General features: G+C 40.8%; 1 protein-coding gene, 1 long non-coding RNA gene and 1 other non-coding gene across 3 annotated transcripts; 1 reads left to right on the top strand and 2 right to left on the bottom strand.

Moving 5' to 3' along the window:
• Positions 1-112,153: 112,153 nt before the first annotated feature.
• Positions 112,154-113,678, bottom strand: LOC133806904 (uncharacterized). Its single transcript, XM_062245000.1, has 4 exons — positions 113,487-113,678; positions 113,224-113,366; positions 112,922-113,120; positions 112,154-112,834 (listed from the first exon to the last, which is right to left on the bottom strand). Exons 1-4 carry the CDS (start codon positions 113,676-113,678, stop codon positions 112,154-112,156), a joined length of 1,215 nt encoding a protein of 404 aa, XP_062100984.1.
• Positions 113,679-330,153: 216,475 nt separating this feature from the next.
• LOC133805128 (uncharacterized) lies at positions 330,154-333,435 on the bottom strand. The gene is made up of 3 exons (XR_009878854.1): positions 333,286-333,435; positions 333,125-333,203; positions 330,154-330,461 (listed from the first exon to the last, which is right to left on the bottom strand). It is a non-coding gene; the product is annotated as an uncharacterized LOC133805128 (long non-coding RNA).
• A 152,663-nt stretch (positions 333,436-486,098) lies between these two features.
• Positions 486,099-486,205, top strand: LOC133807849 (small nucleolar RNA R71). The gene has a single exon (XR_009879737.1). It is a non-coding gene; the product is annotated as a small nucleolar RNA R71 (small nucleolar RNA).
• The last annotated feature ends 90,511 nt before the right edge of the window (positions 486,206-576,716 follow it).

The raw sequence follows: 576,716 nt of genomic DNA on the forward strand, positions 1-576,716 counted from the left end.
AACCATTAATTAAAAGTCCCTAACTAAATTTATAATATTCTCGAAATACCCCTAGGCTCCTCCCGAGCCGGGTAGTAAATCCCATTTTGACTTTAAGCGGAATAGCTCTTTAGGACCGTCTCAGAATGTGCATCACAAATATATCACCATTATATAAAAAATATCACATATATTACATTTATGCCCTCAACGGGCTAAAATTACAAATTTTCCCCTAACTACCAAATGGGGCCCACATGTATATTTATTTCACCTAACCATGCATTTCTAATCGCATAATCATATAATGCACATATATTATCATAATAGACATTGATTGCCCTCCAGGCACGCTAATCAAGACCCAAAGTCTTATTAGCAAATTTGGGTCGCTACAACTATCCCCTCCTTATAGAGATTTCGTCCTCGAAATTACCTGAACAACTCGGGATACCGCTCCCGCGTGTCTGATTCAAGTTCCCATGTCGCCTCCTCAACCTTGCTGTTTCTCCACAGTACTTTCACCAAGGCAATGGTCTTGCTCCGCAAAAATTTATCTTTCCAGTCAAGAATCTGAACCAGCTTCTCCTCATAGGACAAATCCTGGTCCAGCTCCAAACTCTCATAACTCAGTACGTGTGTCGAATCTGATACATACTTTCGGAGCATGGACACATGAAAAACATTATGAACCCCTGATAAGGCTGTAGGCATCGCCAACCTATAGGCTACCTCCCCAATCCGCTCCAGAACCTCGAAAGGGCCTACAAACCTAGGGCTCAACTTGCCTCGAATGCCAAACCGTTTCACTCCTCTCAGTGGTGAAACCCTAAGGAACACATGATCACCTACCTGAAATTCTACACTCCTGCGTTTCAGGTCTGAATAACTCTTCTGGCGACTCTGGGAGGCGAGCATTCGCGCTCTAATCTTCTCAATCACCTTATTGGTCCTCTGAACCATCTCAGGACCCAAATAACTTCTCTCACCCGTCTCGTCCCAATGGATATGTGATCTACACTTCCTCCCATATAGCATCTCATACAAAGCCACTCCGATAGTCGCTTGATAGATGTTATTATACGAGAACTCAATCAAAGGAAGATCTTACTCCAAGATCCCCCAAAGTCTATTACACAGGCTCGCAACATGTCTTCCAATATCTAAATCGTTCTCTTAGATTGTCCATCGGTCTGAGGATGATAAGTGGTACTAAACTGTAACTGCGTGCCCATAGCCTTCTGCAGGCTCTCCCAAAACTTGGAGGTGAAGGTGGGGTCTCTGTCAGACACTATCGACCTCAGAGCTCCATGAAGTCGAACAATTTCCTTCACATATAATTCAGCATACTGCTCCACAGTATAAGTCGTCCTGACAGGCAAAAAGTGGGCTGACATGGTATACCTATCCACAATCACCCACACCAAGTCGTTCTATCCCACAGTTCTTGGCAAACCAACCACAAAGTCCATGGTAATGTCCTCCCACTTCTACTCTGGAATCCCTAGAGGCTGCAACAACCTCGCTGGCCTCTGATATTCAGCCTTGACCTGCTAACACATTAAACACCTGGCCACATAATCCACCACATCCCTTTTCATGCCCGACCACCAATATAAAGCTCTCAGGTCCTGGTACATCTTCGTCGTACCCGGATGTAAAGAGTAGGGAGTGGTATGCAACTCATCTAAAATTTCTCGTCAGATAACAGAATCCATCGGAACACAAATCTGACCCTTGTACTTCAGTAACCCCATCTTCGAAAGGGAAAAGTCCTTAGCCACTCCGACTAAGACGTTCTCTCTGTGACCTCTCAGCTGGGAATCTTTCCCCTGTGCCTCCTTGATCCTCTCAAGGAGTGTAGACTGAAGAGTGATGTTGGCTAATCGGCCAACCACCAACTCTATTCCTGCTCTAGTCATCTCCTCAGCCAACTTATTGGATATCTGTCTTGAACTGAACAACTGTCCTGGGCCTTTCTGACTCAATGCATTAGCCACTACATTAGCCTTCCCAGGATGATATAGGATATCACAATCATAATCCTTAACCAACTTTAGCCACCACCTCTAGCACATATTTAGATCCTTCTGAGTAAAGAAATACTTCAAACTTTTATGGTCGGTGTATATCTCGCACTTCTCACCATATAAATAATGTCTCCAAATCTTAAGTGCGAATACCACCGCTGCCAATTCTAGATCATGCGTGGGATATCTCTCCTCATACTCCTTTAACTGTCTCTATGCGTAGGCTATCACTTTACTAGCTTGCATCAGCACACATCCCAAACCCTGTTTGGAAGCATCACAGTAAACCAAAAACTTCTCATTATCTGTTGGCAGACTCAACACTGGCGCGGTGATCAGTCGTCACTTCAACTCTTTAAAACTGTTCTCACATCTGTCCATCCAGACATACCTTGTCTTCTTCTTTGTCAGTTTTGTCAAAGGCATAGCTATTCTAGAGAATCCCTCAACAAACCGTCGATAGTATCCTGCTAAACCTAGAAAACTCCTCACTTCAAGAACATTACTAGGTGTAGGCCAGTCTCTAACTGCCTCTATCTTACATGGATAAACCAGAATCCCCTCCTTACTGACGATGTGACCCAGAAACGTGACTTGCGGTAGCCAAAACTCACACTTGCTAAACTTAGCATATAACTTATGCTCCCTTAACCGCTGTAAAACCAACCGCAGATGCTGCTCGTGCTCTGTCTCTGACTGAGAGTACACCAAGATATCATCGATGAATACAATCACGAACTTATCCAAATAATCCTTAAAAATCCTATTCATCATATCCATAAAGGTTGCTGGAGCATTGGTTAATCCGAAGGACATAACCAAGAATTCATAATGTCCATACCTCGTTCAGAAAGCGGTCTTTGGTATGTCCTCCTCTTTAATCCTTAACTGATGGTAACCTGACCGGAGATCAATCTTTGAAAACACCGTACTCCCCTGTAACTGATCAAATAAATCATCGATCCTAGGCAATGGATACCTATTCTTAATAGTTAGCTTGTTCAGCTCCCTGTACTCAATGCACATCCTAAGAGATCCATCCTTCTTCTTAACAAACAACACTGGAGCACCCCATGGTGAGAAACTCGGTCTGATGAACCCCAAATCAAGTAATTCTTGCAACTGAATCTTAAGCTCCTTTAACTTTGCTGGAGCCATTCTGTAAGGTGTCCTAGATACTGGCTCCACCCCTGGCGCTAACTCAATAACAAAGTCAATCTCCCGCTGCAGCGGTAAGCCTGGCAGATTCGCTGGAAATAAGTCTGGAAATACACACACCAACCTAGTCTCACCTGGTCCAACCGACTCAACCCTAGAGATGTCCACAACATTTGCTAGGAATCCTATGCAACCTTCCTGCATCAGGTCTCTAGCCCTCAATCCTGAAATAATTGGTATTCGCGGTCCACTAGACATCCCCACAAATAGAAAGGGCACCTCCCCTTCTGGTTCAAAAGTCACCATCCTGCGCTTGCAGTCAATTGTTGCCCCATATTTTGCTAACCAATCCATTCCTAAGATCATATCAAAGTCATCCATCGCAAGCTCAATCAGATCAACAGACGATTCCCTACCATCTACCTCTACTGGTAAAGCCCTAATCCATCTATCCTAGAGACTACCAGTTCCCCAGTTGGCAACAACGTTTGAAAACCCCTAGCATACACAACACTAGGTCTACATAGCTGATCTATCACCCTAGCAGACACAAACGAGTGGGTACCTCCTGAATCAAACAATGCAGTATACAAAGACCGAGCACTAGAAATCTGACCTGTCACAACTGAGGGGATAGCCTCCGCCTCAGTCTAAGTCAAGGTAAACACTCTGGCAGGAGCGAGATTGTCTCCGTGCTTCGGCTCCTTCTTCCTGACTTGTGGCCAGTCCTTCTTCAAATGATTGGCACTCCCACAAACAAAGCAGGCCCTGATCTTGCACTCACCCTGATGTCGCCATCTGCACCGAGGACACACTAGGAAACTCCTCCAGTTGTCACTTCCGCCTTGACGGCCATTAAAGGCACCTTGTGCCCTCTTATCAGAACTGGGAGGAACGAAGGAATCTAGGGCCTTCCTCTTCTACTCACTGGGGCCACTACCTCGACTAGCTCCAACAAAAGGAGGCACTGTCCTCCTAGCATCGCGCCTAACAGCTCTCTCTCTCCAGATCTGGCCCTCAGCCCCCTCAGCTGTAAGGGCCTTGTCCACAACCTGAGCATAGGTAGTAGTCCCTGGATCCAAGGTGATCTTCACATCACGGGTGATCATAACATTCAGCCCCCACACAAATCTGTCTCTCCTTCTCGCATCTGTCGGCACCAAATCTGGCACAAACTTCGACAATTGTTCAAATTTCAGTGCATACTCTGTCACAGTCAACCGGTTCTGAGTCAGGTTGATGAACTCGTCAACCTTTGCAGCTCGAACTGCTACATTGTATTATTTCTCGTTGAAGATATTCTTGAATTCTTCCTAGGTCATGACTACCACATTCCTTCTCTAAACCACAACATCCCACCAGATGCGGGCATCCTCTCTAAACATATAACAGGCATAGGAAACTCTCTCGTTTCCCTCAACCCTCATGAAATCCAGGATAGAGGAAACCATATTCATCCACTGCTCTACCCGCAGTGGGTTTGGTCCACCCTCAAAGGTGGGAGGATGCTGCTTCCTGAACCTCTCATACAGAGGTTCCCACCTGTTCTATACCACAGGCTGAATCGGCACTGGTGCCGCACCCTGCTGAATTGGCAGCCCAATGACCTGTGGAGGGGCCTGCTGCCTCAACTGATGAAGTTCTTCCTCTTTTCTCTGTAACCTTGCTTCCATTTCAGCAAACATCTCTTGCCAATTCTGTGGGGTAGGTGGAAGGTCCTGACCCTGATTGTCATCCTCGGCCCGACTGCCGCGGAGTCTGGATGATTGTCGAGGCATCATAACTATATGCCTACAACCAACCACGTCGCTCATCAGGCATGATAACAAAATCCAATACCACCTCCCAATCACAACAGCCAACCAAGAACAACAATCCAGATAACATATAGATAGCATATAACACACAACGGGCCATGCCCTGGCATCATGCATATGTTAACTCATTCATCATTGTAACGCCCTACTACCTTAGAGCCGTTACTAAGTGAGTTTAAAATGCGCAATTAACTCGCTAAATGAGGTTTTTAGAACAAAAGTGTGACTAAGCAAAAGTCAAGGCTGTAATATTTGAAAATACTCTATTTCATTGAGGATCCCAAAACACAGTTTATAAAATATTTACATGTTAAAGAGAGTTTACAGATAATTAACCAACAAAATTATAGTTTAATACAGCCATTTCTCAAAATGCCCCCAACCAAAGTAGACGGGCAGGCCAAACATGTACGCGCCGCTTCATGCTCTCCGTACTCATGGCTGGTTGACTTTCTTTTTGCCCTTACCTGCAACACAGAGCACTCGTGAGCTGAAGCCCAGCAAGAAAACTCATACAACACATAACATATGCATATTATATAATCAACATATCAGATAATCCACAGATAAACAGATAGTCCATCAGACTAAACAAATACGGCCATGCCGTCCCAGAAGCGTTACCAAAGCCTGGGGTCTCGGTTCTCACCGTAAGGATATCCCATGTATCCATTGGGGTCTCACCCTAACAATAAGCACTCCATCTGCTAAGTGTTATTCCCGGCCCCACTGCCGTTCTCGGCCCTTCGCCGTTCTGGGCTTCTTCCCGTTCCCGACTCCTTTGCCGTTCATTCTACTATAATCACATATAGCATAACTCAAACAACATACAAGCATATAATAATTCAAGCAAGGGCTACGCCCTAACAGGTAATACAATCTAGGGACGTGCCCTGAAACAACACTATGGGCCCATGCCTTGCTCTACGGGTACTACAGGTTTCTTACCTGTGTCCCGAGCCTCTCAATGCACCAAAGTCACGAGCACGGTCCTCTATCCTGAGCCTCTCCGAAAACCTAGTCACAACACATATAAAACACTCTTTAATACTAACCAATCCAAAACCACTTCCCGGGACCAATCCCATACTCTCGGGACCTCAAATTTCCCAAAACAATACAACAGAAACATTCCCCGAGCCCTCAGGGAAAATGCCCAAAATTGCAAAATTTCATTGCCCAGAAAATAGCCTAGCGCCGCGCCGCGACACTACCCTTTAAGGGCCACGGCGCCCAGAAAGTCCCCCAGCTCCTGATGCAGCCTTGCGCCGCGGCGCCCCTTCGCAAACCCAGAATTTTAGGTTTTCCCCTGCATTTTCCCTGAGCCAAAACACCTCCAATCCAACCCAAACACAAACTTAAACCGCAAAATCAATTTAAAACTCCAAATGAACCATTTAAAAACCTATAAACACTAACAACAAGGTCAAACACACAATCACACCCATAATCCACACTTTGGTTTCAGATTTCAGAAACTTAAACCATAGCTTTTAAAACTTAAACCAAGGCTTGAAAAATGTAAACCACGCTTCCAAATTATTAAACCACACCAGAAGCGAAAATTCAAAGATGCTTAGGACCCTTACCTCAGACAATGATTCAGCTTAAACTTCCTCCAATCCCAGCTTTAAACCAATTCCTCTTGACCACCAAGATGAATTCCATACAAAGCCAGCCATAACTATCTTTAAATTTCCATACTCACTTTCTAGAAATCAAGCTTAAAAATTAAGCAAAACAGGGGATAAACTCTTACCTCTGAACAATCTTGGTTATGATCAACTTTAATTGCCTCAAACCACTTGATTCTCCTCCTAGGTCTCCCAATTTCAGCTATCTTCTCCTTTTCCTTTCCTTCTTGTTTTTCTTCCAATTTTCAGCATAAACAAGATATGCCCAAGTTTTAACACGTAAATCCTCTTTCCCCTCAGCTGGAGGTTTCTATATCCTTGCCAAAAGACTATTTCACCCCTCCATGCAATTCCTTTCCTAACTAAACCTCAAGGGTATTTTTGCCACTTCACCTTTCTTACAAATCTACCATTTTCTCATCTAAAGTTGTTACTCTCAATAGTTACCAAAGGTCACTCAAGTTACTAAATTACCATTAACCATTAACCCACAAACTCAAATCATAAAATTCCCAAAATACCCCTAGGCTCCTCCCGAGTCGAGTATTTAATCGCATTGTGACTTTAAACTAATTAGCTCCCCAGCACCGTCTCGGCACGTTCATCACAATAATATCACCACTCACATGTGGTATTAATCGCATTACACAATTATTACATCTATGCCCTCAACGGGCTAAAATTACCAATTTACCCCTAACAAACAAACGGGGCCCACATGCATACTTATTCCACCTAAACATGCATTCTAATCACATATTCATTTAAACTCATATATTAACATGTTAATTCATTTATTGCCCTCCAGGCACGCTAATCAAGGTCCTAAACCTTATTAATAAATTGGGGTGTTACAGTCATGCTCTATATGAAATAAGCAAGCAAACAGGGCATTCAGGCACATATTCAAGCATATTAATCAACCAAACCAACCAACCCTGAGTCGAGCTTGTCACTGACAGTGAGCGTACATGTTGGGTCAATCTCCAGAACCAATAAACCTTGGCTCGCTCTGATACCATGTTGTAACGCCCTACTTCCTTAGAGCCGTTACTAAGTGAGTTTAAAATGTGCTTTTAACTCACTAATCGAGGTGTTAAGGTAAACGTGTAATTAAATCATAAACAGAGACATAAACTTAGAAATTAATTCCATTTACTAAAAATCATAAAACATTTAACATTTGGGATCCCAAAATACTATTTATAAATATTTATAACTCAAAATATATACTTTAAGTCGACTAAACGACAAAATAGGGTTCTTTACAAGCAACTTCCCAAAAAACCCCTAGCCGTGGCAGCCAGGCAGAACAGACATGTACGCGTCGTGTCACGCTCTCCATACTCATAGTCGGTTGATTTTCTCCTTGCCCTTACCTGCACCACAAAGCACCCGTGAGCCGAAGCCCAGCAAGAAAACTCCACATAAACAGATAACATATGCATATGAACCATTTAGCATACAACCGATTTGTCAACAAGCTAAACACATACGGCCATGCCGTCTCAGGCGCTTTACCAGGCCCTGAGTTGCAGTCTACACCGTAAGGATATCCCAAGTATCCTTTAGGGTCTTACCCAAGGAACTCGCACTCCACGAGCTAAACGTTGCTCCCGGCCCCTTGCCGTCCTCGGCCTTCGCCATTCCTGGCCTTCGCCGTTCCTGGCCTTTGCCGTTCCCCACCCTAGTAATCACTCACATATATGCATACACAACATAATTAAAACATAACTTAAACATATACTAACACAATCAATGAGCTACATCCAACACATAATCATATAGGGCCTCGCCCTGCTCTATGTGTACAACAGCTTTCTTACCTGTGTCCCGAGCTTCTTGAGCACTGAACCCTCGAGCACGATCCTCTAATCTGAGCCTCACCGAGAACCTATTCACAACACATAGATAACACTCCCATTACTAATCAATTAAAAAAAAATCCTCCGGAACCAATCCCAAGCTCTCGAGACCTCCCGGACCCCCACCCAAGGTGGCGGAAGCGTCCCCCGAACCCCTTGGGCAAAAGCCTAAAAACTGAAATTTTCCCCTGCCCAGAAATGGCCTAGCGTCGCGGCGCCCAGAAGGGCCCCCGTCCACTAATGTAGCCTAGCGCTGCGGCACAGAAGAACAAGGCCGCGACGCCCCTACGCGAACCCAGAATTCTGGGTTTTCCCCTGCATTTTCCCCGAGCCAAAACACTCCCATATCATTACCAAGACTTACATAAGTCCCAAATTCAATTCAAAACCCCTAATAAGCCATCTAACAACCTATAAACATCAAAAACAGACCTAGATACACAATCAAACTCAAGAATCACTTAGTGGTTCAAAATTCTCAAAACTTAAACCAGCCCTTTCAAAGTTTAAACCGACCTTTAGAGTTCTTAAACTAAACTAGAAATAACTTTCAAATATTCATGGAATTCATACCTCAAGATGGAAATCGACCTTGGGCTTCTTCCTACTCCAACTCCAAGCGAAATCTCTTTAATTCCCAGCTGAATTCTCACAAACAACAAGCTGCAAATTCAGCTTTCAACCTTTATTCTCAAACCCTCAAAACAAGCTTAAACTTTAAAGAAAACCCATGGATGAATTTCTTACCTCTGTGATTAACACACCCTTGAGCTAAAGCTTGAATTCAATTGCTTTAATCTCAGCCCTAAACCCCTTTCTTGATTCCAAGAGATTTGCCCTTCCTTCCTTTCCTTCTTACTTCTTAGCTTTTCCTTCACTTTCAGCAAGAGCTGAATTTGTCCAAGTATAGAAAACGTGAATATCTTTCCCACTCAGCCATAGTTATCTAAATCCCAGCCAAAAGACCCATTTACCCTTCCATCTAACCTATATTCTAACTAATCCTCAAGAGCAACTTAGACCTTTCCTAACCTCTTACAAGCATACCATTTTCTCACTTAGAGTAACAATCCTCAATGGTTACCTATGGTTACCCAAACTACTAAAATACCATTAACCATTAATTAAAAGTCCCTAACTAAATTTATAATATTCTCGAAATACCCCTAGGCTCCTCCCGAGCCGGGTATTAAATCCCGTTGTGACTTTAAGCGGAATAGCTCTTTAGGACCGTCTCGGAACATGCATCACAAATATATCACCATTATATCGAAAATATCATATATATTACATTTATGCCCTCAACGGGCTAAAATTACAAATTTTCCCCTAACTACCAAATGGGGCCCACATGTATATTTATTTCACCTAACCATGCATTTCTAATCACATAATCATATAATGCACATATATTATCATAATATACCATTTATTTCCCTCCAGGCATGCTAATCAAGACCCAAAGTCTTATTAGCAAATTTGGGTCGCTACAGATCCCTACCATCAACCATCACTTGCAGTGCTCTAATCCACCTTCTAAAAACTACCAGTTCCCCTGTAGGCAATATAGTCACAAACCCCGCAGTACAGTACTCACTAGGTCTACACAATCTATTAATCACATTACTAGAAACAAACGAATGTGTAGCACCAGAGTCAATCAATACAGTAAAAGGAGAGCTAGCGCTAGAAAGCTGACCTGTCACAACTGAGGGACTAGCCTCGGCCTCTGCCTGCGTCAAGGTGAACACTCGAGTTGGAGTCAAGCTTTCCACATTCCCTACTTCCCCTTTCTTCACTGTTGGGCAGTCCTTCTTGAGTTGTCCCACCACGCCGGACACATAACAGGCCTTGGCCCGACATTTTCCCGGATGGCATCTTCTGCACCTTGTTCACTCTAGGTAGCTCCTCCATGTGTCACCACCTCCCTAATAGCCACCCTAAACACCCCAACCCCTCCTATCAGGACCAACAACGGTCGAAGTGTCAGGGGTCTTCCTTTTCAGATCACTGGGGCCTCCACCCCTACCAGATTCTGAATATGGAGGCACCACTCTATGAACCTCCCGTCTCGCAGCATTCTCCCTCCAGATCTTGTTCTCCACTTCCTCAGCAGTAAGAGCCTTCTCAACATCCTGGGCTTAAGTCATCCCCCCAGGTAGTGTTGTAATCCTCACATCTCAGGCTATCATAGCATTAAGCCCTCTGATAAATATGTCCTGCCTAGCTGCATCAGTAGGCATAAGATCTGGTGCGAACTTTGAAAGTCTATCAAACTTCAGGGCATACTCTTTAACTTTCATGTTGCCCTTAACTAACTCCACAAATTCATTTACCTTCGCTGCCCTAACGGAAACATTGTAGTACTTTTGACTAAACAAATCCTTGAATCCATCCCAACCCAAAGTAGTAACATCTCTAGTCTGTGATGCCACTTCCCACCAAATGCCGGCATCTTCTCTCAGCATGTATGTGGCACAGGCCACCCTATCATGACCCTCTACCCTCATGAAGTCCAGGATAGAGGTAATCATACTCATCCACTATTCGGCTTTTAGTGGATGTGGTCCTCCCTCGAAGGTTGGAGGACGTTGTCTCCTGAACCGTTCATACAACGACTCCCACCTATTCCTAACTTCCAATGGCTGAACAACTGGTACCACCGCAGGTGGCACAATAGATGTAGCACTCCCTGATGGAGCCTGTTGTCTCCGACGATGGATCTGCTCTTCCTGGCTTTGAAGTTGGGCTTGTATGTCTGCCATAATCTATTGCCAGTTCTCAGGAACTGGCAGAGGGTTCTAGCCCTAGTCATCATCCCTAGCCTCAAACCTAGTGCCGGCTAGTCGTATAGATTGCCTTGGACGTATAGCTATCCAAGTTAATCTGCAATCAATGACTCTATAGTCAGACTATGATGACAGGGAAACAATCTTTCCATGATCCACCATTGGAACACAACCAATCACAAACAATCCAGAGATAACAGTTTATCCAAATATTCATCCACATGCAACAACAATGCTAATAAGCATGCCTCAATATCATCACGCAGCAGTCAAGAGCCATGCCTTATCAGTATCTCATGCTCCCTATTAATCAAACATATAGCAACATTCATATTCCTTTCCAAACACTTAAGCATATAAACACAAATGTACAGTTACCAAACCTTGAGTCGAGCTTGTCTTTAGCTGCGAATGTACATGTCCAGTCAGTTTTCAGGAACCCTTAAACCTAGACTGCTCTGATACCAACTTGTAACGCCCTGGAAAACCAAGACCATTACACTATGTATTTATAAAGGTGCAAGACTTGCTAATCAAGTCATTTAATTTAAAAATGTGATATTTAACCATAATCGAACTAGGGTTAAAATATTTTGGTCATAAAAGATAAATTTCATTTAAATAAACGTTTGATACACATGATCCAAAAAAGAAGGTCAAAGAACAGTTTACAAAATTTCAAAGGTTATGTACAACCACAAGCCACTCCAATGGCAAATTAGGCATTTTATGTTCTCCTGTCTCTGTACCATCCCTCGGCCATGGCGGCCGAGCAACCGACTATGTACATTCCGCCCCTAGAGCTCTCCAATTTAGGGTTGGTCCAGCTTACCCTTGCCCTTACCTACACCACGTAGCACCCGTGAGCCAAGTCCCACCAAGAAAACTATAATACAAAGCATAACCAATAACAGTACTCAAATAATTAACAAAACATTAACCAAATATTCAGTAGACCATAACGTTCACATAATCAGTGATATAAATCAACAAATCAATAATCTATCATACAGGTAATCAACATGCCATCATCATCAAATTAACAATAGTAAACACATCATATAATACCCAGGGTCGGCATCCTTTGGTCGCACCCTCTGTTTATCCCACTGACTCTGGCTCACTTAGGCCGAGCTCAGTGATTATTTATTTATCCTCAGCTACCAATGGCCGAGTTGCGTCCTGTTCAAAAATATCAATTCTGGCACTCTTAGGTTGTTTATTTCATGCTCACATGGCATATCACAATCATACAACATTGTATACAAGTATAGGGAACCCTTAGTTCCAACATAGCCACACAAATAGGTGCAGTTTTCTTACCTTTGATTCCGAGCAGAGAAAGTGAACTGGTTCTGTTATCCAGATTTCCGGATAGCGTTTAGATTGATGTCCTCGGGGAAGCAGAATTATCGATGTCTTTCACGGTAGGTGACCAGAGCTCGCGGATGGACAAAAAGGCTTCGCCTCTCCTGTTTAGTGTCCGGATTACTCTTCCAAGCAAACACGACACGGAAACTCGTCAACCCTCTCGGACTCCCGCAGGAGTATCCTTCAGGGAAGCTCCTTCCAGGAGAAGCTCTTCGAATGTTCTTCGCGGAAACGGTTCCGTGCCTCGCACGGAACAATACCAAGCGGTCGAGTCATGGAGGAGGCATATTTGGAATGATATCCACCTGACACAGGATCCCGCCTGACACGCCCGGCAGGTCAAAGCCGCACACATCCCAGCACGCCTAAGGGTACCTTTTCGCCTACTGTTCCGTTGACAACTTGGAAAAGACGGCTGACTTTGTGTGTTCCCCATACTTTCATGTAAATATACCCACATAGAGTTTTGTAGCCAGGCTACTACAGTAATTGTATTCCCTATTTATGGCTGGAGTAATTAAGACTCATGTACGTAGAGAAAAACCCTAATCGAAAACCCTAGCTATAAAGACCCCTTCATTTTACAAGAAGGGGGACGGCCAACAGATCACATAGCAAAAACTCTACAAAAATCTCTCTAGCTTCATCTTCTTCAAGAGAACCCGAGAGAAACACTGTGAGTGTGTGAAGTTCTTGTACACCAGCCATCTTACTGTAGTCCTTTCCAAGTATAATAACATCGACTCGTGGACTAGGGCTTGTTAACGCCTGAACCACGTAAAAACACTGTTTGTTTAGTTATATTTCAGCACTTCTACAGTCCTTATCTTTTTATTATTCTGTTTGTATTCGTTTCCGAAAAACTCGGTAAACATTTTGGTGCTTTCATTGAGAGCTGTAGGAAGTTATTAGTCAGCTCTTTTTCTGTGTGCATTTTTTGTATTCGCTCCGTGCTAAAAAGATGGTGACTACGAGAAAATCCGCTGTTGACAAAAATGCTACGGTCAACCCCGATACCGTGATGGAAGATGCGGTACAAAACGAACCCTTGGACTACCAAGGTGAAGACCCGACGTCCCGCCAGGATCGGGTCAGTACTGAAGATACGACATACTTAGAAGACGAAGAGGAGTATGTCCAAGACGGTTACTACAAAGACGGCTGCTACTATGAGAAGGACCCAGAACTGGTCCAAGTAGCCGAAGAACTGGTGGCCACTAAGGCCAAGCTTGCTGAGCAGGAGCGCGTCTCCGAAAAAATGCAACGCATGATGGAGCGCCTCCAAAGTAAGTTCGGAGATCTAGGCGACTCGGACGAGGATGCCTCCGTTCTAGGTGGTGCTGATGCCCCCATGCCGGATCCAGCCGCTGCTGGACCATCCAAAGCCGCCCCTAACAAGGGCAAAGAAAAAGTTGGAGAGCCTGTGCGCGCTGACGCCCCTGCACCTCCTAAAGGCGTGAATCACCAGGCCGACTGCCCCCCCCCCCCCCCCGCGCGCAGAAGGTCTCTGGCACTCCTAAGCCCAGACGTCCTTCAGCCCCAAGGGGGCACTCTGTGCCTAAAGGGCCCGGTGCTAAGGCACCCAGGCCTAGGGGAAGGAACAACCGCCCCAGTGATTCCATCAACCAGGACGGTCGGGCTGCGAACTCGCACTCCGAAGATAGCTGGTCCACGGTGGATCTAAGAAGAAAGTTGGAGGCCAAGTATGAAAGGGCCAAAGGAGAAAAGGCCCGGCCTCGCGGAACTGACCTCCGAAATCATATTAATGACAAGCTCCGGGGACGTGACCTCCCGGAGAGTGATACAAAGAGGCTCGAGGAACAGATTGCTGCCTTGACCAAGCTGGTCCGGAAGCAAAGTGGGGCCCTGTCAGACTCTGAGGAGGAAGACCCGGAACCATGTATCCGGAGGATCGCGGAAACGTCCCTCCCGGATAACTTCAAAATGCCTCACATAGAATTATATGATGGGAGGACAGACCCGCGTACCCACCTAGCTAAATACAACAAAATGATGCAAGTGGCGCGTGTCAGTGAGGACGCCAAATGCATGTGCTTCTCACTCACCCTTACCAAGTCTGCGGAGGACTGGTGGAAAAGATTAGCTCCCGGATCAATCCACAGTTGGAAGGAGCTACAGTCCGCGTTTAGGAGGCAGTTCATTGCTGCCCGCGACCACGACATGGAGGTTGGTTCCTTAACCAACATCAAGCAGCAGCCCAATGAGAACCTCAAAGCTATCATTCAGAGAATGATGGAAGCTGCTGCAAAGACCAAGGTCAGCGATGACATGAAGCTGATCGCCCTTCAATCGGGCCTTACTGTCGGCTCCCTACTATGGGGGGAAATGCAAAGGAGACGGGCAGAAACGCTGTCCGAATTCATGTCAAAAGCTCAGGGAATCATCAACCTTGAGGATGCCTACCAGCAGGCCTTTGGAGTTCCCCCGGCTCCAACACCTTCCGTGACTGCGCCGAGTTTTGCTTCGCAAGCTCCCGCACCAGCCCTCACGCTTCCAAGAGCCCAATTCACTCCAAGTGTGTATGGGCCTTCTGCGTCTGCTCAGACGCCGAGTCAAACCCATTTCTCTGGGTACGGAGCTGTACAAACCGGATGTAGTATCGCTCCTGGCATGCCGCAGCCACAAGCGGAAGGCCTAGAACGAAATTTGAGCCAATCGCAGAGCAAACGAAGCGGAAGAAACTCCAACCGGGGAGACCATTCAAAGAAACCCCGGAAGGACTATGAGCCCAAGTTCACGGAATATACCAGTTTGATAGACTCGCGAGAGAATGTCTATCGGGCGACCTGTAATATGGTCAACTACAGGAAGCCCCCGAAAGTGTCTCACGGAGGAAGGCGTCCGCGAGACTCCAATAAGAGGTGTGAGTTCCACGGAGACGTGGGGCACACCACGAATGAGTGCCTTCAGCTGAAGGATGAGATCGAGTCCCTGGCGAGAGCGGGACACCTCGGTCAGTGGGTGAGGATACCCATTATCTATCCCGGACAGGGGGTAGTTCACGGAGCTGCATATTCCCCGGGACAGAGGGGGACTGCTAGCGCTCCTGGAGCCGGTCACCCCCAAGCTCCCGGGTCTCAGTTCCCAGCGCTTCTTGCTCCACCCGCTCCGGCACCAATTGCCTTGTTGGCTCCAGGATCGGGCAACCCATATCCGCCCGGCCTTGCTCCGCCACCCGTTGACGGACACGTAGCCACCATTTCCGGAGGACCGCACCTTGCCGGAAGCACCCGCAACTCCCAGAAGAGGTACTTAAGGGAGTTAGAACACACCGGGGAGATGTGCGCCTTGGTTCAATCACCTGCTCAACGTCCCCGAATGATGGACCTTCCCATCACCTTCACGGAGGACGATGCTCGACATGTGCACTTCCCCCACAACGATCCCCTCGTGGTGGAAGCCAAAATTGCCAATAAGAAGGTCTCACGGATCTTGGTCGACAACGGAAGCTCCGTAAACATCCTCTTCAAAGCGGCCTTCCATGCGATTGGATTAACCGAGACAGACCTGACCCCATGCCCCATCCAGCTTCAAGGGTTCAATGGGGATGCACTCATGCCATTAGGCAAAATTCAACTTCCAGTCACCCTCAGGGGAGAAAGCGATGCTTGTGCCTTCAAGCACAGCACATTCGTGGTGGTCGACTGCCCCACAGCGTATAATGCCATCCTAGGCCGACCGGTCCTAATAGATTGTGGGGCCATAACCACGATACGCCACTTATGCTTGAAGTTTCCATGCGACGATGGGCGTATCGGCACTCTCCGAGGCGACCAGCGAAGTGCACGAAACTGTTATAACGTCTCCGTCCGATCCGTCTACACGGTCCAGGAGACGGTCGCTGCCATTCCTTTGGCGGAAGAATTACCAGAAACTGGGGGTGCTCAAGAGGCATACTTTGACGAACTCGACCCAAGAGTGGGAATCGAGAAAGCAATAGAGCCGATGGAGGAAGTCGAAGAGGTGATCCTCAACCCGGGAGATCCCACCAAAGTCATTCAGGTGGGGAAAAACCTGCCGTCGGCCATTCGAGATAAGATCGTGGCCACTGTGAAGAATAATCAGGATATCCTGGCATGGTGCCACGCTGATATGACGGGGATTAATCCTAATGTTGCGTGCCACGCACTCAACATAGACCCATCTGCAACTCCAATTCGCCAAAAGAGGAGGCCGTTAGACCCAGTGAGGGCCGAAGCCGTCAAAGCTGAAGTGGACAAGTTGATGTCCATAGGCTTTCTCCAGGAGTCACACTATCCCGTGTGGTTGGCCAACCCGGTTCTGGTCTCGAAACCCGATGGGTCCTGGAGAATGTGCATTGACTTCACAGACCTAAACAAAGCCTGCCCGAAAGATTGTTTCCCTCTTCCGCGAATCGATCAGATGGTAGACGCTACTTCCGGGTACGAACTCTTATCCTTCATGGATGCGTACTCCGGATACAACCAGATCAAGATGCATGTCGCGGACCAGGAACACACCAGCTTCCTCACGGACAAAGGTGTCTACTGTTACGTGGTCATGCCTTTCGGTTTGAAGAATGCTGGGGCGACGTACCAGCGTCTAGTAAACAGGATGTTCAAGGACCAACTGGGGAGGAACATGGAGGTGTACGTGGACGACATGTTGGTAAAGTCCAAGACCTCCGGGGACCACAGTGATGACCTTGAGGAAGCTTTCGCCGTGATCCGAAAGTACGGAATGAAACTGAATCCAAAGAAATGTACTTTCGGGGTCTCGTCTGGGAAGTTCCTCGGTTTCATTGTCAGCTCCCGCGGAGTGGAAGCCAACCCTGAGAAAATTAAGGCGTTCATAGATATGCCTTCCCCCCGGAAGCATAAGGATGTCCAGAGTGTTACCGGAAGGATAGCTGCTCTCAGCCGCTTCGTATCCAAGGCCACTGACAAGTGTATCCCCTTCTTCAACGTGTTGCGAGGAAACAAAAAGTTCGAGTGGACCCCCGAATGCGAAGCAGCCTTCCAACACCTCAAGGAACATTTAACCCGAGCTCCCATTCTGTCCAAACCTGTCGAAGGAGAGGCGTTGTTCTTATACTTAGCCGTGACTGAGCACGCAGTGAGTGCCGCTCTCGTCCGGGAAGATGGCCGTATCCAGCTCCCTGTGTATTACGTAAGCAAGAGGTTATTGGACGCCGAGTCCAGATATTCAATGATCGAAAAACTCTCCCTCTGCTTGCTAATTGCTTCACGGAAGCTGAGGCCATATGTCCAGGCGCACACCATCAAAGTACTCACCAACCACCCTCTCCGACAAGTCTTGCAGAAGCCCGAGTCTTCTGGCAGATTGCTTAAGTGGGCCATGGAACTGAGCCAGTTCGACGTCCACTACCAACCACGTGTTTCCATAAAAGGTCAAGCTCTCGCGGACTTTATTGTGGAATGCTCGGGAATGAATGACCTCCCAGAAGATCCTGTCCCGGAACTTCCCACCTAGAAGGTCTATGTAGACGGAGCCTCAAATGAAAAAGGAGCTGGAGCAGGGGTCATCCTAATATCTCCCCAAGGGCATCAGCTCCAGAGCGCCATCCGTTTCGCGTTCCCAGCATCCAACAATGAGGCAGAACACGAAGCCATGTTAGCTGGATTACGACTGGCCAGAGAAGTCGGAGCCCAAAAAATCGAAGTATACAGCGACTCCCTACTTGTGGTAAACCAAATATCCGGGGAATACCAGACGAAAGGCGAAAGAATGGCTGCCTACGTGTCTCTCTCCCGCGACCTACTACAGCATTTCAAAGGCTACCAAATCCGCCAGGTCCCCCGGGACCAGAAATCACTCGCGGACACGCTGGCCAAGCTTGCAACGGACCCGGAGATTGAACAGTATGGCCTAGTCCCCATCGGGCACTTAGAAGCCCCCAGTACTGAGACACGAAGGATAAACGCCATCATCGACCATTCCCACTCCTGGATAGAACCCATCCTCAGATTTCTCACCACCGGAGAGCTCCCCACTGATAAAGCTGACGCAAGGAAGCTCCAATATCAAGCTCCCCGATACGTGGTTATGGATGGAAAGCTTTACCGCAGGGGGTTGTCCATACCCTTCCTTAGGTGTGTTGCCGGAACCGAAGTCAGCACCATCATCCATGAGGTTCACGGAGGCTTCTGTGGCGATCATACCTCCGGGCTGAGCCTCTCCAAAAAGATCCTTCGACAAGGATACTTCTGGCCCACCATGAAGAAGGATTGTGTGGATTATGTCAGGAAATGTGAGCAGTGCCAGAGGTACGCCAAGGTTCCGCGAGCGCCGCCTACAGAAATTACCCTAATGACCAGCCCCTGGCCGTTCGCCGTTTGGGGCATTGACCTGGTAGGTTCCCTCCCAACTGGAAAGGGTGGAGTGAAGTATGCCATAGTCGCGGTAGACTACTTCACCAAATGGGCTGAAGCTGAACCTATGAACACGGTCACATCTAAAAAAGCACTGGACTTTGTCATCAGGAATATAGTGTGTCGTTTTGGGCTTCCACGAAAAATTGTGTCCGACAACGGAAAGCAATTTGACAGTGAACACATGGAATTATCAAAAGCTTTTCCGCAGTCGCCAGACCCCAGGCTAATGGGCAAGTGGAGGCTGTAAACAAAATATTAAAGACCACGTTGAAGAAAAAACTCCAAGCCTGCAAGGCTCACTGGCCGGAAGAACTTCCGCGAGTACTTTGGGCCTATCGCACAACAGAGAGAACTTCGACGGGGCACACGCCTTATTCCATGACCTTCGGTTGCGAGGCCGTCATCCCAGTAGAAACTATGATCCCCTCTCATAGGCAAGATACCTACGACCCTACCCGGAACCATGCCCTTCTACAGGAGTCCTTGGACATGATCGAAGAGCTCCGGGAGCAGTCGCAGGTCCAACTAAAAATGTACCAAGGCAAGATAGCCCGACACTTTAACACGAGAGTCAAGAGCCGTACATTCGAAGTTGGGGATCTTGTCCTGCGGAGAATGTTTCCTGCTACGCAGGATCCGGGAGTGGGAGTCCTCGAACCCAACTGGGAAGGCCCCTACGAAGTCCAAGAAAAAGTGGGCCATGAGACGTATCACTTAAAGAGACTCGACGGATCTAAAGTCCCGTGCGCCTGGAACGCGGAGCACCTCCGCCGTTTCTACCAGTAGGCCCCGGACCATCTAGTCGGAAGTCCTTGGTGAAATTAGCAAAAGTGAAAAATGTGGAAATAATCCTTCCTGTTGTAAAACTCACACCTAGCAGGCTAATTTAATGAAACACGGAGAGATTCACTCCGCTTTTACTGCACTTTTTATCCCTGTGTTCAAAGCTGCGTTTTAACAAGTGACCACGCGGTCCGGAGACGTCCGGACCCCACGCTCACTTGGGGGGGTATACATGGCTAAGGCATAGCCATACGCCCCTTGAACAAAACGTACACAGAACACCACTATTGTGCTAGCATTGTGTTTGAAATTTTTAAATTGGTTGAAATGTTTAAATTGTTAAGCTTAGGTTTATTTGTTGCCATGAACATGCTTGCATTACGTGTCATATGTGCATTATGTGCTTATGTGAAAATTGCCATGGAAATGCCTGCCATTATGTATCATGAAAATTATCTCCTGTGTAGCCCAGCGATGGACAGGACTGGGGGTTGAGGCACGTTCATAGAGCTACGCCGAAACACCCCCAACTCCCTGACAAGTCCTTTGCAGAATACTCCGCGATCGCCGTAGAGCTTTGCTTCGCAAGCTCCAGCTCCGGATCCCGCAAGGCGAAAGATGGCAAGATCCGTGATCGCTGTAGAGCTCTGCTTCGCAAGCTCCAGCTCCGGGTCCCGCAAGGCGAAAGATGGCAAGATCCGCGATCGCTGTAGAGCTTTGCTTCGCAAGCTCCAGCTCCGGGTCCAGCAAGGCGAAAGATGGCAAGATCCGTGATCGCTGTAGAGCTCTGCTTCGCAAGCTCCAGCTCCGGGTCCTGCAAGGCAAAAGATGGCAAGATCCGTGATCGCTGTAGAGCTCTGCTTCGCAAGCTCCAGCTCCAAGTCCCGCAAGGCGAAAGATGGCAAGATCTGCGACCGTTGTAAGCCTTGCTTCGCAGGCTCCAGCTCCGGATCTCACAAAATAATGCATGGCGAGCTCCTCGACCATTGCAAGTTTCAGCTCCAGGAGCAGACATGGTCGATCCACCACTCACAGCAGGCCTTGCTTCGCAAAGCCCCTGCTCCGGGATCACACCTGGTGGGCGTGGCGATTTCCCCGACAGCAACGAGCCTTGCCTCGAAGGGCTCCATGCCAGGTCCCTGAAGTCAGCCACCATGAGGTTCGCAACAACGGTTAGTTTTGCTTCGCAAAGATCTAACCTTAAGTCTAACGACGCTCACCAAAAGAACTCCCGTTCCAAACCATGGAACGACTCACCATAGCAATCCCAGCGAACAGTATAACTACAAGTCCCGGGATTGGCTATCTGCCTTAGGAAAGCTAAAATACGGTGAAAGGAGCCTGGACGTTGGAACCAGGAAACCTTCGTAACCTAGAAACTACGTGGGAAAAAACATCAGCCGTTAGAGCTTCAAGTGGGAAGTGCATAGGTTTTGGCCGTTGGAACCAAAACCTCATGCGCCCCTACAACAGTTTCTACCGTATAAAAGTCTACCCTAAGCGCAAAGATAAATAAAGAACTCGGCAGAAAAGAAAGGAGAATGCTATAATTATGGCAAATATGTCCGCAATGAAAAACTCAAAATGAAAAATAATTAAAGATAAAACCCCTTCAAGCATTGGGGGTAGCTGCAGCTTCCACGACCGCGGCTTCAGGGGCATCGGCTTCAACTGAGGCTGGCGGAGTCGGCTCATTGGAAGGCGGAACTTTGTCACGGGAAGGTTCAGAGGTCCCTGCCTCTCCGGGATCTCCCGCCTCAGGGGCTTCAGCACGTTCGTCAATGTTGTAAGTTTGGACGTACGCCTCTGGGCCTTGATCCCACACGAGTAGCTTCTCCCTCATGGCTTCGGCATCATCTCCCAGATAGCCTAATACCTCCGGGTTCACTTTCCAGAGTTGATGCATGAGGACCACATGTGATATATTAATCGTCCTGTTCAGTATCACCTCAGCATCCTCCTTCTCCTTCAAGCGCTCCGCCTCGGAGGTTGCCAGCTGTGCCTCCGCGATAGTTAGTTGAGCCCTCAATTTTTCCATTTCGGCCTTGGAGGCATCCCGCTCCCCCTTAAGAGAATCAATCTCCTTGCGCTGCTCCCTATTTTGGTTCAGCACGGATTGCTTCTCGGTCACATGCCCCCTGGCAGTGAATTGCAAGGCCCCGATCTCTTTATCCTTCTCGGCGAGCCCCAACTGCAGCATAGAAACGAGATCCCTGCTCCTCTTATGGAGTTGCTCCTCCTCGTGCAGCTTACTCTGAAGAGTGGAATATTCCTCTTGCTGCTTAAGGAGGAGATCATTTTTTGATTGCAAGCGAGCTTCCAAGGTGTCCTTCTCCACCCTGGCTTGGGACAGCTCTTCCCGGAGCTTGGAGTTTTCGGCCTTCATCCCATCCGACCGCTGTCTAAACTCATTCTCTGCCTTGGCCCGGTACTCTTGATATTTGGCAAGATATTTCTTGTCCGCCTCTTCCTCAGCCGTGCGCCGGGCCTGATCAATCTTCTCCGAAGCCCCCAAGGCCTGTTGGGCCAGTTTCTGCTTCTCCGCCTCCAAGGCCTGGCGAGCCAGCTGGCTCTCCTCCAGCTGAACCAGAACTGCACCAACCTCCCGGAACGAGCGTTCCGCGATCATAGAGGCCTACAAGGAAAGACAACAGAATGAGTTAAGCCGGACCAAAAGACAGATGATCCCAAAACACAACAACTGACGGCTTACCCCGGACAGTTGCTGCTTCACAGCGTGTGTCAGCAACAGCGGATCCTTACTGCTACTGATGGCCCATTTCTCAGAATTGAGCTCGCACAAGCTCAGGGCCATGTCCTCCATCATCTCAGCTCCGAACGGCGCCAATGCACGTCCGAGCCTAGGCACCAGCCTCTTCTCCAAGGCTGGGCCATCCAAAACCGCTCCGGCCGGGTGAAGGGATCTCACCCCCTCGGCCAGCTTAGCTCTCTTCACGGCAGACAAGTTATCTACCCTTCCCTGAGTAACAGCCTTCTCCGCCTCTAACTTCCTCTTCAAAAAACTATCGGCCCGTCTTACACCCTCCAGGAGGGCAGCGGGGAAACTAGTTGGCTTCCGAGGGAAGTGGAATTTCAGGCCAGGCAGAGGAAGGTTTGTTGGCTGAGAAGAAGGAGACCCCGAAAGGGTGGACTCCCTTTGGGCTGGAGGAGGAGGCAGATGTGGTATTAAGGCCCCGGTCTGTTGCTTTTGCTGCTGCGGCAGCGGAAGTAATTGCCCTTGTTGCTGCTGCTGGTTTGGATGTTGTGGTTGCTGCAGCTGTGATGTTGGTGATTGTCTCTGTTGTTCTTGTTGCTGCTGTTGTTGTAGTTGTAGTTGCTGTCGTTGCTGTTGTTGTTGCCTTCGACCAGGAGAAGAGTGTCTAAGGCGTTTCTTCTTAGCACCCTCAGCATCTTCTCCGGGACGCTTGCTCACCCCAGTTGTCTTCACGGGGAACACAAGCCCTTCCCCGTCGCTGCTGCTACTCGAGACCATCATAGTCTCGGAAGGCCCGTCGGCAGGAGACTTCTCTACCCTCGGAGACGCTTGCGCCTCGCCACTTGTCTTCTTGGGGGAGGCAGCTTTACCTCCCCTACCAGCCTTGGTCTTCCGTCCTTTCCCCGTGGACGGGTCTTGGCTAGTGGCAGCCTTCTTAATGAGCAAAGTAACCCTCCCCAACATCTTGGCTTCTGGATACTCTGCAAGAAACGTACAAAGCAAGGTTAACGAACCAACAAGCAATGAGAAAGAAGATAAGCGGAAGACAAGACAATCAACAACATAAAAGCACAAGCAAGCCCGCCAGCAGGGAACAAGAAACAAGAAAAAGAAAAGTTTGAAAGTGAAGACCATGCACGAGAAACGTGGATGGCCTTCCCCGAGCAAAACAAAACACCGCTTCCTGCTCCAAGAAGCTCCTGTACTCCTTGAAGTCCGGGAATGACATGCTGAGGGAAGAAGGGTCAACCATGATGACACCTTCTGGCAGACTACCGTCACTCAGACACCCGAGAAGCTCATCTACCCTATCGCAATATCTGTCAAAAGGTATCCTACGCGGATCTAGCCTAAGGAAGTGGGGATCGAACCCCATCTGAGAGGTCCGGGAAACCTCAGACAGGCTGGGGGTGTGGATCAATCGAAAACTAGTCTTACCTCTCCCGGAGGTACTAGCCCCCGGAGCCCCTTCGTTAGGGTAAGCCGCGGCGTGGTGGGCCTCGATCTCCTCTTCCTCCGGCTGGGGGTCGGGGAACCTCTCCGCCCAACTAGGAGATAAAGTATTCTCGTCCCGGGCTGCTTGGTTGATCACCTTGGACAGCTCCAAGGCAATCTGCTCCCGGATGTCGGCAGACACCTGACTTTGCCCCCTGTCACTCACTGGCTCGATGTTTTGGAAAGAGGCGAGTAGCCCATACTCCCTCAAAGATTCGGAGGTCACAAGTCGCTCCACTTTCAACTCTTCCTCAGAAAGCCCTTCGTAGAACTTGGACCTCCTTATCATCTCCGCACAGCGAGGTGTCCGCGGAATGACTTCTGCAAAATTCAAATACAAGCATTAGAGATCCTCCCAAAAGGCAAATCAAACGCAAAGAAACAAAGTTGAAAAGGAGAGAAAGGAGCACTTACCAGGGATTTTGAAGTCCAAAGATAGGGCTGGCACCCTCTTCAGCGGAAAGCCAGTCGTCAGGAACCAGTACTCCCGGAGGTCTGGAACCCTCGGGGTATGACAGGTGGGGCACATCACGTCCGGGTGCCTTTCCAGCCTGTAAAACCCCACCTTGTCTGAATGACCCCTCATAGGCTGAGACTTCAGCCCGTAGAAGTACAGCACCTCCTCCGGGGTAGGAGCTTCCAGTTTCCGGGATTTGCAAAAGATGAACCACCCCGCTAGGAGCTTGTAGCTGGGAGGAATCAACTGGAAGGGGGCAATCCCCGCCTTCACACAGAAATTGGCAAAGTAACTCCTTAGGGGCAAGTGCGACCCACACACTATGTGTGCCCAGCTCCAGGCACCAAAGCCCTCGTGACTCTGGCTAGCCGACTCGCCCAGCACCGACAGACGGTGCCACATCAGACCTGGGATGTTCTTCAGGCCTGCCTCGGAGGAATACAGCTCCAGCATGCCATAATTCCTGAAAAGGTTCGGCTTTTGGTCCATCTCCCAGATTGAACTATTGGAAGTCGGTGGGCTAGCCGCGACCACTTTCACCTTTCCTTTCCCCTTTGCACCAGCGACAGGGGAACCCTTCTCCTGGGCAGAATCAGCCTCCCCCACAGCAAAGAGTTGTTCCTTTGAGATGTTCGTCACTGGACAAAAGAAAGAAAGAAGAAAACACTCTAAGCAGTCAGCACCCTTGTCATACCCTAGTGGTATCAAAGGCGTCGGGGAGACCCTCCCCGAAAACTGCTTGGAGAGGCTCCCACCGAGCTTACCGAGGGATTGGCACCATGCCACCCGAAGGGCAGCAAGGAACCAGACTCAGACTACGAGCCTAAGCCCACCAAAAGAAGTGTTCTTCCAGAGAAAGACACCCTAAAGGCGTTCATGCTTATGCCCTAAAACAGCAAAACAAGGAACGACTTTCCAAACGCAAATCGTCAAAGCATGCAAAAAAGGCTACTTATCGACTCACATCAATCACATGCCTACCAAAGCCCTATTCACGCATGCACATAAGCGATAATGGCAGAAACCTCTACTCTAACAACTACCAACAACCTAAGGTTTGGGAGGAAAGAGCAAAGTAGAAATACTTACTGATATTCGGGTAGTTGGAGGTTGAAGGAGTAACTGGATCACTGCACAGCACGATCGCGAGAAGTAAAAGCTGCAAAGACGAACGGCGATTCAAACCAGGAACTTCGGCGAATAAACCCACTGCCAAATCAAAAGAAAAGTTTCCAGATCCTTACCAAAAGAAGTGGCAAGTTCAGAGGAACGGAAGCCGGGAAGCCTGAGAGTTCGAAGGTTTGGAAATCTGAAAATCCGAAAGATAGAGAATTTGAAAGCGTAAAGAGGAAGAAAGGTCCTTTCCCTCGTTTTTATAGCAGGGAAGAAGTCGTTTCGAATTCCTCAAATGGACGGTCCCGATCTTCCCATTCCGTGTGCATCAGATCCAACGGCTGGAGATGAAGCGACGATCCTATTTATGACTCCTCGGATGGGAATAAAGTATTTATTTCCCATCATTACACCACCTCGGGCCCGGAGTACCATTAAAAACCGTCAAATCATTACTTAGATGACTGACGCACGCATACTCAACCAGTCGCCTCACGCACACGTCTTGGTCGCAGAACCATTCCCAGCATGACACGTGGTCCTTGCCGCACTTGAGTACTTGAGTTCAAACAGAAGAAATTCCCTTTCTTTTTCATACTAACACTCAGGCGGGAAAAAGGAACCCTTCCGGGAACACAGAACGTGGCCCCTCGCCTAATCTAAGAGACCGAAATACCCGGAGGACTGTACAAGCTCCCGGATCTCTCAAAGCTTCGTGACTTTGGGGGGTAAATGTTATCCAGATTTCCGGATAGCGTTTAGATTGATGTCCTCGGGGAAGCAGAATTATCGATGTCTTTCACGGTAGGTGACCAGAGCTCGCGGATGGACAGAAAGGCTTCGCCTCTCCTGTTTAGTGTCCGGATTACTCTTCCAAGCAAACACGACACGGAAACTCGTCAACCCTCTCGGACTCCCGCAGGAGTATCCTTCGGGGAAGCTCCTTCCAGGAGAAGCTCTTCGAGTGTTCTTCGCGGAAACGGTTCCGTGCCTCGCACGGAACAATACCAAGCGGTCGAGTCATGGAGGAGGCATATTTGGAATGATATCCACCTGACACAGGATCCCGCCTGACACGCCCGGCAGGTCAAAGCCGCACACATCCCAGCACGCCTAAGGGTACCTTTTCGCCTACTGTTCCGTTGACAACTTGGAAAAGACGGCTGACTTTGTGTGTTCCCCATACTTTCATGTAAATATACCCACATAGAGTTTTGTAGCCAGGCTACTACAGTAATTGTATTCCCTATTTATGGCTGGAGTAATTAAGACTCATGTACGTAGAGAAAAACCCTAATCGAAAACCCTAGCTATAAAGACCCCTTCATTTTACAAGAAGGGGGACGGCCAACAGATCACATAGCAAAAACTCTACAAAAATCTCTCTAGCTTCATCTTCTTCAAGAGAACCCGAGAGAAACACTGTGAGTGTGTGAAGTTCTTGTACACCAGCCATCTTACTGTAGTCCTTTCCAAGTATAATAACATCGACTCGTGGACTAGGGCTTGTTAACGCCTGAACCACGTAAAAACACTGTTTGTTTAGTTATATTTCAGCACTTCTACAGTCCTTATCTTTTTATTATTCTGTTTGTATTCGTTTCCGAAAAACTCGGTAAACAGGTTCCGAGCACGATCCTTAGCCTCGAGCCTCGGCGATAAACCTAGTCATAAATTGATATCTATTAACTTCCAATCAGAAATAAAATATATAGGGATCAAAACTAACCTCCGAAACCTCAATTTCTACTAAACAGGGTAGTAGAAATTGTCCCGAGAACCTATGTTCGAACCCTCGAGCCCTAAGAATTCTTAAACACTTCCAAGGCCAAACTTCCCAGGCGGGTCGCAACTTAGCTCAGCAAGTTGCGACTTACCCCATGTCAGAGAGAAAGCTCCCATGCCAAAGGGGAGGCGGGTCGTGACTTGGCCAAGCAAGTCGCGATGCGCCCCCAAGTCAAAGAACCTCCTAGGCCAGAAGGGCCACACGTGCCATGGCGCCCCCAGGCTAGGTCGTGGTGTGCCCTGCGAAGCCAGAGAAAACTTGGCTTTTCTCCTCCTTCTCCCAACCAAAAACACCCAAGTTCTACCCAGAATTTTCCCTCAAAACCTCCACAAATTCAACACCACTCAGCAACAAACTCAGAACTCAATTATACATTTTAATCTCCCAATAGCATAGCTACAAAACAGAATATATATCTCCTAATTCACTAGCCATAATTACTTCATAAACTCAGTCCAACACAATATAATTTCTCATACTCAAGAACCTAAAGTTCACCTAAAACAATCCATTAAAATTCAGAGATAAAGGTCCAAATTCTTACCACACTTTGAGAGCTCAATCAGCAGCTGGATCTTCACATTAACCCAGCTCCAAAACCCTGGCTTTACCTCTAATTTCTAACCTCAGTTCAAGCTTAGCTTCCCTTCAATTTCTTCTATTTTCTTTCACCTCAACCCCAAGAGAGAGAGAATGGAGAAATCGTTAGAGAGAGAGAGAGTGATTTATGTTCTTACTTCAATATTCCACTGCCTTCTATGATATTCTAAACAAAATCTGATTATATCCTCTTAATAACAAGAAGACCATTTTACCCTCCCAAAATAAGACTAGCCTTTAACTTAATTTAGGGGTATAACAGTCTTTTTTTCCTAATTCCCAGTAATTCCTCAAGTGTTCCTATTATTTACCACTTTAATCCCACATCCAATTAATCACCAATTATTTACCCAATGTCTAATAATCTCCAATATATTTCCTAAATTCCCAAAAATACCCACAGGCTCCTCCGAGCCGGGTATAAATCCTCGCCGTGACTATTTCGCCAAACTGCTCACTAGGATCGTTTTGAGCCATATGTTCTAAATATATCCACCATAATAATGTGGTCTCTACAATTTACCACAAATAATCACATTTATGCCCTCAACGAGCCAAAATTACAAATATGCCCTTAAAAGCTAAACATGGCCCACATGCATATTAATAATCGTAAACATGCATTTCACATATCCATATAATCATATATTCATGCATATCACATAATCATGCATTTAATCATTTAAATCACACATAGACCAATTTTGCCCTCCCGACACACTAATCAAGGCCCTTAAGCTTTATTAGTGATTTTGGGTCGTTATAGTGAGCGTACTCTCAGGAGTTCTTGGAAATGGTGAAAAGGATTCTACCTCGCTCCACTTTATATTTGTTCAGTGAGGAAGATTTCTTGAAAAGGTATCGTCCAATGGCGAGAGTATAATAGACGACTCAGCAACACTCTGAAGATGATCCTCATATTGCTAGGCACATCACTCAGGGCTCCTCGACTGACTCTTCTCAGATTTCTTCTCTGCACAGTACGCCCTGCGGCTCCCAAGGCACATCTCAGTGGAGTCATTCTTCTCAGCGGGATAGGTCAGGTTAGCGAGACCCATTGCAACACCCTTTGCACCGAGATACTAGTCGGGTTCCCCATCAATCTTCTTCTCAGTAAGAACATACCGAGGGTTCTCATCGCTATGCTACTCACTCTCAGGAGCGTTCTATTCACAAGTTCTGGCCTAAGGTGGTTTTCCCTCCTTCCAAGAATAAGACGGTCTTGCCACCTGTGTAGCAGAGGAAGGGAAGACAAAAGGAATTCAATTCATCAGATTCTGGGGCCACCTTCTCAAGTGAAATCATATGGAAACTGGTTCAGAAGTCTCACCCTACTAATTATGAGGTTGTTTGGTTCAAGGGGGCGGCCTCTGACATGACTGAAGAAAAGGTTATGAACATAAGGAAAACCTTTGACCTATCCTTGGTCTAGATGACAGAGTTGAGGACCCCCCTCTGGGCATGTGTGCATGGACACGCTCTGCCATTAAGTCTGGCACCCTACTTCCTCTTCATCCATACTTCTGCAATGTTGCAGACTATTTTGGTATTAGTTCTTTTGAACTGGCTCCTAATGCGATCTTGGTCTTATCTGCATTGTACATTATCTATCACCGTAGAAAATGGGATGCTCTAGTGCCTCACAAGATCCACTACTTGTTTGACCTGAAGACAAACCCTTCTCAGCGCAACTCGGGGTATTTCCACTTCCACCATTATATGAGCGAGGGTACCAACACCTTCTTGGAAGAGATCTCTGTAAATAGCAAGGCATTTTGATACGTCGACAACTATTTCTTTACTAAGGATGCAGAGGCCAACTACTCCAAGTTTAAGCATGTTGGGCCTTTTTATAGACCGCTCCCGACCAAGGCTATGACAGTTAGGGCCAAGGCACTGATTTCCAAGACCCTCGTTACTTCAGAGAACCTTAGGAAGTTGGGGCTGTTTCCTCCTACTATAGCCGATGTTCCGGATGACGATGGTCCCGAGCCCGTGATCGCCATAGACTCCCTGAGACCCATTCATGTTGAGGAGGTACCCTCTTCGCCGGTGCCAGCCGAACATGTGGGTGATGAGGTGGGTGCATCTGTTGCGTACTCATTTCTTGCTTCTGAAGACTTTGATGAGACTACGTTCGAACTCGAATCTGATTCACAAGGTTTGACACTTTATCACCTTCATTTCATGATTCATATGTGCTTAATATAGGCTTAGACATGTTTGGTTTTGTTCATACCCAGCAGAGGTCGACTCCCACCGAATCTAGTCCTTCTATTCGAGTGCCAAAAAGGGCTAGGGTTGAGGCTGAATCGGCCATGGAGGTTCCTCCTGAGGTGTCCCCTCTGACTCCAATAGCATCTAGTCCAATTCTTTTGGCATCTAGTCCTGTCACAGAGGTAGAGCCATCTTTTTCTACACCATGTAACGACCCAGAATTTGCTAATAAGGCTTAAGGGCATTGATTAGTCTGCCGAGAGGGCATAATAGGTATTTATGTGAATAAATGATTAAATGCATGATTACGTGGCATGCATGATTATATGATTATATGGATAGAATGAATGCAAGTTTATGAGTATTAAATGTGCATGTGGGCCTTGTTTAGCTTACAAGGGCATATTTGTAATTTTGGTCATTGAGGGCATAAATATGATTATATGTGATGAGTTGTTGTGACCACTTTATTATGTGGATATATTCACAGTATATGGCTCGAGACGGTCCTAGTGAGCGGATTGATGAAATAGTCACGATGGGGATTTATACCCGACTCGGAGGAGCCTAGGGGCATTTTCGGGAAGTTAGAGAATATATTGGGAATTATCTGGTGTTGGTTAAATAATTCATAGTTAATTGTATGAAGGGGTTTAATTTGTAAATATTAGGAACACTCGAGGAATTAGCGGGAATTGGGAGCAAAATAACCCATTTACCCCTAGGGGCTATTTGATGATTAGAAAACCTTGGAAGGGTAAAATAGTCTTTGCCTAAGTCTTAAGCTCTTTCTCCTTCATGTTCTTCTCTCTCTCATTCTCTCTCAATTGGTTCAAAGGCTAGGAAAGGAAAACAAGGGCAAAATCTTTGGCATTTGACTGGGATTTTGGAGCTAAATTGAAGGGAAGGCTTGGGGAGTTGAGGCTTATTAACCAGGAAACTTCAGCTGGGAAATTGAGCTGTAAATTGAGGTAATATTTTAGAACATCATCTTTAAAGTTTCTGGCTGAATTTGGATGGAATTATAAGTGTTGGTTGGTTATGTTTTGATTGAGGAGTTGAGTAGAAATTTAAGGGAATATAGATGTGATTCTTGTGTCTGTATTGGAGTGTTAGTTCCTGTTTAATTGTTGGGGATTATAGGATGAAAATATGTGATTATGGGTCCAAATTTGTAGTTGGTTTAGCGTTGATTTAGGGAGGTTGTTTAAGGAAATTATGGGCTTATCTTTGGTGTTCTTGGCTTGCAGAAGGAGGAGGAAAACCTAGAATTTTTTGGGTCGAAGGGGGTGCGCCGCGACTTAGCCAGGGGGCGTCGCGGCGCATGTGGCCCTTCTGGCCTAGGATGCTCTCTGACTTGGGGTTAAGTCACTACATGCCTGGGAATTTTAGCCTTGGAATTGTTTCAAGAATTGTTAGGGCTCGGGGGTTTGAACCTAGGCGCTCGGGACAATTTCTACTACCGATTTAGTAGAAAATGACGTCCTGGAGGCTAGTTTCTGTCTCCTAGGTATTTATTTTGGTTGGGAGATAATGGTCACTAATTGGCCCCTGTGATTAGGTTTATCGCCAAGGCTTAGGACTGAGGATCGTGCTCGGGACCGCTGTATCACCTCCGCTCAGAATTCAAAGTAAGAAAACTGCACCCATTTATGTTGCTATGTTGGGACTAGGGTTCCCTATATCTGAGTACAATGTTGTATGATTATGATATGCCATGTGAGCATTAAATAAATGGCCTAAAAGTGCCGAGATTGATATTTTCACATAGGACGCGGCTCGACCACTAAGAGCTAAGGATAGCTATATAATCACTGAGCTCGGCCTAAGCGAGACGGAGTCAGTGGGTTAAATAGAGGGTGCAGCCTAAGGGCGTTGACCCGGAGTATTGTATGTATAATATGTTTATTTATTGAGTATTGATGTGTTTATTGTTGCTAATATGATGCTTAGGGCTTGATAATTGCTGAGATGAATGGCTTGTGATGCATTGTTTGTCACCACTAAGTGGGTGACCGGTATGACATGTTGAATGCATGGTTAACTGTTTTATGTAGTATGTGATTATTATTGTTGGATTATCGTTATAGATTTTGCTATGATGTTATGGTTTTCTTGCTGGGCCTCAGCTCATGGGTGATATGCGGTGCAGGTAAAGGCAAGGGTAAGATGGTTCAACCATGAGTTGGAGAGCTCTGGGGGTGGGGTGTACATTGTCAGCTACTCGTTTTCCACAATCGAGGGATTGTACAGGGACAGAAACCTAAAATGTGTTTTTCCCATTAGAGTGGCATTGATTGTATATAATTTTTGAAAATTTTGTAAATTTGTCCTTTAAACCCTGTTGTTGGGATCCTATGTATTAAAATTTTTTTTTATTGGAAGTTATTCGTTTATGACCAAAATCTTTTAAACCTAACCTATTTATGACTTTAGGATCACATTTTCATTTAAATGACTTGATTAGCAACTCCTGCACTATTTTAAACACACAGTGTAACGATCTTGGTTATCCAGGGCGTTATAACTTGGTATGAGAGCTGTCTAGGTTTAAGGGTTCCTGAAGATTGACTGGACATGTACACTTGCCGCTAAAGACAAGCTCAACTCAGGGTTTGTAATTGAATACATGAGATTATATGCTTAAATGCTTGAATGAGATATGAATGCATTAATTTTTATGATTAATAGGGTGAATGAGATACTGATAGGGCCTGTCCCTTGACTGTTGCATGATAATATTGAGGCGTGTTTATTAGCATTGCTATCGCATGTGGATGAATAATTGGATAATGGTTTGTATATTGATTTCATGTGATTAATTGTTTAAGTGGAACATATATGCTTTATTTGCTTTTTGGTACATGGAAAGCATGGTACACAAGAGTGTATTTGGTAGCAATGACATTTGATAGTTAGTGCATAGTAATGTAGATTGGTGTTTGTTATGATTTACGTGTGAATGATTATTGTGGTTGTTGGACCTGCCTGTGGGATGGTTCTGGATATGAACATTAGGCTGAGGGGTTTAGTTGGTGATGGCAGATTAATTCAGATTGTATGTGCTCATAATGGTTCATTGAACCTGGTATTGTTCTAGCGAGGGTTACAGATGATAGCTAGGGTTGGAATCCTCCACCTGCCCCTGAAATTCACAGCAAACATTCGCTGGTATGTGAGTAAAGCTGTGAGGTCTGATAAAGAAGATTAGATGGGTGAAACAGTGGGTTCTGCTGGGGAAAGAGCTTCTTTGTATATTTTGACAGTAGGGGTACCAGTGTTGGTTTAACTTGAAGGTATAAACAGATAAGAATTACTATATGGAAGGCTTTAGAGGCATTATCCTCTTGTTTTGAGGAGGGTTTGGATTTGTTCAAGAATTGAATAGTGGATGGGTATAGCTGATTCCATCCTTGATATTATGAAGATGATAGGTCGCGATAGAGTAGTTATGCCAAGCATTTATGGTAGAAGGATGGCCGGAAGTAGTGGGTAGTGGTACCCTAGACCCGAAATGTTGACATGATGGGTTAGGAGGAACTAAGAAAGTGATTTGATAAAAGAGATTAATATGAAGTAGTTGGAGCTGCAAAGATTAATGAGTTTATTAACTTGGTTTAAAATGGTAAGACAACGATAGAATATGTCAATAAGTTGGTGGGTTGGTCAATCCACATTGGAAGTTGATCCAAGCGGATGTGGTCAAAAATTCATTTAAGGATTAAACTCTGGGATGGCCCAGAGCATCAGGGCCGCTCCAGTGTGTGAGATTTTCATCTGTGCTTGGGCAGTAGGGAGGGCCATGTTATTAACGATATAAGGAATGAGGTATGCAGTGCGAATGCCATAGGGAAAGAAATGTAGATGATGCTATTCTCATTTGTGGAATTTAGTAAGGGAAGATGCTCAGTAATCAGAACAGAAGGACCCTTGTCAATTCTATGGCTCCTGGTTTTGATAGGAAGGGGTATAGTTTATAGGTTAGCTGTCAGGACAGTGATGAGGCCTAGTGAAGTTATTTAGTATGCATCAAAAGTGGGAGATGCCATCTGGAAAGATGCCAGGTAAGGACACGTTATTCACATGGAATGGTTCAATATGTTAGGATGGATTAGGCAATGCCCAGGATTAGAGAATGGAATACTTGAACGCCTTGTTACATTCGAAGCCTAAGGCTAGTTCCTCGGAGGTGACCAGTTGATTTAATAGTCCTCGTTCTTGGTTATATAAGGAGCTGAAAGAGTTCGGTGTTGTGTATCTTCTAGGAGAGATTCAGATATGAAGTTTATGTCTCAAGGCTATTGTACAAGGGGCTTGAGATAGTAGTTCTTGTTGGGGATGAATCAGAAACTTGTAAAAGAAGAATTGGAAGGCAAGTAATAACCATGGGGGGGGGGGGTGGTTCGTAGTGAAGGTGATTGAGCTCATCATATGAGAGCCTTGATATGAACCTGAGTGGGAGTTTATTTTTTAGATAAGGGACAACCATGGATTGTAGGGGACATCACTTGAAGTATTTTAGTTGGACTGAATGGAAATTGAGTTGGTCAGTAGGGATTCAGATGGGTATGTAAGGAGTTGTTGGGTACGCTTCAGGATTTGGCTATGGACAGATTCGGTTTCAGAGACAATATGAAGAATGGTATTAGTTTTGCAGAAAGTATTACTGGTTCAGTTGAAGAAGTATTTGTCCTAGGATTGGATTAGACGGAGCATCGTAGCATGGAATATGTTGACATCGCCTGTTAAGGATGAAGAGTTTAAATAGCAGGTTACAAGACAGGACAATGTCTTCAGGAATTGATCTTCGATCTGGCTATTACCAGCTGAGGATCAAGGAAAAGAGACATTTAAGGAATTATTACTTGTACCAAGTGGGGTGTGAAGGATTATCAGTAAAGGGTCATAACTTACTTATGTTTCAACAACACAGGTAAGTTCGACAAGCAGAGAGTACAGGAAAAATATGGATAAGGCACATCCAGGTTCGTTAGGGATGTGTTGATCTACTCCCCAGTTAGAAGCACAATGCTAACGACTACTACATTGATGATACTAAGACTGAAGAAGCAGGGTTATAGGTAAGGCTCAAGAAGGTATCAGCTCGATTTCTCCAAGGGTATTCAAGGTCATGCTATAGGAAGAGAAGGGATCAAGTATGAAGAAATTCAATCAGAAGCCACAAAGAAATTACTGAAGAACGCCTGAGGGATAAGAAGCACAATAAGACCGGTGGACCTGTCATCTACTACCTGAAGTATCTTCGAAGGCAGCTATACCAGAGATTGGAATGACAGAAGAACCTAAGGTTGAACCGAATGGATAATTTTGTATTAGATTTTTAGAAGACAGAATAAGGATTGATTAACACCCTGTGGTATAGGAATATGTGTGTAATGAATGGATACAGAAGGGTAATGTGAAGGACCTTGTCTTTGTTTTTAACATGAAACTGTAAGCGGTGCATCAAAGGCTGAGACGTGCCTAGATATAGACTGAGGGGATGATGGTTTATGTCTCGCGGTTGGTGAAAGAATGGGAGCATTGTTTGTGCATGGAACATTAAGTTAACGGTGAATGCATAGTGTAAGGGATTTGAGCGCTTGGTCATTTGTAGAGGAATAGCCATAAGACCAAGATCCAGCAAGAATTAATGGATGGTTCATGTTAGAAATCCTTGACTGCACAAGGGGAAAATTTATTTGGAAGCTGACCCCCTAACTTGGGAAGATTTGTACCGGGTGGATAGGACGCCATGGGTTACAGTAAGGTAAGACAAGGTAACGATTGAGAGTGATATAGTACCTGCGATGGGTTGTGGACGAATATATCCCTATGGACCATGAAATTAAGAATGAGGATCTTGTGGAAGTGGTGAAGAACCCTACCATCATAGTCTGAGTCAAGATATGAAGATCGGATGAGTGATCCGATGGAATCTGGTGTTAAGATGGAAATCCTAAATGAACATCGTACTACCTCCTAATGCATATTGTAACCAAGGAGTTTCAATGGATATTAAGATCTGATGTTCTTACATTGGGAGGTAAAATGGTATAGGGGTGGAACGTATGAGTGGACCACAAGTAAGATGATTGGACATGGTAGGTTGCAACTCAGCAAATTGAGTTAACACACTTTGGTTCGTGTAAACGGGTGATGTGGCATGGTAATTGTTAGTGTCGGGTTGAGACCTTTTAATTTTTCCAAGCTCTAGAAAGGAAATGGAGAACGAAGGGAATAAGGTTGGAACCTCAAAGTATTGGCTGTCTACAGATAGAATGGCATTAAGAAGAATTAATGGTTATTTTAAAGAATTATGCATTGAATGTGCAAGTGTTTAGGATATCAAGAAAAATATAGTCCCTTGATGAAATAGTCACAGTGATGAATGTCAGATTACGGCTAGGGTGACCTAGCACAAGATATGGTAAGATAAAAAGCAAGAGGTACTGAATCTATGTAAAGAAATGAAAGACAGTGAGTATCATCATTCAATATTGGCTCGGGGGAAAACAATGAGTTATTAGAATTATTAGGGCAGGAGTATCTGCCTATCTGAAAGGAAATAAGAGTTCGTAAGATTCAAGTATCGGAACACGAAGTTCCAAGACGGGAGATTTGTATTTCTCCAAACATTGCAAACAAGAAAGAATAAGATATTCTGGGGAAGAAAGGGGAGTTTCGACTCCCGATTTAATAAGAGTTCTGAGATCGTACCAAGGTTTAGGATGAGGACCTAAAAGTTAGCCTTACCCTAGGGTGGGTGGTGGCTTATAAGTATTACTGGTACCAATGACAAGACAGAAAAATGACCGCTGATGTGATAAGCAAACCCTGGGGTTTCAGCAGAGTCCTTGTGAAAGGAAAGGTTAATGAAAATTATAGTTATAAGATAATATCTTTTGGAACAAGATTGACACTATAGTAAGAGTTTTATTGAAGGATAAAATGTAAAGAATTGGGCTCTAGAGTTATGGTCAAAGGTATGAGATTTATTACCTGATGTGATCGACTAAATTTCGAGGACGAAATTATTATTAGGAAGGGATAGTTGTAACGACCCAAAATTTGCTAATAAGGCTTAAGGGCCTTGATTAGTATGCTGGGAGGGCATAATTGGTATTTATGTGAATAAATGATTAAATGCATGATTATGTGGCATGCATGATTATATGATTATATGGATATGAATAAATGCATGTTTATGAGTATTAAATGTGCATGTGGTCCTTGTTTAGCTTACAAGGTCATATTTGTAATTTTGGTCGTTGAGGACATAAATATGATTATATGTGATAAATTGTTGTGACCACATTATCATGTGGATATATTCGCAGTTTATGGCTCGAGACGGTCCTAGTGAGCGGATTGGTGAAATAGTCACGGTGGGGATTTATACCCGGATCGGGGGAGCCTAGGGGTATTTTCGGGAATTTAGAGAATATATTGGGAATTATTAGGTGTTGGTTAAATAATTCGTAGTTAATTGGATTACGGGATTTAATTGGAAAATATTAGGAACACTCGAAGAATTAGTGGGAATTGGGAGCAAAATGACCCTTTTACCCCTACGTGCCATTTGATGATTAGAAAACCTTGGAACGGTAAAATAGTCTTTTCCTAAGTTTAAGGATATACTTAGAAAGGTATCTAGAACTAAGCAGAAAAAAAAAAAGAAGTCTTCAGCTCTTTCTCCCTCACGTTCTTCTCTCTCTCATTCTCTCTCAATTGGTTCAAAAGCTAGGAAGAGAAAAGATGGGCAAAAGCTTGGGCATTTGACTAGGATTTTGGGAGGTAAATTGAAGGGAAGGCTTGGGGAGTTGAGGCTTATTAACCAGGAAACTTCAGCTGGGAAATTGAGCTGTAAATTAAGGCAAGATTTTAGAACATCATCTTTAAAGTTTCTGGCTGAATTTGGATGGAATTATAGGTGTTGGTTGGTTCTGTTTTGATTGAGGATTTGAGTAGAAATTTCAGGGGATTTAGTTGTGATATTAATGTTTGTATTGGAGTGTTAGTTCTTATTTAATTGTTGGGGATTATAGGATGAAAATATGTGATTATGGGTCCAAATTCGTAGTTGGTTTAGTGTTGATTTAGGTAGGTTGGTTAACAAAATTCTGGGCTTATCTTAGGTGTTCTTGGCTAGGAGAAGGAAGAAGAATACCCAAAATTTTCTGGGTCGAAGAGGGTGCACCGCGACCTAGCCAGGGGGTGCTGCGGCGCATGTGGCCCTTCTGGCCTAGGATGCTCTCTGACATGGGGGCAAGTCGCGACTCACTAAGTCAAGTCACGACCCGCCTGGGAATTTTAGCCTTGCAATTGTTTCAAGAATTGTTAGGGCTCTGGGGTTTGAACCTAGGCACTGGGGACAATTTCTACTACTTGGTTAGTAGAAATTGAGGTCTTGGAGGCTAGTTTCTATCTCCTAGGTATTTATTTTGGTTGGAAGTTGATGGTTACTCATTGGCCCCTGTGACTAGGTTTATCGCCAAGGCTTAGGACTGAGGATCCTGCTCGGGACTGCTGTATCACCTTCGCTCGGAATTCAAGGTAAGAAAACTGCACCCGTTTATGTTGCTATGTTGGGACTAGGGTTCCCTATATTTGAATACAATGTTGTATGATTATGATATGCCATGTGAGCATGAAATAAACGACCTAAGAGTGCCGAGATTGATATTTGCGCACAGGACGTGGCTCGGCCACTGAGAGCTGAGGATAGCTATGTAATCACTGAGCTCGACCTAAGCGAGCTGGAGTCAGTGGGTTAAATAGAGGGTGCGACCTAAGGGCATCGACCATGAGTATTGTATGTGGATTATGTTTAACTGTTGAGTATTGATGTGTTTATTATTGCTAATATGATGATTAGCGCTTGATAAATGTTGAGATGAATTTCTTGTGATGCATTGTTTGTCACCACTGAGTAGGTGACCGATATGACATGTTGAATGCGTTGTTAACTATTTCATGTAGTATTTGATTGTTATTGTTGGATTATCATTATGGATTTTGCTATGATGTTATGGTTTTTTTGTTGGGCCTCGGCTCACGGGTGTTACGTGGTGCAGGTAAAGGCAAGGGTAAGATGGTTCAACCATGAGTTGGAGAGCTCTGGGGGTGAGGTGTACATTGGCAGCCGTTGGTCCACCACGGTCGAGGGATTGTACATGGACGGAAACCTAAAATGTGTTTTTGCCATTAGAGTGGCCTTGATTGTATGAAATTTTTGGAAATTTTGTAAATCTGTCCTTTAAACCCTGTTATTGGGATCCCATGTATTAAACATTTTTTTTAATGACAGTTGCTCGTTTATGAACAAAATCATTTAAACCTAACCCGTTTATGACTTTAGGATCACATTTTCATTTAAATGACTTGATTCGCAAGTCCTGCACTATTTTAAACACACAGTGTAATGGTCTTGGTTATCCAGGGCGTTACACACCAGTTCCTCCCATTTTCACTGACGTGGGTGCTTCCTGTTCTGTGCCTGCTCCCTTATCTGTGCCACATCAGTCTGCTATACGAAACTTTGGTGCCCTCATGGACCGAGCGACTCTTCTGGAGCAGACGACAACAAATTTTAATGGGATTAAGAATGAGGACTTGAACACCATTCTAACGAAGTCACTCCTAGACATTTAGAGTGTGAGTCCTTTACAGTTCTCTTCTTGCCTTGTTAGCTTGTGCTCTGACGTTTATCTAACACTTGTATGTTTTTTGCAGGCACTAATGCTAGTCTCTCATGTCCATGATAGGTCTGTGGAGTATACCTCTACACTCTCCAACCTTCGTTATGAGCTTGAAGCTGTCCGCCAAGAGGTGCTGGACCTTAGGTGTGTTCTTGGCTCTGGGGATGCTAACATTGCTTCAAAGGATGAAGAGATCAACACTCTCTGTAGTACCGTGGAGCTCAAACAGCAGGAAGTAATCGAGTTGACTCTCAAGATAACCCAGATGGAGGGGAAACTCGCCGATCAGCTCCAACAGCCTGAAGCCGAGAAATAGAAGCTAATTACTGACATGGACCAATTACGGAAGGATGCTTGTCGAGAAGGAGCAAGAGGTCAAAGCTACCCGAGACAAGGCTCAAGAGGAGTATTCAGAGACAACTTTCTCTTGTTTTTACTTGATTTGGAAGTCCAACAAAAATCTGAACTTGGATTTCCTTCCTGAGAAAACGCGACCGAAGGATCTTAGGTTTGGCTCGTGAGGCTGCCGAGGCTCAGGGTGGTCTTTCAGATGATACTCCTCACCCTAGTTAGTCTTCTTGGTCCTTTATTCTATCTTTCCTTTCATGCCATTGGTGGGGCACCTTGTACTTGACAGTTTTTACATATGACATTTTATGCCTTTAGGCTTTTTTGTTATGAGTACTCTGTGTATTGATTGAAATTTTTTATTTTCAATGCTTACTAAGTATATCAACTCACAACCCTCATTGGTTCAGGTTTCAGTATACTCTGAACACATGTATTTTACGTGCCATACTAACCTTACTCTTTTATGTTTTTCATGCTAACAACCATGGTAATGTGAGTAGTATGATACCTCACCAAGTACCATGAACAAAACAGGTCAGGTCGACCACCCCATGGGTGATAGGTCGACCACCCCATAAGGGACATGGCTAGGAATCTCCCTACCAATGCCTTTTTTGTTTTTGGTTTTTCCACTTTCGGAACATATGTTGAACAAATGTCCTTTAAAAACTTGAGCTTGCTTAGTACTTAAGGTCACGCCCTCATTGCTCGTGTATACCCCAATCGGTATGTACTATATGCCACCCAAGTGATCATGGGTTTAAAAGCCTTGGTCACTTGCTACTTGACCATGCCTTGCTTTGAGCATTTAGACACATAGTACTATCCTTTTCACCCAATGATGCAAGCCACAAATACTTGTCCCTCATTGGTAGTCGGGTGATAGTTTCATACTCAGTAGTAATGATACTTATACACAGATGCAGATTGTGTAGCTAGTGTCGATAACAATCTACGTAATCTCTCGTGTACTTGTTATAATGATTATAGACAGAAGTGTCTAAGTGGGACCAACCAGGTCTAGATGGGTTAATCGAGCCTGTAATGAGTCTTAGATCAAATTATCGATCGGTCCCTCAATGACCAGATTTGATTATGATCCAATGATGGCGACTGGTCTACAGACCAGTCTCTTGTTTTTTGATCGTATGGATCGATAGGTTCCCCAAGAACCAGGATCGAACGTGATCAAATAATGGCGACTAGGTCCTTGGATCAGTCTCTCGTTTGGATCATATGGGTCGATAGACTCCTCAAGAACCAAGATCGAACATGATCCATAATTTGACAACAAGGTCCTAGGACCTGTCTCTCTTGTTGATCGTGTGGGTCGATAGGTTCCTCAAGAACTAGGATTGAACATGATCAAATAGTTTAGCGACAAGGTCCTCATACTAATCTCTTGTTTGGATCATATGGGTCGATAGGTCCCTCAAGGACTAGAATCGAACATGATCTAATAGTTTGGCAACAAGGTCCTCGGATCAGTCTCTTGTTTGGATCTTATGGGTCGATAGGCTCCTCAAGAACCAAGATCAAACATGATCCATTAATTTTGCGACAAGGTCCTTGGACCAATCTCTCATTTGGATCTTATGGTTCAATGGGCTCCTCAAGAACCAAGATCGAACATGATCCATTAATTTGGCGACAAGGTCCTCAGACTAGTCTCTTGTTTCGATCTTATGGGTCGATAGGTCCCTCAAGGACTAGAGTCGAACATGATCTGATAACTTGATGACAAGGTACTAGGACTTGTATCTCTTTTGGATCGTATGGGTCAATAGGTCCCTCAAGGCACATAATCGAACATGATCCGATGGGGCTAACAGGTCTAAAGGACAAGTCCTTCGTTGAAAGAAATTTAAAGAACTAAGAGAAACTTAGGAAATTAAATTCATTCATTGAAGCACAATGGCTGTTACATAGATAATTCAAAAATAATACATTTGCAAATTAAAACTCGTGTTGCTGCTGAACAACTTCATTGATAGTACTGGTGGAGGTGTTTGACATTCCAGTAGTTTTTTATTAGTTTTCCATTCAGTCGAGCTATCTTGTACGTCCCTGGTGGGATCACTTCCTCCACAAGGTATGGCCCTTCCCAGTTAGGTCCTAGTACCCTTGCTGTAGTGTCTTAAGTGTTTAGGAACACCCTCCTGAGTACAAAGTCCCCAACTTGGAGTTTTTGATCTTTAACTCTGGACTTGAAGTATTTGGCCACTTTTTGTTGATGTGCTGCTACTCTGAGACTTTCCTTTTCTCGTCTTTCTTCGATTAAATCGAGCGACTCTTTTATTAGTCGATGGTTCCTCCCTTGATCGTATATCTTCCATCTATGCGATGGGGGAGTGAGTTCAAATGGCAACCTAGCTTCATACCCAAATGCCAAAGAGAATGGTGTATGCCCTGTCATCATTCGTTTCGTCGTTCGATGTGTCTTTGATAGTCTTGTTCACTGCTTGTACTTGGCCATTTGCTTGGGGGTGTGATTCCATGCCTTGTACAAAATTTGGTGAACATATCACTGTCGAATTGAGTCCCATTGTCCGAGACTATCTTCCTTGGTAGGGCAAATCGACATATGATATTCATCAACACAAAGTCCAAGACTTTCTTCGAGGTTATGGTGGCGAGCGGTTCTACTTCAGTGCATTTGGTGAAGTAGTCCATGGCTCCAATAGAAAATTGGACTCCTCCCCTTCCCATAGGTAGCTTTCCGATTAGGTCGATCCCCTATATAGCAAAGGACCAAAGGCTTTGCATCAGTGTTAATTCGTTAGGTGCCGCCCGGGGTATCTTGGAGAATGTCTAGCACTTATGACATCTATGACATACTCCATCGAGTCTTCATTCATCTTCAGCTAGAAGTATCCTTGTCTTAGGATTTTCTTTGATAGGCTCTCCCCCCCAACGTGATCTCTACAAAACCCCTCGTGTACCTCGATCATTAACAACTTTAACGTATTTACATTTTTCTCTCCAAAAATTTTCTGGAATTTGGGGGAGAAAAATCTTTTTGACGATTGAACTCATCAATTTGTACATGAAATTATCGATCTGTAGAGTCCCAGAATGTTTACTTAGCTAGCTAGATAGTAGTAGTAATAGTAGTAGTTAGTATTAGTTTATAGTAAGATAGTTACCGTGGATTTTGGTTCAAGTCGGGACTTAGTTGGAAACTTGTAGGAACATATATAGATTTTATAAGTTTAACCTATAGTTTAAGAATACTAATTATAACATAAGGTTTGATTAATATAACTGATTATAACGATGTCATTTAGTATACTATAAGGTTTAGATAGAACTAATAAGATCATGTCACTTGTCGTGTGCATGTTTATTAAGGATTTATGTATTTTGATGAATAGTTTAATTAAAAAGAAGGATCTAGAAGCTCTAGAACCTTCCAACAGCTTTAAGATTGTATTATGACTTAGTCAAAGCTGTTTGTCCAATTCAAATTAAGCTGATAAAGTGCAATTACATGTCTAATATTTCAACGTATGCTGATATATCGCAACTATAGGGGCAATATATCGCCACATGGGACACTACTACAAAAATGGATTTTTAGGACTAGCATTGCGAGTCCTAAAAAAGATTTTTAGGACTCGCAACAATCTGGTTGAGTGCCTGTAATTAAGTTTTAAGGACTCGCAACGTGAGTCCTAAAAAATCTGGTCGAGTGCTTTTAATTAAGTGCAAGTCCTAAAAAATTTGGTTGAGTACCTTTAAGTAATTTTTTAGGACTCGCTTTGCATGCCCTTAAAAGTAATTTTTTTTTTTTAAAAATGCAGCTATAATTTTCATTTTGATTTAGAAAAAAATATATCCCGTTGAGTGTCCAAAATGTATTATATATGTTAGATTTCTAAAATTTCAAAAGAAAATACAACAAAATAATTTTTTATTAATTACTCAAAAATATAATTTCAGTATTTAGTCTACTCGGCTTACAAAATCATATTGCATGATAGTTTATACTACAATAAAATTTTATCATCACCAAATATTAAACAAGAAATGTATCCAATGTTAGTAAGCATCAACTGTCAATGTTGTCCAGTATTGCGCCAAAGAAATACATCTCAATATAGACCTGCACATTATAAAAAAATTCTTTAATTATAAATATATTATAATTCAAACTTATAAATAAGTAGACACACACAACAATTATAAATATATATATAATAAATGCGAGAATTAAAATTTCATTATCATTATAGGTATTCATATAGTCAAGGAGCAAACAATTTCTTGTTAGATAGTACTATTTCATAAAATGTTATTCATCCAGTACATGGAGGTATTTCAAAATAGTAGCAAACTATACCAAGATCAGCAATAAAATAGACCATAAATTTACCATATTAATCCATTTAACTTAGTTAACAAAATACACCAAAAAACTAGTTGCACAATACAGAAAATATACCATTAAAACAATAGCAAAATATACCATTAAAACTCTGGATCACAAGATCATGCTCCAATCTTTGACATACCTCAGTTAGTCTGCATTGCACAATACCAAACTAAATTTGTAACAAAATTTTAATAATTATACTATTTAATTGTGTTATAACTTTGTAATATAATTCGGCACTTACTATGTTTGGGGGCTCAACTTCCCCTAATTTTTTCTTTGTATTTTAAATTTGTAAACAAAATAGATATTAACATAAAATTTTATGAAAATTTGTTAAAAAAAAGTCTTATTTTTTAAATGCAATTAGTCCCTTAAGAAAAACTTTTAGTTCCATCAATTATTATTAATTAGCATGTATATCTTCTGAAAAAAGAATTGAAAAATAATTTGTTAATTTGCCAAAACTTCGTGATAGCATTGATTTTATTATTATTATTATTATTATTATTAAGAAATGATAGAGTTTTATTATAATGTATTTATCTTTTTTCTCATATATTTGATTCATTTCAAAGCCACAAATCTCATCTATCTTTCTTTATTTTGACAATATGATAATACAATTTTTTACTTTCTATTAATCCAACTTTATGGATGTCAATAATACACCTAGCTGAAAATAAAAATAAAATAAAATAAAATAATAACTAAAAAAAAACAATGCACACATCATCATCATCATTTGGCTTTGAACAATCAAATCAAAGTGAAAATGCATAATTAAGCTACGCAAATTGCATTCAAATCAAATAGTTTTGACTAAATTAAGCATCTAATTAAGCATCTTTTAAAAGACCCTTTTAATCATAATCCACCTCTTAATCTCTAATTTTGTTAAAACTTTAATCCCGACTTATTATTTATTAGGATGTTATGGTTCAAGTGGGAAGGAGCTTAAGTGATAAGACATTAGTACTACTTAATTACTTGATTAATTAAGAATGAAACATCACTAATTTGAATCCTACAGTGGGTTTCAACTAAACATAATTTTTTAGCCTATTCTAGTAATTAAAAATTTATCTCAGATCTAAGTATATATTTAAAATTCTATAATCAACTTAATTATTAATTAGACCGTAAAATGTTAAATATCCGGATCACAAATTTATCATTATGGCAGTCATCTTTTTCATATTTCCACACAAAACTAAGTACAAAAAAATCTATAGAAAATCGGACAGCATATCCCCTAATTTACTAGCCTAGTCATCTACCACAATCAACACCAACATGTCAAACAAATCAAACAACACACAGGTTTTCATCCATATATCACCGCAGCACACAAAATTCTCAGAACCTACTTCACTAAGACATGCAAGTTCTCAATCTTCCGTTATCACCGCAGCACACAAAATTCCCAGAACCTACTTCACTACGGATGAATATCTAAGATATTCAAACTCCACTAAAGTGCAATACTAAAGCAATTAGAGAATAAACACATACACATTCCTTCATTTGATCAAAGGGAAACATAATTACCAAATCAATTACTAGTTTTATTGTTAAGTGACAAACTCAGAATAAGACATTATCCACTCTAAGTTTAAAAATATATATCAAGAGCTACGTTAGATTTAAATAAATATTTTGATATAATGCCATGTAACTCATAAATCATGGATGATGAACTAGACTAGGGGTCAATTTTTATTGAAATGGTTTCGAAAATCCTTAATGGAAAAAATTGTCTAATAGAAAGCAACACCTCATTTATTTGAAAAATATTTCCCTGAACAATAAAATAAATGACTGATTTATTTCATGGTGGAAACTTGGCAATTATCTGTTTTAGTTCAATAAAATAAGAGACCTATCAAGAATGAGCTAGGGAATTTACAGATGAACAATAAAATAAGAGAGCTATCAAGAAAATCCAAGACCATAACATCACCAAACTAAAGTTCAACACAACAGAAAGAAATACCTGCTGCCGCCGTGAAGTTGAGAACCCCACCAGCCAGCCCCGCACCCAGCCACCGTTCCTGCGGAGCCCCTCCCTGCCCGAGCCCCTCCATGCACCGTCAACCCAGACCCAGCCCAGCCCAAACCAAACCCCTCCCTGCGCCGTCGACCACAAGCCAGCCCAGCCCAGTCGTCGTCCCTGCCGAGCCCCTCCCTGCACCGTCAACCAGAGCCCCGTCAACCCAGACCCAGCCCAGCCCAACCCGAACCCCTCTCTGCACTGTCGACCACTAGCCAGCCTAGTCCAACTGTCGTCCCTACCGAGCCCCTCCATGCACAGTCGACCCGAGCCCCGTCGACCCAGAACCAGCCCAGCCCATCCCGAACCCCTCCCTACGCCTTCGACCACCAGCCAGCCCAGCCCAGCCGCTGTCCCTGCCGAGCCCCTCCCTGCACCGTCGACCCGAGCCCCCTAGCCACCCTCGTCGCCACCCACCCAACCCCCGAGCCTTCTCTTCTTCTTTTTTTTTAGGTTAGATCTGAAAAAAATAAAGCATAAACTCCACTTATTTCTAACTATTAATTAAGTGTGCATATGATAAAAATATTTGTATAGTCATTTATTTATCAATGAAATATGTTGGTGCAATGGTAAACCCTAACTTATAGAGTGGGGGTTCGAAACTTGGCAACACCATATATATATATTTAAAAAAAAAATCAAAATTGTAAGGATGAGATTAAAAAAACAAAATAAAACTTTTAGGACACGCATCTGTTTTTAGGACTCGCTCTGTGAGTCCTAAAAAGTCCAAAAGGTGTTTATTAAAAAAAATAAATAAATCTTTTAGGACACGCATCAATTTTTAGAAATCGCTCTGCGAGTCCTAAAAGAATGTTTTTAGGACTTCCAACGCGAGTCCTAAAAAGTCCAAGATGTGTATATTATAAAAAAACAAATCAAAATTTTAGGACATGCATGAGTTTTTAGGTCTCGCGGAGAAATTCTTTTAGGACTCGCTAAAAAGTCCAGGAGCTTTTTTTAGGACTCGCATCTAGGTGAGTGCCCTAAAAAAGTGTCCGAAAAGGGTGTTTTTGTAGTAGTGGGAGATACGAAAAACACGTCGATTTCACACGATCGAACCTACGATCACTCAGGACATAGGGCCAGGCGATATATCGGCCCTATGACCATAATTTCAAATGTCGTAGAATCCAAGCTTGATTCATCCCTTAACCTCTTGACTTGCCTCTGAACGTTTTAGATCGAGTCTTAAGCACCTGTTGAACTAATATTCAAATATTTCTCATTTAATATTCATTATTTTTATTCAAGGTAAAAGGAGATATTTTCACTCCTTGAACTCTATAAATAGGACCTATACCCAGCCATTTTTCTCATTCTTCAAGCTGTCTTCATAGCCTTCAAGCTGCTAGAGTTACAATAGAGTGATACACTTGTGTTTGGGATAAAAGCTTTATCATCTTAAGCTTTATAAACACTTGGGAAGTGAGATATAGTGTGTTTTCAATATCTAGGTGTAGATCGATTCTAGTACATCCAAAGGTATTCCTATTCTTAAGTTCATTTCTATATGGTTCTTTAGTTTTCTTTACTCAAATCCTAACTTGTTGTTTTCGATTCTTGGTTAGGTATTTAAGTTCTTTGAACTTAAGGTTTCTTTTTGGTAAGCTTCTTCTTGGTGGTTTAGTTCTCTTCTTTATCATCTCTTTTCTTTAGAAATACTCACCATTCTTATTGTTTGTTTTAGGAGTGTTCCAAATCCCGTCCTTATTCTCAAATATCCCAGTGTTGGTAAGGAAAATAGGATAGATCTTATGTATTTTTTGTTTTGATATGCTTATGCTATGATGTATGTATGATATGTTTTTAGACCTTGAGCATATAATTTTTTTAGATAACAAGTATATAATTTGTTTAGATAACAAGCATATAACTTGTTTAGATAACAAGCCTCAATAATATATTCCTTGGGCATATGATTTGTTTAGATAACGAGCCCAATAAATTTTCATGACTTGTTTAGATAACAAACCCCGTAAATTTATGGGCATATGGTTGCCTAGCTAGCAAGCCCCAAGAAGTATGATGGCCATTGTAAAAGATGTTTGTATAGTCATATGTTTTATAGTATATGTTTATGATATAGTTTTATGCTTATATGTGTTAGTAGATTTTCCTTGTTGGGCATTAGGCTCACTCCTTTATTTTTTTTTATGTGATGCATGAAAATAGATATGGCGGCGGAAGGATTCTTGGTAGCTCGGCTTGTGTATTAAGGATGAAGGGATTCATTGGACTGCGTGACGATTCGAGGACGACGTCATTTTAGTCTCTTAAAATTATGTCTTTATGTATTTTCCGCATTTAGCTTTGTAAACAACTTCATTAAATTTGAAGTTATGTTTTATTTTAAAACAATGGGATCCCATGTTGCTCATTTATGTATTTCAATAATTACATTGAAATTTTTAATAAAGTTATGAATATTCCTTATGTATGTTTTCTAAAAAATAGTGACTATGTCTAGTAGTTTTAATGGTCCAAGGTCTTTGAAATTGTTGGGTCATTACAGCTGGTATCAGAGCAACGGTCCATTTGCATGAAGTTTTCCTTGATACACACGCTCAAGCTCTGAATCTAACCGCCAATGTAAGTGTTTATGTTTTAGTTATTATGTTTATGTGATTAGTTAACATTTTTAGCCTTATGAAAATAAATGGAGCCTTGACCTATGGGGATATCCGAGCCATTAAGGCCTTGAAAAGAATTAGAGAGCCAAGAAATACCGTATGAGTTCTAGAAAGAATCACTCAGAGACTACTCTTATTCCATAGGGAGATAGGTCACCTCCAAACAACTAAGCAAATCATGATGAAAGCAATGGAGCAATATGTTTTAGTGATTAGACTTTTTAAAGATTATCCTACTATAATTGCAGCTTTAGAAGATATATGGGAGAGTATAGATGATGAAGATAAATTACCGGTAGCTATGAGATATTATTTTCTCATAGGTTCACTTCTGAAATGGAATTCCAATTTACAAATGAGCAATGTTTACCGAGTTTTTCGGAAACGAATACAAACAGAATAATAAAAAGATAAGAACTGTAGAAGTGCTGAAATGTAACTAAACAAACAGTGTTTTTACGTGGTTCAGGCGTTAACAAGCCCTAGTCCACGAGTCGATGTTATTATACTTGGAAAAGGTTACAGTAAGATGGCTGGTGTACAAGAACTTCCCACACTCACAGTGTTTCTCTCGGGTTCTCTTGAAGAAGATGAAGCTAGAGAGATTTTTGTAGAGTTTTTGCTATGTGATCTGTTGGCCCTCCTTATTCTTGTAAAATGAAGGGGTCTTTATAGCTAGGGTTTCGGATTAGGGTTTTTCTCTACGTACATGAGTCTTAATTACACCAGCCATAAATAGGGAATACAATTACTGTAGTAGCATGGCTACAAGACTCTATATGGGTATATTTTCGTGAAAGTCTGGGGAACACACAAAGTCAGCCGTCTTTTCCAAGTTGTCAGCGGAACAGTAGGCGAAAAGGTACCCTTAGGCGTGCTGGGATGTGTGCGGCTTTGACCTGACGGGCGTGTCAGGCGGGATCCTGTGTCAGGCGGATATCATTCCAAATATGCCTCCTCCAGGACTCGACCGTTTGGTTTTGTTCCGTGCGAGGCACGGAACTGTTTCTGCAGAGACCACTCGAAGAGCTTCTCCTAGAAGGGGCTTCCCCGAAGGATACCCCTTCGGGAGTCCGGGAGAGTTGACGAGTTTCCGTGTTGTGTTTGCTTGGAAGAGTAATCCGGACACTAAACGGGAGAGGCGAAGCCTTTCTGTCCATCCGCGAGCTCTGGTCACCTACCGTGAAAGACATCGATAATTCTGCTTCCCCGAGGACATCGATCTAAACGCTATCCGGAAATCTGGATAACATTTACCCCCCAAGGTCACGGAGCTTTGAGAGATCCGGGAGCTTGTACAGTCCTCCGGGTATTTCGGTCTCTTAGATTAGGCGAGGGGCCACCTTCTGTGTTCCCGGAAGGGTTCCTTTTTCCCGCCTGAGTGTTAGTATGAAAAAGAAAGGGAATTTCTTCTGTTTGAACTCAAGTACTCAAGTGCGGCAAGGACCACGTGTCATTCTGGGAATGGTTCTGCGACCAAGACGTGTGCGTGAGGCGACTGGTTGAGTATGCGTGCGTCAGTCATCTGAGTAATGATTTGACGGTTTTTAATGGTACTCCGGGCCCGAGGTGGTGTAATGATGGGAAATAAATACTTTATTCCCATCCGAGGAGTCATAAATAGGATCGTCGCTTCATCTCCAGCCGTTGGATCTGATGCACACGGAATGGGAAGATCGGGACCGTCCATTTGAGGAATTCGAAACGACTTCTTCCCTGCTATAAAAACGAGGGAAAGGACCTTTCTTTCTCTTTACGCTTTCAAATTCTCTATCTTTCGGATTTTCAGATTTCCAAACCTTCGAACTCTCAGGCTTCCCAGCTTCCGTTCCTCCGAACTTGCCACTTCTTTTGGTAAGGATCTGGAAACTTTTCTTTTGATTTGGCAGTGGGTTTATTCGCCGAAGTTCCTGGTTTGAATCGCCGTTCGTCTTTGCAGCTTTTACTTCTCGCGATCGTGCTGTGCAGTGATCCTGTTACTCCTTCAACCTCCAACTACCCGAATATCAGTAAGTATTTCTACTTTGCTCTTTCCTCCCAAACCTTAGGTTGTTGGTAGTTGTTAGAGTAGAGGTTTCTGCCATTATCGCTTATGTGCATGCATGAATAGGGCTTTGGTAGGCATGTGATTGATGTGAGTCGATAAGTAGCCTTTTTTGCATGCTTTGACGATTTGCGTTTGGAAAGTCGTTCCTTGTTTTGCTGTTTTAGGGCATAAGCATGAACGCCTTTAGGGTGTCTTTCTCTGGAAGAACACTTCTTTTGGTGGGCTTAGGCTCGGAGTCTGAGTCTGGTTCCTTGCTGCCCTTCGGGTGGCATGGTGCCAATCCCTCGGTAAGCTCGGTGGGAGCCTCTCCAAGCAGTTTTCGGGGAGGGTCTCCCCGACGCCTTTGATACCACTAGGGTATGACAAGGGTGCTGACTGCTTAGAGTGTTTTCTTCTTTCTTTCTTTTGTCCAGTGATGAACATCTCAAAGGAACAACTCCTTGCTGTGGGGGAGGCTGATTCTGCCCAAGAGAAGGGTTCCCCTGTCGCTGGTGCAAAGGGGAAAGGAAAGGCGAAAGTGGTCGCGGCTAGCCCACCGACTTCCAATAGTTCCATCTGGGAGATGGACCAAAAGCCGAACCTTTTCAGGAATTATGGCATGCTGGAGCTGTATTCCTCCGAGGCAGGCCTGAAGAACATCCCAGGTCTGATGTGGCACCGTCTGTCGGTGCTGGGCGAGTCGGCTAGCCAGAGTCACGAGGGCTTTGGTGCCTGGAGCTGGGCACACATAGTGTGTGGGGCGCACTTGCCCCTAAGGAGTTATTTTGCCAATTTCTGTGTGAAGGCGGGGATTGCCTCCTTCCAGTTGATTCCTCCCAGCTACAAGCTCCTAGCGGGGTGGTTCATCTTTTGCACGTCCCGGAAACTGGAAGCTCCTACCCCGGAGGAGGTGCTGTACTTCTACGGGTTGAAGTCTCAGCCTATGAGGGGTCATTCAGACAAGGTGGGGTTTTACAGGCTGGAAAGGCACCCGGACGTGATGTGCCCCACCTGTCATACCGCGAAGGTTCCAGACCTCCGGGAGTACTGGTTCCTGACGACTGGTTTTCCGCTGAAGAGGGTGCCAGCCCTATCTTTGGACTTCAAAATCCCTGGTAAGTGCTCCTTCTTCTCATTTTCAACTTTGTTTCTTTGCGTTTGATTTGCCTTTTGGTAGGATCTCTAACGCTCGTATTTGAATTTTGCAGAAGTCGTTCCGCGGACACCTCGCTGCGCGGAGATGATAAGGAGGCCCAAGTTCTACGAAGGGCTTTCTGAGGAAGAGTTGAAAGTGGAGGGACTTGTGACCTCCGAATCGTTGAGGGAGTATGGGCTACTCGCCTCTTTCCAAAACATCGAGCCGGTGAGTGGCAGGGGGCAAAGTCAGGTGTCTGCCGACATCCGGGAGCAGATTGCCTTGGAGCTGTCCAAGGTGATCAACCAAGCAGCCCGGGACGAGAATACTTTATCTCCTAGTTGGGCGGAGAGGTTCCCCGACCCCCAGCCGGAGGAAGAGGAGATCGAGGCCCGCCACGCCGCGGCTTACCCTAACGAAGGGGCTCCGGGGGCTAGCACCTGCGGGAGAGGTAAGACTAGTTTTTGATTGATCCACACCCCCAACCTGTCTGAGGTTACCCGGACCTCTCAGATGGGGTTCGATCCTCGCTTCCTTAGGCTAGATCCGCGTAGGATACCTTTCGACAGATATTGCAATAGGGTAGATGAGCTTCTCGGGTGTCTGAGTGACGGTAGTCTGCCAGAAGGTGTCATCATGGTTGACCCTTCTTCCCTCAGCATGTCATTCCCGGACTTCAAGGAGTACGGGAGCTTCCTGGAGCAGGAAGCGGTGTTTTGTTTTGCTCGGGGAAGGCCATCCACGTTTCTCGTGCATGGTCGTCCCTTTCAAATTTTTCTTTTTCTTGTTTCTTGTTCCCTGCTGGCGGGCTTGCTTGTGCTGTTATGTTGTTGATTGTCTTGTCTTCTGCTTATCTTCTTTCTCATTGCTTGTTGGTTCGTTAACCTTGCTTTGTACGTTTCTTGCAGAGTATCCAGAAGCCAAGATGTTGGGGAGGGTTACTTTGCTCATTAAGAAGGCTGCCACTAGCCAAGACCCGTCCACTGGGAAAGGACGGAAGACCAAGGCTGGTAGGGGAGGTAAAACTGCCTCCCCCAAGAAGACAAGTGGCGAGGCGCAAGTGTCTCCGAGGGTAGAGAAGTCTCCTGCCGACGGGCCTTCCGAGACTATGATGGTCTCAAGTAGCAGCAGCGATGGGGAAGGGCTTGTGTTCCCCGTGAAGACAACTGGGGTGAGCAAGCGTCCCGGAGAAGATGTTGAGGGCGCTAAGAAGAAACACCTTAGACACTCTTCTCCTGGTCGAAGGCAACAACAACAGCAACGACAACAAGCACAACTACAACAACAGCAGCAACAAGAACAACAGAGACAATCACCAACGTCACAGCTGCAGCAACCACAACATCCAAACCAGCAAAAGCAACAGACCAGGGCTTTAATACCCCGTCTGCCTCCTCCTCCAGCCCAAAGGGAGTCCACCCTTTCGGGGTCTCCTTATTCTCAGCCAACAATCCTTCCTCTGCCTGGCCTAAAATTCCACTTCCCTCGGAAGCCAACCAGTTTCCCCGCTGCCCTCCTGGAGGGTGTAAGACGGGCCGATAGTTTTTTGAAGAGGCGGTTAGAGGCGGAGAAGGCTGTTACTCAGGGAAGGGCAGATAACTTGTCTGCCGTGAAGAGAGCTGAGCTGGCCGAGGGGGTGAGATCCCTTCACCCGGCCGGAGCGGTTTTGGATGGCCCAGCCTTGGAGAAGAGGCTGGTGCCTAGGCTCAGACGTGCATTGGCGCCGTTCGGAGCTGAGATGATGGAGGACATGGCCCTGAGCTTGTGCGAGCTCAATTCTGAGAAATGGGCCATCAGTAGCAGTAAGGATCCGCTGTTGCTGACACACGCTGTGAAGCAGCAACTGTCCGGGGTAAGCCGTCAGTTGTTGTGTTTTGGGATCATCTGTCTTTTGGTCCGGCTTAACTCATTCTGTTGTCTTTCCTTGCAGGCCTCTATGATCGCGGAACGCTCGTTCCGGGAGGTTGGTGCAGTTCTGGTTCAGCTGGAGGAGAGCCAGCTGGCTTGCCAGGCCTTGGAGGCGGAGAAGAAGAAACTGGCCCAACAGGCCTTGGGGGCCTCGGAGAAGATTGATCAGGCCCGACGCACGGCTGAGGAAGAGGCGGACAAGAAATATCTTGCCAAATATCAAGAGTACCGGGTCAAGGCAGAGAATGAGTTTAGACAGCGGTCGGATGGGATGAAGGCCGAAAACTCCAAGCTCCGGGAAGAGCTGTCCCAAACCAGGGTGGAGAAGGACACCTTGGAAGCTCGCTTGCAATCAAAAAATGATCTCCTCCTTAAGCAGCAAGAGGAATATTCCACTCTTTCGAGTAAGCTGCACGAGGAGGAGCAACTCCATAAGAGGAGCAGGGATCTCGTGTCTATGCTGCAGTTGGGGCTCGCCGAGAAGGATAAAGAGATCGGGGCCTTGCAATTCACTGCCAGGGGGCATGTGACCGAGAAACAATCCGTGCTGAACCAAAATAGGGAGCAGCGCAAGGAGATTGATTCTCTTAAGGGGGAGCGGGATGCCTCCAAGGCCGAAATGGAAAAATTGAGGGCTCAACTAACTGTCGCGGAGGCACAGCTGGCAACCTCCGAGGCGGAGCGCTTGAAGGAGAAGGAGGATGCTGAGGTGATACTGAACAGGACGATTAATATATCGCATGTGGTCCTCATGCATCAACTCTGGAAAGTGAACCCGGAGGTATTAGGCTATCTGGGAGATGATGCCGAAGCCATGAGGGAGAAGCTACTCGTGTGGGATCAAGGCCCAGAGGTGTACGTCCAAACTTTCAACATTGACGAACGTGCTGGAGCCCCTGAGGCGGGAGATCCCGGACAGGCGGGGACCTCTGAACCTTCCCGTGACAAAGTTCCGCCTTCCAATGAGTCGACTCCGCCAGCCTCAGTTGAAGCCGATGCCCCCGAAGCCGCGGTCGTGGAAGCTGCAGCTACCCCCAATGCTTGAAGGGGTTTTATCTTTAATTATTTTTCATTTTGAGTTTTTCATTGCGGACATATTTGCAATAATTATAGCATTCTCTTTTCTTTTCTGCCGAGTTCTTTATTTATCTTTGCGCTTAGGGTAGACTTTTATACGGTAGAAACTGTTGTAGGGGCGGATGAGGTTTTGGTTCCAACGGCCAAAACCTATGCACTTCCCACTTGAAGCTCTAACGGACGATGTCTTTTCCCACGTAGTTTCTAGGTTACGAAGGTTTCCTGGTTCCAACGGCCAGGCTCCTTTCACCGTATTCTAGCTTTCCTAAGGCAAATAGCCAATCCCGGGCGTCGCTAGACTTAAGGTTAGATCTTTGCGAAGCAAAACTAACTGTTGTTGCGAACCTCATGGTGGCTGACTTCAGGGACCTGGCATGGAGCCCTGCGAGGCAAGGCTCGTTGCTGTCGGGGAAATCGCCACGCCCACCAGGTGTGATCCCGGAGCAGGGGCTTTGCGAAGCAAGGCCTGCTGTGAGTGGGGGATCGACCATGTCTGCTGCTGGAGCTGAAACTTGCAATGGCCGAGGAGCTCGCCATGCATTATTTTGTGAGATCCGGAGCTGGAGCCTGCGAAGCAAGGCTTACAACGGTCGCGGATCTTGCCATCTTTCGCCTTGCGGGACCCGGAGCTGGAGCTTGCGAAGCAAAGCTCTACAGCGATCTCGGATCTTGCCATCTTTCGCCTTGCAGGACCCGGAGCTGGAGCTTGCGAAGCAAAGCTCTACAACGATCGCGGAGTATTCTGCAAAGGACTTGCAAGGGAGTTGGGGGTGTTTTGGCGTACCTCTATGAACGTGCCTCAACCCCCAGTCCTGTCCATCGCTGGGCTACACAGGAGATAATTTTCATGATACATAATGGCAGGCATTTCCATGGCAATTTTCAGATAAGCACATAATGCACATATGACACGTAATGCAAGCATGTTCATGGCAACAAATAAACCTAAGCTTAACAATTTAAACATTTCAAACAATTTAAAAATTTCAAACACAATGCTAGCACATAAGTGGTGTTCTGTGTACGTTTTGTTCAAGGGGCGTATGGCTATGCCTTAGCCATGTATACCCCCCCAAGTGAGCGTGGGGTCCGGATGTCTCCGGACCGCGTGGTCACTTGTTAAGACGCAGCTTTGAACACAGGGATAACAAGTGCAGTAAAAGCGGAGTGAATCTCTCCGTGTTTCATTAAATTAGCCTGCTAGGCGTGAGTTTTACAACAGGGAGGATTATTTCCACATTTTTCACTTTTGCTAATTTCACCAAGGACTTCCGACTAGATGGTCCGGGGCCTACTGGTAGTAACGGCAGAGGTGCTCCGCGTTCCAGGCGCGCGGGACTTTAGATCCGTCGAGTCTCTTTAAGTGATACGTCCCATGGCCCACTTTTTCTTGGACTTCGTAGGGGCCTTCCCAGTTGGGTCCGAGGACTCCCTCTCCCGGATCCTGCGTAGCAGGAAATACTCTCCGTAGGACAAGATCCCCAACTTCGAATGTACGGCTCTTGACTCTCGTGTTAAAGTGTCGGGCTATCTTGCCTTGGTACATTTTTAGTTGGACCTGCGACTGCTCCCGGAGCTCTTCGATCATGTCCAAGGACTCCTGGAGAAGGGCATGGTTCCGGGTAGGGTCGTAGGTATCTTGCCTGTGAGAGGGGATCATAGTTTCTACTGGGATGACGGCCTCGCAACCGAAGGTCATGGAATAAGGCGTGTGCCCCGTCGAAGTTCTCTCTGTTGTGCGATAGGCCCAAAGTACTCGCGGAAGTTCTTCCGGCCAGTGAGCCTTGCAGGCTTGGAGTTTTTTCTTCAACGTGGTCTTTAATATTTTGTTTACAGCCTCCACTTGCCCATTAGCCTGGGGTCTGGCGACTGCGGAAAAGCTTTTGATAATTCCATGCGAAGCACAGAAGTTCGTGAAGTGTTCACTGTCAAATTGCTTTCCGTTGTCGGACACAATTTTTCGTGGAAGCCCAAAACGACACACTATATTCTTGATGACAAAGTCCAGTGCTTTTTTAGATGTGACCGTGTTCATAGGTTCAGCTTCAGCCCATTTGGTGAAGTAGTCTACCGCGACTATGGCATACTTCACTCCACCCTTTCCAGTTGGGAGGGAACCTACTAGGTCAATGCCCCAAACGGCGAACGGCCAGGGGCTGGTCATTAGGGTAATTTCTGTAGGCGGCGCTCGCGGAACCTTGGCGTACCTCTGGCACTGCTCACATTTCCTGACATAATCCACACAATCCTTCTTCATGGTGGGCCAGAAGTATCCTTGTCGAAGGATCTTTTTGGAGAGGCTCAGCCTGGAGGTATGATCGCCACAGAAGCCTCCGTGAACCTCATGGATGATGGTGCTGACTTCGGTTCCGGCAACACACCTAAGGAAGGGTATGGACAACCCCCTGCGGTAAAGCTTTCCATCCATAACCACGTATCGGGGAGCTTGATATTGGAGCTTCCTTGCGTCAGCTTTATCAGTGGGGAGCTCTCCGGTGGTGAGAAATCTGAGGATGGGTCCTATCCAGGAGTGGGAATGGTCGATGATGGCGTTTATCCTTCGTGTCTCAGTACTGGGGGCTTCTAAGTGCCCGATGGGGACTAAGCCATACTGTTCAATCTCCGGGTCCGTTGCAAGCTTGGCCAGCGTGTCCGCGAGTGAGTTCTGGTCCCGGGGGACCTGGCGGATTTGGTGGCCTTTGAAATGCTGCAGTAGGTCGCGGGAGAGAGACACGTAGGCAGCCATTCTTTCGCCTTTCGTCTGGTATTCCCCGGATATTTGGTTTACCACAAGTAGGGAGTCCCTGTATACTTCGATTTTTTGGGCTCCGACTTCTCTGGCCAGTCGTAATCCAGCTAACATGGCTTCGTGTTCTGCCTCATTGTTGGATCCTGGGAACACGAAACGGATGGCGCTCTGGAGCTGATGCCCTTGGGGAGATATTAGGATGACCCCTGCTCCAGCTCCTTTTTCATTTGAGGCTCCGTCTACATAGACCTTCCATGTGGGAAGTTCCGGGACAGGATCTTCCGGGAGGTCATTCATTCCCGAGCATTCCACAATAAAGTCCGCGAGAGCTTGACCTTTTATGGAAACACGTGGTTGGTAGTGGACGTCAAACTGGCTCAGTTCCATGGCCCACTTAAGCAATCTGCCAGAAGACTCGGGCTTCTGCAAGACTTGTCGGAGAGGGTGGTTGGTGAGTACTTTGATGGTGTGCGCCTGGAAATATGGCCTCAGCTTCCGTGAAGCAATTAGCAAGCAGAGGGAGAGTTTCTCGATCATTGAATATCTGGACTCGGCGTCCAATAACCTCTTGCTTACGTAATACACAGGGAGCTGGATACGGCCATCTTCCCGGACGAGAGCGACACTCACTGCGTGCTCAGTCACAGCTAAGTATAAGAACAACGCCTCTCCTTCGACAGGTTTGGATAGAATGGGAGCTCGGGTTAAATGTTCTTTGAGGTGTTGGAAGGCTGCTTTGCATTCGGGGGTCCACTCGAACTTCTTGTTTCCTCGCAACACATTGAAGAAGGGGATACACTTGTCAGTGGCCTTGGATACGAAGCGGCTGAGAGCAGCTATCCTTCCGGTAACGCTCTGGACATCCTTATGTTTCCGGGGGGAAGGCATATCTATGAACGCCTTTATTTTCTCAGGGTTGGCTTCCACTCCGCGGGAGCTGACAATGAAACCGAGGAACTTCCCAGACGAGACCCCGAAAGTACATTTCTTTGGATTCAGTTTCATCCCGTACTTTCAGATCACGGCGAAAGCCTCCTCAAGGTCGTCACTGTGGTCCCCGGAGGTCTTGGACTTTACCAACATGTCTTCCACGTACACCTCCATGTTCCTCCCCAGTTGGTCTTTGAACATTCTGTTTACTAGACGCTGGTACGTCGCCCCAGCATTCTTCAAACCGAAAGGCATGACCACGTAACAGTAGAAACCCTTGTCCGTGAGGAAGCTGGTGTGTTCCTGGTCCGCGACATGCATCTTGATCTGGTTGTATCCGGAGTACGCATCCATGAAGGATAAGAGTTCGTACCCGGAAGTAGCGTCTACCATCTGATCGATTCGCGGAAGAGGGAAACAATCTTTCGGGCAGGCCTTGTTTAGGTCCGTGAAGTCAATGCACATTCTCCAGGACCCATCGGATTTTGGGACCAGAACTGGGTTGGCCAACCACACGGGATAGTGCGACTCCTGGAGAAAGCCTATGGACATCAACTTGTCCACTTAAGCTTTGACGGCTTCGGCCCTCACTGGGTCTAACGGCCTCCTCTTTTGGCGAATTGGAGTTGCAGATGGGTCTATGTTGAGTGTGTGGCATGCAACATTAGGATTAATCCCCGTCATATCAGCGTGGCACCATGCCAGGATATCCTGATTATCCTTCACGGTGGCCACGATCTTATCTCGAATGGCCGACGGCAGGTTTTTCCCCACCTGAATGACTTTGGTGGGTTCTCCCGGGTTGAGGATCACCTCTTCGACTTCCTCCATCGGCTCTATTGCTTTCTCGATTCCCACTCTTGGGTCGAGTTCGTCAAAGTATGCCTCCTGAGCACCCCCAGTTTCTGGTAATTCTTCCGCCAAAGGAATGGCAGCAAACGTCTCCTGGACCGTGCAGACGGATCGGACGGAGACGTTATAACAGCTCCGTGCACTTCGTTGGTCTCCTCGGAGGGTGCCAATACGCACATCGTTGCATGGAAACTTCAAGCATAAGTGGCGTATCGAGGTTATGGCCCCACAATCGATTAGGACCGGTCGGCCTAAGATGGCATTATACGCCGTGGGGCAGTCAACCACCACGAATGTGCTGTGCTTGAAGGCACAAGCGTCGCTTTCTCCTCTGAGGGTGACTGGAAGTTGAATTTTGCCTAATGGCATGAGTGCATCCCCATTGAACCCTTGAAGCTGGATGGGGCATGGGGCCAGGTCTGTCTCGGTTAATCCGATCGCGTGGAAGGCCGCTTTGAAGAGGATGTTTACGGAGCTTCCGTTATCGACCAAGATTCGTGAGACCTTCTTATTGGCAATCTGGGCTTCCACCACGAGGGGATCGTTGTGGGGGAAGTGCACATGTCGAGCGTCGTCCTCCGTGAAGGTGATGGGAAGGTCCATCATTCGGGGACGTTGAGCAGGTGATTGAACCAAGGCGCACATCTCCCCGGTGTGTTCTAACTCCCTCAAGTACCTCTTCTGGGAGTTGCGGGTGCTTCCGGCAAGGTGCGGTCCTCTGGAAATGGTGGCTACGTGTCCGTCAACGGGTGGCGGAGCAAGGCCGGGTGGATATGGGTTGCCAGGCCCTGGAGCCAACAAGGCAATGGGTGCCGGAGCGGCTGGAGCAGGAAGCGCTGGGAACTGAGACCCGGGAGCTTGGGGGTGGCCGGCTCCAGGAACGCTAGCGGTCCCCCTCTGTCCCGGGGAATATGCAGCTCCGTGAACTACCCCCTGTCCGGGATAGATAATGGGTATCCTCACCCACTGACCGAGGTGTCCCGCTCTTGCCAGGGACTCGATCTCATCCTTCAGCTGAAGGCACTCGTTCGTGGTGTGCCCTACGTCTCCGTGGAACTCACACCTTTTATTGGAGTCTCGCGGACGCCTTCCTCTGTGAGACACTTTCGGGGGCTTCCTGTAGTTGACCATATTACAGGTCGCCCGATAGACATTCTCTCGCGAGTCTATCAAACTGGTATATTCCGTGAACTTGGGCTCATAGTCCTTCCGGGGCTTCTTTGAATGGTCTCCCCGGTTGGAGTTTCTTCCACTTCGTTTGCTCCGCGATTGGCTCAAAATTCGTTCTGGGGCTTCCGCTTGCGGCTGCGGCATGCCAGGAGCGATACTACATCCGGTTTGTACAGCTCCGTACCCAGAGAAATGGGTTTGACTTGGCGTCTAAGCAGACGCGGAAGGCCCATACACACTTGGAGTGAATTGGGCTCCTGGAAGCGTGAGGGCTGGTGCGGGAGCTTGCGAAGCAAAGCTCGGTGCAGTCACGGAAGGCGTTGGAGCTGGGGGAACTCCAAAGGCCTGCTGGTAGGCATCCTCAAGGTTGATGATTCCCTGAGCCTTTGACATGAATTCGGACAGCGTTTCTGCCCGTCTCCTCTGCATTTCCCCCCATAGCAGGGAGCCGACAGTAAGGCCCGATTGGAGGGCGATCAGCTTCATGTCATCGCTGACCTTGGTCTTTGCAGCAGCTTCCATCATTCTCTGAATGATAGCTTTGAGGTTCTCAGTGGGTTGCTGCTTGATGTTGGTTAAGGAACCAACCTCCATGTTGTGGTCGCGGGCAGCAATAAACTGCCTCCTGAATGCGGACTGTACCTCCTTCCAACTGTGGATTGATCCGGGAGCTAATCTTTTCCACCAGTCCTCCGCGGACTTAGTAAGGGTGAGTGAGAAGCACATGCATTTGGCGTCCTCACTGACACGCGCCACTTGCATCATTTTGTTGTATTTAGCTAGGTGGGTACGCGGGTCTGTCCTCCCATCATATAATTCTATGTGGGGCATTTTGAAGTTATCCGGGAGGGACGTTTCCGCGATCCTCCGAATACATGGTTCCGGGTCTTCCTCCTCAGAGTCTGACAGGGCCCCACTTTGCTTCCGGACCAGCTTGGTCAAGGCAGCAATCTGTTCCTCGAGCCTCTTCGTATCACTCTCCGGGAGGTCACGTCCCTGGAGCTTGTCGTTGATATGATTTCGGAGGTCAGCTCCGCGAGGCCGGGCCTTTTCTCCTTTGGCCTTTTCATACTTGGCCTCCAACTTTCTTCTTAGGTCCACCGTGGACCAGCTATCTTCGGAGTGCGAGTTCGCAGCCCGACCATCCTGGTTGACGGAATCACTGGGGCGGTTGTTCCTTCCCCTAGGCCTGGGTGCCTTAGCACTGGGCCCTTTAGGCACAGAGTGCCCCCTTGGGGCTGAAGGACGTCTGGGCTTAGGAGCGCCAGAGACCTTCTGCGCGCGGGGGGGGCAGTCGGCCTGGTGTTTCACGCCTTTAGGAGGTGCAGGGGCGTCAGCGCGTACAGGCTCTCCAACTTTTTCTTTGCCCTTGTTAGGGGCGGCTCTGGATGGTCCAGCAGCGGCTGGATCCGGCATAGCGGCATCAGCACCACCTAAAACAGAGGCGTCCTCGTCCGAGTCGCCTAGGTCTCCGAACTTGCTTTGGAGGCGCTCCATCATGCGCTGCATTTTTTCGGAGAGGCGCTCCTGCTCAGCAAGCTTGGCTTTGGTGACCTCCAGTTCTTCGGCTACCTGGACCAGTTCTGGGTCCTTCTCATAGTAGCAGCCGTCCTTGTAATAACCGTCTTGGACATACTCTTCTTCGTCTTCTAAGTATGTCGTATCTTCGGTACTGACCCGATCCTGGCGGGATGTCGGGTCTTCTCCTTGGTAGTCCAAGGGTTCGCTTTGCACCACATCTTCCATCACAGTATCGGGGTTGACTTTAGCATTTTTGTCAACCGCGGATTTTCTCGTAGTCACCATCCCTTTAGCACGAAGTGAATACAAAAAACGTACACAGAAAAAGAGCTGACTAACAACTTCCTACAGCTCTCAATGAAAGCACCAAAATGTTTACCGAGTTTTTCGGAAACGAATACAAACAGAATAATAAAAAGATAAGAACTGTAGAAGTGCTGAAATGTAACTAAACAAACAGTGTTTTTACGTGGTTCAGGCGTTAACAAGCCCTAGTCCACGAGTCGATGTTATTATACTTGGAAAAGGTTACAGTAAGATGGCTGGTGTACAAGAACTTCCCACACTCACAGTGTTTCTCTCGGGTTCTCTTGAAGAAGATGAAGCTAGAGAGATTTTTGTAGAGTTTTTGCTATGTGATCTGTTGGCCCTCCTTCTTCTTGTAAAATGAAGGGGTCTTTATAGCTAGGGTTTCGGATTAGGGTTTTTCTCTACGTACATGAGTCTTAATTACACCAGCCATAAATAGGGGATACAATTACTGTAGTAGCATGGCTACAAGACTCTATGTGGGTATATTTACGTGAAAGTATGGGGAACACACAAAGTCAGCCGTCTTTTCCAAGTTGTCAGCGGAACAGTAGGCGAAAAGGTACCCTTAGGCGTGCTGGGATGTGTGCGGCTTTGACCTGACGGGCGTGTCAGGCGGGATCCTGTGTCAGGCGGATATCATTCCAAATATGCCTCCTCCAGGACTCGACCGTTTGGTTTTGTTCCGTGCGAGGCACGAAACTGTTTCCGCGGAGACCACTCGAAGAGCTTCTCCTGGAAGGGGCTTCCCCGAAGGATACCCCTTCGGGAGTCCGGGAGAGTTGACGAGTTTCCATGTTGTGTTTGCTTGGAAGAGTAATCCGGACACTAAACGGGAGAGGCGAAGCCTTTCTGTCCATCCGCGAGCTCTGGTCACCTACCGTGAAAGACATCGATAATTCTGCTTCCCCGAGGACATCGATCTAAACGCTATCCGGAAATCTGGATAACAAGCAAAAACATAGAATCATTACGAATCTTCCTCAAGGGAATTTTGAGGCTCAAGATAATGATGACTGTGAGGAGATAGATGATTATATGTTAGATGAAGGATCAGATGTAGAAGATCCTGATTTTTAGAATATATTAGTTTCTTTATTTATTTTATTTATTTTTTTCATTTATGATTGTATTTAGTGAAAACTTTTATCCAAATAAATATCATTTTTATTTTGATGAAATTTATGAGTTTGATTTTCTTTTGCAACCATATTAAATAATGACCTAGTTCGGTGAGGGTGGATACAAGTCAATGGACCGGGTTCTATATTGAGAGTTAGGGGGCCATAGTAGTGGCCACGATTTTACTGATCCCAGCCCTACCTCAATATGGTTAACTTTGGAACAACAACGAGTTTTGAGCCTGAGAATTAAGTCATATAGGATGATTAGAAACACACTTAGAAAATAATAAAGATGGCTTATTTTTCTAAGTATAGAAACACACCCTAATGATAAAGAAGGCTTATATAATTTTTCATAAGAAATCATAATTAATAGGTCCGAGTTAGGTTTGCTTAGATTAAGTTTTTGCCTTAGAGCCTATTAGGGTAAGTTCTTACATATTTTTCTTGACTGTTAGAACTTTGCTGAAAATGTCGCTCAGAAGGTCTGCTTGCACCAATGCCAATGCCTCCAACGCCGCTCCTGAGAGTAATGAAGCCCCTCCAATTAGCAGAAGGGGAGCGCGTGCTACCAATGCTACTACTAACCAAAGTGCGCTGCCGCCGCCGGTTGACAACACCATAGAAATTTCTAGACTTCGACAACAAGTCGATGAATTACTACAGCAACAACGACAACAAGCTCAGCCTCCGCCTCTGCCGCAACCACTGCCTTAGAAAATGGTTCCAACACCCCAACAAGTTGGTCCATATGGGGGATGGCCAATGGCGAACTATGCGCCATACCTAGCTCAGCACATGGAGCCAACCTACGAGCGGTTTCGTAAGAAACACACTCCGAACTTTGTAGGGACAACAAACCCCTTCGAGGCAGAAGAATGGCTCAGAAATGTGGAGCCAATCCTAGCGCACATGAATCTCGGCAATGCAAACCGCATATCCTGCATGTCGTCTTTGCTTAAGAAAGATGCTAGGATATGGTGGGACTTAGTTCATTAGACTCACGATGTAGCCACAATGACTTGGACTAGATTTGTGGAGCTGTTCCACAAAAAGTACTACAACTCGGCAGTCATCACCACAAGGGTCGAGGAGTTCGCTAGTCTGAAGAAAAGGAACTTACCAATAGCAGATTATGCTTGACAGTTCGACCGATTAGCTAAGTTTGCACCAGAAATGGTTCCAACTGACTTTTTGAGGGTGACCAAGTTCGTTAGAAGACTTTAACCAAAGATTGAGCTAGGGGTTAAGCTAGCAAACCCGGGAAATACTACTTATGTAGATGTTCTAGAAACGGCAATAAAAGTAGAAAGGCTTTAGGTGAATGTTAGTAAAGAGAAGGCAAGTAAGCCTGAGCCTAAACAACAAGGTCAACCTCAGAATGGTCGAAACAATAACCACAACAACCATCAGTCCAGCAACAATAGTAATGGTCAGAAGAGACGACATCTTGACAACAAGCAGTCTGATAACGATAAAAGAGCATGGACAGCCAATGGAGGCAATAAGTCGGGTTATGTAGAATACCTGCAATGCTCTAAGTGCCAAAAGAAACATCCTGGAGAGTGTCGTGCTAACACCAAGGGATGCTTAAACTATGGTCAGGAAGGACACCAAAGGAGCAATGTCCCTAGCTCAAGCCAGAGGAGAAAAGGGACAACAAGATGGTTCCTGCTAGAGTCTTTGCCTTAACCCAGGGAGAAGCTGAAGCTAGCAATAAAGTGGTCACAGGTCAGATTCCTATTCTCAATAATGTATGTTCAGTTTCATTTGATTTGGGAGCCACTCACTCGTATATCTCGTTAGGAATGATAAAGAAATTAGACAAACCTTGTGAAAGATATAGAACTAGGTTTGTAACAGAATTTCCTTCGGGTAAAGTAGTCCTATCATCACGGATAGTACGAGGCGTACCGATCAAAATTGAGGATGTAGAACTAGAAGGTGACCTGATAGAACTAGAGATCAAAGACTTCGACGTGATACTGTGCATGGATTGGCTAGCAAGGCATGGCGTAACCATCGACTGCAAACACAAGAATGTGATGTTCGAGACTTCTGACGGTCAAAGACTATGCTATATGGGAAAAGTTTCAGGACTACGCACACTGCTTATTTCATTTGTCAAAGCTTAGAGGATGATAGAAAAAGGATGTCAAGCATTCTTAGCCAGCATCACGGATGTGGTAAAGGATAAACCACTAAAAGTTGGAGACGTCCGCATTGTAAAAGAATTCCCAGAAGTATTTCCTGACGACTTACCAGGGTTGCCGCCGACTTAGGAAATTGACTTCACAATCGAACTAGTATCGGGCACCGAGCCTATCTCCAAGGAACCATATCAAATGGCACCTACCGAACTCAAGGAGTTAAAGATGTAGTTGCAAGAACTCTTAGACTTGGGTTTCATTATACTGAGTCATTCGCCATAGGGAGCACCGGTTCTATTTGTGAAGAAAAAAGATGGAAGCATGCAGATGTGCATAGATTATTGCGAGCTGAATAAGGTGATGATTAAGAATAAGTATCCGCTACCTCGGATTGACGACATGTTTGACCAACTCCGAGGCGCGACCGTGTTTTCAAAGATTGATTTACGGTACGGGTATCATCAGCTCAAGGTGCGGGAAGAGGATATTCCCAAGACAACTTTTAGAACTCGTTATGGGCATTATGAGTTTCTAGTTATGTCTTTCGGTCTTACCAATGCTCCAACTGTGTTTATGGATTTAATGAATATGGTCTTCAATGACTACTTGGAATAATTCATTATAGTATTCATCGTCGATATTTTGGTGTACTCGAAGAGCGAAATCAAACACGAGGAACATTTAAGGATGACCTTGTTACGATTGAAAGAGCATCAAATTTACGCCAAGTTCAAGAAGTGTGAATTCTGGCTTTCACAAGTAGCATTTCTCGGTCATATTGTATACAAGGATGGACTTGCAGTAGACCCATCTAAGGTAGAGGCTGTGAAGGATTGGCCAAGACTAAAGAATGCATCATAGGTAAGAAGCTTTCTGGGATTTGCAGGTTATTATCAGTGTTTTGTAGATGGCTTTTCTAAGATAGCCACTTCGCTTACCAACCTGACCCGGAAACAACAATGGTTCAACTGGACTGATAAGTGTAAAGAGAGCTTCCAGTTGCTTGAAGATAAGCTGTGCTCAGCACCAATACTTTGTGTACCGACAACCAACGACAAGTTTGTAGTCTACTGTGACGCGTCTAAGCAAGGGTTGGGTTATGTGCTGATGCAGAATGACAAGGTGATAGCCTATGCCTCAAGGTAGCTGAAGGAGTACGAACAGCGGTATCCAACACACGATATGGAGTTGGCAGCGGTGGTCTTTGCGTTGAAAATCTGGCGCCATTATCTTTATGGAGAATAGTGTGAGATTTATACAAGCCACAAAAGCTTAAAGTATTTCTTCACTCAGAAGGAGCTCAACATTAGGCAGCGCAGGTGGTTGGAACTAGTGAAGGATTACGATTGCGAAATCCTATACCACTCGGGAAAGGCAAACGTAGTTGTTGATGCACTAAGTAGGAAGAGTTATGGAAGTCTAGTAGCATTAGATGGAATAGAAAAGCCGCTATGGCAGGAGCTGATCAGTGCCGGAATAGAAATAGTCATTGGTAAACTGGCTAACTTGTCCATCCAGTCAAGTCTGTTAGAAGATATACGGATTGGGCAAGGGCATGATGACACATTAGTAGCACATATGGATGCAGTTAAAGAAGGCAAGGCCACAGATTTCTCGATATCAGGACAGGGGTTCTTGAGATATAAGGATCGGGTATGCATGTCGAATGATCGAGGGATTAAGATGAAGATTTAAGAAGAAGAGCACAATACCCCCTACTCAGTAAACCCAGGGTCGACCAAGATGACTCACAAAATTAAGGCAATATATTGGTGGCCAGGAATGAAGAAAGATATAGCGGAATTTGTGTCTAAACGTTTAGTGTGCCAAAAAGTGAAAGCAGAACACCAGCGGCCTACAGGCTTTTTGCAACCACTTAGCATTCCAGAATGGAAATGGGATGATATAGCCATGGATTTCGTGACTGGTTTGCCACGAACAAATAAGCAGCATGATTCGGCTTGGGTAGTAATAGATATACTAACCAAGTCAGGTCATTTCCTCCCTGTCAAGACTTCATATACAGCAGATCAATACGCAGACATTTATGTTCAAGAAATAGTATGACTGCATGGAATCCCTAAGACAATAGTATCCGATAGAGGATCGGTGTTTACATCGAGATTTTGGGGAAGCTTGCAGCAAGCCATGGGTACCAAGTTAAGTCTTAGCACGACATTTCATCCTCAGACAGATGGTCAGTTCGAGCATAACATACATATTTTAGAGGATATGTTGAGCGCTAGTGGACTTGATTTTGGAGGATCATGAAATAAGTACTTGCCACTGATAGAATTCTCCTACAACAATAGGTACCAGTCAACGATTGGGATGGCGCCTTTTGAGTTACTTTATGGAAGAAGGTGTCGATCATCGTTACATTGGGATGAGGTAGGAGAAAGGTAACTTCTTGGTCCTGAAGCTGTTAGAAAAGCTCAGGAAGCAGTAGCGCTGATTAGAAAATGTATGCTCGCTGCTCAAAGTTGTCAGAAAAGTTATGCGGATGCCAAGCGACGTGATGTGAAATTCAAAGTTGGAGATCAAGTCTTCCTAAAGATATCTCCTATGAAAGGTGTGAAGCGGTTTGGGGAGAATGCCAAGCTTAGTCCCCAGTTTATAGGTCCATTTGAGATATTGGACAAAGTGGGAGCAGTTGCATATAGATTAGCCCTACCGCCAGCTCTAGTAGATAGCCACAATGTGTTCCACATCTCGATGTTGCGTAGATATGTGTCAGACCCATCTCACGCCCTCAAGTACAATATGATAGCACACTAGAAATACTTGAGTTACGTGGAACGACCAGTTAGCATCCTAGATAGAGGGATGAAGGAGTTACGATCCAAGAGTATTCTGATAGTCAAGGTCCTATGGAGTAATAGTTCTGAATGGGAGGCAACATGGGAGTTGGAGGAAGACATGTTAGCCCGGTATCCAGAATTGTTTGGTAAGTAAATTTCGGGGATGAAATTCTTTTTAGTAGGGGAGAATTGTAGAGTCCCAAAATGTTTACTTAGCTAGCTAGATAGTAGTAGTAATAGTAGTAGTTAGTATTAGTTTATAGTATGATACTTACCGTGGATTTTGGTTCAATTTGGGACTTAGTTGGAAACTCGTAGCAACACCTATAGATTTTATAAGTTTAACCTATAGTTTAAGAATATTAATTATAACATAAGGTTTGATTAATATAACTGATTATAAGGATGTCCTTTATTATACAATAAGGTTTAGATAGAATTAATAAGATCATGACACTTGTCGTGTGCATGTTTATTAAGGATTTAAGTATTTTGATAAGTAGTTTAATTAAAAAGAAAGATGTAGAAGATCTAGAACCTTCCAGCAGCTTTAAGATCGTATTATGACTCAGTCAAAGCTGTTTATCCAATTCGAATTAAGCTAATGAAGTGCAATTACGTGTCTAATATTTCAACTTATGCCGATATATCACAGCTATAGGGCTGATATATCGCCACACGGGAGATACAAAAAACACGTTGATTTCGCACGATCGAAACCATGATCACTCGGGACATAGGGCCAGGTGATTTATCGCCTAGGGTGGGCGATATATCAGCCCTAGGACCATAATTTCAAACGTCGTAGAATTCGAGCTTGATTCATCCTTTAACCTCTTGACTTGCCTCTGAACGTTTTTGACCGAGTCTTAAGCACCTGTTGAACGAATATTCAAATATTTTTCATTTAATATTCATTATTTTTATTCAAGGTAAAAGGAGATATTTTCACTCCTTGAACTCTATAAATAGGACCTATACCCAGCCATTTTTCTCATTCTTCAAGCTGTCTTCATAGCCTTCAAGCTGCTAGAGTTGCTATAGAGTGATCCACTTGTGTTTGGGATAAAAGCTTTATCATCTTAAGCTTTATAAACACTTGGGAAGTGAGACATAGTGTGTTTTCAATATCGAGGTATAGATCGATTCTAGTACATGCAAAGGTATTCCTATTCTTAAGTTCATTTCTATATGGTTCTTTAGTTTTCTTTACTCAAATCCTAACTTGTTGTTTTCGATTCTTGGTTAGGTATTTAAGTTCTTTGAACTTAAGGTTTCTTTTCTGTAAGCTTCTTCTTGGTGGTTTAGTTCTTTTCTTTAGAAATACTCACCATTCTTATTGTTGATTTCAGGAGTGTTCCAAATCTCGTCCTTGTTCTCAAATATCCCGGTGTTGGTAAGGAAAATAGGATAGATCTTATGTGTTTTATGTTTTGATATGTTTATGCTATGATATATGTATGATATGTTCTTAGACCTTGAGCATATAATTTGTTTAGATAACAAGCATATAATTTGTTTAGATAACAAGCATATAACTTGTTTAGATATCAAGCCCCAATAATATATTCCTTGGGCATATGATTTGTTTAGATAATGAGCCCCATAAATTTATATGACTTGTTTAGATAACAAACCCCGTAAATTTATGGGCATATGATTGCCTATCTAGCAAGCCCCAAGAAGTATGATGGCCATTGTAAAAGATGTTTGTATAGTCATATGTTTTATAGTATATGTTTATGATATAGTTTTATGCTTATATGTGTTGGTAGATTTTCCTTGCTGGGCATTAGGCTCACTCCTTTATTTTTTTTTTACGTGATGAAGGAAAATAGATTTGGTGGAGGAAGGATTCTTGGCAGCTTGGCTTGTGTATTAAGGATGAAGGGATTCAATGGACTGCGTGACGATTCGAGGACGACGTTATTTTAGTCTCTTAAAATTATGTCTTTATGTATTTTCCGCATTTATCTTTGTAAACAACTTCATTAAATTTAAAGTTATGTTTTATTTTAAAACAATGAGATCTCATATCGCTCATTTATGTATTTCAATAATTACTTTGGAGTTTTTAATAAAGTTATGAATATTCCTTATTTATATTTTCTCAAAAATAGTGGCTATGTCTAGTAGTTTTAACGGTCCAATGTCTTAGAAATAGTTGGGTCATTACACGATCGGGTAATTCAATACTAAAGACTAAGTGGATTAGGTTATTACTGATCATCAGAATAGGGCTGAACCACTATAAAATTTCTGTGTGTTTATTTAAGATTGTACGCCCTAATTTTCCACGGGCTATTAGCGAGCTGAGATATGGCATAATTATATCAGCCACGTGGATACCACATGGCCGGAGCTGCTGTTGTCAGGTCCTACCTCTTTAGCTCGAGGTAGCCAAGGGTTTATCAATATTATTTAAGGGCCGAGTCAGAAATATGAAGACCGCGGGTCAAGAAGGCATCTAGCTCGAGGCACGAGCTAGAGTTGGAAGATGTGACCCTTTATAAAGTCAACCACGCAATGTAAACGTGCATATATCAGACATCACGTGTCTGATATATCCCTCAATTCTCGGACATGCAGCATGAACGTGCGTGTTCAGGCTCCCACGACCGGGTTGGGCCGTGCGGCCGATTATCCCCCTTACCTATTGATTAGACCACACTTCATTTGTCAGGTTTTAGGAATTAATCATGAATGTCACAGAAGTGACATGATGGGTAAGAAGGTCACGGGATGACCCCCCTTACCAACTCCCAGGTGCCCTCTCCTATAAATATGGAGACCCTGGGAGTTGCAAAGGGTTGGATTCTATTGAGTAACGAAATACCCTGTAAAGAATACCAGAAATATAGCAATAATATTGGCTGGTGGAGTAGAAGGATTTTAACCTTTGAACCACCTAAAAACGTAGTCGTATCATCAGTTCATTTTAAGATCATTCATCTGTTTCGGTTCATCACTTAGCACTAATCCCTTTCTCTTATTTTCTTAATTACCTGTTGGCGAAGAACCGCGTCAATAGTTTGGTGCTTTCATTGAGAACTTGTTAGATTGGTGCTATCGCAAATATCCAACTATGGTGATCACTCGATCAAGACACGGTAACGAGGCAGACCAACATGATGGGCAGGAGGCCCATCATGCCGCCATCTCCGGTGACCAAAACCTCGAAGTTCAGAAGCGGTTGGGCAAGCAGCCAATAGGCCAGGATGACACCAGAAGTTCGGCACCCCGGCCACCTAATCCAAACTGGGACTTTTATACGGCGGTAGAGATGGAGAATGCTCAGCTGGCGAAAGCTAATCAGCATATTAAGGAGGTGTTGGCCCGACTACCCCCTCTTACAACCGACACTAACGTCGGAAAGAGGCAAGGCGAGACTCACAAGTCCTGCCGGGGTAATCGGTCCAGGCCTAGCCGCTCGGCCAGACCTCCAACATCCAACTCTACTCTCTCATCGCACCACCGAGAGGCAATCTTCGAAGAACTACCCAGGGTCGAGCAACAGTATAGCCGCTCGGTTCAAACTTCAATTCCCAGCTCACAGCCAGCCTCGAGCACGCCCAGGAGGGCTCGAGGGAATTCTAGAAGGAGATCCGGGGAGGGCTCACAGCGACAGCTCGTCCCGGCCAGCCGTCCTGCGCCCCGCTTAGATCGCCAGGCACAAGGCCAACAAGTTGGCAGGGCCGAAAGGCCCCTACCTAACCTTATCCGCCCTGACGGAACCAGGATTGCATCCCCGGTCATGCATCCTCCCTCACCAATAAGATATCCGTCTCCTCCTCGACCCGTCCGAGATATTCCAGCTTATGGGAGTAGCAGGAGAAACCGGCCTTCCGCAGGACCTTCCCATCGTGTCAGGACGCCCAGAGAAGTCTCGGATCCTCAGCCCCAAAGGCGGGCTCCGAGCGTTTCTAATAGGAGCTACTGGACCGAAAGTTGCCGAAGTTACCTTTTTGGTGGAGACCTGCGCCAATGCCTAAGCTCGGTCCAAAGTCCTCAGGCCACCCCGAGGGGTGACCTACGAGATCGCCTTAACTCTCATTGGGGGGACCCGGCAGGAAGTGGCAGCCATGCTCGCTCAAGGGGAGACCTGTCCGAGGTACATAACGGCGGGAATGTCCCAAATAACCTATCTCAAGATAGGAGGGGCAATAACCCACCAAACGTATACAATGGATCCGGAGTTGTTGAACAGCCCCGGAATAACCAAGGAGATTAGGACAAAACCCTTGAGCGCCTGGCTCAGATGGAGGAGCTAATGAGGAAGCTCCTGTCGGAGAAAGAAAAAGACGAATATGATTCGGGGTACGAGCTTGAGCTCTTCGCCCCTAGCATAGCAGCAACGGCATACCCGCCCGGTTTCCGTATGCTGCACCTGTCCAAATTCAACGGAGACGGAGATCCGTCAGATCATCTGGGTATGTTCAATACCCTCATGATGGCCCACAACATTGGCCCCGAGCTGAGGTGTTTAATATTTCCCTCCACAATGATTGGGCCGACCAGGCAATGGTTCAAACAAAGCAAGAAACAGACAATCAACTCCTGGAAGACTTTCTCTGCTGACTTCAAAAGAGCATTCCGAGCCTCCCAGGCTGCCCGCGTCAAGGCCGACTCCCTGGCTAACGTGAGGCAACAACCCGAAGAGCCTCTGAAGGCTTACCTGAGCAGGTTCGCGAACGTCGCTGCTCGGGCCAGAGACGCAGATGACAGCTCCAAACTCATGGCTTTGAGGACTGGAATCCTCGTCGGAGGGGGACTCTGGAATGAGATACAAAGGAAGGGAGTCAGCTCAGTAAATGAATTCCTAAATAGGGCCCAGGGGTGGATCAACATGGAGGAGGCCCAAGCCTCAGCTGCAGGAACCAGCCAGGTCCCTGAGCAACCCGCTGGAGTGGGAACGGAGGTCGTGACAGCGACCCAGAACGTTACGCAGAATAACCAGTTTGGTGGAGGCAAGAGAAAGGGGAACGGCGAGGGCAACCAGCATGGCCCCAAGAAGAAGAAGTCCGTGGAAAAATTTAAGCCGGTCTACTCGACTTATACTGAGCTCACCCACTCTAGGGAGAACATCTTCCTAGCAAACTGTAACGCCCTACTTCCTTAGAGCCATTACTAAGTGAGTTTTTAAACTTGCATTTAACTCGCTAATCGAGGTTTTTAAGTCAAAAGTGTAATTAAATCATAAACAGCGAAACAAACTTTGAAAATAATTCCATTTACTATAAATCATTGAGTAATTGACACTTGGGAACCCAAGAAACTGTTTAGAAATATTTACAACATATAATTTACAAATTTAAGTCGACTAGATGACAAAATCTAAGTTTTAGTACAACCATCTCCCAAAACCACAGGCCGTGGCAGCCAGGCAGGCCAAACATGTACACGCCGCCTCACGCTCTCTGTACTCATGGTTGGTTGACTTTCCCCTTGCCCTTACCTGCACCACAGAGCACCCGTGAGCCGAAGCCCAGCAAGAAAACCCTCACAAGCAGATAACATATACATAACAAACACTTAGCATATAATCAGGTCACCAATAGGCTACACACATACGGCCACGCCGTCCCAGGCGCTTTACCATGCCCTGGGTTCGCGGTCCACGCCGTGAGGATATCCCAGGTATCCTATAGGGTCTCACCCTGGCAACTCGCACTCCACGTGCTCAACGCTGCTCCCAGCCCCTTACCGTACTCGGCCTAGCACTCAACGTGCCCAACGCCGTTCCCGGCCCCTGCCGACCTCGGCCTGCGCCGTTCCCGGCTCTCGTCGAACATTCATCTAATCGCATTCATAGCATAACAAACATATATTGAATACTAACAAATTCAATCAAAGGGCTACGCCCTACAATTCAGACATATTGGGCTCAACCCTGCATACAAACTCTATGGGAATAGTGGTTTTCTTACCTGTATCCTGAGCTTTCCGATGCACCAAGGTCGTGAGCATGGTCCTCTAACCCGAGCCTCTCCGGAGACCTAGTCACAACACATATAAAACATCCTTTAATACTAACCAATCCAAAACCACTTCCCGGGACCAATCCCACACCCTCGGAATCGCCAAATTCCTAAAACAATTCATCGGAAACATCCCCTGAACCCCCGGAGCAAAAGCTCAAAATTAAAAAATTCTATGTTCTGAAAAATAACCTAGCACCGCGGCACTGCCCTAGAGGGCCACGGCGCCCGGCAAGTCAGAAAGCCTTCCCCTATCCTGAAGCAGCCTCGCACTGCAGCGCCCAAGAACAGGGTCGTGGTGCTCCTTTGCGAACCCAGAAATCTGGGGTTTCCTCATCATTTTCCCTGAGCCAAAACACTCCCAATTCAACCCCAATGCATACCCAAACCTCAAAATCAATCCAAAACCCCCAATAAACCATCTAACAACCTATAAACACCACCAACAAGCTCAGACACACAATCACACCTAAAATTCACACTTGAGTTTCAGATTTAAATCACTTAAACCGAAACTTAAAAGAAGTGTAAACCAAAACCCTAGACTCTTAAACCATAACAGTTATAAGAATTCAAACATGTTTAGTACTCTTACCTCAATCAAGAATTCAACTTGAGCTTCCTCCAATCCCAGCTTTAGACCAACTCCTCTTGACTATCAAGCTGAATTCTCACAAAACAAGCCATAACTATCCTTAAATTTCCATTCTTACTTTCTAAAATCAAGCTTAAAACTCAGTAAAACAGGAGCGATTCTTACCTCATAACAAATCATGATTATTGTTTGGCTTCAATTACTTCAAATCACCTTACCTCCTCTCCTAAATCTAAGAATTCCCAACTCCCTTCCTTTCTACCTTTTCTTCTTTTTTCCTCTAGGTTTCTTCCAATTTCAGCATAAACAAACCATATGACTAAGTGTAATACGTATCCCCTTTTTCCTTCAGCTGAAGTAATCTATATCCCTGTCAAATTACTATCCTATCCTCCCATGGTTATCCTCTCCTAACTAAACCTCAAGGGCACTCTTGTCCTCTCACTTATATTACAATTCTACCATTTTCCATCTAAACTTGTTACCCTCAGTAGTTACTAATGGTTACTCAGGTTACCTAATCACTAATAACCATTAACCACAAATTCTCAACTTAACTCACAAAATTCCCCAAAGTACCCCTAGGCTCCTCCTGAGCCGGGTGTGAAATCCTATTGTGAGTTTTGAGTTATCTAGCTCTCTAGGACCGTCTCGGCACGTGCATCACATTATTATCACCACACTCACGTGGTACAAATCACATAATGCAATTATCATATTTATGCCCTCAACGGGATAAAATTACCAATTTACCCCTATCATGCAAACGAGGCCCACATGCATATTTATACCACCTAAACATGCACTCTAATCACATATTCATTTAAATTCATATATTAGCATATTAATTCACTTATTGCCCTCCAGGCACGCTAATCAAGGTCCTAAACCTTATTAGCAGCTTGGGGTGTTACAATTATCCCCTCCTTACAAGAATTTCGTCCTCGAAATTACCTGAACAACTCGAGATGCCGCTCCCGCATATCGGACTCAAACTCCCACGTCGCCTTTTCAACCTTGCTGTTCCTCCACAGCACTTTAACCAAGGCGATGGTCTTGCTCCGCAAGACAGTACACCCCGTACCTCTGACTATAATTTTTAAAGTCCACCACTTTTACTCTACTCCTCGACCACACTCTTACAAGAGTAACAATCTTGTTCCACAAGATCTTATCTAATAGCCATATTTTCGTAAGCCCCCTGCTTACACCACAACCCTGCTGAGACTTCAGGGTCCACTTAGCCCACAATGATCACCTCATTGTCTTATTCCTGATTCCAAAAATAACCATAAGTCATCACCCTTACTAGGGTGAGATCAATTTATAGGCCCCTGGCCTAACCCTTGGTACAATTCCAGAATTTATGTTGCTTCAGGGGTCAGAACTCCCCTTTCTTTCTCTAAACACCATTCTTCTCTTTGTCTGTGCTTACTTAGAGAGACACCAATCTCTTATCCCAGAACTTTATTTTCCAAAATTTAGCAATTTACAAGCCCTTTTATTCCTCTAGATAGGTAGACACTCTTGCCTTTAAAAATTCCAACAACCTCTTTGGCTTTCTCTCTGTACCAATACTAAACCGTAGTATTCACTATCTTTCACCTCTTACCATGTCTTATGTCATATTACCTTAGCTAGATGCCAGTATTTGTCACCATGACTAACTTATCAAGGATTACACCTTCCTTAACATCTCAAGTAGTCGTATACCCAGCGCTAAATTCCTTAAGATATCTGTTAAGCCTTCAGACTGTTATTCCATTTGCATTCAACCAATAATTCTAGGTTCCCACTCTATTCTCTTTGTTCTTTAGTTCCTTTCCAAAACTTAGAATATCATAGGGTCTCAATTCAGTACCATCAACGTTCTACCCTGTTACCAGTTCACCTGAACCAACTACCTTAACTCATTCAGCTGAGTTAAAACTTTTCATGTCCAAACATCTTGCTTATAGTCCAATGTGGTCTACTCCTGTGATACTCCACCACATCACTTTACCCTCATGTGTCCAAAGGAAGACACTAAATTCTGTCACCCGCTCAGCCCTCCCGGTGCAACATACCCTAGGAGGTGGAATGATATCCATTCAGAATTCTCATTTCTACGCCAAGTTCTCATTGGATCTTTCATCCGATCCTGGTATCCCAACTTGTACTACCTCGACAGGGTTCTTCCCTATTTCAACCAAAGCCAACACCAATCTCAGTCGCTGCCTTGTCCACTCCATTACAATCTGTGGCGTTATTCTTTGACTGACACACTTCTCCCAGTTAGGGGTTCCGCCTCCAATTAAATTTCCCCTCAGTCGAGGATTCCAAACACCAATTTCCCATCTGTTGCTTTTCACTAAATCTGGGTCTCAGCGTTATCTATCTTACGAATGACCAAATATTCGTTACCTTTTACTATGCATACTCTGCCTACCCATTAAATCAAGTAAATTTACCATGTTCTCACTTCACCTTCCACGAGGCTTAATCCATCCTCTCATCAGTCTAAGCCTGGGCGTGCCCCAACCAGTGATGCACCCCTCACAGTTTCCTATCTTCATCAAAAGTTAGATTCTTTACGCTGCAACCATTTACCCAATCATAACACGCTTATTCCTGTATTACCAAATCCTAATCAATTCTTACTTTGTTCTTTGAACTCCTGATCTAACACCATCCATTCAGTCTATCTTCAAGTTCTTCTGTTTCCCCCCCAATCTTCGGAGTAGGCTTCTGCGAAGACACTTGTGTAGTGGATGACGCGTTTGCCATTCTTGTTGTGCTCTCTATCCCTCAGACGTACTTTAGTAGCTTCTCTGTGGCTTCAGACCAAACCTCTACATACTTGTCCTCTCTTCTTCTTGTAGCATTACTCTGAATACCCCTGACAAGACCAAATTGACACTTCATGGAGCTTTACCTATGACCCTGCTTCTTTAGTGCTAATGTCTTCAGCGCAGTCGTTCGCTTTCTACTTCTGACTTGGAGCAGTCCCTCATACCATCCCTAAACCTTGAAGGAGATTTGTCCATACGGTTCCTATACCTTCTATCTGTAGAGCTCACCTGAGTCGCTAACGCTTAAATCAATTAAAAAACCTTTGTTACCAATCCATCACACCCTACCCGGTATAAGTTGTGATTCCTGAAATGTCTCTCTCCTTGACCCCTAGCTTGTGATAACCAGACCGTAGATCAACTCTCGAAGACATTGTCTTGTCTAGTAGATGGGCATCTAATCTCTTTATCCATATCAAATGCTACTAACAATTTCCACAATGCGATGCTCTAACTGATTCACCCCAAGGTCAAACTTCTTCAACTGCTTCAGTAGTCTTTCTTTTTCCTTGTCAAACCATTATCATCTTTCATAATGCCCCTGATACTGAACCTATCTGTAGCCGAGTTATGGAGTGTGCCCAGTCCTCCTTTGTAGACCTATCTGAATCGCTACTAGTCAGCTTAGTTTCTATTCCGTCCAACTAAGGTATTCCAATCGATTTTCTCCACTATCCATAGTTGTTTCTTAACAAATTTATTCCCATTCTGACTCATGCCAAGACTTCCATATGACGAGCTCTATCGCTCTCCCCACGAGCTCCTTTATTACCTGTGCCCCAATTCCTCTTCCAGAAACTCCTAATTCTTCTTAATATTCCTCAGCCCCTCGCAAAGTATCTTGAAACATATTCTCTATGTCCAACTCTATCTTGACACACTCTCAGTACCGAACTCTTTCAGCCTGTTATATATCCAGAAACGTGAACTTCCAGTTAACCAGTCAACTCTGAAAAACTAGCCTCAGCTTCAAATGTAACAAGGCATTCCAGTCTTCCATCCCCTAGCCATGGAAAATCCATCTTAACATACCAAATCATTCTATGTAGGAGCCATGCTCTCACCCAACATCCTCCCAGGTGGCATCTCCTGCCTCTGGTGCATAGTAAACAAATTCACTGGTTTCCATCACTATCCTGACAACTACCTTGTCAGTTAGATTTTCCCCCTTTCTGACAAAACTAGAAGCCATAAAGCTATTCGGGGTTCCTCTGCTTTGATTACCGAGAATCTATCCTTACTAACTTCATCAAAGGAAGCACTACCATTTGCAGCTCTGGCACTCATGCTCTATACATCATTCCTCAGTTCTTCGAACAACATGGCCCTCTTCGCCACCCACATACAGACGATGAGTTCTTACATTAGAGCGGCCCAAATGCTTTGGACTATTCCAAAGTTCAATCCTTAAATGGGTCGTCATCATTTCCAGCTACATTCGTCAGTATCAATTTCCCAAAATGAATTACCTAATTCACAAAACCCATTGATTTACACTGTTGTTACCCTATCATTCCAAACCAAGCTTATAAGCCCACCAGCCTCCACAGTTCAATCCATGTCTTTACAACCTCTTCTATCAATTCACCATCTGAGCTCTTTCCAACCCATCATGCCAATATCTCAGCCCGAGTACCATTCTAGGCATCCCTCTGCCATAACATTTATCACAACCCTTTAATCATGATCTCTCATCCTCTTAACCAAGGGTGGAATTAACTCTGCCCATCCACTGACCGATTCTTTATCAACCCAAACTTCCCTCAAAATCAGAGGATAACACCCCTTTAGGCCTTTCACATAATACCCTTGTCTATCCATATCCTCCCAATAAACCAACACTGGTAACCTTACAACTAAAGCATACAAGGCAGCTCTTTTCCCAGAGAAGTCCGCTGTTCCTCTGTCCCGTCTCAACTATTAAACTCCACAGCTTGCTCACACACTAGCGATCATCTGCTGCGGCTTTCAGGGGTAGATGGAGGTCTCTAACTCCAACTATTATCGAAAATCCCCCTACAAAACAACACCAAGTCCACTTAACCATCCTAGGCACAAACAACTTGGGTTCATCTGCCACTACTGACCAAACTCCTCAACCCCGAGGTTCACACTCTGAATCAATCCACAACTAAATCCAAATAATCATAGTTATCATGCACACACAAAACATATTAGGCCAAATCCACAATGCCATGTATTTAGCTACCGAATTTTGTCACAACTAAATGTATCCAGATTCATCATGCTTCTTACAAGCCAAAAAAACAGATATAACATATGAATTCAATTTAGGCAATTAACCACATACACTCAACATACAAACCATTATCCCAATATTCATCCACATGCAATAACAATGCTATTCAACACGCTTTAATCTCATCATGCAATAGTCAAGGGCCAGGCCCTATCAGTATCTCATGCATATGTCAACTCATTCATCATGCTCCATATCAACAAGCAGGCAAGCAGGGCATTTAAACACATATTCAAGCATATCAATCATTCATACCAGCCAACCCTGAGTCGAGCTTGTCAATGACAGCGAGCGTACATGTTCAGTCAATTTCCAGAACCAATAAACTCGCTCTGATACCAAGTTGTAACGCCCTACTTCCTTAGAGCCGTTACTAAGTGAGTTTTTAAACGTGCATTTAACTCGCTAATCGAGGTTTTTAAGTCAAAAGTGTAATTAAATCATAAACAGCGAAACAAACTTTGAAAATAATTCCATTTATTATAAATCAATGAGTAGTTGACACTTGGGATCCCAAGAAACTGTTTAGAAATATTTACAACATATAATTTACAAATTTAAGTCGACTAGACGACAAAATCTAAGTTTTAGTACAACCATCTCCCAAAACCACTGGCCGTGGCAGCCAGGCAGGCCAAACATGTACAAGCCGCCTCACGCTCTCCGTACTCATGGTTGGTTGACTTTCCCCTTGCCTTTACCTGCACCACAGAGCACCCGTGAGTTGAAGCCCAGCAAGAAAACCCTCACAAGCAGATAACATATACATAACAAACACTTAAAATATAATCAGGCCACCAATAGGCTACACACATACGGCCACACCGTCCCAGGCGCTTTACCAGGCCCTGGGTTCGCGGTCCACACTGTGAGGATATCCCAGGTATCCTATAGGGTCTCACCCTGGCAACTCGCACTCCACGTGCTCAACGCTGCTCCCGGCCCCTTGCTGTACTCGGCCTAGCACTTAACGTGCCCAATGCCGTTCCTGGCCTCTGCCGACCTCGGCCTGCGCCGTTCCCGGCTCTCGCCGAACATTCATCTAATCACATTCATAGCGTAGCAAAAATATATTGAAGACTAAAAAATTCAATCAAAGGGCTACGCCCTACAATTCAGACATATTGGGCTCAGCCCTGCATACAAACTCTATGGGAATAGTGGTTTTCTTACCTGTATCCCGAGCTTTCCGATGCTCCAAGGCCGCGAGGACAGTCCTCTAACCCGAGCCTCTCCGGAGACCTAGTCACAACACATATAAAACATCCTTTAATACTAACCAATCCAAAACCACTTCCCGGGACCAATCCCCAAATTCCTAAAACAATTCATTGGAAACATCCCCCGAACCCCCGGAGCAAAAGCTCAAAATTACAAAATTCCATGTTTTGAAAAAATAGCCTAGCGCCGTGGTACTGACCTAGAGGGCCGCGACGCCTAGCACGTCAGAAAGCCTTCCCCTATCCTGAAGCAGCCTCGCGCCGCGGCGCCCAAGAACAGGGTCACGGCGCTCCTTCACGAACCCAGAAATCTGGGTTTTCCTCATCATTTTCCTCAAGCCAAAACACTCCCAATTCAATCCCAGTGCATACCCAAACCTCAAAATCAATCCAAAACGCCAAATAAACCATCTAACAACCTATAAACACCACCAACAAGCTCAGACACAAAATCACACCTAAAATTCACACTTGAGTTTCAGATTTCGAACACTTAAACCAAAACTTGAAAGAAGTGTAAACCAGACCCCTAGACTCTTAAACCATAACAGTTATAAGAATTCAAACATGTTTAGTACTCTTACCTCAATCAAGAATTCAACTTGAGCTTCCTCCAATCCCAGCTTTAGACCAACTCCTCTTGACTATCAAGCTGAATTCTCACAAAACCAGCCATATCTATCCTTAAATTTCCATTCTTACTTTCTAAAATCAAGCTTAAAACTCAGTAAAACAAGAGCGATTCTTACCTCAGAACAAATCTTGATTCCTGTTTGGCTTCAAAACACCTTAACTCCTCTCCTAAATCTCAGAATTCCCAACTCCATTCCTTTCTACCTTTTCTTCTCTTTTCCTCTAGGTTTCTTCCAATTTCAGCATAAACAAACCATATGACTAAGTGTAATACGTATCCCCTTTTTCCTTCAGCTGAATTAATCTATATCCCTGTCAAATTACTATCCTATCCTCCCATGGTTATCCTCTCCTAACTAAACCTCAAGGGCACTCTTGTCCTCTCACTTATATTACAATTCTACCATTTTCCATCTAAACTTGTTACCCTCAGCAGTTACTAATGGTTACTCGGGTTACCTAATCACCAATAACCATTAACCACAAATTCTCAACTCAACTCACGAAATTCCCCAAAGTACTCCTAGGCTCTTCCCGAGCCGTATGTGAAATCCCGTTGTGAGTTTTGAGTTATCTAGCTCTCTAGGACCGTCTCGGCACGTGCATCACATTATTATCACCACACTCACGTGGTACAAATCACATAATGTAATTATCACATTTATGCCCTCAACGGGCTAAAATTACCAATTTACCCCTATCATGAAAACGGGGCCCACATGCATATTTATACCACCTAAACATGCACTCTAATCACATATTCATTTAAATTCATATATTAGCATATTTATTCTCTTATTGCCCTCCAGGCACACTAATCAAGGTCCTAAACCTTATTAGCAACTTGGGGTGTTACACAAACTCTGCTCGCCTCCCCTGGAAGAAGCCGGAGCTGTTAAAGCACTAGAAGGGGAAGCGAGACACCTCCAAGTTTTGACGTTTTCACAATGACGTTGGCCACAATGCCGATGAGTGTAGACACCTGAAAGATGAGATCGAGACTCTCATCAGAGCCGGCCCCTTGGCTCTGTATGCGCGGAACAGGGTTCCAGCAAGCTGACCTGCTCCGGAAGCCCCGGTCAGTCAGCCCGGGTCCCGGGTATATCAAGACGTTCCTCCTCTAGTGATAGGAGGAGAGATCTCCACAATCTCTGGGGGTCCTCATTTGGCTGGCACGAGCAGAGGTGCCCAAAAGAGGTACGTCAATGAACTCAAGGCTCATAATGGAGTAGAGTTCGTCCCCGAGCAGCATCTGCCAAAGCAGCAGCAATTGGAGAGGCAACCAATCATTTTTACTGAAGAAGATGCCAGCCACGTTCAGTGCCCCCATAATGACCCTCTGGTCGTAGCAGTGCAGCTCGCTAATCAGAGGGTTAGGAGAGTGCTGATCAATAATGGGAGCTCGGTAAACCTTCTATTCCGGTCCATACTGGAGAAGATGGGTTTAGCTGTCGTTGAGCTGAAGGCGACCTCCATGATGCTTTATGGTTTCTTGGGAGAAGGATCAGCGGCTATAGGGACGATCGAGCTGGTGATCACCTTAGGAGAGGGACCTTGAACAGTATCAAAACTCCTTGAGTTTGTGGTCATCGACTGCCCCACTGCATACAATGCCATTTTGGGTCGACCTACACTTATAGCGTTTGAAGCCAACACCTCCGTCTGCCACCTCGCGCTAAAATTCCCTTCTTCCACAGGGATATGCACGGTCTGTGGCGATCAACTTGCTGCCAGGGAATGCTATAGCATTTCCATGAAGGGAAAATTGAAACCCGGGCAGTTAACAATGGCCATCCAAGGTGGGGAAGAGGAATCTCAGGAACCTTTGCCTAATCCTGAGATTGAAAAACCTCAGAGCGCCGAAGGGGAATGTATCGTCCTAATTGGGGATATTGGCCCCCGAATAGGCGAGGATAAGTCCGAGCTCCAAGCTATTGAAGAGCTCGAGGAAGTAAATATCGATCCACAAAATCCCTTACGGGTGGTAAAGCTCGGGAAAAACCTCTGTGGCAAGAGGAAGGCGGAGCTGATCAAATTTTTACAGGAGAACCTGGATGTGTTCGCATGGTCACACGAAGACATGGTGGGAATCAGTCCAAATGTCATCATGCACACCCTTCATTTGGATAAGAGCGTTCCTGCAAAGTCCCAGAAACAGAGGCATCTGGGAACAACTCAGGCTGAGGCCCTAGAAGAAGAAGTATCCCGGCTCAAGAAATGCGGCTTTATCCGTGAAGACAAGTTTCTGGTTTGGGTCGCCAATCCTATGCTGGTCCCGAAGCCCAATGGGAAATGGCGAACCTGCATCGACTTCTCCGATCTGAATAAAGCTTACCCCAAAGATTGTTTTCCCTTGCCAAGGATCGACCAATTGGTGGACGCCACGGCGGGGCATGAGCTCATGTCCTTTATGGACGCGTACTCAGGCTATATTCAGATCGCCATGAATCCGGTGGACCAGGAGCACACCAGCTTCATGACCCCAACTAACGTCTATTGTTACAAGGTCATGTCATTCGGACTGAAGAACGTCGGCGCTACATACCAGAGATTGGTGAATAGAATGTTTGCCAGCCAGATCGGGAAGAACATGGAAGTGTACGTTGATGACATGCTGGTCAAGTCAAAGACTGCCGATAACCATGTTTCCGACCTAGAGGAATGCTTCAAGATACTAAGAGAATACGACATGAGGCTTAACCCACCGAAGTGCACTTTTTGGGTCGCATCTGGAAAATTCCTGGGTTTCATTGTCAACACTAGAGGAATCGAGGCGAACCCCGACAAGATTAGGTCATTACTCGAGCTTCCCTCACCCAGGTCACGTCAGGACGTTCAAGGCATGACAGGAAGGGTGGCAGCCCTTAATCGGTTTATTTCAAAATCCACCGACAAGTGCCTGCTGTTCTACAACCAGCTCCGAGGAAATAAGAAGTTCGAATGGACAGAGGAGTGCGAGAGTGCTTTCCTCGACCTGAAGGCACATCTAAACCAAAGGCAGGAGAGTCACTTTTCCTTTACCTAGCTGTCACAGAAGATGCAGCTAGTGCCATATTGGTCCGTGAAGAAGACCGGGTTCAGAAACCAGTCTACTACATCAGCAAGAGACTTCTCGGAGCCGAATCCCGATACCTGTTGATGGAAAAATTGGCGTTCTTTCTTATCACGACCTCCTGAAAGCTCAGGCCGTATTTCTAGTCCCACTCAATACACATCATGACCGATCAACCTTTAAGGCAGGTTTTGCAAAAACCTGAAGCATCGGGACACCTGTTGAAATGGGCTATCGAGATCAGTGAGTTCAAGATTTTGTACACCCTCCGAACTGCTATAAAGAGTCAGGCCCTGGCTGATTTTTTGGCAGAGTGCACAGGATTCAGGGAGGATCCTGTGGAAGGGTTACCCCAGGTCACCTCGACCCAGGCGTCATGGAAGATCTTCGTAGATGGCTCATCTAATGAGAATGGCTCCGGGACTGGAATCATTTTGATATCCCCAGAAGGGCATAGATTCCACTCGGCGCTGAGATTCGGATTCAAGGCCTCCAACAACAAAGCCAAATACGAAGCTTTGCTGGCCGGGCTAAGGGTAGCCCAGGAGCTGAAGGCCAGAACCGTTCAGTGCTTCATCAATTCCCAACTCCTGGTGAACTAGGTGCTAGGTGAATATCAAGCACGGGGAGCCAAGATGGCTGCTTACCTGGCCAAGGTAAAAGTCGAACTGTCCGCATTTGAATGAGGCTCAATCGAGCAGATACCTCGAGAGCAGAACGCTAACACAGACGCCCTCGCAAAGCTCGCTACCTCCGGGGAGACGGAGGCTTTGGGGTTAGTACCGGTAGAGTTCGTGGAGAAACCAAGCATAGAAGAGGTCGGGGCGGAGGTTGAGATGATCGACACTAGACCGACCTGGATGACCCCCCTCCTCAAGTATCTCACCGAAGGAAAGTTACCCGAGGGGCGTAATGATGCACGGCGGGTACTGTACCAGGCTCCAAGGTATACGATAGTAGATGGGGTGATGTACCGACGTGGGAATTCCCTACCCCTCTTACGATGTGTTCTGCCAAGCGAGGCAAAGGCCATCTTGCAGGAAGTGCACGAGGGTTTTTGCGGGGATCACGCTGGGGGGAAAAGCTTGGCTCTAAAAGTCTTAAGGCAAGGGTATTACTGCCCACTCTATCAAAGGAATCAATCTCGTACATCAAGAAATGTGACAAGTGCCAGCAATTCGCCACAGTTGCCCGAGCTCCCCCAGTCGAGCTGAAGATGATCTCGTCCCTGTGGCCCTTTGCGGTCTGGGGAATCGACCTGGTTGGCGCCCTCCCTAATGGAAAGGGCGGGTTTCGCTACACCGTGGTGGCTATCGACTACTTCACAAAATGGGCTGAGGCAGAACCTTTGGCAACAATCACTTCCAAGAAAGTCCTCGACTTCGTGGTCAAGAGCATTATCTGTCGGTTCGGGCTGCCGAAGAAAATAGTATTCGACAATGGGACTCAGTTCGACAGTGACCTCTTCACCGAATTTTGTGAAAGGTATGGCATTGTGAAAAGCTTCTCTTCCGTGGCCTATCCCCAGGCAAATGGCCAGGTCGAGGCTGTCAATAAGATGCTAAAGGCGAGCCTTAAGAAGAGGCTAGACGAAGCCAAAGGGGTTTGGCTAGAACAGCTCCCCTAGGTACTGTGGGCATATTGGACCTCGGATCAGACTCCTATGGGTCATACTCCTTTCTCCCTGACTTTTGGGAGTGAGGCAGTCCTCCTTGTCGAGATTAAGGTATCGTCACATAGAGTCCAGGCGTATGACCAGGACCGCAACCACGAACTACTTTGCACATCCCTCGACCTGATTGATGAAAGACGAGAAGATTTGCAGCTTCAGCTCGCGCATTACCAGCAAAAATCACTCGTTATTTCAACTCAAAGGTCAAAAAACGCGCCTTTAGTATTGGCGACCTGGTCCTCAGGAGAGTCTTCTTAGCTGGTAAGGATCCCAAAGATGGAGTATTGGGACCGAACTGGGAAGGGCCATATCAAATCACCGAGGTCATAAAAGAAGGAACTTACAAATTAGCTCAGCTCAATGGAGAAGCAGTCCCACGAACTTGGAACGCCATGCATTTGAAGAAATATTATCAGTAACACCCTTGTGAGGCTTGAAGGCAACTTTTTTTTGTTAAGCAATTAGAATTAAATCTTTGGTTATTATTGTGTATATTTGCGGATGTAATCTCAAGTAACCACGAAAGACCCTTTCCTAGTTACTTGGGGGGCATATGGCGCCTGGATATAACCAGGTCGCCTTAAAGGCTTAGAAGTTGATTCAAATCGATTGATCGATGTTTTTCTTAAAAAAACACGAGATATTGATAAAGGATTAACGCGAACTAAGTCCTATCCTGGATGTAACCAGGTCGGCTCAAAACTTAGAAGTTGATTGAAATTGATTAATCGGTGTTTTTCTTAAAAAGAACAAGATATTAGTCAAGAATTAACATGAACTAAGTTTTCAAATTAACGCCCTGGATGAAACCAGGTCTCAAAACTTAGAAGTTGATTCAAATTGATTAATCGGTGTTTTTCTTAAAAATCACAAGATATTAGTCAAGAATTAACACGAACTAAGTTTTCAAATTAACGCCCTGGATGAAACCAGGTCCTAAAACTTAGAAGTTGATTCAAATTGATTAATTGGTGTTTTTCTTAAAAAGCACGAGATATTAATAAGATTAACGCGAACTAAGTTTTCAAGACAATGTTCGGGGAGCAACCAGGACTTATCTTTGAAGTAGGGTCAAGATTGATTAATATGTTTTTCCTAGAAAAATATAAAAGTATCAATCATAACACCAACAAAAAGAAAAACAAACTAAGAATATTACCGAAGTGCATAGAGGCAAAAGGATATAAACCAATTAAAAGCAAAGATTGATAAAGCCAATTGTCTCGAGGTGAAAAAACCTCATACAAAAGTTACAAAAAAAAATATATGTGTTCAAAAAAAAAAAAAGAAGGCCCTAGGCTCCACTGGGCTACTGCGTTGAGGTCATCGTCTCGCCCTCCTGCTCGGTCGCTGTGGAGGTCTCCCCGGTCTCAGAGGGTGCCTCCTGCTGAAGGCGAGCTTTAAACCCCTCCCGGAAGGACTCCCAGGCATCCGCTCCTAGAAAAGAGAAGTTGCCATCCGGGTTGAAGACCCAACAGTGGTATAGCATATCCTCCATGGCGGAGCTGGAAGCTGCCTTCTCCATTACCAAGGCGGCCTCGGCTTTCGCAGAGTCTAGCACGACCCGGGCAGCCCTGGCCTCCTCGAGTTCGGCCGTTATAGCGGCTAGGGCGGCCTTGCTAGCCTCGGCCTCTTGCAACTTGGGGCGGGACGCGTCCAGCTCAGCCCACGCGCCCGCCAAGGCATCCTTAGCCTCCTGTTCCTGCTTTTGGGCAGTCTTCAGGGTGGCCAAGGTAGTCTATTGGGCAGCCAAAATAGCCTGATGCTCGCCCCTCATGTCCTCGAGCCAAGCCTTGGCCCTGGATATGCTCCGGTGAAGAGCCAAGGCACCCTAAAAAACAAAGAGGCAACTGCCTTAGAAAAAAAAAGAGGAGAGAACGTGCGATGCATGGTAACCAAAGAATACAAAATGCAAAGCCAGCTTACCGTTAGAGCCATTCCCAGTGAAGACTCCATCACGCTCTTCGTGCTCCATGTTTCGATTACCCGCAGGTCCCTTTCAGTGGCGTTGTAGTAGTGGTCGACGGTGTGGGTCGCCGTCTCATACACCGTCCCTCGAAAGACGTCAGGAATTTTCTCCAAGGCCTGGGGGTCCACCGGAACGCGCACCTCGGGGACTACGGTTCCCAAAGTCCCGGGCTCCGTCTCCATATCCCGCACAAAGGCAGGAGCTCGTGGAGGGGGCGGGGGCATCTTCTCCACTGCTGCAGGAGGTGGAGGTACCTTGGCCTGGGCAGTTGGGGTCTGGTCTTTCCCCTTTGCAGGGGACTTGAATGTTGTCCCAATGACTTTCTTCGCCGCCTGGAGCTTCTTCACCATGGACCCAGAAGCCCCAGTAGAAGAGTTCCCTCCGGTGAACATAGCTCGCAGGTCTTTGTTACCGGGCTGAGACATATCCTCTGGCAAAACAAAGAAAGCGTTAGTATACAAGTTAGCATTTATGCAAGAACAACGAAAATAAGAGGAAAAAGCGGAACTTAAGTATATATCGAAAGGGATCCTACCCCCCGAGCTAGAAGAGGAATCTATGGTCACCACCATTGGCCTCGGAGCTCCTGTGGGGGCATCTAAGACAATGACCTCGCAAGCTGGAACAGGTTCTGGGTCTGAATCTGGCTCGGGGCTAGACTCTTATACATATTGCCTAAGGCCCGGAGCTACAGTACCCTCCCGAAGAGAGGGCCACGACCGGAGATTAGTCCCGTACTCCTCAAAGAAGGCCGACCTAAAGGCTAAGGTGTTGTCTACGACTACAGTACCCCTAGGGCGGCTACTCTCGTAATCCAGCATGAGCCGGTCGACACACTGGAGTAGGGTTATGTCGAGGTCTGGGTTGTTTCCATGGCGTTGGATGGGCTGGTTGGGATTAAACCTATCTAACCGAGGATCGGCGGTGGCCATATCTAAGCCCCTGAACATGTAAGGATTACCTTGCCCAGAGGGACCTGTGGCTGCTCCAGACCGGATCCTCTCCTCGTCCGTTTCTTGGGCAACCACCAGCACCCGCTTCCCCCTCGTCCTTACGAGGGGCACCTCGTCCTCCTCATCCTCGTCCTCTCCTTCCCCTGCGGCCTCTTCCTCGGGGATGGACCTCATCTCGCGAGCTGGGGGAGGCCCCTGGGGTCTCCTCACGGCCAAAGTCTGGCCTGGAGAGATCAGTTTTGATGCCAGCATCATCTCGTCTGTCACGAGCTGGCGATAGTCCTTTTCACTGGGGGGCAGACCCGCCAGTGTCTCGTACTGACTCCCGAGGATCACAGACTTGTCTGTCCTCGCGAAAATGGCTGCAGAATTGTTCTAAGTTAGAAACTGATTAAGGGGAGCTAATCAATACTTAACTTACGAGCTAAGAGTAAAAGGTACTTACGAGGACGGTTGAAGTAATGAAGTTCGCAGTTGCGAAACCCCTTGGACATGAAGAATTGGTCTTTGAAGTCGTTGGGGTGGCTGGGTAGCTCGATGACCGCAGCGGTGTTTGGAAAACGGGTCAGGTAGTAATACCCCTCACCTCGCCCCCACTGCTCCGAGCTGGCCTTGAGGCAGAAAAAATATAAGATATCTGCCGGGGTGGGGATCTCCCATTCCTGCTTCAGGAGCAGATATCTCAGCCCCGCTAACAAACGGTACGAGTTAGGGGGGAGCTGGAAAGGAGCCAACTTCACGTAGTTGAGGAAGTCAGCAAAGTATTGGTCCAGCGGGAGGAAGGCCCCAGCCTTGAAGTGCTCGTCACTCCAAGCCGCGTATTCCTCGTCAAGCGGCGTGCAGCTCCGCTCACCTTCTAGGAGAGGTTGGACGATCAGGGCGCCCCTCCCCAGCTCGATATTGTGGGAAAGGAATATTTTATTCACTTTCCCCTGGTTAGTGATCTTCGAGATGATCTTCTTAGCCTCGAAGAAAGCGTCGGCCGCCACCTCGAGCTACCGCTCCACGGCCGGCTCAAAAACGGGGATTGGGGAGTCTATCACCACCTCCTTTCCTTTGGATTGTTGGGAGGACGAGCTGCCTGCGGTCTTTTTAGGGGCATTCTTCTTGGGTCCCATCTGGTTGGCTAGCGAACAAAAGAAGAAATTTTAGAAGGGGCGACCTAAGCATAAGAAAGAATCTGAAGAGAAGTGTTTCCTTTGCACGAGCTGAGGTAATCTCAGCCCGTGGAGAGTGAGACCACGCGGTTCTATGAACACGCGCCTATGCTCCCAATGGATCCCCGATTACTCAGAATTCGTGTGTCAGGAGGGTCAGGATAAAAGTTTTCCTTGGAAGGAAAGTTTCAGTAGGCAAGAAGTACAAAATCGCCTGTGAAGCGTGTCCCCCAAGCTACTTAGTTTTGCACCCAAAAGGCTGAATATTTTAAACAAATGTACCAAAAAATCCTACCCAGAAGGTTTCCCCAGAAATAGTCCCTGTGAGCCATGCTCCTAAATGGTTTTCTTCTATAATCGATGCCCTAAAATAAAATCCTACACCCTTCATACCAACAAAAAACCAACAGTATGTTGCATGCAGCTACAGGAACTATTTACCTAGGCTACAGTGAAGAAGAAATTCAAAGCGTGCACAGTCAGAAAACTTACGGAGTGTTTTGCTGTGGAGGGGATGAAGGGGTCGTCTGGGTTGAGGACTCGTCGGAGTAACTGGTACCAAAGCCTCAAAGGAGCCCTTGCACCTGAACTTCTGGAGTGCTGGGAACGGTGACCGGGAGAAAAATAGGGTTTTTTGAGGATGAGAAGAGAGAAGAAGATGGGAAATTTAGAAAATTTTCAAATAAACGGGTGGCCCATGCGTATGGTGGCCACCCCTTTTATATATGTGAAAGGCCATGTGAGGAGGACTGTTGGATTGCCCTGATGTGGGATCCGAGGCTCTCCACTCGAAAGGAGAAACGACGGCCAAGTATAGGCTAGGCCATTTAATGCGGTTCTCGAAAGACGTACCGTCACCAACCACGATGCTCCACGTATTCGGCGCTTGCGTAATGGGTGGAGTATGGAGAGTCCATGGAGAAACCTAAAAGCCCCCACTGTGGCCCCAGATGACGTCATGTGCCACGAGCAGACGCTTGGGGGGAAAATGTACGCCCTAATTTTCCACGGGCTATTAGCGAGCTGAGATATGGCATAATTATATCAGCCACGTGGATACCACGTGGCCAGAGCTGCTATTGACAGGTCCTACCTCTTTAGCTCAAGGTAGCCAAGGGTTTATCAAGATTATTTAAGGGCCGAGTCAGAAATATGAAGACCGCAGGTCAAGAAGGCATCCAGCTCGAGGCACGAGCTGGAGTTGGAAGCTGTGACCCTTTATAAAGTCAACCACACAATGTAAACGTGCATATATCAAACATCACGTGTCTGATATATCCCTGAATTCTCGGACACGCAGCATGAACATGCGTGTTCAGGCACCCACGACTGGGTTGGGCCGTGCGGTCCATTATCCCCCTTACCTATTGATTAGACCACACTTCATTTGTCAGGTTTTAGGAATTAATCATGAATGTCACAGAAGTGACATGATGGGTAAGAAGGTCACGGGATGACCCCCCTTACCAACTCCCAGGTGCCCTCTCCTATAAATATGGAGACCCTGGGAGTTGCAAAGGGTTGGATTCTATTGAGTAACGAAATACCCTGTAAAGAATACCAGAAATATAGAAATAATATTGGCTGGTGGAGTAGAAGGATTTTAACCTTTGAACCACCTGAAAACATAGCCGTATCATCAATTCATTTTAAGATCATTCATCTATTTCGGTTCATCACTTAGCACTAATCCCTTTCTCTTATTTTCTTAACTACCTGTTGGCGAAGAACCGCGTCAACAAAGATAATTGTACTCTGTTGTTTATTCTATTTAATTCATTCAAAAGGTGTCGTGTACTATACATACGACCGTTGGCCAATTTCACAGGTTAACAATAAGAGATGACATGTGGACCATGGATCCATGAACAAGCTCTAATAAGTTACCATGAGTTTATATATAACAGATAAAGTCACAACCTTATTAATTCCTCTTGACTCCACTATAGACTCAGAATTGGACTATTGAATTCATAGAACTCTTTACACCAAATGTAAATACTTTATTCATTGTTATAAACATAACCATCATTAAATCCACTATAGATGATCTCCTAATGAGACTGGTGAAAATTACCATTTTACCCCTCATTGGTATTTTATCCTTAACTCCCAAAAAGTTCCTTGTAAATGATATTTCCGTACAAATTTAATTACAGAAATGAGTACTCTATCATTTAACACTTGGACCAAGCTATAAGGAAGTCATCATCTCACTTCTTAAAAAGAAGTTATCGATTTCATATCTATGATAAATACTTCCACTCAATTATACTACCAAATCTCCAATATGTAAGTATGAGCTAATCCATAGGGTAAGCTAGTAATGAACAAATAAAAAACTTGAATAATACAATTAGTAATCACTCAGATTTATGATTGAATGACATATGGTCAACGTTGTGATATGAATAGATTGGATAATAACGATACTTACTTATCTTGTCAATAATCAATATCGGTCCAGTCCAATGTAACAAAATACATCTGATCTTATCTACTTGGTCAATGTCTTTGATATGACATCACACCAGATGTGTAAGTAGATTTTATCGTAGATTACCCAATTAGTAAAAATCCAGTGTACTGATTTAATCTTAGGACAAAATGTTTTTGAACATATAATTACAATTATAACCCACTGTGACCGAGTCACTATAATTGTAACTATACATATGTTCAGGAATTCGTAAACATTTATATTAACAATAATTAATCATGCAATAAAACATGTAAACAATGCAATTTGATTGAACAAAATGATTTCTACAACTTTATTCATAATGAATGAATTACTGGTTTTTTTTCAAACTAACCAATAGTTTTTCATTTTTTCCCCAATTGTGATAGGAAGAATTATTAATTTACATACAAGATTGTTTTTGTGTACGTGACTTTTTCAACAGCGTGATCTCTCATTATGGTCAATGTTGTGATAAGATGTGACTTTTCAGTTACAATGTGTAACCGCCACTCAGCTAAGAAAATTTGAACTGCCACTCATATAAGATTATTTGAACCGCCACAAGCTGCATCTCCCTTTATATAGTAGTTAAGGTAAGACATCATATTTTGTTTTTATGTTCTAAACGCTTCCCTTGTATTTTAGTATCCAACTTTCTTAATTGCCTCATAGGGAAATCATGAGTAAATGCCAAATTTTGGATGTCATTGGCTTGGATGAAGAGTCAAAGTACAAATATTTAAGAAATAGGCAATGATTAAGGATTTTTTTCTTTCGCTTGCGCAGATGACTGACGTTACTATCCATGATCCCACATATCTATAGAGATGTCTGGCTTGTAAATTTGGTCACAAAGAGAATAGAAACTACACATGCATTGACTCCCTAATTATCCATGCTAAAACCATTACAAATAATCGACTGTAGAGACATCATAAATTTTACTGTTGCACAGTGAACTTGGCGGCAGTGGGACATTTGTTGAATTAAAAGGTGTCAATGAATCACTTCCCACGCGATAGAAAGGTGTTCTAGAATCTCAAGCGATGAATATTGCATGGTCGTCTATGGTCATTGTTCAAAACATCAAACTACAAATCAGTAACGATAGAAAGGTGAATATGAATTATTTTTGTTTGTAATTAATTTTTTCTTAAATTTCGCTAATTTCTACGATAATTATTTTTAAAATGTTTATAGTAGTATAATGGAATTGATAAGGAGTTGATGACCATTTTTGAGACTTATAGCCCCATTTATGGTTGGCATTGTTTTGGGACTAAAGGGCATCATAGAATAAGTGCCTTGATCTTCCACCCTACTTCCGAATGATATTTGAATGCCCATGCTCTTGATAAGATTTTTAGAGGACGACTGTAAGGGTCAATGTGATTGGAATTCTAATGGAGAACGATTTGATGAAAGTGGGAATATCACTGTCAAATATAGTGGATTCACTGGCTGTAAATAGTATATAATTCGATAAAAATTTCCTAACACCATATCCATTCATAGAAATATATAAGTAGAAATTTTGTCAAGTTTCTGATGAAACCCCTTGCCAAAATGGTGCTTGATGCATGTTGTAAGTTGTACCAAATTTGATAATAATTACTCCATATTACTCACCAAATTATTAATAAAGTAGTAGTACGGGTTAATCCCACGATGACTATTAATTCAATTTATTAATCAAATAAAAAAAATCTAATAAAATGGGGTTTTGAGAGTTTAAGAATAAAACCAAGAAATAAAATAAATAAAAAGAATTCATGGATTAAAGAAAGTCAAGAGTTCAATCTTCACCACTAAACATGTAGGATCTCATTTATATAAGTCTATATGCACGCCCCCTATAAATATATCTTCAAAACAATATACATAGTAGAAAGCATAAACTCATACATGCATGTGAATATTACAGAGATGCGTAAACACAATAACAAAACTGTTGTACCCTAAAATAAGCACGAGTTTGATTATTCAACTCGGGTACAGCTGGCAGGTGAATGTGTGGAAAAATAGCCAAGTAGAATATCTGGCTAACAATGATGTGAGCAACTCGAGTTTAGGGGCTTGACAACACGATACACAGGTTATTATCAGACTGCCTCTCAAGATAATAATTGAGTTCAAGACTTATAGTCATCAAATCAAACTTTGGGCACTCTGAGTTTACTGCGAGCTAGGGTTCAGATAGACTTTGAACACGAGCTTGGGAAAGATATTCAGCTCATGGGAACTTGGATAGAATGCATAATAAAGGATTCCAAGAGATTCATAGGCTCCTTATACGCTCATTAATTGACATGCTATAGTACATATCTATCATTTATTATCTGAGAAAGCACGAGTATTATTATATTCTGTTATCAAATCATATCCCAGTGTAAATGGGAATAATCTGTATTAAATATATACCATATTTAGTTACGCTGTTATCCAAACCTGTCCATGAAATTCCCCTATAAATACTAGGGGTACTGGACACGGAGAGAAACAACCATTTTTGTATTACTGAAACTCTGCAGAAATTAAGAGAGAAAGGTAATAATATTGACTTGTGGACTAGGCGGATTTTAACCGCTAAACCACGTAAAAGTTGTGTATGTTCAAAAGAGTGTTTAGTATTTCATTACGGTTTATAATTTTGTACTAATTTACCTGTTTGATTTCTTAATATACTGTTGGTGAAAAACTGCGTCAACAGTTTGGTGCTTTCATTGAGAGGAAATTAGTGCTTCACAAGTTTCGTCGACATCCATCATGGTGCTCACTCGATCGATGCATGATAATGAACAACCTGGTGGGCATGAGGCCGATCATACCGTTGTTCCCACTGAAAAGGGTCCAGATGTTCAACAACGTCATGGGAAACAACTGGTGGGTCAGTACAACACTGGGAGTTCAGCGTCACGCCCACCAAATCCTAATCCACGATACTTGCATGTTGTCAAGATGGAAAACGCCCAGTTAAGGAGCCATCTTGCTAGGGAAAATAGGCAGATTGAGGAGGTCATGGCTCGATTACCCCCTCTTGCAACCGACGTTAATGTCGGAAAAAGGCAAAGTGGGTCTCATAAGTCCCAAAGAAATAACTGGTCTAAACCTAGTTTTATCTGAACCGCCACTCCAAGTGTTTTGCCTTCAGAGCGAAACCACAAGAGTGCTCAACCCATTGCTCATCACAGGGGTCATCATCAGCATGTCAGTCGGTCGGTCAGGACTGCGACCCCCAGCTTTGTGCCTTCTTTACAGATTCCCAAAAATGGCCAGAACAACCCACGGGGAGGGGTTGGGACAAGCTCATGAAGAAAAAGTGCTCCAGCGAATCCTTTTGTGCCACGATCAAAACCCCAGGCACAGAAAACTAGGGACATTGGAGTGGAGACGAGTCGGACTAATTTAATTCTTCCTAATGGAACGAGGATAGTCTCACCAATAAGGCATCCTCCATCACTGGTATGACATCCAACACCACCTCTCCCACAAGGAGATGCTCCAGCTCGTGGGAACAGTAGGAGAAATCCTCCCCTGCCTATAAATACTTACGCCCCATGGACGCATGCTAAGACTCCAGATCCTCGATCTAAACTGCAAGCCGTAAGTTTTTCAAATGGAAGTTACTGGACGGAGGGCCAACGTGAAGGTAGGTCTAGGAGCGACCTGAGAAATAACTTGAGCTCAACACAAAGTCCTCGATATGATCCATAGCTTGACCTGCAAAATCATTTGAACTCACAAAGAAGGTGTCCAACTCGGAATGAAGATGTTAGTTATACTCAACATGAGGAAGGTCCATCCATTGTACGCGACAATGGGAATGTCCCGCCAAACCAAGCTCGAACTTGGAGGGACAACAACCCATCAAACGTATATAATAGGATGGGAGTTGTTGAACAGCCCCCAGCTAACCTAGGGATCAAGGATCAAATCCTTGAGAGACTGGCTTTGATGGAAGAACAAATGAAAAGACTCTTATCTGGAAAGGGAAAGGATGATTGCGAATTAGATGAGGAGCTTGGACCTTTTGCTCCAAACATTGCACTGACTACATATCCTATTGGCTTTAGGATGCCAAACATGACGACATTTGATGGAAACACATATCCATCCGATCACCTCGGGATGTTCAACACGATGATGATGGCCCACAACGTCGGGCTCGATCTAAGATGTATCCTGTTCCATGCAACTCTGGTTGGACCTGCTAAACAGTGTTTTAAACAATACAAGAAGCATTTGATAAGCTCATGGAAGAAATTTTCTTCCAATTTTAAAAGAGCATTCTGAGCTTCATAGGGAGCTCGTGTTGAAACCAATTCATTGGCCAATGTAAAACAACAGCCTGGTGAAACACTGAAAGCATACCTAAGCAGATTCACCAATGTTACAGCGTGGGCTAGGGATGCTGTTGATAGTTCGAAGCTCATGGCGATGAGAAAAGGAGCAGTGACAGATGTTGCAACTACGACTCAACCCATTACCCAGAATAACCAAGCGGGAAATAATAAGAGGAAGGGGAATGGTGAGGGTGACAAGAACAGGATGAAGAAGAACAAGTCTGTGGAGAAATTCAAGCCCATTTATGCCACCAACACAGACATAATAGACACCCGAGAGCATATCTTCCTGGCTAATTCTAATTGCCTCACGTGAAAGAAGCCAGAACCTTAAGGCATCAGAGGGCAAAGAGAGATCCTTCAAAGTTTTGCCAATTCTACAATGACATCGGTCATAACACTGATGATTGCCAAAAGCTGAAGGATGAAATTGAGACACTCATTTGAGCTAGACCATTAGCCAGTACTCTTGAAATCGAGTAGTTCCCAATCACCCTACTAGGAAGTATCCTCATCTAATTCCACAAGCTCCGACAGATCAACCTGGAGCTCAGACAAATCAGGTTGACCCTCCCTCGATAGTAGGAGGAGATATAACCACTATTGCCAGAGGACCTCATTTGGCAGGCACAAGAAACGGGGCCCAAAAAAGGTATATTAATGAGTTGAAAACTCATAACAGTTTGGAGTTTGTCCCAGAGCAGCAGTTCTCAAAGCAACAGCGGTTGGAAAAACAAAAAATCATTTTCATGAAAGAGGATGATAGCCACGTTCAATTCCCACACAATGATCCACTGGTGGTAACCGTGGAGCTCGCTAACCAAAGGGTATGGAGAATATTGGTGGATAATGGAAGTTCCATGAATTTACTTTTCAGGTCCACCCTAGAAACGATGGGATTGTCTGTAACTGATTTGAAGGCGGCCTCGATGACTCTGTACAGGTTTTCGGGTGAAGGAGCGGCGACTATAGGGACAATCGGACTAGTGGTGACATTGAGGGAAGGGTCACGAACTATCTCTAAAATACTGGAGTTCGTGGTAATCGAATGCCCGACAGCATATAACGCGATTTTGGGCCGACATTCATTGATGGCATTTGAAGCCAACACTTCAATTTGACACCGGGCAATGAATGTCATATGCACAGTAAGAGGAGACCAGCTTGTCACCAGAGAATGTTATAGCATTTCTATGAAGGGAAAATCATAACCCGCGCAACAGGCGATGGTCATAAATGAGGGAGGTGAGGAGTCCCAAGTAATGGAAGTCACCCGTGGGATGGAGGAAACTCGAGAAGAAGATGGTGAGGTCACCCAACAGGATGACATTAATCCACGAGTAGGCAAAGACAGGTCTAAGGTTAAAGCAATAGAAGAGCTCGAGGAAACAAACATCGACCCGAAAGAACCTTCAAGAGTTGTAAAAATTGGGAAAAATCTTGATGTCAAATGGAAGGAGCTGGTCAAGGTTCTACGAAAGAACCTAGATGTTTTCGCCTGGTCGCATGTGGACATGGTGGGAATCAGTCCGAGTATAATAATGCATACTTTAAACTTGGACAAGAGTATGCCTGTAAAGTCCCAAAAATGGAGGCTTTTAGGGACAGTACGATCTAAAGCATTAGAAGAAGAAGTAGATCGCCTACTAAAATGGGGGTTTATCAGGGAAGAAAAATACCCGATCTGGGTTGCTAACCCCGTACTAGTCCCGAAGCCAAACGGGAAGTGGAGAACTTGTATCGATTTCTTCGACCTCAACAAGGCTTGTCTGAAGGATTGTTTCCCACTACCAAGAATTGATCAGTTGGTAGACGCCACGACCAGTCACGAGCTCATGTATTTCAATTATGCGTATTCTTGATATAACCAGATTGCGATGAACCTTGCAGACCAAGAGCATACCAATTTCATGATCGAGCATAACGTATATTGCTACAGAGTTATGCCATTCAGGATGAAAAATGCAGGGGCTACATACCAACGGTTGGTTAACGAAATGTTCGTCAACCAGATCGGGAGAAACATGGAGGTGTATGTCGATGATATGCTTGTCAAATCAAAGACTGACAATAACCATGTAACCGACCTGGAAGAATGTTTTGGCATATTGAGAAAGAACGATATGAAGCTGAATCCACAGAAGTGCACTTTCAGAGTTGAGTCATGAAAGTTTCTGGGGTTCATAGTCAACACAAGGGGCATAGAGGTGAATTTGGAAAAACAGGTCGTTGCTAGAAATGCCTTTGCCCAGGTCGCGTAAAGAAGTACAAAGCCTAACTGGAAAGGTGGTGGCTCTAAACCATTTTTTTTCAAAATCCTCTGACAAGTGTCTACCATTCTACAACTTGCTCAGGGGAAACAAAAAATTTGAGGGTATCGAAAAATGCAAACAAGCATTTCATGATCTAAAAACGCATCTAGCTAAACCCCCTGTACTATCAAAATTGACGTCTTGAGAGTGTCTATTTCTTTACCTAGCTATGACAGAAAATGCAGTTAGTGTCGTATTAGTTTGAGAAGAAAACTGAGCGCAGAAACCCGTATATTACGTAAGCAAGAGGCTTCTCGGAGTTGAATCATGGTACCCACTGATAGAGAAGCTTGCATTCTGTCTCATTTTGGCTTCAAGGAAGTTCAGGCCATACTTCCAATCCCATTCTATTCACGTCTTAACCGACCAACCTCTAAGGCAAGTGTTGCACAAGCCTGAAACATCAGGATGTCTATTAAAATGGGCCATCAAACTTAGCTAGTTCGAGATATTATATGTTTACCCAAAAATGATTTTTGATGACGTGGCAAAGATTATTTACACATGGATTGACACGTGGCGGAATTAAAGGGCAAAGGTGTTGTTTGGCCATCGACCAGGAGCACGCCTCATTGCCAACATTGAATTTTTGATACGACCAGGCTGATCGTGAAGCCTGATTTATTTCCTTCTTAAGTTGTAATCTAATATTAACTGCATTTGAATATTTCTTCATGATTATCCTTGATATGCGATTATTAAGGAAAGATAGAACACGTTAGCATGTGTAACCCTCATTGAGCCTATAAATATGCATGAAATAGCTCAAGGAAGGGACTTTTGATTGATTAGCTTTTTTGCTTAAGATTGAGAGAAAAAGAGCTAAAGTAAGTTATTACCATCTTATTGTATTACGTCTAAGGTTTGTGAAACTCAAGAACCCTAGTTCTTTGATCACAATTTTAAGATTCAATAATAATAATATCACTAAGTGGACGTAGGTCATTACCAATCACTGGGGCTGAACCACGATAATTCCTTGGTGTTTTTTCCCTTTCCATTAGATTATCTTTTCAAGCGTCGTTCTATATCCTGTCGTATTCTTGACTCTGTGTCGTTGGCTAATTTGAGGGTCAATATTATACATGCCACGAACAACAATCAAGAGCCAAGCCCTTGCTGACTTTGTGGCTAAGTGCACTGGTTTTTAGGACGAGTTGATAAGGGAGCCATTGCAGGACTTATGGAAAATCTTCGTTGATCAATCGTCAAACAAAAACAGATTGAGAGCTAGGATAATATTAATCTCACCTGAAGGACATCGGTTCCATACACCTCTCAGGTTCACGTTTGAAGTATCCAACAGTTAAGTAGAGTATGAGGCCTTATTGGCAGGGCTAAGGGTGGCGGAAGAGCTGAAGGCAAAAACCATCCAATGTTATAGTGATTCCGAGCTCATGGTAAATAAGATATTGGGGGAATACCAAACTCGAGGCATCAAGATGGCGGCCTACTTGGCTAAGGTAAAGGGTGAGTTGTCTGAGTTCAAGTTTAGCTCTGTTGAGCAGGTATCCCGCGAGCAGAATTCCAAGACTGATACTCTGGCTCGACTCGCTACCACCAAAGCGACCAATATATTGAATGTAGTTCCGGTGGAGTTCTTGGAAAGCCCGAGTATAATGGGAGAAACGGTAAATGTCGAAATGATTGACATAAAACCGACCTGGATGACTCCTATAAGGGAGCACCACACCATCGGAAAGCTACCTGATGACAGTAAAGATGCGATGTAGCGCACCAAATTTTTTTTTAGTTATTAAATTTTGTGCTTTATTTTATTTAATTGTTATGTGTTGTGTATTATTTTATTTATTTGTTTAAATTAATTGTTTGATAGAATTTTGTGAATTCAATTGTTATTTATTTATTTTTCATATGTGAATAATTGAGTTTTGGTTGAATGCACCAAGGTGTATGGTAGGTAGTGATACACCCTAGTTATTGAGTGTGTGCATGTGCATGGTTGCATGGTGCACTTGTGTAGAATTTTCTACACACTTTATAGCTTTCTTATATTAGATTTATTTAATTGACAATAAAATAAATGAAAGGGAAAGGGAGAGTGTGAACGTGTGAGCATAGTGGGAAGGTGAGTGATTTTATTCCTATTTTATTTGGCAACTAAAATGAAGACAATAGGTATAAAGGGAATGGAGATTGTCATCTATTTTTTTTTCTACCAATTAAGATAAAATCAAATAAAATTAAAATAAAAGAAAATAGAAATAATTAGGAAACTTATTACCATTTTTTCCCTGAGGCTATTTTGGCTAGGTTAGAATAAAGAGGGAAGGAAAAAGGGAAGAGAGCATTATGCTCATTTGGGACCGACGGCTAGAGAGAGAAAGGGAGAGAGAGGCTGCCATTTTCTAGAGAGAAGGAGGAAAAAAAATGTGAAGGAGAGAGAGAGAGTGGGCGAGCTAGTGACAGAAAGAGAAGAAGAAGGAGAAGAAGGAGAAAAAGGAGAAGAAGAAGGGTTCAATCCTAGGGCTTGAACAAGGGATGATATAGTTTGAGTATTGGTCACTTTGGGTGTTCTTGATTTTACAATCAAGAGAGGTAATGAACCCTTAGCCCTTTTTGGTTTTTTTTTTTTGTATTTTTGGTTTACATGAGATGATGGTATAATGATTTGTTTCTTGTTGATTTTGGGTGAGAAGGTTTGTTATAAGAACCATGGTAATACTTGATGTTGTGACACCTATGTTTTCTTCTTATAATATGATGCTATGGTTTGTTTGATTTTAAAGTTTTGTGTAAAAGCATTCAAGGTTTTTAGTATGTGATCTACTAAATATGATGATGGGTGTTTTCATTTTTTATGAAGGGATGTGATTATTTTGGGCTATGAGGGTTTCGGCCTAGGGGTGGTGTTCAAATCATGGTTGTTTGTAAGATTTTAAATGGGTATATGTTAGTTTTGTTCTCCCTTGGAATACTTGCATGATAGAAATATGTTAGTTTTGTTCTCCCTTCAAGATGATTTTTTTTTACGATTTGTGAGTATGTTTTAAGGTGGTTTGATGAATTATTGTATGATAATGGTAACATTAAAATAATTAAAAGAGGTGTAGAAACATGGTAGAGTTTGTGTTTGAATTCTGCTGATTAAACATGCATGATTAATGTGTGAATTTTGTGAGGCATGATGAAAAAGGATGAATTTCATGATTTTAAATGCTTGATGATTTTTGTGTATAAATGATGTGAAATATGATGAGAATAATGTTTTTGCATGCTTAAATAATTTTGCAAGTGCTATGATGTTTTTAAGAAATTAAATGGAATTTTAATATACATTAAAATGCTATCTTTTACTCAAATAAACACCTACAGTTGGTGATTTTTTAGAGAAAATATGAGTTTTTAAAGTCATGTTGGTGATTTTTTAAAATATATATTGTTGCTGGATTGTTTTTGGTAAAATGAGAAGTTGTCTTTTAAATAAAAGAAATTTTGTGTGTATGTTGAAATAAATTAATACCTTAAACTATGTAAATAGTAAAAGTGGTATTTTTAATGTTACCATGAGTGTTCATTTTAATAGATATGATTTTCTTCATTTTAATTAAGAAAAATGTTGAGGTAAATTCACTTGTGATTTTTAAATAAATTAAATAGTGGCTGAAAGTTTAGTTTGATAAATTAAAATGAATTATTTGATTATCACTTATGAATTTATTCTACTTAAAATTTAGTCTTAAAAGAATATAAATAAAATATATATTTCTTTTATCAAGAGGAAAATGAACTTCATTGAACAAAGCAACCAATACAACTGAACGGGCAATTCACCCACAAACAATCCAACCTATACTGTACGAACAAATAAAGGAACCAACTATTCACCCAAACTAATTACATTTAAGTTTTCCAATAAAATTCTGTTCCTGTAGAGATAACTTCCTATTTTTAACAATGAAAAATCTGTACTGCACTATATCGTGATATCCCTTGCTATACAATCAGTTGTCAAAGTAAACCCATCAAATAGACACCTGTTTCAGTTCCTCCAAATGTAGTATATAACAGTAGCCAAAATTATATTGATAATAGAGGAGATGATTCCAGGTCTACTACTAGCAATCCAAACTATTCAGCCAGTAAACTCACCAGGCCAGGCTCTAAACCCCATCCAAGCAAAGATTAAATCAATTATCTTCTTAGAAAGACAACAATCAAAGAAAAGATGAGTGTGACTCTAATTATGAGCACCACAAACTGGACATAACAGACAATCAATATTAATATTAAACCTGAGCATGTTATTCCTTGTGAGAAGTTGAGAGTTAACCACTTGCCAAAGTAAGAACTTGTTATCCAAAAAATTAGCATTGATGACGTGGCAAGTGATCCCTGGACACGTGGCTGACACCTGGAGATGTTCTGTTAGAGTATCGACCAGAAGACACATTAGAAGCAGTGCGGCCCAGTCTTACCTGCGACCAGTCTGGTCGATAGTTCCGCATACAAAGCAACATTTATGGGAAGATCTTTGTAAATCCTGAATTTATCTCGCACAATTTCCTGGATATCTGATTATTCAGGAGAGAATATCTGTAACAATCTTTTGTAATCCCCCTTGAGCCTATAAATAGCAAAAGATAGCTCAAGGAAGGGACTTTTGGCTTTTGAATTATTTGAGACTATAGTAATTCTCCTAGTGATATTGTATTGTTCTTCAGAGGTTAGTGAAACTCATTGAACCCTTATTCTTTGATCACCCCTTTGATTTCTATATCAATAATAGTCTAAGTGGACGTAGGTTATTACCAAACCTTGGGACCGAACCACTATAAAAATATCGTGTTGTTATTAATTTTTGTCATTACGTTCTTCTCATCATATTCATTCATATCAAGCATATTCTGACTCCGTGTCAGTTGGCTAAATCTTGGGTCAACATTCTGGTGCTTTCATTGAGAGCTTGATTTATCGTTGTTGAGAAAACTAATGGCGAAAGCTGGAAACAAAACTGGACAGGCAGCCGCTGCTGCACCGTCGAACCCGCCACCTCCTTCTCCTCCTGCAAGCATGGCAGAGGATGAGCCACAACTAGACTTTGAGGAGGAGGAAATGGATGAGGCAACGTTGAAAAGTACCCTGGGCGCGTTGCAGGAAGAGCTGGCTAGTCTGAGAGCCAGTCAGGAGACTGCCGCTGAAGTTATGGCGCAGCAGCAGCAAGAGATTGAACGGCAGCGCGCGGAATTGAGCGAAAGGCAGGCGGAGGTGCACCACCACCAGAGCGAAGCCATGGCAGCCCTTGAGGCAGCCTTGCAACTGGCTAGAAATCAGGCTGCACCTGCTTCACAGCCTGACCAACCTGCTAATGGGCCACCTCAGAGGGGTCCCAATCCTAGCCCACCGATCCAGCCTTCAAGTCCGCAGAGGCCCGAGTAGCCTCAAATGCCTCGTGACGATGTCCCACTGGATCCTGAGGCATAGCCACCATCCCAAGCTGCTCGGGGTAACCCCCCGCAAAAGAGGCAGAATAGGGTCGAGCATCAGCCTCGCAGTCCTAGACGCCGTAGGGATGATGGGCCAAACCTACCGAACAGAGGTCAGCACCCTCCTGGTAACAGGAGGGACTCAGAGTTAGGCTATGCGGTTCGGGGTCCCCCACGGCATGATAGTGCGCGGGGACACCACGACCAGCGCAGGCCGCCCTCTAACGCTCGGGATGTTTCAGCCAGAGACGGGAATAGAGGGAACAGTCGATCCCACCATAGCTAGTCGAGGTTCAAAGATGGCCACGGATATAATAAGGCCGACTCAGGCAAGGGAAATGCCGGTGAGAGAGGCGAAGAAAGACGTAAAGGCAGGAGCCAGGTACCTCAAGACGAACAACCCAACAAATGGGACGCTGGGGGGCAGCCCAGACAAAATAATGTCTTCAACCGGCTCAGGGGTAGCGAGCAGCGGAGAAGAGACGAGGACCTAAGATATGTACTCAACGATCGCCGTGAGCGGCATGGCGAGAACATCCCCCTAGCGACAGAGGCCACAGCGATTCCTGCCGCTTTACAGGCCCAGATAGACGCCCTCAACCAGGCAGTGCAGCAGCTGGTCGGGGGAAGAACTTCTTACATCGACCACGATAGGAGGAAAGGCACTCCTTTCGTACAAAGGATAGCTAATGCCGAAACTCCCAGCAAGTTCAAAATGCCTACACTCCCAAACTTTGACGGATATGGGGACCCAGTGTCCCATGTCAACAAGTTTGAAATTCAGATGGACATTCAGAAAGTGTCCGAAGACGCTCGGTGCAGGATCTTCCCTGCAACACTTTCTGAAGCAGCGCAGGAATGGTTTTTTTAAGTTCCCTCCTGCAAGCATAGTTTCCTGGGAAATGTTCGTAAGGGAGTTCTACGGACAGTTCTACGCAGGTCGTGTGCATCCGACCAAGGCAAACCAGTAGGTTGAAATTCGCCAACAGGATGGGGAGTCAGTTGAGGACTACATCCAGCGTTTTATGCGAGCAGCAGCTGGAGCGAAAACGGTCGGGGACGAAGGAAAAATGATGGCCATAACTGCAGGAGTTAAACGTCATTCTCCCCTCTGGAAAAGTCTTCGAAAGGAAGGAGTGAGAACTACCCAAGAATTTTTGGACCGGGCTGATCGCTACATCAAGCTCGAATAAGCCATTGCCGACGATGGAAAGCCCTTAGGCAAGGATAAGAAGGCTTCCGAACCTGCCAAAGCCGCCAATGGGTCCAAACCTAATGGCAACGGCAAAGGCAACGGGAACGGTAACGGCAATGGCAAGAATGGTGGAAAACAGCCGTATAATGAGCCTTCCACCTCCGACAACAAACGAGCCAAGGGTAATCGTTATGAACCTCAGTTCACCAACTACACTGCCCTCGTTGAGTCTCGGGGAGAGGTTTATCAGGCCACAAGTTCGAGTGTGCCTTACAAAAAACCTGGCCCCATTCGAAAGGATATTTCAAAAAGAGACACCACCAAGTTCTGTCGTTACCATAACAACTACGGACATGACACTAATGAATGCAACCAGTTGAAAGATGAAATCGAGTTCCTTATTAGACAAGGACACTTGAGAAGGTACGTACGGGCCTCGGGAAATTCCCAACGAGAAGCTCCGGGAGGCAACGAGCAAGCGCCCACGCGCCAGCGCTCGCCACCCTTACAGCTTGCCCCCGTGACTGGAACACTCTTAACCATCTGTGGAGGACCGCACCTCGCAGGAAATAGCGGAAAGGCCAGAGAACGATATGCTCGGACTCTGCGCCACGACCAGGACATCAAGATGATGACTGTGGAGGACCGTGCACCAAAAAAGGCTCGGTCAGAAAAAGGAGAGATAACCTTCTCTGATGGCGACGCCCAGCATGTCAGGTTCCCACATTCCGATCCGCTGGTCGTGGACATCCAGATGGCGAACATGATGGTGAAGAGGGTACTGGTCGATACAGGAAGTTCAGTGAATATCCTGTATAAATCAACACTGGAACGCATGAAATTGTCCGTTAAGGACTTGGAGCCCTGCAATCAAATGATATACGGCTTCTCTGGAGAAGGACTCGCCCCAGCCGGATTGATCAAACTCCCAGTAACGACGGGTACAGTGCCTGCAACAAGGACATTACTCGCCACTTTTGTAGTGGTCGATTGTCCTTCGGCGTACAACGCCGTTATTGGAAGGCCCATACTGGTTGATCTACGGGCCGTCATCTCTATGTGGCACCTAGCCATGAAGTTCCCAACAGACGCGGGGGTAGGACGCGTGTTGGGGAACCAAAGGGAAGCCAGGGAGTGCTACAACGCCTCAATCACCAAGGCAAAGAGTGGAACGTCAAAGAGCACTACCCCAAATAGGTTGCAGATGGCAGTTGATACGCAAGCCCAATCCGGTGATGAAGTCACCAAATAGGGTGTTGCCCAAAGTGAGGATAGAGATTTAGATCCTCGCTTTGGGGATTTTGAAGAAATTGTTGGACCTGTCGAGGACCTAGAGGAGGTCCAACTCGACAAAGAAGACCCGACCAGAGTCATAAAGGTTGGGAAAAACTTAGAGCCTACCATGAAGCACGCACTGGTAGAATTCTTGCGAAAAAACCAGGAGGTTTTCGCCTGGTCGCATAAAGACATGGTTGGGATAGATCCTGCGCTAATCAGCCATGTCCTGAATATAGACAAGACCTTTCCACCCGTGCAACAAAAGAGAAGGCTGCTCAATAAGGATAGGTCGAGAGCCTTAAAAGAAGAAGTCGAGAGGCTAAAGGAGAATGGGTTCATCCGGGTGGCATTTTATCCATCGTGGGTCTCCAATTCGGTACTAGTTCTCAGGCCTAACGACAAGTGGCGGACCTGTGTGGATTTTACAGACCTCAATAAAGCCTGCCCAAAAGATTGCTTCCCACTCCCGAGGATCGACCAGCTGGTCGATGCAACTGCAGGACATGAGATCCTCTCATTCATGGATGCATATTCAGGCTACAACCAGATTAGCATGCATCCCCCTGATGAGGATCACACCAGCTTTCGGACTGATATGGGCCTATACTGTTACAAAGTAATGCCCTTCGGACTGAAAAACGCAGGTGCGACTTACCAACGGCTAGTCAACCACATGTTTAAAGAGAAAATCAGTGTAAACATGGAGGTATATGTGGATGACAAGCTGGTAAAGTCTAAAAAGGCAGAAGGACATGTGAGGGATTTACGAGAGTGCTTTGATGTGTTAAACAAGTACCAGATGAAGTTAAATCCCCTCAAGCGTTCCTTTGGAGTCGGATCAGGGAAGTTTTTGGGGTTTATCATAAATTCAAGAGGAATCGAGGCCAACCCCGACAAGATAAAAGCCCTGATCGACATGAAGTCGCCAGAAAGGATCAAAGAAGTACAAAGTTTAACCGGGAGGATCGCAGCCCTAAGTAGATTCATTTCGAAATCAACAGACAAGTGTGTTCCTTTTTTAAATCTACTTAGAGGAAACAAGAAGTTTGAATGGACAGGAGACTGCGAGCAAGCATTCCAAGCCTTGAAGGCTCATATGGCACAGCCTCCCATCTTATCAAAGCCGATCGAAGGAGAAACTTTGTTTATTTATCTGGCGATTACTGAAGTTGCTGCCAGCGCGATGCTAGTGCGAGAGGATGAAGTTGCTGCCAAAAAATTAGCATTGATGATGTGGCAAGTGATCCCTGGACACGTGGCTGACACCTGGAGACGTTCTGTTAGAGTATCGACCAGAAGACACATTAGAAGCAGTGCGGCCCAGTCTTACCTGCGACCAGTCTGGTCGATAGTTCTGCATGCAAAGCAATATTTATGGGAAGATCTTTATAAATCCCGAATTTATCTCGCACAATCTCCTGGATATCCGATTATTCAGGAGAGAATATCTGTAACAATATTTTGTAATCCCCCTTGAGCCTATAAATAGCAAAAGATAGCTCAAGGAAGGGACTTTTGGCTTTTGAATTATTTGAGACTATAGTAATTCTCCTAGTGATATTGTATTGTTCTTCAGAGGTTAGTGAAACTCATTGAACCCTTATTCTTTGATCACCCCTTTGATTTCTATATCAATAATAGTCTAAGTGGACGTAGGTTATTACCAAAGCTTGGGGCCGAACCACTATAAAAATATCGTGTTGTTATTAATTTTTGTCATTACGTTCTTCTCATCATATTCATTCATATCCAGCATATTCTGACTCCGTGTCAGTTGGCCAAATCTTGGGTCAACAGAACCGATGCTTAGTGAAAGAAAGTTTACACCAAACTGCTTGATGATATCCCACCAGCTGTTGACTTAAGGAACTGTTATAGAGCTTGGAAGCCTTAAACCTCCCTGTTGTACTAGAAGCATTCACCTCAGCTAAGCTAAATTTTCCCCTCATATGACACAGCTTCCTCCAATACTAGTTGCAATCTGGCTTCAATTTGTAGTTCCAAAAATTAGAGCCTTTCAAGTATATTGAGTTAACCCATTTGACCCAAAGTAAATCATGCTTCTCAGAAATGGCCCAAATGTATTTAGCTAAAATAGCTCGATTCTAACTAGAACCATCTCTGAACCCGAGACCACCACAAGCCTTAGGGAGGCACACCTTCTGCCAAGAAGTAATATGGATCTTGCTTCTATTTCCAGTTATTCCCCAGAGGAACCCACGGCATAGTTTTTCCACTTCATTAACTACACTTTGAGGAAGCACAAAGATACTCATCCAGTAATTATGAAGCCCAAATAAAACTAAATGAATAAGTTGCATTCGGCCAGCAAAATATAGGTGCCTACTAGCCCAAGAATGAAGCCGCAATCTGATATTTTGAATAATAAAGTCACAATCTTCATGTTTCCACTTAGTTGGTCGCATAGGAACCCCTGGATACTTAAGCGGAAAAGTCCCTTCAAAAAGCTGAATCTCATGAGCTATAATCCTTCTATCTGCTGCATTAACTCCTCCAAAAAATATTTGAGATTTACTAGCATTAACAGAAAGCACTGTAGCAGCACTAAAATCCTCAAGAGCCTCTTTGAAAACTCTAACAGCAGAAAGAGTTCCCTTACAGAATAAAATCAAATCATCAGCAAAGCAAAGATTAAGAAGTTTAAGGCTTTTACACATGGGGTGAAATCTGAAAGTGGAATCATGAGGTGCTAGTTGAAGACTCCAAGTGAGATATTCCATGATTAGCACAAACAAAAGCGGAGACATAGGATCACCTTGACGCAACCCTTTCTCACCCTTAAAACTACCTTGAACCCTACCATTCATAAGCAAAGAGTAAGTTGTGTTTTTTAAGCAAGCCATAATCCATCCTATAAACTTCATAGGAAAGAAAAAAGCCTTTAAAATAATTTCAAGAAACTGCCAATCACAGTATCATAAGCTTTGCTTAAGTCTATCTTAATAGCACATCTAGGAGAGGTAGATGTCCTCCCATAATTCTTGATGAGATCTTGGAAAATCAAAATGTTATGAGAAATGGATCTACTCTGAATAAAAGCTCCTTGGTTCGGCTGAATGAGATCAGGAAGAATCAAGGCCATACGAGCACATAATAGTTTAGAGATGCACTTGTATAAGGTAGAACAACAAGCTATAGGTCTGTAGTCTACATCCCAAGAAGGATTAGCAACTTTAGGGACCAACGACAGTGTTGTATCATGGAGCTCAGAAGGAAATATCCCTGTCTCAAAACAATGGCCAACTGCTGTGCAAACTTCACCCCCAATATCCTGCCATAACACCTTGAAAAACCCTGATCCAATGCCATCAGGACCTGGAGATTTGGTGATGGGAATACTGAAAAAGAGCATCTCGAATTTCCTTATGAGAGAATGGTTTCAAAAGAGAAAGCTGCTGGTCAACAGAAAGCTTGGTACCCATCTCAATATAGTGAAGATTGATCTTACCAATAGCTGAGATAGGACTTCCCAAATAACTTCTAAAGTGATCCAGAAAGTGAGAAACTACATCAGGAAAATTATCTATCAAGCTACCTTGTTCAGTGATGTAGGTTGCAATTCTATTCTCTGCTTTGCGCTTTCTCAAGCAACCATGAAAATAAGAAGTGTTCATATCTCCCTTCCTTAACCCAGTAATTTTGCTTCTTTGAGCCAAAAAACTATGGTACATGTGCTCCTGAATAGTAAAAGCTTCAGCAGCAGCCTTCACTATCTCTTGTTACCCATAGTCTCGAGGATGGGATTGAGCTTGAAGTTTACCATCCTGATAAACATCCTTAGCCTTTTGATAATTCAAACCAATATCTCCATTATTGTCCCTGTTAAACCTCTTCAATCTGTGCTTCAGCCTCTTAGTCTTCAAGATAAACACAACCCTGAAACCAGTCCCTTTGATTGGTTTCCTCCAACTATTCAGAACCACCTCTTTGAAATCTTGATGATCAGTCCAAAAATTAAAGAACTGAAACAATTTGATACCCACATTCTCCATGGTCGTGGTAGAAATAACACATGAACAATGGTCAGAAACAACTTCCCCCCGAAACACAACTGTAGAGCTAGGGAAAACATCAAGCCATTCCTCATTAGTAAACACATGGTCTATCTTAGAGTACATTCGAGCTGGACCATCTTGATTGTTCATCCAAGTAAAATAAGATCTAGTACTCTTAAGTGACTCCACTTGATTCCCAGCAAGCCACTGAGAAGAATCAGCCAACTCCATTTTGGAGACAGGTTTTCCACCAGTCCTATCCTTACCAGTAAAAATAGCATGAAAATCCCCTAATATAATCCAAGATTTAACAGGGAGCATGAGCCTAGGTAACCCTTGCCATAAACTCTTCCTTCCCTCCATTGTATTGAGCCCATAGACAAAAGTAGTGCAGAAAGCTTGCCACTGACCAACCATTTTAACAACACAATGAACATACTGATTAGTCTCCTCTATAATAGTAACCCTCACAAAAGTCTTCCATCAAATGACCAAAACTCTGCCTTCAGTAACAGAGCTAGAATAGAAATCCCAGTTAGGAAGTTTAAGTCCCATGAATTCCATGACTTTATTCCCCTTCATTTTAGTTTCTAAAAAAGCACCAACCCCTATTTTATTCCTACTACATATATCTATAACTACTGTATGCTTATTAGGAGCATTCAATCCTCTCAAATTCCAGCTCAATATGCTGTAATTATCCATAAGAAGTGTTAGAAATAGATATACCCCCTTTCTCACCGTCCACCTGCTCCTGAAGCACCACAAATGCATTTTTCTGATTCTATCCTTGCCCAGTTGGAATTTTAGAAGATAAGGAACTAACAACTTCAGTCGGTCCTTGTTTAGAAAGAGTAGCTACTTTCTTTGGAGTTTGCCAACTAGCTTCACTGTTATTTGGTCCCTTAGCGTTAGTAGAAATGTTAGCCAACTCCTTCTGCATATCAGGTACAGCAACCCGAAGTTGGTTGCCCTTATCCCTCCCCTCCTCTAACTCATCTTTAGGCTGAGCACCCTTCTTGACTCAATGAGTTTTCATTTCCTTACGAAAATCCACCATGGAATGACCATATCTAGAGCAAACTTTGCATTTAATAGGCAGCCATTCATAATCCACCCCTTGCTCCACAATCTGTCCGTACTCATTAAGGAATTGTATACTCCTAGGAGGATTATTCGTTATATCCATATCCATAAGAACTCTAGAAAATTGAACTCTGGAACGCTCTTGAGTAAATTTGTCATCCATGATCGGTTTACCTAGTGTACTCACAAGCGCACTAAGGCATTTACTTCCCCAATACTAAAGCCCTAAGTCATGTAATCGAATCCACAGCAGAACTGAACGGATTAGTCGAACTGCACTGAGATCAGCAGTTCATGGTCGGATGATAATAGGTTTCCTATCAAACTGAAGGATACCATTTTTACGTACATGATCTCGAGTAGCATCATCATTAAATTTTACCATAGTCAGCCCCATTGTCATTCTAGCAATCTGAGCAATCCCGAGATGGCCCCAAACTCTTTTGATGAATCCTTCAAACACAGCCATTGGGGGATTAGCCATAAGAACCATACAAATTACTGCCGAGCTCCAATTAGCATATTGATATTTGACCTCTTCAATATCAACCCTAGCAATTTTCCTACCATCTTTGATCAAAGGTTCAGCAAACTCAAGTTTTTTGTCATAAAAGAGAGTTTACTTGTCGTAAACCGCTGCCATTGATTGTGAGCTGAAGCCTGATAGTCCCCTTCCTCCACCTTGTCCGCCTAGCTAGAAGGGTTCGACATCGGAATGGCCATCCCAAAGCCCCGAAGATCAGCTTCCTGGTTTCCCCTAAGTTCTGGCACTCATTCATGTTCAGCATCTAGATTCAAACCCTTAGATCGAGCTTCATCTTCAACGATCGTAGCATCAGCCGCAGAACCTTCAACGATCGCAACATCAGCAACAGTGCCTTCCTGGTCCTTCTCATCCTGAATCAACAGAGAGTCTTAATCAACCACACGAGTCACGAGCTTCCGAGTCAATTTCTTCTTCTTCGCCATGGAAGAGAGCCAACCGAGTCACACTATTAATAAAATAAAATATATTTTTCCCACACTTAAAATTTATATTTTTCTCACATGGGTTTGTAATTTTATTAATTTAAATAAAACTGTTATTTTCTAAGGAAACATGATAATTATAAGTATTTTAATTAATTTCAAGTCTTTATTATTTCTAAGTAATTTAAAAATAATAAATGGATTTATTATATCTTTAAATGGCTAAATAAATTATTTTTATGAAATAAAAATAATGTTTTAAAGAGGTTTAATCAACTTAGTGATTTTAAAGGAAATAAATAATGGTAAGAAAGTATGTTGCTAAATCATTATTTTTGAAGACGGTAGAAATAAGCGCGTAGGAATTATTGTTTTCAACGTCACTTTTTAACAACGTTCTCACGTATGCATGTCGCATGCAAATGCACTTTTACGTTAAAAAATGAGTCTATTATTCAACCATATGATTTTTATTTAAAAACCATGCATGTAACATAGGTATAATTTGCATTATTGTTTTGGTGATTTTATGTGTAATTATGCCTATTTGGATATTATGAGTAGTTTTCACCATGTGTGCATGGCCATGAACACATAGAGTATATGAGTTGGGCACAAGAAAGTATTATGTGATGCTAAAAAAGTGCTATTTGATTATGGTTATAGGCTCATTGTAAAGTTTGTCAGTTTTTACTTTGCTTGGACCTGAGGTAAGGAAGTTAGACAGGATTTTGTTTATTTATGCTGTGAACTGTAAGATTTTTTGTATGAATAGAATGTTATGTACGATGATACGTTTTGCGACATGAAGTGTGAAATGATATTTTGTGATGATGTGATGATGATGAGAAGTCATGAAATTTTGTTTGTGTTGATATGACTGGATTGTATGTGATTTGAATGTTGTATGATATGTAATGGTTGTTTGTAATAACCCAACTATTTCTAAGACCTTGGACCATTAAAATTACTAGACATAGCCACTATTTTTTAGAAAACATACATAAGGAATATTCATAACTTTATTAAAAATCCAAAGTAATTATTGAAATACATAAATGAGAGATATGAGATCCCATTGTTTTAAAATAAAACACAACTTTAAATTTAATGAAGTTCTTTACAAAGCTAAATGCGGAAAATACATAAAGACATAATTTTAAGAGACTAAAATAACGTTGTCCTCGAATCGTCACGCAGTCCATTAAATCCCTTCATCCATAATACACAAGTCGAGCTACCAAGAATCCTTGCGCCGCCATATCTATTTTCCTGCATCACATAAAAAAATAAAGGAGTGAGCCTAATGCCCAACAAGGAAAATCTACTAACACATATACGCATAAAACTATATCATAAACATATACTATAAAACATATGACTATACAAACATCTTTTACAATGGCCATCATACTTCTTGGGGCATGCTAGCTAGGCAACCATATGCCCATAAATTTACGAGGTTTGTTATGTAAACAAGTCATATAAATTTATGGGGCTTGTTAGCTAGGCAACCATATGCCCATAAATTTACGAGGTTTGTTATCTAAATATGTCATATAAATTTATGGGGCTCATTATCTAAACAAATCATATGCCCAAGGAATATATTATTGGGGCTTGTTATCTAAACATGTTATATGCTTGTTATCTAAACAAATTATATGCTCAAGGTCTAAAAACATATCATACATACATCACAACATAAACATATCAAAACATAAAACACATAAGATATATCCTATTTTCCTTACCAACATCGAGATTTTTGAGAACAAGGTCGGGATTTGGAACACTCCTAAAACCAACAATAAGAATGGTGAGTTTCTCTAAAGAAAAGAGATGATAAAGAAGAGAACTAAACCACCAAGAAGAAGCTTACTGAAAAGAAACTTAAGTTCAAAGAACTTAAATACCTAACCAAGAATCGAAAACAACAAGTTAGGATTTGAGTAAAGAAAACTAAAGAGCCATATAGAAATGAACTTAAGAATAGGAATACCTTTGGATGTACTAGAATCGATCTACACCTCGATATTGAAAACACACTATATCTCACATCCCAAGTGTTTATAAAGCTTAAGATGATAAAGATTTTATCCCAAACCCAAGTGTATCACTCTATAGTAACTGTAGCAGGTTGAAGGCTCTGAACACAGCTTGAAGAATGAGAAAAATGACTGGGTATAGGTCCTATTTATAAAGTTCAAGGAGTGCAAATATCTCTTTTTAGCTTGAATAAAAATAATGAATATTAAATGAAAAATATTTGAATATTCGTTCAACAGGTGCTTAAGACTCAGTCAAAAACGTTCAGAGGCAAGTCAAGAGGTTAAGGGATGAATCAAGCTCAGATTCTATGACGTTTGAAATTATGGTCCTAGGGCTGATATTTTACCCACCCTAGGCGATATATCGCCTGGCACTATGTCCCGAGTGATTGTGGTTTTGATCGTGTGAAATCGACGTGTTTTTCGTATCTCCCGTGTGGCGATATATCGCCCCTATAGCTGCGATATATCGGCATACGTTGAAATATTAGCCATGTAATTGCACTTTATCAACTTAATTTGAATTGGATAAACAGCTTTGACTGAGTCATAATACGATCTTAAAGCTGCTGGAAGGTTCTAAAGCTTCTAGATCTTTCTTTTTAATTAAACTATTCATCAAAATACTTAAATCCTTAATAAACATGCACACGATAAGTGTCATGATCTTATTAGTTCTATCTAAATGTAGTGCACGAAATTTTTTTTTTTAGTTATTAAAATTTTTGGTGTTCTATTTTATTTAAGTGTTAAGTGTGGTGAATTATTTTATTTAAATATTGTTTATTTTATTTAGTTGTTGTTTGTTTTATTTAATGGTTTGTTATTTTATTTAATTGTTAGAATTTTTTGTAGAATATTTTTGTGATATTATTTGTTAAATGATATTTATTTATTTATTTTTTATTTTAAAAATGTGATTATGTGAGATTTGGTTGAATGCACTAAGGTGCATGGTAGAAAGTGATGTACCCTAGTGATTTAGTGTGTGCTAGTGCATGGTAGCATGATTCACATGTGTAGAATTTCCTACACATTATATAGTTTCCATATATTAGATTTAATTGATTTATTTACAAAAAAAAATATAAATAAAAGGGAATGGGAAACCATGTTGGACGTGTGGGTGTAGTGGGAAAGGAAGTCAAATTTTCCATTTATTTTCTAAGGCAAATAAAGTCAAAATTTGAAGAAGATATCCATTTCGGGAAAGGAGTATGATCACCCTTTTATCTCCAATCAATTGTGATAAAAGAAAATAATAAGAAATTAAGAAAAAATAAAAAGAGAAAGGAACTTACCATTTTATTTGATTAGGCTTTATTGAGAGAATTAAGATAAAGGGGGAAGGAAAATTTGGGAAGGGACATTCTTGCTCTTGGCCGTGTGTTGAAGACAGGAAGAGAGAGAGAGGGTGGCGAGCTAGAGAGAGAAAGGGGAAGGCGCTGCCATTTTTCTAGAGAGAAGGTGGAGGAGAAAGGAAGAAGAAGAAGGAGGTCCTACGTATGGTTTTCTTATGGTTCATTGTTATTTTTTTTTAGATTAAGGTTTATCTTCCCCATCATCTTAAGACTTTTCTTCTATGTTCTTCTTCTTCATGGGTTTCAAAAGCCCTAGGGTATTCAAAGGTGATTATCACTTGGGTGTTGATCAAGTTGTGTTCTTGATTTTACAATCAAGAGAGGTATTGAATTTTTCCCCCTCTATCTTTTGGTTATTGGTATTTGATGATTGATGTTTTGGAGAGATTATGGCTGAAAGTGGTTTTGTTTGTAATAGGATAATATGTTGTGTTGATGGAATGCTTTTCTTATATTTTGATGCATGGGAAAATAGACCTAGGCGTGGGCATGGGTTTATGTTGTTTGGGTTTGATTTTTATGGTTGTGTATTTAAAAATATGTGTAGCGAGATGATTATTGAAATATGGTGATTATGATATGTTGTTCAAAGCTTTTCTATGGTTAAATGATAGGCATGTTTTGGCTTAAGGAATTTATGTGAAATTTTACAAAGGTTTAAATTTGTGATTTATGAAAAGTGATGATGGATATTTAAAATACATGAAAAGAATGGGTTATATTTTTGATTAAATGTGTTTCGGCCTAGGGTAATGCTCAAGTATGATTGTTATTTTTTGTGTGTTTAATGTCAATTTAATCTTAGAAATCATGATAGGTTGTGATCTTGTACGAGGTTATGATGGTTGTGATCTTGTACGAGGTTATGATATTGAGAGTATATTTAACACAAGATCAAGGGTGGTTATTTGTTCATGACTTGTGAATAAGTTCTAAGGTGATCGATGTATTATTGTATACTCATGGTGTGATTAAAATGGTTAAAGAGGTTACAAGCATGCTAGGGTTTGTGTTGAAATATTGTGCATAAATAAGCATGAATTTTGTGAATATAATGAAAAGAATGAATTTTATGATTTAATGTGCTTACTGATTTTTGTGTAGAAATAATGTTGTTTATGACGGGAATAATGTTTTGAGTGCTTAAATAAAGTTTGCAAATGTTTTGATGTTTAAAAAATTTAATGGGAAATTTAATTATGCTTTGAGATGATATTTTGAGTAAATAAATACCTACAGATTTTTTTTTATATATTTTGATGAAAATATGAGCTTTTAATAAATGGAAATGGTGATTTTAATGATAAATTTGATTGCTGGAATTTTTGTAAAAAAAAAATGTGAAGTGTGTTTCAATAAGAGGAATTTCATTAGTATTTGAAATAAATTAAAAATCCTAAACTATGGTAATATTACAAATGATATTTTTAATATGGTATGAGTGTTTATTTTAATAGTTATGATTTTCTTTATTTTGATTAAAAAAAATATTGAATTTAATTTATTTGTGACTTTTAAAGAAATTAAATGGTGGCTGATAGATTAGTTTAAAATGTTTAAAAGAATTATTTAATTGTCACTTATGAATTTATGTTTAAAATTAAGCCTTAAAATAATTCAAGTAAAAATATATTTTTTCACACTCAAAATTATTATTTTTCTCACATCAAATATGAAATTTCATTAACTTAAATTAAATTGTTATTTTCTAAGGAGACATGATAATCATAAGTATTTTCTTTTTAAAATAATTTCCAATGCCTTTGCTTTTCTCTGTAATTTAAAAATAATAAATGGGTCTTTTATATATTTTTAATGGCTAGATAATTTTTTTTTTTATGAAATAAAAAGAACGTCTTGGGAGATTTAATCAACCTAGTAATTTTAAGAAGATAAACAATGGAAAACAAAACATGCTACATGTCTATTATTTTTAAAACGATAAAAGTAAGACGCATGGAATTAACGTTTTAAACGCCACATTTACGCAACGTTCTCACGTATGCATGTTACATGCAAATTCTCTTTTACCTCCAAAATCATGTCTATTATGCAACCATGTAGTTTTTATAGAAAGATCATGCATGCAATATAGGTAGAATGAGCATTATTCTTTTTATGACCTTATGTGTAATTAAGCATATGTGTATGTTGTGTGTAACTCCTACCATGTGTGCATGGCCCATGCACACATGAGTTATATGAGAGGGCAAAATAGTAATTATATGAAGCTAAGAAATGTCGTTTGATTATGGTATAGGCTCGTTGAGAAGTTGTGGTTTTACTTAGCTTGGACCTGAGGTAAGGAAGTTAGATAGAATTTATGATTATTATATTATGAATGGTAAGACTATTGTGTGAATGAAATATTATGAATTATGAATGCCATAATGTGATGATATGATGGCTTGTATGAATGTTGTATGATATAAATGGATGTTAGCGTGATGAACGCGACACATCAAAATGGGTTGCTAAGGATAAGAAGATGTAACCCGAGTTACTAAGGATATGAAGACGTAACCTGAGTTACTAAGGATATGAAGACGTAACTTCATGGGCGAACGCGCCGAGGTTATTCAAGGAACAGAGACTCTTGTTTACCTCAAAGGGTGGCATGGACAAGTTAGCGAGCCATGTTCACAAGGAATTGTTTATGAATGTGTTATGATGTTTGGTGATGTTTATGATTTTGTTATGATGTTTATGATATGACGGTGGCATTATGTTTATGTTTATGATATTGATGCTAATTTTATGATGATGCTATGATGTATAAGATGAATGATAGTGTTTGTAAATTGTTGTATCTTACTTGTTTGTTGTTTGTACTTCCTTACTGTGCTTTTAGCTCACCCCCTTACTTTCCCTTCCAGGTAGCAAATAGGTTTTCTCTGTAGCACATGTGGTGATGTGGGGAGTTCTATCGTCCTAGTGTGTATGGCGTGGGGGCATCCTATAGACGAAAAATGATCAATTAAAAACGCCATTTTCCTAATGTTATGTTTTATGAGACTTTTTTAAACTTGTCAGTGGAACTTGAATTATTGGTTGTTTTAGAACTTTGCATAAAAACTGATATTTTCTTTTAAAACTATTGTACCCAACTTGCATGTTTTTAAGCAAGACCCCACTGAAACCTTTATAATAAATTGCTTTCTTTTATAGACCAATGAAAATGTGAATGTTTTATTAAGTACTAGTTAAGGGCGTTTTACACTAAACCTTATAATATAATAAATGACATCTTTATAATCAGTTATATTAATCAAACCTTATGTTATAATTAATATTCTTAAACTATAGGTTAAACTTATAATAACGTGTTGAACACGACACAACAAAGGGGTTACTAAGGATATGAAGATTGTTGACGCGGTTTTTCGCCAATAGTGTATTAAGAAATAATAAGGTAGATTAGTGCTTAATAAACCGTAATGAAAAATAAATGAATTCACTCAAGAACACATAATTTTTACGTGGTTCAGTGGTTAAAATCCACCTAGTCCACGAGTCTATATTATTGTTGTTTCTCTCTCTCTCTATTTTGGAAAAGTTTCAGTATTACAAAATAATGGTCCCTTTTCCTGTCCAATATTCCCAGTATTTATAAGGGAATTTCATGGACAAGTTTGGGCAACCGTGTGAGTCAATCACGCATTTACATAATTATTACATTTAATGCAAATAATTTTCATTTATATTGGGATATGATTTGATCACAAGGAATGTACTCCTAATATCTGGGATATTAAATATGTCAACCTGATCATAAATATACATATAAAGGGATCTCGAATCTCTGGGGATCCGCTGGTATACAATATACTAGAACTACCACGAGCCGGATATCTCCTCCAAGCTCGTGCTTCGATAGCTATTTTAATATTCTGAGCTCGCACTTCACAACCTTCATATCCCTACCTCGGGTTAAACCCAGGACGCCTAACACCACGCATGACCACATGAAACTCGAGTTGTCCATGTGGATAATAAGCAGTATCATTCCCTTGGTTAGTTCTCCGTATATTTATGTGCCAGCTGTACCCGAGCTGAGTGAATGACTTCGGGCTAAAATTAGGGTACAACATTTGCCCCCCAAGCTCCTACTCGTGTATGACGTTGTCACTTTCTAACCTACACAGTAGGGGCTTTTAGACTTCTATTACATAAAACCACGCTTGCCTACTACTTGAGTATTGGACATGCGGTGTACAGCAATTGACATCTTTTTGGGTTTCGAGTACTGCAATAATTGTCTTGTTACCTTTTTGTCATCGTTTGGTCTATTTAATCTTAGCCCTTAGATCTTGAACTAACCCTATTGAATGGCCCAGATTAATTTACACAATTTACGTATAAGTAGGATGGCCAAACTTCAAACTACACCACCTTTCATTTAAAAAATTTCCTATTTTGCACTTCCAAGCCTCTCTTCTTTCCTAGAAATCCCAAAAACCGTTCATCATGCCCAGATATTCAAAAGCTTTCTAGGAGCTTCCCGTTGCCGAGTCTATTCCTTCCAGTCTACAAATTGTACTTTCCTGTAAGTATCTCATCCTTTGGTTTTAAAAGTTTTTTTTCCTTTTATCCAATGGAATTTCTATTCTTCACCATGTTCATCTGTAACATTCATTGTAGTTACTATTAGGATATTTCTAAATGTTCTTAGGGATTAGGTTTTGACTTCGGTTCAACGGGTGAGTCCAAAAATGTCTTAGAAATAAGATGTTCATAAAACTGGGAAATTTCTAGGTAAATCTAGGTAACTCTAATGGTGAATAAATTTAAAGAATACCCATTCGGGGTAAAGGAAATGAAGGGTTTTTAGGTTTAGAACCAGATAGCTTAGAGGTTACGCTTTCTTGGGTGGTTTTGTACTAAACCGCCTCCCAAGGAAAGTAGTGGTCTGACATTCTGACACACGGATCCTTAAATATCAGGGGTCTGTTAGGAAACCGAGGCGCGTAGCTTAGGATATGGCGTGGCGTCACGCGATGGGGCTGGGGCTAACCTTAGCTTGTATAACAAAAGAAAACTGTTTCCTTCGTACTCTCATGTCATAGTATTAGATCCTCTTAGGTCGTCTGCTAACTAGGCTATTTTGTTGTTAGGCAATCTGATGGCTCCTCAAAAGAAGAACGCCCCAAAGAGGAATGCCTCGAGCTCGTCCACTCAATAGAAGAACATAGGGAAGAAAATCGCCCCAGAATCTCTCAACCCACACTTCGGTCCAATGGTGAAGGAGACCGTGGTCGATCCTAACGCATACTTCGAGGCTGAGCATATCATTTCAAATATCACGACTCAGGGGAGAGTAAACAAGATCATGTTGAGCCACAATATAGAGGTCGGAACTAGAACTCTCTTCGTCCAACCTGCGTTCGAAGGGGAACGGAGCTGCTCCCCTCTCCAAGATGACTTTGCGGCTTGGAGTGACGAGCATCTGAAGGATGGGGCCTTCCTCCCTCTAGACCAGTACTTCTTGGATTTTTAAATTACGTGAAGCTAGCTCCATTTCAGCTCCCCCCCAAATTCGTATAGACTTTTGGCAGGACTGAACTATTTGTTCTTCAAACATGAGTAGGAGGTCCCCACCCCGATATTTATTATGTATTTCTTCTGCCTCAAGGCGAGCCCTGACTAGAGGGGACGCGCTGGCGCATTCTACTACCTCATGCGATTCCCTAACTCGGCCTCCATCATCGAGCTTCCCAATCATCCAAATGACTATAAAGACTTGTTCTTTATGTCAAATGGATTCCAGAACTACGAACATCGATACTTCAATTGACCTCGTAAGTTTTCAATCCTTATGAATTCAGCTCGTGAATTTTTATTCCTTAAGATATATATATTTTACATGTCTTAACTGATTTTTTTTCTCGTGCAACCATATTTGAAAGGATGGCAAGGTCCGTGATACTTGGGGGTCAGTATGAGAAGTTATCTGGGCTTCCCCCCAGTGAGAAGGACTACCACTAGGCCGTGAATGACAGCACGATACTGGCTTGCCAGTTGATTGGCAAAGGTCAAACATTGGCCTTGAGGACCTGGGCTACCCATCCGGCGATCCTCGAGCTCCCATCCTCTCAAGAGGCCTTTCTAGCCATTGAGGATGAGGAGGATGAAGAGGACGAGGTACCTCTAGTGGGAAAAAGGTGGGCTCCCGAGGTTGATCGGGAACCCGACCTAGAAAGAGTTGCGTCACGGGCAGCAGCCGACCCCTCCAGCCAAGGTAACCCATACTCTTTTAGGGAATTAGATAGAGCTATTGTCGATTTTAGGTTAGTTCGTTTTAATCCAAATCAGCTCGTCCACTGTCATCCTTATAACCCAGAATGAAATATAACCCTGCTCCAGTGCATAGACCACCTAGTGCTACGCCATGACAATAGTTATCCTAAGGGCATAGTCGTAGTTGATAACACCTTAAACTTTAGATATGCCATTTTTTAGGAATATGGGACCAACCGTAGGACCTGGCCTTCTCTGCTCCAAGGTGAATTTGCCCTTGGATTTATACAGTATGTAGAGGAATCCAGCCCCATCGAAGGACTTGAACCTGAACCCCTTAGGATCCCAGAAATATTAACTGTAGACTCCCATTCTCCTCCATTAGTTGCAAGGTCGGAGGTCGTGCCTATCCCGGTCAAAACACCTGAGCTGGTGATAATAGACTCCTCCCCCATCCCGGAGGGTAAGATCTTTATTTTCTTTCTTTATATATGTTTTTGACAGCTTTATTTTGAGAACTAACTCCCTTTTTGCTTTTCAAGTGAAGAGATGGAACAACCCAGAGCTCCCAAGCTAAGAAAGCTGGCTCGGGCTCTGTTGTGAAGAGGCCCACCCCTGCAACGGGGAACACCTCAAAATCACCCGCCAAAATTAAGGAGACAAGCTCGACTCAGGAGCCAGCTCCAGTGGCTATGGTCACTACTGAGTAACTTGCTCCTCCCCTGCCTCACCTCATGGCCCCTCAAGTTATACAAATCGAGGCCCCAACCCCCACCGTCTGAATACCAGTAGACCCTTAGGACCTGGAGAAGATCCCTAAAGCCTTTCGATGTATCATTTACGAGACTGCGACTCACATGGTGGGGCACGCCTACAAGGCCAGCATGAGGGACTTGAGGACCATCGAGGAGCGCAGCCTGAAGAACGTTATGGAATCAGCTATAGGGATGAACCTCACTGTAAGTTCTCTTTCCTTGCTTAGTGAAAATTTTCTTTTTATTGTGACTGGGTGTATATTTTTGACTTGTTATGTTATTTTACAGTCTGCCCTAGCCCAATATTGTAGCATAGCTCATGCTAGGGCAAGAAATGATGAGCTCCGGCTGAATTGAACGCTGCCCAAACCACCAAGACTGTAGCTCAAGAAGGCGAGCGGGCCGCCAAAGCTGCCTTGGTGGTTGCTTAGAAGAATGAGCTTGATGCAAAGGATGCTCTCACCTCATCCAAAGAAAATGAACAGGCTACAAAGACCGCATTGTCTACCTCCCAGACTCAAACTGTACAACTTCAGGTTGAGGTTGATGAGGCAAAAGCAAAACTGCTCGAGGCCAAGGCTGCAGCCAAAGAAGAAAAGGTGGCCTCATCGTCGGCCATGGAAGAGATGTTGTTCCACTGTTGGGCCTTCAATTCGGATGGGAACTACTCTTTCATAGGACCCGGGCAGTGGGATCCGTACCTTGCAAAATTTAAGGCTCGGCTCTTGAAAGAACCGTCGGAGACCGGCGATGCATCTGGAATGGCAGAGGGAGATGGTGAGGAAGTCACATCGTCTGGGCGAGCTGATGGAACCTACTGATCTTCTTTGTGTTTGTTTTTCTTTGTAATTATTTAACAGTTTTTTTATATATTAAAAAATTGCCTTCGGGCTCAGTTCGAGGTTTTTTCTCCTCGTGTAATTTATTGTCTTTATTTCGATATATGTCCATCTTTTGATCCACTTATCTTTCCTTTATTATTTCTCATGCTTGTGAATCATTAGACTTGTACATTCGAGATTTTAGGAATCGATTTTTAGATCGAGATAGATTTTATCGAGCTTGGTTATATCCAAGTTTTTGTTTGATTATTTGCATCATACCTGTTAAGAATCAGGCCTCAAACCTGGTTAGATCTAGGATTTTTTTAGTGATTTAAACTTAGTTTTGTTTAGGTTTATTGAAAACTCGAGCTTTAAAGAACCCTTGAATAGTCAATTTCCCAAATTTCTAAGTTTTTTACCTAGTTAAGGCTAGGTTTATTGAATACTCAAGCTTTAAGAATCTGTTGAATAATCAATTTTTCCAAACTTCTAAGTTTCAGACCTGGTTACGTCTAGGATTTTAAATGATTTTAAATTTAGTTCGCGCTAGGTTTACTGAAAAATCAAGCTCTTAAAAAGCCATTGAATAATCAATTTTTCCAAGCTCTAAGTTTGTTAATCTTATTGAGCAGGCTTAATTTTGCCAACCTCGGGTTATGTGCCTCCTAAGTAACCAGAATGTAGAAACTTTCTTGGTTACTTTTACAAACATTTGAACACAAACTAATACAATCTAAAAAGGAAATTATTTAATAATACATCTATTATTTAATCAAATGGCTTTTTTAAATAAGCCTTACATTGATGGTGGTACTACTGATAATATTTTTTCAAAAGTAGGGCATTCCATGTCTGTCGGAATACTTCCCCATTCAGCCGAGCTATCTTGAAAGTTCCTTCATGCAAAACCTCAACGACCTGATATGGTCCCTCCCAATTCGGGCCTAAAACACCATCCTTGGGATCCTTATTTTCTAGAAACACCCTTCGGAGAACCAGATCACCAAATCCAAATCTATGCATCTTAACTTTAGAATTAAAATAGCGAGTGATTTTTTGTTGATAATGGGCGAGCTGTAACTGCGACTCTTCTCATTTTTCTTCAATCATATCGAGAGATGCATTAATTAGTCCATCATTATGCTCTTGGTTGAAGTTCCTTTCCCTGTGAGTGGTTACCATGGCTTTGACTGGAAGCACGGCCTCACTTTCAAAAGTTATGGAAAAAGGAGTATGCCCTATGGAGGTTCTGTGAGATGTTTGGTAGGCCCACAATACTTGCGGGAGCTGTTCAGGCCATAGTCCTTTGGCTTTATCTAACCTCTTCTTCAGGCTTTCCTTTAAGGTTTTGTTCACAAACTTGACCTGCCCGTTGGCCTGCAAATATGCTACTGAGGAGAAACTCTTCATAATGCCATACTTTTCATAGAAATCAGTAAAGAGATCGCTGTCGAATTGTGTCCCATTTTCTAACACGATCTTTTTAGGAAGCCCAAATCGACATATAATACTCTTCACCACAAAGTCTAGGAATCTTTTTGAAGTGATGGTTGCCAGAGGTTCAGCATCTACCCACTTCATGAAATAGTCGATCACCACCACTGCGTAATGAACTCCTCCCTTTCCCATAGGTAGGGACCCTATTAGTTCGATGCCCCATACTGTGAATGGCCATGGGGATGAGATCATTGTTAACTCAACTAGAGCAGCTCAGGAAACTATGGCGAAACGCTGGCATTTGTCGCACTTCTGAACGTACAAGATTGAGTCTTTTCTTATAGTGGGCCACAAATAGCCCTGCCTCATAATTTTCAGTGCTAGGTTTTGCCCCCAGCATGATCTCCACAAAAGCCTTCGTGCACTTCTTGAAAAATGGTATTAGCTTCCTTGGGCAGAACACATCATAGGAGAGGCAATGAATGACCACGTCAGCACAAGGTCCCATCCACTATCACATACTGCGGAGCTTGCTAAAGTATTTTTCTGCCATCCTTTCTATCATCAGGTAGCCTTCCTATTGCAAGGTATTCCATTATGGGAGTCATCCAGGTCGGTCTTGTGTCGATCATTTCGACTTCTATCATTTCTGTTACACCCGGATTCCCCAAGAACATCACTGGCACCGCATTCAATGTCTCAGCTTCTTTTGTGGTGGCAATTCATGCCAAGGTGTTAGCATTTGAATTTTTCTCGCGAGGTATCTGTTCAACAGAACTGTACTCAAATTCAGACAGTTCTCCCTTCACCTTAGCTAGGTAGGCTACCATCTTGGTACCCTGAGCTTGATATTATCCCAATACCTGATTAATCATGAGCTAAGAATCACTATTGCATTGGACGACTTTTGGCTTGAGCTCCCTTGCCACTCTTAGCCCAGCTAGTAAAGCCTCAAATTTGGCTTCGTTGTTGGATGCCTCAAATCCGATTCTCAAAGTTGTATGAAATCGATGCCCTTCTGGGGATATTAAGATGATTCTAGCTCCCTATCCATTCTCATTTGATGATCCATCCACATAGATTTTCCATAACTCCTGCCCAGCTTCTTCGAAAGCTCCTCTTGAAATTCGGTGCATTCAGCCATAAAATTAGCAAGGGCCTGACTTTTGATTGAGGTCTGTGGTACATACAATATCTCAAACTGGCTAAGTTCGATAGCCCATTTTAACAGACGTCTCGATGTTTCAGGTTTTTTCAAAACCTACTTTAAAGGTTGGTCGGTCGTGACGTTGATTGAATGGGACTGGAAATATGGTCAGAGATTCCTGGAAGCCAATATCAGATAGAATCCCAGTTTCTCTATAAATGGGTATCGTGATTCAACTCTGAGAAGTCTCTTGCTTATATAACATACTAGTTTCTTAGAACAGTCTTCTTCTCAAAGTAATACGGCACTAACTGCATTTTCTATCACGGCCAAATAAAGGAACAGTGGTTCTCCAGACATAGGCTTAGATAACTTTGGGGGCTCGACTAGCTGCACTTTTAGGTCGAGTAATGCCTGTTCACACTCCTCAGTCCACTCAAACTTTTAGTTTCCCTTGAGCAAGTTGTAGAATGGTAGGCACTTGTCAGTGGATTTTGAAATAAAACAATTCAAAGCTCCCACCTTTCCAGTCAGGCTTTGAAATTCTTTATGCGACCTGGGTGAGGGCATTTCTAACAACGATATGATTTTCTCAGGATTTGCCTCTATTCCCCTTGTGTTGACTATGAAACCCATAAATTTTCCAGATGCCACTCTGAACGTGCACTTCTGAGGATTCAGCTTCATGTCATACCTTCTTAAGATTCCAAAACATTCTTCTAGATCAGATACATGATTATCGACAGTCTTTGATTTGACAAGCATATCATCGACATACATTTCCATACTTCTACCGATCTGATTAGCGAACATTTTATTGACTAAGCATTGATATGTAGCTCCAACATTCTTCAGCCCGAAGGGCATGACTTTATAACAATATACGTTATTTGGGGTCATGAAGCTAGTATGTTCCTGGCTCATAGGATTCATTGCGATCTGGTTATATCCAGAATACGCATCCATGAAGGACATGAGCTCGTGACCTGCCGTGGCATCTACCAACTGATCAACCCTTGGTAGTGGAAAGCAATCCTTGGGACAAGCTTTGTTTAGGTCGGTGAATTCGATGTAGGTTCTCCATTTCCCATTTGTCTTTGGGACCAGCACGGGATTGGTGACCCAAATTGGGTATTTTGCTTCACGGATAAACCCGCACTTTAGTAGTCGAGCTACTTCTTCCCCAAGAGCCTCAGCTCGGACTATTCCCAAGCGTCTCCGATTTTGGGATTTTGGAGGCACGTTCCTGTCCAAGTTTAAAGTTTGCATGATTACACTCAGGCTTATTCTCACCATATCTTCATGTGACCAGGCGAAAACATCCAGATTCTCTTGTAAGAAATTGACGAGCTCCTTCTTTCTTTTATCATTAAGATTCTTCCCAAGCTTTACGACTCTTGAAGCTTCATTGGGGTCAATGTTTACCTCCTCGAGATCCTCTATAGCTGACATGTCTTCGCCTATCCGTGGGTCAATGTCATCGCGTTGGGCGTCATTACTGTCCTCTTTTTGCTGAGGTTCTTCCATCCCGCAAGTAATTTCTACTTCCCGGAACTCCTCACCTCCGTCATTTATGACCATAGCTTGCTGCCTGGGTTATGATTTTCCCTTCATAGAAATGTTATAGCATTCTCTGGCAGCGAGTTGATCACCTCTGATGGTACATATACCCGCAGCTAAGGGGAATTTTATTGCTAGGTGCAGGATAAAGGTTATGGCTTCAAAAGCCATCAGCGCAGGTTGACCCAAAATCGCATTGTATGCAGTTGGGCAGTCAATTACCACGAACTCAAGTAACTTGGAAATAGTTCGTGAGCCTTCTCCCAATGTTACCACTAATTCGATCATCCTGATGGCTGTTGACCCTTCATCAGAAAACCCGTAAAGAGTCATTGAGGTCGCCTTCAAGTCTGTTACAGACAACCCCATTTTTTCCAAGGTGGACTTGAGAAGTAGATTCATAGAACTTCTGTTATCTACTAGTGTCCTCCGGACCCTCCGGTTGGCGAGCTGAACAGTTATGACCAAGGGATCCTTATGTGGGAATTGGACGCGACTAGCATCCTCTTCTATAAAAATGATTGGTTGTTTTTCCAATCGTTATTGTCTCGATAATCGTTGTTCCGGGACAAACTCCACTCCGTTATGGGATTTCAGTTTGTTAATGTACCTCTTATGGGCCCTGCTGCTTGTGCCTACTAGATGAGGTCCTCCCAAAATGGTGGCCATATCTCCCTTACTATTGGAGGAGGGTCGTCCTGATTCACTTGAGCTCCGGTTTGACTTACTGGAGCTTCGGGAACTGACAGAGGGTTTTGTCCACCGGGTTCATTAGGGACCACCCGATTTTGGGCGTACTGGGGCCAAAGGTCCCGCTCTAATGAGAGTTTCAATCTCATCCTTCAGTTGTTGATAGTCATCAGTGTTATGACCGATATCATTATGGAATTGCCAGAATTTCAAAGAATCTCTTTTCGCCCTCTGGTTCTTCAATGGTTCTGGCTTCTTCCACAGAAGGCGAGCAGAATTTTCCAAGAAGATGTGCTCCCTAGTTTTTGTTAGGTCGGTATAAGTGGCATAAACAGGTTTAAATTTCTCCATGGACTTATTTTTATTCATCCCGCTTTGGTCGCCCTCGCCATTTCTCTTCCTTTTTTTATTTCCCCCTTGGTTATTCTGGATAACGGTTTGAGCCGTAGCTGCAACGTCCGTTACTCCAACGGGCTGGACAGTGGTCTGGCTGATTCCTGTGAAGGAAGTTCGCGCCTCTTCTAGATTAATCCACTCTTGAGCTCAGGCCAAGAATTCTTCCACACTCTTAACTCCTTTCCTTTAGAGTTCTTGCCGAAGGTCAACCCCAACGAGGATTCTTGTCCTCAATGCAATGAGCTTGGAGCTGTCATCAGCATCCCTAGCTTATGCAACAACATTGGCAAACCGACTTAGATATGCCTTCAATGTCTCACCAGATTGCTGCTTTACATTGGCCAATGAATCGGTATCAACCCGAGCTGCCTGTGAAGCTGGAAAAGCTTTTTTGAAATTGGAGGAAAACTTCTTCCACAAGCTTATGGAATGTTTCTTGTATTGCTTAAACCACTGCCTGGATGGCCCGACAAGAGTTGTAGGGTATAAAATACACCTTAGATCGAGTCCGACTTTGTGGGCCATCATCATTGTGTTAAACATTCCGAGGTGGTCTGACGGATCTCCATCTCCATCAAATTTTGACAAGTGTGGCATTCTGAAGCCTACCGGATATGTGGCCGCCGCAATATTTGGAGCGAAAGGCTTGAGCTCATCCTTTGAGACGCAAACATCTTTGTCTTTTCTAGATAAAAGTCTCTTCATTTTCTCTACCATCAGAACTAGCCTCTTGAGGGTTTGGTCTCTGGTTCCTAGGTTATCTGGGGGTTGTTTGACAGCTCCCATCCTATCGTATGCGTTTGATGGGTTATTGTCCCTCCAAGCTCAAGCCTGGTTTGGTGGGGCATTCCCATTCTCATGTACTATGGATGGACCTCCCTCTTGTCGAGTATAACTAACATCTTCATTCCAAGCTGGATTCCTTCTTTGCGAATTCAGGCGATCACACAAATCGGGTTGTGACTCGTACCGAGGGCTTTGTACTGAACTCAACTGATTTCTTAGGTCACCCTCGGACCTACCACTATGATAACTTTCGGTCTAGTAACTCCCATTTTCGAAGCTTACAGCTCGCGGTTGGGGCTGAGGATCTACATTTTCAACACGTGTCTGTAGGATGTAAGTATTGGCAGATGCGGGAGGATTTCTCCTACTGTCTCCATAAGCTAGAATGTCCTGTGTAAGGCGAGGTGGCATCAAATGTCTTATAGGTGACGAAGGATGCCTTATTAGTGATGCAATCCTTGTTCCATTAGGGCGGGCTAATGTTCTACTCCATTGTCTCTAGTTCTCTGCGCCTGATGGTTCGTTCGTGACGTAGGAGGGTTTGTTGGAATATTTTGTCTTTGTGAACCTATCCCAGTCCCTTCTCATTGATTGGCAGGGGCATTTCTAGGGACCTATGAAGGGGGCACCGAACTTGGGGTTGTGGTTCTAACCGACCATCTGACATGCTGATGACCCCTATGAGGGCCACTGGGTTGAGTATTCTGGCCATCATGCCTTGTAGGTATAGAACTTGGGGTAGCCGTCCTGACTGATCGACTTGGTTTGGATCGATTATTCCTGTGGGACTTGTGAGACCTACTTTGCCTCTTTCCGACATTAACGTCGGTTGTAAGAGGGGGTAGCCAAGCCAAAACTTCCTCAATCTTCCTATTTGCATTAGCAAGATGGCTTCTCAATTGCATGTTTTCCAATTCGACGGCATTTGGGTAGTCTAGATTTGGATTCAGTGGCAATGACACCAAACTCCCAGTGTCGCCATGACTCGTCGGTTCTTTTCTCGGACGCTGCTAGATCTTAGGGCCATGTTTGCTCGAAACAATGGTATGATTGGTCTTCTGCCCACAAGGTTGTTCTATCTCATTATCGTGCATTAAGCGAGTGAGCACCATGATGAGAATTGACTAGGATCTTGATGAAGCACTAATTTCCCTCTCAATGAAAGTACCAAACTGTTGATGCGGTTTTTCACCAACAGTGTATTAAGAAATAATAAGGTAGATTAGTGCTTAATAAACCGTAATGAAAAATAAATGAATTCACTCGAGAACACAGAATTTTTACGTAGTTCAGTGGTTAAAAGCCACCTAGTCCACGAGTCTATATTATTGTTATTTCTCTCTCTCTATTTTGGCAGAGTTTTGGTATTGCAAAATAATGGTCCCCTTTCCTGTCCAATATTCACAGTATTTATAAGGGAATTTCATGGACAGGATTGGGTAACCGCGTGAGTCAATCATGCATTTACATAATTATTACATTTACTACAAATAATTCCCATTTATACTGGGATATGATTTGATCACAAGGTAATTGTACTCCTAATATCTAGGATATTAAATATGATAGCTTGGTCATAAATATAAGTATAATGGGATCCCGAGTCTTTGGGGATCCGCGGGTATGCAATATACTAGAACTACCACGAGATGGATATCTCCTCCAAGCTCGTGCTTTAACAGCCTTCGTATCCCTAGTTCGGGTTAAACCCAGGACGCCTAACACCACGTGTGACCACATGAAACTTGATTTGTCCATGTGGATAATAAGCAAATATCATTCCCTTGGTTATTTCTCCGTATATTTATTCGCCAGCTGTACCCGAGCTGAGTGAATGAAATCGTGCTAAAATTAGGGTACAACAAAGACGTAACCCGAGTTACTAATGACACAAAGAAGTAACTCATAGGGTAGACGCCTTGAGGTTATTCAAGGACCAGAGATCCTGTTTACCTCAAGATGTGACATGGACAAGTTAGCGGGTGATGTTCACAAAGACATGATGATGATGTTTATGATGATAATGTTTATGATGATGATGTCTATGATGATTATGTTTATGATGATGGTGCCTATGATGAATATGTTTATGATGATGATGTTTATGATGATAATGTTTATGATAATTATGTTTATGATGATGGCGTATGATGATGAAGTTATGTATGATATATAACGATGTATGAACGTGAAAATGTTTGTTGTGTTTACTTGTGTGTTATTTGTACTTCCTTACTGGGTTGTTAGCTAACCCCCTTACTTTCCCTTCCAGGTAATAAATAGGATTTCTCTGTGGCACGCGTGGTGATGTGGGGAGTTCGTCAGGGTGTGTATGGTGTGGGGGCATCCTATGGACGAGAAAACGATTAAAGAATAATGTCATGTTTATTTTTTTTAACTTTTTAGAACTTATCAGTGGGACTTGAACATTATTTATTTTTAAAACATTGCATGAAAACTATTATTTTCTTTTTAAACTATTGCGCCCAACTTGCATGTTTTAGCAAGGCCTCACTGAGATTTTTGATATAATAAATGGCCTTCTTTTATAAGTTTATGAGCATGTAAATTTTTTACAAGTACTAGATTAGGGTGTTTCGCATGCGAGAAAGGTGCTTTATCAAGCTTTGCGGTATGTAATTGTTGAGGGAATCTTATATCAGTGAGGGCATTCATTGCCCCTCCTTCGATGTGTTCTGCCTGAGGAAGCAAGAACTATTTTACAAGAAATACACGAAAGCATCTGCAAAGATCATGCTGGGGGCAAAACCTAGCTCTAAAGGTAATTAGATAGGGCTATTTTTGGCCCACTATAACAAAGGACTCGAACTCGTATGTGAAAAAGTACGACAAATTTCAGCATTTCACCATAGTTGCTCGAGCTGCTCCAGTCGAGCTAACCATGATTTCATCCCCTTGGCCAATTACAACCTGGAGAATTGACTTGATAGGTTCCCTGCAAATGGGAAAAGGAGGGGTTCATTATGCAGTAGTGGCAATCAATCATTTCACGAAGTGGGTAGAGGCTGAACTTTTGGCAACCATCACCTGGAATAGAGTCCTGGATTTTGTCGTGAAGAATATCTTATGTCAATTTAGACTCCTTAAAAAGATCATGTCAGAAAACAGAACACAGTTCGATAGTGATCTCTTCACAGACTTTTGTGAAAAATATGGCATACCCAAGAGTTTCTCGTCGGTGGCATACCCACAAACCAATGGGCAGGTCTAGGCTGTAAATAAGACAATGAAGGCAAGCTTGAAGAAAAGATGAGATGAAGCCAAGGGATTATGGCCTGAGCAGCTCCCACAAGTACTTTGGGCCTACCGAACTTCGCATAGAACCTCCATGGGAGATACCCCATTTTCCCTAACCTTTGGAAGCGAGGCTATGCTTCCAATTGAGGCAATGGTAATGACTCACAGACAAAGGACATTTAATCAAGATCATAATGACGAGCTACTTAATGCATCCCTCGATTGGATCGAAGAAAAATGAGAGGCATCACAATTACAGCTCCCCCATTATCAACAAAAGATCACTCATTATTTCAATTCAAAGGTTAAGAAACGTAGACTTAGATTAGGCGATCTGGTTCTCCGAAGGGTCTTTTTGGCAAACAAAAATCCCAAGGATGGTGTGTTAGGCCTAAACTGGGAAGGACCATATCGGACCGTAGAGGTCCTACGCAAAGGAACTTTCAAGCTCGCCTGGCTAAGTGGGGAAATAGTCCCATGGACCTGGAATGCCCTACATTTAAAAATGTATTATCAATAGTATTACCATTTATGTAAGGCTTATTTATAAAAGTCATTTCAATTCAATAACAATTGGATTATTAAATAACCATTCCCCTTTTTATTATTATTATGAGCTCACGTAGTAAAAGCAACCAAGAACGTTTATACGTTATGGTTCCTTGAGGGGTACATAACTGAGGAGAGTTTTTGAGAAAGTTCAGCTTACTCAGATAAGGATTAAAAACTTAGAGTCAGGAGAAATTGATTATTCAGCAGTTTTTTTTTTTAAAAAAAAGCTCGAATTTTTTATAAACCTAACGCGAACTAAGTTTGAGAAATCTCTAAAACCCATGGATATAACCAGGTCCAAGTCCTAATTCCTAACAGGTATAAAGCTATTAAGCCTACTAAAACCCTTGGATATAACGAGGTCCGAGGCCTGATTCCTAATAGGTGTAAATCTATTAGGCCTATTTAAAACCCTAGACATAACCAGATCCGAGGCTTGATTCTAAACAAGTATGAGGCAAATAAGGAAGCAAAATCTTGGATACAATTAAGATATCGATAAAATCTATCTCGATCTAAAAGTCAACCCGTAAGATTTTGAATGTACAAGAATCTAAGGATTCATAAACATGAGAAAATAATAGACTAAGGGAAACACAAATAGATCACAAGTTAGATGTATATTCAAAAGTATATTGTCATCTGGAGAAGAAAAAACCTCAACTTAAGCCCGAAGATAATTGTTTTGGTCCCAAGGGACCATTACACAAGTTTAAATAATAATAATTATAATAATAATAAGGGAGAATAATAAAATCACTGAGCTCTTCCAGCTTGCTCCAGAAAAGTCACCTCCTCGCCATCCCCCCTCGGCAGCTCCAGAGGCTTCGCCAGTTTCCGATGGTTCCTGTAAGAACCGAATCTTGAACCGAGCAAGATACGGATCCCACAGCTCAGGCTGCATGAAAGAGAAGTTCCCATCATGGTTGAAGGCCCAACAACAGTAAAGCATCTCCTCTACTTGAGTCGACGACTCTACAGCTTCCTCATTGGCCCTAGCCCCGGCCTCGATCAGCTTCTTCTTGAGTTCTTCATTCTCGACCTGAAGCTGATCCACGCGATGGCTCGCCTCCATGACCTAATCTTGGGAGGTGGATAGGGCACCTTTAGCATACCGCTCGCCCTCCTAAGAAGAAACTAGGGTGGCTTTCACGACCTTTTCGCTCAGGGTAGCTCGGAGTTCTTCATCCCTGGCCTTAATGCGAGCTATGCCTCAAAATTGGGCTAGGACAAACTCCAGAAGAATGAAACAAGTCAAGAATAGTTAAAAGAAACATAAAGAAAAAGAAAAGGTTTGGAGAGTGAAAAGGACTCAAAGTAAGGTTTATGCCCATGGCAGATTCGAGGACGTCCTCAGGACTGCACTCCTCTATAGCCCTTAAATCTTTGGCATTGGCTCTATAGGCATGGACGACCATGTGGCTTGCTGTCTCGTACACAATACCCCGAAAGGCCTCAGGGATCTTGTCCAGGTCATGTGGCTTGACTAGGATCTGGACAGTGGGACCCTCATCTTGGATCACTTGAGGATTTGAGGGAGGTATGTGTCGAGGAATAGGATAAGGAGCTTGTTGAACAGTAACCATTTTTACCGGAGTTGGGGGAAGTTCTTTTTGTGGCTGCTCCTGGGAGATGCTGACACCCTTGTCCTTAGCCAAAGATTTGGTGGTACTCCTATCTTCAGAGCTTCTCTCTTTGTCACCCTAGCCCTCTTCACCATGGGACCAGCTCCGGTCCCGCCGACCTTAAAAGCACCCCTCAAATCCGAGGCTCCTGGTAGTTCCATCTCTTCACTTGAAAAAGAGCGAGCAGAAGATTTAGTTTACAGAAGTAAGTATTCAAAAGTATTATAAACACAAGAAGAAGAGCAAGAACCCCACCCTCTGGGCTAGGAGAGGAATCTATTACGATCAGCTCGGGGGTATTGACCAGGCTAGGCACAACCCTTAACTTTTGGATTAACTGAGGTAGGGGAGAATCTAAAGTTATGACCTCCTGGATCCTAGGGAGTTCAGGTCCTTCCTGGGGAGAATCTAAAGTTATGACCTTCTAGATCCCACTGGGTTTAGGTCCTCCTCAGAGCTGGTCTCATCTACATACTGCCTAAAACCACGAGCATACGCGCCCTGACGCAGGGAAGGCCAAGAACTACGGTTTTTTCCATACTCCTCAATAATGGTGGATCTAAAATGAAGAGTGTTGTCAACTACGACGGTACCTTTAGGGTAGCTGTGATCATAGCGTACCACCAAATGGTCCACGCATTGGAAGAGGGTTGTGTTTAGGTCCAGGTCATTGGGGTGACGACTAACGAGCTGGTTAGGGTTGAATTGAATTAGCCTATAACTGGCAGTAGCCCAATCTAACTCTCTGTAAGGGCATGGGTTACTGTGGATGCCAAAAAATTGACCAAGAAAAAAAACCCCTTTGGTCCCTGGTTAGGCTACGTGGTTAAAGGTTGGGTATTCATGCTATTGGGCTCGGACCTATGGGTCTTGTGAATATGGAATAATTTCTCTTAAAGCTTTCCTCGATGGAAGTATGGAAATTATAGATGAGCATTTCCCTAGGCCAATGGCCTCGTGCCATCAAGGTGTTTCATGCCTCGGATGGGTCTCATGCCTAAAGGGGTGTCCCGCACTATCCCACACCTAGCCTCGCGTAGCGAGGCCCTCCGTGCCTCGGCCAAGCGTCACCTAGCCTCGCGTAGCGAGGCCTTCCACACCTCGGCCAGCCCCGTCCAGCCTCGCACAATGAGGTGCTCTAGGCCTCGCCCTGCCGCGCCTAGTCTCGCACAGCGAGGCGCACCAAGCCTCGCCCAGCCTCGCGTGGCGAGGCACTCCAGGTCACGCGCAGCGAGACACTCCATGCCTCGCCAAACTTTGCCCACTTACCACGCACCTGGCACCTTGCGGGACGCCACACCCTCACGCACCCAAGTGCCTCGTGAGACATCACGCCCCCGCGCACCAAAGGGTCTCACAAGATGTCATGCCTCTGCGCACCCAGGTGCCTCGCACCACCAGTCTCACACACCTGGGCATCAAGGCCTCACGCACCCATCTACAAGGGCCTCGCGCACTCATTGTCCCGCGGCCCTCTAAAGCGTCTTGCACCCCTAGGGGCCTCGCGAGACATGGCCTCCACTAAACACCCCTTGGCCACGCACCAAGGGCCTCATGCACCCATGTGCAAGGGCCTCACACCACCATGGTCCCGCAGTCCCCCAAGGTGCCACACACCAACATATTCATCAAATACAAAGTACCCGTACGGGTACGGGTGCAGGACGTATGGCCATGAGGAGGACAAAAGCGTGACCCTAACATCTATATCACGCACGTGGAGGAGGTACAGATTGGTACAGCGAGTGGAAGCACTATGTGCACACCTCTGACCACATACCAGGCCAACACCATGACTTTCTGCTCCACCACGACCTGTGCCACTACCCAGACAATGTACCTATGTACAGTCTTGTCCCCTGGGACCACAATGTATGAGGAGCCATTAGAGCTCTAGTATAAATAGATCATTGCCCCTCCAGAAAAGGGGTTGGAAAAACTCATTGTACACTCAGGCTATTGAGCAATATACAAAGGCTTACTCCATTATTGATATGTGTTTTACCTTTCCTTAAGCTTATTCTAAGTTTTTATCTAAATCTAAATATCTTCATACTTATCTTTGAGTTTTTCGATCTGATTTCGTTGACGAGATTTCACCGTCAACAGTTACCTTGGCCGGAGGGGCCGGCTACTACCCCGAACGTGGTTCGCTCGGGTTTAGTCCCCTTATTATCTTCAGGAGCTTGCCTTTTACGCATTAGCATTGCCATGTTTTCTTCCTCCTCGACGTCCTCATTGGCTGGCAAGGCCTCTTGAGAAGGGAGGAGCTTGAGGATGACAGAAAGAGGAGCTCGGGTCCTCGGAGCTAATGTTTGGCCCTTGTTGATCAGATTGCAAGCCACCATGGTGGCGTCATTCACCCTGTGAGGAAGACTAGACAAGGTCCCATACTGACCCCAAGGGTCACAAACCATTCTGTCCTCGCGAATATGGTTACACAAAGAGCGAACTCAGTCAGAATCCTTAAACAAAAAAAATATATAGTGCATAAGTGATAAAAAGTCCTCTTGCTAAATTCGCAACGATAAAGGACTTACGAGGACGGTTGAAGTATGGATGGTCACAGTTCTTGAACCCATTTGACATAAAGAACAAATCTTTATAGTCATTAGGGTGGCTAAGGAGGTCGATGACAGAGGCAAAGTTTGGGAAATGAGTGAGGTACTAAAAACCATCACCTCACCCCTTCTGGTCAGAACTGGCCTTGAGGTAGAAGAAGTACAAGATGTCTGCCGCAGTGGGGACCTCCCACTCGTGCCTCAGAGAAAAATATTTTAAATTCGCCAAAAGCCTGTATGAGTTTGGGGGGATCTCATTTGATGTAGTTCAAAAAGTCTAGGAAATAGTGGTCCAATGAGAGGAAGGCACCGACCTTCAAGTGCTCATCACTCCAAGCCTCGTAGTCATCTTGGAAAGGGGCACAACTCCACTCTCCTTCCAGTACAGGTCGGGGAATAAGCCCATCAGCTCCCATCTCTATCCTATGACTCAGTAGGATTTTGTTAACTTTCCCCTGAGTCATTATTCGAGAGACTATGTGTTTGGCCTCGAAGAATGGGTCGGGGTCGACCATGATTTCTCTCTCCACTACAAGAGCAAAAAGAGGGATGGGAGACACAGAGGAGACCTGCTTTCCTTTACCTATGATCTGAGTAGAGGAGATCGAGACATTCTTCTTTGTGGGTGTCATGATTCAGATCGCCCAACGACACAGCGGCCTATTAGTAAGCGACCTAAGATGATTTCTAGCTATGGTGGTGGATGTATGGAAGTCCAAAGGTTTAAGTGGTTTACTTTTAGGATTTGAAAAATTATACGAGCTAAGTTGTGTCCTAGCCTCAACGCGTGGTCTCACGCGTGGTCCTAGGCCACACACTTCGATATCTTAAAATTCCCTGATAGTTCAGGATTTGTGTGTCAGATCCGTCAGACCCACTACTTTCTTTTTTAAAGCAGTTTAATGCAAAATTGCCTAAGGAATCGTATCCTTTACTACTTAGGATTAAATCTAAAACCCCTTCGCTTCTACACCCGAAATAGGTATTCAAATCGATTTACCATTAGGATTTTCTTTGAAAAACCTAGATAGTTTGCCCAGTTTTATGAAAACCTTGTTCTTGAATAAGCCTAATATCATTCATCTAGCTTAAATTGAATCCTATCACCTATTTACAAACAGACGTATCCTAAAACCACATTGGGCAAAGGATGTTTTTCACGTTAAAAAAAACTCACTAGAAAATAAGGAGTCAAAAAATTAAAAGGAAATACTTACATTTGCTATGATCAGCTCGGAGAAGTGTTGACCTGTCTTGAAATCCTCTAAGATTCCAAAGGGCGACAGAGGGTTTTTACAAGAAGTTGGAGAAGAAAAAGGTAAACTTTGTTTTTTGAAAAGGAATTTTTCTTAATGCAAAAGTGGTGAGGTTACAGGTCTGATTAACCTATTTATATGTATACTACGGGAATTAATTCAAGCCATCTAATTGGGTTAGCTCGAGATCCAAAGGCCAAGATTAAATGAACCATACGGCGACAAAATGTTGACAGGATGGTTGTCACAGTCCTCAAAACTCGAATGGACGCCAATTGCAGACAACACGTGTCCAGTACTTGAGTAGTGGGCAAGCACGATTATACATGGAAGAAGCCTAAAAGCCCCTACTGTGCATGTTAGAAAGTGATGACATCAAGCACGAGCAAGAGCTTGGGGGGCAAATGTTGTACCCTAAAATTAGCACAAGTTCGATTATTCAGCTCGGGTTCAGCTGACAAATGAATATGTGGAAAAATAGCCAAGTAGAATATCTGGCTAACATTGATGTGAACAACTCAAGTGTAGGGGCTTGACAACACGATACACAAGTTATTATCAAACCGCCTCTTAGGATAACAATTGAGTTCCAGACTTATAGTGACCAGATCTAACTTTGGGCGCTCTGAGTTTACTGCGAGATAAGGTTCAGATAGACTCTAAACACGAGCTCGGGAGAGATATTCAGCTCGTAGGAACCTGGACAGAACGCATACTGAAGGATCCCAAGAGATTCAAAGGCTTTTTATATGCTCATTAATGCCCAGGTTGTAGCGCATATCTATCATTTATTATCCGAGATAGTAGGAGTATATTCTATTCTGTTATCAAAATCATATCCCGATGTAAAAGAGAATAATAAGTATTAAATATATACCTTCTTTATTTACGTGGTTACCCAAACCTGCCCATGAAATTCCCCTATAAATACAAGGGATAATGGACAAGGTGAGGGATGACCATTTTTTGTATTACTGAAACTCTGTAGAAATTAAGAGAGAAAATTAATAATATTGACTCGTGGACTAGGTGGATTTTAACCACTGAACAACGTAAAAGTTGTGTGTGTTCGAAAGAGTGTTTATTATTTCACTACGGTTTATAATTTTGCAATAATTTACCTGTTTGATTTCTTAATATACTGTTGGCGAAAAACCACGTCAACAAAAACCATTAGAGCGCTTACGACATGCGTATCGGAACATTGACTACACCCTTTGGATTCCCTAACCTCTTTTTCTATGTTGAATACTAGGCATTGCAAAGAATCCAATCTGCTTTGGAACAAGACCACAATCTTCCAAGTTTTTCCCTAAAACAACCTAGTGTTTGTGTGGTCAAGTCTCAACACATGAAAAGAGAATTCCTAGAGAGAAAACTAAGAGAGAGTGAGCGGCTAGGTATAGAATATTAGTAGTGAATTTTTACCTTGTCAAATTCATCTTTCGTAATGCATTCTATAACACTAGTATATATAGGCAATTAGCAATGGCATAAAATAGGCTTTAGTTTCCATTTTAATTGAATTATTTAATAATTATAATTAATTAAGTACATGTCAAAATTAACCAATTATAATTTTATCCTTTATTTAATTCATTTTATTAATATTTGTTATCCCCAAAATTTTGTTCAATGACGTGACAATCGGATAGACAAGTGGCAATGCATGGTCAGTAAATGACACATTAATAGTCAATAAATGTGTTATTTAAAGAAGTAAAAAGGTTGAGAGTTGACATGGGGAGTTGTGATATTACTGGTCAGGAAATAAATTCAGCTGGTCAGGAGTGATTTGCCCGACTAGTGATGTGACATGCCCGACCTGTGATGTGCCATGCCCGATCAGTGGTGTGCTTTCGCCGACCAGTGATGTGCCATGCCTGACAAGTGGTGTGCTTTGGCCAACTGTGCCATGCCCGACCAGTAATGTGCCATGCCCGACCAGTGGTGTGCTTTGACCGACCAGTGATGTGCCCTACCCGACCAGTGGTGTGCTTTGGCCGACAAGTGAGGTGACTTGGCCGACCAGTCACTTCGAGGAATGCATTGGGTCGATTGATGAATTATAATCTCAGGAGTTAACCGTCCAGTGACTCTTCAGTAAAGCCTTAGTAATAGCTTCAACCCGAATCATTCGTAACTGCCGCTGAAATCTCTCAAATATCCCAAAGTAATAGCTATATTGTTGTAATTTAAAATTGTTTATTATTTATTAATTAAGGTTTGTTGGAACAACCAAGGACCCCGTCAAACGGGATATTTCTCATGTACGATCATGAGCCTATAAATAAAGAACTCATGGTATTATTTTAGGGGATCTGATCTTTTTGAGACTTGGAGACTCTCTAATTTTGAGACTTTGGGACTGTTACTTGGAGCATTCTTGGGGCATTTTCTGAGAGAGCTTAGAGAGAGAAAATCGGCACTCTCTAGAGAGAGAAACTCAGTATTTTTCTAGTTACACTTAAGAAGCTCAATTGGCTCAGGTTCATCTGTTCTTAAGTATAGGATACATATATCACAACTCCAAGTGGATTAGGCTATTACGAACAAATTGGGGCTGAACCACTATAAGATTACTTATGTTATTTATTTTCTATTCAAGGTTTATTGTCATTTTTACGTGTACTCGTAGTTGGCCAAAATTGTGGTCAACATTTTTGGTGCTTTCATTGAGAGCCTGAATAGAAGAAACACACTACTATCCTACCAATATGGTGCCCAGGAAGCCCGATACGTCAACTGCAAAAGAAACTATTAGACCAGAAGGTCCTGCACTTGAGAACCCTGACACTAAGCCAAGGGTCTTTCTCGAGGAGACAACTCCAGAGGTCGTACAACTCCAGGAGGCCATGAGGGCTTTCCAGGAAGAGATGATGCAATTCAATGCTCATCAGGAGTCCTTTGCTGAGGAAATGGCTAGGCAGAAAGCTGCATTCGAGCAGCGGAAACGGGAAATGGATGCTAGAAGTGAAGAGATCAGGCGACGGCAAGAGGAGGCCGAATCGTGAGGCAGCACTTGCTCTAGAAGCAGCTACTCAATTAGCCTAGGCCAATGCCCAAATCGCAGCACGAGCAACCGCCGAGGGAGCAAGGAATAATAATGTTGGTCAGAGGACCGCTGGCAAAGCCGATTCTCGGGGTCCAGACAAAATTAGAATTCTAGAAGCCACTAGTCGGGCAAATGATGGAGTCCGCTCTGGGACCCCATCAGCACAAAGGGAGAATTCTAGAACCCCTTCAAGAATCCACCAGTCAAAAACTTCTAGATCGGGAAGTCACTGGTCGGGTAGTAAGAAGACTCTGCCCAAGCATAACCAGACCAGAACTCCTCGAGACAAGAAAACTTCATAGTATAAAGATGGGCATGGTTTGGATGAGACTGATAGTCATCAAACCGACTGGTCAAAAGAAAAAGAATGCAACGACCAACAAGAAGGTGAAAAGGACCGCCCGGGCCGTACCGAGAAGCCGCCACTGCATTCTGGTGAGCAGCGTAGTGGGAAAGAGCAGGTCCCGCGTAGTAAGCCCTTTGAAAAATCAAAGAGTACGGTGCTCAATCGGCTAGGAGGACATTCTTCTCGGAAGGATCTAAGGGACATATCACCAACAAGAGGAAGACTGTCCCGATCGAAGGGCAAGATTTGACCCGCCTTACCGATCAAGTAGAAATACTTGACGACATTGCACCAGATGGAAATGCCCGACCGGGAGATCAAAATTTTGGAGCTTCGTCATTTGCACCAGCCATCCAAGCTCAGCTTGATGCACTAACAGCTGCAATGCAAGGTTTACCAAAACGACCTTCCGGGATGGATGCAATAGACCACAGGAGTGGCAGTCCATTTTGTGCCCGAATCAGAGCAGCCTAGCCACCTGAAAAATATAAAGCACCGGTATTGTCGGAATATACAAGAAAGGCGGATCCCATCATATATGTTGTGAAATTTGAGGACAAAATGGAACTGCTCGGGTTAAGTGACGATTATCGGTGTAGAGTTTTCCCGACTACATTGTCTGATACTGTGAAGGAGTGGTATTGGAAGTTTACACCAAATTCAATTACCTCTTGGGAAACATTTAGGAAGGAGTTTTGTAGACAATTCAGCGCTGCTCAAACTCCACCAGTTTATGCCAACCACTTAGCAGATATCAAACAAGAAAAGGATGAGTCTCTAAAGAATTATATATAGAGATTCATGAAAGAAGCCAATAATAGAGCAACTGTTGTAGGAGACGAGGGGAAGATGGTTGCCATATCCTATAGAATCACTTACCGGAGCCCTTTGTGGGATAGTATACATAGAAATCCAATTTCAACACTTCAACAATTTCTTGACCAAGCGAACAAGTATATGAAATTGGATGATGCAATCAAGAAAGAGGAGAATGATGCAATCTGGGTGGATTGGCTGACCCTCCTAAGAATGGTGGAAACAGTTAGAATGGTGGAATGAAACGTGGGAATAACGGGTTTGACCGCCATGAAGTAAAGAAGGCTAAGTCGAGTTCAAATGAAAAGTCAACTAAGTATGAGCCTCAGTTCACTAATTACACCAATCTCTCGGCCAGTTGGGCAGAAATATATCTTGCTAGTCATGAAGAGGTTCCCTACAAGAAACCTCCACCCATAAAAAAAGAGGTGAGTAAGAGAGACATGAATAAACTTTTTCGTTTCCATGGAGATTATGGTCATGACATGAATTAATGCAATCACCTCAAGGACGAGATAGAATTTCTTCTCCGGTCGGGCAAGTTGAAAAAGTACCTGGCAGAGACACCCCAAGGAGAAGGACGCGGCAACAATCCTGGGTTCAAACGACAGAGATCTCCACCCTTGCAACCCAGGCCTGTGGACTTTACCTTAGACGCTATATGTTGAGATCCACACTTAGCTGGGGATAGTAACAAAGCAAGGGAGAGGTATGCCCAGACACTTTGACATGAGCTGGAGTGCTAGGATCAGATTGGGTGAACATACCTTGATTAGGAACTACTAGAATGGCAAGCGTCTATTGATATATTATCAATAAATACTACTTTCAGAATGGTAGCTTAATTTCAAGTTGTTTAACTTGTTATTTAAGTTTGGTTTATGAGCTGGTTATTTTCTAACCAATAATTTATTTTTGAACAATTTTTGTTGTTTAAGACTCGTTATTAGACACATTTTGTCCTTTTTTTAATTTACGGGTAATAAAAGAGACTACGCGCAGTGTGGTTGATTCTTGCTACAAATATGCATGTGTGTTAATTTTTTTAACAGTGTTCAACTAGTCGATAAAATCGGATAGTGTTCAACTGGTCGGTACGTTCAAGCAGTGTTCAACTGCTCGAATATTTTCCATATCTTCTATGTGTGTCACGAGTAATTAACTGCTTGAACAGATTCGATCAAGTAGCAAGTGACCAAGGATCTTTCAACCCTCGATCACTTGGGGGGCACATGGGGTATACTGGTTTATAATTTAACACAGGCAACAAGAGCACGAGTTAAGTTATATGTTTTTAGGCTGACTTGTAAATTTTTGAAGTAAAAAAAAAGGCCATTAAGCTAACTTGTTTGACAAAGCTTAAGTAACTTAGAATTTTTAAAAAATTTCAAGTTAGAAGCAAATATTTGTGTGACAATAAACATTATGCTCATAAAATGTTAGAGCAAAAAGAATGTGAGAAAGTATACTTAGTAGGGACTTATGAAATGTCTAGAATTTCTAAGTTAGAAAACTAAGTACTCATGCGAAAATATAAGGCATACATCAGAGTGACTTTACTATTCAAAAAAATCTTATAATGTTTTAAGTCTAAAAAGACTTAGAATGTTTCAAGTTAGCAAAGAAAATTAAAGTATAATGCCAACAACTCGGCCGTACGAGAAAAATGTCAAAGCTACTAAGCAGCAATTGTCTTCACAGCAGTATAAGAAAAAAGAGTAAACTTCTGGCCAGGTACAAAGTTTAGTTGGTCAGGTGCAAAGTTTTCCTGGTCGGCTGAGCATGTATCACTGGTCGAGTAGGAAACTATGTTGTTGGATAGGAAGCTCTCAGGTCGGCTAAGAGTGTCTACTAGTCGGGTAAACTAGTCCCTGTCTAGTCAACACCATCGTCAACATCCAGGGCCTCCTCTGGTCGGAATGATAGAGTAGGAGAGGCATGCATAGTGTCAGCTGGAAGAGCTGCCTCCTCAACGGCCTTGGCTTCGCATTTGGTGAGTTCTTCGGCCTTGGCTTTTTTTGAGAGAAATTCAAGGTTAAGAGGCTTGTTTAACTTCCCAATCTGATGCAGATTTCTTCATAACGAGCCAGATCAGTTTCCTTCTCCTGTTTCAGCTCTTCATTCTCGTGAGTCTTCTTCTTCAGCTAGTCCGTCAATGTCTTATTAGCCTGGACTTGCTTGTTGTTCTCATCAACAAACTCCTTCAACGATCTATCTTAGTCAGCAATAGTTTTCTCAGCCTGCTCAGTCTTTTCTTGGAGATCTTTCTCAGACTTTGTCAGACTTTCAATCTTTGCTTGGGCTTCCACCAATTGATCATTCAAGATCTTGACCAGCTCCTTATAGTTGACTGCTCGGCATTGAGCATGACTAACAGTGATGAGCTCCTGGAGTAAACCAAACAGAAAATAAGTGCAAAGCAAAAATATTCACTACACAGTGAAAAAATTTCTTTGAGAAGAGAAATCAACTTACCCCAGATAAAGACATTTTTTTGGGAAATAATAATAATTTTGAGAGATTCAAGCAGATTGTTTTGAATCTCGAGTAGTGTTCGAAGGAATAAGGTCTAAGGTGGCATCTAAGTAAATTAGTGCATGTCTGACCAGCTGGTGCGTGACTGAATGGTTTGGTGGTGTCCGAGCAGTTGGGGTGATGGCTGACCAGCTGGTGTGCGTCCGAGCGGTTTGGTGGTCTCTGAGCGGCCAGGGTTGATGGCTGAAAAGTTGGTCCATGTTCGAGCGAATGGGCATGTCCATGGAGCTAGCGTGTCTGAGAAATGGGTGTGTCCGAGGATCAAGGAGGCGTGTCCGAAGAGCTGGGAGACGTGTTCGAGCAGCTGGGAGGCGCACCCGAGGGCCAAGTAGGCGTCTGAGTGGCTAAGAGATTATTTGGGTTCCGAAGAGCCACGGCGAATTGCCAAGACCGAGTGGCTACAGGGGATCCGAGGGGCTAAGGTTCACCCGACCGACTAGGTGTGGGTTCTAACCACGCACGGTGAATTTCCAGATCTAAGCAGCTAAGGTGTTCAAAGGAGTTACGTGAAGACCTGGGCGACTTGGATTGTTCTGCGGGAATAAGGACTACCCAATCAAATAGGCGTGGGTTTCGACCACGAGAGGCGAGCCCAAACTATATTCGAACAAATTCTGAGCACAAACCAAGTCTAATCTGCTCAAACTCATGGAATATTTTGCCTATATTTGGCAACAACCCTAGCGCTGACAATGTAAAAAAAAAGAAAAAAATAAATTCAGAAACACAATTTCCAAATCTTGGCATAAAAATAAGATCAAGAAGGGAACTTCAAGGGTTTCAACAAGTTTCAAGAAAACATTAAGGTTTATACAAACCCATGAACCCGAAAGAGCAATGGAGGATGGGAAACTGATAACTACCGTTTTCATGGACAAAAAAGTTCAATCGTGGGTTTACTTCAAAAGGTGGGAGAATATAGAAAGTCATTTTTTGGAATTGTGGGATGCAGAGAATATTAAAGTTGCTGATGAGTCACCACGAGGAGGCAACTGCTAGGATATTCTCTGAATTTATGATTGACTATTCAATTTATAGAGATTTAACTGGCCGGGCTTTTATTAATAGTGCAAGTTACTGACCGGGTGAAAGCTTTTGGACGACGTGAATAACTATCAGCTAGAGAAAAAGTTTATCATATGAGAAAATCATATAATAAACTTGGGGGGAAAATGTTATCCCCAAAAATTTTTTCAATGACGTGGCAATCGGATAGACAAGTGGCAATGCATGGTCAGTAAATGACACATTAATAATCAACAAATGTGTTATTTAAAGAAGTAAAAAGGTTGACTTTTGACATGGGGAGTTGTGATATTACTGGTCAGGAAATAAATTTAGCTGGTCAGGAGTGATTTGCCAGACCAATGATGTGCCATGCCCGACCAGTGATGTGCCATGCCCGATCAGTGGTGTGCTTTGGCCGACTAGTGATGTGCCATGCCCGACCAGTGGTGTGCTTTGGGCGATTGTGCCATGCCCGACCAGTGGTGTGCCATGCCTAAGCAATGATGTGCAATGCCCGACCAGTGGTGTGGTTTGGCTGACTAGTGATGTGCCATGCCCGACCAGTGGTGTGCCATGCTTGACCAGTGGTGTGCTTTGGCCGACCAGTGAGGTGTCTTGGCCAACCAGTCACTTCGGGGAATGGATTTGGTCGATCAACAAAACAGAATCTCAGGAGTTAACGGTCCAGTGACTCTTTAGTAAAGCCTTAGTAATAGCTTCAACCCGAATCATTCGTAACTGCCGCAGAAATCTCTCAAATATCCCGAAGTAATAGCTATATTGTTGTAATTTAAATTTGTTTATTATTTATAAATTAAGGTTGGTTGGAACAACCAAGGACCCCGTCAAACGAGATATTTCTCATGTACGACCATGAGCCTATAAATAAAGAACTCATGGTATTATGTTAGGGGATCTGATCTTCTTGAGACTTGGAGACTCTCTAATTTTGAGACTTTGGGATTGTTACTTGGAGCATTCTTGGGGCATTTTCTGAGACAGCATAGAGAGAGAAGGTCGGTATTCTCTAGAGAGAGAAACTCTGTATTTTTTTACTTACACTTAAGAAACTCTGTTGGCTTTGGTTCATCTGATCTTAAGTGTAGGATATATATATCACAACTCCAAGTGGATTAGGCTATTACCAACAAATTGGGCTAAACCACTATAAGATTACTTGTGTTATTTATTTTCTATTCAAGATTTATTGTCGTTTTTGCATCTACTCGCAGTTGGCCAAAATCGTGGCCAACAATATTAATATCAATCTATCAATATTAACAAAATTATCCCAATTGGCTATAATACTCTCTTTTTGAGACTTTTCAATAAAATCCTAAAAAAATTCTTCTATTTCTTTTCTCACAAAATATCAATAAATAATTTAACATTATTTATTTTCATTGAACCAGTCAATATGATAATTTTATAATTAATAATTCAATTAATTACTCAAGACTACTAGGTTCATTTTGATAAGAGATGGCATGGGGACCATGGATCCATGAACTCAAGCTCTAATAAGTTATTGTGAGTTTATTTATATCAAATATACTCACTACCTTAATCATTCCAGGTGATTCCACTATAGACTCGGAATTGCACTCTTGAATTCATAGAACGCTTTACACCAAATGTAAATACGTTATCCATTGTTATAACCATAACTGTCATTCAATCCTCTATAGATGATCTACTAATGAGACGAGTGCAAATTACCATTTTACCACTCATTGGTATTTTATCCTTAACTCTGACTAATTGCCTTGTAAATGATATTTTCGTAAACATAATTACATAAATGAGTATTCTATCATTTAATACTTTAACTAAGCTATAAGAAAATCATCACTTCACCTCTTAAATAGAAGTTATAGATTTCATGTCTATGATAAATACTCCCACTCAATTATACTACCATATCTCCAATATGCAAGTATGAGCTAGTCCATAGGGTAAGCTTGTAACGAACAAATTAAAAAACTTGAATGATACAATTAGCAGAATATTAATCACTCAGAATTAAGATTGAATTGACCCATGGTCAACATTGTGATATGATTAGATTAGATAATAACGATACTTACTTATCTTATCCATAATCAATATCGGTTCAGTTCAATGTAACAAAATACAGACAATCTTATCTACTTGGTCATTGTCTTGGATAAAACATTACACCCTGAATGTGTAAGTAGATCATATCGTAGATTACCAGATCAGTGAAAATCCAATGCACTGACTTAATCTTACGACTCATTCTTTTGAACATATAATTACCATTTTAATCCATTGTGATCTAATCACTATAATTGTAATTATTGATATGTTCGGGATTTTATAAATTTTTGTATTTTTCCAGTAATCATATAATAAAACAAGCAAGCAACACGATTGTAAAACTAAATGATTTCCACTTCTTTTATTGACAATATAAATGTAACGACCCAAATTCACTAATAAGGCTTAAGGGCCTTGATTAGTGTGCCGGGAGGGCATAATTGGGATTAGAGTGAGTATTATTGACTTAAATGTGTGAATATGTGATTAATGTTGATTATATGGTAATTAATGATATTATGTGTTAATATGCATATCTATGTGATATATGTGAGAACCACATTATTATGTGGCCAGGTTCATAGAGCGCAACTAGAGACGATCCTAGGGTCAGATAGCGGGAAAAGGTCACAACGGGATTTAAGATATGACTTTAGATAAGTCAGGGGTATTTAAGGTATCGTGTAGCGATTTGGACTATCAGGTCATGAAAATAAATATATGGAAATATATTTGAGGTTAGGATGTCTAGGCGGGAATATTGGGGGATTTTACCGTTTTGGCCTCGGGGACGGTTTCGGCACCCCGAGCCTCAGGATTAACTTAACGAGTAAGATAGATATAAGGAAGCCTTTAGAAAATATAAACCGACCTAAATTCTACTCAGCTGGTTACTCTCACTCTCACTCTTAAGAAAAACAAAGGAAACTAACTAGAAGCACTCAAGGGAATTGGGGATTTGAGCTGAAGAATTTCTGGAAGTTTAGAGGGATTCAAGAGTAATCTTAAGGCCTAGCTCAGTTATTTAACCAGGGTTGAGTCAAGATCAAGGTAAGGGTTAATCCATTTGTTTTTCCTGAAATTTAACCTTATGCTTCAGCTGGATTATTGAGGGTATTACTCCATTGATGATTAGGGTGGAATTGAGCTGGGGAAATCCTTGGAATCAGCTGGGTTTTTCCTAAGGAAATAGTTCAATCAAGAAGGTAAGTCTAGCTTTATGAATTGATGATTTGAGTTTGAGTTTAGACTGGTTATAATAGGGTGTTTGTGTTCATAGAGTCTCAAGGATTGGAGGTGAATCTTCTATGGTTTATTGAGCTGAATTTCTGTTGGAATTGTGTAGCATGAGTTGGGGATATGTTGGGTGTTGAAGTAGGAAGCTTAGGGGTGGTTTTGGTTGAGGTTTTGGGCTTTAAAATGATGGGTTTTCTGGGCACGAAGGGGAGGGCTGCAGCTCTGTTCTAGAGCGCTACAGCCCTAGCATGAAAAAGGGCCAAGGAGGCTCGACCATGGGAGGGTGCTGCGGCGCCCAAGGCAAGGGCCGCGGCGCGTGTCTTGTTCAGGATATGCATGGTTCTGTTTTGAGGCTAGGGCCGCGGCTAAGCTCCAAGGGCCGTAGCCCTTGGTTGCAGACATGAGTTTTTGAGGGTTTTCGGCACGGGAAAGTGGTCTAGTATGCTCGGGATTGGTTTCACCACCGTGCTTGGTGGAATTTGGATTCCTGGGAGTTAGTCTTGTAACTGGAAACCTATATTCGAGTATTAATGAAACCCTATACTTTGATTATGACTAGGTGATAAAGGCTTAGGCTCGGGAACGAATCGTGCTTGAGGGGCGTTGCTCGTAATTCAGTAACTATACAGACTAAAGGTAAGAAAACTGCACCTGGTTGAATATATGTGATGGGACTAAGGGCTCCCTATTGTAAATGCTTGAAAAGATGGTATTATGCCATGCAAGCCATTTAGTGAACCAACGACCTAAGGGTGCCAAGGGTTTCACTAGCGCACAGGGCGCGGTTCGGCCACTGGTAGCCGAGGACAGCTTATTATGCACTGAGCTCGGTTATGCGGGCCAGAGTCAGTGGTTTAAACAGAGGGTGGCCTAAGTTGTCGGCCCTGAATATTATGTGTTATGAGTGTTATATGTGATAGATTGTATCTTGAATCTGATGGTATGTGCTGAATATCTGTTGTGGATTATCTGATGGGAATACATGCATAATGAATTAAATTGTCTGTTATCATTGATTGAGTTGTATAAGATGTTTTCTTGCTGGGCCTTCGCTCACGGTTGCTACGTGGTGCAAGTAAAGGCAAGGGCAAATTAGACCAGCCTTGACTGGAGAGCTCAGCGAGCGGGATGTACATAGCCAGGTGCTCGGCCGCCATGGTTGAGGGCTAGGCAAGGACATGAAACCTGGAGACTGTCTGTTTTGCCTTAGTATGGCTAGTGAATACTCATGTACTTTTGGGAGTGTGTAAACTTATTCTAACTCTGTTTTCTTATGGGATCCCGTGTTTATAATAGTTAAAATATATGAAATGAGTCTTTTGAGACCAAAACCTTTTTAACCCTTGCTCTTACATGTTTAGTGACACGTTTTTAAAATAATGACTTGGTTAGCAAGTCTTCCACCTTTATAAGTACACAGTGTAGTGGTCCTGGCTATCCAGGGCGTGACAACTTGGTATCAGAGAATCCTAGGTTTAAGGGTTCTTGAAGACAGCCTGGACATGTACATTCACTGCTGGAGACAAGCTCAAATCAGGGTTTGGTAATGTGCATATGTGTGTTTATTTGCTTTTGTGCCTAAGATGAGCTATGAATGTTGTTATTTACTGAATTACTAGGAAGCATGAGATGCTGATAGGGCCTAGCCCTTGACTGCTGTGTGAAAATATCGAGGCATGTTTATTAACATTGTCGTGCATCTAAATGAGTATATGGATGATTAAATGTATATAGTGCATGGATGAAAGTTTGTTTTATAGCTATTGTGTAATGAGATTGAGGGCGTGCTTATTAGCATCCAGTGTTTGCGAAAGGATGTTTATATGTTGGTTATTTGTGGTTGATTATGCTCTATTGATGAGTTTTGGAGAAGTTTTTTACCCTGTCATCATGGTCTAACCGCCGAGTCGTTATTTGCAGATTGACTTGGATAACTATGCGTCCAAGAAAATCCGCACGACTAGCTGGCACTAGGTCTGGGACCGGTAGTTATGATCAGGGCCAGACTCCCCCGCCAGTCCCTGAGAACTGGCAGCAGTTAATGGCAGAAATGCAGGTTCGATTACTGAGTCAAGATGAGCAGATCCGTATTCTGCGTCAGCAGGCTCCATCAGGGAGTGCTGCCCCTATAGCACCACCTACTGTGGTACCAGCTGTACATCCTGGAGAGGTTGTTAACAAATGGGAGCCGTTATATGAGCGATTCAGGAAGCAGCAACCCCCAATTTTTGAAGGTGGATCGGATCCATTGAAAGCCGAGCAGTGGCTAACCATGATTACAATAATTTTGGATTTTATGAGAATTGAGGGACAGGATAGAGTGGCATATGCCACTTATATGTTGAGGGAGGATGCCCGCATTTGGTGGGAAGTGGCATCGCAGACTAGGGATGTTACCACTTTGACTTGGGAAGGTTTCAAGGATTTGTTTAGCCAGAAGTATTACAATGTTGCTGTCAGAGTAGCAAAGGTTAATGAGTTTGTGAGTTTGGTGCAGGGCAATATGACTGTTACTGAGTATGCCCTGACATTTGATAGACTTGTGAAGTTTGCACCAGATCTTATGCCTGCTGATGCTGCTAGGCAAGATTGTTTTATCAGAGGGCTTAATATTATGATAGCCTGGGATGTCAGGATCACAACGGTACCTGGAGGAACAACTTATGCCCAGGCCATTGAGAGGGCTCTTACCGCTGAGGAGACAGAAAAAAAGATATGGAGGGAGAGCGCGGTGAGGCGTGAGGGTCGCAGGGCGGTGCCTCCTTACTCAGGGGCAGGTAGGGGCGGAGGCCCGAGTGACCTCAAGAGGAAGGTTCCTGACACTTCGGCTGTTCCTGGTCCTAATAGGAGGGGTCGGGGTGGTCAGGGTGGTCGTCAGGGTGGCGGTGAGGCATGGCGGACCTATCCGAAGTGCCTGAGGTGTAGAAGACGCCATCTGGGCGAGTGTCGGGCCAAGGTATGTTTCATGTGTGGGGAAGTGGGGCATCTCAGGAAAGACTGCCCAACGGTGAAGAAAGGTGAAGCGGGAAAGGTGGATAGCTTGACTCCAGCTCGAGTTTTCACCTTGACTCAGGCGGAGGCTGAGGCTAGTCCCTGAGTAGTGACAGGTCAGCTTTCTAGTGCTGGCTTTCCTTTTACAGTATTGATTGATTCTGGTGCTACACATTCTTTTGTTTCCAGTAGATTGGTTGATAGACTGTGTAGACCTAGTGAGTATCGGACCGTAGGGTTTGGGACTTTGTTGCCTACAGGGGAGCTAGTGGTCTCTAGGAGATGGATTAGGGCACTGCCAGTGGTGGTTGATAGTAGGGAACTCTCGATGGATTTGATTGAGTTAGATTTGGAGGACTTTGATATGATTCTAGGGATGGATTGACTGGCTAGGTATGGGGCTACGATTGATTGCAGGAAGAAGATGGTTACTTTTGAGCCTGAGGGCGAGGACCCTTTTGTCTTTGTGGGTGCGGTGTCTGGACCCCGAATACCTATGATCTCAGCATTGAGAGCTAGAGACTTGTTGCAGGGGAGATGCATAGGTTTTCTAGCTAGTGTAGTGGATACCGCTAGAGTTATGCCGGCAGGGCCGGGAGAGACCAGATTGGTGTGTGAGTTTTTGGATGTCTTCCCTGAGGATCTACCAGGGTTGCTGCCGTGTAGGGAGATATAGTTTGAGATTGAGTTGGCACCGGGGACAGAACCAGTGTCTAGGACGCCATACAGGATGGCACCAGCAGAACTGAAGGAGTTTAAATTACAGTTACAAGAACTTCTGGATCTGGGGGTTTATCAGGCCTAGCTACTCTCCATGGGGCGCTCCAGTGTTGTTTGTTAAGAAGAAGGACAGGACTTTGAGGATGTGCATTGATTACAGAGAATTGAACAAGTTAACTATTAAGAATAAGTACCCTCTACCAAGGATTGATGACTTGTTCGATCAGCTACAAGGTAAGACAGTGTTCTCAAAGATTGATCTTCGATCTGGTTATCACCAGCTGAGGATATACCGAAGACGGCTTTCCGGACGCATTATGGGAATTATGAGTTCTTGCTCATGTCTTTTGGTTTGACCAATGCCCCAGCAGCTTTATGGATCTGATGAACAGGGTGTTCAAGGACTTTTTGGACCAGTTCGTCATTGTCTTCATCGACGACATTTTGGTGTACTCCAGTTCAGATGCAGAGCATGAGCAGCATCTCCGACAGGTTCTATAGAGGTTAAGGGAGCATCAGTTGTACGCCAAGTTTAAGAAGTGTGAGTTCTGGCTACCAAAGGTGACCTTCCTTGGACATATAGTTAGAGCAGAAGGGATTAAGGTGGATCCGTCCAAGGTAGAAGCAGTTAGGGATTGGCTGAGGCCGAGGAATGCCTCGGAGCTGCGGAGTATCCTTGGATTGGTTGGTTACTACAGACGGTTTGTAGAGGGGTTCTCGAAGATTTCTTCACCGATGACAGAGTTAACAAGAAAGAATCAGAGGTTCATCTGGTCAGAGAAGTGTGAGAATAGCTTTCAGGAGTTGAAGCGACGGCTTATTTCTGCGCCTGTGTTGAGTCTCCCTTTGGAGGAAGGGAAGTTTGTGGTCTACTGTGATGCATCGAGGTTGGGTTTAGGCTGTGTGCTGATGTAGAATGAGAAAGTTATAGCCTATGCATCTCGACAGCTGAAAGAGTATGAGCAGAAATATCTGACACATGATTTGGAGTTAGCAGCAGTGGTGTTTGCACTGAAGGTATGGCGACACTATCTATATGGAGAGAAGTGCGAGATATACACCGACCATAAGAGTCTAAAGTATTTCTTTACTCAGAAGGATCTGAATATGAGGTAGAGACGTTGGTTAGAGTTGGTTAAGGATTATGATTGTGATATCCTTTACCACCCTGGGAAAGCCAACGTGGTGGCAGATGCATTGAGCCGGAGGGGCCTAGGACAATTGTATAGTTCTACTCAAATCTTGAGAGAATTGGCTGATGAGATGGCCAGGGCAAAGATAGAATTAGTGGTGGGCCAGTTGGCCAATATCACTTTGCAGTCGACCCTATTAGAGCGGGTCAAGGAGGGTCAGTTGACAGATGTGAAGTTGCAGGACAGTAGGCAGCATGCCTTAGCGGGGACAGCTAAGGATTACTGAGTTTCAGAGACAGGTTTGTTCTGATATCAGGGACGGATATGTGTTCCGGCAGATGAGGAAATTAGACGGGAGATATTGGATGAGTCTCACACTACGCCATACTCACTTCATCCGGGTACCATGAAGATGTATCAGGATCTACGGACATTATATTGGTGGCCCAGGATGAAGAAGGATGTGGTTGAGTATGTGTCTAGATGTTTGGCGTGTCAGCAGGTTAAGGCTGAGCATCAGCGACCAGCGAGATTGCTTCAGCCTTTGGGTATCCCAGAGTGGAAGTGGGAGGATATTACGATGGATTTCGTGGAAGGATTACCCAGGACAGTTGGACTTCATGACTCTGTGTGGGTGATAGTGGACAGATACACCAAGTCAGCTCATTTTCTACCAGTGAGGTTGACTTATACCGTGGAACAGTATGCAGAGCTGTATGTGAGGGAGATAGTTTGTCTTCATGGGGTTCCAAAGTCTATTGTGTCTGATCGAGACCCTATCTTTACCTCTAAGTTCTGGGGAGCTCTGCAGAGAGCCATGGGGACTCAGTTGAAGTTTAGCACAGCTTTTCATCCCCAGACTGATGGACAGTCTGAGAGGACGATTCAGGTATTGGAGGACATGCTTAGGGCATGTGTGATTGACTTCGAGGGTTCGTGGAGTAAGTATCTCCCATAGATTAAGTTTTCATATAACAACAGTTATCAGTCTACGATTGGAGTGGCTCCTTATGAGATGTTATATGGAAGGAAATGTAGATCGCCCATTCACTGGGATGAGATGGGTGAGAGAAGATATTTGGGGCCAGATATGGTTCAAAAGACTAATGAGGCCATTGAAAAGATTCGAGCTAGGATGCTTGCCTCGCAGAGTAGACAGAAAAGCTACGCTGATCCTAAGCATAGGAACGTGAAGTTCCAGGTTGGGGACCACGTGTTTCTGCGAGTTTCACCACTGAGGGGTGTGAGGAGGTTTGGAGTGAAGGGCAAGCTGAGCCCTCGGTTTGTTGGACCCTTTGAGATCCTAGAGAGGGTTGGACAAGTGGCTTATAGGCTGGCCTTGCCACCGTCGCTATCAGGAGTTCATAACGTGTTCCATGTCTCTATGTTGCGGAAGTATGTTTCAGATACAACACATGTGCTGAGGTATGAGGACTTGGAACTATAGGCAGACTTGTCCTATGAGGAGAGACCAGTTCAGATTTTGGATCGGAAGGACAAGGTTCTGCAAAATAAGACGAGTCCATTAGTGAAAGTATTATGGAGAAATAGCAAGGTCGAGGAAGCGACCTGGGAGATAGAGACAGCGATGCGGGACCAGTATCCCGAGTTATTCAGGTAAATTTCGGGGACGAAATTCTCGTTAGGAGGGGATAGTTGTAACGACCCAAATTCACTAATATGGCTTAAGGGCCTTGATTAGTGTGCCGGGAGGGCATAATTGACTTAAATGTGTGAATATGTGATTAATGTTGATTATATGGTAATTAATAATATTATGTGATAATATGAATATCTATGTGATATATGTGAGAACCACATTATTATGTGGCCAGGTTCATAGAGCGCAACTCGAGACGATCCTAGGGTCAGATAGCGGGAAAAGGTCACAACAGGATTTAAGATATGACTTTGGATAAGTCAGGGGTATTTTAGGTATCGGGTAGCGATTTGGACTATCGGTTCATGAAAATAAATATATGGAGATATATTAGAGGTTAGGATGTCTAGGTGGGAATATTGGGGGATTTTACCGTTTTCGCCTCGACGACGGTTCCGGCACCCCGAGCCTTGGGATTAACTTAATGAGTAAGATAGATATAAGGAAGCCTTTAGAAAATATAAACCGACCTAAATTCCACTCAGTTGGTTACTCTCATTCTCACTCTTAAGAAAAACAAAGGAAACTAACTAGAAGCACTCAAGGGAATTGGGGATTTGAGCTGAAGAATTTCTGGAAGTTTAGAGGAATTCAAGAGTAATCTTGAGGCTTAGCTCAGTGATTCAACCAGGGTTGAATCAAGATCAAGGTAAGGGTTTAATCCATTTGTTTTTCCTGAAATTTAACCTTAAGCTTCAGCTGGATTATTGAGCGTATTACTCCATTGATGATTAGGGTGGAATTGAGTTGGGGAAATCCTTGGAATCAGCTGGGTTTTTGCTAAGGAAAGATTTCAATCAAGAAGGTAAGCCTTACTTTATGAATTGATGATCTAAGTTTGAGTTTAGACTGGTTATAACAGGGTGTTTGTGTTCTTAGAGTCTCAAGGATTAGAGGTGAATCTTCTATGGTTTATTGAGCTGAATTTCTGTTGGAATTGTGTAGCATGAGTTGGGGATATGTTGGGTGTTGAAGTAGGAAGCTTAGGGGTGGTTTTGGTTGAGGTTTTGGGCTTTAAAATGATGGGTTTTCTGGGCATGAAAGGGAGGGTCGCGGCTCTGTTCTAGAGTGCTGCGGCCCTAGGATGAAAAAGGGCCAAGGAGGCTCGGCCATGGGAGGGCGCCGCGCTGCCCAAGGCAAGGGCCGCGGCGCATGTCTTGTTCAGGATAGGCTTGGTTTTGTTTTGAGGCTTGGGCCGCGGCTAAGCTCCAAGGGCCGTAGCCCTTGGTTGCAGACATGAGTTTTTGAGGGTTTTAGGCACGGGAAAGTGGTCTAGTATGCTCAGGATTGGTTTCACCACCGGCTTGGTGGAATTCGGATTCCCGGGAGTTAGTCTTGTAACCTGAAACCTAGATTCAAGTATTAATGAAACCCTATACTTTGATTATGACTAGGTGATAAAGGCTTAGGCTCGGGAACAGATCGTGCTTGAGGGGCGTTGCTCTGAATTCAGTAACTATACAGACTAAAGGTAAGAAAACTGCACCTGGTTGAATATATGTGATGGGACTAAGGGCTCCCTATTGTAAACGCTTGAAAAGATGGTATTTTACCATGCAAGCCATTTAGTGAACCAATGACCTAAGGGTGCCAAGGGTTTCACTAGCGCACAGGGCATGGCTCGGCCACTGGTAGCCGAGGACAGCTTATTATGCACTGAGCTCGGTTTAAGTGGGCCGGAGTTAGTGGGTTAAACAAAGGGTGCGACCTAAGTCTTCGGCCCTGAATATTATGTGATATGAGTGTTATATGTGATAGATTGTATCTTGAATTTGATGGTATGTGCTGAATATCTGTTGTGGATTATCTGATGGGAATACATGCATAATGAATTAAATTGTCTGTTATCATTTATTGAGTTGTATAAGATGTTTTCTTGTTGGGCCTTGGCTCACGGGTGCTACATGGTGCAGGTAAAGGCAAGGGCAAATTAGACCAGCCTTGACTAGAGAGCTCAGCGAGCGGAATGTACATAGCCAGGTGCTCAGCCGCCACGGTTGAGGTCTAGGCAAGGACATGAAACCTGGAGACTGTCTGTTTTGCCTTAGTATGGCTAGTGAATACTCATATACTTTTGGGAGTTTGTAAACTTATTCTAACTCTGTTTTCTTATGGGATCCCGTGTTTATAATAGTTAAAATATATGAAATGAGTCTTTTGAGACCAAAACCTTTTTAACCCTAGCTCTTACATGTTTAATGACACGTTTTTAAAATAATGACTTGGTTAGCAAGTCTTGCACCTTTATAAGTAGACAGTGTAGCGGTCCTGGCTATCCAGGGCGTCACAATAAAATTGCGTTACATGTCCGACATGGTTTTATAAGGGCATAAATCCCAACAAACTCTCGCTTGCCCTTTTAAAACAAATGGGACATGTTTCTCAAAACCATTCATTCTACATGCTTCACAATTATGCTATTTGCTTATATATTCCTAAAGGGATATGAAAAATTTCCAGACAATGCTATCTTCATCACCTTCATATCACGCCTTCGCCACACATCTCTGATAATGTGGTACTTTCTCTCTTTATGCTTTTCTCTTTTGTGGCTTCAAGGTTCTTTTGAATTGACTATTGCCTCATTATTTTCACTAGAAAAAATGAGTGGTTTATCCATTTTTAGAATAACACCGAGATTCATATAGAACTTCCTCAGCCTGACTATTTCCTTAGCCACCAAAAACGTAGCTATGTACTCAGCCTCCAAGGTGGAATCTGAAATGGCAGATAGCCTAACACTTCTCCAAATCATAGCTACTAAGATGGTAGACAACCTATCGCTTCTCCAAATGATAGCTCCACCCCAAGAGTAAACACCTTTTTCAAAAGTAGACTTCTTGTCATCAAAATTAGTCTAAAATCCGAATTTGTGTAGCCTAAAAGGTTCAAAGATCCACCCCGAATAGACTAACATATAGTCTCTAGTCCATCCAAGATAATCACCGCTATCTATTTTTCATTTTCAAGGTTACACTGGCACTTGCTCACCACTCCCACTGCATAGTAGATCTCTAGTCACAACACACAACATAGCATGCATTAGACTTTTAATAAAAAATGCATAAGGAATTTGTTTCATCTGTTCTTTCTCTTGAGGAGTCTGTGGAGACTATTGCTTAGAAAAATAAATTCCATGTTAAGACGCCAAGCATCCTTTCTCGGAATTTGTTACAGAGTAACGCCCAAGCACCTCACCTAAGTAGGTCACTTGAGTTAGAGCCAGAATTCAGTTCTTTCTATCCCTAATGATCTGGATACCAAGAACACGACTTGCTACAATGAAATCTAGAATTTCGTTTCCTGCCAGTTCTTTATGTATGATGATTTCTTGACACTGTTTCGAATGAGTGATATCATCTACATAAATGATTAAGAACACCATAATGTCTTTTTATCAATTTTGGTTAAAGACAAGGCTCGAATACATTTTTTTCAAGACCACAGGTCTTAGTGTTTCCATTAAACCTTAAGTTCCAGGAACGCGAAGCCTGTTTAAGTCCATAGATTGACCTACTCAACTTGCCGACTATCCTGTCTAGCTACTTTAAATCTTTCTAATTGATCCATGTTAATGGTCTCATCAAGAGAGCCATTAAAAATTCTTCTTTGATGTCCATTTTCCTTATCTCTTAATCAAGTGTTATGGCTATGAATAAGAGTATACTAAATGAATTTTAACATGGCTACTGGAGAAAAAGTTTTCTCTAAGTCAACTTTCTCTCAATGTCTCGACATTTCCATCAGTTCCTCACTTCTTCTTATAGATCCACTTGGACCCCATGGGCCTAAAGTCCAATGACGCATCTACAAGATCTCAGACAAATTTAGAGTACTTAAACTCCATTTCCTAGTACTTGGATCCGAGCCAAAAATCCCTTTCAGACCTGCCCAATGCCTATTTAAAGGCCAACTGATCATTGTTACTTATATCCCCAACCAGCTTGTGGGTTTCTCTATCCGTCGCATAGGTACCAGCTTCCAAGAAACCCTCCCACTATGACGAGACACCGTAACTTTATGACTTGGATTAGTGGTTTCAAAATCTACCTTGTTTTCATTGACTTGCGTCGATGATGATGGAACAATATTTTATCGTTTTTCACCTAATACTATTTTGCTACGAGGCTTGAAATTCATAATGTAGTCGTTATCCAGAAAAGCAAAGTTTGGAGAGCCAAACACTTTCTTGTCTACTGGACTTTAAAAACAGACCACCCTGAGTACCTTTAGGATATCCAACAAACAAGCAAACCTTAGTTCGTTGTTCAAGCTTTCCTACCTTTTTCCTTGGGACATGAGCACGACACCCAAATTCCATAATGAAGTAAACCAAGTTCACGACCATTCCATAAATCTAGTGGTGTTTTGGAGACAGCTTTGAGACGGCACAACATTTGAAAAATGTCACATGTGGTCTAGGTAGTATGTCTCTAGAAAATATCTGGGTAAGAAGTTGGTAGAGTTGAATAGCTTATCATAGAACACACATTTTCATGAATGCACGATTCACGCCACTCAGCAACACCATATTGTTACAAAGTCCCTGGGGCAATTGCTATAGACAATTCTCCAAGTTCAATTAAATGATCTTGGTTTTGATTATCAAAATATCCTCCAGCCCTATCAGATCGCAAGATCGTTAACGCTTTACCTAATTTGGTTTTAAACCCATAGCAATGAATTCTTTGAACTTCTTAACAAATTCTCATAATTCATATGCTTTAGGTACTTACATGAGTCTCTAGAGCAATCGTCAATGAAGGTGATAAAATACTCATAGCCACCCCTCGCTTGAACATTCATTTGTCCCCAGACATTTGAATATACTAGCACTAGTGGTACTTTGGCCCTTTCTCCTATCACAGAGAATGGACGCTTTGCCATTTTGCATTCGAGACTAGATATACAAACCAGTAGGTCACCCTAGGAGAGTTCCCTCAAAGACTCAGCCTTTTTTAGTCTTAGAATTCTATCATAGCAAATATGACCAGAGTGAAGATGCCAAAGGTACGTCATTTCTAACGTTATTTACCTTTTATCACTTAACTGTCCTAGGTTTATCTATTTAAACAACTCATTATTTAGTACATATGGTTCGTTTGTTTGCAATAGGTATAGCCCATTTTCCATACATCCGCCCCACAATTCACATCCATTTAAAGAAATAGGATTTTATTACTTGTAAAAGTAACTACAAATTGTTGTTGATGTAATAAGGAAAAATGAAATAAAAATTTCCACTGAAAATTGGAATAAAATAAATATTGTCTTAAAACAATAGATTTATTTCCAAAATTCATTCAAGCTTATCATTTTTCCTTGTCTAATATGAAAAACCCTTTTCAGATTCAAAGCTTTAGATTTCATCCTTCACGACATTCCTAATGCTAATAAGTTGTAAAAAGTATATGCATGTTTAGTAGATCCTGATCCAATGATCTAAAACAGAATAATCATCCTCTAAAATCAAATGCATCAAAGACAAATATTTCATTATTTTGGGTTCCATATGCCTTGAGTACTGGGCAATCTTGCCTCAATTCCCAGTCTCCTTGTAGTTGGAAACACTCCCCTGTAGTGTACTTATAATCAGGCCATGGTCCAAGATGCTTTGCAGCATTTGGTGCCTTGCCAGTGGACTTCTTGTTCTTTTTGTTTGAATTTCTTCCTCATTTGCTCTTCGAAGAAGAAGCTTAAGGCAGCTTCTCCTTGAGCATGTTTGGTAGTATTAGCCTTCTTTCCTTTGCTCGGTCAACCATCAACAATCCTCCTTGAAGGATTTGGTGATCATTGCATCAGAAAGATAGGAATATCTTTAATTATAACGAACTCGATGTTGTCCATAATCAACAACATGTTGATGTTGGACAAACATTTCATGAGGTTCTAATCATAGAGTAACTTTTTAGAGATTAGAGAGATTATGTGGTGTGAAGCCTAGAGCCACGATTATCAACTAAGTAAAAATTAACACATTGCTTGACAAACATTTATTCATAAAGATTTTAGAAATAGCATAACATACAAAATATTTTGAGATAAGTAAAATACTAAAACACTTATCTTCTACTTCTTAGGTACTTTAACTAGTCATGAACCCATGTGTCCCGATAGGCGAGAGTCACAAATATTAACTTAGATAAATAGAGAAATATCTCAATTAACATATCATCCCATACTTTTATTAACTACCTATCCATCTTATTAAAGTAACAAAAACCCATGTGTCCCGGTAGGCGAGAGTCACAAATATTTCTTACTTTATGAGTTTGACCGACGATTTTGACTATTATAGACTTAATTCCTATAGTCACCGTAGGGATGAGTCTATAGAAGGTTCTTCTATAACCATCTATCCTAAGAAATTTAATCATGTTAAGAAGTCCAATGAATACCATCTGTAGGGAGACGAAATTAAAGCACCATGAGGCCCCACTGAACTGTAACCTTGTTAAATCAATGGTGGAGATCGAATTAAAATTTTAAAACTCATTATTAAATATTTTAGTATTTTATTCTTTTTAAAATTACCAACTTTGTTTTCAAAATTATTAAAATAATCAATAAACCATAGTTTATAATTTTCCTATTAATTCTAAAATTACCATTGAAAATTAATCCAAAATTTAGAATTAATTTGACTCTAATCAATTCTTAGGTCCAAATAAAAGATTAACCTAGTACAATTAAGTCCAATTTAGGTAAATGGACCTTAACAATTCAAGCATGCATAGATGAGAGCTAGGTTTAATATATCGTACCCACTACTAAGGCTCCCTAATGTAGCGCACCAATTTTTTTTATTTATTATTTTATTTTATAATTTTGTGCTTTGTTTTATTTAATTGTTAAGTGTTATGAATTATTTTATTTAATTGTCTGAATTATTTGTTAGAAATTTTGTCTATTTAATTATTAATTTTTTTATTTATCTATTAATTTATTTTGTGAATAAAATGAGCTTTGATTGAATGTACCAAGGTACATGGTAAGTAGAAATGCACCTTAGTAATTAAGTGTGCATGTGTATGGTTGCATGATGCACATGCAGTAGATTTTTCTACACACATTTATTTCCTTTTATTATAATTATTTTATTTACTTAAAAGAATAAAAAAAATAAAAATAAAGAAAGGGAAAGGAGTGGGCGTGTAAGGCAAGTGGGAAAGGAGTGTCTTTCTTTTCCTAAATGGTTTTGGTTTATTATTATTGAATTAAAGGAATTCAAAAGAAAATAAATAAAAAAAGGGAAATAAGGGGATATGGCCGTGTATAGAAGAGAGGGGAGAGTGTGTGTGTGTGTGTGAATGGAATGAAAGGAAGAGTGATTTAGTTTTTTTTTTCCTTGTTGATTGATTGGATTTCATGCAAGGATTGAGGGAAATATTGGAGGCAATTTTGGGTAATTTTCCTTTAGAGTCTAGCCTAGGTTAAGATGGAAACAAATGAGCCTTGGAGTCTCATTTGTGGTGGCTGCCGAATTCTAGAGAGAGAAGGAGAAGGAAGAGCATGAAGGAGGAGAGAAGGAGAGAAAGAAAGAAGAAGAAAGAAGGAGAGAGGAAGGGGATTCAAAATCCCTAGGTGTAGGTACTCAATTTCTTTATTCTCTTCTTCTTGAATCTAAAGTAATGATGTTCTTTTTTTTTTACCTTTTATTTGTTCTTGTTGGGGTTTGAAAATCATAGGTTCCGAGAATCAACCTTGTGGTATTGATTTCATTCAAGGAGGTAGTGAATCTAGCCTTTTTTTTGTCGTTGTGATGAATCTTGATTTATGATTTTTGTGTTGGTTGTAGTTTTGAGGGATTATTTTGATGGGGGCTTTTGGCCTAGTCTTAATCTAGGGTTCGTGATGTATTTGTTTATGTTGATAAGCATGCTTATGAGGTTGAGTGTTTGGTTATGATGTATTATTGGTAGGCATGCTAGAGTCTCTTCTGTGTTGTGCTTATGCTTTTGGTAACTAGGGATCTTTTCTTTTTTTCTTGATGGATATTTGGTTGTGTGTCATGATGGAAAATGTGGTCTTAGAAATATGCTAGGATTTTCTTGAGTTTTGGAAACAATAAGTAATGAAAGTATACTATACGTTTCAGCCTAGGGTTTTCTTGTAGCATGCTTTGTGTATGTTTTATCTTGAGGTATGCCTATGATTTAAATTTCTAGATGGTGTTAGAGTTTTCTTTCACTACAAGAAAAAACATTATTCTTAACACTTAAAAACTGCTAACCTGGAGTATTGATAACACTTATGAAAAAGCTAACATAGCCCTTGTTATTAAAAGTCTTGTCTTTTTTATAAAAGTATTCGAATGTTATGTTCGATGTTATCTTAAACTATTCAATAACACATTTTTATTAGTTGCTATAATATTCAACTAATAACATTTAGTTAGAGTATTTGATTATAAATTTGAAGTTTAATCTTATACTTTTTGCATAACACTTTTCAACTGTTACATTTGATTATTTTGATAGCGTTTTTAGTTTGTTATATTATATAAATCATAATAATTTGTTTCGCTTATGATATGTTTCTAAATCATAACATATTAAAAGTCCAGTAATAAAATTTTGTTACTTTAGTCTGGATAATATATTTTACATTTTATTATGATAAGGATACTTATAAGGTTTTTTTTAATTAAAAGATTTTCATTATTGTCTTTTTATAAAAAAAATCATAATTAATCATAAAATGTAATTCTCAATAGATTGATAAACCATAAGTATTGCATGAAACAATAACTAATTCAAATCATGAATGTGTCTACTTCATCAGATCTTAGTTCTAACTTAAGTTTGAAAGCATAACATAATAAAGTTTTATAATCTTGAACATTTTTTACTTCAAAAATGAAAAACAGAAACATTACAAGATACACAAAAGTAAACCATGCATGAAACTTGCTCCATCCTTCAATTCATCATCATTTGTGCACTTGTCTTTGTTGTGAGTTCATTTGCTTAGCTACAACAAAATTTAAATAATTAATGCTTCAACTGAAAGTTAATAGTAAACTAAAAGAGTACATAAAAAAAGTTAATTACCTAATTATGACTTTATCAGCTGGCCATGCAATTTTTCTACCTATAGCTTCTTCTATAGTAGACATAACTGTTGAAGGCCTCCACAGAAATGCATCATTCTTTCTCACAAGATCTATCCCCACTTTCATAGCACTAGGCCCAAGAGGAACATGGTGAACCTCATCCTTTGGGTCACTTGAAATAAAATAGTCTTCTGCAATAATTTCTCTAGATCTAATCCAATCTAATATTTTGCATTTGGAGCCAAATATGTGGTTCTTGACACTCTAACAATATATCAATAAAACAAATTCAGTAGCAGTAAATGATTTTACATTAAATATTATATGTTTTAAATTTTATCATTTTCATATAATTAGTATCATAATTACCTGAGTGGAATGAACATGAGAATTTGATTGAACATTGGCATTTGATTGCTCCTCACTCTGAGCAGATGTATTCTATTTATAAGTAAGATAGAAAGACATGAATTCAACATCAAAATTAAAAAGAAATACAAAAGTAAAGACTAACCTAAAAATTAAACATGAATCTTAGTTATTATTGCAATTTAGCCACATGAAAATATCACAAAAAAATTAAAGAATGAACATAACCTTACCACTAATTTGGCAACATGAAAATTTAAAAAAAAAATTAATTCATTCTACACTAACTCAGCCACAATATTTTTAATCACTATCTCTTATTTTGGAGTACCAACAAATAAATAATCTAAGCAAATAATTATCAATGACACTTCAATATAGTTTCAACATCAAACTACTTGATTTTTCATTAAAGAAACAATGAGTTGCTCCATGTGTTGCATTTTATCTTTCTAATCTTTGCATTGACCTTCTATCATCATCAGATGGTCATCTCTTTCTGACACAATTTGCAACTTTGACCGAGTAACTCCTCTTCCAAATGCTCTCATGTATGTATTTTTTTTTTTAGGACCAAGGACTTATGTGAGGATGTCTTCATTAACACATGTAGTTGAAGAGATATCAGGATCTTTCTTATATTCTTCAACCAAATCCTTCAAAAATAAATAGTATCAATAAATGTATTCAAACAAATGAGTAAGTTAAAATCAAAGTCACATGATTTTGAAAGGGAAATGTGTATAGAAAAGCTTCTGCCACTTCTGAATTTACTGGTTCACCATTTTTCTTCTTATGTGCTTTAGTCCAAACATCACCATTTTTCTTATATTCTTCAACCAAATCCTTCAAAAATAAATAGTATCAATAAATGTATTCAAACAAATGAGTAAGTTAAAACAAAAGTCACATGATTTTGAAAGGGAAATGTGTATACAAAAGCTTCAGCCACTTCTGAATTTATTGGTTCACCATTTTCCTTCTTATGTGCTTTAGTCCAAACATCAACTCTAGAAGGTGGTGTTTTGGTTTCACTATGGTTCATCTATCAAAATAAGAAAATAAGTTAAAAAAATATCTAAACCAAATTCTATAATAAAACAACTGTAAATATATTTGGCTTTACCAATTCATCGATCAATCTTGCATAACCTTTACGACTACAAGTGTGGGGTAGTTGCTTTGTCCATATTTTTCTGTATTTCTCACTTGTAGCCTAAGAATATAAAGTTAATAGAGACATTAAACTATAAATTTCAATCATAAATATATTTGGTTATAAGATGTTAAGAATAAAATATCTTAAACTCAGCACTATTTTTTTCCTTAACAAAACTTTTCCACTCATTCATTGACTTAATATTATCAGGTTTTAGTTTTAATCTTGCTTCTTCATTTGGTGCCTTTGTTATTTTAGTAACTACTCTTGATTTTGAAGCTCTCCAAAGATCTGCCATACTTTTGAATATATAGCTCTTTTGCCAATCTTTGTCAACCTTATATCTTGCCTAGTAAAAATAATGATAGGTTAGTATTAATGTAAATGAATTTCAACAAATTTCATTTTCATAAATTGAAATAATATATTTATAATGATTAAAATATATACCTGAAAAGATTTCCATAAGACCTCTTTCATTCCTAGAGGAATCTCTTCCTCCAATCTTTTATCGTTACTGGTACAATTTCTCTAACAAGTGCACGCAAAAATGAAGACAAAGATATTGATGTTGCACCTATTGGTTGTCCCTTTGAGTTAAACTTAACTTCCAAATGACCATCACCGTCTATTGCAATAGACTTCATTTTACTAGGGCCTCTAGTTCTCTATTGGGTAATAGGTGCAACAACTTCTTCAGGTAGTTCTTGTTCGTGTGGAAAGTTTTTAGCAATTGTTTCATTTGGGTTTTCAGGGATTTGTAGGCTCTGTGATTTTCTTGTGGCTGTTGGTGAGATGGCATGGTCATTTGTATGAGTTTCAAGTATTTGTTTGGTATTTATCTTTTTCTTTGAAGGACTAATTTCTACTTCAACCACTCTTTTAAGAGATCCCCTAGTGTTGGCTGTCGATGAAGCTAAGAATGATGAAATTAGGTCATTAGTAGGTGGTCTCACTATTTTTTCAGGAGAATCTATTGGTTGTTCAACCTCAAATAGATTTTTAAGAGATCTCCTTGTCACAGGGGAGATGGGTACTTCTTCTTCATTAAAAGAGTCATTTCTTACAATCATTCTACGTCGTGTCTTTTCCTTTGGAGATACATCCTTAGTATATCTCTCTTCAACAACCTTATCCATTTCCAAATTTAGTCTAAAGCTCTTCCTCTTTTCATTGAGGAGTTTAACTAATTTTCCTGTAGGTATGTGCTTTGGTCTCTTTCCTTTTGTAGATGAAGGTCACATATCTTGTACTTGGCAAATTCTTTGACTAGTTTCTGATCAACCGTTTCTATAATTAGTATGGATTTTTATGAGTCACAAAAGATCATCATAAATAACAACAACATACTATCAATTATCACAAATAAACTTATAATAAAAGTCAGAAAAAAAAGAAATAAACAGTCATTCTTGGCAGCAAAGAAATAAAAATTCTAAGTGTATGAACACTATCATTCTTGGCAACAAAAAAATAACTCGGAAACAACCAATTAATGAGCTGAAGAATAAATTGACATTTCCAAACCCACTACAGAGTCCTTGGAAACTAGAGCTCACAAAAGAAAAAGAACGACAAAATTCTTAAATACAACGACAAGAGGCAGCAAAAGCAGCAGATTAACTAACAGCAAAGGCCAACAATAATGCAACAGTTTGAAATAAAACCAACAATAAAAAGAAAAGCAGACACAACACACATAGAAAGAACAAAAAACCAAAAACAATTTGTATTCCAATTTAAAAGGAAGAAAACAATCAGATTTATTATCAATACAAATAAGGGAAATGATAAATCCATGAAAGTTTGTTGAGCATATTCTCTACAATAATGAATACCTTGAAAGTGAAAAAATAGTCAAATGAACCAAACCTACCTGAGATGAAAATATGAGATCCCTTTATAAATGCCCCAGTTCCCTAAAGTTGCTTGTCTTCTTTTCTAAATTTCTGCAAGAGTCCTAAAGAAATTTAAAAACTTGTGTAGAGAACCCAATAAATCAAAAAGTCATGTCACAATTATCTCATATTGAAAGAACAACATGCTTATAAGATCAAAATACAAATTACATGAACAGAGACATAGAATGAGTTTCATGGATTAACATGTGTGTTTTACTTGCAATTTTTATCAAACATGTGGTATACCATATAGTTATTATCATGCTCAAACTGATTTATTTATTTATTTATACAATCTAGCCATGAATTATTTAAATTATATAGAGAAAGAGTATAGAGAAAACACAACCAACTGGCTCAAATGATCAACAAGAAATTAATGTTACAATTATGTGAGAAGAGGATCATAATTATCTGATAAGAAAACTTATTAATGTTTTTTTTCCTACAAACATAATACCTGAAAACCAATTATGAAATAAAAAATACTAAGTGCATTATAATAAATTAAAATATTCAGTTTGAGATTTCTAATTTCTCAAGAGATGACTGTACATGCCTTATCAACTCAGTAATATACTCCTTGAATATCGCCTCAGACTGATCGACTAAGAAAATGAAAATGAGAGAAAATGCAAGAAAAGGAACTCATTATGCTAACTTTGGAATTAATAATTCTTACACAAGTTTCTGATGCACAAGCTATGGCATTCAACTTACCACACCAAGCAACTGCACTGAAACAAGCAAGTGTAACATTCATGAGAAAAACATCTCAATTTAAAGATGTGCCTTTCTCTACTGATTTATTATGTAGAGATTGCCAAGTCTTCATGTAATTTTTGTTAATGTTGTTTTATGTTTGTATTAATCTTTTCAGTAATAATACATATATATATGGTAAATCGAGAAAACATAACTTAAATGCTATGAAGTTTTAGCAAGGAAAATCGAGAAAATTAAAATGAGGAGAAGAAAACATGCAACTGTGCGAATTCAAAGAAAACTAAAAGTAGTTACATTTTCTTACTTACGATGTTGAAGAAAAGAGAAGGGTTCTTGCTCAGCTCTTGGTGTTGACCGCGTTTTTGGTCAACGACGTGAGAGCGTCAAAAACGATAAACCTTCAAGAGAAATAAAACGACACAGACAGTTTTTGAACAGAAAGTAAATAACACAGCAATTTTTATAGTGGTTCAGCCCCAATATATTGGTAATAGCCTTACCCACTTAGAGTTGTGATTTATAGATCTATACGCAAGATCAGATGAACTGTGCCAACTGAGTTTCTTCAGTACATATTGCAAAAATACAAGAATTCTTTATGATACCAGCACTTTCTCTCTCTAGAAAACTCAGACCCAAAATTTCCCAAAAAGTCTCAAAAGAAGGAGAAGCCCCTTTCTGATCTCATAAGCCATGTATTTATAGGCTTAGGATCATACATCTGATATCCCCTAGAATCGGGATATTTTATTATATTTATTACATTTAAATTACAAAAAACATTCAAAATGTAACAAAACCCCTAATTTGTGGGAAGAATGAGAGATTCCCGCGTGTGCCAAGACCGGTTCTTGTTGAAGCCGTTTCTAGGAATCTTGACTTAGTCCTCCTCTATCTGGTCGACCCATATCTCCTACTGACCACTCATGCAAGTGCCGGTCGGACATGTGCATGCTGGTAGGACATGCACTCCTCTCCTCTAACATGGCACTCTCCTCTTAGCATGCCATATCTCTCCTCTAACATGGCACTCTCCTCTAGCATGCCATGTCTCTCGTCTAACATGGCACTCTCCTCTAGCATGCCATTTCTCTCTTTGGACAACCATGCACTTGCTAGACATATGCATAAGGATCAGACCTTTTGGACTCTCCTCGGACCAAATTCCTGGCCACTCCTCGGACCACACCCTTGGGGTCTCCTCAGACCAAATTCTTGGGGTCTATTGCCACGTCATCAATCTCCATTTTTGGGGATAACACTTGGATCTTTAACAATGCATGTAAAAACCAGTTAATAACACATAAAAATTCTTAGAAAGCGTCCTAGAGACTTGTTCAACAAAGAAAAAGATTTGAATTCATATAACTTCTCATACCTTTTGACGGCATGAACCAAGTAGTGCTTGGCTGAGTATTGACCCTTAGACATCTCCTGAATATGGAATCTCCATTTCTGCATATCAGCAAAATATAGTCTACTTTTATAAATACATATACATATGCATATCAGCAAAAAATAATGTGTTTTTAGTTTCAACTCCTAACATCTAGTGATACCACACACACGATAATGACCATACTTAGCCTAATTTCTCACTACATGTGTGAAAATGCATCATTATCCCCTAGAATAGATAACCACCCTAGAAGGTGTACCTTTAATAAAGAAATAAAAGTTTGATGGTAAAGAATTGAAGTTGTTAGTTAATTCACATATAAGATGAGCTTGGAGTTAGTTAGGTTGTTAGAGATAAAAATGGACATGTGATATTGGTTTCAAGTGATATTTTGGCTTAGAAAACCATTATGCTTAAGGCTATTAACAAGGGTTGGACATTCAGACAATTCTCTAAAAAAAAAAAAAAAAGTTATTCATTAATAAATGTTATCAAAATTTGTGTTTTAATATTATATTTTAACATTAAGCGCAAAAACCAATATGATTAGCCACTAAAAAGAGATCAAATTAGATTATGCATGACTTATTTAATGGTTTTGGAGTATGGAACTACTGAACCCATTTCTGGTCTCTGCCTTAGCTTCACTTCCATCAAAAAAACATACTCAAGCTCATTCAGTGACAACAACAACTTTTTCGCAGTTAACCTCCACCCCACCCCACCCAACGATGACTCCCCCAATTTTACGCCTCTAACCCCACGTATCAAGATTCAGAATTATAGGTTTTCCCCTAAATTTTCTCTCTTCTATACTCTTGTCCTGTGATTTGTAAAAACAACAAATTAATTTTTGGACACATTTTTGCAAAGTGGTACTAAAACAGAGTCATTACCGTTAAAAACCGAGTATAGCTACTAATGTCCAGCTTCCGAATAGTGTCACTGTCGACGCCAATCCTGTCACTTGCAAGACAGAATGAGAAAGAGAGAAACAAAATGAAAGAGAGTGAATGAGTGAGTAAATGCAGGGAGGGACATCACAAAACCATCAAACACATTATAAATACATATACACATAAATATATATATATTTATATATTGATTATATGAAATCTGTATAAAAAAAATTCACCTCACAGAGATGTTCTTGCTTCCAGCTGGGGAGAATCGTTATGTGAGGCAGAGATAGACGAGGCAAAACCAAAAAATTCACCACCATTGTGTCCTCCGGAAGCTTGCACTGACGTCATGTGCTCTAGCGACTCGCGTGAGGCAGAGATAGACAAGATGAAACCAGAAATTAGTGTAGAAATGTAGTTGTGTAGACGACTGTGAGTGGAGGAGAATAACGTGGTTGTGTAGAAGTTGAATGTAAGAAAGAGAAGCAGAGAGACAAAACCAGAAATTAGGTTTAGGGATTCAATGGAGGCTGAGAGAAATTAGAGAAATTTCGTCTCTCTGTTATTTTCATTTGGCGCCTAGTTATATTTCTTATGGCGCCAAAAAAATTTCATCCGTGTCTATATAAAAATATGGTGGGATCCGTGTTTTTTTTTAATTATCTATTAATAACACTTTTAAAAATGTGTCATTTTTTACTGTAATATATACTAAAAATTATTGTAGTGTTTCCTAGGGTGAAAATATGTTAATAGGTGCATGCTAGGGTTTGTATTTGAATTTGTGTTGATTAAGCATGTAGGTTATTGTATGAGTTTTGTGAAGCATGATGTAAAGATGAATTTCGTGATTAAATATGCTTGCTGATTTTGTGTATAATTGGTGGATAAAATTCGTGAAATAATGATTTGCATGCATAAGTGATGTTCCAAATGATATGTTGATTTTATGTAAATAAAATGGTATTTTAATTCACATTTAAAATGAAATTTTTACTCAATTAATACAAACAGTTTTTTTTATATATTTTATGAAGAGAATATAAATTTTAATCCAAGTTTATGATTTTTGAGTGATTAATTTGTTGCTGGAAGTTTTGGGTAAAAATTAGAAATGTCTTTTAAATGAAAGAAATAATGTGTGTATATTGGAATAAATTAATACCCTAAATTATGTATATATTAAAATGATATTTTTAAAATGTAACAATGAATTTTCACATTATTAATAAGTGCCGTTTTCTTTATTTTTAATATGAATATATTTGGGTTTAAATTCACTTTAGACTTTTTAACAAAATAAATAGTTGTTGAAAGTTTAGGTTATTGTATGAGTTTTGTGAAGCATGACGTAAAGATGAATTTCATGATTAAATATGCTTGCTGATTTTTGTGTATAATTGGTGAGAAATTTGGTGAAATAATGAATTGCATGCATAAGTGATGTTCCAAATGCTATGTTGATTTTATGGAATTAAAAGGGTATTTTAATTCACATTAAAATGATATTTTTATTCAAATAAATGCCTACAGTTTTTTTTTTTTATATTTGATAAAGAAAATATAAGTTTTAATTTCAAGTTTATGATTTTTGAGTGTTTATTATGTTGCTGAAAGTTTTGAGTAAAAATGAGAAGTTCTCTTTTAAATGAAATGAATTTTGTGTGTATGTTGAAATAAATTAATACCCTAAACTATATACAAATTAAAATGATATTTTAAATGTAACCTTGAATGTTCACATTTTAATAAGTATGGTTTTCTTTATTTTAATTAAAAAAAATTGTTGAATTTAGACTCACTTGTGATTTTTAAGCAAAATAAATGGTGGCTGAAAGTTTAGTTTAATAAATTAAAAATAATTATTTTGGTTATCACATATGAGTTTACACTAAATAAATTAAGCCTTAAATAATATAAGCAAAAATATATTTTTCTCACACTTAAAATTATATTTTATATTTTTCTCACATCAAATCTTGTAATTTTATTAATTTAAATAAAGTGTTATTTTCTAAAGGAAACGTGATATTTACAAGTACGTTTAGATAATTTCAAGCTTTTGTTGTTTTTTTTATGCAATTAAAAATAATAAATGGAATTACTTTTTTTTTTAAATGGCTAAATAAACTATTTTTATTAAATAAGAATAATGTCTTAAGAGGTTTAATCGACTTATGAATTTAAAGGAAATAAATAATGACGAGGAAATTATGTTACTAAATCTTTATTTTGAAAAGGTTAGAAATAAGCGTATAGAAATTATCGTTTTTAACATCACTTTTTAACAACGCTCCCATGTATACAAGCCACATGCAAATGCACTTTTACATTAAAAAATATGTCTATTATTCAACCATATCATTTTTACTTAAAAATCATGCATGGATAATATGTAGAATTGGCATTATTCTTTTGTGATTCCATGTGAAAAATGTGCATGTGTTGGAAATTATGTGTAAATTGCACCATGTGTCCATGGCCCATGCACACATGGGGTATGTGAGTTGGGCACAAGAAAAAAATCTTATGTGATGCTAAAGAATGCTATTTGATTATGATTATAGGCTCGTTGTGAAGTTTGTTCAATTTTTGCTTTGCTCGGACCTGAGGTAAGGAAGTTAGATATAATTTTATTTATTTGTGCTATCAACAGTAAGATGGGTTTGTTTGAGGTTAAATGTTATGTATGATGATGTACCATGTGATATGAAGTATAAAATGATATTTTTTAGATGATATGATGAATTTGATGAATCATGTATTTCCTTTGTGTTGATATGAATGGATTGCATGTATTTTGTATGTTGTATGAAAAGCAAATGGTTGTTAGCGTGTTGAACGCGACACAACAAAGAGGTTACTAAGGATATAAAGACGTAACCCGAGTTACTAAGGCACGAAGTAACTCATAGGGCGGACGCGCCGATGTTATTCAAGGACCAGAGCCTCCTGTTTACCTCAAGATGTGACATGGACAAGAGAGGGGGTCATGTTCACAAGGATGTGATGATGATGTTTGAATATGTTAATGATATATGATGTATGATAATGATGTATGATGTATGATGTATGATGATAACGTTGTTGTGTTTTTCTTTGTTTGTTGTTTGTACTTCCTTACTATGCTTTTAGCTCACCCCCTTACTTTTCCCCTTTCAGGTAATAAATAGGGTTTCTCTTTGGCACGCGTGGTGATGTGGGCAGTTCTGACGTCAGAGTGTGTATGGCGTGGGGGTATCTTATGGGCGAGAAAACGATCAGCTTAAACGCCAATTTTAAAGAATGATGTCATGTTTTATTTTGGTTTCAATACTTATCGGTAGGACTTGAACTATATTTATTTTTAAAAATGTTACATGGGAACTTTCATTTTATTTTAAACTATTAGGTCTAAATTTCATGATTTAGCAAGGCCCCAGTGGAATTTTCATATAATAAGAGATTTTATTCTATAAGTTAATGAGCATGGAGATGTTTTACAAAGTATTAGTCTTGGGCGTTTTACACCTAACTTCCACACAAAGCCCAAAAAGACAGGAATTTGAACCTTCATTTTATTAATTGTTATTCATTTTATTAGGCCCAATCTAGTAATGCAAAGCAAATGGGCCTTCACAAGTGAACCACTCACAAGAGAGGAATTTCAACTTTACATGTTCAATTTGGCCCAAATCAAACCTACCAAGATTATGACGCGTTTTATTTGATCTTTTTCCCATTATCTAATATAATGGGGGTAAAACGCCCTACTCTAGTGCTTTGTAAAACATTCACATGTTCATAAGTTTATGAGAGAAAAGTCACTTAATATAAAATCCCAATGGGGTCTTGCTAAAAACATGCAAGTTGGCCCCAATAATTTTAAAAGAAAATATCAGTTTTCATGCAAAATTCTAAAAGTTCAAGTCCCACTAATAAGTTTTAAAAGTCTTATTAAACATAATATTATTAAAAGATAAATGACATTTTAATTGATCATTTCTCGTCCATAGGATGCCCCCACGCCATACACACCACGACGATAGAACTCCCCACATCACCACGCGTGCCATAAAGAAACCTATTTGCTACCTGGAAGGGAAAGTAAGGGGGTCAGCTAAAAGCTCAGTAAGGAAGTACAAACAACAAGCAAGCAAAACACAACAAAACACAAACATATTCATCCATCTTTATACATCATAGCATCATTGTCGTAATGGCGTAAATATCATAAACATAAACATATTCACGTCAACATAACATCATCATCATATCATAAAAATCATAACATCATCATAACAACACATCATAACATCATCATAACAACACATCATAGCATCATCATAAACATTTCCTTGTGGACATGGCCCGCTAACTTGTCCATGTCACCCTTTGAGGTAAACCGGATCTCTAGTCCTTTAATAACCTTGGCGTGTCCGCCCTTTGAGCTACGTCTTCATATCCTTAGTAATGCGGGTTACGTCTTCATATCCTTAGCAACCCCTTTTTGATGTGTCACGTTCATCACGCTAACATCCATTCATAGCATACAACATACAATCCAAACATATCATCATATCAAAGCATTTCATAATTCATAGCGCAAGGCATAAGCTACCAACTTCCCATCTTGCATCAACACGCATCCCAAGCCGTTCTTTGATGCATTACAATACACCACAAATTTCCCGCCCTCAGTGGGAACACAAAGGATAGCTGCAGAAATCAACTTATCCTTCATGATCTATAAGCTCTCTTCACATTTTTCAATCCATGCAAACTTCTGATGTTTGCGGGTTAAGTTGGTCAACGGGGTGGCGATCTTCGAGAAACCCTCGACAAACTTCCTGTAATAACCCGCTAACCCAAAGAAACTCCGAACTTCTAAGGCATTCTTTGGCCGGGGCCAGTCTTTAATGGCTTCAATCTTCAATGGATCTACTGCTATCCCACTCTTAGACACTATGTGCCCTAAGAAAGTTACCTGTTCCATCCAAAACTCGCATTTAGAGAACTTGGCGTACAATTGATGTTCTCGCAACCTGTTCAGAGTCAGCCTCAAATGTTCCTCGTGCTCCTCCTTGGTCTTCGGGTAAATGAGGATATCATCTATGAATACTACCACAAACTTGTCCAGGAAATCCTTAAATACTCTGTTCATCATGTCCATAAATATTGCTAGTGCGTTGGTGAGTCCAAATGACATCACTAAGAATTTATAGTGCCCTTAGCGAGTTCTGAAAGCCGCCTTTGGAATGTCTCCCTCTTTCACTTTCAACTGATGGTACCCGGATCGCAGATCAATCTTCGAGAACAATGCTGCCCCTTGCAGTTGGTCAAAATGGTCATCTATCCTAGGCAAAGGATATTTATTCTTAATGGTGACCTTATTGAGTTCTCGGTAATCAATGCACATTCTCATACTCCCGTCCTTCTTCTTCACAAAAAGGACTGGTGCTCCCCATGGTGAATGGCTAGGTCTTATGAACCCCTTATCTAACAACTCCTGTAGCTGGTTCTTAAGTTCCTTCAACTCCGCAAGCGCCATTCTATAGGGTGCTTTAGAGATCGTTGTTGTTTCTGGTGCAAGCTTGATTACAAACTCGATTTATCTGTCTGGGGGTAACCCTGGTAATTCTTCGGGAAACACCTTTGGGAACTCACAAACAATATGTACATTTTTTGGCCTTAGTTCTGACTCCTTGGACTTATCCACCACACTGGCCAGGAATGCCGAACATCCATGTTGCATCATATTTCGTGCTTCTAGTGCAGATATCATGGGTGTTCGAAAACCCGCTACTTCACCTCTAAAGGAAATGACCTCTCCTTCCTTTGGCTTGAACTCTACAATCTTCCTTCGACAATCTATCGTAGCCCCATGTTTGGATAACCAATCCATGTTGAGTGTGACATCATTATTTGGTATACTCAGTTCTATGAGATCTGCTGGGCACTCTCTGTCTTCAACCGTTACAGGTATTGACGGTAACCACTTATTTGACAACATCATATCTCCCGATGGCAACAATGTACTAAAGTTATGTTCAAACATCTTATAAGGCATATTCAGTCTATCAATCACATTCATGGAAACATAACAATGAGTCGCTCCATAATCAATTAAGACTCTACACATCTACTGTGTTGCTGTTGGCCACTTCATTATGGGTTAAGGCGAAAACTCTTGTTGGCACTAGATTATTATTGTTATTATGTCCCGCCTTCCATTGTGGGCAATTCTTTCTCAAGTGTCCTGCCTGGCCGCACTTGAAACATTTGTTGGTACCAGCCTGGCACTCTCCTGGGTGTCTTTTCGAGCATTTAGGACAGATAGGATGCTCTACTCGGTTGCCTTGTTTGTTCCCACGGTTCCGATCATTGAAACGATTATTGTGGTTGTTGTGGTTCTGAGGTTTGTCATTGTTGCTATTCGTGGATGGAAGTCTGGGTTTCTTATCACCGCCACTATTCTGCCCTTCATTAGCCTTTCTCTTGTTGCCCTCGTGGAAGCTCTTGTTTCAGTTGTTCTCTCTTCTAGCGGCATTATCCTTCCATATCCATTCTTCCAAATATTTAGCTTCAAGAGATATATCCAATACTTCTGCATAACTGACCACTTCAGCACTGATCATCCTAATGTCCCTCACGATCATCGGTTTGAGTCCCCTTACAAACCTCTGGACTCGCAATGCATTAGTTGGCACCACTTCAGGAGCAAATTTAGCCAATCGATCGAACTTCTGTGCATAATCAGTGACCGATAGATACCCCTATACCAAAGTTATAAACTCGTCAACCTTAGTTTCTAGCACAGTTGGACTGTAATACTTCTTACTGAAAGCGTGGACGAACTCCGGCCAAGTCATGGTATTCAGATCACGGGTCTGTTTAATCACATCCCACCAAATCCATGCATCCATCTTAAGTAAATAAACTGCGCAGGAAACCCTTTGGCGATCATCTAACTCCATATGATCGAAAATAGCCTCAACCGATATTAACCAATCCTCTACCACCATTGGATCTGCTTTCCCCTCAAAAGTTGGTGGGGCTTATTCCCTGAAGTGTTCATACACTGGTTCGAACCCATAGGTTACTGGTAGTGGTGCATTTGGTGGTACTGGCAGCTGAGGTTGTGCCACTGGTACTTGAGGTATTTATGGCGTTTGGGATGTTTGCGGTGCTTGTCTAGCATGTGTTAATTCCTCATCTCTAAGCCTCAACTGTTCTCTTAACCTTGCTACCGCTGCTGCCAGGTCCACAGATGGTGCTGCTGGAGCTGCAGGTTGAACATATGGCATTTCAACGTCAGGGGTGGCCGTAGTTTCAGACCTTGTGGAGGCACCCTTTCCTCTGCCTCTTCCTCTTCCCTTTCCTCCTCTTCCTCTAGTCGACATGATGAGGTTCTAAGGCAATCAAAGGAAAATCATAAGGAAGGAACATTGCATATTGGTTTGATAGATATTTGCAAAATCATACATTCAAACCACATCATTTAGAGTTTGCAACAAAATATCCATAGCATTCAAAATGTTTAAATTAATTCGAAATTAAACAATCCCAAAAAGTGTTTAATTAACCAGACCATAAATCCCTTAAGGTCTTAGAAAATTATTATTATTCCAACTTATTTATTAGCACCCCATGCGACGATTACGTGATGGACTCTAGTCCTCAACGGTGGACTCGTCCCCTGAACTATAATAAAAAACGTTCTCCGAGATGTGGAAATAGCCGGGAGCGCTCGCCATTATTTCCATTCTAGCTGTTAGACGTGGTATAGCTCACAATACTTCCTCAACTGCTAATTCTCCTTCCATGTCATGCACTGTCCCCAAACGCTCTTCTATTCTGCCATCATCTGTCTTTACTAACACCAGCTCCAGACGACTAAAATTGTAATTTACCAGAAAATCGTGAATTACAAACTCCATGGTGCTAAACTCCAGGTCTTCTGGCACAACGTCATTCCATGATCAATTCAACTGATGAAGAGCCCTCGAGTACATTGACAATGCTTCTCTCATCACCCAAAATTACTCTATGGGCCATAGCAAGACTCCCCTTTTCTTCATGATTCCCTGAATGGGATCACAGACCTCCTTTGCTGTTTTTAGAACCGCTATCTGCCAATCATAGGGATCCTCTTCAAGCTGGACTTTGGGTATGGTGCGAATCTCCTTGAGCAATTGTTTCTTAGTCGTTTTCAATACACGAGGCATCTTACTACTGCAGTTACGAAACTAATACAAAATTAAGTAAAACAGAAACAAGTATTAGCAAATAAAAAAAATACTTACGATGCGGTGAGGTGAGATTTTCCCGTCTTTAGCGTGTATGGGGAGGGTCCTTGGAAACATGGACGACCGTCTCTGATACCATTTGTAAAATGTCCTACTCTAGTGTTTTGTAAAACATTCACATGTTCATAAGTTTATGAGAGAAATGCCACTTAATATAAAATCCCAGTGGGGTCTTGCTAAAAACATGCAAGTTGGGCCCAATAGTTTTAAAAGAAAATATAAGTTTTCATGCAAAGTTCTAAAACAACCAAAAGTTCAAGTCCCACTGATAAGTTTCAAAAGTCTCATTAAACATAACATTATTAAAAGATAAATGGTGTTTTAATTGATCGTTTCTCGTCCATAGGATGCCCCCACACCATACACAACACAACGATAGAACTCCCCACATCACCACGCGTGCCATAGAGAAACCTATTTGCTACCTGGAAGGGAAAGTAAGGGGTGAGCTAAAAGCCCAGTAAGGAAATACAAACAACAAGCAAGCAAAACACAACAAAACACAAACATATTCATCCATCTTTATACATCATAGCATCATTGTCATAATGGCGTAAATATCATAAACATAAACATATTCATGTCAACATAACATCATCATCATATCATAAACATCATAACATCATCATAACAACACATCATATCATCATCATAAACATTTCCTTGTGAACATGGCCCACTAACTTGTCCATGTCACCCTTTGAGGTAGACAAGATCTCTGGTCCTTGAATAACCTCGGTACGTTCGCCCTTTGAGCTACGTCTTCGTATCCTGAGCAACCCCTTTTTGATGTGTCGCGTTCATCACGTTAACATCCATTCATAGCATACAACATTCAATCCAAACATATCATCATATCAAAGCATTTCATAATTCATAGCGCAAGGCATCATAACAATTTTGTAGCGTCCCAAATTTGCTAATAAGTCTTAGGGCCTTGGTTAGTGTGTCTGGAGGGCAATAATTGATATATTTTATTAATATGTGAATTTGATGAATATGTGATTAGAAATGCATGGTTAGGTGAATTAAATATGCATGTGGACCCCCATTTGGTTGTTAGGGGCATATCTGTAATTTTAGCCTGTTGAGGGCATAAATGTTATATTTATGTGTATTGTGATTGATACCACGTGTGAGTGGTGATATAATTGTGGTGCACGATCCGAGACGGTCCTAGGGAGCTGTTTAGCTAGAAAGTCATAACGGAGTCAAATACCTGGCTCGGGAGGAGCTTAGGGGTATTTGGGGAACATTATAATCTGTTTGAGCATTATTGAGTAGCGATTAGTAATTCAGTAATGGTTTAGACGTGTCAGGATTACGCGGGGAATTTTAGGTATACTTGGGGACTAAGCGGGATGTGTTAAAAGACTAAATCGCCCTTCGAGATATATGAGGACTTAGGTTAACTTAAGGGGTAATTGAGTCATTTTGGGAAAATGGATATGCTCAACTTGGGAGCTGGGACTCTAGAAACACTTAACCAAAACAGAAGAAGGAAAAAGGGAACCAATTTTCTCTCTCTCTCTCTCTCTCTCTCCCACTCGATGCTCTCCCTCTCCCTCTCCCTCTCTAAAGTGACTGATTTTGAAGGATTTTAGGGCAGAATTCAAGGGATTCAAGCTAGGAATTGGGAGATTGACCTAGGTTCAAAGGTAAGTTCTAATTCAGTTTCTTGATTGAATTCTGCTGGGAAATGTTAAGGTTGGGAGCTGATATGTGTTTTTTCTTGGTGGATTCTTGGGATGAATTTTGGCTAGGTTTAGCTTGGGATTGGTGGATTTGAACTTGGAAGTGGTTTTGAAAGAAGCTCAGGGACGAATTTCTACTTGAGGTAAGGGTTCTTGCTTCTCTGAAGGTATTTTCTGGTTTGTGGTTTAAGTTTTGTAAAGTCTTAAACCACTTTGTGATTCTGAGTTTGGGGAGTGTTTGGGAGTGTTTCTGGTGCTCATAAGTTGTTATACTGTTTATATGAAGTTCTAGCTCGAATTGGGGACTTGGGTGTACTTGGGTATTGATTTGGAAGAGTTTTGTCCCTGTTCTTTCGTGTCGCGGCGCTAGGTTGAATCAGGAGGAGGGCAGCACTCTGAGCGTCGCGACCCCTATAGGGTTGTGCCGCGTCGCTAGGCCAATCTCTAGGAATTATTTTTCAAAGTATCTGACTCTGTTTATGGTTTAATAGCACTTTGGTCTTAAAACCTTGATTAGTAAGTTAATTGCACGTTTTAAACTCACTTAGTAACGGCTCTAAGGAAGTAGGGCGTTACAACTTGGTATGAGAGCGAGCCAAGGTTTATGGTTTCTAGAGATTGACCGAACATGTACGCTCGCTGTCAGTGACAAGCTCGACTCAGGGTTGGTTGGTAATAATTGACTTATATTCTTGAAGATGTGCTTACATGCCCTGTTTGCCTGCTTAATTCATATAGAGCATGATGAAAGAGTTAACTTATGCATGATGCCAGGGCATCGCCCGTTGAGTGTTATATGCTATTTGTGTATTATGTAAATTGTTGTTATGGTTGGCTAATGTGAATTGGGACGTGGTTTTGGATGTTGTTATCATGCCTGATGAGCGGTGTCGTTGATTGCAGGCATATTGCTGAGATGCCTCGACAATCATCTAGACTCCGCGGCAGTCGGCCCGAGGATGACAACCAGGGTCAGGACCCTCCACTTGCCCCACAGAATTGGCAACAGATGTTTGCCAAAATGGAAGCAAGATTACAACGAACTAAGGAAGAACTTCGACATTTGAGGCAGTAGGCCCCTCCTCAAGCCATGGGGTTGTCAGTTCAGTAGGCTATGGCGCCGGTGCCGGTTCAGCCTGTTATGGAAAACAGGTGGGAACCTTTATATGAAAGGTTCAGGAAGCAACATCCTCCCACCTTTGAGGGTGGACCAGACCCACTGCGGGCAGAGCAGTGGATGAATATGACTTCCTCCGTCCTGGATTTTATGATGGTGGAAGGGAACGAGATGGTAGCTTGTGCCAGCTACATGTTCCGAGAAGATGCCCGCATCTGGTGGGATGTAGTGACTCAGAGGAGGAATGTGACAGTTATGACTTGGAAAGAGTTCAAGAACATCTTTAATGAGAAATATTATAGTGTTGCAGTCCGAGCTACGAAGGTTGACGAGTTCATCAACCTAACTCAGAACCGGTTGATCGTTACTGAGTATGCAATGAAATTTGACCGGTTGGCAAAGTTCGCACCGGATTTGATGTCAACTGATGTAGTAAGAAGGTATAGGTTTGTACGGGGATTGAATGTTATGATCGCCCGTGATGTTAAGATTACCTTAGATCCAAAGACTACTACTTATGCTTAGGTAGTAGACAAGGCCCTTACAGCTGAGGGGGCCGAGGATCAGATTTGGAGAGAGAGCATTGTTAGGCGCGATGCCAGGAGGATGGTGCCTCCCTTTACTGGATCTAGTCGGGGTAGTGGCCCCAGTGAGCAGAAGAGAAAGGCCTCTAATTCTTTTGTTCCTCCTAGCTCGAATAGGAGGGCACGGGGTACTTTTGGTGGCCGTCAGGGCGGGGGTGACAACTGGAGGAGTTTTCCAGTATGTCCTCGGTGCAGACAATGACACTAGGGTAAGTGTAGGATTAGGGCCTGCTTTATCTGTGGGAGTGCCAATCATCTAAAGAAGGACTGTCCACAGGCCAGGAAAGAGGAGCCAAAGCAGGGTGACAGCCTTACTCCTGCCAGAGTATTCACCTTGAGTCAGACTAAGGCAGAGGTTAGCCCTTCAGTCGTGACAGGTCAGATTTCTAGTGCTGGGTTTTCTTATACTGCATTGATTGATTCGAGAGCTACTCATTTATTTGTATCTGTTAGAGTGATATATTAGCTGTGTAGACCTAGTGATTTGTATGCTAGGGGTTTTCAGACTTTGTTGCCTACTGGGGAACTGGTAGTCTCTAGGAGATGGATTAGAGCTTTGCCAGTAGAGGTAGATGGTAGGGAGTTGTCTGTTGATCTAATTGAGCTTACAATGGATGACTTCAATATGATCCTGGGGATGGATTGGTTATCGAGGTATGGGGCGACGATTGACTGCAAGTGCAAAATGGTGACTTTTGAACCAGAAGGGGAGGTACCCTTTGTATTTGTGGGGACAATTAGTCGACCACGGGTACCTATGATTTCATCATTGAAGGCTAGAGACCTGATGCAGGAGGTTGTATAGGATTCCTAGCAAACATTGTGGATACCTCTAGGGTTGTGTCGATTGGACCGGGGGAGACCAGATTAGTATGTGAGTTTCCAGATTTGTTTCCAGCAGATCTGCCAGGGTTGCCACCACAGCGGGAGATTGAGTTTGTCATTGAGTTGGTAGCAGGGGCGGAGCCAGTATCTAGGACACCTTATAGAATTGCTCCGGCGGAGTTGAAGATTCAGTTGTAGGAGTTACTGGATTTAGGGTTCATCAGACCGAGTTTCTCGCCATGGGGTGGTCCAGTGTTATTTGTAAAGAAGAAGGATGGATCTCTTAGGATGTGTATTGACTACAGGGAGCTGAACAAGTTAACCATTAATAATAAGGATCCACTACCTAGGATTGATGACATGTTTGATCAGCTACAGGGGAAGATAGAGTTCTCTAAGATCGATCTCTGGTGAGGTTACCATCAGTTAAGGATTAAAGAGGAGGACATACCAAAGACCACTTTCTGCACAAGATATGGACACTACGAATTCCTGGTTATGTCCTTTGGATTAACCAATGCCCCAACAGCTTTTATGGATATGATGAATAGGGTTTTCAAGGACTACCTGGACAAGTTTGTGATTGAATTTATCGACGACATTTTGATGTACTCTCAGTCAGAGACGAAGCATGAGCAGCATCTATGTTTAGTGTTACAGCGGTTGAGGGAGCATAAGCTATATGCTAAGATCAGCAAGTGCAAGTTTTGGCTACCGCAAGTCATGTTTCTGGGCCATATTGTCAGTAAGGAGGGGATACTGGTTGACCCAAGTAAGATTGAGGTAGTGAGAGATTGGCCCAGACCGAGCAGTGTTTCTGAAGTTAGGAGTTTTCTGGGATTGGCAGGGTATTATCGGTGGTTTGTTGAGGGTTCTCCAGGATAGCTACGCCATTTACAGAATTGACAAAGAATAAGACAAAGTATGTTTGGACAGACAGATGTGAGAAAAGTGTTAAGGAATTAAAGCGGCGACTGATCACCGTGCCAGTGTTGAGTCTGCCGACAGACAACGAAAAGTTTGTGGTTTATTGTGATGCTTTCAGACAGGGTTTAGGGTGTGTCCTGATGCAAGCTGGAAAGGTAATAGCCTATGCGTCGAGATAGTTAAAGGAGTATGAGCAAAGATATCCCACACATGATCTGGAGTTGGCAGCGGTGGTATTTGCACTTAAGGTTTGGAGACATTATCTGTATGGTGAGATGTGCGAAATATACAACGACCATAAGAGTTTAAAGTACTTCTTTACTCAGAAAGATTTGAATATGCGCCAAAGATGGTGGTTGGAGTTGGTAAATTATTATGATTGTGATATTTTATACCATCCTAGGAAAGCTAATGTAGTGACTGATGAATTAAGTTGGAAGGGCCCAGGACAGTTGTTCAGTTCGAGGCAGATGTCTGATAAGTTAGCTGAGGAAATGACTATAGCGGGTATAGATTTGGTGGTTGGTCGGTTAGCCAACATCACTCTTCAGTCCTCATTCCTTGAGAGTATCAAGGAGGCACAGGGGAAGGATTCCCAGTTGAGAGGGCACAGAGAGAATGTTTTAGCCGGAGCAGCTAAGGACATTTCTATCTCGGAGATGGGGTTACTGAAGTACATGGGTCTGATCTGTGTTCCGATGGATGCTGATATCCGGCGAGAGATCTTGGATGAATCGCATTCCACTCCCTATTCCTTACATCTAGGTATGACGAAGATGTACCAAGACTTGAGAGCTTTGTATTGGTGGTCGGGCATGAAGAGGGACGTGGTGGATTATGTGGCCAAGTGCTTAACTAGTCAGTAGGTCAAGGCTGAACATCAGAGGCCAGCAGGGTTATTGCAGCCTCTAGGAATTCCAGAGTGGAAGTGGGAAGATATCACCATGGACTTCGTGGTTGGTTTGCCGAAGACCGTGGGACAACAGGACTTGGTGTGGGTGATTGTGGATAGATATACTAAGTCCACTCAATTTTTACCTGTCAGGATGACTTATACTGTGGAGTAGTATGCCGAGTTATATGTGAAGGAAATTGTTCGACTTCATGGGGCTCCGAGGTCGATAGTATCTAACAGGGACCCCACCTTTACTTCCAAGTTTTGGGAGAGTCTACAGAAGGCTATGGGCACGCAGTTATTGTTTAGTACTGCTTATCATCCTCAGAAAAATGGACAGTCTGAGAGGACGATTCAGATACTAGAGGACATGCTACGAGCATGTGTGCTAGATTTTGGGGGATCTTGGAGCAAGTATCTCCCTTTGATTGAGTTCTCATACAACAGTTATCAGGCGACCATTGGAGTGGCTCCGTACGAGATGCTATGTGGGAGGAAGTGTAGATCACCTATTCATTCGGATGAGACAGGTGAGAGAAGGTACTTAGGTCCTGAGATGGTCCAGAGGACTAATGAGGCGATTGAAAAGATTAGAGCTCGAATGCTCGCCTCCCAGAGTCACCATAAGAGTTATTCGGACCTAAAATGCAGGAGCATATAATTTCAGGTCGGTGACCAAGTGTTCCTTAGGGTTTCACCATTGAGGGGAGTGAAACGGTTTGGTGTTCGAGGCAAGCTGAGCCCTAGATTTTTTGGTCCCTTCGATATTCTAGAACGGGTTGGAGAGGTAGCTTACAGATTTGCGATGCCTCCAACTCTATCGGGGGTTCATGATGTGTTTCACGTGTCCATGCTCTGGAAGTATTTATCAGATTCCACACACATGTTGAGTTATGAGAACTTGGAGCTAGATCAGGATTTGTCATATGAGGAGAAGCCGATTTAGATTCTCGACCGGAAGGACAATGTCTTGCAGAGCAAGACCATCGCCTTGGTGAAAGTGTTGTGGAGGAGCAGCAAGGTAGAGGAGGCGACGTGGGAACTTTAATCAGATATGCGGGAGCAGTATCCCGAGTTGTTCAGGTAATTTCGAGGACGAAATTTCTATAAGGAGGAGATATTTGTAGCGTCCCAAATTTGCTAATAAGGCTTAAGGACTTGGTTAGTGTGTCTGGAGGGAAATAATTGATATATTGTATTAATATGTGAATTTGATGAATATTTGATTAGAAATGCATGTTTAGGTGAATTAAATATGCATGTTGACTCAATTTGATTGTTAGGGGCATATCTGTAATTTTAGTCTGTTGAGGGCATAATCGTTATATTTATGTGTATTGTGATTGATACCACGTGAGAGTGGTGATATAATTGTGGTGCACGATCCGAGACGGTCCTAGGGAGCTGTTTAGCTAGAAAGTCACAACGGGGTCAAATACCCGGTTCGAGAGGAGCTTAGGGGTATTTTGGGAATATTATAATGTGTTCGAGAATTATTGAGTAGCGGTTACTAATTCAGTAATGGTTTAGACGTGTCGGGATTAAACGAGGATTTTTAGGCGGGACTAAGCATGATGTGTTAATAGACTAAATCGCCCTTCGAGATATATGAGGACTTAGGTTAACTTAAGGGGTAATTGAGCCATTTTGGGGACGGATATGCTCAACTTGGGAGCTGGGACTCTAGAAACACTTAACCAAAACAGAAGAAGGAAAAAGGGAACAAATTTTCTCTCTCTCTCTCCCACTTGATGCTCTCCTTCTCCCTCTCTAAAGTGACTGATTTTGAAGGATTTTAGGGCAGAATTCAAGGGATTCAAGGCTAGGAATTGGGAGATTGACCTAGGTTCAAAGGTAAGTTCTAATTCAGTTTCTTTATTGAATTCTGCTGGGAAATGTTAAGGTTGGGAGCTGATATGTGTTTTTGCTTGGTGGATTCTTGGGATGAAGTTTAGCTAGGTTCAGCTTGGGATTGGTGGATTTGAACTTGGAAGTTGATTTGAAAGAAGCTCAAGGACGAATTTCTACTTGAGGTAAGGGTTCTTGCATCTCTGAAGTTATTTTCTGGTTTGTGGTTTAAGTTTTGTAAAGTCTTAAACCACTTTGTGATTCTATGTTTGGAGGAGTGTTTGGGTGTGTTTCTGGTGCTCATAAGTTGTTATACTGTTTATATGAAGTTCTAGGTCGAATTGGGGACTTGGGTGTACTTGGGTATTGATTTGGAAGAGTTTTGGCTTGGGAAAAATGTTAGGAAAAACCCAGTTTTCTGGGTTCGCGTATGAGCACCGCGGCCCTGTTCTTCCGTGCTGCGATGCTAGGTTAAATCAGAAGGAGGGCACCACTCTGGTCGTTGCGGCCCCTATAGGGTTGTGCCGCGGTGCTAGGCCAATTTCCGGGATGGGGAAATTGTGTTTTTAGGGTTTTGGCTCAAGCGGCTCGTGGGACGCTTTCGCTACCTTGTGTGGGGAAACGGGAGGCCCCGAGAGCACGGGATTGGTTTCGGGAGATGATTATGAATTGGGTAGTAATGAGAGTGCTATGTATGTGTTGTGACTAGGTTCTCGGAGATGCTTGGGTTAGAAGACTGTGCTCAGGATTTCGGTGCTTAAGAAGCTCGGGACACAGGTAAGAAAACCGTTGTACCCGTAGAGCAGGGCGAGGCCCCATAGTTGTGTTGCAGGGCACGAACCTATGTGATTGTGTGCAGGGCGTATCCCCATTAATTATGTTAATACATGTTTAAGTATTTGTTTAATTATGATTTGTATGCATATATGTGAACGGCAAGAGCTGGGAATGGTGAAGGCCGAGAATGGCAAGGGCCGGGAACGGTGAAGGCTAAGAATGGCAAGGGGCTGGGAGTAGCGTTTAGCACATGGAGTACGAGTTGCCAGGGTGAGACCCTAAAGGATACCTGGGTTATCCTCATGGTGTAGACCGCATACCCAGGGCCTGGTAAAGCGCCTGGGACGACATGGCCGTATGTGTTTAGCCTGTTGGTGGTTTGATTAGGTGTTAAGTGAAAGATATGCATACATTTTCTGTTTATGTGAGTTTCTTGCTGGGCTTCAGCTCACGGGTGCTCTTTGGTGCAGGTAAGGGCAAGGGAATAGTCGACCATCCATGAGTACGGAGAGTGTGAAGTGGCGTGTACATGTTTGTCCTGCCTGGCTGCCACGGCCAGGGGTATTTTTGGGAGATGTCTTGTACTAAACCTTATTTTGTCGTGTAGTCGTCTTTAACCATATTTTGAGTTGTAAATATTTATAAACAGTATTTTGGGATCTCGAATGTTAAACACTTTATAATTTTCAATGAATGAAATTATTTTTCAAAGTATGTGACTCTATTTATGGTTTAATTACACTTTGGTCTTAAAACCTCGATTAGCGAGTTAATTGCACATTTTAAACTCACTTAGTAACAACTCTAAGGAAGTAGGGCGTTACAACTTTTATTCATACAAACAATCTTACCATTCATATCATAACAAGCAAAATTCTATCTAACTTCCTTACCTCAGGTCCAAGCTAAGTAAAACGACAACTTCTCAACGAGCCTATACCATAATCAAAATATCATTCCTTAGCTTCACATAAACACTATTTTTCCCACTCATATAACTCATGTGTGCATGGGCCATGCACACATGGTGAGAGTTACTCACAACATACAAATATGCATAGTTACACATAAGGTCATAAAAGAATAATTTACATTCTACTTATTTTGCTTGCATGATCCTTCTATAAAATCTACATGGTTTCATAATAGACATAATTTTGGACGTAAAAGTGAATTTGCATGTAACATGCATATGTGGGAACATTGCGTAAATGTGGCGTTTAAAATGATAATACTACACGTCTTACTTCTATCATTTTAAAAATAATAGACTTGTAACATGCTTTGTTTACTAATAATTATCTTCTTAAAATTACTAGGTTGATTAAATCTCTCAAGACATTATTTTTATTTCATAAAATAATTTTATTTAGCCATTTAAAAAAAATATGTGATATTATTTTCAAATTACAAAGAAGTAACAAAGGTTAGAAATTTATTTAAAATACCTATGATTATCATGTTTCCTTAGAAAATATCAATTTAATTTTAATTAATAGAATTACATAATTGATGTGAGAAAAATATAAATTTTAAGTGTGGGAAAAATATATTTTGCTTAAATTATTTTAAGACTTAATTTTATGTAACATAAACTTATATGTGATAATCAAATAATTATTTTAAACTTATTAAACTAAGCTTTCAGCCACCATTTTATTTAAAAATCACAAGTGAATTAAATTCAACATTTTTCTTAATCAAAATGAAGAAAAATCATAACTAATAAAATAAACACTCATATTATGTTAAAAATACCACTTAATATTACCATAGTTCAGGGTATTAATTTATTTCAAATACTAATCAAATTCCTCTTATTAAAACACTATTCACATTTTTTTACAAAAATTCCAACAATCATATTTATCATTAAAATCACTATTTTTTTTTTAAACTCATATTTCATCAAAATATAAAAAAAAAACTGTAGGTAATTATTTGTGCAAAAATGTCATTTAAGTGTGAATTAAAATACCATTTTATCCTCACAAATACAACATATCATTAGAGACATTTCTTATGCATGCATATCATTATTTCATCAATCTTTTCACCAATTGATCACAAAATCAGCAAGCGTGAATCATCATGAATTTTATCTTTTATCCCATGCCTCATAAAATTCATACAAAGTCATACATGTTTAATTAACACAATTAATCACAAATCCTAACATGCTCTTATTATACAAATAATTCAAGAAAATAACCAACACATATTCAATTACAACCTTACAAAACCATATTCTATTTCCAATGAGTTCATACATGAAACCAAACAAAATAATAATAACAACATGCATGAATAACATAAACACCAATATTCATATGTGCTTTTATATTAAACCTAACATGTTCCTATCATTTTTCATGCATACCATAATTTATTGATACATAATCTCATATACACCCTATCATGTTTCTAGAATCACAATTGATTTTAAAACATACAAGGAAAACAATCATGCTTGAACATCACCCCTAGGCCCAAACACCTAGGATACCCAACAAGAATTGACACAAAATCCTCATCTATATACACACGAAACCTAGCATGTTACTAACATGTATGAAACACAAGAAAATAAAACAATTCAATATGCCCAAACTCCATAGGTCGAAACCCTCAAAACAACCTTCCCTTTATTGATTCAAAATAATCAATATTCCCATTCATATAAACTATCAATACATAAAACCAAAAAAGGCAAGGGTTCATTACCTTTATTGATTGATAGAATCAAGAACACAAGGTGACCAATACTAATTTTTTTTATCACCCCTTGTTGAAACCTAGGGATTTTTCAAAATCTACCATGAGAAGAAGAAGATTCAACAACACACAAAACTGAAAACAAAGTCAATATCACTAGAATCAAAAGAAGGGAAATAGACAAACAATATCACAAAGAAAACATACTCTAGACTTGGTTTCTCTTCTCCTTCTTCTTCCTTTCTTCCTTCTCCTCTTTCTCTCTCTAGCTCACGCCTCTCTCTCTCTCTCTCTCTCTCTCTCTCTCTCTCTAGCCGTGGGGTTGAATGAGAATAATGCTCTTCCCCTCTTCCATTCCCTCTTTATCAAAATTCTCCCATAATGACCCAATTAAAAGAAAAAGGTAAGTTTCCTATTTCTATTTATTTTCTGTTAATTTTCATTATTTGTTCTTATCACAATTGATAGGAGATAAAAGATGATCACTTCGTTTCCCAAAATAAAATTTATCACCTTATTTTTTAAAATTTATTTGAATAATAAAATATATATAGAAATAAAGATCTTCCTTTCCCACTCTAAACCACACGTCCACCATCTTATTTCCCTTTCTTTTTTTTTTTCCTCAATTAATTCAATAAAATCTAATATAAGGAAAGCATCAAGTGTGTGGAAAATTCTACACATGTGCACCATGCTACCATGCACTTGCACACACTAAATCACTATGGTGTACTACTACCTACCATGCACCTTAGTGCATACAAACAAAACTCACATAATCACATTTTAAAATAAAAAATAATAATTATCATTTAACAACTAATTTCACAAAAATTCTACCAACAATTCTATCAATTAAATAAAATAACAAACAATTAAATAAAGCAAACAAACAATTAAATAAAATAAACAACATTTAAAAATAAAAAAATAAAAAAAAATTCACCACACTTAACACTTAAATAAAATAAAACACAAAATTTTAATAACAAAAAAAGAAATTGGTGCACTAGAATGAGCCATCACTATAAGCTCATCATCTAAGCACAAATTTGTAAAAATAACAATTATAATGATTTATGACATGTTAATTAATTGAATGGATCTAACATACAATCTATATGGCATGTTACTAATTTATACATGTACATGAATAGCTAAAAAATATTAATTAATCAATTTCATGAAATTAATTGATTAATTAATCACAATTAATTTTAATTCAATCAATCTTAAAATATTAATTAAATAAAAACTTAGTTCAATTGTTCCCATTTTAAAAAATATATATTTTTCATTTTAGAAAAAAAAATTACCAAAAAAATATTTACTTGCACAAAAATATACTATTTATTAAGAAATTAAAGATACAATTCCAAAACAAATGAATTTGTTTTACAGCCCCCACATATAAAAATATGTCACCAAATATATTAATTAACCTCCATATAGATTATATGTTAATTCATATAAATATATATATACATACTTTCCCAAAAAAATTGCCAAAAAAACATAGCAACCACTTTTGTTTTTTTAATTGATCTCATTATGCTATATATATATAATGTTTAGTGTAAAAATTTTCCAAAAAAAAATGCAGCAGCAACTGCCTTTTATTTACGTTATATATATAAATATGGAAAAGTTCTGAATGGGTATTACCCATACATGGGTATCTAGATAAATGTGCAAATATATTGACATGACATGTAGACTTTGTATATCAAATTACCAACAAGTAAATATTCTTTTTTTTTTTGCATAGATTATTTTTTTCTTTTGCATTAATTTTAAAATTTCTTATTTATTTTTTGGTCATTAGGAGTGGTGATTCCAACCAATAAGAGATAAGCTATTTTTTCAAGTTTTGAATTAATTTAAAATTTAAAAATTAGAGTTTCATAATAAATGCACACTCATTTCTTAAATTCTCTATTATTATTATTATTATTATTCATTCAAAGTGAAAAAATAAACATAAAAAATCATAATTGCACCCATGATTTCGTGAGCATGTGAAGGAGAGAAAGAAGTGTAAAAGAAAATCGTGTGGGAAAAAAAATAGAGGGGGAGAGAGAAAACACATGGGAGTAGAGGGGAAGTAGATGAAGAACAAAAAAAGTTGATTTAAGGATTTAGGAGGAAGGGTTGGAAAGAATAGACAATTTTTTTATGAGAACTCATTGTCTCCTAATCGAATCAGGTCCAAATTGTTTTTAGATTGCGCTTGTCGGTATAGATCTCCTATGAAAAGTTTGGAGTCATCCTCTTCAATGTTCGAAAGTAGAACTCAACGTTATCTTCATAGTGAGTCTTATTGTTCTTTTTGTAAGGTAATATTTTCATATCTATATATGTGTCTATGATTGAGATCTCATTTTTTGTTTCTCACAACAAGGAAAATAGGCTTTACTTTGGTTTTTAAGCTTGATTTACTTCGGTTTTCGCTAAAATTTGCAACCGCAGTAGTTCGGAGCGAAGTAAAAACTAGTTAAACACCGAAGTAGAATCCCCACTTTCTACTTTAGTTTTTATATAATAACCAAAGTAGAAAGTGAATGTACACGTCCATCCTGGGCACTTTCTACTTCGATTTTTAGGTAAAAACCGAAGTAAAAGGGCCACCTTCCACTTCAGTTTTTACCTAAGAACCGAAGTAGAAAGGGGACAATCTACTTCGGTTCTTAGGTAAAACCGAAGTGGAAAGTGACTCTTTTACTTTGGTTTTTACCTAAAAACCGAAGTAGAAAGTGCCCCGCCTTTTTTTTTAATATATATTTCTGATTATTTTTAAATGGCCGATTTCTATTTATATATATATATATATTTTGGCCTAATTTTATTTAAATGGTCTAATTAATATATATATATATATTTTGGCCTAATTCTTTTTCAACGGTCTAATTATATGAATTTACAGTTATATATATTTTTACAATTGAAATTGATTAAGAATTTTTTTTGAATGAAAATATGATAACTTTCATTAATTAAAAATGTCATACATAAGCATATAAAACACAAGTACTTAAGTAAGATAACTAGCCTTAACATTAATACATTTACAAAAAACCAAACTTACAACTATACGAACTTATAAACAAAATAGGCTTACTGATAAATGTATGTCATCAATTGACCTAACCATTCGTGTTGGATTGGCAAGAGGTCTGCAATCTCACAATATTGATTCTTCCCATCAAACCGTAAAATTAATAAATTAATTTTATAGATTATCGATACCAAAATAAGTTATAAAAAATGAACTTACTTTTTCTTTTAAGGTTTCTATTGCATTTGATGCCCGAACAAGATCTCTAATGTACTTCAACACATAAAAACCACATTCATGACTTTGTGGTTGTCTTGGACATGAAACATTGAATATCTTTGTAGGATTGCCGAGTAATTCATTGGAAGAAGCCTTATAATATGCACTATTTAAAAAGAAAATTAACAAAAGTTATTAAAATGTAGTAACATGTAATAGTTGTTGCATATTAAGAAATATTTTCAAAAATTTAAAACTTACCTCATTATCATTGAATCAATTTCTTTAGGACGTTTGTGTGCTTTCAGTGGATCCAAGAACACGATTTTCCTTTTGGCATAGCAATCACCAACATCCAATGTTCCATAAAATAAGTATCGTGTTAAGTAAAATAATTAAATTTTTAATATATGAATAATCAAATAAGAAAAGTTTACACTATTTCTTACCGTATGTTCCATGGTATAAAATATAGTTGACCAACTCTATTCATGGGCATCAACCAATTTGCCAAGTCAATGGTTGATCGTTCTGCATCGTTAACATTATTAATGCTAAGACGTTCAATGCAAAAAAAACTTGTAAAAGACACGCTGATTTGGAAATAGGGACTCCCAGATGCATCTGCAAAATTTTCTTAAGTGTTAAATATTTTTGAAAAATTTCGGTAGAGTTTCCCCTATAAATAGGACTACCCAAACCTGTAAACATTCAATTTACTATGAAAATTTGCAACAGATCACGGAGCATTACTCATAATTGATTCTAAATTCATATCATTCCAAAGAATTAGTTGAAGGGATACCTTAATCCGAATATCATTGCTGAGCCTCCAATCATATGCAAAGTAGCAACTTGTTCCACATCCTCTGAAGTTATAAAGATTGACTCGCGATTCATGAATGATGGGTCCACTGGAATTGAGACGACTGTGTTCATTCCCTTAACTCTGCAAAATTCTCTCACCATAAACTGAAGGCTAACATGGATGCGATTCATGATGTGATCGGCAAAGGGTTGGCCTTCAGTCAGAGTGTTTGCTGGATTGACGTGAGACCCAGCTGATGACAGATGTGGGCTAGTCAAAGAATTACAGTTTGTCTTATCCTTGGATGGGCTTTTTGACATAGGAGGTTTCTTTTTTAGAGGACCCTACACAACATCAAGTAAAAATAATATTAAAATAATGGACCAACAAATATTTTAATAGGTAACAAATTAAAGAATTCATTTATACCTGATCAGTCATAACTAATTCTTTTGGCCATGGAATGAATATGTCATAAGTATCTCGAACATAGCGTATCTCCCCAACAGAACATGGGATTTCAGCATCCTCTTGTAACATTTTGGTGACTCGCACCCTCGCGTATTCATCTGTCAGTTGAACACCATTAATAGTCAGTGGACCCACCCCATCATTGATAACACCCTCTGCCACCACATTATGAATATTATCTGAACAAAGTAACACATCCTGGATGTACGGTGTGTCATCCTGCATGTACGGTGTGTGATATTCTTCGTCATTCTGCTCGTCATCGTTGTCATATTCATCCATATCATCTATCCCACCTGCTTGTTTAGCTTTTTCCTCCTCTAAAGCTTTAAGTTCTGCTCTAAGCCTCGCAATTTCTGCATCTTTCTTACTAACAACATCAGCCATTTCTTTTGCTATTTTTGGTTTTCTTCCAAAGACGGATGAAATCTTCGCAAACGACCTACAATAATCAACCAAATTTATTTAAAAACTAAAATATTATAGAATGAAGTTAAATGCAACAAATAAAAAATAATATCATACCCAAGTGCTCTAACACGCCCTGGGTGCTCAGGTGTCCCTAAAGCTTGCGTTAATATGTCATTCCGACCCTTTGCAATGATTTCTCCACTACTAACTTTTTCTTTCAGCTCATTCTGTGGAACAAACTAGTGGTCATTTATATTAGTGACTTATAAGAACTTTATCATTCCTACATTACTTTAAAATACTTGCTTGAAACCACTTACAATTCTTGCTTCAATTTGTTTGTCCAAATCTGTGACAAGAACCTTCTTCTTTTCTCGTGCTCTTATCCAAACTTGGTACCGTTCTACATCTGCCACACCTAGTTCATTTTTCTGGTACCGTTCTACATTTGCCACACCTAGTTCATTTTTCTACAACATACAATAATTAATTAAAGTTGGTGAGTGCAATATTCTTCATAACAGGTTGACAGTTGTAAAATATTGATGTGAATTACTTACCAAGTCCTCTCTAACATTGGCAAGCCCTCTACGAGATGTGTGATGCCTCGAAGTATATTTGAGAGCTCTTTCACGTTGTGCTTCTCGCAAAGCCTACATAAAATAAGTAACAATAAGTTTTTATGCAATTATTAGTATTTCAAAACTAATAAATCATATACATAATAGTACCATAAACTCAGGAGATAAACGGTGGCTAACAAAACTCAGGATTATTGTCTTCTGCACTAGCGAAATGCATTGCTTCTGCAACAATACTTACTCCACTATTTTGAACCATTCGAGCATCATCTCTTGACTTTGTGTGAAATCTTTTTCCTCCAACAATGTAAGCATGGTGCTTTATTACATGAACACTTGCTCCAAATGATATGCGTTTTAACTCTATCGACACTCCATGGTTTTCTTCTCCCAACCTTGCTAGAATAGTATTTTTCAACCATCGACTAAATGTTTTATTATGCTCGTCTATAATCCATTTCTGTTTATTTTTAACCTTGTTGGGAATCATTGATTGTAATAACTCCATGTGCTCACTGCAAATACAAAGTACAACATTAAAATTTCAATTATACATAAAAATGAGCATAATGTTTATTAAATTTATAACTTACTTTATATATGGTTGAACCTCAGGATTGTTTTCCAACACAACTAAATGAGCTTGATCTAATTATGCACGAGATATGGTCACTACTGTTCCTTTCCCTCGTAATCCTCTATCAACTCCATTCGAGTTATTCCGTGGTTTGCTAATTCAGATTGTGTCGATTCCAACCATGTACTCTGAACAAAATTCCACAGCTTCTTCTGCTAAATAACACTCAACCATACAAGCTTCAGGGAGATGGTGATTACGTACATATCCTTTCAACACCTTCATATTCCTTTCAAATGGATACATCCATCTCGCCCAAACTGGCCCACACAACTTTGCTTCTCTTACAAAATGGACCATCAAATGTATCATGATGTCAAAAAAAGACGGTGGAAAATATTTTTCAAGCTTGCATAAAGTTTCAACTATTTTATCATGCAATGCATTCAACTTCTTCATTTCCAATTCTTTTCCGCATAGTTGATTAAAGAAGATGCACACACTTGTCACACTAGCTCGAACTCTTTTTGGTAAAACTGACTGAATGGCAATTGGAAGTAATTGTTGCATTAATATATGACAATCATGTGATTTCATTCCAATTAACTTCAAATCTTCCATAGACACCAAGTTTCGAACATTCGATGAATAACCATCAGGCACTTTCATCCCTGCCAATGATTGACATACGACTTGCTTATCTTCTTTAGACAATGTAAAACAAGCAGGAGGCAAATATGTGCTCGCCCCTTTTTCTTCAGGTGCCAAGCGGTGTCTTATACCCATCTCAACAAGATCTAAACGACTAGACAAACCATCTTTGGTTTTACCTAGGATATCAAGTAATGTACCGATTATACTTTCACATACATTTTTTTCTATGTGCATGACATCCAAGCAATGTCTAACCAGTAAAACATCCATTGACTTTTTTTTTTATTCTTCTTCCCATACCTAAAGTCAACTTTTTCTACTTCCTTAAGAATTTGCTCACTTGACAATGGCAAAGGAGCAAGGTCTCGTTCCACAGTAGCGTCAAATGCTTTTTCTTTATTTCTGTCAGGATGACTTAAATGCAAATATCGTCTATGACCCATATAACACATTTTGCATCCATTTGACAAGCGACGAGCCCTTGTGTTAGTGCAACAAATTGGACAAGCTTGGTAACCTTTTGTGCTTAAACCTGATAGGTTACCATATGCTGGAAAATCATTAACAGTCCATAACAACACCGCTTTCAAATTAAAAACTTCTTTTTTACAACTATCATATGCCTCAACACCATTTTCATACAACTCTTTCAAATCATCAATTAATGGTGCCAAATAAACATCGATATCATGTCCTAGTTGTTTTGGGCCTGAAATCATTAATGAAAGCATCATAAACTTCCTTTTCATGACCAACCAAGGAGGAAGATTGTACATAACCAGGAAGACAGGCCATGAACTATGCCAACTACTAAGAGATCTATGCGGGTTTACTCCATCAGCAGCTAAACCGAGACGAAGATGTCTTGGTTCATTTTTGAATTCTGAATTGATATAATCTACCTTCTTCCAGGCCTGTGAATCTGCAGGATGCCGGAGTTTACCATCTTTCACTCATCCAGTCTCGTGCCATATTAAGTTCTTAGAGTGTTATGCACTTCGATATAATCACTTCAGACGCGAAATCAAAGGTAAGTACCATAGCCCTTTCTAAGGAATAAGTTTCCTAATCTGCTTACTTTTGTTAGGTTTGTACCATGATAAACCACATTCTGGGCAAGCGTCTATGTTTGCATACTCCTTACGATATAAAATACAATCATTCGGACATGCATGAATCTTCTCATACTTCAACCCTATCAAACTTAATGTTTTCTTTACTTCATATGTAGACTCCGGAAAACAATTTTCTAGCGGCAAAATCTCCTTGAAAGCAGCTAAAAATTGACTGAAACACTTATCACTAACTCCATTTTCTGCTTTTATGTTATAAAATTTAACCATTGTGGGCAATCTTAGTTTATTGCAACCATTGAACAATTGTCTGTCTACATCTCTAACCATACTATCAAATTTTTCTGGATTATAAAAAAACTCTTCTTGTGCTTCATCAAGCAATTCTATAGGATGATCATCAAAATCATTACTCTCAAAATCATCTACACCTCGCCTACCTAATGGATATGGGTCATCATTTAATAATTCTTCATGCCAATACCATTTACTATAACTCATATCAAATCCCCGACAAAATACATGATCCTTTATCATGGTAATATTCCCCTTTACTCCATTACCACAATCGATACAAGGACAACGAATTTTTTGTGGATCACTACAATTCTTTAGGCAAAACTCTAAAAATTTGTTGAATCCATATTGAAATTGTGATGTTTCTCTCCTCTCAAGCATCCGTGATTTATCCATACTAATAACAATATTAAATTCCTAATAAGTTAGAAAAAAACTTATATTAGGTTCTAGTCTTATAATTTTTTTTAAAAATTCGACACAGTATCCTCTGTTTCTATAGCATACCGTAATTTCATAATTACCTATAAAACCAATACAAACAAACACAATAATCAAGCATAGATGAATCCATCATTATTAGGTTCTAGTCTTATAAATTTTTTAAAAAATTCGGTAGAGTATCCTTTGTTTCTATAGCATACCGTAATTTCATAATTACCTATAAAACCAATTAAAACAAACACAATAATCAAGTATAGATGAATCCATCATTATTAGGTTCTAGTCTTATAAAATTTTTAAAAAATTCGGCAGAGTATCCTCTGTTTCTATAGCATACCGCAATTTCAAAATTTCCTATAATAACAACACAAACAAACACAATAATCAAGCATAAATGAATCCATCCTTATATCACCACAGCACACAAATTTCCCAGAGCCTACTTCACTAATTTTCAAACATAACTTTCACTAAATCTAATATGCATGATTACATTAGCCTTATCTTTATACATAAATCTTGTAGTAATATAAATAAAAGAAAAATAACTAACCTTCAATATTACTCTTCAATGCACCCGAAATGAACAACAAAGTTCACCACTCAATTAGCGACCCTACTAAAACATTACATAATTAGTAAACTACATAATTAATTATCAAACCAATAAATAAAAAAAATCAAACTAGTTGAAGAAACTAAAGAACAACACTTTGATCATCTTCAAGCTATTTATTTTTTTTCAAATATTTAAAAAACAAATTTATCTATTGTCACAATTTCTAAAATTCACTAATATACATATATATTTATAATAAACCTAATTTTTATCACATTATTTAACCTAACAAAATAAACAAATAATAAAAAAAGTTAACAAAATATTAATAATATTAATTATAAAATTTGGAATAATAAAAAAAAATAAAAAAACATAGAAAAATAAAAAATTATTATCAAAACCATATTTTAGTAATCTATACCTGTTTCGAAGCTCTAAATCACTTTGCAATGACAAAACTCCGGTCAAAATCTGGCAAGAAACACCAAGAAACCATGGAGAAAATACCCATGGCCAAATGCTTTTTTTTTTCTCTATAAAACAAAAAAAAAAAGATTTTTGGACTATATTTCGGTTTATAATGAAGAAATGTAGCAAGAAATAAAGAAAAAAAAAGGGTTTGGCGAATGAAAATGGGTGTTGGCTCACGGTTGTTAATGGAGGTTTTTGGGGGTTTTTTGCACATAGGAGAGAGAAGGGTTTGAGGGAGATGACTGTTCGAGTTGGGGAAGTGGGTTATATAACCCTTTTACTTCGGTTTTTAGGTAAAAACCGAAGTAGAAAGTGCATTTTCTACTTCGGTTTTTACGCAAAAACCGAAGTAAAATGGGCTTTGGACATAAGGGGTGTGCACCTTTAACTTCGGTTTAAGTGGAAAGTGCATTTTCTACTTCGGTTTTTACGTAAAAACCGAAGTAAAATGGGCTTTGGACATAAGGGGTGTGCACCTTTAACTGAAGTGGAAAGTGCACTTTCTACTTCGGTTTTTACCTAAAAACTGAAGTTAAAGGTGCACAAGGGCCGCGTTTGGCTTGGCCATTTTTTCACATTTTTATTATCTCTAAACATAAGTGACGGGCTTGTGCGACCAAACACAGCCCTCTTCACTTTGAATTTTTCACTTCGTTTTTTTAAAAAATCGAAGTAGTATGTAATTTTTTTTCAGAGCGCCAATTTCAAAACGAAGTAAAAAAGTTTGAAAAGGTTTTTACTTCAGTTTTTTTGTATGCTCACTATAAAAACCGAAGTAAAATCTTATATTTCTAGTAGTGTATGTTAGAACACTTGGATTATTATTTTTCTAAAATCTTTTTTCTTTTTCTATTTAAAAAATAGGAATATGAAAACCATGTATGTGTAGATGAGGTAGACCGTGATGTTCCTATCCCACCATGAAGTTTTTGTTGATTTTTATAGATCAAATCAGAGATTATACGTAGTAGAACAACAATCGAAATTGTTAATTTAACCCCACAAGATTTCTAGATCTACTTCTTCAGATACATATATATATATTGAATCAAAGAAGATGAATATAAAATTACCTCAAGTCCTTCCTTGCTGCTATCTTTTTGTACGGCAAAAATCCTTGAGATCAAACACCAGGATCATCCAAAATATTCTTAACACACAAAGAACGAGTGTGAGCTCGTTATACAAAAAAATAGGCAAGATCTATTTATCAGATGTTCTCAACACATGAGATCTGATAAGGTTTAGACCTAAATTTGTGAAGAACAGTGACACATGCTTGTAACACTATTCTATTTCTCTCAGGGAGATTTTACGATTTATTTTCTATCACTGAAAAGTATCGCTCTAAAAAACTAATCTCCTATATTTAATATATTCAATATATTAAAAATAAATAATATTAGTTATTTTGAACAATTTAAAAATAACTAATCAGTTATCACATTTGTTTAAATAATAATATTTTAATCATATTAAAATATCTCATTATTTATTTAATATTTAAATAACTAAAATTGTTGAAGCAAGATCTTTCTAGAACCTTCTTGTGCGTGTAGCACAGTGACTTTGCACTGTGCTACACGCCCACCTCATGCCAGGGAGGGCATGTGATTTTTCTCATTTTTCATCATCATTTAAATACCAAAAAATCCAAAAAATAAATTAATTCAAAATTAATTATATTTTTGTTAAATCAAATAATTAATTCTCAATTAATTAATTACACATAATTATACAATAAATATGTTTAGTGCATAGAAAAATATTTTACTTATCAAATAAGTAATTTTGTCCATTTTTGTATTTATCTTTGTCAGTGTTTGTTTGAGCTATTTCGAGGACAATGGACCTATAACATTAAGCTCCAATAAATTAAAACTAAATAATTAAACTCTTTAATCATTATAGTCAATTTATTAATTCTGATATTTCTCCACTATAAATTTAGAATTGAACTCTTTATGTTATAGATAAACTTTTATAGAAATCTTATTTTAAGTTGCCCATTGATATAACCATCATACAATAGTTCAACCCTCTAATTAATTAGGTCATAAATGAGAATGGAAGAATTACCATTTTACATTTCTAATTTACTCTTATTCCTTAAGTGCCATTAATTCACTAGTGAACAATTAATCTATAATCTAATTATAGATTTGAGCTCAAAATCATTCAGTTCCAGAATTAACCCTTAAGGGAACCAATATATGACCCGTTAGGAAAGATTAGATTCTGTATTTTTGATACATGTGTCCCAGCCATCTATGATATTAAATCTCCAAAACAAAAGTCATTAGCCTCATTCTATGAAGAGACCTTAACGAATGAATCAAAAGATTTAATAAGCAGGAGTTCATAAACACTCAGGATTTAGGTTGATCTATAAATGATCATTAGTTATGATATGACTTACAAATCTTTATTATTAAATAGTTTTTGGATAAATACTTTTATTCATATCGGTCCCTGTCATATATAATCATATTATATCAACTGAGATGTCTTACCTCATCAATAATCTGAATCTAGATTATTTGTATCAACATGATACTCAGTAAATCGTACTTACAACCCCAATTAAAGAGTTCCATAACTTCAGTTTGTTGTTGACTATTTTTATTTATTCATGTGATCTTAATTCTCTCGTACTAATACAAGATCACATTCTCAATAATGAATATGGAATTTTTCTGGTATTTACAAAAATTATTCAAAAAATAATTTAATAATCTAAATATAACAATAATAGACCATTGTATTTATTATCCATCAACATCATTGTCGTTTGGTTTGTATATCTAAATTAATTTCATAATTTTACAGTATGAAACATTATCTGGTTGGTATATGTTTATCTAAATGATTTATTTATTTATTTATTATATTGTACAGCAATTATGTGAAACATCTCAAAGATCTGAAGACCAAAATGAGGATATCATTGTTAGTAGTAATGTAATCAATAATTAAGGAGATGTGGAGTAGTAATTTTGTTTACTTTTGTATTTTTATATTGTTTATCGAAGCAAGTTTGTTTAGTTTCCAATATAGTATTTTAAATATTATTTGGTCCAAGTTTATGTAATTTCCAATGTACTAATTGAAATATATTTTTTTGCAATATTTTTTTAATTTCTTTAACGTATTAAATTTTAATTTCAAAATTATTATTTCGAATTTGAGATTTTATTATTTAAATCTTATAATGGAAATCACAACTAATTAATGATTTTTTATGTAACCTAAAATAATGGATGACTATTGGTTTTTCTAATAATAAATGAACATCAAAACAAAAATAAGAAATAAAAATTTTCATATTACATTATAAAATAAAAAATTTAAAATAAAAACAATTTTGATTTATGTCAAACTACTTTAATTATAGGTAAAACGAATCAATACAACTTTTCATTTTTTTCACAAAAAATTTAACTTAATTAATTTCATTTTTTCCATAAACTACAAAATAATACAACTTTTTAAATTTTCTATTATCAATAAATGAGCATTTATTGATAAGATTACATCATAATCAATAACTATTGATATTCTTTACCTTGAAAATAGAGAATTAATTGAAACTTTTTTTAAAGCATTAATTTCGGCATGTGTTATTAAAAAACAATTAATTTCAGCTAGAATTAAAAATCTATTTTGATTTTTTAAAAGAAGCATCTCTTTGTATTCTCTTGGGAAAATTAAATTATTGTTGTTGTGAAATTAGATATTTATTCATTAGTCCTATATTGCCCAATAATGAAATATATTAATTTAATATAATTGGTTAGGTAATTTATAAACTCCATTAATTTAGAGATTGCTTAATGGTCAATTGTTAATTATTAATTAAAATTAAACTATAATTTTAAATTGAAAATAAAAAATTAATATACAATTTCAGGATTAACATTTTTTTTTAAAATTGGACAATTTTACTCCAACAAATAATATTTTATTAATATTAATAAATAAATAAAACTTGAAGTATTTTAGAGATTGTCATTCTTCTTTGTAATCTTTTTCTTGATCGCGAAAATATGATACATAAGTATACGTAATCGATTCAAGTAATATAGATAGTAAATAAAGTATCGTTCCCACAGAGACTATCAACCAATTACCAATAAATGCTTTTAAATTTCTATTTGGCTGTCGAAAATAGAGTGATTTCTAAACTAAGACTTAAAATTAAAATAAACTTTGCAAAAATAAAGATTGATTCAATAATTAAAAACCTAGGGTGTTAACTTCATCAACTTTTCATTCTATTAATTTTATTAATGAGTTCTAAATTTCGTTCTTCCTATTCTAATAGCAGGTTAACATAAATTGATTCATAATCTTTTTCAAGATATACGATCTCAACCTATATATAGGTTCTCTACATCTCTATGATAATCATAAACATATAGCAGACATTAAGCATATAAACCTAATTACTACACAAACTATACAGGTACTTTCGTCCAATATGTAACATATGTCTATATAACGATAGCATATTCAATTCTCATCTTTCGAATTTTTAATCAAAATCATAAATCAAGAAAATATTGATCAGGTATTTACTAGCATTAAGCAAACATTATATGTAATGCCCTGGTTACCCCAGGACAGTTATGGTGAACGGTGAACCGGAAATTTGACTCGCTATCCAAGTCCTTTGGTTAAAAACGTGTATCTAAGTGTTATTAACAGGCTAAGGTGGAAAAACCAATAAAAAGGAAAGGATATATTTTATTAAATACATAAAACTGTTCATGGGCCCATAAAAACTTTTACAAGTTATTTACAACTCAAACTGGTGATTACTGTTTCAAATTTACAAACTCGCCGACCTAAGCGGAAAAAATAGGGTAAACCCCCTAGTTCCTCTGAGAACTCCTTGGCCGTGGTGGTCAAGCGACCGCATATGTACATATCAACAATGATCATAATAGTCATTCAGGATTTTCAGTCCAAAACAGATGGGTGACAGTCGCAAAGGTCACTAAGTTGGGTATAGCTCCCTTTAGCCTTGTGACGATAGGGTCACCGGGGCTTAACAGATAAGTGAACCTTTCACTAGCTTAAACAGGATAGGTGCATGATGACTAGTCACCAACATAACCTTCCTTATGACTCTAGAGTCATAACTTTGGAACTCTGTTCCCTAGCCATGTGACAAGCAGTCACCTAGGCCTTTGGCCCTGACTTTGAGTAACTAGTCTTAGACTAGCCAAGCGCTTATAAGTTTCATCGACCTTAGGGTCAGTCCAGCATTAATGCCTTAGATCCATTCAATGCTGATATCGATTAGATCTAATCTTCATTCGACCCTGCGTTCAGGACGCTTATGCCGTTTCTGACTCTTAGGTTAGTGTCCCTGACTAGTCAGTGCCATATACAAGTCCACATTTATCAACCAACATGCCTAAATAACAATCATGCATGTCACATACACAGGGTGCATTTTTCTTACCTCTGATTCGAGCGAGAATGAACAAAAGAACGACCCTTGAGAATGATTTGACTTTTAGTCCTTTAGCGGTCACCTAGTCATAACCAAATATGGGACACCATCAATAAAATGATAAACAAGGGTTCCCAAACCAAGATCTAGCCTCCGGGACATCAATCCCCACTAATTCGGGTAGTAGGAACAATCCCGAGGCATAAAACCAAGTTCCCGGGGCCAAAACACTCAAACGAGCTCAAACCTGTCAAAGGGCTACGGTCCTAACACCTTGGGCCGTGGTCCCCAGCCAATCCAGGAGCAAGGGTCGTGGCGCCCACTAAAGGAAAAATCGCTCCACCTGCTTCTTCGAGCTAGGGCTGCGGCGTCCAAGAACAGGGCCACGGCCCCCAAACCAGAGCCATCCCCAAACATGTTCTCCTTCATCCCAAACCCTCAAAAAACATACCTAAACACTTCCAAATCATTATATCAAAGTTCCCAAGCTCCCAATGATCCAAAACCAACAAATCTCAAGGCTCAAGCGAACCAAAATCTCAAAGATTCACAAAAGCCAATTCTAAGCTTAGAAACTCTAAAACTCAAAACTTAAAACTTAAATTACCTTTCATTGGGTTGTTTCTCGTCAAATCCTTTGGTCAAGAAGCTTCTAATCTTTCCTAGGATCGCTATGCCTCGATCCTCGCTTGATTCTGACTCCTAGAACACGAGATTCTTCGAAAATGCCTCGAACGGTAAAAATGAACTAACGGGAAAGAATGAGCGGTTTTCTAACGTACGTTCTATTTGACAAGTTACTTCAAGCTTAAGTATCCTCAAATAAAACCTAGTTCTCAGGGTTCCAAAAACACCCCCGGGATAGTCAAAACTTCCAGGATTTCATCCTGATCTCAATAACTCCCAATTTATTATCAAATAACATTCTCATAACTCAATATCCCAATAAAAGACCCACGTTATGACAAAATTGCTAATTCATAATATAAGACCGTCTCATGCTGAATAGCTCGAATATATCTCCATAATAATGGGATCTCATTCATAAATCACAATATGCACCCAAATATACAAATATGCTCTCAACAGGCCAAATTACCAAAACAACCTAATTATCAAATGTGGACCCACATGCATGCATATAACATCATATTATAATATAATTCACATAAACATGCATATATTCATTGAATGGCATAATTAAACAGTTATGGCCCTCCCGGCCTACTAATCCAGTCATTAAACCGCATTAGGGATTTCGGGGCATTACATTATATAGATTAGAATAAAGAAGAATAATCAATAAAACATCATAATAAGATTAGATAGAAATCCAAGTGACTACATTAAACCTTAGATAGAAGTGTTTAGTTCGTATCAGACATTACTAAAACTACAAAATAATTATTCAGAAACATAAAATTCAAAGAAATGAAGAAGAAACAAAAAATATAAAAGTGCAGAAAAACTAGTCTCAGAATCAAATTCAGTCTCTAAACTCGTAATTAAAATATGACATTCTCCCTAATTAAACCCTAAAGTCTGAATTTATACTAAAAATACACTAATTCCTCTTTTTTTATATAGCGGGCCACAACTTGGCATTTCCTACGTTGTGACCCGTGTCGTTTTTAAGGCACTTCAAATTCTGGTCAGCTCTTCAGGCGCTGCGACCCTCTAAACCCCAGTCGCGGCCCGCTTGTAGATACACCACTTGGGTTCGCCTCTGACTTGCACTAGCGCTGTGACTTATAAGAGCAAGTCGCGGCTCTAATTCCCTTCAGTAATCTTCGACCTCTGACTTGACTAGAGTCGCGACCCTTAAGCCCATGCTGCGATTCTAATCCCATTATTTTCAAATTTTTAGCCTTTCAACATCCTTCCTTCATCAAACTCTCATTATAACTCATCCTTAGCGCCATTTTGAGTCAAGCAACCACTGAAAGCTCCCCTTTTCACCATTTCCTCTCCTTTTAGCCTTTAACTCATGATTCAACGCACCAACCTACAACAAAGACAAAAAGAAGCGTAATCTTGCACAAAACAAACATAAATACTCAAGATTACCACAAAAATGCATCTGAAAACATCACTAAAATGGAGTTATCACTTCTCCTTCTCCTTCAAATATTTCTCCCACACCTCGATCTTTTTCCTCTCTACATCAAAATAGTTGGCCATTGATCCATGCAGAGTTTGCATCGCAAAGGCGCATCTTGTCATCTTTCTAACAAATTCATCCATGTTGTTCTTCCATTCAAGTAGACGACTGAAATTTTTATCAAATTTTTGGAACATAATATCAAAATATATTCCATTTGGATTGTACTCTAGTTGAGCATCAACTGGATTCACATCATTCTCATCACTGCTAAACTTCTCAGTCTTGATATTCTTCAATGGAGACTTTACGTCATTGTCAAACTTCTCAATCTTGATCTTCTTGAATGGATAATCTACTTCATCATCCTTGGAATGAAAGGGTGAATAAAAACACCCATTAATTTCACAAATTAAATGCATTTAACAAAAAATGAAAAAAATAATTAACAAAATTAAACTATGTCATTTAATGCAAGAACCACATTTTCTTAATTTAATGAATAAATAATTAATATTGTTATCCCAAAAATCAGAAGTGAATGACATGGCAGGAATTAATTGCACGTGGCTGACACCTGGAAAAACCTGTGTTCGACTATCGACCAGGAAGATATTCGGCATTATGTGATCGGTCTCTTCATACAACCAGTCTAGTCGTATGAACGTAACATGCGGAGGAAATCTTAGGCAGTTATGATGGAATCCGAAATTCTCTCCCATGATTTCTTGAGTATCCGATTATTTAGGAAATAATATCTGTAACAAATCAATGTAAATCTTCCCTAAGCTTATAAATAGAAGAAGAGGGCTCAGGGAAGTGGATCCTTCTTTTTCTTTTCTGACTTCAAAATCGCTTGAGATTAGAGTGATCACATCAATCATATTGTATTGTTCTTCAGAGGTTGGTGAAACTCATTGAACCCTAGTTCTTTGATCACTCCTTTGGATCTCACATCAATAACAATCTAAGTGGACGTAGGTTATTACCAGATCTTGGGGCCGAACCACTATAAAATATCGTGTTCTTATTATTTTCGTCATCACGTTCTTTTCAACGCATTCATCCACGTCAAGCGTATTCTGACTCCGTGTCAGTTGACCAAAATCAAGGTCAACATTCTGGTGCTTTCATTGAGAGCTTGGTATATCACCGTTGAGAAAACCAATGGCGAAAACCGCAAGGAAAACTAGACAGGCGGTCGCTGCTGCACCATCAAACCCACCTCCTCCTCCTCCTCCTACAAGCGTGGCTGAGGATGAGCCACATTTGGATTTTGAGGAGGAAGATATGGATGACGCGACGTTAAAACGCACTCTAGGGGCGTTGCATGAAGAGCTGGCCAATCTGAGGGCAAGCCAAGAAAGTACTGCCGAAATCATGGCGTGACAGCAGCAAGAGATTGAACGGCAGCGCGTGGAGTTAAGCGAGAGGCAGGCGGAGATGGACCGTCGCCAGAGCGAAGCCATGGCAGCCCTTGAGGCAGCCTTGCAATTGGCTAGGAATCAGGCTGCACCTGCCTCGCAGCATGATCAGCCTGCGAATGGGCCACCGCACAGGGGGCCCAATCCTAGCCCACCTATCCAACCCTCGAGCCCGCAAAGGCCCGAGCAGCCTCAGGTGCCTCATGACGTTGTCCCACTGGACCCTGAGGTACAGCCTCCGTCCCAAGCTGGTCGCGGAAATCCCCTGCATCAAAGGCAGAATAGGACCGAGCATCAGCCTCGCAGTCCTAGACGCCAGAGGGGCGACGAGCCAAACCTTCCGAACAGAGGTCAGTATCGTCCTGGCAACAGGAGGAACTCGGAGTTAGGCTCTGCGGTCCGAGGTCCCCCACGGCATGATAATGCACGGGGACATAACGACCAACGCAGGCCATCCTCTAACGCTCGGGACGCTTAAGCCCGGAATGGAAATCAAGGGAACAGTCGATCCCACCATAGCCAATCAAGATTCAGAGATGGCCATGGTTATAATGAGGTCGACTCAGGAAAAGGAAATGCAGGTCGAAGGAATGAAGAAAGAGGTGGAGGAAGGAGTCAGATACCTCAAGATGACCAACCCAATAGACGAGATGCTGGGGGGTAGCCCAAACAAAATAATGTCTTCAACCGGCTTGGAGCTAGCGAGCAGCAGAGAAGAGATGTGGACTTGAGAGATGTACTCAACAATCGCCGCGAGTGGCATGGCGAGAACATCCCCCCAGCAACAGAGGCCACAGCAATTCCTATTGCTGTGCAGGCCCAGATAGATGCCCTCAACCAGGCGGTGCAACAGCTGGTCGGGAGAAGAACATCTCATATCGACCACGACAGAAGGAAAGGCACTCCTTTCGTCCAGAGGATAGCTATGGAAGAGACTCCTAGCAAGTTTAAAATGCCTACGCTTCCGAACTTTGATGGGTACGGTGACCCGGTATCTCACGTTAACAAGTTTGAGAAACAAATGGACATTCAGAAAGTGTCCGAAGATGCTAGGTGCAGGATCTTCCCTGCAACACTTTCTGATGCCGCGCAGGAGTGGTTTTTTAAGTTCCCTCCTGCGAGCATAGTTTCCTGGGAGATGTTCGTAAGGGAGTTTTACGGACAGTTCTATGCAGGTCGAGTGCATCCGACCGAGGCAAACCAGCTGGTTGAAATTCGCCAGCAGGATGGAGAATCGCTTAAGGACTACATCCAGCGCTTTATGCGAGCAGCCGCTAGAGTGAAAACGGTGGGGGACGAAGGCAAAATGATGGCCATAACCGCAGGGGTTAGGCGTCGCACCCCTCTCTGGAAAAGCCTCCGGAAGGATGGGGTTAGAACTACCTAGGAATTCTTGGACCGGGCTGATCGTTACATCAAGCTCGAAGATGCCATAGTCGACGATGGAAAGCCTCCAGGCAAGGATAAGAAGGCTGTCGAGCCCGCCAAAGCCGCCAATGGGTCTAAACCTAATGGCAACGGCAAGGGCAACAGGAACGGCAACGGCAATGGCAAGAATGGTGGAAAACGGCCACACAATGAGCCTTCCACCTCTAACAATAAACGAGCCAAGGGTAACCGTTATGAACCTCGGTTCACTAACTACACTGCCCTAGTTGAGTCTCGGGGAGAGGTTTATCAGGCCACGAGTTCCAGTGTGCCTTATAAGAAGCCTGCCCCCATTCAAAAGGATATTTCGAAAAGAGACACTACCAAGTTATGTCGTTATCATAATGACTACGGACATGAGATGTAACGCCCTACTTCCTTAGAGCCGTTACTAAGTGAGTTTTTAAGACAAAATAGTGTGCAATGAACTCGCTAACCGAGGTTTTGAAACAAAAGTGTGACTAATTAAAAGTTAAGGCTGTAATCTTTGAAAATGCGTCGTTTCATTAAAACTTCTATTATTAAACATTTGGGATCCCAAAATGAGGTTTGAAAACTATTTACATCTTGAAATAAGGTTACAGTTGAGAAATCATAAAATCATAGATTATTACAGCCATTTTCGAATAAACCCCCAACCAAAGCAGTCGGGCAGGCCAAACATGTACGCGTCGCTTCACGCTCTCCGTACTCATGGTTGGTTGACTCAGTCCTTGCTTCTACCTGCCACACAGAGCACCCGTGAGCCGAAGCCCAGCAAGAAAACCCAAATAATACATAACATATGCAATTCATATAGCTGGCATAATTCACTGATAAATAGGAAAACCATCATAATAAACAAGCACGGCCATGCCGCCCCAGAGGCCTTACCAAAGCCTGGGGTTTCGGTTCTCACCGCGAGGATAACTCATGTATCCCTTGGGTCCCACCCTGAATATAAGCATCCCATGTGCTGTGTGTTACTTTCGGCCCCACGGCCGTACCCGGCCTACGCCGCACTCGGCCCTTGCTGTTCATTTCATTATAATCACACATATAGTACATTCGAATAATCATTCACACACATCATGATTCATTTAAGGGTAAACATATGCACATAATACAATCTGGGGCCATGCCCTGCAATCACACAGTGGGGCCATGCCCTATTCTCGGGTGTTACGGTTTTCTTACCTGTGTCCCGAGCTTCCTGATGCACTCACGCCGCGAGCACGGTCCTCAAGCACGAGCCTCTCCAATAACCTAGTCACAACACACAAGAAACATCCCTCAACACTAATCAAATCAAGGACCGCTTCCCGGGACCAATCCCGCACTCCCGGGTCCTCTAAAACCTTAAAACAACACACCGGAGACATCCCCCGAACCCCCGGAGCAAAGGCCTAAAATTGCCTAAAAATGCCATCCTGAAATTAGCCTTGTGCCACGGCACAACTTTCTTGTGCCGCGGCACCCAGATAACCAGAGGCTCCCCGCCGCGGCATGCAAAACCCGTGCCGCGGCACGCCCTCGCAGACCCAGAATTCTGGGGTTTTTCCTTCGCGTTTTCCCGAGCTTCAACTTCCCCAAATCACCCTAAACCAATACCTAAAACCCAAAATCAATTTCAAACATCAAATGAACCATCCAACAACTCATAAACTCTAGATTCAAGCTCAAAACACAAACATACCCAACAATCCACCCTTAGATTGCAAAAATCAGCAACTTCAAACTCAAACATTAAAACTTAACTCAAGCTATAAATTTCACAATTCAAAACAGAAATCAAACTTAATTGCTCATAAAATCCATACCTCAAGTGGAGAATCCACCCTACAATCTCCCTTGATTCACCTCCTAAGCTCCCACTTCAGCCCATTTTCCTCTTCTTCTTCTTCTTCTCATTGCCCTAACTCTCCTTCTCTTTATTTTAGCAAAGCCATCATATAACCCAAATGCCCAAACCGTGACCCACTAAAACCCAGCTGAGAATTGCCTATTACCCTTGCCAAATGACCATTTTACCCTTTCCTACTAATCCTCCTTAGCTAAACCTCAAAGGGCACTTAAGTCTTTACACTTCATTTCAATTCTATCACTTTTTACCTTAAAACTTGTTACCCACAGCAGTAACTAATGGTTACCCAGGTTACTAAATCTCCAATAACCATTACCCGCTAAATCTCAACTTAACCATAAAATTCCCGAGGTACCCCTAGGCCCCTCCCGAGCCGGGTACAACATCCCATTGTGACTTTTAGACTAATTGGCTCACTAGGACCGTCTCGATGCGTGCATCCTGATAATAACACCACACTCACATGGCACCATTCACATAGTACAATTATCATAGATATGCCCTAACATGGCCAGATTACAATCATGCTCATTATAAGACAATCAGGTCTACATGCATACTAATTCACATAGTCATGCATCTCAATTAATCAAATAGTCATACAACGTGCAATCAATCATAATCATGCATTAAACTTATTAAAGTCACACATAAATCCCATCATGCCCTCCAGGCATACTGCTCCAGGCCCTTAGCCTTAACACTGAATTTGGGTCGTTACATGAGACCAACGAATGCAACCAGCTGAAGGATGAAATCGAGTTTCTTATTAGACAAGGACACTTGAGAAGATACGTACGGGCCTCGGGAAATTCCCAACGAGAAGCTCCAGGTGGAAACGAGTAGGCGCCCACGCGTCAACGCTCGCCTTCTTTGCAGCCTGCCCCCGTGACTGGCACACTGTTAACCATTTGTGGAGGCCCGCACCTCATGGGAAATAGCGGAAAGGCCAGGGAACGATACGCTCGGACTCTGCGCCACCACCAGGACATCGAGATGATGACTGTGGATGACCGCGCGCCGAAAAATGCTCGATCAGAAGAGGGCGAAATAACCTTCTCTGATAGCGATGCCCACCACGTCCGGTTCCCACATTCCGATCTACTGGTCGTGGATATCCAAATGGACAACATGATGGTGAAGAGAGTGTTGGTCGATATAGGAAGTTTGGTGAATATCCTGTATAAGTCTTCGCTGGAATGCATGAAGTTGTCCATTAAGGACCTGGAGCCCTACAACCAGACAATATACGGCTTCTCTGGTGAGGGACTCGCCCCCGCAGGGTCAATCAAACTACCAGTGATGACAGGCACAGCGCCTGCTACCAGGATATTACTCGCTACTTTTATAGTAGTTGATTGTCCTTTGGCGTACAATGCCGTCATTGGGAGGCCTATACTGGTTGATCTACGGGCCGTCACCTCTAGGTGGCACTTAGCCATGAAATTCTCGACAGACGCAGGGGTAGGACGCGTGTTGGGAAACCAAAGGGAGGCCAGAGAGTGCTACAATGCCTCAGTCACGAAGGCGAAAAAGGGAACATCAAAGAGCACTACCTCAGATAGGTTGCAGATGGAAATTGATACACAAGCCCAATCCGGTGATGAAGTCACCAAATAGGGTGTTGCCCAAAGTGAGGATAGAGATCTAGATCCTTGCTTTGGGGATTTTGAAGAGAACGTTGGACCCGTCGAGGACCTAGAAGAGGTCCAACTCGAATAAAAAGACCCGACCAGAGTCGTGAAGGTCGGGAAAAACCTAGAACCAACTACAAAGAATGCACTGGTGGAATTTTTGCGGAGAAACCAGGAAGTTTTTGCCTGGTCGCACAAAGACATGGCTGGGATAGACCCTGCAGTTATCAGCCATGTCTTGAATATAGACAAGACTTTTCCACCCGTGCAGCAAAAAAGAAGGCTGCTCGATAAAGATCGGTCGAGAGCCTTAAAAGAAGAAGTTGAAAGATTAAAGGAGAATGGGTTCATCAGGGTAGCGTTTTATCCATCGTGGGTCTCCAATCCAGTGCTGGTTCCCAAGCCTAACGGCAAATGGCGAACCTGTGTGGATTTTACAGACCTCAATAAAGCCTGCCCAAAGGACTGCTTCCCACTCCCAAGAATCGACCAGTTGGTCGATGCTACTGCAGGACACGAGATCCTCTCCTTCATGGATGCATATTCAAGCTACAATCAGATTAGCATGCATCCCCCTGACGAGGAACACACCAACTTTCGGACCGATACAGGCTTATACTGTTATAAAGTAATGCCCTTCGGACTGAAAAATGCATGTGTGACTTACCAGTGGCTAGTCAACCACATGTTTAAAGAGCTGATCGGAGTAAACATGGAGGTATACGTGGACGACATGCTGGTAAAGTCTAAAAAGGCAGAAGGACATGTGAAGGATTTACAAGAATGCTTTGATGTATTGAACGAATACTAGATGAAGTTAAATCCCCTCAAATGTTCCTTCGGAGTTGGATCAGGGAAGTTTTGGGGTTCATTGTAAATTCAAGAGGAATCGAGGCCAACCCCGACTAAATAAAGCCCTGATCGACATGAAATCGCCAGAAAAGATCAAAGATGTACAAAGTTTAACCGGGAGAATCGCAGCCCTAAGTAGATTTATTTCGAAGTCAACAGATAAATGCATCCCTTTCTTCAATCTACTTAGGGGCAATAAGAAGTTTGAATGGACAGGAGACTGCAAGCAAGCTTTCCAGGCCTTGAAAGCCCACATGGCACAGCCTCCCATTTTATCAAAGACAATCAAAGGAGAAACTTTGTTCATTTACCTGGCGATCACTGGAGTTGCTGCTAGTGTGGTACTAGTACGAGAGGAAGAAGGCGTACAAAAAGTTGTTTATTATGTGAGCAAAAGGCTGATCGGGGCAGAACTAAGATATCCACCCATCGAAAGGTTGGCATACTGCTTAATCTAGGCCTCAAGAGAAAGCTCCTTCGTGGAAGTTATTCACGGATGGGTCGTCCAACGAATCCCACGCAGGAGCAAAAGTGATATTGATAACGCCGGAAGGGCATCGATTTCACTGCGCCATTAGGTTCGACTTCACCGCGTCAAATAATGAAGCCGAATACGAAGCACTCCTCGCTGGGTTGAGAATGGCGAAAGACATGAGCATAAAGACGCTTGATATTTACAGTGATTCACAGCTGGTAGTGAATCAAGTTCTAGGGGAATATCAAGCACGAGGCCTAAAAATGGTGGCCTACTTAAATAAAACCAAAGACCTGCTAGCCCAGTTCACGAAGTATACCCTCTACCAAATACCACGGGATCAGAATTCAAACGCAGACGCCTTAGCCAAACTCGCGAGCATGAAAGATGCTGACACTTTGAACGTTGTGCCAGTAGAAAGATTGAGTGAGCCAAGCATACAAGCAGTTGAAGCCAGTATGGAAATTCGAATGGAGGACACATGGATGGCACCTTACTTGGAGTATATGACAAATGGTGTGCTACCAACAGATAGGAACAAGGCCAGAACTCTGCAAAGGCAAGCCGTTAGATACGTATTGGTCGATGGTGTTATGTACCGAAGAGGATATTCCATGCCACTACTCAGGTGCGTTACACTAGAAAAAGATAAGGAACTAATGAAAGAGGTGCATGAAGGCTTCTGTGGAGATCACGCAGGGGGGCAGAGTTTGGAAAAAAAGATTCTAAGGCAAGGCTACTTTTGGCCAACTATGAACGAGGATTCAATGGAGTTTGTACGAAGATGCAATAAATGTCAAAGGTTCTCCAAAATTCCACGAGCAGCTCCAAACGAGTTGAAACAGATGCAGAGTCCATGGCCTTTTGCGGTATGGGGGATAGATTTGATTGGATCCTTGCCAACGGGAAAGGGTGGAGTGAAATACGCAGTTGTGGCAGTTGACTACTTCACCAAATGGGTCAAAGCTGAACCACTCGCTACCATAATGACCAAAAAAGTTCTTGACATCATCATCAAGAACATTGTTTGCCGGTATGGTTTGCCCCGAAAGATCGTTTCAGACAACGAAACCCAATTTGACAGCGACTTATTCACCGACTTCTGCGAAAGGAACGGAGTTATTAAAGTCTTTTCTTCAGTTGCGCATCCCCAAGAAAACGGGTAGGTTGAGGCCATGAATAAAACTCTCAAAGACACCCTGAAGAAGAGGCTTAAAGACTCTAAAGGAGCATCGCCAGAGCAGCTGCCTGAAGTCCTCTGGTCGTATAGAACGTCTCACCGAACAGCGACAGGTCATACCCCATTTTCCTTAGCCTACGGATATGAGGCTATGTTACCTGTCGAGTTAGATCCCCCCTCACATCGACGCATAACATACGACCAAACCTAGAACATCCAACTAATGATGGTGTCCCTAGACTCAATTGGCGAGATACGGGAGAAAGCCCAACTCTGAGTTGCTGCATACCAGCAAAAGGTCGCCCGGTACTTTAACTCAAAAGTAAAAGAAAGAAAATTCAACGTCGGTGACTTGGTGCTACGACGAGTTTTCTTGAATACCAGCGACCCCACTGCTGGAGTACTCGGACCTAATTGGGAAGGACCTTACCAGATTGAAGAAGTCCTTCACCCGGGCACCTACAAACTTGCACGCCTAAACGGAGATCTCGTTCCACGTTATTGGAATGGAGAACACCTGCGCAAGTATTATCAGTGAACAGTCCTTTTTAAAGGACTGGCTTGTATTAAATTTTACTTTTTACAAGTTTTGCAAAAAGGGTTAGCCACGTTGTATGGCTAATCGCTTATATATGTAAGATCCTTTTTTAGGATCACTCGTAAAGACATGTTTTGTCCATTTTTAATATGAGATTATAAGGGACTGTGCGCAGCCAGTCATTCTTGCCAACTTTTGTAAATTTATTTTTACAAGTATTTGTTCATTACGTGTGTTGTTTTGCTGTATTACAAGTATCACGTTTCCTACTGAGCAGAAATGTTTGAACAGGTCATGGTCAAGGCAAGTGACCCAGGACCTAAAGCTCCTCGATCACTTGAGGGGCATATAAGGCACATTGATAGCAAAGCGTACCATGAGGTATGTAAACGCATGAACAAAATGAGTGAAAGCATGCTAAGGTACTTGGAGCATTTTTCAAAAATATTTTGAAAAAAGCAAACCAAAGTACTATGCTAAGTTCGGTCATGCGAACAGGTATTATAATAAAAGATTATACTATCAGAGGCAAACGTTTACATCGCGAGCATTAGTGCTCGGATGTAAGTATGAAATTAAAAGGAAAAAAATCCTTTACACCGCGAGCAGTACTGCTCGGATGTAATTGTTCAAGCATAAGCAAAAGAGCTGCCCTCGCAGCAATAAAAGAAAAAAGATTGTCTTTACAAAAAGACCCGTGGGCCATAAAAGCTGAAAAAAATATATAAATATTAATTTTGCTGGGGGGCAGGAGGGTCTTCTGGATTAGGAGCATTCTGGTCAGCCACAGCATCAGCAGCAGGAGTTTGGGCCTTGGCTTTCTCTTCTGCCTCCAGCCGAGGAGCACACTGCGCCATCAGCGTCCTTTGCAACTGCTCGGAGAGATAGCTAATGTTTGCCTCCCGATTGTGCTTGCAGAAGTCATAGAAGCAGAGGAAGGTGGCTTCCTTGTACTTCTTCAGAGTTTTAACTCTGTCCTCCTCAAGCTCACGCACCCGTTCCTCAAGCTTCTTTACCTCATCCCTGCTGGCGGTCAGATCGAGTGTGAGCTGTTTACACTCTTGGGTGTTGAGTGTGCAGTTCTCCTTCCATTTGTGCCGCTCGTCAATGGCTTTATTCCAGGCCATTTGAGTTTCCTGAAGCTCTTGGGTGAGAGCGGCTTGGTCCTCGCATAGTTGCTCGTTCAGCTTAGCCAACTCCTTGTTCTCTTCGAGCAGCTTTTTCTTCTCATCCTCAAGTGCTTGCTTGGACTGAGCAAGCCTGGAGTCAAAGTTCTGCTCGCGAGAAACCAGCGCCCCAGTGCAGCGTCAGCCAGCAGTCAGAGACAGCAGTCCCTGAACAAAAAATGAAAAAGTAAGGAATAGAAGTCGGAATAAAGGATGAAACAACATAAATTAACTTACGCTGACTATTTCATTCAACCCTCGGTTGATGATCTGGCCGGCCGTCATTGAGGAGGTTTCATTGATGGCGGCCTGGCTGGGCCTGTGCTTGGAGAGCTTATAGATTCTTTCCCTGGCCGACCCAACCACGAGGCTGGACAGGGAGCCTTCGGACGCATTGTCCAGAGTTTCTCTACCAGCCACCCTAGAAGAGGGCTGTGGATTCGCAGGAGCAGGCGACGACTATTCGGTGGGAGGTGGAGGTGTCGTGTTCTCTTTAGAAGGGCCGGCACCGGGAGTGTCCTCTGTTTGAGCCTTCTTTGAGGGGGTCTTACTGCTTTCCCCTTGAGCCCTTTTGCTGTCCTTCGGGACAGAGGCAGCAGCAGCGGTTTGGTAGTGGTCGAAGAAGTCATCAGAGTCCATACCTGCACAAAGGAAAATAATTCGAACAGTTAAATTAAAGGATCATGAGGAGCAGAAATCAAAGTGAAAGGATTACAAGTAAAATACCCGAGCTACACCTACTGGTCGTAACATTATCTATTGAACTACTTATTCCTTGGAAGAAATCTGAGTTTAAAGAAGGGGCGTTCCTAAAGTTGCCGTCCCCATCAAATAGATGGGAAGGAATTGGCAGATTATTCAAAAACGAGAATGATATACCGTTTACTTCCGACGAGTCGTCAGACTGTTCGGTAGGCTCAACAGCCTTTTGTTTCCCTTTGCCCTTAGGGACCGAAGGTTCTGCTGCTCGGTGGGGAACAGTAGGTTCCCTGATTGTAACCCCAGTAGGCCTCCTCCTAGGAGGAGGCGCCTGAGATTGCTGCTCGAGTCCCTGCTCAGCTCCCACATTAGCGTGAGCACCACTTGTCGCAGGTTCACTGGTCGCAGGTTGGGAACCCTTAAGACCAGCCAACCTAAGGTTAGCCTCATTGATCAAGTTTTTTACACTCTTAGCAGCATTTGGCGTACTGGCTAAGAGTGCTGCCCTCGACTCCATTCCTGGAGTGGGCGTCGGGCGTAACCATGGACCTGGAACACAATGGAACAATGGAGTATTACGACAAGAAAGATTTAAAGCACAGGAACTACTGTTTTAAGGATCGTTATTTTCCTTACCTCCTGGGGTGAAGGCCAGATTGTCCGCAGCGATGTCGGACGTAAGGAAGTACTCATGATGATACTTCCCCACGTTGGAGATGTGGGTGGTGTCGGACAGAAAAGTGCGTCCAGTCTCCTGGTGGAAAAAGTGGAAAAACCCCGTACCATCTTGGTTGGGGTTGGACTTGAGATCAAATAGATAATTGACCTCGTGAGGAGAAGGAGCTGGCCATTTCTTGAGTTTATAAAGGATATAGAGCGCGGTCAGCATCCTATACCTGTTCGGGGTAATTTGAAAAGGGGCTACCCCAAAGTAGTTTACCACCCCTTGGAAAAATGTATGAAGAGGCAGGGTAGCACCCGCCTTGATGTGGTATCTCGACCAGGCGCTATAAGACCCCCCTGGCAGGTTGGCTTGCTGGTCGATGGAAGGTCTGATTAGTGTTATCCCTGTCAGACTATACTTGTTTAAGTAGTTGCTGATCATACGAATTGTCACGGTACTTGGGGGTACCACATGCCACTCGACGACCGGCTAGTCAGCATGACGAGGACGGGCACGCCTCTGGACTTCGGTTTCAGGAGGGAATTCACCTCGACCACTGGTCGAGGGAGCATCAGCAGGAGGCTAACTTGGAGAGTAAGGGTTGCGTCTTTTTCTGGCCTTGGTTTTTGTTCTGGCCATTTTTTGAGTAGGAGCTGGTGGAGGATTTGGGTTAGGACGTGAAAATGGAATTTCTGGAATCAACGTGGATGGATTTTCTTCGCCCTCGAGCAGTTGGGCCAAGAGTTCGTCTTCGATAGGTCTTTCTCCCCCCCAAGGGTCTTGCATATGAACTGAAAATAGACAATGGAGGAGATAAGACACAATCCGCGAAGTAGTGGGAAAGGCTGGGATAACGTTGCTCGTGCCTAAATAACCAGCAGCATCCTAGTCCTACACTAACTTCAACGTGGGTAGTTTAAAAGACGGATAGAAACAAAAAGGAAAGAAAAATGTTTTCTGAGAAGAACGTTTTCGACTCCTGAAAGGCGAGAAATTTTTTTTTGGTCTTTTCACCCAGCTTAAAGGTTGAATCTTTCGTCAACCTAACGTCCTAAACCAGAGATCTTCACTATCAAACTATAGTCCTGATCTGTGCAAAGCATAAAAACGCATTTTTACCTAGCAATAGATGGCTTATACCAAGAAACCCTTAACGCCCTATTCAAGAACACAGAAATTGTAGAGCACCAAAACGGCATGCATGGCGTAATAAAAAGATTAAAGAACAAAGTTCTTACCTGGGCAAAGTGAGGATTCGGAGAAAGATGAAACTTGAGTCGGAAGACCTGCGGCACGACGTCGGACTGGTTTTCGAAGCTCTGAACACTGGTGCGAGTTCTTGAAGATTTTAGCAAAGTTGATGGGTAAAAATTTCTTGAAATAGAAGAAAGGCCTACTTATAGAGATCGAAGGGACAGCCAAAAGGCGGTAATCATCACTTCCCACTTTCGAAACGTGGGGAAGTGGACAAGCCGTCAAATTTCCTTTTTGGAAACCGAAAAGGCTTGATTAGACATAATTATGACACGGTTTTCGAAAATGCATGGGGACTCTGACAGACTTGGGAAGACGAACGGTTGTTCCCTTAAGTTTCTTTATTACTGGTCGCACTAAACAAACTTGGGGGGCAAATGTTATCCCAAAAATCAGAAGTGAATGACATGGCAGGAATTAATTGCACGTGGCTGACACCTGGCAAAACTTGTGTTCGACTATCGACCAGGAAGATATTCAGCATTATGCGATCGGTCTCTTCATACGACCAGTCTGGTCGTATGCACGTAACACGCGGAGGAAATCTTAGGCAGTTATGATGGAATCCGAGATTCTCTCCCATGATTTCCTGAGTATCCGATTATTTAGGAAATAATATCTGTAACAAATCAATGTAATTCTTCCCTAAGCTTATAAATAGAAGAAGAGGGCTCAGGGAAGCGGATCCTTCTTTTTCTTTTCTGACTTCAAAATCGCTTGAGATTAGAGTGATCACATCAATCATATTGTATTGTTCTTCAGAGGTTGGTGAAACTCATTGAACCCTAGTTCTTTGATCACTCCTTTGGATCTCACATCAATAACAATCTAAGTGGACGTAGGTTATTACCAGATCCTGGGGCCGAACCACTATAAAATATCGTGTTCTTATTATTTTCGTCATCACGTTCTTTTCAAAGCATTCATCCATGTCAAGCGTATTCTGACTCCGTGTCAGTTGACCAAAATCAGGGTCAACAAATATGTTGTTACTTCCCAAATGAAATCAGTAATCATGTAGCCACATTTAATTTAATATTGTCTTTTTAAATCATTTATTCATTAATTTTGGCAACTACCCATTTTTATAATTTAATATTATATTTTTAATAAAAATCACCCATTAATTTCAGCCACTATAATTTTAATTGCAAATTTGACCAATTAAACGCATTTAAAAAAATAAATAGAAAATAACAATAATAATTTATGTCATTTAATACAACTACAAATTTTTTTTTTGATTTAATGAATTTAAAAAATGAAATTAAATACACATTTGATAAGGCAAAACTCTATAATTTTATTATTGGTAGATATTTAAAAATTTAATTAATTCTTATCATAAACTAAAAAAAAAAATCGAGAGTGTAATAAAGCAACCAAACTATAGTATTGATTTGATTTTATTAATAATGAAGATTATTTTGATAATAAAAAATGAAATTAAAATAAAAAATCCCTAATTGAAACTTTTAAAATTAAAATTTGTTCGCTGTTTCAAAATATATATGTATATTAGGGACATTATATTTACACTCTAGTAATATATAAAGACACCCCATTAGTTAAACAAAAAATTAATTTTATATTCATTTCTAACATTTTTTCTCAATATTTTTTATGTACATTCTTTAATTTCTTTTTTTGTTAATTTAAAAAAATTATTTTATATTATTTTCATCATTATTTTTAAAAATTAATGTATTTTTTTATTAAGAAAAAGCATCTTATTTTAACAAGTTTTTTTTATATATTTTTTGTTTTAAATTTATTTTATTTAAATATTTAAAAAATATATATTATTTAAAATATGCAAAAGAAAAAAATAGAAAAATGTAAGCACAAGTTGAAAAAATATAATGCACTGTATATTATTACATGTAGTATAGGTTATCTCGGTGTCTAGTTAACGTTGTAATGACTCATCATGTAATAATTAGGTCTGCTTAGTGCAATGTTATGTAGTATTATTTTTCTTGGGATCAAATCCCCTTCTAAATTCACTACTCTATCTTACTCACCATGACAACTATCTGAGACTCTAGCAGTAGTATTGGTTTACTAGGGTATGTTGGAACAGTTCATTATGTCATAATTAGGTATGCTTAGTGCAATGTTATCTAGTAATAATTTTTTGGGATCAAATCCCCTTCTAAATTCACTACTATATCTTAGTGCAATGTTATCTAGTAATATTAACTTGGGACTAGATCCCCTTCTAAAGTCTCTATTGTATCAACTAAAAACCTATTGTATAACTATCCGAGACTCTACGATACTATTTATGTTCTAGGTGAATAAGAACATGAGAACTTTTCCTTATGTCATGATTAGGTATGCTTGGTGCAATGTTATTTAGTAATTAAGATCTTTAGTAATATACGATTGGGATTGGATAGCTTTCTAAAGTCACAACTCTGTATTACTCTATAGGATAACTATTTGAGACTCTAGCGGTAGTATTGGCTATCATGGTGACTAGGGTCGGTTGAAATGGGTTTCTAGGTTATAATTAGGTCTGCTTAGTACAATGTTATCTAGTAATATTTTTTCGGGATCGAACCCCCTTCTAAATTCACTACTATGTCTTACGCTCTAGGACAACTATCTGAGACTCTAGCGGTAGTATTTGTTGACTAGGGCCCGTTGGAACAGTTCATTATGTCATTATTAGGTATGCTTAGTGCAATGTTATCTAATAATATTAGCTTGGGACTGAATCCCCTTCTAAAGTCTCTATTGTATCAACTAAAAACCTATTGTACAACTATTTGAGACTCTGCAATACTTTTTCTGTTCTAGGTGAATAGGGACGTGAGAACATTTCTTATGTCATGATTAGGTATGCTTAGTGCAATATTATTTAGTAATTACGATCATTAGAAATATAAGATCGGGACTGGATCACATTCTAAAGTCACAACTTTGTATTACTCTATATAACTATTTGAGACTCTAGCGGTAGTATTGGTTATCATGGTGACTGGGGTAGGTTGGAACGGTTCTCTAGGTCATAATGTTAGGAACGGTTCCTAGGGCGTAGCGGAAATTGCGATAATGTTATACAACAAAAATTTTCATATAAACAATCTTTATATGAGGATCTTTTAATATACAATATGTTAATCAACATATATTAAGAATGTGAAAAATAATACGAAAATGATTTACCTCTTGTAACCTATCAAGAATCCTTGAATCTTTCCGTATATGTTTCGATCTTCCTATCCTTGTTGGAGTACTCAAACCTAGATCTTCCAAGACGTTCTCTACACCTCAAGATGTGGGTGGGCACATAGAGAACAATGATCAATTTTGTGAATCAAACGTGTTCTCGACACATGAGACTTTTGATTATAAGCTAGAGAGAAAAGGGTTTTTTTTTTTTTTTGGTGAAAAAGATGATAGTTTTTCTTCTTTGTATAAAACTTGCCAAGACTTGTTGTTTCTATTTTCTATCAAATAGAATATATAGAAATTATTACCATAATCTTTTATAATAATAATGATAATAGATAAAAATCAAACATTGCATTTTAAAAACCTTTTTAAAATGTTTAATTAATTAATTAAAAATGAAAATGAAAAACCAATAACTGATAACATCAAACGTACTACACGCATAGAGCAGTCCAAGCCTATGCGTGTGGCCTATCCCTGAAAAATGAGATTTTAATTTTTCATGTGTTTTTATTTTAATTAATTAATAATTAGATATTCAAATAAGGTATCATCTTTTTAAGGAAAAAGATAACAACTTAAATTTCAAAATTCAAAATTCAAAATTTGAATTTCCATCATCATCTTACTATTAATTAAATAAATATAATAATCAAAACCAATTTTGACTATCCATTTTTATTTATTCACACTTAAATAAAATAATTTATTAAAATCAATTTCTTTTATTTCTACACAATTTCGAAATGGTACAAATGCAATATTAAATTGTGCAACTTCAATTATCACATAGTTGCACACTTATCCTGAATAATAAATATTCTCTCAAATAGCTCATTCATAGTTTAACACATGTATTAACTCTTACCTTGATTAGTGTTGATAGAGCCGCCCCGGGACCTATGGATCAATAATTCCAAACTCCAATAAATAAAATATTATTAACCAAAACTCTTTGATTCAATAATCATATTTATTAATCTCAAGATTATTCCACTATAAATATGAGACTGAACTCTTGAGAATTGAAGTGTCCATTGACATACTTGTTTCATACAAATTAATCATCTATTGACGATTCATAATTAAATGGGAATAAAATTATCGTTTTACACTTTTAATTATATCTTTATTCTTAATGTACCATTGACTTTACTAGTGAAGGTTAATTCATGATCTCATTATGAATTTGACGCTAAGAACTTTTTTAGTTCCAAAAGTCAACCCAATAGAGAACCATCATTTAATCTATAAGAAGGTATAGATTCCGTATCTGTTAAGCTATGTCCCCAGCCATATACATCATTGATTCCTCATAACAATAGTTCTTAGCCTGATCATTCTGACAAAGTGTAATGCATGAATCAAAGGATCAAGTGACATATATAGGAGTTCATAGTAACTTCAGGATTAAGATTAGTTTGTATATGATCATCAGTTGATGTCTTTTATAATACTACAAAACAATATTTAAACAACTATTATTAAATCACATCTGGTCCAGTTCTACATACTCTCAACATGCAAAGTACCTCCACTAATGTGTCCTACTACACTAGTAACTCGGATCTAGGTCACATGTATTCATAATACTAGTGGACCATACTAGCAGTAATTAATCTAAAAACTCCATGACTTTATTTTACTGCGAGTTATTTAAGTTCATTATCTCAATCTCGATCATCTCATACCAATATGAGATTGAGACCACACATATCAACTTGGGAATTATCTGATATTTAGTTAATATTATGAGCAATAATATAGTACATAAGCTACATATATACAATAATTCAATTTATTTATTTAATTCATTAAAACCATTGTTTACTACAATTGCTTTAAGGGCACGATTCCCAACAATCTCCCACTTTCCCTAAAGCAAATGAGGCATTTCCCTTAACCTCAAGGTTCTTACATGACCCTGAAATGATTTAATAGATAAAGTCTTTGTGAACAAATCTGCAAGATTATCTTCGGAGGCAATCTTCAAGACAGCAACGTCTCCTCTGTTGACTATCTCACAGATCAAGTGATATTTCATCTCAATGTGTTTTCCCCTCTTGTGACTTCTGTGTTCCTTTGAATTAGCTACTGACCCATTATTATCACAGTATAGAACATGTCACGCCCTCCTAATAAAAATCATTACACTGTGTAGTTTAAATAGTGCTTAACTCGCTAAACGAGTCATTTGAGTTTAAACTATGTAATTAAACTAACCACAGGTTTATGTACTAAAAATTTCGATCAAAGTAAACAATTTTATTAAAAATGTTTAACTTCCATGCATTGAATTCCATTGTAATTAAAAACGGTTACAAAACAAAAAATGAATACAACAGCCGACCTAGGCGGCAAAATCAGGGTTCAATCCTAGTTCCAACAGACAACCTCGGCCATGGCGGACGACCGGGCAGCATATGTACACTCCACCCATGAAGCTCTCCAACTCATGTCTGATCCAACCTTTCCTTTTCTTTACTTGCACCAACTAGCACTCGTGAGCTGAGGCTCAGCAAGAAAACATAATCATCCTTATAAGTAGTACATTGTCATATCATACATTTACAACTAACATGCCTAGTAACAATAATCCTACTAATGCATGCAATTAACTTAGCTAAGTGGCTACAGAGCCACACTAGGGCCCATCTCCATCTTTCATACAATCGGCCCTAAAGTTGGCCAAGAGGGTGTGATGCTAACAAATCCCGGCGACCTTAGAAGCATTCAAACGTATATCTCGCTTCTGGATTGGCTTAACCCTATCTGTCAACGTTTGGCACGTTACCGCCGCCCTCAACTCCTGGGTCGAGCCTTTAAACTCTCGTTAAATAAGCTCAGTGCATCAGCCTTTGACTAGTAAGTCAATTCCTTTAGAGTTCAACTGGTAAGCTGAGTCCTTTAACTTTTAATTGATAAGTCGAGTGCTTTACCTTTGACTAATAAGTCAAGTCTTTGTTTTTTGACTGGTAAGTCACATTTATAACCTTCGATTAATGAGTCAGATCCATAATCTTTGACTAATAAGTCGAGTCCTTTAACCTTCGACTGATAAGTCGAATCCTTTCATCCTTTGACTGATAAGTCAAGTCTTTCAATCTTCGACTGATAAATCGATTCCTTTAACCTTCGACTAATAAGTCGAGTCTATAGAGCATGTTATAACCTTGACTATTAAGCCAGGCCCTTTATCAGATAACACAGATAAATCTTCAGCTTATAAGCGAAAATTTCCCAATCAGATATACAGATTAACAACAACAGGGTTACACAAGTGCGTATCGCACTCCTTTTTATTTGTATGGCATCTGAGCCAGTCAAGTGCGTGTCGCACTCCCTTTCCATTTGTTTGGCATCCGAGCCAGATAATTGCGTGTTGCATTCCCTGGGTGGCCCAGCCATGGTGGCCCACACTCCACGTGCATAATGTCAATCTCAGCTCATAAGTCAAGTCCTACTGATCCTCAATTCATAAGTTGAACCTCACAAGCCTTGGGCTAATAAGTCCAAGCTTTAGGACCCTCGGTTTATAAGATGAGTCTCCCAAAGTCCAATATGCCCTCGACTAATAAGTCGATTCCCAATGAACATCCTAATAACCCTCTGGTTTATAAACTGAGCTTTCTAGTCACAACAGACAATCACATATATCATTTAACGTACATACCTACAAATACAATGCATTATAATAAATTCAAACAACAATCATAGGCATAATCATAATTATGCGCATTCCAGTGTACTTAACCAGATATTCACAAACATACTTATAATCATGCTTATTAACATGGACAAATCGTTAATCATGTCTATATTTGACCATTGGACTAAGCCCTAATCACACATTCACATACTGGGTGCGATTTTCTTACCTTCGATCCAATTGCAAGTTACTAGCGACGCCTTTTGAGTATGATTCCTGATCTGAGCCCTTAGCATTGACCTCAAAGATAAAACCACCCTGAATTGAATCCCCAACTCAGTTAATCACCCCTTCAATTTCCTACGCTCAACCCTCCAATTTTCCTCAAAATTCTTCCCAAGCTCCACGAGACAGAGAGAAAACGAGAAAGAGAAAGAATGATGCCACTGAGAGTTTTCTTTTGGTTTCCTAAGCCCTCTCAAAGGTTCCCAGCCAACCAAGTCACATATTTGGCCAGAAATGACCAAACTACCCCTTTGCCCTTAGCCTATTCTTCACATGTTCCCAAGGGCAATTTTGTCCTTTGTCTCACACCCCGCTACTCACAATTTACATCCTATAATTCTCGTTACTTCCAATATTCTCACATGATTACCAAATGATTTGCTATTACTCGCTAAATCCTGGTAATGTACTAATTTACTAAAATACCCCTAGCTCACCCCGAGCCGGATATTAAACCTCACTGTGACCTTTCCGCTAACTTGCTCATCAGGATCACCTCGCGTCGAGTAACTCAAACATATCCACATAATATTGTGGTCTCAATCACATAGACTTAAATTTACAGTTATACTCTCAGCGGTTCAAATTACTAAGATGCCCTTCTTATAAGAAACGGGCCCACATACACGTATTTAACATTTCTTACATGCAAGCATAATTATATTATAATATAATTCACATAATAACATGATCATAATATATTAACACATAATTAACACAGTTATTGCCTCCCGACCCCCATCCAGGCACTAGGCCATATTAGGAAATTTGGGATGTTACAGAACAAGTGGTTGATCCATGCCTATAACAACTTCCAGATCAATATAAAACTTCTGTAGCCATACAGCCTCTTTAGGTGCTATGTATTCGGCTTCCATGGTGGAGTCTACAATACTGGATTATTTAATGCTTCTCCAAACTACAGCACCTCCTCCATGTGTGAAAACTGATCCAGATGTCAACTTTTGACTATCTTTGTCTGATTGAAAATAAGAATCAGTATATCTAGTGGGTTTCAGGTCTCCATCTAAATACACAAGCATGTAACCTCTAGTATGCCTAAGATATTTGAGAATATTCTTTACTGCTGTCCAATGACTCAATCCAAGATTAGATTGATAGCAGATGACTATCCCTACTGCAAAACAAATGTCAGGTCTAGTGCATAACGTTGCATACATTAGATTACCTACTGCAGAGGCATAGACAAACTGCCTCATGTCCTCCTATTCTTAAGGTCTTTAGACAATTTAAGTCCTGACCGGGTAGGCATAGTGCCCTTCTTGGAGTTTTGCATGCCAAATCGTTCTAGCACTTTATCAATATAAGTTACTTGAGACAGTGCCAAAATTTTGTTCTTTAAATCTCTACAGATCTGAATTCCCAAAACATATTTGGCTTCCCCCAAATCCTTCATTTGGAATTGCTCAACTAGGCGTTTCTTTAATTTTGATAATGTTTCTATGTCATTCCCAATGAGTAGAATATCATCAATGTAAAGAATGAGGAATACCCCAATCTTATGTTTGATTTGTTTGTAAACACAAGGTTCATCAACGTTTTGTTCAAAACCAAATGTTTTGATTGTTTCATCAAATCTAAGATTCCAAAATCTCAAAGCTTGTTTAAGTCCATAAATAGTCTTAAGAAGCTTGCAAACATTTTTCTCTTGACCTTTAACTTCGAACCCTTCTCGTTGAGACATGTAAATGGTTTCTTCAAGATAGCCATTCAGAAAAGTTGTTTTAACGTCCATTTGACAAATCTCATACTCTATGCATACAGCTATGGATAAGAGTATGCGGATAGATTTGAGCATGGCCATAGGTGAAAAAGTTTCTTCATAATCAACTCATTTCTGTGTGTAGCCCTTTGCTACTAGCCTTGCTTTGAAAGTCTTTGTTTTCCAATCTGCTCCTCTTTTCTTCTTGAATATCCATTTGCAACCAATACGTTTAACATTTTCAGGTAGATCTTCACGAGTCCAGTCAGAATTGGAATACATCAATTCCATTTCAAGGTCCATGGCGTTCAACCATTTGTCTTTGTCAGAATCTTCCATTGCATCTCTATATGTCAATGGATCATCTTTGTTTGTGCAAACACAAGCATCTGAACTTCATGTTCATAGCGTACTGGTTGTTTACCAACCCTCCCACTAAGACGAAGTTCTCTATTGTTCTAACTAGAACTAGCGTTATCCTCTGGCCATTTTTCTCTTGCCATTGTTGGCAATTGCTCTTGCTTATTTGAGACCATTTCCTCAAGTACGACTTTACTTTGAGGTTTGTGGTTATTTATATAGTCATTCTCCAGAAAAAGTAGCATTTGAAGATACAAACATTTTGTTATCTTTAGGACCATAAAATATACCACCTTTTGTTTCTTTGGAATATCCTACAAACATGCACACTTCAGTGCGTGATTCCAACTTCCTAGTCTTTCCATTAAGCATGTTTGCAGGACAAAGCCCATATACGGAAATGGCATAAACTAGGTTTAGTACCATTCCATAATTCCAATGGTGTTCTTTTAATAGACTTAGATGGAACAACATTGAGAATGTATAGAGTAGATTTTATTGCATAAACCAAGAATGTCAAAGGCAGTGATGAGAAACTAATCATCGATCTAACCATATCTAATAAGGTTCTGTTTTGTCTTTCTGAAACACCATTTTGTTTTGGCGTTTTAGGTGCAAGGAGTTAGGATTGAATTTCGTGGTCATGCAAATGGTCCTCAAATTCATAATCTAAGTACTCTCCACCTCGATCAGATCGAAGTACTTTTAGTGATTTACCTAATTGCTTTTCAGCTTCTGCTCGGAATTCCCTAAATTATCATAAGTTTCTGATTTCCTTTGCATTAAGTATAGGTAACTATATCTTGAATAATTGTCAATGAAAGTGATGAAATATTCGTAAGCTCCTCTTGCTTGGACATTTAGTAGACCACAAATGTTCGTATGTACAAGTTGAAGTGGTTTTGTTGCTCTTGAACCTTTAGCAAAGACAGGTCTCTTGGTCATTTTTCCTTCTAGGCAGGATTCACAGACTGGGAGAGAAGCAATAGGTAGTTTCAACAGTTTCCAACTCCCTTTTGAGCACATCACTCATACTAGGAAGCATATAACATTTGTCCTTATTGCTTAATAAGATCCAAATGTCATATTTCTCTCTTGCAGTTTTGGCAACAGTGAGAGCAAGAACTTCAAAACATTGCTCGTTAAAAATAAACATGTGGTTTTCACATATCAAAACAATGTTCATGCTTGATTTCTATTTCATGTAGTTATCACCACTCAATTTCTCATTACCAAGTAAAGCAGTTACAGGGTTTGGATTGGTAAAAACAATGCATCATATTGCTAAAAATTAAATAAATAAAATATAATGAATTAATGCATATAATAAATATCAGTTTATATTTAGAATAGTAAATATGATGCATGAATGCAACACATAAAAAATTTATTACTAGTCCATGATAGATTAATTTCAAAATTAATGGACCGCCTTAGAGTAGGTCAGACTAATCACAAATGAAACTTGAGACAAGATCTCAACTCCATAAGTGAAAACTTAAAAACTCTTTTTTCTATTTTGACTTATGAATTACCGTTAGTTTGGTCAATATGCACTAGTCGCGCTCGAAAGCCTAGATACATTTTCGGAGTGCAACCCATTATTTTTCGATCAATGACTTAACTCAAGTGTGTGCCTTAGGGTCAATCAAACTTGAAATACATCACCTAATCTTATTCTCATATGAGAAGTCAACCTTGAGATAAAATAAACATATTCGAAAGAATTTCCTTATGGAGGCCGCAAACAGAGGCGACACGAGGCCCTTCCTATGCCTCTCAGTGTTCAACCAATAATGGAGACCATGGGACTTATTGTCATAATTCCCTCTCCCACTAACTAGTTTAAAAATTGTGTTTTTCTCAAAATCAATATTTTTCAATTAGGTTGTAAAACTAATTAAATTAATTTTACCAAATGATATTCTAATTAATACTAATCCCATTATGCAAAATAAATAATCGTGCCCTATGTAACATCCCATAAAATCTCTTAACATAATTTGTAGAAAAACATAATCGTTTTCTAAAATAAGGTAACCGAAAATCCATATTAAAAAAAAATTTCAAAACATGCAAGAGTTCAGAAGTGTGTGCATACTTAAAAGAAAATTACAATGTCATAATTTTAAAACATTTAACAAGCCCAAAAATAATTTCTTAGTTATCATATGGGTTCTAGTCCCCAAAACATAAATTCCCAAAAGGTCGGTCCACATGTACATCCTTGCAGATAAACTCCAGTGCTCACTGATCCACTTTGCCTTTGAGCTTACCTACAACACGAAACAACTACGTAAGCGAAACGCTTAGTAAGATCAACTTAACAAACATAACCTAGAATAGGATTTTAATGAAACCGAACCCTAACATACAATTTGAGAACATGCGAACGTCCTGGCAAACTTATGGTCATGCCTCATAACAAAAATTTATCTTCTGAAAGTACACCTGCACGCAGAAAATCCCTGAGCATACATACAGTCTTAACTGGTAACATACATACTTTCTTAGGGTTTCGGAGGAACCTTCAACATAACTTAATATACCTTAACATGTCTTAGCATAGCTTATAAATTCTTAGTACAACTTAACATATCTTACCATTGCATCGACGGGTGTAAACTAGTTACACCAGTTACCCAGACTCCTAGAAGAATTCGACATACTTTCTTAATCATAGAGATTTGATTCCAGAATTAACTTGCTTACGTGTCACAGAGTTTAACCGAACTCTTATGTCACGGGTGTTAAGCCGAACTTCTTACATATTATTGTGGCCAACTGACCTTAGTCACATAGTCATCGGTGGCGAACTGATTTCTCACTTAATTCCTCAGTGGCTAGCCGGAGTTCATAGTTGTCACGGTAGCTAGCTGGACTCGAAATCAACTTACTTATTTGTCTCAGAGTTTAACCAGACACTTATGTCATGGGTGTTAAATCGGACTTCTTACATATTGCGGTGGCCAACGGACCTTAGTCACATAGACATCGGTGGCCAACCGGTTTCTCACATAGTTCCCCAATTGCTAGCTGGAGTTCATAGTTGTCATGGTAGCTAGCCAGAATCCTTACCTAAGTCATGAGTATGCGAACTGTAACGCCCTACTTCCTTAGAGCCGTTACTAAGTGAGTTTAAAAAATGTGCTCTCAACTCGCTAATCGAGGTTATAGATCAAACAGTGTAATTAAGCTATAAACAGAGGAAAAACCTTAGAAATAATAATTTCCATAGAAAATCATAAAAGGTTTAAACTTGGGATCCCAAAATACAGCTTAGAAATATTTACAACATATAAATTGGAACACGTCGACTAAACGACAAAATCTAGATTTATTTGCAAGCATCTCCCAAAATCTTCTGGTTGTGCCAACCAGGCTGGCCACCTCACGCCTGCTGTACTCATGGTTTGTTGATCTTCTCTTTACCCTTACCTGCACCACAGAGCATCTGTGAGTCGAAGCCCAGCAAGAAAACCCACATACAGATAACATATGCAACACATATATCATGCATATAAATAGGCCACCAACGGCTAAACACATACGGCCTAGCCGTCCCAGGCGTTTACCAAGCCCTGGGTTCGCGGACCACGCCGTGAGGATATCCCAGGTATCCTTCTAGGGAATCGCCTTGGCAACTCGCACTGCACGTGCTCAACGCTGTTCCCGGCCCCTTGCCATTCTCGACCTTGCACTCAACGTGCCCAATGCCGTTCCCGGCCCTTCGCCGTTCTCGGTCTACACCGTTCCTTGCTCAAGCCGACCATTCACATCATAATATACATAGCATAACAAGCAGGGTCTAGAATTCTAGCATATTCAGTTAAAGGGCTACGCCCCACAGTTCTAACATATATGGGCTCAGCCCTGCATACCAATTCTATTCAAACACATTGGGCTCAGCCCTGCACACAAGCTCTATGGGAACAAGGGTTTTTTTACCTGAGTCCCGAGCTCTCCGAGCACTGATGTCCCGAGCACAGTCCTCTAACTTGAGCCTCACCGAAACCCTAGTCACAACACATTAACAATATCCAATCATCAAGTTCTACTCCAATAAATAACTTCGAGCCATAACCCTAACCTCCGGGACCTTGAATTCTATCAATCCGGGTGATAAAATCCATCCCGAACCTTTCCCATTGAGCTCCCAAGCCCAAATACCCTTAAAAACTCAAACTGGCACTAAGGGCCGTGACCTCATCTTCAAGAGCCGTGGCTAGCCTCAAAACAGAGGCTAGCACACCCCTGCAACACACACGGGCCACGGCGCGTGCACCAAGCGCCGCGGCGTGCATGAACTCTCGGCCATCCTCGGCCGCACGCGCACACGGGTCGCGGCCCTCATCACCGAACCCAGAATTCTTCATCAGTTTTCTACCTTTTCTTCAAGCCAAATCTCCCCAAAATCAAGCTAACAATCCCAAAGCCTACTTAACAAACCCAGATAATTAACACATACATACTAGCTCAATATCAACACTAAAACCCCATCAAAATCTGCCCCAAAACCCAACTAAAATACTCAAGAACATATCAAACTTAACTAGCATGCATATTCTAACAAACCAGCAACAATTCTCAACATAATCCCAATAATTAAAGCTTACCTTGCTGAATTCAATCCCTGTAGTTGATCCTCAATCCTCAAGCTTTAAGCTCCTAAGTTTCCTTAAATTTCCCCAGCTGAAATCCCTTAGCTTTAGATTAGTTTTCCTTAAGTTTCCCCTTGGGTTTGCCTTAGTGAGTGAGAGAGAGAAGAGGATGAGAGCTATCTCAGCTAAGAGAGAATGTATATGTTATTTTTCCCCAGGGTTCTAAGTAATTCCCCCTTTTTGTCTTATTCACTTAAGTCTATGTGGCCACCTCAAAGCTCGGGGCACCAAAACGTCCCCGAGGGCAAAATGGTAAATTTCCCCAATATTCCCGCCTAGACATTCTTTCCTCAAATATATCTCCAAATATTTATTTTCATGTCCCGATATTCCCATAACACACCTAGTACCCAAATTACCCCTCGACTCGCCCCGAGTCGGAATCTCAACCCTGTTGTGACTCTCTGGCTAACCGTTCCCTAGGACTGTCTCGGATCGTGCTGCACAGGCATATCACATATATATAACATATATCACATTCATGCCCCTAATATCCAGACGGGGCCCACATGCACATTTAACTCACTAAACATGCATCACTATCATATATACACATTAATTCACCCATTAGCATATGAAAGCATATTTAGTCATTTATTGCCCTCCAGGCACACTAATCAAGGCCCTAAGCCCGATTAGCCAATTCGGGTCGTTACAACTATCCCCTCCTTACGAAAATTTCGTCCTCGAAATTACCTGAACAACTCGGGATACCGCTCCCTCACCTCTGTCTCAAGTTCTCACGTCGCCTCCTCAACCTTGCTGTTTCTCCACAGCACTTTCACCAAGGCGATGGTCTTGCTCTGCAAGACTTTGTACTATCCCCTCCTTAATATAATTTCGTCCTTGAAATTTACTTGAACACATCAGGCTGTATACCTCATACCTCTGATGATAATTCCCAAGGTCCAGTGCCTTTAATCTTAATCATTAGTAATACTCATGCGCGAGTACAATCTTGTTCCACAAGATCTTGTCTGATAACCATACTTTCTTTAACTTTTACTTATACATTAAATCTACAAAACTTCAGTGTTTGCTTGGTTCACAACAATCTCTTCGTTGATTATTCACTATGCCAAAGTACTTATGAATCATCATCCTTACCAGGATAAGATCAACTTATAGGCTCGTGGCCAAATCCTTAGTACGACCTTAGAAATCTTGTCGAAATGAAAGTCATAACTCCCTTTTTCTTTCCTCATTATCATACTCTTCCTCACTACCTAACTTGGAGGGATATACAACTCCCATTCTGGAACCTCGTACTCCTAAGTTAACAGTTTATAGGTTCCTATGAACTTTCAGATAGGCAGACATCCCCTGCCTTAAGAATTCCAACATCCTCTTTGCTTTTATCTTACCAAGTCTTATGCCTTGTCACCTTAGCTGTACCCCAGTATCCAATACCGTGACTGTCTCATTAAAGAATACACTTCCCTTGATATTCTAAAAGTTTCACATTCAATACTTAAACCCTTAACATAATTGTTAAGCCCCCAGATTGCTATCCTTTCTGTAATCAATCAGTAATTCCAGATTACTACTCTGTTTTCTTCGATCTCAGGTCCCTTTCCATAACTTAGAAACGATAGGGTCTCAACTCATCATTACCAATGCTCTATTTCATTACTAATTTATACAAACCAAAGTAGGCTATCTCATTCAGCTGAGTTACAACTCCTCCCTTGATCCATCATCTTATTTACAGTCTAATGTGATCCATTCTTATGATCCATCATCATATTATTTTACTTTTCAATATTCGAGTATCTCAGGTTCTACCATCACCTAAAACCTCCCAGTACCACAAACCCTAGGAGGTGAAACAACACCCACTTATAATTCCCATCTCCACATCAAATTCTCTTTGGGGCCATTCATCTGGTTTTTGTACCTTATCTTGTATAATACTCGTAGGGTTCTTCCCTGATTCCACAAAACCAAAGCTCTGGATTCCATTATCCAAAGAAAACATATGTGTCCATCACCACACACTAACACTATACCAATTTCAATCATTACCCTATCCATTCCATTGTAACCTGTGGCGCTCTTTTAACTGACACACACCTTTCAAGTAAGAGTTCCACCTCATATTAAGTCTCCTCCTCGTACAGTCGAAGACTTATAACATCAACCTTCCATCTGTTGCGTTCCACTAAATTTTAGTCTCAAGATTATCTTTCTTACTAATAACCCAACACTCAAGTACCTTATGCTATGCATAACTGTCAACTTAACGTTCTAAGTATATCAACCATGTTCCATTCTTTCACCTCTCGCGAGGTTCGATCCATCCTCGCGCCAATCTGAGCCTGGGCGTGCCCAACCTGTGATGCACCCCCATAGTTCCATATCCTCATCATAGATTAGGTCCTTTATGCTATCCCTCTATACTTAACCATAACACACACATATTTCTGCATTCTGATTTGACACCATTCATTCCGTGTAACCTCAAGTTTTACTGTTCTTCCCATCTTTGATGTAGTTGTCTGCGGAGATACCTATGTGATAGATAATGCGCTTGCCAGTCTTGTTATGCTTTCTGTTCTTCAGACGTTCTTCACTAGCTTCTTTGTGACTTCAGATCAAATCTTCTCATACCTGTCCTTTCTTCTTATAGATCTACTCTGAGTACTCCTAATGAAACCCAAACTGACACTTCGTAGAACCTTACCTGTGACCTTGCTTCCTTGGTACCAACGTCTTCAGCCTAATAGTCATTTGCTCTCCATTTCCGTTTGGGAGTAGTCCACATATACTGCTCGTGAACTTGAAGGGGACTTGTCCATACCGTTCTAATATTCTCTACTTAAAAAACTTACCTGTGCTGTTGTAGCTTGAACCATTCTAGAATCTTTGTTACCAACTTCTCACACCTTACTCAGTACAAAATAAAATTCCTGAAATGTCTCTTTCCTTGATTTCGAGCTGGTAAGAACCAGGTCGCAGATCAACTCTTGGAGACATTGTCCCATCTTGTACCCAATATCAAACTTTTCATTCTTAATCGTTGATGCCAACAATTCTCGCCATATAATGCTCTGACTAATCCAAGGTCAAATTTCTTTAATTGCTTCAGGTAATTCTTTCTGTCAGCCAGTGCCATCTTCCACAACATTCCTGATACCAAATCTACTTGTAGCCCGACTTTGTAATAACCCCAATCTTTCCTTATATACCTATATAAGTTTCTCATTGGTTAGCTCAGTTTCCATCCAGTCTAATTAAAATACTCGAAATGATATCCCTTATAATCCATGGTTGTCTCTTAACAGATCCACTTTCACTCTGCCTCATGTTGAGGCTTCCTTAAGACGAACTCTATTGTTCTCACTATGAACTTCTTAATTACTTGTATCCCAATTCATCCGCCAAAAGTTCCTTATTCCTCCTCAACAAATGCTATTATCCTCAGCTTCTCACATAGCACCCTTGAGGCAAACTCTCTAGGTTTAACTTCCTCTCGGAACATTCTCAACACTGAGTTCTTCCAGGTCGTTACATGACTAAAACATAAAACATCCAGTTAAATACTCATCTTCAAGGAATCAGCCTCGAACTACGAATGTAACGAGGCTAGCACACCCCTGCAACACACACGGGCCGCGACGCGCGCACCAAGCGCCGCGACACGCATGAACTCTCGGCCATCCTCGGCCGCATGCGCACACGGGCCGCGGCCATCCTAGGGCCGCGGCCTTCACACCGAACCCAGAATTCTTCATCAGTTTTCTACCTTTTCTTCAAGCCAATCCTCACCAAAATCAAGCTAACAATCCCAAAGCCTACTTAGCAAACCCATGTAATTAAAACATACATACCAGCTCAATATCAACACTAAAACCCCATCAAAATCTGCCCCAAACCCAACTAAAATACTCAAGAACATATCAAACTTAACTAGCATGCATATTCTAGCAAACCAGCAAAAATTCTCATCATAATCCCAATAATTAAAGCTTACCTTGCTGAATTCAATCCCTGTAGTTGATCCTCAATCCTCAATCCTCAAGCTTTAAGCTCCTAAGTTTCCTTAAATTTCCCCAGCTGAAATCCCTTAGCTTTAGATTAATTTTCCTTAAGTTTCCCCTTGGGTTTGCCTTAGTGAGTGAGAGAGAGAAGAGGATGAGAGCTATCTCAGCTAAGAGAGAATGTATATGTCGGATTTCTTCAGGGTTCTAAGTAATTCCCCCTTTTTGTCTTATTCACTTAAGTCTATGTGGCCACCTCAAAGCTCGGGGCACCAAAACATCCCCGAGGGCAAAATGGTAAATTTCCCCAATATTCCCGCCTAGACATTCTATCCTCAAATATATCTCCAAATATTTATTTTCATGTCCCGATATTCCCATAACACATCTAGCACCCAAATTACCCCTCGACTCTCCCCGAGTCGGAATCTTAACCCTGTTGTGACTCTCTGGCTAACCGCTCCCCAGGACTGTCTCGGATCGTGCTGCACAGGCGTATCACTTATATATAACATATATCACATTCATGCCCCTAATATCCAGACGGGGCCCACATACACATTTAACTCACTAAACATGCATCACTATCATATATACACATGAATTCACCCATTAACATATTAAAGCATATTAAGTCATTTATTGCCCTCCAGGCACACTAATCAAGGCCCTAAGCCCGATTAGCAAATTCGGGTCGTTACACGAACCCTCTAGGACCACGATCTTGAGTAAACCTTCTAAGACTAGTTCAAATTATTAGCTTATAACTTAGTTATCTAAACTAGTCTTTAACGTGTTGTAGCCAAACATACCATAAGTTGTCTTACCCAGATTCCATAGCGCTTGCTTATGGTAACCTTCTATCCAGAAGCAAGCCTTCACGCTTAGATAACATTGTAGTGAAACCATATAGTGACTCAGATTAAACTATGGCATATTCTTATAGTTAATATTCCACGATAGCTACATTAAATAAAGTTCTCTTAGAGACTCTATATAGACATTTCTCTTATACACTTTACAGTGTGTAAGACTAGATTCTGGTTTAAATAAATTTATTGTTTCCCGAGAAAAATCATCATTACCGCAACATGCTCTCCGTGCTGTGCATTTTAATATTCTATATCTAGAAGACTCTCTCAATCATATTACGCGCATTTTGGTTACTTACAAAAGAAGTTTTAAACGACTCTTAATCTTAGAAAATCACCCACTTTCTACTCAAGTACGAAGTTTACCGTTTTCCATTCTTTACCCAAAAATACCACATTTCGACCTTTTTCAATTTATTATCTATTAACGATAATACTTTTCGATTTACGGTTTTATAAAACCTAGATCCTATTTTTACCATCATTAAATCCATAACCTAGAAACTCTATTACATCATTTTCGAAAAGAAAGGGCAATTGGGCCCTGAGTTTAGAAAATGGAAAAAAATGAATTCTCAATAACCTTAAACTAATCTTGGATTTGTTAGATATCCAAAACTTTAGCTATTTTTTAAAACAACTTCATTTCCAATTTCGAACCTAACTTTTTCACTATTCATTTTAATGTGATAAAAATCATGCTTTTAAGCTCATATTCAATGCTAGGTTCTCTAACCACAACCATTTAAAATACCATTCACATATTATGCATCCTAATGACGGGAACTAGGTGAAAGCTCGCATCAAAAATTCGATTTAGGTTAGGAGAACTAACCTCCCAAAACTTATTTCTTTGTTAAGGTTTGAAGTTACTATTTTTCACTGTTTTTAGGTAATATGGAAAAATTACTACTCTTAAACTGTAACATATTTTAATCTAAAACTTTACTAGAGCCTTAATACCTATCTTAAAAATTTTGTCAGCAAGTTTCAAAATTTTTAGGAAGGAAAAACCCATTAAAACATTTAAAGAAATCTAGGCAGTGCCTGCTGCCCAGGAGTTTTTCTCAGATATTTTGGGTTCTTAGAAAAATTATTTCTCTTACTTTGTAGCCTAGGTTTTCTAAAATTTTGCCAAGATATTTAATCATACCTAATTTAGTTTCTATCAAAATTTCCTAATTTCTAGGATAGGGGAACCCATTAAAAAATGTAAGACAATCTAGGCAGTGTTTGCTGCCCAGAAATTTCGTTTTCAAATTATTAGAGCAAACTTTGAAAAACCATTACACTTTAACCATTGTGCATTTTCCTCTAAAATAACATTTTACCGAATTTCATGGTTTTTGGCTCAGTAAAACGTGTTCAATATTCAAAACAATCTGAGCAGTGCATGCTGCCCAGAAATTTTCCAGATTGCAAACACCATTTTTTGATTTTCAAAAGCTCGAACTCAAGTACTCATCTTGAACTATGCAAAATCTGACCCATTGTAAGTCAAACCATGAAAACTTGGCAACATGCATTTTTACACATTCCAAGAAAACTAAACACAACTAGCAAAACTCTAGCCACATGCATGCATGCATGAAAATCAACCAAGCTAACCTTCAAGCATAAAATAAACTCCAAAAAAAAATAAAACAACCAATACAACCAGATCTATATCAATAACCAAAAATACTCAAGAACCAACCAAAAATCTACCTTTGACGGTTCTAGCTTGGAGATAAGGTTCCCTTAGCTTTTCAAACTTCCTCCTTTGTTCTATGCACTCAAACCAAGCCCCAAGGTTCCACATGCAGATTTTCAAAAAAGAAATGTTAGGGTAGAAGATGGAGGTTATTGGAAAATTGTCAAAACTCTAAAATATTAACCTTTGTTCTCACTAAAACATCCACAAGCTTCAAATCTTTGAGATCCTCCTAGAACCACCACTCTTGACCCTAGAATACAAGATCCATGTCATGCATGCCATATAGGTATTACAAGGAGGATGAATGGTAGGATAATTGGAAAGCGACTGTGAATAAATATAGATTGACAGGAAATGCATGGGTGGAAGCACAATATGGCACAAGAAAGCAGTGGGCAGATACCTTTCTTCGTGGTATTTATTTTGGTGGAGCTAAGGCTGCTGGTAGATGCGAATCTATAAATGCGTTCTTGAAAAGAGATTTGCAAAATAAAATACCATTGTGGATGTTTATTCGACACTTTGACCATGATTTATCTATGTTATGTTACAACGAGATGAAAGAACACTACAAAACTAATTTGACTGAACCAGTTTTGAACCAGACCACTAGGTCGTGTATGGAGGATGAAATTTTTTTAATTTTCACAAGAGAAATTTTTACAAGGATAAGAAAGGAGATACGAGATGGTGATGATTATATTGTCCTGAAGGACGATAAGATACCAGATTACACTCTTTATTTGGTCAAAAAATACATTGGTTCTGGATTAAAGTGAAAAGTGTTAATCTCCAATGACAGGGATGATGTGCGATGTGATTGGTATTCTTTTGAGACAAAAGGAATTCCATGTAGACATACTTTTATTTCATTGAAGAATTTGGAGAGAAGAAGTTTGCCAATTTGTTTTGTAAATAGACGTTGGCTAAAAGATGCTAAAGAAGTTCAATTGTTGACTCAAGGAAATAAAAGAAAGTGTCCTCATCCTGAAGTTATTGAAAATTCTAGGTACGGTGGTGTAACCATACAAACTACTATCACATCGTACCTTGTTACAAGATTGCGAGAAGCATTTCAAAAGGCTATGAAGTTATGTCAGAGTTGAATGCAGAATTATAAAAAATTCCACCAAATGAAGAGTTAAAACATCCTCAAAATGACGAAGGAGTGTCCTAATAATATTTTGGACTCTCAGATTAAAAAAAATAAAAGGCACACCAACTACGACCAATTTGTCGAAATCATTCCTTGGAGGTTCAAAGAAGAGAAATAAAAAAAAAAAAACCGCTATTACATTGCAAGTATTGTGGTGAGGTTGGACATGATTCAAGGAATCCTCCTATGCAGCCAAAGTCAACTACCAAGAAAAATGGTCATTCGAAGAAGAAGAACAAAAATATCAATCCATGACTAGTGATGTCTTTTGTATGATTATTTATAAACACCATTTACATTGTAATTTTAATTTCGACTACCAACAAAAATGGCTATTTGTTGTTTTTTTTAAATTTTTTTAATATGGTATTGAGATTTGGGAAAGTTAATTCATTTGCATAATTAGGGTTTAAAATTCATTATATCTTATTTATAATTAATTTCGGCTTAAAAAAAACAGGGCTAATTATTGTTTTTTTAAAGTTAATTCATTTGCATAATTAGGGTTTAAAGTTGTTGACGCGGTTCTTCGCCAACAGGTAATTAAAAGAAGAAGAGAAAGAGATTAGTGCTAATAATGAACCGAAACAGAAAAATGATCTTAGCAAATGGAAAGGTGACTCAAGACACGGTTTTTAAGTGGTTCAAAGGTTAAAATCCTTCTACTCCACTAGTCAGTATTATTGCTCTGTACTGGGTATTTAATCATAGGGCCCTTTTTTACAATTGAGAGTCCATCCCCTATTTACTCCCAGGGTCTCCATATTTATAGGAGAAGGCACCTGGGAGTTGGTAAGAAGGTCATCCCGTGACCCTCTTACCTATCGTATCAACTCTGTGACATTCATGATTAATTCCTAAACCTGACACATAAGTGCGGTCAAATCAATAGGTAAGGAGATAATGGGCCGCACGGCCCAATCCAGTCGTGGGTGTCTGAATACGCACGTTCCTGCTGCGTGTCCGAGAAGTCAGGGGGATATCAGACACACGATGTCTGATATATGCACGTTTACCTTGCGTGTGTAGACTTTACAAAGGGTCATAGCCTCCATTTCTAGCTCGTACCACGAGCTGCATACTTGACTCGACCTTCGGCCTTCAGAGTCCTTCCCCCAGCCTTGGGCAATCTTGGCGAGCCCTTGGGGTCTTCCCGAGCTAAGGAGGTACGACCTCGAGACAGAAGCTCCGGTATTGGGGTTGTTCATGAGGTAATCATGGTTAGGCCGCAGCTCGGCTTGCTAATCAGCCCGTGGGAAATCCAGGGCATACAAAAGTCATTATTATTTTTTTTAATAGATTTCGGAATAGGAGAGAGGTAGTTTAAATATGGTATTGAGAATTGAGAAAGTTAATTCATTTTCATAATTAGGGTTTAAAGTCATTATTATTTTTTTGAAATAGGAGAGAAGTAGTTTAAAAATGGTATTGAGAAGTGCGAATTGTTAATGCACCTCTTCAAATTGAAAGATTCAAATACTATCTATGTCCTAGCATTTAGTAAATAATTAATTATATTAAAATATATTTTTATCATTAATTTCGGCAACAAAAAATAGGGCTAATTATTGTTTTTTTTTAAAATATTACAAACATGGTATTGAGAATTGGAAAAGTTAATTCATTTGAATAATTAGGGTTTAAAGTCATTATATTATTTTTTATAATTAATTTCGGCTACAAGAAAATAGGGCTAATTATTGTTTTTTTTAAGAAAGTAGTTTAAATATAGTTTTGAGAATTGTAAAAATTCAATTAATTTGCATAATTAGGGTCCACAATAATTATTAGTTTGAACAATTTAATATTGAATATATCATAAATATTAAATGCCCCTTTTCAAATTCAAACACTCTAACTAACTATCAAAATCCTAGTGTTAAATCAAAATTTATTAAATTAATATTTTGAGTCGTCCAATAGAAGTACTCCTACTCAGAAGTTTCGATGAACTTTCGGAATAATTCATTCTGAATGTGTCGAATTTCACGTACTTTAGGGCTTTCTCCACTCCATTCTCTAAATGCTTGATCCATCATTGCCGTTCTCATTGTAATTCTTTCTTTAAGTGATCTATTGAGGCGTATCTTAATCTCTTCCATGAAACTGTACACACTCTCCACTTAAGAATTTTTCTTTGAATTTCGAAAGTGATCTAGTAAGAATTATCTCCTCTATCTTGTTTCTATCCATTTTCTCTCTATTGGTTTCTTTGTGTCTAAATGAACAATCTTTATGATGATAAAAAATAGTTCTAGCCACATATATGTAATGAAACAATAATAAACAAGATAAACCATGAGAAATACGAGGAGTCAATTATGCCATTTTTGAAATACTACATATATTATTATTATAATAATTAATTAGTTTTACCAAATATAAATATTAATTGTAATAAATACAAATAAATCTATAAATGTCATGGTTGACTACTCATATTCTTATTTTATTTTTTTATTAAGTCTATTAACATGTATAATTAAGTATTTTTTTTACAATATTCGAAAAATTGTCATTATTTACGTTAAAAAATTATATAAAAAAACTAACTTTCAACAAAACCCACTAATTTTTTATTTTATTTTTTATAACGAAATATAAAGATAAAAAAGAAATAGACATATTACAAAATAACAATAATTATAACCATTAAAAAATTTAAATTTCTATTTCATAATAATATGTTAAATTCAACATACATCTAACCAAAAAAGTAAGAGTACAATCATTTAAATAAAAATTGTATAAAGAGACAACATTCTTCAATCTTTGATCCAATTTTTCAAGCACCACTTTTGAAAAGTAATATCGCGTTCAAGCTTGACGAGTTAAATCCGCATGTAGTAATTTTGCTTTTGTAGAGCATGGATGACCCTTTGATAGGTTTCAGTTGGAATATTTGGAGCTCACGGGCAAGAACACAATTAAGAATAGTAGAGATGTGTTGACACGGTTTTTCACCAACAGTGTACTGTAACGCCCTGGCTACCCTAGAACAGTTATGGTGAACAGTGAACCAGAAATTTGACTCGCTACCCAAGCCCTTTGGTTAAAAACGTGATCTAAGTGTTATTATTAGGTTAAGGTGAAAAACCAGTAAAAGGAAAGGATACATTTCATTAAGTAAATAAACTGCTCATGAGCTTTTCAAAATGTTTACAAGCTGTTCATAATACAAAAGGGTCGCTACTGTAGCAAATATACAATCCCCGCCGACCTAAGCGGCAAAAATAGGGTAAACCCCTAGTCCCTCTGAGAACTCCCTGACCGTGGTGGTCAAGCAGCCCAATATGTACACAACATCGCCCAAGCTCTCCACTCAGGGTTGGGTGAGCTTCTCTTTCCCTTTACCTGCACCACATAGCACCCATGAGCCAAGGCCCAGCAAGAAAACATAATAAAGAATGACATAATATCAACAATGATCATAATAACCATTCAAGACCAACAGTCCAATACATATAGGTGACAGTAGCAAAAGTCACAAAGATGGGAACAACTCCCTCTAGCCATGTGACGATAGGGTCACCGGGGCTTAACTGATAAGAGGTTCTTTCATAAGTTTGATCAGGACAGGTGCATGGTGATTGGTCACCAACATAACCTTCCTCCCGACTCTAGAGTCGTAACTATGGACAACGTCCCCTAGCCATGTGACAAACGGTCACCGGGGTCATATACCTTGGCTAAGTACATCTGGTCTTAGACCAGGCAAGCGCTTATAAGTTCTTCGACCTTAGGGTTGGTCCCGCATTAATGCCATAGAGCTATTCAATGCGTGATCATCGACTTTAGAGTCGGTCCCTGACTACTCAGTGCCATAAACAAGTAATCAGCGTTCACTAGCATTTAATATGCAATCCATGTCCGCGTATATCAACCAACATGCCTCAATATCAAACCATGCATGTCATATACCTATACAGGGTGCAACTATATTCATACACTGTTTTCTTACCTCTGGTTCGAGTGAGAATTATTATATGAATGACCCCTGAGAACGATCAACCTTTAAATTCCTTGACGGTCACCTGGTCATAACCAAAATATAGGATTTGTCAATAAAAATGATAACCGAGGGTTCCCAAACCAAAACCCAGCCCCCGAGACATCAAACACTACCCATCCGGGTACTAGGTTCAACCCCGAGGCCTAAGGTTTGAATCCCCAAGCTAAAAAAATCATTCTGGCAAAAATGACCTTAAGGGTTGCGGCCCTCCCCTGCTGCGCCGTGGCGCGCCCTCCAGATGGCGAGGGACTTCCCTTCCAGATGCCAAGGGCCAAGGCGCCCAGCCCAGAACAGGCAAAAAGGCAGCACGGGCACCAGAATTCCCCCCTGTGTTTTTCCTCTCAAACCAACCCTTCAAACCAACTCAAAAACCTCCTCCAAACACCCATTTAAACCCCTAGACATCACCCATAACTTCCCCTCATCAGAACCCAACCTAAACCTTAACTAAAACCTCTTTAAATCCAAACTTCCAACAAGAATCAAAACTGAAAAACCAGAGAGAAAAACAAAGCACCACCTGAAATAAGTGACTAGAACTCACCTTGAAACCAGTTTTGGACCTCCCTCACTAGCTGAAACAAGTCCACCAACCCAGCCTTTGAATTCCTAGCTTGAATCCCCACCTAGAACTCAAAAACCTCAAAGGAGAGATGAAGAAGATAGTGTATGGGAAGGAAGAAGAAAGTCTCTGTTTTTGTTCTGTTCCTTTACGACCCTCCTAAGTTATATATATCCAAAACCCCAAATGACCAAAATACCCTTAAGCCACCTAAAGCCTCTAAAACCATCTCAAGGGTAAAATTGGTACTTTCCACCTATCTCGTTAATCATAATTAACGCTTCCCAATTCCTGCTAATCTCAAAATCTTCAAACACCAATAATTCATATCCAGTTACCGTAAAATCCCCGGTAACGCTATAATCATTAATATCACCCCGAGACTCACCCCGAGCCCCGAGCTCAAACATGTTATGACCAAACCGATAAATCATGTTTAAAGATCGTCTCATGCTGAAATACTTGAACCAATCCACATTATAATGTGGTCTCACAATATATCATTGACATACAAACAAGTATTCAATTATACCCTCAACGGGCCAAATTACCAAAACACCCCTGTAAACAAATGTGGACTCACATGCATGCATTTAACATCATATTATAATATAATTCTCATAAACATGCATAAACACATTTAATGGCATAATTAAACAGTTATGGCCCTCCTGGCCTACTAATCCTACCATTAAACCATAATAGGGAATCCGGGGCATTACAACTATCCCCTCCTTACACAAATTTCGTCCTCGAAATTTACCTGAACAGCTCGGGATACTGACTCCGCATATCTGACTCCAGCTCCCAGGTCCCCTCCTTGACCTTGCTGTTCCTCCACAATACCTTAACCAAAGTTATTGTCTTGTTCCTGAGGACTTTATCTTTCTTGTCTAGTTTCTAAACAGGTTGCTCCTCAAAGGAGAGATCTGGCTCAAGCTCCAGATCTTGATAACTCAAAACATGACTCTCATCAGATACATACCTCCGAAGAGTGGATACATGAAACACATTATGCACGGCCGACAATGCCGGAGGCAAAGCAAGCCTGTAAGCCACTTGACCAATTCTCTCCAGGATCTCAAATGGACCTACAAACCTAGGACTCAGCTTGCCTTTCTTCCCAAACCTTCTCACCCCTTTCCATGGCGAGACTCTAAGGAAGACATAGTCTCCTATCTGGAACTCCACGTTCCTGGATTTGGGATCTGCATAGCTCTTCTGTCTACTCTGAGAAGTAAGCATCCGAGCCCTAATCTTTTCAATAGCCTCACTGGTCCTCTGAACTACCTCAGGACCTAAGTATCTCCTTTCTCCTGTCTCATCCCAATGAATGGGAGATCTACACTTCCTACCATACATCATCTCATATGGTACAACTCCAATGGTAGACTGGTAACTGTTATTGTAGGAGAACTCTATCAAAGGCAGATACTTACTCCATGACCCACCAAAGTCCAGCACACATGCCTGCAACATGTCCTCTAATATCTGAATCGTCCTCTCAGATTGCCCATCTGTCTGAGGATGATAAGCTGTACTGAACTTCATTCATGTACCCATGGCTGTCTGTAAACTCTTCCAAAACTTGGAAGTAAAAGTAGGGTCCCGATCTGACACGATCGACCTAGGTGCTCCATGGAGGCGCACGATCTCTCTCACATAGAGATCTGCATACTGGTCAACTGTATAAGTAGTCCTCACTGGCAGAAAGTGAGCTGACTTGGTATAGCGATCCACTATCACCCAAATAGAATCATGCTGACCAACAGTCCTGGGTAAGCCCACCACAAAATCCATCGTGATGTCTTCCCACTTCCACTCTGGGATATCCAGAGGCTGCAATAACCCTGCCGGCCTCTGATGCTCAGCCTTGACCTATTGACATGTCAAGCACTTAGCCACATACTCTACTACATCTCTCTTCATCCCTGGCCACCAGTACAATGATCTCACATCCTGATACATCTTTGTGGTGCCTGGATGCAAAGAGTAAGGTGTAGTATGAGATTCATCCAGAATCTCCTGCCTCAATGTAGTATCTAATGGAACACATATCCGTCCCTTGTATCTCAACAATCCCAAATCAGATACTGTATAATCTCTGGATGCTCCAACCAAGACATCCTCTCTAATCTTGATCAGCTGTGGATCACTCAACTGACCCTCCTTAACCCTCTCTAACAGCGTAGACTGTAGCATAATGTTGGCCAACTGGCCCACCAGCAACTCTATACCAGCCCTGGTCATATCATCAGCTAACTCCCTGGCTATCAGCCTAATACCATGAATCTGTCCCGGACCCTTCCGGCTTAAAGCATCAACTACCACGTTGGCTTTCCCTGGATGATACAGAATCTCACAATCATAATCTTTTACTAACTCCAACCAACGCCTTTGCCTCATGTTCAAGTCCTTCTGGGTGAAGAAATACTTCAGGCTCTTGTGGTCTGTATAAATCTCGCATTTTTCTCCATAGAGATAGTGCCACCATATCTTTAAAGAAAAAACCACCGCTGCCAACTCTAAGTCATGAGTAGGATACCTCTTCTCATACTCCTTCAACTGACGAGAAGCATAGGCTATAACCTTCTCTGATTGCATCAAAACACAGCCCAAACCCTGATGAGAAGCATCGCAGTAAATCACAAACTTCTCCTGGTCTGTCGGAAGACTCAGAACTGGAGCTGTAATCAACCTCTGTTTCAACTCCTGGAAGCAGTTCTCACATTTATCTGACCACAAAAACTTCTGACCCTTGCGTGTCAACTCAGTCAACGAAGTAGTAATCTTTGAGAACCCTTCCACAAAGCGCCTGCAATACCCTGCCAATCCAAGGAAACTTCTAACCTCAGAAGCATTCTTTGGCCTTGGCCAATCTCTGGCCGCTTCAATCTTTGCTGGATCTACTTTAATCCCCTCCTTACTGACAATGTGCCCAAGGAAGGACACCTGAGACAACCAGAATTCACACTTCTTGAACTTTGCAAACAATCTGTGTTCCCTCAACCTCTGTAGAAGCAACCTCAGATGCTGTTCATGCTCTATCTCAGTCTGAGAATATACCAGAATATCATCGATGAAGACGATCACAAACTGATCTAGATAATCCTTGAACACTCTGTTCATCATATCCATGAAAGCAGCAGGGGCATTAGTCAATCCAAATGACATAACTAGAAACTCATAATGCCCATACCTGGTACGAAAAGCGGTCTTCGGTATGTCTCCCTCCTTGACTCTCAACTGATGATAACCAGAACGAAGGTCGATCTTAGAGAATACCGTCTTACCCTGCAATTGATCAAACAGATCGTCTATTCTTGGCAAAGGATACCGATTCTTAATTGTCAACTTATTCAGTTCTCTATAATCTATACACATTCTCAGAGAACCATCTTTCTTCTTTACAAATAGAACTGGCGCACCCCAAGGTGAGAAACTAGGTCTGATAAAACCCAAATCTAACAGCTCTTGCAACTGTACCTTTAATTCTTTCAACTCAGTTGGGGCCATTCTGTATGGTGCTCTAGACACTGGCTCCGTCCCTGGTGCCAGCTCTATAATGAACTCAATCTCTCTGTGTGGTGACAACCCTGGAAAATCTTCTGGAAACACATCCAGAAACTCACATACAAGTCTAGTATCCTCTGGTCTCACTGGCACGACCCGAGTGGTATCAACCACACTGGCTAAGAATCCAATGCAACCTCCTTGCAATAAATACCTAGCCCTCAATACAGAAATCATAGGAATGTGGGGTCCATGCACAGCACCAACAAACACAAAAGGATCCTCACCCTCTGGCTCAAAGGTGACCATTTTCCTTCTGCAGTCAATGGTTGCCCCATACTTTGCCAACCAATCCATACCCAGTATCATATCGAAGTCAGTCATAACCAACTCTATAAGATCCACTGACAGCTCTCTGCCCTCCACTATCACTGGCAAAGATCTGACCCACCTTCTGGATACCACCAACTCCCCAGTGGGTAACAAAGTACCAAACCCCACAGCATAGAAATCACAAGGTCTACACAACCTATCAATAATACTACTAGAAATAAAGGAATGTGTAGCACCAGAGTCAATCAATACATTATAAGTGGTTCCAGCACTAAGAAGCTGACCTGTAACCACTGAGGGGGAAGCCTCAGCTTGTGCCTGAGTCAATGCAAACACTTGAGCTGGGGCCGAGCTGTCTGCCTTCCTGGGTTCTTCCTTTCTTGCCTTAGGGCAATCCTTTTTCCAGATGACCCACTGCTCCACAAGAGAAGCACTTCCTTGCCCTACACTCTCCCAAGTGATGCCTCTTGCATCTAGGACACTCAAGATAAGACCTCCAGGCTTCATTACCACCTGGACGACCCATAGAAATACCACGGGGCCGTCTGTCAGGACCTGGAACTGGGAAGGTGTCAGGAACCTTCCTCTTCTGATCACTGGGGCCAACACCTCTACCAGAACCCACAAATGGAGGACCTGGCCTCCTGAAATCCCTTCTGGCTGCATTGTCACGCCAGATCTTAGTCTATGCACTCTCAGCTGTGAGTGCCTTCTCCACCACCTGTGCATAAGTAGTAACTCCTGCCACAGTGGTGATACGTACATCTCGGGCTAACCTGGGCTGTAGCCCCTGTAAGAAACGCTCTCTCCTGGTCCCATCAGTTGGCACCAACTCCTTTGCAAACTTTGCCAAACGGTCAAACTTTAAGGCATACTTGGTAACTGATAAGCTTCCCTGAAGTAGCCTCATGAATTCATCAGCCTTCGCCGCTCTAATAGCATCATTATAGTACTTTTCATTGAACAAGGTCTGAAACTCCTCCTAGTTCAGGAGATTAACATTCTTGGTCTGGCCAACCACTTCCCACCAAATCCGGGCATCATCCCGAAACATATAGACAGCACAGGCCACCCTCTCACTACCAACTACCCTCATAAAGTCAAGAATAGTGGTAATCATGCTCATCCATTATTCAGCTTTGGTAGGATCTGCACTGCCTTCAAACACAGGAGGTTGTTGTTTCCTGAACCGTTCATAAAGAGGTTCCAATCTGTTTTCAACCCCAGGCAGCTGCCCAATAACTGGCACCGACACAAAAGGTGCCTCTGCAACACTGGCCACCACAGGCACTTGCTGCTGCCTTAGGAGACGAAGCTCCTCTCCATGTTTCAGCACTATAGCCTGTAATTCCTCAAACATCTGCTGCCAGTTTGCAGGCGCTGGCTGTGGAATCTGGGATTAGTCATTCTCTTGACCCTGACTGCTATTATTCTTGCCTGGATCACTCTGGCCAGCTGACATATCTGTCTGTCCTGGGTTCATTCTGTCACTGATACCTTACTGAAACAATAATCAACACGACCAGTCAGGTAGTAATAACTAAACCTCTTGCCGCCTCACAGTCCAAGAACAAACAGACAAATATCTCATTCCACACTCATTCAATATTCACAAGTAGATACATGTTTATGGCATTCAGCACTCAGCATGTATCACATAATAACTTATAAACAACCATACTAATAAGCAGGTGCCAGCAATCTCATTACTAATTAGCACACATTTGCTGAAGATATAATATTTCAGGGCATAGGCTCAACTGGTATCTCATGCACACAGGTAAAGCATATATATCACATTTAAACAATTACACATGTAACCACATAAATAGTTACCAAACCATGAGTTGAGCTTGACTTCGGTGATGTGTGTACATACCCAGCCAGTCTACAGGAACCTTAACCTTGGCATTGCTCTGATACCAAGTTGTAATGCCCTGGCTACCCTAGAACAGTTACGGTGAACAGTGAACCAGAAATTTGACTCGCTACCCGAGCCCTTTGGTTAAAAATGTTATCTAAGTGTTATTATTAGGTTAAGGTGAAAAACCAGTAAAAGGAAAGGATACATTTCATTAAGTAAATAAACTGCTCATGAGCCTTTCAAAATGTTTACAAGCTGTTCATAATACAAAAGGGTCGCTACTGTAGCAAATATACAATCCCCGCCGACCTAAGCGGCAAAAATAGGGTAAACCCCTAGTCCCTCTGAGAACTCCCTAACCGTGGTGGTCAAGCGGCTCAATATGTACACAACATCGCCCAAGCTCTCCACTCAGGGTTGGGTGAGCGTCTCTTTCCCTTTACCTGCACCACATAGCACCCATGAGCCAAGGCCCAGCAAGAAAACATAATAAAGCATGACATAATATCAACAATGATCATAATAACCATTCAAGAACAACAGTCCAATACAGATAGGTGACAGTAGCAAAAGTCACAAAGATGGGGAAAACTCCCTCTAGCCATGTGACGAAAGGGTCACCGGGGCTTAACTGATAAGTGGTTCTTTCATAAGTTTGATCAGGACAGGTGCATGGTGATTGGTCACCAACATAACCTTCCTCCCGACTCTAGAGTCATAACTATGGACAACGTCCCCTAGCCATGTGACAAACGGTCACCGGGGTCATATACCTTGGCTAAGTACATCTGGTCTTAGACCAGGCAAGCGCTTATAAGTTCTTCGACCTTAGGGTCGATCCCGCATTAATGCCATAGAGCTATTCTATGCGTGATCATCGACTTTAGAGTCGGTCCCTGACTAGTCAGTGCCATAAACAAGTAATCAGCGCTCACTAGCATTTAATATGCAATCCATGTCCACATATATCAACCAACATGCCTCAATATCAAACCATGCATGTCATATACCTATACACGGTGCAACTGTATTCATACACTGTTTTCTTCCCTCTGGTTCGAGTGAGAATTATTATATGAACGACCCCTGAGAACGATCAACCTTTAAATTCCTTGACGGTCACCTGGTCATAACCAAAATATAGGATTTGTCAATAAAAATGATAACCGAGGGTTCCCAAACCAAAACCCAGCCCGCGAGACATCAAACACGACCTATCCGAGTACTAGGTTCAACCCCGAGGCCTAAGGTTTGAATCCCCAAGCTGAAAACATCATTCTGGCAAAAATGACCTTAAGGGTCGTGGCCCTCCCCTGCTACGCCGCGGCGCGCCCTCCAGACGGCGAGGGACTTCCCTGCCAGACGCCAAGGGCCGCTGCGCACCACAGCTGCGCTGCGGCGCCCAGCCCAGAACAGGCAAAAAGGCAGCACGCGCACCAGAATTCTCCCATGTGTTTTTCCTCTCAAACCAGCCCTTCAAACCAACTCAAAACCTCCTCCAAACACCCATTTAAACCCCTAGACATCTCCCATAACTTCCCCTCATCAAAACCCAACCTAAACCTTAACTAAAATCTCTTTAAATCCAAACTTCCAACAAGAATCAAAACTGAAAAACCAGAGAGAAAAATAGAGCACCACCTGAAATAAGTGACTAGAACTCACCTTGAAACCAGTTTTGGACCTCCCTCACTAGCTGAACCAAGTCCACCAACCCAGCCTTTGAATTCCTAGCATGAATCCCCACCTAGAACTCAAAAACCTCAAAGGAGAGATGAAGAAGATAGTGTACGGGAAGGAAGAAGAAAGTCTCTACTTTTGTTCTGTTCTTCTACGGCCCTCCTAAGTTATATATATCCAAAACCCCGAATGACCAAAATACCCTTAAACCACCTAAAGCCTCTAAAACCATCTCAAGGGTAAAATTGGTACTTTCCACCTATCCCGTTAATCATAATTAACGCTTCCCAATTCCCGCTAATCTCAAAATCCTCAAACACCAATAATTCATATCCAATTACCCTAAAATCCTCGGTAACGCTATAATCATTAATATCACCCCGACACTCACCCCGAGCCCCGAGCTCAAACCTGTTATGACTAAACTGATAAATCATGTTTAAAGATCGTCTCATGCTGAAATACTCGAACCAATCCACATTATAACGTGGTCTCACAATATATCATTGACATACAAACAAGTATTCAATTATACCCTCAACGGGCCAAATTACCAAAACACCCCTGTAAACAAATGTGGACTCACATGCATGCATTTAACATCATATTATAACATAATTCTCATAAACATGCATAAACACATTTAATGGCATAATTAAACAGTTATGGCCCTCCCGGCCTACTAATCCTGCCATTAAACCATAATAGGGAATCCGGGGCATTACATGTACTAAGAAATAGTAAGGTAGATTAGTGCTTAGTTATAAATCGCAATGGAAAATGAAATGAATTAACAAGAACACAGATCTTTTACATGGTTCAGTGGTTAAAATCTACCTAGTCCATGAGTCTATATTATTGCTGTTTTCTCTATTTTGGCAGAGTTTGAGTATTACAGAATAATCATCCTCCCTTTTCCTGTCCAATATTCCCAGTATTTATAGAGAAATTCCATGGACAGGTTTGGGTAACCGCGTGAGTCAATCACGCATATACATATTTATTACATTTAATACAACCAATTCCCATTTATATTGGGATATGAATTGATAATAGAATAAACAGGTTCCTGTTATCTCGGACAATAAATATGGCAGCCTAGTCATAAATATGGATTCCGAGTCTCCAAGGATCCTTGAGTATGCAATATACTAGGATAATCACGAGCTGGATATACCCTCCAGGCTCGTACTTCGACAATTGTTTGAATATTCTGAGCTCGCGCTTCACAACTTCTGCATCCCTAGCTCGTATGACCACTGTGCAAGTTGAGCTGCATAAGTGGATAATAAATAGACATCTTCCTTGGCTCTTTTTCCGTTTATTTATTTTCCCCGCTGTACCCGAGCTGAGTGAAGGAAATCGTGTTGAAATCAGGGTACAACATTTGCCCCCCAAGTCGTTGCTCGTGTTTCATGTTGTCACTTTCTGACCTTCATAGTAGGGACTTTTAAACTTCTGCTGGATAATACCATGCATACCCACTACTTGAGTACTGGACACGTGGTGTACTACAATTGGTGTCTATTCAGGTTTCAAGGACTGCAATAATTGTCTTGTCACTTTTTTGCCGCCGTTTTGTCTTTTTATCCTTGGCCCTTGGATCTTGAACTAACCCAAATGGATGGCCCAGATTAATTTGCACAACTTAGGTATAAAAGGGATGGCCAAGTTTCAGACTTCACCACCTTTCATTTAAAAAAATTTCTCTTTAGCACTTCCGAAACATCCTTTTTTCCCAGAAATCCCCAAAACTCGTTCATTGTACCCACTTACTCAGAAATTTGACAGGAACTTCCCTTTGTAAAGTCTACGTCTTACAGTTGAAGAACATACTGTAAGTATCTCTCTTTTTTGGTTTGAAGAATTTTGTTTTCTTTTATTGCACTTTTGTTCTTCACCATGTTCATATGCACTATTCACTGTAGTCACTATTAGGCCATTTCTGAATGTTTTTAGGGAATAGGTTTCGACTTAGGTACAACTGGTGAGTCCAAAAATAACTCTAGAAATAAGACATTCATAAAACTGGGAAATTTATGGGTAAATCTGGGTAATTTCAACGGTGAATTAATTTTAATAATACACATTTGAGAGAAAGGAGATGAAGGGTTTTTAGGTTTCAAACCAGATAGCTTAGAGGTTACGTTTCTTGGGTTGTTTTGTACTAAATTGCCTCCCAAGGAAAGTAGTGGTCTGGTAGTCTGACACACAGATCCCTAAATATCAAGGGTCTGTTAGGAAATTGAGGCGCATAACTTAGGGTATCGTGTGGTATCACACGATGGGGCTGAGGCTAACCTCAACTCGTATAACAAAAGTAAACCTTCCCCCTTTGTACTTGTGCGTCAATCTTTCAACCCTCTTAGGTCGCCTACTAACTAGGTCGTTCTGTCCGTTAGGCGATATGATGGCTCCCCAAAAGAAAATCGCTCCCATGAAGAATACATCCAGCTCATCTGCTCAGCAAAAGAACAAGGGGAATCAGATCTCCCTAGAGTCCCCCATCCCCCACTTCGGTCCGATGGTGGAGAAGGAGGTGGTGGTTTACCCCAATGCCTACTTCGAGGCGGCACACATCGTATCGAAGATCACGACCCAAGGGAGGGTGAACAAAATCATGCTGGGCCATAACATCGAGACTGGGACCGAAAATCTCATTGCCCGACCTGCGTTTGAAGGGGAACGGAGCTACTCCCTTCTCCAAGACAATTTCGCGACTTGGAGTGATGAACATCTGAAGGCTGGAGCCTTTCTCCCCCTGGACCAATACTTCACGGACTTTCTAAATTTCATGAAGTTGGCTCCATTTCAGCTCCCCCCAAATTCTTATAAGCTTTTTGCGGGGTGAAATATTTATTTTTGAAGCACGAGCGGGAGGTCCCCACTCCGGTAGATATACTATATTTCTCCTACCTTAAAGCTAGCCCGGAGCAGAAAGGGCGAGGTGACGGGTTCTACTATCTCACAAGATTTCCCAACTTTGCTCCCATCATCGAGCTTCCCAGTCACCCCAACGACTACAAAGACCTATTTTGTATGTCGAATGGGTTCCGGAATTGCAAACATGGATACTTCAACTGTCCTCGTAAGTTCCTTAATCTGTGTCTTCAACTTATGAAATTCTATTCTTTTCAAGATGTTTCCTTTGTACACGTCCTAACTGAATTTGTTTCTCGTGCAGCCATATTTGCGAGGACGGAGAAGTCCGTGACCCTCGGGGGTCAATATGAGAAGTTGTCTGGGCTTCCACCCAGCGAGAAGGACTACCATCAAGTCGTGAATGATGTAATGATTCTGGCATGTAAGTTGATTGGTGAAGGTCAAACATTGGCCTTAAGGACCCGGGCTACCCTTCCGGTGATCCAGGAGCTCCTATCCTCTGAAGAGGAGGCCTTGCCAGCCACCAAAGGCGAGGAGGAAGAAGAGGACGAGGTCCCCCTTGTGAGGAAAAGGAAGACTCCCGAGGCTATCCGGGAACCTGATTTAGAATGAGCTCCGTCAGGGGCAATAGCCGGTCCCCCCGGCCAAGGTAACCCATACCCTTATAGGGAATTACATAGGGCTGTTGTCGACTTTAGGTTAGTTCGGTTTAACCCAAATCAACTCTTTCATCGTGATCCTCATGAACCAGATCGTAATGTAACCCTGCTCCAATGTGTAGACCAACTAGTGGTACGCCATGACAGCAGTTACCCTAAGGGCACAGCAGTTGTTGGCAACACTTTAAACTTTAGTTCTGCCATTTATGAGGAGTATGAAACCAACTGTAGGACCTGGTCTTCTTTATTCCAGGATGCATTTGCCCCTAGATTTAGACAATATGTAGATGAATCCAACCCTGAAGAAGGATCTGAGCCTGAACCCCCTAGGATCCTAGAAATACTAACTGTAGACTCTCCCTCTCCTCAAGTAATCCCAACGCCGAAGGTTGTGCCTATCCCAGCCAAAACACCCATGTTGGTGATAATAGACTCCTCCCCCAGGTCGGATGGTAGGATCTTTGTTTTCTCTATCCTTCTATATGTATTTGACAACTTTATTTGTGAACTAACTCCTTTTTGCTCTTTTCATGCAAAGAGATGGGACAACCCGGAGCTCCTGACCTCCAAACTGCCTTCCAGGTCCAGGAGGCCGGCTCGGGCCCCGTTATGAAGAGGCCTAGGATTACGAAGAAGACCCCTCTGGCAGCAGAGAACACCTCAAAATCCCCTGCTAAGGGGAAAGACACGAGCTCAACAGCTCCGGTGTCTTCTGTTACCAATAGGAGGGTTCCTCCTCCTCTTCCACTCCGATTCGCGCCTCCCCAAGCCCAAGTGATACAAAGTGATCCTCCATTCCCCGCCATCCTAGCTGCGACTATTCGAATACCAGTAGATCCCCAGGATCTAGAGAAAATCTCTGAAGCCTTTCGGGGTATCATTTATGAGACGGCGAGCCATATGGTGGGGTGCACCTATAGGGCCAGCTCAAGGGATTTGAGGACCTTCGAGGAGCGGAGCACAGAGAACGTCATGAAATCAGCCATGGGAATGAGCCTCACTATAAGTTATCCTACCATGGTGACATATTTTTTTATTGTGCCCAAGGATAAATCTGACATGTTTTATTATTTTGCAGTCTGCCCTGGCTCAATATTGCAGTATAGCCCATGCTAGGGCTAGAAATGATGAGCTTTGGGCAGAAATAAATGCTGCCAATACTGCCCTGATAGCCACTAAAGAAGCCGAGCATGTCACCAAAACTGCTTTGGCGGATGCTTAGAAGAATGAACACGATGCCAAGGCTGTTCTCGCCTTGTCCCAAGAAAGCGAACAGGCTGCAAGGACTGCCTTGACGACCTTCTAGGCTCAACTTGCACAACTCCAGACCGAGGTTGATAAGGCCAAAGAAAAATCGCTCGAGGCCGAGGCCATAGTCAAAGAAGAAAAGGAAACCTCGTTGTCTTCCATGGAAGAGATGATATACAAGTGCTGGGCCTTTAACCAGGATGGGAACTTCTCTTTCATGGAATCCGGGCTGCCTTCAGGCTTGGTTCGAGGTTTTTCTCCTCAGGATGATTTCTTTTTTTGATATATATATCTAACATTTTATCTATTTATCATTCCTTTACTGTATCTCATGTTTATGACTCCATAGACTTGTACATTCAAGATTTTAGGGATTGTTGTTTAGATCAAAGTAGATATTTTTAGCTCGGTTATATCCAAGTTTTGTGTGTTGAATTGTATCATACCTGTTCAGAATCAGGCCTTGAACTCGGTTATATCTGGGGTTTTTAATAATTCACTTAGTTCGTGTTACGTTTATTGATAACTCGAGCTTTAAAAAGCCCTTGATATTAAACAATTTTCCCAACTTTCCAAGTAATTTAAAATTAGTTCATGTTAGGTTTATTGATAAAAAAGCCCTTGATATTAAACAATTTCCCCAACTTTCCAAGTTTATGACCTAGTCATATCCAGGGTTTTAAATGATTAAACTTAGTTCGTGTTAGGTTAATTGGCAACTTGAGCTCTTAAAAAAGTCATCGAATAATCAATTTTTCAAGCTTAAAAGTTTCGGATCTGGTTGTATCCAGGGTCTTAAATGATTAAACTTATCAAGTGATCTTAATCTGGCCAACCTCGGGTTATATGCCCCCCAAGTAAGAAGAATGTGGAAACTTTCTTGGTTGCTTTTACAAACATATATACACGAGCTAATACAACCTTAACAAGAAATTATTTAATAACCCATCTATTACTTAATCAAATGGCTTTTATAAATAAGCCTTACATGGATGATGGTACTACTAATAATACTTTTTCAAATGTAAGGCATTCCAGGTCCACGGGACTGTCTCCCCATTCAACCGAGCTATCATGAAAGTTCCTTCACGCAAAACTTCGACACCCTGATATGGTCCCTCGCAGTTCAAGCCTAAGACACCTACCTTGGGATTCTTATTCGCCAGAAAGACCCTTCGGAGAACCAGGTCACCCAATCCGATTCTATGCCTCTTAACTTTAGAAATAAAGTAATGAGTGATATTTTGTTGATAATGGGTGAGTTGTAACTGCGAGTCCTCTCGTTTCTCTTCAATCAGGTTGAGAGATGCGTTAAATATTTCATCATTCCATTCCTGGCTGAATGTCCTTTTCCTGTGAGTGGCTACCATGGCTTCAACTGGAAGGACGATCTTGCTTCCAAAAGTTAGGGAAAAAGCAGTATGTCCTGTGGAGGTTCTGTGAGAAACCTAGTATGCCCAAAGTACTTTCAGGAGCTGTTCGGGCCATAATCCTTTGGCCTTGTCTAACCTCTTCTACAGGCTCGCTTTTAAGGTTCCCTAATAAGGCTTAAGGGCCTTGATTAGTGTGTCAGGAGGGCATAACTGGATTATACGTGAATTAAGTGATTAAAAGCATGTTATATGATTATTTGAATATCTGTGATGCATGACTATGTGTATTAGTATGCATGTAGGCCCTGATTAGGTTAGAAGGGCATATTTGTAATTTTAGCCCGTTGAGGGCATAAATGTAAATAATTGTGATAAATTTTTGAGACCACATTATTATGTGGATATATTTGTAATCTGTGACTCGAGGCGATCCTAGTGAGCAGTTCAGCGAAAAAGTCACGGCGGGGATTTATACCCGGCTCGGGGCGAGCTTGGGGGTATTTCTGGGAGTTTAGAGAATATATTGTAGTCTATTTTGATATTGAGGAATATAATTGGTGACTAGTTAGGTGTAGTGAAGTAAGCGATAAATATTAGAGACATTCGAGGAATTAGCGAGAATTGGGTGTAATGACCAAAATGCCCTTAAGATGTTTAAAAGCCTAGTTATAAGTGGGAGGGAAATATGGTATTTTGGTGTTTTGAATCAGATAAATGTTGTTTTGGCTTTATTTCCTTAGTGGATAGTGTAGAAAGTGTTGGAAGTCTGAAGATAGAAAAGAAAGAAAAGAAGGAAAAGGAAAGGAGGGAAAAAAGCAGGGGTTTTCTCTCTTGCACGGTTTGGGCTTCTCTTCACTAAATCTCTGGAAATTTGGAGCTAAAGTTTAGAGAAGGCTTAGGCTAGGACTCAACACTAGTATCCTTGATTTGTCTTGGGTAATTGGTAGAGGTTACTCATCATTTGAGGTAAGGTTTTGAGGTTGTAACTTAGTTTTTGGTTCTTAGTATTAATATGGATTTTGAGCTGAGTTTTTGGTGGGAATTCTAGGGAATTGAGGCTGAAGTTTTGAGGGGTGAAGGCTAAGGAGGTGTGGAAGGCAACCTAGGTTGAGCTCATCCATCAAAGGTAAGAAACTCTAGCTTTAGGCTTTGTGATTTCTGTTGTTTTGCTGAGTTTTTGAGCTCTAAGTTCAGCCATGGTGGATTTTGTGTTTTGGGGTGTATGTGATTGAATTTCTTGTGGTTAGGTTGTTTGGGATGAGTTGATGATGTTGGGAGGCTTTTTTTGAAGTTTGGTTGAGGTTTGGTTGAGTTTTAGAAAGGTTTGGCTCGAGGAAATTCGAAGAGGAGAAAACTGGGTAGTGTCTGGCTGTGACTAGTGCTGTAGCGCTAGCCTTAGGGCACTACAGCGCTAGGCTTGGGCATCTGGGAGCCTGATGGCTCTGCTTGTAGCACTGTAGCGCCCACTTTAGGGCGCTGTAGCATTACCCTATTCTCAGAAAGGGGTTTTTGGGTTATTTCTTAGGGTTGTTTGCTCAGGGGCTCAGGGTTTGATTCCACCACCCCGTTTGGTGGAATTAGGACTTCTCAAGGGCTCGGGATTGGTCTCGAGGCTAAGTTTTGGAATTGAAGTTTGGAGTTGGTTCTAACTTGTGACTGTGACTAGGTGTACGCTAGGGCTCAGACGGGATCGTGCTTGAGGATCGAATTGAACAAAGCAATCGAAATCTAAAGGTAAGAAAACTGCACCCGATTATGTGTTTGTGATGGGACTAAGAGCTCCCTATATCTGTATGACGTCATAGATGGTATTACGCCATGGGACATGTGATAAACAGCATAAGGGTGCCGTAAATAATACTTGCGCACAGGGTGCGGCTCGGCCACTGGTAGCTGAGGACAGCTTAATATTCATTGAGCTCGGTTTAAGCAGGCCGGAGTCAGTGGGATAAATAGAGGGTACGGCCTAAGGTTGTTAATCCTGGTTATCATATGTGAATTGATTATTGATATGAAATGATGTACTTGGTATGCTGAATACTTGAATAACATGAATGTTTGGACTGTTGAGTACATGTTTATACTTGTTATCCAGATTTCCGGATAGCGTTTAGATGGATATCCTCGGGGAAGCAGAATTATCAATGTCTTTCACGGTAGGTGACCAGAGCTCGCGGATGGACAGAAAGGCTTCGCCTCTCCCGTTTAGTGTCCGGATTACTCTTTCAAGCAAACGCGACACGGAAGCTCGTCAACTCTCCCGGACTCCCGAAGGGGTATCCTTCGGGGAAGCTCCTTCCAGGAGAAGCTCTTCAAGTGGTCTTCGCGGAAACAGTTCCGTGCCTCGCACGGAACAAGACCAGGCGGTCGAGTCGTGGAGGAGGCATATTTGGAATGATATCCACCTGACACAGGATCCCGCCTGACACGCCCGACAGGTCAAAGCCGCACACATCCCAGCATGCCTAAGGGTACCTTTTCGCCTACTGTTCCGCTGACAACTTGGAAAAGACGGCTGACTTTGTGTATTCCCCATACTTTCACGTAAATATACCCACATAGAGTCTTGTAGCCATGCTACTACAGTAATTGTATCCCCTATTTATGGCTGGTGTAATTAAGACTCATGGACGTACAGAAAAACCCTAATCCAAAACCCTAGCTATAAAGACCCCCTCATTTTACAATAGGAGGGACGGCCAACAAATCACATAGCAAGAACTCTACTAAAATCTCTCTAGCTTCATCTTCTCCAAGAGAACCCGAGAGAAACACTGTGAGGTTGTGAGTTCCTTATACACCAGCTGTTTGACTGTTATTCTCTACAAGTATAATAACATCGACTCGTGGACTAGGGCTCGTTAACGCCTGAACCACGTAAAAACACTGTTTGTTTATTTATATTTCTGCACTTTTATAGCTCTTGTCTTTTTATTATTCCGTTCGTATTCGTTTCCGAAAAACTCGGTAAACATTATGGTGCTTTCATTGAGAGCTGTAGGAAGTTGTTAGTCAGCTCTTTTTCTGTGTACGTTTTTTGTATTCACTCCGTGCTAAAAAGATGGTGACTACGAGAAAATCCGCGGTTGACAAAAATGCTAGGGTCAACCCCGATACTATGATGGAAGATGCGGTGCAAAATGAACCCTTGGACTACTAAGGTGAAGACCCGACATCCCGCCAGGATCGGGTCAGTACTGAAGATACGATATACTTAGAAGACGAAGAAGAGTATGTCCAAGATGGTTATTACAAGGACGGCTGCTACTATGAGAAGGACCCAGAACTGGTCCAAGTAGCCGAAGAACTGGAGGTCACCAAAGCCAAGCTTGCTGAGCAGGAGCGCCTCTCCGAAAAAATGCAGCGCATGATGGAGCGCCTCCAAAGCAAGTTCGGAGACCTAGGCGACTCGGACGAGGACGCCTCTGTTTTTGGTGGTGCTGATGCCACTATGCCGGATCCAGCCGCTGCTGGACCATCCAAAGCCGCCCCTAACAAGGGCAAAGAAAAAGTTGGAGAGCCTGTACGCGCTGACGCCCCTGCACCTCCTAAAGGCGTGAATCACCAGGCCGACTGCCCCCCCCCCCCCCCGCGCGCAGAAGGTCTCTGGCGCTCCTAAGCCCAGACGTCCTTCAGCCCCAAGGGGGCACTCCGTGCCTAAAGGGCCCGGTGCTAAGGCACCCAGGCCTAGGGGAAGGAACAACCGCCCCAGTGATTCCGTCAACTAGGACGGTCAGGCTGCGAACTCGCACTCCGAAGATAGCTGGTCCACGGTGGACCTAAGAAGAAGGTTGGAGGCCAAGTATGAAAAGGCCAAAGGAGAAAAGGCCCGGCCTCGCGGAGATGACCTCCGAAATCATATTAAGGACAAGCTCCGGGGACGTGACCTCCCGGAGAGTGATACGAAGAGGCTCGAGGAACAGATTGCTGCCTTGACCAAGCTGGTCCGGAAGCAAAGTGGGGCCCTGTCAGACTCTGAGGAGGAAGACCCGGAACCATGTATTCGGAGGATCGCGGAAACGTCCCTCCCGGATAACTTCAAAATGCCTCACATAGAATTATATGAGGGGAGGACAGACCCACGTACCCACCTAGCTAAATACAAAAAAATGATGCAAGTGGCGCGCGTCAGTGAGGACGCCAAATGCATGTGCTTCTCACTCACCCTTACCAAGTCCGCGGAGGACTGGTGGAAAAGATTAGCTCCCGGATCAATCCACAGTTGGAAGGAGCTACAGTCCGCATTCAGGAGGCAGTTCATTGCTGCCCGCGACCACGACATGGAGGTTGGTTCCATAACCAACATCAAGCAGCAACCCAATGAGAACCTCAAAGCTTTCATTCAGAGAATGATGGAAGCTGCTGCAAAGACCAAGGTCAGCGATGACATGAAGCTGATCGCCCTTCAATCGGGCCTTACTGTCGGCTCCCTGCTATGGGGGGAAATGCAAAGGAGACGGGCAGAAACGCTGTCCGAATTCATGTCAAAAGCTCAGGGAATCATCAACCTTGAGGATGCCTACCAGCAGGCCTTTGGAGTTCCCCCAGCTCCAACGCCTTCCGTGACTGCGCCGAGCATTACTTCGCAAGCTCCCGCACCAGCCCTCACGCTTCCAGGAGCCCAATTCACTCCAAGTGTGTATGGGCCTTCCGCGTCTGCTCAGACGCCGAGTCAAACCCATTTCTCTGGGTACGGAGTTGTACAAACCGGATGTAGTATCGCTCCTGGCCTGCCGCAGCCGCAAGCGGAGGACCCAGAACGAAATTTGAGCCAATCGCGGAGCAAACGAAGCGGAAGAAACTCCAACCGGGGAGACCATTCAAAGAAACCCCGGAAGGACTATGAGCCCAAGTTCACGGAGTATACCAGTTTGATAGACTCGCAAGAGAATGTCTATCGGGCGACCTGTAATATGGTCAACTACAGGAAGCCCCCGAAAGTGTCTCACGGAGGAAGGCGTCCGCGAGACTCCAATAAGAGATGTGAGTTCCATGGGGACGTGGGGCACACCACGAACGAGTGCCTTCAACTGAAGGATGAGATCGAGTCCCTGGCAAGAGCGGGACACCTCGGTCAGTGGGTGAGGATACCCATTATCTATCCCAGACAGGGAGTAGTTCACGGAGCTGCATATTCCCCGGGACAGAGGGGGACCGCTAGCGCTCCTGGAGCCGGTCACCCCCAAGCTCCCGGGTCTCAGTTCCCAGCGCTTCCTGCTCCAACCGCTCCGGTACCCATTGCCTTGTTGGCTCCAGGACCTGGTAACCCATATCTGCCCGGCCTTGCTCCGCCACCCGTTGACGGACACGTAGCCACCATTTCCGGAGGACCGCATCTTGCCAGAAGCACCCGTAACTCCCAAAAGAGGTACTTGAGGGAGTTAGAACACACCGGGGAGATGTGCGCCTTGGTTCAATCACCTGCTCAACGTCCCCGAATGATGGACCTTCCCATCACCTTCACGGAGGACGATGCTCGACATGTGCACTTCCCCCACAACGATCCCCTCGTGGTGGAAGCCCAGATTGCCAATAAGAAGGTCTCACGGATCTTGGTCGATAACGGAAGCTCCGTAAACATCCTTTTCAAAGCGGCCTTCCACGCGATCGGATTAACCGAGACAGACCTCACCCCATGCCCCATCCAGCTTCAAGGGTTCAATGGGGATGCACTCATGCCATTAGGCAAAATTCAACTTCCAGTCACCCTCAGAGGAGAAAGCGACGCTTGTGCCTTCAAGCACAGCACATTCGTGGTGGTCGACTGCCCCACGGCGTATAATGCCATCCTAGGCCGACCGGTCCTAATAGATTGTGGGGCCATAACCTCGATACGCCACTTATGCTTGAAGTTTCCATGCGACGATGGGCGTATCGGCACCCTCCGAGGAGACCAACGAAGTGCACGAAGCTGTTATAACGTCTCCGTCTGATCCGTCTACACGGTCCAGGAGACGGTTGCTGCCATCCCTTTGGCGGAAGAATTACCAGAAACTGGGGGTGCTCAAGAGGCATACTTTGACGAACTTGACCCAAGAGTGGGAATCGAGAAAGCAATAGAGCCGATGGAGGAAGTCGAAGAGGTGATCCTCAACCCGGGAGATCCCACCAAAGTCATTCAGGTGGGGAAAAACTTGCCGTCGGCCATTCGAGATAAGATCGTGGCCACTGTGAAGAATAACCAGGATATCCTGGCATGGTGCCACGCTGATATGATGGGGATTAATCCTAATGTTGCGTGCCACGCACTCAACATAGACCTATCTGCAACTCCAGTTCGCCAAAAGAGGAGGCCGTTAGACCCAGTGAGGGCCGAAGCCGTCAAAGCTGAAGTGGACAAGCTGATGTCCATAGGCTTTCTCCAGGAGTCACACTATCCCGTGTGGTTGGCCAACCCGGTTCTGGTCCCGAAACCCGATGGGTCCTGGAGAATGTGCATTGACTTCACGGACCTAAACAAAGCCTGCCCGAAAGATTGTTTCCCTCTTCCGCGAATCGATCAGATGGTAGACGCTACTTCCGGGTACGAACTCTTATCCTTCATGGATGCGTACTCCGGATACAACCAGATCAAGATGCATGTCGTGGACCAGGAACACACCAGCTTCCTCACGGACAAGGGTGTCTACTGTTACGTGGTCATGCCTTTCGGTTTGAAGAATGCTGGGGCGACGTACCAGTGTCTAGTAAACAGGATGTTCAAGGATCAACTGGGGAGGAACATGGAGGTGTACGTGGACGACATGTTGGTAAAATCCAAGACCTCCGGGGACCACAGTGACGACCTTGAGGAAGCTTTCGCCGTGATCCGAAAGTACGGAATGAAACTGAATCCAAAGAAATGTACTTTCGGGGTCTCGTCTGGGAAGTTCCTCGGTTTCATTGTCAGCTTCCGCGGAGTGGAAGCCAACCCTGAGAAAATTAAGGCGTTCATAGATATGCCTTCCCCCCGGAAGCATAAGGATGTCCAGAGCGTTACCGGAAGGATAGCTGCTCTCAGCCGCTTCTTATCCAAGGCCACTGACAAGTGTATGCCCTTCTTCAATGTGTTGCGAGGAAACAAGAAGTTCGAGTGGACCCCCGAATGCGAAGCAGCCTTCCAACACCTCAAGGAGCATTTAACCCGGGCTCCCATTCTGTCCAAACCTGTCGAAGGAGAGGCGTTGTTCTTATACTTAGCTGTGACAGAGCATGCAGTGAGTGCCGCTCTCGTCCGGGAAGATGGCCGTATCCAGCTCCCTGTGTATTACGTAAGCAAGAGGTTACTGGACGCCGAGTCCAGATATTCAATGATCGAAAAACTCTCCCTCTGCTTGCTAATTGCTTCGCGGAAGCTAAGGCCATATTTCCAGGCGCACACCATCAAAGTACTAACCAACCACCCTCTCCAACAAGTCTTGCAGAAACCCGAGTCTTCTGGCAGATTGCTTAAGTGGGCCATGGAACTGAGCCAGTTCGACATCCACTACCAACCACGTGTTTCCATAAAAGGACAAGCTCTCGCGGACTTTATTGTGGAATGCTCGGGAATGAATGACCTCCCGGAAGATCCTGTCCCGGAACTTCCCACATGGAAGGTCTATGTAGACGGAGCCTCAAATGAAAAAGGAGCTGGAGCAGGGGTCATCCTAATATCTCCTCAAGGGCATCAGCTCCAGAGCGCCATCCGTTTCGCGTTCCCAGCATCCAACAACGAGGCAGAGCACGAAGCCATGTTAGCTGGATTACGACTGGCCAGAGAAGTCGGAGCCCAAAAAATCGAAGTATACAACGACTCCCTACTTGTGGTAAACCAAATATCCGGGGAATACCAGACGAAAGGCGAAAAAATGGCTGCCTACGTGTCTCTCTCCCGCGGCCTACTGCAGCATTTCAAAGGCTACCAAATCCGCCAAGTCCCCCGGGACCAGAACTCACTCGCGGACACGCTGGCCAAGCTTGCAACAGACCCGGAGATTGAACAATATGGCCTGGTGCCCATCGGGCACTTAGAAGCACCCACTACCGAGACACAGAGGTTAAATGCCATCATCGACCATTCCCATTCCTGGATAGGACCCATCCTCAGATTTCTCACCACCGGAGAGCTCCCCACTGATAAAGCTGACGCAAGAAAGCTCCAGTATCAAGCTCCCCGATACGTGGTTATGGATGGAAAGCTTTACCGCAGGGGGTTGTCCATACCCTTCCTTAGGTGTGTTGCCGGAACCGAAGTCAGCGCCATCATCCATGAGGTTCACGGAGGCTTCTGTGGCGACCATACCTCCGGGCCGAGCCTCTCCAAAAAGATCCTTCGACAAGGATACTTCTGGCCCACCATGAAGAAGGATTGTGTGGATTATGTCAGAAGGTGTGAGCAGTGCCAGAGGTACGCCAAGGTTCCGCGAGCGCCGCCTACAGAAATTACCTTAATGACCAGCCCCTGGCCGTTCGCCGTTTGGGGCATTGACCTAGTAGGTTCCCTCCCAACTGGAAAGGGTGGAGTGAAGTATGCCATAGTCGCGGTAGACTACTTCACCAAATGGGCTGAGGCTGAACCTATGAACACGGTCACATCTAAAAAAGCACTGGACTTTGTCATCAGGAATATAGTGTGTCGTTTTGGGCTTCCACGAAAAATTGTGTCCGACAACGGGAAGCAATTTGACAGTGAACACTTCACGAACTTCTGTGCTTCGCATGGAATTATCAAAAGCTTTTCCGCAGTCGCCAGACCCCAGGCTAATGGGCAAGTGGAGGCTGTAAACAAAATATTAAAGACCACGTTGAAGAAAAAACTCCAAGCCTGCAAGGCTCACTGGCCGGAAGAACTTCCGCGAGTACTTTGGGCCTATCGCACAACAGAGAGAACTTCGACGGGGCACACGCCTTATTCCATGACCTTCGGTTGCGAGGCCGTCATCCCAGTAGAAACTATGATCCCCTCTCACAGGCAGGATACCTACAACCCCACCCGGAACCACGCCCTTCTCCAGGAGGCCCTGGACATGATCGAAGAGCTCCGGGAGCAGTCGCAGGTCCAACTAAAAATGTACCAAGGCAAGATAGCCCGACACTTTAACACGAGAGTCAAGAGCTGTACATTCGAAGTTGGGGATCTTGTCCTACGGAGAGTATTTCCTGCTACGCAGGATCCGGGAGTGGGAGTCCTCGGACCCAACTGGGAAGGCCCCTATGAAGTCCAAGAAAAAGTGGGCCATGGGACGTATCACTTAAAGAGACTCGACGGATCTAAAGTCCCACGCGCCTGGTACGCGGAGCACCTCTGCCGTTACTACCAGTAGGCCCCGGACGATCTAGTCGGAAGTCCTTGGTGAAATTAGCAAAAGTGAAGAATGTGGAAATAATCCTCCCTGTTGTAAAACACGTGCCTAGCAGGCTAATTTAATGAAACACGGAGAGATTCACTCCACTTTTACTGCACTTTTTATCCCTGTGTTCAAAGCTGCGTTTTAACAAGTGACCACGCGGTCCGGAGACGTCCGGACCCCACGCTCACTTGGGGGGGTATACATGGCTAAGGCATAGCCATACGCCCCTTGAACAAAACATACACAGAACACCACTTATGTGCTAGCATTGTGTTTGAAAATTTTAAATTGTTAAGCTTAGGTTAATTTGTTGCCATGAACATGTTTGCATTACGTGAATTATGTGTTTATGTGAAAATTGCCATTGAAATGCCTGCCATTATGCATCATGAAAATTATCTCCTGTGTAGCACAGCGATGAACAGGACTGGGGGGTGGGGCACATTCAGAGAGCTACGCCGAAACACCCCCAACTCCTTGACAAGTCCTTTGCAGACATATTCCGCGATCGCTGTAGAGCTTTGCTTCGCAAGCTCCAGCTCCGGGTCCCGTAAGGCGAAAGATGGCGAGATCCGCGGACCGTTGTAAGCCGTGCTTCGCAGGCTTCAGCTCCGGATCTCACAAAATAATGCATGGCGAGCTCCTCGACCACTGCAAGTTTCAGCTCCAGGAGCAGACATGGTCGATCCCCCACTCACAGCAGGCCTTGCTTCGCAAAGCCCCTACTCCGGGATCGCACCTGGTAGGTGTGGAAATTTCCCCGACAGCAACGAGCCTTGCTTCGCAGGGCTCCGTGCCAGGTCCCTGAAGCCAGCCACCATGAGGTTCGCAACGACAGTTAGTTTTGCTTCGCAAAGATCTAACCTTAAGACTAGCGATGCTCACCAAAAGAACTCCCGTTCCGAGCCATGGAACGGCTCACCTTAGCAATCCCAGCGAACAGTATAACTACAAGTCCCGGGATTGGCTATTTGCCTTAGGAAAGCTAAAATACGGTGAAAGGAGTCTGGCCGTTGGAACCAGGAAACCTTCGTAACCTAGAAACTACATGGGAAAAGACATCAGCCGTTAGAGCCTCAAGTGGGATGTGCATAGGTTCTGGCCGTTGGAACCAAAACCTCATGCGCCCCTACAACAGTTTCTACCGTATAAAAGTCTACCCTAAACGCAAAGTTAAATAAAGAACTCAATAGAAAAGAAAGGAGAATGCTATAAGTATGGCAAATATGTCTGCAATGAAAAACTCAAATGAAAAATAATTAAAGATAAAACCCCTTCAAGCATTGGGGGTGGCTGCAGCTTCCACGACCGCGGCCTCGGGGACATCGGCTTCAACTGAGGCTGGCGGAGTCGGCTCATTGGAAGGCGGAACTTTGTCACGGGAAGGTTCAGAGGTCCCCGCCTCTCCGGGATCTCCCGCCTCAGGGGCTCCAGCACGTTCGTCAATGTTGTAAGTTTGGACGTACGCCTCTGGGCCTTGATCCCACACCTGTAGCTTCTCCCTCATGGCGTCGGCATCCTCTCCCAGATAGCCTAGTACCTCCGGGTTCACTTTCCAGAGTTGATGCATGAGGACCACATGCGATATATTAATCGTCCTGTTCAGTATCACCTCGGCATCCTCCTTCTCCTTCAAGCGCTCCGCCTTGGAGGTTGCCAGCTGTGCCTCCGCGACAGCTAATTGAGCCCTTAGTTTGTCCATCTCGGCCTTGGAGGCATCCCGCTCTCCCTTAAGAGAATCAATCTCCTTGCGCTGCTCCCAATTTTGGTTCAGCACGGATTGCTTCTCGGTCACATGCCCCCTGGCAGTGAATTGCAAGGCTCCGATCTCTTTATCCTTCTCGGCGAGCCCCAACTTCAGCATAGACACGAGATCCCTGCTCCTCTTATGAAGTTGCTCCTCCTCGTGCAGCTTACTCTGAAGAGTGGAATATTCCTCTTGCTGCTTAAGGAGAAGATCATTTTTTGATTGCAAGCGGGCTTCCAAGGTATCCTTCTCCACCCTGGCTTGGGACAGCTCTTCCCGGAGCTTGGAGTTTTTGGCCTTCATCTCATCCGACCGCTGTCTGAACTCATTCTCTGCGTTGGCCCGGTACTCTTGATATTTGGCAAGATATTTCTTGTCCGCCTCTTCCTCAGCCGTGCGCCGGGCCTGGTCAATCTTCTCCGAAGCCTCCAAGGCCTGTTGGGTCAGTTTCTGCTTCTCCGCCTCCAAGGCCTGGCGAGCCACCTGGCTCTCCTCCAGCTGAACCAGAACTGCACCCACCTCCCGGAACGAGCGTTCCGCGATCAGAGAGGCCTGCATGGAAAGACAACACAATGAGTTAAGCAGAACCAAATGTGCTAAGACAGATGATCCCAAAGCTTAACTGACGGCTTACCCCGGACAATTGTTGCTTCACGGCATGTGTCAGCAGCAGCGGATCCTTGCTGCTACTGATGGCCCATTTCTCAGAATTGAGCTCGCACAAGCTCAGGGCCATGTCCTCCATCATCTCCGCTCCGAACGGCGCCAATGCACGTCCAAGCCTAGGCACCAGCCTCTTCTCCAAGGCTGGGCCATCCAAAACCGCTCCAGCCGGGTGAAGAGACCTCACCCCCTCGACCAACTCAGCTCTCTTCACGGCAGACAAGTTGTCTGCCCTTCCCTGAGTAATGGCCTTCTCAGCCTCCAACCGCCTCTTCAAAAAATTATCGGCCCGTCTTACACCCTCCAGGAGGGCAGCGGGGAAACGGGTTGGTTTCTGCGGGAAGTGGAACTTCAGGCCAGGCAGAGGAAGGTTTGTTTGCTGAGAAGAAGGAGACCCCAAAAGGGTGGACTCCCTTTGGGCTGGAGGAGGAGGCAGACGGGGTATTAAGGCCCCGGTCTGTTGTTTTTGCTGCTGCGGTGGCGGAGGTGACTACCTTTGTTGTTGTTGTTGCCTTTGCTGCTGCGGCAGCGGAAGTAATTGGCTTTGTTGTTGCTGCTGGTTTGGATGTTGTTGCTGCTGCCGCTGTGGCGTTGGTGATTGTCTCTGTTGTTCTTGTTGCTGCTGTTGTTGTAGTTGTGGTTGCTGTCGTTGCTGTTGTTGTTGCCTTCGACCAGGAGAAGAGTGTCTAAGGCATTTCTTCTCGGCGCCCTCAGCATCCCCTCCGGGACGCTTGCTCACCCCAGTCGTCTTCACGGGGAACACAAGCCCTTCCCCGTCGCTGCTGCTACTCGAGACCATCATAGTCTTGGAAGGCCCGTCGGCAGGAGACTTCTCTACCCCCGGAGACGCTTGCGCCTCGCCACTTGTCCTCTTGGGGGTGGCAGCTTTACCTCCCCTACCAGCCTGGGCCTTCCGTCCTTTCCCCTTGGACGGGTCTTGGCTGGTGGCAGCCTTCTTAATGAGCAAGGTAAATCTCCCCAACATCTTGGCTTCTGGGTACTCTGCAAGAAACATACGGAGCAAGGTTAACGAACCAACAAGCAGTGAAAAAGAAGATAAGCAGAAGACAAGACAATCAACAACATAAAAGCACAAGCAAGTCCGCCAGCAGGGAACAAGAAACAAGAAAAAGAAAAGTTTGAAAGGGACGACCATGCACGAGAAACGTGGATGGCCTTCCCCGAGCAAAACAAAACACCGCTTCCTGCTCTAGGAAGCTCCCGTAATCCTTGAAGTCCGGGAATGATATGCTGAGGGAAGAAGGGTCTACCATGATGACACCTTCTGGCAGACTACCGTCACTCAGACACCCGAGGAGCTCATCTACCCTATCGCAATATCTGTCAAAGGGTATCCTACGCGGATCTAGCCTAAGGAAGCGAGGATCAAACCCCATCTGAGAGGTCCGGGAAACCTCAGACAGGCTGGGGGTGTGGATCAATCGAAAACTAGTCTTACCTCTCCCTGAGGTACCAGCCCCCGGAGTCCCTTCGTTAGGGTAAGCCGCGGCGTGGCGAGCCTCGATCTCCTCTTCCTCCGGCTGAGGGTCGGGGAACCTCTCCGCCCAACTAGGGGATAAAGTATTCTCGTCCCGGGCTGCTTGGTTGATCACCTTGGACAGCTCCAGGGCAATCTACTCCCGGATGTCAGCTGACACCTGACTTTGCCCCCTGCCACTCACTGGCTCAATGTTTTGGAAAGAGGCGAGTAGCCCATACTCCCTCAAAGATTCGGAGGTCACAAGCCCCTCCACTTTCAACTCTTCCTCCGAGAGCCCTTCGTAGAACTTGGACCTCCTTATCATCTCCGCACAGCGAGGTGTCCGCGGAACGACTTCTGCAAAATTCAAATACAAGCATTAGAGATCCTCCCGAAACGCAAAGCAAAAGCAAAGAAACAAAGTTGAAAAGGAGAGGAAGGAGCACTTACCAGGGATTTTGAAGTCCAAAGATAGGGCTGGCACCCTCTTCAGTGGGAAGCCAGTCGTCAGGAACCAGTACTCCCGGAGGTCTGGAACCCTCGCGGTATGACAGGTGGGACACATCACGTCCGGGTGCCTCTCCAGCCTGTAAAATCCCACCTTGTCTGAATGACCCCTCATGGGCTGAGACTTCAACCCGTAGAAGTACAGCACCTCCTCCGGGGTAGGAGCTTCCAGTTTCCGGGACTTGCAAAAGATGAACCACCCCGCTAGGAGCTTGTAGCTGGGGGGAATCAACTGGAAGGGGGCAATCCCCGCCTTCACACAGAAATTGGCAAAGTAACTTCTTAGGGGCAAGTGCGCCCCACACACTATGTGTGCCCAGCTCCAGGCACCAAACCCTCGTGGCTCTGACTAGCCGACTTGCCCGGCACCGACAGACGGTGCCACATCCGGCCTGGGATGTTCTTCAGGCCTGCCTCTGAGGAGTACAGCTCCAGCATGCCATAATTCCTGAACAGGTTCGGCTTCTGGTCCATCTCCCAGACTGAACTATTGGTAGTCGGCGGGTTAGCCGCGACCACTTTTGTCTTTCCTTTCCCCTTTGCGCCGGCGACAGGGGAACCCTTCTCCTGGGCAGAATCAGCCTCCGCCGCAGCAAGGAGTTGTTCCTTTGAGACGTTCGTCACTGAACAAAAGAAACAAAGAAGAAAACACTCTAAGCAGTCAGCACCCTTGTCATACCCTAGTGGTATCAAAGGCGTCGGGGAGACCCTCCCCGAAAACTGCTTGGAGAGGCTCCCACCGAGTTTGCCGAAGGATTGGCACCATGCCACCTGAAGGACAGCAAGGAGCCAAACTCAGACTCCGAGCCTAAGCCCGCCGAGAGAAGTGTTTCTCCAGAGAAAGACACCCTAAAGGCGTTCATGCTTATGCCCTAAAACAGCAAACCAGAACAACGCAAGCAAGACAAGGAACGACTTTCCAAACGCAAATCGTCAAAGCATGCAAAAGAGACTACTTATCGACTCACATCAATCGCATGCACATAGGCGATAATGGCAGAAAACTCAACTCTAACAACTACCAACAACCTAAGGTTTGGGAGGAAAGAGCAAAGTAGAAATACTTACTGGTATTCGGGTAGTTGAAGGTTGAAGGAGTAACCGGATCACTGCACAGCACGATCGCGAGAAGTAAAACCTGCAAAGACGAATGGAGATTCAAACCCTGAACTTCGGCAAATAAACCCACTGCCAAATCAAAAGAAAAGTTTCTAGATCCCTTACCAAAAGAAGTGGCAAGTTCGAAGGAATGGAAGCTTGGAAGCCTGAGAGTTCGAAGGTTTGGGAATCTGAAAATCCGAAAGATAGAGAATTTGAAAGCGTAAAGAGGAAGAAAGGTCCGTTCCCTCGTTTTTATAGCAGGGAAGAAGTCGTTTCGAATTCCTCAAATGAACGGTCCCGATCTTCCCATTCCGTGTGCATCAGATCCAACGGCTGGAGATGAAGCGACGATCCTATTTATGACTCCTCGGATGGGAATAAAGTATTTATTTCCCATCATTATACCACCTCGGGCCCGGAGTACCATTAAAAACCGTCAAATCATTACTCAGATGCCTGACGCACGTATACTCAACCAGTCGCCTCACGCACACGTCTTGGTCGCAGAACCATTCCCGGCATGACGTGTGGCCCTTGCCGCACTTGAGTACTTGAGTTCAAACAGAAGAAATTCCCTTCCTTTTTCATACTAACACTCAGGCGGGAAAAAGGAACACTTCCGGGAACACAGAAGGTGGCCCCTCGCCTAATCTAAGAAACCGGAATACCCGGAGGACTGTACAAGCTCCCGGATCTCTCAAAGCTCCGTGACTTTGGGGGGTAAATGTTATCCAGATTTCCGGATAGCGTTTAGATGGATATCCTCGGGGAAGCAGAATTATCAATGTCTTTCACGGTAGGTGACCAGAGCTCGCGGATGGACAGAAAGGCTTCGCCTCTCCCGTTTAGTGTCCAGATTACTCTTTCAAGCAAACGCGACACGGAAGCTCGTCAACTCTCCCGGACTCCCAAAGGGGTATCCTTCGGGGAAGCTCCTTCCAGGAGAAGCTCTTCAAGTGGTCTTCGCGGAAACAGTTCCGTGCCTCGCACGGAACAAGACCAGGCGGTCGAGTCGTGGAGGAGGCATATTTGGAATGATATCCACCTGACACAGGATCCCGCCTGACACGCCCGACAGGTCAAAGCCGCACACATCCCAGCATGCCTAAGGGTACCTTTTCGCCTACTGTTCCGCTGACAACTTGGAAAAGACGGCTGACTTTGTGTATTCCCCATACTTTCACGTAAATATACCCACATAGAGTCTTGTAGCCATGCTACTACAGTAATTGTATCCCCTATTTATGGCTGGTGTAATTAAGACTCATGGACGTACAGAAAAACCCTAATCCAAAACCCTAGCTATAAAGACCCCCTCATTTTACAATAGGAGGGACGGCCAACAAATCACATAGCAAGAACTCTACTAAAATCTCTCTAGCTTCATCTTCTCCAAGAGAACCCGAGAGAAACACTGTGAGGTTGTGAGTTCCTTATACACCAGCTGTTTGACTGTTATTCTCTACAAGTATAATAACATCGACTCGTGGACTAGGGCTCGTTAACGCCTGAACCACGTAAAAACACTGTTTGTTTATTTATATTTCTGCACTTTTATAGCTCTTGTCTTTTTATTATTCCGTTCGTATTCGTTTCTGAAAAACTCGGTAAACAATACTGTATGAATTATCTGGTTGTTTGCTTGATGATTATGTTCTGTTATTGTGTTTTCTTGCTGGGCCTTGGCTCACGGGTGCTACGTGGTGCAGGTAAGGGCAAGGGCAAGTTGGACCAGCCTTGAGATGGAGAGCTTCAAGACTGAATGTACATGATCAGCTGATCAGCCGCCACGGCCGAGGAGTGGAACAGGACGAGAAAGGCCTAATTGTCTGTTTTGCCTTAGAGTGGCTAGTAACTGTATTTTAATCTCGAAATTTTGTAAACCGTCTCATAACCTTACTACTTCTACGATCCTATGTAAAAGAAAATGTTTGATTATAAGAAATGTAACTTTTGAGACCAAAATCTTTTAACCCTAGTTCAACTGTAGTTTCAGTAACACGTTTCTAATTAAATGACTTGATTATCAAGTCTTGCACCTTTATAAACACACAGTGTAACGTTCTTGGCTATCCAGGGCATTACATACAGCCTCGACCTGTCCATTGGCCTGTGGATACGCTACTAAGGAGAAACTCTTAATAATGTCGTATTTTTCACAGAAGTCAGTGAAGAGATCATCATCGAACTGTGTCCCATTGTCTAACATGATCTTTCTATGAAGCCCAAACCGACATACAATACTCTTCACCACAAAATATAGGACTCTCTTTGAAGTAATGGTTGCCAGAGGTTCGACTTCTACCCACTTCGTGAAATAGTCGATCGCCACCACCGCGTAACGAACTCCTCCCTTTCCCATAGGTAGGGACCCTATTAGGTCAATTTCCCATACCACAAATGGCCAAGGGGATGAGATCATCGTTAGCTCGACTAGAGCAACTCAGGCAACTATGGCAAAACGCTGACATTTGTCACATTTCTGAACATACGAGAACGAGTCTTTTGTTGAAGTGGGCCGAAAACAGCCCTGCCTTAGTATTTTTAGTGCTAGGTTTTGCCCCTGGCATGATATCCACAAAAGCCTTCGTGCACTTCTTGCAATATGTTTTTAGCTTCCTCGGGTAGAACACATCGTAGGAGAGGCAATGAATGACCACGTCGGTACAATTTCCCATCCACTATTACATACCTCGGAGCTTGATATAGTATTTTTCTTGCATCCTTTCTATCCTCAAGTAGCCTTCCTGTTGTGAGGTATTCCATTATGGGAGTCATCTAGGTTGGTCTTGTGTCGATCATCTCGACCTCTACCGTTTCTTCTGTCACGCTTGGATACTCCAAAAACTCCACTGGCACTACATTCAAGGTTTCAACTTCCTTGGCGGTGGCAAGCCTTGCTAGAGCATCAGCACTAGAGTTCTGCTGGCGAGGTATCTATTCAAAAGTACTGTACTCAAATTCGGACAGCTCTCCCTTCACCTTAGCTAGGTAGGGCACCATCTTGGTACCTCGAGCTTGATATTCTCCTAACACTTGGTTAACCACGAGCTGAGAATTACTATAGCACTGAACGACCTTTGCTTTGAGCTCCCTTGCCACTCTCAGCCCAGCTAGTAAGGCTTCATATTCAGCTTCGTTGTTGGATGCATTGAATCTGAATCTCAAAGCTGTATGGAATCGATGCCCTTCTGGGGAGATTAGTATGATCCCAGCTCCCGATTTGTTCTCGTTCGATGATCCATCTACAAATATCTTGCACAACTCTTGCGCCGGTTCCTTCAAAAGCTTCTCTTGAAATCTGGTGCATTCAGCCACAAAATCAGCAAGGACCTGACTTTTGATTGAGGTCTGTGGCCCGTACAATATCTCAAACTGGCTGAGTTTGATTGCCCATTTTAAAAGGAGTCCCGACGTTTCAGGTTTTTGTAACACCTGCCTTAAAGGTTGGTCAGTCCTGACTGTTGATTGAATGGGACTGGATATATGGCAGAAGCTTCCTGGAAGCCAATATCAGACAGTATGCCAGCTTTTCTATCAATGGATATTGTGATTCAGCTCTGAGAAGTCTCTTGCTTATTTAATACACTGGTTTTTTTTAGCACGGTCTTCTTCTCCGACTAACACGTCACTGACTGCATTTTCTGTCACAATCAAATAAAGGAATAGAGGCTCTCCAGAAATAGGCTTAGGCAATACTGGGGGTTGGGCTAAGTGCATTTTTAGGTCGAGGAATGTATGCTCGCACTCCTCAGTCATTTCAAATTTTTGTTTCCTCTGAGCAAGCTGTAGAATGGCAGGCATTTGTCAGTGGATTTTGAAATAAAATGATTCAAAGCTGCCACCTTTCCAGTCAGGCTTTGAACTTCTTTACACGACCTGGGCGAGGGCATTTCTAACTACGACCTGATTTTATCAGGATTCGCCTCTATCCCCCTCGTATTGACTATGAATCCAAGATATTTTCCCGATGCTACTCCGAATGTACACTTCTGGAGATTTAGCCTCATGTCATACCTCTTTAAGATTTCAAAACATTCTTTCAGATCAGATACATTGTTATTGGCAGTCTTGGATTTGACAAGCATATCAGCAACATACACTTCCATATTTCTCCTGATCTGATTAGCAAACATTTTGTTGACTAAGCGTTGATATGTAGCTCCGACATTCTTCAGCCCGAAGGGCATGACTTTATAACAATATACATTATTTGGGGTCATGAAGCTAGTATGTTCCTAGTCCACAGAATTCATCGCGATCTGGTTATATCCAGAGTACACATCCATGAAGGACATGATCTCGTGACCTGCCGTGGCATCTACCAACTGATCAATCCTTGGAAGTGGAAAGCAATCCTTGGGACAAGCTTTGTCCAAGTCGGAGAAGTCGATGCAGGTCCTCCATTTTCCATTTAGCTGTGGGACCAGCACGTGATTAGCAACCCAAAACGGGTATTTTGCTTCACGAATAATCCCGCACTTTAATAGTCGAGCTACTTCTTCCTCAAGAGCTTCAGCTCAGACTATTCCCAAGCGTCTCCGTTTTCGAGATTTTGCAGGCACGTTCTTGTCCAAATTTAGAGTGTGCATGGTTACACTCGGGTTAAAATCCACCTAGTTCACGAGTCTATATTTTTGTTGTTTTCTCCCTATTTTGGCAGAGTTTTAGTATTACAGAATAATCGTCCTCCCTTTTCCTGTCCAATATTCCAAATATTTATAGAGAAATTCCATGGACAGGTTTGGGTAACCGCTTGAGTTAATCACGTTATATACATATTTATTACATTTAATACAAACAATTCCCATTTATATTGGGATATGAATTGATAATAGAATAAACAGGTTCCTGTTATCTCGGACAATAAATATGGCAGCCTAGTCATAAATAACCGTATAATGGGATTCCGAGTCTCCAGGGATCCTTGAGTATGCAATATATTAGGATAACCACGAGCTGGATATACCCTCCAAGCTCGTACTTCGACAACTGTTTGAATATTCTGAGCTCGCGCTTCACAACATCCGCATCCCTAGCTCGTATGACCACTGTGCAAGTCGAGCTGCATACGTGGATAATAAATAGACATCTTCCTTGGCTCTTTTCCGTTTATTTATTTGCCCTGCTATACCCAAGCTGAGTGAAGGAAATCGTGCTGAAATCAGGGTACAACAAGATGCTTCCTGACAACAAGATTTGTTGAATGGTATTTATTTTACTCCTAATGCAAAGAAGATGAGTGTTTATATCGCACTTCCTATTTTTGAATTGTATTATAAGTTGTTGGACATCTTTTTTTTTTGGAACAATGGTTTCCAAACAATTTGGTTCCTCCGCCGTGTGAGATACATCATCTATAGTAGACCCATCATTCTTTTGCTTCCATTTCCCATTTTTCTTCATGTCTTCCATTTTCTGCTACCCTTTAACCTTTTTGTTCATGTCTTCACTTTTTTGCCTCTCTTCCTCTATTTTCTTCATGTCTTTCATTATTTCCTTCTCTTTCTCAACCTGGTTTTTAATGTAATACAATTACATGTAATAGATTATTTATAAATAATTTTAAAACTTATCCTTCAATAGTGCAGTTAATAAAGATAGCATCTTATCAAATTAATATGAGTAACACCAATTGATATTACTTATTATTTTTTTTGAATTTTTTAATATAAATTAAAAAAATTGTGTTTTAAAAAAATGAATTTATTCCCACAAATTTCTACACATTTGTTACTTCACATGTTTAATTTGTTAAGACACCTATTCATCTTCATAATACCAATTAAAAAAAGTTAATAGTTATATATTTTCATAATATAATTAAACAACATTTATTATGTTAAAAAAACCTAGACATAGAAACAAAATTAATTCAATATTTGTATACATTTATTACCCTCTACGAATTATTCAAAAGATAACTTTTCTATTAAAAAATATTAATTTCGAATTTCATAATAAATTTTAAACAAATTTACATTAATTTTCACCTTATTAATTTAATATTATTTTATATTTCAATTTTTATTTAATTCATTTTTAAAAAAAAAGTTGTACATAATTATTAAAAAGACACTTGTCCTTTAAAAACAAGATATTTGTTCAACTTCCCATTGAACAAACATACTTGTTCAAATTTAATTTTCTATTATTTTGAAATTAATTTTAAAATGTATACATAATTATTGAAAAGACATCTAATCAATTTCCCATTAAAGAAAAAGTTCAATTTACCATTCTGTTTTTTCAAAATTATTTAATAAAAACTATACATAATTAATAAAAAGACACACATTCAACTTCAAATTTACCAATGTATTTTTTCGAGATTATTTAATAAAAATTATACAAAATTTTTAAAAAGACACTTGTTCAAATTTCCATTAAACAAAAGCAACTGCTCAATTTACCACTGTATTTTTTTTAAATTAATTAATAAAAGTTATACATAATCATTAAAAATACACCTGTTCACTTCCCATTTCTAAAAAATACAATGGTTGGAAGTTGAACAAGTATCTTTTTAATAATTATGTATAACTTTTTAAAAGACAGTTATTCATATTCCTAACCATCTTTCATAAATGCTTTTTGTTTTTTCTCATCAAATTTTAAATATAACACAAAAAATAGTATAATTTCCAAGATGAAGACTACTATGGAGCCTAGAAGGGTTGATGAAGATAGTGGTAATCATGAAACAAAAAGCGAATCCAACTATGAAGTCAAAGATGCAAAGAATGGGATTAAATTTGAAGACATTGTCTCGCGTGAATTGAACAAAGATATTGTTTTTGAAGACGAAAGTAGCAACACAATCAATCAAGTTATGGAAGAACAACATTTTCATGCACTTGGAAAATGGCCTCAAGCATTACTTGATATGGAGTTTTCGAAAGAATTTTTGATGTTGAATCAAGCAACACTGATGGGGAAATAGATTTTGTCCAGTTAATTAAAAATATCAGCGGTTCACCAACAATATGTAGGAATTTGAATGAATATTATAAGGAGCATGAACGTAACGATGATGACTAGGTAGATAACATCCCTTCTTTTACAACATTCTCATGAAAGCAAAAGACTTGCGTAGAAGAACTAAAGATATGCATGATTGTCTCAATACAGGATTAACATTTGAAACTCGCATCAAGCATTTGGATTTGGAAGATGCTATTAATAATCTTATTGGTGCAATTTGTGATGCACAATAAGTGTTATTTTTATCTATTTATTTAAGGTATCTCATGGTTTTTTTTTTTGTACTAAGAATTATATGAAAGCTATTAATATTTTATGTTTACAAGGATCATATGAATGTTTTAAATTAAACCATTATATAATAAAAAGTAAAATTTCATTAGTTAAATCAAATATAAAAAAGTAAAAATCTACCAAGTACAATAGTAGATAGACAAGCAAACATTTTCCTTACGCTCTTTTCAACCTTTCCATCATTCCCAAAAGCACATCCATATTTTTCAAGTGCTCATCAACTTTTGTTTGTTCCTTTTCGAATAGTTTCTTCATTTTCTCAAATAATGCTTTGCGATTGTCGAATCCAAAACTCACTCCAAGACGATCAATCAAATGTGTAGCAAGCAACACAATCTCTTTAACTTCTTTCTCTCCTAAGTCATCATAATATTGAGTAAATAAACACATTCTTAAAAATATAAAATGATTTTAAACTCTACCTAAAAATAAAGTTTACATTTGCCTACAAATGATAACTGTGTATATAATATAAAATGATTTCTAAATAGTGTTAAAAACCACATAATTTCGAAAATTTGACATTGAAAATATCCATTTTATTTTTAAATAAATGAAATTCCTTTTTAAACCAATACCCGAATTCTTTTGGTTAGATTAATAAATAAGATGTGTAATAATTATGGAAAATATAGCAATTAATGAGCTATTCCATCTCCCTAAAATCATGCTAAAACTTATAATTAGTTACACTTCTCAAAACATTAAATGAACATATTTCAATTCCCTAAAATAGCACAATAATTTTGTTATTGGTTAGGTTGATTATGCATAATTATACCATTAAATTCTAAATGGTTAAGGTATTTTTAATTAGTTTAGTTACTATGCATTGATTTTTAATTACTAATTTTTAATTTAAATTTAAAACATAATTTCAAAATATATTTAATTTTTTTTATATATAAAGAAGTTTGGTTGAGTTAGTTTGTGTAAAAAAAAATATATTTTTTTAAAATTTCTCTTAAAAAATAGGAGCAATTAATTTAGAAAATACCAAATAATTTCATTAAATGTATGTATTCATAAATCAATTTCAATACCCTTACATCATGCTCTATTTATGATTGGTTGAGTTATTAATCATTTCTTATAAAAAAACATGTACAATTAAGATTATGCCAACTAATTTCATTAAATGCATGTCTCCATAAATCCATTCCAATTCCCTAAGATCATGCTCAAAATTATGATGGATTGCTTTATTAATCATTAAATTCAAAATTAACTTATACACAATTATTTTTATTTAATAAATATGATATTAATGTCTACAACTACTATTTGAAACTTCCAATAAACATTAACACTGATTGTGAAAATGATAAAATTTAAAGCTCGTGTTTTAATCTTGTTAATAAATAATTAATTCAGAAGTAAACTATTCAAATTCTCCCAAATATTGATCATCTTCAAATTTCTCAAAATTGATAAATAATAATAATACAAAGATCATTGTCCCTAGTACTATATTCCTCTGCTTGAAATGAACTCTCGAACATCTTTCAATAATTTTGCTCTATTCTTGTTGAAATTTGAGCATGCAATCCACAAAGCTATGTGACACCTTTCTTCATTAGAGTCGAACTACAATAGTGAAAAAAAAACTTACTCAAGTATAGTATGATGAGAACAAAATATATAAAAAAAAAACTTAGTATGAAATCTACTTACCTCAAAAGATCGCAAGTCGAGCTTACAACTATGAATCATAAATAATATGAGAAAGACTCCACAATCGTACAAACCATGAACTATTCCAAAACTAGCAAAGTTGAAACTGCCAGGTTTCCTTTTGATCTGATTCTCCAAGAACAAATATAGATTGCATAGCTGTATTTGCACTCTAACATTAGAATTTATAAATTTAAAATTTATAAAAAAATAATTTATTCAACCAATAAAAACTTACAATATCAACAATCTTAGATGACTGTAATATAGGATTCTTTTCATCAGCAAGCGAGTCCAAAACTTCTACTTTTTTTTCTTTCAGTATCACCCATGAAAGAATGAAGTGTCTTACAAGAAACATAGGAATATAAATCTAGAAGTATAATTTATGTTAGAAATTACATAATAAATAGATGTTTAAAAATATGTTCAACATAAACCATTAGAATTATACTTCATTGCAATGTTCGAGGGAGTCCACAAATCTTTCGTAGTAATGCATTTTCCTCCAAATTTGATGTAGTGGTCAATTGGAGTAGGATTCGGGTAGTAAGGGTTTCTATTGTCATAATTTAAAAAAAAAAAATCAACAAACATGAAATATGTTTTGACAAAAAAGAACAATAACAAAAAACTCACCATATTTCGAGCATGAAGATACCAATTTTTACACTCTTTACCCTTCTTCAACCTCTCATCCTCGGCCAAGAATGAAGAAACCATAGTAGCAATCTGCATTTACCAAACAAAAAAAATTATAACAGTCACGCTAAAATTATTAATATATACAAATGAATTACCTCAGTCTCCAACTCCGTTTTAGGTCTAATATAACGAAATTCGGACCATCGTAGAAAACTAAACTCACTTTCAACTATAATTACCCTATAATAGATACAATAATAGACATTAAAATATATTGAAAAAAACGACAAAAGAATATATACATTAAGATAGAAAAACTTACAATTGATCAGAGTTTGAGAAAATGTATTCTAACACTTCCCTATCTTTCGGTCGTAAAATATTACCGAGTTTAAAATGTTCAAAGAACACAACATCATCTAGGCTAATAACATGTTTTTCAAAAAAATTGTGATGGTGAGGCTTTCTCGCTAATGGATTCACATGTCTGTTTTTTTTTCTTCTCATATCTACATGGAATTTTATCCTTAGCTTGTAAATGAAGTTTAATAGAGTGTAGTTTATCTCTCAACTCCTTTAACTCGTGTTCAATTACTCTCCTCCATTCAATTTCTGATTCCATCAGGAATTTCTATACAAAAAAGGTTGATCAAGATTATCACTCTATAAGAAATATTTTTGAAAAATAATAATAAGTTTGAAAAATTTACATGATGAAAACTTTAAAATTCCCTACATTTTTAGTTTATTTAAGAAAAATGAACTACAAAATAATTTGTAAAAATAAAGTTTTAAACAAAAATTTATAAAAATGGAAATTTTTGAAACCCTATAATCTTCAATGTAAACTTATAACCCTAATAGTTGATATCTAAGAATTTTGAATAATTTTGAATTTTACAATGGGAGAAAAAAAAATGATAATTTGTTTGTAAAAATAAAGAAAAAAAAACTGAGAATCTTGAATGAAACACTTTAAAACATCTTGAGTTTTTTCATCAATCATGCAAAAAACATATTCTTGTGGGTTTTTACTAAACAAGTTCTTCAAGAGAACTAAGATTCTCATTTTTTTTAATTTCAAATCCTACACAACAAATAAAAATTGGAATATTTTATGAAAAAAAAAGCTCTAGTAGTGAATTTCGAAATATGAAATTGGAGAAATAGATGATAATTTATTTGTAAAAATAAAGAAAGCATAAAAATGATTGAAAATCTTGCAAGAAACACTATGAAAAATCTAGAGCTTTTTCATCAAACACTTTTTAAAAAAAATTGTTCTTGTGGATTTTACTAAACAAGTTTTACAAGAGAAATAAGATTTAGTCATCTTTTTTAATTTCAAATCCTACATGACAAATAAAACTAAGTTGGAATTTTTTATTTTTTTTAAGAAAAGCTCTAGTAGTGAATTTCGAAATATGAAATTGGAGAAATAGATGATAATTTGTTTGTCAAAATAAAGAAAGCACAAAATGACTGAAAATCTTACAAGGAACACTATGAAAAATCTAGAGCTTTTTCATCAAACACCTTAAATATATATATATTCTAGGATTTTACTAAATAAGTTTTTCAAGAGAAATAAGATTTATTCATCTATGTGAATTTCAAATCCTACATAACAAAAAAAAAATGGAATTCATTTGAAAAAATAGAAAATCTTATAGTGATTTTCGACAATGGCATAAAATTGAAAATCTTACTTGAAAACACTTTCAAAAATTGGAGCTTCTTCAATAAACAAGTTTTTTAAGATGAGTAAATTATTTATAATAATATATATAAATTCTGAAATATGCATCATTAATTAGCTAACTAATTGTAGTTGGGAAGATAGGAGTCATTAATGCATAAGGAATGAATCGGAAAGAACATGGAATGAACAAAGAATGAAAGGAATGAAGATATGGAATCTTGGAATGAATCTTTAGTAATAATTTTTTAATTATTTAATTAAATTAAAAGGTGACCTCATGTCAGCAGGTCGCTCATTATCAAGTTTGAAAAAGTAAAAAATTACATTAATTAACATTGTTTACCCAAAAATGGCTCCCGATGACGTGGCAAGATTTTTTTACACATGGCTGGAATGTGGCCGTTTCGAGTGAAGAGATCTTGTTCGACCATCGACCAGATAACTATTGATTCATCAAGTCTCTTGATTAGGTGCGACCAGTCTGGATGCATACGTTCATTTACTTCCTTTGGGATACGCACTCTTGTAATAATTACATTTATTATGTTTCCTGTTATTACCTTGATACGCTGATCATAATGGTAATTAAGGCCCATTGGCCCATGTAACCCCCCTTGAGCCTATAAATAAGAAGAAGAGGGCTCAAGGAAGGGGCTTTTGACTTTTGAACCTTTGATCTTTGTATTCAGAGAGAAAAAGCGTAGTGTGATTATCCATCGAAATTGTAATCCTTTCAAGACTTATGAAACTCGTGAACCCTAGTTCATTGACCACACCATTGGGATTCAATATCAATAAGAAAAGTAAGTGGACGTAGGTCATTACCATCCAATTGGGGCAGAACCACTATAAATCATTTGTGTTATTTTCTTTCCATTTGATTTTTTTTTCTTGTTTTCATGTCATTTCCTGTCGTTATTTTGACTCCGTGTCGTTGGCCAAATCAAGGGTCAACATTTTGGTGCTTTCATTGAGAGAATTATTTCAAGATTTCAAGAAGATCAAATGGCCAAGACATCCAAGGAAATTGGGCAGACTTCCACCCCTGCATCCACTCAGCCTCCTCCTCCAAATGTGGCTGAAAATGAGCCACACTTCGATTTTGAGGAGGACGAAATGGATTCCGAAAGGCTGAGGGCAACACTGAGTGTGTTGTAGGACGAGTTGGCCAATTTGAGGGCCAATCAAGAGAATACGGCAGAGACCTTGGCGCTACAGCAGAGAGAAATCGAGCGTCGGTGCAAGGAACTAAATGAGCGACAGGCAGACATGGACCGCTGGCAGAGAGATGCCACAACCACTTTAAAAGCATCCATTCAATTGGCTAGGGGACAAGCTGCATCAGCTTCTCAACCGGATCAACCACCAAACCAGGCCCCAAACCCGAGTCCTCCACTTTAGCCAGCAAGTCCTCAAAGGCTGGAGCAACCGCATGCCGCTCAACAGGATATCCCAATTCAGGATCCTGAGCAGCAACCCTTCCCAAGTTGGTTGAGGCAATCCCCAGCGCTAGAGGCAGAATAGGGCTGGGAAACCTACCCGAAGTCCTAGACGCCCAGGGACCAATGAGTCAAATCCACCGAGCAGGGGGGAATGTCCTTCTGCTAACAGAAGGCACGATGAGTTAGGCTTTGCGGTTACGGGACCCCCACGACATAATAATGCACGGGGACACACTGACCAACGCAGGCCTCCCACTGACGCTCGGGAGATGCCAGCTAGAGGAGGAAACAACGTGACCAGCTGGTCGCGCTATAGTCGGTCACAGTTTAGGGACAGTTATGATTATAACGAGGCCAACTCTGGCAGGAAAATTTTTGGTCGTGGACATGAAGGAAGAGGTGGAGATAGGAACCCTGCCAAGAGAAAATAGGCCTACGAGCCAAAATTCTAGGGGGCAACCTAGACAGCATAACGTCTTAAATAGGTTGGGCACTAGCGAGCAAAGGCGCAGAGATGATGACCTGAGGGACATGCTCAACGATAGGCGTGAGAGGCACGATGAGTAGGCTCCTCCAGCACCAGTCGCCCCAAGTACGTGAGAGGCCAAATTGATGCACTAAATCAGGAAGTACAACAGCTGGTAGGGAGCCGGACATCCAACATTGAGTACGATCGGAGGAGAGGCACTCCATTTGTACAGAGGATTGCTATAGCAGAAACTCCCAGCAAGTTCAAGATGTCGGTACTGCTGAACTTCAATGGGTATGTGGACCCAGTATCTCATGTAAACAAGTTTGAGATACAGATGGATATCCAGAAGGTGTCAGACGATGCTCGCTGCAGGATCTTCCCCGCCACCTTATCTGAAACTGTGTAGGAATGGTTCTTTAAGTTCCATCATGGGAAATTTTCATGAAGGAATTCTATGGAGAATTCTACATTGGTCGCGTACACACCACTGAGGCCAACAAGCTGGTCGAGATATAAAATAAGGAAGGAGAGCCCTTAAAGGAATACGTCCAGTGTTTCATGTGAGCAGCGAGGGAAAAATGATGGCCCTAACTGCTGGAGTAAGGCGACATTCTCCCCTCTGGAACAGTCTAAGAAAGAATGGGGTAAAAAGTACCCAGGAATTTCTTGATCGAGCTGATCGATACATCAATCTTGAGGATGCGATTGCCAACGAGGGAAAATCGCATGCGAAGGACAAGGGACCAAAGGAAGATCCCGCCAAAGCAGCCAACGGGTCAGATAAACCCAATTGCGATGGGAATAGAAATGGTAAAAATGGTGGAAAAAGGGAGAACAATGAGCCATCAACATCTGAAAACAAGTGCCCCAAAGGAAATAGGTACGAGCCAAGATTCACCAACTATACGGCCCTTGTTGAGAGCAGGGCGAAGGTCTACCAGGCAACACACTCCAATGTCCCTTATAAGCGACCAGTACCTATAAGGAAGGATATCTCCAAGAGAGATACAGCCAAATTTTGTCATTTTCACAATGACTACGGACATGGCAATAATGACTGTAACCAGTTGAAGGATAAGATTGAGTTCCTTATTAGACAAGGACACCTAAGGAGGTACGCACGAGCCGCAGGAGGGTCTCAACGAGAGGCTCAAGGAGGCAACGAGCAAGCGCCTACACGCCAACGCTCGCCCCCTTTACAGCCAGCTCCTGTGGTAGGTACGTTACTCACCATCTATGGCGGCCCACACCTTGCAGAAGATAGTGGAAAGGCAAGGGAGCGGTACTCTCAGACCTTACGCCACGACCAGGACATCAAAATGATGAGTGTAGAGGATCGAGCGCTTAAGAAAGCTCGAACGGAGGAAGAGCTAATAAATTTCTTTGAGAATGATGCCTTGCATGTCCGATTCCCACATTCAGATCTGCTGGTCGTGGACGTCCAGATTGCGAATATGATGGTTAAGTGGGTGTTGGTTGACCCAGGGAGCTTAGTCAACATCTTGTACAAGTCTTCGTTAGAAAGGATGAAGTTGTCCATAAAGGACTTGGAGCCATGCAACTAAACCATATATGGTTTTTCCGCTGAAGGGCTCGCACCAACAGGGTCGATTAGGCTCCAAGTTACAGCAGAAACTGCGCCCACGAACAAGACATTACTCACTACTTTCATAATAGTTTATTGTCCTTCTGCATACAATGCTGTAATCAGGAGGCCTATTCTGGTCGACCTGCGAGCTGTTACCTCGGTTTGGCACCTTGCCATGAAATTCCCAACTGACGCAGGGGTAGGATGTGTGTTGGGAAACCAACGAGAAGCGAGGGAGTGCTACAACTCCTTGATATTTAAGGCAAAGAAAGGTAGATCGAGGAAAATAGCCAAAAAAGAGTTGCAGACGAGCAATGAAGTACAAGCCCAATCAGGTGATTGTGTCACCAAATAGGGTGTTGCCCAAAGTGAGGATAGGGACTTGGATCCTCGCTTTGGGGATTTTGATGAAGACGTAGAGCCCATCGAGGAGCTCGAAGAGGTCCAACTCGATGAAGCAGATCCGACCAGGGTTGTGAAAGTCGGTAAAAACTTAGAGACAACAAAAAAATAAAAGCTGGTGGAATTTTTGAAGAAGACCAGGAATTCTTGGCCTGGTCGCATAAAGACATGGTTGGAATAGACCCAATAGTTATCAGCCATGTCCTGAACATAGACAAAAGTTTTCCACCAGTACAACAAAAAAGAAGGCTCCTCGACAAAGATAGATCAAAAGCTTTAAAGGAAGAAGTCGAGAAGTTAAAGGAGAACGAATTCATCAGGGTAGTGTTTTATCAATCGTGGGTCTCTAATCCCGTACTAGTACCCAAGCCGAATGGAAAATGGAGAACATGTGTGGATTTCACAGACCTTAATAAAGCCTGCCCGAAGATTGTTTCCCACTCCCGAGAATCGACTAGCAGGTCGATGCCACTTCAGGGCACGAGATCCTATCATTTATGGATCCATACTATGCGTACAATCAAATCAGTATGCACCCACCTGATGAGGATCACACTAGCTTTCGGACCGATATAGGGCTTTACTGTTACAAAGTCATGCCCTTCAGTTTGAAAAATACTGGGGCGGCTTACCAGCGACTATTCAATCATATGTTCAAGGAGCTGATCGGCACAAACATGGAAGTATATGTTGATGAGATGCTGGTTAATTTGAAGAAGGCAAAAGAACACATAGGAGATTTGCAAGAGTGCTTCAACATCTTGAATAAATATCAGATGAAGTTGAATCCCCTCAAGTGTTCCTTCGGAGTTGGATCAGGGAAATTCTTGGGATTTATAGTAAACTCATGAGGAATGGAAGCTAATCCTAGGAAGATTAAGGCCCTGGTTGATATGAAATCGCCAACAAAATCAAAGATGTTCAAAGTTTAACTGGAATGATCGTTGCTCTAAGTAGATTTATCTCCAAATCGACGGACAAGTGCGTCCCAGTTTTTAATCTACTTAGAGGAAACAAGAGATTCGAGTGGACGGAGGAGTGTGAATAGGCTTTTCATGCTTTAAAGTCTCACATTTCGCAGCCACCGATTTTGTCTAAGCCAGTTGAAAAAGAAACTTTGTTCATCTACTTGGCGATCACAAAAAATATGCTGCTAGTGCTGTTCTAGTAATAGAGGTGGAAAATGTGCCAAAAGTCGTATATTATGTACGCAAAAGGCTAATAGGAGCAGAGCTGCGGTATCCGCCTATTGAAAAATTAGCCTACTACTTGATCTTAGCCTCCAGAAAGCTGTGGCCGTACTTCCAAACTCACCCAATCACAGTTTTGACTGACCAGCCTCTATGGCAAGTTCTTCAAAAGCCAGAAGCCACTGGCCGATTATTAAAAGGGCGGTGGAACTTAGGCAGTTTGAAATCTCTTACTTACCACGAGCAGCGGTAAAAGGACAAGCTTTGGCCGACTTTGTCACGGAGCTCACTGGGCTTTCAGACAGCGAGCAGACAGAAGAGCCTGAACCTCAAAGCCAAACTCCCTCTTGGAAGTTGTTTAAAGATGGTGCTTCTAATGAACATCACGCTGGAGCCGGAGTGATTTTGATAACGCCTGATGGGCATTGATTTTACTGTGCGATTAGATTCGACTTCACGGCATCCAACAACGAAGCCGAGTATGAAGCGCTGCTCGCATGTTTACGGTTAGCCAAGGACATGAACATAAAGTCACTTGAAATCTATAGTGACTCCCAGTTGGTGGTTAATCAGATCATTGGGGAATACCAAGCTAGGGGCCTGAAGATGGTCGCTTACTTAGACAAAGCAAAGGATCTGTTGGCACAATTTGAAAATTATACTCTCCAACAAGTACCTCGCGATCAAAACTCGAATGTTGATGCTCTGGCCAAGTTAGCGAGTGCCAAGGATGTTGACACCCTGAATATAGTACCTATTGAAAGGCCGGTCGCACCAAGCATCCAAGTAGAAGAAACCTCTCTGGTGATTCAGGTGGCAGATACATGGATGGCACCTTTCATTGAGTACTTGACGCATGGTGTGTTGCCGAGGGACAGAAACAAAGCCAGGACTCTTCAGTGGCAGATTGCTAGGTTCATCCTGGTCGATGGAATTTTGTACCGAAGAGGATACTCTATACCACTCCTCAGGTGTATTTCAAAAGAAAAGGCCAAAGAATTAATGAGAGAGGTCCATGAAGGCTTTTGTGGGGACCATGTTGGGGGGCAAAGTTTATCGAAAAAGATCCTAAGGCAAGGATACTTCTGGCCAACAATGAATGAAGATTCGATGGAATTTGTGTGAAAATGCGACAAGTGTCAGAGATTCTCCAAGATTCCGCGAGCAGCCCCTAATGAGCTAAAGTAGATGCAAAGTCCGTGGCCATTCGCAGTATGGGGTATAGACCTAATTGGATCTTTGCCCACAGGGAAAGGCGACATCCAATACACCATAGTGGCTGTCGATTACTTCACAAAGTGGGCCAAAGTTGAGCAACTTGCAACCATAACGACCAAAAAAGTGCTGGATTTGTGGTCAAGAACATTGTGTGTCGCTATGGATTGCCAAGAAAAATTGTCTCAGACAATGGCACGCAGTTCAATAGTGATCTATTCACGGATTTTTTCCAAGCGGCATGGAATTATCAAACATTTTTCTTCAGTTGCTCACCCTCATGAAAACGGGCAAGTTGAGGCTGTCAATAAAACGCTGAAGGATACTCTAAAGAAAAGGCTTGAGGAAGCCAAAGGGGCATGGCTAGAGCAGTTTCCTAAAGTCCTCTGGTCGTACAGAACATCCCATCGAATAAAAATCGGCCATACTCCATTTTCCCTAGCTTATGGATATGAGGCTATGCTGCGTGTTGAATTAGATCCGCCATCACATCGGCAGATAGCATACGATCAAGACGCCAATAGCCAATTATTGATGGAGTCTTTGGATTTGGTCGAGGAAAGGTGTGAGCAAGCCCAACTCCGAGTAGCAACTTACTAGTAAAAGGTCACCCGGTATTTCAATTCTAAAGTACGTGAAAGGAAATTTAATGTCGGAGATCTAGTGCTTAGAAGAGTTTCCTTAACACCCGCGACCAAGTTGGTGGAGTACTCGAACCTAACTGGGAAGGACCCTACCAAATCGAAGAAGTACTCCATCCAGGCACTTACAAAATTTCTCGCTTAAATGGAGATCTCGTTCCTCGTTATTGGAATGGAGAACACCTGCACAAGTACTATCAATAAACAATTCTTCTTAAAGAATTGGCTTGTATTAATTTTACTTTTTACAAGTTTATGAACAAGGGTTAGTCATTTTTTGTGACTGATCGCTTATAAGTGTAAGATCATTTTATTGATCACTCGTACAGACATGATTTGTCCATTTATTACAAGAAATAAAAGGGATTGTGCGCAGCCAGTAAATCTTGCCAACTATTGTATTTATTACAAGTATTTGCTCATTACGTGTGTTGTTTTGCTATATTTTCATTTTTACAAGTATTTATTCCGAGCATAAATGTTTGAATAGGTCCTAGTCAAAGCAAGTGACCGAGGACCTAAAGCTCCTCAATCACTTGGGGGTATATAAGGTTTCTAGTAAAGCATAGCCTATCAAAAGGTATGTAAACTCACGAGCAAAACAAGTGAAAGCATGCTACGGTACTTAGAGTATTTTTCAAAATTTTATTATTTTGTGAAATCAAACAAAAGTACTATGCTAAGTTTGGTCATGCAAACAAATGTTATAATATAATGCAGGTATTATAATATAAAAAATGAAATCTTTTACACCGCGAGCAGTTACTGCCCAGATGTAATTGTCTATTAATAGAAAAGTTGCTCGTGCAATAATAAAAATAAAAATTGTCTTGACTACAGGATAAAATTAAGGAAAAAACAAGAAAAATTAGGAAGCATCAGGAGGATCCTGAGGTGTTGGCTAGTCGACATAGGCCCCAGCTTCCACTTCCGCACCTTCAATGTCCACAGCCAAGGAAATTTTGGGGGAGGCTGGGATTTTCGCTCTCTCCTCTTCCTCTAAGCGAGCAAGGCACCAGACTGTTTGAGATCGCCTTAGATGCTCGGAGAGATAGTTGAAATTAGCCTTGTGGTTTTGCTTCCAAAACTCGTAAAAGCAGTTGAAGGTGGCACCCTTGTACCTCTCCAAATGATTGGCATTAGTCTCCTCGAGCTCTTTGATTCGCCCCTCCAGCTATTCGGTGTCCTTTCTGTTAGCGACCAGTTTAGCCTCAAGCTGGTTGGCCTCCTGAAAGTTAAGTTTAGCACACTCCCTAAACTTCTCTTTGTCTTCATTGGCTTTGGCCAGGGCAGCCTGGAATTGCTTCAGCTCTTCTGCCAGCTTGTTCTTCTGATCGAGCAGCCCAACGTTAGTCTTCTCGACTGCTTCCAGCCGCTCAGCATGGCTGGCCTCGGCTACTTCAAGCTGCTCGATATGTTTGGCTTCGGCTGTCTTGAGCTTCTCGGCATGTTTAACCTCAGACGTTTGGAGTTGAGTAATTAAAGCCCCCGAGCAGCATCAACTGGCAGTCATAGTTAGCATTCCCTGCAACCTAAGAAGAAGGTTAACTGATAATTGAAATTGACAAGATGAACGATCAAAGCTCAGCAAAAGATGATATCTTACACTGGCTATTTCAATCAGTACCAGTGATAGCCTCTTGGCTGCGGCGATGCCTCGATAGTTTAGTCAACCTTTATTTGGCTGAACTAAGCACGATGCTTGTCAATGTTTGGGCAGGAGGCGTCTGGCTGGTCGGTGCCTGAGGAGGTGTCTGATCTGGTGCTGGAGGAGAAGTCTGATCGGTTGGAGCTGGAGGAGATGTCTGGTCAAGGGGGGCTGGAGGTGGTGTGGTTTCCCGAGATGGAACCGCTCCTGGTGGATCCCCAGTCCGAGCCTTTTTTGTTGGAGGAGCCTTGCTACTTTCTCCATGGTGTTGCCTGCTCCCTGTTTTCTTGCTCGAAGGTACAACAGGTACGTTGTAAAGCTTGAACAAATCTTCAAATGACATGGCTAAAAAAAAGAAATGAACAGTCAGATAATGTGGATGGAGGTATCTACTAAATCAAGAAAATAAGTTCAAAGAAATTATGAGTATAATACCCGAGCTACATTTACAGGTCGTTATACTATTTAATGTACTACTGATACACTCTGCAATAAGTAGCGACGGTTGCTCTTCGTCTTCGAGCAGTTGAGCCAGCAGGTCATCGTCAATTGGCCTCTCACCTCCCCACGGATCGTGCATGAAAATCTGCGAACAGAGAAGGGGAGATGAGAATCTATGACCAAAAGACCAAGAAGTGTGAAAGTTGAAATAATGTTGCTCGTGTATAAAAGTTAAGCTTTTATACGACAAGCAGCATTCTAACAAAAACACTACTTTCTATGCTGCCAGTTTGGAAAATGGATTAAAAAGCAGAAGTGAAGTTTTCCAGGAAAAACTTTTCGACTTTGAAGGGGCGGGAAAAACCCAGTTTTTCTAGAGGCTTAAAATTTGAATTTTTACTTCGATTTTACGCGCTAAATTAATAATCCTAACTACCAAACTGATTCCTAACCCCTGCAAAGTGTTACTTTCCTACCATGTTAAGCTCTAATCAACATCCCTTTATTACCCAGAAACAATTTTCTCAAGAACAGTAAAAAACATTCAAGAACTCAGAATCTAAAATGAAGGAAAAACAGATATTGCATGGCAACTCAACAACTGAAAAGTTTGAGAAACTTACTTGTATAGAGGTTGGAGTAGATTTCTGTAACGATAAGTCAATCTGGCTAGGCAGGAACTTCGTGGATCGTCAAAGACCGTCTGAATTTCTAAAGATTTTACGCCTTGTTCTTCGATGTTCTTGAGGATAAAGGTAAAACGTAAAAAGTGAAAATTGATTCTGAAGGGTTATTTATATTAATCGAGGACCAGTTACCAAGTTAATCATGTGTGGGTAACTTTCCAAGGCATGGGTAAGTGCGATAGCCATCAAATCACTTTTGAGAAACCGAAAAGACATGATTAGTTGCCTTTTTCGAGAAGGCATGGACAACTCTGACAGATTTGATGGGGCATGCGAAAGGTCGGTCACCTAAGTTTACTTTATGCTGGTCGCAGTAAAATAAACTTGGGGGCAAATGTTTACCAAAAAATGGCTCCCGATGATGTGGCAAGATTTTCTTACACGTGGCAGTTTCGAGTGAAGAGATCCTGTTCGACCATCGGCCAGATAATTATTTATTTGTCAACTCTCTTGAATAAGTGCGACTAGTCTAGTCGCATACGTTCATTTACTTCCTTTGGGATACGCAATCTTGTAATAATTACATTTATTATGTTTCCTTTTATTACCTTGATACGCTGATCTTAATGGTAATTAAGGCCCATTGGCCATGTAACTCCCCTTGAGCCTATAAATAAGAAGAAGAGGGCTCAAGGAAGGGACTTTTGACTTTTGAACCTTTGATCTTTGTATTCAGAGAAAAAAAGCATAGTGTGATTATCTATCGAAATTGTAATCCTTCTAAGACTTTTGAAACTCGTGAACCCTAGTTCATTGATCACAACATTGGGATTCAATATCAATAAGAACACTAAGTAGACGTAGGTCATTACCATCCAATTGGGGCCGAACCACTATAAATCGTTTGTGTTATTTTCTTTCCATTTGATTCTTTTCTTCGTTTTCATCTCATTTCCTGTCGTTATTTTGACTCCGTGTCGTTGGCCAAATCATGGGTCAACGAACATCTTTAAATGTGGATAATTGGATCTTAATTCAATGGCTACTAATTGACAACTTATCCATGGGGAAAAGACTCAATCACCATTAAGAGTGAACCCATATAAATATAGATATAACTAAAAAATAATTAAACATATATACATATATATATGCCATGAACGTGTTGGCTTAAAAAAAATTCCCAAAATAAAAAAAAATAATTGTGCAATTTTCAAACTTTGATTTTATGTACAAAGTTTATGGATTTTATACAACAAAATAAAACACACATAAACAATCATAAACATACAAATATCATGAAAAATATTATTTTAGTATCACACATACATAAAACTTAAACATGCAAACAATTATGCTACCATCTAATTAACCTATCTAACAAGTTAAAAAATCACGTACATGTATATAAACATATAAACTAGCAACCATTGCTTTGAAGCCAATTGTAGGATCTCATTTATATAAGTTTATATGCACGTTTCCTATAAATATATATTCAAAATATTATACACAACAGAAAACATAAAATTGTACAAGCATGTGAATATTATAGATATGCGTAAATATAATAACAAATCCATTAGAGTACTTACAAGATGCATAGTGGAACAATTACTACACCATTTGAATTCCCTAACCTTTTGCCCTTCTTGAATGCCAGGTATTGCAAGGAATCCAAACTGCTTTGAAACAAGACCACAGTCTTCCAAGTATTCTCTAAAACAACTTATTGTTTGTGTGGGCAAGTCTCAACACATGAGAAGAGAATTCCTAGAGAGAAAACTAAGAGAGAGTGGGCGGCTAGGTATAGAATATTAGTAATGAATTTTTACCTTGTCAAATTCATCTTTCCTTATGCATTCTATAACACTAGTATAAATGGGCAATTAGATAGGACATAAAATAGGCTTTAGTTTCCCATTTTAATTTAATTATTTAATAATCATAATTAATTAAATACTTGTCAAAATTAACCAATTATAATTTTGACCTTTATTTTATTAATATTAATATCAATCTATCAATATTAACAAAATTGTCCCAATTGGCTATAATACTCTCTTTTGAGACTTTGCAATAAAATCCTCAAAGTTTCTTCTATTTCTTTTCTCACAAAATATTAATAAATAATTTAACATTATTTATTTCCATTGAACTAGTCAATATAATATTTTTATAATTAATTATTCAAGACTACTAGGTTCATTTTGATAAGAGATGACATGAGGACCATGGATCCATGAACTCAAGCTCCAATAAGTTAACGTGAGTTTATTCATAACAAATAAACTCACAATGTTATTAATTCATCTTAACTCCACTATAGACTCAGAATTGCACTCTTGAATTCATAGGATGCTTTACACCAAATGTAAATATGTTATCCATTGATATAACCATAACCGTCATTCAATCCTCTATAGATGATCTACTAATGAGACGGGTGCAAATTACCGTTTTACCCCTCATTGCTATTTTATCCTTAACTCCCACTAAGTCCTTGTAAATGATATTTCCGTAAACTTAATTACAGAAATGAGTACTCTATCATTTAACACTTGAACCAAGCTATAAGGAAATCATCATTTCACTTCTTAAATAGAAGTTATAGATTTCATGTCTATGATAAATACTCCCACTCAATTATACTTCCAAATCTTTAATATATAAGTATGAGCTAGTCCGTATGCTAGGCTTGTAACGAACAAATCAAAAGACTTGAATTATACAATTAACAGAATATTAATCACTCAGAATTAAGATTGAATTGACCCATGGTCAATGTTGTGATATGATTAGATTAGATAATAACGATACTTACTTATCTTATCAATAATCAATATCAGTCAATTCCAGTGTAACAAAATACATCTGATCTTATCTACTTGGTCAATGTCTTGGAGAAGACATCACACCTCGAATGTGTAAGTATATCATATCCTAGATTATTAGATCAGAGAAAATACAATGCACTGACTTAATCATAGGACTCGATCTTTTGAACATATAATTACAATTATAATCCACTGTGACCTAGTCACTATAATTATAATTATTTATATGTTTAGGATTTTATAAATGTCTGTATTATTCCAATAATCATGTTATAAAACTAGCAAGCAACATGATTGTAAAAATAAATGATTTCTACTTCATTTATTGACAATATAAATTTACGTTACTTGTCCGATATGATTTTATAAGGGCATAAAACCCAAAAAAACATACTTCCAATTATTCATTAATAAAATCATTCCATATTTCCTATCAAACTATCAAATGTATATAACACAAAAGTAGTAATTATCACAATCTCTCTTATGCAAATTCATCAAAGGAAAAGCGTTATTGACTAATTCTTTTCACTAAATAACCTAAATGAAAAGAAGCAAAGATTCAACCTAGTGAAAGCATTAAATTCTATAGAGATAGATTGATCTAAGCAACAAATTCAACAAGCGTGATTCATTTTACTTAAGTTATGTTTTTCATCATAATTAAAGAAGAGTTTGACCATAGTCTCTATTCATAAACTACCATAAACACTTAGAATCCTAAACTACTAGGTGAATAGAAATTCTAAGATGACATTAAAATTTATTTAAATCATATCTAGAGGGCAGATAAATAAGATAAAAACAAGAATCATAATGTTAAGCATAGAAAAACTTAAGCAATTTGACATAGATGGCACTAGAAAATCATAATTGTTATCCATATCTTCCACCTATGACACGTGGCAGGGCCGAACAGGTCCATGGGCTCTCACAAAAGGTCTGGGCCCAACATGGGCCTAGTGAACAATTAATAAGGAAGCCCTGATGGTCCAAGCCATGCTAAGCTCAATGACGGGTAAGTAGCGCAAGCATAGGGAGGGGGCCAGAGCTAAGGTGCAGGCCCACCTCATCTCTCTGACCACTCTCAATCTACATCCTCTAGGATGTAAATTGTAATGGCAGACAATGCATTCTAGGAGAAGAATCCCATCATGTGCAATCCAGGAGAAGATGCCGTCAACAAGATAACCTCCTTGGTAAATGAACCTGGGTCCTGGTAAACAAACCATGACTTATGTAAACAATCCCGGGTATTGGTAAATTAACCTGAACCATACATCCAGATAGGGCAACCCTAGACTCCCTTGATGCTGACGTGTTCCCTAGAAATTCGGAGGTTGGTCTCCCTAACTAACCTGGAGAATAGGATACGCACGAATCGTACACTGTTCCTAGGAAACAGTATTGCCACTACTCTAACAGATCTTGTCCCCAGGATCCTCTTAGTAGCCCACGTGGATCAGTCTATACTAACGAACAAAGGGCAGCTGTAAAGCTTGACCACACCCAAGCTGTCCCAAAAGGCCTAGATTAAGAACATCTAATTATGTTACATTCTTTGTATTATGGCTCCGTTAGCGAGAAAGTAATTACATCCTTATTGGGCCCAGATTAGTCCGGCCCAAGCTACTTGAGTGCCTATAAATATGGTAGTTGTGCACTGTGGCAAGGATCCCACAATTTCTCTTGTATGCAAAACTCTACTAAACTTGCAGAAAACCTCCATTTTCAAAACTCTCAAAAGCCTAATACTAGTTACTCGTGGACTAAGGATCATTAACATCCCAACCACGTAAAAATTGTGATTGTTCATACTTTCACAGATAACTCAAACGATAATATGAATATTTAGGTGTCGGCACTCTTAGGCCGAGCTATCTGGTTATTTAGTTGACCCCGACTCACTTACGCCGAGTCCTCTGATTATTTAGTTGACCCCGGCTCGCTTAGGACGAGTCCTCTGATTATTTAGCTGACCCCGAATGGCTTAGGCCGAGCTGCGCCCAATACGCTTATCATTAGCCCCAACACCCTTAGGTCGTACTTTCATATCTCACATAATAGATATATAACTCACAGAACACATATATTTAATTACAGGGAATCTCAATCCCAATGACAACCACATGGGTGCATTTTTCTTACCTCGAATCTCGAGCGATGAATAAAAAGCAGTCCCGAGCACGATCCCTAGTCCAGAGCCATAAGGATAATCCGAGTCACAAACAACAATGGATAACCATCAATCTCTAATCAAAATAAATGTTTAGGAAACAATACCGGTCTTCGGGACCTCGAATTCTACTAAACCGGGTAGTAGAATTCTTCCCAAGTGCTTAGATTTGAATCCCATAGCCTCCCCGACCCTAAAACCTTGGCTGTCCTTTATTTTCTATTTAGGGTCGCAGCCCAGCCCCTTGGACTGAGGCCAAGCCCTACCTTTTGAAGGACACAGGCTGCGACTTGCACCCTCTAGGTTGTGGCGCGCCTGAGGAATCCAAGGCACCCCAACCTCTTCAAGCACGCGAGCTGTGATGCCTGAAGAACAGGGCCGCAGCCTGAGGCCCCAAACCCATAAATTCCAGCCTTTTTCCTACGTTTTTCCCCAGCTATAACCTCAAAGTTCAACCTCAATTACACACACAAAACCTCACCAAGCCTAGGATCAAATCCAGGTATCTTAGTTACATATCTTAAACATTTAAACACCAAAATTCCTACTGAACCTATCATCTCAACTCAGCTAAAACCAAACTCAAAACTGAAAAAATTCAGCCCAACAACATAAAATTCTAGCTGAACAGAACAACATTTCTCACCTCAATTGTAGCTTGATCCTCAGAGTTTTCATTGGCTAGTCCTAGCTTTAATTCCCCAGCTTCTCCCAGCTTGAATCCCTAACTTTTTCTCCTTCAAATTTCAAAATTTCCTTTTAGTTCTAGAGAGAGGATGGAAATTGTGAGATGGGGGGAGTGAGGGAGTGAATGTCTAAATGTTCCAAGAGTGTTATGATAGTTTCCTAAGACCCGGTTGATCAAATAACTTAACTAAAAAGACTAAAATACCCCTCAAGTTTTCCCAGCCCTCTAATAGCCTCCAAGGGTAAAATGGTCTTTCTCCCAAATTCCCGCTTATACCTCAAGTCCTCCTATCAATTCCCAATTAATCCCGACATGTCCAAATAATTACCAAATACTTACTTGTCACTCAATAAATCCCAAAATATTCTCCAAATCCCCAAAATACCCCTAAGCACTCCCGAGTCGCGTATTAACCCCCATTGTGACTATTTCGCTAATCCGCTCACTAGGATCGTCTTGAGCCGTGTACTGTAATATATATCCACATAATAATGTGGTCTAAATCATTTAACACATATAATCACATTTATGCCCTTTACGGGCCAAAATTACAAATATGCCCTTATAAATAGTAAAAGGCCAACATGCATATCTAATACTCAAAAAAATCCACATAATGTATTCACATAACCATATAAATCATGCATGCCACATAGTCACACATTTAACCAATTAAACATACATATATCCAATTATGCCCTCCCAGCATGCTAATCAAGACACTAAACCCTATTAGCATTTTTGGGTCGTTACAACTATCCCCTCCTACTGAGAATTTCATCCTCGAAATTTACCTGAAGAAATCGGGATACTGATCCCACATAGCTTACTCAAGCTCCCAGGTCGCTTCCTCGACCTTGCTATTTCTCCACAATACTTTGAGTAGAGGAATCGTCTTGTTCCTTAAAACCTTATCCTTATTATCTAGGATCTATACTAGTTACTCCTCGTATGATAATTCTGTTTGTAACTCTAGATCCTCATATCTCAATACATGAATCGTATCTGAGATGTATTTCTGAAGCATAGAGATGTGGAATACGTCGTGAAGTCGTGATAATGACGGTGGCAGAGCCAATCTATAGGCTACCTGCTCATTCCTCTCAAACATCTCAAAAGGTCCTATGTATCTAGGGCTCAACTTGCTCTTTTTCCAAAACCTCCTCACCCTTCGTAATGGTGAAACTCGCAAAAACACGTGGTCCCCTACCTAGAACTCCACGTCCCTATGCTAAGAATCAGCGTAGCGTTTTTGTCTGCTATGCGACTCGAGCATTCAAGCTTAGATCTTCTCAATAGCTTCGTTAGTCTTCTGAACCATCTCCGGTCCCAAATACTTCCTCTCACCCATCTCATCCCAATGAATGGGCGATCTACATCTCCTTCCATACAACATCTCGTATGGAGCTACTCCAATCGTTGATTGATAATTGTTGTTGTATGAAAACTCAGTCAACGTAAGGTACTTACTCCAAGTCCCCTCGAAGTCTAACACACACACTCTAAGCATGTCTTCCAACACCTAACTGTCCTCTTATACTGTCCATCTGTCTGAGGATGAAAGGCTGTGTAACGCCCCAACTCGTGGGACCGTTATGGTGTGCCTTGTAAATAGTGCTAAACTCGCTAATCGAGTCATTTGGCCAAAATCGTGATCTAAGTATGATTAGCGGTTTAGGGATTAAACATTTTGGTTAAGATGTAACGTTTCACTAGAACGTTTAATATATACATTGGGATCCCGAAAATATAATTTCAGAGTCTATTACAGAAAATATTTACAACAGGCTGTTCTAAGCGGCAAAACATGGTTCAACCCTAGTTCCACTTTAAACCTCGGCCGTGGCGGACGAGCAGCTGCATATGTACACGTCATCACCTAAGCTCTCCAACTCAAGGGTGGTCCAGCTTCCTCTTGCCTTTACCTGCACCACATAGCACCCGTGAGCCGAAGCCCAGTAAGAAAACATAACACTTTTCATAAACATTATCAAATGATTATCATTATAATCACACTGAACATAAAGTTTTCAAACCAATGGGTGCACATCACATGATTCTAGCGGGAGAGTGGCTGTTAAATAAGCCACTAGCCTCCAAGCTCTCTTTTCTAGCGAGAGAGTGGCTGATAGGTAAGCCACTAGCCTCCAGGCTCTGTTTTCTAGCGAGAGAGTGGCTGATAGGTAAGCCACTAGCCTTCAAGCTCTGTTTTGTAGCGGGAGAGTGGCTGTTAGGTAAGCCAACAGCCTCCAAGCTCTGCTTTGTTCATCGACCCTCAGGGTCGGTCAGGCATTAATGCTCCTTGAGTCATTCAATGCTAGTAGTCGATTAGATCTAATCTCTGTTGGCTTGCGTGATTCACGCTAAGGCCATTCTGACAAGTAAGTCAGCGCTTCCTGACCTATGTCCAGTATCACTGCCGAACCTGACAAGTAAGTCACAACTTCACAGCTGATACTAACACTTTTGTCGATCTGACTAGTTAGTCAATACCATACACAAGTAAGCAATGCTATCAATATGTATCATATGCCAGTTATCCAAGAATACGGCATTCAGCATGCTTACTAAACAGTTTCTAACATAATCATGATCAAGCACAAATTCAGAGACTCAAGCTCTGACCAATCTCATATTCATCGTTCATGGCATGCCCTATCACATGTTTCTCGTGCATTACATGCATCACACTTAATCATCCAGCATGTCTCAACAACAGTCATATGCAAATGGGCAAGATTGCCAAGCATTCATTATGCTAACAATGTTTACATTTGAACATCCAACATGCATCAATCATAGCCATGCATGTCATACTCAATAGCCAATCAACATGCATCATAATAGCCATGCATGTCATGCTCACTAATCAACCAACATGCATCCATAATAACCATGCACGTCACATATACACAGGGTGCAGTTTTCTTACCTTGGGTTCGAGCGAGAATTAATAAAAGAAACGACCTTTGAGGACGATCAGCTTTTAATCCTTTAGCGGTCACCTAGTCATAACCAAACATATTGGGTACCATTAATAAAATGAATAATAAAATGTTCCCAAACCAAAACCTAACCTCCTGGACCACAAATACTACTCAACTGGGTAGTAGGTTCAACCCCGAGGCCTAAGGCTTGAATCCCCAAGCTAAAAACCCCATTCTTGGCAAAAATGACCTTAAGGGCCGCGGCCCTCCTTGGCCATGCCGCAGCCCGCCCCTCAGACAGAGGCGCCCAAACCCAGCTTACACCAAGGGCCGCGGCTCTCCTTGGCCATGCCGCGGCGCAACCCCAGTTTAGCCAAAATGACAACTCGCACACCAGAATTCTCCCCTGCACTTTCCCTTAGAACCATTCCCTTAAACCATCTCTAAACCTCCTCCAAACATATAATTAAACCCCCAAATAACACCCTTAGCTTACCCTCATCAAACCCTAATCAAAACAACACAAGAACCTCCTTTGATTCACACTTTCCACATCAAAGTTCTAAGGCTGAAACCAACAACCAAAACAGAGCATATATAAAAACCAGTTGCTAAAAGCTTACCTTAAGTTCAAGTTATGGTGCTCTTCAACAGTGGAACACTCTCCCAAAGTATCAAGGCTTAGCTCCCAAGCTCAAATCCTCAACAAGCTCACAAAATCACACAAGGAAGATGAGGGAAAGAGAAGGTACGGGAAGGAAGGGAGAAGGATGAAGATAAACTCTGTTTCTGTTCTGTTTTCCACAGCCTTCCTATGTTATATATATCCAAAACCCAAAATGACCAAAATACCCTTAAGCCAACAAAAGCCTCTAAACCATTTCAAGGGTAAAATTGGTACTTTCCTCCTATCCTGTTAATCATAATTAACGCTTCCCAATTCCCACTAATCTCCATATTCTCAAATACCAATAAATCACATCCCATTACCCTTTAATTCCCGGTAATGCTCTAATCTTTAAATTCACCGCGAGACTCATCCCGAGCCCCGAACTTAAGCCCGTTATGACTAGACCGAACACTTACATCTCATGATCGTCTCACGTCGAAAAGCTCGAACCAATCCACATACAATGTGGTAAAATTATAATTAATCTCAACCATGCACCCAAAATGTACAATTACGCCCACAGTGGCCAAATTACCAAAATTCCCTTGCATGTAAAATATGAGCCCATATGCATGCATTCACCATCATATAATAATATAATTCACATAAACATGCATATAATCATTAAATATCATAATAAATCAATTATGGCCCTCCCGGCCTCCTAATCAAGGTCCTAAACCTTATTAGGAAATTTGGGGCGTTACAGGCTGTACTGAACTTCAACTGAATCCCCATAGCCTTATGCAAACCACCCTAAAACATGGAGGTAAATATGAGATCCCAGTCCGATACTATAGATTTAGGAACCCCATGGAGACGTACAATCTCCCTCACATACAACTCTGCGTATTGATCCACAATATAGGTCGTCCTCACTGGTAAAAAGTGAGCTGACTTGGTGTACCTGTCTACTATCACCCACACCGAGTCATGTAGCCCCACTTTCCCAGGTAAACCTCCCACAAAATCCATGGCAATGTCTTCCCACTTCCATTCGGGAATACCTAAAGGCTGTAACAACCCCACTGGTCACTGACGCTCATCCTTCACCTGCTGACATGTTAAACACTTGGCCATGTATTCAACTACGTCCTTCTTCAGCCCAGACAACCCGTATAAAGTCCGTAGATCCTGATACATCTTCGTGGTGCCTGGATAGAGTGAGTATGGTGTAGTATGGGATTCATCAAGTATCTCTCGACTAATACCCATATCCATCGGAACATAGATCCGAACCTTATACCGTAGTAAACCAGTCTCTGAAATAGAATAATCCTTAGCTACCCCAGCTAGGACATTCTCTCTAACCTCCTACAACTGTGCATCATCCATTTGACCCTTTCTTATCCTCTCTAGGAGGGTAGATTGTAAAGTAATATTGGCGAACCGGCCTAGAACTAGTTCTATCCTCGCTCTGGTCATCTCTTCTGCCAATTCTTTAGATACCTGCTTCAAACTAAATAGTTGTCCTGGGCCTCTCCGGCTCAACGCATCTGTCACTACATTGGCTTTCCCTGGGTGGTAAAGGATGTCACAGTCATAATGCTTCACCAATTTCAACCAATGTCTCTGTCTCATGTTCAAGTCCTTCTAGGTGAAGAAATACTTTAAACTCTTATGATCGGTGTATATCTTGTACTTCTCTCTGTACAAGTAACGTCGCCAAATTTTCAGTGCGAACACCAACGCTGCCAGTTCCAAATCATAGGCATGATACCACTGTTCATACTCCTTCAGCTGTCGTGACACATAAGCAGTAACCTTCTCATTCTGCATTAATACGCATCCCAACCCCAATCTCGATGCGTCACAGTACACTCATACTTTTCTCCCCTTGAAGGAAGACTCAACACAGGAGTGGTAATCAGTCACCATATCAGTTCCTGGAAGCTACCCTCACACTTGTCTGACCAAATGAACTTCAGATTCTTCTGTGTTAATCCTACCATCGGTGCGGCAATCTTCGAAAACCCTTCTACGAACTACTTGTAATAATCTGCTAATCCAAGGAAGCTTCTAACCTCCGAGGCATTCCTTAGCCTCAGCCAATCCCTAACCGTCTCAACTTTGGCCGGATCTACCTTAATCACATCTCCACTAATGATATGTCTAAGGAATGTCACTTCAGGTAGCCAGAACTCACATTTCTTAAACTTAGCATACAACTGATGCTCTCTCCATATTTGTAATACCTGTCAGAGATGTTGCTCATGCTCTGCCTCTGAACTGGACTAAACTAAGATTTCATCGATGAAGACAATCACAAACTGATCTAAAAAGTCCTTGAACACCCTATTCATCAGATCCATAAATCATGTTGGGGCATTGGTCAAACTGATCGACATGACCAAGAACTCATAATGCCCATACCTCGTACGGAAGGCCGTCTTCAGAATATCCTCGTCCTTGATCCTCAGCTAGTGATAACCAGATCGAAGATCAATCTTTGAGAATACCACCTTTGCCTGTAGGTGATCAAACAGGTCATCGATCCTTGGTAAGGGGTACTTGTTCTTGATTATCAACTTGTTCAACTCCCTGTAGTCTATACACATTCTCAGAGTTCCATCCTTCTTCTTCAAAAATAAAACCATAGCACCCCATGGCGAGAAGGTAGGTCTGATAAACCCCAAGTCAAGAAGCTCTTGAAACTGTATCTTAAACTCCTTTAACTCTGCTAGAGCCATTCTATATGGTACCTTTGACACTAACTCTGTACCCGACAAAATCTTGATGACGAACTGGATCTCCCTCTATGGCGGTAATCCTAGTAAATCCCCAGGAAACACGTCCAGGAACTAACATTCCAATCTAGTCTCTCCCGACCCTACTAGCGTAACTCTAGTCGTATTAACCACATTTGCTAGAAAACCTATACAACCTCATTGTAACAGGTTCCTAGCCTTCAATGCCGATATCATTGGAACACGGGGTCCATGCATAACACCTATGAAAACAAAGGGGTCCTCACCCTCAACCTCAAAAGTCACCATCTTCTTCCTGCAATCTATAGTGGCCCCATATCTGACTAGCCAATCCATTCCCAAAATCTTGTCAAAATCATCCATACTTAATTCAATCAAATCTACTGGTAGTTCCCTACTATCCACTATCACTGGAAATGCTCTAATCCATCTCCTTGAAACTACCAGCTCCCTTGTAGGCAGTATAGTCCCAAACCCTGCAGTATAATACTGACTAGGTCTACACAATCTATCAATTACCTTACTAGAAACTAATGAATGTGTAGCACCAGAGTCAATCAATACGGTATATGAAGAGCCAGTGCTAGAAAGCTGACCTGTCACTACCGAGGGACTAGCCACTTTTGCCTGCGTCAAGGTGAACACTCGAGCTAGAGTCAAGCTTTCCACCTTCCCTAGATCCTCCTTTTTCAGTGTCGGGAAATTTTTCATGAGGTGTCCAATCACCCCACAAAAGTAACAAGCCTTAGCTCGGCATTCGCCCAGATGGCGCTTCCTACACCTTGTGCACTTTGGATAACTCCTCCATGCCTCACCCCCTCCCTGGCGGCCACCCTGGACATCCCGGCCCCTCCTATCAAGACCAACAGTGGTTGAGGTGTCAGGGGTCTTTGTCTTATGATCACTGGGATCTCCGCCCTTACCAGACCCTATAAATTGAAGTATTGCCCTGCGAACATCCCGTCTCGCAGCGTTCTCCCTCCAAATCTTATTTTCCACCTCCTCAACAGAAAGGACCTTCTCAACAGCCTGGGCATAAGTCGTCCCCCGAGGTACTGATGTGATTCTCACATCTCGGGCTATCATAGCATTAAGTCCTAGAATAAAACTGTCCTGTCTATGTAACGCCCTAGATAACCAAGACCGTTACACTGTGTATTTTAAAATAGTGCAAGATTTGCTAATAAAGTCGTTTGGACGTAATTGTGATCCAAAAGTCAACTAACAGGTTAGGGTTAAAATATTTTGATCATAAACGGTTAATTTTCATTAAAACAAATGTTTGATACATGGGATCCCAAAAACAGGGTACAAGTGGGGTATACAACTCCCAAAAACTGTTACAACAGAAGCCAGTCTAATGGAAAAATACAATTTAAACCTCTATTCCTGTAACATTCCCTCGGCCATGGCGGTCGAGCAGCTGACGATGTACACTCCGGCCCAGAGCTCTCCAACTCACGGTTGGTTTTATTTCCATTTTCCTTTACCTGCACCATGTAGCACCCATGAGCCAAGGCCCAGCAAGAAAACCATAAACAACAAACAAATATAGCAACAGTAGCATTCAATCAACTTTAATCCAACTAGTTTAATTATTCAACAGAGTGCAAGCATTAAGCTACACAATGGTAAACATATATTCTCAAGCATACATCACAATCAGTAATACAAATGTTCAGGGTCGGCGCCCTTAGGCTAAGCCCTCTGTTTATCTAGTTGATCCCGACTCGCTTAGGCCAAGATGCATTCAATAAGCTTATCATCAGACCCGACACCCTTAGGTCGTACTTTCATATAACACATAACAATCATACAATCATACGGTACATATATTCAATTACTGGGAACCTCAGTCCCGTTCACAAAATCATGGATGCAGTTTTCTTACCTCGAATCCTGAGCGATAAATAAAGAGTGGTCTCGAGCACGATCCTCAGTCTTGAGCCTTAACAATAATCCTAGTCACAATAAAAATTGGAAACTATAAATCCTAATCCAAATAAATGTTTAGGAAACCAATACTAGCCTCTGGTACCTCAAATTCTACTAAATCGGGTAGTAGAATTCATCCCGAGCGCTTAGGTTTGAATCCCCGATCCTCCCCGAGCTGAAAACCTTGGATGCCCTTTAATTTCTATTTAGGACCGCGACTTGCCCATAAGGGCCGCGACCCAGCCCTCCCTTCTGGAGGGCATGAGTCGCGACTTGCACCTCTTGGGTCGCGGTGGGCCTAGCAAATAGAGGCATCCCAGCCTTTTTAAGCACGCAGGCAGCGATGCCTGTAGAACAGGGCCACGGCCCAAGGCCCCAAACCCAGAAATTCCACTTTTTCCACGTTTTTCCTCTAGTCTAAACCTTAAAACTCATCCCACAACTTCAGCCAAACTAATAATTGAACCTAGAAAACTTATCCTTATGTCCCAACCATCATATCTGACCTATAACAATTTCTCTTAAACCATCAAACACCCAAAACCAACTTGGAAACCAAAACTCAAGCAATCTCTAACTTCTAACAATAACACAATAGTATTCAACCTAACAAACCTAAATTCCAGTAGACAGAATAGAATTCTTACCTCAATTATAGCTTGATCCCCATAGCTTGCCCAAGTTCTAATCCCTTGAGTATACTCCTTCAAACCTTCAAAATCCTTTAGGTTCTAGAGATGGATAAAGAAACCGTATATGATGAGAGAGAGTGAGGGTTGATGTAATGTCCCAAATTTCCTAATAAGGTTTAAGACCTTGATTAAGAGGCCGGGAGGACCATAATTGCTTATTATGTTATTAAATGATAATATGCATGTTTAGGTGTATTAAATGTGCATGTGAACTCATTTATAAGTAATTGGGTGATTTTCACATTTTGGCCATTTCATGCATATTTGGCATATATGTGATATGTGCGGGTGCTTTATTATTATCTGGTTATGCCAGGGTTACTTAGCACAAGACGATCCTTGGAGATAAGTTAGTGGGAAAGTGACAACGAGATTTATTCTTGACTCGGTGTGAGTCAAGGGGTATTTAGAGCATTACCGGGTTATTGGGTAATGGGAGTTAATATTTGGTGATAAATTGGGAGTTAGTAAGATCAGGGGCATATTCTGGAGGTTTTGACTATTTTGCCCCCGAGAGTGTTTTCGGGACCCCGAGCGTTAGGATTTGGTTGAGGCTATTTAAGCTTGAAGTAACCATTTAAAAGAATAAAAGAATGTTATGTACGTTAACTCTCCCTTAAAGTTCCATTTTCATCTCCCGATCGCATTTTTGAAGGTAACTTGAGTTCTAGGACTTGGAATCAAGCGAGGATCGAGGCATAGCGATCCTAGGAAAGATTAGAAGCTTATTAGCCAGAGGATTTAGTTGGAAACAACACAATTGGAAGTAATTTAAGTTTTAAGTTTTTTAAGTTTTTAAAGCTTGGATCGGACTTTGTGTTTTTGTGAGTTTTTGTTAGATTTGAAGCATGGGTTTTATGGGTTTTGGATCATGGGGATGTTTGGGAACTTTGATTTTTGGATTTGGAGGTGTTTAGGTATGATTTTGGGAGGTTTTAAAAGGTTGAAATCGGGGTTGTGGCTGGTTCAGGATTGGGGGCTGCGGCCCTGGTTTGAAGAAGCTTGTGGGGGCATGTTGGTCTTGCTGGGCATTGCGACCCTTGCTCCTGGAGTGGCCGGGGGTCGCGGGCCAAGGTGTTAGGGCCTCAACCCTTGGGTAGGTTTGAGCCCGTTTGGGTGTTTTGACCTCAAGAACTTGGTTTTAGGCCTCGGGATCATTCCTACTACCCGGATTGGTGGGGTTTGATGTCTTGGAGGCTAGGTTTGGGTTCCGAGATTGGTTTTAGAATTTGAACTCATTGGATCACCATTTGTGGTTGTGACTAGGTTATCACTAGAGGCTTGGAATCGGGATCGTGCTTGTGGCTCGTTTATTGGTAACCTATGCTTGGACCAATGGTAAGAAAACTGCAACCTGTGTATGTATGACATGAATGGTTATTCTTGATGCATGTTGGATTATTAAATATGAAATGCATGGTTATTGTTGAGGCATGTCAGGTGGTTAAATATCATGCATGTGATGCACGAGAAATATGTGATTAGGGCATGCTATGATTATTGAATATGAGAATGTTCAGAGCTTGAGCCTCTGTGTTTATGCATGGTCCTAATTATGCTAGTAATTGTTAAGTAAGCATGTTGAATGCCCTGTATTCGAATATTGGATATATGATATATGTTTGGTGGCATTGCTTACTTGTCTATGGTACTGACTACTCAGGGATACTGACCTAAGAGTCAGAAATGGCATAAGCATCATGAACGTAGGGTCGAATGAAGATTAGATCTAATCGATATCAGCGTTGAATGACTCTAGGGTATTAATGCTGGACCGACCCTAAGGTCGATGAAACTTATAAGCGATTGGCTAGTCTAAGACTAGTTACTCAGAGCCAGGGTCTAAGGCCTAGGTGACTGCTTGTCACATTGCTAGGGAACAGTGTTCCATAGTTATGACTCTAGAGTCACGAGGAAGGTTAGGTTGATGACTAGTCATCATGCACCTATCCTACTTAAGCTAGTGAAAGGATCACTTATCTATAAGCCCGGTGACCCTATCGTCACATGGCTATTGGGAACGGAACCCATCTTAGTGACTATTACTACGGTCACTCTTCTATTTTTGGCTAAAAGCCCTGGATGATTATTATGATCATTGGTTGATGTGTTATACTCAACATTACGTGAACTCATTTGCCTGCTTGAATAGGGTTGTCTCTACTAGGCGTGTGCCTTATGATTTGATGTCATGATATGACTGTTTATGAGCATATTGAGTTTTCATGCTGGGCTTCGGCTCACGGGTGCTATGTGGTGCAGGTAAAGGCAAAAGAAAGCTGGAAAATCCTTGAGTCGGAGAGCTTAGGTGATGATGTGTACATATGGAGCTGCTCGACCACCTCGGCTGAGGTTTGAAGAGGAACTAGGGTTAACCCTGTTTTGCCGCCTAGATCGGCTGGTTGTAAATATTTTCTTGTAATAGACCTTTAAATTATATTTTTGGGATCCCAATGTATACAATAAACATTCTAATGAAACGTTATATCTTAACCAAAATTTTTAATCCCTAAACCGCTAATCATACTTAGTTACACGACTTTGGCCAAATGGCTCGATTAGCGAGTTAAGCACTATTTAGAAGGCACACCGTAACAGTCCTTGGAGTTTATGTGTTACAACTTGGTATCAGAGCGAGCCAAGGTTTATGGTTCCTGAAGACAAGCTGGTCATGTACACTCCTCACTAAAGATAGCTTCACTCAGGGAATGTAACTATTTATGTAGTTATGTGCTGAACTGACTATATGATTATATGCTCCGTGAATATATATATATATGGATGTGATTATGTGATTACCTGCTCCATGAATTTATTTAATTATGATATTTGCATGCTGGAGTTGGAGGCATGGTATAAATATTGGAAGGGCAAGGATTATGATTGATGTATGAATACCATGGGCATGTTTTTAGTACTGCAAGTGGTTTGTGATTGTGGTGTGGTAAGATTTATCCAGCGGGGAAAGTTCTTGATATGCTAATCATGATTAATGGGTCAAGTTATTGACTGCAGATTAAATCAACAGGTTTATAGCCAAGCAGATAATGAGGCCTGGTGGTGGTTATAATGAGGCTGGGAGTTACAGCTAGGGTATCAGTTCTTCATCTGCACCTATGAATTTTCAACAGATGCTTACAGATTTGCAATCAAAATTACAGAGGCATGAGGAAGAGATTAGGTGTTTGAAGCAACAGCAGAATCTTTTGGGGAGCACCTCTTCCTTTGCTATGCCAGGAATGGCATCAGCTTTAGCTCAACCTAGGGTTGAGAATAGATGGGAATTTCTCTGTGGAAGATTCCAGGAGTTTTACCCTCCAGTCTTCGAGGGAGGTTTAAATCCATTCAGAGCTAAGCAATGGATGGGCATGATCAGTTCCATTCTTGATAGTATGGGACTGGTAGGACACGATAGGGTGGCTTGTGCAACATTTGTATTGCGGGATGATGCCCGGACGTGGTGGGAGGTAGTTTCTCAGACACGAGATACAGCTGTGATGGATTGGAAAGAATTTAGGCAGCTGTTCAATGAAAAGTATTATTGTGATGTAGCTAAGACCGCTAAGATGAATGAGTTTCTGAATCTTGTTCAGGGTAAGGCAACAGTAACTGAGTATGTTAATAGATTTGAAGGGCTGGCCAAGTTTGCTTTAGATATGGTACCCACAGATGTAGCTCGGAAGGAAAAGTTTGTTCAGGGATTGAATCCTAGAATAGCTCAGGGCATTAGAGTTGCCCCAGTGTATGAAATCTCTACCTATGCTCAGATGGTAGAGAAGGCTCTTGCTGTTGAGAGCATAAGAAATGAGAAGAAGAGTGCCAGGGAGCACAGAGCTCGGATAGTGGTATCTCCACTTATTGGAGCAAGTAAGAATGAAAACTGGAAAACTCGTCCAATATGCATGCGGTGCAAGAGGCGTCATTCGGGAGAATGCCGAGCAAGGGCATGTTTCGCATGTGGCATGGTTGGGCATTTAAAAAAGGATTTCCCAAGGCTAAGAGAGCATTAACAAAAGGGGATAGATAGCTCGATTCCAACTCGAGTGTTTATTCTGGGGCAGTCAGAGTCTGAGACTGAGACTAGTTCCTTAGTTTTCTAGTTCTGATTTCTATGTTATGCTGATTGGTTTTGGTGCCATGCTGTTCCTTTATTTGTTGCATATAGAGAGGTATAGAGTTGTTATGCAGATCGCATGGTTATGTTGTGATAGGAAGATGGTACTGTATCGGTAATCCAAGAGATGAGTTGGATTGCGATGAAAAAGGACTCATCAGTGATTTTGATAAATTTGGTTATGACTGGCTTTGGCTTGATCCAGGATATGGATTGGCTAAGTAGGTATGGGGCAATGCTAGATGGCAAGGAAGGGATAGTTTCTCTTGGGCTTGAGAGTGGGAAGCCTTGTGATAGTTGGCATGGTGCATGGTTCTGTATGTTTATGACATTTGTAGTGAGAGCTAGAGTTTTATTGCAGGGAGATGCATAGAACTCTTAGCTAGTGTGGTCGATACCACTTAGATCGTGCTAGTGAGATCAGGACAGACTGGACTAGTCTGTGAGTTTCTGGATGTGTTTCCAGGGGACTTGCCAGTGTTTATTTTATATGAAAGGAGACTAGCATGGTGATTTGATTAGTGCCAGGGATGGAATCAGATGTAAGCACTGTTTTGAATGGCTCGGCGGAGTTGTAAGAATTAAAGGTTCAGTTATTGAGTATGATGGAATTCTCTAAGGTGGATCTTGGATCTGGTTAGGACCAGTTAGAGATCAGAGAGGAAGTTATATAAAAGATTGTGTTTGTAACGACCCAAATTTGCTAATAGGGCTTAGGGCCTTGATTAGCGTGCCTGGAGGGCAATAAATGATTTAACATGTTAATATGTGAATTTATGTGAATATGTGATAGAGATACATGTCTAGTTGAATTAAATATGCATGAGGGCCCCGTTTGGATATTAGGGGTATGTCTGTGATTTTAGCCCGCTGAGGGCATAAATGTGATAAATATGATATGTGTGTGATACATATCTGTGTAGCAGGATCTGAGACAGTTCTAGAGAGCAGTTAGCCAGAAAGTCACAACGGGGTTGAGAATCTGACTCAGGGCGACTCGAGGGGTATTTTTGGGTGTTAGATGTATTATGGGGTTATCGGGTTATGGAAATAAATATTTGGAGATATATTTGAGGTTAGAATGTCTAGGAAGGGATATTGGGGAAATTTACCATTTTTCCCTCGGGGACGTTTTTGGCACCCCGAGCCTTGAGGTAACCTTAAAGCTTAAGTTAAATAAAACAAAGTCTAGTAAGCTTTTGGAGACTTAGAAACCGACATTCACTTTCCCATCCCAGCTGAAGATAGTTTCTAATCTCTCTCATCCTTACTCTCTAAGACAAACTCAAGGAAAAAAGCAAGGGAAAGAAACTAGTCAAGAACTAGAATTGGGGCAGAGCTTGGGAGATTCTAACCAGTAAATCAGGGCTTGGAGATTGAGGAATTGAAGTTGGGAATTTAGGGGATCAATTCTGAATCAAAACTCAGCAAGGGTAAGTTCTAACTCTGAGAGTTATGGTTGATCTCTACTGCTTTCTTAGGAAACACATGTGAGTAGGATTTGATCTATTCTAGGGTGTTTAGCTCAGATTTTGGAGCAAGTTTTTGATAGGCTTTGATGTTAAGACTGGGCTAGAACCTTTGTGATGATTATCTGGAATTGCTAGTTTGTTTTTGGGTGAGTTCGTTTGAATAAAATGCTGGAAAAGAGGGAGATTTCTGGGTTTGGAGGCGAGGGCTGCGGTCCTAGGAGGGGCATGCCACGACCCGTGTGTGCGCGCGGCCTTGGGAGGCCATGGTGCTTGAGGCGTGCCGCGGCGCTTGGTCAAGTGCGTCGTGGCCCATGCGTGTTTCAGTGAGGTGTTAGCCTCTGTTTCGAGGCTAGCCGCGGCATGGTCTTTTAGGGTCGCGACTCTTAGTGCCATTTTGTGTTTTTAAGTGTGTTTAGGCTTGGGAACTCAAAGGTTAAGGCTCGGGATAGAATTTATCACCCGGATTGATAGAATTTAAGGTCTCGGAGATTAGAGATATGGCTCAAAGTTATTTAATGGATTAGAACTTGATGGATGAATATTGTTAATGTGTTTGGACTAGGATTTCGGCGCAGGCTCAAGTTAGAGGACTGTGCTCGGGATATCGTTGCTCGGAGAGCTCGGGACGCAGGTAAGAAAACCCCTATTCCCATGGAGCTTGTATGCAGAGCTGAGCCCGATATATTTGAATTGTAGGGCGTAGCCCTTTCTTTGAGTTTGTTAATGTTATGTATATGTTTATTATGCTAAGAATGCAAATGTGTAAGTGTTCGGCAAGAGCCGGGAACGGTGCAAGCCGAGGTCGGCAGGGGCCGGGAATGGCGTTGGGCACGTTGAGTGCAAGGCCGAGTACGAAAAGGGGTCAGGAGCAGCGTTGAGCGCGTGGAGTGCGAGTTGCCAGGGAGAGACCCTAAAGGATACCTGGGATATCCTCACAGTGTGGACCGCAAACCCAAGGCCTGGTAAAGCGCCTAGGATGGCTTGGCTGTATGTGTTTAGCCTATTGATGGCTTATTTTTATGCTATGTGTTTGTTATGCATATGTTTCTGCTTGTGAGGGTTTTCTTGCTGGGCTTCGGCTCACGGGTTCTCTGTGGTGCAGGTAAGGGCAAGGGAAAAGTCGACCAACCATGAGTACGGAGAGCGTGGAGGGGCGCGTACATGTTTGGCCTGCCTGGCTGCCACAACCAGTGAATTTGGGAGATGGTTGTATTAAAACTTAGATTTTGTCGTCTAGTCGACCTTGGTTGTAATGATACGTTGTAAATATTTCTAAACGGTATTTTGGGATCCCAAGTGTTAAACACTTTATGATTTTCAGTAAATGGAATTATTTTCAAAGTTTATAACTCTGTTTATGGCTTAATTACACTTTTTGTCCTAAAATCTCAATTATCGAGTTGAATGCACATTTTAAACTCACTTAGTAACGGCTCTAAGGCAGTAGGGCGTTACAACTTGGTATCAGAGCCAGCCAAGGTTTATGGCTGTGGAGATTGACCGAACATGTATGCTCGCTATCAGTGGCAAGCTCGACTCAGAGTTGGTTGGTATGATTGACTAATATGCTTGAGTATGTGCTTACATGCCCTGTTGGCCTACTTATTTCATATAGAGCATGACGAATGAGTTAACATATGCATGATGCCAGGGCATGGCCCGTTGTGTGTTATATCCTATCTGCGTTGTTATGTGAATTACTGTTTGTGGATGGCTAATGTGTTTCGGAGGTGGTTTTGGATGTTGTTATCATGCCTGATGAGCAACATCGTTGGTTGCAGGCATATTTGTTGAGATGCCTCGACAATCATCTAGACTCCGCGGCAGTAGGGCCGAGGATAACAACCAGGGTCAGGACCCTCCACCTGCCCCACAGAATTGGCAAGAGATGTTTGTCGAGATGGAAGCAAGGCTGCAGTGAACAGAGGAAGAGCTGCGACAGTTGAGGCAGCAGGCCTCACTTCAGGTCACTAGGCTGCCAGTTCAGCAGGTTGTGGCGCTAGTGCTAGTTCAATCTGCTATAGAGAATATGTGGGAACCTTTGTATGAGAGGTTCAGGAAACAACATCCTCCCACCTTCAAGGGTGGACCAGACCCACTGCGGGCTGAGTAGTGGATGAATATGATTTCCTCAATTCTGGATTTTATAAGGGTTCAGGGAAATGAGAGGGTAGCTTGTGCTAGCTACATGTTTAGAGAGGATGCCCGCATCTGGTGGGACGTGGTAGTTCAGAGACGGAACGTAACAGTTATGACTTGGGAAGAGTTCAGAAACTTATTTAATGAGAAGTATTACCGTGTGGCAGTCCGAGCTACGAAGGTTGACGAGTTCATCAACCTGACTGAGAACCGATTGACAGTGACAGAGTATGCTTTGAAGTTTGACAGATTGGCGAAGTTTGCGCCAGATTTAGTGCCGACTGATGCGGCAAGAAGGGACAGGTTTGTGCGGGGGTTGAATGTTATGATCGCCCACGATGTGAATATTACTTTGGATCTGGAGACTACCACTTATGCTCAGGTAGTGGACAAGGCCCTTACAGCTGAGAGGGTCGAGGATCAGATCTGGAAGGAGAGCACTGTTAGGCGCGATGCCAGGAGGACAGTGCCACCTTTTGTTGGATCCAGTCGGGGTGGTGGCTCTAGTGAGTAGAAGAGGAGGACCCCAGATTCCTTTGTTCCTCCAAGTTTAGATAGGAGGGCACGGGGTGTTTCTGCTGGTCTTCAGGGTGGAAGTGACAACTGGAGGAGTTACCCAGTATGTCCGTGGTGCAGACGTCGACACCAGGGTGAGTGCAGGATTAGAGCTTGCTTTGTCTATGGGAGTGCTAGTCATCTGAAGAGGGACAGCCCTCAAGTCAAGAAGGAGGAGCTGAAGTAGGGTGATAGTCTTGCTCCTGCCAGGGTATTTACTTTGACTCAGATTGAGGCGGAGGCTAGCCCCTCAGTTGTGATAGGTCAGATCTCTAGTGCTAGTTCTTTGTATATTGCATTGTTTGATTCAGGGGCTACCCATTCATTTGTATCTGTTAGAGTGATAGATCAACTTTGTAGACCTAGTGGTGTGTATGCTAGGAGATTTCAGACTTTGTTGCTAACAGGAGAATTGGTAGTCTCTAGGAAATGGATTAGAGCATTGCCAGTAGAGGTAGATGGTAGGGAACTGTCTATTGATTTGATTGAGTTAGAGATGGACGACTTTGATATGATTCTTGGGAAGGATTGGTTATCGAAGTATGGGGCAACGATTGACTGCAAGCGCAGAATGGTGACTTTCGAACCGGAAGAGGAGGTACCCTTTGTGTTTGTGGGGAAGGTTGCATGGGATTTCTAGTGAGCGTTGTGGATACCTCAGGGTGGTGTCGGTTGGACCGGGTGAGACTAGATTGGTGTGTGAGTTTCTGGATTTGTTTCTGACAGATTTTCCAAGGTTGCCGCCGCAGCAGGAGATTGATTTTGTTATAGAATTGGTGCCAGGGGTGGAGCCAGTATCTAGGACACCTTACAGAATGGCTCCAGCAGAATTGAAGGAGTTGAAGATTCAACTGCAGGAGTTACTTGATTTGGGGTTCATCAGACCGAGCTTCTCACCATGGGGTGCTCCAGTGTTGTTTGTAAAGAAGAAAGATGGATCCCTTAGGATGTGTATTGATTACAGGGAGCTAAACAAGTTAACCATTAAGAACAAGTATCCACTGCCTAGGATCGATGATATATTTGATCAGTTATAGGGAAGAACGATGTTTTATAAGATAGACCTCCGATCACGTTACCATCAGTTGAGGATTAAAGAGGAGGACATACCAAAGACCACTTTCCGAATGAGGAATGGACACAATGAACTCCTAGTTATGTCCTTTGGATTAACCAATTCCCCAGCAACCTTTATGGACATGATGAATAGGGTTGTCAAGGATTATTTGGATAAGTTTGTGATTGTGTTCATCGATGACATCCTGGTGTACTCTCAGTCGGAGTCAGGGCATGAGCAGCATCTGCGATTGGTTCTATAGCGGTTGAGGGAGCATAAGTTATATGCTATGTTCAGTAAGTTTGAGTTTTGGTTATCACAAGTTACATTTCTGGGCCATATTTTCAGTAAAGAGGGGATTCTGGTTGACCCAAGTAAGATTGAGGCGGTCAGAGATTGGCCTAGACCGAGCAATGTTCCTGAAGTGAGAAGCTTTTTGGGCTTAGCGGGGTACTATCGGCGGTTCGTAGAGGGGTTCTCCAAAATAGCTACGCCTTTGACAGAACTGACAAAGAAGAAGACAAGGTACGTTTGGACGGACAGATGTGAGAATAGTTTTAAGGAGTTGAAGCGGCGATTGATCACCGCGCCAGTGCTAAGTTTGCCGACAGACAATGAAAAGTTTGTGGTTTATTGTGATGCGTCCAGACAGGGTTTGGGGTGTGTGCTGATACAAGCTAGTAAGGTGATAGCTTATGCATTAAGACAATTAAAGGAGTATGAGCAGAGATATCCCACGCATGATTTGGAGTTGGCAGCGGTGGTGTTCGCACTTAAGATTTGGAGACATTATCTCTATGGTGAGAAGTGCGAGATATACACTAACCATAAGAGCCTGAAGTATTTCTTTACTCAGAAGGACCTGAACATGCGCCAGAGGCAGTGGCTGGAGTTGGTTGAGGATTACGACTGTGATATCCTATACCATCCTGGGAAGGCTAATGTGGTAGCTGATGCATTGAGTCGGAAAGGCCCAGGACAATTGTTTAGTTCGAGATAGATATCTAATAAGCTAGCGGAGGAGATGACCAGAGCAGGTATAGAGTTGGTGGTTGGACAGTTGGCCCACATCACTCTTCAGTCTACACTTCTTGAGAGGATCAAGGAGGCGCAGGGGAAAGATTCCCAGTTGAGAGGTCACAGAGAGAATGTCCTAGTCGGAGCAACTAAGGACTTTTCTATTTAAGAGATGGGATTACTTAAGTACAAGGGTCGGATCTGCGTTCCGATGGATTCTGATATCCGGAAGAAGATCTTAGATGAATCGCATACCACTCACTATTCTTTGCATCCGGGTACAACGAAGATGTACCAGGATTTGAGAGCTTTATATTGGTGGTCGGGCATGAAGAGGGATGTGGTGGATTATGTGGCCAAGTGCTTAACTTGTCAGCAGGTCAAGGCTGAGCATCAGAGGCCAGCGGGGTTGCTGCAGCCTCTAGGGATCCCAGAATGGAAGTGGGAAGATATCACCATGGACTTTGTGGTTGGTTTGTCTAGGACCGTGGGACAGCATGACTCGGTGTGGGTGATTGTGGATAGGTATACCAAGTCTGCCCACTTTTTGCCTATTAGGACAACTTATACTGTGGAGCAGTATGCTGAGTTATATGTGAAGGAGATTGTTCGACGTCATGGGGCTCCGAGGTCGATTGTATCCGACAGAGACCCCACCTTCAATTCCAAGTTTTGGGAAAGTCTACAGAAGGCTATGGGCACATAGTTACAGTTTATTACCGCTTATCACCCTCAGACAGATGGATAGTCTGAGAGGACGATTAAGATATTAGAGGACATGTTGCAAGCCTGTGTGCTAGATTTTGGGGGATCATGGAGTAAGTATCTCCCTTTGATCGAGTTCTCATACAACAACAGTTATCAGGCGATCATTGGAGTGGCTCCGTATGAAATTCTTTATGGAAGGAAGTGTAGATCACCTATTCATTGGGATAAGACAGGTGAGAGGAGGTATCTGGTTCCAGAGATGGTTCAGAGGACCAATGAGGCGATTGAGAAGATTAGAGCGTGAATGCTCGCCTCCCAGAGTCTTCAGAAGAGTTATTCAGACCTGAAACGCAGAGGCGTGGAATTTCAGGTTGGTGATCATGTTTTTCTTAGGGTTTCACCTTTGAGGGGAGTGAAACGGTTTGTTATTCGGGGCAAGTTAAGCCCTAGGTTTTTTGGCCCCTTCGAGGTTCTGGAACAGGTTGGAGAGGTAGCTTACAGACTAGCGATGCCTCCAGCTTTATCAGGGGTTCATGATGTTTTCCATGTGTCTTTGCTCCGGAAGTATGTGTCAGATTCGACGCACGTTCTAAGTTATGAGAATCTGGAGCTTTATCAGGATTTGTCCCATGAGGAGAAGCCGGTTCAGGTTCTTGACCAGAAAGATAAAGTCTTGCTGAGCAAGACCATCGCCTTGGTGAAAGTTCTGTGAAGGAACAGCAAGGTTGAGGAGGCGACGTGGGAACTTGAGTCAGAGATGAGGGAGAGGTATCCCGAGTTGTTCAGGTAATTTCGAGGATGAAATTTCTGTAAGGAGGGGATAGTTGTAACGACCCAAATTTGCTAATAGGACTTAGGGCCTTGATTAGCGTGCCTGGAGGGCAATAAATGATTTAACATGTTAATATGTGAATTTATGTGAATATGTGATAGAGATGCATGTTTAGTTGAATTAAATATGCATGTGGGCCCCGTTTGGATATTAGGGGTATGTCTGTGATTTTAGCCCGCTGAGGGCATAAATGTGATAAATATGATTTGTGTGTGATATATATCTGTGTAGCACGATCCGAGACAGTTCTAGAGAGCAGTTAGCCAGAAAGTCACAATGGGGTTGAGAATCTGACTCAGGGCCAGTCGAGGGGTATTTTTGGGAGATATATTTGAGGTTAGAATGTCTAGGAGGCGATATTGGGGAAATTTACCATTTTTCCCTCGGGGACGTTTTTGGCACCCCGAGCCTTGAGGTAACCTTAAAGCTTAAGTTAAATAAAACAAAGTCTAGTAAGCTTTTGGAGACTTAGAAACCGACATTCACTTTCCCATCCCAGCTGAAGATAGTTTCTAATCTCTCTCATCCTTACTCTCTAAGACAAACTCAAGGAAAAAAGCAAGGGAAAGAAACCAGTCAAGAACTAGAATTGGGGCAGAGCTTGGGAGATTCTAACCAGTAAATCAGGGCTTGGAGATTGAGGAATTGAAGTTGAGAATTTAGGGGATCAATTCTGAATCAAAACTCAGCAAGGGTAAGTTCTAACTCTGAGAGTTATGGTTGATCTCTACTGCTTTCTTAGGAAACACATGTGAGTAGGATTTGATCTGTTCTAGGGTGTTTAGCTCAGATTTTGGAGTAGGTTTTTGATAGGCTTTGATGTTAAAACTGGGCTAGAACCTTTGTGATGATTATCTAGAATTGCTAGTTTTGTTTTGGGTGAGTTGGTTTGAAGAAAATGCAGGAAAAGATGGAGATTTCTGGGTTTGAAGGCGAGGGTCGCAGCCCTAGGAGGGGGATGCCGCGAACCGTGTGTGCGTGCGGCCTTGGGAGGCCATAGTGCTTAAGGCGCACCGCGGCGCTTGGTCAAGTGCGCCACGGTCCGTGCGTGTTTCAGGGAGGTGTTAGCCTCTGTTTCGAGGCTTGCCGCGACATGGTCTTTTAGGGCCGTGGCTCTTAGTGCCATTTTGTGTTTTTAAGTGTGTTTAGGCTTAGGAACTCAAAGGTTAAGGCTCGGGATGGAATTTATCACCCGGATTGATAGAATTTAAGGTCCCGGAGATTAGAGATATGGTTCAAAGTTATTTAATGGATTAGAACTTGATGGATGAATATCATTAATGTGTTGTGACTAGGATTTTGGCACAGGCTCAAGTTAGAGGACTGTGCTCGGGATATCGGTACTCGGAGAGCTTGGGATGCAGGTAAGAAAACCCCTGTTCCCATAGAGCTTGTATGCAGGGCTGAGCCCAATATGTTTGAATTGCAGGGCGTAGCCCTTTCTTTGAGTTTGTTAATGTTAAGTGTATGTTTATTATGCTAAGAATGCAAATGTGTAAGTGTTCGGCAAGAGCCAGGAACGGCGCAGGCCGAGGTCGGCAGGGGCCGGGAACGACAAAGGGCCAGGAACGGAGTTTGGCACGTTGAGTGTAAAGCCAAGTACGGCATGGAGCCAGGAGCAGCGTTGAGAATGTGGAGTGTGAGTTGCCAAGGTGAGACCCTAAAGGATACCTGAGATATCCTCACGGTGTGTACCGCAAACCCAGGGCCTGGTAAAGCGCCTGGGACGGCTTGGCCGTATGTGTTTAGCTTATTGATGGCCTATTTTTATGCTATGTGTTTGTTATGCATATGTTTCTGCTTGTGAGGGTTTTCTTGCTGGGCTTCGGCTCACGGGTGCTCTGTGGTGCAGGTAAGGGCAAGGGAAAAGTCGACCAACCATGAGTACGGAGAGCGTGAAGCGGCGCGTACATGTTTGGCCTACCTTAGCAAAGTGCCCTGGCTTTCCACAGTTAAAACAGAACCCGCACTCGCCCCGATGGCGGCGGTTACACTTGTTGCACAATGGCCATTGTTCAAACTCACGTCTCGGCTGTTTGTTGTGACTAGCCATTGCCTGGTTGGGAGGTCCCCTAAAAATCGGTCTTGTGCCTCTTGGATTGTTTGTTCGCCCCGAGTTCTGGCTGAACCTCGAGTTGAACCTTCCCCTTTGGCCATTCTGATTGGCCTGAAACTGTTCGGGGTTGTTGGCAGTGTACCTCCTGTCTTAGTTCTTCTGTGGATCTGGCTTGTCTGACACGGCCCAAGACTCTTGGCGAAGAGCCCGTTCCACAGCTTCAGCATACGTCTCTGGGCCAGTTCTACCAGTGTCTACACACCTAGCAATGTCTCTGCGTAGGCCCTTCATAAAACTCCAGGTCTTATTCTCTTCAGTGCTCACCTGGTTCTTCGCAAACCTAGACAGCTGGTCAAATTTTCGAACGTAGTCCTGCATGCTCGATGTTCCCTGCTTCAGATTAGTGAACTCATTCACTTTGTGCTCAATCACCGCCTTACTAAAGTACTTGCCATTGAACAAGGTCAAGAACTCTAGCCATTCCATCTCGGCAACGTTATGCCCTTTCTTGGCTGCGTCCCACCAGATGCGGGCATCTTTTGTCAGCATATAGGTCGCGCAGACTACCTTCTCTCTCTCAGTAGTTCCAATGAAGTCGAAGATTCTTTCCAAGATACTAATCCATTCCTCTGCCATTGAAGGGTCACTGCTCCCCTCGAATATAGGTGGATTTTGGTTGCCGAACCTTTCTGATATAGGTTTTGCTCGGGCAGCTCTTGGCGCTTCTACTGGCTGTACAGGTTGCTCAATGATAACCTGCGGGCCAAGGTTTTGTTCTTCATTGGTTGCAGGTGGTACTTCGTAGTTCTGAGAATTGTTGGGTGGTATAGGTAGTCGTCCCAAAAAGGGTGTTAAATCTTTCAGCTTGGAGGGCATCAGCGTCCTCCTGTCTCTTTTGCCCTCTTTCTATTTGAGCTCCTTGCGTCTCCACTAGCCTATGCAGATGGTTCATCTGCTCGGCTATCTCGCGAACTCTATCAGCTTGGTTTGGAGCTCTAGCGGCAGGCGCGTTCTGAGCTCTATCAGCAGGTGTGGCCTGGCCTCGGCCAGCAACACCCCTTCCTCTTTGAGCTCTTGTCCTTACCAATTTTTTGATTTCAATCAAAAGCTCTTAAGCGCATAAGGACGAGAAGTTAATATTGACACAGATAGTTAATCAACCTAATTAAGCACACCAAACATATCAAGCACAACAAGCAATCAACATTTTTTTTAACAAAAGTTAGCAACTTCATTTCATAACCTATACCATATACAACAACGTTTGAAGTTTGGGTTGGCAAGTCTAAGGGATTTACAAAATTAGCCCTAAAAAAAAAACGGACTTATAACCCTTCTAGACCAGTTACTAATTTCCTTAATCATATTCAAGGTAGGTATATATTTCAAAACTAGGTGGGTTTCTAACACCTATGCAGCGCCTAACACCTAGTCGGTGTCGCTGTCAGCGGCCATATCAGGACCTCCATCTAGATCCTCCTTGAGATCTTCCTCAGTCTGGTCCATCAGCTCCTCATAAGAAATTTCCCCGTCGCCGAGTTTTGCATTAGCCACTTCCTCCACTGGCAGGTTCTCAGCTACAACTACACCAATGTCCTACAACCTAGTCGGTTTGCAAGGTCTTTACAAAAAGTATCAACAAGACCCTCACAGCATAACCTAATCTAAGCTGTCCATCAACATATCCAGCTCTATGTCGGTATCCTCGTCAGACTGCTCGAGATCCTCATCTGGCTCTACTGAAGACTTCCGTCATGTACTGCGTACATTGCCAAATGGCACGCCAATGTCATCATTCGTACTCGAAATGGCAAGGAATTCTCATTGTTAAAGAGTCTATAGAAAATCGATTATAGGGGAAGGGATCATGGGTAGTTTTCCTATCACAGGGTCACCTATCTCAGGTATATCGACCATAACCTACAATTTATAGAATTGAGGTGAATAAAAAGAAATCAACATAATAAAGGAAGAAACAATACTTACAGTGAGTGCCGGTCTATCTTTGCGAAATGTACATGTGGGTTGTCTACAGAACCGGCTCAACTCGAGCTCTGATACCAACTGTAACGACCCGGATTTTCAAGACTCGATAATGCGGAAATATAAATGTTTTCATTTAACAAAATGTCTCAAAAACCCATAGAAAAAAAAACTTTTTAAAAAGTCGTATGGCCATACTTAACATTTTATTACAAACATGTTTTATAAAGATTAGAGTGAGCCTAGTTTAGGAAAATTACACAACATTTCCAAAAATAAAAAGGCTTCCCAAAAGGTCGGTCCACATGTACATTTGCAAGGAAGACTCCAGCGCTCACTGCTCTGCCTTGCCCTTGCACTTACCTACAACATGAAACAACTAGGTAAGCGAAAACGCTTAGTAAGATCAACTTTCAAACAAAGCATGTAGAGAATTAGGGTTCCGGACCCTAAACAATCAATTTCAAGAACGCTAAAGCGTCCTGGCAAACTTATGGTCATGCCTGATAACCAATGATAAATTAATTCGTAACTAGATAAAAATCCTGCACTCAAAAAATCCCAGAACAAGCAGATATATTATATCACAACTATATCTTACCAACAATTATATCCCTGCACTCAGAAAATCCCAGAGCAAGCAGATATATTATATCACAACTATATCTTATCAACAATTATATCCCTGCACTCAGAAAATCCCAGAGCAAGCAGATATATTATATCACCAAATAATTCGAGACCAACGCTCGACAATTTCCAACAATTCATGCGTAACGCGCCCTCCAACATAATTGCTAATCTGTAAAAGAGAACTGAGTCCCCACACTAAGATCTAGCCAATAAATATTCTCATCAAGGGTAACTATCGTGTTACCTAGGGCATCGCTACATATTCAAGAGTGTAATCCAATTTACACGATTTTATGGAGACTTCAATGTTAATCAGTGGTGCTGGTGAGCAGCTGCCCCTAGGGTGTTCAACCTCACTCTATCTTGGCAACCCCTAGTATCTCTAGGCACTCTCACGGAATGGCCAATATTCACGGCTGCTATCCGGGAATAACTTATCAGAGCACTTGCTCAGATTCTAACCGTCCAATGATTAAGTAAGCATGAGGGCCCCTAGGTCCCATTTATCTTGGCGCCCCTAGGTTTAACCAGCTTATCCTCATCTCATGGCCACTCGTCTCGGTAATGAACTGGACATAAATAAAATCAAGCAGTGTGACGGGGATCAACCGTCTAGGATATGACGGACTTCTACCGTTCATATTTTCTAAATCAGCACTCACTAGACTAACGTCTCTAAGCAACTTTCTATGACAGCCTATGTATATGCATGTATCCCTATACTAACATACAAGACAATAATCATTTCGTGTTGCAGCCATACAATATAAGTTGACTTACTTGGAGTCCTTAGCGCTCAGCAAGTTTTCACCCTCCAACGTTCAGTCCAGTTACGCTTAGCCAATACTGTAGTTATCCATACACTATACTCGGATTAATTATGGCACTCATAATTCATTATTATTATTTTGGGCAGTTTGGTCATTTTAATAAAAGTCATTTGTAAGGATTTACAATCCTTATTTGGTTTTAAACCTATTAAGGAAAGTTATACAAAATATTCGAGACTAAACCCTAAGTCTCGGGGAGACCTATCCTAAGGTCTCGATACCTAGGCTCGGGTATCACAATGTTATTTCCCACAATCCGCTAAAAATCTTATTCTTTCAAGGTATCGCTATTAACCCGCACTTTCAACTAGTCGGTTAAAATATGTAAGATTTTAGCCGGTATTATATCCAGAAAATACAAATAAATTCCTTAATTATTTTTAAAGAAAATAAACTCTTTAAATTTTCCTTTTATTTTTCTTAAGGTTTTAATATCTAAAAACCGTTTTAAGAAAATTGCCTAATTTGTCTTAATTAGGAAAACCGTTATAAATTTCTCATCTTGACTAATTAATTTTCCAAAAGCAATTAATCAATTTTACTTACTAGGAAAATAATTTATTTAATTATTTTCTCAAAATATAGGGTTTTAAACCCTCTTTTAATTTATTAACTATTAATAAATTAAATCTCTTATTTTTAGAAAGAATAAAAACTCTTTAATAAAAATAATTCATTTAAACTCAAAGGGTAAATTTTAGTGAAAATATGATTTCAAGACTTACCATTTTATATCTTGAAATAAGCAAAATTTTACCTTTTACCTTATGTTCCAAAATCTCATTTTTACACTAAGTGTGAAAAACCTATTTTTCACATTTTTAACTACATACTTCGTTAGTTCATAACTTGAAATTTACTTACCCAATTGTTACCAAAATTTCCCAATTCCATTTTTGTTATGCCATTTAGGCCTTTGTAAAATCTTAGGTCAAAATGAGCATTTTTGATTGGTGAAATCATTTTCCAACAATGAGGTAAAAATGACCTTATTTTCAAGTCCTTATTTTTTCCAAACTTTGACAGTTAATAACTTTCAAACCGTTCAATATTTTCTTACCAAATTTTACAGTGGAATAATAGGTTATGCCAGTAATATGTCCACAAAATTTTAGAAAAAACTGGGTTCATTTTCCCTATACAGTGGCTGTCCAAACTTGGTTCCGAAAATAACAATACGAAAAAACAGTTTTTTACCTCAACTTTGAAATAGCATAACTTACTCATTTCTAAACATTTTTTTGTGTTTCAAAAGCTCAATTTTATGTACTCATTCTCAACAACATCACAATACAATTAAATTTTACAAAACCAATATAAAGTGGCTGCTTGACCCCTTGGAAGTCACAGCTCAAAACATGTTTTGTTTTAGGGTATCCTACAAAACCCTTGGGGGTTTTGGTTCCCATTTTCAAAAATCAATACACATGCATCATAAAAATTATTAAACAACTGCCATAACCTTATTACATCACCAACAAGAAACTTTAAGCATTAGATATACAAAATAATGCTTAAAACTAAAAACCCTACAACCAAAATCATCAAAAGTAAACTTTTTACCTCTTTGGTGTTCTTGCTTAAGGTTTGGACCTTCCTATTAGCTTTGGCTCCTCCAAAACCTTTCAAAAACCCTAACCAACTTCCCCCAACAACATAGTTAATTAGCTATTTGAAACTCTAAGCTTAAAACTTTACAAAAGCCTAGATTAGTGAAGGTTTACCTTAGGGAAAATACTTCCTAGACCAAGACTTAGCCTCCAAGTTTTCCTTGGTGTTCTTGAGGTTGAATATTGAGAGAACACTTTGAATGGTCTTAAAAAATCAGATGAGAGTGAATGAGAGAGGGAGAGTGGTCGGATTTGGGGGTTAGAATGGCTCACACAACTCTTCAAAATATCACAAAACACGTGAGTGCTTTTCTACCCACTTGCCCACTTGACTTCTTAATTAAAATGGGAGTTAAACTTTATAGAATTGGGTTCACACCACTCTAAAACACCACATGGCTGGCCACCCTTTGCCATATATGATCATTTCATTATTTTTTAATTTTTTTTTTTTTATTAAAGGTTAATAAAGGTTTCATAAGAAGAAAAGTCCAAATTGGCTTTTGACACCTTTTTTTTTTCACTCTTATTAAGTTTTAATCACCAAACTTAACATTAATTAATTAAATTAAATGTCTCTCACATTTAATTTAATTAATCACATAGTAAAATTTAACCTAAGGTCCATTCATGGAATAAAATTCTCCATTTCGGTAAAATTAGGCATTTAACACAAAATGCCCTAAAATTTCCATTTTCTTTTAGGTCTATTATTTTTGACCAAACTTTAACTTTTATGAATGTATTTTATGCCCAAAATATAATTGCCATGATTTTTCATTTTATTTTCCGAGATTTTTACCCGATCAGGGTTTTTGTGTCAGTCCAGGACCGAAAGTCTTATCTTGACTTTTAAAATCACAAAATTCATATTTTGGCTAGCAATAACTCATGGAATACTTACAAACAAAATATAATATTATTTAAAATAATATTCTTAACCCGGGGGAAAAATCCCGACTCGAGTCGTTTAAGTTTTTAAAGCTTGGATTGGACTTTGTGTTTCGGTGAGTTTTCATTAGATTTGAAGCTTGGGTTTTATGGGTTTAGGATCATGGGGATGTTTGGGAACTTTGATTTGTGGATTTTGAGGTGTTTAGGGATGTTTTTGGGAGGTTTCAAAAGGTTGAAATCAGGGTTGTGGCTGGTTCTGGGTTGGGGGTCGCGGCCCTAGTTCGAAGAAGGTGGTGGGGGCTTGTTGGTCTTGCTAGGTGCCACGGCCCTTGCTCCTGGAGTGGCTGGGGACGGCAGCCCTTGGGCAGGTTTGAGCCCGTTTGGGTGTTTTGACCTCAGGAACTTGGTTTTAGGCCTCGGGATCATTCCTACTACCCGGATTGGTGGGGTTTGATGTCTTGGAGGCTAGGTTTGGGTTCCGGGATTGGTTTTAGAATTTGAACTCATTGGATCACCATTTGTGGTTGTGACTAGGTTATCAATAGAGGATTGGAATTGGGATCGTGCTTGTGGCTCGTTTATTGGTAACCTGTGCTTGGACCAAAGGTAAGAAAACTACAACCTGTGTATGTATGACATGCATGGTTATTCTTGATGCATGTTGGATTATTAAATATGACATGCATGGTTAATTTTGAGGCATGTCAGGTGGTTAAATATCATGCATGTGATGCATGAGAAATATGTGATTAGGGCATGCTATGATTATTGAATATGAGAATGTTCAGAGCTTGAGCCTCTGTGTTTATGCATGGTCCTAATTATGCTAGTAATTGTTAAGTAAGCATGCTGAATTCCCTGTATTCGAATATTGGATATATGATATATGTTTGGTGGCATTGCTTACTTGTCTATGGTACTGACTAGTCAGAAACGGCATAAGCGTCCTGAACGCAGGGTCGAATGAAGATTAGATCTAATCGATATCAGCATTGAATGACTCTAGGGCATTAATGCTGGACCGACCCTAAGGTCAATGAAACTTATAAGCGCTTGGCTAGTCTAAGACTAGTTACTCAAAGCCAGGGCCTAAGGCCTAGGTGACTGCTTGTCACATTGCTAGGGAACAATGTTCCATAGTTATGACTCTAGAGTCACGAAGAAGGTTAGGTTGATGACTAGTCATCATGCACCTATCCTACTTAAGCTAGTGAAAGGATCACTTATCTATAAGCCCGGTGACCCTATCGTCACATGGCTGTTGGGAACGGAACCCATCTTAGTGACTATTACAATAGTCACTCTTCTATTTTGGGCTAAAAGCCCTGGATGATTATTATGATGATTGGTTGATGTGTTATACTCAACATTACGTGAACTCATTTGCCTGCTTGAATAGGGTTATCTCTACTAGGCGTGTGCCTTATGATTTGATGTCATGATATGACTGTGTATGAGCATATTGAGTTTTCTTGCTGGGCTTCAGCTCACGGGTGCTATGTGGTGCAGGTAAAGGCAAAAGAAAGCTGGACCATCCTTGAATTGCAGAGCTTAGGTGATGATGTGTACATATGCAGCTGCTCGACCACCTCAGCCGAGGTTTGAAGAGGAACTAGGGTTAACCCTGTTTTGCCGCCTAGATCGGCTGTTTGTAAATATTTTCTTGTAATAGACCTTTAAATTATATTTTTGGGATCCCAATGTATACAATAAACGTTCTGATGAAACGTTATATCTTAACCAAAAATTTTAATCCCTAAACCGCTAATCATACTTAGTTACACGACTTTGGCCAAATGGCTCGATTAGCGAGTTTAGCACTGTGTACAAGCCACACTGTAACGGTCCCTGGAGTTTAGGGCGTTACAGCTGAGGAAAATTTTGAGAGTACTGTGTTCTGTCTAAGATTTCCACTGAGTTTATCCTTTGCTCTAAAAGAGAAAATTGCCCTTAAGCTTTCCGCAGCCCCCTAATTCCCCCTAGGGGTAAAATAGTCATTTCCCAATTCCCGTTAATTCCTCAAGTCATGATATAAGTTCCCAATTAATCATGTCATGCCCAACTACTTACCAGATACTTACTTGTTACTCCATAAATCCCGAGTACACATTAAACTTCCCAAAATATCCCCAAGCTCACCCCGAGCCGGGTATTAAACCCCGCTATGACTATTCCACTAATCCGCTCACTAGGATCGCCTCGAGCCATATACTACAAATATATCTACATAATAATGTGGTCTCAACCATTTATCACATATAATCACATTTGTGCCCTTAATATGCAAAAATTACAAATATGCCCTTATAAACAGTAAAAGGCCCACATTCATATCTAATGCTCATAAACATGAATATAATACATTCACATAATCACATAAATCATGCATACCACAGAGTCACGCATTGAACCAATTAAACACAAACATATCCAGTTATGCCCTCCCGACATGCTAATCAAGGCACTAAACCCTATTAGCATTTTTGGGTCGTTACAGTCTAGCCGTATCTGTAGGCACTAAATCTGGTGCGTACTTCGCTAACCTGTCAAACTTCGGGGCATACTCAGTAATTGTCATGCTGCCCTACACCAACCCAATAAACTCATTAACATTCGCCGCTCTCATGACAATGTTATAATATTTATGGGGGAACAGGTCTCTGAACCCATCCCAGCTCATAGCAGAAATGTTCTTAGTTTGTGATGCCACCTCCTACCAAATATGAGCATCCTCTCTAAGCATATAGGTGACATAGGTTACCCTGTCATTGCCTTCCACTCTCATAAAATCATAAATAAAGGTGATCATACTCATCCACTGTTTAGCCTTTAGTGGATCTGCTCCTGCCTCAAAGATTGGAGGATGCTGCCTCCTGAATCGTTCATAGAGTGGCTCCCACCTGTTCCCAACCTCAGGTGGCTGTACAACTGGTGACAACAGGTGACACATTAGGTGCGACATTCCCTGACGGAGCCTACTACTTCAGAAGGCGAACTGTTCTTCCTGACTCTGAAGTCTAGCTTGCATATCAGAAAATATCTGCTGCCAGTTCTCAGGGACTAGGGGACGGTTATGGCCTTGCTCATCATCTCGAGCCTCGACCCCTATGTCGCCTAGTCGTATTGAACGCCTTGGACGCATAACTATCCAAGTCTATCTGCATTCAACGACTCGACAGTCAAGCAATGATGACAAGTTAATGTTCTTTCCATGGTCCAACATCAAAACTCAGCCATCAACATGCAATAAAGATATAAACAAGCATTTAAACATTTATTCACATACAATAGCAATGCTAATAAGCACACGTTAACATATTCAAATAGTTGCTAAGGGCCTGGTCCTATCTGTATATCTCATGCTCCCTATTAATCATGCAAATCAAGCATTTATATTTCATTTACACATTTAACATATAATCACATATATGGTTACCAAACCCTGAGTCAAACTTGTCTTTAGCGACAAGTGTACATGCCGAGCCAGTCTTCAGGAACCCTTAAACCTAGACCGGTCTGATACCAAGTTGTAACCCCATGGATAACCAAGACCATTACACTAAATTTGGTTCTAAAGTGAACTAATAGGTTAGGGTTAAAATATTTTGATCATAAATGGTTAACTTTCATTAAAACAAATGTTTGATACATGGGATCCCAAAAACAGGATATAAGTGGTAAATAAAACTCTCAAAAGTTGATACAATGAAAGCCAGTCTAATGGCAAAATACAATTTAGAGCTCTATTCCTATAACTTTCCCTCGGTCGAGCAGCTGACAATGTACACTCCGCCCCCAGAGCTCTCCAACTCATGGTTGGTTCAGTTTTCTTTTGCCTTTACCTGCACCACGTAGCACCCGTGATCCAAGGCCCAATAAGAAAACCATAAACAACAAACATATACATCACAAGAGCAATTAATAAACATGAAACCAATTAATTCAATTAATCAACATAATGCAAGTATCAAGCTAGGAAATGATTAGCATATACTTTCACACATAACTCAAACTATAATACGAATATTTAGGTGTAGGCACCCTTATGCCAAGCCCTCTAGTTATTTAGTTGACACCGACTTTCTTAGACCGAGTCCTCTGATTATTTAGTTATCCCTGGCTCACTTAGGCTGAGTCCTCTGGTTATTTAGCTGACCCCAACTTGCTTAGGCCGAGCTGCGTCCAATACGCTTATCACCAGCCCCAACACCCTTAGGTCGTACTTTTATGTCTCACATAATAGATATATAACTCACAGAATACATGTATTTTAGTACAGGGAATCTCAGTCCCAATGACAACCACATGGGTGCAGTTTTCTTACCTCGAATCTCGATCGATAAATAAAAAGCGGTCTCGAGCACGATCCTCAGTCCTGAGCCTTAACGATAATCCTAGTCAGAAACAACAATGGATAACCATCAATCTCTAATCTAAATAAATGTTTAGGAAACAAATAACAGCCTCCGGGACCTCGAATTCCACTAAACTGGGTGGTAGAATTCATCCTGAGCACTTAGATTTGAATCCCCAAGCCTCCCCGAGCCTAAAACCTTGGCTGCCCCTTATTTTCTATTTAGGGCTGTGACTTGCCCTTTAGGGTCTCGACCTGCCACTTAGACAGAGGCCAAGCCCTCCCTATTGGAGGACATGGGCCGTGACTTGCACCCCCTAGGTCGTGGTGCGCCTGGCTAATCAGAGGCACCCCAGCCTCTTCAAGCATGCGAGCTGCGGCACCTAAGGAATAAGGTCGCGGCCCAAGGCCCCGAACCCAAAAATTCCAGCCTTTTTCCTGCGTTTTCCTCAGCTATAACCTCAAAGTTCAACCTCAATTACACACCCACAACCTCACCAAGCCCAAAAACGAGTCCAAGTCTCTTACTTACATATCTTAAACATTTAAACACCAAAATTCCTACTGAACCTATCATATAAACTCAGCTACAAACCAAACTCAAGACCTAGACAATTCAGCCTAACAACATATAATTCCAGCAGAATAGAACAAGATTTCTCACCTCATTTGTATTTTGATCCTCAGTGTTTTCATTGGCTAGTCCTAGCATTAATTCCCCAGCTTCTCCCAGCTTGAATCCCTAGCTTTTCTCCTTCAAGTTTCAGAATTTCCCTTTAGTTCTAGAGAGAGGAAGGAAAACGTGAGATGGAGAGAGTGAGGGAGTGAATGTCTAAATGTTCCAAGAGTCTTCTGATAGTTTCCTAAGACCTAGCTGATCAAATATCTTGGCTAAAAAGGCTAAAATACCCCTAAAGTTTTCCCAGCCCTCTAATAGCCTCCAAGGGTAAAATGGTCTTTCTCCCAAATTCCCGCTAATTCCTCAAGTCCTCCTATCAATGCCCAATTAATCCTGATATGTCCAAATAATTACAAAATACTTACTCGTTACTCAATAAATCCCAAAATATTCTCCAAATCCCCAAAATATCCCTAGGCTCCCCCGAGCTAGGTATTAACCCCCGCTGTGACTATTTCTCTAATTCGCTCACTAGGATCGTCTCGAGCCGTGTACTGCAATATATATCCACATAATTGTTAGAGAATATATATTATTGCTCAATGGAATTATGGAAAAACCAATATACAACTCTATGCAAAAATACAATAGACAAGGTAATTGATTAAATAAATATTACAACTCAATTGCTCAAAATACAAGTAACTAGAAAGATGTAGGAGAAGAAGATTACAATCTCAAAACAATAATAATACAAGTAAATAAGATCAACAAGATCAAAAGAATGAAAACACAAACAAACTCTCACACAACCAAAGTGTAGAGTAGTGGGGATCACCAACTTGAACAAGGTTCAAGACCTTTGTCCAAAAGCTTATTTCCCCCTATTCTCTAAGCACTAAGGGATCTCTCAAGGAAATAGCTCTCTGGAATAATCAAGCCTCAAGGTGTATTTTTCAACCAAGTGCTTTGTGGATGAAAAATGGTGTGTCTTACAAGTGAGCATTAGGCTCCTATTTATAGAGTTTGAGATACCCCTTTGAATTTCAAATTCCACCAACCCCCATGGCTGTTACCAATGTTTAATTGGATGTTTTATGGAATTAAAATAGAGATTTGGGAGTTACTTGGCTGTTGGAAACGTTCAAAATTGGATAAAAACCGAAATTCAAAGAAGTTGTCAGCCACTAGGGCCGCGGCGCATGTTCCAGGCGCCGCGGCTCTCAGTCAAGTTCAACCACTAGGGCTGCGGTTGTCACGCCCTACTTCCGTTGAGCCGTTACCAAGTGAGTTTTAAGACAAAACAGTGTGCAAAGAACTCGCTAACCGAGGTTTTTAAAACAAAAGTGTGACTAATAAAAAGTTAAGGCTGTAATCTTTGAAAATGCGTCGTTTCATTAAGACTTCTAGTATTAAACATTTGGGATCCCAAAATAAGGTTTGAAAACTATTTACACCTTAAAATAAGTTTACAATTGATCAGTTATAAAAATCATACATTATTACAGCCATTTTCGAATAAACCCCCAACCAAAGCAGTCGGGCAGGCCAAACATGTACGCGTAGCTTCACGCTCTCCGTACTCATGGTTGGTTGACTCAGTCTTTGCCCTTACCTGCAACACGGAGCACCCGTGAGCCGAAGCCCAGCAAGAAAACTCATGCAGTTTATAACATATGCAATTTATACAGTTTATCATAACAGATAATCCACAGATAAACAAGTCAACCATTAGACTAAGCAAACACGGCCATGCTGCCCCTGAAGCCTTACCGAAGCCTGGGGTCTCGGTCCTCACCGTAAGGATATCACATGTATCCACCGGGCCCTGCCCTGACTATAAGCATCCCATGTGCTAAGCGTTACATCCGGCTCTGCTACCGTACCCGGCCTACGCCGCACTCGGCCCTTGCCGTTCATTTCATTATAATCATATATAGCATAAATCAAGCAACATTCATACAAGTGCCAATTTATTTAAATCTGCACCCTAACATGTAATGCAATATAGGGCTGTGCCCGACAATTATCTCATCATGCATCATGCAATATAGGGCCATGCCCGACAATCACACTATGGGCCCATGCCCTACCCTACGGGTGTTATAGCTTTCTTACCTGTATCCCGAGCTTCACAATGCACCAAAGTCACGAGCACGGTCCTCTAGCACGAGCCTCTCCAATAGCCTAGTCACAACACACATAAAACATCCTTAAATACTAATCAACCCAAAACCACTTCCCGGGACCAATCCAACACTCTCGGGACCTCTAATTCCCTAAAACGATACATTGGAACCATCCCCCGAGTCCCCGGGCAAAAGCCCTAAAAACCAAAATTTTTGCCTGCCAAAATGGCCTAGGGCCGCGGCACTCCCTTCAAGGGCCGCGGGGCCCAGCAGCTTGGCCCCCATCCTGAAGCAACATCGCGCCGTGGCGCCCAAGAACAGGGCTGCGGCGCTCATACGCGAACCCAGATTTCTGGGTTTTCTCTTGCGTTTTCACCGAGCTAAAACCTTCCCAAATCATACCAAACCAATACCCAAGTCCCAAAATCAAATTAAAATTTCAAATGGACCATCTAACAACCCATAAACACTAGATTCAAGCTCAAAACACAATCAAATCCCCAAAATCCTCATCTTTGATTTACAACTTCAGAAAATATAAAACCCAAAACTCAAACTTAAACCATGCTTAAATTCCTCAAACCATAACAGAAACAAGCCTTAAATTACATAAAATCCTTACCTTGAATGAAGAATCCCACCCTAAGCTCCCTTGATTCATCTCCTAAGTCTCCAATTTCAGCTCCTTCACTCCTCTTCTTCTTCTTCTTCTTCTCATTGCCCTAACTTTCCTTCTCTTTAGTTTTTCTTCTCTTCATTTTTAACAAAACCAAACAATGACCAAGCCCCAAACCGTGTACCCCTTAATACCCAGCTGCCATATATCTAATTCCCAGCCAAATGACCATTTTACCCCTCCTTGCCTATCCTTTCCTAACTAAACCTCAAGGGCACTTAAGTCCTTTTACTTCTATTTCATTTCTACCATTTTCTATTTAGAACTTGTTACTCTCAGCAGTAACTAATGGTTACCCAGGTTACTCAATCACCCATAACCATTACCCGTTAAATCTCAACTTAACCATAAAATTCCCAAAGTACCCCTAGGCTCCTCCCGAGCCGGGTATAGAAATCCCGTTGTGACTCTTAAGTTAAATTTGCTCTCTAGGACCGTCTCGGCACGTGCATCACAATAATAACTCCACACTCACGTGGTACAATTCACAGAATACAATTATCACATATATGCCCTCAGCAGGCTAAAATTACCAATTATGCCCTTCTAACACGATCCGGGCCTACATGCATACTAATATACATAGTCATGCATCTCAGATAAATAAGTAGTCATTTGGCATGCTTTAAATCATAACCATGCATTTAATTCATAAAAAAAATCACACATAAATCCCATCATGCCCTCCTGGCACGCTAATCAAGGCCCTTAAGCCTTATTAGCGAAATTGGGTCGTTACAGTGGTGCTTGTTCCAGGCGCCGCGACGCTCAGTCAAGTTCAGCAACAAAAATTTCAATTTTTTCCAAAACGTTCCAATTTATTCCCACTTGATTTTGTAACTTCCATACACAATATGGGAATTAAAATCACATCTCTATCAGCCATTTCTCATATGGCTTTATGAAATCCAATCTCAAATGTGTAACATATAATATACACATTATTGGGTAATATTTGGGAGTTACAAATTTGTAACTGATTTTGTAACTCCAAAATATGTCACATTTGGACACACACATGTGTCCAATTTTGTGACTCTCAATAATATGTTACAAGGTGTGACAAATCACATTTTGTCACATTATTTAATCTAATATTATATTATATGAAATAATATAACAATAATAATGTGGTCTCAATCATTTAACACATATAATCACATTTATGCCCTTAACAGGCCAAAATTACAAATATGCCCTTATAAACAGTAAAGGGCCCACATGCATATCTAATACTAAAAAACATGCATATAATATATTCACATAACCATATAAATATTGCATGCGACATAGTCAGACATTTCACTAATTAAACACACATATATCCAATTATGCCCTCAAGGCACTAATCAAGGCACTAAACCCTATTAGCATTTTTGGGTCGTTACACATAGCGTGTTTGATCCTGCTCACCAGAAACAACAAGACAATGGAGAACCATTGCCCAATCAACCATTTCCTCAAGAAAAACCAGAAGACATGTCTTATCAGGGGCCTCTGCTTGACGACTCTCAGAACTTTGGGGAATTGGGTGACTATGAGGAAGGCTATTACGAGGAAGACGTAGGGGAGTATGAAGACCACGAGACTAAGAACCTTATTGATCTCGAGGAGAAGGATGTAGATCATGAAAAGGAGGATCCAGAGGTGGTCCGTTTGAGACAACAAGTCCTGGATCAAGAAGCCCGGATGACTGAACAACAGAAGGCAACCCGCTAAATGCAAGAGTCCCTCCTGGTCCTTCAACCTTTCATTGCTGCCCAAGGATTAGCAGCCAATCCTTCCTCCCCCAGGAGCAAAACGTATGTCCCACCTATGAGGACTAGCATGCCCAACAATGCTGCCCCTACTCCTCCTCTAGGATAATTCCTACATCTCGGAGCCGGTCCACCAAATCCTTCTCAAGACAAGGGGAAAGCCAAGATGGCCGATCCCGTTGAAAAAGAAAACCCCCAAAAGAAAGCTCCTCCCACTCCAAAACCCATGGGTGACCCAGGGCAATTCCTCATGACAGAACGGATGAATCCTGTCCCAGGATGGAGTCATCCGAACAATCTGCAAGGGAAGCACCTGCAGGGTACAAAGCCCCGGAATGTTCCCAGACAAGATAAGCAGGGAAGGTGCTTTTATCCCAATGCATATGTTAACAAGGATCACAAAGGGTGTAGATGTGCAGAGGATCCGAAAAAGGTCAGTTTGGGAGATGATACTTCCCAAGTGGATTTGCGAGACGCCCTCAATGCTCGGAAGGAGCGGCCTGAAAAGAAAAGATCCACCCTCGAGGAGGTGACTTGAGGAATAACCTCAATGACAGGAGGAACGAGAGAGTCCCTCTGGACGATGGAATGGCCAGACACTTCATGGAAACAAGAAGGTGGAGGTTTTGATTCTAAAGGAGAGAAAAAGGAGCCATGCGCCAAGAACATACTGGACGTTGTGTTACCTAAGGGGTTCAAGATGTCGGACATACCTGCCTATGCCGGGAACACTTACCCTAGAGATCATTTATCCCGCTACAATCACCTTATGACTATAGCTCACGATTGTGACAGCGACAAATGCCTATGTTTCTCAATCATTCTGGTTGGACTCGCAGAAGAGTGGTGAAAAAGACTGAATACGGGATCGATCCAGTCTTGGTTTGGGTTGCAGTCAACTTTTCGTAAACAATTCGTGGCTTCCATAAATCTGGACATGGAAGTCAGTGCGCTGGCCAACATCAAACAACATCCTACAGAGATCCTTAGGGCTTGCATCCAATGCAGGGCTGGATCCCCTCTCTAGGACGACATGCAACACAGCAAGGTAGCTACACTTAAAGAATTTATAACGAGGGAACAAGGTTTCATCAACTATGAGGAGCCTCGAATCCAAGCCTTCGGGTGGGAGCCCGCATGCAAGTCGACGGCGCAAACCTTTCCTAGATACGGAGCATATTATCCGGTAAATCTCTCTTCGACACCTCCAGTGATGTCCGGATATGCTGGAACCCTTGGGATGCAATTCATGACCCTAACCGTCTATGGGCCCACTTCGTTGGGATATGCTCCGGCTCCATCAGCCCCGTTCTCTAGGTACAGAGTGGTACCAACCGGGTACAGTGCCGCTCCTGACGGTGCCCAACAGCCCCAGGCCGAAGCACCTGAGGGGACCATAAACCTCTCCCAGGGAAAGAGATCGGACAAGAGTCAAAACCGACCCAAACCCTCGAAGAAGGGAAAGAGGGGGTACGAGCCCCAATACACAGAGTATAACCACTTAGTGGACACCCGGTAAAATATCTACCTTACAAAGGGCAATGTAGTCCATTACTGGAAGCTGGGCCCCATGGTCAAAGGGGGAAAGAATTCATGAGACACCAGCAAGAGGTGTGCCTACCACAAGGACGTGGGCCACACGACCGAAGAATGTCGTCAACTGAAGGACGAGATCAAGAACTTGATCAAACTGGAACATCTCCACCAATGGCTCAGGATGCCAACAGGAGTTCCGGGACTACCCACAGCTCCCAGACTTCCTTTGGCCCTGGGTGCACAGGTGTTCTACGAAACTCCTCAGGGAGAGTATGCTCCTGGATTGGGAGCACAGGCCAATTAGGGGAACCCAATAGTGCAATCACCCGGAGGCCCTATGGCTCCCAGGGCTGGAATTTCATATCCTCCCCGAACCGTGCCTCCTCGAGTAGACGACCATGTGGCCACCATATTAGGAGGCCGACACCTGGGAGGACCATCCCCGAATGATCAAAAGATACCTTAGCGAGCTCGATCACAACCATGAGGTGTGCGCATTGGTCCAGATTCTAGCCCTGCGCCCAAAGCTGATGAACCTATCCATAACGTTCACAGAGGAAGATATCAGGAACGTTCATGTCCCCCATCATGACCCTATAGTCAATAACGCCCAAATTTCAAACAAACAACTGTCCTAAGTGTTGGTGGACGACGGGAGCTTCGTCTATGTCCTGTTCAAGCCAGCCTTTATGGTGATCGACCTAACAGAGGCAGACCTAGCCTCCTGCCTTACACAAATCTACTACTTCAATGGGGATTCTTTGCTCCCGATGGGCAAGATTCAACTCACAGTGACCCTGGGGAATGAGGTTCAGGGCTCGTTCAAGTATTGCACCTTCATGGTGGTGGATTGTGTTATATTATTTTATAACATAATATTTTAGATCAAATAAATGTGACAAAGAATGTCACATATTGAAACATATAATAGAGTGTTACAATATTTAGATATGTGTGAATATCCAAATATGTAACATATTTGGCGTTACAAATTCAGTCACAACTTTGTAACTTCCATATATTGCCCATTATTGTGTAGATTTGATGTTACACAATATTGAGATTAATTTCCTAAAGTCATATGTGAAATGGCTGTTGGAGATATGATTTTAACCCCAATAATGTGTTTTGGGGGTTACAAAATCAATAGGGAGTGGATTGGAACCGTTTGGAAAAACAACATATTTTTGTATGCTGAAATTAGTTAGTGGCCACGACCAGATGATGTTGGTGGTCGCGGCCTGGGGAACAGAGACCAGTGGCCGTGGCCACTGATACTCCTGGGCGCAGCCACATGTGCTTGACTAACCAATTTTCTTCAGTTTTTCCCACCCTTTTTTGAACGGCTCGAAAAACCCAAATAACTCCCAAATCTCATTTTTAATTCCATAAACATCCAATTAATCACTGGTAATAGCCATGGGGGTTTGTGAAATTTGAAATTCAAAGGGTGTTTCTAAACTCTATAAATAGGAGCCTATTGCTCACTTGTAAGACACAACTTTTCTATCCATTAGAGCACTTAGCTAGAAGACACCTAGAGGCTTGATTATTCTAGAAAGCAATTTCCAAAATCTGAGAGACATCCCTTAGTGCTTGAGTTAGGGGGAAATAAGCTTTTGGACAAATGTTTTAAACATTGTTCAAGTTGGTGATCCCCAACACTCGTCACTTCGGTTGTGTGAGTGAGAGCTTCTTGTTATTTGTTCTTGTTCTTATATTTTATACTATTGCTTTTCTTCTTATTCTTCTTGTTATGTTTACTTGTATTTTTTTTAGAGTTGTAATCCTCTCATTTCTTTTGTTACAAACTTTTTTACTTTATTTGTATCATTTTCCTTAGAGTTGTATTTCACCATTCTCCTCTTATAATCCTTCTCTTATTTATTTGTATTTTCAGTTATAGAGTTGTAACACTATTTAATCAATCTAAAGTTTATTTGTATTATTTTGTCTAGAGTTGTAATGTTTCTTACCAATTTCCATTGATACAACATATATTTTCATAACAGATTGCCCCACTGTGTACAACGTGATCTTTGGGCGCCCCGCTCTAGTTGACTTTAGTGCCATAACCTCCATCTGCCATCTATGCATGAAGTTCCCATGTGATAACGGAGGAGTGGGAACTGTACAAGGAGATCAGCAAAGCGCCTGGAAATGTTATCACGTTTCCGCTAAAACAATTTTCATGGTCCGCGAAGAACCTCTCCAAGAGGAAAACGCTGATCCAAACCCAGCACGCAAGATGGTCCGTGAGGATGACAAATTGGATTTGCGGATAGAGGTGGATAGGGAATTAGAGCCCGTGGAGGAAATTGAGGAGGTGTGCATTAGTGACACCGACCCAACCAAAGTGATTCGGGTAGGGGGAACTTGAATTCAGAAGTTAGGGCTGCCATAATTGCCCGAGTAAAAGAGAACCAGGACGTCCTGGCTTGGTCTCACTCAGATATGGTCAGGATCGACCTCAACGTCATATACCACACCCTGAACATTGACGAAAATGCAATTGCCACCTGGCAGAAGAGAAGGCCTCTATGCGCAGAAAAAGCAGAGGCTCTCAAGTTAGAAGTCGAGAAGTTTACCTCAATCAACATCATCCGGCAGGCCTTGTATCGTGTCTGGATAGAAAATCCAGTGTTGGTGCCAAAGCCAAACATAACGTGGAGGACTTGCATCGACTTCACAGACCTCAATAGGGCATGCCTAAAGGATTGCTTCCCTATGCTCTGAATTGACCAGATGGTGGATGCTACATCTGGGTATGAGTTGTTAAGTTTCATGGATGCTTACTCAGGCTACAACTAGATCTCGATGCATGTAGTAGACCAGGAACGCACAAACTTCCAGATGGACAAGGGTGTGTGCTGATACATCCTCATGACCTTCGGGATCAAGAATGCTGGGGCCACCTATCAAAGAATGGTCAATAGAATGTTTCAAAACAAACTGGGAAGAACATGGACGTCTATGTAGATGACATGTTGGTCAAGTCTAAGACATCGTACCAACACGCAGACAACCTGGCAAAAACATTTTCCATTATTCAGAAGTATAGGATAAAGCTAAATCCCAAGAAGTGCACTTTTGGCGTGGCATCTAGGATGTTTCTGGCCTTCATAGCAAGATCAAGAGGGATAGAAGCTAACCCAGACAAGATCAAAGCCCTGATCGAAATGCCATCACCACGAAAACACAAAGATGTTTAAAACCTGACAGGAAGGATAACAGCTTTGAGTCATTTCATGTTGAAGTCCACGAACAAGTGCATCCTGTTCTTCAACATACTTCGAGGAAACCAAAGGTTCAAGTGGACAGCCAAATGTGAAGAGGCTTTCCAAAAGTTGAAGGAACATCTGGACCAAGCGCCAATCTTGTCGAAACCAGTGGATGGGGAACCGCTATACCTATATTTGCCAGTGTCAGAACACGCTATCAGCACTGCATTAGTTCAAGAAGAGGGAACGGTCCAATTCTTGGTCTATTACGTAAGCAAAAGGTTGCTGAGTGTGGAGTCCAAATACCCGTTGATCAAAAAATTGACATTTTTTCTTACTGACCGCTTATAGGAAGTTACGACCTTACTTTCAGGCCCATGCCAACAAGGTACTGAAGAACCATCCCCTACGAAAAGTATTGTAAAAACCCGAGTCATTGGGGAGACTTTTGAAGTGGGTCATGGAACTGAGCCAGTTCAATATCTCTTATATCCCAAGAATCTCCATAAAGGGACAGGCCCTGGCCGACTTCATCCTGGAATGCATCGGGATAACCGAGGATGAAGAACCCATTGACCCCGTAATGCCCTTTTAAAAGATCTTCGTGGACGTTGCGTCCAACAAGAATGGGGCCAGGGCCGCGATCATCCTAATATCCCCTCAAGGTCAACAACTGTAAATCACCCTACGCTTCCAGTTAGAAGCGTGGAGCAACGAGGCCGAACATGAGGCCATGCTGGCTGGATTACGCTTGGCTCGGGAGGTAGGGGCAGAGAACATTGAAGTCCACAGTGACTCCCGGCTGATGGTCAGGCAGATTTCAAGAGGATACAAATGAAGAGGGAGAAGATGGCCACCTATGTGGTGTGAACTTAGGAGATACTCCAATTTCAAAAGACACTTCATTCGTCAGATCCCTAAGGAATAGAACGTGCTTGCAGACATGCTAGCCAAATTGGCCATAAATGTTGAAGCAAAACTCTCCAGCGTAGTCCCGATTGACCATCTACCCGCGCCTAGTATCCAAACTCTCACAATCGTCAACGCCATTGATTACACTACATCCTATATGGGCCCTCATATCCAGTATCTAACCACGAGGGAATTGCCTGCGGACAGGGCCGCGACTAGGAAACTTCAGTACCAGGCTCCCAGATACTTCATGATGGACAATAGACTCTATCGCAGGGGGTTATCCATGCCCTATCTCAGATGCGTATCTGGGACCAAAATGAGCACAATCATGCATGAAGTGCACGAAGGCTTTTGCGGAGATCACACAGCCAGACTCAGCCTGTCCAAGAAGATCCTCAGGCAAGGATATGGCCAACAATGAAGAAGGACTATGTAGATTACGTCCCCAAGTGCAAAAAATTCCAAACGTACGCAAAGATTTCGCGAGCCCCTCCAATGGAGATAACCCTCCTTGGCCTTTTGCAGTTTTGGGGATTGATTGGTAGGATCCAACCCGATTGGAAAGGGCAGAGTAAAATACTCCATTGTAGCCGTCGACTATTATACAAAGTGGGTCAAGGCAAAACCAATGAGCACCATCACCTCCCAAAAGGCCCTAGGCCAAACCAATGTACTGATACGGCCTCCCTCATAAAATCATGTCCGACAACGAGAAGTAATTTGATAGTGTCCACTTCACCAACTTTTGTGAAGGACATGGCATTATCAAAAGCTTATTCACAGTCGCAAGGCCTCAAACAAATAAGCAAAAAGAGGTCGTGAACAATATTTTGAAGGCGATGTTAAAGAAAAAACTACAAGCCTGGAAGAGCAAGTGGCTTGAAGAGTTGCCTCACGTCCTATGGGCGTACCAGACCACAGAAAGAACATCTACCAGACATAGTCCCTATTCAATGGTGTACGGATGCAAAGCAGTCATCCTAGTAGAAACAGTGCTCCCATCTCATAGACGAGATACATATGAACCTATATAGAACCACGCCTTACTCCAAGAATCTCTGGATCTCATTGAAGATATCCAGGAAGAATCACAAGTGCAACTGAAAATGTATCAAGGAAAGATTGCAAGACACTGCAACTCAAAAGTTAAGAGCTGAAGGTTCGAAACCAACATTCTAGTCCTGCGAAGAGTCTTCCCTGCATCTCAAGATCCTAGAGTGGGGGTTCTAGGACCGAACTGGGAAGGACCCTATGAGATCCAAAAGGAAGTATGTCAGGGAACATATCGCTTAAAGAAGCTATACGAAATAGAGGTCCCAAGTGCCTGGAATGCAGAACACCTCCGCCGACACTATCAGTAGTCAGGAGGATTTGATTATGCCCTTTGTAACATTTTTAATTTCAAGTAATGTACGCCTCAGGTCCATTTCTTTTTTAATAAAAATGGTGTGGATAAAACACCATAAGAAATGTTGTAAGAAAAGTAAAAAGCTCACATCCGTCTTTAAGTTTTCCACGATAAGTAATGTACGCCTGAGGTCCATTTCTCTTCTTCTTCGCGTCTGCCTTGACTGCGGCCTCCACCTCCTCAATGTGAATGAGGGCTAGCTCCTCTCTTAAGGTAGGATCCCTCTCACATTGTAGCCCCTGGAAGCTAGGGGCATCTATTGACTGGTAGGCGGCAATCAGCTTGACCAGCGGAAGGTTCTCCGTTGTCACGAAACCTTCTACATCCAGCTCATCGGAACTAAGAGTGGCATAATACTTTTTTCAATCAAGAAGTGACTTACATAGTCGTGTTTGAGCGTACTGACCTATTCATGGTAACGTAAGTTCCCAAAAATCTAAACAAAGGGCTAGATGAAAAATGAAGAAGGACGACTTACCCATGCGCTGAAAGTCCAGCACCAGGGTGGGGTTCTTCTCTAGAAGGAACCCGGATGTCATGAACCAGCAGTGCCTGACATCCGGGTGATGTTTCCACGTGCTAAACGGAGCTGGACTAATGCCACAGGCCTCCAATTTACAGAAATCGTCCCTCATCTTGTCCTTAGCATTAAGTTGCGGCTCCATCTTGTAAAAGTATAGCACCTCCACGGGGGTGGGTGCTAGGATCACCTTCGAAGCGCATAATATGCTCCATTCTGCAAGAAACTTATACACTTGGGACAGAAGTTGAAAAGGAGCGATCCCTATGAACTTGAGGAACCGCGCAAAATAGTCGTGGAGAGGGAGAGTAGCTCCCGCACTGATGTGGCATTTGATCCAAGCTACGAACATGCCCTAGAGTCGACTCTACTCCAAGGGCCTTCTCCAACTCATCCAGCATCCGGTAGTTCTAGAACTCGTTCTTTTCCCATTTTATTTCCGACGTGTTGCCAGTGGGAAGCTTGTGCCCCTCCAGGACGACGGGGCTCTCTTGGAAAATATCTTCCGCGTAGAAAGTAATGATGCGGCCCATGATCAAAGACCTAGAAGCGACAAGAAAAGAGAGAACCAAATAGTTAGCACCGAAACCGAAGAAAAATGGTTAGGTGTAGGGATTTTCCTAAAACTACTTGGAGAGGTCCCCTCCGGACTCAGGTCAAGGACCAATAGAGATCCCAGGAACACGAGTCAGGAACTAAAGGCCAAGGGTATTTGCTAATAAACAAATTGACCCGAATGACTTTGAGGCGTCCGAGTTCAGTGGTCCAGGACAATCAAGCCCACCTCATCAATCAAACTACCTAGGATATGAGGTATCATCTAGAAACCCTACTGTTCAACTCTACCACTACCACTACTCAGAACCACCCTACACAGTGGTCGCAGCCCTAACGGCTCTATAGTTGCGAAAACAACACGGCAATAAAAATGACTAAAATGAATAAAAAATTGATCACAAAACTTACTGTGGGGTATTAGATCGAGGATACGTTTATTTTTAGGTGAAAATGTTGGCAAGATTTCAGTCATGAACCTAAGGAGACGATATAGCAGCTCATCGACAGTCCCAGACGGATGAGCCGAGACAGGATCGCTTGCTTGTTGAGTGGAAAAAGGCTCCGTCAAAAACAAATGAACACAAAGAAATATTAATTGGCGGAGAATCTCGTCAACAATTTCGGACATACAAAGCTCTGGCTCTCTGCTCTCTAAATTGAGAATTTAGGATGAGTAAAGTGTAGAAATGAGCATGTCGAGGTATTTATAGGATGAAAATTCACTATTCAATCTAACGGTCAATGATGATGATCCAAAAATTATCCCCATCTGACGGTCCTGGACAATGCAGGGGCATTAATTGGCCCAATCGGGTACTAAATCATGGATTCGTCAATCCACAATCCGTGCCTACCTCATCCAACGGTCCACAATGAAAATCCCAAAACTATCCCCATCCAACGGCTCCGGATAGTGCATAAACATTAAACAACCCACTCGAGTACCCAAAGCACCTTTTTCGTACAGACGGGACACTTTGAGATGTGTCCTAACACCCATCGATCACCTAGGTAATCAAAAGATTCTCTTCAGATTTCTAAGGCACGAGTGGTATAGACGCGCCATCGACCTGGAAACACGTGTACAGGAAGTTGGAATCTTAATGGACAGGGATCACCCAAATGGCCCCCAAGTAAATCAACCCGGGTCTTGGTAAACAAACTGGGACTCAGGTAAATGAACCGGGATAAGGAATGCAAGTATCCACCATGTAAACACAGATGAAGACTTGGGATAAATGTTATCCATATTTTCCACCTATGACACGTGGCAGGCCCAAATAGGTACATGGGCCCTCACAAAAGGTCCGGGCCCAACCTTGGCCCAATGAATAATGAATAAGGAAGCCCTGATGGTCCAGGCCATGCTAAGCCCGATGACGGGAAAGTAGCGCAAGCATAGGGAGGGGGCTAGAACTAAGGTGTAGGCCCGCCTCATCTCCTTGACCACTCTCAATCTACATCCTCGGGATGTAAATTGTGATGGCGGAAAATTCATTCCAGGAGACGAATCCCATCAAGTGAGATCCGGAAGAAGACCCCGTCAGCAAGATATCTGCCATGGTAAATGAACCTGGGTCCTGTTAAACGAACCAAGACTTAGGTAAACGATCTCAGGTATTGGTAAATGAACCTGGACCATATGTCTGGATAGGGCAAGCCTAGTCTTCCTTGATGTTGACGTGTTCCCGAGAAATCTGGAGGTTGGTCTCCCTAACTAACCTGCATAATGGGGTACGCAGGGGACGTACACTGTTCCTATGAAACAGTACTGCCACTACTCTGACAAATCTCTTCCCCACGATCCCATTAGTAGCCTACACGGATCAGTCCGTACTAACGAACAAAGGGCAACTGTAAGGCTTGACCGTACCCAAGCTGGTCCAATGGGCCCAGATTAACAACATCTAATTATGTTACATTCTTTGTATTATGGTTCCGTTAGCGAGCAAATTGTAATTACATCCTTATTGTGCCTGGATTAGTCCGACCCAAGCAACTTGATTGCCTATAAATATAGTGAGTTGTGCACTGTGGCAAGGATCCTAGAATTTCTCTTGTAAGCAAAACTTTGCTAAACTTGTAGAAAACCTCCATTGTCAATACTCTATAAAGCCCAATACCAGTGACTCGTGGGCTACGGCTCATTAACGCCGCAACCATGTAAAAATTGTGATTTTTCATCTCTTATCCTTTCTTTCTAGCTCTTATTTCATAATATATTTATAGTTTCCGAAAAACTCCGTAAACAATAATCATTAGTAAATAAAAGAAAGCATATTTATGTCTTTGAAATCACCCTTAACTAAATAAAAACTTAGCAAACCATAATTAAATAAAAAGCATAAACATTACTAAGAGAAAAAGTGTAGAAAAGAATGGCTATCTAAGAGAGTGTATATCTAAATGGAGACTCAAGATCTCTATTTATGATAATCTCATACTAATTTAAAATTTAAAATCTAAAACTTAAAATGGTATCTCCAATTTTTAAATTTGGTATAAAATATCTGGTTATTTGTTGCGAAGTTGTATTTAAAATCTGATATTTTTGTGGTCCCCGAAGAAGCTAATTTTTCCAACGCAACTAATCGTATTTTGGCCATAACTCTATCAAAATAACTCTAATTTGAACGATTAAATATGATATAGAAAGCTAAGAAAAATATTTACAACTTTATTTCTGCCGAAATTCCTAAATTATGGCTGAAACAATGTCGAAATCGCGCATGAAGTTTCAGCTCCAACTCTGGCTCAGGTTCAAGCTCCTTTTTTATTTTCTTCATAAAAATATCACACTTTCCTATCAAATCAAAATTAAATATTTCCAAATAAAAAATATATATTAAATTAAATCCATGGAAATATTAATTCAAAATGAATCTATTTTTATAATAATAAATGTATATTTTAACTTTTAACACTCTTTATAGCCCAAAAATTACAAAATATATAAAAAATATCATTAAAATAACTAAAAGCTAACAAATTCTAAGCCTAAAGAAACTAAGAATATATAATTAAAATTGCATTTATGAGTGCTAACTAGAAATTTACCTTGGATACTATCTGGGAATGGAAGGGAAACGCCCACGGGTCCACTATTGACGATATCAATTGAGTAAGAAATTTGTGGAGACCTTGTACGAAATTTGGAATATTTTTTGTTTTCTAATATTTATGTATTTTTCTTTTTACAAATGTTGGTTATGATATATGGTATTTTGTTTCTATTTCATGTTTGGACAAATAGGGATATTCTTGTTCATTTGGAAATTAATTGTTCAGTCTTTTTCTTAATCCAACTTTGATTGGTAATAATATAGGACAAATTGTTAGATTTAATAAATGACTCTGTGCACAATAACATTCACAATAATACTCATTAATAGTTCAACATAAAGATTCATAATCTTATAGATTATTGAGACATATCGATTGAATTTTACATTAGAAGGTTACCTCTTTTGATCATTTAACTCAATGAGCTATAGTTAATGATCAAGGTGGGTGCGTACCTCAAGTATGGTTAGTTAAACTGACTATCCCATTGTGGTCATAATTAAGCAATAGCCACCCTACCATGGGTATAAATATATAGTTATTCTTAAATGTTATTAATGACACTCGTGTGAGCTATACTTAACTAGATCATTCCATTATAAATTCTAACACAAGCACTATAACTTCAACTGACAATAAAATTTTACATTTTAGTAACAATTTATCTTATAATATTGTTACTAAGTACTGTGTGAATGATTTCTTTTAATTGAACAAATGAAATCTTACAAAGATCAAATACTTTTTCACAGATTAAAAAATATTATGTTAGGTTTAGACTACTTATCTTATTGAGATCGACTATTAGGTGGAGCGAATGATTTCTTACCATGAACAAATATTGAGCGATAAAATTTGATCACACCGGAAAATGAAAACATATTCTCAATAATGAATGACTTATTTATTCGAAGAACTACTACAACACTATAGCTAGAACTCGTGCAAATACTCAAATCCTTGTCCTAGTTTCAGTTAGTTATTCAAAATATGAAGAGCGACTATAAGTACGAACGACTTTTCTCTTACAATTAACGAATATTGAGCAACAAAATGTAGTCGCTCTAGAAAATGATACCATATTTTTAATAAAAAACTTATTTATATGAAGAACTACTTCAACACGACAAATATAAGCCGTGCAAATATTAAAATATTTGTCTCTCTTCTAGTAAAATAGTCATAATATGAATATCAACTATAAGACCGAACGACTGAGATTACAAAGAACAATAATTAACCAACAAAATTAAGTCACTTTGATAAATAATACCAAACTTATAATAGACAACGACTTATTTCTACAAAGAACTACTACAGCACAATGACTTATTTAGTCGCTTTGGCCGATCGACTAATTTTTTCTATTAATATAAATAGACAGCATTTAGTTTTTCAGATATTGAAACAATACTTTTAATACTAAACGATTTATTTATACAAAGAACTATACTACAATACGACAGATAAAAGTATCGCAAATACTCAAATGTTTGGCTTAGTTTAAACAAGGTAGTCAAAATATTAAGATCAACTATTTTGTCGAGCTACGGATTTTAAACAGTGAAGAATATTGGGAGAAAATACTTCATTCTAAAAAATGATACCTTATTTTTCATACTAAACAACCTAATTGTACGAAGAACTAATGCAACTCGACAGAAATAAGTCGCGGAAATACTCCATTCTTTGTCTCAATTTCAATTAGGCAGTGATAATATGAAGATCACTATAAGACTGAGAAATAAATATCTTACAATGAATGAATTTGAGTGACAATATTTAGTCGCTCCGTTAAATAATACAATAATTTTAATATTGAAAGACTTATTTCTACGAAGAAGTACTACAACACAATTGATAGAAGTTGCACAAATACTCAAATCTTTGTCTTAATTCATGTCAATTAGTGTGTCAGATAACTGACACATATTTCAGTTATCTGGACTATTTTATTCCAAATAAATGCTTGGCTTTAGCGAAGTGCATAATAAGGACTACAAGATATATAATATGGAATTAATTTTAAGATAAGAATCATTTACAACCGATAGAGGACAACTTTAGTCCTCTACCACAGCATAACCCATAATATACACTTTTATATAGTACCGTATATTTTATATATTCAATATAATTATTTTAATATTCACCAAGTAAAATAAAAATTAATTGCGGTCAGCCACTGTTGACAAGTAGATGAAATTTTATTTTAGCAATAAACCTTCAAAACTAGAAGTAAACATTTATGGAAACATCACTACATGAAAAAATCAGCATCATACTATACTACAAAAAATAAGATTTCTAGCGACTACACTGGAAATTTTGAGGCTAGAGACCTTTTAGGTTAACATACGGGATGTGTTCACACCTTTGCCAATTAATAAGTCATTACAGTGATGACTTCTTAAGGGTCTCTGACAATGACTTGTGTTGTCGCTAGAGGTGCACGACATAAAATTAGAAAACATTTCCCTTTCCCCTCACTTTTCTATGGTTCTCTCTCTCTCTACACTCCGTGAAATCCAAAGCTCCCGACTGCCACCCACTGCCTTCGTCTACCCTGTAACTCTGGCATCCCCCTCTCTCAACTCTAGTAAGATACTTTGAAGTTTTCCTTTTATTTTTTATTTTTATTTTTTGAAATCTCATCTCATCTTCGCACGCATCCCCTCTCTCTTCAAGTCATTATCGTTGCCTCCGCCCTCTCATATATTGTCTATGTAGATACCAATGCAATTGAAGAGGAAGATGTTGAGAAAGAGGAATGCGAATAGAAAATGATAGACTTATAATAAAATAGAAGAAAATGAAAATATAGTGATAGTGAATATTATAATGATTATTAAGTTGTAGTTTTTTTTATTGAAAGATTGTTCAAAAGTAATACGTATGAAATTTTTTAATATTTACTTTTGATTTCCATCATTCACCATGCACATATATATACATAACTATATTTAAATTTGTTTGATATGTCAATTGCTGTTATGTGACATCACCCCCGTGATGTCGTGTAGATCCTACTCTGGATCCATCGATGTAGAGATTGACTGTGAGAGAGTTAATACATGCAATTATTTTGTCTTTATACATAAATTGTGTTAATCACTGTATATGTATAATTTAATGTTATATAATTGTAAAATAATAGCGTCGATAACGAGAAAGCGTGGCATCAACAAAGTGTTATCGACCCGCGATGCAAGGATGAAACTAGGTTAACCATTACCACCAGAGTGGGATGTACGAGGTCAAACGTACAAGGAAATTGTTGAGAGTAGACTCATGTATTTGATATGTAGAGGTAAATTATTTCTGTAACTTTTTTTATTATGTTCAATTTAGTATCACTAATTTGTTTTATTTTGAAATTCAAAATGATTTATTCGACATCAGTCAAAACCGATATGGCCTCGAGCTCCCCAGTGGCATTCTTTTGGATATTCAACGGTCATATCCAGCTGTTTAAAGAATGGCATGTCCACACATTTTGAGAAGAATGAGTGAGCACATCCTTCTGTTGTTTTGGTGATGGAGAAATGGTAAAAGACACTCCAGTAATTTGATCGCTCTGATGATAACGTATTAACAAAAAAATTATCTCTTCTTATTTATTTTTAGTTAATTTAACATATAATTAATGCAAATTCTTTGTAGAGGCACTTGTATATCAACTCAGCGAGCCACACAAAACGAAAACAAAAGAACTTACAGGATTCACAGTCTACGCCTGCACTACATTACAAGAAAGTAATTTTTTTCATTTAAAATTTTCTTTTATTTTCTTTAATAATTAATTTTAATAACTTTATTTTAAAACATCTTATATTATAACGTGATCTACAAACTGGACATCTCGTTGGGATTCCAAGGATTTGGATGACGACCAAGTACACCATCGAGGAAAGGTGGGTCAAAAAGTAGCAAAGTATAATTATGTAAGTAAATGTATATATTTTATGAGTTTCTTACTTTGTTTACTCGTAAATTCTCAATAGCAATATTGAAAATTGTGTGCTACATAAAAGGTTGTTGGAGGTGTGTGATGCTCAACAATCACAGTCTTCTATGAGGTCCTCGACTCTGAGTACTTCCACAACAAACGAGGATGACATTGTCCTCATTAAATCGGTCTTTTGATGTTGTCAAGGCCGTCAATCATGACTTGGTCGTAGGATTCACTCAAACACAAATTGTGATAACTCCATCATATATCCTCCATCACCACCACCCACAATTGCATAAGAGATGAGGGAGGTAAGGGAGCATATCCGAGCCTTAAAGTAGCAGAATGCTGGACTTAGTGGAGCCTCGAGATCGTCTCAGCAATTTAATGGTCAAGATCAAACAACACCTAGTTAGTAGGATTCTTATTTATATATTTAATTTTATGACAACATCATATTGACATATTTTAATTTTATGAAATTAAGTTAACTTATTAAATTTTATATTAATTAACGATATATATAATTTTTGTTTTAATTGAAATGGTATTATATATATTTAATTATTAGTAATAATAAATAAATAACATAATAATAAGTAATCGCTACTATACATATGCCATATTTTTGCTAGAAGTAAGTATGTATTGGATTTTGCCTACTAAATGTTAAGCACTCTAGCAACAACATATGTTGTCGCTAGAACATCTAGTAACAATTTGTTATGTTTCGTCGCTAGAAGAAACTATCTAGCAACTGACTTCCAATGACTACTTCTAACGAAAAAAAATGACATCTCTAGTGACAAAGTATGTAGTTCCAGCTAGAACCCCCTTTGCTGTAGTGTATTATATTTTATCACCAATAGTTCGATTATTTTGTAAATCAATGTATATATAAAATATATTTATATATATTATAGTGTTGATTCATTTTTGTTTGTTTGTCAAACTCGCTAAACACCCAAAGAGTAATTATGTATAAATTTGTGAGAGTGGACTCATGTATTTGATGTATGATTAATGAATAATAATTATTGAAAATAGTAAAATGTGAAGAGAGAAATTATAGTGGTTCGGCCCGAAAAAGTGACCTACGTCGACTGAGTCATTTTTATTAATGTATAAGAATAGAAGCTTTGATTACATTTACATTTGAGAGCTCTTAAGAGTGGAGCTCCTAGGTGTTGGGCACTAAGGGGTGCCTCTGTACATTTGGCTCTAGGTAGAGTGAACCATCCCCCCATAATGAGTTACATATGTATACTATAAAAGATAGTGGAGGTCGGAGTCAACAAACTATTTCACGATCCGGCTAAATTCCCTAAGACGCATAAAGGCTTCAGGCATTTGTGTCCCACAAATATAGCAACCCAACCGACCACTTAATAAATTGTGTTGTCACTGATTATTTCCAAGTAGCTAAGACGGGCGATGGTCAATATTTTCCATAGTGGTTGAGCGGCTCCCTTAGCGGGGTTCATTGACAACACTATCTTGGTGATTCTCTTGCTTTATGGAATGGAAGAACGTCACTACAAGAAAAAATGCTTTTAATAACACCAAAAATGTGTTATCAAAACATATCATAACACTTTTTGATGTGTTAAGACCGACTATGTTATCGTAGGTCAGGGTACTTTACATAACACTTTATCATTGTTATAAAGATGTGTTATTATACTGTCAACGATAACACACTTTCTGTGTTATTTTAATGAATAGATAAGTGTTTAATTATATTATTTATAGTCGATTATAAAACACATTTCAATACTTATAAATTTGTGTTATACTACACTTTAGTATAACACATTAATTGTGTTATATAATGAAGTTTGCATAACAAAATTCTATACATAAAAAGTGTTATTGTAATAGATATTATAACACAATTTTTGTATTATTTTAATATTTAGATAAGTTTAAATTCTCATTATATATTAATTTATATAACACTAATTTATTCTATTATATTTTAATTTTTTTATATAATTAAAATTAGCTTTCTAATATATACTAACATCATCAAATGAACTTGATTTTCAAATAACAAAAAGTAAAAACATTCAACATTGTATTAACAATCCACAAATTAGTTTAAAACATTCAACACTGTCATCAACAACAAAATGTTCTTTAAGTATTCAAGTAGTCTTAAATATTCAACATATTGAAAAGTTACTACTTTCAACACAAAATATTATACAGCTGCCCAACATAAAGCCTTCAAAATTAAGTATCCTTTTCTATTTCGCTTGTCACATCTGCAAAATAAACAATGAAATATTTTATTGCTATTATCTAGCATCACAAATTACTTCAAGAAAAATGCTATGGAAATTATATCCAAGAGAGGACACCACATACAATATAATGAATTCACAACTACAGCAAAGCAAACAATGAAACCAAACACTAAATTATAAGACATTGGTTCTTTTTTGAGTATGAAAATGTACCTCTTGGAATAACTTTTTTAGAAGGCCATGCAACTGTGAAACCAACTTCTTCTTGTATTGTAAGCATTGCATTATTAGGACGAAATAAGTAAGATTCTGGTACAATATTAGCATCAACCCATACTCGCATAAAGTCTGGTCCAAGAGGCTTTCCATGTACAGTTAACTTTGGATCACTAGAATCCCAACGACCTTCAGCAACAATTACATCTGCCTAGTCAAGCAAGTAGCAAGCATTCTTCCCTTCTGTAAATTTATGTCTTTTTTTCTAGTGCAATACTCTACCAAATTGATTTTAAAGACAATATGCTAGTTTCTGTATTTTTTCTTCTAAAATGAATCATTAAAATAATAACAACTTTGATAATTTACCTTAGGGGACTGAATATTGTTTGACTGCGGTACATTGCCAGACTGTCCTTCGCTTGGTGTTGCTTTACCACCAACCTAAATATAAAACCAAGATAAGTTTCATTGGAAGAAAAGAAAACTATGGTTTATAAGTGCAAGATAGAATTACCACCAAGTGTTCTTCAAGTAGATTCATCATTTCGGTCATTTTGAGCTTCATATTCTGTTGCTCTTCTTCTAACTTGGAGATCTTGCTATTACACATGTAACAACAGCTAGCTTCGACCTTGTTACACCTCTTCCGTGTCCGATTAAACGACCAGAGTTTGGGTTACCAAACAATTTTGTCAAGGCATCCTCATCAGCATTGTCTATAGTTCCAGATTTTGGGTCTTCAAGGAGAATCTCATTCAATGAACCCTGCATATAAATTAGTATAACTAATGTATGCATTATGGAAAATAAATATAAATTCACAAAAAATAAATGACTAATACTCACAAAAATATCAGATGCCGTTGGGTTTACAGGTTCACCATTCTTCTTGGTATGGGCTCTCCGAAAAGCATCTATTCTAGATATTTTAACATCCTCATTTTCTTTTTTCTACACAATACAACAATAGAGATTATAAAATAGAGACTACAATAATGGAAGCAAAAATACATACATTATAAAACTTAATTATTACCATATCATCGATTGTTCGAGCATATCCTCTTCGACTTAAGGTGTGTGGTACAGCTTTCTTTCTTCTCTCTTGGTATTTGGCCCTTATATCCTATTTAATAAATAAGTAAAAGAGGCATAACAATATTTAATTTAACACCAACAGAGATAAAAGAGGCAGCAACATCACTTCTTACATCATATTACTTACTAAATGTTCTTTACTAATTTTTTTGGCAACAAATGCTCTCCATTCTACATCACTTTTTATGCAATCCGGCTTTAAGGCTAGTCGTTCACTCTCATTTTTTGCATTGATAATATCCTTTACAAGTTTAGATTTCCCAGATCTCCATAGTTCTGCCATCATTTCAAAGCACATATTTTTTTGCCAATCATCATGTAAGTCATATTGTGCCTACAATAGAATATAGAATAATATATTATATGTTTAAGTGTAGAGCTGAATATATATAAAAAAAATACAGTCATAAAACTTGTAATTCTACCTGAATAGATGCCCAAAGAACATCTCTCATGAGTGGTGAAACTTTCCTCCAATCTGAAATAGTGTAAGGAACAACCTCTCGCACAAGAGCGCCCACAAAAGAAGAAAATTGCACTGAGTTAGTACCAACTGGTTGCCCTTTTTCATTCCAATTTATTATCCTTAAGTCATTGTTCCTCTTGGTAAGACTGGCCAATAGAGTTTTTCCCCCTGTCTTCTTGGCTAAGTTCATTACATTCGCATCTACATCTTGAGGTATTTCTTCAATCTCAGTTTGATTTTCCTCATCAGTTTTTTTTTGTAATCTAATAGATTTTCTAAGAGGTTGTTCATGTTCTACCTCAGCCACTTCTTCACATTCTGCAGCAGCCACTTCTTCACATTTTGTAGCAGCCCCTTCTTCAAATTCTGCACCAACCCTTTCCTCATCAGCTATCTCTTCATGTTCCTCCCTTACTCCCTTTTCACAAACACTATCAACTACCTTATCTACCTCATAATTAAGAGATCTTCTAGTTTTTGAACTTCCAAGTGACATCTCCATGTCTTCCACATCATCATTTGGATCTGGCTCTATATTATAGACCATACGACGAGTTGCTGCTCTAGTACTAAGAGCAGGTGGTGAGTCAATTACAACTCTAACAGGTGCATAAAACCTACGAAGAGCACTCTTTTTCTTTAAAAAAGGGCTTCCAAGCAACATATCATCACAATCAGCTTGAGTCTTCAATGATGCTTTTCGCTTTTTGGCCACAAAATTGCATAAAGCACCTGGACGAAGGTGTTTATTTTGGAGATCTTCGTAATGTACTCATTTTTCAAGTTGAAATTGCTGCAATATAAAAAGAAAGATAACATAAGAATATAAATCAGAAATGCGGATCACCAAAGAGTAATAAACATACATGTTATACCCAAAAATTGGAGATCAAGGACGTGGCAATAAATGTGGCAAGTGGCAGTGCATGGTCAGTAAAAGACACATTAAATAGTCAATAAATACATTGACTCCTCAGAGTTATGATAAAGGACCCGGTAGACTGACGAAGAATTTGGACTGCTTGAAAGATGTCATAACCAAGCCAAGTGCACCTTGGTCCTAGGAGACTAAGGAGAATGCATCCTAGGAGAGCTAAGGAGAGTGCATCCTAGGAGGCTAAGGAGATGCATCCGAGGAGAAACATGGCATGTTAGAGGGGAATGCCATGTTAGAGGAGTTCCATGCAAGCCAAGAATTGAGACTTAGATTTTGACAAGGAGAGCATACACAATGTCCGATCGGACATAGTTGAGAGATGCTAGAGGAGAGTGCCTCGAACTTGTCCAAGGTGAGATGCCAAGGAGGATGCTTCAGACCACCTTGGTCAGAGGAGAAGGCAAGAGAAGGTTGGCTCGGACCACCTTGGTCCGAGGAGAAGGCCACAAGGTCTGATCGGACCTTGATTGAAGGAGGTAGGCTCGGACTTACCTGAGGAAAGAGGACAAGGGAGTTGGCTCAGACCACCTTGGTCCGAGGAGAGCCAAGCATGCATGACCTTTGGTCCGAGGAGAGCCATGCATATATCACCTTGGTACAAGGAAAGCTTGAAGGAGTAATCAACATGCATGTGAGACTACGTCAAAATCCCCAGAACAACTTCAGCAAGAATTGGTCTAAGCACCCGGGAATCTCTCACTTCTCACTCAAATTGAGGAATCAGTTGTATTTTAAATATTTCTTGTAATATAAATATAAGATGAATAATAAAATATCCCTATCTAAAGGGGATATCAGTTGAGGATCCTAGGCCTATAAATAGAGGGTTGGTGGGATCGTAAAGGGGCTTCTTCGGCTTGATCTTTCTAGAGAGAGAAAATTGGGTCTGAGTATTCTAGAGAGAGAAAGTGCTGAAATTTGAGAGAATTCTTGTATTTTTGCAATCTGTACTGAAGAAACTCAGTTGGCTCAGTCCATCTGATCTTGAGTACGGATCTATAAATCACAACTCTAAGTGGATTAGGCTATTACCGACAATCGGGGCTGAACCACTATAAAAATCTCCTGTGTTATTTACTTTTCTTGTTTAAACCGTCTGTGTCGTTTTTATTTCTCTTGAAGGCTTGTCGTATTTGACGTTCTCACGTCGTTGGCTAAAAACGCAGTCAACAATACACCAAAACCATAAAACCAAAATTGTTTCATTCAAAGTAAAATAAAATCATAAAGTACACCATAGAGAGTAATAAAACCATATTTGTTTAATTCAACAAAAGAGTAATAATACACCAAAATTACATACAAAAAGTGTAAGCAGATTTGTTTCATTCAAAGTACATAAGAAACAATAGAAAACTCAATTTTCTTCATTGGATTCAAGTCCAAAACACCCTTTATTTGAATCCTTTAAAGCTATATACCAATTACTTGACTCATTCTCCCTTGCATAAAACGCTTTTTCACTTGTGAAGCTAATACAAATGGATCCCTAATGGATTGAGCTTGTCTTATATTAAAATTTACAAGCGTATAGAACTCCGACTTCTTAACACCCATTCGAATATTCGCCCAATCGCACCAAAACAATGGCACCTTAAAAGTACGATAATCAAGCATAATTATATCCTTGATAACACCAAAATACTCTTCTTTATCATTCAATTGCCCACTATCATGTGCTTCGAAGTACAAACCGCTATTTTGAGTTGTTTTTTCAGCTCCTTTTTTATGGAATCGAATTCCATTAATCATGTACCCTTTTAGGAAGTGACACCGCGAATTGGAACTTCAGCCAATTGAGCTAACATGTCATCTACTTTGTTCAAGTTAGAAATCTGAAAATAAAAATATACTTGTAAGAAATTTGTACACTAAAACAAAACGTAAACTTTTATCTTGGCAATAGAATACAACCTTTTCATAAAACCATAACGGGAACCCTTCAGAATGTCGATTCCACAACAAAGTTTGATTGTTATTAAGATTTGAGTGCCTTTCTTTCAGCTCATCCATATGGACATTGAGAAATGGTTCTACAATATCTGAGTTAAACAACACATACGGATGCGCTACTACCAAGTTCAATCGGTCAAGCTCAAAGCACTCTGCTGCTGATAGTGGATTTTCTTCTAGAAATGTACTATCTTGATTATCATTTTGCTTTAAAAAGGTTTCACAAAAGCGTACACATTCTGTAATGCCCTACTACCTTAGAGCCGTTACTAAGTGAGTTTAAGATGAAAATTGTGCAATTAACTGACTCTACGAGGTTTCTAAAACCAAAAGTGTGACCTGATTAGAAATTAAGGCTGTAGTCTTTGAAAATGCTTAGTTTCATTGAAAACATTAAGTGTCAAACATCTGGGATCCCAAAATAAGGTTTACAAAATATTTACAACTCAAAAAATAGATTTACACCTGGTTAACTATCAAAAGAATGAGTTAATATAGCCATATACAAAATGCCCCCAACCAAAGCAGTTGGGCAGGCCGAACATGTACGCGCCGCCCCCACGCTCTCCATACTCATGGCCGGTTGACTGACTCCTTGCTTTTACCTGCCACACAGAGCACCTGTGAGCCGAAGCCCATCAAGAAAACTCATACAGTATATAACATATGCATAGAATATAGCTGACATATAATCCACTGATAAATAGGAAAACCATTAGACTGAACAAGCACGGCCATGCCGCCCCCAGAGACCTTACCAAAGCCTGGGGTATCGGTCCTTACCGTAAGGATAACTCACGTATCCATTGGGTCCCACCCTGGCTATAAGCACTCCATGTGCTAAGTGTTACCTCCGGCCCCAAGGCCGTTCTCGGCCTTCGCCGCTCTCGGCCTTAGCCGTTCATTTCATTATAATCACGCATTTAGTACATTTCGAAATAATCATTCAAACATATAATAATTCATTTAAGGTTATACATTCGCACATAATACAATCTAGGGCCATGCCCTGCAATAACTCTGTGGGCCCATGCCCTGTTCTCGGGTGTTACAGTTTTCTTACCTTTCCATTCAATAGCTTTGATCACCTGACTCCTCGAGCACGATCCTACTCGAGCCCTAGCGCTCACCTAAACAGAATCCATAAGTCAAAGTCATTACCAAACCTCAAGTCCAAAACCTAGCCTCGAGACCAATCCCGAGCCCTCGGGAAGTCCTAGATCCACAAAACAAGGTGGTGGAATCGAGCCCCGAACCCTAGGTCAAAATCCCTCAACAAATGCCCAAAAACCCCTTTCTGTGAACAGTGCAGCGCTACAACACTCTTAAGAGGGCGCTGTAGCGCTACAAGCAGAACAACACATCCCCAGAAACAGGGCCTAGCGCTACAGCGCCCAAGGACTAGCGCTGTAGCGCTAGTTGTAGACTGGCAACCCCAAAAATCGTTTTCTGCAATTTCTTTCAACCATTTCAACCCCAAACTTGTCCAAATCTTTCCCAAACCCAAAAACAAACTTATCAACACCTCACACTCATCCCAAGCTCAAGCAACCCAAAACTCTAGATCTACCACAATGAACCCTAAACCCAGAAATTCAGTCAAACATCAAAGTTAAGGACTTAGAAATCATACCGTGGATGGAAAGTCGACCTTGAATTGAACCCTAAACTTCCTTAGCTTGCTCCTTCACAACCTTGGCCTGATTTCCCCAAAAATCCCATCTATTTAGCTCAAATACACAGCTCAAACCAGTCAAGCCCTAAAACTGAAACTTCTAAAAACTTACCTCAATGTTTGATGTGTTCTTGCTAATCCCTTGCCAATCTTCAAGTCTAGCTTAGGATCCTTGATGCTCAGCCTACCCTAGCTCTCCACTGAGCTTAACTCCAAGAAAAATGAAGGGAAATGGTGGGAGAGCCACAAACCGATCCTTTGAAGAAAACCCACACTGTTTTTCTCTCTTTTCCTTTTTCTTCCTTCTTTCTTTCTTTTCTCAGCCTTATAACTTTATTCTACCAATTCCACTAAGTATAAAGCTCCGTTTAACTTATATCTAAAAAGCCTAAAGACCAAAATGCCCTCCCTATTAAATCTAACCCTTTTTGTCCATGTAGGGCCATTTTAGTCATTTTACCTAATTCCCACTAATTCCTGGAGTGTCTCTAATAATTTCCCGCTTGCTACCCAATACCTAATTAATCACCAAATATATCTCTCATCATCAAGATTAACCTCAATATATTTCCAAATTCGCATTTAAACTCCCCAGGCTTAACCCCAAGCCGGGTATAAATTCCCGCTTTGACTTTTCCGCTAACCCGCTCATTCTAGGATCGTCTCGAGTCACAGATCACAGATATCAACACAGTCATGCCCAAAATGGCCAAATTACAATTATGCTCTTTCTAAGATAATCAGGTCTACATTCATACTAATTCACATAGTCATGCATCTCAAATAGTCAAATAGTCATATAACATGCATTAAATCATAATCATGCATTTAACTCATTAAAGTCACACACAAAATCCCATTATGCCCTCCAGGCACACTAATCAAGGCCCTTAAGCCTTATTAGCGATTTTCGGTCGTTACACATTCAACAACAAGATAGCAATTTGCAATACATCCTTCTGGCCGTGCATAATTTGCTACAAATCCTTTCAATACTTTCATATATCTCTCAAAATGGTACATCCATCGAAATTGCACCGGACCACAAAGTCTAACTTCTCGTGCTAAATGAACAACCAAGTGAATCATTGGATCAAAGAAAGAAGGAGGGAAATATTCGTCTAGTTTATAAAGAATTTCAAAGGCTTCTAGTTCTAATTTCATAATTTCCTCCTTATCAACCACACGCTGACACAATCCATGGAAAAACTTAGAGAGCCGAAGAATTGTCTCTCTACAACCTTCTTCCATTAAACCCCTTATAGAAATAGCCAATAGTTGTTGCATAATCACATGACAATCATGAGACTTAAGTCCTATCAGCTTCTGTTTCTTCACATCTACACAGTTTCTAATGTTAGAGCTATATCCATGAGGCAATTTCAAGTCAAATAGCCTCTCACAAAGCAACTTCTTATCAGATTTTGATAGAGTGTAAGATGCAGCAGGAAGACGAGTAACACCATTTTCTTCATATGGATGGAGATGAGGCATAATGCCCATCTCTTTCAAATCTAATCTCGAGTTGTAGTGATCTTTAGATTTTCATTTGCAATCGAGAAATGTGTTAAGTATGCTTCACAAACATTCTTTTCAACATGCATAACATCAAGGTTATGACGAACAACTAATATTTCCCAATAAGGCAGCCTAAAAAAATTAGATTGCTTCTTCCAGATTTTTTCTGTGTCTATACCACGACTCCTCTTTTTTCCCTTTCCAAAGTCATTAGTCACTTTGCTTAATTGCTCAGCTACTTCAACACCTGTCAATATAATTGGACATTGTGGTGCTCTTTCCCTTGCCCTAGCTGTTGTATATTTCTTCTTTCTATAAAGGTGTTCTTGTGGTTGAAATCGAATATGATTGCAGAAGGACATCTTTTTGCTATGCTTCAACCAAACAACATTTGAGTGCTCGCCACAAACAGGACAACCATACTTCCCTTTAGTCGCACATCTAGCTAAGTTGCCATAAGCTGGAAAATCATTTATGGTCCATAGCAACATGGCCCTTAAATTAAAAAAATTCTTTGTAGAAATATCATATGTATAAACACCATTCCATAATTCTAGTAACACATCTATTAAGGGCTCTAAGTAAACATCTATGTCATTCTCGGGTTGTTTAGGTCCAGGAATCAACATAGATAGAAAGGTAAATTCATCCTTCATGCACAACGCAGGTGGCAGATTATATACAATGATCATTATAGGCCAACAACTATACGTAGAACTCATATTTTTATAAGGATTGATCCCATCAGCAGCAAGTCCTAATCGAAGGTTGTTAGGTTCAAGTTAAAAATCTGGCCATCTCTCATTAACTGCATCCCAAGCCTCTGAATCTACTGGGTGCCACATTTTCCCGTCTCTTCTTTTATTGGTTGAATGCCATTTTAAGCTTAAAGTCGTCTCTTCTTTTCTAAACATCCTTTGAAACCTTGGTATAACAGGAAAATATCTCAACAATTTTGCAGGCTGCCCTTGTAGAATCTCTTTTGTCTGTTCATTTTGCTTCCATCTTGGATATTGACAAGTCGGACATACTTGGGCATTAGCATTCTCTTTTGTATACAAACAACAATCGTTGACACAAGCATGGATATGCTTATAGCTCAAATCAAACATCTTCAGAAACTTTTTAACTGCAGACATTGATGTCAGTAGGAGATTATCTTTCGGAAACATTTCTTTGATCATCTCCAACATCTCACTAAAGCCAACGTCTGAGATTCCATACTTTGTTTTTAGATTATACAGCCCAACGATAGACGAAATTTTTGTATACTTTGAACAACCTTCATACAATGGAGATTCAACATCTGCTAATAGACTATGAATATCAGCATCATTGTTATCGTCACCAAAATCATTGGCGTTACTTGAAAATACTCCTGTTGCTCGAAATAAATCATATTCAAAACTTGTGTTTGTCGTGCTGCTTTGAACTGGATCTTCCCCATGATGAAACCATGTTTTGTAAGATTGGTCCATGCCCCACAAAACTAAGTGTTCGAAAACTTTGTCTAAAAGTTGATGTCTTAGATTGTGACATTTGTTGCATGGAAAAAGAATCTTGGCTGGAAATCCGAGATTCGCCATGGCTGTCTTAACAAACTCCCTAGCTTTTTGCTCATATTCCACTGTTGCTCTACAATTTTAGAGCATACTTCAATAATCAAGCACTAACACTTAATCTTATACCCAAAATAAACTATATGATTTTTCTTACTAACCTGTTAAGATGGATCCAACTTTTATCCATCTCCATTGAATTTGAATTTGATGTTGTTCTCTTAATAAAATCTTGTTTTTTGTCTGGGTGTAACAACTGTTAGACAAGACAATCACATTATTTACGGTTGTAATTTCAGGGTCATGACAAGGTCATTAACACACATGCTTTTAAAAGAAATTTAGTCTTGGTTGAATTTCTGGTCATCTTAAAAGAGAATTTCAGGTCTCTCCATTCCATGCCTTGGTGGAATTGAATAAACCAAAGATGACTTGTTGGAGTATCTTACTCAGATTTTAATTCATAGTTAATGTGAGGTACATTTTCAAGTAGTTTGTTGCTTGGAAAGGTTTTAAAAGAAAGTGAATGGGGCATTGTTTCAAGTGGGCATGTTTGCTCTAGAGTTGGTTTTTATTTTTGACATTGTAAAACTTATACTTTGGATGCAATGATTTGTATATCTTCATGTTTCATTTTGTATCTACTATAGGTGCAATACACATGTTCATTCATATATGTATATTTAGGTTGTCAATATATATTTATAAGGTATAATTAATAGCATGACTTAACAACAACATACTCTTATTACTTATTTTTCGTACACCTTTATATATATATATACAAAGGTATTATATTTATATGTAAGTTAATTTTCAAATAGTGTGTGAATATGTCTGAGTTGGATTAATTACAACAGCTCAAGAATCCGCCAAAATCAAGGCACCTAATCACATATGTCTAATATTTTTCTACTTTGTTTTTTCTTGTAACCTAATAATTTAGTTAAGACATAAGATACGAATTAGATACAACTTTATTATTAAGAATAGACATACATTGACACATATAGGGTCTATTATCCATCTATCTATATAAATATATATAGACACAAAGAATAATCTTGGCCAGTATGCACTTAACATATACAGCTACAAAAGAGAGTAAAGCATAGACATTACAAGCCTCTACTAGAACTTATAGCTAGTTTTACCATTTATATTTACTTATTTATAGCCCTATTTCCTTTCTCTTTCTCTTTTCCTTTTTCTTTTCTACTTCTCTTTTTGGGACCTCTACCAAAAATAGAAAAACACATTAGACGTCACTATAAATACCCTCTTTACCCTTGAAGTGTTCATCTCATGTGTTTAGTGAGAAAATTTATTCTGGTTTTCACATATATATTATTGTATTGTTTTATATACATATTATAGTCTAAATAATTATTTTGTTATAGTTCTTTTCTGTTTTATTTACATATTATGTGTTTTACTTATTTATAGCTTAATTTATAATATATTACGTTTATCTTACCTTTTACTTTTTATTTATAACTCAATGTATTTTATCCAAGTATTATTCAAAACTTATTAATAATTTAGATATTGAATGAATTTATGCACACACAAAATAAATAAAAGTTAAATCAAATTACACTATAAATTGTATTGTATGTCAAGGTAAACATATATTTATATATTATTAATTGGTGATTTCTTGTTTCAATATGAAGTTAATTCTCTCACAATTCTCTCACAATCTCACTCATGGGTTAGAGAAACCAGGAAAAGAAAAAACAAGGCTAATCGAGTTCAGTTGATCAGCCCACCCAACCTGCCTAATTGGATCAACCCCAAAAATGTCTGGTAATTTTGGGAGCTTAAGACAAAAATGCACGTGAGAGCTTTAGAAGATGGAAATAAATATTTTGGTGCACTCTTTTTTGGATTGATTAATGTGATGTTCAATGGCATGGCAGAAATGGCTTTGATCATATTCAAACTTCCTGTTTTCTGTAGGGAGGACATAGTTCTTGCCACTATGGAGGGTACCTTTATCATGTTGAGGAAATGGTCCACAGTTGATTAAGTTGTAATTGTCTGTTGTATAAGCTATGCTTCTCATGTTAAGCCTTGAATAAGGACCTATTATTTATTTGTGGCAATTAAGTCTACAGTGGCATTTAAGCCTTTATTCTCTTAAAATATAATTTAAAAATTTATTGTAGCATCCCACTTGGTTTTGCACTAAGGAATAATTTTGGCTAGTTATATATTAGTATAACTTGTTTTTATCTTTGATTATAAATATAGTTGTTATTTGAGTTATTTTTCATCAATATTTATGGCTGAAAAATCTAATCTATACATATGGAAATAATGAAAACAATATGACTAAATGAAAAATCTAATCTATACATATAATGAAAAATCTAATCTATACACATAAAAGCTTACCTAACCATCTATCAATACCAAGTAAAAAAAATTCAAACAACACACAATAAGTTTTCTTCCTTATATCACCGCAACACACAAACAAATTTTCCAAACCTACTTCTCTAATACACACAAGTTTTCAACCTTCCGTTATCACCGTAGCACACAATTTTAATCTCAGAACCTACTTCTCTATGGATGAATATTTAAGATATTCAAACTCCTCTAACATTTTTATGATATTAATAATAAGAGTTAAAAGAACATAATTCCGTACCTCTTGCAATTAATAAACAACTTAATTAACTTTGCAATGTTCCTTGCCAATTCGATCCACAACCTAAAGAATATAATCAATACCTAAAAGATTAATACAAAATTAAAATTAAATGATTCAAAAAAACTATAAAATTCATGAAATTACTTCTTATTAGTTAAAGGTCAAAATAGTTTATTTGGCAGGGTTAAATCATTAGAGCTGAACATAAAGATGTGTGTGAAGCCATACTACATGGTAGTATCTTATCTTCAAAGTGGTTAGTAATTTCTTAAGATTAGATGAATGAAACTAACCATCAAATTCGATTAAGAAATATACACATATATATACATATACACATGTAATCTAATTAAGTGGCTTTTAATTTCCTATTTTCATGTGACAAATTCTATTAATGCTTACAGGTAAACCAGGGATGTTAGACACAGAACTTGAAGCAACACACCTAAATTTATGTCTTGGAGAATAAAAATTATAGTCTCAAACAAACATAGCTACTTCATTTTGACCAATCAATCATTTAAACCTGCAACATGAGCAATCCAGTGAAGTCAAAAATAGAAGAAAAAAAAAACAAAAAAAATTGAGCATTCTGTTATTTAAACAGTCAAACCTCTGAAGGATTTATGGGAACAATACATAATAGCTTAAAACAATAAACATGACGGAGCATTATGAAAACATTAAGTGAAAATAACAATCCTTCCTCTTAACATGAAGATAAACACAAATGGGTTACTGTCACCAGAGAGAAAAAATGGCCCAAAAAGTAATCTGATACTAATATCAAATATCAATATCGATAAATTTACTTGTTTAACTTTCATAATAAGCATTTGATCATGGAAGATCTATAGAAAGACTAAGTATAATAGTCTAATATATTTGCATAAGGAGATTGTCCATATATCATAGAGGAAAATAATGTAAACATCATAGGAAGTAGGTCTACAAAAAGGCATGCATCAAATTATATTGAGGAGTTTCAAACAAGACAATCTGTTTCTATAAATCTTAAAGCCATATTAGCGGTGGCAGTAAATCTAAACTTTATTCCAAACGTCAAGGTTCGTTTATCCTGTTATGAATTATGCAATCTCATTCTCTCTAGTTTTTCTTCATATTTCACAAGTGAAAAAATGAGAAGCAGTAGGTGTTGCCAAAAGAAACCATGAAGTCACAGATCTGTTTGAAAAGCCCTAACAAAAGCCTAGGCTTATGACCCTTAACTTGATATGTGTCTCCAATTTTTAAAAAATGAATATACAAGGGACGCAAGCCCAACACATGCATGTCAAGATCTGTGGACCACTCTCACTTTGGGTCATACACTACACTACACAACACATGCATATCAAGATCTGTGGGTGTAACGCCCTACTACCTTAGAGTCGTTACTAAGTGAGTTTAAAAACGTGCAATCACTCGCTAATCGAGGCTTTTAAAGAAAAAGTGTAATTAAATCACAAACAGAGTATAAACTTTAGAAATAACTCTACTTCATTGAAAATCAAAATAGTTTAACACTTGGGATCCCAAAATACTGTTTAGAAATATTTACAACATATAAGTATAACCAAGTCGACTAAACGACAAAATCTAGGTTTTATTACAATCATCTCCCAAAATCCACTGGTTGTGGCAGCCAGGCAGGCCAAACATGTACACGCCGCTTCATGCTTGCTATACTCATGGTTGGCTGGCTTTCTCCTTTCTCTTACCTACACCACAGAGCACCCGTGAGCCGAAGCCCAGCAAGAAAACCACAAATAGATAACATATGCAAAACAAACACATAACATATATAATAGGCCATCATTAGGCTAAACACATACAGTCAAGTCGTCCCAGGCACTTTACCAGGCCCTGGGTTTGCGGTCCACACCGTGAGGATATCCCAGGTATCCTTTAGGGTCTCGCCCTGGCAGCTCGCACTCCACGTGCTCGACGCTGCTCCCGGCCCCTTTGCCGTACTCGGCCTTGCACTCAACAAGCCCAACGCCGTTCCCGGCCCCTACCGACCACGGCCTACGCCGTTCCCGGCTCTTGCCGAACATTCACATAACAACATTCATAGCATAACAAACATATACTGAACACTAACAAATTCAATCAAAGGGCTACGCACTGCAATTCAAACACATTGGGGCTCAGCCCTGCCTACAAGCTCTATGAGAACAGGGGTTTTCTTACCTGCGTCCTGAGCTTCCTAAGCACTGATATCCTGAGCACAGTCCCCTAACTTGAGACTCGCCGAACCCTAGTCACAACACATTAACAATACCCATCCATCAAGTTCTAATCCATTAAATAACTTTGAACCATAACTCTAATCTCCAGAAACTTGAATTCTATCAATCCGAGTGATAAAATAAATTCCAAGCCTTAACCTTTGAGTTCCCAAGCCTAAACACACTTAAAAACACAAACTGGCACTAAGAGCCGCGGCCCTACCAACAAGCACCACAGCTAGCCTCGAAACAGAGGCTAGCACCTCCTTGAAGCACGCACGGGCCGCGGCGCACTTGGCCAAGTGCCGCGACGCGCATCAAACACCATGGCCTCCCATGGCCGCTCACGCACACGGGCCGCGGCATGCCCCTCCTAGGGCCGCGGGCCTCGCCTCTCAAACTCAGAAATCTCCATCTTTTCCTGCATTTTCTTCAAACCAATTCACCCAAAACCAAACTAGAAATTCCAGATTATCATCACAAAGGTTCTAGCCCAGTTTTAACATCAAAACCTACCAAAACCTTCTCCAAAACTCAGCTAAACACCCTAGAACAGATCAAATCCTACTCACATGCATTACCTAAGAAAATAGTAGAAATCAACCATAATTCTCAAAGTTAAAGCTTACCATTGCTGAGTTATGATTCAGAGTTGATCCCCTAAGTTCCAACTTCAATTCCTCAAGCTCTAAGCCCTGGTTTTCTGGTTAGAGTCTCCCAAGCTCAGCTCCAATCCTTAGTTCTTGACTATTTTCTTCCCCTTGCTTGTTTCCTTGATTTGTCTTAGAGAGCAAAGATGAGAGAGGGAGGAACTATCTTCAACTGAGAAGGGAAAAATAGATGTCGGTTTCTAAGTCTGCAAAAGTATCCTAAACTTTATTTTATTTAACTTAAGCTTTAAGGTTACCTCAAGGCTCGGGGTACCAAAACGTCCCCGAGGGCAAAATGGTAAATTTCCCCAATATTCCCCCTAGACATTCTATCCTCAAATATATCTCCAAATATTTATTTCTATAACCTGATAACCCCATAACACATCTAATACCCAAAATACCCCTCGACTCGCCCTGAGTCGGATTCTCAACCCCGTTGTGACTTTCTGGCTAACCGCTCCCCAAGACCGTCTCGGATCATGCTACAAATAAATATATCACATGCATATCATATTTATCACATCTACGCCCTCAACGGGCTAAAATAACAAACATACCCCTAATATCCAAACGGGGTCCACATGCACATTTAACTAAACTAAACATGCATCTCTATCACATACTCACCTAAATTCACATATTAACATATTAAATCATTTATTGCCCTCCAGGCACGCTAATCAAGGCCATAAGCCCTATTAGAAAATTTGGGTCGTTACAACCATCCCCTCCTTACAGAAATTTCGTCCTCGAAATTACCTGAACAACTCAGGATATCGCTCCCTCATCTCTGACTCAAGTTCCCACATCGCCTCCTCATCCTTGTTGTTCCTCCACAGCACCTTCACCAAGGCGATGGTCTTGCTCCGCAAGACTTTATCTTTTCGGTGAAGAACCTGAACCGGCTTCTCCTCATAGGACAAATCCTGATCAAGCTCTAGATTTTTATAACTTAGAACGTGCGTCAAGTCTGACACATACTTCCAGAGCATGGACACATGGAAAACATCATGAACCCCTGATAAAGCTGGAGGCATCGCTAGTCATTAAGCTACCTCTCCAACCAGTTCCAGAATCTCGAAGAGGCCAACAAACCTAGGGCTCAGCTTGCCCCGAACACCAAACCGTTTCACTCCCCTCAAAGGTGAAACCCTAAGAAGCACATGGTCACCAACCTGAAATTCCACGCCCCTGCGTTTTAGGTCTGAATAGCTCTTCTGTTGACTCTAAGAGGCAAGCATTCACGCTCTAATCTTTTCAATCACCTCATTGGTCCTCTGGACCATCTCTGGACCTAGATATCTCCTCTCACCTGTCTCATCCGAATGAACAGGTGATCTACACTTCCTTCCATAAAGCATCTCGTATGGAGCCACTCCAATGGTCGCCTGATAACTGTTGTTATATGAGAACTCGATCAAAGGGAGATACTTACTCCATGATCCCTCAAAATCTAGCACACAGACTCGCAACATGTCCTCCAATATCTGAATCGTCCTCTCAGACTGTCCATCTGTCTGAGGATGATAAGCGGTACTAAACCATAGCTGCGTGCCCATAGCCTTCTGTAGACTCTCCCAAAACTTGGATGTAAAGGTGGGGTCTCTGTCGAATACTATAGACCTCGGAGCCCCATGAAGTCGAACAATCTCCTTCACATACCACTCAGCATACTGCTCCATAGTATAAGTTGTCTTAACAGGCAAAAAGTGGGTGGACTTGGTATACCTATCCACGATCACCCACACGAGTCATGCTATCCCACGGTCCTCGACAAACCAACCACAAAGTCCATGGTGATATCTTCCCACTTCCATTCTGGGATTCCCAGAGGCTGCAGCAACCCCGCTGGCCTATGATGCTCAGCCTTAATCTGCTGACAAGTTAAGCATTTGGCCACATAATCCACCACATCCCTCTTCATGCCCGACCACCAATATAAAACTCTCAAATCCTGATACATTTTTGTTGTACCCGGGTGCAAAGAATAGGGAGTGCTATGCGATTCATCTATGATCTCTCATTGGATGTCAGAATCCATCGGAAGGCAGATCCGACCCTTGTACTTCAGTAACCCCATCTCTGAAATAGAAAAGTCCTTAGTCGCTTGGACTAAGACATTCTCTCTTTGACCTCTCAACTGGGAATCTTTCCCCCACGCCTCCTTGATCCTCTCAAGGAGTGTAGACTGAAGAGTGATGTTGGCCAACTGCCAACCACCAACTCTATACCTGCTCTGGTCATCTCCTTGACTAGCTTATCAGATATCTGCCTCAAACTAAACAACTGTCCTGGGCCCTTCCGACTCAATGCATCAGCCACCACATTAGCCTTCCCAGGATGGTATAGGATATCACAATCATAATCCTTAACATATTCCAGCCACCGCCTCTGGCGCATATTCAGGTCCTTCTGAGTAAAGAAATACTTTAGGCTCTTATGGTCGGTGTATATCTCGCACTTCTCACCATAAAGATAATGTCTCCAAATGTTAAGTGCGAACACCACCGCTGCCAACTCTAAATCATGGATGGGATACCTCTGCTCATACTCCTTTAACTGTCTCGATGCATAGGCTATCACCTTACCAGCTTGCTTCAACACGCACCCCAAACCCTGTCTGGATTCTATCAATGGCGTAGCTATTCTGGAGAACCCCTCAACGAACCGCAGATAGTACCCCGCTAAGCCCAAAAAGCTTCTCACTTCAGGAACATTGCTCGGTCTAGGCCAATCTCTGACCGCCTCAATCTTACTCGGGTCAACCAAAATCCCCTCCTTACTGACAATATGACCCAGAAATGTAACTTGTGGTAATCAGAACTCACACTTACTGAACTTAGCATATAACTTATGCTCCCTCGACCGCTGTAGAACCAACCGCAGATGCTGCTCGTGCTCTGCCTCCGACTGAGAATACACCAAGATGTCGTCGATGAACACAATCACAAACTTATCCAGATAATCCCTGAAAACCCTATTCATCATGTCCATAAAGGCTGCTGGGGCATTGGTTAATCCAAAGGACATAACCAGGAATTCATAGTGTCCATACCTCGTTCGGAAAGAGGTCTTTGGTATGTCCTCCTCTTTAATCCTTAACTGATGGTAACCTGATCAGAGGTCTATCTTGGAGAACACTGTTCTTCCCTGTTACAGATCAAATAAATTGTTGATCCTAGGCAGTGGATACTTGTTCTTAATGGTTAACTTGTTTAGCTCCCTGTAATCAATACACATTCTAAGGGATCCATCCTTCTTCTTAACGAACAATACTGGAGAACCCCATGGCGAGATACTCAGTCTGATGAACCCCAAATCAAGTAACTCCTTCAGCTAAATCTTCAACTCCTTCAATTCCGCTGGAGCCATTCTGTAAGGTGTCCTAGATATTGGCTCCGCTCTTGCTACTAGCTCTATAACAAAGTCAATCTCCCGTTGTGACGACAACCCTGTCAGATCTACCGGAAACAAATCTGAAAACTCACACAACAATCTAGTATCACCTGGTCCCGAGCCTTAACCTTTGAGTTCCCAAGCCTAAACACACTTAAAAACACAAACTGGCACTAAGAGCCGCGACCCTACCCACAAGGGCCGCAGCTAGCCTCGAAACAAAGGCTAGCACCTCCCTGAAGCACGCACGGGCCGCGGCGCACTTGGCCAAGTGCCGTGGCGCGCATCAAACACCATGGCCTCCCATGGCTGCGCACGCACACGGGCCGCGGCATGCCCCTCCTAGGGCCGCGGCCCTCGCCTCTCAAACCCAGAAATCTCCATCTTTTCCTCCATTTTCTTCAAACCAATTCACCCAAAACCAAACTAGCAATTCCAGATTATCATCACAAAGGTTCTTGTAACGCCCTGGTTGCCCCAGAATAGTTACGGTGAACGGTGGACCGGAAATTTGACTCACTACTCGAGTCCTTTGGTCAAAAACGTGCTCTAAGTGTAATTAACAAGTTAAGGTAAAAAAACAATAAAAAGGAAATGGAGATTTTCATTACAAACTGCTCTGCAGAGCTAAACAAAACGTTTACAAGTTGTTCTCAGTACAAAATGGTCACTACTGTTTCAAATTTACAATCTCGCCGACCTAAGCGGCAAAAATAGGGTAAACCCCCTAGTTCCTCTGAGAACTCCTTGGCCGTGGTGGTCAAGCGGCCGCATATGTACACATCACCACCTAAGCTCTCCACTCAAGGCTAGGTGAGCTTTTCTTTTCCTTTACCTGCACCACATAGCACCCATGAGCCAAAGCCCAGCAAGAAAACATAATACTATTCAATAACATTATCAAATGATTATCATTATAATCACACTGAGCATAAAGCTTTCAAACAAATGAGTGAACATCACATGAGGTCTTGATAAACCATAGTGAGTGACTAACAAGCAAGTCACTAATTCAAATGGAAGAGTGGCTGCTAGGTAAGCCACTAGCCTTCAACAGGTTCTGGTAAACCATACTGAGTGACTGACAAGCATGTCACTGTTTCAAGTGGGAGAGTGGCTTCTAGGTAAGCCACTAGCCTCCAAGCGCTTATTTCATTCATCGACCCTCGGGGTCGGTCTGGCATTAATGCTCCTTGAGCCATTCAATGCTGATAGTCGATTAGATCTAATCTTTGTTGGCTTGCGTTAACACGCTAAGGTCGTCCTGACTAATGAGTCAGCTCAACGTGACCAGTGCCCAGTACCACTGCCGAACCTGACTAATAAGTCACAGCTTCACAGTTGATACTAGCACCTTTGCCAAATCTGACTAATGAGTCAGTACCATGCATAAGTGAGCAACATATGCTAAATATTCCATATTTAATCGAAGTCCATATTTACACAACCAGCATGCTTCATGAATATCCATGCATGTCACACACTTGGGGTGCAGTTTTCTTACCTCTAGTTCGAGCTAGAATGAATAAAAGAACAATCCTGAGAACGATCAACCTCTTGGTCCTTTAATGGTTACCTGGTCATAACCAATTATGGGATTCCATCAATAAAATGAATAATAAAAGGTCCCCAAACCAAAACCTAACCTCTGGAACATCAAACACTACTCAACCAGGTAGTAGATTCAACCCCGAGGCCTTAGGCTTGAATCCCCATGCTAGAAACTCCATTTTGGCCAAAAATGCCCTAAGGGCCGCGACCCTCCTCAGCTGCGCCGCGACGCGCCCTCAAACAAAGAGGGCCTTCCCTGCCGGACGCCAAGGGCCGCGGCGCACGACAACCGCGCCGCGGCGCCCAGCCCAGACCAGCAAAAAGACAGCACGCGAACTCAATTTTTCCCCTGCGTTTTCCCTTGGAACCAAACCCTCTAACCAGCTCCAAACCTCATCCAAACACATAATTAAACCCCTAAACATCACCCATAACTTCCCCTCATCAAAACCCAACCTAAACATCAATTAAAACCTCCTCAAATCCACACTTCTATCAAGAAACAAAAACTGAAAAACTAAAGAGAAAAACAGAGCACCACCTGAATTCAAGACTAAAAATCACCTCAAAACCAGCTTTGAACCTTCCTCAACAGCTGAACTAAGTCCACAACCTCAGCCTTCAAGTTCCCTAGCTTAATATCCCACCTTGAGCTCAAGAACACCAAAGAAGAGATGAAGGGAAGTGATGTACGGGGAAGAGGAAGAGAAACCCTGTTTTTGTTCTGTTTCTGTACGGTTTCTACAGCCATCCAAACTTCACATATATCCAAACTCAAATGACTAAAATACCCCTAGGTCTTTTAAAGCTTCTAAAACCACTTCAAGGGTAAAATTGGTACTTTCCACTTATCCCGTTAATCATAATTAATGCTTCCCAATTCCCGCTAATCTCAATAATATCAAACTCCGATATTTCATTTCCCGTTACCCTAAAATCCCCGGTAACGCTCTAACCACTAAAAACGCCCCGAGACTCACCCCGAGCCCCGAGCTCAAACCTGTTATGACCAAACCGATAATTAACATTCCATGAACGTCTCATGCCAAATGGCTCAAACAAACCCACATCATAATGTGGTCTCAAAATATATCACCAACATGCATCCAAATAAACAATTTACCCTCAACGGGCCAAATTACCATCACACCCCTATAATTAAAAATATGGACTCACATGCATGCATTTCACATCATATTATAATATAATCAACATGTACATGCATTTTATCAATTAATAACTCAATTAAGCAAGTATGGCCCTCCCGGCCTACTATTCACGCCGTTAAACACATCGGAGAATTCGGGGCATTACAACTATCCCCTCCTTACAGAAATTACGTCCTCGAAATTACCTGAATAACTCGGGATACTGACTCTGCATATCTGACTCCGTCTCCTAGGTCGCCTCCTCGACCTTGTTGTTCCTCCACAATACCTTAACCAAAGGTATTGTCTTATTCCTGAGGACCTTGTCCTTTCTGTCAAGTATCTGAACTGGCTGCTCCTCAAAGGAGAGATCTGGCTCAAGCTCCAAATCTTCATAACTCAGAATATGGCCCACATCAGATACATACCTCCAAAGAGTTGATACATGAAATACATTATGCACGGCAGACAACGCCGGAGGCAAAGCCAATCTGTAAGCCACCTGACCAATCCTCTCCAGGATCTCAAATGGACCTACAAACCTAGGACTCAGTTTTCCTTTCTTCCCAAACCTTCTCACCCCTTTCCATGGTGAGACTCTGAGGAAAACATAGTCTCCTACCTGGAACTCCACGTTCCTGCACTTGGGATCTGCATAGCTCTTCTGTCTACTCTGAGAAGCAAGCATTCTAGCTCTAATCTTCTCAATAGCCTCACTGGTCCTCTGAACTGCATCAGGACCTAAGTATCTCCTTTCTCCTGTCTCATCCCAATGAATGAGAGATCTGCACTTCCTATCATACAGCATCTCATAAGGTGCTACTCCAATGGTAGATTGGTACCTGTTGTTGTAGGAGAATTCTATCAAAGGCAGATACTTACTCCAAGACCCACCAAAATCCAGCACACATGCTCTCAGCATGTCTTCCAATATCTGGATCGTCCTCTCAGATTTCCCATCTGTCTGAGGATGAAAGGTTGTACTGAACTTCAACTTTGTCCCCATGGCTTTCTGCAAACTCCCCCAGAACTTGGAAGTAAATGTGGGGTCCCGATCTGACAGGATCGACCTAGGTGCACCATGGAGCCGCGCGATCTCTCTCACATGGAGATCTACATACTGATCAACTGTATATGTAGTCCTCACTGGTAGAAAGTGAGCTGACTTGGTGTAGAGATCCACTATCACCCAAACGGAGTCATGCTGACCAGTATTCCTAGGTAAGCCCACCACAAAATCCATCGTGATGTCTTCCCACTTCCACTCTGGGATATCCAAAGGCTGCAATGACCCTGCCAGCCTCTGATGCTCAGCCTTGACCTGTTGACATGTCAAGCACTTAGCCACATACTCTACTACATCTCTCTTCATCCCCGGCCACCAATACAACGATCTCACATCCTGGTACATCTTCGTGGTGCTTGGATGCAAAGAGTAAGGTGTAGTATGAGATTCATCTAGAATCTCTCGCCTCAATGCAGTGTCTAACGGAACACATATTCGCTCCTTGTATCTCAACAAGCCTACCTCAGACACTGTATAATCTTTGGATGCTCCAGCCAGAACATCCTCTCTAATCTTGATCAGCTGTGGATCACTCAACTGACCCTCTTTGATCCCCTCCGACAATGTAGACTGTAGCGTAATGTTAGCCAACTGGCCCACCAACAACTCTATACCAACTCTGGTCATATCATCTGCTAACTCCCTAGCTATCAGCCTCATACCATGAATCTGCCCCGGACCCTTCTGGCTCAAAGCATCACCTACCACGTTGGCTTTTCCTAGATGATACAGAATCTCACAATCATAGTCTTTTACTAACTCCAGCCAATGCCTTTGCCTCATGTTCAGGTCTTTCTGGGTGAAGAAGTACTTCAGGCTCTTGTGGTTTGTGTAAATCTCACACTTCTCTCCATAGAGATAGTGCCTCCATATCTTTAAAGCAAAAACCACACCCGCCAACTCTAGATCATGAGTAGGATATCTCTTCTCATACTCCTTCAACTTACGAGAAGCATAGGCAATAACCTTCTCTGATTGCATCAAAACACAACCCAAACCCTGATGAGAAGCATCACAGTAAATCACAAACTTCTCCTGATCTGTCGGAAGACTCAGAATTAGAGCTGTAATCAATCTCTGCTTCAGTTCCTGGAAGTTGTTCTCACACTTATCTGATCACACAAATTTCTAGCTCTTGCGTGTCAGCTCAGTCAAAGCACTAGGAATCTTCGAGAACCCTTCCACGAACCGCCTGTAATAAGCTGCCAATCCAAGGAAACTTCTAACCTCAGAAGCATTCTTTGGCCTTGGCCAATCTCTGACCGTTTCGATCTTTGCTGGATCTACCTTAATCCCCTCCTTACTGACAATATGCCCAAGAAAGGATACCTGAGACAACCAGAATTCACACTTCTTGAACTTTGCAAACAATCTATGTTCCCTCATTCTCTGCAGAACCAATCTCAGATGCTGCTCATGCTCTGACTCAGTCTGAGAATATACCAGTATATCATCGATGAAGACGATCACAAACTGGTCTAAGTAATCCTTGAACACTCTGTTCATCATATCCATAAAAGCAGCAGGGGCATTAGTCAATCCAAATGACATAACTAGAAACTCATAATGCCCATACCTGGTACGAAAGGCAGTCTTCCGTATGTCTCCCTCCTTGACCCTCAACTGATGGTAACCAGAACGAAGGTCGATCTTAGAGAATACCTTCATACCTTGCAGCTGATCGAACAGGTCATCTATCCTTGGCAAAGGATATCGATTCTTAATTGTCAACTTATTCAGTTCCCTGTAATCTATACACATTCTCAGAGAACCATCTTTCTTCTTCACAAACAGAACTGGCGCACCCCAGGGTGAGAAACTAGGTCTAATGAAACCCAAATCTAGCAGCTCTTGCAACTGCACTTTCAATTCTTTCAACTCAGTTGGGGCCATTCTGTATGGGAGACACTTGCTCCGTCCCTGGTGCCAGTTCTATAACGAACTCAATTTCTCTGTGTGGTGGAAATCCTGGAAAATCCTCTGGAAACACATCCAGAAACTCACATACAAGTCTAGTATCCTCTGGTCTCACTGGCATGACCTGAGTGGTGTCAACCACACTGGCTAAGAATCCAATGCAACCTCTCTGCAGTAGATCCCTGGCCCTCAACACAGAAATCATAGGAACACGGGGTCCATGCACAGTACCAACAAACACAAAAGGATCCTCACCCTCAGGCTCAAAGGTGACCATCTTCCTTCTGCAATCAATAGTTGCCCCATACTTTGCCAACCAATCCATACCCAGTATCATATCAAAGTCAGTCATAACAAACTCTATCATGTCCACTGACAACTCTCTGCCCACTACTGTCACTGGCAAAATACAGCCATCCAAACTTCACATATATCCAAACTCAAATGACTAAAATACCCCTAGGTCTTTTAAAGCTTCTAAAACCACTTCAAGGGTAAAATTGGTACTTTCCACTTATCCCGTTAATCATAATTAACGCTTCCCAATTCCCGCTAATCTCAATAATCTCAAACTCCAATATTTCATATCCCGTTACCCTAAAATCCCCAGTAACGCTCTAACCACTAAAAACGCCCCGAGACTCACCTCGAGCCCCGAGCTCAAACCTATTATGGCCAAACCGATAATTAACATTCCATGATCGTCTCATGCCAAATGGCTCGAACAAACCCACATCATAATGTGGTCTCAAAATATATCACCAACATGCATCCAAATAAACAATTTACCCTCAACGGGCCAAATTACCATCACACCCCGGTAATTAAAAATATGGACTCACATGCATGCATTTCACATCATATTATAATATAATCAACATATACATGCATTTTATCAATTAATAACACAATTAAGCAAGTATGGCCCTCCCGGCCTACTATTCACGCCGTTAAACACATCGAAAAATTCGGGGCATTACAATTCTAGCCTAGTTTTAACATCAAAACCTACCAAAAACCTGCTCCAAAACTCAACTAAACACCCTAGAACAGATCAAATCCTACTCACATGCATTACCTAAGAAAATAGTAGAAATCAACCATAATTCTCAAAGTTAAAGCTTACCCTTGCTGAGATATGATTCAGAGTTGATCCCCTAAGTTCCAACTTCAATTCCTCAAGCTCCAAGCCCTGGTTTTCTGGTTAGAGTCTCCCAAGCTCAGCTCCAATCTTAGTTCTTGACTATTTTCTTCCCTTTGCTTGTTTCCTTGATTTGTCTTAGAGAGCAAAGATGAGAGAGGGAGGAACTATCTTCAGCTGAGAAGGGAAAAGTAGATGTCGGTTTCTAAGTCTCCAAAAGATTCCTAAAATTTATTTTATTTAACTTAAGCTTTAAGGTTACCTCAAGGCTCGGGGTACCAAAACGTCCCCGAGGGCAAAATGGTAAATTTCCCCAATATTCCCTCCTAGACATTCTATCCTCAAATATATCTCCAAATATTTATTTCCATAACCCGATAACCCCATAATACATCTAATACCCAAAATACCCCTTGACTCGCCCTGAGTCGAATTCTTAACCCCGTTGTGACTTTCTGGCTAACCACTCCCTAGGACCGTCTCGGATCGTGCTACACAGAAATATATCACACGCATATCATATTTAACACATTTACGCCCTCAACGGGCTAAAATCACAAACATACCCCTAATATCCAAACGAGACCCACATGCACATTTAACTCAACTAAACATGCATCTCTATCACATACTCACATAAATTCACATATTAACATATTAAATCATTTATTGCCCTCCAGGCACACTAATCAAGGCCCTAAGCCCCATTAGCAAATTTTGGTCGTTATAGTGGGCGTAGCGTGGCTTTGAACAAAGCACAAAACACACAATTTATATATTTCATAGTTGAAAATTGATGCATGCAGCTCCTTAAGTAAGCAGTGCTCTACACTTAAATAAAAGGGTGTACCAAAAATGTTAACCTTCTCTTTTGTAATTATCAATAATCATGATATTTAAGATCTCTTCCAAATCCAAAGTACATAACATATTATTATTAGTAATACGTTATTTACGTGGACAAACCAGAGTGACATTAAAGGGTTGTTATGTTTAGTTTTTAGACCAAGAGAAACCAAACCAAACCAGAGAAAGCAGTGCACATGTTTGCTTATAAAAAGGGGCAGAAAGAGTGGACCCATTCTCCTTATCCAAATAATACCATTTTAGAAAGCAACCCCACCACCACCCACTTCTACCAATACATATACAGATAGATACAGAGGCACTAAAAAAATACAACCAAACACAGGGTCAAAGGAATCAAATCAACAGACATATGTTGATTAATTAATTATACCATAATGAAAGAGGCAACACTCATAACAGAATATTTAACACTGATAGCAACAAAATAGTCCCTTAAGAAAACCATTCCCTGAAGTTCATGGATCCAATGCCCAGATTAAAGCATAACAATAAATTCAACACTGCAAGTTCATCGACCCAATGCCCAGATTAATTGCAATACAACACTCATAGCAATAAATTCAACACTCAAACAATGACCCACAAAGTTGAAAAAACTCAAAATCAAATGAATGCTTCAAATAAAAAGTCTCAAAATATTTCAAATTAGCAAATGCCCAAACCGCACCTGGTGAAAGCTAATGTAGTTGAGGTAACCCAAGTCTTGAACTGGTCGGCGACTGGGTGAGGAATGGAGGTGCGACTGAGCTGAGATCGAGGGAGTTAGGCCTCGGATTGAAAAATTGCCAACAATCTGCAAAACCCATAATTAATTTTTAAAATGCTGATAACTTTTGAGGTTAGTGCTTCCAATAACACCCAAAACTAAATATACTTACCTGGCTTGCCAAGACCGAAGAGAAGGAGTGAAACCGAGAAGCCCAGTGACTGGAAACCTTTTGACAGAGAGATAGAGAAAGACGAGAGAGAGAGAGGAGATATGAGGGATGGAGGAGATTTGAGATGAGATTTGAAGCAGGGATGGAGGAGATTTGAGCTGAGATTTGAAGCAGGGATGGAGGAGACCGAAGCAGGATTTAGTTCGGATACAGTACTATGCTTAGCAGAAGAAGAAAATGGGTGAGTCCGAAATGTGAAGGAATTAATCTGAAAAAATGTATAAGTAGCGGGCTCCCAAAAAAATTACCGCCTTTTTCATTAACTTTGCCACATATATAATATTTTTCATAATAATTTTTCATTAGTATTATATTCATGTGTTATGAAAAGGGCTATTTGGTACCCATGAGTGGGTAGAGCGATATTATTGAAGGATGCCAGCGAAGGACCCCCTAGCTGAGGTGCAAGGGACCCCCTATAGCTACCAGGCGAAGGACCCTTTAGCAGATGAGCGAGGGATCCCCTAGCTGGCGAGTGAATGACTCCTAGCTGATGAGCGAGTGATCCCCTAACTAATGTGCGAGGGACACCCTAGTTGCCAGAAAAAGGACCTGATGAGTGAAGGACCTTCAAGCTAATGAGCAACGTTGATGTCGATGAGCATGCTAATGGGCGATGTTGAGGCTGTTAAGCATGCTGATGGCTATGGTGATGCTGATGAGCGATGCTAATGTTGATGGGCATGCTGATGCTGATGAGCATGATGATGCTCGATGCTGATGACCATGCTAATGGACATTGCTGATGAGCGATGGTTCCATTCTTGAGTAGTCTTAGTAAATTTTTTGCCACGTCTTCCATCAAATAATTATGCTAAAATTTGATATAACAAATAAATTCTTTTTCTAATTTGGATGACAGACAATATTCGATAAAAGTGGAATGGAACCAAGTTGTTGAAGTGAGTACATTTTGACAACAAACGAGAGGCATGGTGTGGAACTAATATGTTATTTATGTGTATACAAATATTTATATATGCTTTTTTTTAGAAAAAGTATTTATATATATATATATTGTTAGAGAATATATATTTCAATGGAATATATAGAAACAAAATTTACAACTCAATAAAAAAATATAATTGCATAATAGGATTGATAAAATAAAGTTACAACTCTAATGCACAAAATGCAAGTAAAATATGACAATAGATGACAATATATATAGAAGAAGAAATAATAAAATATAAGACAATATTATACAAATAAACACAATAGAGATAAAGATGAAGGAAGAAAATAAACTCTCACTCACACAACCTTAAGTGAAGAGTAGTAGGGACCACTAGACATGAACAAGGTTCGAAACTTTTGTCCAAAAACTTATTTTCCCCTTTTCTCTCAGCACTAAGGGACTCTCAAATTTAAGAAATTGATCTCTTGAATTACCAAGCCTTATTGTTTTTAAGTGAAGTGCTAAAATGGATGAAAAACTCACATTCAAAAGTGACCAAATGGTCTATATTTATAGAGTTTTGAGACACCATTTGAATTTCAAATTCCACCAATCCCCTGGTTGTTACCAATGTTTAATTTGTTGTTCATTGAATCAAAATGAAGATTTAGGAGTCACTTGGGTTGTTCAAAACATACAATTTGATCAAAGAGGAAAATGAGATTTAGCTGTCAGCATCCCAAGCTGCGGCCGTGAGCTTCTATGGTCCAGGCTGTCGCATGGAGGCTGTTGTAACCTCTTAATTTTATACATTTTCTCAAAATGCCTCAATACTTTTCCCACATGATTTTGTAACCTCTCATATTTTGTAATTCCAAAAATATGTTACACAATTGAACATACACACTGGTTCAATTTTGGTAACTCTCAATATTATGATGCAAATGTGACAAACATATTTGTCACATTATTTAATATAAACATTATATTATATAAAATAATTTTACATTCCCCACTAGATTAAATAATCCATCTTTTCTAACACTTATTTAATTAACCAAACATTATAATTAAAATTAGAATATTCCCCCACTTGATTAAATAATTGCTCTCTCTAAAAATCATTGCATTAGTGCATAAAGTAAAATATCTTACGACTTGAATTTTACCTTAGTGTAATTATCATAAAGTTTGTTAAATTTTTTGTTGCTGAAGCATTGAACCACTATACCTTGATAACAAACGGGTGATATGCTGGGGTTTTATGCCCTAATTAAAACACAATTTCTTTGTAATTTCATTTTATTATAAATAAAAAAATAGAAATCAATTTTTACTTGGTCAATCACTTTGCTCACATGTTTTATTTTCATGATTATTTGTTTAATTTAAACTTCTATTAAATCGCAATCATATAGCTAATCGTATTTATAGTGACGTAATCACAATGGAATATAAATATTATTATATGTTCAAACATAAGTTAGTTCAAAGATTAGTCAGTGCACCAGATTTACACTGCCTTGCCAATCTAAGATATGATCTACTTTCACATTGTAGTGTTATGTCCTTTCTATAGGACATAAGCAAAGTAGATAAGAATGGATGTATTTGTTACATCAGACTAGATCAATATAGATCGTAGCTAGGATAAGTAAACATACCTTTATTATCTATTCTGGACATATCATATAGTTGACAATAGTCAATTCAATCTCAATTCTGAGCAGTTAGTATTCTAATTGATTATATTATTTGAGTTCTTTGAATTGTTCGTTACAAGCTTATCCTACAGAGTAGCCCATAACTACATCTTGGGAACTCGATATTATAATTGATTGGGAGAGTTAATCATAGATATGAACATCTATAGCTTCTAATGAAGAAGTAAAATGATGGTTTCCTTTTATCTTAGTTCGATGTGCTAAATGATAGTGATCTCATTTCAGTAATTAATATTATTTCACTGAAATATCATTTACAAGGAAGTAAGTGATGTAAGGGTAAAATACAAAGAGGGGTAAAATTGTATTTTAGTCCCATTTCATTGTAGACTATCTATAGAGGATAGAGTGATAATTATGGTTGTAACAATGGATAACCAATAACATATCTATATTTCTTATAAAGTTTTTTATGAATTCAAGAGTGCAATTCTGAGCCTTTAGTGGAGTTACGAGGATTTAATAAGTTAGTAAATTTATTTGTTAAGTTTATGATAACTTGTTAGAGCTTGATTTCATAGGCCCATGGTCCCCATAGTACTTTGGATAAAATCATCTAGACAATCTCAATTAATTGATTTAATTATTAATTAGAATTATGAAAATTGACCAGGTCTATTTTGGATAATTTTATAGAGTTACGCAATTTAGAGAAGGAAAGAGATTTTAGGGAAAATTTATTAATTAAGCAAATTGGTGTATAAATTAATAAATAATTTTAAATCAAGGTTCAAATTATAAATAATTAATTTGATAAAGGATTTAAATAATTATTTAATTAATTAATCAATAGAAAATAATACTGGCATTGAATTTAATTCCAACGGACTTATAATTAAATGGGAAATTTCACGAACCAATAATGGAGGACAGAACTACATATATCGATTATATCAATGGACTACAAGAGAAAACTCTGTAAATATAATTCTATAAATACTTAGAGTGCAATTCCATATTTATAGTGGAGTAATCATGGAATTAATAAATAAGATTATTAAATTAAAGAGTTTAATTAATTATCTTGTTTATTGGAGCTTCGTATTATAGGTCCATGGTCCCCAGATCACCTCTGTAATGACCCAAATTTCCTAATAAGGCTTAGGACCTTGATTAGGAGGTCGGGAGGGCCATAATTTATTTATTATGCCATTAAATGATTATATGCATGATTATGTGAGCTATATTATTTTATGATGATAAATGCATGCATATGGGTCCACTTTTCATTATAAGGGCATTTTGGTAAGTTGGCCCGTTGAGGGCATATTTGTATATTTTCATGCATGTTGGTGAATTATGAATGAGGCCACATTATAATGTGGTTTTGTTCGAGCTATTCGGCATGAGACGATCTTTGAATGCAAGTTAGTGGTTTGGTCATATCGGGGTTAATTTTCGGGCTCGGGTGAGTCTCGGGGTAATTTGATGATTAGTACATTACGAGAATTATAGGGTAATGGGATATGATTCATTAGTATTTGAGAATATTGGGAATAACAGGAATTGGAGGACGTTAATTATAATTAACGAGATAGACGGGAAATGACAATTTTGCCCTTGCTAGCTTTAAAGAAAATTATTTAACATAGGGGCATTTTGGTCTTTTGACCAAAGGATATATTAAAAATAGGAAGGTTGTGGATTAAAGAAACCAAAAGCAGAGCTTCTTTCCTCTTCCTCCCAAACATATTTTTGTCCTCTTTCCTTTGAAATTTTGAAGCTCCGATTGAGGATTCAAGCTAAGGAATCAAGGCTTGAGGGTTTAGGATTGTGTTCAGTCATTGAAGAGGGGTCTAATCCTGAGTTTGAGGTAAGAAATTCATCCATGAAATCTTTGGTTTATGCTCTGTTTTCAGTTGGTTTTCAGTTGAAATCTTGGATTGGATAGTTGGTGTAATGACCCAACTAATTCTAAGACTTTGGACCATTAAAACTACTATACATAGACACTTTAAGAAAACATACATACGAAACATTCATAAATTTATTAAAAACTATAATGTTGAAATTCATAAATTCGGGTTATGGGATCCCATTGTTTGAAAAATAAAACATAACTTTAACTTAATTAAATTTGTTTGCAAAACCAAGTGCGGAAAATACATAGAAACATAAATAAAAAGACTGAAAATAACGTCATCCTCGAATCGTTCACACAGTCCACTGAATCCATCCTTCTTCAACACACTACCCCAAGCTGCCAAGAATCCTTCGGCCGCCATAACTATTTTCCTGCATGCATAAAAATAAAGGAATGAGCCTAATGCCCTGCAACGAAAATCTACTAAAAACATAAAACATACTCATAAACTATATCATGAACATATACTATAAACATATGTCATATACTACTACAATGGCCATTATACTACTTGGGGCTTGTAAACTAAACAAGTCATATGCCCAATAGATTGGTGGGGCTTGCTAGCTAAGCAAGTCATATGCCCATAATTTATTGGGGCTTGTTAGATATACAAGTCATATGTGAAAGGTCTATAAACATACTATACATAATGTAACATAAGATAACATAACATAAGATAGCATAACATAAGATAGCATAACATATCATATAAACATATAAATTCTATCCTATTTTACTTACCAATACCGAGATTTGAGAACAAGGACGGGATTTGGAACACTCCTAAAACAAATAATAAGAAGGTGAGTATTTCTAAAAGAAAGAGACGATCAAGAAATGAACTAAACCACCAAAATGAAACTTACCGAACAGAAACCTTAAGTTCAAAGAACTTAAATACCTATCCAAGAATGGAAACAATGAGTTAGGATTTTAGTGAAGAAAACTAAGAGAAAAATATAGAAATTAACTTAAGATTAGGAATACCTTTAGATGTACTAGAACCGAACTACACCTCGATATTGAAAAACACACTATTATCTTACTTGCCAAGTGTTTATAAAGCTTAAGATGATAAAGCTTATACCCCAACCCAAGTTTTTAACACTCTATAGTAATCCTAGCAGCTTGAAGGCTCTGAATATAGCTTGAAGAATGACAGAAATGGCTGGGTACTAGGTCCTATTTATAGAGTTCAAGGTGTGGAAAGATCTTCTTTTAGCTTGAATAAAATAATGAATATTAATTGAAAAATATTTGAATATTCGTTCAACAAAGGCTTAAGACTCGGTCAAAACGTTCAGAGGCTTATCAAGAAGTTGAGTGTTGAATTGAGTTCGGTGTCAAAATCATTTGAAAACATAGCCCTAGAGATGATATATCACCCATTGTAGGTGATATATCGCCTGGGCTTATATCCTGAGGGTTTGTCGATGCGTTTGTGCGAAGTTCACGTGTTTTTCGTATTCCCCGTGTGGCGATATATCGGCTCCTAGGCTACGATATATCAGAATATGTGAATATATTAAACACATAATTGCATATTATCAGCTTAATTTGAAATGATAAAACATGTTTGACTGAGTAATACGAGATTCCAGCATGTTCTGGAAGGGTCTAGAGCTTCTAGAAACCTCTATTTCTGAATTATCCACTTAAATCCTCAAATAAACAAGGTTGTGAAAAATGTCATGCTCTTATTGGTCTTGGAAGATTCTATAGTTTTCTAGAACTTTCTTTTATTTAAACTATAATTAAATTGTAACAACCCAAAATCACTAATATGGCTTAAGGGCATTGATTAGTGTGCCGAGAGGGCATAATTGGTTTATGTGTGAATTTATTGATTTAATGCATGATTACATGATAAGCATGCTTCTATGATTATATTGATGTTAATGTGATATATATAGTATTTGTGAGAACCACATTATTATGTGGGTAGGTTTGCAGAGCACGACTCGAGGTGATCCTACGGCTAAATAGCGGGAAAGGTCACAACGGGGAATAGCAGTTGACTTTGGATAAGTCAGGGGTATTTTAGGTATTGAGTAGTTATTTAAACTATCGGGTTATGAAAATAAATATATGGAGATATATTTGAGGTTAGAAAATCTAGGTGGGAATATTGGGGATTTTTACTATTTTGCCCTCGGGGACATTTCCGGTACCCCGAACTTTGGGGTTAGCTTAATTGCCTAAGGATAGACTTAAGGAGCAGTAGAAAACAGTAGAACAAAATAAGACTGACTCACTTTCTTAGCCCTTTTCTCTCTCTTCTCTCTCAAGGAAAAACACTGGAAATTTTATAGGAATTCAGCTGGAATTCAGTGGATTGAAGGAGTGATTTAGAGGCTTAGCTCAAGAATCATCCAGGAAATTTAATCAGTACTAAGGTAAGCATTGAATTCCTTTCTTTTTGGTTATAAATTCTGAGTTATGGCTGAGTAGTGAGATAGTTGTGATTTTGATGTTAAGGGCAGAATTAAGGTGGAAAAGCTTGGGAATTGACTTGGATTTTCCTTAGAGAAGTGGTTCTTCAGCTGAGGTAAGCACTAATCTAAGGTTTAATGGCTGAGTTATAGTGTTTTCATGACTGGGTTTTGTGTTCTTGAGTTAGAAAGTTTTAGTAATTGAAATGGGTTTTTGATGGGTTTCTAGCCTAGGTTTCAGCTGGGTTGTGTTGTTGGAATCTTGTCGGAAGTTTTTGGATAATTGAGTTATGGAATTGGGGTAGTTTTGAGTGAGTTTGCATGAGGTTTGAGAGTAAAAAATGGAGGTTTTTCTGGGTTCGAAGGGGTAGGGCCGCGACATAGTTCTTGGTGAGCCGCGGCCCTTCGAAACTGATGTGTGCTGAGGAAGGAGGGTGGGCCGCGGCATGGTCTGAGTAGGGCCGCGGCCCTTAGCTGTTTTTGGGCAATGGAAGGCCTCTGGTTGGGGCCTTGCTGTAGCATGGGTGGGTAATGGCGCGACCCTTAAGGGATTTTGGGATTTTGAGATTCTAGGCTTGGGAATTTAACCTAGGGTGCTCAGGATTGAATCTTTTACCATGTTTGGTGAAGTTCAATGTTTCGGAGACTAGAACTTTGTCTAGAAGCTAATTTAAGATTGTTCATGGTATCCTTTATCTTGGTTGTGACTAGGAGCTAAGCTAGGGCTCGGGGATTAGACCGCGCTCAAGTAGCATCGCTCGTAACTAGTTCACTTGGAAGCCAAAGGTAAGAAAACTGCACCTGGTTGTGTATTTGTAATGGAACTAAGGGTTCCCTAATATGTATGCTTTGAAAGAATGGTATTATGCCATGTAAATAGTAAACCAATGGCCTAAGAGTGCCAAAGGTTACACTAGCGCACAGGGCGCGGCTCGACCACTAGTAGCCGAGGATAGCTTATTATGCACTGAGCTCAGTTTAAGCGGGCCGGAGTCAGTGGGGTAAACAGAGGGTGCGGCCTAAGTTGTCAGCCCTAGTTATTATGTGATTTGACTGTTATTAATGATTGGTTGCATCTTTGATTCGGATTAGATGCTATGTGATTAATGTGGAATGTTAAATGGTTGATCATGCTTGATGAATTATTCTCTTGATATGATTGTTGAGATGTGTAATATGTTTTCTTGTTGGGCCTTGGCTCACGGGTGCTACGTGGTGTAGGTAAAGGCAAGGGTAAACTTGATCATCCCTGACTTAGAGAGCTCTGTGAGCGGAATGTACATGACCAGCTGCTCAGCCACCACGGTTGAGAGGATAACAGGAACAAAAAAGCTATAAATGTCTGTTTTGCCTTAGAGTGGCTGATGGTAGTCTGTATTTTTGAAATTTTGTAAACTGACCTTTAAACACTGTTCCTTTTTGGGATCCCATATGTAAATTTGTTTAAGTATATGAAATGTATCTTTTGAGACCAAAACCATTTTATTCTTAGCACATTTATGGTTTAGTGACACGTTTTGACTAAATGACTTGATTAGCAAGTCCTGCACCTTTATAAGTACACAGTGTAGCGGTCCTGGCTATCCAGGGCGTTACATAAATCGTTAAATAAATCTGCACACGACAAGTGTCATGATCTTATTAATTCTATTTAAATCTTATAGTATAATAAATAACATCTTTATAATCAACTATAGTAATCAAACCGTATGTTATAATTAATATTCTTAAACGATAGGTTAAACTTATAAAATCTATAAGTGTTGCTACGAGTGTTCAACTAAGTCCCGGCTTGAACCAAAATCCACAGTAATAAACATACTATAACTACTTCTAGATATTACTTCTACTAATACTATCTAGCTAGCTAAGTCAACATTCTGGGACTCTACAGTTGGGGTTTCAATGAGGTTTTTAGGAAAGTTTAATTGGTTTTTGATGCCTAAGACTTGTAGAATTGGTTTTTGGGTTCATTTGTGGGTTTGATTGAGGTTTGGAATCAATTTTTGGAGTTTGGAATTTGGAGAACTCGAAGGGGAAAAACCAGAGCTGGAACACCCTAGTTCTGGCGCTACAGTGCCCAAGGTTGGGCGCTACAGCGCTGTCGAGGGCTTGGCAGCTCTACTTGTAGCGCCATTGGGCGCGCTACCCTATTTTTCCAGGGCATTATTTTGGGTACTTTTGAGGGTTTTTGGCTCGGGGTTTCAATTCTTAAGGCTCGGGATCGAATTTATTAACTGTGTTAGTAGGATTCGAGGTCCCGAGAGTGAGGTTTAGATCATAAAACTTTTCTTGTTGATTTTATTGATGGAATTCCCTATTTGGTTATGACTAGGTGACCGCTAAGGAATCAACGGATTGATCGTTCCCAAGGGTCATTTTTCACTTATTTCTCGCTTGAACCAGAGGTAAGAAAACTACACCTAGTATGTGAGATGCATGGTTATTAATGAGGCATGTTGAGTGCTCTATATGTGGACATTGATTGCATATTAAATGCATAGAAATCATGCTTACTTGTGAGTGGTATTGACTCATTAGTCAGAATCGGCAATGGTGCCAATATTGACTGTGAAGCTGTGACTCATTAGTTAAGTTCGGCAGTAGTACTGAGCACTGGTCGTATGGTATTGGCTTATGAGTCAAGCACGGCATTAGCGTGTTTAACGCAAGCCAAAAAGGTTAGATCTAATCGACATAAGCATTATAATCATAAACATGAAATGCTTGACCGACCTTAAGTTCGATGAAAACAAAAGTGCTTGTCTAGTCTAAAGGCTAGTTACTTAGAGCCAGAGCCAAAAGGCTCAGGTGACTGCAACGTCACATGGTTGTGGGTGCTGAGCCTAAGTTCGTGACTCATTCTTTAGTCACTTATCTGATTAGGGTGCATAGCCCAAAGTGTGACTCATTAGTCACCTATACAGAGTGTGGCTCATTAGTCACCTATCCAGAGTGTGACTCATTAGTCCCCTATACAGAGTGTGACTCATTAATCACCTATTCATAGTGTGACTCATTAGTCATCTATCTCAGAGAGTGACTTATTAATCAACTATTCAGAGATAGACTTATCAGTCATCTACACAGAGATAGACTTATTAGTCATCTATACAGAGAAAGACTTATCAGTCATCTATATATGGATAGACTTATTAGTCATCTATACAGAGTATGAATTATTAGTCATCTATTCAGAGAAAGACTTATTAGTTGTCTACATCAAAGAGACTTATTAGTCATCTACCTAAGAGCGAGAGACTCATTAGTCATCTACTCAGAGGACGTGACTCCACAAACATTTATTCGGAGTTGTTTGCATGCATGAGTAGGGTTATTAGTGCTAGGCATTTAGTAACACGTTATTACTTGTTCATGAGCATATTATGTTTTCTTGCTGAGCTTCGGCTCACGGGTGCTATGTGGTGTAGGTAAAGGCAAAAGAAAGTTGGACCATCCTTGAGTTGGAGAGCTTAGGTGATGATGTGTACATATGTGGCTGCTCAACCACCACGGCCGAGGGTTTAAAGAGGAACTAGGGTTAAACCCTAATTTTTTTTCTTAGGTCGGCTGGTTGTAAATATTTTATTGTAATTAACCTTTAAAATATATTTTCGGAATCCCAATATATATGGTAAACGTTTTAGTGAAACGTTGTATCTTTGACCAAAGTTTTTAACCCTAAACCATTAATCATATTTAGTTACACGATTATGGACAAATGGCTCGGTTAGCGAGTTTATCACTGTTTAAAATGCACAATGTAACGGTCCTTGGGTAGTAGGGCGTTAGAACCTCTGTCCTATACTGTCAAAGGTAAGGATGTCAAAAGAATGATTTGTATAGAGAAAGGAATAAATTGCAAAGGAATTAATTTTCCAGGGAAAAGAAATAATTATGTGATAATTATGGGTAATTGATTAATTTTGAATTAATTAATTATCAACTACATAGTTTTTATTTTGAAAAACTATAGGTGAAAATTAATATTAATCTTGTTTGGATTAATATGAAGAGAGAGAATAATAAATATCTTATTTACAATATGATATTTATTTATTTAATTTAAAACTAATATTTTAAGATAAAATTCATTTTGAATTAACTGATATTTATATTGGGATAAATATATTGTCTTAAAGATTGATTAAACAAACAAATGAGAAAACCAGGGAAACCCTGATTAGGTTGGGCAACACACATTGTGTAGAACAATGTGTGGCACCTAATTCAGCGATTTTTATCCCTAGCATTTGAATTTTGAATTTCAAATAATTTTGTTTAATCAGTTATTTAATTTTTTTTAAATATGATTTAATTAAATGTAAATATCTGATCCGTTTTAATTTGAATGATATTCTTAATAAAGTAAAGATTATTTAATAAGATTAAATATATTTATATAAGTCTGATAGTATGTGACTTTTAGAATAAACTTTATTTTCTATTTTGAGAATAAAAATATTGACTCTCTCTCGCTAAAGTGATAGTTTTCTCAAAACCTGAAAACTATTCTAAACCTTCTCTCTGTCAAACCTCTCTAGATCTCATGTGTTGAATACATCTAGAGAGTCGCATAAATCAACCTTTTGAATCTTACGTACCCACACACGTTCCTTTGTGTTTGAGGATTGGTTTGGAAGATCAGGGTGTGAGCTTTCTGATTGCTGGATTGGAAGATCGTTTATTTTATAGAAAAAGATTTAAGGACACTTGATAGGCTACTAGAGGTAATCCCTGCTATGTTTTGTATGTGATTTAATATTTATATATGTATATGATCCTTGCTGGTATTAATATTTATTAAAAGGGGTCTATATATTTCATTGCGTACCTTTGATTCGATCATTTAATACCAACACTAATAAAAAGACACAGTACTACATGTTGACCAGTATGGTCGACACCCTCAAGAAAAAGATGGAGAATGTCGAGACGACCTACGAAATCATGGATCAGCTTCAAGACAAGTTCGGGGAAAATTCTATGCAGACTCGTTTTGAGGCCACCAAGAAATATGCCAATGCTCGGATGCACTGTCTAAGCACATTCGTGATCACCTGATCAAGATGACCAACTACTTTTAGGAAGCTGAACAACTTGGAGCAATAATAGATGAGGAGACTCAAGTCGGCTTAATCCTCAATAGTCTCTCTGTAATGCCCTACTACCTTAGAGCCGTTACTTAGTGAGTTTAAAATAGAAATCGTGCTTTTGGACTGACTCTACGCGGTTTCTAAAACCAAAAGTGTGAATAAATCAGAATCTAAGGCTGTACCCTTTGAAAATGTTTAGTTTCATTGAAAACGTTAAGTGTCAAACATCTGGGATCCCAAAATAAGGTTTACAAAAATATTTACAACTCAAAAATGGATTTACACCAGGTTAACTATCAAAAGAATGAGTTTATACAGCCATATACAAAATGCCCCCAACCAAAGCAGTCGGGCAGGCCGAACATGTACGCGCCGCCTCCACGCTCTCCATACTCATGGCCGGTTGACTGACTCCTTGCTTTTACCTGCCACACAGAGCACCCGTGAGCCGAAGCCCAGCAAGAAAACCCAAATAGTACATAACATATGCAAATAATATAGCTGACATAATCCACTGATAAACAGGACAACCATCAGACTAAACAAGCACGGCCATGCCGCCCCAGAGTCCTTACCAAAGCCTGGGGTCTCGGTCCTCACCGTAAGGATAACTCATGTATCCCTTGGGTCCCACCCTGGCTATAGCATCCCATGTGCTGAGTGTTACCTCCGGCTCCAAGGCCGTACCCGGCCTTTGCCGCTCTCAGCCTCAGTCGTTCATTTCATTATAACGGCACGCATAATACATTTCGAAATAATCATTCAAACATATAATAATTCATTCAAGGTCATACATTTGCAAGTAAAACAATCTAGGGCCATGCCCTGAAATAACACTGTGGGCCCATGCCCTAATCCCGGGTGTTACGGTTTTCTTACCTTTAAATTCGATGGCCTTGATCAACCTGACTCCTTGAGCACGATCCTACTCGAGCCCTAGCGCTTACCTAAGCAAAATCCATAAGTGAAAGTCATTACCAAACCTCGAGTCCAAAACCTAGCCTCGGGACCAATCCCGAGCACCCGGGGAGTCCTAGATCCCCAAAACAAAGTGGCGGAATCGAGCCCCGAACCCTAGGTCAAAATCCCTTCATAAAAGCCCAAAAATCCCCTCTGTGAACAGTGCAGCGCTACAGCGCTCTAAAGAGGGCGCTGTAGCGCTACAAGCAGAACCACCCCACCAGAACAGGGGCTAGAGCTACAGCGCCCCCTGATTAGCGCTGTAGCGCTAGTTGCTGCCAGACCAAAACCAAAAATCGCTTCTTGCGATTTTCTTCTCCCATTTCAACCCCAAACTTGCCTAAACCTTTTCCAAACCCAAAAACACACATATCCACACCACACACTCATCCCAAGCATCCCATGAACTCAATCCTAAGCTCAAGCAACCCAAAACTCAAAACTCAAAACCAGAAATTCACTCAAACAACAAAGATAGGGTCTTAGAAATCATACCGTGGGTGGAATTTCGACCTTGAATTGAACGCTAGACCTCCCTAGCTTGCACCTTCACAACCTTGACCTGTTTTCCCCAAAAACCCCATCCATTTAGCTCAAAAACACACAATCCAAACCAGTCAAGCCCTAAAACAGAAATCCCCAAGAACTTACCTCAATTTCTGTTGTGATCTTGCTAACCTCTTGCCAATCCTCAAGTCTAGCTTAGGATCCTTGATGCTCAGCCTACCCTAGCTCTCTACTGAGCTTGACTCCAAGAAAAATGAAGGAAAATGGTTGGGAGAGCCACAAACCGTTCTTGGACAAAACCCTTCAGCTTTTCCTCTCTTTTCTTTTCTCTTCTTTCTTTCTTTCTTTTCAGCCTATACTCTTTTCTACAAAATCCACTAAGTATAAAGCCCCCCTTTAATTCATCTCTTACAAGCTTAAAGACCAAAATGCCCTCCCTTACTAATTCTAAACCTTTATGTCCATAAAGGGGCATTTTAGTCATATTACCCAAATTCCCACTAATTCCTCAAGTGTTCCTAATAATTCCCGCTCGCTACCCAATACCTGATTAATCATCAAATATACATTCCTCATCATCAAGATTAACCTCAATATATTTCCAACTTCTCATTTAAACTCCCCAGGCTTAACCCAAGCCGGGTACAGATTCCCGCTTTGACTTTTCCGCTAACTCGCTCATTCTAGGATCGTCTCGAGTCATAGATCACAGATATCAACACAGTCATGCCCAAAATGGCCAAATTACAAATATGCTCAATCAGGTCTACATGCATACTAATTCACATAGTCATGCATCACAAATAATCAAATAGTCATATAACGTGCATTAAATCATAATCATGCATTAAACTCATTAAAGTCACACACAGAATCCCATTATGCCCTCCAGGCACACTACTCAAGGCCCTTAAGCCTAAATAGTGAATTTGGGTCGTTACACTCTCTCTAGCTTTCCTGGCGTTCACCACCAAGTATGTGATGAACGAACTCAACTATGGTCTGACGCAGCTCATGAACGAGCTTCAGACTTTCGAGTGAATCATGGGTGGACCAAGTAAGGGAGGAGAAAAGAAGACTACTTCCGCTGCTGCTGATCCAGCTAAGGTTGAAGCTAACCTAGCTTCATCTTTGAAAGCTGGAAACAAGAGGAAAGGTAGACAAAACACCAACCCCATGCCTACAAAGTCTACAAATACGAGTGCATAACCAAGTGCACAGACGCCTATGGGGAAGAAAAATAAAAACAAGAAAGGTAAAGGTTAGTGCTTTCACTACAATGAGAATGGGCAATGGAAACAGGATTGCCCCAAGTTTCTAGCAGCGAAAAACAAAGGTAATGATTATAGTTCATTTATCTTAGAAACATGTGTTTTAGAGAATGATAATCCCGTTGGGATTATTGATTCCGGATCTACTAACCATGTTTATAACTCTTTACAGCTTCTTGAATCGTGGGAGGAAGTGGACGAAGGCGGCTTAAAGCTTAGAGTTTGGAACGGAGCATTCATTGCGATTCAAGCTAGAGGAAGAGCTCGCCTAAAGTTTGGAAATAAATATTTAATTTTAAAAGATGTATTTTTTATTTTGGATTTTAGTAGAAATCTAATTTCAGTTTCCATGTTGCAATTAGAACGATTTGTTATGACTTTTACAAGTTCTAATATATCTATTTATTTTAATGGATCACAATTATGTGTTGCATGTTTTGAAAACGAGCTTTATATTCTACGACCTAAAGAACCCCTAGTGCTTAATAATGATTTTTTCAAAGTAGCTAAACCTAGGAAGAACAAACGTCAAAAGACCGATAACGATAACATGACGTATTTATGGCCCTTGAGACTAGGTCACAATGGCTATGATAGAATTCAAAGACTTACAAAGGATGGGCCTTTGAGGGAACTCCCCTTAGGTGAATTACCTGTATGTGAATCTTATCTAGAAGGCAAACTGACCAAGCGTCCATTCTCTAGAAAGGGTGATAGGGACAAAGAACCACTTGGACTTGTTCACAGATGTTTGTGGACTTATGAATGTACAAGCCAGGGGTGGTTTTGAGTATTTCATCACTTTCATTGACAATTACTCTAGATATTCATGTCTTTACCTGATGCATACGAAATCAGAAACATTTTTAAAGTTTAAGGAATTGCTAGCTATGGCTCAGAACTAATTAGGTAAAACGTTAAAGATCTTGCCATATGATAGGGGTGGAGAATATTTGGATATGCAGTTCCAAGATCATTTAACTGAACTTGGGATTTACCACAGCTTACTGCCCCAGGTGCTCCACGACAAAATGGTGCAGCAGAACGCCGAAACAGAGTTTTATTGGAAATGGTTAGATGCATGCTTAGTTACTCAACTCTGCCAACTTCATTCAGGGAACATGCAATTGAAATTGCGAACGGCATTCTAAATGTCGTACCATATAAAGCAATCCCCACAACACCTTTAGAATGTTGTAATGGTCGTCAACCTAGTTTACATCATTATAGAATCCGAGGGTGTCCCCCCCACGTTGTGAGGAAAAAGGAAGGAAAGCTAGAACCACGAACCGAAGTTTGCAAGTTTGTTGACTTTCCTAAAGGCACTCGGAGTGGACTTTTCTATAGTCATTCAGAAAATAAAGTGTTTACTTCTACGAATGCTACTTTTCTGAAAAAATGACTATGTCCAAAACTTCAAACCACGCAGCAAAGTAGTTTAGAGGAGATGGTTGATGAATTGACTCTAACCAATGTTCCATCATCATCAACGCAAGTTGATGTGAAATTCCCACTCTTCATGTCCAACTGACGCAAGTTGATTTAAATGAAGAAAGTACCACTGTTCCTGAGCAAACTGTCACGTAGCTTCATCGTTGTGGGAGGGTTTCTAGGAACCCAGTTTACTATGGTTTGGATGGTGAAACCAATATGGTTGTTGGTGACACTATATGACGATGATCTGTTGTCTTTCAAACAAGCAATGGCTTGAAGCCATGAAATAGGAAATGGAATCCATGTACTTAAATTCCTTCAAGGATCTTGTGGAAGCATCTAGTGACTTTAGTGTAGAGTCCCATAATATTTACTTAGCTAGCTAGATAGCAGTAGTAGTAGTAGTAGTAATAGTTAGTATTAGTTATAGTATGCTAGTTACAGTGGATTTTGGTTCAAGTCAGGTCTTACTTGGAAACTCATAGCAACAGTTGTGGATTTTATAGGTCTAACCTATAGTTTAAGAATATTAGTTATAACATAAGGTTTGATTAATATTGCTGGTCATAGATATACATTTATTATAATCTATGGTTTAGATAGATATAATAAGAGTGACACTTGTCATAATTATGATTATTAAGGAATTAAGTATTTTTTATGGATAGTTTTAATAAAAGAAAGATCTAGAAGCTCTAAAACCTTCTAGAAGTTGTTAGGATTGTATTATGACTAAGTCAAAGTTGTTTAACCAATTCCAATTATGCAGAAAAAATGCAAATACGTGTTTGATATATCAACGTATGCCGATATATCGCAGCATAGGGGCCGATATATATCGCCTACGAAAGATATGGAAAACATGTCGACTTTGCACAAACGATCGAACGTGGCTCGAGAATACAGGGGGAGGCGATATATCGCCTATAGGGGGCGATATATCGACTCCATTTAAATATTTTTTAAAGTTTGAGTTTTGAATATTAAAGTTACCCTTAACCACTTAGACCTGCCTTTGAATGATTTTGACCGAGTTCTAGGCGTCAGTTGAAAGAAAATTCAAATATTTTTCATTTTATAATCATTTATTTATTCAAATTAAAAGGGGTTAGTTTCACTCCTTGAACTCTATAAATATGACCTAGTTCTCAGCCATTTTCTTCATTCTTCAAGCATTTGATCAGAGCCTCCAAGGTGCTAGTGTTGCTATAGAGAGATACACTTGAGTTTTGGGTTAAAGCTTTATCATTCTAAGTTTTTACAAACACTTGGGAAGTGAGAAATAGTGTGATTTTGATATTGAGGTTTAGGCCAATCCATAAGGTCATTCAAGGTATTTCTTTTCCTAAGTTTAGTTCTATATGGTTCTTTAGTTTTCTTCAGTTTTCTTTATTCAGATCCTAACTCTTGTTTATGATTCATGATTAGTTATTTAAGTTCTTGAAACTTAAGGTTCTTCTTTGTAAGTTTCTTCTTGATGGTTTAGTTCTCATTTCATCTTTATTCTTTAGAGATTCTCACCATTTTACTGTTGGTTTATAGGAGTTTCTAATCCTATTCTTGTTGCCAAATATATCCGCTTTTGGTAAGGAAAATAGGATAGATTTTATGTGCTTATATGTTTATGTTATGATATGTTTACGTTATGATATGGTTATGCTATGGTATGTATATGTATGATATCTTTTTAGTTGCTTGGGCATATGACTTGCTTAGATAGCAAGCCACAAGATTATTTATCATTTCATGGGTTAGAGTTATGATTTACCCTACCTCGACTAGTAGAGGACCTAGATGGGTTGTCATATACTACCATGTGATCTACCTACCTCGTTTGGTAGACAGAGGACGTAGATGGTTTATCACATGCCATGTTAATGAGTTAATGGCCATTAATATTGTAGTCCTATATGATATATGTTTCTTTTATAGTCATATGTTTCCTAGTATATGTTTATGATATAGTTTTATGCTTATACGTGTTAGTAGATTTTCCTTGCTAGGCATTAGGCTCACTCCTTTATTTTTAGTGTGATGCAGGAAAATGATTATGGAGGCAGAAGGATTCTTGGTAGCTTAGCTTGTTTGTTAAAGATGAATGGACTGCATGTTGATCGAGGACGACGTTATTTATTTTATCTTTTTTAAATTATGTTTTGATGTAATTCCTCTATTAGTATTTAAAGTTATGTTTTACTAAACAATGGGTACCCATACCATATTTTACATCTTATTTTGTAACTTGCACAATATTTAAATTTGGGGTTTTAATAAAGTTATGATTATTTTCTTATGTATGTTTTCTAAAAAATAGTAGCTATGTCTAGTAGTTTTAATTGTCCAAGGTCTTAGAAATAGTTGGTATCAGAGCAACAGTTCATCTACATGAAGTTCTCCTTCATACACACACTCAAGCTCCGAATCTAACCGCCACTGTAAGTGTTTCTGTTATATTTATTATGTTTATATGTATAGCTAATGTTTAAGCCTTAGATTTTTAGTTAAGAATGGACGGAGCCTTAACCTATGAGGATATCAGAGCCATTAAGGCCTTGAAAAGAATTAGAGAGCCAATAAATACAGCTCCAAATCTCACAACCAGGGGCTCGCGAGAGGTGACTCGTGCCATCAATGCCACGCCACCAAGGCCTTGCGAGAGGCGTCTCGCGCCATCAGTGCCGCGCCACCAATGCCTCACGAGAGGCGTCTCGCACCATCAGTGTTGCGCCACTAACGCCTCACGAGAGGTGTCTCGTGCCATCAGTGCCACGCCACTAGGGCCTCACAAGGGGTCGTCTCGCGCACCTATCACCCACGTCTCATGGGTGGCCCTGAGGTGCTTTAGGCGCCTTGCGCCAAGGACCTAGGAGCTCTGTTTCGCACCACGACCCCTGCCTGCATCTGGTGTCTCGCACCCTACACCTCAAGAGGGTGTCTCCTATGAAGACCTATGGAGACCCTTGCATTTATTGGTAAAAGCCCCAGTATAATTCAAAAGGATCGTACTGGTACTGTAATGCCCCGAATTTCCTAATAGGGTTTAGGACCTTGATTAGGAGGCCGGGAGGGCCATAATTGATTTATCATGGTATTAAATGATTATATGCATGTTAATTTTAATTATATTATTATATGATGATAAATGCATGCATATGGGTGTATTTGTAATCGTAAGGGCATTTTGGTAAATTGGCCTGTTGAGGGCATATTTGTAAATTTGGTGTATATTGTAATTTGTGAATGATATTTTATTATTATGGAGATATATTTGAGCTATTCGGCATGAGAGGATCTTAGATTATTGATTAGCGGTTTTGTCATAACGGGGTTGATTATTGGGTAATAAGAATGTTTATTTGGTGATAAATTGGGAGTATTTGAGGTCAGGAGGAAATTCTTGAAGTTTTGACTATAATGTCCCCGGGGGTGTTTTTGGGACCCCGAATACTAGGTTTTATTTGAGGTTACTTAAGCTTGAAGTAGCTTGTCAGATAAGAACATACGTTAGAAAATCTCTCTCTCCCTTCCCGATAGCCTATTTTACCGTTCAAAGCCTTTTTGAAGGAATCTGTAGTTCTAGGAGTCAGAATCAAGTGAGGGTTGAGGAATAGCGATCCTAGGAAAGATTAGAAGCTTCTTAACTGAAGGATTTGACAGAAAACAACACAATCGAAGGTAATCCAAGTTTAAGTTTTAAGTTTTCAAAGTTTTTAAGCTTAGAATTGGACTTTGTGAATCGTTGAGTTTTTGGTTCGTTTAAGCCTTGGGTTTTGATGATTTTGGACCATTGGGAAGCTTGGGAACTTTGATTTGATGATTTGGGAATGTTTAGGCATGCTTTTGGAGGATTTAGGAATTAGAAAATCGTGTTTGGGGATGGCCCAGGGTTGGGGGCCGCGGCCCTGTTCTTGGGTGCCACGGCCCTAGCTCGATGAAGTAGGTGCCCTAGTTTTGTTCTTGCTGGGCACCGCGACCCTTGGTGTTGGGCGCCGCGATGCTTGCTTCAGGTTGTGCTGGTGGCCGCGGCTCTTGGGCAGGGTTGAGCCTGTTTGTGTGTTTTGACCTCGAGAACATAGTTTTAGGCCTCGGGATGGTTCCTACTACTTGGATTAGTTTGGATTGATGTCCTGGAGGCTAGATTTTGGTTTGGAAACCTATGTTGATCAGTTTTATTGATTGTGTCCCATATTTGGTTATGACTAGGTTACCGCTAAGGGCTTAAAGGTTGATCGTTCTCAAGGGTCATTCTTATATTGATTCTAGCTCGAATCTGAGGTAAGAAAACTGCACCCTGTGTATATGTGACATGCATGGTTATTCTTTATGCATGTTGGTTGATTAAATGTGACATGCATGGTTATTGGTGCATGTTGGACTATTAAATGTGGCATGCATGATTATTGTTGAGGCATGTCAGGTGGTCAAATATGATGCATATGAGGCACAAGAAACATGTGATTAGGACATGCTTGGTATACTGAGTATGATATTGTTCAGAGCTTTAGCCTCTGTGTTTATGCATGGTCCTAATTGTACTAGTACTTGTTAAGTAAGCATGCTGAATACCTTGTATACGGATATTGGATATGTGATATATGTTTGGTGGCATTGCTTACTTGTTTATGGCACTGACTAGTCAGGGACACTGACCTAAGAGTTAGAAATGGCATAGCGTCATGAACACCGAGCCAAATGAAGATTAGATCTAATCGATATCAGCGTTGAATGGCTCTGAAGCATTATCGCTGGACTGACTCTAAGGCCGACAAACTTATAAGCGCTTGTCTAGTCTAAGACTAGTTACTAGAGCCGGGGCCTAGGGCCCAGGTGACTGCTTGTCACACGGCTAGGGAACGATGTTCCAAGGTTATGAATCTATGGTCATGAGGAAGGTTATGTTGGTGACTAATCACCATGCACCTATCCTTTTTGAGCTATGGAAGGTTCACTTATCTGTTAAGCCCTGGTGACCCTATCACCACATGGCTAGAGGGGGCTGTACCAACTTTTGTGACTTTTGCGACTATCACCTATATGTTTGGACTAAGAGTCCTGGATGATTATTATGATCATTGGTTGATGTATTATACTCAACATTGCATTTCTATTTTGGGGCTAAGAGTCCTAGATGATTATTATGATCATTGGTTGATGTGTTATACTAAACATTATGTGGATCTGTTGCCTGCTGGAATAGGGCTATATCTGCTAGGCGTGTGCCTTATGATTCGATGACATGTTATAACTATTCATGAGCATATTAAGTTTTCTTGCTGGGCTTCGGCTCACGGGTGCTATGTGTTGCAGGTAAAGGTAAAAGAAAGCTGGACCATCCTTGAGTTGGAGAGCTTAGGTGATTTTGTGTACATATGCAGCTGCTCGTCCACCACGGATGAGGTTTGAAGAGGAACTAGGGTTAAACCCTATTTTGCCGCATAGAACGGCCTGTTGTAAATATTTTCTTGTAGTAGACTCTAAAATTATGATTTTGGGATCCCAATATATATATATATTAAACGTTATAATGAAACGTTATATCTTATCCAAAAAATTTAATCCCTAAACCGCTAATCATACTTAGTTACACGATTTTGGCCTAATGACTCAATTAGCGAGTTTAGCACTGTTTACAAGGTACACCGTAACGGTCCCTGGAGTTTAGGGCGTTACAGGTACGATCTTGTACGGGGTACAACCTTTAAGACCCCGTATGTCTGATCCGAATACTCATGCCAGACAAGTAGTGGGAGTACTAGAAGAGGGGACATGGCTTGTATGCTTCTAACCAGATGTCAGAGTCGACACCACCACCAACACCACTACGCCTGGAGCCACTTCTCTGACACTTGTACTAAATAAGTAGTGGAGACATCCCCATAGAACCTAACCATGTACTGGAGCCAACACCACTACCCCTGAGACAACTCCCCTGACAATGTACTTATGTACCATCTGGTCCCCTGGACCACAATGTATTAGAGGCCATTAGAGCCCACTATAAAGGGAACCCGACTTCCACATGGAAGGGGGTTGGAAAAAACACTGTAGCTGGACACAAAATAGAAATACAAGTTCTTATTCCCAATTTTTCTTCTGCAACTATTTTCTAAGTTTTTGTTTAGATTGTTGAAGTTCTTCATTCATAAGCACTACACTTTGATTTTTCTAACTTGACATAGTTGAAGAGTTCTCGCTGTCAACAGTTTGGCACCGTCTGTGGGAAGAATAAGTGTTAAGCCACTGTTCTTTCGTCGATTCCGATAAGAAAGAAATGCCACGATGTTCTAAACGATTGAGAGAGCCGCGGGAAGTGGAGGTCCACCTTGACGGAGATCAGCTGAAAGACTCTATGAAGGACCCTCCTCCACCCACAAACGTGGAGGCCCCAAAGGAGCTTGAGGTTCCCGGGGATTAAAGGGAAGCCTCATCCCCGACAGTCCCACCTGAGGAGGATCGCCCAAGGCCAACGGCTGCCCCAGCAAGGGATGCCGGCGAGTTCCCGCCCCCAAGGCTACCGTAGGTGCCAAACTCCGGCCGGCAGGATCCAAGCCCATTGGCACGCAAACTTGACAAGAATCCTCGGGTCCATTTCGTGAGCTCGAGTTCTAAATCTCGATTCTACAAAGAGGAGATACGTGAACTGCACCGTAAGAACCAAAGGCTAGAAACCACCCTGTAAAACATGCAAAAAGTGTTAAATGGCCTGTTGCAAGGGAGATCAAATGTATCACTCCCTAAGCGAAAAGAGAGAGGTCAAGAGGGGGTAGAAACCACCGTTCTGGTAGACGATGGAAGGACTCGACTTTCCACCAGTAACACCCCCAGACCACCGAAGCAGCCCCAAAAGGCCAGAGCCGAAGACAAACGCTGGCCCTCGTAACGACGTCGAAGTCACCTCAAGGAAAACATCCTCCTATATACGAGAGGAACTGAACAAAAAGAGGGCATGTAAAAGGACCACGCCTCCTATGGCACCCCGGGAATGTAATGCCCCAGATTTCCTAATGCGGTTTAATGGTGGGATTAGTAGGCCGAGAGGGCCATACTTGTTTAATTATGCCATTAAATGATAATATGCATGTTTATGTGAATTATATTATAATATGATGTTAAATGCATGCATGTGGGCCACATATAATTACAGGGGTGTTTTAGTAATTTGGCCAATTGAGGGAATAATTGTATATTTGTATGCATGTTGGTGATATATTGTTGAGACCACATTATAATGTTGGTTTGCTCGAGCTATTCAGCATGAGAAGATCATGGAATATTAATTAGCGGCCTGGTCATAACAGGTTTAAGTTCGGGGCTCGGGATCAATCTCGGGGTGATCTTAGTGATTAGAGCATTATCGGGAATTAAAGGGTAACAAAATATAAATTATTGGTGCTTGAGATTATTGAGAATAGCGAGAATTGGAGAGCGTTAATTATGATTAACGAGATAGGTGGGGAATACCAATTTTTCCCTTGGGAGCCTTTAGAAACCTTCAATTGACCTAGGGGTATTTTGATCTTTTCACCATTAGGATAGATATAAGCCATTTTAGGCAGTGAAAGAAGAGGAAAAACAGAGTAAGTTCAAGAGCCTTCCCATACTTATCTTTCCTTCAGTGCTCTTTGTGATTTTTGAACCATTCTTGTGGATTCAAGCTTGGGAAGTAAGCCTTGGGAGTTTGGGAGAGTGTTCCTCCATTGAAGACCATCACAAGCTGAGCTTTGGGTAAGTTTCTAGCCATTGAATTCCCTGGTTTGCCATGTTTTAGTTTTGTTTTGCAGTTGTGATTTCTAGGTTGAATACTTGGTTTTGTTGGGAGTTTTGGCTAGGGTTCTTATGGTTGTGATGTTTGGGGTATGTTAGGATGGTTTTTGGGTTCATTTGGCACCAAAAATGGGATTTGGAAGTATTGGAAACAGGTTGGAGTCGAAGGAGTCGAAGAAGAAGGTTTCAGGGGAGTGCTGACCTAGGGGTAGCGCTATAGCGCTCACCCTAGGGCGCTATAGCGCTACATAGATTTCCTTTGGGCGTTTTGGGGGTTCTGAGAATAGCACTGGGGCTCTAGGGAGCAGCGTTGTAGCGCTGCTCTGTTCCTTCAGAATCCCGTTTTGAGTGTTTTTAAGGGTTTTTGGCTCGGGGTTTCTATCCTTAAGGCCCGGGATCGAATCTGCTCACCGTGTGTGCATGTTTCGAGGTCCTGAGAGTGGTGCTTAGGTTAAGACCCTTTCCATGTTGATTTTCATTAATGGAGGTTATAATTTGTTGTGATTAGGTAACCGCTAAGGAACCAAAAGGTTGATCGTTCTCAGGAGTCGTTCTTATTATATTTCTCACTCGAACCTGAGGTAAGAAATCTACATCCTGTGTATATTACATGCATGAGTGTTGCTGAGGCATGTTGGTTGATAAATGTGGACATTGATTGCATATTAAATGCTAGTGAATATTGTTTACTTGTTTATGGCACTGACTAGTCAAGGACATTGACCTAAGAGTCAGAACGGCATAAGCGTCCTGAACGCAGGGTCGAATGAAGATTAGATCTAATCAATATCATCATTGAATGACTCTAAGGCATTAATGCTTGACCGACCCTAAGGTCGATGAAACCTATGAGCGCTTTACTAGTCTAAGCTAGTTACTCAGAGTCAGGGCCTAAGGCCTAGGTGACCGTTTGTCACATGGCTAGGGAACAATGTTCCAGGGTTATGATTCTATGGTCATGAGGAAGGTTATGTTGGTGACTAGTCACCATGCACCTATCTTGTTGAAGCTAGTGAAAGTTTCACTTATCTGTTAAGCTCCGATGACCCTATCGTCACATGGCTTAAGGGAGCAGTACCCATCTTAGTGACTTTTGCGACGGTCACTTATCTGTTTTGGACTGAAAGTCCTGAATGATTATTATGATCATTGTTGATATTATATTATGCTATTTTGTGTTTTCTTGCTGGGCCTTGGCTCATGGGTGTTATGTGGTGGAGGTAAAGGGAAAGAAAGGCTCACCCAGCCTTGAGTGGATATCTTAGGTGGTGATGTGTACATATGCGGCCGCTTGACCACCACGACCAATGAGTTCTTAGAGGAATTAGGGATTTTCCCTATTTTTGCCGCTTGGGTCGGCGGGTTTGTAAATTTGAAACAGTAATGACCGTTCTGTGTTGTAAATAACTTATAAAAGATTTTATGGGCCCATGAACAGTTTTATGCATTAAATAAATATATCCTTTCCTTTTTATTGGTTTTCCACCTTAGCTTGTTAATAACACTTAGAGCACGTTTTTAACCAAAGGACTCGGGTAGCAGGTCAAATTTTCGGTTCACCGATCACCGTAACTGTTTTGGGGTAACCAGGGTGTTACAACTTGGTATCAAAGCGTGCCAAGGTTAGGGTTCCTGTAGACTGGCTGGGCATGTACACACATCACTGAAGTAAAGCTAGACTCATGGTTTGGTAACTATTTATGTAGTTATATGTATAACTGCTTAAATATAGTATATATACTTTACCTGTATGCATGAGACACCATGTTAAACCTATGCCCTGAAGTATTATATCTTCAGCAAATGTGTGCTAATTAGTACTGAGATTGCTGGAACATACTTATTAGTATGGTTGATTGTGAACTATTATGTGATACATGCTAAGTGCAAAATGCTATAAACATGTATCTGCTTGTATATTGTATGACTATGGAATATGATAATTGTCTGCTTGTTCTTAGACCGTAAGGTGGCAAGAGGTTTAGTTATTACTACCTAACTGACCGTATTGATCATTATTTAAGCAAGGTATAACAGATAAGAATGAATCCAGGGCAGACAGATAATTCAACTGGCCAGAGTGATCAAGGCCAGAATAATAATAGTCAGGGTCAAGAGAATGACCAGTCACAGATTCCACAGCCAGCTCCTGTAAACTGGCAGCAGATAATCAGTGATCTGCAGGCGACAGTGTTAAGACGGGGAGAAGAGCTTCGTCTCCTGAAACAGCAACAAGCGCCTGCAGTGGCCAGTGTATCAGAGGCACCTCCTGTGTCGGTGCTAGCAGCTGAGCAACTGCCTGAGGTTGGAAATAAGTGGGAACCTCTCTATGAAAGGTTCAAGAAGCAGCAACCTCCAGTATTTGAGGGCAGTGCAGATCCTGCCAAGGCAGAGCAATGGATGAGTATGAGTACCACTATCCTTGATTTCGTGAGAGTATCTGGTAATGAGAGGGTGGCCTGTGCCACTTATATGTTTCGAGAGGATGCCTGGATTTGGTGGGAGGTGATTACCCAGACCAGAAATGTTAATGCCCTTAGCTGGGAAGAATTTCAGACTCTATTTAATGAGAAATAATACAATGATGCCATCAGGGCAGCTACTGCTGAGGAATTCATTAGGCTACTTCTTCAGGTAAATTTGTCAGTCACTCAGTATGCCTTGAAACTTGATCGTTTGGAAAAGTTTTCCATGGCTCTGGTGGCCACTTATGGGACCAGAAGAGAGAGGTTTCTCCAGGGGCTACAACCTAGATTAGCCCATGATGTACGTATCACCACTGTGGCTGGGGTTACTACCTATGCATAGGTGGTTGAGAAGGCACTCACAGCTGAGAGTGTAGAGAACAAGATCTGGGGAGACAGTGCAGCCAGAAAGGAGTTCCGGAGGAAGGTTCCTCCATTTATAGGTTTTGGTAGGGGTATAGGCCCCAGTGATCAGAAGAGGAAGGTTCCTGACACCTTCCCAGTTCCAGGTCCTGATAGGTGGCCCCGTGGTATTTCAATGGGTCGTCCAGGTGGTAATGAAGCCTGCAAGTCTTTTCTTGAATGCCCTAGATGCAAGAGGCATCATTTGGGAGAGTATAGGGCAAGGGCCTTCTTCTCATGTGGATCAGTGGGTCATCTTAAAAAGGATTGCCCTAAGGCAAGAAAAGAAGAACCCAGAAAATCCGATAGCTCGGCCCCAGCTCGAGTGTTTGCATTGACTCAAGCAGAAGCTGAGGCTTCCCCCTCAGTTGTTACAAGTCAGCTTCTTAGTGCTGGAACCCCTTATAATGTATTGATTGATTCTGGTGCTACACATTCTTTTGTTGCCAGTAGTATTATTGATAGAGTGTGTAGACCTTGTGATTTTTATGTTGTGGGGTTTGGAACTTTGTTACCCACTGGAGAGTTAGTGGTATCCAGGAGATGGGTCAGATCTTTGCCAGTGACAGTGGAAGGCAGAGCGGTGTCAGTGGACTTGATAGAGTTGGTTATGACTGACTTGGATATGATATTGGGTATGTACTGGTTGGAAAAGAATGGGGAAACCATTGATTGCAGAAGGAAGATGGTCACCTTTGAGCCTGAAGGTGAGGATCCTTTTGTGTTTGTTGGTACTGTGCATGGACCTCGCATACCTATGATTTTTGTGTTGAGGGCTAGGGATCTATTGCAAGGAGTTTGTTTTGGATTCTTAGCCAGTGTGGTTGATACCACTCAGGTCGTGCCAGTAAGACCAGAGGAGACCAGACTTGTTTGTGAATTCCTGGATGTATTTCCAGAAGATTTGCCAGGGTTGCCACCGCACAGAGAAATTGAGTTCGTTATAGAACTTGCACCAGGAACGGAGCCAGTGTCTAGAGCACCTTACAAAATGGCCCCAGTTGAGTTGAAAGAGTTAAAAGTATAGTTGCAAGAGCTGTTATATTTGGGTTTTATCAGACCTAGTTTCTCACCTTGGGGTGCGCCAGTTCTGTTTGTAAAGAAGAAGGATGGTTATCTGAGAATGTGTATTGATTACAGTGAATTGAATAAACTGAATAAACTGACAATTAAGAATAAGTATCCTTTGCCAAGGATAGATCATCTGTTCGATCCGTTGCAAGGTAAGAAGGTATTCTCAAAGATTGACCTTCGTTCTGGTTATCATCAGTTGAGGGTCAAGGAAGGAGATATACCAAAGACTGCTTTTCGTACCAAGTATGGGTGTTATGAGTTCTTAGTTATGTCCTTTGGATTGACTAATGCCCCTGCTCCATTTATGGATCTAATGAACCCAGTGTTCAAAGATTATCTGGACCAGTTTGTGATCGTCTTTATTGATGATATTCTGGTATATTCTCAGTCTGAGTTAGAGCATGAGGAACATCTGAGGATGGTTCTACAGAGACAGAGGGAACACAGGTTGTTTGCAAAATTCAAGAAATGTGAGTTCTGGCTATCTCAGGTATCGTTTCTTGGGCACATTGTCAGTAAGGAGGGGATTAAGGTAGATCCAGCAAACATTGAAGCGGTCATAGATTGGCCAAGGCCGAAGAATGCCTCTGAGGTAAGAAGTTTCCTTGGATTGGCAGGTTATTATAGGCGTTTTGTGGAAGGGTTCTCAAAGATTACTACTGCATTGGATGAGCTGACACGCAAGAGTTAGAAATTTGTGTTGTCAGATAAGTGTGAGAACAGCTTCTAGGAACTGAAGCAGAGATTGATTACAGCTCCGATTCTGAATCTTCCAACAGATCAGGAAAAGTTTGTGATTTACTGTGATGCATCTCATCAGGGTTTGGGCTGTGTTCTGATGCAATCGGAGAAAGTAATTGCTTATGCTTCTTGTCAGTTGAAGGAGTATGAAAAGAGATATCCCACATATGATTTAGAGTTGGCGGCGGTGGTCTTTGCTTTAAAGATATGGAGGCATTATCTTTATGGAGAGAAGTGTGAGATCTATACAGACCACAAGAGCCTGAAATACTTCTTCACCCAGAAAGATTTAAATATGAGGCAAAGGCGTTGGCTAGAGTTAGTAAAAGATTATGAGTGTGAGATTTTGTATCATCCAGGAAAAAGCCAACGTGGTAGCTGATGCTTTAAGCCGGAAGGATTCGGGACAAATTTGTGGTATGAGGCTGATAGCCAGAGAGTTAGCAGATGATATGACCAAAGCTGGTATAGAGTTGTTGGTGGGCTAGTTGGCTAATATTACGCTACAGTCTACGCTGTTAGAGAGGATTAAGGTGGGTCAACTGAGTGATCCACAGCTGATCAAGATCAGAGAGGATGTTCTGGCTGGAGCATCCAGAGATTATACAGTGTCTGAGTTAGGCTTATTGAGATACAAGGGGCGGATATGTGTTCCAATAGACACTGCATTGAGGCGAGAGATTATGGATGAATCTCATACTACACCTTACTCTTTGCATCCAGGCACCACGAAGATGTATCAGGATGTAAGATCGTTGTATTGCTAGCCGGGGATGAAGAGAGATGTAATGGAATATGTAGCTAAGTGCTTGACATGTCAGCAGGTCAAGGCTAAGCAACAGAGGCCGGCAGGGTTATTGCAGCCTCTGGATATCCCAGAGCGGAAGTGGGAAGACATCACGATGGATTTCGTGGTGGGCTTACCCAGGACTGTTGGTCAGCATGATTCTATTTGGGTGATAGTGGATCGCTACACCAAGTCAGCTCACTTCTTGCCAGTGAGGACTGCTTATATAGTTGACCAGTATGCATATCTCTAGGTGAGAGAGATCGTGCGCCGCCATGGAGCACCTAAGTCGATCATGTCAGATCGAGACCCTACTTTTACTTCCAAGTTCTGGGGGAGTTTGCAGAAGGCCATGGGGACACAACTGAAGTTCAGTACTGCTTATTATCCTCAGACAGATGGGCAATCTGAGAGGACGATCCAGATATTAGAAGACATGCTGCGAGCATGTGTGCTGGACTTTGGTGGATCTTGGAGTAAGTATCTACCTTTGATAGAGTTTTCCTACAACAACAGTTATCAGTCTACCATTGGAGTTGCACCTTATGAGGTGTTGTATGGTAGGAAATGCAAATCTCCCATTCATTGGGATGAGACAGGTGAAAGGAGATACTTGGGTCCTGAGGTAGTTCAGAGGACCAATGAGGCCATTGAGAAGATTAGAGCTTGGATGCTCGCTTCTCAGAGTAGGAAGAAGAGCTATGCAGATCCCAATCGCAGGAACGTGGAGTTCCAAGTGGGAGACTATGTCTTCCTTAGAGTATCACCATGGAAAGGGGTGAGAAGGTTTGGGAAGAAAGGCAAGCTGAGTCCTAGATTTGTAGGTCCATTTGAGATCATGGAGAGGGTTGGTCAAGTGGCTTACAGATTGGCTTTGCCTCCGGCATTGTCGGCCGTGCATAATGTATTTCATGTTTCAGCTCTTCGGAGGTATGTATCTAATGTGAATCATATTTTGAGCTATGAAGATCTAGAGCTTGAGCCAGATCTCTCCTTTGAGGAGTAGCTAGTTCAGATACTTGACAGAAAAGATAAGGTACTTAGAAATAAGATGATACCTTTGGTTAAGGTATTGTGGAGGAACAGCACGGTCGAGGAAGCGACCTGGGAGCTAGAGTCAGATTTGTAGAGTCAGTATCCCGAGCTGTTTAGGTAAATTTCAAGGACGAAATTTCTGTAAGGAGGGGATAGTTGTAACGCCCTGCATTTCCTAATGCTGTTTAATGGCGTGATTAGTAGGCCGGGAGGGCCATACTTGTTTAATTATGCCATTAAATGACAATACGCATGTTTATGTGAATTATATTATAATATGATGTTAAATGCATGCATGTGGGTCCACATTTAATTACAGGGATGTTTTAGAAATTTGGCCTGTTGAGGGCATATTTTTATATTTGTATGAATGTCGATGATATATTGTTGAGACCACATTATAATGTGGGTTTGTTCGAGCTATTCGGCATGAGATGATCATGGAATATTAATTAGCGGCCTAGTCGTAACAGGTTTAAGTTTGGGGCACGAGATCAGTCTCGGGGTGATTTTAGTGATTAGAGCGTTACCGTGAATTAAAGGGTAACGAAATAGAAATTATTGGTGTTTGAGATTATTGAGAATAGTGGGAATTGGAGAGCGTTAATTATGATTAACGAGATAGGTGGGGAATACCAACTTTGCCCTTGGGAGCCTTTAGAAACCTTTAATTGACCTAGAGGTATTTTGGTCTTTTCACCGCTAGGATAGATATAAGCCATTTTAGGCAGTGAAAGAAGAGGAAAAACAGAGTAAGTTCAAGAGTCATCCTGTACCTATCTTTCCTTTAGTGTTCTTTGTGATTTTTGAACCATTCTTGTGGATTCAAGCTTGGGAAGTAAGCCCTGGGAGTTTGGGAGAGTGTTCCTCCATTGAAGACCATCACAAGCTGAGCTTTGGGTAAGTTTCTAGCAATTGAATTCCTTGGTTTGACCTGTTTTAGTTCTCTTTTGCAGTTGTGATTTCTAGGTTGAATACTTGGTTTTGTTGGGAGTTTTGGCTAGGGTTCTTATGGTTGTGATGTTTGGGGTATGTTAGGATGGTTTTTGGGTTCATTTGGGACGAAAAATGGGATTTGGAAGTATTGGAAACAGGTTGGAGTCGAAAGAGTCGAAGAAGAAGGTTTAAGGGGAGTGCTGATTTGGGGGTAGCGCTACAGCGCCCACCCTAGGGCGCTATAGCGCTACACAGGTTTCCTTTGGGCGTTTTAGGGGTTCTGAGAATAGTGCTGGGGCTCTAGGGAGCAGCGCTGCTCTGTTCCTTCAGAACCCCGTTTTGAGTGTTTTTAAGGGTTTTTGGCTCGGGGTTTCTATCCTTAAGGCCCAGGATTGAATCTACTCACCGTGTGGGCATGTTTCGAGGTCCCGAGAGTGGTTCTTAGGTTAAGACCCTTTCTATGTTGATTTTCATTAATGGAGGTTATAATTGGTTATGATTAAGTAACCGCTACGGAACCAAAACGTTGATCGTTCTCAGGAGTCGTTCTCATTATATTTCTCGCTCGAATCTGAGGTAAGAAAACTGCACCCTGTGTTTATGACATGCATGAGTGTTGCTAAGGCATGTTGGTTGATAAATGTGGACATTGATTACATATTAAATGCTAGCGAATATTTTTTACTTGTTTATGGCACTGACTAGTCAGGGACACTGACCTAAGAGTCTTAACGGCATAAGCGTCCTGAACGCAGGGCCGAATGAAGATTAGATCTAATCGATATCAGCATTGAATGACTCTAAGGCATTAATGCTGGACCGACCTTAAGGTCGATGAAACCTATGAGCGCTTGACTAGTCTAAGCTAGTTACTTACAGCCAGGGCATAAGGCCTAGGAGATCGTTTGTCACATGGCTAGGGAACAATGATCCAGGGTTATGACTCTATGGTCATGAGGAAGGTTATGTTGGTGACTAGTTACCATGCACCTATCCTGTTTAAGCTAGTGAAAGGTTCACTTATCTGTTAAGCTCCGGTGACCCTATCGTCACATGGCTTAAGGGAGCAGTACCCATCTTAGTGACTTTTGCGACGGTCACTTATCTGTTTTGGATTGAAAGTCCTGAATGATTATTATGATCATTGTTGATATTATATCATGCTATTTTTGTTTTCTTGCTGGGCCTTGGCTCATGGGTGCTATGTGGTGTAGGTAAAGGGAAAGAAAAGCTCACCCAGCCTTGAGTGGAGAGCTTAGGTGGTGATGTGTACATATGCAGCCGCTTGACCACCACGGCCAAGGAGTTCTCAGAGGAACTAGGGGTTTTCCCTATTTTTGCCGCTTAGGTCGGTGGGTTTGTAAATTTGAAACAGTAATGACCATTATGTGTTGTAAATAACTTTTAAAAGATTTTATGGGCCCTTGAACAGTTTTATGCATTAAATAAATATATCCTTTCTTTTTTATTGGTTTTCCACCTTAGCCTGTTAATAACACTTAGAGCACGTTTTTAACCAAAGGACTCGGGTAGCGGGTCAAATTTCTGGTTCACCGATCACCGTAACTGTTTTGGGGTAACCAGGGTGTTACAGGGAAGGCAAAGGAAAGGGAGATCCTAACCCATCCACGTTGAGGGACTCCTTGAACAAGAGGAGATAAGACCTAGACACAGAAATGAGGAGCCTACGGAGCAAAATCATCACCGCCTCAGGAGGACAAGCCATTGAGGACTAGTTTGATCGTGAGTCGCCATTCATCAAGGAGATCCAAGCCATCCGGTTCCCAGCCAACTTCAAGGAGCTCCATATGACCCCATATGAAGGAAGCACAAATCCTAAATACCATATGGATGCATTTAACCACTTGATGAAATTAAGGGGGATTAGTAGCAGGGCCAAATGCCATTGCTTCGCTGTCATATTGAAAGGACCTGCGTACAAATGGTTCAAAAGACTTAGACCAGGGTTCATCAGATCTTGGTAACAATTTTCCGATGAATTTCTCCCGCAACACCACGCTGTATAGGACTACACGATGCCGGGCACCAGCCTCGCTAACGTGACGCAAGGAGAAAATGAGAGTCTAAAGAGCTACATTAACAGATTCAATTTGGAGGTGGCCAAAGTAGGGATTTTGACCCGTAGAGAGCTAAAAATGGCCATCACAGCCGGAGTACGCCCGGGAAGCAAGTTATGGGATAACATGCTGAAGAGGGAGGTCACAGATTTTGACGATTTCTACGAGCGGGCACAGAAATACAATCGCGTAGAGGATGGTCACGAGAGCCTTAATGCTAGAAAAGGCCTATCCCCACCAAAACACTCAATCTGGGAAAGCCAAAGTGGTGCAAAGAAGAAGAGGGTCTATGAAGGAACAAGGGATGATCGGCCTCGAAAGCCCCAGCGCACTGATGAGAGCAGGTAGGGCCCCTACACCTTTTATACTGACCTCACCCACGCAAAAGAACTTATTTTCGTCACGAATGAAAACCAGGTCTCTTTCAGAAGGCCCCCGCTAATGAAAAAAGACTGGTCCAAAAGAGACCCCAGCAAATATTGCCAGTATCATAAAGATATCGGCCACACCACCGCAGAATGCAACCATTTGAAGGTAGAAATCGAGGAGGTTATACCTAGAGGACATTTGGGCAGATAAGTCCGCAAGGAGAGCCAAAGTCTAGAAGAAGGAGCATCCTTGCCATGGGCACGAGAGGTGGCCCCGAAAATACAAGGAGAGGTCAGGACCATCTTTGGATGGCCAGGATTCGGGGGCGAATCAAGGAAGGGGCGAGATAAATATGCCAGGGAGGCCAGACGAAGTCCACCACCGTGCGTCTTGAGTTTGGAGCAAAGCCCCCAGAATATTTTTAAGGGTGAAAATGACTCAATAACCTTCACTGAGGAAGATGCCCGGGGTGTACATTTCCCCCATAATGACCCCCTAGTGTTGACTGTCTAGCTTGCAAACATGAGGGTGCATCAGGTCTTAGTGGATAACGGAAGCTCTATGGACATCTTATATCGCCCAGCTTTAGAGAAGATGGGACAAAACATCTGGCACCTAAAGCCTTGCAGTACCTCCTTGTATGGATTTATGGGAGATTCAATACAGCCCCTAGGGGCGATCGAGTTAGCCCTCACTATGGGAGAACAGCCCAGACAAACCACCATAATGGCAAACTTTGTTGTAGAAGATTGCGCCTCAGCCTTCAATGCAATATTTGGGAGACCTTCCCTAAGAGAATTGAAGGCGATAACTTCTGTGTACCACTTAGCTATGAAATTCCCAACTCCCGGGGGAATAGCATGCATGAAAGGAGAACAAAAGGAAGCGAGGGAATGCTATAACACATCCTTCCATACGACCACAAAGCCATCAGTGCCTATGGAAATGGTTGTGCGTGAAGGCGCGAACCCGCACGAGTTAGACCCACGAGTCGCGGAAGAACCCAGAGCTGAACCAGTAGAGGAGTTGGAGGAAGTCACGGTCATGAACAAGCCGTTGAGAAAGTTGAAGGTAGGAATAAACCTCCTAAGTATCGTGAAGGAGAAGATGGTAGAATTTCTTAATGCCAACCCTGACATATTCGCCTGGAGTCATTGGGACATGGTAGAAATAGACCTGTCAATCATGCATCATCACTTTAACATCGACCCAAAGGCAAGCCCTGTGAGGCAGAAAAGGAGAGCACTAGACCCAGATATGGGTATCGAACCCAATCTTAGTCCCAAATCCCAATGAAAAATGGAGGACTTGTGTGGACTTTACTAACCTCAATAAAGCCTGCCCAAAGGACAGCTTCCCGCTTCCTAGGATAGACCAATTAGTAGACGCCACGGCAGGACACGAGCTGCTTAGCTTCATGGATGCATATTCCGGGTACAACCAAATACCCACGAACCCAGCCGATGAAGAGCACACCTCATTCATAACGGACAAGGGGCTTTATTGCTACAAAGTGATGCATTTTGGTTTAAAAAATGCAGGTGCTACTTATCAAAAGCTGGTGAACAAAATGTTTGCAAGTCAAATAGGAAGGAATATGGAAGTATACGTGGACAATATGCTGGTGAAGACAAAGAAGGCAGAAGAGCTCATAAGTGACCTCAATGAGACGTTCAGGACCCTCAGAAAGTTCAGAATGAAGCTAAATCCGTTCAAGTGCACCTTCGGAGTTTCATCAGGGAAGTTCCTAGGTTTCATGGTGAATTCACGAGGTATCGAGGCCAACCCTAACAAAATCAAGGCATTGCTAGAAATGAGCCCACCGCGAGACAAGAAAGAGGTGCAATGCTTAACAGGGAGAGTAGCAACCCTCAATAGGTTCATTTCCAGGTCCACTGACAAATGCCTCCCTTTCTTCAACATCCTAAAAGGGAGCAAAAAGTTCGCTTGGGATGATGATTGTCAGGAAGCCTTTACTAAGCTAAAGGAACACCTTGGGAAACCACCTCTCTTGGCCAACCCAAAAAAAAGGGAGAATTTGTACTTGTATTTAGCCGTATCAGAGCATGCTATAAGTGTCGCCTTAGTGAAAGGAGAAAAGAAGCATCAGCAGCTCGTGTACTATGTGACCAAGCAGTTGGAAGACGCAGAAAACCGGTACCTAGAAATAGAGAAATTGGCATATGCCTTGATAGTGGCTTCTCGAAAGCTAAGGCCCTATTTTCATGCCCATGCCATCGAGGTGCTCACCAACACCCCTTTGCGTCAAATCTTGCACAAACCAGAAATTTCGTGAAGGTTGTTAAAGTGGTCGATTGAACTAAGTCAATTTGATATCACTTACACCCCAAGGACCTCCATCAACAGGCAGGTACTTGCAGACTTTATAGTCAATTTTGCACACCGACCCCATGAGGACGGAGAAGTAGAAGGAGATGAACCGGCGCGTGAAGAGGGAAAGCACCCTAAAGAATGGAGCCTCCATGTAGACGGGGCATCTAATGAAGGAGGAGTCGGTGCTGGCATAGTGATGACGGGACCTGAGGGGCACAAGATGTATTGCGCCTTAAGATTCGGATTCGAAGCTTCCAACAATGAAGCATAGTACAAGGAACTATTGGCTGGCCTACGACTAGCTAAGGAGTTAAAGGTAACCCATTTGTGTGTCTTTAGTGACTCACAGCTGGTATTTTTTCTGCTGAAGGGTGAATACCAAGCCAGAGGTCAAAAAATGGCTGCATATCTCGCCAAGGTGAGGGGGTATTTGGATCAGTTCGAAAAATACACCATAGAACAGATCCCAAGGGAGAAAAACACAAATGCCGATGCACTCACGAAACTCACCTCCACTCGAGACGAAGACACACTTGAGTCCATCCCGGTCGAATACCTCCCCAAGCCAAGCATAGCAGAAGAAAGAATCAACACGGTCAAGCACTGAGGAGTCATGGTTTGCACCCATCGTAAGGTACTTAAATGATGGGTCCTTGCCTTTGGGAAAAAAAGATGCCCGTAAACTGACTTACAAAGCCGCTCAGTACACCCTAGTAGATGGAGCCCTATATAAGAGAGGCTTCTCTACCCCGCTCCTACGGTGCATAGATAAGGGAGAGGCTTTAAATTTTTTACAAGAGATACACAAAGGGGAATGTGGAAATCATGCTGGGGTGGCAATCCACGGCGAAAAAGGTCATCCGCCAGGGGCATTATTGGCCTACCATGGAGAAGGACGGGAGTGACTTCGCGAGAAGGTGTGACAGGTGCTAGAGACATGCAAATTACCCCCGACAGTCACCGAATGAGCTGGTGAGCATGACCAGTCCGCGGCCCTTCGCTGTGTGGGGAATTGACATGATTGGACCGTTGCCAACAGGAAGAGGAGGAGCAAAATACGCGGAGGTAGCAATCGATTATTTCACTAAGTGGGTGGAAGCAGAGCCTTTCGTCAACATAACAGCTAAGAAAATCACCACCTTTGTCAACAAATATATTGTCTACAGATTTGGAGTACCCTACAAGATTATCTCTGACAATGGAACGCAATTTGAAGGAGGAATATTCGAGGAATATTGCAAGGAAAAATGAATCAAGAGGAGTTTCTCCGCAGTAGTACACCCACAAGCCAATGGACAAGTAGAGGCCATCAACAAGATCCTAAAAAGGAACTTGAAAACAAAGTTGGAAAAGTTGAAAAGGGCCTGGGTCGAGGAACTCCCCAATGTACTTTGGGCCTACAGGACCACCCCTCGTTCCACCACTGGGGAGACGCCTTTCGCCTTAGCCTATGACTGTGAGGCTGTCCTTCCGATAGAAATGAAGATTAACTCCATCCGCACGCAAGCATATGATGACCAGACTAATATCGCAGCATTGCTCGGGAATTTGGACCTATTCAAAGCCATGAGAGAACGGGCACAACTGAGGTTGGCAACATATCAGCAACGAGCCGCAAGGTACAATAATTCGAGGGTACGAGAGAGGGCATTCAGAGTGGGAGACCTCGTGTTGCGGAAAGTCCTGCCCAACACTCGAGATCCAAGCATGGGTGTGTTAGGGGCAAACTGGGAAGGACCCTACCAAGTTGCCCAAGTTGTGCCCCCCAACACCTACAAGCTCGCACGCTTGGATGACACCATGGTACCCAGGGCGTGGAACACAGAACATCTGAAGAAGTATTATCAGTAAAACTTCCATGTTGAGGCAAGGTTGATATTGACCTGTCTAACATGCATGTTGAATGTAATAGTTGTAAGTTCGGTTTGAACTCCTTAATATGTAGCAAGAACAAGTCACACTAAGTTGCCATGTACTTCGCCTATTTTCAATGAATATATTGTGACATTAAGTGAATATGTAGTGAAGTTTCTTGTTTATGCAAAATGATTATCAAAATGCATGAATAGAATAATCAAAGTGCCTGCCAAGATAAATATGACCACAAACTTGGGGGGCAGAGTATATGAGTATATAGGGGGTCAAAAGAAAAAGGGTCCCAAACGAGACCCTTATATCGTAAGAGGACCCCTTATATCAGGAGGATCCTAAAAGGACCCTTTATGTCAAAAAAGGGTCCCAAACGAGACCCTTGTGTCCTAACAGGACCCCTTACGTCAAAAGAGGGTCCCAAACGAGACCCTTATGTCCTAACAGGACCACCCCTGATATCAGGAGGATCCTAAAAGGACCCCTTATGTCAAAAAAGGGTCCTAAACAAGACCCTTATATCCTAAAAAGACTCCTTACCATAAGGATCCTAAAAGGATCCCCTTACGAATAAAGAGGAAGACCTTGTAAGGCATCGCTTGAGTTCACAAGGATTAGCTACCCTTATGAACATCAAGGAGGTCAAAAGGTCTTGTAAGAAAAGCATCCTAATAAGAGTAAATGCTTCCACAAGAGGAAGTGCCTCAGGAGAAGCACCCACCAATAAGCCTAGAACGGCCACCAAGCCGTCTAGCCAAAAAGGGTCCTGAAAGAGACCCTTGCAAAAATAGTACTATGAATAATGAGGAGAAGGACACTTCTCGCAAAAGATAATAAGCGCACGCAAAAATATATAAAAGGTTAACTAGAACCCAAGGGGTCAATATATCCTTATAGGTATAATCAAGACGACCTAAAGAGGGACCTATTGAACCCCTTCGCATGGGCTCCAAAGGACCTCAAGCCTAATAAGTAAAAAAAAGAACATTTCGAACCCTATTGTGCGAGCTCAAAAGGACCTCTAACATAGAGGAATAAAGATGAATGATCACATTTGTATATATATATATAAAAAAAGAGTTTTGATAATGTAACAAGACTTAGAGAAATTACAAGCAAAATAAGGCTCAAATGAGCATAAAACCACATTGGACTGAAACGGCAAAAAAAATGCAGAATGACAATCTCAAGGCCTCCTATCGTAGGCGTTCCACTCAGCCGCCCTGGAAATATCATGCTCACCAAAGGAGGAAAATTAAAGTTTGGATTTTGCCTCCATACCCCATAGAGGGCGCGCTCTATGGATCTGTACTCAATGTGAGCCTTATCCGCCTCTAAGGAAGTGACCCTCCCCTGCAACATTGCGATGGTAGCCTTTGCACCCTCAAGGTCGGCCTCCAAGCAAGTGACCTCCTACAGCATCACGGCCTTGGCAATCATCCTCTTCTTCTTTTTCGATGATGAAGACCTTCGCCAGGGCCTTCTCCAGCTTTTGTTTGGTTTCAGCAAGCTCTCTCTCAAGCCCCTGGACCTGGACTGTAAGACGGTCCCTTTCAACATTCGACGCGGAGAGGTCCTGAGCCGAATCGGCAAATCGTTGAGCCACTGTATAGGTCTGCACAAGAAAAATAACAATAACGATGATAAGAAAAAAAAAAAGGAGAGAGAAAAGGGATAAGGCTGACGTAAGATGCATGAACTCACCCAAACGGTAGAACGCGCAAGATTCTCCCCGAGCTCCGACATGGAAAAATTCCAAAGACCACTCCAATCAGCCTCAGGAAGATCCGTGGCAACCTGGACATACCGTCGCCCATAAGAAGCTGGCATGCGGCCCACCCAGGGTGCCCCATCTGAACCAAGGGTGCTTGGCTGGGTAGGGATAGATGACCCACTCGACGAAGGAGGAGGGGGCGCAGGAAGATCGAAAAAATGATCCCCTAATGGACCAGGATCAAGGGAGGCTTGAGGGAAAGCATCAAAGTCCTCAGAATAGGGACAGACGAAGCCCCTCGGCATGGCCTGTTGATCGTGGGAGTGGGAGGCCATGTCAGGGTCTATAGGGGCTAAAGGAGGGCACTCCCTGGGAGACAAAGATGGTCGGTGGGGTTGCCTATATCCTGGGGAGACCCTCTCTGGCACACACTCAGCCTCACCCCCGTCCGAGTGAGGATCAGCCAAAACAGCCTTTTTCTTCTGCGTTCCAGAAATAGCCCACAACAACTCATGCTCCGAGATCGGGGACAGCGTGTGATGGTTGAGATTGGACATGGTGAAGAGACGTACAACCATTTTTTCAGCAGGGTCACCCTCGAGAAATTTATCCACTCCATTCGCCTCCAACCCGATAACTACAGGCACTGCGAAATTCTCTACACAATCAACACAATTGCCGACACGAACATAAGTTCCAAAATAGTAAGTTCCAAAAAATAATAAAAAAAAACTTGAAGTACTTACTAGGAGCTGAGCGAAAGTGCTCACGAACAGAGAAGGGACCCTTTACAAATAAGAAGTCCTGCTTCCAAGACACTGGGTTGGATACAGAACCCTCTATCAAGGGGACCGAAGAATTGGCTTTTTGCAGGAAATAAAAGCCTTTGGATTTAGGAGAGGGCATGAGGATGTACATGAAATGCACCTCTTGGGTCGTGGGAGCACGCTTGAAGCGCTCCATATACGCAATAAAGAGGCAACTCAAGGTCAGCCAGCTGTTGGGCGCCAACTAGAGCGGAGCGAGGTCAAAATAGTTGAGAACCGTGATGAAGAACGGGTGTAATGGGATTGTGCCACCCGCTTTCAAGATATGTTCGCTCATGGCCACATAACCCGAACATGGCCGATCAGCCAGACACTTGTTCGAAGGAACGTAGAATTTGTATTCCGGGCAAACACGGTAGTTCTCTGTTAATTCCAACAATTTATTTTTAGACACATGGGACACTAGGGTGGATGCCAACAGGGGGCCAGTGTCTTGATCCTCAGCGGTCACCTATGGCTGTGCTCTCTTCGACATATCTGTAACACCAAAAGAAAAAGGTAAGGTGGAAATAGGGCACTTTACCCTCCATTTTTTCTTCCTAGAAAGGGTTTTCCACCGAGGCGCCAAGTGTGAAAGCGCCAAGCAAGGGTACACCGAGAACAAGGGTTGAGGAGAAGACAGGATGGCCCCATGATAGTCATTAGGGGAAAATGGGGTAGGAGGCTCAGGCAGGAGATTTCTCTCCATAAACTCCAGGCCCATCTGTAAATCTAAAAGGGTCACCCTAAGTTTCGCTATATGGTCATTAAGGTCAACGGGAAAAGATACTCCGTCTCCCCTCAAAACTGAGTCTATTTCGCTCTCTACCACCCAAATTTTACGTCTAAGTTCAGCCATGAGCTCGAGATGATCAATATGGGTCTGCCTTAAGGTGTCATAGTCTTGGTGAAGGTTGTCCTCGGGGGGCTCCGAGTCTGAAGACAAGTCAATAAACTCGACCCCCAGAGGAGCGTCTAATGGTCCTTCACATGCCATGAGACCTCATCCCGAAAGCAAAAAGGGTTCACGTATAAATTAGAGGATTGCTACAAAACACAAAGGAATGGGCTCAAAACCTCTAGGCACAAGTGCTCTAAATAACCAACTACGGGGTATGAATGAGGGCATGCAACTGGGTTAACTCACGACGAGCTCAGGCCAAAGTACCTCATCCCGAGTGGTGCTAATTTGGACCCAATAAAAATAAGGGAGAAAGAAAGTATACCTCAAGAAAGTAAAATTGGGTGCTGACGTGGTCAAAAGGAGGTTGAGGGCCAAAAGCACCATCACAGTAAAATAGAGGCAAGTGTTCGAAAGTACGCGTCTGCAAAAACAAAGGAAAAAGGTGATTTAGTCCTCAAATACATGCATGGATATATACATACAAGAAATAAACTCAAATAAAAATAAAAAATAAAAAAGAGGAAAAGATAGCAAAAGTGAGGTTGTGGGGGATTGAACCCCTTACCTCTTGAAAGGAGCAAGGATCTCAAAACCACTAAGCTAAAGAGATGGAGTGTAAATAATAGGCTAGATGTGAAGGCTTATTTATAGGAGCCGCAGGCTCATCTCAACCATCGAACCTAAAGACTAATCAATGGCCAAGAAGGCAGATTGGCATATAGATTGGGATCCACAAAGCAAGATGATAGGCTCACAATCAATCTCAAGAAATCACAAGGATCACCACTAACACCACCTGTGCTTTCAAGACACCATATCGAAAAGTCTACCATAGCGCCTAAAGGCTCTCTCCTAGACTGGGGGGCAAGTGTGAATGCTCAAAATTTCGTACTTGTGCAAGGTCCAAAGCACACGCTAAGGTCCCCTAAACGCCTAAATACATGCTTGAGCCACAAGGCCCTTGGGCCACCATCTTCTCGCAAGGAGGCAAGCAATGCTATTCTCGGAGTGCCTAGCACCCATGCACACAGCGAGGCCACGCCTCGTGCAAGTGCCTATCGCGAGACCCATCTCGCGACTGCCTCCACTCGGCGCACCCAGCGAGGCCAAAGCTCGCACACCATGCAGCGCCCCGCGTCACACGTATCAGCCCCTCGCAAGACCCATCTCGCGACTGCCTACCCTCGAGTGGGACCCTTAGCATGGCCTCGCGACATGGGATATGCGCGTGCACGGCTTCGCGACACCACCTGGATCCGCATGCGCAGGGCCTCACGATACGCTTTGTGACACTGCCTGGATCCGCGTGCACAGGGCCTTTGTGACACCGCCTGGATCCGCACGTGCAGGGCCTCGCAACATGCCAAGCCACCAGGGCCTCGTGAGAGGCGACTCGCGCCATCAGTGCCACGCCACCAGGGCCTCGTGACAGGCATCTTATGCCATCAGTGCTGCGCCACAAGGGTCTCGCGAGAGGCGTCTCGCACCACCAGGGCCTCGCGAGGGGCCGTCTCGCGCACCTATCACCCACATCTCATGGGTGGCCCTGAGGTGCTTTGGGCGCCTTGCACCAAGGACCCAAGAGCTCCGTTGCACGCCACGACCCCTGCGTGCACCGGGTGTCTCGCACCCTGCACCTCAGGAGGGTGTCTCCTATGAAGACCTATGGAGACCCTATCATTAAGAGGTAAAAGCCTCAGTATAATTCAAAAGGATCATACCGGTACGATCTTTTTTGGGGACGACCTTTAAGACCCCGTATGTTTGATCTGAATACACATGCCAGACAAGTAGAGAGTACTAGAAGAAGGGACATGGCATGTATGCTTCTAACCAGATGTTAGAGTCGACACCACCACCAGCACCACTACGTCTGGAGCCACTCCTCTGACACTTGTACTAAATAAGCAGTGGAGACATCCCCACAGATTCTGACCATGTACTGAAGCCAACACCACTACCCCTGAGACCACTCTCCTGACAATGTACTTGGGTACCATCTGGTCCCCTGGACCACAATGTATCAGAGGCCATTAGAGCCCACTATAAAGGTAACCCCACTTCCACATGGAAGGGAGTTGGAAAAAATACTGTAGCTGGACACAAAAGAGAAATACAAGTTCTTTTCCCCATTTTTCTTCTGCAACTATTTTCTAAGTTTCTGTTTAGATTTTTGAAGTTTTTCATTCATAAGAACTACACTTTGATTTTTCTAACTTGGCATAGTTGATGAGTTCTCATCGTCAACAATTGTACATAGTGAAAACCTTTTTCCCAAAGAAATATTATTGTTATTTTTTTGAATGACATGTATGAGTTTGATTTTTTTTTTTTTACAATCATAATAAATAATAAATTTAACAAATAATGACCAAGTTCGGTGAGGGTGGATACAAATCAGTTGACCGGGTTCTATATTGAGAGTTAGGGGGCCATAGTAGTGGGAGCAATTTTACTGATCCCAGCCCTCCCTCTATACGGTTAACTTTGGAACAACGACGAGTTTCGAGCCTGAGAATTAAGTCATACAGGATGGTTAGAAATAGACTTAGAAAATAATAAAGATGACTTATTTTTCTAAGTATAGAAACACGCCCTAATGATAAATAAGGCTTATCTAATTTTTCATAAGAAATCATAATCCATAGGTCTGATTTATGTTTGCTTAGATTAAGTTTTTTCCTTAGAGCCTATTAGGGTAAGTTCTAACATGTTTTTCTCGACTATTAGAACTTTGCTGAAGATGTCACTCAGAAGGTCTGCACGCACCAACGCTAATGCCTCCAGTACCGCTCACGAGACTAATGAAGCCCCTCTAGTTTGCAAAAGGGGAGCGCGTGCTACCACTACTGTTGCTAACCTAAGTGCACCGCCGCCGCCAGTTGATAACACTGCAGAAATTTTCAGACTTCGACAACAAGTGGAGGAATTGATGCAGCAATAGCGACAAAAGGCTCAGCCATAGACTCTGCCTCAACTGTAGCCTCAGCAAATGGCACCCCAACAAGTAGGTCCTTATGGGGGATGGCCAATGGAAACCTATACACCCTACCCAGCTTAGTACATGGAGCTAATCTACGAGCGGTTGTGTAAGCAACATGCTCCAAACTTTGAAGAGACTACCGACCTCTTCGAGGCGAAAGAATGGCTCAGAAATGTAAAGTCGATCCTATCACACATGAATCTTGGCAACGCGGACCGCATATCCTGCGTTTCGTCTCTCCTTAAGAAGAATGCTAGAATATGGTGGGACTTAGTTAAGCAGCCTCACGATGTCGCCATCATGACATGGACTAGATTTATGGAGTTGTTCCACAAGAAGTATTACAACTCGGCAATCATTGCCACAAGGCTGAAGCAAGGCAACTTGACGGTAGGAGAGTATGCTCAGCAGTTTGACCGATTAGCCAAGTTTATACTAGAGTTGGTTCCAACTGACTTTCTGAGGGTTACCAAGTTCATTAGAGGACTTAGACCAAAGATTAAGCTAGGGGTTAAGCTAGCAAATCCTGAAACTACTACTTATGTCGATGTTCTAGAAATGGCTATAGAAGTAGAAAGGCTTCAGGCGAATGTTAGTAAGGAGGAAGCTAGTAAGCTTGAGCCTAAACAACAGAGTCAACCTCAGAATGGTTGGAACAACCACAACAACCATCAGTCCAGTAACAATAATGGTCAGAAGAGACTACATCTTGAACATAAGCATTCCGACAACGATAAAAGAGCACGGACAAACAATGGAGGCAATAAGTCGGGTTATGTAGAATACCCGCAATGCTCTAAGTTCCAAAAGAAACATCCTGGTGGGTGTCGAGCAAACACCAAGGGATGCTACAATTGTGGTTAGGAAGGTCACCGGAAGAAAGATTGTCCACAACTCAAGCAAGAAGAGGAAAGGGAAAACAAGATGGTTCCTGCCAAAGTCTTTGCCTTTACCCAGGGAGAAGCTTAAGCTAGTAATAAAGTGGTCACAGGTCAGATTCCTATCATCTATAATGTATGTATAGTATTATTTGAATCGGGAGGCACTCACTCGTATATCTCATTGGGAATGATAGAGAAATTAGACAAACCTTGTGAAAGATTTAGAACTAGGTTTGGGACAAAATTGCCTTTGGGTGAAATAGTCCTATCATCATGGATAGTACAAGGCGTACTGATCAAAATTGAGGACGTAGAACTAGAAGGAGACCTGATAGAATTAGAGATCAAAGACTTCGACGTGATACTGGGTATGGGTTGGCTAGCAAGGCATGGCGCAACCATCGACTGGAAACACAAGAAAGTGATGTTCGAGACTCTTGACGATCAGAGACTATGTTGTATGGGAAAAGTTTTAGGACTACATATGCTGCTTATTTCATCTCTCAAAGCTTAAAGGATGATAGAAAAATGATTTCATGCATTCTTAGCCAGCGTCACAGTTATGGTAAAGGAAACACCACTAGAGGTTGGAGACATCACATCATAAAGGAATTTCAAGAGGTATTTCCTGATGACTTACCAGGGTTGCTGCCGACTCGAGAAATTGACTTCAGAATCGAACTAGTACCGGGCACCGAGCCTATCTCAAAGGCACCATACCGGATGGCACCTACCGAACTCAAGGAGCTAATGACGCAACTACAAGAACTCTTAGACTTGGGTTTCATTAGGCCAAGCCATTCGTCATGGGGAGCACTGGTTCTATTTGTGAAGAAGAAGGACGAAAGTATGTGGATGTGTATAGATTACTGCGAGCTGAATAAGGACACGATTAAGAATAAGTACCTGATGTCCCGGATTGAAGACTTGTTTGATAAACTCCGAGGAGCAACCCTGTTTTCAAAGATTGATCTACGGTCCGGGTATCACCAGCTCAAGGTACGGGAAGAGGATATTCCCAAGACAGCTTTTAGAACTCGTTATGGACATTACGAGTTTTTAGTTATGTATTTTGGTCTTACCAATGCTCCAGCCGCATTCATGGATTTAATTAATAGGGTCTTTAAGGATTACTTTGATAAATTCGGTGTAGTGTTCATTGACGATATCTTGGTGAATTCAAAGGATGAAGTCAAGCACGAGGAACATTTAAGGATGACCATGTTGCGATTGAAAGAGCATCAACTTTACGCCAAGTTCAAGAAGTGTGAATTTTGGCTTTCGAAAGTAGCGTTCCTCAGCCTCATAGTATCCAAGGAAGGAGTTGCTGTAGACCCATCTATTGTAGAGGCTGTGAAAGATTGGCCAAGACCTAAGAACGCGTCAGAGGTAAGAAGTTTTCTGGGACTACTAGGTTATTATCGGAGGTTTGTAGAAGGATTTTCTAAGATAGCCACTTTGCTCACCAACCTGACCTGGAAGCAGCAAAGGTTCAACTGGACAGATAAGTGTGAAGAGAGCTTCCAGTTGTTTAAGGATAAGTTATGCTCAACACCAGTACTTTGTGTGCCGACACCCAACGACAAGTTTGTAGTCTATTGTGATGCATCAAAGCAAGGTTTAGGTTGTGTGCTAATGTAGAATGACAAGGTAATAGCCTACGCCTCAAGGCAGCTGAAGGAATACGAGCAACACTATCAAACACATGATATGGAGTTGGCAGCAATGGTCTTTGCATTATAACTCTGGCGCCATTATCTTTATGGAGAACGGTGTGAGATTTATACGGACCACAAAAGATTAAAGTATTTCTTCACACAGAAGGAACTCAATATGAGGCAGCGCATGTGGTTAGAGCTAGTGAAGGACTATGACTGCGAAATCCTATACCACTCGAGGAAGGCAAATGTAGTTGCTGATGCACTAAGTAGGAAGAGTTATGGAAGTCTAGAAGCATTAGCTGGAATAGAAAAGCCGCTACAGCATAAGTTGATCTATGCCAAAATAGAAGTAGTCATTGGTAAACTGGCTAACTTGTCCATCCAGTCAAGTCTGTTAGAAGATATACAGATCGGGCAAGGGCATGATGACACATTAGTAGCACATATGGATGCAGTTAAAGAAGGCAAGACCACAGATTTCTCAATATCAGGACAAGGATTTTTGAGATATAAGGATTGGGTATGCATGCTGAATGATCAAGGGATGAAGAAGAAGATTTTAGAAGAAGTGCACAATACCCCATACTCAATTCACCCAGGGTCGACTAAGATGAATCATGACCATAAGGTGTTATATTGGTGGCTAGGAATGAAGAAAGATGTAGCGGAGTATGTGTCTAAATGCTTAATATGCCAGCAAGTGAAAGAAAAACATCAATGAGGCTTATTGCAGCCGCTTAGTATTCCAGAATGGAAGTGGGAAGACATAGTCATGGATTTCGTGACGGGTTTTCCACGAACAAATAAGCAGCACGACTTGTCTTGGGTAATAATAGATAGACTAAGCAAGTCAGCTCACTTCCTGCCTATCAAGACTACTTACACAGCAGATCAGTACGCAAACGTTTACGTCCGAGAAATAGTAAAACTACATGGAATCCCCAAGACCATAGTATCCGATAGAGGTTCGGTGTTTACATCGAGATTTTGGGGAAGCTTGTAGCAAACTATGGGTACCAATATAAGTCTTAGTACGACATTTCATCCTCAGACCGATGGTAAGTCCGAGTGTACCATACAAATTTTAGATGATATGTTGCGCGCTTGTGTACTTGATTTCGGAGGATACTGGAGTAAGTATTTGACACTGATAGAATTCTCCTACAACAATAGCTACCAGTCAACGATCGGGATGGCACCCTATGAGTTACTCTATGGAAGGAGGTGTCGATCATCGTTACATTAGGACGAGGTAGGAGAAAGGCAACTTCTTGGACCCGAAGCTGTTAGAGAAGCTCAGGATGCTGCAGCGCTGATTAGAAAGCGTATGCTCCCTGCTTAGAGCCGACAGAAAAGTTATGCGGATACTAAGCAGCATGATGTGGAATTCAAAGTTGGAGATCAAGTCTTCTTAAAGATATCTCCTATGAAAGATGTGAAGCGGTTTGGGAAGAAAGGCAAGCTTAGTCCCCGGTTTATATGTCCTTTTGAAATATTGGACAAAGTGGGAGCAGTTGCATATAGATTAGCCCTACCGCCAGCTCTAGTAGATAGCCATAATGTATTTCACATCTCAATGCTACGTAGATATGTGTCAGACCCATCTCACATCCTCAAGTACGATACGATAGCACTCTAGAAGAACTTGAGTTACGAGGAACGACCGGTTAGCATCCTAGATAAAGGGAGGAAGGAATTACAGTCTAAGAGTATTCCAATAGTCAAAGTCCTATGGATTAATAGTTCTGAACGGGAGGCAACGTGGGAGTTGGAGGAGGACATGTTAGCACGGTATTCGGAATGGTTTGGTAAGTAAATTTCAGGGAGGAAATTCTTTTATGTAGGGGAGATTTGTAGAGTCCCAGAAATTTAAGCTTGCTAGATAGTAATAGTAGTAGTAATAGTTAGTATTAGTTATAGTATGCTAGTTACCGTGGATTTTGGTTCAAGTCGGGACTTAGTTGGAAACTCATAGCAAAAGTTGTGGATTTTATAAGTTTAACTTATAGTTTAAGAATGTTAATTATAACATAAGGTTTGATTAATATTGCTGGTCATAGATATATATTTATTATAACCTATGGTTTAGATAGAGCTAATAAGAGTGTGACACTTGTCATAATTATGATTATTAAGGAATTAAGTATTTTCGATGGATAGTTTTAATAAAAGAAAGATCTAGAAGCTCTAGAACCTTCCAGCAGCTATTAGGATCGTATTATGACTCAGTCAAAGCTGTTTATCCAATTCAAATTATGCTAAAAAAGTGCAAATATGTGTTTGATATATCAACGTATGCCGATATATCGCTGCATAGGGGCCGATATATCGCCTACGGAAGATACGGAAAACACATATTGCACGAACGATCGAATGAGGCTCCGGAATACAGGGGGAGGCGATATATTGCCTATAGGGGTGATATATCGGCTCCATGTATATAGTTTTGAATTTTAAAATTATCATTAACCACTTAGACCTGCCTTTGAACGATTTTGACTGAGTTCTGGGCGTCAGTTGAATGAAAATTCAAATCTTTTTCATTTTATAATCATTTATTTATTCAAATTAAAATGGGTTAGTTTCACTCCTTGAACTCTATAAATAGGACCTAGTGTTCAGCCATTTTCTTCATTCTTCAATCATTTGATCAGAGCCTCCAAGGTGCTTTTGTTACTATTGAGAGATACACTTGGGTTTTGGTTTAAAGCTTTATCATTCTATGTTTTTATAAACACTTTGGAAATGAGAAATAGTGAGATTTCAGTATTGAGGTTTAGACCAATCCATAAGGTCATTCAAGGTATTTCTATTCCTAAGTTCAATTCTATATGGTTCTTTAGTTTTCTTCAGTTTTCTTTATCCAAATCCTAACTCTTGTTTATGATTCTTGATTAGATATTTAAGTTCTTGAAACTTAAGGTTCTTCTTGGTAAGTTTCTTCTTGATGGTTTAGTTCTCATTTCAACTTTATTCTTTAGAGATTCTCACCATTTTACTGTTGGTTTATAGGAGTTTCTAATCCCGTTCTTGTTCCCAAATATCCCGGCTTTTGGTAAGGGAAATAGGATAGACTTTATGTGCTTATATGTTTATGTTATGATATGTTTACGTTATGATATGTTTATGCTATGGTATGTATATGTATGACATGTTTTTAGTCGCTTGGGCATATGACTTGCTTAGATAGCAGGCCCCAAGATTATTTATCATTTCATGGGTTAGAGATATGATTTACCCTACCTCGACTAGTATAGGACCTACATGGGTTATCATATACTACCATGTGATCTACCTACCTCGATTAGTAGACAGAGGACCTAGATAGTTTATCACATGCCATGTTAATGATTTAATGGACATTAATATTGTAGTCCTATATGATATATCTTTCTTTTATAGTCATTTGTTTTCTAGTATATGTTTATGATATAGTTTTATGCTTATATGTGTTAGTAGATTTTCCTTGCTAGGCATTAGGCTCACTCCTTTATTTTTAGTGTGATGTAGGAATATGATTATGGAGGTGGAAGGATTCTTGTTAGCTTGTCTTGTGTGTTAAGGATGAATGGACTGTGTGTTGATCGAGGATGACGTTATTTATTTTATGTCTTTTAAATTATGTTTTGATGTAATTGCGCTATTAGAATTTAAAGTTATGTTTTATTAAAGAATGGGTACCCATACCATATTTTACATCTTATTTTGTAACTTGCACAATATTTAAATTTGGGGTTTTAATAAATTTATGATTATTTTCTTATGTATGTTTTCTCAAAAATAGTAGCTATGTCTAGTAGTTTTAATGGTCCACGGTCTTAGAAATAGTTGGGTCATTACATTTAGGGCCATTGGGTGCAATTGGATCTACAATAAGAAATGAGGTGTTGATGGAAATATCGAAACTCATAAAGCTCAATTAGATGCAAAGGGTTATACCCAAAGAGAAGGCGTGGACTATGAGGATACTTTTAGTCCGGTAGCCATGCTCTATTCCATTTGCATCCTCCTATCCATAGTTGCCGCTCTCGACTATGAGCACTGGAAAATGGACGTCATGACAACTTTTCATAATGGGTAGCTTGACAAATTCATTTATATGGAACAGCCAAAATAATTTAAAGTAGCTGGACAAGAAGGAAAAGTTTGCAAGTTGAACAGGTCCATTTATGGACTTAAGTTTGATGAAATAATCAAAACCTATGACTTTGAACAAAATATTGTTGAGCCTTTTGTTTACCAACTGAAGGCAAATCACATAGTGGTATCCCTAGTTCTTTATGTAGATGATATCTTACTCATTGGAAACAATGTTAACAAATTATCAGATGTGAAGAATTGGTTGAGCACGCAATTCCAGATGAAGGATTTTGATGAAGTGAGTTGTGTTCTAGATATCCAGATCATTAGGGATAGAAAGAACAAACTCTTAGCTTTATTTCAATTAGCTTACATTGATAAAGTTCTTGAACATTTCTCAATGAAAAATTATATGAAAGGACGTCTACTGTCCCGCCATGGAATTCATCTTTCAAGGAAGCAATCTCCCCAGACTCCTAAAGAGGAAGATGCAATGAGAAAAGTTCCTTATGCATCTACATTGATGTATGCTATGTTGATTACTATAACAGATATCTAATATGCAGTCGGAGTAGTGAGCAGATATCAGTAAAACCCAGGACCAGAACATTGAATAGCAGTTAAGCATATTCTGAAGTATTTAAGGCAGAATAGTGATTATATTTTAGTCTACAAGGGTGTTGTTTTGAACCAAGTAGGCTACACTGATTCAAATTTTCAGACTGATGTCAATGACAGGAAGTCTACTTCTGGAATGGTGTTTACTCTTGGGGGTGGAGCTGTGATATGGAGAAGCGTAAACAAGTCTGCGATCTCAGATTTCACCGTGGAGGTTGAGTACATAGCTGTGTCTGGAGCAGCTAACAAAATAGTATGGCCAAAGAAGTTTTGTTCAGATCTTGGTGTTATTCCAAATATGGATAAGCCGCTTGTATTGTTTTGTGAAAACACAGGAGCGATAGCCAACTCAAAAGAACTTCGAAGTCACAAGAGGAGTAAGCATATAGAAATGAAGTATCACATAATTCGAGAATATGTGGCCAGGGGAGATGTGAAGGTTATGAAGATTGCATCTGAAGGCAATCTTGCGGATCCGTTTACAAAGACACTATCATAAGCTACATTTGATAAGCATATCAAGGAAATGGGGTTTGTAGAATTAAGGCATTAGTTTCAATTAGTGCAAGTGGGAGTTTGTTGGGGTTTTATACCCTAATTAAAACCTAATTTCTTTGTAATCTCATTTTATTATCAATAAAAGAATACAAATCATTTTTCACTTGGTCAATCACTTTGCTCACATGTTTTATTTTCATGATTATTTTTTTAATATAAACTTCTATTAAATCCCAAGCATATAGCTAATCGTATTTATAGTGACGTAATCATAGTGGAATATGAATATAATTATATGTTGAAATATAAGTTAGTCCTAAGATTAGTCAGTGCACAGGAATTACCCTAACTTGCCAATCAACGATATGATCTACTTACACATTGTAGTGTTATGTCCTTTCCAGGACATTAGCAAAGTAGATAAGATCGGATGTATTTGTTACATCGGAATGGACTGATATTGACAGTAGATAGGATAAGTAAACATACAGTTATTATATATTCTAGTCATATCATATAGTTGATTATAGGTCAATTCAATGCCAATTATGAGTGGTTAGTATTCTAACTGATTGTATTATTTGAGTTCTTTCACTTGTTCGTCACTAGCTTACCCTACGGACTAGCCCATACTTACATCTTGGGAACTCAGTAGTATAACTAAGTGGGAGTGTTAATCATAAATATGAACATCTATAGCTTCTGATGAAGAAGTAAAACGATGGTTTCCTTTTAGTTTGGTTCGAGGTGCTAAATGATAGAGATCTCATTTCAGTAATTAATATTAGTTACTAAAATATCATTTATAAGGAACTAATCATTTTAAGGATAAAATACAATGAGGGGTAAAACGATATTTTAGTCCAATCTCATTGTAGACCAACTATAGAGGATTGAGTGATAATTATAGTTGTAGCAATGGATAAATAATAACATATCTATATTGCTTATAAATTGTTCTATGAATTTAAGTGTGCAATTTCGAGTCTTTAGTGGAGTCACGAGGAATTAATAAGTTAGTAAATTTATTTGTTAAATTTATGATAACTTGTTGGAGTTTGATTTCATTGGACCATGGTCCCCACAGTACCTTCGATAAAATCATATAGACAGTCTCAATTAATTGATTTAATTATTAATTAGAATTATGAAAGTTGACCAGGTCAATTTTGGATAATTTCACAAAGTTATTCAATTTAGTGAAGAAAATAGATTTTAGGGAAAATTTATTAATTAAGACTAATTAGTGTCTAAATTAATAAATAAGTTTAAATTAAGGTTCAAATTATGAATAAATAATTTGATAAAGGACATAAATAATTATTTAATTAATTAATCAATATAAAATAATGTGGTCCTTGAATTTAAGTCCAACAAGCTTATAATTAAATAAGAAATTTCACGGGACTATAGCCCATGATAATTTTGACCTAATGGCTGATATTAACTTTTATTTTATTGATTTTTTAATTAAATTAGTGACTTAATTGAGCCTTTAAAAGAAATGCTAAGTGAGAGTTGAAAAAGATGATCAGAAGATCTAGTTTTGATGCTTTAGGGTTTTAGACTCTCTCTACAGCAAAAGTCATTTTCTAATCCCCTATATTCTCTTCTATTCTTCTCTCCTGTATCTATCTCATGTGTTGAGATTTTTCCACTCTAGTCTAGGTGATTCTAAGGATACTGTGGAAGGCTATGAAGAAATTTGAAGATCGGTTCAGTTTCTTGGTGATACCCTGCGACATAAAGGATACAAGGGTTAGAGAAACTGAATGAATGACTTATTCATTTTGCTGCATATAATGTAAGTGCTCTTATCATTATCTCTATTAAATTCAATTATAGAAGCATGTTCTAGGTTTTCTTATATTAATTTGTCTAATATAAGATTTACATTAAAATAAATAAGATCTTGTATAAGTTTTCCCAACATGATTATACACACACATTTTCTATGCTCACTTGAGAACCATTTGTCTTGCTTTGCACTGTTAATGTCCATGTGCACATTCTGCTAATAGAAATTTTATTGAGAATGAAAAAGACGTCACTTCAGCACCTCGGCATGCTAGGAAACATCCCCATATTCAGGCCCCACAAGGAAAATCCTTATCCTGCCAAATATGTAGGGATGGTTGAGCAAGAAAACACAATGCTCAGGAGCTAGCTCACCCACGCCAACAGGCGTATTGATGAAATAATGTCCTAAAAACCTCTTGTAACCGATCTGTATATCAGAAGGAGAGTTAGTGGGTCCTAGGGGACTAGATCCCGCAGGCGTAGCCGCACGAATATTAGTCGGTCTGTTAGAAATTCCACTCAAAGAACTGTTATATTGGAATAAGCTCCCAGGAATGAGCGACCTACGCATGCTCCCAAGAATGATTAACTTGCTCATGTCCCCAGGAATGAGCAAACTATACATGTGTCTAAGAAACAACCTGATCAACCTGGCAGAGCTGGGACCAATTCAAGGCAAACAAATAGAAATGGGATTCCTCCGAATCTGCCAGCTCAGGTCCTTTCGAACAACCAGAATTAGGGGGAGAGACTGCAACTAAAAAAGGAGATCAAGGTAGATAATGGGCGACCTCAGATAGTCTGCCTAGATGGACAATAGATGTCCTCCTTGATAAGGCATCCACCTTCACTAATTCACCATCCATCACCCCCTCGAGCTGCATCACCTCCACGAGCTCGAGACAATACGTCTCATAGTGTAAATGACTGAAGAAACTATGTTCACAGAGAGGTCACTTATGTCACTCGATCTCGCGACACCAGGATTTGGGTCCACATTAACAACTAGACTCATTGACGTCATCAATCGGTGGCGAGTTCTGTTGAAGGCAATTATTGGATGGAAATTCATCATGAAGATAGGTTGGAGAATGTTCGCAACACTCACTCTCAAAGACAAGAACCTAACCTTCGAAATCATTTCAACTCTGCTCATAGTTTTCGCAGTAACCGCCAATCTGAGTTGTGTGAGTACTTAAACTCACATCAGAGACAGCAAGGTCTCAAAAATGAGCTGAGTTACACTCAACCAAGGGAAAACCCTCTTATGAAGCATGATGACAAGAATGTCTCAATTAACCGAGCTGAAGCTTGGAGGGATAATAACCTGGATAACACGCAGCCCAGGATGGGAGCTAACAACCAGCTCCCTAATAACCCGGCAGTAAGGGATCTAGCCCAAGAATGACTTGCATTGATGGAAGAGTAGATGAGGGTCCTCCTAGTAGAAAAAAACAAGGACGACTGTGACTCTAATGACGAGCTCGAGCCCTTTGCTCCTGGTATTTCCATAACTCCCTATCCATAATGCTTCAAGATGCCACATATGATGACCTAGGATGGAATCACTGATCCTTCAAGCCACATCAGAACATTCTACACCTTATGAGGACTCATAATGTGAGTGTCGACCTGCGATGCATTTTGTTCCCAGCAACCTTGACAGTCACGACCAAAATATGGTTCAACAAGTTCAAGAGGCATACAATCACTTCTTTGAAACAACTGTCCTCAGATTTTAAGAAGCAGTTTTGAGTTGGCAAAGAAATACGTGTGGAGGCCAACTCCTTTGCCAAATAAAGTAGCAACTGGGTGAATGTCTCAAGGCTTACATAAAATGGTTCACCAACATCGCAACTCGAGCAAGAGATGCTAACGACAGTGCGAAACTCATGACAATGCGAGTTGGGATCACCGCATGAGGAGACTTATGTAAAGACCTTCAAAGAGAAGGGGTCAAGAACTCTAATGAGTTCTTATCTCGAGCTCAAGAGTGGATTAATCTTGAGGAGGTAGAGGAAGCAACAATGGGAACTGCTTGTATTCCCGTTCAACCTACTAGAGTGGTAACTAATGTCGTGGTGCCAACTTAGCCAGTTACCCATAACAATCAGGCAGACAATAATAAAAGAAAGGGCAACAATGAAGGCGACCAGGTGGGGTCCAAGAAAAATAAAGCTGGAGACAAGTACATTTCTATTTTCACTATGTATATTGATTTAACAAATACACAGGAAAATATATGTGGCCAACTCTGCTCGCCTCCCCTGGAAGAAACCCGAGAACATGAAGAATCAACGTGCTTAAAGAGATCTGACAAAATGTTGTCATTTTCACAACAACATTGATCACTCCACAAATGATTATCGCCAGCTGAAACATGAGATTGAGATACTGATCTGAGTTGGACCGTTAGCACAGTATGCTCGGAATCGAGTTACTCCCAACCATTAGATCGCACAAAATCAGCGGCCAGCTCCGGATAATTAACCAAATCCACCTGCAACTTTTCGAGCTCTGGAAAACCCGCTCATTCCTCCTCCACTACAAGGAAAGGACATTGCCATGATCTTAGGTGGGCTACATCTAGCAAGAAAAAGCAACGGGGTGCAGAAGAGATATATACACGAGCTGAAAACCCACGATGGGGCGGTGTATGATCCCGAGAAACGCCTACCAAAGCAGCAAAGAACGAACAAACAACCAATCAATTTTACGAAAGAGGACACAACTCACATCCAATTCGCACATAATGACCCACTAGTGATAACCATTTAGTTCGCCAACAGAAGAGTCTGAAGAATTTTGATAAATAATGGGAGCTCCGTGAACGTGCTATACAGGTCCACCTTAGAAAAGATGGGACTCTCGGTCACAGACCTGAAAGCCTCTTCCCCGACTCTCTGTGCGATTTTAAGAGAAGGGCCGGCAGTAATAGGGACGATTGAGCTCATGGTAACCATTGGGGATGAAGCTCAAACTATGACAAAAATACTCGAGTTTATTGTCATAGACTTGCGAACTACCATTCTAGATCGACCTGTTTTGATCACTTTCGAGGCAATAACATTTTTTTGCCATCTGGCCATGAAATTCCCCACCCGAACGGGAATATGTACGATCAAAGGAGATCAACTAGCTACTAGAGAATGCTATAGGATCTCAATGAAGAGAAGAAAGCAACTCGGGCACCAAGCAATGGTGATCGTTGGGGAAGTAGAAGAGCCTCAAGTAATGAAGATCAAGGTCGCCGAATTATAGGAAATTGACCCGCGAATAGGCAAGGATAAGTCAGAGCTCCAAGCTCTTGAGGAACTAGAAGATGTAATCCTCGACCAGGAAGCCATTTCCAAAGTTGTGAAGATTGGAAGGAATCGTATTGCTGAAAAGAAAAGGAACCTAATCAATTTTTTCTAGAAAAAACCTCGATGTCTTCGCATGGTCACATTCAAACATGGTTGGTATCAGTCCCAAGGTAATCATGCACACACTTAACTTCACAGGGACATACCATCTAAGCAACAAAAGAGAAGACTGCTCCAAAAGGAAAAAGAAGAAGCTCTGGAAGAGGAAGTAGCTCGCCTCTTACAATGTGGGTTTATTAAGGAAGCATAATATCCGACCTGGACAGGTAACCCCATTCTGGTTCCAAAACCTAATGAAAAGTGGAGAACCTACATCGACTTCTCCGATCTTAACGAAGCCTCCACATAGGATTGTTTTCCTTTGTCGAGAATTGATCAGCTCATAGATGCCACGGTCGGTCACAAGTTCATGTCATTCATGGACGCGGACTCTGGATATAACCAGATCGCAATGAACCATGCTGACCAAGGGCACGCAAGTTTCATGAACGAACACGTGTATTGCTACAATGTTATGCCATTCATGTTGAAGAATGCAGGAGCTACGTACCAAAGGTTGGTGAAAAAAATATTCATTAACTAGATTGGCAGAAACATGGAAGTGTACGTCAATGACACGCTTGTCAAATCAAAGACTACCAGTAACCATCTGGTCGACCTGGAGGAATGTTTTACTGTGCTAGGGAAAAAAAACATGAAGTTGAATCCCTAGAAGTGCATTTTCGGAGTCTCATCAGCGAGATTCTTAGGCTTCATCATGAATTCAAGGGGGATCAAAGCCAGTCCAAAAAAGATCAGATCCCACCTGGACATGCCTTCGCGCAGATCGCATAAGGATGTCCAGAGTCTAACAAGAAGGAATGATGCTCTAAATCGCTTCGTCTCAAAGTCTTCTGATAAATGTATGCCCTTTTATAACTTATTAAGGGGGAAAAGTTTTAATAGAATGACGAGTGCAAGCAAATCTTCCAGGAACTGAAGAAACATTTGGCTGAACCCCATATTCTATCAAAGCCCATTAATGGAGAGGCTTTGTACCTTTATTTGGTAGTGGCAGAAAATGCATTCAGTGTTGTTGTAGTTCGAGAAGAGGATCGATCTCAAAAGACTGTTTATTATACCAAGAAGAGAATTTTGGGAACTAAAACTCAATAACCTTTGATGGAGAGACTCACGTACTGTCAAGTCCTGACATCGAGGAAATTACATCATTACTTTCAGTCCCACACAATACACATCTTAATTGATCTTCCTTTAATGTAGGTTTTACAAAAACCTAAAAGGTCAGGACGATTATTAAAGTGGGCCATTGAGCTTTGCCAGCTCAAGATTTTGTATAAACCACAATCATCCATCAAAGGGAAGGTCTTAGCTGACTTTTTGGCCAAATGCACAGGTTTTCAGGTCGAACCTATGAGAGAACCTATACAAGAATTGTGGATGCATTGTCTAATGAGCACGGTTCAAGAACTGGGATCATTCTGTTTACTCTTGAAGGAAATTGCCTACACAAGGTGCTAAGGTTTGGATACAACAATGTCAAACAACGAAGCTGAATATGAAGCCTTACTAGTTAGAATTCGAATCACCAAGAAGTTGAAAGTGAAAGTCATCTAGTGCTACATTGATTCACAACTTGTGGAAAATTAGGTGTTAGGAGAATATCAAGCTCGTGGAATTAAGATGGATGCATACTTAGCTAGGGTAAAGAGTGAACTAGCAGAATTCAAATTATATTCCATTGAGCAAGGACCCCATGGTAAAACACCAATGCAGTGCATTAGCTTGGCTTGCCACCGCCAAGGAAGCGGACACGTTCAACGTAGTTTTGGTTGAATTCCTTGGAAAACCGAGCATAGAAGCAGAAGGTGAAAAGATCGAGCTAATTCACACAGGATCAACTTGGATTACCCCAATCGTTGACTATATCACTTTTGGAAAACTACCTAAGGATCGTAAGGATGCAAAATGATTATTATACAAGATCCTGAGGTATGCCCTGGGTGAGGGGATTCTATACAGGCGAGGTCATTCCATGCCCTTGCTTAGGTGCATTTCACCAGAGGAAGCCTGAGTTGTTCGAAAGGAACTCCATGAAGGGTTTTGACAAGATCACACTGTGGGGAAAAATTAAGCCATGAAGATACTCAGGCAGGGATATTTCTGGCCCACCTTGAATAAAGACTCGGCCTCATATGTTCACAAGTGCAATAAATGTCAGCGTTTCTCGAGGAAAGCTCGGGCTGCACCTGGCAAGCTGTCCATGATCTCATCGCCTAGTCCATTTTCCATCTAGGGATAAATTTTATTGGATCACTACCAAGGGGGAAATGCAGAGTTTGCTATGCTATGGTCACAATTGATTATTTTAAGAAGTTTGCCGAAGTCGAACCATTAGCAACAATAACCTCAAAGAGAGTACTTGACTTCATAGTTAGGAATATAATTTGTCACAACGGACTCCCAAAGAAAATAGTATCTGATAATGGGACTCAGTTTGATAGCGACCTGTAAACAAACTTTTGTGAAAAGTATGGAATTATCAAGAGCTTCTCCTTAGTTGCTTATCCACAAGCTAATGGACATGTGTAAGCGATAAATAAAACTCTGAAAGCGAGCTTGATGAAAATATTGCAGGGTGCGAAAGGTTTATGGCCTGAGCATCTCCCTTAAGTACTTTGGGCACATAGAACTTCTCACCACACATCCGAAGGTCATACCTCGTTCTCTTTAACATATGAAAGTGAAGCTATGCTCCCAATCGGGGCCCTAGTGACATCTTATAGACAAAGGGACTACAACCAAGAAGTAAACCATGACCTACTACAAGCATCTCTGGACCTGATTAAAGAACATCGAGGAGCATCACAGCTTCAGCTCACGCAATACCAACAGAAAGTAACTAGGTATTTCAATTTGAAAGTCAAAGAAAGAAAGCTTGAGTTAGGGGATTTTGTATTGAGAAGGGTGTTCTTGGAGAACAAAGATCCTAAAGAAGGCTTACTCAGACCGAACTTGGAAGGCCTCTATCAGATCGTTGAATTCTTAAGAGAGGGAACATTTAAATTAGCTCGATTAAATGGAGAAGGAGTTCCATGAACTTGGAACCCACTACATTTGATGAAATATTACCAATGAATGTTTAATCCAAGTTTGATTTTTTATTTTTTTTTGTCCAATTGTAAGGCTTACTTATAAAAAGCAATTTATTTTAAGTTTTTTTATAATAAAATGATTTCAATGGTCATTGTGTAATTTAAACACAACACCGAATTTCTTTAAATTTTGTATTATAACCCTTTAAGGGCGAACTAGAAATTTCATAAATTCTGATTGCTTGGGGGCAGATACCCATGAAAATAGTCTTTAGTATTTTAAGTCTTTGAAAATTTCTATAAGCTAGAATTTGGTAGATTGAAAAAGCCCGATATTTGCTAATAATTCCAAATATAATTGAGTTAATATGAAAAATATAAGCAATGAAAGCTTGAACATAACTGGGCACAAGGCTTGAATAATAACAGGTGAGCTACTCAGCTAACAAAATCTTGGCTCTAACCAAGTGTGCAACTTAGAAATTAACTGGTCATCTATCAAGCATAGGATTTTAAAAATACTTTGATCCAAAATAATTCCTATATCTACGCATGTGCATAAATTAAAGATAAACCCATAATATAGTAGAATGAAATTGTATAAAGATGTCAAAAGAGTATATTTAGAACGATGATATTATCCTCGAACAAAGCCAAAATAGGGAAATTGTCTCGGCCTTTAAGACTTGGTAACAAGGGGTATTGAAAGTCCTCGAAATAAAAAAAAATAACAATAAAAAAGGCTCTTCAACCTTGGCTCCCAGCTTTCTCTTGAGAAGACACCTTGTCCTCCCCACCATCTTCGACAGCTCTTGATTTCTCCACAGTCTCTGTGGGTTCTTTGGCTAGATGGTCCTAGAACTTGGCATGATATCAAGCCCACAGCATTGCCTCCAGAAATGAGAAGTCAGCAACCTGGTTGAAACACCAAACCTGGTAGAACATGTCCTCCACGATTGAGTGCAGCTTGGCTTGGTGGTTGTCAACCTACCTTGTTGCTCATCCCAAGCTTTGATTACCTCGAGGGATTTCTCCTTGGTGCTCTTCTGATTAGCTCGAGTTGTATCAAGCTCCCCTTGTAGCTTGGACTACGCCTCTTCAAGTTGGTGATGCTTTCCCTCGAGGTCCGCTTTCTCCTTCTCGAGCTGAGCCTTTCCCCTTATCGCATATTCCAGCTCAGGCCTGATCTTGACCCCTACTCAAAGTTAAGCCAAGAACGCCTGTCCAAGGATATATAGTCGAACGCTTAACAAAGTATGGAGTATGCAAGTAAAAAAATTGTGTAGAAATTATAGTCAATTGCATCCCGATAGACGAATGCATGACGTCATGGGTTGTTGATGACTTTATCTTGTCTTGCTTGCCCTTGGACAATTGGTTGATGTGGCTCACCATATCCCTAGTCAAGGCCTGTACTAGCCCTTGGTAGTGGGAAGCGAACCTATCCACCTCCACATGTGGAGTTGGGATAGACACCGATGGAGCAGCGAGAGGATTGGCTAGCAAAGCTGGAAGAGGAGTGTCTTTGACCGTGAAAATTATGTTCTTTTGAACTCCAAGCTGAGTAGGTGGTAGCTCCTTGCCCTTATACTGGGTCCCAGTAGATGGACCTCCAGCCCTGAAGATGGTTTTCTTTATCATCCTGGTCTTTTTGAAAGTTGTGTCAGAGCTGATGGCAGCAGTCAGATCATTCATATCTTCTTCTATAAACAACCAAAAGTGGGTTAGAGAAACTTTAACAAAACTTGAAAAAACAAGTAAAGAAGAAGGCCTTACCCTCCGAGTTAGTGGATAATTCTATGATAATTAGATCTGGGCTGATTGATTGGGGGCTAGTTACATCAAAGATAACCGGGTTTGGAGGAAACTCAAGTGGAAATTTCTCTAACACATTTTCAGGCTCGAGCTCATCCTCTAAGTTCTGGTCATACTCGACGTGCGTTGAGATAGGAGAAAGTGTCCTACGGGATAGTACAATATGTTAGAATTAATGCCCTAAAAGCATGTAAAGATATTTTATTGATTTAAATAAAAGTAGTAATTTATTATATTTGAATGTTATAATTATTGTTTGAATTAATTATATAATAATATCAAGAAAATTCCTTATTCATTCATTAGAATATGATCTTGTATTAGTACGAGAGAATTAAGATCATATATAGTGAATAATATAGTCAATAACATATTGAAGTAAGGAATCTTTAATGAATGGTTACAAGTGCGATTTAATAAGCATATGAAATGCAATTTATCTAGATTCAGATTACTGATGTGGATACACATCTTAGTAATGGTGTTGTATAAGATAGAGATTATATATGACAGGACCGATGATAATTAATTATCATTATAAACTTGTCGTTTGACATAAAGATTTAATTCTTATCATAATAGATGATCATTTGTAGATCAGTCTAACTCATGAGAATTCATGAACTCCTGTTTGTATTTATTGGATCTTTTGATTCACTAGTTAAGGTTTCTTAGTATAATGAGGCTAATGAATTTTGTTTTGGAGATTCAGTATCGTGAATGGTTGGGAACGTGATTTACAATAATGGAATCCATACTTTCCTAACAGAACGAATATTGGTTCCCTCAAGGGTTAATTCTGGAACTGAATAGTTATTGAGCTCAAATCTATAATTTGATTATAGATTAATTATTCGATAGTGAATTTTTAGCGTCCCAAATGTGCTAATAAGGCTCAGGGCCTTGATTAGCATGTCGGGAGGGAAATAATTGATTTAATTATGCTAATGTGTAAATTTAATAATTATGTGATTAGAAATGCATGTGTTAGGTGAATTAAATATGCATGCGGGCCCCATGTGGTTATTAGGGGCATATCTGTAATTTTAGCCTATTGAGGGCATAGATGTGATATATGTGTATATTGTGATTGATACCACGAGTGAGTGGTGATATATTTGTGATGTACGATTCGAGATGGTCCCAGAGAGCAATTTAGTTAAATAGTCACAACGGGGTCGAATACCTGGCTCGGGACGAGCTTAGGGGTATTTTGGGAACACAGTTGGTGTTCGGGATTTACAAGGCAACAAGTAGTAATTTAGCAATTATTTAGTTATGTTAGGATTAAATAGGGATTTATAGGAATTCTCCATGATTTAGCGGGACGTGGCATATGACGAAATTGCCCTTGGTGGCACTTGAGGATTAAGATAGACTTAACGGGTATTTTGGACTTTTTCGCTAAGGGATAGGCTTGAGCACTTAGGCTGCTGAGACTCTAGAAGGGGTTATAAGGAAACAGAAGAAGACTCTCAACTCTGTCTCTCTCTCTCTCTCATTCGGCTCTATCTCCCTCTCTATGGTGCTTAAAGATTTTTTAAGAAACTTGAGGATCCTAGACTAAGGAAGTGAAAGATTTAAGCTTGTTGTGGTTGGGGTTAGCTCAAAGTTAAACATATCTTAAAGGTAAGGGCCTAAGCTTAATCTATTCTAAATAATCCTACTCAATTCTGGTAGAATTATAGGTTTGCATGTATGTGAAAATTGATTCTAAGATTCGTTTTGGGTGTTTGATGAGTGTATGGAGTTGTTTGTTGAATTACTATGATGTTTAGGCTATGTGAATAAGGATTCTAGGCTTAATTCTGGGTTTAATTTGTGCTTGGGGTATGAATTTGGAGTTTAGGCTCGTGGAAAAATGCAGAAAAGAGATTGAATTTCTGGGTTTGGGGGCTCGAGCCGCGGCCCTCATATTCAGGTGTCGCGACCCGTGTTCTCGAAGACACTAAAGAAGCCTCTGGTTTACCCAGGCACCACTACCCTAGGGGGGAAAGCCGCGGCCCATGTCCCTCAACAGAGAGAGCTCTGCTCTCTAACCTGTAGGCCCGCTGCGACTCTTAAGGGCATATCGCGGCTAAAAATGGAAAGAAAAATGAAATTAAGGTTTTAAGCTCGGGAATTTGAATGTTAAGGGTCGAGAAGGATTATACTACCCGGTTTAGTGGAATCGAAGGTCCCAAAGGCTAGATTAATATTCCGAAGTTATTTATTGGATTGAGGCTTGATAGATGGTTATTATGAATGCATTGTGACTAGGTTTTCAACAAGGCTCAGTTAAGGGATTGTGTTTGGGATCGCATTGGCTTATCAGCTTGGGACACAAGTAAAAAACTATTGTACCCATAAAGTAGGGCACAACCCTATTTTTTTTTGTTTCAGGGTGCAGCTGTCTTTTTTATGCTTAATATATATTGTGGATATCTGTGATTATTATGCTACGTTATGCATGTTTGTGAGTGAATGGCGAAGGCTGGGAACGGCAAAGGTTGAGAACGGTGAAGGCCGAGAACGACAAGAAGCTGGGTACGGGAAGGAGACAGGATCAGTGTTGAGCAAGCAGAGTGCATGCCGTTAGGGCGAGACCCTCATAGGGTGCTGTATCCACCCTCTCGGTGAAGACTGCGAACCTAGGGCCTAGTAAAGCACATAGGATGGCAATGGCTGATATGTGTTTAGCCTATTGGCTATGATGTTATATACTATGGATTGTTATGTATATGTTATATGTTTTGTGTAGAGTTTTCTTGCTGGGCTTCAGCTCACATGTGCTCTAAGGTGCAGGTAAGGGCAAAGGGAAGGTCGACCAACCATGATTATGGAAAACGCGGAGCGATGGGTACACGGTCGGCCTGCCTGGCTGCCACGGCCAGGGTTATTTTGGAAAATGTACTGTATTGGTTTTTTTTGTCGGCTAGGTGAACTTTACTTCTATTTTTGAGTTGTAATACACTTTCTAAACAATATTTTTGGGATCCCAACTGTGTAACTTTTTAATGATTTCAATGAATGTCCAATTTTTTATACTTAATTTCATTAAACAAGTTTTATTTTGGTATAGTGATACTTTTAACCTGAAACCTCGATTATCGAGCTAAGGAAGTAGGGCGTTACTGTTAGGAACAAGTTTCCTAATACGCAGCGGAATTGTGTGATAGGTTGGCCGAGTGTACAACAAAATTTTTGTAACATATTTAAACTACTTTAAATATGTGGATCCATTAATATATATACATTAATCATAAACAAGTAAATAATAAAGAACATACCTCTTGATGCCTATCAAGTGTCCTTGCTATCTTTTTGATCTTCCTATCCAAGCTGCTCCCAGGTACTCACACCAAGATCTTCCACAGAGTTCTCTACACCTCAAGAAATGTGTGGGAACTTAGAGAATAAAGGATGGTATATTTCTGATTCAACTTGATGTACTTAACACATGAGATCAAGAGAATAGGCATGAGATTGGTTCTGTATCTTTTCAAGGAGAGATGGAAAGTATCGCTGTTTTCTTAGAGGGAATAATTGAGTATCTAGTTATTTTCTGATAAGTCTAACTTACTTAGAAAATGTTTAAATTGAAAAAATAAATATGTAACCAATTATAATTTATCTTTTAATTAATTACTTATCTTATTAATGAAAATATCAAAACTATCTTTTTGAATTTTTCATTAATTAATTAATTAAATAAATAAAAGTGAAAAATCCACTCTCTGAATGCTATATCTGCACGCCACACACATTCTAGGGACTCTGTGTGTCTGTGTCGTGTGTATCATTTACTAAGTACTTTATAACAATAAAGCGTCCATTGATATAATCATTACATACAAACTAACCCTCTAATAATGGTTCATAATTAACCGGGAATAAAATTACAGTTTTACCCTTTGAACTATATCTTGTTTCCTTAAGTACCATCGACTTTACTAGTGAAGGTTAATTCATAACCAAATTATGAATTTGAGCTCAATAGAACCATTATTCAATCTCTTACGAGAAGGTATAGATTCTTTATCTGTATACTATGTCCCCAGCCATTTACATTAATGAGTTCCCAAAATCAATGTTTCTAGCTTGATCATTCTGATAAACCCTAACGAGTGAATCAAAGAACTCATATAACATAACCAGGCTTTCATAGTAACTTCAGGATTAAGGTCCATTTGTATATGATCATCTATTGTTATATTTAATTAATACTTTGAAACAATATTTAAGTAAGTATTAATAAACATATCTGGCCCAGTTCTATATCCACTAAAGTGTCCAACTACACTAGTAATCGGGATCAAGATCACATGTATTCATAATACTAGTGGACTGTACTTGCAGTAATTAATCTAAAGATTCCGTAACTTTATTTTACTGCGAACTATTCAAGTTCATTTATCTCAAGCACAATCCTCTCGTACCAATACGTGGTTGAGATCATATATATGAACTTAGGAATTTTTTTGATATTTACTTAATATTATCACAGAATAATATAGTTCATAAAATATATGGATAACAAATTCAATTTAATTATTTATTTCTTAAAACAATGTCTATTACATATGCTTTCAGGGCACAATTCTTAGCGGTTACAACTTGGTATCAGAGTGTGCCAAGGTTTATGGTTCCTGGAGATCAACCGAACATGTACGCTCGCTGCCAGTGACATGCTCGACTCAGGGTTGGTTGGTACTCAATGCTTTATATGCTTAACTGCTCGTTTAATTTCCTTGTTTTCCTGAGTATATATAGATAGAGCATGATGAATGTGTTGATCTATGCATGATGTTTGGGCATGGCTCCTTGATTGTTATATGCTACGTGTGATATGTGGACTTTCTAGTTGTGTTTGATTGATTAAATTGGGAGGTGGTTTTTGTTGTTATTATGCCTGATGTGCGACATCATTGATTGTAGGCATATTGTTGTGATGCCTTGGTGATTAATCAGACTCTGCACCAATAGGGTCGAGGATGACAACCAAGGTCAGGACACTCCACCTGCCCCACCATATTGACAACAGTTATTTGCTGAGATGGAAGGTAGACTTCTTCAAACAGAAGAAGAGCTTTGACAGTTGAGGTAGCAGGCCCCTCCTCAAGGCATCGGGTTACAAGTTCCACAGGATGTGGCACCAGTGCTATTCTAGCTTGTTATGGAAAAAATGTGGGAACTTTTGTATGAGAGGTTTAGGAAGCAGCATCCTCCCACCTTCGAAGGTGGCCTAGACCCATTGTGGGCAGAATAGTGGATGAACATGATTTCTTCCATCTCGTATTTCATGAGGGTGGAAGGGAATGAAAGAGTAGCATGCGTGAGCTACATGTTGAGAGAAGATGCTCACATCTGGTGGGATGTTGTGTCTCAGAGAAGGAATGTTGTGGTCATGACTTAGGAAGAACTCATAAATAAATTGAATGAGAAGTATTACATTGTCACAGTTCGAGCTACAAAGGTTGACGAGTTTACTAACCTGACTCAGAACCGAATGATAGTCACAGAGTATACCTTGAAGTTTGAGCGATCAGCGAAGTTTGCGTCGGATTTGGTGCATACTGACATGGCACGGAGAGATCGGTTTATGTGGGGATTGAATGTTATGATCGCCTGTGACGTCAAGAAAACTTTGGATCTGGGAACTACCACTTATGCACAGGTAGTGGAGAAGGCCCTTACAGCTTAAGGGGCCGAGGATCAGATATGGAGTGAGGGTGCTGCTAGGCATGATGCTCAGAGGATGATGCCTCCTTTTACTATATCTAGTCGGGGTAGTGGCCCTAGTGAGCAGAAGAGAAAGTCCCCAGACTTTTTTATTCCTTCTGGCTCAGATAGGAGGGCATAGGGTGCTTTCAGCGGCTGTTAGGGCGGGGGAGACAACTAGAGGAGTTTCCCAATGTGTCCTCGGTGCAGACGATGACATTATGGAGAGTGCAGGATCAGGGCCTGCTTTACTTGTGGGAGTATTAGTCATTCGAGGAAGGACTGCCCACAAGCCAGGAAGGAAGAGCTGAAACAGAGCGACAACCTCACTCCCGCCAGAGTATTTACGTTGACCAACACTAAGGCAGAGGCTAGCCCCTCGGTCATGATAGGTCAAATTTCTATTGCTAGTTCTTTTTTTACTACATTGATTGACTCAGGGGCTACTCATTCATTTGTATATGCTAGAGTGATAGATCAGTTGTGTAGACCTAGTGATTTGTATGCCAGGGGATTTCAGACTGGGGAACTGGTAGTCTCTAGGAGATGGGTTAGAGCATTACCACTAGAAATAGACAGTAGGGAGTATTATGTGGATCTGATTGAGCTATACATGGATGAATTTGATATGACCCTAGGGATGGATTGGTTATCGAAGTACGGGGTGACGATTGACTACAAGTGCGGGATGGTGACCATTGAACCAAAAGGGGAGGTACCCTTTGTATTTTTGGGGAGTGTGAGTGGACAACGAGTACCTATGATTTCGGCACTGAAGGTTAGAGACCTGATGGAAGAGGGTTGCACAGGATACCTAGCAAACATTGTGGATACTTCTAGAGTTGTTTCAATTTGACTGGAGGAGACTAGATTAGTATGTGAGTTCCCTGATTTTTTCCCTCCAGATTTGTCAGGGTTGCCTCCACACCGAGAGATTGAGTTCGTCATAGAATTCGCACAAGGGGTGGAGCCAGTATTTAGATCACCTTATATAATGGCTCCGGTAGAGTTGAAGGAACTAAAGATTCAGTTGCAAAAGTTACTGGATTTGGGATTCATCAGACCGAGTTTTTTTGCCATTGGGTGCTCCGGTGTTGTTTGTAAAGAAGAAGGATGGATCCTTAAGGATGTGTATTGATTATAGAGAGTTGAAAAAGTTGACCATTAAGAATAAGTAACCACTGCCTAGGATTGACAACTTTTTGGACCAGGTACAGGGGAAGATATTATTCTCCAAGATCGATCTTCGATCAGGCTACCACCAGTTAAGGATTAAAGAGGAGGACATACCAAAGACCTCTTTTTGCACGAGGTATGGTCACTATGAATTCCTTGTTATATCCTTTGGATTAACCAATGCCCCAGCAGCCTTATGGACTTGATGAATAAGGTCTTCAAGGATTATCTGGACAATTTGGGATCATTGTCATTGACGACATACCAGCGTACTCTCAGTCAAAGACAGAGCATGAGCAGCATCTACGCCTGCTATAACAGTGGTTGAGAAAGCATAGGTTATATGCTAAGTTTAGCAAGTGTGAGTTTTGGCTACCCCAAGTAACATTTCTGGATCATATTGTCAGTAAGGAGGGGATTCTGGTTAACCCAAGTAAAATTGAGGCAGTTAGAGATTGGTCCAGGCCGAACTGTGTACCCGAGGTTAGGAGCTTTTTGGGATTGGCAGGGTACTATCGGCAGTTCATTGAGGGATTCTCCAAAATAGCTACACCATTGACCAAACTGACGCGTAAGAAAAGTAAGTATGTATAGACAGACAGGTGTGAGAACAATTTCAAGGAGTTGAAGCAGCAACTGATCACTGCTCCAGTATTGAGTCTACCATCAGATAATGAGAAGTTTGTGGTCTACTGTGATGCTTCCAGACAGGGTTTGGGGTGTGTTCTGATGCAAGCTAGAAAGGTAATATCCTACGTGACGAGAAAGTTGAAGGAGTATGAGCAGAGGTATCCCACACATGATCTGGAATTGGCAGCGGTGGTATTTTCACTAAAGGTTTGGAGACATTATTTGTATAGAGAGAACTGTGAAATATACATCGAACACAAGAGTTTGAAGTACTTCTTTACTCAAAAGGATATGAATATGCACAAGAGGAGTTCAATAGAATTGGTAAAGGATTACAACTGCGATATTTTGTACCATCCTGGGAAGGCCAATGTGGTGGGTGACACACTGAGTCGGAAGGGCCTAGGACAGTTATTTAGTTCAAGGCAAATATATGATAAGTTCGTTGAAGAGATGACTAGAGCAGGTATTGAGTTTGGTGGTTGGACAGCTAGCCAACATCACTCTTCAATCTACGCGCTTTGAGAGGATAACGAAAGCATAAGGGAAAGATCCCCAGTTGAGGGACACACAGAGGAAGTCTTAGTCGGGGCGGTTAAGTACTTTTCTATTTCGGAGATGGGATTACTAATGTACAAAGGTTGGATTTGCGTTCCAATGAATTCCTGTATCCGGCGAGAGATTTTGGATGAGTCTCATACCACTCCTTATTCTTTACATCCCGGTATGACGAAGATGTACCAAGATTTGAGAACTTTGTATTGGTGGCCGGGGATAAAGAGGAATGTAGTGGATTATGTGGCCAAGTGTTTGACTTGTCAGCAAGTAAAGGTTGAACATCAGAGGCCAACAGGGATGTTGCAGCCTCTAGGGATTTCGTATTAGAAATGGGAGGATATCACCATGGACTTCGTGGTTGGATTACCAAAGGCTGTGGGACAACATAATTCAACGTGGGTGATTCTGGATAGGTACACCAAGTCAGCTCACTTTTTGCCTATTAAGACAACTTATACAGTGGAGCATTATGTTGAACTATATGTGAAGGAAATTGTGCGACTACATGGGGCTCCGAGGTCGATAGTATCTAACAGGGACCCCACCTTCACCTCTAAGTTTTGGGAGAGCCTGCAAAAGGCTATGGGTACATAGTTGCAATTTTGTACCGCCTATCATCCTTAAAAGGATGAATAGTCTGAGAGGACGATTCAGATACTGAAAGATATGCTATGAGCCTACATACTTGATTTAGGGTGATCTTGGATTAAGTATCTTCCTTTGACTGAGTTTTCGTACAATAAAAGTTATCAGGTGACTATCAGAGTGGCTCCATATGAAATATTATATGGGAGGAAGTGCAGATCACCCATCCATTGGGATGAGAAGGGTGACAGGAGGTATCTAGATCATGAGGTTGTTCAGAGGACAAATGAGGCGATTGAGAAGATTAGAGCTCGAATGCTTGCCTCACAAGTCAGCAGAAGAGTTACTCAAACTTGAGACGCAGGAGCGTAGAGTGTCAGATCGGGGACCATGTCTTTCTCATAGTTTCTCCCTTGAAAAGGGTGAAACAGTTTGGAGTAAGGGGCAAGTTGAGCCCTAGGTTTGTTGGCCCCTTTGAGATTTTATAACCAGTTGGAGAGGTAGCTTACAGATTGGCGATGCCTCCAACTCTATCAGGGGTTCACAATGTGTTTAACGTATCCATGCTCCAAAAGTATGTATCAGATTCTACACACGTGCTGAGTTATGAGAACATGGAGCTGGATCAGGATTTATCATACGAAGAGAAGCCGGTTTGGATTCTAGACCGAAAGGATAAAGATTTGTGGAGCAAGACCATCGCCTTTGTAAAAGTGATGTGGAGAAACAACAAAGTGGAAGAGGGGACTTCAGAACTTGAGATAAATATGCGAGATCTGTATCCCGAGTTATTCACATAATTTCGAGAATGAAATTTTGGTAAGGAGGGGATAGTTGTAGCATCCCAAATTTGCTTATAAGGCTTAGGTCCTTAATTAGCGTGACAGGAGGGCAATAATTGATTTAATTAGTCTAATATGTGAATTTAATGATTATGTGATTATAAATGCATGTTTAGGTGAATTAAATATCCATGTGGGTCCCATCTGGTTATTAAGGGCATATTTGTAATTTTAGCTTATTGACTTCATAAATGTGATATATGTGTATATTGTGATTGATACCACGAGTGAGTGGTGATATATTTGTGATGCACGATCTGAGACGGTCCCAAAGAGCAGTTTAGTTAAATAGTCACAACGGGGTCGAATACCTGGCTTGGGAGGAGCTTAGGGGTATTTTGGGAACACAGTTAGTGTTCAAGATTTACCAGGTAACAGGTAGTAATTTAGCAATTATTTGGTTATGTCAGGATTAAATGGGGATTTATAGGAATACTCGAGGATTTAGCGGGATGTGGCAGATGATGAAATTGCCCTTGATAGCACTTGAGGAGTAAGATAGACTTAAGAGGTATTTTGGACTTTTTGGTTAAGGGATAGGCTTAAGCACTTAGGCTGCTGAGACTCTAGAAGGGGTTAGAAGGAAATAGAAGAAGACTCTTAGCTCTCTCTCTCTCATTCGACTCTATCTCCCTCTCTATGGTGCTTGAAGATTTTTTAAGAAACTTGAGGAACCTAGACTAAGAAAGTGAAGGATTGAAGCTTGTTGTGGTTGGGGTTACCTCAATGTTAAACATATCTCAGAGGTAACGGCCTAAGCTTAATCTATTTTGTATAATCCTACTGAATTCTGCTAGAATTATAGGTTTGCATGTGAAAATGGATTCTAAGATTGGTTTTGGGTGTTTGATGAGTGTATGGAGTTGTTTATGGAATTGTTGTGATGTTTGGGCTATGTGAATAAGGATTCTATGCTTAATTCTAGGTTTAATTGGTGTTTGGGGTATGAATTTGGTGTTTAGGCTCGAGGAAAAATGCAGAAAAGAACTTCAGTTTCTGGGATTGGGGCTCGGGCCGCGACCCTGTTCTTCAGGCACTACGGCGCGTGTGCTCAATGAGGCTGGAGAAGCCTCTGCTTTACCAAGGTGCCGCGGCCCACATTCCTCAAGAGAGAGAGCTCTGCTCTCTCACCTGTAGGTGCGTCATGGCTCTAAAGGGCATGTCGCGACTTCAAATAGAGAGAAAAAGGAAATTAAGGTTTTAAGCTCGGGAATTCGAATGTTAAGGCCCGGGAAGGATTCCACTACCTGGTTTAGTGGAATTGAAGGTCCTGGAGGCTAGATTAATATTCCAAAGTTATTTTTTGTCTGAAGGCTTGATGGATGGTCGTTATGAATGCGTTGTGACTAGGTTTTCAACAAGGCTCGGATTAAGGGATTGTGCTCAGGATCGCATTGGCTTATCATCTCAGACCATAGGTAAGAAAAATGTTGTACCCATAGAGAAGGGCATGGCCCTCTTGTTTGTGTTTCAGGGGGCGACCCTATTGTTTATGCTTAATATATATTGTGGATATATTTGATTATTATGCTACGTTATGCATGTTTGTGAGTGAAAGGCGAAGGCCGAGAACGGGAAGAAGCCGGGTATGGCAAGGTGCCGAGATCAGTGTTGAGCATGTTGAGTGCAGGCCGTTAGGGCGAGACCCTCCTATTGTGTTGTATCCACCCTCTCGGTGAAGACCGCGAACCTAGGGCCTGGAAAAGCGCCTGCGACGACATTGGTCGCTATGTGTTTAGCATGTTGGCTATGTTGTTGTATATTGTGGATTGTTATGTATTAGTTATATATTCTGTGTTGAGTTTTCTTGCTGGGCTTCGGCTCAAGGGTGATCTATGGTGCAGACAAGGTCAAAGGGAAGGTTGACCAACCATGAGTACAGAGAGTGTGGAGCGACGGGTACATGCTCGGCCTGCTTGGCTGCCACGACCAGGGTTATTTTGGGAAATGTATTGTACTAGTTTGTTTTGTCGCTGAGGTTGACTGCACTTTTACTTTTTGAGTTGTAATACACTTTCTAAACAGTATTTTTGGGATCCCAATAGTGTAATTTTTTAATGATTTCATTGAATGTCCAAATTTTTATACTTAATGTCATTGAACAAATTTTATTTCGATTTAGTCACACTTTTAACGTAAAACCTCGATTAGCGAGCTAATGGCACATTTTAAACTCAAATAGTAATGACTCTAAGAAAGCAGGGCGTTACAGAATTAATGGTACTTAAGGATAAAGAGGTAATAGAAGGGTAAAACGGTAATCTTGACCAACTCTAACTAATGAATCAATAAATGGAGGACATAACTACATGTATTGATTATATCAAGGGACTACAAGAGAAAACTCTGTAAATCTAATTCTATAAATACTTATAGTGGAGTAATCATTGAATTAATAAATAAGATTATTAGATTAAAGAGTTTAATTAATAATCTGGTTTATTGGAGTTTCGTATTATAGGTCCATGGTCCTGATATCACCTCTGTCCTATACTATCAAGGGTAAGGATGTCGAAAGAAAGATTTGTAGAGATGACTTAATTACAAAGTAATTAATTTTCCAGGGTAAGGAAATAATTATGTGATAATTATGTGCAATTGATTAATTATGAATTAATTAATAATTTAACTATATAGTTCTTATTTAAAAAACTATAGGTTAAAATAAATATTAATCATATTTGGATTAATATAAAAAGAAAGATTAATAATTATCTTATTTAGAATAAGATGTTTATTAATTTATTTAAAACTAATATTTTAAGATAAAGTTAATTTTGAATTAACTGATATTTATTTTTGGATAAATATATTGTCTTCAATATTTATTAAACAAACAAATGAGAAAATTAGGAATAATCCTAATAGTGTGGTGCGACACATTCGTGGTGTGGCACCACACACAGGGATTTCCTATCCGTGTAATTTGAATTTTGAACTTCAAATAATTTGTTTATTTAATTATTCTTTTTTAAATATGATTTAAATTAAATAATTAAATAGATTATAAGTAATCAGTTTTATTTTAAATAAAATAAAAACTAATTAAATTAGTTAATTATCTTTATAAACCTAAAAAGAAACGATACTTTTCAAGAAGAAGTGGTTTTCATAGACTGTTGGTCTCTCTCTGAAAAAAGAAAGTAATAGTTTTTCCTAAACATAAAAAGCTGTTCAACAGGGATCTTCTCTCCATCAAACCTCTCTAGATTTCATGTATTGAGTACATCTAGAGAGTCTGTTACGAAAATTTATATATGATTTAAATATGCAAGTGCACATAATTACACAAGTAATATAATGATAAGTAGATCGTCTCCACATGGATCGCAAAATAGAAAAATAAGCAAAACAATTACTACACAACTTAAAAGTACTAAAATCAAATAGGTTGTTTTTAGGCTAAACAAAATATTAAAGAGATGGAAATACTGAAATTAAAACTGAACTAAACAAGAAAATTGAAAGAAATATATGGATTGTAAAAATGACTTGAATTATTGATTCCCCCTATATTAATCATCCTGAACAGATTGCGACAACAATATTCTAGCAAAACTCTCAGGTTAACAAGAATTCAATAAACACTCATAAAACTTTCCCAAATTTTATGATATTAATTCATTTACCTAATTAAACATATTCCTATGCAAAATCAGATTTAAGAATGCAAATTCAAGGTTCCATTCTCAAAAGTTACACAAGGCAATTAACACATCCCTATGTTACTTGCTAACATAATCTAACCTAGATTATGACTTGTGTCATCCAAGTTCTTCCCATTACATTTAATCTTTCCAGCATTAAATATAATTAAATATCTTGCCATTGCTGGCCAAACAACAACAAGAAATTAATATAAGCAAACTTGAATGAACAAGAAAGATTTTACTAAAATAAAGTGGAAGAAATTACTACACTATAACATAGGGTTCATCAACAATTCAAGCCACATAAAAATTAGTTCATGGATGAGTTAAGAAACATTAATCCACAATCAATACAGCCCATAATATTCAGATTCAGAAATCAACTTAGAAAATATAAACATGAAGTTTAGAAATAGAAGAAAGAACAAATCCAATTAATGCTTGAGCTTCTCCTTTTTCGTCATCCTTCCTTCTTGTTGATTTCTGGTTTTTCTTTCTTCTTCTTACTGGTTTTCTTTCCAAAAATGGCTACCTCTCAACATTTCGGCTGAAGCCTCTCTAAGTATACTCTAGATTTCCTCATTTGGCCTCCAAAGTACAATATTGCCCCTCCTCCTGGTAAAAACGTGGGTCTCCTCTTTTTGGCATTTACTCTCAATTTTTGACTCATACATTCTGTACTTGCCACCTCAGCCACTATTCCAGCTCACCCCTTTGACTTTCCACGTGTTCCTAGGTGTCCAAAAGTTGCCTGATCAAAATGCTTTAGCAAAACATGATAATTTAGCCATCAAAAATTCAATTTAGATAGTTTCACATGTTAGTTCATTCTTTGTACAAATATCGATTCATGAAACTACTGTCTTCAACCCATTAGCTATTAAAAATTGCAAAAATAATTAAACTTAACTAAGATCATAAAAACGCAAAAGTTAGCTACAAAAGCTAAAAAATAAACTAACATCACCCACTATTTTTTTCACAATTATAAGCTCAAAAGCACATGAGATGACTCTTTATTCAAGAGTTATCACACCCCCAAAATTACGACATTACTCGTTCTCGAGTGATGACTCTAAAAACAAAAAACAAATAATAAAAAGACACAAAAGGTACAAGCTAAACAACATAAGACAAGGAACCAACAAAAACAGAACACAACAACAGTGGACAAACTTTGCTATGCCAATGGTAAAAAGGGGAAGGCTTTCGGGAAATTTTATTTTGAATAAGAGAAGTTGAATTTCAATCGTTCACAAGTTTTAAACCAAATTCTTCAAGCATTAATGTTGCTGCCAAAATATGAATCAAGTGTTTCACCTTTAAGTGGATGCATAGTTTTTCCTAAACATTTTCAATCACCAAAAATCAAGCTAGACCTTGGTCGTAAAGCTTAAATAATGTCTCCATAAGTTACTTAGTAATTTCCTCTCCACTAATGTAGACAAGCACCACACCAAAGATTAATAGGACTTTATCAAGCTTGTAATGATAGGCTAGGGTGAAGGTAGGATAAGAGAGATAATTTTTGGCTCAAATCACCCTAAGCACCTCAATCTTTCTAGGACCTAATTACATAAATGCACACATTAAGTTCTTCAAAGAAAACCCCACAACACAATATAAATCTTGCCACTAGCCTTTATTACTAACATACAAAGACAAAAACTAAAACAACTTTTTCTTTTATTTGAAGAGTTACACCCCCAAACTTATTTACAAGCATACAAACTTTTTGCTTTCTTTTTCTTTTCTGATTTTTTTAGATGCTTTGATGCAAGGGAGTGCACTATTTAATTAATTTTTTTTCTTTTTGGATTTTCTATTTTTTTTCAGAATGAAAATAAACACCTAGATGTCAAGAGAACAAGAAAAATGAGAATACACTCTCCCCCCAAACTTAAAAGAAGAAAAGGAAAACGCTCACCCAATTTTTTCTCTCACACTCAACTCCTCTCAACCCCCCAAAATGCACAATAAATAAATCCTATAAAGATCAAGGTGCAAAAAGGGTGTGGTGAAAAGAGGTGATTATATATATGTAAAGCTAGGCAAATGAGTGGCTAAGAAAGAAAAGTGACACTTAAGCTCAATGGGGTGACTAGGGATAAAAATGAATACAAGGTAGGCTTCAAAGGCTCAAACGGTCCAAAGATGGCCTAAATCACATTATCGGTGTGGTATTGTCTAGGATTTTTCCTCAAGGAAAATCACTAAGTAATTCTATAAACTTAAGCTCTCACAAGAAACTAGCTCTTTCTAGGGTCTCAAAATTGTTTAATCAGGCTATCCACATACTAAAAAGAGAAACACTCTCATCAATAAATTGCTAGCAACATTCACACCCAACGAATTTAGTTTAAAATTTAAGAAAGAAAGACATTCAGCTGCAACATAGATTGATTATATTTTTTTCTTAAGTTTGCAAAGTCGTCATCGAGCCCCCTAGTTAAACACTAACAAAAGCAAAGAATATCCTCAAAAGAACGACAACACAACAAGACAAAGACAAACTAAAAATATAACAAACATAACTATACTAACAAAGTACCTTCCTAGCAACAAAACACAAGGCAAATGACTCACATTTTGGTGCTCCATACACAAAAATTACCAAAGAAACATAACTAAGTACAACACAGAGCACCCAGTACACAATACACAAAATTCATTATCAACACTTAAGACCAAAGTATAACACAACACAAAAAATTTCCAATAAGTAAGAACTACACCTAAAACAAAGAATACAACGAAAAATACATAAACAAAATCAAATTGGGGAGTAGAGTTCAGAAATGCTCATTCAACGAATATGTAGGCTCTGCTCAAGGGATGCGCAGCTCGGTCACTCGGTGCTTGGGTGAGGCGCAACTAGTTGCAAATAGAAATTTCTCGATGATGGGCATGGAGCTCCTGGGACTCTCGCTTTCTAAGCTATATTCTCTCGAGGATTTCTGGGCATGACGGGATTAGGTGCAGCTCACCGAAGGCAAGGTGCGACTGATGCGGGTTTGGCTGGCCTTTTGGATTTTTGTATGGTGGTTGTTCTCTTAGTTGTTGGCTTGGTGATGGTAGGAGTAGGGTCATTTATAGTGACTGGGGAAGGCAAAGGTATTGGGGCAGTGATTGGGGTAGTAGCTTTCGGTTTGGCTGGTGGTGGTATAGAACTTGGGGCAGTAGCTTTCTGTTTGACTGGTGGTGGGGTAGAGGTTGGGACCTTGGTATTCTTTTTGGTTGGTGGTCGGGTAGATGGTGGCTTGGATTTTTTCTCTGAGCTCTTGTTTTGGTGACCATAGTGGAAAAAAGGAATTAAATAGATCACAAATCAACAGCACAACAACTGAAACAGGCACCCTCACAACAAATATAACTACTTAGCAATTGTCAGTACCAAGGGCAACAAAGCAGTACAACAAACACCTGAACCACACTTGACAACAAATTTTCCAATATCTTGCCCCAAAATTAAGACTAGCAGAGAACCCAGCAATATTCACAGCAGATGCACAAGTGACAAGTAGAGAGGCAAAATAAAATGATGCATAACCCAGGAGGAATCTCAAAGAAAAGATTTTATGGGTCTGTGTAAAATTTCCAAAATCCCAGTGTACTCACAGTGTAGGTGAAATTGTATACTTGGTTCAGGCTAATGCTTGGTTCTAGCTTGGATGCACCTGGGCACCGAGTGAGTTTAGGCGAAGGACTGTTGGATAGGGCTATATGCCTGGTGAAGCCGCGCCTGGGATCCGAGGTGCTGGGTCGCATCTTGGTGCTTCGAAGGTGTGTGGGCGTTTTGATGATGGGAGGTTCTCGGGTGGTCGTGGACGGAAAAGATCGAAGTGACCCATGAATGGCGACTGGGCAGTGGCGCTCAAATGAAACCACACCTGGGTGCCTGTGTGCGCAAGTGCTGGGCCTGTAACACCCAACTTCCCTAGAGCCATTATTAAGTGAGTTTAAAACGTGCAATTAACCCGCTAATCGAGGATTTAGGTCAAAAGTGTAACTAAACTGTAATAAAAGTCACATAATTTAAAAATGTAATCATTCATTGAAAATTATAATTTGTTTAACATTCAGGATCCTAAAATACTGTTTAGAAATATTTACAACTCAAAAATATGATTAAAGTTGACTAAACGACAAAATTAGGTTTAATACAAATATCTCCAAAAAATACCCCTGGTCGTGGCAGCCAGGCAGGCCAAACATGTACACATTGCTTCACGCTCTCTGTACTCATGGTTGGTCAACCTTCCCCTTGACCTTACCTGCACCATAGAGCACCCATGAGCCGAAGCCCAGCAAGAAAACTCCACACAAGCAATCAACATATGCATATTTATCATTCAGCATATAAAATGAACTGCCAACAGGCTAAACACATAACGGCCATGTCGTCCCAGGCGCTTTACCAGGCCCTGGGTTCACAGTCTCCACTGTGAGGATATCCCATGTATCCATTAGGGTCTCACCCTGGCAACTCGCACTCCGCGTGCTTAACGCTGCTCCCGGCCCCTTGTTGTACTTGGCCTTGCCGTTCTCGGCCCTCGTCGTTCCCGGGTCTTGTCGTTCATTCACAAATATGCACACACAGCATAATTTAACAAATACTCAAACATATATAAACATAATCAATGGGGCTACGCCCTGCATCACAATCACATAGGGTCGTGCCCTGCAATACAAACTATAGGGCCACGCCCTGCTCTACGGGTATAACAGTTTTCTTACCTGTGTCCCAAGCTTCTTGACCACCAAAATCCCAAGCACTGTCCTCTAACCCGAGCCTCGCTGAAAACCTAGTCACAACACATACGTAACACTCTCATTACTAACCAATTTATAATTGTACCCTGGAACTAAATACATATATTCAGAAGAAAAAAAACAAAACTAAATACAAACAATATATCTATAAAAAGATTACTAAATATATATATATAAAACTAATCCCCAACCCGTATACCCCATTTTCCCCTAACCCATGTTCGCCATTCTCTGGTTCTACCCCGAGCACACCACCACCATCCCTCACCCATATCCCTGAAACTCCGCAGCACTTTCCTCACACACCCTTGGACCCAGGTACAATTCAATGCGTGCATTGTAGTCGCGCGTCCTCATCCAATCGTGCACCACATCCTTTCCCACCCAGGCACACAGTTTCAAGCGACCCCGTAGTGTCCCAAATTTGCTAACAAGGCTTAGGGCCTTGATTAGCGTGCCTGGAGGGAAATAATTGATTTAGTATGTTAATATGTGAATTTGATGAATATGTGATTTGAAATGCATGTTTAGGTGAATTAAATATGCATGTGGATCCCATTTGGTTGTTAGGGGCATATTTGTAATTTTAGCCCGCTGAGGGCATAAATGTAATATTTGTGTATATTGTAATTGATACCATGTGTGAGTGGTGATATAATTGTGATGCACGATCTGAGACAGTCCTAGGGAGAGATTTATCTAGAAAGTCACAACGGGGTCAAATACCCAGTTCGTGTGGAGCCTAGAGGTATTTTGGGTATATAATATGAGTTTTGGATTTATTAAGTATCAAGTAATAATTTAGTAATGATTTGAGTATGCCGGGATGAATGGGGATTTTAGGTGTACTCGAGGACTTAGCGGGATGTGTCAAATGACTAAACTGCCCTTGGTGATGTTTGAGGACTTAGGTTAACTTAGGGGGGCAATTCAGTCATTTAGCAAGAGAGTATATACAATTTAGGAGCTGGGGATTCTAGAACCACTTAAGAAAATAGAAGAAAGGCAAGAAGAAAAATTAAATTCCTTCAGCTCTCTCTCTCTCTCTCTCTCACCCATTCGGTTCTGTCTCCCTCTCTAAGGTGTTTGATTTTTGAAGGACCTTAAGTCAGAAACTCAAGAGCTCATAGGCTAAGATAGGATCAAGGGTAAGTCTTTAATTCAACTTTTTGATGAATTTTTGGTGGAAGTGTTGAATTAGTGAGTTAAACTATGTTTTGCTTTGTGGATTCTTGGGATGAAGTTTTGGCAAGGTTAGGCTTGGGGATTTGTGGATTTGAGCTTGGATTTGGATTTGAAAGCAGCTCAGGTTGAATTTCTACTTGAGGTAAGAATTCCATGCATTTCTGAAGTTTATTTGCTGGTGTGGTTTAAGTATTCTGAAGAGTGGTTTAAATTTTGTAAAGTGTGGTTTAAGTTTTATAAAGTTTGAAACCATTAGGTGATTTATGGGTTTGATGGAGTGTTTGAGTTTGTTGCGGTTGTTTCTAAGTTTCTATATTGTTTATTTGAGGTTTTAGGCCGAATTGGGACTTGGGTATACTTTGGTAGTGATTTGGATGAGTTTTGGCTAAGGGAAAATGTTGGGAAAAACCCAGTTTTCTGGGTTCGCGTATTAGTGTCGCAGCCTTGTTCTTCCGTGCCGCGGTGCTGGGTTGAACCAGGACAGGGGAGCCCTACTGGGCGCCGCGGCCCCTATAGAGTTGTGTCGCGGCGCTATGCCATTTTCAGGATAAGGGGATTTTGTGTTTTTAGGGGGCTCAGGAGATGTTTTCGCTACCTTGTGTGGGGAAACGAGAGGTCTCGAGAGCACGAGATTGGTTCCAGGGTACAATTATAAATTGGTTAGTAACGTGAGTGTTATGTATGTGTTGTGACTAGGTTTTCAGCGCGGCTCGGGTTAGAGGACTGTGCTCGGGATTTCGGTGCTCAAGAAGCTCGGGACACAGGTAAGAAAACTGTTGTACCCGTAGAGCAGGGTGTGGCCCTATAGTTTGTATTGCAGCGCATGACCCTATGTGATTGTGATGTAGGGTGTAACCCCATTGATTATGTTTATGTGTGTTTACGTATTTGTTAAATTATGATGTGTGCATATTTGTGAATGAATGGCAAGGGTCGAGAACGGAAAGGGCCGAGTATGGCAAGGGGCCGGGAGCAACGTTAAGCATGCGGAGTGCAAGTTGCCAGTGCCTGGGATATCCTCACAGTGCAAACCGCGAACCCAAGGCCTGGTAAAGCGCCTGGGACGGCATGGTCGTTATGTGTTTAGCCTGTTGGCGGTTCATTTTATATGTTGAATGATAGATATGCATATGTTGATTGCTTGTGTGGAGTTTTCTTGCTGGGCTTCGGCTCATGGGTGCTCTATGGTGCAGGTAAGGGTAAGGGGAAGGTCGACCAACCATGAGTACGGAGAGCGTGAAGCGATGTGTACATGTTTGGCCTGCCTGGCTGCCACGACCAGGGGTATTTTTGGGAGATATTTGTATTAAACCTAATTTTGTCGTTTAGTCGACTTTAATCATATTTTTGAGTTGTAAATATTTCTAAACAGTATTTTGGGATCCCAAATGTTAAACACTTTATAATTTTCAATGAATGATTATATTTTTAAATTATGTGACTTTTATTACAGTTTAGTTACACTTTTGACCTAAATCCTCAGTTAGCGGGTTAATTGCACGTTTTAAACTCACTTAGTAACGGCTCTAAGGAAGTAGGGAATTACAACTTGGTATCAGAGCGAGCCAAGGTTTATGTTTCCTGGAGATTGACCAAACATGTACACTCACTGTCAGTGACAAGCTCGACTCAAGGTTGGTTGGTAAAGATTGAATTACATGTTGGATTATGTGTTTAAATGCTCTGTTTGCCTGATTATTTTATATAGAGCATGATGAATAAGTTAACATATGCATGATGCTAGAGCATGGGCCGTTGAGTGTTGTATGCTATTATGCACTGTGGATCACTGTTATGGTTGGGTTGTTATGAATTGGGAGGTGGTTTTAGATGTTGATATCATGTATGATGAGCGGCGTCGTTGATTACAGGCATACTGTTGAGATGCCTTGACAATCATAGAGACTCCGCGACAGTAGAGCCAAGGAAGGCAACTAGAGTTAGGACCCTCCACCTGCCCCACAGATTTGGCAACAGATGTTTGCCGATATGGAAGCTGGACTGCATCATACAGAAGAAGATCTTCGACAACTGAGGCAGCAGGCACTGGGTTGCAGGTTCAACAGGCTGTGCCATTGCCAGCTCAGCCTGTTATGGAGAATAGGTGGGAACTTTTGTATGAAAGGTTCAGGAAGCAGCATCCTCCCACCTTTGAGGGTGGATCAGACCCACTGTGGGCAGAGCAATGGAGGAATATGATTTCCTCTGTCTTGGATTTTATGAGGGTGGTAGGGAACGAGAGGGTAGCTTATGCCTTCTACATGTTCAGAGAGGATGCCCGCATCTGGTGGGGTGTAGTGACTTAGAGAAGGAATGTAGCGATTATGACCTGGGAAGAGTTCAGAAACATATTCAATGAGAAGCATTACAGTGTTGCAGGCCGAGCTACGAAGGTTGATGAGTTTATCAACCTGACCCAGAACCGGTTGACAGTTACTGAGTACGCCTTGAGATTTGACCGATTGGCGAAGTTCGTGCCGGATTTGGTGTCGACTGATGCGGCAAGAAGGGATAGATTTGTGCGGGGGTTGAATGTTATGATCGCCCGTGATGTGAAGATTACTTTGGATCCAGAAACTACTACATATGCTCAGGTAGTGGACAAGGCCCTTACAGCAGAGGGGGCCTATGATCAGATTTGGAGAGAGGGCGCTGCTAGGCATGATGCGAGGAGGACGGTGCCTCCTTTAACTGGATCCATTCGGGGTGGTGGCCCTATTGAACAGAAGAGAAAGGCCCCAGATTCTTTTGTTCCTCCTAGTTCGGATAGGAGGGCATGGGGTGCTTTTAATGGTCGTCAGAGCGGGGGTGAAAACTGGAGGAGTTTCCCATTATGTCCTCGGCGCAGATGATGATGTTAGGGAGAGTGCAGGATTAGGGCCTACTTTACTTATGGGAGTGTCAATCATCTAAAGAAGGACTGCCCGCAAGCCAGAAAAAAGGAACCAAAGCAGGGTGACAACCTCACTCCTGCTAGAGTATTCACCTTGACTCAGACTGAGGCGGAGGCTAGCCCCTCAGTCGTGACAGGTCAGATTTCTAGTGCTGGTTCTTCTTTTACTGCGTTGATTTATTCAGGAGCTACCCATTCATTTGTGTCTGCTAGAGTGATAGATCACCTGTGTAGACCTAGAGATTTTTATGCTAGGGGTTTTCAGACTTTGCTGCCAACTGGGGAACTGGTAGTCTCTAGGAGATGGACTAGAGCATTGCCAATAGAGATAGACGATAGGGATTTGTCTGTTGATCTGATTGAGCTAGAGATGGATGACTTCGATATGATCCTAGGAATGGATTGGCTATTGAAGTATGGGGTGATGATTGACTGAAAGCGCATAATAGTGACTTTTGAACCAGAAGGGGAGGTATCCTTTGTATTTGTGGGAATAGTTTGTGGACCGCGGGTACCTATGATTTCAGCACTGAAGGCTAGAGACCTGATGCAGGAAGGTTGCATAGGATTATGAGCAAACATTGTGGATCCCTCTAAGGTTCTGTCGGCTAGATCGAGTGAGACCAGATTGGTATGTGAGTTTCTATATTTATTTCCAGCAGACTTGCCAGGGTTGCCGCCACAGCGGGGGATCGAGTTTGTTATAGAGTTGGCACCAGGGGCGGAGCCAGTATCTAGGACACCTTACAGAATGGCTTCGGTAGAGTTGAAGGAGTTGAAGATTATGTTGCAGGAGTTACTAGATTTGGGGTTCATCAGACCGAGTTTCTCACCATGGGGTGCTCCAGTGTTGTTTGTCAAGAAGAAGGATGGATCTCGTAGGATGTGTATTGACTACAGGGAGTTGGAAAAGTTGACCATTAAGAATAAATACTAGCTACCTAGGATCGATGATTTATTTGACCAGCTACAAGGAAAGACAGTGTTTTCGAAGATTGATCTCCGGTCAGGTTACCATCAGTTAAGGATCAAAGAAGAGGACATACCAAAGACCGCTTTCCGCACGAGGTATGGACACTATGAATTCCTGGTTATGTCCTTTGGATTAACCAATGCCCCAGAAGCTTTTATGGACATGATGAATAGGGTTTTCAAGGATTACTTGAACAAGTTTGTGATTGTGTTTGTTGACGATATTTTAGTGTACTCTCAGTCAGAGACAGAGCATGAGCAGCATCTACGTTTGGTATTGCAGTGGTTGAGAGAGCATAAGTTATATGATAAGTTCAGCAAGTGCGACTTTTGGTTACCATAAGTCACGTTTCTGAACTATATTTTCAATAAGGAGGGGGTTCTGGTTGACCCAAGTAAGATTGAGGCAATGAGGTATTGGCATAGACCAAGCAATGTACCAGAAGTTAGGAGCCTGCTGGGTTTGGCAGGGTATTATCGGCGGTTTGTTGAGGTGTTCTCCTGGATAGCTACACCATTGATTGAATTGACGAGGAAGAAGACTAAGTATGTGTGGACAGACAAGTGAGAGAACAACTTCAAGGAATTGAAGCGGCAACTGATCACCGCTCCAGTATTGAGTATGCCGACAGAAAATGAGAAGTTTGTGGTTTATTTTGACGCTTCCAGACAGGGTTTAGGGTGTGTGCTGATGCAAGCTGGAAAGGTGAAAGCCTACACATCAAGACAGTTGAAGGAGTATGAGCAAAGATATCCCACGCATCATCTGGAGTTAGCAGCGGTGGTATTTGCACTTAAGGTTTGGAGACAAGTGCGAGATATACACCGACCATAAGAGTTTGAAATACTTCTTCACCCAGAAGGATCTGAATATGCGAGATATACACCGACCATAAGAGTTTGAAATACTTCTTCACCCAGAAGGATCTGAATATGCGCCAGAGGCGGTGGCTGAAATTGGTAAAGGATTATGATTGTGACATCCTTTATCATCCTGGGAAGGCTAATGTAGTGGTTTATGCATTGAGTCGGAAGGGCCCAGGATAATTGTTCAGTTTCAGGCAGATATCTGATAAGTTAGCTGGGGAGATGACTAGAGCGGGCATAGAGTTTGTGGTTGGTCGGTTAGCCAACATCACTCTTCAGTCTACACTCCTTTAGAGGATCAAGGAGGTGCAAGGGAAGGATTCCCAGCAGAGAGGATACAGAGAGAATGTCTTAGTATGAGAGGCTAAGGACTTTTCTATCTCGGAGATGGGGTTACTGAAGTACAAGGTTTGAATTTGTGTTCCGATGGATTCTAATATCCCATGAGAAATCTTTGATGAATCGCATACCACTCCCTATTCTTTACATCCAGGCACGACGAAGATGTACCAAGATTTGAGAGCCTTATATTGGTGGTCGGGAATGAAGAGGGACGTGGTGGATTATGTAGCCAAGTGTCTAACTTGTCAGCAGGTAAAGGCTGAGCATCAGAGGCCAGCAAGGTTGCTGCAGCCTCTAGGGATTCCGGAATGGAAGTGGGAGGATATCACCATGGACTATGTGGTTGGTTTTCCGAAGACTGTTGGACAACATGATTCAGTGTGGGTGATTGTGGATAGGTATACCAAGTCTGCCCACTTCTTTCCTGTTAGGGCGACTTATACTGTGGAACAGTATGCTGAGTTATATGTGAAGGAAATTGATCTTTGTCATGGGGCTCTGAGGTCGATAGTATCCGACAAAGACCCCACCTTCTCCTCCAAGTTTTGGGAGAGTCTGCAAAAGGCTATGGGCACACAGTTGCGGTTTAGTACCGCTTATCATCCTCAGACAGAAGGACAGTCTGAGAGGATGATTTAGATACTGGAAGACATGCCGCGAGCCTGTGTGCTAGATTTTGGGGGATCTTGGAGTAAGTATCACCCTTTGATTGATTTATCGTACAATAACAGTTATCAGGCGACTATCAGAGTGGCTCCATATGAGATGCTATATGGGAGGAAGTGCAGATCACCTATCCATTGGGATGAGACGGGTGAAAAGAGATACTTTGGTCCTGAGATGGTTCAGAGGACCAATGAGGCAATTGAAAAGATTAGAGCTCAAATGCTCGCCTCCCAGAGCCGCCAGAAGAGTTACTCGGACTTGAGACGCAGGAGCGTAGAATTTCAGGTCGGTGACCATGTGTTCCTTAGGGTTTCACCTTTGAGAGGAGTGAAACGATTTGGTGTTTAAGGCAAGCTGAGCCCTAGGTTTGTTGGCCCCTTTGAGATTCTGGAACAGGTTGGAGAGGTAGCCTGCAGATTGGCGATGCCTCTAGCTTTATCTGGGGTTCATGATGTGTTTCACGTGTCCATGCTCGGGAAGTATGTATCAAATTCTACACACGTGTTGAGTTACGAGAACTTAGAGCTTGATCAAGATTTTTCTTATGAAGAGAAGCCAGTTCAGATTCTCGACCAGAAGGATAAAGTCTTGTGAGCAAGACTATAGCCTTGGTAAAACTGCTGTGGAGGTACATCAAGGTTGAGGAGGTGACGTGGGAACTTGAATCAGATATGCCGGAGCAGTATCCCGAGTTGTTCATGTAATTTCGAGAACGAAATTTCTGTAAGGAGGGGATAGTTGTAGCGTCCCAAATTTGCTAATAAGGCTTAGGGTCTTGATTAGCATGCCTGGAGGGTAATAATTGATTTATTATGTTAATATGTGAATTTGATGAATATGTGATTAGAAATGCATGTTTAGGTGAATTAAATATGCATGTGGGTGCCATTTGGTTGTTAAGGGCATATTTGTAATTTTAGCCCGCTGAGGGCATAAATAGAATATTTGTGTATATTGTGATTGATACCACGCGTGAGTGGTGATATAATTATGATGCACGATCCGAGACAGTCCTAGGGAGAGATTTAGCTAGAAAGTCACAACGGGGTCAAATACTCGGCTCGGGTGGAGCCTAGGGGTATTTTGGGTATGTAATATGAGTTTTGGATTTATTAAGTATCAGGTAGTAATTTAGTAATGATTTGAGTATGTCGGGATTAATGGGAAATTTTTGGTGTACTCGGGGACTTAGCGGAATGTGTCAAATGACTAAACTGCTTGTTGACCGCGTTTTTGGCCAACGACGTGAAAACGTCAAAAACGATAAAACCTTCAAGAGAAAATAAACGACACAGACGATTTTATAGTGGTTCAGCCCCAATATGATGGTAATAGCCTAATCCCCTTAGAGTTGTGATTATAGACTGCACTCAAGATCAGATGAACCTGAGTCAACTGAGTTTCTTTAGTGCAAATTCCAAGAATACAATAATTCTCTCAAATACAAGTACTCTTTCTCTCTAGAAAATTCAGATCAAAAGTTCAAAAATCCAAAAGTCTCCTTTATGATGCCATAAGCCTTGTATTTATAGGCTTAGGATCGTACAGATGATATCCCCATAATCAGGATATTTTATTATTCTCATTATATTTAAATTACATTAATATTCAAAATGTAACAATACACTATATTCGTGGGATAAGTTGAGAGATTCCCATGTATGCCAAGACCGATTCTTGTTGAAGCCGTTTCTGGGAATCTTGACGTAGTCCTGCTCTATCTAGTCGATCCATATCACATTCATTCTGGTCGGCCAAACCTTCACTGGGCAGACACACACTTAACTGGGCAGACATGCACTTGGCTGGGCAGACATGCACTTGGCTGGGCAGACATGCAATTGACTGGGCAGACACGCACTTAACTGGGCAGACATGCACTTGGCTGGGTAGATAGGTCATGACTGGTCGGACATGGTCATGACTGGTCGGACATGGTCATGACTGGGTAGACAAGGTCATGACTGGGCAAACAAGGTCATGTCTGGGCAGACAAGGTCATGCCTGGGCAGACAAGGTCATGCCTGGGCAGACAATCATATGACTGGTCGGACAAGGTCATGCCTGGTCGGTCATGACACTTGACTGGCCAGTCAAAACTCTTCATTGGTCTACCGGGTCACTCCTAAGCCAGATCACTTTATCACAACTCTGAGGAGCCAATATATTTAATTACTATTAATGTGTCATTTACGGACCATGCACTGCCACTTGTCACCTCTATTGCCACATCATCGATCTCCAATTTTTGGGGATAACATTTTCCCCCCAAGTTTATTATACGATTTTCTTGTATGATAAACTTTTCTTCTAGCAAAATGTTGTTGAGGTCATTCAAAAGCTTCTATCCGGTCGACAACTTTCACGTAAACCCACGACTGAACTTGTCTTTTGATTTCTTCAAATTCTATTTTTTGATCTTGTTGCAGTATGTGTTTTGGATGAGAAATCAAGTTTGTGCCCCATGTCCTTGAGATTTATTGTCCTTTTGGACCTTATAGTTAATTGGTCATTTTCATCTAACCGCTTGGACATTTGGGTATGCCCCTAAGTTGCTTGGACACTTCATGCAAACTACTCAAGCACCACAGCATCTATTCAGACCATCACCCAGCCGCTCGAACGCATCTAACCGGTCGGACACCATGCAGCTGCTCGGACGCATCTAGCCGGTCAGACACCATGCAGCTGCTCCTCGGATGCCCCAGCCAGCCTCTCGGACATGCACCCTCGGACACCAGGTGTCCGGTCGGACACCCACGCAACTCCTCGGATGTACGCACCATCTTCCAGCCAGCATCGTACGGACTGCTGCTCCTCAGACATACGCACCCTCGCTTGGACACGCTGCCAGCATCCTTCAGGCTGTTCGGACATGCTGCCCATCCGATCGGACACAGCACCATCATGCTCGGACACCAAGGGCAGCTGCCCAGATGCCGCGCCTTAGGCACCAAACTCCTGGGCCTAGTTCCTCGGACACCACTCATACTAGGCACCAAATTTTTGCCTTTTATTTCTTTCTTCATACATGTTTTTTCTAAGGGATAAAAAATATTTTTACTACCCAATAAAATAATTTCTGAGTAGTAACAAATATTTTTCCTTTACATGTATCAATTTATGTTTGTTTGATTCACTCAAGAGACTCGTTGATGTTATTTATTCTAAATAACAGAGTTTCCTACTCGATTGGCGATACATGCTTAGCCGACCAGGGAAGTTGTATCTGCTCTCCCGAGCAGGAAAACTTTGCACCTGATCAGCTAAACTTGTACCTGGCTAGTAGTTTACTCTTTATTCTTGTATAGCTGAGCTGTTGGCATTTATACTTTACTTTTCTTTGTTAACTTAAAACATTCTAAGTCTTTTTAGACTTAAAAAGTTATAAGTTTTTTGTGAATAGTAAAGTCACTCTAATGTATGCCTTATATTTTCGCATGAGTACTTAGTTTTCTAACTTAGAAATTTTAGACATTTCATAAGTCCATACAAAGTATACTTTCTCACACTCTTATTGCTCTAACATTTTATGAGCATAATGTTTATTGTCACACGAATATCTGCTTCTAACTTGAAATTTTAAAAAAATTCCAAGTTACTTAAGCTTTGTCAAACAAGTTAGCTTAATGGCCTATTTGGACTTCGAAAATTTTATGAGTCAGCCTAAAAACAGATATATTAACTCGTGCTCTTATTGCCTGTGTTAAATTATATACCAGTATACCCCATGTGCCCCCCAGGTGATCGAGGGTTGAAAGATCCTTAGTCACTTGCTACTTGATCGAATTTGTTCGAGCAGTTAATTACTCATGAAACACATTGAATATATGGAAAATATTCAAGCAGTTGAACACTACATGAATGTATCGACCAGTTGAACACTGTCCGATTTTACCGACCAGTTGAACACTGCTCGGATAACTAACACACATGCATATTTGTAGCAAGAATCGACCACGCTGCGCGTAGTCTCTTTTATTACTCGTAAATTAAAAAGGACAAAACATGTCTAATAACAAGTCTTAAACAACCAAAATTGTTCAAAAATAAAATGACTGGTTAGCAAATAACCAGCTCATAAACCAAACTTAAATAACAAGTCAAACAACTCGAAATCAAGCTACCACTCTGAAAGCGGTATTTAGAAATAATATATCCTTCGATGCTCGCCACTCCAGTGGCTCCTGATCCTAGCACTCCCGCTCAGCATGCTTCTCCCTTGCTTTGTTGCTTTCCTCAGCCAAGTGTGGACCTCCACATATAGTGTCTAAGGTAAAGTCCATAGGTCCGGGCTGCAAGGGTGGAGATCTTTGTCGCTTGAAACCAGGATTCCTGCTGCCTCCTTCTCCTTGGGGTGTCTCTACCCGGTACTTCCTCAACTTGCCTGACCGGAGAAGAAATTCTATCTCGTCCTTGAGGTGATTGCATTCATTCGTGTCATGACCATAATCTCCATGGAAACGACAAAATTTATTCATATCTCTCTTCGTCATCTCTTTCCTGATGGGGGGAGGCTTCTTGTAGGGAACCTCTTCATGACTAGCAAGATATATCTCTGCTCGACTGGTCGAGAGAGTGGTGTAGTTAGTGAATTGAGGCTCGTACTTGGTTGGCTTTTCACTTGAATTCAACTTTGCTTTCTTTTCCTCATGGTGGTCAGACCCGTTATTTCCACGTTTCCTTCCACCAAAGTCAATTGATCCGCCCGGATTGTTTATGCCATTCTCCTCTTTCTCTATTGCATCATCCAATTTCATATACTTGTCCTCCCGGTCAAGAAATTGTTGAAGTGTTGAAATTGGATTTCTATGTATACTGTCCCACAAAGGGCTCCGATAAGTTATCCCAGTAGATATGGCAACCATCTTCCCCTCGTCTCCTACAACAGTTGCTCTATTGGCTTCTCTCATGAATCTCTATATATAGTTCTTTAGAGACTCATCTTTTCCTTGTTTGATATCTGCCAAGTGGTTCGCATAAACTGGTGGAGTCCGGGCAGTGTTGAATTGTCTACAAAACTCCTTCCTGAATGCTTCCCAAGAGGTAATGGAGTTTGGCTTAAACTTCCAATACCATTCCTGGGCAGTATCTGACAATGTAGTGGGGAAAAATCTACACCGACAATCGTCACTTACTCTGAGCAATTCCATCTGGTCCTCAAATTTCCCAACATGTCTGATGGGATCTGCCTTTTCTGTATATACTAGTAGAACCGGTGCTTTATATTTTTCCGGTGGCTGGGCTGCTCTAATCCGGGCACAAAAAGGGCTGCCACTCTGGTGGTCTATCACATCTACCCCGGAAGGTTGTTTTGACAAACCTTGCACTGCAGCTGTTAGCATGTCAAGCTGGGCTTGGATGGCTGGTGCAACTGATGAAGTTCCAAGATCTTGACTGCCTGGTCAGGCATTACCATCTGGCGCGCCATCGTCAAGTATTTCTACTTGACTGGCAGGGCGGTCCAGATTTTGCCCTTCGACCAGGACGGTCCTCCTCTTGTTGGTGATAACATCCCTCAGATCCTTCCGGAAAGCATGCTCTCCTGCCCGATCAAACACCGTACTTTTCGATTGTTCAGAGGGCTTACTACGCGGGACTTGCTCTCTCCCACTACGTTGCTGGCCGAGGTGCAGTGGAGGCCTTTCGGTATGCCCCGGGTAGCCTTTTCCTCCTTGTTGGTCATTGCCCTCCTTTTCCTTTGACTGGTCGGTGTGATGACTATCAGCCTCATCACGACCATGCCCATCTTTGAATTGTGAAGTCCTCTTCTCTCGAGGAGTCTTGGTCTGATCCTGCCTGGGTGAGGTCTTCTAACTGCCCGATCTGTGACTTCCTGACCTCAGAGTTTCTGATCGGTGGCTCCTGGAGGGGGTTCTAGAGTGCTCACTTTGCGTCGAGGCAGTTCTGGATCGTTCCCCATCATCTTCCCTACCAGGGGGGTTACTCCTGCTTCTGCCCGGTCCTCGAGAATCGGCTCAATCACTGGTCCTCTGACCAGCGTTATTATTTCTTGCTCCCTGGGTGGCTGCTTGTGTTGCGGCTTGAGCATTGGCTTGGGCCAATTGGGTACTTGCTTCTAGAGAAAGTGCTGCTTCACGATGTCTCCAGTTGACCTCCTCCTGTTGTTGTCTGAGCTCTTCGCTCCTGGCCTCCATTTCGCGCCTTTGCTGCTCTAACACGGCTTTCTGCCTGGCCATCTCTTCAGCGAATGCCTCCTGTCTGGCGTGGAATTGTGCCATCTCCTCCGGGAAGGCCCCCATGGCTTCCTAGAGTTCTTTGACTTCTGGAGTCACATCCTCGAGCATGACCCTAGGCTCAGTCTCATGGTCTTGTGGCCCAGGACATTCTGATCTAGCAGGCTCTTTAGAGGAGCCTATCTTCTTGGAGGCCGCATTGGTGCTCTTAGGCGCCATAATACTTCAGGGATCGTCTGTCTTTCTCTTCAGGCTCTCAATGAAAGCACCAAAATGTTGACCGCGTTTTTGGCCAACGACGTGTGAACGTCAAAAACGATAAAACCTTTAAGAGAAAATAAACGACACAGACGATTTTATAGTGGTTCATCCCCAATATGATGGTAATAGCCTAATCCACTTAGAGTTGTGATTATAGACTGCACTCAAGATCAGATGAACCTGAGTCAACTAAGTTTCTTTAGTGAAAATTCCAAGAATACAAGAATTCTCTCAAATACAAGTACTCTCTCTCTCTAGAAAATTAAGATCAGAAGTTCAACAATCCAAAAGTCTCCTTTATGATGCCATAAGCCTTGTATTTATAGGCTTAGGATCGTACAGATGATATCCCCATAATTGGGATATTTTATTATTCTCATTATATTTAAATTACATTAATATTCAAAATGTAACAATACACTATATTCGTGGGATAAGTTGAGAGATTCCCGTGTATGCCAAGACCGATTCTTGTTGAAGCTGTTTCTTGGAATCTTGACGTAGTCCTGCTCTATCTAGTCGATCCATATCATATTCAGTCTGGTCGGTCAAACCTTCACTGGGCAAACACGCACTTAACTGGGCAGACATGCACTTGGCTGGGCAGACATGCAATTGACTGGGCAGACACGCACTTAACTGGGCAGACATGCACTTGGCTGGGTAGACAGGTCATGACTGGTCGGACATGGTCATGACTGGTCGGACATGGTCATGACTGGGTAGACAAGGTCATGACTGGGCAGACAAGGTCATGTCTAGGCAGACAAGGTCATGCCTGGGCAGACAATCATATGACTGGTCGGTCATGACACTTGACTGGCCAGTCAAAACTCTTCATTGGTCTACCGGGTCACTCCTAAGCTAGATCACTTTATCACAACTCTGAGGAGCCAATACATTTATTGACTATTAATGTGTCGTTTATGGACCATGCACTGCCACTTGTCACCTCTATTGGCACGTCATCGATCTCCAATTTTTGGGGATAACACTGCCCTTGGTGATATTTGAGGACTTAGGTTAACTTAGGGGGGGCAATTCAGTCATTTATCCAGAGGGTATATACAATTTAGGAGCTCAGGACTCTAGAACCACTTCGGAAAACAGAGGAAAGGAAGGAAGAAAAATTAAATTCCGTCTACTCTCTCTCGCTCCCTTGCTCTCTCTCTCTCTCTCTCACCCATTCGGTTCTCTCTCCCCCTCTAATGTGTTTGATTTTTGAAGGACCTTAAGTCAGAAACTAAAGAGCTCAGAGGCTTAGATAGGATCAAGGGTAAGTCTTTAATTCAACTCTTTGATGAATTTATGCTAGAAGTGTTGAATTAGTGAGTTAAATTGTGTTTTGCTTTGTGGATTCTTGTGATGAAGTTTTGGCAAGGTTAGGCTTGGGGATTTGTGGATTTGAGCTTGGATTTGGATTTGACAGTAGCTCAGGGTCGAATTTCTACTTGAGGTAAGAATTCCATGCATTTCTGAAGTTTATTTACTAGTGTGGTTCAAGTTTTCTGGAGAGTGGTTTAAAATTTGTAAAGTGTGGTTTAAGTTTTATAAAGTTTTAAACCACTAGGTGATTTATGGGTTTGATTGAGTGTTTGAGTTTGTTGTTGTTTTTTCTTAGTTGCTATACTGTTTATTTGAGGTTTTAGGCCAAATTTGGACTTGGGTATACTTTTGTAGTGATTTGGATGAGTTTTGGCTCAAGAAAAATGTTGGGAAAAACCCAGTTTTCTGGGTTCGCGTATGAGCGTCGCGGCCCTGTTCTTCTGTGCCGCAGCGCTAGGTTGAATCGGGACAGGGGAGCCCTGCTTGGCACCGCGGCCCTTATAGAGCTGTGCCGCGGCGCTAGGCCATTTTCAGGATAAGGGGCTTTTGTGTTTTTAGGGTTTTGGCTCAGGGGGCTCAGGAGACGCTTTCGCTACCTTGTGTGGGGAAACGGGAGGTGAATATATGTATATTTTTGTATATATATATATTTATATATACATATATACATATATATATATGCATAAATATATATACATATAGTATTATATATAAAAAAATTTGTGTATATATAAATATAGTATTATATATATATATTTTTCTCTGAATGAACCACGACCCAGCATTTTTTCCTGCCTAGATTTCCAATATTTTGCCTAAATTTTGCTTCAGCAACCAAAATTTGACATAACCCCTCCATTTTTTTGACAAATTTTTGCTGAAGCAAAAATTTCATAAAACCATCAGACCTCAAAATTACTTCCAAAACACCATTGGCTTGCTTTCTTAACACCTGAAACACAAAAACACACATAAAACCAATCCACAACATTACAATAAAATGAAATTAACATAACAAAAATTAAAATGAAAATAAGTAAAGAGACTAATATATATATATTAATATTTTTTCATTTTTTTCTATGCGTTTTTATTTTTTCTTTCTTTGAGTTGCTTATCTTCATTTTTTTTCTCTTAGGATCTTTCAAGAAAATTGAGGTTTAGTATTGCTTAACCTTGCTTCCCCCAAAATTTGCTCATTTCCTTGTTACCTTAAATGCTCTTCCCAAATGCTCATCATATAATTCCAGTACACCATTGGGAAACACCTTGCTCACTAAGAACCCACCATCACACCTTGATTTCACTAGAGAGCCCGAGAAAAACACTATATTCCCAACTTCCAATATTTGTGATTGAGGCTTTCTACTATGTTTTATTTTCTTCTTCTTTTTCTTCGGTAGCTTTGGAGGATGAGATGGCTCTTCTTCCTTACTTATCCATGGCTCCCCACCTTTTTCAATTTCTTCAAAAGGGGCCTTTTTCTTGACTCTATTGCTATACTTTCCATGCATCTTTTCAATCAACTTGAAGTTAGAAGAACTTATTACCAAACAAGCTTCAACTTCATTAGGAGAGTGTATAGGATTAAAAACCTTGAATGTGACTTGTTCGTCTTGAGCTCGAATGGTGAGCTCTCCTTTTTCAACATCTATCAATGTCCTCCAGGTGGCAAGATATGGCGTCCCCAAAATGATCGGTACATCCCTATCTTCCTCATAGTCAAGAATAATGAAATCCGCCAGAAAAATGAACTTGTCAGCTTGTACTAGGACGTCTTCATTCTTTCCCTCCGGATGCAACATAGAACGGTCAGCTAATTGCAAGGTGAGTGTAGTTGGCCTTGTTTCTCCAATTCCCAACTTCTTAAAAATTCACATGGGCATCAGATTAATACTAGCTCCCAAATCACAGAGAACTTTACCAACTTCTCGTCCCCCAATAGAAATTGGAATTGTGAAACTGCCCAGATGCTTCAACTTTTGAGGAATTTTATTCTTTAATACAGCACTACAACCTTCAGTCAAAGCAACCGTTTCAAATTCAACAAGCCTTCTCTTCTTTGTCAAAATATCCTTCAAGAACTTCACATAATTAGGCATTTGTTCTAAAGCTTCCACCAGAGGTATGTTGATGTGGAGTTGCTTCAAAACATCCAAAATTCTTCGGAATTGACCATCTTGTTGCTACTTTTGAAAACATTGAGGAAATGGTGGAGGTGGCTTGCTCATAGACTTCTCTGTTGCATTTTGATGAGGAATTGCTGCAGCAATTACTTCAGGATCAGCATTTGACATTTTTGAACTCACAACTTTTTCTTCCTTTTCCACACTACTTTGGATTGAAGTGGGTTCATTGTTTCTCTTAGGATTATCCTTATTCAACTCCATATTTTTACCATTCCTCAAAGTTATCGCCTTGCAATGCTCATTACCATCTCTCCTTGGATTTTCAGTATCTCTAGGCAAGGTGCCTTATGGTCTATTCCTTAGCCCATTAACTAGTTGCCCCATTTGAATTTCTAAGTTCCTCAAGGATGCCACTTGGCTTTGAATCACAGCATCATACTTAGCCATATATTCTTTCATTAAACTTTCCAAAGAGCTTGATTGAGACACTTGAGGAGGAGGTGGTTGAGCTCTTGGTTGTTGTTGAGAAAACCCTGGTGGATATGTAGGCTTGTTTTACATTGGTGCTCCGCTTAAACTAGCTCCTTGACCCCCGCGTGAGAAGTTTGGATGTTGCCTCCACCCCGGATTTTAAGAGTTTGAATATGAGTTATTACGGTTGGCATTTTGATTTCCCACATAACAAACTGAAGCGGGACTCGAAGGACAACTCTCAAATGTGTGCCCATCTCCACAATAAACACAAGATACATCAGCAACTTGTCCCATAGTAGCTGGTTGTACCATTCCCCCCAAACTCATGTTCTTGAGAAGGTTAGTCATTGAAGAAACTTGAGCGGTCAAAGCTGTCAATGCATCTACTTCAAGTATACCAGCCACTTTTCGACTTGTTGAGGCTCTAGCATTGGACCATTGATAATTGTTGCTAGCTATCCTCTCCAAAATCTCATATGCTTCATTCTAAGACTTAGAGAGAATAGCCCCATTAGCTGAAGCTTCTAACACCATGCGAGTGGAAGAATTGAGCCCATTATAGAATGTTTCCATTTGTATACAATGTGGGATCCCATGGTGTGGGCACTTTCTCAATAACTCCTTGAATCTCTCCCAATCTTCACAAAATGATTCATCTTCCAGCTGCTGAAATTACATGATTTCATTGCGAAACTTGGCTTTTCTGGTAGGAGGAAAGTACTTCATCAAGAATTTTTTAGCCAACTCATTCTATGTAGTCACCGAGTCAGGAGGAAGAGTGTTTAGCCAAGCTCTAGCTCGATCCCTTAAAGAGAAAGGGAACAATTTCATCCTTAGGGCCTCGTTACTCACTCCTTGTACCTTGAAAGAATCGCTCACCGCCAAAAATGAACGAAGATGAAGATGAGGATCCTCAGTAGGTAGCCCACTAAATTGACCCACTGTTTGCAACATTTGGAACATCACGGGCTTTAACTCAAATTGGGGTGCTTGGATTTCAAGCCTAACAATGCCCGGATTGAGCTCATTGAACATGGGGGCAGCATACTCCTTTATGGCTCTCTCTCTATCATCAGCCATAGCAATCGTGTTAACGATATTATTAGCACCCTCAACTACTTCAACCTCTTCAGCCATATTAAGGCGATTTTGAGCTCGTTGTTCCCTTAGTCTTCTTCTAACTGTTCGTTCAATTTCAGGGTCAATAGGAGCTAGTTCAATGTCTTCTTGCTCGTTCATACAATAGATCACCTAAGAAAACACAAGAGCAAGCAAACAAGGTTAGAACAACAAAGAAAAAAACAATTAAATTGCAAGTAATTGATAATACACAAATTTCTAATTCCAATCCCCGACAACGGCGCCAAAAACTTGTTGTGAAAATTAATATATGATTTAAATATGCAAGTGCATGTAATCACAAAAGTATTATAATGATAAGTAGATCGTCTCCACAGGGATTGCAAAATAGAAAAATAAGCAAAACAATTACCACACAACATAAAAGTACAAAAATCAAATGGGTTGTTCTTAGGCAAAACTAAATATTAAAGAGATGGAAATACTGAAATTAAAACTGAACTAAACAAGAAAATTGAAAGAAATATATGGATTGTAAAATTGTCTTGAATTATTTACTCCCCCTATATTAATCATCCTGAACAGATTGCGGCAGCAATATTCTAGCAAAACTCCCACGTTAACAAGAATTCAATAAACACTCATAAAACTTTCCCAAATTTTATGATATTAATTCCTTTACCTAATTAAACATATTTCTATGCAAAATCAAATTTAAGAATGCAAATTCAAGGTTCAATTCTCAAAAGTTACATAAGGAAATTAATACATCCATATGTTACTTGCTAACATAATCTAACCTAGATTATGACTTGTGTCATCCAAGTTCTTCCTTTTACATTTAATCTTTCCAGCATTAAATATAATTAAATATCTTGCCATTGCTGGCCAAACAACAACAAGAAATTAATATAAGCAAACTTGAATGAACAAGAAAGATTTTACTAAAATAAAGTGGAAGAAATTACTACACTATAACATAGGGTTCATCAACAATTCAAGCCACATAAAAAATAGTTCATGGCTGAGTTAAGAAACATTCATCCACATTCAATACAACCCATAATATTCAGATCCATAAATCAACTTAGAATATATAAAAATGAATTTAGAAATAGAAGAAAGAACAAATCCAATTGATGCTTGAGCTTCTCCTTTTTCGTCATCCTTCCTTCTTGCTGATTTCTAGTTTTTCTTTCTTCTTCCTGCTGGTTTATCTTTCCAAAAATGGCTGCCTCTCAAAATTTCGACTGAAGCCTCTCTAAGCATATTCTAGGTTTCCTCATTTGGCCCCCAAAGTACAATATTTCCCCTCCTCTTGGTAAAAACATGGTTCTCCTCTTTTTGGCATTTACTCTCAATTTTTGACTCATACTTTCTATACTTTCCACCTCAGCCACTATTCCAGCTCACCCCTTTGACTTTCCATGTCTTCCTAGGTAGGGGTGTTCATAAAACCGCCCACACCGCACATACTGCCCACACCGCATCACAATTTGCGGTTTAGAACCCTTCGTGGTGCGGTTGCGGTTTGTATTTTTGCCAAACCGCGCGGTGCGGTGCGGTTTGCGGTTTTAAATTTTATAAATGTGGTTCAAACCACACCGCACCGCATCATTATATATATTAACTTTTTTATATATTTTTTTTCAATTTTACTACATTTACAGTTAATGCATAAATATTTATATAGTACAATATAATATAAACAATATCTAGAAAGAAATATAATGTTTCATAGGATGCTAACACATATTCTACTTCAATCTAAAGATATTCATCCTTAATTAAAATAATATTTACTTTTATATTACATTTTTTATTTGTTATTATTTTGTTATATTTTTATTATTTTGTTTAATGTTTATTAGCTTGTTGTACATTTAATTATTTTGTTAAACACTCTATGGTTATGAGATTTATTATGAATCTTTCTTAATTATAATATTTAATTGTTAAATTATTTGGCGATAGGTATAAACCGCCAAAACCGCACCGCTCCACACCGCATTTTTGCAGTGCGGTTTGAGGTCTATACGGTGCGGGTTGCGGTTTGGAAAATTGTTCAAACTGCATATGCAGTGCAGTCCAAAAAATTAGAGAAAAACCACACCAACCGCACCACGAACACCCCTATTCCTAGGTGTCCAAAAGCTGCCTGATCAAAATGCTTCAGCAAAACCTGATAATTCAATTATCAAAAATTCAATTTAGATAGTTTCACATGTTAGTTCATTCGTTGTACAAATATCTATTCATGAAACTACTATCTTCAACTCATTATCTATTAAAAACTACAAAAATAAATAAACTTAACTAAGATCATAAAAACACAAAAGTTAGCTACAAAAGCTAAAAAATATACTAACAACACCCACAATTTTTTTCACAATTATAAGCTCAAAAGCACATGAAATAACTCTTTATTCAAGAGTTATCAAAGTCCTAAATCAACATTTTGGATCCTGCGTGTCCACACACATCCTTGTGTATTTGAGGATTGGTTTGGAAGATCAAGGTGTGAGCTTTAAGAATCTGGATTGGAAGATCGTTGATTTATAGAAAAAGATTTGTGGATACTTGATAGGCTTCATGAGGTAATCTCTAATCTATTTGTATGTGATTTAATATATCTATATATGTATGATCCTGGCTGGTATTAATAAATTTTTAAAAATCCATTTTTTCGCGTATCTCTAATTTACACTTTTAATACCAATGCAATACATGAGCCAATATAGGTGTTTTATTGTTGGAAAATGGCACTCCTAATATTTAATGTATTATCTACCATAATAGTCCTAGAAGGGAGGCTTTTGTTGTACCAGGGAATGAAAAGGTCGACACACTATTGTATGGTGACGTTTCTATCTGGATCCTCAGGGTCTCTGGTCAAGATCTTCTTTGGGTCATGCCGACCTAGCATGAAGCTGCTAGCAGCTGAGTTAATAGCAGGGCCACAGTTACGTTGGCCAAAGGTGCTGGCTGCTGTCTCCGACTAGGCTCGACTTGACTCATCGTTAGAGTACTCTAGGAAGGGCACCTAGGAACTAAGGGTGTAACCTCTTCTTCCTCCTTGACCTCCTTTACTATAGTAAGAGTCCTCTTTCTAGAAGGACCTCGAGGTAGAAATGCAAGAGACTGACCCTCTCCGATCAGTTTATAGGCCACTGATAGCGAAAATATAATGCGCAAGCAAAATAATCGATTCAAGTAATATAGATAATAAATAAGAATCATTCCCACGGAGACTGTCAATCAAGTACTAATAACCTATTCTAAGTTTCTATTTAGCTGTCGAAAATAGAGTGATTTTTATCCTATAACTGAAAATTGAAATAAACTATGCAATTGTAAAAATCGATTCAATAATTAAAAACCTAGGGTATTAACTGTTGTGAAAACTTATACAGGATCTTGTTTATTTTCATGTAAATCTTATATTAAACATATTAATATAAGAAAACCTAGAACATATTTCTAAAATTGAATTCATACGGAGATAATGATAAGAACACTTACATTATTTTGCAGCGGAATGATTGAGTCCTTCCTTCAGTTTCTCTAACTATTGTATCCTTTCTGTTGGAGAGTATCACCAAGAAATTGAACTGTTCTTCCATTTTCTTCATAGCCTTCCAAAGTATCCTTAGAATCACCTAGACTAGGGTGAGCAGTTGTCAACACATGAGATAGATACAGAGAGAAGAAGAGAAAAGAATATTGAGGCTTAGAGAAGGACTTATGGTGTAGAGAGAATCTAAAACCTACTAGAACTTCTGATCTTCTCAGAAACAAGTGTTTTCATCTTTCACTTAGCATTCCTTTTTTTAGACTCAATTAGGTCACTTATTTAATTAAAAAATTAATTAAATAATAGCCACTTATCAGCCCTAGGTCAAAATTCTCATGGGCTTTAGGCCCATGAAATTTCTCATTTAATTATAAGCCCATTGGACTTAAAATCAAGACCTATATTATTTTCTATTGATTAATTAATTAAATAATTATTTAAATCTTTTATCAGATTAAATATTTATAATTTGAACCTTGATTTAAACTTATTTATTAATTTAGATACCAATTTATCTTAATTAATAAATCTGCCTGAATTTCCATCTTCTTCTCTAAATTACATAACTCTATGAAACTATACTATCTAGATGATTTTATCCAAGGTACAGTGGGGACCATGGGCCTATGAAATCATGCTCCAATAAGTTATCATAAATCTAACAAATAAATTTACTAACTTATTAATTCCTCGTGACTCCACTAAAGACTCGGAATTGCACTCTTGAATTCATAGAACGCTCTATAAGTAATATAGATACGTTATTAATTATCCATTATTACAATCATAATTGTCACTCAATCCTCTATAGACGGTCTACAATGAGATGAGACTAAAATACTGTTTTACCCTTCATTGTATTTTTTCATTAAAACACTTAGTTCCTTGTAAACGATATTTCAGTAAACTAATATTAATTATTGAAATGAGATCTTTATCATTTAGCACCTTGAACAAAACTAAAAGGAAACCATCGTTTCACTTCTTCATCAGAAGCTAGAGGTGTTCATATCTATGATTAACACTCCTACTCAATTATACTATTGAGTTCCCAAGATGTAAGTATGGGCTAGTCCGTAGGGTAAGCTAACAAGTCAAAGAACTCAACTAATACAATCAGTTAGAATAATAACCACACATAATTGAGATTGAATGACCTATGGTCAACTATATGATATGACTAGAATAGATAATAACTGTATGTTTACTTATCCTGTCTACTGTCAATATCGGTCCAGTCTGATGTAACAAATACATCTGATCTTATGTATATTGCTAATGTTCTAGAAAGAACATAACATTACGATGTGTAAGTAGATTATATCATAGATTAGCAAGTCAATGTAAATCTTGTGCACTGACTAATCTTAGGATTAAATTATTTTGAACATATAATCATATTTATATTCCACTATTATTACATCACTATAAATATGATTAGCTATATGCTCGAGATTTAATAGAAGTTTATATTAAATAAATAATCATGAAAATAAAATATGTTAGCAAAGTGATTGACCAAGTCAAAAAGTAATTTCTATTCTTTTATTATTAATAAAATGAGATTACAAAGAAATTGGGTTTTTAATTATGGCATAAAACCCCAACATTAACTTCGTCAACTTTTCAACTTATTAATCTTACTAATTAGCGCAGATAATTCTCCAATTTCTATCCTAATAGCGGGTTAACTTAAACAATACCATTTTTTTTCAAGATAAAAAGATCTCAACCTATATGCAAACTTTCTACATATTTGTGATAAGTTTTAACATATAGCAGGCATGAAGCATAGAAACCCTAAACGCTACACAAACCATACAGGTACTATCGTCCTATATGCAATTTATGTCTATATGATTATAGAATATTTAACTCTCTCCTCTCAGATCTCGAATCAAAATCATAAATCATGTATATAGTGATCAATTATCCACATGATTTAAGCATAAATCATATAGATAAAGGATAGAATAAGAAGAAGAAGAAGAAGAAGAAGGAAAAAAAGAAATTATATAAACCGCATAGAAAATTAACAAATATACAAGTGACTACATTAAACCCCAGAATAGATGCTTAGTTCATATCAGACATGACCAAAATTATAAAATAATTTATCAGAAACATAAAATTAAATTACTAAAAACTTAGAGAAAAGTGAAGAAAAATAGATCAATAAGGCTAAACAGCTGCTAATCACGAATCCCAGAAACTCTTTTACAAATGACCTAAACATCGTACATAAACACATTTTTTTCAATTTTTAGTGAGGCGGGTAATGACTTGCCTATTCCTTGGTCGCGACCTGCATCCTGTTTTGTGAATTCCTTCCTCCTTTGGAAATTCAGGCGCCATGACTTGATAGACCAAGTCGCGACCAGCCTGTCCTTAGTCCCCTTCGCCGAATCGCCTCTGTCTTCATGCAAGCCATGACTAGTAAGGGCAAGTCGTGACTCCTTGTTCCAGATTTCTTGATTTCACTTTTTTTCACCTTCGTTTCACACCAGATTCATCCAAATATTCTCGGCTCTCCCGAATTAACAAAAAATGGCCAAAGACTCCCAAAATACCAATTTTCATCATCAAATTCGCTTATTTCCTCTCCATTCGACAATTCATAGCAAAAACCTGAAAATAAAACAAAAACAAGCATAATACCGTACAAAACTCACAATTTGACTCGAAACTAAGACTAAAGCACATTCTAAAACTACCATAAACTAGACTTATCAAATTCCCCCAAACTCAATCCTTGCTCGCCCTCGAGCAAAGGACACAAACTCACATATGACAAAACTCAGAACATAAACAACCAACACAACTGAATCGTGCTGACAACAATAATTCACGCCTCAAGCTATGATGACTAACACACTTAAATAATCTTCAGGAAAATCGACTTACAATCCAGAATTTCAGTCAAAACATTCTTCCAATTAACTCGAGTCCAAACAAAAATAAAAGCTCTAAAAAATCATGATTAAAAAATAAAATGCATTTGAATCAATTCATGCTCGCCAAATTTTTTTCATTACAATCAATTAATATCATTATCCCATAAGCTTTCTATACTTACTAATCTCCACTAATGCAAAAAACACTTGCTTAGAAATCAATAGGATTTTCACAGCTTATAATTGAAGGGCTTAGATAAAGGTAGATTAAAAAGTCATTTTGGCTCAAATATATCATAAGCACACAAACCAAACAAATCAACCTTGTATTAACCTGCAAACGCCAAAAAATAATCCCAAATTACCCAAATTTTCTTACTTTGAGAGAAATTCATAAAATGATTTTTTTTTCTTCTAATGATAGTACACTCCCCCAAACATATTTCTTTGTATTTTCAATTGGAGTGTAGTTCATATTTAATATACTTTTTTTTTCTCTCAATTTTTCTTCTTTTATTAACACAAATTTCCATATATAAATCCCTAATACAAACCATCCCCCAATCATTTTTCATATGCTCATGGTATATCAAGGGGAAGAAAAAATAACAAAGTTTCAAATAAGCTAAAAAATAAGTTTCAAACAAAAAGAATCAAATAAGGCTCAAAATTGGGTAACTTAGGATTTAATACATTGAGGTTTGCTTGAAAGGCTCAAACGTTCCAAAGAATTGCCTAAATCATCTTCCTAAGCATGCATCATCTAGGATTTCATCTCAAAAAGCAAGAAAACAAGTTCTGGGATAACAACAGTTTCATAATTTTTTTTCAACATTTAGCAACCATAAAAAATTGTTTAATTACACAAAATTTATTAAAAATCATGATTAGGCTCTCAATTATTTAAGTAGACAGTTAAATGGAAAGAACTATTCAACCAAGCACACTGATTCTTATAGCTTCATTCCCAATCAATTTATACATCATATCATTTAATATATTGTCATTGGCTAATCATTGTCAACTTGATTCAACTAACATTCTAAACAACCTAGACAAAACATAGCAAACACAAAACAACATGACTAACACAATAATATAGTATATACAAAACAATAAATCCCTTCCCCCAAACTTAACCTAAACATTGATCCCAATGTTTAAAAAAAAACTAAGCAAAAGAAACTGACCTGACAAACTTAGATTTCTCACGACGAAGGATCCTACCACCGTCTTCCTCGGGTAGCCAAATGTGGTAACGGATATGGATTGAAAGTGGTAATTTATGAGATTGGCTCAAACTAGCATCGCAACATGTCCCCCTTTTTTTTTCAAAATTGGCAAGCTTCTCTGGAACTCATCGCGCTGAGGCTCATCATGCAAGTGTTGCGACCCTACTCCCTTTTTTTATTCTTTCTTTTTCACATTTTTCACGATTCAACATTATAAATTTAATACTAAATGACAAAAATTAAAATTAAACTAAAAAAAATTCTCAAAATACTAAAATTAAAATGTTCATAATCTAAAAGTTAAATAAAACTAATAAAAATGTAAATAAAAGATTGGAATGCCTCCACATGCATTGACGTTAATGTCATTTAGTCGGATGCTAACCTCCTTATTAGATTCAACTCAGATCCAAACCACCCTGCACTGCAGTCGCTTTCCCTTTGGCATTGTTGGTGGCATTATTTACTACATTCCCTTAGTTTGTAGTCATACTTGCCTCGAACCTCTTATTCTTCCGGTTTTGTCTATAGGTGTTGGGAATTGTGCCTTGCAATTGTAGTAGACAATGGTTTTAATGAAAAGAATAAATGAAATGAATTATTGTGTATATGTAGCTTATGTACTATATTATTCTTAATAATATTAAGTAAATATCATAAAATTCCCAAGTTCATCTATGTGGTCTCAATCTCATATTGGTGTGAGAGGATTGAGATTGAGATAATGGACTTAAATAGTTCACAGTAAAATAAAATTGTGGAAATTTTAGATTAATTACTGCTAGTACGGTCCACTAGTATTATGAATACATGTGACCTAGATCCGAGTTACTAGTGTAGAAGGACACTTTAGTGGAGGTACTTTGCACACTGAGAGTATGTAGAACTGGATCTGATTTGATTTGATAATACTTGTTTAAATATTGTTTCGTATTATTATAAAACACATCAACTGATGATCATATACAAACTAATCTTAATCCAAAAGTTACTATGAACTCCTATATATGTCACTTGATCCATTGATTCATGCGTTACAGTTTGTCAGAATGATTCAATGATGTATATGGCTGGGGACATAGCTTAACAGATATGAAATCTATACCTTCTTATAGATTGAATGATGATTCCCTATTGAGTTGGCTTTTGGAACTGAAAAGGTTATTGACGTCAAATTCATAATCAAATTATGAATTAACCTTCACTAGTAAAGTCAATGGTACATTAGGAATCAAGATATGATTAATAGGGTCAAACAGAAATTTTATTCCCACTTAATTATGAATCATCAATAGAGGATTATTTTGTATGTAATTATTATATCAATGACACTTTATGGTTACAATAAAGTACTTAGTAAATACATGTCTTTAATTCTCAAGAGTTCAGTCTCATATTTACAGTGGAATAATCATGAGATTAATAAATATGATTGTTGAATCAAAGAGTTTTGGTTAATAATCTTTTATTTATTGGAGCTTGGAATTATTGGTCCATAGGTCCCCAGGGCGGCACTATCAACACTAATCAAGGTAAGAGTTGATACAAGGGTTAAACTATGAATGGGCTATTTGAGAGAATATTTATTCGTCGGGATAAATGTGCAATTATGTGATAATTGAAGTTGCACAATTTATTATTGCATTTGTACAATTTTCAAAATTGTGTGGAAATAGAGTAAATTGATTTTAATCAATTATTTTATTTAAGTGTGAATATATAAATATGCATAGTCAAAATTGGTTTTGATTATATATATTTATTTAATTAATAATAAGATGATAATAGATATTCAAATTTTGAATTTTGAAATTTAAGTTGTTATCTTTTCCTTAAAAAGATGATACCTTATTTGGATATCTAATTATTAATTAATTAAAATAAAAACACATGAAAAAAATCAAAATCCCAATTTTTAGGGATAGGCCACATGCATAAGGCTTGGACTGCTCTATGCGTGTGGCACTTTTGATGTTGTTAGAAGTTGGTTTTTTATTTTTATTTTTAATTAATTAATAAAACATTTTAAAAGGGGTTTGAAAATGGAATGTTAGACTTTGTCTTTTATCATTATTATTATTATAAAAAGATGATGGATTTTCTTTATTATTATTACTATGGTAATAATTTCTATATATTATATATGATAGAAAATAGAAACAAGAAGACTTAACAAGTTTTTACAGAGAAGAAAAACTATCATCATTTTTCACAAAGCAAAAACATTTTCTCTCTAGCCTATAATCAAAAGTCTTATGAGTTGAGAATACTTTTGATTCACTAAATTGATCCTCGATCTCTATGTGCCCACCCACATCTTGAGGTGTAGAGAACATCTTGGAAGATCTAGGTGTGAGTACTCTAGCGAGGATAGGAAGATCGAAGTATATACGAAAAGATTCAAAGATTCTTGATAGGCTACAATAGATAAATTGTTTCGTATTATTATTATTAGTTTTTATATATACATATTATATATATATTGATTAACATATTACATATTAAAGGATCCTCATATAAAGTTTATATGAAAATTTTTGTTGTATACCATTACCGCAATTTCCGCTGTGCATTAGGAACTGTTCCTAAAAACAGGTTCTCTCTATCTCAGGATTCACCGGTAATATCTTAGGTTTTTTACCTCGTCGCATAAACAAAAACTACCTGTTGATCCTGAAATTGAGAAACAAGTAGAGAAACATGTCAGAAATATTATGGCGCCAAAATCTTGATAGCGAAAATATAATGCTCAAGTATACACAATCAATTCAAGTAATATAGATAATAATTAAGAATCGTTCCTACGGAGACTATCAATAAAGTACTAATAACCAATTCTAAATTTCTATTTAGCTGTCGAAAATAGAGTGATTTTTAACCTAAAATTTAAAATTGAAATAAAATATGCAATTATAAAAATCGATTCAATAATGAAAAACTTAAGGTATTAACTTCATCAAATATTCAACCTGTTAATCTTGCTAATTAGTGAATATAATTCTTCATTTTCTATCCTAGTAGCGGGTTAACAAAAACAATCCTAATTTTTTTTCAAGATAAAAAGATCTCAACCTATATGCAAACTTTCTACATATCTGTGATAAGTTTTAACATATAGCAGGCATGAAGCATAGAAGCCCTAAACGTTACACGACCCATATAGGTATGATCGCCCTATATGCAATTTATGTCTATATAATTATAGAATATTCAACTCTCCCCTCTTGGATCTCGGATCAAAATCATAAATCATGTAAATAGTGATCAATTATCCTCATGCATTAAGCACAAATCATATAGATAAAGAATAGAAGAAGAAGAAGAAGAAGAAGAAGAAATTATATAAACTTCATAGAAAATTAACAAATATCAAAGTGACTAAATTAAACCCTAGAATAGATGTTTAGTTCATATTAGACATGACCAAAATCATAAAATAATTTATCAGAAAAATAAAATTAAAGTGCTAAAAACTAAGAGAAAAGTGAAGAAAAATAAATCGATAATGCTAAACAGTTGCTAATCCCAAATCCCAGAATCGCTTTTACAAATGACCTAAAAATCGTACTTAAACACATTTTTTTCAAATTTTAGCGAGGCTGGTCGCGACTTGCCTATTCCTGAGTCGCGACCCACCTCTTTTCTGCCATTTCCTTCCTCCTCTAGAAACTCAGGCCCCACAACTTAATATACCAAGTTGCAACTAGCCTGTCCTTAGTCCCCTTCGCTAAATCGCCTCTGTCTTCATGCAAGCTGCGACTTGTAAGGGTAAGTCATGACTCCTTGTTCTAGATTTCTTGATTTCACTTTTTTTTCACCTTCGTTTCACACAAGATTCATCCTAATATTCTCGACTTTCCTGAATTAACACAAAATGGCCAAAGACTCCCAAAATAACCATTTTCATTATCAAATCCGCTCCTTTCCTCTCCATTCGCCAATTAATGTTAAAATCCTGAAAATAAAACAAAAACAATCATAATACCGTACAAAACTCACAATTTGACTTGAAACTAAGACTAAAACACATTCTTAAACTAGACTTATAAACCACCGTATCAACGTTTGTCGTTATAGCTCACCAATCCTTCTCTTTGACTGGAAGGGAGGCGAGCTCGTTGTATTGGTTCTTTCAGAACTCAGAAGCTTCGAACCTCTTATAGATAGCTACACATGTAATTAAATAATGAAATTGTGAAGCAGAAAAAAAGAATATACAAAATTACAAAAGCAAAAAGTACTTATGAGGTCGATTGGAATACCAATATTTGCAGGTCGTGAATCCAGTTGATATAATGAACTAGTCCTTGAAGTCATTTGGATGGCTTGGGAGATCAATAATTGTGGTGGGGGGGACCGGGTGAGGTAGTAAAACCCGACACCTCCGGTCTTGGTGTTACGGTCGGCCTTTAGGCAAAATCATTAAAGGATGTCCTTGGGGGTAGGATCTTCCCAACTGCTCTTATGGAATAGATATTTTAGCCCCGTGAGAAGACAATACATGTTCGAGGGAAGCTGGAAAGAAGAAGAACCAGCTATTGCCTTGGATGTACGACTCATTATCATTTGATAAGGAGGAATCATTTAGTTCGCCTGGGTAAGATTAGCGTTAACCGTTAGTGGGTGACCTAAGGATATGGCATTGGGATATGGATTAAAGTTTCAAGTAAAATAGTCATGTTTAATAACCAAGAGCAAATTACTAGACAACTCAACCGAAATATTTAAGATAGAAATCTATGTTCAACGAGCTGGAAACTCCTACAAACTTGGATGAATTGTACGAACTAAAAATCCTACCTGATCTAAAGCAGGTAAAGGATTATGTGTATGTGGAGTCACACATGATCCTAATTCATCACCCTATCCTAAGAAGGTACTTTCACCTTGGAAATCACATGTCAGAAACCTAGATTTTGAAAGCAGTTTTAATGTAAAAACACTCAGATAGTGTACCCCTAAACATCCCAGTTTATGGGTTCCAAACATAGAATTTACCCTAAAAATTGCCTAAATTATTCTCGGTTCAAACCCAAAAACCCAGAAAAATTTCCAAAAAACTAGCCTATTGTGTTTTCTTAGTATTTTTTATGCTACCAAATCAAGAGAATACCCTTATGAACTACTGGTATCCGAAAAGACCTCTCAAATTGAAAAACTCGATATTACAGAAGCATTTCAAGAAAGAAAAAAATCAGTCAAAATCAAGAAATATAAAATGGAGGATTGTGAACACTTACGATTGATGGAGGCTATGATCGAGGTTGAATCCTGGAGAATCAACGAAATCAGAATGCTAAATCTAGAAAATAATTGCTTTAGAGCTTCATAGAAACAAGAGAGAAAATGGGGAAACTTTTTACAGATTAAAATGGAAGGGTGGCTTTCAAACTAATCAGAAAGACCTTATGTAACGTCTCAAATTATCTAATAAGGCTTAAGGCCTTGATTAGGGGGCCAGGATGGCAAACTATGAAAAATTATGTGTTTATGTGATATTTATGTGTATCGTTGTATGATTATGTGGGTTATATTATTATATGACTTGATATGCATGTTTAGGTGTATTAAATATGCATGAGGGCTCGTTTCTTATCAGAAGGGAAATTTTCATAATTTTTCCTGTTATGGGTATGTTTGGCATATATGTGATATATGTGTGAGACCACATTATTATATAGATATATTTGGGTTACTTGGCACGAGGCGATCCTAGGGAGTAAGCTAGTGGGAAAGTCACAACGGGATTAATACTTGACTTGGGGTGATTCAAGGGGTATTTTGGGTATTTAGTACATTACAGGGATATTGGGTAATGGGAATGATTATTTGATGATATATTGGGAGTTAGTGAGATCAGAAGAAAATTATGGGAATTTTGACTACTTAAGGTTACTTGAGCTCGAAGTAACCTGACAGAAATAGATATACGTTCAAAACACTTTCTCTCTATCTCCCGTTCTCTTTTTTACCGTTCATTGCATTTTCGAAGGAAACTCGAGTTTTAGGACTCAGATTCAAGCAAGGTTAGAGTCGTATCAATTCTGGAAAATATTAGAAGCTTGTTAGCCGAAGGATTTAGCGAGATACAACATAATCAGAGGTAATTTAAGCTTTGAATTTACGAGTTTCTGTTTACTTAAGTTTTGAATTGGAATCTATCTTTTGATGAGTTTTTGAGTTGTTTGAAACTTGGGTTTTGATGGTATTGGTCCATTGAGTTGATTAGGAACTTTCTGTTTTTGGAATTTGGATATGTTTGGATAGTGTTATGGAGGGTTTTGATATGAGAAAAATGGAGGAAAATGGCTGGGTCCCAGGTCAGGCCGCGGCCTTATTCTTGGGCGCCGCGACTCAAGCTTGATGAAGAAGAAGCAGCTGACTGTTGGGCAATTTGGGCCGCGGCGCGAGGTGCAGGTAGAAAAAGGCAGAGGCCTCTGTCTTGGGCGATCGCGGCTAAGAAGCTTGGGGCCGTGGCGCTTAAGGGGATTTTGGCCTTAGGGAAGTTTTGAGTGCGGGGACTCAAACCTAAGGGCACAGGATCAATTCCCGGTTTAGTAGGATTTGACACCCAAGATGCTAGGACTCGGTCCAGAAGCCTTTATTTACTCATTATTGATAGGATTCTATACTTGGTTGTGACTAGGTTATTGCTAGGTGCTCGGGATTAGGATCGTGCTCGAGGGTCATTCTTATTTTTCATTACACTTGGATTTGAGGTAAGAAAACTGCACCGAATATGTGATGTACATGATTAGGGCTTGGCTCGAATGTTGAATATAGTCTTGATTGGGCATTGGCCCTTGTAAATCCACATGATTATAATTATGCATGTGATTATTGATTAAGCATGTTGAATGCTCTGTATATGGATACTTGCTATATGATAAATGCTTGTTAGCATTATACACTTGAGAAAAAGCATTGACTTATTAGTCAAGGATGGAAATAGTGCTTAGTGGTGGTCGAAAGGCATTGACTAATGAGTCAAGGGTGGCAATAACGTGTAGAGCACTAGTCGATATGATTAGATCTAATCAGGAGCGCATCATACGCTTGTCTGACCCAATGGTCGTACAAAACTAAAGTGCAAGGTACGTTGGAGCAGCCCCAAGGCTGGTTATACAGAGGATAGGGCAATGGGCCTCGGGGTGACTTATTATTCCCAGATCCTAAGGCGCTGAGCCCCAATGTGATTTATTAATCATGTACTTGGGCAACGGGCCCCGATATAATTCGATTAATCATTTATTTAGGGAGATTGGCCCCATATGACATTGTAATCAATTATATGAATGGCATGCATGCATGAGTAAGGTTATTACTGCTGGGCATGTTTATTATGATTTGGAAATGTGTTAATCACTGCTCATGAGCACTTTAATTTTTCTTGCTGGGCCTTGGCTCACGGGTGCTAAGTAGTGCAGGTAAAGTGCAAGAAAAGTTGGACCAACCATGAGTTGGAGAGCTTAGGTGGCAACGTGTAAATATGCGACCGCTTGACCACCACGGGAAAGGTTTCTAAGAGGAACTACGATTAAACCCTATTTTTGTCGCTTAGGTCGGCAGGTTGTAACTTTTGAGTTGTAATGACCTTTTTAGAATTGTAAACAACTTTGTAATCTTTTATTATAGAATCTAAAGTACAGTTTAATGTTTTGATGAAATATCCAATCCTTTTGACTGAAATTTTTAACCCTAGGCCATTAATCACATTTAGATGCACGTTTATGGCCTAATGTAATGGTCTTGGCTAACTAGGGAGTGAAAACTTGGTATCAGAGCGTGCCAAGGTTAAGGGTTCCTGAAGACAGGCTGAGCATGTACACTCGCCACTAAAGACAAGCTCGACTCAGGGTTCGGTAACTATTTATGTGGTTATGTGCTTAATTGCTTAAATAGGATATAAATGTCTTATATGCATGCCGTATTAGGTAGCATGAGATATAATGATAGGGCCTGGCCCTTGACTGCTACATGATTTAAAACGATGTGCTTATTAGCACTGATATTGCTTGTGAATGCAACAGAAATGCTTACTAACATTGTTATAGGGACATGTAGGAAAGAACATGCTCATTAGCATTGTCATAGATACATGTGTGTAAGAAAATGCTTATTAGCATTGTTAGTTGTTATGAATATCAAGAAGTGCTTATTAGCACTAGACTTGGATATGAATATGAATTGACATGCTTATTAGCATGAATGTTAAATGTGAATGATTATATGCTTGGTCTTGGACTGTGAGGCGGCAAGAGGTTTAGTTATCACTACCTAACTAGCTGAATTGATTATTGCAGCAAGGTATAAGCTTGGAAGTATGCTTCCAAGGTAGATAGAGTCATCAGCTGGCCAGGAAGATCAGGGCCAGAATGACAAACAAGGTCAGGATAATGACCAAAGTCAGACCTCACCACCAACTCTTGAGAACTAGCATCAGGTGCTTACTGAGGGTAGTGTAGATCCGGCTAAGGTCGAACAGTGGATGAGCATGATTACCACCTTCCTAGACTTTATGAGGGTGGTTGGTAATGAGAGGGTGACCTGTGCCACGTATATGCTTTGGGAGGATGGCCGAATTTGGTGGGAGGTGATATCCCAGACAATAAATGTTATTTCCTTGGATTGGGAAGAGTTTCAGACTCTGTTTTATGAAAAGTATTACAATGATGCCATCAAAGCAGCAAAGGTTGAAGAGTTCAGCATATTACTTTAGGGCAATTCATCAGTGAGTGAATATGCCCTAAAATTTGATAGATTGACAAAGTTTGTTGAGGAACTAGTGCCCAATGATGAGACTGGAAGGAAGAGGTTTCTCCAGGGGCTATGGCCTGTGATAGCCCGGGATGTTCGTATTACCACTGTACTAGGGGTGACTACCTATGCACAGGTTGTTGAGAAAGCGCTCACGGCTGAGAGCGCAGAGAATAAAATCTGGCGCGAGAATGCAGCCAGGAGAGATACTAAGAGGGTGGGACCTCCGTTTATGAGTTCAGGTAGGGATGGTGGCCCCAGTGATCAGAAAATGAAGGCTCTTGATGCATTTCCAGCTCCAGGCCTTGATAGGAGACCACGTGGTATTACAATAGGCCGCCAAGGAGGCAATGAGGGATGGAGGACTTTTCCTGAGTGCGCCAAATCTAAGAGGCGCCATATAGGGGGAGTGTTGGACAAAGGCCTTCTTTTTATGCGAGATAGTGGGACACTTAAAGAATGATTGCCTGAAGGCAAGAAAGGAAGAACCAATAAAGGCGGACAACTCGACCCCAGCTCGAGTGTTCACATTGACACAAGCAGAAGCTGAGGCTTATCCCTCAGTAGTCACATGTCAGCTTTGTAGTGCTGGAACCCCTTATACTGTTTTGATTGATTCTGGTGCTACACATTCTTTTGTACTAGTAGAATTACTGATAGATTGTGTAGACCATGTGATTATTATGCTTGGGGTTCGAGATCTTATTACCCACTAGGGATTTGGTAGTATCCAGAAGATGGGTCAAACCATTGCCAGTGACAGTAGAGGGCAGAGAGTTGTCATTTTATTTGATAAAGTTGGTTATGACCGACTTTGACGTGATTCTGGGTATGGACTGGTTAGTGAAGTATGGGGCAACCATAGATTGCAGAAGGAAATGGTGACCTCTGAGCCTGAAGGTGAGAATCCTTTTGTATTTTTTGGCACTGTGCATGGACCCCATGTACCTATGATATCTGTATTGAGGGCTAAAGATCTATTACAAGGGGTTTGTATATGATTCTTAGCTAGTGTGGTAGATACCACACAAGTCCTGCCAGTGGGACCAAAGGAGACCAGATTAGTCTATGAGTTTCTGGATGTGTTTCCAAAGGATTTACCAGGGTTTCCGCCACACAAAGAGATTGAATTTGTTATTGAACTGGCACCAGGGACAGAGCCAGTGTCCAGGGCACCTTACAGAATGGCCCCAACAAAGTTAAAGGAATTAATGGTACAGTTGCAGGAATTGTTAGACTCGGGTTTAATTAGACCCAATTTCTCACCATGGGGTGCACCGGCCCTATTTGTAAAGAAGAAAGATGGTTCTCTGAGGATGTGTATTGACTATAGAGAATTGAACAAGTTAACAATTAAGAACAAGTATCCTTTGCTAAGGATATATGATCTGTTTAATCAATTGTAGGGTAAGATGGTATTCTAAAAGATAGATCTTCGATCTATTTATCACCAGTTGAGGATCAAGGAGGGAGATATACCGAAAACTTCTCTTCGCACCATATATGGGCATTATGAGTTCTTAGTCATGTCCTTTGTGTTGACTAATGCCCCATCTGCTTTTATTGATCTAATGAACAAGGTGTTCAAAGATTACCTAGACTAGTTTGTGATTGTCTTCATCAACGATATTCTAGTTTATTCTCAGTCAGATTCAGAACATGAGCAACATCTGAGGTTGGTTCTACAGAGACTGAGGGAACACAGATTGTTTGTAAAGTACAAGAAGTGTGAATTCTGGTTACCTCAGGTAACTTTCCTTGGTCATAATGTCAGTAGGGATGGGATCAAGGTGGACCCAGCCAAGATTGAGGCAGTCAGAGATTGGCCAAGGCCAAGCAATGCCTCAAAGATTAGGAGCTTCCTTGGATTAGCAGGTTATTACAGGCGTTTTGTGGAAGGGTTCTCAATGATTGCTACTCCATTGACTGAACTGACACACAAGAATTAGAAGTTTTCGTGGTTAGACAAGTGTGAGAACAACTTCCAAGAGTTGAAGCAGTGATTGATCACAGCTCTACTTCTATGCCTTCCAACAGATCATAAGAAGTTTGTGATATGCTATGATGCCTCACATCAGTGTTTGGGTTGTGTTCTTATTCAGTCAGGGAAGGTGATTGCCTATGCATCACGCCAGTTGAAAGAGTATGAATAGAGATACCCCACTCATGATCTATAGTTGGCAGCATTGGTCTTTGCACTGAAAGTATGGAGGCATTACCTTTATGCGGAGAAGTGTGAGATATACACTGACCACGAGAGCTTGAGGTACTTTTTCACATAGAAATATCTGAATATGAGACAGAGGCGTTCACTGGAGTTGGTAAAGGATTGTGATTTTGAAATCCTATATCACCTAGAGAAGGCCAACGTGGTGGCAAATTCCTTAAGCTGGAAGGGTCTGGGACAGATATTCAGTGCGAGACTGATATCTAGAGAGTTGGCAGAGGATATGCCCAGAGGTTGTATAGAGTTGCTGGTAGGCTAGTTGGCCAATATCACGCTACAGTCTACACTATTAGAAAGGGTAAAGGAAGGTCAGTTGGGTGATCCACAACTCACAAAGATCAGAGAGGATGTCCTAGCTGGGGTGTCTAAGGATTATACAGTGTAAGATATGGGCTTAAATGGATTGATGGGTACTACCTATGCCAACAAGATGCGTCTTAGTTTCGGTAACCCATCACTTGAGAACTCCAAAGTTAAGTGTGCTTGACCTGGAATAGTCTCATGATGGATGACCTCCTTGGCAGTTTTCCCAGGAAGTGTGCGAGTGAGGAAAAAGTACGCTGGAAAGACTCGTGTTGGTTTGTAGGGTTAGTCGTCATTTCAGGAAGCAGCCATAGTGATATGGGGTGTTACAGCTTATATATAGAATAAGCTTGGGGTAATATTGGGACTGTTCGATCGAGGAGTTTTTAGATCGAAGTGTCGTAATCAAATGAGCAAAACGACAGTAAAATGTTGACAAGACATCTGTTAGAGTAATAGGGAACTCGAACAGATGCTTATCAAACCAGGACACATATCAAAGTACTCGAGAGGGTAGGTGGGCATGTTTCCCATGAAAGAAGTGGAAAAGGCTCTACTATCCTTGTCAGAAGTGGGAGTGACGTCCTACACAAGCAGAGGCTTGTGGGGCAAATGTTGTACCTGAAACACACGAGTTGACATTTCTTATTTGCGGTACAGCTAGGATACATTTAATGAAGTTAGTTCGAGCCCCAAGATTACTCTACGAGTTCCCTAATGAGAAGCTCTCATTAAGCGTAGGTCGCTTATACATAGCTCGAGTACTCCAGTATTCATATCGGCTTATCCTGGAAACCACTAGCTCGTGTGGTATGTATTCAGCTCGCTGCCGACACTCAAATGGCACATATTAAAATCCCTGAAGACTCATGATTTTATATACATAATTAGAATATTGTAATCTTGCCTGATAAATATATAATATCATGTAATCGATATATTAAATGTAATTATTTGTATATTTTGGAAGTTACCTAATATTGTAAGTTACCCAAACATGCCCATTAATCCCTTATAAATAGAGAAGGAGTGGACAGGGAAATGGATCGAATTCTATTATACAGAAACTTTGGAGAAATTGTCATAAACAATTTATTGAGAGAAAATAGCAATAACATAGATTCGTGGACTAGGTTATTTTAATCACTAAACCACGTAAAAGTACATTGTGTTCTTATTAAGTGGTTTTTATCCAAGCCTAATCGTGTCTCGAATTTATTAATTCTCTGTTGACGAAAAACTACGTTAACAATAATATTTTTTTTATATTTATTACTTTCTTAAATATTATTTTAACAAATTTAGTTTAACTTTTAATTTTAAGGAAAAAAATAACAACTATTGTTAAACCAACACAAATTTGTTAGATAGACATATAAAATGATATATTTAAATTACGCTGTAAATATTTACAGTCAAATTTAAATATATATATATAATTAAATAAAAATATATCACATTAGGTGTGACTTTTGTGTCTTATTTTTTTTTTAAAAAAAAAAAAAGGTGTCCTAATCATTAGTCTAAAAGAAATTTGTCGTGAAGTTACTTTATACCCAAAGTGATCACCAAGGCTAAAAGAAAAAATAAAAGTGGAGCATAATTACTAAAAGCTATTTTTTCTCTCTAAACAAGAAAATAGTTTCATTTACTATTACTAACATAAAAAAACAGGTGCAGTTATACATATACACATATATATAAATATTTTATTACAAAACTAAGTAAAGGATTGAAATTTTAATTATCAAAGTAGGCATAACTTATCTTTAGAAAATTATGTCTTTTGATGAGAAATTTTGAAAATTTAAATTATTCACATAATTTTAAATTTTAAATATTTTAAAAATATAAATATATATTTAGAGTTATTAAGAAGAAAAGAAAATGATGAGAGGTGGCAATTGCCCAACTCGCCGCCTCGGGCATTCGCTCCTTCCTGGCGCCAAACGACACAGACAATAAATATGTACATGTTGCATTGAGGACTTACACCTCTTGACTGTGTGCTTAATTAATCGCCAAATAAATACTAAAACTAATAATAAGTTATTTTTATTCAGGTCAATATTTATTTAGACGTGAATCATTATACATATAATTTATTCTTATCATAATATATTTGATTATATAATGCATATCTGCCCTTTTCCCATCATGATGAGTACATGTCTCCTCAATGAACACAAGTATATATCTATTTCAATATCTATATCTATAAATGTAAAACTGCGACTTTGAGGAGATGAAGTAGTATGACTAAGCTTTTTCCATTCTATTTTATTTATTTTTTTCATTTTTCCAATTTTTTTCTTGAGTTATAGCCTTTTAGTTATACAAAGTTATTAATTATATATTTATTGTATTATATTTCATTTTTTTCGTTTTTCTTTATTTATATTTTTACTTTTAGGTAATTAAACTTATAGGTTAATGCAAATATATATCACTACCCCTTATATAGTGAATAATAGTGATGCATGCACATTAATTGTTTCAAACTGATCCTGCATTGTGTAAAAGAAACGTTATATACTGACATAATTGACACTCTCCGTTTTTATGCAATTTTTTTTCTTTGGACTTTTTGTGTTATGTATGTATGTTTACTTTTCCTTTTTTTCCCAAACTATAGTATTTTAATTAAAGACCTTTTTTGTTAGAGGATTTCATCAAATCAATGGATTTTCACTACACCAATAACATTCCAGCCATAAATTTGAGCACGACTATATTGTTAAGATATAAGGAAAATATATTACTATATAACTAATAAGTCCAATGTTTATGCTTGCTTTGTTGTATTTTCCTAAATTTAGAGATAAATGGCTTCCCTACCTTAGATGAAGATTTCTGCCTATGAAGGTGAGTAAAATACATTTTTTTTATTATTCCTTTTCTTAAATTTTAACATGCTAATGTCTCTTACAGTATCTTATGATATTTATATAAATATGGATCTTTGTCATTAACTATTTTTTTTTTTTACGGGATCATTGTTGTGTTATTAATTATTTCAAGGTTTTATTTATAGTAGTATGGGGGAAAGCTTAGAAAGAAAATTTGCTAAAGAAAATTCTAATTTTAATTCATTTTCTGAAAATAGTTACACAATTTTTTTTTTTTTATTGGGAAATCTGACTTAGTAGATTCATTACTTCCTACTTTAATTAGATAAGATTGTATGCAACTATAAATATATGAGATATGAATAAGCAAAGAAGAATGTATTATTTTTATTTTTTATGTTTTAGTAACTCAACATGTAAACGTCCCAAAATTACCTAATAAGATTTAGGACTTTGATTAGGGAGCCAGGATGACAATTTATGGAATTATACTTATATGAGATATATTTGTGTGTAATTATGTGATTATGTGAGTTATATAATAATATGACTAGATATGCATATTTAGGTATATTAAATATGCATATGGGCCCGTTTCTTATTAGAATGACAATTTTCGTAATTTGGCGTGTTATGGGCATAATTGTATATATGTGCACATATGTGATATATGTTAGAGACCACATTATTATATCGGTTTATTTGGGTTACTCAGCACGAGACGATCCTAGGGAGCAAGTTAGCAGGAAACTCAAAACGTGACCCAATACTAGACTCGGAGCAAGTCAAGGGGTATTTTTGGTAACTGCATTACCAGGTTATCTAGTAATTGGAATAGATAATTGACGATATATTTGGAGATAGTGAGAATAGGAGGGGATACAAGAGACTTTAGCCATTTTTCCCTCAGGGACGTTTTTGGTACCCCCGAGCCCTCGGGATTAGCTTAAGTTACTTGAGCCTTAAGAAAACAAAACAAAACAAAACACTCAAATACTTTTATCAGCTCACCTACTCTCCCAACTGACTCTCTCTCCCTCTCCCTCTCCCTCATTCTCTCTCAATTCTAAAGGGATTTCTTGAAGATCTAAGGGGGATTTGTGACTGGAAAACATGGGAATTAAAGGCTTGAACTTGGGATTTGATTAGCAACAGCTAAGGGGACTTGAATCACAGCTGAGATAAAGATCTAATCTCTGTTTTAGTTGAATTATGTTAAGGTTTCTTAGTGTTCTTGAGGTGTTCTTGAGCCTTGTGGCTCAAGTGTTGGATTGTGAGTTTTGACGGGTTTTTAATCAAGTTTAAGTTGGGTTTTGATGCTGGTAATGTGTTGATAATGTTTGGGAGATTTAAAATTTTTTTTTGGGAACTGGTTGGGGATATTTTTGGTAAGGTTTTGGCTGAGGAAAAACAGGGAATTCTGGGTTCTTAGGGTCAGGCTCGACCCTATTCTTAGGGTGTCACGGCCCTCTTGAACCCAGAAGTCAGGGGCGGGTCCTGATGCGAGGTCTCACCGCGGCTCTTGTTAGGCTGCGCCGCGGTGCGTGTCCAGTAAGAAGAGAGGTTGGGGCCTTTGACTTGGGCGGGTCGCGACTCAGATGCTTTGGGTCGCAGCTCTTAAGGGGTTTTGAGCCACGGGAGGGTTTTTGACTGCGGGAACTCAACCCTAAGGGCTCGGGATCGATTCTACTACTCGGTTTAGTAGAATTCGAGGTCCCGGAGGCTAGGCCTCGTTCTGGAAGCATTTACTTACTCGTTTTGACGTGATCCTATATTATGGTTGTGACTAGATTATCGCTAGGGCTCGGAACCGGGATCATGCTTGAGGGTCGTTCTTATTATTACGTTATACTCGGGCTAGAGGTAAGAAAACTGCACTCAATACGTGATATATGTGATTAGGGCTTGGCCCAGTTTTGATTATAACTATGAATAGGGCTCAGGCCCCTGAGAATGAACATGATTGAGTTATGTTTGCGCTTGGGGATTAAACATATTTGAATATTTCATTTCTGGCTAAGTGTTATGTGATTGTTCGCATGGTTTGCATAGCTAGGGCTTGGCCCCGCTAAGGGACATGGTTATCACTATGTTTGCATTTAATTGATGGTATTTTATGACTAATATGTATGCATACTTTTATTGTCTAGAGTATGGTTATCTGTATCTGTATCTAAATACCTAGCTCAGGGCTTGACTTATTAGTCAAGGACGACAATAGCGCATTGTGTTGGTCTAAAAAGTACTATTACGTTGCCTAACCCTATGGTCATTGGAAAACAAAGAATTTGGCTAAATCTATGGCTAGTTACTCAGAGATAAGGGCGAAGGCCCCAGGTGACTCTATGGTCACATAGGTAGGGCATAGGGCCCGGGTTTGACTCTATGGTAAATTATTCAGGGAAGCGAGCCCCAGAATGATCATTTACTTGTAATTGTATGCATGCATGAGTGGGTTATTACTGTTGGGAATGCTAGATATGTATTTAGAATCTGTATTTTTTGTTCATGCACATGTTTAAGTTTTCTTGCTGAGTCTTGGCTTGGCTTGGCTTACTAATCATTTTTATCGATGATATACTGGTATACTCTTAGTCAGAGACAGAGCACGAGCAACATCTTAGATTGGTACAACAGAGGCTGAGAGAGCACATGATGTACCCAAAATTCAAGAAGTGTGAGTTCTGGTTGCCACAGTTGACTTTCTTAGGTCACATAGTTGGTAAGGATGGGATTATGGTGGATCTGGCGAAGATTGAGGCAGTCAAAGATTGGCCAAGGCCGAAGAATGCTTCAGAGATCAGAAGTTTCTTGGGATTTGCAGGTTATTACGGACGCTTTGTGGAGGGGTTTTCCAAGATTTCGCCACCACTGATAGGGCTAACACGTAAGAATTAGAGGTTATTATTGTAATGCCCCAAAATCCCTAATGAGGTTTAATGGCCAGATTAGTAGGCCGGGAGAGCCATAATTGATTTATTATGCCATTAAATGATTATATGCATGTTTATGTGAATTATATTATAATATGATGGTAAATGCATGCATGTGGGTCCACTTTTCATTCTAAGGGCATTTTGGTAATTTGGCTCGTTGATGGCATAACTGTATATTTGCATGTATGTTGGTGATTTATGATGAGGCCACATTATAATGTGGATTTGTTCGAGCTATTCTGCATGAGACGATCTTTGAGTACTACTTAGCGGTTTAGTCATAACGGGGTTAATTTCGGGGCTCGGGGTAATTTGGTGATTTGTGCATTACTAGGAATTAAAGGATAATGGGATATGACTTATTAGCATTTGAGAATATTGAGAATAACAAGAATTGGAAGACATTAATTATGATTAACGGGATTAGAGGAGAAATGACGATTTTGCCCTTGGTGGCTGTTTAGGGTTTTACTTAAGCCTAGGGATATTTTTGTCTTTTGACCTAAGGATATATATATATTAACCATAGAAGCTGTAGGAAGCTTAAGCAAAACAGAGTTATTCTTCTTCTTCTCCCGACTAGTTTGTCTCCTTATTTTCTCTTTGAATTTTTGAACTCCATTTGAGGAATCAAGCTAGGGAATCAAGTCTTGAGGGTCTAGGGTTGTGTTCCACCATTGAAGAGGGTTCCATATGGAGCTTGAGGTAAGATTTTCACCATAGAAACTGTGGTTCTTGCTCTGTTTTCCATTTTATTTTTAGCTGAAACATTGATTTGGATAGTGAGAATCGATAGAAGTTTTTGGCAAAGATTGATTGGGTTATGATGCCTAGGACTTGTAGAGTGGGTATTTGGGTTTATTTGTGAGTTTGAATGAAGTTTGGAATCAGGTTTTGAAGCTTGGTAGTGGAGAAATCGAAGGAGAAAAAACCAGGGTTGAATTAGCCTAGCTCTAGCGCTACAGCGCCCAAGGGAGGGCGCTACAGCGCTGTCCAGGGCCATTCATCCCTTCTTGTAGCGCCTAGGCGCTAGGGGGGAAGCGCTATAGTGCTACCCTATTTTTCCAGGGTCCTATTTTGGGCACTTTTGAGGGTTTTTGGCTTGGGGTTTCAATGCCTAAGGCTCGGGATCGAATCCACTAACTGTTTGGCTACGATTCGAGGTCCCGGGAGTGAGGTTTAGGTCAAGAACCTTTTATTGTTGATTTTCATTGATGGAAGTTATATTTGGTTATGACTAGATAATCGCTAAAGAATCAAATGATCGATCGTTCTCAAGGGTTGTTATTTTATTATTTCTCACTCGAACCAGAGGTAAGAAAACTACACCCAGTATGTGACATGCATGGTTATTAATGAGGCATGTTGAGTGTTATATATGTGGACATTGATTGCATATTAAATGCTTAGCAATCTTGCTTATCTTTGAATGGCACTGACCTATGAGTCAGGAATCGACAATGGTGTCAATATTGAATGTGAAGTTGTCACTCATTAGTCAAGTTCGGTAGTAGTACTGAGCACTGGTCGTATGGTATTAGCTTATGAGTCAAGAATGGTATTAGTGTGTTTAACGCAAGCCAAAAATATTAGATTTAATCGACATAAGCATTATCATCATAAGCATGAAATGCTTGACCGACCTTAAGTTCGATGAAAACAAAAGCGCTTGTCTAGTCTAAAGGCTAGTTACTTAGAGCCAAAGCCAAAAGGCTAAGGTGAGCAACTTGTCACATGGATTAGGGAGCGGATCCCCAGAAATGGACTTATTTGCCATCTATTTAAGGAACAGAACCCTTGAGATGGACTTATTAGCCATCTATACAGGGAATAGATCCTTAGAGGTTGACTTACTAGTCACCTGCCCAAGGTTGTGACTCCATAGTCACTCATCTGATTAGGGTGCAAAGCCCTAGAGATAGACTTATTAGTCATCTATTTAGAGTATGATTTAATAGTCACTTATCTTATTAAGGCTACACGCCCCAGCATGATTATTAGAATCTCGATATTATCTTATTAGAGCTACAAGCCCAATATGATTATCATAATCATCATGTGATATTGTATACATGCAGTAATGAGTTCCTTGTTGAGCCTTGGCTCACGGGTGCTATGTGGTGCAAGTAAAGGGAATGAAAAGCTCACCCAGCCTTAAGTGGAGAGCTTAGGTTGCGATGTGTACATATGCGGCCGCTTGACCACCATGGCCAAGGTGTTTCTCAGAGGAACTAGGGGTTAACCCTATTTTTGTCGCTTAGGTCGGCAGGTTGTAATTTTTACACTGTAATGACCATTTTGGATTGTAAATAACTTGTAAACGTTTTTATGGGCCCATGTACATTTTTATGTTTTAAATAAAATATATCATTTCCTTTTGATCGAGATTTTTCACCTTAGCCTATTAATAACACCTAGATGCACGTTTATAACCAAATGAATTGGTTAGCAAGTTAAGCACGGTTTAAAGCTCACAGTAACGGTCTTGGAGTAACCAGGGCGTTACACATATGGTCAGACAAGTGTGAAGACAACTTCCAGAGATTGAAGAAGAGTTTGATCACCTCTCCGGTTTTGAGTCTTCCTATAGATCAGGACAAGTTTGTTGTTTAGTGTGACTCCTCGAGGCATGGTCTAGGTTGTGTCCTTAGGCGAATAGGGAAGGTGATTGCCTATGCATCATGTCAGTTGAAGGAGTATGAGCAGAGGTACCCCACACATGATTTAGAACTTGCAGCAGTGGTTTTTGCACTGAAGATGTGGCAACACTACTTATATGGTGAGAAGTGTGAGATATACACTGACCACAAGAGCAGAGATACCCCACACATGAGGCAGAGACGTTGGTTAGAGCTAGTAAAGGATTATGACTGTAAGATCCTCTACCATCCTGCGAAAGCCAACGTGGTAGCAGATGCCTTAAGTCGAAAGAGTCTGGGACAGTTGTATAGTGCCAGGCAGATATCCAGGGAGTTGGTCGACGATATGACTAGAGTAGGAATTGAGCTAGTGGTGGGCCAGTTAGCCAACATCATCCTACAGTCCACTCTTTCGGAGAGGATTAAGGATAAGCAGTTAAGTGACCCACAGTTGAGAAGGGTCAGAGGGGACATCCTAGCTGGAGTAGCTAAGGACTACATAGTGTCAGGCATGGGCTTATTGAGATATAAAGATCGGATCTGCGTTCTGATGGACACTGGGATTAGATTGGAGATTCTAGATGAATCTCATACTACACTTTATTCTCTACATCCAGTCACCATGAAGATGTACCAGGATCTGGAAGTTTTATATTGGTGGCCTGGGATGAAGAGGGACATGATTGAGTACGTGGCAAGGTGCCTGACCTGTCAGCATGTCAAAGTAGAGCATCAGAGACCAGCAAAGCTGTTGCAGACTCTGGATATCCCAGAGTAGAAGTGGGAGTATATCATGATGGATTTCGTGGTAGGATTGCCCAGGACAGTAGGCCAGCACGATTCAGTCTAGGTCATCATGGATCGGTACATGAAATCAACTCACTTTCTACCAGTGAGGACGAATTACATTGTGGACCAATATGCAGATCTCTATGTGAGAGAGATACTTTGCCTTCATGGGACTCCAAGGTCTATCGTGTCTAATAGGGATCCTATATTTACTTCCAAGTTTTGGGAAAGTTTACAGAGGGCGATGGGTACACAGCTAAAGTTCAGTACAGCTTACCATCCTTAGACCAACGGTCAGTCTGAGAGGACTATAAAGATATTGGAGGACATGTTGAGAGCATGTGTATTGGACTTCGAGGGGTCCTAGAGTAAATATTTGCCTCTAATGGAATTTTCCTGTAACGACCCCAAATTCAGTATTAAGGCTTAAGGGCCTGGAGTAGTGTGCCTGGAGGGCATGATGGGATTTGGTGTGTGTTTATATTGAGTTTTATGCATGATTATCATTTAATGCACGTTATATGACTAATTGATTATTTGAGATGCATGACTATGTGAATTAGTATGCATGTAGACCTGATTGTCTTATAATGAGCATGATTGTAATCTGGCCATGATAGGGCCTAACTGTGATAATTGTACTACGTGAATTGTGCCATGTGAGGTGGTGTTTTTATCAGGATGCACGCATCGAGACGGTCCTAGTGAGCCATTTAGTCTAAAAGGTCACAACGGGATGTTGTACCCGGCTCGGGAGGAGCCTAGGGGTACTTCGGAAATCTTATAAGTTGAATTGAGAATGAGTGGTTAGTTATGGGTAATTGGGTAACCTGGGTAACCATTTGTAACTGCTGTGGGTAACAAGTTTTAAGATAGAAAGTGGTAGAATTGAAATGAAAGTGTAAAGACTTAAGTGCCCTTGAAGGTTTAGCTAAGAAGGATTAGTAGGAAGGGGTAAATTGGTCTTTTGGCAAGGCAAATAGGCAAGTTTCAGCTGGGTATATGGGGTATACGGTTTGGGCATTGAATCATTTAGTGTTTTGATAAAATTAGAAGAGAAGGAAAAGAAGAGGAGAGAAAGGCTAGGGCAAGCAAAGAAGAAGAAGAGAAGGAGAAGTGGGGGTCTAGGAGAGATCAAGGAAACTTTTAGGGTGGATTCTACTCTTGAGGTAAGGATCTTATGCTTATTTAAGTTTGGGTTTTGTTTTGATTTGAGGAATTTAAATGCCTAAGCTAAGCATTGTTGAGTTTTGGGTTAGTTGCTGAAATTTAAGATCAAAGGTGTGGATCTTGGGTGTGTTGATGTTTTGATCTTGATTCTAGTGTCAATAGGTTGTTAGATTGTTCATATGAAGTTTGGATTTGAGTTTGTGGTTGAGATATGTGTTTGAGATGGTTTAAGGTGAGGTTTAGAGAGTAAAATGGTGGTTTTTTTCTGGGTTCGAAGGGTCGGGCCGCGGCATGGTCCTTGGTGAGCCGCAGCCCTTCGAAGAAGTTGTTTGCTGATGGAGAAGGGCGGGCCGCGGCATGGCCCAAGCAATGCCGCGGCCCTTACCTGTTTTTGGGCCTTTGGGGGTTCTGTTTGGGGGCCCAGCCGCGGCATGGGTGGCCTATGCCGCGGCGCTTAAGGGATTTTGGGATTTTGAGATTTTAGGCTTGGGAATTTAACCTAGGGTGCTCGGGGTTGAGTCTTTTACCATGTTTGGTGAATTTCAACGTTCCGAGTACTAGAACTTGGCCTGGAAGCTCATTTAAGGTTGTTAAAAGTGTCTTTTGTGTGTTGTGACTAGGATTTCGGGAGGCTCGTACTAGTGGACCGTGCTCGTGATCGTGGTGCATCGGAAAGCACGGAATACAGGTAAGAAAACCCTAACACCCGGGATTAGGGCATAGGCCCACTGTGTGATTGTAGGGCACGGCCCTAGCTTGTATTGTGTGCAAATGTGTAATCTTAGATAAACTATTGTATGTTTGAATGGCTATTTCATAATGTATGATATGTGTGATTGTAATTAAATGAACGGCAAGGCCGAGAGCGGCAAGGGCCGGGTACGGCAGTGGGGCCGGAAGCAACGCTCAGCACATGGGATGCTATAGCGAGGGTGGGACCCAAGGGATACGTGAGTTATCCTACGGTAATGACCGAGACCCCAAGCTTTGGTAAGGCCTCTGGGGCGGCATGGCCGTGCTTGTTTAAATCGATGATTTTCCTATTTTTCAGTGAATTATGCCAGTGATATTATTATTTCATATGTTATGTGCTATTTGGGTTTTCTTGCTGGGCTTTGGCTCACGGGTGCTCCGTGTGGCAGGTAAAAGCAAGGAGTCAGTCAACCGGCCATGAGTATGGAGAGCGTGGGGGCGGCGCGTACATGTTCGGCCTGCCCGACTGTTTTGGTTGGGGGCATTTTGTATATGGCTGTATTTAACCATTCTTTTGATAGCTGATCAAGTGTAAACCTATTTTGAGTTGTAAATATTTTGTAAACCTTATTTTGGGATCCCAGATGTTTTATATTTAACGCTTTCAATGAAGTTAAACATTTTAAAAGAATACAGCCTTAAACTCTGGTTTAATCACACTTTTGGTTTTAGAAACCACTTTGAGTCAATGAAATGCACAATTTCTGTTTTAAACTCACTTAGTAACGGCTCTAAGGTAGTAGGGCGTTACATTTCCTATAATAGCAGCTGCCAGTCGACTATTGGAGTGGCACCTTATGAGATGTTGTATGGTAGGAAGTGCAGATTGCCTATTCACTCGGATGAGAAGGGTGAGAGGAAATATTTGGGTCTTGAGTCAATTTAGAGGACCACTGAGGCTATGGAAAAGATTAGAGCTCGGATGCTCGCGTCTCAGAGCAGACAAAAGAGTTATTCAGATCCAAAGCGGAGGAACGTGGAGTTTCAAGTGGGAGACTATGTCTTCCTTAGGGTTTCACCATTGAGAGGGGTGACGAGATTTGGGAAGAAGGGCAAGTTGAGCCCTATGTTTGTGGAACCATTTGAGATCCTGGAGAGGATCGATCAGGTGGCCTATAGGTTGGCCTTATTATTATTACACTATACATGGACATATTATTACTCTATACTCGGACTAGAGGTAAGAAAAGTGCACCCAATACGAGATATATGTGATTAGGGCTTGGCCCGGTTGTTGATTATAACTATGAATAGGGCTCAGGCCCCTGAGAATGAACGTGATTGAGTTATGTTTGCGCTTGATGATTAAACATACTTGAATATTCTGTTTCTGGCTAAGTGTTATGTGATTGTTTGCATGAATTATGTGGCTAGGGCTTGGCCCCGCTAAGGGACATGGTTACCACTATGTTTGCATTTAATGGATGGTATTTTATGATTAATATGCATGCATAATTGTATTGTCTGAAGTATGCTTACTTGTTTCTGTATCTGAATACCTGGCTTAGGACTTGACTTATTAGTCAAGGGCGGCAATAGCGTGCTGCGTGCTAGTCGAAAGGCTTAGGCCCAATAAGGAACGTACTATTACGTTTCCCGACCCTAATGTTGTTGGAAAACAAAGCATTTCGCTAGCCTTATGGCTAGTTACTCAGAGCTAAGGGCGAAGGCCCCAGGTGACTCTATGGTCACATAGTTAGGGCATAGGGCTCGGATGGTCAACTATTTAGGGCAGCGGGCCCCAGAATGATCCAATGTTATTTTATTTGTAATTGTATGCATGCATGAGTGGATTATTACTGCTAGGCATGCTAGAAACGTATTTAGAACCTATATTTATTGTTCATGCATATGTTTAAGTTTTCTTGCTGAGTCTTGGCTCACATGTGCTATGTGGTGCAGTTAAGAGGAAATGAAAGCTTGACCAGCCATGAGTTGGAGAGATTCGGTGGCGGCATGTACATATGCAGCTGTTCATCCACCACGGCCGAGGGTATCTCAGAGGAACTAGAGCTGTATTCCTTATTTTGCCACTTAGGTCGGCCGATTGTAATTATTATTTATTTTTTGTATTTGTATTGTATTCTTAATACGTTATTGTTATCATTGTTTTAATTGCATTTTTAACATGTCAATTAGTAATTTAAGATGTAGTTATGGTATGAAATTCCATTTTTAGTAATTACCAAATTAATTAAACAAAGTAAATTAATTAAATTGCAGAATGGTAATTAACTGTTTACACATATTATAGTTCTGTCGGGACAGAAACCAAACTTGTCACGACAGAAAATGAACACAATAAAAAGACAGTGCAAAACAATAAAGAACACAACGAATTTTTACAAGGTTCAAAAACCCTTTCGGATAACCTACTCCTTGGGGCCACGCCCAGAGAATAAAACCAATTAATAAAGAATCACAAGTACAAAAACATTGACTTAAACAAAACAAGACTCCCTCTTGAGATTTGCCGCAACTTGTTGTACTTCTCTTCACTAATCTGATCTTGATTGAAACACCCAACCACTTGAACTCCCTTCAATGGCCAGCGAGTGCTTGCATCCTCCCGACGCAAGGCTTGTAAAAATATTCTCCTGAAGACTATAAACGTTGTGTTTAAATTACAAAGTGTATTCACTCATGAACATGGTATAAACTCACCACTAAAAACTAAACACACATATTTCTACAAGATCACGTGAATACTTATGATCTTGAATACAAAGAGGAACTCTCACAAATATTACAATAAAGCTTACGAATAATGCTCCAAAGAGTTCACTTTTCTCACTGCCTTTAGAGCCCTATTTATAGAGTCCTTTTTCGTGCTCACAAAGGCTGAGAAAGATTTCTTCTAATAAAGGCAAGAATCATAGAAGTTATTCTTGATTGTCGAAGAGTTGCCTTATTTAGAAAATGTTGATCCGACAGATGCGATATCGGTGGGGACAGCTCAGACCTGTGTCGGATAAAAAACAAGCTCAAAAAGGAAACAATAATTAATGACATTAAGAACCAGTTTCCTGATTGCAATCCTTGAGCTGCACGAAAAACATATAAGCAAATATTCCAAAAACAACTTTGGATAAGTACTGAATATTTGCAATATACTTTTTCCCTTTAAAAACAAAATGAGACAATAAAGGCTAAATAAGGAAGCACATTATTGTCCAAAATTCACAAAAAGGGAAACAAATATTTCTGAAAATTATAATAAGGGAAACCAAACATTTCCGAAAAGTATAATAAAGGGAAACAAACATTTCTGAATATTATAATAAAGGGAAACAACTAAATCCACCAAATAATCTTTTAAGAAAAAGATATTTCTATAAAAATGCAAATTATAGGATTTACAATCTCCCCCTTTGGAAATTTTATAGACAAGGAATATCTATTTTTAAAAGATCCCTGCAAAACACAAGTAAGTGCTTAAAATCATAAGAGTCACAAAATGACTCCCCCTACGAAAGATAACCAAAGCACAAGATAAAACTGTTAATAAGAAACAGCAGGCCAGTCAACATAATCGATGTACCAAAAAATAGAGTTACTCTCTCTCCCCCTCATTGTCTAAGAAAAATGCCAAAGAATCAACGAAACATAACCAAAAAACAAAGACACTTTTAGTGTTCATTTGCATTTATCAAAAGCAAATAAAAATAGATCGAAAGGAACGGTAACCATCATGGAGCTGGAGTGGTAGATGCTGGAGCAGTTGAAGTGGCAGTGGGAACAGACTCGGAAACTGTCTCCTGCTGAGACTTCACAGATTTTGAAGATGAACCATGGCCTTGAGTCTTCAGGGCTGCTAAGAGAGAAACAAGTGAAACACACAAAGAAAGAAACCCTAAACACTTCGGTTATATGTGAGAGATTTAACAAGGAAACACTGATTAGAAAAATAACCAAAGGGACTCCGAATATATAAAGTATTCGGTACACAAATGAGGCAAGTTCAAAAAATGGGTAACCAAAAATGGGTAACCGGATTTTGAGTGATAAATGCCAAAATATCTCATTTTTTAAAAAAATTCTTTCACACCTCATAATTGGAAACTTTTTGAATATTTTTAGAATATATTGAGATAAAACAAATAAATTGCATCAATTAATTTTTCAAACCTTTTTTTTAAGTACACGGTAGATAACAGATTTTATTTTTCAATTTTTTTTATTATTTTTAATACAAAATTGCCGAAAAATAGAGTGTAGATTGCCATACCATATGTGTCCATGTAAATGCCAAGTCCTGTTCAAAAGAAACAAGATAACCATATTTTTTCACAAATTAGAGAAATGAGTTATAAATCAAATACTAAGAGACCATAATTCGAAAAATATACCAATCACAAAACATATTTGAATCAATTCATTATATGTATGAGTCTTACAGCCATCTTACACAGTTTAGTCAACAAGCATGTGTGGGTGCATGTGTAATCAATTTGGCGTTTCTTTTTGGCCTTTTAAAGCTAGGGTCATTGCCCATATTTGGCAATTTTTAGCCTTTTTCAAATTGTAACCATAATGGAGGCTATAACTCTTATACTTATGGTAGCCCTTTACGCTGGTAGAGTATCCTCCAATATAATTGCTAATTACCTGGTACCAACTTACTCAGTGTCGGCTTTCACACATCAGTATAGGTAGCTCTTTTCCAAAATGGAGCCTGAAAAAGAAACTAGATTAGGAATGCTCATACAATGATAATGATTTGATCAAATATGAATTTGATGGTCTATAATTTTTCAAATATGGTTTTTTATTCCAACAAAGTATATGACTTATAACGATCATTTTCTAAAATACAAAAAATATGCTCATCAAATTTCTTCCAATCAGGACATGAGATTTATAAAAACACATATGCAAGGCAAGATAATCAATTTATTGGCAATTTCAAATAAAACAAACCCCCAAGGATTTCCTGAGGGAATCAAATCTGACCGTGTCTAAGGCTTTAGTAAAAATATCTGCAATTTGTTTGTTAGTCTCAACATATTCTAAAATCAATGTTTTGTTTTCAACAAGTTCCCTAATAAAATGATGACGAATGTCAATATGTTTGGTGCGAGAGTGCTGAACAGGATTTTTGGAGATATTAATAGCACTTGTATTATCACAAAAAATGGTTAAAGTTTTAACATCAAACCCATAGTCTGCCAACATTTGTTTCATCCACAAAAGTTGAGTACAGCAGCTTCTAGCAGCAATGTACTCAGCTTCGACTGTTGACAAGGAGATGGAGTTTTGTTTTTTACTATGCCAGGAGACTAAATTGTTTCCTAAGTAAAAACAACCACCACTTGTGCTTTTTCGATCATCAGTGTTTCCTGCCCAATCTGCATCACTATAACACACAATGTTAGAATTTGTTTCTTTGGAGTACCAAATGTCTAAATCAAGAGTACTATTGATGTAACAAATAATTCTTTTTACAACAGTCACATGAGACTCCATGGGGTTCCCTTGGAAGCGAGCACACACTCCAACATTGAAACATTTTTCATGGGAATTTTTCAAATGTTTTCCCAATCGATATGGTTCACATTTACCTAAATTCGGTAAATCATGAACATGACTCACACTTCCAATTTTTCTCAAATTTTCAAACACCACATGACCATGTTTTTCATGACACAAATTAGTATCACTCCTTGTGTTTGTGTGACAACTGCGTGATTGAGATAATGGGTAACAATTGTCAACAGATTTATATCCCTTCAAAACACAATTTCCATTTTGGTCAAGCACAAAACAATTATCATGAGAAAAATTTACAAACAAGTTTTGGTCACAAATTTGACTTATACTAATTAGATTAGTTTTAAGTCCATCAACCAAAAGAACATTTTGTAACTTTGGTAGTCCTTCAGAATTTAGAGTGCCACTACCAAGTACCTTACAAGACTTACCATCTCCAAATGTGACTTCCCCATTTTTCAAAGTCTTGAAGTCAGTGAGTATGCTTTTGTTACCTGTCATATGCCTAGAACAACCACTGTCAAAATAGCAAAACTTAAAAGCACATGTTCTAAGACAAGTAGAGGAAGCAAGACATTTGAATTCATTTTTATTCACCCAAACTATCTTAGGTCGTGTCCTTTTCTTCAAGGGAATTTGTCTCAAATTACCATGATGATTAAAGAATTTTTTTTGAAGAAAATTAATCAAGGTAAAACATTTAGGTCGAATATGACCTTTCACTCCACAGAAATTGCAAATTGGAATAAAATGACCAGTTTTTTTATTCTCGAAATTTCTGGTTTGTTTCTCATGTGTTGTGACAGATTGAGAAGATGATGCCACATGAGTTTGAGTTGTTTCTGCAAAAGGGTCAGTTGTCAAAAAAATAGGAAGATTTCCAGAAATATAAATTGTTTTTCCTTTAGGTTTAGATCCATTTGATCATAACCTAGAAAAATCACAAGCTTTTTGACTTGCAAGCAGAAAATCATCCAAAACCATAGATCTATGATTAAGCAATTTGACACCTTTCACAATTTTATCAACTTCATTAGACAAACGATTGATTTCAGACTCTTTAGCAACAATCTCAATTTCATATTTTTTAACAAGAGAGTCAAGTTCTTCATTTCTTTTCTTGATAACTTTGTTATTGTTTGCCATCAAATGATTATCTGAACATACTTTCAACCATTGATCATACATGTTTTTGTATGATTCTTTCAAGGAATCCTCATCCAAATTGGATTCATTTGAATCACCATGGGAACCCTCATCTGTTGAAATAATATTATTTAAACAAACAAGGTTATCATTCACCTGCACAGAAAAAGGTCAGCAAGAAAAAACAGAAGTTAAGGCAAGATTATAATTTTCTTCCTCATCACTACTTTCAGATTCCTTGTCACTCCAAGTGGCTGCCAAGACCTTCTTATTTTTCTTTATGGCATTGGCACATTTAGATTGAATATGTCCAAAACCTTCACACTCCCTACATTGAATACCTTTTTTATTAGTCGATTCAAAAGGTTTGGAAAAATTATTACCTTTGGAGGATTTAGACATGTTTTTCTTGTTACCAATCTTTTTCATAAACTTCTTAAATTTTTTCAATAACAAGATCATTTCATCATCATCTTCCTCATCTGAGCTTTCCATTTTCTCTTTGGAAGATTTCAAGGCAATCGATTTCTCCTTTACATCAATTGGTTTCTCTTGGCGGATCTTTTGATTAAGTTCAAAAGTTCAAAGAGATCCCATCAATTCCTCAACTTTCAAGGTGTCAAGGTTCTTTACCTCCTCAATGGCTGTGATCTTGGATTGAAACCTGTCAGGAAGAGATCTAACAATTTTCCTAACCAAAACAGAGTCAGAAAACTTTTCTCCTAAAGAAAAATATTCATTAGCAATGTCAGACAATTCTTCATAAAACTCAGTGAGGGTTTCTTTTTCTGACATGCGAAGATTTTCAAATCTAGTAGTCAACATTACAAGCCTAGATCGCTTAACATCAGTTGTTCATTCAAATTGAGTTTGAAGGATTTCCCAAGCATCTTTAGCAGACTCACAAGAGGAAATCAATTTTATATAAGTTTCACCAACTCCATTAAAAAGTGCATGTAAAGCTTTATTATTATAAATTGACAATTTATCTTCTTCATTAGACCATTCAAGTTCAGATTTTACCTGTGTCTTACCAGATTTTGAATTTATCTCGACAGGTGGTGTCCAACCAGATAATATTGATCTCCAAGCCCTTTCATCAAGGGATTTTATAAAAGATTTCATCCTTACTTTCCAGTATGGATAGTTTGTATCATTCAGTAATGGAGGGCGAGTGATAGATCCTCCTTCTACAAAGACAGACATTTCACAAGAAACAACACAAACGGAAAAACACAAAATCTCACTAAGAGTTTAGTGACCTGCTCTCATACCAATTGAAATTCCGTTTTTAGTAATTACCAAATTAATTAAACCAAGTAAATTAATTAAATTGCGGAATGGTAATTAATTGTTTACACAGATTACAGTTCTGTCGAGACAGAAACCAAACTTGTCACGACAGAAACTGAACACAATAAAAAGACAGTGCAAAACAATAAAGAACACAACGAATTTTTACAAGGTTCAAAAGCCCTATCGGATAACCTACTCCTTGGGGCCACGCCCAAAGAATAAAACCAATTAATAAAGAATCACAAGTACAAAAACATTGACTTAAACAAAACGAGACTCCCTCTTGAGATTTGCCGCAACTTGTTGTACTTCTCTTCACTAATCTGATCTTGATTGAAACGCCCAATCACTTGAACTCTCTTCAATGGCCAGCGAGTGCTTGCATCCTCCCGACGCAAGGCCTGTAAAAATCTTCTCCTGAAGACTATAAACGTTGTGTTCAAATTACAAAGTGTATTCACTCATGAACATGGTATAAACTCACCACTAAAAACTAAACACACATATTTCTATAAGATCACGTGAATACTTATGATCTTGAATACAAAGAGGAACTCTCACAAATATTACAATAAAGCTCACGAATAATGCTCCAAAGAGTTCACTTTTCTCACTGCCTTTAGAGCCCTATTTATAGAGTCCTTTTTCGTGCTCACAAAGGCTGAGAAAGATTTCTTCTAATAAAGGCAAGAATCATAGAAGTTATTCTTGATTGTCGAAGAGTTGCCTTATTTAGAAAATGCTGATCCAACAGATGCGATATCAGTGGGGACAACTCAGACTTGTGTCGGATAAAAAACAAGCTCAAAAAGGAAACAATAATTAATGACATTAAGAACCAGTTTCCTGATTGCAATCCTTGAGCTGCACGAAAAACATATAAGCAAATATTCCAAAAACAACTTTGGGTAAGTACCGAATATTTGCAATATACTTTTTCCCTTTAAAAACAAATTGAGACAATAAAGGCTAAATAAGGAAGCACATTATTGTCCAAAATTCATAAAAAAGGAAACAAATATTTCTGAAATTTATAATAAGGGAAACTAAACATTTCCGAAAAGTATAATAAAGGGAAACAAACATTTCTGAATATTATAATAAAGGGAAACAACTAAATCCACTAATTTATCTTTTAAGAAAAAGGTATTTCTATAAAAATGCCAATTATAGGATTTACATGGTAGTTATTTAAATTTATAGCAAAAATCAATAAATTTGATTGAAATGTATAATAATAATATTACATAATGTATTGTATTATTGTTATAAATAGATAGAAAAAAATTAGCTTGTGACCGAAGAAGTCTATTTAAAAGGAAAAAAAATTATTATTCTAATGATATACTTTTTAACTTTTAGACAAAAAAATATCTTTACCAAAATACGTAAATCATGAACTAATAATTATTAGTTATTATCCATTTATTTTATTTTTTAAAAGCTGACAGCAAACATAATAGTTATCAATCAATAATAATAGGGTTTCTTTTTTTAGTTGTTCTTTAAATTTTTTAATACTTAAATCCCGAAAGTTGATTTTGAATCTGTTAGGTTCCCAATGATTTCAAAGCATATCATTTATGTCACCAAATGCTATTTTTATTTATTTTTTCTTTCAAAATATATAAATAAAATATAAAAAATAGTGAATCAATCTTAAAAGAAAAATTGAATCACTTAATTTATGACAATACCAAATATTATTTTGGAAAAACATATGTTTTCATGACATTTTAAAAAATATTTAATAGTTTTATAAATTAAATTAATTTTTCATTAAAAATCTATAAATTTTTAATATTAATAACTAAACGAAATTATCAATATTTATAATGTATATATTTTTTTTTTGTAAATTTTTTCTATAATGCAACTTATAACTAATATATATATATATATATGCACATAAACAAATTTATATAATACACTATTATTAAGTTTTAAAAAATGTATGAAATAAAAAAGCATAAACATAATAAAAATTGATAATATTAAGATAATTGAGATAATATAATTATTGATATTAATTATAAAAAACAATGTAGATAAAAATATTTTTTTAATGAAACATTAATTTAATTTATAAAAATATTAAATATTTTTAAAAATAGCATGAAAATATTTTTTTTCTTATGTTATATTTGTTATTGTCATAAATTAAATGTCAAAATATTTTATGAATAATTTACCATTTATTTTGAATTTTTTATGTATTTTAAAAGAAAAAAGAAACAAAAATAGCATTTAGTGACCTAAATGATACGATTTGAAAAGATTGTGGACCTAACTCATACAAAATCAACTTTTGAAACCTAAGCGTTACAAAATATAAACAATGAGAACCAGAGTGGAAAAAAAAACCCATAATAATACATTAATAGGTAAGTTCCTCATCCTACCATTTCTATTAATTATGTATAATAATCGTAATAATTAAAGAAAATTCCTATCTATGTAATTAACGTAGTGCTATACAATATGTAACTTTCTCATCTCCCCACTCTTTCTATTAATTAATATCTACAATAATAACCTATATCTATATGTAACTCCAATTCCATTAGTAACGGCCTAATAATAAATTAAACAAAATACTACAATTGATAATGAAAGCTCCAGCTCTCTCAAGTTAATGACAATGATATTGATACCATTTTTTTAATTATTATTTGGTTTTTTGGTTTATTGTTAAAGAAAACAAAAATCCTATTGAAATGTCACTAGGGAGTTAATATATATTAAGGCAAGAAGCAAATTAAGTTGGTACAGATGAGAGCAATATTAATTTAAGCTAAAGCGATGGAGAACTATAAAAAAGAAGCGAAGACAAATAAATAATATATCACACCCTCTTTATCATCAGCTATGTTTTGGCAATTTCTCACAGACATATGAATCAAGATAATTTTGAACTAGAGAATTAGATTTTTTTGTTCATCTCTCACTGTCCTAATATCTCGAGGTTTGGGGTTTGCAGCGATAACTTGGTATATATTGATATATTTGAGATATATAGAAAGATAAATTAAAGAAGAGAAAGATGACCGATAAGTTTATTAGTTTGGTGATGGATGGCTATTTTAAGTTTATGAAAAAAAAAAAAAACTCTAATCTATGTTTGTTGTATTTCAGGTGAAGAAACATGAGAGACACAGACCAAGGATAAGAGAGACACCTTCTGCCATAGCCAGTGTTATATATTTATGCGCTTAAAGTTCTGAATGTGAGTATATTCACTATTGATTTTAGCTTATCATTCCTTAATGACAATCCTAAGATTAGAATCATGTAAATGTATGAAAGATATTTGTATGCAAAGGTCAGCTTCTATCAAATGATCTTGAACAACTTGTAAGTCATTACGCTCTTGCATTTATGAATGATCTTATATATACTTTGCATGTATATATTAGTCAACTTCATGTATCTATGTTTTTGATAATTTCTCTTTTTTTTGGTCGTTGTTTAGGGAAGCTAAGCTACACTCTGGAATACATAAAGCTCAAGAGTCAAGATTAGGATGAATGTTTTGCGAAAAAAAAAAAAGATAATAAAAAAGTAAAAAATATGAGAACATATAAGAATTAATCGTGTTTTTATTATATATAATAGATATTAGATGAGGCATTATAGGTGCCAAAAAAAATTCTAGCAAAGAAGGTAAAAATTTTATGTGATCCTAAGCAAAACAACATGACTTTTCTACATTTTTTGGAATTTGATTTTTTTTTTCATTTTTTTTCTTAAATCTCTTATATGTAAATAATGATGTTTTAATGCATTGTATATTTATTATATTAATATCTCTTTTGAATTTATTGTACATATCGTTTTTATTGCATTTTTCATTAGCATTGAGAATATTTATTTTTTGTGTGTTGTTTCCTAAAAGTTTAGCATGATGACGTGACACAGATATAAGGCAGGTGAAGAACACATGACGAGACATTTATAGAGGACTGGTAGACTCATGACCAGACAGGAGGATAAAGTGTTATCATATAGATTCAAAATTTATGCAGAGCAACAGGAAAATAAGTTGACGAATGACATGCGACCAGAGCTGCTCGGTTAAATACAATTAAAGCTCAAAGTTATTTTAATATACATATATTTGTGTGATATCTGTTATTTAAAGTATAAAGTGTATTATTTACATATTATTTTATGTTCACTTGTTGCACAAATTACGCATGGCCCATGGCCCATCTATGTACATTCTTGATTATATAAATAGATGACTCAAGAATTCATTATTTTGTATGTTGTAATTCTTTACTTTCAGAGAATTCTAAGAATTTAAGGTTGTTATCAATGTTTTTGTATCCACTCTCTCAGCTTTTGAAACTTGGTTTACTCTACTCATTTGATCGCAAGTTTTAAGAATTTACATAAATACTAATATAAAGTGGACGTAGGTCATTATTGATCAGCGAGACCGAACCACTATAAATCTTTGTGTCGTTTGTTATTCTTGGTTCAGTTCTTATTTTATATCGTAAATTTGACTTAGTGTCGTTGACCAAATCTCAGGTCAACAATTTGGTTCTTTCATTGAAAGTTGAACTCAAGAAGAAAAAAAATGGCTAAATGTACTAAGAAAACGCAAGGTCAGCAGGCAGGTCAGACGTTTGAGAATCCTCAGAACCCACCCTCTCCCCCGACAGTTACTAAAAAAGAGCCTCAAGTATAACTGGTGGAAGAAAGCCAAGAATTGGATGCTGAAACCATGCGAGCAGCCATGAGAATGTTACATGATGAGTTGGCCACGTTGAAGGCTAACAAGGAGAATGTGTCTGAGACCATGATCATGCAACAAATGGAAATTGATAGACAAAGACGAGAACTCAATGATAGGCAAGCCGAGATGGATCGGCGTCAGAGGGATGCAACTGTGGCATTGGAGGCGACTATATAGTTAGCACAAGGAGTTTGATCTGCACAGAGACCTCAACCAGAACCATCACAAAGTCCTCAACAACCAGAATGACCCCGGGCTGCTCAACGTGACAAACAACCCCAGAATTCTGGTAGACATACTGAGCAACGTCAGTCTCCTCGGTCCGGTCGAGTCAGCGAACAGCCACCTCGACAGAATAGGGACGAGTAGCGTCCCCGAAGCCCAAGAAGTCTTGTAATTGACAAGCAAGTCATACTTGAAAGAGGACCAGGGAATATTTCCTTAGGGAACATGAGGTAGCCAGACTTAGATTCTGCGATCAGAGATCCCCCACGACAAAATAATGTCCCAGGACCTAGCAACCAACACAAACGTCATAGGCCTCCTGTGGTTTATTGGGATGGTTTTTGATGAAGAGAAGGTGATAGTGCATACAAAAGGTTGCACACTTACAGGTCGCAGTTTAGAGATGGGCATGATTACAACGAAGGGGATTCTGGATACAATAGAAATCCAAGAAGAAATGCTGGTCGACTTGATGAGCAAAGGTTTAAGTAGCAGGACCCTCCACCTCCTCCACCAATGAATCATCGACCAACAAATCAAAACGCAGAGGGGCAGCAAAGGCAGCCTAATGTCTTTGATCGGCTTGGAGCATCAGAGAAAATACAAAGTGAAGATCTGAGGGATCACTACAATAATTTTTAGTATATATTACAGTAAAAAATGACACATATTTAAAAGTGTTATTAATAGATAATTAAAAAAAACACGGATCCCAACATATTTTTACATAGACACGGATGAAATTGTTTTGGCGCCATATGAAATATAACTAGGCGCCAAATGAAAATAATAGAGACACGGAATTTCTCTAATTTCTCTCAGCCTCCAATGAATCCTTAAACCTAATTTCTGGTTTTGTCTCTCTGCCTCTCTTTCTTACACTCAGCTTCTACACAACCACGTTATTCTCCTCCACTCACTCTCGTCTACACAACCACGTTTCTACACTAATTTCTTGTTTTGTCTCGTCTATCTCTGCCTCACATAACGATTCTCCCCTGCTGGAAGCAAGAACATTTCTGTGAGGTGAATTTTTTTTGTACAGATTTCATATAATCAATATATAAATATATATATTTGTGTGTATATGTATATGTATTTATAATGTGTTTGATGGTTTTGTGATGTCCCTCCCTGCATTTACTCTCTTTCATTTTTTTCTCTCTTTCTCATTCTGTCATGCAAGTGACAGGCTTGGCGTCGACAGTGACACTATTCAGAAGCTGGGCATCAGTAGCTATACTCGGTTTTTAATGGTAATGACTCTATTTTAGTAGCACTTAGCAAAAATGTGTCCAAAAATTAATTTTTTGTTTTTACAAACCACAGAACAAGAGTATAGAAGAGAGAAAATTTAGGGGAAAACCTATAATTCTTAATCTTGACACGTGGGGTTAGAGGCGTAAAATTGGGGGAGTCATCGTTGGGTGGGTGGGGTGGGGGTTAATTGCGAAAAATTTGTTATTGTCACTGAATGAGCTTGAGTATGTCTTTGTGATGGAAGTGAAGCTAAGGCAGAGACATAAAATGGGTTCGGTAGTTCCATACTCCAAAACCATTAAATAAGTCATGCATAATCTTATTTGATCTCATTTTAGTGGCTAATCATATTGGTTTTTGTGCTTAATGTTAAAATATAATATTAAAACACAAAATTTGATAACATCTATTAATGTATAGCTTTCTTTTTTTGTAGAGTATTGTTTGAATGTCCAACCCTTGTTAATAGCCTTAAGCATAATGGTTTTCTAAGCCAATATATCACTTGAAACCAATATCACATGCCCATTTTTATCTCTAACAACCTAACTAACTCCAAGCTCATCTTATATGTGAATTAACTAACAACTTCAATTCTTTACCATCAAACTTTTATTTCTTTATTTGAATTAAATGTACACCTTCTAGGATGGTTATCTATTCTAGGGGATAATGATGCATTTTCACACATGTAGTGAGAAATTAGGCTAAGTATGGTCATTATCGTGTGTGTGGTATCACTAGATGTTAGGAGTTGAAACTAAAAACACTTTTTTTTTGTTGATATTCATATGTATATGTATATATAAAAGTAGACTATGTTCTGCTGATATGCAGAAATGGAGATTCCATATTCAGGAGATCTCTGAGGGACAATACTTAGCCAAGCACTACTTGGTTCATGCCATCAAAAGGTATGAGAAGTTATATGAATTCAAATCTTTTTCTTTGTTGAACAAGTCTCTAGGCGACTTTCTAAGAATTTTTACGTATTATTAACTGGTTTTTGTAGGCATTGTTAAAGATCCAAGAGCTGAGCAAGAACCCTTCTCTTTTCTTCAACATCGTAAGTATGAAAATGTATCTACTTTTACTTTTCTTTGAATTCGCACAGTTGCATGTTTTCTTCTCCTCATTTTAATTTTCCCGATTTTTCTTGGTAAAACTTCATAGCATTTAAGTTATGTTTTCTCAATTTACCATATATATATGTATTATTACTGAAAAGATTAATACAAACATAAAATAACATTAACAAAAATTGCAGGAAGACTTGCCAATCTCTACATAATAAATCAGTAGAGTAAGGCACATCTTTAAATTGAGATATTTTCTCATGAATGTTACACTTGCTTGTTTAAGTGCAGTTGCTTAGTGTGGTAAGATGAATGCCATAGCTTGTGCATCAGAAACTTGTGCAAGAATTATTAATTCCAAGGTTAGCATAATGAGTTCCCTTTCTTGCATTTTCTCTCCTTTTCTTGCATTTTCTCTCCTTTTCATGCATTTTCTTAGTCGATCAGTCTGAGGCCATATTCAAGGCGTGTATTACTGAGTTGATAAGACATGTACAGTCATCTCTTGAGAAATTAGAAATCTCAAATTGAATATTTTAATTTATTATAATGTACTTAGTATTTTTTTTATTTCATAATTGGTTTTCAGGTATTATGTATGTAGGAGAAAAAACATTAATAAGTTTTCTTATCAGATAATTATGATCCTCTTCTCACATAATTCTAACATTAATTTATTGCTGATCATTTAAGCTAGTTGGTTGTGTTTTCTCTATACTCTTTCTCTATATAAATTAAATAATTCATGACTAGATTGTATAAATAAATAAATAAATCATTTTGAGCATGATAATAACTATATGGCATACCACATGTTTGATAAAAATTGCAAGTAAAACACACATGTTAATCCATGAAACTCATTCTATGTCTCTGTTCATGTAATTTTTATTTTGATCTTATAACCATGTTGTTCTTTCAATATGAGATAATTGTGACATGACTTTTTGATTTATTAGGCTCTCTACACACGTTTTTAAATTTCATGGATTTATCATTTCCCTTATTTGTATTGATAATAAATATGATTTTTTTCTTCCTTTTAAATTGGAATACAAACTGTTTTTGGTTTTTTGTTCTTTCTCTGTGTGTTGTGTCTGCTTTTTTTCTTATTATTGTTGGTTTTATTGCATTATTGTTGGCCTTTTGTTATTAGTTTTTCTGCTGCTTTTGCTGCCACTTGTCGTTGTGTTTAAGAGTTTTGTTGTTCTCTTTCTTTTGTGAGCTCTAGTTTCCAAGAACTCTGTAGTGGGTTTGGAAATTTCAGTTTATACTTCAGCTCACTAATTGGTTGTTTCCGAGTTATTTTTTTGTTGCCAAGAATGATAGTATTTATTTTTGTCATAAACTTAGAATTTTTATTTCTTTGCTGCCAAGAATGACTGTTTATTTCTTTTTTTCTAACTTTTATTATAAGTTTATTTGTGATAATTGATAATATGTTGCTGTTATTGTTATACCCAGATTTCGAGATGTGTTAAATGTGACCTCGAAAGCTGGATTCGCAACAAATGAACTCGTAAAGTTTGAAGTATGCTCTAGGACTAAATATCGAGCCTACAAGACTGAGACCCCCGAATGTGGTGACCTCGAAATATTCACGATCTCGAAGGGTAGCTCCCGAGATGCATCTATCCCCAGGGAAGACCTCGGATCAAGGGTTCCGAGCCTGACACACGTATAATCTCGAAGTCATGTGACCTCGGGAGATGTCATTAGCTCGAAAGCTGATGAGAAATTTGGGAGAATAAGGCCTTGGAGATATATGATAATGACCTTGAATATCTACAAGTGTTGTCTATAAGGGACGTGTTCTGCATTTATTATTGTAAATCCCATAAAATCATGGGATATTATTCGATTAGTTATACGCCCCCTGGTCTTCAGGGGACGTTTCCTTTTATATCGGATTACAGGCATTTAAAGTCATTTAATTTATTTACACAAAAAGAGTAACTACCCAAAATATGTGGGATAGTATTCTGCATCCTTCTCTATAAATAGAGAAGTCATGCACTATTGTAAAAGACCGAAATTCTGATTCTTGAGAGAAAACTCTGAAGAATTCATGCTTAAGAATTTTCAAAGATAATCTTGGGTTTAATAACAGAGACTCGTGGACTAGGCAGATTTAACTGCTGAACCACGTAAAAAATCGTGTTGTGTATTGTCATATTTTAATTAGCCATTACTAGTTATTGCTTACATGCTCTTCTTTCACTGTTGACGAAAAATGGCGTCAACAGTTTGGTGCTTTCATTGAGAGCCTTAAGCATTCATCCCTGAAAAAGTCATGGCCACCAATAATTAGAACACACCTGAAGAAAATTACCCAAGACGTCCTGGAAAACAACCAATGGAGAACCCGGATGTTGAAGAGAGAAGTGGGTCTTCTGATTCCCGGGGACCACCTCCTCCACCAAGAGATGAGGATATGTATTACAATCCTGAGTGGTATGTTCCTATTGTGGAACTTGAAAACCGACAATTGAAGCAGCAGTTGGCAGAGGCCAACAGACGAAATGAGGAGTGGGCAAGGATAGCCGCAGAGGCGCAGGTGGCTCAGCCCCCGCCTCCGCGCGAAAACTAAGTCCCTCCTCCAAGGGACGTGCATGTTCCTCCCCGTAGACCCCGTGGGCATCCACGAAAAGACGTGCCACAAGGAGGCCGACTCAACCTCTGGCACCGGCAGAGCCATCCGCTCCACCTAGGCCCCAGAGGAGTACTCGGGCTCGGGCCCCGGCTAACCCGCCTGTGGAAGTGCCTGTAGGAACTGAGAATAACCGAACCCCTGCAGAGGCTTGGACTCAGATACCTGGGAGCGCACCAAATGCGACCGACCCATCTCGGGCAAATTCTGGACCCTCTAGGCCGCGACATGGGTGGCAGCCACCGTCGCCTATACGGTTCCCTCTATCACCCATAAGATATCCTTCGCCCCCCCGCAGGAACACTCAACCCGTTCGAGATCAGGACGAAGGGCGTGCGGGGGGAAGTCAAGGAAATGGGGAGGCTTTCCAGGAGCGGAGAGGCGCCCCATCTGAGAAAAGTCAAACGTCTCGGTCTCGCACGGCGGAGACAAGGCAACGTGGGAAGAATCCATCACGAAATAACCAAGCAACGAGTTTTACCAGTGATGATTCCGGAGATACCAGGTCGGTCAGTAAGCATGACCAAGGTCGTAAGAATACTGGAAGCCGCAAAAATCATCCCGACCTGCGAGATCACCTGAACCAGAGTTGGGGTAATGGTGACCAAACAAATCCGGACTTGAGGAATCGCTTGAATAGGCGTAGAGATCCCTTGCGGAGACGCGAGCCTGGGATTGTGATCGGTGACAGCCGATTCTAGACAGTGCCTCTTGCGGACCCAGTCCAAGAAAGAATTGACCAGCTTGAAAAGGCTTTTAAGCTTTTGAAAAATGAGCAAAGGAATGATCGATATGAAGACTCTGACGAGGAGCTCGAACTGTTTGCTCCTCATATTTCGAATACTCCATTTCCTCAAGGGTTTCGGATCCCTCACGTCCCAACGTTTGAAGGAAAGACCGACCCGTGCAGTCACCTGAGCACGTTCAACACCATCATGAGAGCTAGAAACGTGGGTTACGAGCTCAGGTGCATGTTGTTTCCAGCATCATTGACAGGACCTGCCAAAAGTTGGTTCGAAAAATACAAGAGACACTCGATAACTTCTTGGGAGCAGTTGTCTAAAGACTTTAAGAAGCAGTTCAGAGCAATGATGGGGGTCAGACCAGAGGCATCTACTTTGACTAACGTCCGACAACAGCCGGGCGAAACACTAAAAAGTTACTTAACAAGGTTTAATCTGGAAGTCGCCCGAGCTCGGGACGTGGATGACAGTGGGTACCTAATGGCTGTCCGAGCCAGCGTAATGCCGGGAAGTGCCCTTTGGGACGACATGCAAAGGAAACCAGTAAGGTCCATAACCGAGTTTAACAGACGAGCGCAGAGGTTTGTCAATGTAGAGGAAGCGAGGTCAACGCTCAATGCGACTTCCCAGCCCGAAACTACAACGATAAACATCAACTCTGCCTCAACCTCGGCGGACCCAGCAGCTCCAAAACCTGTCACGGAGAACCCCTCCAAGAGGAAAAAGAACGAAGGAAGTAACCCCGAAGCCGAGGGACGAAAGAAATAGAAAGGGGAGAGATATTTCTCCGTGTATAGAGTATACACCAAGCTCAATGAGTCTCGGGAGAACATATACCTGGCTAATGAAAACCAAGTCCCCTTTAGGCGTCCGGACCCGATGAGAAATCAAAAATCCAAGAGGGACTCCAGTAAGTATTGTCGATTTCACAGAGACACCGGGCATACAACCGATGAATGTCGACAACTGAAGTACGAGATCAAAGGATTGATCTCGAGAGGTTACTTCCGGCAATATGTCAAAAACCAGAGTACTAGTCAGGCGGCCACGAGCCAAAGAATAGCCGCGCCTCCGACGACACAAAACAACAATTCCCGAGCTCGGGAAGAAGACAGGCCCCCGCCGATAGATGGAGAGGATGTAATAACCATCTCGGGAGGGCCTCATCTCGCAGGAGTGGGCAGGAACGCCCAAAAGAGATATGTTAACGAGCTGAAGACTGGGGACGGGTCTCCTTATGAACCCGAACCTAGGGCCCCAAAAAGCTAGAGGATTGAGACACAACCAATAACCTTCACCGAGGAAGATGCATCCCATGTACAGTTTCCTCACCATGATCCGCTGGTCATTACTCTTCAGCTGGCCAACAAAAGGGTCCACCGAGTTCTCATAGATAATGGGAGCTTAGTCAACATTCTTTACAAAGCAACCCTCGAGAAGATGGGACTCTCCCTTCGCGACCTGAAAGCGTGTGCAACTACTTTGTATGGCTTTTCAGGAGAAGGAATCGCCTGCATGGGATCCATCGAGCTCCCCGTGACCTTGGGAGACTACCCAGTCTCGGCAACCAAGATGATGGAGTTCGTGGTAGTAGACTTACCATCTGCCTACAATGTGCTGCTCGGGAGACCCGCCCTGGTCGGGCTGGGGGCAGTTTCATCAGTAAGGCATCTGGCCCTTAAGTTCCCAACCCCTAGTGGAGTCGGGACATTGAAAGGAGACCAATTAGCAGGGAGGGAATGCTACAGCATCTCCTTGAGAGGAAAGAAACAGACGAATGCACAAGCACTCGTCATCATACAAAACTAAGACGGAATGGTCTTAGAGATTGACGAAGAGATTGATCCAAGGATTGAGGAGAAAGTTGACCTCGAACCTTTAGAGGAGCTCGAAGAAGTTCAGCTCGAGGAAGCTGATCCCTCGAAGAAAGTGAGGGTCGGAAAACACCTCCTAGATGAGACAAAATAGCAATTAATTTACTTTTTGAAGAAAAACCAGGATGTCTTCGCGTGGTCACATTCAGACATGGTGGGGATAAGCCCGAATATAGCAAGCCATGCACTGAACATAGGCAAAAGCTTCCCCCCGAAGCAACAAAAGCGAAGACAGCTGGACGAAGACCGAAAGAAAGCACTAAAGGAGGAGGTTGACAGGTTAAAGGCAAACCGATTCATTAGGGATTCCTTTTACCCTGACTGGGTAGCCAATCCGGTGTTGGTCCCAAAGTCCAATGGGACGTGGCGAACCTGTATTAACTACTCAGATCTCAACAAAGCTTGCCCAAAAGACTGTTTTCCGTTACCAAGGATTGACCAGCTCGTGGATGCCACGGCGGGGCATGGCCTGATGTCGTTCATGGATGCTTATTCTGGATATAACCAGATTCCCATGCATGCCCCCGACCAAGAACATACGAGCTTCATCACGAATAAAGGGTTATACTGCTATAATGTCATGCCATTCGGGCTCAAGAATGCTGGGGCTACATACCAGCGGCTCGTAAACATGATTTTTTCAGAACAAATAGGGAACAACATGGAGGTTTATGTTGATGACATGCTTGTCAAGTCTCAACTCAACAAGAACCATGTTGATGACCTCGAAGAGTGCTTCGGTGTGCTCAGAAAGTATAACATGAAGCTAAATCCTCAGAAGTGCACTTTTGGGGTGTCTTCAGGAAAATTTCTGGGCTTTATTATAAACTCTCGTGGAATCGAGGCTAACCCCGACAAGATCAAGGCCCTGATTGACATGCCTTCACCTCGGAGGCATAAAGATGTCCAAAGTTTGACTGGCAGGATGGCAGCCCTAAGCAGATTCATCTCGAAATCTACGGACCGTGGTCTTCCATTTTTCAACTTATTAAGAGGAGGTAAGAAATTTGAATGGACGGAGGCATGCGAGCTGGCTTTTCAGGAGCTCAAAAAGCACCTTGCAGAACCACCCATCCTGTCAAAACCTGAAACGGGAGAAATACTGTACCTATACCTTTCAACCACCGAACAAGCGATAAGCGCAGTGCTCGTTCGAGAGGAAGAGAAGGTGCAAAGACCCGTTTACTACATCAGTAAAAGATTACTGGGGGCAGAGTCAAGATACCCATTGATGGAGAAACTCGCACTCAGTTTAATTCATTCATCTCGTAAACTCCGCCCCTACTTTCAGGCGCATCCCATCCATGTGCTGACTGATCAACCGCTTAGGCAAGTCTTGTCTAAACCAAAAGCTTCAGGTCGACTTCTTAAATGGGCTGTTGAGCTCGGACAGTTCGAGATCACCTACCACCCAAGAACAACCATTAAGGCACATGCATTGGCGGACTTTATAGTGGAATGTACCGGTATAGCCAACGACGAGGTAATAACCACGGCCCACGAGCTGTGGAAACTTTACGTCGACGGCTCATCAAATGAAAATGGAGCGGGGGCAGGGGTCATTCTGGTTACCCCCACAGGGAGCAGATTTCATTCCGCCTTGAGATTTGGCTTTAAAGCGTCGAATAATGAGGCCGAATACGAGGCTTTACTCGCGGGACTTCGCATAGCAAAGGAGCTCAAAGCTAGAGCTATACATTGCTACAGTGACTCCCAACTCGTGGTTAATCAAATCCTAGGAGAATACCAGGCTCGTGGTACAAGAATGGCAGCTTATCTGGAGAAGGAAAAATCCGCATTGGAGTGTTTCGAGTTTTACGCAATCGAACAGGTTCCCCGAGAACGGAACTCAAATGAAGATGCCTTAGCTCGACTCGCCACATCCACCGAAAATGAAGAGATGAATGTTGTACCCATAGAACACCTATCAACACCTAGCATTAACGAGCCAGAAGAGGAAGATCTGTGTATGATCGAAACAAAGCCGACCTGGATGACCCCAATAGTTGATTATCTCGAAAATGGAGTCCTTCCAAAATATCGGAACCAAGCTCGAAAGTTGATGTATCAACTTCCCCGTTACACCATTTTGGACGGGAAGCTATACAGAAGGGGATATTCCATGCCGTTACTTAGGTGCGTAACCCCTCCCGAAGCTAAGAAGATCATTGAAGAAATTCATGAAGGATTTTGCGGAGATCACACCGGGGGGCATAGCCTGTCCAAGAAGATCATACGCCAAGGATATTTCTGGCCAACCATCAAAACGGATTCTTTGGAGTACGTGAAGAAATGCGACAAATGCCAGAGATTCGCCATGATACCCCGAGCTCCACCATCCGAGCTGACCATGTTGACTTCCCCATGGCCTTTCGCGGTATGGGGCATCGACCTCATAGGCTCTCTCCCGACTGGCAAAGGCGGAGTAAAATATGCTGTGGTCGCCGTGGATTACTTCACAAAGTGGACGGAGGCTGAACCATTGGCGATTATAACTTCAAAAAAGATCCTTGATTTTGTGGTAAAAAGCATCGTGTGCCGATATGGGGTGCCAAGGAAGATCGTATCCGACAACGGAACCCAGTTCGATTGCGACTTGTTCACCAACTTTTGTGAAAAGAATGGCATAATAAAGAGTTTTTCATCAGTAGCCCACCCTCAAGCGAATGGCCAGGTCGAAGCTGTAAACCAAACTCTCAAAAGTTCTCTGAAGAAAAAGTTGGAGGAAGCGAAGGGACGGTGGCCCGAAGAATTTCCCCAAGTCCTTTGGGGATATAGGACCACAGCTCAAACATCAACAGGGCATACCCCGTTCTCTCTAGCATACGACTGCGAGGCAATGTTGCCCATCGAGGTCGAAATCCCAACGATCCGAACTCAGATTTATGATCAAAGTTCAAACCACACTCAGCTCGAAGAAACCTTAGACTTGATTGAAGAAAAGAGAGAAGAGGCTCAACTGAGAAACGCTGCTTACCAGCAACGAACTACCAGGTATTTCAACAAGAGGGTTCGAGATCGAAAGTTCGGAATGGGAGATCTGGTGTTGAGACGCATATTCTTGGCAACACGAGATCCAGCAGCTGGAGTGCTCGGGCCGAATTGGGAAGGACCATACCAGATAGAGTCAATCATCCGTCCCGGTGTGTACAAACTTGCGAGATTGGACGGGAGCCTGGTACCACGAGCATGGAATGGCGAACACCTTAGACCTTACTATCAGTAGTGTAGGAAAAGTGTTGCCTATAACCATGGTTTTCTATCTGTATTAGTTTGTTTGCTTTTGAATTCCATCAAATAAAGATCTATTTCGTTCAATATATTATCTCTTTTTATTTTTGCAATCTCTCTTAATCTAATAACCTATGGTCACACTCATAGGATATTAAGGGGGAATCATTGGTATATATACCATCAGCTTAAAAAATAAAAAATACATAAAAGTATTTGGATATAACCAGATACGCGAGCTTAGATAGTTCGGACATAACTGAGTTATCAAAAACATGAAGTATTTGGATATAACCAGATACGCGAGCTTAGATAGTTCAGACATAACCGAATTATCAAAAACATAAAGTATTTGGATATAACCAGATACGTGAGCTTAGATAGTTCGGACATAACCAAATTATCAAAAACAGAAAACATTTGGAGTTAACCAGATGTGCAAACTTAACAGGTTTGGAACAAACTAGCCAAAAAACTAATCGACGATAAGTAGGAACCTAAAACTACTTCGGGATAAGTCGAGATCGAGGCTGGAATATCTTAAAGAAAAATAGTTTTGAACTCTTAACCTTGGAGTAAAAACTGAGGACGAGGAAAAGTAACTAAGCAAAAAAGATATAACCAAACCATTCACATTACATACCATATAAGTACTTTCGGGTTCATGGTTAAAGTAATATCCGACTTTGATGAATAACGAGGTTGGAAGTGGATAATTCGAACAAACTATGCATGAATGCACCGAGTTTCGAGCCTAAATCCACACTATGTTTGTATGAATAAATAAACATAAATGATTCATCAATATAAAATGTGCAAAATATTTCGAGCTGAGAAATGTGAAGCATATATAGGTCAATAATAAAAGAAATTGTATCAGCCCCGTGGGCATAAATTAAAATAATTACAAAAATAAGGGGACACAGCCCCAATAAATGATTTCCCCGAAGATCAGATTTAAGAAGGAGGAGTCTCCTTGGCCTTCTCAGTATCAGCAGCACCGGACTCCTCAGGACGAATAGCATGACTATCCTTCTGGGCTCCTGCCGAAGCGGCCTCCCGAGCAGCCTCTTCCTTCTCAAGCCGAGCATTCCACCTGTCAAGAAGTGTCGCCTTATGAGGACCTAAGAAGCTGGTATCCAGGTCTTCATTGTTGGCCCACATTCGGTACATGGCCGAGTCAACCGCCTGGTCCTTCTTCTCTTTGTACTCAGCAAGGAGACAAGCTTTTTCATCCTCCATAATGTCAAAGGTGGCGGCCTTTTCATCTTCAAGCTTCTTGTTGGTCTCCTGGAGCCGAGCGATCTCCTTCTTAAGATCCGCGAGCTCGGCATTCTCCTTCTCAAGCTCCTCGAGCTTAGCCTTCAGCTTCCCGAGCTCGGAGGCCATGCCCTCAAGTTCCTTAGCTCCTGCATCAAGCTTTGCATTGGCTGCCTTCAGATCATCGCTTGCTTTGAGGTGGAGATCCTTCGCCTCCTGAGCATGAGACTTGCTCGAGTGGATCTCATTGTTCAACTTATAGTTGAGCTGGGCAGTAAAGGCAAGAGACTGACAAAGGAAGAAATCATCATTAGCTCCAGGTCAGTATGATTATAACCAAGAAGTAGGACTATAGAAGGACACTTACCGTGGCAGCGAGCTCGATACTCTTCTCATAAAGGACAGTGCAGTCTTGGGTGTCGTTCAAGCATTGCCATTGGGGAGCTTCGAGACTGCCAAAGCTCTGGCCGATTCGGGACATAACATCCGAGACCAGCGTAGACCCATGGGACCCAGCGGCATTGTCAACCACATATGCATCCATGTGGGTAGAAACTGTCAGCTTCTGAGCTCGAGAAGCAGAAGGCTTTCTAGAAGGTGGGCCAAGTGTCGATCGAACCACTACGGGAAGTTGGGGCTCGGTCGTGTTGGAGGCATCGACCTCCGAAGTCGATGCCACAGTTGCGGCACCGACCTATGAAGACGGCGCCGTGATGGAGCCGGTAAGAAGAGGAGCTGGGGGATGAGGTGTCTTCCCGGTTCTTTTGGGAACTTTGGCGGACCGGTCCAACTTTCGCGATGGTGCCCTGGGATGCTTGGTCCTTTTGGCACCACTGTTCTCGATGATATTGTCAAGGTCGGAATCCATGGCACCTGCACAATTCCAATCAGAGTTAGACATAATGATAATAAGCTTGGAAAATATAAAAAAAAAAAACCAAGTAGAGAAAAGACCTAACTGGAACTCTTCCCCGAACTAGAGCTCGGGGACCATGAAATTCCCCCATATTCAGAAGAAGCAGGGGGAGTACCTTCCCTATAGGTGGGTGACAACCTCGAAAGGTCCCTATAATCGTGGGTCCCGTATTGGACAGCTATCCCGTTCCACACCTCGTCCGAAGTATACATGGTGTCATACTTCCCGAGCCCACTATCAAACCTATGAACACAGTCGTCTACCCAACTCCATATGTAGAAGTGGTATCCATCATATGGGCATGAGACTAACCTATTGGGTTTATGCTTTAGTAAGGCGGGGGACCACATTCTCGAGGTAAGGAGGGCTTTACCTTCATCCGATTCTGAGCTCGAGGCTTCATCATTAGCCTCATTCCCCGACGGCGGACTCCTTATGCGAACTGGAAGTGGGGGCCTCACCTCTCTCCTCGGAGGAAGGATGCTTGTGGGCAAAGGCACCTGCTCCCAATGTTCATACTTTTTATTGAACCAGTCAGAGGTGGACTGGCCCTTCCCCAAAAGTCCGCATTTTCAGAGCTTATCCTCATGTAAAAGGTACAGGAGAGACCTCCTACCATGGGGAGTTGGAGCAGGGTCTCCTTATGTCCCTTCATTGCTTCGTCAGGAAAGGGACGCTAAAAATTGGCTGAAAAGCAAGAAACATTTCAACTAAGTATGGATCTAACAGCTAAAATCCTGAGCACAGAGATAACGAAAACTGGAATACTTACGACTCCGCCTGAACGAGTAGTGTCGAGACGGGGACAGACCTTCTGTCCAGAAGAAAGCTTTTTTGAAATCCGGTGAATGATTAGGGAGATCTTCAAAGACCTTCTTCTCTTTGGAATAGCTCGAAAGATAGTAAAAGCCATCTCCTCCCCGAGCTTGGGAGGGGTTGCTTTTCAGAAAAAAGAGATATAAAATCTCCTCAGGTGAAGGCCCTTCCCACTCCAGCTCGTGGTATAGCGACCTCAGGGCAGACAGCACCCTGTAAGAATTGGTGTTGAGCTGGAATAGAGCCAACCCAACAAAATCCGTGAAGTCCTTGAAAAAAGACTTCAAAGGCAACAGTGCCCCCGCCCTCATGTGTTCCTGGCTCCATGCCGCGTATTTCAGCTTGGTGTCACGGTCCCCGGGGGCGAAACAGCTTCGTTCGTGGGCGGCCGGAGCTCGACACTTTAAAGATCCTGACAAACTGAGGCCATGGAGGGCCAAGATGTCAGTTATCTGACTAGTCGAGATAACCAAGCTCCAATAGTGCTCGGCCTCGAACATTTCTTTCCTCGACTACGAGGAAGAAGGCTCCCCCATCAGTGAAAATTGAAGTTCTCCTGGACTGTACGCGACAGTGACCTTTAATGCGGGGTCGAGGGGGATCGGCCTAGGCCCTGAGTTGGACTCTGGATAAAGGGCCTCCCAAAGAGTTCTCCTCTTCTTCTCTATAACCTCATCTATTTGACGGCGATAATGAGCTCGAATATCCTCCTGCTCGCGCGCAAGCTCGTACTCCCGAATCCGGCGTTGATTCCGAGCGAACAGCGACTTCGGGCTCGGGGTTTTTGACGAGTAAGGGATTGCCAGCAATGACCCCCACCGTTTTTCCAGATTCTGTGACATCTAGCGAGAAAGAAAAAATGGTGAGGGCCACGCATGCAAGAATTACAAGCTCGATAGAACGAGCTCAGAGTTTAGGAACAAAACGAGCTCGATACTAAAACCCTATAAAAGAATCAGAACGTGTATTCTACGGGAAAAAGGAGGAGAGTGGACATAACTTTTTAAAATCCCGAAATATCAGGGAAAAAAGGAGGCGGTTATTCAGAAAAGGTAACGTGGGGTATCGTGCATTCTTTAAAAACCAAGATTGTGTACCCAAATATCTTGGTGTGCAAGATACGTCTTTTAAATTTTGAAAACCCAAAAATGAAGAAACCATGTTTGGGTTTGTTCTACACAAAAAATTGGATTAAAAATTTCCTAGCATATAATACTAAGGAAATATATCAGCGCATTCCCAGAAATAACAAGAACACTATGGATAGAAACTGGCATAAGGGAAAATAAAAATTGCACACTTACATAATAAGGGCGATTGCAGAGAGATCGTTGACTGAAGGAGAGGCTGAAAATATGAGCTCACGGACTCGAACAAACCGGAGGTTCTTTGTTTTTTCGGCCGAGAGAACATGCGCGAGAAAGAGGTTCTCTGAGATGGCCTCTGGTTTCGTCTTTTCCTTTGCTTTGTTTTTGAGGCGTGTAAAATAAGAGGAAGAAGAGGACCTTGAGTATATAAAGGGAGAGAAGTGATAAAGAGGATTAATCTGGGCCATTGGCTAGAATCCTCATAAAATCCAACGGTTAGGGGGTCAATGACATGATGGGGCCGAAAAGATGGCAGACGAATGATCGTGGGCATGTTTCCAAGGTACTCAAGTACCAAAAATGAGCAATACCCAACTGACGCGTGTCCATTTTCAAGTGTATGACGGTACGGTTCCCGAAGAAAGTAGTTCAAAAGTTTCCTTCTCTTAGGATTCGAACAAATACTTTTGAGGGGGCAAGGTGTTATACCCAGATTTTGAGATGTGTTAAATGTGACCTCGAAAGCTGGATTCACAACAAATGAACTCGTAAAGTTTGAAGTATGCTCCAGGACTAAATATTGAGCCTACAAGACTGAGACGACCTCGAATGTGGTGACCTCGAAATATTCATGATCTCGAAGGGTAGCTCCCGAGATGCATCTATCCCCAGGGAAGACCTCGGATCAAGGGTTCCGAGCCTGACACACGTATAATCTCGAAGTCATGTGACCTCGGGAGATGTCATTAGCTCGAAAGCTGATGAGAAATTTGGGAGAATAAGGCCTTGGAGATATATGATAATGACCTTGAATATCTACAAGTGTTGTCTATAAGGGACGTGTTCTGTATTTATTATTGTAAATCCCATAAAATCATGGGATATTATTCGATTAGTTATACGCCCCCTGGTCTTCAGGGGACGTTTCCTTTTATATCGGATTACAGACATTTAAAGTCATTTAATTTATTTACACAAAAAGAGTAACTACCCAAAATATGTGGGATAGTATTCTGCATCCTTCTCTATAAATAGAGAAGTCATGCACTATTGTAAAAGACCAAAATTCTGATTCTTGAGAGAAAACTCTGAAGAATTCATGCTTAAGAATTTTAAGAGATAATCTTAGGTTTAATAACAGAGACTCGTGGACTAGGCAGATTTAACTGCTGAACCACGTAAAAAATCGTGTTGTGTATTGTCATATTTTAATTGGCCATTACTAGTTATTGCTTACGTGCTCTTCCTTCACTCTTGACGAAAAACGGCGTCAACAGTTATATATGATGATCTTTTGTGACTCATCAAAATTCGTACTAAGTATAGAAACGATTGATCAGAAACTAGTCAATGAATTTGCCAAGTACAAGATATTCCACCTCCATCTACAAAAGGAAAGAGACCAAAACACATACCTACACGAAAATTAGTTAAACTCCTCAATTAAAAGAGGAAGAGCTTTAGACTAAATTTTGAAATGGATAAGGTTGTTGAAGAGAGATATACTAAGGATGTGTCTCCAAAGGAAAAGACACGACGTAGAATGATTGTAAGAAATGACTTTTCTGATGAAGAAGAAGTATCCATCTCCCCTGTGACAAGGAGATCTCCTGAAAATCTATTTGAGGTTGAACAACCAATAGATTCTCCTAAAAAAATAGTGAGACCACGTACTAATGACCTAATCTCTCCATTCTTAGCTTCACCGACAGCCAACACTAGGGGATCTCTTAAAAGAGTGGTTGAAGTAGAAATTAGTCCTTCAAAGAAAAAGATAAATACCAAACCAATACTTGAAACTCATACAAATGACCATGCCATATAACCAACAGCCACAAGAAAATCACAACGCCTACAAATCCTTGAAAATCCAAATGTATCAATTTTTGAAAACTTGCCACATGAACAAGAACTACCTGAAGAAGTTGTTGCACCTATTAGCCAAAAGAGAACTAGAGGCCCTAGTAAAATGGAGGCTATTGCAATAGACGGTGATGGTCGTTTGGAAGTTAAGTTTAACTCAAAGGGACAACCAATAGGTGTAACATCAATATCTTTGTCTTCATTTTTGGGTGCACTTGTTAGAGAAATTGTACCAGTAACGATAAAAGATTGAAGGAAGATTCCTCTAGGAATGAAAGAGGTCTTATAGAAATCTATTCAGGTATATATTTTAATCATTATAAATATTTATTTCAATTTATGAACATGAAATTTGTTGAAATTCATTTACATTAATACTAACCTATCATTATTTTTACTAGGCAAGATATAAGGTTGACAAAGATTGACAAAAGAGCTATATATTCAAAAGTATGGCAGATCTTTGGAGAGCTTCAAAATCAAGGCTAGTTACTAAAATAACAAAGGCACCAAATGAAGAAGCAAGATTGAAAGTAAAACCTGATAATATTAAGTCAATGAATGAGTGGAAAAGTTTTGTTAAGGAAAAAATAGTGTTGAGTTTAAGGTATTTTATTCTTAACATCTTATAACCAAATATATTTATGATTGAAATTTATAGTTTAATGTCTCTGTTAAATTTATATTCTTAGGCTACAAGTGAGAAATACAGAAAAATACGGACAAAGCAACTACCCCACACTTGTAGTCGTAAAGGTTATGCAAGATTTATTGATGCATTGGTAAAGCCAAATATATTTACAGTTGTTTTATTATAGAATTTGGTTTAGATATTTTTTTAACTTATTTTCTTATTTTGATAGATGAACCATAGTGAAACCAAAACACCACCTTCTAGAGTTCATGTTTGGACCAAAGCACGTAAGAAGAAAAATGGTGAACCAATAAATTCAGAAGTGGCTCAAGCTTTTGTATACACCTTGCCCTTTCAAAATCATGTGACTTTAGTTTTAGCTTACTCATTTGTTTGAATACATTTATTGATACTATTTATTTTTGAAGGATTTGGTTGAAAAATATAAGAAAGATCCTGCTATGTCTTCAACTACAAGTGTTAATGAAGACATCCTCACAAAAGTCCTTGGTCCTGAAAAAAATACATAGATGAGAGCTTTTGGAAGAGGAGTTACTCGGTCAAAGTTGCAAATTGTGTCAGAAAGAGATGACCATTTGATGATCATAGAAGATCAATGCAAAGATTTGAAAGATAAAATGCAACACATTGAGCAACTCATTGTTTCTTTAATGAAAAATCAAGTAAGTAGTTTGATGCTACAACTATATTGAAGTGTCATTGATAATTATTTGCTTAGATTATTTATTTTTTGGTACTCCAAAATAAGAGATAGTGATTAAAAGTATTGTGGTTGAGTTAGTGTAGATTGAATTACAATTTTCTTTTATAATTTTCATGTGGCTGAATTAGTGGTAAGGTTATGTTCATTCTTAAAAAAAATTTGGGATATTTTCATGTGGCTGAATTGCAATAATAACTAAGATTCATGTTAAATTTTTAGATTAGTCTTTACTTTTGCATTTTTTTAAATTTTGATGTTGAATTCATGTCTTTTTATCTTACTTATTGTTGACCCTAATTTTGGTCAACTGACACGGAATCAGAAATGCTTGATGCGGACAGATATGTTGAAATGAGAATGATGACAAAAACAATAAAACACACAGGAATTTATAGTGGTTCGGCCCCAGAATCTGGTAATAACCTACGTCCACTTGAACTGTTATTGATATAATAGCTCAAAGGAGTGATCAAAGAACTATGGTTCAATGAGTTTCACCAACCTCTAAAGAACAAAATAATATATCAAATATGATAGCTCTAATACACTCGTAAAACTTTAATCTCAGATAATTAGAAAGCCAAAAGTCCTTTCCTTGAGCTATCTTTCTCTATTTATAGGCTCAAGGAAGATTACATTAATTTGTTACAGATATTCTTTCCTAATTAATCAGATAATCAGGAATTATTGGAGACAATCTCGGGATTGACTAAGATCTTTATAAAATTATCTTGAATTATGTGGAATGTACGACCACGTTGGTCGTAGGAAAAGCTAAACTGCCTATGCTTGTAATATTTTACTAGTAGATACTCTAACAGAATTCTGCCAGGTGTCAGCCACGTGTCTAGACATCACTTGCCACGTCATCTGTGCCTGATTTTTTGATAACATTTGCCCCCCAAGTTTATTTATTACGAGCAATAAATAAACTTTTAAGGAAACGACCCTTCGGTTACCCCACCAGACCTGTCAGAATAATACGTGCAATCTTGGGAAAAGTAACCTACCATTGTCTAATCACGGCTTTTCGGCTCCTAAGTAACCTTTCAACGGCTATCACCCTTCCCAATGCTTCGAAAAAGAGGAAACTGATGATTACTCCCTTTTAATGACACGGAAAAAAATATATATAGTCTCTCCAAAGTCTTATTTTTCTTTTTACGCAAGCTATTACTCTTTCAGGAAACCCTAAAATCAGAGCTTCCATTTTCTTTTGGAGACCGTCTTTCAGCGTTTCAAGATTCAGTCCGTTAGTTCTCCGACCTTCGAAAACTCTCTCCAATCTCCACGATCTTTTTTCTGGTAAGTCTCATAACTTTTATGCTCTATATTTTTGTCGTGCATGCTTCTGTGGATTGACTGTTGAGTTCATTTGTTTCTGGGTTGAGATGCATGTCAGTAGGGGGTTTTGTGGGTGATATTTCTTCTGCCATTAAGGAGTCATGAGTTAGTTTGATAGTAGAGATCACAACTTTAGGATGTAAAACCGAAGTAAAAATTCGATTTTTATGCCAGTTGAAAAACCAAGTTTTTCCCGCCCTAAAAGGAGTTGAAAAAGATTTTTCAAAAAACTTTTTGCTTTCACTTTTTGATCTGTTTCTCAAACTGTTCGTGCGAAAAATTTAGTTTTTTGTTAGAATGCTGTTGTATAAAAGCTTAACTTTTATACTCGACCAGCATTATTCTAAAAAACTTTCAAAATTCTTCTTCCTCACCTCCCCATTCTTCTGTTCGCAGATTTTAATGCCAGATTTGTGGGGAGGTGAGCGGCCCATCGACAACGATCTTCTTGCATAGCTGCTTGAAGGCGAAGAACAACCGACCGACCGAGTTCACGAGATTCCATTTTCCAGAGTTTCTTCTAGACCTCAACTATCACCACCTCAAATGGCTTGTTCTAAGTATCCAGGCAAGAAAAAACCAAACCCTGAAAATAATCCAAATTCTCCTGCCCAGCCTGATTCGCAGGCTAGGGTTCCCTCGACCAGCGGTCGAGAAAATGCTGCCCCAGACCATCGTATTTAAGTTAGGGCTCATCCTCGGCATCAAAACCTTCCTGATGTCGAGTGGTATCTCTCTCCTACCAGCCAGGTAACTCCCCGAATGCTTGCCAATTATCGTAGGAAATATCCTCTTACCGGGGTTAATCTCACGATCCCTGTTGCTGACCAAAGAGCAAACCTGCTTAGGGGCGTCTATAGCGCTTGGTCCAGATATCACATAGAGGCGGGGGCTATCCTCCCTCTACATCCTTTCTACCAGGGGGTGGCCAACTACTTTGGTTTTTCCCCCTTTCAAATTACCCCAAACGGATATAGAATGCTGGCCGCACTCTATATCCTTTATAAACTCAAAAAATGGCCAGAACCCACTCCTCATGAGGTCAACTTCCTCTTTGACCTTAAGTCCAACCCTCAACAATACGGGACGGGCTTTTTTCATCTCTATCACCAGGAAACAAGCCGAACATTCCTGAGTGACACTACTCATATTTCCAACCTGGGGCAATACAATAGAGAGTACTTCCTCATGCCAGACATGACTACGAACAACCTGGCCTTCGCTCGAGGAGGTAAATGCTACTTTCACTGGTCGATACTTTTCCTTAGCATACTCTTATGCACTTCTCTAAAGTATATTGTGCCTTTCAAGACCATGATTACGTCCAAACCCAATACCAGACATGGTGTTGAGGTCCAACGCACCGGCCAGGATGGCAGACGCTGAAAAAAGCGTTAAGTCCCTAGTCATTGATGAAAATCTGAGGTTATCTGGCCTCCTGGCTCCTCGCCATGAAACAAGAGGACCTGTGGTGGCAGATGCCACGGTCGAGGGGGATCCCGAGCAGCAACCTCCAGCGTCTCCTCCCCGAAGGAGGCCAACGGGGGTTACAATCAGGGAATCCACTAGCGTCCCTTCAGCAAAGAGGCCTTCTGCGCCCCAAGGCAAGGGAACAAAAGGCAACAGAGTCTATCATAGACCTGGATGAATCCTCAGAACAAAAACGGTATTGTTATCTTGCTTTTAAATAGCTTGCCAATTCCCTATCACTTGTTTGACAGGGACGACAATTTTACATATACTCCAAATCTAAGGCCAGACTTCTTCGTGCCAGATAGTGAGTGTATGACTAATAGAGTCAGTAGTATAGCGACCAGTAGTTGTAGCTCGGGTATTAAACTTTGTGACCTCTTTCCTGATATGCCATGATTTTTTATCCGCCTTTGTCTTACTGTCTGCATGTTTTTCTTTATCTGCAGAGATGGCTTCCCCCAACGTTTTCGATCTGTATCAGACCCAGGAGGAAGAGGAGGTCCCCTTAGTTCGACGGAAATCAGCTAGGAGGCATAATGGTGAATCAAGCCATGCACCCCCGGCCAAGAAGGGTCGAACAGATGATCCTTCCAAGGATGGACCTACTGGCCAACCTTCTGCCCAGCCTTCGACTCCTGCCTAAAAGGAGACTGCTCCTGCTGCCAACCCTCCGCCTGCGGCCTGAAGGGAACAGACCCCGCAAGCAGAACTTCCCGGGACCAAACTCTCGAACCGCTTCCTGCGATCAGCTAAAGATCGCCTTGCTCATATCTTGAAGCATGACTGTTGCAGGGAGGCAATGGCTGAAGCTGAGAGCATGGGGGTCGATCAGATCCTTAACAGGGCTCTTAACAAAGTACCCAGTGTAAGTATTCTTCTTCTTGGTTTTTACCTTTCCTTCTTGTAATATAGTCTAACTTTTATTCCTTGACTGCAGGCCATGCTGACGATAACTGCCGCTCGTACCCGTGCCACTGCTACCATCGAGCAGGCTCGGGCAAAGGCCGTCGAGGAGTTTCAGATGAAAGCCATCGAGGAGCTTCAGGCTGCAGAAGCCAGGCACGCTGGGGAGTTGGAGGTGGTCACCCAGCAGAAGGATGCTTTGGTGGCAAAGCTGGCGGAGACTGAAGCCTCTCAGGCAGCTTTGAAGAAGCAGAAGGACGATTTCCAGGAGTCTAGTCGAATCCAATATCGTGAAGTCAAGAGACTTAAGGAGGAGCACCTTGCTAAGGACAAGACCATAGCTGTTCTTGACAGCCAGGTGGAGCAGCTGAAGCTCACCAATGCTAAAGATCTGGAGAGATACAAGAATGCGACCCTTCGGTGTTTCTATGACTTTTGGAAACACAACCGGAGTGGTAACTTCAAATACCTTCCAGAGGATGCCAGGACTATTGAGTTAGCCCGCTGCACTGCTCAATTGGCTGCAGAAGAAGAAAGAGCCAGTGTCCCTGCTTCCCCAAGTATCCAGCCAGCTGCTGTCGCGGAGGAAGGAGGAGTTGTTGAGGATGCGGCCAACCAGAATGCAGAGCAAGACCCTCCTGCTCCTAATGCTCCTTAAACTTTTTTATTCTTTTTCTCTTCTTTAATTACACGACCCACGGGTCGTGATGTAAAGACTAAATTTTTATTTTTAAATTTACTGCATGGGCAGCAAACCTTCCTTTTACTTTAAACAATTACATCCAAGCCATACTGCTCACGGTGTAAAAGAATGCCTTTTGACATTATAATATTTTTATCTATTATAACATCTATTCGCATGAACGAACTTAGCATAGTACTTTGGCTTGATTTAACAAAATATAAATTTTGAAAAATACTCTAAGTACCGTAGCATGCTTTCACTCATTTTGTTCATGTGTTTACATACCTTTTGGTATGCTTTGCTATCGATGTACCTTATATGCCCCCAAGTGATCGAGGAGATTTAGGTCCTTGGTCACTTGCCTTGACCACGACCTGTGCGAACATTACTGCTCAGTAGGAAACGTAACACTTATAATACAGCAAAACAACACACGTAATGAACAAATACTTGTAAAAATAAATTTACAAAGGTTGGCAAGAATGACTGGCTGCGCACAGTCCCTTATAATCTTGTATTAAAAATGGACTAAACATGTCTTTACGAGTGATCTTAAAAAGATCTTACACTTATAAGAGATTAGCCATTCAACGTGGCTCACCCTTTTTCGAAACTTGTAAAAAGTAAAAATTAATACAAGCCAATCCTTTAAAAAGGATTGTTTATTGATAATACTTGCGCAGGTGTCTCCGTTCCAATAGTGTGGAATGAGATTTCCATTTAAGCGTGCAAGCTTGTAGGTGCCTGGATGAAGGACTTCCTCAATCTGGTAAGGTCCTTCCCAGTTCGGTCCGAGCACTCCAGCAGTGGGGTCGCGGGTGTTTAAGAGAACTCGTCGTAGTACTAGATCTCTGACGTTGAATTTTCTTTCTTTCACTTTCGAGTTAAAATACCGGGCAACCTTTTGCTAGTATGCAGCTACTCGGAGTTGGGCTCTCTCCCATTTCTCTTCAAGTGAGTCTAGGGACTCCATCATCAGTTGGCTATTCTGGTCTTGGTCGTATGTAATTCATCGGTGTGAGGGGGGATCTAACTCGACAGGCAACATAGCTTCATACCTGTATGCTAAGGAAAACGGGGTATGACCTGTCATTGTTCGATGAGACGTTCTATACGACCAGAGGACTTCGGGCAACTATTCTGGTCATGCTCCTTTAGCATCTTCGAGCCTTTTCTTCAGGGTATCTTTAAGCGTTTTATTTATTGCTTCAACTTGCCCATTTGCCTGTGGATGCGCAACTGAAGAAAAGCTTTTGACGATGCCATGCCTTTCTCAGAAGTCTGTGAATAAGTCATTGTCAAACTGGGTGCCGTTGTCTGAGACAATTTTTCGAGGTAAACCATATCAGCAAACAATGTTCTTGATGACAAAGTCAAGAACTTTCTTGGTCGTTATGGTAGCGAGCGGCTCAGCTTCGGCCCATTTGGTGAAGTAGTCGACTGCTATGACTGCGTACTTCACTCTGCCTTTTCCCGTTGGCAGGGATCCAATCAAGTCTATACACCATACTGCGAAAGGCCAAGCACTCTGCATCTGCTTTAACTCGTTGGGAGCTGCGCGTGGGATCTTGGAAAATCTCTGACACTTATCGCATCTTCGCACAAACTCCATTGAGTCTTCGTTCATAGTCGCCCAGAAATTGCCCTGCCTTAGAATCCATTTTGCCAAACTTTGCCCCCCAGAGTGATCCCCGCAGAAGCCTTCATGTACTTCCTTCATCAGCTCTTTAGCCTTTTCCAGTGTAATACACCTGAGCAGTGGCATGGAATATCCTCGTTGGTAAAGAGCACCATCGACCAGTATATACCTAGCAGCCTATCTTTGGAGAGTTCTTGCTTTGTTCCTATCTGCTGGCAATACACCATTCGTAAGATACTCCAAGTATGGTGCCATCCATGTATCCTCCATCCGGATTTCCATATTAGTTTCATCTGCTCGTCTGCTCAGCTCGCACAATCTTTCTACTGGCACAATATTCAAAGTGTCAGTGTCTTTCGCGCTTGCGAGTTTGGCTAAGGCATCTGCGTTCGAATTCTAATCCCGAGGTATTTACTAGAGGGTATACTTCTCAAACTGAGCCAACAGATCTTTAGTTTTATTTAAGTAGGCCACCATTTTGAGGCCTCGTGCTTGATATTCCCCTAGGACCTGATTCACTACCAGCTGTGAATCACTGTAAATATCCAGCACCTTTATACTAATGTCTTTTGCCAATCTTAACCCAGCGAGGAATGCTTCATATTCGGCTTCATTATTTGATGCAGTGAAGTCGAACCTAATAGCGTAGTGAAATCGATGCCCTTCCGGCATTATCAATATCACTCTCGCTCCTGCGTGAGATTCGTTGGACGATCCATCTGTGAATAACTTCCATGAGGGAGTTTTAGCCTGGGGCTCAGGCGCACTAGACTCTTCGCACTGTTCGTTTTCTGGGAGCTCAGTGAATTCGGCAATAAGATCAGCAATGACTTGTCCTTTTACTGCTGCTCGCGGTGAATATGTAATATCGAACTGCCCAAGTTTGACTGCCCATTTTAATAAGCGTCCAGCTGCCTCAGGCTTTTGCAGAACTTGCCAAAGGGGCTGGTCAGTTAAGACTGTAATGGGATGGGCTTGGAAGTAATGACGTAGTTTCCTTGAGGCCAAGATTAAACAATAGACTAACCTCTCGATGGGAGGATACCTTAACTCTGCTCCGATTAGCCTCTTGCTTACATAGTAAACCGCCTTTTGTATGCCTTCTTCTTCTCGTACCAGTACCGGACTAGCAGCAACTTCGGTGATCGCCAGGTAGATGAACAAAGTTTCTCCTTCGATAGGCTTTGAAAAAATAGGAGGCTGTGCCATATGGGCTTTTAAGGCCTGGAAAGCTTGCTCGAAATCTCCTGTCCATTCGAACTTCTTGTTGCCTCTAAGTAGATTAAAGAGAGGGACGCATTTATCCGTCGACTTAGAAATGAATCTACTTAGTGCGGCAATTCTTCCAGTTAAACTTTGCACATCCTTGATTTTCTCTGGCGATTTCATGTCGATCAGGGCTCTTATCTTTTTGGGGTTGGCCTTGATTCCTCTTGAATTGACAATGAACCCCAAGAATTTCCCTGATCCAACTCCGAAGGAACATTTGAGAGGATTTAATTTCATTTGGTACTTGTTCAACATATCGAAACATTCTTGTAAATCCTTCACATGTCCTTATGCTTTTTTCGACTTTACTAGCATGTCGTCCACATACACCTCCATGTTTACTCCTATCAACTCCTTAAACATGTGGTTAACCAATCGCTGGTAAGTCGCACATGCGTTTTTCAGTCCGAAGGGCATTACTTTATAATAGTACAACCCCGTATCGGTCCGAAAGCTGGTGTGATCCTCGTCAGGAGGATGCATACTAATCTGATTGTATCCTGAGTATGTGTCCATGAAGGAGAGGATCTCATGTCCTGCAGTTGCATCGACCAGCTGGTCAATCCTTGGGAGTGGAAAGCAATCCTTTGGGCAGGCTTTATTAAGGTCTGTGAAATCCACACAGGTTCGCCATTTGCCGTTAGGCTTGGGAACCAGTACTGGATTAGAGACCCACAATGGATAAAACGCCACCCAGATGAATCCATTCTCCTTCAGTCTTTTGACTTCCTCTTTTAAGGCTTTCAATCTATCCTTATCGAGTAGCCTTCTTTTTTATTTTACGGGTGGAAAACTCTTGTCAACGTTCAGGACATGGCTGATAACTGCAGGATCTATCCCAGCCATGTCTTTGTGTGACCAGGCAAAGACTCCCTGGTTCTTTCACAAAAATTCCACCAGTGCATGCTTCGTGGTTGCTTCTAAGTTTTTCCCGACCTTCACAACTCTGGTCGGGTCTTTTTCGGCAAGTCGGACCTCTTCCAGGTCCTCGACGGGTCCAACATTTTCCTCAAAATCCCCAAAGCGAGGATCTAAATCCCTTTCCTCACTTTGTGCAACACCCTATTTGGTGACTCCATCACCGGATTGGGCTTGTGTATCAATAGCCATCTGCAACCTATCTGAGGGAGTGTTCTTTGACGTTCCCTTCTTCGCCTTTGTGACTGAGGCGTTGTAGCACTCCCTAGCTTCCCTCTGATTTCCCAACACGCATCCTACCCCTGCGTCTGTCGGGAATTTCATGGCCAAGTGCCATACTGAGGTGACAGCCCGAAGATCAACCAGTATGGGCCTTCCAATGATGGCAAGGTACGCCGAAGGAAAATCGACTACTACAAAAGTAGCGAGTAATGTCCTGGTGGCAAGCGCTACACCTGCTGTGATTGGAAGTCTGATTGACCCCGCTGGGGCAAGTCCCTCACCAGAGAAGCCGTAAATTGTTTGGTTGCAGGGCTCCAAGTCCTTAACGGACAACTTCATGTGTTCCAGCGAAGATTTGTACAGGATGTTCACTGAACTTCCTGTATCAACTAGTACCCTTTTCACCATCATGTTGGCGATTTGAACGTCTACAACCAGTGGATCGGAATGTGGGAACCGGACATGCTGGGCGTCGCTATCAGAGAAGGTTATCTCACCCTCCTCTGACCGAGCCTTCTTTGATGCCCTGTCCACCACAGTCATCATCTCGATGTCCTGGTCGTGATGTAGGGTCCAAGCATATTGTTCCCTCGCCTTTCCACTGCTTCCTGCGAGGTGTGGGCCTCCACAGATGGTGAGTAAAGTGCCAGCTACGGGGTCAGGCTGCAAAGGTGGCGAGCGTTGGCGTGTGGGCGCATGCTCGTTTCCACCTGGAGCTTCTCATTGGGAATTTCCCGAGGCCCGTATATATCTTCTCAAGTGTCCTTGTCTAATAAGGAACTCGATTTCATCCTTCAGCTGGTTGCATTCATTGGTATCATGTCCATAGTCGTTATGATAACGACAGAACTTGGTAGTGTCTCTTCTCGAAATATCCTTTCGAATGGGGGCAGGTTTCTTATAAGGCACACTGGAACTCGTGGCCTGATACACCTCTCCCCGAGACTCAATAAGGGCAGTGTAGTTAGTGAACTGAGGTTCATAACGATTGCCCTTGGCTCGTTTATTGTCAGAGGTGGAAGGCTCATTGTGCGGCCGTTTCCCCCCATTCTTGCCATTGCCGTTGCTATTCCCGTTGCCTTTGCCGTTCGGTTTGGACCCATTGGCGGCCTTGGCGGGCTCGACAGTCCCCTTATCTTTGCCTGGGGGCTTTCCTTCATTGGCGATGGCATCCTCGAGCTTGATATATCGATCAGCTCGATCCAAAAATTCCTGGGTAGTCCTGACCCCATGCTTTCTGAGGTTGTCCCAGAGGGGCATGCGGTGCTTAACCCTCATGTTATGGCCATCATCTTGCCTTCGTCCCCCACTGTTTTCGCTCCAGCAGCTGCTCGCATGAAACGCTGGACATAATCTTTCAGTGATTCTCCGTCTTGCTGGCGTATTTTGACCAGCTGATTTGCCTCAGTCGGGTGCACACGACCCGCATAGAACTGTCCATAAAATTCTTTCACGAACATCTCCTAAGAAACTATACTTGCAGGAGGGAATTTGAAAAACCACTCCTGTGCAGCATCAAAAAGTGTTTCAGGGAAGATCCTGCACCGAGCGTCTTCAGACACTTTTTAAATGTCCATTTGTATCTCAAATTTGTTGACGTGAGATACCGAGTCACCGTACCCGTCAAAGTTCGGAAGCGTAGGCATCTTAAACTTGCTAGGAGTTTCTGCCATAGCTATCCTCTGGACGAAAGGAGTGCCCTTTCTCCTATCGTGGTCGATATAAGATGTTCTTCCCCCAACCAGCTGTTGCACTGCCTGGTTGAGGGCATCTATCTGGGCCTGCATGGCGCCAGGAATCGCCGGGGCCTCTGGTGCTGGGGGAACGTACTCGTCATGCCGTTCCTGGCGATCGTTGAGTACGTCTCTTAAATCCTCGTCTCTCCTCCGCTGCTCGCTAGCTCCGAGCTGGTTAAAGACGTTATTTTGTCTAGGCTACCCCCAGCATCACATCTTTCGGGTTGGTCATCCCTAGGTGGTAGGCTTCTACCCCCACCTCTTTCCTCATTTCTCCGAGCGGCGTTTTCTCTGCCTGAGTCGGCCTCATTCTAATCTTGGCAATCTCTGAATCTTGATTGGCTATGATGGGATCGATTGTTCCCAAGCATTAGAGGGTGGCCTACGTTGGTCGGTAGGTCCCCGTGCATTATCATGCCGTGGGGGGCCTCTGACCGCAGAGCCTGTCTCTAAGTTCCTTCTGTTGCAAGAAGGATGCTGTCCTCTAGTCGGAGGGTTTGGCTCGTCGCCCCTATGGCGTCTAGGACTGCGGGGCGGCTGCCCGACCCTATTCTGCCTTGGTTGCGGGGGATTACCGCGACCAGCCTGGGATGGAGGCTGTGCCTCAGGGTCCCTTAGTGGGACATCGTTCTGAGGCATCGGTGGCTGTTCTGGCCTTTGGGGGCTTGAGGGCTGGATAGGCGGGCTAGGATTAGGACCCCTTTGGGGCGGCCCATTTGTAGGTTGATCAGGCTACGATGCAGGTGCAGCCTGATTCCTAGCCAGCTGTAAGGCTGCTTCGAGGGCTGCCATGGCCTCCCTTTGATGGCGGTCCATCTCCGCCTGCCTCTCACTCAGTTCCAGGTGCTGTCGTTCAATCTCTTGTTGCTGCCATGCCATAATCTCGGCAGTACTTTCCTGGCTGGCCCTCAGACTGGCCAGTTCATCCTGCAATACCCCTAGGGTATTCCTCAGCGCCTCGGAATCCAATTATTCCTCATCGAATTCCAAATGTGGCTCATCCTCAGTCACGTTTGGAGGAGGAGGAGGCGGGTGAGATGGTGCAGCGCTAGCCGCCTGTCCAGTCTTCTTGGTATTTTTTGCCACTGATCTTTCAACAATATTGTATCAAGCTCTCAATGAAAGCACCAGAATGTTGACCCTGATTTTGGTCAACTGACATGGAGTCAGAAATGCTTGATGCAGACAGATATGTTGAAATGAGAATGATGACAAAAACAATAAAACACACAGGAATTTATAATGGTTTGGCCCCAGAATCTGGTAATAACCTACGTCCACTTGAACTGTTATTGATATAATAGCTCAAAAGAATGATCAAAGAACTAGGGTTCAACGAGTTTCACCAACCTCTGAAGAACAAAACAATATATTAAATATGATAGCTCTAATACACTCGTAAAACTTTAATCTCAGATAATTAGAAAGCCAAAAGTCCTTTCCTTGAGCTATCTTTCTCTATTTATAGGCTCAAGGAAGATTACATTAATTTGTTATAAATATTCTTTCCTAATTAATCGGATAATCAGGAATTATTGGAGACAATCTCGGGATTGACTAAGATCTTTATAAAATTATCTTGAATTATGCGGAATGTACGACCACGCTAGTCATAGGAAAAGCTCAACTGCCTATGCTTGTAATATTTTACTGGTCGATACTCTAACAGAATTCTGCCAGGTGTCAGCCACGTGTCCAGACATCACTTGCCACATCATCCATGCCTGTTTTTTGGATAACACTTATAAATACAATACATCTGCTCCGAGTGAGGAGCAATCAAATGCCAATGTTCAATCAAATTATCATGTTCATTCCACTCAGGTAATTATGATACTAATTATATGAAAATGATAAAATTTAAAACATATAATATTCAATATAAAATCATTTACTGCTGCTGAATTTGTTTTATTGATATATTGTTAAAGTGTCAAGAACCACACATTTGGCTCCAAATGCAAAATATTAGATTGGATTGGATCTGGAGAAATTATTGCAGAAGGCTATTTTATTTCAAGTGACCCAAAGGATGAGGTTCACCATGTTCCTCTTGGGCCTAGTGCTATGAAACTGGGGATAGATCTTGTGAGAGAGAATGATGCATTTCTATGGAGGCCTTCAAGAGTTATGTCTACTATAGAAGATGCTATAGGTAGTTTAATTGCATGGCTAGCTGAGAAAGTCAAAATTAGATAATTAACTTTTTTTATATACTCTTTTAGTTTACTATTAACTTTAAGTTGAAGCATTAATTATTTAAATTTTGTTGTAGCTAAGCAAATGGACTCACAACAAAGACAAGTGCACAAAGGATGATGAATTGAAGGATGGTGCAAGTTTCATGCATGGTTTACTTTTGTGTATCTTGTAATGTTTCTGTTTTTCATTTTTGAAGTAAAAAATGTTCAAGATTATAAAACTTTATTATGTTATGCTTTCAAACTTAAGTTAGAACTAAGATCTCATGAAGTAGACACATTCATGGTTTGAATTAGTTATTGTTTAATGTAATACTTATGGTTTATCAATCTATTGAGAATTACATTTTAGGATTAATTTTGATTTTTTTATAAAAATACAATAATGAAAATATTTTAATTAAAAAAAACTCCTATAAGTATCCTTATCATAATAAAATTTAAATATATTATCCAGACTAAAGTAACAAAATTTTATTACTGGACTTTTAATATGTTATGATTTAGAAACATATCATTAGTGTAACAAATCGTTATGATTTATATAATATAACAAACTAAAAATGCTATCAAAATAATCAAATGTACTAATTGAAAAGTGTTATGCAAAAAGTATAAGATTAAACTTCAAATTTATAACCAAATACTCTAATTAAATGTTATTATTTGAACATTATAGCAACTAAAAATGTGTTATTGAATAGTTTAAGATAACATCGAACATAACATTCAAATATTGTTATGGAAAAGACAGGACTTTTAATAACAGGGGCTATGTTAGTGTTTTCAGAAGCGATATCAATACTCCCGGTTAGCAGTTTTTAAGTGTTATGTATACTGTTTTTTCTTGTAGTGGATACGCTAACCAACCGAAGAGGAAAATATGGCGAGCATATCCCTGTTGCAGCTACTCCTTCCCCCGCAATACCAATTGTTTTCCAGACCCAAATAGATGCTTTGAACCAAGTAGTTCAACAACTAATCGGCAATAAAACTTCCCACATTGACTATGATCAAAGGAAAGACACTCCTTTCATTAATAGAATTGTCATAGCCAAAATCCCTAGTAAATTCAAAATGCTTATGATACCCAACTATACTGTAAAAGAAGACCCAATATCTTACATGAATAAGTTTGATATATAAATGGATATTTAGAAGGTGTTTGAAGATGCTCGGTGTAGGATTTTCCTGGCCAGTCTGTTTGATGCTACTCAGGAGTGGTATTTTAAATTTCCACTGGCCAACATAACTTCATGGGAAATGTTTGTCAAGGAGTTTTATGGACAATTTTATGCTGGTCGCATACATCAAATCAAAGAAAATCAGCCAGTAGATATAAGGCAAAAGGAAGGAGAGCCTCTCAAAGAGTATATTCTGAGTTTCATGAGAGCGGCTGCTCATGCCCAAACGGTAGGAGATGAAGGAAAGATGATGACCATTATAGCTGGAGTACAGCGTCAATCCCCATTATGGAGTAGTTTGATAAAAAAATGGAGCTAAGAGCACTCAAGAGTTTTTGGACCGAGCAGATAAATACAATAAGTTGGAGGGGCTATAAGGAAAAGCCACATACGCTGATCAGAATAAAAAAGAAGAATCAGCCAAATGTATTGGCGGCCCTAGTAAGTCCAATAATGGTGGAAGAACAACAACAAAAATGGCGGAAAACGAGAAAGCACTAAACCGTCTACGCCTAACAATAAACGCCCTAAACAAAATAGACATGAACCAAGGTTCACCAATTATCTAGCCCTAGTTTTCACGGAAGCAGAAGTGTACCAGGCCAACCACACCACTGTACCTTTTAGGCAACCAGCTCCCATCAGGAAGGACATTTAAAAAAGAGATACAACAAAGTTTTGTCGCTTCCATAATGATTATGGCCATGATACAAATGAATGCAGCCAGCTGAAGGATGAGATTGAGTTTTTGATACGATAAGGAAATCTGAGGAGATATGTACCAGCAGGGGATAATCCCCAACAAGGAACTAATGGAGGCAATGACCAGGCACAGACACGCCAATGCTCGCCTCCTCTACAGCTGGCCCCGGTCGCTCTGGCCGGAACCATGGGCCTATATTTAACAAAGTAAACGAAGACAAAGGAGAAATAAACGACCAGAATTTGGGCAAATTTAGGAAGAAATTACCTCCCCAAGTAAATGACAAGTTGTCTGCTACGAGATCGATTGTGAGGAAATACTCTTGGAAGTAGTTACCCACATGTGACTTATAGGTTATATCGGTCAAGAATGTACGGGAAGACTCTTGATGGATGAAAAACCCTGTGTTATTTTGGTTGGGGTTGGATTTAAGATTGAACAAATAGTTAATTTCATGGGGAGTGGGTATAGGCCATTTCTTGTGATGGTAAAGAATATAGAGCGCTGATAACACTCTATACTCGTTCGGTGTAATTTGGAATGGAGAAATGTCAAAATAGTTCGCCACTCCTCAGAAAAAATTGTCCAGAGGCAAGGTTGCCCCTGCCTCAATGTGATACCTTGACCAGACACTATAAGAGCCACTAGGCACGTTTGCCCTCTGGTCAAGGGTTGGCTTGAATAAAGTAATCTCAGGAAGGCCATATTTCTTAGGATACTTGGCCACAATCATGCTCTATATAATGCTAGGAGGGATGATGTACCAGGCTACGTCCTTTTTTATGACTTCTCTTACAAGTGCATGGGAAAGGAAAAGCTCAGCAGGCTGCTCAATTGCTATGGGTTGGTTGATAATCGAAAGGCCCTCACCATTGGTCGCATGCTGCCAGTGTGAGGATCAGGGATCTTTTTCTTTCTCTGAGCAACATGCTTTACTCGTGCTATAGAAGGATTTGAACTGGGATGGCTGCTTGATGGTATTGGTTGTGTTGGATCTTGTGGAATAGGAAAAGTAGGCTGCTCGGAGTCTACGAACATCAAATTTAAAATATCTTCGTCTATTGGCCTCTCACCTCCCCAGGAATCGTGCATGAATATCTGAGAAGAGGAAGGGGAAATGAGAATCTACGACCAATAGCGGGAGAATTAAGAAAATAACTACTATTCATGGAAAATAATTCATTATTTAGCAACAAACAGACTCTAAGATACGAGCAGGTGAATGTAACCGATCAAAAAGTAAAAGTAAATTGTTTTTTCAAGAAAACTTTTCGATTTCGTAATAGGTGGGAAAAATTCCAGATTTTGTCCGGGGCCTAAAAATCAATTTTTTATTTCGATTTCAGACCCAAATTCAGTAGTTATATCTTGATAAATCTTTACACTCCTAAATATTACATAAAACATTCATTGAAACCCAAAATCATACACATTCCTATTATATTTTAATATAATGTTTGATTGATTAAATAAGTGTTACAAAAAGTGAGTATTTAATTTAGTGAGGGAATGTTATATTATTTCATATAATATAATGTTAGATTAAATAATGTGACAAAATATGATTTGTCACACAAATGTGATTTGTCACACCTTGTAACATATTATTGAGAGTCACAAAAATTAGACACATGTGTGTGCCCAAATGTGACATATTTTGGAGTTACAAATTTGTATCTCCCAAATATTACCCAATAATGTGTATATTATATGTTACACATTTGAGATAGGATTTCACAAAGCCATGATGAAATATGGCTACTGGAGACATGTTTTTAACTCCTAATAGGTGTTTGCAGGTTACAAAATCACGTGGGAAAGGATTTGGGACGTTTTGAAACGTTTATGAAAAATGACTTTTTTGTGCTGAAAATGGCTTGTGGTCGCGGCCACTGAATTTCAGTGGCCGCGGCCTGGGGGATAGAAGCCAGTGGCCACGGCCACTAAAAAGTTCTAGCCGCAGCCACTAAGGCTGATAGCCTATTTGGTTTTTCAGTATTTTCCAAATTGAACGGTTCTAACATCCCAAATAACTCCCAAATCTTCATTTTAATTCTATAAACACTCAATTAAACATTTGTAACAACCATGAGGGTAGGTGGAATTTGAAATTCAAAGGGGTATCTCAAACTCTATAAATAGGAGCCTAATGCTCACTTGTAAGACACACCATTTTCCATCCACAAAGCACTTGGCTGGAAAATACACCATAGAGGCTTGATAATTCCAGAGAGCTATTTCCTAGAGAGATCCCTTAGTGCTTAGAGAATAGGGGGAAATAAGCTTTTGGAGAAAGGTTTTGAACCTTGTTCAAGTTGGTGATCCCCACTACTCTACACTTTGGTTGTGTGAGAGTTTGTTTTCCATTGATCTTTTCATCCTGTTGTTATTCTTGTATTATTAGTGTATTGAGTTTGTAATTCTCTTCTCTTATTCCTATTTACATATTTATTGGTATCTTTTGTTTTAGGGTTTTAGTTCTTATAATTCTCTTTCTTCTCTTATTTCTATTTACTTGTATTTTGAGTAATTGAGTTGTAATATTTATTTAATCAATTACCTTGTCTATTTTATTTTTGCATAGAGTTGTATTTTGTTTTTTCCACTTTTCCATTGAGCAATAACATATATTCTCTAACAATCAAAAACTTATGTTCCTTTTTCAATGGAAGGAGAAACCATGGAGATCATATGAGGATCCAACTTTGAAAAGATGGTATGATAAGATAATGTTCTTCTTTGGATTTCTTAGAAGATCTAATGGTTTTCATATAGTGATAGAAATGAGAAGAAGAAAATTTTATAAATGAGGTTCATTGTTTTCTAATCTCCTTTGTTTTTTAGTGGTTAGATTAGAAGATAATATAATATCTTGAGTTTTTGTTATATGTGATTAATATGTAAATAATCTAGTAGATTATTGGGTAATATGTTAGCATATTATAGAATTGTCTTATTATGTGATAATGATAAGTTATTAGAATGACAATTTTATGAGTTCTATATGACATGCATAAATATATTGATTTTGTGAATCAATAGAAATATGAAATCATATGTGTATGATACTTGTAATTTATGTTTACATATTAATAAAGAGCCATGTTAGTATGATATAAGTCATATATGTTGACAACTATGTGAAATTATATTGAAATATAATCATGCAAATATTTGTGAGATGTTAATAGGTTTTATCCAATATTATTGTTAGTATGTGATTTGTGAATAAAAGAATTATTTGAGAATTTAAAATTTTCTCATTTAAAAGATGAGCATCTCATTTTATGAGATAAGAAAAGATGAACCTAAGGGGGTTACATCTTTTAATGATTGTGTCTTGCCATTGCAAGAAAAATGGATCAAAGTGGATTAAAAAATTGTTGGATGACATGTTGACTCAATAGACTTATAGTCTAGAGTGTGGTCAAATGAAATATATTTGAGAATTATTTAGTGACAATAATTCTTAAATATTCAATGAGGAGACATTTTCAAAATTGAAGAAGCAATTTCGAATCTTTACACCAAGGGCGAATAATAGAGAACTTTATTCATTTGGGTTAAAGATGGTGATATGTTTAAATTAATCTCAATGAGGAGATAATTTGAAACAAAAACATAAGAAATCAAAGTGTTTAAATAAATCAATGAGGGTTTATTTTCTTTGATTTAAAGTGTTTAAAAAATTGACATTTTCATTTTGATTTTGATGAGAAAATCAATGGATGTCAAATTGATGTTTTCAAAAGAATCTCAAAGAGACTCTTAAGAAATACACAAAATTTGCTTAAGTGATTTTGAGATTATTTAGACAACTAAAAATGAAAATTTGTGATTATTTGTTTGAGAAATTCTCACATTACATTTGTGTTCACATTTTTATTTTGTGAAATATATAAAAGAAAGAAACTAAGTAAAAGTTGCTTTGAAAGAAGTGTATCTTGCTTTAGCAAGTAAATAAATCAAGATAAATATTGAGGTTTTTTATCTTGATCTATTGAGTGTTTATCATGAAGCTTAAGGACTCATGATGAACTTTGAGAATCATAGGTCTAGATTTATCTTAGAGGATAAATGACTTAATAGAAATGAAGAGATTTCTATTTTAAAGTGATATTTTATTATCACTATGTGAGAAATGTGGGAGTGATGCTCCAAAGTTAATCAATTTATTTTGTTGTTAATCAATTGATTAATTTGGTAATCCTATCAAATAGGTGATTTGTAATTTCACATATTAAATCACGTTGGCTATATATGTTTAGAATGAACAAATCTAGACATGCTTGGTGTCTAAAGTTGTTGTTTTGTAGTATTTTGATTCAAGAAGGAATCAATTTAAAACATAAATGAGAATTCTAGAAACAAAATAGGTTTCTAGAATTAATATTCAAATGTTTATCTTGGATATTAAACTATAAAATAGTGAGGGTGTTGACTATGGTCAAAATCATTATTTTAAAGGGGTAACTATTTTAATCAAACTATGGCTAGCAACAAAGTTTGAATAAAATAATGAGAGTGTCTAAGTATGTATACATGAGAAAAATGATTCAAATGGAATCATTTCTACATCTCAAAGGATGAGACTTAGACTCCTTAAAGAGATTCACGGTTGATGGTAACCTTCTTAATACTAGTCACCAAACTAGTATTAGGTTCAATAGGTAATAACAAGTCAATCAAGTGAATAGTAGTAGTACTCAAATTTTGTCCCATCTGAGATATGAGTACTAGTGTGTTACCAAAATGATGGTTAAAACCGAAAGGTTTTTTAATAGAACTCAGTCTTGAAAAGACAAGTATTTTAGGGTAACAAAATACTATAAGAGTTCTACCTATATAGACCTAGGGGTAGTGCCGCCCCTAATGAGAATTGAGAGTCATTCTCAATAAAAGTCTACGAATGGAATGTGCACATGGTCATTAATGGTGCAAAAGCGAGACATTGAGGTCTAAAGTGAACATAGCAAATGTGTGTGTGTTATCACCGGTTTGTTATCAAGGGATAGTGGTTCAATGCTTCGGCAACCAAAATTTCAACAAACTTTGTGATAATTACACTAAGGTAAAATTCAAGACGAAAGACATTTTACTTTATGCACCAATGCAAAGGTTTCTATAGAGAGTGATTATTTAATCAAGTGGGGAATATTATATTTCAATATAATGTATGATTGATTAAATAAGTGTTACAAAAAGTGATTATTTAATCTAGTGAGGGGATGTTATATTATTTCATATAATATAATGTTAGATTAAATAATGTGACAAAATGTGATTTGTCACACAAATGTGATTTGTCACACCTTGTAACATATTATTGAGAGTCAAAAAAATTAGACACATGTGTGTGCCCAAATGTGACATATTTTGGAGTTACAAAATCAGTTACAAATTTGTAACTCCCAAATATTACCGAATAATGTGTATATTATATGTTACACATTTGAGATTGGATTTCACAAAGCCATGATGAAATATGGTTGTTGGAGACATGTTTTTAACTCCCAATAGGTGTTTGGAGGTTACAAAATCATGTGGGAAAGGATTTGGGATGTTTTGGAACGTTTATGAGAAATGAATTTTTTGTGCTGAAAATGGCTTGTGGCTGCGACCTAGGGGACAGAAGCCAGTGGCCGCGGCCACTGAAAAGTCCTGGCCGCGGCCACTGAGGCTGACAGCCTATTTGGTTTTTAAATTTTTTCCAAATTGAATGGTTTTAACATCCCAAATAGCTCCCAAATCTCCATTTTAATTCCATAAACATCCAATTAAACATTGGTAACAGCCGTGGGGGTTGGTGGAATTTGAAATTCAAAGGAGTATCTCAAACTCTATAAATAGGAGCCTAATGCTCACTAGTAAGACACACTATTTTCCATCCACAAAGCACTTGGCTGGAAAATACACCATAGAGGCTTGATAATTCTAGAGAGCTATTTCCTAGAGAGATCCCTTAGTGCTTAGAGAATAGGGGAAAATAAGCTTTTGGACAAAGATTTTGAATCTTGTTCAAGTTGGTGATCCTCACTATTCTACACTTTGGTTGTGTGAGAGTTTGTTTTCCATTGATCTTTTCATTATGTTGTTCATCTTGTATTATTAGTGTATTGAGTTTGTAATCATCTTCTCTTATTCCTATTTACATATTTATTGGTATCTTTTGTTTTAGGGTTTTAGTTCTTATAATTCTCTTCATTCTCTTATTTCTATTTACTTGTAATTTGAATAATTGAGTTGTAATATTTATTTAATCAATTACCTTGTCTATTTTAATTTTGCATAGAGTTGTATTTTGGTTTTTCCACTTTTCCATTGAGCAATAACATATATTCTCTAACACATTCCTACCTACAACCGATTATCCTCATAAACATACCAAGAACTTCAATATGAGATTTATAAAGAAAAATATTATTCCTAGTAGAAATGCAAGAAAAATACCAAAAAATAGAAGGGAGTTTGACGAAAACTTACTTGAAGTGGAGATTGCTCAAGAAATTGTGTTGAAACTGCTTGGAGATGCCTGAAAATTTGTCTCAAATTGCTTGGGAGAGTGCTTTAAACTTTGAAGTTCTCGAAGATAGAGAAAGTTGAATTAAAAATGAAGGGAACGGAAGAAGCCTATTTATAATGCTAAGGGTGGATGAAATGTCATCAGTGAAAAGAAAGTTTTGGAACATTGGAAAACGTAAAGTCGTCAAATTTTCCCTTAGAAACTGTAAAATCATGATTATTTACCTTTTCGAGGAAGTAAAAGTGCAGTTGGACATGATAGGTCGGTGAATGCTGGTCGAGTAAGTTTATTTAATGTTGATCGCATCATAATAAAACTTGGGGGGAAAATGTTTCCTAAAATTTAGCATGATGACGTGACACAAACATAATGCACATGAAGGACACATGACGAGACATTTATAGAGGACTGGTAGACTAACGACCAGACAGGAGAAGAAAACGTGTTATCAGGTAAATTCATAAGTGTAACGCCCTACTACCTTAGAGCCGTTACTGAGTGAGTTTAAAATGTGCAATTAACTCGCTAAGCGAGGTTTTTAGAACAAAAGTGTGACTAAACAAAAAGACAAGGCTGTAATCTTTAAAAGTACTCCATTTCACTAAAAGTTCCACTAGTTTAACATTTGGGATCCCAAAACGAGGCTTGTAAACTATTTACAACTCGAAATAGATACACAGTTGACAAATTATTAAAACAGAGTTTAGTACAGCCATTTCTCAAAAATGCCCCCAATCAAGGCAGTCAGGTAGGCCAAACATGTACGCGCCGCCCCCACGCTCTCTGTGCTCATGGCTGGTTGACTTTCTCTTTGCCCTTACCTGCAACACAGAGCACCCGTGAGCCGAAGCCTAGGAAGAAAACTCATACATCACACAACATATGCATATCATGCAATCATTATAACAGGTAACTCATATCTAATCAAACAGTCCATAAGATTTAAACACATGTACGGCCATGCCGTCCCAGAAGCGTTACCAAAGCCTGAGATCTCGATCTTCACCGTAAGGATATCCCATGTATCCATTGGGGTCTCACCCTAACCACAAGCACCCCACGTGCTAAGTGATATTTCCGGCCCCACTGCCGTTCTCGGCCCTTCGCCGTTCCCGGCCCCTTTGCCGTTCACTCTGCTATTACCATATTTAGCATTCTCAGATAACAATCAAATATATAACCATTCATTTAAAGCTACATCCTAGCAATAATACAATCTAGGGCCGTGCCCTGCAACAATACTATGGGCTCAAGCCCTGCTCTACGGGTGCTACAACTTTCTTACCTGTATCCCGAGCTTTCTGATGCACCAAGGTCACAAGCACGGTCCTCTATCACGAGCCTCTCCGAAATCCTAGTCACAACTCATATAAAACACTTTTAATACTAACCAATCCCAAAACCACTTCCCGGGACCAATCCCGTACTCTCGGGACCCCTAATTCCCTAAAACAATGCATTGGAGCCATCCCCCGAGTCCCCGGGCAAAAGCCCTAAAAACACAATTTTTGGCTGTCAAAAATGGCCTAGGGCCGCGGCACTCCCTTCAAGGGCCGCGGCGCCCAGTGGCTTTCCCTCATCCTGATGCAACCTCGCACCGTGGCGCTCCTTCGCAAACCCAGATTTCTGGGTTTTCCTCTGCGTTTTTCCCGAGCTAAAACCACTCCAAATCATCCCAAACAAGTACCTAAGCCCCAAAACCAATTCAAAACCCCAAATGAACCCTTAACAACCTATAAACATCATAAACAAACTCAATCACACCCAAAAATCCACTCTTGGGTTTCAAATTTCAGAAACCTAAACCATGGCTTCTAAGACTTAAACCATAGCTTGAAAAATATGAACCTTGCTTCTAAAATCTTAAACCACATCAGAAACAAAATGTAAACATGCTAGAACTCTTACCTCAATCAAGAATCTGGCTTGAACCCTTCTCAATTCCAGCCTCCAACCTCTTTCCTCTTGATTATCCTAGTTGAATTTCCAAGTAAAACCAGCCATTCCCCCTTTAGATTCCCACACTCAATCCCTAAAAATTTAGACTTAAATTCAACAAAAGTAGAGCACAAACTCTTACCTGAGAACAATTTTGGCCTAAGCTTGATCTTGGTTACTTCAAACCTCTTGATTCTCCTCCTAAGACTCAAATTCAGCTTCCTTCTTTAGCTCCACTTTTGCTCTATCTCTAGGTCTCAAATTTTAGCATAAACCAACTATCACCAAGTATAATACATAAATTCCTTTTTCCTTCTGCTGAAGGTTATCTATCTTGTCAAATGACTATTCCACCCTTCCTCAAATATCCCTTCCAAACTTAAGCTCAAGGGCTCTTTTGTCATTTCATATCTATATTACAATTCTACCATTTTTCCTCCTGAACCTGTTACTCTCAGCGGTTACTAATGGTTACACAAGTTACTAAATTACCAGTTACCATTAACTCACAAGAACTCAATTTACAAAATCCCCAAAATACCCCCTAGGCTCCTCCCGAGCCGGGTATTTAATCCTGTTGTGACCTTTAAACTAATTAGCTCCCTAGGACCGTCTCGGCACGTGCATCACACTGTTATCACCACACTCACGTGGTACAAATCACATAACACATTTATCACATTTATGCCCTCAGCGGGCTAAAATTACCAATTTACCCCTAGCATACAAACGGGGTCCTCAGGCATATTTATACCACCTAAGCATGCATTCTAATCACATATCCGTTTAAATTAATAGATTATCATATTAATTCACTTATTGCCCTCCAAGCACGCTAATCAAGGTCCTAAACCTTATTAGCAACTTGGGGTGTTACAATAAGTTATGCAGAGCAACAGAAAAAGAAGTTGACAAAAGACATGCGACCAGAGCTGCCCAGTTAAATGCAGTTAAAGTTCAAAGTTAGTTTAATATACATATAAAGTGTATATCTATTATTTAAAATATAAAGTGTATTATTTACATATTATTTTTTGATTACTTGTTGCACAAATTACGCAAGGCCCATGGCCCATCTATGTACATTCTTGAGTCTATAAATAAAGGACTCAATAATTAATTATTTTTTACGTTGTAATTCTTTACTTTCAGAGTATTCTAAGAATCTAAGGCCATTATCAACGTTTTTGTATCCTCTCTCTCTGCTTGTGAAACTTGGTTGACTCAAGTTGTGGATGCTCAAATTCAACCAAGGGAAAATATGGAGGTCGACCCTCTTTAGCCTCAGACAGTTCAAGCAACCCGATATTTTTCCTCAACCCATGTCTCATAGGAGGCCTTAATAAAAACGCATCAGGAGATCCGAGGAGTCACGCGAGGCTCCTCGACGTGCCACGCGCGAAGCCCCCGCCTTGATCCGCGGCACGCCCACACGAGGCCCCCGCCTGGCTCCACGGTGCGCCCACGCGAGCCCCGCCTTGCTTCGCGGCACGCCCACGCGAGGCCCTCGCCTCGCTCCACGGTGCGCCCACGCGAGCCCCGCCTCACTCCGTGGCACGCCCACGTGAGGCCCCCGCCTCGCTCCACGGTGCGCCCACAGGAGGTCCCCGCCGCGCTCCAGTGTGCGCCCACGCGAGCCCCGCCTCGCTCCGCGGCACACCCACGCGAGGCCCCCGCCTCGCTCCACAGTGCGCCCACACGAGACCCCCGCCGCGCTCAATGGTGTGCCCACGTGAGCCCCGCCTTGCTCCGCGACACGCCCACGCAAGGCCCCCGCCTCACTACATAACACGCCCACGCGATGCGCCCGTATCGCTCCACAGCGCGCCCACAGGTCAGCCGAGCCGGGGGGTCGCGAGGTTGACACCACGCTCGTGCACCCGCCGCACCAAGGGCTCGCAAGGCCAGCGCCTCGCCCGCGTACAAGCTGCACCAGGGGCTCGCGAGAGACACCCCCGCCGCATGAAAGGGAATGACCAAGTATGATTCGGAAAGGTCATGCTAATGTAATCTTGTACGGGGTACGGCTTTTAGGACCCCGTACGCCTGACCATAGCACTCATGTAAGACAAGTGGTTGGAGCACTAGGAGAGGGGACATGGCCTGCACGCTCCCAACCAGATGCCAGGGTCGACACCACTACCACCTGCACCACTCCTCTGACATTCATACGGTCAAGTAGTGGAGACATTCTCCTGGCACCTGTCCTTGTACTGGCTGCAAGACCACTACCTCTGAAACCACTCTCCTGACGGTGTACTTATGTACTTCCTGGTCCCCTGGACCACAGTGTATCTAAGGCCATTAGAGCCCACTATATAATGAACCCCAATTCCACATGGAAGGGGGTTGGAAAATTTACTGTAGCTAGGGCACCATAATGAATGAAAAACTGATTTCACCATTGTTCTTCTGCAATTGTTCTTAGAGTTGATACTTAAATTTCTAAGGCTTTTCTATTGATAATCTTTATCTTGGAATTCTTTCCAACTTAACTTAGTTGACGAGTTCTCACCGTCAACAGTTTGGCGCCGTCTGTGGGAACTTAAGTTCCAAGCTACTGTTCTACCATTACTTCCAGCAAGAAGAAATGCCAAGACGTTCAAAGCGACTCAGGGAGCCATGGGAGGTGGAGGTCCACCTTAACGGAGTCCAGCTAAAGGCATCCATGAAGGATCCCCCTCCACCCAGAGAGGTGGAGCCCCCAAGGGACCTTGAGGTTCACGAGGGGGATAAAGAGGCCTCGTCACCGGGCGTCCTGCCTGTAGAGAGTCCTCCAAGAGCACCACCAGGAAATGCTAACGAGTTCCCGCTCCCTAGACCACCCCAAGTACCGAACTCCGGCCGGCAGGACCCAGGCCCCTCTACACGTAGGCCCGATAAACATCCCCGGGTCCATTCCGTGAGCTCGAGTTTGAAATCCCGATTCTATGAAGAAGAAATACGTGAGCTCCATCGTAAGAACCAAAGGTTTGAGACCACCCTGGAGAATATGCAAGAGGTGCTGAATGGCCTATTGCAGGGTAACTAAAGCGTGACCTTGCCCAAGAGGAAGGAGAAAGGTCGGGAGCGGATAGAGACCACCGTATCAGTAGATGATGGGAGGACCCGACACTCTACCAGTAACACCCCCCGAGCGAAGCAACGTGAACATCCTGAACCGCCAAGCAGGCCCAGAAACCAGAGACAAGAACCAACGCTGCCCCTCGCAACGAGGATGAGCTCACCTCTAAAAGAGCACCCTCGGATTTACGGGAGGAGCTCAATAAAAAGAGGGCGAGTAAAGGGACCACGCCCCCTATGGCGCCTCGAGAGGGCAAGGGAAAGGCGGATCTTAACCCGTTCGCTTTGAGGGACTCTCTAAGCAAGAGGAGGCAGGACCTGGACACAGAAATGAGGAGCCTACGAAGCAAGATCGTCACTGCCTCAGGCGGTCAGGCTTTTGAGGAAGAGTTTGACCATGAGTCGCCCTTCGTTAGGGAGATTCAGGCCATACGGCTCCCTGCTAACTTTAAGGAACCCAATATGACCCCCTACGAAGGAAGCACGGACCCGAAGTACCACCTGGATGCATTTAACGACCTGATGAAACTGAGAGGAATTGGTAGCGGAGCCAGATGCCACTGCTTCGCCGTCACATTGAAAGGACCCACCTATAAATGGTTCAAAAGATTAAGGCCGGGGTCCATCAGGTCCTGGCAGTAGTTTTCTGATGAATTCCTCCAACAGCACCACGCCGTGCGGGACTACACGATGCCAGGCACCAGCCTGGCCAACGTGAAGCAAGGGGAAAATGAGAGCCTGAAGAGCTACATTCACAGGTTCAATATAGAGGCCGCAAAAGTGGGGAGCCTAACCCGCCGAGAGTTAAAAATGGCCATTACAGCTGGGGTGCGCCCAGGAAGCAAGTTGTGGGACAACATGTTGAAGAGGGAAGTCACCGACTTAGATGACTTCTAAGAGAGGGCGCAGAAATACATTCGTGTGGAGGATGGCCACGCAAACCTAAAGGCAGGAAAGGAGGGGTCCAACGCGAAGCCCCCAGCTAACGACGGATCGAATGTAACGAAGAAGAAAAGGGCGTATGATGGGTTGAGAGATGATCAGCAGAGAAAGACCAAACGGGGGAGTGATCATAGGCAAGCGGCTTACACTTACTATACGAACCTTACAGATACCAGGGAGCATATTTACCTCACCAATGAAGACCGAGTTCCCTTCAAGAAGTCCCCACCAATGAGAAAGGAACGGTCCAAAAGGGATCTCAGTAGATACTGCCAGTACCACAAGGATATCGGGCACACCACGGCGGAGTGAATCCACTTGACAGAGGAAATTGAGGAGCTCATCCGCAGGGGGCATCTAGGTCGTTATGTCAGGAGAGAAAGGCCGAAGCCAGAGGACGAGCCTGCGATACCCCAGACGCAAGGGCGAGCCCCAGAAATACAGGGAGAGGTTCGAACCATTTTTGGAGGTCCAGGATTTGCGGGAGACTCTCGGAAGGGGCGAGATAGACATGCAAGAGAGGCCCGACAAAGTCCACCACCCTACGTCATGAGTTTGGAACGACCCCCAAAAAGCTTCAAGGGGGAAAATGACTCAATCACATTCACTGAGGAGGATGCGCTGGGGGTGCATTTTCCCCACAACGACCCGCTGGTGTTGACAGTTCAGTTGGAAAATATGCGTGTGCATCGGGTTCTAGTGGACAATGGGAGCTCGGTGGACATCCTGTATCGCCCTGCCTTGGAAAAGATGGGACTGGGCATTCTTCATCTAAAGCCCTGCTAATCTTCCCTATACGGATTCACGAGGGAATCGGTGCAACCCCTAGGGATGATCGAATTGGCACTCACCATGGGGGAGCAACCCCGGCAGACTATAGTCATGGCTAACTTTGTCGTAGTAGATTGTGCGTCAACTTTCAATGCGGTATTGGGGAGACCATCCCTAAGAGAATTGAATGCCATAACTTCTATATATCACCTGGTTGTCAAGTTCCCAACTCCAGGAGGGGTCGCTAGTATGAAGGGAGAATAGAAAGAAGCAAGGGAGTGCTACAACACCTCACTCCGCACGCCTGCGAAACTGCGGGAACCAATGGCCATGGTGATACATGAGGTGCTACGTGTGCCCGCGGGGGGTCCGCAGGAGCTAGACCCTCGAGTCGTGGAGGAGTCAAGAGCAGAACCAGTGGAGGAAGTAAAGTGACGTGAGAAAACTGAAGGTAGGAAGAAGCCTACAGAGTGACGTGAAGAAGAAGTTGATAAGGTTTTTGAAGGATAATCTGGATGTATTCGCATGGAGTCACGAAGATATGGTGGGTATAGACCCCAGTGTTATGTGCCACCATTTGAATATCTCCCCTGAAGCGAGGCCCGTTAGGCAGAAGAGGCGAGCGCTAGACCCAGAAAGGTATGCAGCCTTAAAGGAGGAGGTCGACAAGCTGAAGACCAATGGGTTTATCCATGAGTCTTTTTACCCTGTGTGGGTGTCGAATCCAGTACTAATCCCAAAACCAAATGGGAAATGGAGGACCTGCGTCGATTTCTCAAACATGAATAAACCTTGTCCTAAGGACAGCTTCCCGCTCCCAAGGATAGATCAGTTAGTAAATGCGACAGCAGGACATGAATTACTGAGCTTCATGGACGCCTACTCGGGGTACAACCAGATTCCAATGAACCCAGCAGATGAAGAGCATACGTCATTCATTATGGATAAAGGGCTCTACTGTTACAAGGTGATGCCCTTCGGGTTGAAGAACGCGGGTGCCACCTATCAAAGGTTGGTCAATAAGATGTTCGCTAACCTGATAGGAAGGAACATGGAGGTGTATGTTGATGATATGTTAGTAAAGACCAAGAATGAAACAGAGCTCAACAAGGACCTTGGTGAGATGTTTGACACACTTAGGAAGTACCGAATGAAGTTGAATCCCGTTAAGTGCACCTTCGGTGTATCCTCAGGAAAATTCTTGGGCTTCATGGTCAATTCCAGAGGCATCGAGA

Source organism: Humulus lupulus, chromosome X (assembly GCF_963169125.1).
Source record: "Humulus lupulus chromosome X, drHumLupu1.1, whole genome shotgun sequence".
Classification (NCBI taxonomy): Eukaryota; Viridiplantae; Streptophyta; class Magnoliopsida; order Rosales; family Cannabaceae; genus Humulus; species Humulus lupulus.

Excerpts from the sequence above, each read along its gene's own strand:
- LOC133806904 (XM_062245000.1), bottom strand. The coding sequence starts at position 113,678 with ATGGATGACAAATTTACTCAAGAGCGTTCCAGAGTTCAATTTTCTAGA. Across the intron at positions 113,367-113,486 it reads CTAGATATGGTCATTCCATG|AAGGAGTTGGCTAACATTTC; the intron begins GTGGATTTTCGT and ends CCTGATATGCAG. Across the intron at positions 112,835-112,921 it reads TTACTGAAGGCAGAGTTTTG|TGGCAAGCTTTCTGCACTAC; the intron begins GTCATTTGATGG and ends ATGGTTGGTCAG.